Source organism: Podarcis gaigeae (genome assembly GCF_964106915.1).
Source record: "Podarcis gaigeae genome assembly, chromosome: W".
Classification (NCBI taxonomy): domain Eukaryota; kingdom Metazoa; phylum Chordata; class Lepidosauria; order Squamata; family Lacertidae; genus Podarcis; species Podarcis gaigeae.
In genome coordinates this window covers 27,354,354-27,874,811 of record NC_139695.1, presented here as the reverse complement: position 1 = coordinate 27,874,811, position 520,458 = coordinate 27,354,354, and the positions used below count along the sequence as shown (strand labels likewise).

The following is a 520,458-nucleotide window of genomic DNA, read 5'->3' as shown; positions in this document are numbered from 1 at the left end:
AAAGCCTTGATTTTCCTTTTTTTTTTCCTTTTTCCAGTCATTTCCACAGTTAGTCATTATTAGAGTTATTAAAACCTTATTATATTAACAAAAATTTTTAGTCTCCCTTGCTTTCCTGGTGACCTTCAGCTTAAACACAAACTGCTCTGGAGTGAGAAAAACCCTTCACACTCCAAAAGCCCAGCTGGAGGGACCTGGAAGTGTGCGGGGAAGAGCAGTTTTGTAGTGGGTTTGTTGCACAGGAGCACCAAGTTCACTAACTGGCTGATTCAGAGTGAATCCCATTCAAAAAGAGTGCAATGGTGTGTGTTTCAGCCAGCCATCCGGCTGCTGCAACTATTCCCTGGGTGCCACCACACTGTCCTGTCTGTGTGTTTGGAAGGGAATGGGAGCTATGCTCCCCCCAGAGACACTCCACTCCTCCTTCCTTAGCTGTGTTGCTCAACAGTTGAGGCAACCTTCACAGTTCTGGGATGCCGAGGAAGCGAACCAATAGTCATGTTCATCTGTACTGGCTCAGTTACAGATAGGTAGCCGTGTTGGTCTGCCATAGTCAAAACAAAAAAATTCCTTCCAGTAGCACCTTAAAGACCAACTAAGTTAGTAAGCTGTTAGTAGCAAGGTATCTGAAGAAGTGTGCATGCACACGAAAGCTCATACCAAGAACTAACTTAGTTGGTCTTTAAGGTGCTACTGGAAGGAATTTTTTTTGTTTTGTACTGGCTCAGTATGCCCTATTCTGACAGGTGCTGCCTTTCATATTCACGCCCAAGAGCCTTTCCGCTCCAGAGATCTGGGGCTGAACCCGGGATCTGCATGCCAAGGCTGGAGTAAGAAAGAGCCCCAGTTGACGCGCCGGGCACCCCTGGTTCCCCCTCGGCAGTGGCAGCGCAGGCAGCAGTCTCAGCAGCCCGGAGCCAGCCTGGTAGTGCACTTGGCTCTGGCTGGCTTCAGGAGCTGCTCATTGCCGTGGCACCCGCCATTTTGACTCGCCGGAAGTCCCCATATGATGTGTCTTGGGCCGTTGAACCAATCACGCAACATTCCTTCCCTACTAATAAATCTACAACACTTAAAATATAAGTCTGGGGGCCTTATATGAAACCCGGGGACATTCCGGGGATGGATTTTGTTGGGGACAGATTTTTAAATCCGGGGACTGTCCCCGGGAGACGGGGACATCTGGCAATCATTCCGTAATAGGGCTTCTCCTGCCTTTGCCAGTATGTCAGCCTTCTCCGCCTCCTTAAAGAGGGCGTTCAGAAGCGCTTGTACGTCTGGCCATATGGGATTGTGAGTGGAGAAGGTGGCGCAGTCTGGATGAGTCCCTCTGTCTTGCTCTTTGGTCACTGTGGCCGAGCACCATTTTGGGCCGATCAGGATCTATGGGGAAGGGGATCCACCCAGAAGTTGTGGAGGGAACGGGAAGAGAAGCTTGGTCAAGAGACTGGCTCATGTCAGAAGGAGGCCTGACTGCATCCTTGGCGACGCCCAGGGCAGGGCAGGAAGGCAGCATTGCCCAGCGGGAAGGCATTCGGAGGCAAATCATCAGCAAGGAGCAGAAAATCCCCTCCCCTTCCCTCAAGAAGACTGAAGAATCTCTAGTCGGCCTTCAGGTGAGTTCAGCATCCCAGGTCTCTGGGGTGTTCCTGTCCATTAGAAAGCTGACTCGAGGCTCCGTCAAGTGAGCCCCTACACTCCTTGCGTACATGGAAGGGGCACAGAAAGGATGGGAGGCAGCCTTTTCCTGGAGCCGTCTTACCTGCAGCAGTTCACTCGCTGGCTGCTGACCCTTTTCCTCCATCACCTGGATGGTAATAATAATATAATTATAATTTATTATTTATACCCCGCCCATCTGGCTGGGTTTCCCCAGCCACTCTGGGTGGCTTCCAACTGAATATTAACAACAGTACAGCATCAGACATTAAAAACTTCCCTAAAGAGGGCTGCCTTCAGTTGTCTTTTAAAAGTAAAATAGTTGTTTATTGCTTTGACATCTGGTGGGAGGGCGTTCCACAGGGCAGGCGCCACTACCGAGAAGGCCCTCTGCCTGGTTCCCTGTAACCTTACTTCTCGCAATGAGGGAACCGCCAGAAGGCCCTCGGCGCTGGATCTCAGTGTCCGGGCTGAACGATGGGGGTGGAGATGCTCCTTCAGGTATACAGGACTGAGGCCGTTTTGGGCTTTAAAGGTCAGCACCAACACTTTGAATTGTGCTCAGAAACGTACTGGGACCCAATGCAGATCTCTCAGAACCGGTGTTATGTGGTCCCGGCGGCCACTCCCAGTCACCAGTCTAGCTGCCGCATTCTGGATTAATTGCAGTTTCCGGGTCACCTTCAAAGGTAGCCCCACGTAGAGCGCATTGCAGTAGTCCAAGCGGGAGATAACTAGAGCATGCACCACTCTGGCGAGACAGTCCGCGGGCAGGGAGGGTCTTAGCCTGCGTACCAGGTGGAGCTGGTAGACAGCTGCCCTGGGCACAGAATTAACCTGTGCCTCCATGGACAGCTGTGAGTCCAAAATGACTCCCAGGCTGCGCACCTGGTCCTGCGCACCTGATCCTCTCAAGAGAGGAGAGTTTCCTGCAGAGTCTGGCCAGCTGCTCATCCCTTCTCCCTGCAATCTCCTTCTCCACCTCTTCCACATGATTCAGCAGACGCTTTTCTTCTTCTTCTTCCAGGAACTGGCGCAGTTGTCTCTACTTCTCCACAGTCTTCAGCCTCTCCACTCACAATTAGGATTAGGATTTGAATTGAACTGCTTCCACCCTCTCAGCTCACAAGTCCTCAGGCTTCTCCTTGACTGCTTTTCACATAATAAACAACAATGGGAAATAAACTCCATTTAGCTGCATTCAAAGGCAAACTTACCTAATTCGCAATTCTTGGGAAAATATGGAGACCAAAACAGCAATCTTTTGAAATTCACACCTCTGAATTTCTCAAGGTTGACCCAGCCAGGTAATGTTCACAAAAAATGAATTTCTGAGGGTAAAGCACGTATCAACATATTTATACGAGAAGGTAGCCACCCTAGCATTTGTTTTTTTTAAAAAAAATAATATTTATTACTTTTAAAGATTACAAAAAAGGAAAAGAAAAGAAAAAAAGACAAAAGAGAAAAAACAAAGGAGAAAAAAACAATACAATATATAGACAATACAAAACACAACCTAAACCCATTAAACTAAACACATTAAACTAAACTAAACAAAACCGAATCCCTAACCCTAACCCTAAATAAAACAAAACAAAAACAATTTAAAAACATACACCACACCTTTTCCATACTCTATCTTTCATTCCCTTCTTTCCTCGACCTCCTCTCACCTCCCTTTTCGTATTCCACTTCTATTAATTGTTTCAGCAAATCCTTTCCATCTTTCTCTATTTTCTATCATATTATAAATAACATATTTTTTAACCTTATTTTCCATTAAAACTAAAATACTTATATATGCTTAACTCTTTATAACATTTCTGCTAAGGCCATAAAATATCATTCCACCATTTTTCTGTCACTCATTAATTTTACAATATTTCTATATATAAACTTTAAATTTTCCAATCTTCTTCCACCATCTCCTCTCCCTGGTTTCGGATTCTGCCAGTCCTTTCCGTCAATTCCATATAGTCCATCAACCTGGAGATCTTATGTCCGAGGCTCTTAACTCTTTTCCAGGTCCCTTCTGCAGGTCTTCTTCATATTCTTTAATGCTAAAGAGCAAATCTCGGGAAAACTCCAACCTAACAATACTTTTATTCCTTCTGGACAAGTCAGCCAAATTTCCATATTTGAAGCTAAGATCCATAAAGTGTTTCAGAACATGTTTCAGGATTCCTCCAAATCCAAAGGCCCCCAGAACTTCAATCTCCTCCAGACCCAAGTCCATGTCCCAGAAGTCAGTTAATCCCTGCATAGAGGGATCTTTCCAACTTTCCTTCTTCAGTCCAAGCCGGGATCCGATCCTCAAAATCTGACTTCTTCTAGATTCAATCATAAAAGGCCTCAATTTGTAGTCCTCAATTTGCTTCTGTAAGACTAAGGATCCCGCTTGTATTACTTTAGGTTCAACAACAACAGCTTTCTCCTTCTCCTCCACAATTTGTCCTGCCAAAGTAGATTCCTGTACCATGTCCTGAATTACATCTGTGTTGATGCTCACTTTTTGTCTCAAATTAATCACTTTCTGTTCCAAGTTATCAATTTTAAAAGTCATGTCATCCGTCTTCTTATGAAGCTGTTCCAGCGAATAGCTTATCTTACATAATACAGTCACTATGGCTTCTCCTGTCAACATTTTAAAATGGTCCAAGGTCAATCTCTGGTTCTCACAATTCCTTATCTTGCAGCTGGCGATTCCCCAGTTACACTCCTGTAACAGTTTCAAAAGCTCCCTCTAGAGGGAAACAGTCTCCACTTGTATCAATCCTTTCAAACACAACTCAAACCATAAAAATAGTTTCAATTTTCAGTTACTTTTCCTCCTTTTTAAACGCAGAAGAGGGCAATGGAAACAGTATCTTTCTCTTATTTAGCTAGCTGTCAAATATGTTCTGTTCGCAGTTAATGAACTCTTTTCTTTCCAGATTCAGAGCAGTGGTAATTTGATTTTTCACTCTCTCCTGCAGGCTCGCTAGGTCCAAAATTTCCCCCCTCTTCTCCTGCTTCCAAGGGTTTTTTTGTAATTTTAACCGATGGAAATTTAATCCTTTGCCAAAAGCTTTCAAAGACTTTAGCTTGTAACGTCTTTGCTTCAATCTATTTACAAAAGCGGAAGGCGGACTTCCTGTTTAAGACCTTCCCGCTTTGGTGCCAAATTAAGGTATTTAAAGATCCAATTTTCCGTTCTACTCACGGGTAGTTGTTTAAAGTCCAATTGTCCACAGGAAAAAGTCAGCGCTCTCCGGCAACAGCAATGCGGCTTCACTCCGTGAAAGAAGCAGTCAATTCGAAGCACCGCGCCACTCACCCCACGTCACTCTGAATCCCCAAAACAGGGTTTCCCCGCGAGTAGGGGAGGCGCAAAGGGTGCCAGCCGAATCCCAGGTTCACAAGCTTCTCCCGCTTGTGATTTCAGTGGGTCTCCGCCTTCGCCGTGGTGGTCAGACCCTGCTTTCCATGGAGCAAGTTCCTCCTGATCGGAGGAGCTCCGCCATTGCCGGAGGCGGGTAGCCACCCTAGCATTTGATTCATTTTCAGAATAATAAATAAATAGCAAACCGATATGGGAAAAGGAGAAATGGGGAGAAGTTGAAATGGACAGATTTCCCTATCCCTCCTCAGTCCGGACTTGCTTCTTGAAGTGCTTGTTTCCTCACTAGTAACAAGAGGGACACTTCCAAGGAGGTCTTTGCTTTCCTTGTCCAGGTCTGCTTGATAGGCCAGAATTTCCCCTCTCTCTTTCCTCCGAATCTCCAGGCGGCGACAGATCTCTCCCTGACAAGAAAAGGGAAAACTCAGCTTTGATTGAGACACAAAAAGAGGAGATGAATATTATACTGGCTTCTTGGGTCCAGTGGCCTTGCTATATATATATATAAAATAATATTTATTAAAGTTTCAAAAAAGTTACAAAAATGAGAAAAGAAAAGAAAGAAAGAAAAATAAAAAAGAGAGCACAAAGTACAAAATACAGCAAAATAAAAACAATTAAAAACATTTCCTTCTTTCCATGTCTTGTCTTTCATTTACTTGTTTCCCTGACCTCCTCACACCTCCCTTTTTTGTATTCTAGTTCAATTAAATATTTCAGCAAATCCTTTCCAGCTTGGTTTTTATCCTAATAATTTATCTTAGTGTACTATAATTTTACATTCTCACTTCACCATTTAAAAAATCAATTTTTATCTAATCTTTTATATCGTTTCTGCTAAAACCACATTACTTCATTCCAACATCCTTCTAACATTCCTGGATCTTACAATGTTTCTGTAAATAAATTTTAAATTTTCTCCAATCTTCTTCCACCAACTCTTCACCTTGGTCTCGGATTCTGCCAGTCATCTCCACCAGTTACATATAGTCCATCACTTTCATCTGCCATTCTTCCCGGGTGGGTAAATCTTGTGTCTTCCAGTATTTTGCAATGAGTATTCTTGCTGCTGTTGTTGCATACATAAAAAAGTTCTATCCTTCTTTGGCACCAATTGGCCGACCATGCCCAGGAGAAAGGCCTCTGGTTTCTTCTGAAAGGTATATTTAAGTACCTTTTTCATTTCATTATAGATCATCTCCCAGAAGGTCTTAATCCTTGGGCACGTCCACCAAAGGTGAAAGAATGTACCTTCAATCTCTTTACATTTCCAACATTTATTATCGGGCAAATGATAGATTTTTGCAAGCTTGCCTGGTGTTATGTACCACCTGTATATCATTTTCATTATATTCTCTCTTAAGGCATTGCATGCCGTAAACTTAATACCTGTGGTCCATAACTGTTCCCAGTCAGCCATCATAATGTTATGTCCAACATCTTGAGACCATTTAATCATAGCTGATTTCACCGTTTCATCCTGAGTGTTCCATTTCAAGAGCAAGTTATACATTCTTGACAGATTCTTAGTTTTAGGATCTAACAATTCTGTTTCCAATTTTGATTTCTCCACCTGAAACCCAATTTTCTTATCCAAATTATAAACCTCCATTATTTGATAATAATGAAGCCAATCCCTTACTTTGTTTTTTAGTTTTTCAAAACTCTGCAGCTTTAAGCTGTCTCCTTCCTGTTCCAATATCTCCCAATATTTTGGCCAGTTGGCCTCCATATTGAGGCCTTAGCTTCCATTGGTGACAACCACCTTGGGGTTTTATTTTCAAGCAGATCCATGTATCTTATCCAAACGTTAAACAAAGCTTTCTTGACAATATGGTTTTTAAATGCTTTATGTGCTTTGACCTTGTCATACCACAAATATGCATGCCACCCAAATACATTGTTAAAACCTTCTAAATCCAAAATGTCTGTGTTCTCATGAAGCAGCCATTCTTTCATTTTTTTTATATAAATATTTATTAAGATTTTTTGTGGAAAAAAACATAAGTAATAAACAACATTGCTTATATCATAACAAAATTTCATAACTTGTTTAAACTTCCTCACGTCTCCTGCTCCCACTTACATTGTTGAAAAGTTTTTTCAAGCAAATTATCATCTTGTTTACAATCTTATATCCACTCATTTAAATATATTCTAATAGTTCTCCGTAAGGGTTTGTATTTTCCTTAATCTCACTTATCATCAAATTCTAGTCTAATTTAGTGGTGGCCAATTATTTATGATCAAGCATCCTTCTTAACATTCAACCAAATTACAATAATTTTGTAAATAAATCTTAAAATTCTTCCAATCTTCTTCAATCCTTTCTTCTCCCAGGTCTCGGATTCTGCCAGTCATCTCCGCCAGTTGCATATAGTCTATCAGTTGCATCTGCCACTCTTCCAGTGTGGGTAGATCTTGAGTTTTCCAATTCTTGGCAATAAGTATCCTTGCTGCCGTTGTTGCATACATAAAGAATGTTCGGTCCTTCTTTAACACCTTCTGGCCGACAATACCCAGGAGGAAGGCCTCTGGTTTCTTAGTAAAGGTATACTTAAATACCTTTTTCAGCTCGTTATATATCATTTCCCAGAAGGCCTTCACCTTAGGGCAAGTCCACCAGAGGTGAAAGAATGTTCCTTCATTTCCTTTACATTTCCAGCATTTATTATCAGACGAATGGTATATTTTGGCAAGTTTAACTGGGGTCATGTACCATCTGTATATCATTTTCATTACATTTTCCTTCAAAGCATTACATGCAGTGAAGTTCAGCCCAGTGGTCCACAACCTTTCCCAGTCCTCAAACATAATGTTATGCCCAATATCCTGTGCCCACTTTATCATAGCAGATTTAACCATTTCGTCTTGTGTGTTCCATTTTAACAGCAAGTTATACATTCTTGATAGTACCTTAGTCTTTGGTTCTAACAATTCTGTCTCCAACTTCGATTTCTCCACCTGGAACCCTAGTTTTTTGTCATTTTTAAAAACTTCTTTAATCTGGGCGTAATGTAACCAGTCTCGCACTTTACCCTTCATTTTCTCCGGACTCCCGGAGGCGGCGCGAACGGTAATGGCTGCCCTCTTCTAACTAGGAGAGGGAAGCTCCGCTGAAACGGGTCGTCCGCTACGGCGAAGCGGAGACCCACATCGGAAAACCGCAGGCGGCAGAAGCCTGTGGTCTTGGGACCCGGCGGGCGTCAGGAGCTGCCCCCAAAACGTTGAAGGAACCCCGTAAGGGGCTCCGGATCGCGGAGGGGGTAGCGGCGCTGAGGGTCGTTCCGCAATCAACGGAGCGAAGCCGCGAAGCTGTTGCCGGTGAGCGCTGACCTCTCTTCCTGGAATTTGTGTTTCGGAAAGCAACAACCCGTGAGTAACAAGGATTTTTAAAAAATCCTAAAGATTTAAAAGCTACGGAATTTGGCTGAAAGCGGAGTGACAAAAAAAGGAAGTCCGTCTTCCGCTGCTACTGAACTTCAAAGCAAAGAGCAGGAGGAGTGGAGGCAGAGAGTGAACTTTTAACCTAATCGATCTGAGCACCCATTGAATTTCTTTTGAAGCAGAATAGGACTGTAAGCATTGGATTTTGTGTTTCTGATTTGGACTGTGATATCTTCTTCTATTGGAATTACAATTTAAGTAAGAAACCCAGGTGCTGGAACTGCCTGAGTAACTGTAGCAGTCAGTCTGCAGATCTGGATACTTTGAATATAAACTTGGAAACAATCTGAGGGGGTCTGGAATTGCTACTTTGAGGCACCATCTGGAATACCAGCAAGCACTATTTGAGACATTGTGTTCTTTTAATACCAACTCTGCTAAAATTTATTATTTGAAGGTTCTTGGACATTAATTCTGATTTTATGAACTTTATTGGAATTGATCTCTTCCCGAAAGACATTTTAAGCTCCCCCTAGAGGTTTTGGAATTTACAGCAGTGGCATTGTTTTACTTTCTCTTTCCCGGCCTCCTGTTTGACTGTTACCATCTGGGCCGTCTCTTTCCCATGGGAATAACTCAGCTTGACCTTGACTTTTAGATAACTTTGGAATGAGTGGTGCAAGAAAAAAGGAGCCTAAAGAAAAGGAATCTAGAGTAAGAACTAGACAAACAACCTTAGCCACAGCCTTACAGTCACGTAGATCGTCTGTGCCTATCTTGCTCTCTGAGGAAGAAGCTGTATCCCTGCCACGGGCAGGGGAAGGAGAAACTGAGGAATTACAATTGGAAGATATGGCCTCAGGAACAACTGCTTCTATTTTAGAGAAAATCTATGAAAAATTGGAATCTTTGGACAAGAGAGTGGAATCTTTGGATAAAAAAGCTGATGAGCAAACATTTAAAATCGACCAAAACACAGAATGTTTAAATAGACTAACTGGACAAGTGGCACAGAATGCACAAGCAATTGGAGAACTGAAGGAGGCTACAGGTGAAAATCGGAAATTGGCTGAGGATACCAGCCAAAGACTTGGAAAGTTAGAAAAAGAGGCGAGACCACTCAGTAAACAAGTAGGTGAACACCAGACCTACCTTTCTATGATTGAATTGCGGAACAGGGAGACTAACTTAAGGATAAGGTCGATCCCAGAAGTGGAAGAAGACAACTTAGCTGAGTTTCTGACCAAAATATTTTCCAAATTCTGGAACTTAGAGGAAAAAGACTTTAAAATTGTATCAGCTTTCAGGCTTGGAAGACTTATAAAGAAAGACAAATCCAGAGACTGTTTGATAACATTGAGATCAAAGGAGGAAAGGGACAAGATCCTGGGCCTGCACTACGGAAAGTCACTGGACATTTTGGACAAAAGAATTGAAATTTACAAGGACATTCCTAAACAACTCTTGGATCTTAGATCTGAGTACTTGGAACTAGCAAGACTGTTGAGGAGTAATTCAATCATCTTCAGGTGGGACTTTCCTCAAGGATTATCCTTTACTTTTAGAGGGAAGAAGATTAAAATTAGAACATTGGAAGATAGAGATAAATTTCTAAACGCGTACGGAGAGGACCTTCAAAAAGGACTCGGATTACCCTCAGGGCCTGGAGCACCAGAGGCACCGGCACCCTTGGATTCGGAAGACCCAGTGAACAAGGTACGACCCCCAGAAAAATAACCAGATTTATTCAGGATGTCTCTGCAACTGTTGAGTTGGAATATAAATGGCTGTAATATTCCGGAAAAAAAGGAGGAAAATTTTTCATATATTAAAAAAGGAACAATTGGACATTATTTGCTTACAAGAAACACATGTGACCAGGCTCCATAGAAAAGTGTTAATAAACAAAAGACTTGGTCAGGAATTTATATCTTCAGACATAGTAAAGAAGAGAGGCGTGGTGATATATGCAAAAGAGAGCCTGTCACCTAAATTTTTATTCAAAGATGAACATGGAAGAATTTTGGCAATCGAAATACAACATCAAGGAGAGAAGATTCTGTTATTAGGAATTTATGCACCAAATGAAGGAAAATCGGAATTTTATAAGAAGTTGCATGAGACTATGCTGGAGTATCTGGACTATGACAACATCATTATGATGGGAGATATGAATGGAGTCGTATCAACTAACATGGATAAGTCACAAAGCCAAAATGTTACGAAAGATGGCAGACTACCAAAGACCTTTTTTGAAATGACAGACAATATGGACTGGATTGACATTTGGAGAACGAAGAACCCCTTGGGAAAAGAAGGAACATTCTTCTCTGAAGCCCAGCTGACGTGGACAAGAATCGACCAAATATGGATAACTAGAGGTCTGGCACCCAAGGTCAGGAAAGTGGAAATCTGCCCAAAGACCTGCTCCGACCATAATGCACTGAAAATGGACATGACATTATTACCAACCGGTTCCTTTAGATGGAAGATGAATGACAATTTGTTTAGAGATCAGGAGATTATTAAGAAGGCCCAAAAAGTTTTGAAGGACTATTTCGAGATAAACATGAACACTACGGTGGAAAAAAGAATCATTTGGGACGCAAGCAAAGCCGTGATGAGGGGGTTCTTGATACAACAGAATGCTGTAAAGAAAAGAATACAAAATGAGAGGAAAGACAAGATCTTGGAGAAAATAAAAGAGTTAGAGAAGAAGTTAAGATCGAATCCGAAGTCACAGCGGATTCTGAGAGAAATTAAACTCCATCAGGCACAATATTCTAAACTGATGAACCAGGAAATAGAGTGGAAGATCAAATTAATGAAACAAAAAACCTTTGAATCGGCAAACAAATGTGGGAAACTGCTGGCTTGGCAGTTGAAGAAGAGACAAAAGTTAAATGTAGTCACAAACCTGGAAATTGAAGGAAGAAACATTCAGAACCCCGTGGAGATTAGAAAGTGTTTTCAGAAATATTTCAAAAAATTATACACTCAAGGGCCGCAGGATGAGGTTGAGATTGATAGAAGCAGCCATTCTTTCAGCCAGCAAAATGCGGCTGATTCATAGTAAAGTTTGAGGTCTGGCAGGGCAAAAACACCTCTTTCTTTTGCATCAGTTAATATTTTAAATTTTATTCGGGGCTTCTTGCCCTGCCAGACAAATCTAGAAATATCTTTCTGCCACTTCTTGAAACAGTCCATTTTGTCCAAAATTTGCAATGTTTGAAACAAAAACAACATCCTTGGCAATACATTCATTTTTATCGCTGCAATTCGGCCTAGCAATGAAAGCTTCAAATTTGACCATATTTCTAAGTCCTTTTTCACTTCCGTCCAACATTTTTCATAATTATCTTTAAATAGGTTCACATTCTTAGCAGTCATGTTAACCCCAAGGTATTTCACTTTCTTAACCAATGTTAATCCTGTCTCTTTCTGAAACCTCTCTCTCTCAATCGGTGTTAGATTTTTCTCTAAAACCTTAGTTTTCAACTTATTCAACTTGAAACCTGCTACCTGACCAAATTCTTGAATCAATTCCAATACTCTTTTAGTACTAGATTCTGGCTCCTGTAATGTCAATACCAAATCATCCGCAAATGCTTTCAATTTGTACTGTTTAGCTCCGACTTGTATGCCTTTAACTAATTGGTCCTTTCTAATCATATTTAGCAAAACCTCCAGGACCGATATAAAAAGCAATGGAGAGATTGGGCACCCCTGTCGTGTTCCTTTCTCACTCTTAAACTCTTCTGTAACTACGTTATTCACAATCAATTTGGCTTTTTGTTCTGAATAAATTGCACCTATACCGTTTTCAAAACCTTGGCCTACCCCCATTCCCTGTAAATTTTTCTTCATAAAACTCCAAGAAATATTGTCAAAGGCTTTCTCCGCGTCCACAAATATCAAAACTGCTTTTGTGTTGATCTTCACTTGTAATTTTTCTAAAATGTTAATTATATTCCTCGTATTGTCAGACAAGTGTCTCCCCGGGAGAAAGCCCGCTTGATCTTTATGGCTTTCTTCTACCAGTATCTTTCTTAACCTTTTAGCCATAATATCAGCAATAGTATAATAGCAAAGTAATTTACTGGAGGAAAGAAAAGTACAGAACACATACATAAATACCATAAGTAGTTCTCATCACAAAAGAATATGCAGGTAAACCCATGAACAGCCAGGTAAACCCATCAACAGGTTTCCTGCCAGACAGGAGTCTGTTGTAGGCCGCCCCTTCTGTGATGTATGTATGATGTATGGAGGGATGGTCTTGGGCTCCAGGGTGGGCAATTTCAAATGTCTATATAAGGACTTGGTTCGGGGTCTCCTGTGGGGGGGGGGGTGAGCACACTGTTGCAACAGGTAATAAAGATCTGGCTTACTAGCTGCTTTGCTTCTCAATATTCTCTGGTTGGCCTCTGTTATTTTCTCCTACCGATAGAGAAGCTACCAAAGGACTCTATATGGGCTCTGAGGTACCCCAGAAGGGAAAAGGTGCCGTTTTTTCCTTATAACACTGGCCCCCAGTCCCCACCCCCTTGCAGCTGACCCCTTGCTGCTCTCTGCTTGGCAGGGTATTGAGGAGGCATCCTGCTAGCCAAAGGAGACATGTGCAATTCACATTTGTAGTGTTCTAAATATGTACAAAGCAACCTTGCTGAGGGATGTGGATGAGGTTAACCCTTTCTCCCCCTGCCTTGGTCCCAACCCAAATCTTTGAAGCTGCTGTATTTCAAGGGAAGATCCCTTGGCCCCCCTGGCAGAGAGAAAGACTTTGACTCCCTCCTCCCAGCCATCCCAGCAGCCCTCAGGCTTCCCCTTGGCTGCTTCTAAGGTAATAAACAACCACCAAAGAATACCATGCCTACTCTGGATCTGAGAATTAAGAAGATCACCTGCCAAGAAGAATACACAGCTATTTCTCCTCCTCAAGGTACCTTGTATTCCTCGACAGCCTCTTCCAGAGGAATCACCTCGTGGTGTTGGTGCTTCTTGGATCTGCCCCAAACCACACAGAGAAGGACCCTACCAATATCAAATAGATCGCATTCTGCCTTCACACCCTACAAGAAGGTCAACGGTGCCTTGGGGAATGGATCCTTTTTCGCTGTATCTTTCTCATTGACTTTAAGAATGGATCTGAATGTATTTTTCGACTCAAATGTATTTTTCCTCAAAATGCTGTCCTTTTCTAAATGTATCCAAATGTATCCGAATGGGTTTTTGTATTTCCCCCCAATCTCATCGCCTAGAGAATGTTCCTTAAATGTAACAATCACTTGTTCCAAATGTATTTGATTCAAATGTTTTCGAGTGTATACTTTTATGGGAAAACATAGCTAGGACAATGTGGAGATATATATATATTGCTTATAGTGCCTTTGAACGGTCAACGTTCCACCCTCTATCCTTTCAGGAGCTGCCAAAAACACTCTCCACACCACACTGCCATCTACTGGGTCTACAAATGATACCATGAATACACACAAATACAAGCTCTAAAATAAATTAGTTTTATTTTCCCATAAGTATGCAAACATAAGACTATCACACCCGAATTGATAGCTATGCAGAACGTGGCTGTCTTTGAGGGGGGTGGAGGGAGGAACGGGCGGGATCGACATCCGATAGCTGCCTGCCTGCCTGCCTGCCTGAAGATGCCGTGCCCCCGGGGGGCGCTGTGACCGGTGCCCATTGGGAAGGAACAAGACAGGAAAAGGAAGGAAATGGGAGAGGTATTTGTAAGGCCCCACTTTTCCCATGGTGTCCTGTTGTGTGGTCGGAAAGTACTCTTTATTGTTTGATTTGGGTTAATGTCAGAATAAAAGCGAGTTCCTTCAAAATAACACATTCCTTTTTATCTTACCAATTTCTCATATTGTAAGAAGCGGAAGAAGAAACCATAGAGAGCATTCATATTTTCCTTCTGATCAATGAAGTCAAACGTTACAATTATCCATTTTAGAATGAGCACCTATAGGGAGAAGACAGATCTCAGTAAGCCAAAGCAAGGCCAAGACAACAAATCCCTTCTGGAATATGGTCAGCGTGTACAACATCTAGCTGAATCATCACCAGGATAACTAAGTCAGACTGGGGGAAATATCATTCTTCAGAACCAAGACATCATTACCATGCTTTCCAAGTTACCTGAAAGTCACTACAACACTTGCGAGCACAGAGCCAAGATACAGCTGAAAGAAGAGAATCCTACAAACTTCGGGGTTTGTAGATGGTTGTAAAGGTTGCTGAAAGGTGTCTAGTTCACTAGTTGGAAACGGCTTCCAGGCTAGGCAGGACCAAGGTTGCTTTGTAACTGTTCCTGTCTGCCTGCCTGCTTGCCATCGTGCATATTTGTAAACCATTTCTGCCAAAATATCTACATCTGCAATAGTAGTTTCTGAAAGCAGACCCTGCAAGAGTGCACACTCCATGAAGTCCATATGAAGAGTGTTACGGAATGGGGGGGGGGCATATGAACGAAGTCTTACTCCCGAGTAAGAGACATAGAGCCTGAGGTGATGACCTCAAGGGAACCCTGCCACACTAGGGCTCCCCTCGCCCCTTCCCAACGTTGCACCAAGCACCGCACAAAACTCCAAAACCCCGAGAAGAAAGCGCCATTTCTGACCCCGTATCCCGATGCTATACACGATTGATGTATTTGATGAATGAACAATGTATTTGCATGAGGATGCGCTCTAGCCAATCAGATGGCGTTGAATGTAGCCCTTCAGCCAATCGCAGCAACGCCATGGCTCTGCAGAGGCAGCTCAGCTCCAGCTGTTTTGCACACTCCACCGAGCGCTGACAAGGTGATGACAGCTCCGGCTGCGAGAACAACGGACTGAGTCAATCGAAACCTCGTTACCCTGTTAATCCAATCAAAACTAGATGTTGTTTAGTCGTTTAGTTGTGTCCGACTCTGCGTGACCCCCTGGACCAGAGCACGCCAGGCCCTCCTGTCTTCCACTGCCTCCCGCAGTTTGGTCAAACTCATGCTGGTAGCTTAGAGAACACTGTCCAACCATCTCGTCCTCTGTCATCCCCTTCTCCTTGCGCCCTCCATCTTTCCCAACATCAGGGTCTTTTCCAGGGAGTCTTCTCTTCTCATGAGGTGGCCAAAATATTGGAGTCTCAGCTTCAGGGTCTGTCCTTCCAGTGAGCACTCAGGGCTGATTTCCTTAAGAATGGAGAGGTTTGATCTTCTTGCAGTCCATGGTACTCTCAAGAGTCTCCTCCAGCACCAGAATTCAAAAGCATCCATTCTTCGGCGATCAGCCTTCTTTATGGTCCAGCTAGATACAATGTAGCAATGTCAGACCAGGCCAATTCCCAAAAGAACGGTCTGTATTAAAAAAGCCTAAAAACACTTGGAAATTCATAGAAAACCACTGGTTTCACCGATTCTCTTCATTCCACCGCCAGTCTGCTTCTTTGGCCAAGGACTTGGGAACCCCTGGGTCCCCGCCAGAATTCCCCAAGCGGGAGGTCACCTACTCACAGGAAGGTACTTTACCCATAGGTGACAATCGCTGGGCAAAAGCTCTCCTCCGGACTTACCCAGGCGGCAGACTATGCAAACCAAAGTTCTATTGTCCTCTTCCAGTAGGTGCTTAGAATGTACTTGGGTGTCGAAACCCCGCAGCCACCCCCTCGTTGGAAATGACTCACACAAGGACACGGATATTAGGTTTATGTTACTGGGCAAATTTTGGCCACAACTTTATTGAAATTAAAGAATGTGAGCGGTATTGGCCAAGGCATTGATTGGACCTGACTATATCTGACTCCTGCCCATTGTGCAGGAAGTCCCAGTAAGGGTAAGCCACCGGTAGGGGGAGCCCTGTCGATGCGAACCAACTCATGCTCCCCCTGGTGCTCCCGTCGGGGTCGTGTCAATGCCTTAGCCCCCCAGCCGGGCTTCAGACTAGATCAACACCCTTTAACGGAATACCCTTAAGCATGGAGGGGCAGGTGGTGGCCACACCTCCCCTCCCCCACACAAAGTCAAACAATGCCTAACCGCAACCCTAACAAAGTTGTGACGATTGCTACGAGGTAGGCGAAAACTGTGGGATGTAAACACAGGAGCAGTCAATGACAACGTTCCTAGAGTGTACATGTTAGAACATGGGGAGGGATGTCTGTCTAGCAAGCAGGTAAACTTCCTGGGTACGGACTTCCTCCGCATGTGACCAGAGGTGGGTGTGGCCTCACCTGTGCAGGTAAATGATAAAAGCACAGGGCAGGCAGCCATCTCTCTCTCTCTCTGCCATCTTCCCAAAACGTTGAAGGAACCCCGTAAGGGGCTCCGGATCGCGGAGGGGGTAGCGGCGCTGAGGGTCGTTCCGCAATCAACGGAGCGAAGCCGCGTAGCTGTTGCCGGTGAGCGCTGACCTTTCTTCCTGGAATTTGTGTTTCGGAAAGCAACAACCCGTGAGTAACAAGGACTTTTAAAAAATCTAAAGATTTAAAAGTTACGGAATTTGGCTGAAAGCGGAGTGACGAAAAAAAGGAAGTCCGTCTTCCGCTGCTACTGAACTTCAAAGCAAAGAGCAGGAGGAGTGGAGGCAGAGAGTGAACTTTTAACCTAATGGATCTGAGCACCCATTGAACTTCTTTTGAAGCAGAATAGGACTGTAAGCATTGGATTTTGTGTTTCTGATTTGGACTGTGATATCTTCTTCTATTGGAATTACAATTTAAGTAAGAAACCCAGGTGCTGGAACTGCCTGAATAACTGTAGCAGTCAGTCTGCAGATCTGGATACTTTGAATATAAATTTGGAAACAATCTGAGGGGGTTTGGAATTGCTACTTTGAGGCACCATCTGGAATACCAGCAAGCACTATTTGAGACATTGTGTTCTTTTAATACCAACTCTGCTAAAATCTATTATTTGAAGGTTCTTGGACATTAATTCTGATTTTATGAATTTTATTGGAATTGATCTCTTCCCGAAAGACATTTTAAGCTCCCCCTAGAGGTCTTGGAATTTACAGCAGTGGCATTGTTTTACTTTCTCTTTCACGGCCTCCTGTTTGACCCTTACCATCTGGGCCGTCTCTTTCCCATGGGAATAACTCAGCTTGACCTTGACTTTTAGATAACTTTGGAATGAGTGGTGCAAGAAAAAAGGAGCCTAAAGAAAAGGAATCTAGAGTAAGAACTAGACAAACAACCTTAGCCTCAGCCTTACAGTCACGTAGATCGTCTGTGCCTATCTTGCTTTCTGAGGAAGAAGCTGTATCCCTGCAACGGGCAGGGGAAGGAGAAACTGAGGAATTACAATGGGAAGATATGGCCTCAGGAACAACTGCTTCTATTTTAGAGAAAATCTATGAAAAATTGGAATCTTTGGACAAGAGAGTGGAATCTTTGGATAAAAAAGCTGATGAGCAAACATTTAAAATTGACCAAAACACAGAATGTTTAAATAGACTAACTGGACAAGTGGCACAGAATGCACAAGCAATTGGAGAATTGAAGGAGGCTATAGGTGAAAATCGGAAATTGGCTGAGGATACCAGCCAAAGACTTGGAAAGTTAGAAAAAGAGGTGAGACCACTCAGTAAACAAGTATGTGAACACCAGACCTACCTCTCTATGATTGAATTGCGGAACAGGGAGACTAATTTAAGGATAAGGTCGGTACCAGAAGTGGAAGAAGACAACTTAGCTGAGTTTCTGACCAAAATATTTTCCAAGTTCTGGAACTTAGAGGAAAAAGACTTTAAAATTGTATCAGCTTTCAGGCTTGGAAGACTTATAAAGAAAGACAAACCCAGAGACTGTTTGATAACATTGAGATCAAAGGAGGAAAGGGACAAGATCCTGGGCCTGCACTACGGAAAGTCACTGGACATTTTGGACAAAAGAATTGAAATTTACAAGGACATTCCTAAACAACTCTTGGATCTTAGATCTGAGTACTTGGAACTAGCAAGACTGTTGAGGAGCAACTCAATCATCTTCAGGTGGGACTTTCCTCAAGGATTATCCTTTACTTTTAGAGGGAAGATGATTAAAATTAGAACATTGGAAGATAGAGATAAATTTCTGAACGTGTACGGAGAGGACCTTCAAAAAGGACTTGGATTACCCTCGGGGCCTGGAGCACCAGAGGCACCGGCACCCTTGGATTCTGAAGACCCAGTGAACAAGGTACCACCCCCAGAAAAATAACCAGATTTATTCAGGATGTCTCTGCAACTGTTGAGTTGGAATATAAATGGCTGTAATATTCCGGAAAAAAGGAGGAAAATTTTTCATATATTAAAAAAGGAACAATTGGACATTATTTGCTTACAAGAAACACATGTGACTAGGCTCCATAGAAAAGTGTTAATAAACAAAAGACTTGGTCAGGAATTTATATCTTCAGATATAGTAAAGAAGAGAGGCGTGGTGATATATGCAAAAGAGAGCCTGTCACCTAAATTTTTATTCAAAGATGAACATGGAAGAATTTTGGCAATCGAAATACAATATCAAGGAGAGAAGATTCTGTTATTAGGAATTTATGCACCAAATGAAGGAAAATCGGAATTTTATAAGAAGTTGCATGAGACTATGCTGGAGTATCTGGATTATGACAACATCATTATGATGGGAGATATGAATGGAGTCGTATCAACTAACATGGATAAGTCACAAAGCCAAAATGTTACGAAAGATGGCAGACTACCAAAGACCTTTTTTGAAATGACAGACAATATGGACTGGATTGACATTTGGAGAACGAAGAACCCCTTGGGAAAAGAAGGAACATTCTTCTCTGAAGCCCAGCTGACTTGGACAAGAATCGACCAAATATGGATAACTAGAGGTCTGGCACCCAAGGTCAGGAAAGTGGAAATCTGCCCAAAGACCTGCTCCGACCATAATGCACTGAAAATGGACATGACATTATTACCAACCGGTTCCTTTAGATGGGAGATGAATGACAATTTGTTTAGAGACCAGGAGATTATTAAGAAGGCCCAAAAAGTTTTGAAGGACTACTTCGAGATAAACATGAACACTACAGTGGAAAAAAGAATCATTTGGGACGCAAGCAAAGCCGTGATGAGGGGGTTCTTGATACAACAGAATGCTGTAAAGAAAAGAACACAAAATGAGAGGAAAGATAAGATCTTGGAGAAAATTAAAGAGTTAGAGAAGAAGTTAAGATTGAATCCGAAGTCACAGCCGATCCTGAGAGAAATTAAACTCCATCAGGCACAATATTCTAAACTGATGAACCAGGAAATAGAGTGGAAGATCAAATTAATGAAACAAAAAACCTTTGAATCGGCAAACAAATACCTAGGGGTGAATTTAACATCTAAGAATGTGAATTTATTTAAAGACAATTATGAAAAATGTTGGACAGAAGTTAAGAAAGATCTAGAAATATGGTCTAGGCTGAGACTTTCCTTGTTAGGCCGAATTGCTGTTATCAAGATGAACGTATTGCCTAGAATGTTATTTTTATTTCAGACCTTACAGATTCTAGACAAGATGGATTACTTCAAGAGGTGGCAGAAAGATATATCTAAATTTGTCTGGCAGGGCAAAAAGCCCAGAATAAAATTTAAGATCCTAACTGATGTAAAAGATAGAGGGGGTTTTGCCCTGCCAGACTTAAGACTCTATTATGAATCAGCGGCTTTCTGCTGGTTGAAACACTGGCTACTCCTTGAAGACACAGACATTTTGGACCTAGAAGGGTATGATAATAACTTTGGTTGGCATGCATATCTATGGTATGACAAGGTAAAGGTGCATAAAGGCTTTAAAAACCATATTATTAGGAAAGCTTTGTATAATGTCTGGATTCGATATAAAGATTTGTTGGAAAGTAAAACCCCTAGGTGGCTGTCACCAATGGAAGCCAAGGCGGTGAAAAAATTAAATATGGAACCTAACTGGCCAAAATATTGTGAAATCCTAGAACAAGATGGCGAAAAGTTTAAACTCCAGAGTCATGAGAAGCTAAAGTTTAAAGTTCGAGATTGGTTACATTACTATCAGATAAATGAGACATTTAAGCAGGACAGGAAATTAGGATTTCAGAAGGAGAGGTCAAAGTTAGAAACAGAACTGCTAGAACCCAATACTAAGAATCTATCTAGAATGTATAACTTGCTGTTGAAATGGAATACACAGGAGGAAACGGTTAAATCAGCTATGATTAAATGGGCACAGGATATCGGTCATGACATTATGTTTGCTGACTGGGAACAGTTATGGACCACCGGCATTAAGTTTACGGCATGTAGTGCCTTAAAAGAGAACATAATGAAAATGATCTATAGGTGGTACATGACCCCAGTCAAGCTTGCAAAAATCTACCATTTGCCCAATAATAAATGTTGGAAATGTAATGAGTCTGAAGGTACCTTCTATCATCTTTGGTGGACCTGCCCAAAGACTAAAGCCTTTTGGGAAATGATCTATAATGAAATCAAAAAAGCCCTTAAGTGGACATTTATAAAGAAACCGGAGGCTTTTCTCTTGGGCATGGTTGGCCAGTTGGTGCCAAGGAAGGATAGGACTTTTTTTATGTATGCGACCACAGCAGCAAGGATCCTGTTGGCAAAGTATTGGAAGATGCAAGAACTACCTACTCTGGAAGAATGGCAGACAAAGGTGATTGACTTTATGGGACTGGCAGAGATGACCGGCAGAATCCGTGACCAGGGGAAAGAGACAGTGGAAGAGGACTGGAAGAAATTTAAAATATATCTTAAAAATTGTTGTAAAATTGAGGACTGATAAGATGTCTGGGGGTAAGAAATAGAGAACTACAGCTGTAAACATTAACATTAAGGAAATTTAAAGAAAACTACTAGAGAAATTTACTGAAGGGTTGCTAAAGAGTTGTAAAACAAGGATGCAGTGAAAGGGAGGTATGGGGAAGTCATGTTTTAAATGCTTTTTATATGTTTTTGTTTTGTGTTTTGTTTGTCTTTTTGTTAAAAAACCAATAAAAATTATTATAAAAAAAAAAGAATCGGCAAACAAATGTGGGAAACTGCTGGCTTGGCAGTTGAAGAAGAGACAAAAGTTAAATATAGTCACAAACCTGGAAATTGAAGGAAGAAACATTCAGAACCCCGTGGAGATTAGAAAGTGTTTTCAGAAATATTTCAAAAAAATTTACACTCAAGGGCCGCAGGATGAGGTTGAGATTAAACAATTTTTGGGAAAAAATGGACTTAAAAAACTGTCACAAGAAAATAGATCACTCCTGAACAGCAAAATAACACGACAAGAGATCGAACAAGCCATTCAGAACATGAAATCGGGCAAATCTCCAGGGCCAGACGGCCTGACCTCCAAGTATTATAAGACATTAAGAGATTATTTGATACAACCATTGATGGAGGTCAGTAATGAAATTATGGAGGGAAAGAAGGCGCCAGAATCGTGGAAGGAAGCTTTCACCACATTGATACCAAAATCGGAAATTGAGAAGACACAACTCAAGAACTATCGTCCCATCTCCCTTTTAAATGTGGATTACAAAATATTTGCAGATATCTTGGCAAGCAGACTTAAAAGAGTTTTAAATGAAGTAATTCATAAAGACCAGGCAGGCTTTCTCCCAGGTAGACATATGTTTGCTAACACAAGGAACATCATTGACATTTTGGAACTTTTGCAAACAAACATAAATACAAAAGCAGTGTTAATTTTTATAGATGCGGAGAAGGCCTTTGATAATATCTCTTGGAAATTTATGAAGGGAAATTTAAAAGAAATGGGAGTGGGACGGGGTTTTGAGAATGGGATTGATGCAATATATTCAGAACAGAAGGCAAAACTGATAGTTAACAATGTGGTTACAGAAGAGTTTAAAATTGAAAAAGGAACACAACAAGGCTGCCCGATTTCCCCTCTGTTATTTATTTCGGTTCTGGAGGTGCTCTTGAATAGGATTAGAGGGGACCGATTGGTGCAAGGGATTCAGGTCGGAGCGAAACAATATAAACTTAAAGCTTTTGCAGATGACCTAGTTTTGACTCTGCAGGAGCCAGAATCTAGTACAAAAAGAGCATTACAACTGATTCAAGACTTTGGTCGGGTGGCGGGATTTAAACTAAATAAACAGAAAACTAAGGTGTTGGGGAAAAACTTGACAGATACAGAGTCAGAACGGTTTCAGAGAGAAACAGAACTAACTGTGGTTAAAAAAGTAAAGTACCTAGGGGTAAATATAACAGCAAAAAATCTGAGTCTATTTAAGGATAACTATGAAAAATGTTGGTCTGAAATTAAGAGAGACTTGGACAGTTGGACAAAATTGAAGCTTTCTTTGTTAGGCCGAATTGCTGCTATTAAGATGAATGTATTGCCAAAGATGTTGTTTTTGTTTCAAACATTGCAAATTGTGGACAAGACGGAGTGTTTCCGGAAGTGGCAGAGAGATATTTCTAAATTTGTCTGGCAGGGCAAAAAGCCCAGAATTAAGTTTAAGATATTAACTGATGCGAAAGAAAGAGGGGGCTTTGCCCTGCCAGACTTAAAGCTGTACTATGAAGCCGCAGCTTTCTGCTGGCTAAAAGACTGGCTACTTCTTGAAGACACTGATGTGTTGGATTTGGAAGGTTTTAACAACGCTTTTGGTTGGCATGCATATTTATGGTATGACAAAGTTAAGATCAATAAGGCCTTTAAGAACCATATTGTCAGGAAAGCAGTATTCAATGTCTGGACAAAATACAAAGACTTATTGGAAAACAAAACTCCGAGGTGGCTCTCCCCTCTGGAAGCTAAAGCCCGAAAAAGACCCAATATGGAGGCCAAATGGCCAAAATATTGGGAAATATTAGAAAAAGACGGTGACAATTGGAAATTGCAGAGTTTGGAGAAAATGAAGGGTAAAGTGCGAGACTGGTTACATTACGCCCAGATTAAAGAAGTTTTTAAAAATGACAAAAAACTAGGGTTCCAGGTGGAGAAATCGAAGTTGGAGACAGAATTGTTAGAACCAAAGACTAAGGTACTATCAAGAATGTATAACTTGCTGTTAAAATGGAACACACAAGACGAAATGGTTAAATCTGCTATGATAAAGTGGGCACAGGATATTGGGCATAACATTATGTTTGAGGACTGGGAAAGGTTGTGGACCACTGGGCTGAACTTCACTGCATGTAATGCTTTGAAGGAAAATGTAATGAAAATGATATACAGATGGTTAAACTTGCCAAAATATACCATTCGTCTGATAATAAATGCTGGAAATGTAAAGGAAATGAAGGAACATTCTTTCACCTCTGGTGGACTTGCCCTAAAGTGAAGGCCTTCTGGGAAATGATATATAATGAGTTGAAAAAGGTATTTAAGTACACCTTCACTAAGAAACCAGAGGCTTTCCTCCTGGGTATTGTCGACCAGAAGGTGTTAAAGAAGGACCGAACATTTTTTATGTATGCAACAACGGCAGCAAGGATACTCATCGCTAAGAATTGGAAAACACAAGATCTACCCACACTGGAAGAGTGGCAGATGCAGCTGATGGACTATATGCAATTGGCGGAGATGACTGGCAGAATCCGAGACCTGGGAGAAGAAAGGATTGAAGAAGATTGGAAGAAATTTAAGATCTATTTGCAAAAATATTGTAATTTGGTTGAATGTTAAGAAGGATGCTTGATCATAAATAATTGGCCACCACTAAACTAGACTGGAACTTGATGATAAGTGAGATTAAGGAAAACATAAACCTTTTGGAGAATTGCTAGACTATACTTAAATAAGTGGATATAAGATTGTAAACAAGATGATAATTTGCTTGAAAAAAACCTTTTAACGATGTAAGTGGGAGCAGGAGACGTGAGGAAGTCCAAACAAGTTATGAAATTTTGTTATGATATAAGTAATGTTGTTTATTATCTATGTATTTCTTTTATAAAAAAAAAACCTTAATAAATATTTATTAAAAAAAACATATTGTGAACAGAACGTGAGTAAACTCTTTTATACTTTTATAAAGACTGTGTCGTGTCTTGTATTTTAAGAGGGAACAAAGGGGAAATTACCAGAGTAATTATTATAGAGGTTCTAGTGAACCTGTGCAGACGTTACCGTTGCGAACTTAAAGGGGAATGTCTATAAACTCTGCTGATATTTTGGGAACTTGTTAGCACAAGTTGGATAAGGATATAATTAGTCAATATATCCTCTCCTGCACCCCTGAACATTCCCACAAAAACCAAGTGTCCAGTGCTAATTTGCCAAGTGGAAAAATTCCTACCAGGCCCCTCGGACAACCAAGGTGACCAACCAAAGTCCATAGCAAGGCCATTGCCTAACCTGCAAAATCGGGAGGGAGGGCGTGTGATTGAGGAAGCGAGCCAAAGAGGAAGTTCTCTGGGGGTTGGCTGGCCGGACTCTGACGTGGCCGGGATGCCATAGGCAACGGGGGACAGAGTCCCCCGCCCCTGGTGGGGAGTGGGTGGCCACGTGGTCCACCGCAACTCCTCCCCACTGGGAAGTGGAGCGGATTTCCCAAGACATATCCTGTATTTGCATGTTACCCCAACACATTCATCCTATGTTAATCATGTATAACCCTCCCCTTTTCTGATGGAGTGGTGATGTTTAGCGAACTGTCTGCTGGGATAAGATAGGAACTTTTAAAAGTCCTTGTCACCCCGTTCTCGGGGTTCAATTCCTCTCTGAACCTGTTGCGCGATAAACTTTGGTCTCCGCTATTTGCTCCGGTTGGGGGCTGGACACCTTCTTTGTTCCGCAGGGACCCACGGGCTCTGAGCAGCCTCCCACCTGCAATGTTGTAATCTAAATGAGCACATCTTCCTACAAGTGAATAGTAGCCACCTATCTGGGGGGAAATAAAGTGGTATGCTGAGAGACATGGTTACGGTGGAGAGCAAATCTGTGTTCCACAATCCGAACATCCCGAGAGAAACCAGATGGCAGCTATGTTTTACTGTGTCCACAGAACTCAATGAAAGCCAACCAATGGTTTGGGTCAGGTTAAGTAGAAGCATGTTGAAATCTGCAGATGGCACAAAGTTCATTGGCAGTAAATCAGAAAGAGGGGCAGTCCTTAAACAGCTGAAGAGAAGGGGATAAACCTCAACTGAGCATCCAAGTATTAACATCCTGACGGTAAGGACCTTACCCAACCCTAGTCACATGTAAACACCATTTTAAAGTATGGCTTGATGAGCTAAAAGATGAAGAGGAGTACCCATTCAGAAGCACATCATATTGGAAACAATGGAGTTCAGTACTAACACTCAGATATGCACCAGCTTTATTCCCAGTTCGTGACCCAGCAAGACAAACATACTGGAGCTGATTTACATGTCTTGTTCTTCTTTGCTGGATTGGGGCATAAGCACTGAGGCCTATCTTTCTTCTTACCTTTATTCAAACGGGTCAAGGCTTCTTCAATGGAAAGTCGGTCATCTTCTGTCTCTTCTGGTTTGTTTAGTACCAGTAGCCAGCAAAGCTTGTTCTGGCACCTTAGAATTCTCGTGTCTCTTCATTTTTTTCTTATTCCAGGAAAGAAACACAAGACAAGGTCAGCTTTTTTCCCCTTTTCTTTTGCTAGTATTTTCCTGTCCTCCAATAATCAAGTTTGGTGCAGAAAAGGAATGGAGAGCTTTGTTGTTGTTGTTGTTGTTGTTGTTGTTGTTTAGTCGTGCCCGCCTCTGCGTGACCCCCTGGACCAGAGCACGCCAGGCCTCCCGCAGTTTGGTCAAACTCATGCTGGTAACTTCGAGAACACTGTCCAACTATCTCGTCCTCTGTCATCCCCTTCTCCTAGTGCCCTCCATCTTTCCCAGCATCAGGGTCTTTTATAATTCCTCATAGTAATCCCATCTGATCACTACATCTCTGGATATTTGCACTCCTACATAGGCTGAGCCTGTGACCTGGCTCAGGAACTAAGTCTTTGTCATTACAAAAGACTGGCCAGGCTCCCCAGGGTACCCAATCAAGTGAGCACTAACAGGTAACCTGCCAGACAGGAGGTAAACAACGCACTCAGATGTCTGTTGTAGACCGCCCTTTCTGTGATGTAGGTACGATGTATCTGGGGGGTGGTCTTGAGCTACACCCCTTTCTGTGATGTAGGTATGATGTTTCTGGGGGTGGTCTTGGCCTCCAAGGCGGGCAATTTAAAATGTCTCTATAAGGGCAGGCACATTTTGTTGTGGGTCCTCCTCCTTCTCCTGCCTGTGGGGGGGAGCACCCTGTTGCAACAGTTCAATAAAGATCAGGCTTACTAGCTGCTTTGCTTCTCAATCTTCTCTGCTTGGCCTCTGTTATTTTCTCCGACCGATAGAGAACCTACAAAGTGTTGTAATTGCAGAGTCCTTTACACAGCGGAAGGATGAGCAGTACATGCCACATGCTTAACTTTACTTTATTTACACTTCAATGCTGAGATATTACAAGCAGGCATCTTGCCTCTGCGAGAGCAGAGAAGCAACTCCTTCTCCTTGGAAACAAAGAACTCCGAGAGAACAGTGAAAAACAGGAAACCAGTGTACGTCACATCCAGTCTCCTATTCCCGTGGGAAACCCAACAGCACATTGACTGTGGAATGCAAAACATTGTCCCGTGACAAGCACTTCGCTGCACAGTGAAGGAAGCAGAAACCAACATCCTCCCCCTTTCTGTGAACATCACTGGGCAGCGTGTTCGTACAATATTAGTACAAACCCAACTTCTGCACATAGGTACAGTGTTGATCCCTTGATACAATCTTGGACAATACATCAGCAGGAATTTCATTACCTGGCATATAGGACACCGTTACGAGTCCCTTCTGAATACATTCCCTAGCATGTTGCAATTTCAATTGCAAGTGCTTCGTGCTTTGCTTACAACCTTCAGAATTCAGCAAAGCCAAACATGCTTTGTTGTCCTGGTAAACCTGGATTGGACATTTGACAGGAATTTTCATGTCTTTGCACAATTGTAACAACCATTCACAATCCTTAAGTGAATAAGACAGTGCATTCAGTTCAGCTTCACAAGTACTTAAGCTAATTGTTGTTTGCTTCTTGCATGACCAATCAAATAGACCTTGATTTTACATGTAGCAAACTCCAGATGTACTTTTCCTGTCTGTAGTATCACTTCCAAAACTTGCATCTGCAAATATCTCAAGACCACCAGACTTCTGATTGTTAAACCTCAGTCTGTAATGCATAGTGCCTTTTAAATAGCGCGCTATGCGTTTCAGAGCTTTCCAATCCTTAACACTAGGATTGTTGACTTGTCTGCTTAGCAAATTACAGCTAACAGCAATGTCAGGTCTTGAAATTCTGGCAATGAAGTTTAGCTTGCCTAGCACACTTCTGTACAGTGTAGTGTCAGAAAATGCTTCTTCAGTGTCTTCTACCTGATAACCTGTTGTCATCGGTGTGTCTACAGGATTAGCATCCATCAGGTTTAGTTTGCTTAACACATCAGCAATTTTCCTTGACTGGTGTACTAGAATGTTACCATTTTTATCTCTCTCTATTTCCAGAGATAGGTAGTTGTTTACCTCACCAAGATCTTTCATGTCAAAGTGCTCTTTCAGTTGAGCTAGGGCGTTATTATACATTGTGACATCTTCCCAAAAGAATAAAATATCATCAACATAAAACAAGCAATACAGCTTCTTTTGCCCCTCCTCTTTGACAAATACACATGGATCAGCTTTCCCTTGCTGAAAACCTAGAGAAAACAATACTTCAGTGAGTTTTGTGTGCCAACACCGTGCACTTTGTTTGAGACCATAAAGGGACTTCTTTAGAGCACAAACAAATCCCTGTTTTACCTGTACGCCATCAGGTGGAAGCATATAAAGTGATTCACCTAGAGATCCGTACAAAAACGCTGTATTCACATCGTGGTGACTAACGTGTAGATTCTCCTCTGCAGCTAGCTTAAGCATAAGCCTAATGCTCTCATACCTCACTGTGGGTGAGTAGGTCTCATGATAGTCTTCACCTGGTACCTGTGCAAAACCTCTGGCTACCAATCTGGCTTTGTGTCTGACTACCTTGCCATTTTGACTTGTCTTCGCTTTGAAGACCCATTTGCTTCCAAGCAGTTTCATTCCTGGAACTACTGGAACTAGCTCCCATGTTTTGTTCCTTTCCAAGGAATCAAGCTCAGCCTTCATGGCATTTAACCATGGCTCAGCTTCCTTTGAATCCAAATCCTGGATTTCTTGGAAACTTGAAGGTTCAAATACCTTCTTGGAGCTTTTAACAGCTGCTACTGCTGTCTTAGCAAATTCATCAGCAAATCTCTTTGGAGGTCTGCCTTTTGTGGCTCTTTGTGACCTGCGAATTAGCCTTAAGTCCTCAACACTTTCCTCTTCCTTCTTAGGAGAAAAGTGGCCTATTGTGAACAATGGTTCTTCCAATTCTTGATCAGAGCTTTCAGAGGGTCGCATAGAGGCTTTCGCACTCTTGAAATCCTCTGAATCATCATTCTCCACTCTCTGTCCTTCATGACTCAAGGGTGCGAGGGGAGGGGTAGTACCTCTGGTGGGGGGCACGTTGTGCTCCTTCTGGGGTAGTTTGTCCACCTTTGGTCACTACAGCTCTTCTCTTAGAAACTGTCAGCCTGCAGCAGCAGCCACACCCCAGGAATGGCTTCAACTGGCAGGCTAACCAGGTGAGGGGAGTTGATGGGTCTCAAACCCTCAGTGAGTTAGGGGCTTCCCCTGCATGCACAGCTAGTGTCGGGTACTGGCTAGAGGAGGAGGAATGGTGGGAGGCTACAGCCAGGGAACCCCCGAGGGAAGCATCAAAGTGGGAAGGCTCCAAGCCAGGAGACTGCTGGTGGGATGCAGGAGACAGGTCAGAAGAAGAAGAAGGGGGAGCAGATGGCTTGGAGGCTAAACAAGCAACAGGTTTAAGGGAGACTGAGGCAGCTGAGGAGGAGGAGGAGGAGAAGGAGGTGGAGGCTGAGGCTGCAACAGATCCCCAGGCACCTGCCATGTCCGCTGTTCCCTTCTCCCCTCCTCCTCTGTCCCCAGGAACAAGGGAGGCATTACATGGAGCAGAACAAAAGGCACAGAGAGCCCCTCCACGACTGTTGGGAAGTCAGCCGACTGGGGAGGAGCCTTAGGCTAGGGATGCCATATTTCTAAAAGTAGAAACCAAGACACCCCGAAAGCTGTGGAGCTATTTTTAGGAAGACCCCCCACATTGTTGAGCTTCTTAAAGGAAGACCCAGAAGCTGTTGATGTCTGATAGCCCTACCTTAGGAGGAGGCTAAGATCCTCCGTTCTGGCAACTGGGGCTAGTCCTGCCTGTGGAGTTTCTCTGTCGGGTTTTGTCTCTCTGAAGAAAGAGTCCACCTTACTGCTCATCTCTGAGTTTGGATGCTGAACTGCAGCTGAATCAGCCCTGACAGCCAGGCTCCGGCCAATTGAGCAGATGAGACCACTAGGGGGTCCAACAGTCAAGAAGGTGGTTTCTGCCCGTGCTGTAGAGGGAAGTGACGAGCATTGGGGCTCATCCACCTGGGAAGGTAGCTCATTTAAGAGAAGCAAGTCCCTGATCCTAAACCTGATTGATCCATTTAGCCCAGTATTGCCCACTTCCGGCCTGAGTGGCAGAAGCTCTCCAAGGTCTGGGGCAGAGAGAGGCTCCTACCTACATTGAGCTCCTAACTGCAGGTGCTAGGGACGGCACCTGGGACCTTCTGCATGCAATGCAGGTGCTGACACACTGAGGCTCTGGCGCCTCCACAAAACCTTCAGGTATGGGCAGGAGGCACTACTCGGCCTCCTTATATCCCACCCTTCCTCCCAAAGGAGTCCAGGGCAGCAAAGACACAACAGTTAAACAACCAAAACATCCAAAAACAGTTCCTACACAGAAGCAGACTAAGAAAAATCTCTCCTTAGAAGGCTTCTTGAAAGAGGAAGAGGAAGTAGGCATTGAAAAGATAGCAGAGAAGGGACCCCCGATAAGATGGTACCTGCAGGAAGCCGTCATCTGCAGAGCAGAGCCATCCATTAAGGGGTGATATGATTTTTCAGGTGCCTTAGCCTCAACCAATACCTCAAACTATCAATCAACCTCCTCAGTCTCCTATATGCTTCTGATGAAATAGGCTATGCCTGCATAAGTTTTTGTTATGTTGTCCTAAAATGCCACTACTCTTTTGTCTCTTCCTTCTGAAGGATCCCTGTGAACAAGCCAAAAGCCCTTGAAAACACACACACACACACACACACACACACACGGACAAGACAAGACAGGGCTGTGCACCACAAACCATCCCCAAATAAGCCTCCATTCCCCATCAATCAATATTGGGCTAAAAGCTATAGAACACAAAGCTAAATGCACCTAAAAACTGGTTTTGAAATAGCCTTGGTCTTGCCTAGTCCCTCAGCCTTGTGAGCATTCCACTTTCTCTACACTATGCGTGTACCCCTGACCGTGTCCTCCCTTACTCATTTCCCCCCTAAACTAGAAAGCCCCAAATGTTTTAGCTTCTCATCTGGGAGTTGCTCCAGCCCCTTGATAATTTTGGTTGCCCTCTGCTGAACATTCCTGCCCCCCTCCCCCAGCTCTGCCTTCAACTGCAAACGTGGCAGACAATGCCTTCCCTGCAGTTGCACTGCCAATAAAGTTCAGTTTTACTTTTAAGGACAGGAAATTCTCCTGCAGGCCATCTGTGCTAAAGAGAGGGTGCAGCTATAAGTCTCCTTCTTTTGGACCACCCAATTTGCATAAAAATAAGACAAGATTAAAAGTGTTGAGTTTTCCCCACCCCATGGAAAAGGAGCAAATGAAAAATCCTCTCCTGAGCTCTGGCTGTGACTTCCTGAGCATGAGAGATGAAAAGGGCCTGTGTGGATTTGGCAAAGTCAGCATTCACAGTTTGAGAATCACACTTGGCTCATGACCAAGGGTGTCCAAAAATAGCAAAAGCCAAACTTTTGGCTCAGAGTTGAAATGCTGACGTTCCTCTTCTCTATGGCCTGCTGGTCAGCGGATGCCTTGACCAAGACCTGGTTGTCTAACTTGAGACCTTTCGCCTACAGCTGCTGTTCTGGGCTATGAAACAACAGCAGCAATTCAGCCCTTGGCTCACTGCAAATCATGTGTGCAAACACAGAACCTGGCTTGGGGCTGCTTTGCCTCTGACTTACTTTGCAACATCCTCTCCCTCCAGAGGAATCTTGCTTTGAACAAAAGTAACCCACAGTGGAGGATCAACTTCACTTTACTTGACTAGACCCAGTGGCGTAGTGGGCTGCGGGGCACAGGGGCAGTTGCCCCAGGCACAAAATTGTTAGAGGTGCACAATTTCAGACCTGGTGCTGCCTCAATACAGCTGCACGCTTCCATCACTGGGGTCCGATGACAACGGCTTGTCCATGCGATCAGGTAAGTGACCTCTCCAGACAATGGGGTGGCTCTTCTTTTCTCATCTCTGTGGCTGTGATCCCCTGGGTGATGTGGATGCCATTGGGCAGTCGAATGCGCATGCATACTCCGCCTGTTTCCCTCCCTCCTACCCCCTCCTCCACGTGGCCCCGGGAACTGGCAAGGAAGAGCTCTGGCACCCTCCTACCTTGGTGAAGTCTACCTCTTTTTATCTGCAGAAAAACTCATGACAGGAGTCATGACAGGAGATCTTGGACTCTGTATCAGACCCTGATGGCAAAGGTGGTTCTGTTAGACTATGAACCACCTGAAAGAGTCTCCTGGTACTGTTTTCACCAACAGATCACAGCGCCAGGTTTAGACCACAGCGCCACCCGCGTCCCTCCTGTACATCCAGTGGCGTAGCGTGGGGGGTGCCAGGGGTGCCGGCCGCACCGGGCGCAACATCTGGGGGGGCGCAAGTCCAGAGGGAAGGGACAAGTTCCTTCCTCCGCCGGGCTCCCCGCCGCCACCGCCAGCCTTGCGCCCTAGCGCGCGCGCCCGCCGCCACCGCTGAGGCTGCGCTCCACTCACTGCTCGCAGGAGGAGCAGCCGCTGCAGCAGCGCCGACGCCGCCACCAACGCCTGGCCGGGCACGGGCAGCCTCCACACCCCCCCGCCGCCGCCATCCCCTCGGCCCAGCCACAGGCGGCGGCTGCTTCTGCCGACTGGGAGGGAGGAGCCAAACCCTCCGAGAGGAAGCCGGCGGGCGGGCGAGGGTCTCCCGGCGGAAGGGGGCGCCGCTGGCTCCGGCTCTCAGTGCAAGCCTCAGCTGCGGGGGCGGCGGGCGAGGACGGAGCGCGGCTGGAAGCCCCCGGACCAGGCTGGGGGGAGGAGAGGCGCTCGCCAAGCCCGGATCTGGAGCGCCCAAGGAGAGGAGAGGGCGGGGAGGCGCCCGAGGGGAGGGGGCTTCGGCTGCCTCGGCCCGCGGGGGCTCCGCAAATAATAAATTTAATAAATTCCTGCTGAGCCTTAAGGGGGGGGGGGGTCCTTGGTTCCTTCACTCGCCCCCAGCCCCAATGGCGTAGCGTGGGAGGTGCAGGGGGGCCGGCCGCAACATCTGGGGGGGCGCGCTCACATTCGAGTGCTAAAATCCAGGGGTTAGGGGGCGCAAATTACTTGCCTTGCCCCGGGTGCTGACAACCCATGCTACGCCGCTGTGTACATCCATACCCTGGGGCAAGTCTGGGGATGGGCTCTTGGTTTCTTTGGCCAACTAACTGCTCAGTAAGTGTCACCTTTGGGCACTTCCCTGGGTGTACACGTGTCCTCACGCTTGAGGGATTATGGCGGGAGATAGAGGGGGAAAGAGTCCTTTCCTTAAGGGCAAGAATGGCGTTGGAATGGAGGAAATTCATGCAGGGGGTGGATTTTCTGAAGTGAGGGGCTTTTCCTAAGCCGGCAGTCCATAGGGGAAGTGGCTTGACAGATTTCTTGCAACAAAGGATCACTTTGGGCAATAGAAACCAGTTCATGGGCTTTTGATGGACTGAGTCCATTGTTCTCTCAGCCGGCGGCCACTCAGTCAAGCTGGAGAAGCTCCGCTGCTCCACAGAAGGGAAACAGGCAGCGGCCCAAGACAGATTCTGTCCACTAGAGGCCGCTAAGCGCTATTGGCTAGCTGTCCAAATCCGATGCTTTTGATTGGGCTATACGCAGCAGTATGTAAATACAGAGTTCATGCCCAAGTCCCCGCTCATATTGATACGCTTTCATACCAGAAAGAGGGCAGCAGGGTGTTTTCTTCTTAAAAAAAGATGTGGTGCTTGGTGCGATTGGGGAAGGAAAGGGCTTTCTCGAGCTCATTGTCTCGCGCCCTAGCTATGTGGAGGGGTTTCTGGGGAAGGCGAGATCCCTAGCGAATTCCCCCCTCGGAAATTCCGTGTAGCATATTCTTAGAAAAGGAAAAAAAAGGAAAAAGGAGGGGGAGAGAAAAGACTGAAAGGGAAGAAAGGTTTCCTCTGTTCCCCTCCACTCTTCCAAAATAATTCCGAGCTGAGGTGCAGAGCTCTTTCCTCCCTTGTGACCTCCCCACCCGCCTCCTCCTCCCTCCCACCTAACTGGCTGTGTCACCTTGCCTGCCAATCATACCTCCCTTTGAACTGAAGCAGAGTTCCATCCCTGTTTGTGCCAGTTCTGGAGTCTAAAAGCCGAGGACCTAAATCAGCCAAAGGAAAATGACACCCTTCCTACCCACGCAAAAATGCAACTTTCATTGGTCTGTTTGCTACTGGACGTGGGTTTGTTTTTTTCTTTTGGTTTAAGAAGCGAAGCAATAGCTCATTTGCTTGCGAGTGCGGGAGTCTGCAATTCTTGGTGTTCCAGGGCTTTTTGCAAGTTGGAGTTGCCTCCAGTCCACCCTGGATGTAAGAACAGTCCTTCTGGATTAGACCAATGGATGATCTAGTCCAGCACCTTGTTCCCCATAGTTGCCCAGCAGAGGCTCACAACAAGCCCATAAGCAGGACCTGAGTGCAGTGGCCCTCTCCCACTCATATTCCCAAGCAGGGCCGGACCTCTGATGAGCCAGAGTGAGGCAGCTGCCTCAGGCGGCCGATGCTGAGGTGAGGGGATTGAGCTGGGAGTGCCCTGTGGCCTGGCCTGTACCCCTACGTTAGCAGACTGCTCTCAAGTGCCGGGAAAGCTCCTGTCCTTTCCAAAGTACTTGGAAGAAGATTCAACAGTCAATCCAATTGGCTTCGGTACAGGAAAGATTTTGGGGTGTTTTACTCTTTTGGATGTTTCAATTTGCTGGCAGCGCCCAGAATGGCTGGGGCAACCCAGTCCGATGGACAGCATAGAAATCTCAAGGTTGAATTTGTCTGATTTCCTTTCAGAGCCATTCAAGTTGGTACTTTTCAGCACCTAGGGGTGTAGTGGCATCTGGACCATGGACCTCTCAGCTGGTGACTTGTGGGAGTCAGTCTGCAGCTCACCACACCTCGGCCAGTGGGATGTATCACCAGAGATTACAGAACCCCAGCCGAGTCTTCAGAGATGTCCTGCTCTCAGCAGAACAGCTTCTTCCAGAGCAGTGGCGGAGCAGGGTGTCATCCTGCGGGGGGGGGGGGGACATTCACTGGTGGCTTGGGAAGCTGGGAGTCATGGGTGGGCGCTCCCGGCTGGAGGAGGCAGGCAGGGGAGAGGACGGGAAGGAGGCAGGTGAGCAAAGAACGGAGGGGGGCAGGAAGGGGAGAGGAAGGAAGCGGGATCGGTGGGTGCGCCTTTCATTCTGCCTGGAAGACCAGCGCCTACAGCTGGACTACCATGTGGATTGAAAGGGTCACTTTGGGGGCAGCGCTGCAAATGCAGAAGGGATCTTGGCCGGTTTCTAAACAGGGAAAGTGAGTTTCCCTCTGACAAACGCTTTCTGCCTCCCCTCTGCAAAGCTCCACATGTTTTCACCCCACCCTGTCCTCAGCCAACCCCCCACTTAGAAGCCACTCTTGGGTTATTGACTTCTGTGTGCTTGTGTATCTGTGTCTCCCGTGTGGGGTTCCTCTCTGCGTAAAGTCTTCAAGCTGTGCCTGTGTGCGCCTGACAAATCGGCCCCATTGCCTTTCCCTCGTCAAAATTTATCTTTCCCCCCACCTCCAGTCTCCGTTGTTGTGTGTCCTGGCTGAGAGGAAAAACAGAAGACGGGGGGCCATCGGTCAGGGATAGTCTACTTGAGATTCCTGCATTGCCCCAGGGGGTTGGCTTGATGACCCTCAGGGGTCCCTTCCAGCTCCACTCTTCTCTGGTGCAGGCAGGCTTGTGCAGAGCTTTAGGTACAAGTTGGGTGCAAGGGGTGCAGCCCATCTTATGCACCGCCGGCTCGGGAAGAAGTCCCACTGATCATGATGAGACTCGCAGGCGAGTAGATTGCTGCTGTGCAGGCCTGCTGTTGAAATCAATGTTTTCCTTTTCAGAGCATGGTGAAATCCCCATGACTAAAACCTCCCCTTCCGTAGTTTCTGTCAGGAGTTCAGCCTACACTCGAGTAGCAACCTGGCAGAGACACGTGCCCGACTGGCATGTTCCCTCCCTCCTGGTCGATCGTTTGGGAGCTTCATAAGCTTTCTTCAGCCCGAACATCACAGCGACCGCTGCCAAGCGACACCGGCACACTTAGGGATCCGCAGAGTTTGTGCATCATGCGTGACAGACCTCAGCAACTCAGCATTTTGGCTAATTGACTTTATTTACATGTAAACACACACACGGAGCACTGCCACATGGCTCCCTCTCTCTCGAGCATCAGACAGCAAAGAGAAAAAGAACAAAGGACAATAGTCCCACTTCACGGAACACAGGAACACAAACATCCTGTCGCTGTCAGTTCCCACTCTGTGGAGTCAAAACATAGACAACAATCCCATGACTGCAATCATGGAGCTGGAATTCTCACAGTTTCAAGCGCTACCACAGGTTCCGCAGAATATCTGTACTGCATGGTTTAGTGTGGCAGCACCTGCCCTTTGGAACTCCCCGCCTCTTGCAACAAAGCACGTGCCTTTGCTAGACGCTTTTCAGGCACCTGCTAAAAGCATTCTTGTTGAGGCAAGCATACCTAGAAGCTTAGGAAGTTGAAGTAATTTTCATCTCTTTTAATATCTTAGCTTTTGTATGTTTTAAAATAGGATTGTTGATTTTTCTTGATTTTACTGCTGTGGTGGCTTTTTTGTTTTTTGTTTTGGTAAACCACTTTGCAGGCTTTTAAAAATAAATTTTATTAAATAAAGAAGCAATACATAGAACTAAGAATAGAAATATATAGGAAAATATATATCGCCCCCCCATTTTCTTTATTTTTCCTTCACCTGCTGCTGCTCCTCCTCCTCCTCGTGTTCCTCACCTGAAGGAAAAGCCAAAGAACCACCATTAACATTGGTGCCTGGTATGTGCAACCATATGCTCTATTTTTATTCTTTTTGGCAGGAAAATGGGCACACAAGGAGGCAGCAAACCTCTGCTACTGGCCTCTGGTCTCCTGCGCATGGGGTGGGGGTGGGGGGGAGGCCACCCTTTCCACACAGCGAAGGCGACCCTGGCATGGCTACCAGCTGCCCACAAAGGCGCACTGAACTGGGCTCCAGACTGTGGTGGGACTCCCCTAAGCCCCAGCCAACATGGCCAGCGCTCATCAGGGATGATGGGACTTGAAACCCAACATCATTGGGAGGGAGGGCCATGTGAAGACAGGATTCTCAAAAATACCTCTGGCTTGCGGCTCCTGGAGTGTTGCTGGCCACGCCTGGAGTTTCTCTTCAAGCTCCCGGAGCTTCACACGCAATGCTTGAGCTTCCTTAAATACTGTTTCAGCTCCATGCCACACCTCAGCCAAAAGAGCTGTAATCACTGAGAAAAAGAAGGGAGCATCTGTGCATGTCATTCCGGTCAAGTTGCACCAAAGTGGGACTTGTTCATCTGAGCTCCACAGGCTTTTTTTCTAATTGTTTGACTGGGGTTGTTTGTTGGTTTTTCTTTAATTTGGGGCAAGGCCTTTTTATGTGCCCTTTCAATCCTCAAGAGCCAGCACTGTAAGTCAGTTTTAAGGGAGTCTTACAACCACAGCTGCCGCCACCCCCCAACATCATCAGCAGTTACAGAAACAGGCTTTTAAAACCTATTTAATATATTTTTAAAAAAGTTAACCTTGTAATTCCTAAATCATTTTAAACACTTTGAAATACTTTCTAAAATTCTGCTCTTTAACATTTATGTAAATGATGTAATAAAGGAACCCAAATGGCCAGATATTTCCCTGTTTCAGTTTTATCCCATAATGTATCCATTTTGCTACATGCCAACCATACGGTGTTGTTAGCACAAACATTCTGAGTGTCTGCACATCATTCTGAGCCTCTGCACATGCGCGAGCAGCGAAACCTGGAAGTAACCCGTTCCGTTACTTCCGGGTCGCCGCAAGATGCAACCTGAAAAGACGTAACCTGAACCGAGCGGAAGAAGAGGTATGACTGTATTTGAGGATTTGCTTCTCTGATAGGAGTACTGGGTCTCATCAGATGACAGCCTCGGCCTTGAAGGCATCAAGATCTGCACAAGCAATTCTTAGCTTTACCAGAACTGAAAGCGGCAATGGGATTGCCCCTGCTCCGAGAAGATATACAGTGGTACCTCGGAAGTCAAATGGAATCCATGCCAGAAGTCCGTTTGACTTCCAAAACATTCGGAAACCAAGGCGCGGCTTCCGATTGGCTGCAGGAGCTTCCTGCACTCAATCCGATGCCACGGAAGCCCCGTCGGACATTTGGGCTCCAAAGAACATTCACAAACCGGAACACTCACTTCCGGGTTTGTGGCGTCCGGGAGCCAAAACATTCGAGTCGCAAGGCGTTTGGGATCCAAGGTACGACTGTATTGGTAAGGCGCCCCCACAGGTAACATGGGGGGGAGGAGAACGATAGGAGGGGATCGGGAGAGACAGGGAAGCCCGGAGGGAACGCCCCACCTAGCCCAGCTCCGACCCCAAGCCAATATCACCAGCGGCTGGAGCAAAAGAGCAGAGGAACCGCGCACCGGGGACCGGCTGGGGGCTAGAAGAACGCGGCGTGGACCCTCCCCTGGCAGTGCAGGGGGGCACAGCAAAAACCATGCTTTATGTTATTGAGTTGATTTTCAGTCCATTTCTTATCCGTATTTTAAAGCCCTATGAACCCAGGTAGGCGGCCTGAACCATTGGAGCCCATTTCCTGGAACGGCCGCCTCAGCCCTGATCTAGGGACCCAACACCAAGATCTGGGGGTCCCACAGGAGAATTAAAACTGCCCCTTTTTCTTATTCCGTTCTCTCTCTCTCTCCTCCTTCTTCTTTAGTTATACACACAACCCTCCCTTTTTTATTAATACATTATTACTCATTATTCATCCATTTCTATTCACTTCTTACTCATTTACTCATTTTCATTATTATTACTCATTTTTTCTTTTTTTTTAAAAAAGTTTTTTTAAAAAATTTCTCATTAATGAATTCTATATATACCGTATTTTTCGCTCTATAGGACGCACCGGACCATAGGAGGGGGGGAACAGGGGGAAAAAATTCTCCCCCTTTCTGCTAAGCGTCCCTTCAGCGAAGCGGCAGGAGAAACGGAGCCCCTTCCATTTCTCCTCCCGCTTCGCTGAAGGGGTGCTGCACAGAGAGGGAAAACTGTGCAGCGCCTCTCCAGCGAAGCGTAGCCTCGAGAGCAAGAGGGATCGGTGTGCACTGACCCCTCTCACTCTCCAGGCTTCAGGCAGCAATCCGCAAGCCTTCGGAGCACAGAATTCCATTAGCCTTTACATTTTTAACTTTGGACTCTTATCTGCAAACTCCCAACCCCACCTCCCCACCTTAACACTGGGAGGGCCATGTCCCCGGAATTTGTGAAGACAGGATTCTCAAAAATACCTCTTCCTTGCGGCTCCTGGAGTATTGCAGGCAACGGCTGGAGTTTTTCTTCAAGCTCCTGGACCTTCATACGCAATGCTTGATCATCCTTAAGTACTGTTTCCGCCCCCGTCTTAGGGCTATTGGGCGCCTTCTTCAGTATTTCAACATCCTGGAGAGGACAGACACTTCCTGTTAGACATTTACTCCAGATATTTACAGAAGGCACAGAGGCACTGGTTGAAGAAGTTGGGAATGAGCAGACAGTGCTATTGCTGAGAAGGAGCTCCACCCCAGGGTGCTAAAGAGCTCTTTCCCTAGCCTGCAGGTGCCAGAAGGCCAAGCGCTAGTGTTGCAGTGGTGGTACTTCAGAGGAGCATGAGAAAAGGCTGCTCTGGATTCTGGGTATATAAATGGCCTTGCCTGAAGCTGTGGATTGTGCTCCGCATTAGCAGAGAGGCTCTACTTAGTTGCAAATGAAGCACATTTCAGTCATTATAGAAACCGGTGTTTCCATGCAGGCTTGTTCAGGAACTCTGTGAACTAGTCAACCACTGTTTTAAACTGGCCCTTTTTCTGGCAGGTTAAACGATTAAAGTTGACTTGATTCACTTCATCCGCCAACTACCCTTCTAAGCAACCAGAGCAATTACAAATAAAAGGCTCTCCAACCGTGCGCTATCCCTATCTGCAAGCGAGCTCTCCCACAAAGTGGTGGGGGGACAGAGGATCCCCTCTGCTGTGCTTTGCCCCAAAGACAAGCCGTCCAGCTGGAGAAAAGGGGGGAGGGGTGTACGCCACAGGAACGGCCAAGAACGCTGATTTTTGCTCAGCAATGAGGCGTTAAAGCAGACAGACCTTCCTCTGAGACTCCTTAAAGGGAGTGAAAGGCGGGATATCAAATCCAAACTCTTCTTCTTCTTCTCTGGGTCTCTTCTCTCTCGGGTCGGGCTCTCCCTCTCCTCAGCGGCGGCGGCTGCAGCAAGGTCGGGACCCCCCCCCCCCCAGCCAGCGGATTGGCTGGCTGGAATGTCCTCGGATTTAATTAATGTCCCCGGATGTAGTCGGGACCTCCGATGCTGCTTGCTGCCATGGCGTCAGCCATGTTGCAGCGCAGGAAGACCCCAGGCGTAAATCCGGGGACAAATTTCTGCCGGGGACAGATTGCTGAATCCGGGGACTCTCCCTGGCAACCGGGGACGCCTGGTAAGCCTCCTTCTGGCCTTACCTGAGCAGCAAGTGCAGCTTGTCCTGGATCACCGTGGATCCCTTCAGCTGCCATCAAGCTCCCAGGTGTGGATCTGTTGTCCTGACCTGATTTTTAAATAGAATTCCATTAGCCTTTACATTTTTAACTTTGGACTCTTATCTACAAACCCGCAGCCCCACCTCCCCACCTTAACACTGGGAGGGCCATGTCCCCGGAATTTGTGAAGACAGGATTCTCAAAGATACCTCTGGCTTGCGGCTCCTGGAGTGTTGCTGGCAACGCCTGGAGTTTCTCTTCAAGCTCCTGGAGATTCACACGGAATGTTTGGGTTTCCTGAAATACTGTTTCAGCTGCATGCCACACCTCAGCCAAAAGAGCTGCTATCACTCAAAAAAAGTTTAAAAAGTTTTTATTTATTTCTCATTAAAGAATTCTATATATATATCTACTTTTCCATCCCCACTCCCCCCCTTTTTCTATTTACTTATTACAATGGTGTTTTTTCCCCCTTCTCTTTTCTAAACAGACAAACAAACTATTTTCAGTAGGATTTTTTGTGTTTTCTTTTTCTTTCTTTCTTCGTTTTCTCTCTGTCTCTTTTCTCTGTTCCTTATCTTTTCTTTTCCATCTTGTCTTTTGTCTCACACTATAACTTGAACCACCACAGCGACTTTTGATTTTTAAATAGAATTCCATTAGCCTTTACATTTTTAACTTTGGACTCTTATCTACAAACTCCCAACCCCACCTCCCCACCTTAACACTGGGAGGGCCATGTCCCCGGAATTTGAGAAGACAGGATTCTCAAAAATACCTCTGTCAGGACTGCCGCTAGGTCCCAGCTCACAGAGGACCAACGCCCAGTGGATATTATATACAAAAGTCTTTATTGAAGTTTAGTTTCCATTTCCAAGCTCTGGGCGCGCAGACCCACGTCTTAACGCTAGACCGGCTAAGTCCCCTCTGACTCACTGCTCCACCCACACCAGTTTAAGATTCTAGCCCGGCTCCACCTCTTGCGCTGCTCTTTCCTGCGTTGGGTCCTTCTGCCCTCTGGGGTTCCCTCCTTCCTGGACTCCTCTGACGCGGAGCCTCCTGAGTCTTGCCCCTCCCTCCGGCGGGCTTTAGGACCTGGCTCCCTTCCCGGGCTCCCCGCTGTGCCGCGCTCCTGTACATTTGAACTTGGCGCGCGCGCCCAGCCGGTGACTTTCCTTCTGACCGTTTCCCCGCTTCCTGATGTGGGTGTTGCCAAACCTGACTCCTCTCCTCCCTCTGGTGGTGAGGACACTGGTCCCGACTCCTGGGACTCCCCCTCCCCACTGCGCTCTGGTGGAGACGCTGGCCCTGATCTCCAGCTGCTGTTCAGGGACTCCCCGCTGGCCCCTCCCTCTTGAGGTTTCTCCCTTGGAATCTCCCTTGCTCTGGCCACCGGCGCTCCCTTCTGTGAGTCCTCCGATTCGCTAGAGAGGCTTGTGGAATAACTCTGGCCACTGTCACTGCCTGCGCCCCCCTCGTACTCCTCCTCCTCACTCTCCATTTGCTCCCCCTCCTGTGTCTCTCCTTCTGAACCCCTGACAACAGGATTCTCAAAAATACCTCTTCCTTGCGGATCCTGGAGTATTGCTGGCAACAGCTGGAGTTTTTCTTCAAGCTCCTGGACCTTCATAGGCAATGCTTGATCATCCTTAAGTACTGTTTCTGCCCCCTTCTTAGGTCTCTTGGGCGCCTTCTTCAGTATTTCAACATCCTGGAGAGGACAGACACTTCCTGCTAGACATTTACTCCAGACATTTACAGAAGGCACAGAGGCACTGGTTGAACAAGTTGGGAATGAGCAGACAGTGCTATTGCTGAGAAGGAGCTCCACCCCAGGGTGCTAAAGAGCTCTTTCCCTAGCCTGCAGGTGCCAGAAGGCCAAGCGCTGGTGTTGCAGTGGTGGTACTTCAGAGGCGTATGAGAAAAGGCTGCTCTGGATTCTGGGTATATAAGTGGCCTTGCCTGAAGCTGTGGATTGTGCTCTGCATTAGCAGAGAGGCTCTACTTAGTTGCAAATGAAGCACATTTCAGTCATTATAGAAACCGGTGTTTCCATGCAGGCTTGTTCAGGAACTCTGTGAACTAGACAGCCGCTGTTTTAAACTGGCCCTTTTTCTGGCAGGTTAAACGATTAAAGTTGACTTGATTCACTTCATCCGCCAACTACCCTTCTAAGCAACCAGAGCAATTACAAATTGCTGGCTGGGCGGGGGGGTTGTACGCCACAGGAACGGCCAAGAACGCTGTTTTTTGCTCAGCAATGAGGCCTTAAAGCAGACAGACCTTCCTCTGGGTCTCTTCTCTCTCGGGTCGGGCTCTCCCTCTCCTCAGCGGCTGCGGCTGCAGCAAGGTCGGGGCACCCCCCCTCCCCAGCCAGCGGATTGGCTGGCTGGAATGTCCCCGGATTTAATTAATGTCCCCGGATGTAGTCGGGACCTCTGATGCTGTTTGCTGCCATGGCGTCAGCCATGTTGCAGCGCAGGAAGTCCCCAGGCGTACATCCGGGGACATTCCGGGGACACATTTCTGCCGGGGACAGATTGCTGAATCCGGGGACTCTCCCTGGCAACCGGGGACGCCTGGTAAGCCTCCTTCTGGCCTTACCTGAGCAGCAAGTGTAGCTTGCCCTGGATCCCCGTGGATCCCTTCAGCTGCCATCAAGCTCCCAGGTGTGGATCTGTTGTCCTGACCTGAATACAAACGAAGTGAGATTACATCTCCATTCCAACACGAAACGAAAGCCCAGAGCCTGGCTTCATGCTCCCCCTCATCTGGAATATGGTCACTTCCAGCCCCCTCCCAGCCCAAGGATCTCCTAGTAGAGGACTGCTTGTATGACAGAGAGGTTTTCTGTGGAGTGCTGCCTTCCTCTGCTGGTGCAAGCTGTTTCTCCAGCAGAAAAATGCTTCCTGGTAGATTGGAAGTGGCCACCCCTCTTTCCCGAACCCATTCCATATGCATCCCGACCCCAGCTATCAGGATTTGCCATCTGGCCTGACTCTACAGTGCTGCTGATACACAAGATAGTCAATAGCCTGCCACTCACTAACCTAACTGCAGCCTTGCAGGAAAAGAATATAAGAGTAGCCAGAGATTTTGTAGTCCAGCCTATTCACATAAGCAGACCAGTTCCCTGCAGCGCACACCCTCCTACTCAAAACCAAGTCAGCTCACCGCCATAAACTGGGCCTCTTTCTCCTGCTTCACTTCTGAGATATTTCAGGGCAGGCTAGATTAAAGTCGGCTCACATTCCTGGCAAGGCTGTTTTCGTCCACGGAGTTTGTTCTATGAGACACATGAGCCAAATAGCCAAGGAGACAGTTTTTTAGCTGCCTGTCATTCATACACTTTATACTGAAAGGATTTCAGGGGCAGATGCTCTTTTTCTGCATGGAGGGTGGGGGTTTCCAAAGGGGCACTATTCAGACCTGCATTCATGGCTTATGAGTCGTAGCCGTGTGACAACTGCACATCATGCTGATGTGTTGAAGGGCTGATGTTGCACTTCCAGGTAGAAGAGCTCGTTGGAGTTCTTATTTTTAGAGTATTTACCTGCAACCTATTATGTGGGAATCTCAAGGTACTTTACAACTAGGTCCGAAAATAGGCAAACATTGAAATGCAGGCCTACAGTAAAAAAAATATCCTTCAAAGCCCATATGGGCTGGCAGCAGCATCCCCCCAAGTCCATGATGGATAAACACTTTCCCCACATGGAGCAGAATTGCACCCATGTTGGCAAAGGCCTCCTTTCTAGAAGGGGGAGCAGAGGCTGCCCCCACCCACTGCTCTCTTCTCCCAGGCATCTGAAGAGACAAACGGCTCCCCTTCTCTACCTGTGTGCCACAAGCCTGAATTGCAAGACAGTTCCCACTTTGGGGCAACAGGGAACAAACATGCAGAGGACGAGTTCTGAGGCTCCCCCAACAAAGCCATTTCCCTGGGCCCACCTGCCAGCCTGCTGCTGGCTGGCTGCCCACCCACAGGAAAACGGCACGATCCTCCCCACCAACAGGACATAACAAGAAGATGGGGACGATAACATAGGACTTCCTAACTTGTGAGTTCTGATGAGCCGCTGCTGCTTCCCCAGTTTAAAGGATGGCGGCTCAGGTGAGCCATTAAGCTAGAAGGAGGGAAAGGACCGACCCCGGGATGGGCTGTCTGCCTTCCTTTTGCCTTCCACCTCACGACATCCTTCCCCAGCCTGGTGCACTCCAGGTGTTCTGGGGCTCCATCTCTCACCAGGCCCAGGCGGTATGGCCAGGGGTCAGGGATGGGGGCAGTTGTCCAAAGCAGCTGGAGAGACTCAAGGAGGGCATTGCAGCCTCAAAGCCCTTTCCCTACCTCTCAATCTGGACTTACCTGGCCTTGCCCCTGGCCGCCTTTAGCCAGATCAGCTGTGCTCGGAGCTGGGACAGACCCCTCTGGAGACTTAGAGGCAGAGGAAACAGCCTGGGTCCCCTGGAGAGCACTCTCAAAGGAGATGCCCGCAAAGCAGATCACACTTTTCCTACTCCCAGACTGCAGGCTAGAGAACGTCGCTGCACGCTGGTGACCCATTCCCTGGGTGGTGCACTGGGAAGAAGAAACCTCACCCAGAGATGGGAGGGAAGCACTTTGGCCAGTGCCATGGGGCCTTTCTTCGGCTAGCTGCTCGGGGACCTGCAATGGAGCACTGCCCAAGGAGGAGGAAATGTGGGAGGCCTGCTGGGAAGGCTGCTGGGACCCCGACTCTTCCTGGCTAAGGGAAGCAGCTCTTCCAGTGGTATCTCTGGGAACAGAGGGCATCGAAGTGAGCTGGCAATGAGAAGGCTCAGCCAGGTGGGAGCCGGAGGTCTCTGGGGTCGCACCCAGGGATTCGTTGGGCGAACTTTTCTTCTCCATTCTGTGGACACGAAGGAAAGTCTTCTGACCAGTGTACCAGCTGGTTTCAAAGGCTAATTTTTATGAAAGCTTGAAAAACAAAGAAAACACAATATACAGAAATCAGTGTCAGATATTGTTACGGAAGGGGGGGGGCATGTCTTCTTCACCTTCTTCACTACAATATATCCATTTATTCCCAATTGTCAATGTCAAAGGGAACTAAAATCTATAAAATCCATATCCATAATCCCTCAAGTAAGGTGTCAAGACCCTAATCCTGTCAAAATCACTCTGCCAAACCTTTCCTCCGGGCAATGCCAGGTGACAGACTATGCATACTGTCAAGGCTGCCTCTAGGTCCCAGCTCACAGAGGACCAACGCCAGGTTGATGTAATGTACAAAAGTCTTTATTGAAGTTTGGTTTCCATTCCAACACCAGAGCGTGCAGCCCTATGTCTTAACCTTAGATCGGCGAAGTCCCGTCTGACTCATCACCCCTTCCGCACCAGTTTAAGATCCTAGCCCTACTCCACCTCTTCCGTTGTTCTTTCCTCCTCTGGGTCCTCCTGCCCCCTGGGGTTTCCTCCTTTCTGGACTCTTCTGACGCTGACCCCCCTGAGTCTTGCCCCTCCTTCCGGCGGGCTTTAGGACCTGGCTCCCTATCCGGGCTACCTGCTGTGCCGCTCGCCTGTACATTTGAACTTGGCGCGCGCGCCCAGCCGGTAACCTTCCTCCTGACCGTTTCCCCGCTCTCCGATGGAGGCGTGGTCAATCCTGACTCATCTCCTCTCGCTGGTAGTGAGAACACTGGTCCCGATTCCTGGGACTCCTCCCCCCCACTGCGCTCTGGTGGGGAAGCTGGTCCTGATTTCCAACTGCTGCTCTGGGAGTCCCCGCTGGCCCCTTCCTTCTGGGGTTTCCCCCTTGGCACCCCCCTTGCCCTGGCCATCGGCGCTCCCTTCTGTGAATCTTCCGATTCGCTGGAGAGGCTCGTGGAATCCCTCTGACCGCTGTCACTGCCTCCACCCCCCTCGGATTCCTCCTCCTCGCTCTCCATCTCCGCCCACTCCTGTGCCTCTGCTCCTGAACCCCTGACACATACACTCAGGAAGCGCTTATCTGCGCATATCTCCAGCTCTGCATATTCCCCCCTCCCTCCTCCTTATGTTAATCCGGTGTAACCCAACCTCTCCTTAATGTATTCATGATGTAATCTGTGTAACCCAACCTTTCCTTAATGTATTCATGATGTAACTGGGATGTGTTTTGCGCTGTATTCTGGGACATGGAGGGAGTTTCAAAAGTTCATGTCACCCCTTTCTCGCTGTTCAATCTGGTCTTGAACCTGTTGCGCAATAAACCTTGGATCTCCACATTTTGCTCCTGTCCGGCTGAGCTCATTTTCTTCCGCAGGGACCCGCGGACACTTAGTCCGACGAGCTGGGTGGCAGTGTAGCCCCGCACCCAGATTTTAGCCGTAACAGATTTTGAAAACATAAAAATGAAAAGAAACAGAAGACGAAAAGCTTTCTTCTTTGTTGCAAAGTAATTCCCAAGAATAAGCCCAGAGTAGGTAGGCCTTTTTACTCCTGGGGAAATCACCGGCAATTTCATGCCAAATGCAGCAGAGGGAAGGGGCACAGGAGCTGCTATGAAACAGACGATCCTCAAATCACAGCTGTTTGATGCAGGGATGGAATCAATCCTTTTGCTTCAGTAAAAACCTCAAGGGTCGTAGGTTGTGGTTAAACGAACTGGATGGTGTTACAAAGGGTCTCAAAATGAAACACCGTTTTTCAATTTGAAAACTGTTGAATGATCTTTACCTATCCTGGGAACAGTACATGAAAAACTACATGAAGATGATGTACAGATGGTATACAACACCAGTGCAGTTAGGGAAAATGTACAAAACTAGTTCAAATATATGTTGGAAGTGTAAGGAAAAGGAGGGAACATTTTATCATATGTGGTGGGAGTGTAAGGTAATTAAAACATTTTGGGAAATGATATACAATGAATTGAAGAAAATGTCCCATTTATCATTTGTTTAAAAACCCGAGGCATTTTTGTTGGGGATTGTAGGGAAAGGTCTGCCAAAAAAGTTGAAAAACATCTTCATGTATACGACAATGGCCGCGAGAGTTCTGGTTGCGCAAGGATGGAAGACTGAAGAAACCCCAACTAAAGAATCATGGCAAGAAAAGTTGATGGACTATGCAGAAGTGGCAAAATTGACATATAAGCTACAGGACAAGGAGAACTATGACTTTAAGGATGAATGGGAACCTTTCACAAAGTCTCTGAAGACGCAACAAAGTGAATTGGACTCCTTGGCAGGTTTTGAATAAGCATCCACAATTATTATTTTTTTGCTGATAATAATCAGCTAAACAGTTTGAGGATCTATACAACTTTGTAACATGCAGTGAATAGCAATATTAGAGAAACCAAAGACTGGAACTGAGGGAAGTCAGGAGGTGGGGTGGGGTGGAGGTTATGGGGGGGAGGAAAAATGGGGGGGGGGGATAAGGATATGTTTTTGGATAATATGTCTTGTTATAACTTTGAATAAATTTTAAAAAATAAAATAGAAACATATTCTGGGAACAGTACACCGCAGTGGTGGGCAGTTCCACAGACCCTCCTCCTCTGCTCAAAATGCATACAGACCCATCTTTGCGCAGGGAAGATCCAGACAAAAGGAGTCTGTTTTCAAAGTACCCGCAGAGGGGTTTAGATGGCTCCATCCTCTTGCCTCCCCCGCCCCCCCCCCCCCCCGATCACTGTTTCACTCCGGAAGGCGTCTCAGACTTGGGTGGAGCAGCCACAAATGACAGGCAAAGAGACAAGGTCCTGCCCAGATTCAGGTTTCCTCATGATCGTGTGGAATCTGTACACGTTTCTGTTGGCGCTTCCACTAGTGATTTATCTGTACAGGATCGGACTTCATTTCAGCCAACCACATCCTTCCTCTTCCTCCGACAGCATACTAGAGTTCATATGGATTTCAAAGCATGCTTTGAGAACTTGTATGCTTAGCTTTAAACTCCACAAAATTAGCCTATGGCTAGGATGCTATTTATCAAGGTCTGTGTCCATTAAGATATGGTCAGATACAAGTATGCTTTCCCCCTTGTTATACAATTATTATTTTTAAAATTGCATTCAACCATTTACTATTTAAACAGCTTATACACCACTTGACTATAATCATCTCTGAAGTGACACACGAGAAATACATTGCAGAAAAAGTTACCATGGATGACATCAGACTTCCGTTAAAAAGACCTGCTGGAATAAAAAAAGGATTCGGTAGGTGCTGGGTGCTCTGCCTGATGCTCTCAACTGACAAGATGTAGGTGTGGTTGAATCAAATGGGAACAGTGACCACAGTGCTATCAAATTCAACATACACAGTATGGAAGTGGACAATTGCTAAGGAAATCCAGAACAGTCACATTTGACTTCAAAAGAGGAGACTTCCTCAAAATGAGGGATTGGGTAAAAAGGCAGTTGAAGGGGGAAAGTCAAGGATGGTGAGCCCTTCTGTGCTCCAGAGGGCCTGGGTGGCCTCATTCCCCTCTTGTTCTGAGCACTGCAGAGGGAGGCAAACATGTCCTTCCTGGGGGCTGGTCCCTCCCCGCCCTGTTCCTGGAGGGCAGCAGGAGGAGGGGGCTGCTGCAGCTGCCTCCTTTGGGGGCATGGCTCACCTTGCCTGCTCCTGCCCTCCTCCAACACACACAACCTTACCTGCCTCAGCCATCCATGGGGGTTTGAGAGTGTGTGAGCAGACTTTCTCATGGGAGGAGGCAGGCCTTGCAGAGGAGGAATGCTGGGGGCAGGCATTCAAACTCAGCCCTGAAGCTCACTGGGTGACCCTGGGCCAGGCACTCACGCTCAGCCTAACCTACCTCAAAGGGTTGTTGTGAGGATAAAATGCGGGGGGGGGGGGGGGGGGAGAGAGAGAACTCTGCACACCAACTGGACCTCCTTGCAGGAAATGGGGGCTATAAATGTAATTGTGTTATTTGTACCCCACCCACCTCACTGGGTTTCCCCAGCCTCTCTGGGCGGCTTCCAACACATATTAAAACAACAAACATTCAAAGCCTCCCTATAAAGGGCTGCCTTCCAGAGGTTTGATAGTTGCTCATCTCCTTGTCACCTGTAGGGAGGGTGTTCCACAGAGAGGCTGCCACCACCGAGAAGGCCCTCCCTCTGCCTGGTTCCCTGCAACCTCGCTTCTCGCGGGGAGGGAACCACCAGAAGACCCTCGGAGGAGGACCTCCGGGCTGAAGGATGGGGGTGGAGCTGCTCCTTCAGGTATACTGCGCTGAGCTTCCTGACCTAACATTTGCCTCGCTTAACATAATTAATTAGGAAGTGAAGTTTTCCTCTTCCATTCAAGCAGTACAGGAAGTAAGAACATGAAAACAGGAATACTACTTCTAGAATTCCCAACTCCTGACATAAAACAGCACAAAGGTTGCCTTTTCTTGACCATCAATCACCTGTGCAAAGTCCCTACACCACCCCCTATTGTGCTTCAATACAGCCCCATCGGTCAGGCCGGACACTGAGGTCCAGCGCTGAGGGCCTTCTGGTGGTTCCCTCATTGCGAGAAGCGAAGTTACAGGGAACCAGGCAGAGGGCTTCTCGGTAGTGGCGCCCGCCCTGTGGAACGCCCTCCCACCAGATGCCAAAGAAATAAACAAGTATATGACATTTAGAAGACACCTGAAGGCAGCCCTGTTTAGGGAAGCTTTTAATGACTGATGTTTTAATGTATTTTTAATCTTTTGCTGGAAGCCGCCCAGAGTGGCTAGGGAAACCCAGCCAGATGGGCCAGGTAGAAATAATTTAAAAATATAATTATTAAATTATTATACGCGTTAGAAACAGAATTTGAAGGGGCAGTCTTTTCTGGCATTGCCAAATGAAGCTGCTGACCCATTTCTAAGTCCTAAAATCCACAATTTCTCTGAATGCCTGAAAAACCCAGTGGTGCAGGACCTCCTAGCATGCCATCTGCTGGGGAACATTTCCTAGCACTTGGCTGGGAGCTGCTGCAGCGTTATAGTCAGGAAAGGCTTTCTGTATATCGGTAAGTCCCAACAGTTGAATAGGAACCTTCAAAAACAATGTATGTATTTGTATCTCATATGTTTTAAGCTATTTCACATGTCCACCAAGCACGAGAAAATGTCCCTTCATCTTCTTGACATTTCCAACAAATATTTGGTATGTTTTCATGTATTCTAAATAACTTCTTGGGAGTTAGATACCAACAATACTTAAATATATATATATTTAAAAGTCTATTTCAAGACATAACTCAATTATTATTTTAACTCTTTAGTCCACATATGTTACCACTATTCCAACTGTACAATATAACAAAAAAAAGAGAAAATCTTGCCCCTTTAATCATGCACTTTTTAATCTGTTCCTCTTCCATTTAGGATTTCAACAAAAGTTTGTACATTTTTGATATCACATGATGTGCACAATTGTATCTCAAAACCCGTCTTCCACTCTTCCATACCCCAGGTCTTCATTTCCAACTAGACTCTCTCAATCAATCAATCAATCAATCAATCATTTATTTGTATGTTGCCTTTCCAAATTTCAAACCATGTGCAAGGCAGCTTACAAAAAAAATAAAACTTTACATAACTGCAAACATAACAAAACTAGTCGTAAACAATGAACAAAATATCAAAAAGTACACAACGAAATTGAAAAAAATTCCACATAAATAATAAAGATTCCACGTAAATCATATAACCCAAGCTAAAGAGGGGGAAAAAATAACATCACCAACAGCAACCCCCCCCCCCCCCCCGGAAAAAGAACCCATAAACAACACCCCAACCCTATTTTATTAAGTATAAAAGAGAAACCCCTTGTTTTAATTTTACAATCTCCCCGTTTCCACTTTAAGAACTCTCAATAGATTAACCATTTCTCTTTATCCGTCACCCTTTTGTCTATAAAAAGGGTCTTCTGGTGAAACAGAGTCTTTGCGTATAAACTAACTTTATATCTATTTTCAGATTCTTACTACGCCACGCACGTCTAATACAGTGGTTCTCAAGGTGCGCATTTACTCTGACTTGATCTACCACAAATATCCAAGCCATCTAACCCTGAAATCCTAACCTTCTAATTCCAAGTCTCTTCTTTCTCAATATCCCTATTCCGTTAACCGCACCAAGCAACAAGCTGTCAAATGCAAGTTTAAAAAGCAAGCTTTCCTTTGCATCTCACAGAACTTTAAATTAATTCGTGGGTTTTTTCTTTTTTAAAAAAAATAATATTTATTAAAAGTTTCCAATTACAACCAAATAAAAAACAAAACATCCAAATTTAAAATCTTTTTTTCCATAACATCTTTCCAGGACTTCCCCTCCCCTCCCCCTCTTGTATTCCAATTCTTACTTATAAATTCAGCAATTTCTTATCCCAAATTTTGAACTTATTGTCATTGACCCAATTTAAAAATATTTTCCCATCTCCTAAAATCGACCTGTTCCCTTCCACGCGTTCCCCCCTTTAACGTACATTACAGATTAAAATATAATGAAATAAAATGTAGTTTAACACCCTTTGGATTCCAAATTTCCCTCCCCCTTTTCCCGGTTGCGTTCCCAAAATTTATCAACATCTGATGTCTTCCTGGAGCTCCCACAATTTATTTAAGCCATAGTCCTTTACCAGTCATCTTTAATTTCGAATGTCCAATCTTGGAAGGAGTCTGTCTCAAAAAGGCCCATTTTTTCCATCCAGATTTTTATACATTAGGAGTAAAAACTCCAATTTTATTTCTTTAAACCTTTCAGGTCTGGATGTCCCAAATGTTCCCTCTTTCAACTTTATCCAATTCTTGTTATTCTTGTTGTTCTTGTTGATCTCTCTCCTTTTCTTTTCTTTTTTTTTCCCTTTCCTTTCCTGTTTTCCTGCACAAATGTTCTAATTCCAAAAGCTTCAAATTCAGCTGCAGAGGCTCTGTTATTCAGGAACGAAACATAATGCCAAGTCCCTTCCATTTTTCTATAGATAAGTCTATTGTCTTCTTTAGTATGTCAGCCTCTGTAGTCAAAATAGTGTTCCATTTCTGCAGTTTCCCAGGAGATAGAAAGTTCTATTCAAATTCCATGTCAACAACTTGTAATATCCCTCGGCTCCTCTCGGTGGGTTGCAATAACTCAGTTCCCTTCCAGATCACCCCAATGAGTCCAAATAGCTTGTTATTCCTTGTTTTAAACAATTTGTATCCAATTTATAACAAATGTAACCGGCAAAGTCCTTGTAACAAAGTTCTCATTTTGTTCTTCTGCTTTGACAGCTCTTTGACAGCTCTTCCGGGGGGGGGGGGGTTACTTTTAAATCAATTCCACTTTTCTCAGTCCAGCTCAGTCTTATAGTTTTCCGTCGCGAAATTAATATCTTTGTAAAAATAGGGTTGCACTCGATCTTAGATGTCAAATCCTTTGCTTTAACTCCTCTACAACAGGGGGGGGGCTGACTTCCTTTTTGCGCCTCCCCCGCTCGCTCCGAATTTTTTATAAATTTATCCCCCTTTTTAGTCCAGGTTCCAATTACTCACGGGTTATTCTTTTAGGTCCAGAGTTTCAATAGAAGAAGTCAGCGCTCTCCGTCGAATGGCATGCGGCTTCGCTCGGCAGGGGAAGCGGAGGACTCAAAGCACCACCCCCCCGCCGTCACCCGTTCCGCAGCCTTTAAAAAGGCTCCTTCGCGGGCCGGGGGGAGCGCAAAAGGTGCCAGCCGAGTCACCATGTCCATGGGTTTCAGCGCCCATGGTTTTTGAGGGTCCCCGCGTCGCCGGCGCGGTAGGACCCAGCCCCTGACGAGCAGGCTCCCTCCGGGGCTCGGAGGGAGTCCGCCATTCGGCGATGGCGCCAACCCGGAAGTCCTAATTCGTGGGTTTTTTCACCTGTCCACCAAACTTCGGTCTTTTTGCCATCCTTTAAATGGGAAATCAGTAGTCGAGCCATACTTTTTGGTAAAACGTTCGTCTGGATCCCGGAAGTCCTACCTGAGAAGAACAATGGGAGTGTCCGCTAGCGCCAGCCACTTCTCCTTCTGCAAGCAGCGCCACCCAAATTCCCACCTGGGATGAGCCGCTAAACTGAGCCGCAGGAGAAAGACTGGGGCGGGCGGCAAGTGGGAGGGGGAAGTCGGGCGCTTCTGTCCCTTGAGAAAAGTGCTGCTCCTCCCCGGAGGCAGCCTGCTTGCAGAGAAGGGGGCCGGGCTGCCTCAAAGCCCATCAAGGCCACGGGCTGCTAGCATGACTCATCCCGGCTTTATCATCTGAGGGGAAAGGATGCGTGGTCTTAAATGCTGGCCTTGGCAACTTGGCTTAGCAACCTTGGGTCAGCTTAGCCTCCCTCACAGAGGGTTGTTTTGAAGATACACTCAGGCGGAGGAGGACGTCGGGTTGGGTGGGGGTTGCCAGGAGCAGCACGATGTCCCTCCAACCCCCGGCTTCCACTCTCCAGGCAGGCGCCCAACGTGGCCAGCTGGCAAGGGCTCTTTCTTACTCCAGCCTTGGCGTGCAGATCCCGGGTTCAGCCCCAGATCTCTGGAGCGGAAAGGCTCTTGGGCGTGAATATGAAAGGCAGCATCTGTCAGAATAGGGCATACTGAGCCAGTACAGATGAACGTGACTATTGGTTCGCTTCCTCTGCTACCTGCCTTTTCGGGCACAGAGAGAGGCAGGGGAGAGACCCCTTTCCTCCATGTCCCCACCCCAACTCTTAGGACCAGAAGCAAGAGTCAGCTTTGCTGAGCACGTGCCCCTTCCCAGGGAGACGCCACTCTGCACTACTGTTCCCTGAATTGCTCGCGAAGCAGCCATACTCCAGGCTCTTATTGTCACAGCCCTGCAGAATCAGACCAAGGCCCATCTAGTCCAGCTCTCAGCAGCCCAGCAGATGTCCAAGGGAAGCCCCAAGCAGACTCCAAATGCAGCCCCGCTCTCCCCACTGGGGACACCCACAACTGGTATGCAGAGGTAGACTGCTTCTGCGGCTGGAGGTGCAACATGGTCTAACCCTCCATGAATTTGACGAATCCTCTCTTAAAGCCATCCCCGTCAGTGCCTCTGGAAGGAGGAAATTTCAGTGTCACTAGGCACTCTGTGTCTGGCCTGAATCTGCCAACATTCCTCTTTCTTAAAGAGATCCAGGTTCTGATATTATGAGGAGGAAACATCGCTCTGCACCTTTCCCACATCATGCATACTTCTATGATGTCCCCACTTTCCCCCCTCTCACAAAGCCCCAAAGCCTCCTACATTGTAAGCCTTCCTTACAGGGGAATCATCAGAACCACCTGTGCTGCAGAGCTTCTGGCTGAAAGGCGACTCATGGAGATTTGCATTGACTGCTGCAATGCACCCCTAATGATTCAGATTGTATCATTATAGCGTCATTGCCTGTCCATTCCCAACAGCAAGGGCCCCTCGCCAGTTGGCTTGCTTCCTCTGAGGCCGCCTCAGCTCCTGGCAGCCCACACCCCCTGGCCAGCCCCAGAGGCACCATTCTCTGGGGGAGAACAGCTGGGCAAGCCTTGGGGAGGCAGAGATGGCATCCGAGGAGGGAGGGAAGGAAAGAGGGACAGAGGCCAGTGTCTCCCGTGGCACCCCGACCATCATTCAAGGCACCCCAGCTGCCACAGCACACTGCTTGAAAACCACTGCAGAACTGGGATGGGAAAGGTTTCTAGTCCAACTAACTGGTCTGGAGAAGAGGAAAGGCAGCCATGCTTGCTCCTTTGTCTTCTCCGAGGAGACTTCCAGCCTGACTTCTCATCTTGAGGCCCCAGCGAGAAGTGGGAAGAGGAGCAGGAGGAAGCATCCCCAGAAGAAGTGTGCTCCCCACCAGTAGGTGCTTCCACCCCCCCCTCTCCTAAATCTGCTTCCAACAGATACTTGGGGGGGGGGGGTGGCATCCTGCACCATCTGGTCAATTCCTGGTGTTAGGAGAATTAGAAGGTCTAAGATATAAGCAGATACATAAATACCGTAAGTAGTTCCCATCACAAAAGAATATGCAGGTAAACCCATGAACAGCCAGGTAAACCCATCAACAGGTTTCCTGCCAGACAGGAGTCTGTTGTAGGCCGCCCCTTCTGTGATGTATGTATCGTTTTTCGCTGTATCGAATTGTATCCTTTTTGCTGTATCTTTCTCATTGACTTTAAGAATGGATCTGAATGTATTTTTCCTCAAAATGCTGTACTTTTCTAAATGTATCCAAATGTATCCGAATGGGTTTTTGTATTTCCCCCCAATCTCATTGCCTAGAGAATGTTCCTTAAATGTAACTGTCAGGGGTTCAGAAGGAGAGACACAGGAGGGGGAGCAAATGGAGAGTGAGGAGGAGGAGTACGAGGGGGGCGCAGGCAGTGACAGTGGCCAGAGTTATTCCACAAGCCTCTCTAGCGAATCGGAGGACTCACAGAAGGGAGCGCCGGTGGCCAGAGCGAAGGGGGCTCCAGGGGGGAAGCCCCAGGAGGAAGGGGCTAGCAGGGAGTCCCTGAGCAGCAGTTGGAAATCAGGACCAGCTTCTCCACCAGAGCGCAGTGGGGAGGGGGAGTCCCAGGAGTCGGGACCAGTGTCCTCACCACCAGAGGGAGGAGAGGAGTCAGGTTTGGCAACACCCACATCAGGAAGCGGGGAAACGGTCAGAAGGAAAGTCACCGGCTGGGCGCGCGCGCCAAGTTCAAATGTACAGGAGCGCGGCACAGCAGGGAGCCCGGAAAGGGAGCCAGGTCCTAAAGCCCGCCGGAGGGAGGGGCAAGACTCAGGAGGCTCAGCGTCAGAGGAGTCCAGGAAGGAGGGAACCCCAGAGGGCAGAAAGACCCAGCGAAGGAAAGAACAGCGTAAGAGGTGGAGCCGGGCTAGAATCTTAAACTGGTGTGGGTGGAGCAGTGAGTCAGAGGGGACTTAGCCGGTCTAGCGTCGAGACGTGGGTCTGCGCGCCCAGAGCTTGGAAATGGAAACTAAACTTTAATAAAGACTTTTGTATATAACATCCACTGGGCGTTGGTCCTCTGTGAGCTGGGACCTAGCGGCAGTCCTGACAGTAACAATCACTTGTTCCAAATGTATTTGATTCAAATGTATTTAAGGCCCCACTTTTCACATGGTGTCCTGTTGTGTGGTCGGAAAGTACTCTTTATTGTTTGATTTGGGTTAATGTCAGAATAAAAGCGAGTTCCTTCAAAATAACACATTCCTTTTTATCTTACCAATTTCTCATATTGTAAGAAGCGGAAGAAGAAACCATAGAGAGCATTCATATTTTCCTTCTGATCAATGAAGTCAAACGTTGCAATTATCCATTTTAGAATGAGCACCTATAGGGAGAAGACAGATCTCAGTAAGCCAAAGCAAGGCCAAGACAACAAATCCCTTCTGGAATATGGTCAGCGTGTACAACATCTAGCTGAATCATCACCAGGATAACTAAGTCAGACTGGGGGAAATATCATTCTTCAGAACCAAGGCATCATTACCATGCTTTCCAAGTTACCTGAAAGTCACTACAACACTTGCGAGCACAGAGCCAAGACACAGCTGAAAGAAGAGAATCCTCTGTTCTTACGGAAATGGGAATCAGAGTCTTCAGTAGCCTAGTGCTTATCACTGTGCCTGCAAGACCTTGAAAGACACTGCTGAACATGCTGAACAACTTCACTCTTGATAATTTCTCACAAGCTCGAAGCAGCCCCGGTTCTTGTTAAGGGAGAAGGCAGGGCAATGCAGCTCCGTTGACATACTTTGCTGCCAAGGGGAAAGAGAAGAAGCCAAAACATGTTTTCTTTACCAAGCTTGGCACTGAGTGCGATGTTCAGCAAGTTCTGAATTTCTTCTGGTGCCAAGCCTCTCTCTTGCGCAATCTTTTCCACAGTCTCCAAAGGACTCTGCAAAGCTCCCTGCTTCCGTGAGGCACTATCTTGAATTCGGAAAAAGTCCAAGTGTGATTCAAATCCATTCGAAAAACCGTCCTCATGCATGATGGCCTGTCCAATGGCTTGCTTTACCATCAATTGGCAAGGGAGCCCCATTGAGATGCCATGGCATTTGGAAAACTCTGGAATGCTGAACTTGCCTTTTGCTTTCTTGCTCCTTCGTTCAGTGGGTAGGTAGGTGTAGGTCGGGGCAAGTCGAAAGCTTCCTTGAAATTCCTCAGCCCCAGCCAGCATTGCCAATGGGCAGGATGATGAGACTTGTAGTTCAGCAACGTCTGGAGAGCCAGAGGTTACCCTCACCTGTTTTATCAGTTAGTGTGCTAAGATCTGGGCACAAGCCCAATTCAGCTGACGGTACTTAACAAGGAGAGCTAATACACTATTCTGCTCCAATATACAAAACAGCCCCTTCTCTAGAGAAAGCTCAAGAAAATACAAACTTCGGGGTTTGTAGATGGTTGTAAAGGTTTCCATTTCACTAGTTGGAAACAGCTTCCAGGCTAGGCAGGACCAATGTTGCTTTGTAACTGTTCCTGTCTGCCTGCTTGCCATCGTGCATATTTGTAAACCATTTCTGCCAAAATATCTACATCTGCAATAGTAGTTTCTGGAAGCAGACCCTGCAGTAGTGCACACTCCTTGAAGTCCATATAAAGAGTGTTACGGAATGGAGGGGGGGCATATGAACGAAGTCTTACTCCCGAGTAAGAGACGTAGAGCCCGAGGCGATGACCTCAAGGGAACCCTGCCACACTAGGATTCCCCTCGCCCCGTCACAACGTTGCACCAAGCACCGCACAAAAGTCCAAAACCCTGAGAAGAAAGCACCATTTCTCACCCCGTATCCCGATGCTATACACGATCGATGTATTTTATGAATGAACAATGCATTTGTTTTTGTTTTTTTTAAAGATATTTATTAAAGTTTTAAGAGTTATACAGAAAAAAGAAAAAACAATAGCAAAAACAAAACACAAACACAGAAAATAACAGATATATATATAAAAAAGACAAAATACAAAACTAAAAACTATTTAAAAACAAATAAGGTTTCGTTCCCTTATTTTCTTATAACTTACTTCCCCGACCTCCTCATACCTCCCCTTTCTGTATTCCAATTTCTAATTATTAATTCAACAAATCCTCTCCCTTAATTTTCATTTAATTTTTAACCTTTCTTTTCTTTTTACTTAATCATTACAGCTGAAAACCACTTACTTTCTAAACCAACATCATTCTAACATTCATTAATTTTGCAGTATTTCCTGAGATAATCCTTAAATTTCTTCCAATCTTCTTCCACCCTCTCTCTTCCCTGGTCTCGGATTCTGCCAGTCATTTCTGCCAGTCCCATGTAGTCTATCACCTTCATCTGCCATTCTTCCAAGGTGGGTAGATCTTGTGTCTTCCAATACTTTGCGATAAGTATTCTTGCTGCTGTTGTAGCGTACATAAAGAATGTTCTATCCTTCTTTGGCACCAATTGGCCGACCATGCCCAGGAGAAAGGCCTCTGGTTTCTTCAGGAAGGTAAATTTAAATACCTTTTTCATTTCATTATATATCATTTCCCAAAAAGCCTTAATCCTTGGGCACGTCCACCAAAGGTGAAATAACGTACCTTCATTTTCTTTGCATTTCCAACATTTATTATCAGGCAAGTGGTAAATTTTTGCAAGCTTGACTGGGGTCATGTACCACCTATAAATCATTTTCATAATATTTTCTCTTAGGGCATTACATGCCGTAAATTTCATACCGGTGGTCCACAACTGTTCCCAGTCAGCAAACATAATGTTATGACCCATATCTTGTGCCCACTTGATCATGGCTGATTTAACTGTTTCATCCTGCGTATTCCATTTCAACAGCAAGTTATACATTTTTGACAAATTTTTAGTATTGGATTCTAACAATTCTGTTTCCAATTTTGATTTTTCCACCTGGAAGCCAATTTTCTTGTCCAACTTGTAAGCCTCCATTATTTGATAATAATGAAGCCAGTCTCGCACTTTATCTTTTAATTTCTCAAAACTCTGCAATTTCAGTTTATCCCCTTCTTGTTCCAGAATTTCCCAATATTTCGGCCATTTGGACTCCATATTGAGTCTTTTCACATCCTTTGCCTCCATTGGCGACAACCACCTTGGAGTCTTATTTTCCAGCAAGTCTTTATATTTAATCCAAACATTATACAATGCTTTCCTGACAATATGATTTTTAAAAGCTTTATGAGCTTTAACCTTGTCGTACCACAAGTATGCATGCCACCCAAAAATATTGTTAAAACCTTCTAAATCCAAAATGTCTGTATTCTCAAGAAGCAGCCAGTCTTTCAACCAGCAGAAAGCTGCTGATTCATAATAAAGTTTAAAATCCAGCAGGGCAAATCCCCCCCTTTCCTTTGCATCAGTTAAAATCTTAAATTTTATTCTGGGTTTCTTGCCCTGCCAGAAAAATTTAGAAATGTCTTTTTGCCACTTCTTGAAACAGTCCATCTTGTCCACAATTTGCAGTGTTTGAAACAAAAACAACATTCTAGGCAATACATTCATCTTTATAGCTGCAATTCGACCAGACAAGGAAAGCTTCAAATTTGACCAGATTTCTAAATCTTTTTTCACTTCTGTCCAACATTTCTCATAGTTATCTTTAAATAAATTCACATTTTTAGCTGTCATGTTAATCTCCAAATATTTCACTTTCTTAACCACAGTTAGACCTGTCTCATTCTGAAACCTCTCTTTTTCGATAGCTGTTAAATTTTTCTCTAATACCTTAGTTTTTAACTTGTTCAGTTTAAATCCTGCTACTTGACCAAACTCTTGAATTAATTCTAAAACCCTTTTAGTATTAGATTCTGGCTCTTGTAATGTAAGTACAAGATCATCTGCAAATGCTCTCAATTTGTACTGTTTGGCTCTGACCTGTACACCTTTAACCAGCTGGTCTCTTCTGATCATGTTCAGCAAGACCTCCAGGACTGATATAAAAAGTAGTGGGGAGATTGGGCACCCCTGACGTGGAATGAACAATGTATTTGCATGAGGATTTAGATTTCAGCTCGGCATTTAATACCATTCTACCACAACGTCTGGTGTCTAAACTGGAAGATCTGGGGCTCCCGTTATCACTTTGTGGGTGGCTATCGGCCTTTCTGTCGGACCGCACCCAGAGGGTTCGGTTGGGCCCTTATACCTCTAATACACTTAAGACTAACACAGGAACACCACAGGGATGCGTACTTAGTCCGCTCCTTTATATTCTCTACACGTACGATTGTGTCGCTGCTCACCCTAGTAATAGGGTTGTCAAATTTGCAGATGACACAACCGTGATTGGGCTCATCTCTGAAAGGGAGGGTGAAACGGACTATAGAGATGAGGTGGAGCGGCTGACAGAGTGGTGCAGAGCTAACAACTTGCTCATAAATACAAGGAAGACAAAGGAGCTTGTGGTGGACTTCAGGAGACAGAAGAGCAATGTCCAGCCACTTCTGATTGATGGGGTCTGTGTGGAGAGGGTAACAACGTTCAGATTTTTGGGTATTGAATTACAAGAGGATCTGTCCTGGAGTGTCAGCACAAGAGGGCTTGTGAAGAAGGCGCAGCAGAGACTGTACTTTTTAAGAATCCTAAGGAAAAACCATCTTCCGCAGAAACTGCTGCTTGCCTTCTATCACTGTGCCATTGAGAGCGTGCTCACTTATGGCTTATGTGTGTGGTACGGAAGCTGTACTACCCAGGACAGGATGGGGTTGTGCAGAGTTGTTAAGGCAGCAGAGAGCATTGTTGGCTGCCCACTCTCCACCTTAGAGCAGATTTATGCCACAAGGTGCCATAGGAAGGCACTGGACATAGTAAAAGATCCATCGCATCCTGGTCACTGTCTCTTCGAGCTCCTGCTGTCGGGACGGAGATACAGGACGATGATGACAAGAACGAGCCGTCTCAAGAACAGCTTCTGAAAGTCATCTAATCTTCCTTGCTGTATTATATTATATTGTTTTAATTAGTGTTTTTATAGTTGTTCTGATTTTGAGTGGAGTGCCCTATCTGGGTGGATGGAGCAGCCAAGTAATTTCGTTGTCCCTGAGAGGGGGCAATGACAATAAAGATATTATTATTATTATTATTATTATTATTATTATTATTATTATTATTAGGATGCGCTCTAGCCTATCAGATGGTGTTGAATGTAGCCCTTCAGCCAATCGTAGCAATTGCCATGGCTCTGCAGAGGCAGCTCAGCTCCAGCTGTTTTGCACGCTCCACTGAGCGCTGACAAGGTGATGACAGCTCCCGCTGCGAGAACAACGGACTGAGTCAATCGAAACCTCGTTACCCTGTTAATCCAATCAAAACTTGATGTTGTTTAGTCGTTTAGTCGTGTCCGACTCTGCGTGACCCCCTGGACCAGAGCACGCCAGGCCCTCCTGTCTTCCACTGCCTCCCGCAGTTTGGTCAAACTCATGCTGGTAGCTTAGAGAACACTGTCCAACCATCTCGTCCTCTGTCGTCCCCTTCTCTTGGTGCCCTCCATCTTTCCCAACATCAGGGTCTTTTCCAGGGAGTCTTCTCTTCTCCTGAGGTGGCCAAAGTCTTGGAGCCTCAGCTTCAGGATGTGTCCTTCCAGTGAGCACTCAGGGCTGATTTCCTTAAGAATGGAGAGGTTTGATCTTCTTGCAGTCCATGGGACTCTCAAGAGTCTCCTCCAGCAGCAGAATTCAAAAGAATCAATTCTTTGGTGAATGTAAGCGGTATTGGCTTAGGCATTGATTGGACCTGACTATATCTGACTCCTGCCCATTGTGCAGGAAGTCCCAGTAGGGGGAGCCCTGTCGATGCGAACCAACTCAAGCTCCCCCTGGTGCTCCCATCGGGGTCGTGTCAAGGCCTTAGTCCCCCAGCCGGGCTTCAGACTAGATCAACACCCCCGGATTCCTTTAACGGAATACCCTTAAGCATGGAAGGGCAGGTGTTGGCCACACCTCCCCTCCCCCACACAAGGTCAAACAATGCCTAACCACAATAGAATGTCCTGGGAGATTGAAACCAGTAGGAGAACACTTCAATCTCCCAGGACATTCTATACAAGATCTCAAAGTAGCTGTTCTACTACAAAGGAATTTCAGAAATAGACTGGAAAGAGAAGCTGCTGAATTGCAACTTATTACCAAACTTAAAACCATGGAGAGACCTGGTCTGAACAAAGACATTGGATTCTTATCTCATTATACATGACATAGCCATTTTTCACCTTCTCACCCCTTGCTTTTTCCTGTAAGACCTATTGCAGTCGTTAAGAGTCGTCAACAGGCTCATCACAGCTATCACCCATTCCCACCACCCTTCTGAGTAATACACCTCCCCACCTTCTCACTATATAGAAGGGTCTGGTGACTTCTGTTTCAGTGTATCTGAAGAAGTGTGCATGCACACGAAAGCTCATACCAAGAACTAACTTAGTTGGTCTTTAAGGTGCTACTGGAAGGAATTTTTTTCTTGTTTTGACTATGGCAGACCAACACAGCTACCTATCTGTATGTTGCTTTAAGTGTATACTCTATATTTGACATTCTTCAGATTGTTTTATTTATGTTTTAATATGCTGTAAACTGCTTTGATTTTTTCTTGAAAATATAAAGCGCTATAGAAATGAAATAAATAATAATAATAATAATAATAATAATAATAATAATAATAACAACAACAATAATGTTCATTGAAATGTTGTGTCCAAAGACTGCAGCCGATGAAGAGATCACCCCTCCCTCAATTTTCTATCAGATTATTTAGATTTGGTAAATAATTCTTATTGCTATTCTTATTGTATTGATTATTATAATTGATTTATGTAGTTCTGACGGTTTAGCTGCCTTGAGCATGAAAATAGAAAGGCAGGATACAAACCTAATCTAATAAAGAGCCCTCCTCCTCCTCCTCCTCCTCCTCCTCCTCCTGAGCCTGGGGCAGGACCGTAGCCTGAGAGAGAGAGGGATGCACAGTTCCCTGATTCTTTTGGAGGAATTCCACACCACACATTTAAAGCTCTTACACCACTTGAAAGAGTCCAGGCTTTCCCTCAAGAATCCTGGGAACTGTAGTTTGCCAAGGGTGCTGAGAGATGTTAGATCTGTAGCAAACAGAGGTTCCCAGGATGTGTTGGGTGAATCTGTGACTCTTAGTGCAATGCTTCTTGAAATGTGTGGTTGTGACCATTGCCCTCATAACAGCACTGGGGTTCGGATTGCAGTGTGTGTGTGTGTGTGTGTGTGTTGCAGAATGGTTTAATTAGCTCATTCTCCTCCTAGCACATCGTCTTCATTCAACTCTGGCTGTTGAATGAATGCTTTCTTATAATCATTCTTATGTTTAAGTGGGCTTTGGCCTCCTTCCAGACAGCAGCTTGAAAGGGAAGCAGAGGAAAGCTCAAATGATGACAGAAGGCAGGGGCATCCCACAACCAAGAGTTTTGGTTTGGATGTGACACTTTGAGACTTCCCCAAGCCATCCCGAAGCCCCCATTTCACTCTGGTCCATCTGAGTATGTCCTTTCCACCCATGCCTCCCCTCCCCCCCAAATATTCACAATTAAGAAATCAGAAAACAACCCCCACCTCTCTTTCGACAGAACTAGATGGAATGATCAGGCATAGCGACTCCTGCAGAGAGGATAAAACCAAAATGTTTCCAAGGGACACATTTATCAAACAAGATATCTGCCCATAGCTCAGTCAGTAGAGTGTGAGACTCTGCATCTCAGGGTCGTGGGTTGGAGCCCCACGTTGGGCAAAATATTCCTGCATTGCAGGGGGTGGACTAGATGACTCTTGTGGTCCCTTCCAACTCTACAATTCCATGATATCCTGTGAGGAGTAGTCTGAAGTGAAGGCAGAAGACAGGAGTTGATCATCATGTGAGCTGCGCACAGGTGGGCTGAAGCGAGCTGCTGACCAGTCCTGTGGAGCCTCCTTTTATTGAGACAAATATGCAAGCTAGGCAGATACATTTTGGCCTGTGACCTTTACACACCTTTGGTCCCGAGATCGTGGGGTGGTACAAAGTTATTTTGGCACCTGTTTCCACCGCGTCATTTTCCCCTTGCACAGTGTATGACGAAGGAGACAAAAGGTCTCAGGGACAAAGGTTACAGACAGGACACCGCAGACTGCTGAGACCGCAAAAGGTCAGACAGAGGGAACGATGTTCCAGACAGCCATGACTTTGTCTGTGAGGGGGAGTATGCTACGCACCCCAGGGTCACGCGTGCAGGCAGACTGTGGCTGCCTGCTGGTGGGGAGTGTGCTCCCTCCGGACCCCACTGCCCACTCCGCGATTATCCCTACAGTAGTCAACTGAGTTTTACTGAGAAGAGATGCGTCAAAATCAACACAGCCACGTAATTTGTGCCCATCAATTTAAATAGGTCTGCTGTGGAAAGGACTGATGTTGACTACAACCCTGATGTTTTCTGATTATTTTACAGAGCGTTTCCCTCAATACCAAAAAATGGAGGCAGAGACAATTTACTGAATTTCAAAACCACCGAAGCTTTATTGAATGAACGAATCAGTTTATTACAGCCACAAACCAGAATATGGACTTCTACAGAGATAGAGAACATGTGGAAGAAGAAGAAGAAGAAGAAGAGTTTGGATTTGATATCCCGCTTTATCACTACCCTAAGGAGTCTCAAAGCGGCTAACATTCTCCTTTCCCTTCCTCCCCCCCCCCCCAACAAACACTCTGTGAGGTGAGTGGGGCTGAGAGACTTTAGAGAAGTGTGACTGGCCCAAGGTCACCCAGCAGCTGCATGTGGAGGAGCGGAGACGCGAAGCCGGTTCCCCAGATTACGAGACTACCGCTCTTAACCACTACACCACACTGGCTCTCATATATATGTAGGTTAAAATTAAAATCTATAAGCTAGAACACAGTAAAGAATACAGATGTGAAACTATTAAAATGTGTAGTTTAAGACCTTAACCACTAATTTAAAATATGCATGTCAATGCTTTATTATAATTAAGGCAGGTAAAATAATTATTCCTCTTAATAGTAGTCATTGCTATGAGGCTTCTTGAAGCAATTCAGAATACAATCAACATTAGCAGAACACTTTCCTTTACAAGGACAATTTAAAAAGCAACAATTTAAAAGCAATAAAAAAGTAATATTGCATAGGAAAGAATTCTAAAACAACAGCAACAAGACACAATGAAACAGCAAGCAACAATTGCCACTCCATCATCGCTGAGCCTTGAAACTTGTGTCTTCTCCCCATAATCGAAACTGACATCAAGTCTTATGTCATCTGGAAGAGAATGAAGGAGAAGAGAGATGAATTTCTGCCACATTTACTGATTCACCAAATTGACCTGGCCCCCATTCCACCCCATTTACAAGGAGGCTTCCAGGGCTGGGCTTCTATTTATGGATCCTGTCTTTGGTGGCAACAACTCCTTCCAAGCCTGCAGTTTGGCCATCTTTGTGCTGTGGCAGGATTTCACAGCCACATGACCCAGGAGGTCTGCATCAAGCAAGGATGCTGCAGCTACTGAGTGGGCTCTCCTTAGTCTGGAAAGTGCGACTGAGGGAATCTGCTGGCTCAGGGGGCGTGACCAGCCCTATTTATCGCTGGCGGGGCGGGGATCTCCCTCTTTTGTCCGACTTGGTTTTTTGCCTGGGGGGGGAGGGGGTTGCGAGTTGATGTGCATCAGCAGGACTCCCCCTACTGGTGGAAGGGAGGAAGCGCCATCACCTGCCCCGCATATTGAAGGCTAGTCCGAGAAAGGATTCCGGGGGCGTGGCCCTGTCCGAAGCCTATGGAGGTGAGGGCCTAAGGCACGCCCCTGAGTGGTGACCCCGGGGGGGGGGGGGTTGCGAGTTGATGTGCATCAGCAGGACTCCCCCTCCTGGTGGTTAACCCTTCCCGGACCTCAAGCGGACGGGCTGAAGCCGGATAGTCGGTTAGGACCAATGCATAAGCCAATACCACTCATCACCTGTAACCAATAAAGTTGTGGCCATATTTAGCCCATTAACCTGAAATAATTGTGTCATGTGTCTTTATTTCCACTTTGGGGGGGGGGGCAGGAACTCGCCACGCAATAGGGCTCTTTTTGTTTTTTTATGCACCCACAGACCCCAAACGGCTCTCCACAGGAACACAGTGGTGCATCTCATGTATGGGGGGGGGGGGGATTCCAACACTCCCCCCACCCCCATCCCCAGCAAAGCAAAGATAAGGGAAGCATTTCCAGCACAATGCTTTTAGGACAGCAGCCCTGCCTGGAGAGGGAAGGGGGCTGCTAGGAAGGTCGTCAAAGCATCAAGGCATAGATGAGCCAAAGAATGCAATGAAAACTCTCTTAGAGTCAGAGTGACTGACAGGAAGACTGACAGAACGCCTGTCTGTTGCAGTTGATGGCTGAAGAGTTGAGAAACGGAGAAGGGGTAGAGAGAGGGGGGGTGTATAGTGGCTAGAATTCTGGACTAGGAGGACCTGGGAGATCTGAGTGCAAATCCCCACTCAGTCATGAAGTGCACTGTTTGATGTTGGGTCCAGTCACTCTCATCCTAGCCTGCCTAACAGGTTTGTTGTGAGGGGAGAAACAGGGGGAAAGGCAAGCCATCAATGCCACCTTGAACTGCTTGGATGAAAAGTGGGCTACGAATGTAATAAAAAGCATCCCCAAATAATGATCATGGAAGGTACCCTGGGTGAAATATACTCAGAGTCGCAAAGTGATTTCATGCTCTTTATTCAGCTCATAGTGGTGAGGAGGAATGAATGCAAGTCCCCTCAAAGTATCTGCTTTATATACATTATTTACACAATGGTCTGCACATGATTGGCTAATTCCGGGATTCTACTGTAGGCCAATCAGGTTGTGGATTCACTTCTATCTGGAGCATGATTGGGTGGTTCCTGCTAACCAATCATACTGCTGCATTGTTCTAGGACCAATCAGACTGCTGCATTCTGAATCCTATTGTTCTAGGACCAATCAGACTGCTGCCTTTTGGAGCCTATTGTTCCAGGACCAATCAGACTGCTGCAGTTTGGATCCTATTCAACTCAGTACATAACACCCCTCCCCTCTAAGTTCCAGTCCTGCCCGGGAGGTCGCATTCATAGTCCTCAAGGTACGCTGGTGGCCTACGTGTGCGTGGCGGCCTGGGGTGTTCCCTGGTCCGGGGTTCAGGTTCTGGCTCGTGTTCCAAGGATGGGGCTGTTTGGTCTGGCGCAACCGGCTCGCTCCGTCGTGGTTCTGGTTCCGGTGTCCTTTCGGCCTCACGGGTCCTCTCTGTATTTACTGATTCTGCCTCTCCTGCTTGCCCCTGCTGCTCTATGGGCCTCACTGCCCCACTGTTCCCTTAGGACTCCTCTGACCTGTCCTCCTCCTCCTGGTTTTCTCCTGGGAATTGTCGCCGTATCTGGTCGCAGTGGCGGCGCCAGCATTGCCCCCCATCTGTAAGCACCTCGTACGACACGGGGCCCGTGACCCTGGTGACTGTGGTGGGTACCCATGCAGGGCCTGCCCCAAAATTCTTTGCGTACACTGGGTCCTGGGCCTCGAAGGTCCGGGGGTTCCTGCCTTCCCCCAACACTACCTCATCCTGAGCTCTATCGGGGTGAAGGCGGTCCAATCTGATTGCAAGGCGCCGACCCATTAGTAGTTCAGCGGGGCTCCGGCCAGTCGTTGAGCTGGGGGTGCTGTGCTGTGCTAGAAGGAATGTGGCAAGGCGGTACTCCCAATCCCCTTGCGTCATGCGGCGAAGGGTGTCCTTGGTGGTCCGCACCATGCGTTCTGCTTGGCCATTGGTGGCCGGGTGGAATGGCGCCGAACGGATGTGGCGGATGGCGTTCTGCACTGTGAAGGTTTGAAATTCTCCTGATGTAAATGCAGTCCCGTTGTCTGAGATGAGAGTGTCAGGGAGCCCGTGGGTTGCAAACAGCCTGCGTAGTACCCGGATGGCTGCGGACGTAGAAGTGGACGGTACCAGTGCGACTTCCAGCCATTTGGTGTAGGAGTCCACCACTATGAAGAATGTTTTCCCCTGAAAGGGGCCAGCGAGGTCCACATGCAGGCGTGACCATGGTGCTCGGGCGGACTCCCAGGACTGGACTGGGGCCCTTGGGGGATCTGGGCGGGATTCTTGGCAGGCCTGGCAGTGTTTGACCCAGGCCTCTATCTCTCCGTCGATCCCCGGCCACCACACATAACTCCTGGCAAGGGCCTTCATTCTTCCTACCCCTGGGTATGTCTCGTGTAGGGCTGTGAGGACCCTTTTGCGGAGGGGCTGGGGAACAACGACCCTGCTTCCCCAAAACAGGCACCCCTTGTGGGCTGACAGTTCATGTTTGCGGCTTGTGTAGCCGGCGAATTCTGGCCCGGGGCTGCTGCTGGGCCATCCCCTCCACACCCAGTCCAGGACCCGGGAGATGACCCTATCTTTCTTGGAATGGTGTGCAATTTCTTGTGCCTGAATGGGGCGGTCAGGAAGCAGCTCCAGGCTCATAACCTCTTGTGCAGGTGCTGGGTCGGGGCCTGTTTCCAGTAGTGGTAGCCTGCTGAGGGCGTCTGCATGGCCCATCACCTTTCCAGGGCGGTGGATCAGTGCATACTGGTAGCTGGCAAGGAATATTGACCACCTGAGGACGCGAGGAGACAGCACTTGGGGGGTCTGCTTTTCGGGGGCAAACAAGCCAAGCAACGGCTTGTGGTCAGTCACCACGGTGAAGGGCCGCCCGTACAAGAAATCATGGAATTTTTTTACTCCCTTCACGATTGCCAGACCCTCCTTGTCGATTTGCGAGTAGTTCCGCTCGGTTTTGTTGAGTGTCTGGGAAAATATGCCACCGGTACCTCTCTTCCATCCGGGAGTTGGTGTCCCAGGACAGCGCCAATGCCATAGGGCGAGGCGTCGCATGCTAGCACCACCGGCAGCCTCTCGTCGAAGTGTGCCAAGACCGAGTTTGAGACAAGCAAGTCCTTGACTGCCTGGAATGTGGCCTCCTGGCGCTGGCCCCACACCCAAGGGGCCTGCTTGTCCAGGAGTCTGTGTAGGGGCTCCGCTACCGCCGCCTTGTGGGGAAGGAAGGAATGGTAAAAGTTCAATAGTCCCAAGAAGGCCTGAAGTTCAGTCTTGTTCTTGGGCGCTGGGGCATCACAAATGGCCCATACCTTGTCCCCAGTCGGGTGGACCCCTTCTGCATCCACCATAAATCCCAGAAAGTCCACTTGAGGCACTCCTAGTAGACATTTTTCCCGCTTCACCTTGAGACCCGCCATCTGGAAACGGTGCAGAATGGTGCGGAAGCGGTCCTCAAACTCCTCTGGTGTGGGCCCGGCAATCAACACATCATCGAAGAAGGGGGTGACACCAGGAATCCCTTTAAGGAGAGAGTCCATTAGATTCTGGAATATGCCTGGTGCCACGCTGACCCCGAATTGCAGCCGCTTTACCCTGAACGCTCCTCTGTGCGTCACAATCGTCTGTGCCTCTGCTGTGGCCTCATCTACTAGCAGCTGTTGATATGCTTGGGCAAAGTCCAGCTTGCCAAAAATTTTCGACCCAGCCAGGGTGGCAAGGACATGGCTGACCACTGGCACTGGGTATGCATGGGCCGTGAGGGCCTTTTTTAAAAAAAAAAAAAAAAAAAATTTATTAAGATTTTCAAATTCAAATGCATTAATAATAAACAACATTATTTATATCATAGCATAATTTCATCACTTCTTTGGACTCCCTCACGTCTCCCGCTCTCACTTGCATCGTTAAAAAAGGTTTTTCTAAGCAAATTACCATCTTGTTTACAATCTTATATCCGCTCATTTAAATAGAATCTAGCAGTTCTCCAGAAGATTTATATTTTCCTTAATCACACTTATCGTCAAATTCGAATCTAATTCAATGGTAGGCAATTATTTGTGATCTAGCATCCTTCTTAACATTCAACCAAATTACAATATTTTTGTAAATAGATCTTAAATTTCTTCCAGTCTTCTTCAACCCTCTCTTCTCCCAGGTCTCGGATTCTACCAGTCATCTCGGCCAGTTGCATATAGTCCATCAGCTGCATCTGCCACTCTTCCAGCGTGGGTAGATCTTGAGTTTTCCAGCTCTTAGCGATGAGTATCCTTGCTGCCGTTGTTGCATACATAAAGAATGTTCGGTCCTTCTTTAACACCTTCTGGCCGACAATGCCCAGAAGAAAGGCCTCTGGTTTCTTAGTAAAGGTATACTTGAACACCTTTTTCAACTCATTATATATCATTTCCCAGAAGGCCTTCACTTTAGGGCAAGTCCACCAGAGGTGAAAGAATGTTCCTTCATTTTCTTTACATTTCCAACATTTATTATCAGACAAATGGTATATTTTGGCAAGTTTAACTGGGGTCATGTACCATCTATATATCATTTTCATTACATTTTCCTTCAGAGCATTACATGCAGTGAAGTTCAGCCCAGTGGTCCACAACCTTTCCCAGTCCTCAAACATAATGTTATGCCCAATGTCCTGAGCCCACTTTATCATAGCCGATTTAACCATTTCGTCTTGTGTATTCCATTTTAACAGCAGGTTATACATTCTTGATAATACCTTAGTCTTTGGTTCTAACAATTCTGTTTCCAACTTCGATTTCTCCACCTGGAACCCTAACTTTTTATCATTTTTAAAGACTTCTTTAATCTGAGCGTAGTGTAACCAGTCTCGCACTTTATCCTTCATTTTCTCCAAACTCTGCAATTTCCAATTGTCTCCATCTTTTTCTAATATTTCCCAATATTTTGGCCATTTGGCCTCCATATTGGGTCTTTTTCGGGCCTTAGCTTCCAGAGGTGAAAGCCACCTCGGAGTTTTATTTTCCAATAAGTCTTTGTATTTTATCCAGACATTAAATACTGCTTTCCTGACAATATGGTTCTTAAAGGCCTTATTGCTCTTAACCTTATCATACCATAGGTATGCATGCCAACCAAAAGCATTATTAAAACCTTCCAAATCCAATACATCAGTGTCTTCGAGAAGTAGCCAGTCTTTTAGCCAGCAGAAAGCTGTGGCTTCATAGTACAACTTTAGGTCTGGCAGGGCAAAGCCCCCTCTTTCTTTCGCATCAGTTAATATCTTATACTTAATTCTGGGCTTTTTGCCCTGCCAGACAAATTTAGAGATATCTCTCTGCCACTTCCGGAAACACTCCGTCTTGTCCACAATTTGCAATGTTTGAAACAAAAACAACATTTTTGGCAATGCATTCATCTTAATGGCGGCAATTCGGCCTAGCAAAGAAAGCTTCAATTTTGTCCAACTGTCCAAATCTCTCTTAATTTCAGACCAACATTTTTCATAGTTATCCTTAAATAAACTCAGATTTTTTGCTGTAATGTTTACCCCTAGGTACTTTACTTTTTTGACCACAGTTAGTTCTGTTTCTCTCTGAAACCTTTCTGACTCTGTATCTGTCAAATTTTTCCCCAACACCTTGGTTTTCTGTTTATTTAATTTAAATCTCGCTACCCGACCAAAGTCTTGTATCAATTGCAATACTCTTTTTGTACTAGATTCTGGCTCCTGCAAAGTCAAAACTAGGTCATCTGCAAAAGCTTTGAGTTTATATTGTTTCGCTCCGAGCTGAATCCCTTCCACCAACCGGTCCCCTCTAATCATGTTCAAGAGCACCTCCAGAACCGATATAAATAGCAGAGGGGAAATCGGGCAGCCTTGTCGTGTTCCTTTTTCAATTTTAAACTCTTCTGTAACCACATTGTTAACTATCAATTTAGCCTTTTGTTCTGAATATATTGCATCAATCCCATTCTCAAAACCCCGTCCCACTCCCATTTCTTTTAAGTTTCCCTTCATAAATTTCCAAGAGATATTATCAAAGGCCTTCTCCGCATCTATAAAAATTAACACTGCTTTTGTATTTATGTTTGTTTGCAAAAGTTCCAAGATGTCAATGATGTTCCTTGTGTTAGCAAACATGTGTCTGCCTGGGAGAAAGCCTGCCTGTTCTTTATGAATTACTTCATTTAAAACTCTTTTAAGTCTGCTTGCCAATACATCCGCAAATATTTTGTAATCCACATTTAAAAGGGAGATGGGACGATAGTTCTTGAGTTGTGTCTTCTCAATTTCCGATTTTGGTATCAATGTGATGAAAGCTTCCTTCCACGATTCTGGCGCCCTCTTCCCCTCCATGATTTCGTTGCTGACCTCCATCATTGGTTGAATCAAATAGTCTTTTAATGTCTTATAATACTTGGCAGGTCAAGCCGTCTGACCCTGGAGATTTGCCCAATTGCAAGTTCTGAATGGCTTGTTCAATCTCTTGTCGTGTTATTTTGTTATTCAGGATTGATATGTTTTCTTGTGACAATTTTGTAAGTCCATTTTTTTCTAAGAATTGTTTAATCTCAACCTCATCTTGCGGCCCTTGGGTATATAGTTTTTTAAAATATCTCTGGAAGCACTTTCTGATCTCCGCGGGGTTCTGAATATTTCTTCCTTCAATCTCTAAATTTGTAACTGTGTTTAATTTTTGTCTCCTCTTCAACTGCCAAGCTAGCAGTTTCCCACATTTGTTTGCCGATTCGAAAGTTTTTTGTTTCATTAATTTGATCTTCCACTCTATTTCCTGATTTATCAGTTTAGAATATTGTGCTTGGTGAAGTTTGATTTCTCTCAGAATCGGTTGTGACTTCGGATTTGATCTTAATTTCTTCTCTAATTCTTTAATTTTCTCCAAAATCTTATCTTTCCTCTCATTTTGTATTCTTTTCTTTACAGCATTCTGTTGTATCAAGAACCCCCTCATCACTGCTTTGCTTGCGTCCCAGATAATTCTTTTTTCCACCATAGTGTTCATGTTTATCTCAAAATAATCCTTCATAGCTTTTTGGGCCTTCTTAATAATCTCCTGATCTCTAAACAAATTGTCATTCATCTTCCATCTAAAGGAACCGGTTGGTAGTAGTGACATGTCCATCTTCAGTGCGTTATGGTCGGAGCAGGTCTTTGGGCAGATTTCCACCTTTCTAACCTTGGGTGCCAGACTTCTAGATATCCATATTTGGTCGATTCTTGTCCAAGTCAGCTGGGCTTCAGAGAAGAATGTTCCTTCTCTTCCCAGGGGGTTCTTGGTTCTCCAAATGTCAATCCAATCCATATTGTCTGTCATTTCAAAGAAAGTCTTTGGTAGTCTGCCGTCTTTTGTAACATTTTGGCTTTGTGACTTATCCATGTTAGTTGATACGACCCCATTCATGTCTCCCATCATGATGATGTTGTTGTAGTCCAGATAATCCAGCATGATCTCATGCAACTTCTTGTAGAATTCCGATTTCCCGTCGTTTGGTGCATAAATTCCTAATATCAAAATCTTCTCTCCTTGGTGTTGAATCTCAATTGCTAAGATTCTTCCATGTTCATCCTTAAATAAAAATTTAGGTGACAGGCTCTCTTTTGCATATATCACCACCCCTCTCTTCTTTACTCTGTCCGAAGATATAAATTCTTGGCCAAGTCTTTTATTTATTAACACTTTTCTGTGGAGCCTAGTCACGTGTGTTTCTTGTAAGCAAATAATGTCCAAGTGTTCTTTTTTTAATATATGAAAAATTTTCCTCCTTTTTTCCGGGATGTTACAGCCATTTATGTTCCAACTCAAAAGTTGCAGAGACATCCTGAATGAATCTGGTTATTTATCTGGGGGTGGTACCTTATTCGCTGGATCTTCAGGATCCAAGGGTGCAGGTTCCTCTGGTGTTTCAGGCCCTGAAGGTAGTCCAATTCCTTTTTGAAGGTCCTCTCCGTACGCGATCAGAAATTTGTCTCTATCTTCCAGTGATCTGATTTTGATCTTCTTCCCTCTAAAAGTGAAAGATAATCCCTGAGGAAAATCCCACCTGAAAATGATTGAGTTGCTCCTCAACAGTCTTACTAGTTCCAAATAGTCAGATCTAAGGTCCAGCAGTTGTTTAGGAATATCCTTGTAAATTTCAATTCTTTTGTCCGAAATATCCAGTGACCTTCCGTAATGCAGGCCCAAAATCTTGTCCCTTTCCTCCTTTGATCTCAGTGTTATTAAACAGTCTCTGGGCTTCTCTTTCTTTATAAGTCTTCCAAGCCTGAAGGCTGATATGATTTTGAAATCTTTTTCCTCTAAGTTCCAAAACTTGGAAAATTCTTTAGTCAAAAACTCAGCTAGGTTACCTTCTTCCGCTTCTGGTACCGACCTTATCCTTAAGTTGGTCTCCCTGTTCCGCAGTTCTATCATGGAAAGATAGGTCTGATGTTCACCTATTTGTTTACTGAGTGGTCTAACCTCTTTTTCTAAATTTCCCAGTCTTTGGCTGGTATCCTCAGCCAATTTCCGGTTTTCACCTGCAGTCTCCTTCAATTCTCCAATTGCTTGTACATTCTGTGCAACTTGTCCAGTTAATCTATTTAAACATTCTGTGTTTTGATCGATTTTAGCTGTTTGCTGGTCGACTTTTCTATCCAAAGATTCCAATATTTCAAGAATTTTCTCCAGAATAGAGCCAGTTGCTCCTGAGGCCATATCTTCCAGTTGTAATTCCTCAGTTTCTCCCTCCCCTGCCCGTGGCAGAGAAGCCGCTTCTTCCTCAGAAGGCAAAGTAGGCACAGATGATCTGCGTGCCTGAGAGGCTGCGGTTAAAGTTGTTAAAGTTGTTTGTCTAGTTCTTGGTCCCTTTTTTCTAGCGCCACTCATTCCAAAGTTATCTAAAAGTCAAGGTCAAGCTGAGTTGTTCCCATGAGAAAACAACGGCCCAGATGGTGGCAGTCAAACAGGAGGCCGGGAAAAGGAAAGTAAAACAATGTCACTGCTGTAAATCCCAAATCCTCTAGGGGGAGCTTAAAATGTCTTTAGGGAAGAGATCAATTCCAATAAAATTAGTAAAATCTAATTTAATGTCCAGGAACCTTCAATAAAGTAGATTTTAGCAGAGTTAGTATTTAAAAAGCCACAATGTTTCAAACAGTGCTTACTGGTATTCCAAGAGGTGCTTCAAAGTAGCCAGTTCAAACTCCCTCAGATTGTTTCAAAGTTTAAGTTCAAAGTATCCAACCCTGCAGACTGGCTGCTCAGTTACTCAGGCAGTTCCAGCACCTGGGTTTCTTGCTTAAGTTGTAATCCAAATAGAAGAAAGGTAACACAGTCCAAGTGAAAGTCATAAAATCAATTGCTTAAAATCCTTATTCTGCTTAGAAGTAATTTCCATGGGTGCCCAGATCAGTTAAGTAAAAAGTTCACTCTTTGCCTCCACTCCTCCAGCTCTTTACTTTAAAGTTCAGTGTCAGCGGAAGACGGACTTCCTGTTTTTCGTCACTCCGCTTTCAGCCAAATTCAATGTTTTTGAGTCTCCAAATTTTGTAAAGTCCTTATTTACTCACGGGTTGTTGTTTTCCGAATCAGCAGTTTCAGGAAGAGAGGTCAGCGCTCACCGGCAACAGCAGCGCGGCTTCGCTCCGTTGACCGCGAAACGACCCACAGCGCCGCTGCCCCCTCCGCGATCCGGAGCCCTTTACGGGGTTCCTTCAACGTTTTGGGGGTCGCTCCTGGGGCCCGCCGGGTCCCGAGACCACAGGCTTCTGCCGCCTGTGGTTTTTCAGAGTGGGTCTCCGCTTCGCCGCAGCGGACGACCCTTTCTCAGCGGAGCTTCCCTCTCCCGGTTAGAAGAGGGCAGCCATTGCCATTCGCGCCGCCTCCGGAAGTCCCGTGAGGGCCTTGTTTATGGTACATTTGTAGTCTGCGCAGATGCGGACCGAACCATTAGGCTTGACGGGTGTGACGATTGGGGTTTCCCAGGGGGGCATTAGGCACCGGCTCCAGCACTCCTTGCTCCACGAGTCGGTCCAATTCTTCGTCTATACGGGGTTTCAGGGCAAACGGGACCCGGCGGGCCTTGAGCCTGACCGGTCGTACTGCGGGGTCAAGCTGTAGAGCAATGGGGGGGGGGCCGTATACTGTCCCAATTTCCCATCGAAAACCCCCGGAAACTCCTTGCATATGGCGTCCACGTCCACTTGTAAGCTCATGTGGTTCACCCCGGTGATGGCTAGCCCCAGTGGTCCAAACCATGCCAATCCCAGTAAGCTAATGTAGGGGCCCTTGACCACAAGCAAGTCCAGTTGCCGCGTCCGCCCTCGGTATTGCACCCTGAAGGTCCCCACCCCCATTGTGGGGACCTTACGTTTCTGGAAGTCCCGGAGGGTGAATGGGGCCGGCCTGAGTTTGGGACCCCCAGTAGGGCACAGTTTCCTTAAGGTCCTTGCCGAGATTATGGATAGAGTTGAACCCGTGTCAAGCTCCATGCGGCATGGGGCCCCCTCTATCTGTACCTCTACATAAATTTTCTCTACGTTGGGGTGGGGCAACTGGTATACCTGGAGGTCCGTGAGCTCCGTCGAGTTGCCTTGGTGCGTTGGGCCCCGGGACCTGGGGCTCTTGGATTGGTCATCTGATGCCTGGCGTCGGGTGGGCCGAGCCCGACACACCCGGGCAATGTGTCCCATTTTTCTGCACTGCCTGCACTCTGCGTTGCGGAAACGGCAGGTCCTCCTCTCGTGACTTTCTCCACAGCTTGCGCAGTTCCCTCCTTCTCGTCGAGGCAGCTGTGGTATGTGGGCTGCTTGAGTGCGCTGCTGTACTCGGTGCACCTCCTCCCTGTCGGATCCCGAGTCGTTGGTGAGGTCTTCGTGGTGGACCCTCGGTTGGGACGGCTGGCTCGGCCGTGCCTCTTGCGTCGACCTCTCGGCAGCTTCCGTTGCCAGGGCCTCCTCCAGAGCGACCTGGAACATTAGGTTCTTCTTAGCATAGAGGCGTCGTTGCAGCTTCTCATCCTTCAGGCCACCGATGAGGCGGTCACGAAGCATGTTCTCCAGCTCTGAGAAGTTGCAGAACCGGGCAGCTTGGCGGAGAGAGGTCACAAACCCAGTTATGGTTTCCCCAGGGGCTTGCCGCTTTGCGTAGAAGGCATTTCGACGAGCCACCACTGAGGGCTGTGGCGAAAAGTGCCCCTTCAGCTGTTCCATTATTGTTTTGTATGGAACAGTAGCGACGTCTTCAGGCGCAAGGAGAGCCTGGGCGATTTCAAACGTCTCCTCTCCGCAGACGCTGAAGAATATTGCCCTCTTCTTGGCGTCTTCTTCATCGGTGACCCCTTTGGCTTCTAGGAGGAAGGTGAAACGGGAGGCGTACGCTTCCCAGTCTCCAGATGCTGGGTTGAACGGCGAGAAGCTGCTGTCGGTTGCCATTCTGAGTTCCTTGGGTCCCGGAGCTGAAGCCTGGATACACGGTGCGAGGCAGCGGTGCGGCAGGTGGCGGTGCTGCGTGTGGCAGTCAGCTCAGCGGGATCCCACCTTCGCCGCCAGTGAAATATACTCAGAGTCGCAAAGTGATTTCATGCTCTTTATTCAGCTCATAGTGGTGAGGACCACATAGGTGGTACTTGACACCCATGAAATTATCAAAAATGTATAAGGTGGATAATAAGTGCTGGAGATGTAAAGACATAGAGGGCTCCTTCTACCATATGTGGTGGGAGTGCAGAAGGGTGAAACAATTTTGGGAGAAAGTACACACTGAATTGAAGAAGATATTAAAGTACACGTTCATAAAGAAACCAGAAATCTTTCTTCTAGGGATATTAGGACAAGAGATAAAAAAGGAAGATCGCAGATTGGTATACTATGCGGTTACGGCAGCAAGGGTAGTATTAGCCCAGAAGTGGAAACTACGGGAAACCCCAACGGTGGAGGAGTGGAGATCTAAGTTGTCAGATTACGCAGAGTTGGATAGATTAACAGGAAAAGTTAGATACATAAGAGACCAAGTGTTCACCAAAGATTGGGAAAAGTATGTAGATTATCTGGAATGTATTAGTGAAGGGCAAATAACGCTAAAGGGATTTAGAGACGCACTGTGAAAGACTAAGAGTTATTGTGCAAAGCAAACAGGAATTAGGAATCGGTATAATGACAATATAAGTAAAGAAACGTGTAATTTTATTTATTGCTTCGAATGATTTACGGACAGGCTGAAGGAAGCCCCGTAAGAGACAACTATGTTATGGATGATATGGAAATGATAATTGCTGTTTATTATTTTTAATTTTTCTTTTCTGTGTATTTTCTTTGTATTTGTGTGTTACCTTGTGTTCTTTTTGGAAATAACTAATAAAAAAGAATGAGGACATAGTGGTGAGGAGGAATCAATGAATGTCCCCTCAAAGTATCTGCTTTATATACATTATTTACAGAATGGGCTGCACATGATTGGCTAATTCCGGGATTCTACTGTAGGCCAATCAGGTTGTGGATTCACTTCTATCTGGAGCATGATTGGGTGGTTCCTGCTAACCAATCATACTGCTGCATTGTTCTAGGACCAATCAGACTGCTGCATTCTGAATCCTATTGTTCTAGGACCAATCAGACTGCTGCCTTTTGGAGCCTATTGTTCTAGGACCAGTCAGACTGCTGCAGTTTGGATCCTATTCAACTCAGTACATAACACCGGGGATCATCTAGTCCAACCCCCTGCAATGCAGGAATATGCAGCTGTACCTTATGGGAATCGGGCCTGCAACCTTGGTGCTATCTGCAGCTCCCTCAAACCAGCTGAGCTGCAATGAGATTGGAGGGAGAATGGGGAGGCGGGTGGGAAGAGAAGTTAAGCTGTTCAGGAAGGGGTTAAATTCCATGGGGATGCTGGCCGTGTGGGGGACCCCAAGCCCTCGCCCCAGAAGATGAAAAAAAAGAAGCAGAAGAAATCCTACTTACAGATTCACGATGCTGGCCATCTCTTCAGCTGAAATCCCCTCCTGTTTAAACTCAACTGCTTTAAAATGCTCACACAACACTAACTCTGAACCTTGCCTCCAACCCTATTGCTACTCCTCTCTGTCTAAAGTATACAGGAAAATAGGTGCACAAAATATACAGAGGAAAATGAAATGATAAAGTGAAAGCATTTGCTGAAATACAGTAGAGAACTCCCGCCTCCCAAGTTGAGGGAGGCCTTGCTTTGCATGCAGGAGATCCCAGGTTCAGTCCAGGATCTCCACTAGACAGGGCTGGGACTGCCCCCTGTCTGAAAACCCTGCAGCGCTGCTGCCAGTCAGTGTAGGCAGTGCTAGGCTAGACTGACTCTGTCAAGTGCAACTTCCTATGAATGCTCCTCTTATACGATTTCTCGAGACACAAGCAAGCTACCTTATCAACGAGTTGTGAGAGTTCATTCATGACTTTTAACAAACAGCAGAAACCATTGTATTATTTCTATGTGAGTACAGAAATCCTGAATATGAAAGGAAGGAAAGTTCCTGCCTCTGCAATAAAGGCAGCTGCACTGCTAGGTGAGCTGTCCCGATGCCAACTGAAACAGACCCTCCAAAGGTGAAAAGGGAATTTTGAGCATCTGAGCACAACTGGGCCGTCTTCTGCGTTAACGTGAAGTGCAGGAAGTGATTGCCTTGAGCAGGGGTAGGCAAGCGAAGGCCCGGGGGCCGGACAGTCCGGGAATCAATGTGTTTTTCCATGAGCAGAATGTGTCCTTTCATTTAAAATGCATCTCTGGGTTCTTGGTGGGGCATAGGAATTCGTTCATTTTCTCTCTCCAAAATATAGTCCAGCCCCCCACATGCTGAGAGGGACGGTGGACCAGCCCACGGCTGAAAAAGGTTGCTGACCTCTGGCCTTTGCTGATTCTACTGAGTCCATCAGTAGATTGTTGTGAAGTGACCTGGCACTTTTAATGAAGTGCAATATAGGCTTGTCTTACATCTTTAACAACAACAACAACACAGTAAATTGCACAGAAGAATTCCATGCTGCCTGTGGGAGCGGCTGGGTAGACCTCTTTGCAGCTGCATGATCCATGCATTTGATCTATAAGCAACTGGTCAATCTTCATAATTGGCTCTGGCTTCGTGTAGGAGATTGAACGCATTCTTCTATTTCTCAGCCCTGTATTCCACCCCACCCCCCTCCTCCTATACTCGGACGGTGCCGACTACTCATCTCTACAGAGTGAAATGTTTATGAGTCCTGCAGATCTAGTCTCAGACGTCAAAGCTCTACCCCAAAGACGGGGGAGCCTGTGACCTTCTAGAGCATACATTTCTTTGGACTGCTATATGCTGAAGTGAACAAATGTTTTGTCTGAAACCCTTGAGAGCTTCTGTGGGCCGCCCTAGAGAACACTGGGCTAGAGGGATCATGGGGATGACTTGTTCCACAACAGTAGATGGCATGCAGAAATTTAAACTGTAGCAAAGGGAGGTAAACTGTCTAGCTAGCTAGCTAGCTATGTCTTGCTGAAAGTGCATGCACTCCTCTTAGCCAAAGCCCCAAGAATTGCAAGCGTGGAGCCACACAAACACGCCTGATCTCGACACTGTCTTGGGGGAAACTCCTGATGCTGGAAAATTCATGTGCTCAATTTCTGCTCATTGAGACAGGAGCCAAAGAAAGCACACGCAGAGTAGGGGAGCTCATAAAAAAGGTTTCTTTGGGAGGGGGTGGGTTGAGGTTTGCTCCCATGTGAAAGCTAAAGAGCAGGCTTTCACAGAGAAAGGAGCAGAGTAAGGCGGAACCTACTGGGACCCGTGCTTTCCAGGCACGCTGACGGGAGGGATGAGTCCAGCATTGCATTGTTTTGGTCGTATTTCCAGTGACAACTATTTATGACAGAGGTTTACAGAAAATTGATCTAAACCCTCTGCTTGTAAGAGGCTATGGGCATTTGAAGAAGCCCATCATAATCTTTACATGAAATGTATCTTTAGAACACCGGTGGCGTCATGTCCCCATTTGTTGCCTTAGTTTCTCCATCAATGCACCACCCACAATTTGCCATCATATTGAGGCACCTAATCATAAGCCTGCATTTTTTATCAAAGCTTATATATTGCAATCAAGGCTTGTATTTAAAAATGAGCTTAAAAAAAAGGATTTTCAAATGTTTCATGCCAGGCAGAAAGAACCTTGGCAAGAGGTTTTTCTCCTAAGACAAGGGGGCCCCATTGATTTATAGTAGAAAAACAATTCTCAAAGTCATAAAAAGGGAGAATTACATATGCTGCCCCAAGGCTGAAAAAACACAATTAAGAATGGGTAAATAGTAAAATAATACCAATGTGCCTCCCAGTAAAATGAGCCAGATCTTCTTTCTAAGGTTGAAAGGCCAAGAGCAGTGAAAAAGGCAACTGGCTTGGCTAGAAGAAAAGAGAGCATTTTTGGGAAATCTTTTAAAGCTGTTTTTTACTGAGTTCCTTTTTACTTTACAAAGGCTTTATTCTTTTAAAAGGCTACCTATGATAAGTGAATGAAATATATTAGCTTAAATACATTGGCTTAAATGTAATTATGCAAAGGATTTAAGGAATGCTAGATTCTTATTTCATATGGTTGTAAGAGTTGTATTTATCCTGAAATTAAGTCAGCCACCAGTCTAGCCCCCCTGCTAGACAGAAGACGCCATCCAAGCACTCTTGATATATAGTTGTCAGGCATTTGTTTAGAAACCTTAAATGAAGGAAATATTTCAATGTTGATGTGAACTCAAGATCCTTGACATCTGTTGAACATAAAAATGTAAGATTAAACATTTGTTTTAGAAGGCAATAGGGCAAGGAGGGCAAGAGGTGAGCTGGTAATTAAGATTCCATGTAAGATATATTATTACTTATTTGTCACATATATAGCTCTTTGTCTCCCTTATAAGGGCAAGGAAGTGGGTGTATCTTTTGTGGGTGTATCTTTTGTGATTGGTTCTACCAAACAGCCAATAGGAATTTCAACCAGGCTGATTGGACAGAGGCAGCCACAGGAGGAGCAAAGGGGGCTGGATTAAGGGAATATAAGTGCTGGCCAGGATGGCAAGAGGCCAGGCCAGAGCTTGGTAACCATATACCACTGTGCCTCTCATTTATTTGTCTGACAAATAAATTATTATTTTAATTTCTCTATTGCTGCGTTGAATATTTCATTCCAGCTAAGCGTTAACCACAAGCAGGGTGCTACATTTTATGGTGCCACTGTGACTCGGATAAGTGGTCTGCTGGAACGCAGCCCCTTCGCCCTACTGGGCAGGGTACAAGAGAGAGGACCACTGCTTACCCAGCGCGCACTGGTAAATTTTTCCAGGGGGAACGCAGAAGACTCGTCTGTCTGATACCCTGCTCACTGGCGGCGACGGACCGGGGGGAAACAGGGAACCAACCAAGGGTAAGTGCACAAAGGGATTTTTGGCCCTCCAATTAATTGGGAGGAAGAGAAGTCTTGATCAAACTTCTGCGTCTCAGTAAGGGGAAACTGAGTACGCTAGGTGGTTGGGTACATCAGATGGTGATCTGGTGTAGGGAAAGGGAAGGATTGGGAGGTAGAGTGTGGTGAAGTATCCAGCGCATTGTATGTGTGAGAAAGTACAGAGCAATCTGTAGCTGACCTGAGTGTGGAGTGGGTAGTACTTCGGTTCCCAGTGAGGCGACTCCATCTGGGCAAGGAAACTCACGAAGTGTGTGTGCGAGTGACTGAGTGGATACTTCACAGGGCCATACAATGGGAGTTGGGGGTTCAAAGGGGGAAAATACACCTCTTGAGTGTATGTTAAATAATTTTAAGAAAGCCTTCTCAGGGGCATATGGAGTCAAAATGACGCCAGAGCGCTTGAGAACGTTATGTGAACTAGAATGGCCAAAACAAAATACTGAATGGCCATCTCAGGGAACTTTTGATATAAATTTAGTAAGCAAACTTTGGTCTAATATCGCCAAAGAAACTGGAGGGTGCCCAGAACAATTTCCATATATAGATTCCTGGCTGAGCACATTAAATAAAAATCCTCCATGGATAAGGGAATGCAAAGTCAAACGATGCAAATTATTGGCTATAAAAGCTGAAGCTAGGAAAGGAATCTTGCCAAATAAACTCAAACCCATTTTTGAGGGACCAGAGGAAGAGGTGCTTCCACCTCCACCCTATGCTCCACATCGAAGGGAGCTTAATTCAAACACTCCGCCAGTTGTAACCCCAAGGCAAGAAAGTGGAATGAATAATGGGAGTGGAGTCACAGAGCTTGATTCCTTGATAGATTATGATAAATATCTTCAGGAGGCATTGGAGTCCTATAATAAAGCCCAAGCAGAAGTGGTTATTCCACCTGTGACTCCTAATAGACCTGCATCTACAGTCTCCTTTAGTGGAACAACTGATTGCCCACCCCAAACCCCTGTACATCCAAGTCCTAGAGAATTATTACAGAAGTTACAGGGAGACCTTAATCGGTCAGCAAGCAATACAGCCAGGCGTATAAAGCTGCTAAAAGAATGCCTTGGGACAAATACCATCCCCTATGATTTGAGGCCCCTAGAGCAAAGCGAAGAGAAAGATCACGTAGTAGCCCCTCTTAGAAGAGTATTTGATGCACTTGAGGAGCCTGCGCTGGTTAACGGGCAACCCGGACCACGGCCACCTCGAACTTCGACCCTGCAATATATTCCATTCACAACTACAGATCTGATGAATTGGAAAACACACACCCCATCTTTCGCAGAAAAACCTCAGGCTATGATGGACTTGGTGACTTCAATAGTAAATACTCATAGCCCTACTTGGACAGATTGTCGCCAGCTCCTAAATACTCTTTTCACCACTGAGGAAAGGAGAGACATAATTGAAAAGGCACAGATATATTTGCGTGAGCAGGCCAGAGTGGGAAATATTTTTAATATTGACCGTCATCTCCAAGATAACTTTCCCTTGGAAGATCCTAATTGGGATCCAAACAATGGAATTCACCTGGCCAGACTTACCACCTACCGCCAGACACTTGTGCAAGGTATCCGCAGGGCATGCCAGAAGCCCACTAATATGTCTAAAGTCTCAGAAGTAGAACAGAAACCAAATGAGAGTCCAGGAGACTTTTTAGAGAGGCTGCAAGAAGCCTATCGTATATGGACTCCTTTTGACCCTGAAGCCCCTGAAAACAGCAGAATGATTACTGCTACATTTGTGGCCCAGTGCGCTTCTGATATTCGTAAGAAAATTCAGAAATCAGAAGGATGGGAAGGGATGCTGATGAGCCAAATTATGGCCATTGCACGCCGAGTTTATCGGAATAGGGATGAGGCTGAGAAGCAAGAGAAGAAGAAGTGGCAGAAGGAAAAGATGGTAATGCTAGCCACAGCAGTGAAGCAAGACCACCGCCCCTTAAATGGAGGGAGAGGGCGAGGAAAGAATCCACCGCTGGGAAGGAATCAATGTGCGAATTGCAAGAAGGAGGGTCATTGGAAGCGGGAGTGTCCTGAACCCCTGAGGTTGGAAGAAGTACGCCCAGGCCCAGGCCCAGGCCCAGGCTCCGGCCCAAGAAACCAGGGACGGGGACTGGGAATGATCCGAGATGGAAGATATCAGAGACCAGGACAAGGACAGAGTAGAGACAATTTCATTGGACTGGCAGAAGAGGATTTTACTCAAGACTAGGAACGACCGGACTCCATAAAGTTAGGCTTCCAGGAGCCCACGGTCACGATTCAATTAGGGAGCCATTTAATAGACTTTATGATTGATACTGGGGCTGAATACTCAGTACTCCCAGAACTATTGCAGAAAAAGGCATCCAAAAGTGTAGTCATTAAAAGTGCCACTGGTCAGTCAGCTAAGAGGTCTTTCCTCCAACCTTTGGAATGCCAGATTGGGGGACATCGTTTAACCCATCAGTTTTTGTATATACCTGAGTGTCCAATACCTCTCTTAGGCAGAGATATGCTGTCCAAATTGCAGGCCCAAATCACCTTCACTCCTCGAGGTCCAGAAATGAAACTGCCATCAAAAGCAGCAGGAATAATTACCCTCTCAGTACCCAAGGAACAATCATGGCGCCTAATGTCAGCCCTGCAAGTCCAACCCACATTGGATACAGAATTAAACAAGCTCCTCCGAACTCTACAGGTGCCACCAGGAGTATGGGCCGAAAATAGCCCACCAGGAATGGCTAAGAATATAGCTCCAATTGTAGTAACCCTAAAACCTATGGCTACCCCTGTATCTGTAAAGCAATATCCCTTACCCCGGCGAGCAGCAGAGGGCATCCAGAAACATTTGGACCGCCTATTAAAATATGGTCTGCTTAAGCCTTGCCAATCAGAATGGAACACACCCCTTTTGCCTGTTCGAAAACCTGGGACAGATGAATACAGGCCAGTGCAGGACTTGAGGCTCGTAAACCAGGCTATCGAGACCTTGCACCCAAATGTACCAAACCCATATACCTTGCTGAGTTTGATCCCACCAGAAGCAACATTTTTTACTGTATTGGACTTGAAAGATGCATTCTTCTGTTGCCGGCTGGCACCACAGAGCCAACCTATATTTGCCTTCCAGTGGGAAGACCCTTTAACAGGAACAAAAGGCCAGCTAACCTGGACAAGATTGCCCCAGGGCTTTAAAAATTCCCCAACTTTATTTGGCACTGCCTTGGCGAGGGATCTAACAAGTTACCCCTCAATACCGGGAGAAAAGGTGGTTCTGCAATATGTAGATGACCTTATATTAGCGGCAAAGGATTTTGATACCTGTAAAGAAGGGACAGAGGAACTGCTCCACTTGCTCTGGGAAGCTGGCTACCGAGTTTCCCAGAAAAAGGCACAGTTATGTTTAGAAAAGGTCAAATATTTGGGCTTTGACATCTCACACCAACAACGAGCATTGAGACCAGAGAGGAAAGAAGCTATTTGCCTTATCAAGGAACCTACCACAAGGAAACAACTTAGAGGATTCCTGGGAACAGCAGGGTTTTGTAGACTATGGATACCTGATTTCAGCAGTCTGGCCAAGCCCTTACATGAAAGCACTCGAGGTGCAGAAAAGGACCCATTCGTATGGGGACCTGAGCAGAAACAAGCCTTTTTAGTTATCAAACAACGACTTATGGAGGCCCCAGCCCTTGGATTGCCTAATTCGGAAAAACCCTTTCAGCTGTATGTACATGAACAGAATGGGATTGCAGCGGCAGTCCTGACCCAGAGATTAGGAAGTTGGAACCGTCCAGTAGCTTATTTGTCTAAACAATTGGACTCAGTAGCAAAAGGATGGCCTCCATGCCTAAGGGCAGTAGCGGCCACTGCAAGCCTTGTCAAAGAAGCTGATAAATTTACCTTCGGCCAGACGATGTATGTGAATGTACCTCATGCTGTTCTGACACTCATGGAATATAAGGGTAGTTATTGGCTAACGAACCCAAGGATGGCTAGATACCAAGGCCTATTGTGTGAAAATCCCAGGATTCATCTACGAGTAGTGAATATGCTCAATCCAGCGACTTTGCTGCCCCTACCAGAGGTAGATGATGAAGAATCACATGATTGTCTCCAAATAATGGATGAAGTTTATTCCAGTAGACCTGATCTGAAAGATGAACCATTGAAAAATCCAGATGTTGTATATTATACGGATGGTAGCAGTTACCTGCATGAAGGTGCCAGACGAGCAGGATATGCTGTGGTCACCAATGAGGAAGTTGTGGAAGCTGAAGCTTTGCCTGCTGGCACATCAGCACAAAAGGCTGAACTTATAGGCTTAACTAGAGCTCTGCAATTGGCAGCTGGATGTAAGGCAAACATCTATACTGATTCTAAATATGCCTTCTTAACCCTGCATGCACATGGAGCTCTATGGAAAGAAAGAGGTCTAATAGGAGCCCACGGGAAGGCCTTGAAATATGGACCTGAAGTAGAAATCCTGTTAGAAGCAGTATGGGCTCCAGAACAGATTGCTGTAATGCACTGCAAAGGTCATGGACGAGGAAGGGATCCAATAACCAGAGGAAATCATGCTGCTGACAAAGCAGCCCGAGAGGCAGCCCAAAAGCCTGTGGGAGGATTTATAGCAGCCCTCATACCAGAGGTAGTTCCAGAAGATGTTAAACCTCACTATACCCCAGAAGAGAGGAAGTGGGCTGAACAGGAAGGAGCGGTTATGAAGGACGGTTGGATGATCCTGCCGGATAATAGGATTTATGTACCTCATCATCTAGCAGGCACAATTGTAAGAAATTATCATGAATCTACTCACCTTGGCGGTACTGCAACCAGAGAGAGTCTCAGTCGGAAGTTGTATATTATTAATCTATCACAATTAGCAACTTGCATTTCACAGAAATGTGTTCTTTGTGCTAAAAACAATCCCAGGCAGGGACCGGTACAACCTCCTGGAATCCAACATGTGGGATATGTCCCCATGGAAAGTCTAATTGTGGACTTCACAGAGCTGGTCCCTTCTAAGGGATTCAAGTATCTCCTTGTATTTGTAGATACTCTTACCGGATGGGTTGAAGCTTTTCCCACCCGAACTGAAAAGGCACGAGAGGTAACTAAGAGACTCCTCACTGAATTGATCCCAAGGTTTGGATTACCTAGATGCATTGGAAGTGATAATGGGCCAGCGTTCATTGATCAAGTAGTACAAGATGTATGTCGAGTCCTACAAGTAAAATGGAGACTGCATGCAGCATATAGGCCTCAGAGTTCAGGGAAAACTGAAAGAATGAATCGGACTCTGAAAACCCAATTGGCAAAATTAACCCAGGAAACGGGATTGGGATGGGTAGATGTGTTACCCATAACACTGTTTCGTGTTCGGTGTGCACCCACAAAAAGACTTAAGTTGTCACCTTTTGAGCTCCTGTATGGGAGACCGCCCTCCTTTGTTCAGGATATTCCAGCTGACCTTAAACAAATAGGAGATCATGTGACACAGGGACAAGTGCAATCTCTCTCCCGTGTTTTTGTTTCTCTTAACAGGTGGGCCCTCGAACGCACGCCGTGCAGCATTGCCGAGCCGATTCATCAGTTCCAGGCTGGCGATAGCGTATGGGTGAAAGAGTGGAAACGTGATCCACTTGCACCAAAGTGGCGTGGACCTTACACCGTCTTGCTCTCTACTCCAACAGCGGTGAAGGTAGCTGAGGTGACCCCCTGGATTCATCACTCTCGTTTGAAGAAGTCCGAAGGCAGTTGGACGTGCAAAGGTGACCCCTCTAATCCTTTAAAACTAACTCTCTCCAAAAACCCCTGTATCTAGCCCTACCGGGAACGGGCTAGGTCACGGGCAACATTTGACGACCGGCCTGCTGCAGCCACAACCTGGAAGCTGGCTGACCTGCGCACGCCTGAAGCTTGAGGAGCGTCTGAACCAGCGACTGTGAACGGAAAGATTCTCTAATACAATTGATTGACTGCCCCCTTGTGGAACAATTATCAGAGATATTACTCATTGGGGATCCTCGGGATATATGTTTTGGTCTTGGTGGTTCCCCATTTCTGTCACTGGGGGAATTATATTGGGGCTAATAATTATTTGCTATCACAATAAGGTAATCTTTTGTGGAAGGAATGCATATACTAGACATCAACATGATTTTATTATTAATCCTGATCCCTTGGGAAGGGGAAGGGTCCTTGAATTTGACCAAATTGGCTAAATATGGATTCAGCCATGACCACAATATGTGGGTAGGTTTAGCTGAAATGGTAGCCAATGTTGCAAATAGGACCAATTGCCTTGTTTGCTCTCTTGGGCCAGATGATTCAGAGGGAGGTATGCCCTTATTACCGATACCATTAGATGCCATTGGTATGGTAAGCGAAATGCCACACCAAACAGAAATACAGAATTTCCCCGGATGGAACTCAACTAAACCATTACGAGTTATACCTGTACAAGGGGAATTCTGTGTACATAAATCATCAGATGCAGCTGATTCTCCCATGATAGGCTCTTCTCATTGTCACTATACTTGGGATTATATTAAGAATAGTCATACCTGGGCACACGGTACTACCTATCGAACTCGGAATACCTTGCCCTGTGCACCTCCTTTTATTCACGCATGGAAAGTGGTGTGGAACATAACTGTGACAGAAAAAGGCAATCTAACATACTGCACTGTGAACTCTCTACCTCTTTTGGTATTTCGCCTTCTGTACTCCACGTACCAAAAACCTCAGACCCGATGGTTGTGGTGGATATGTGGAGAATGGGCATACAAAAAGCTCCCTTCCAAATGGAGTGGGACTTGTTTCTTGGGTTGGGTATTACCACCAATGTGGATTATGCCCACTAGTTCGGCCAGGCGAACACGAAGGAATGCTGATATTTCTCATATAGCAGGAGGAAGTACCCAAAGTTGGAGCGGTACTGATGATTGGCCGCCAGAGCGCATTATAGCCTATTATGATCCTGCCTCCTGGAATCCTGGTGAGCTCATACAAGGGGCACGGGATCCTATTTATAATCTAAACAGAATAATTCGATTGCAAGCAGTAGTGGAACTTGTAACCAATGCAACGGCCCAGAGTTTGAGACTTATTGCACAACAGTTGGATGAAAGTAGAGCCGCCATTTTGCAGCTGAAAATGGGAATGGATTATGTACTTGCCAGGCAGGGAGGCCTATGTGGAGTCTTGAACTTGACAGGGAATGCCTGTTGCTTTAACATTTCAGATAATGGTGAGGCAATCCGTGTGTTGGCCACAAAGATGGAGAATATAGCACATGTCCCAGTACAAACATGGGAAGGATGGGATATGGGATGGCTCACCAATTGGTTACCTAATGTCACAGGACTCAAAGGGATACTATTGTCTTGCTTGTTTTTCTTGACAGTAGTGGTAATGGTTTTGTGTATGATGCCATGTATCATTTCATGTTTTAGAAGTACAATTAGCAAGATGGTTTCAAATGAAACTCTACCTCATATCATGGCCCTATACAGAGCTTTACCTCAGGAATATGATGAAGGTCAAGCTATCAAGGACATTTGGGATGAAGGTCCTTGAGCTTGAAAGGGGGGAATGAGGCACCTAATCATAAGCCTGCATTTTTTATCAAAGCTTATATATTGCAATCAAGGCTTGTATTTAAAAATGAGCTTAAAAAAAAGGATTTTCAAATGTTTCATGCCAGGCAGAAAGAACCTTGGCAAGAGGTTTTTCTCCTAAGACAAGGGGGCCCCATTGATTTATAGTAGAAAAACAATTCTCAAAGTCATAAAAAGGGAGAATTACATATGCTGCCCCAAGGCTGAAAAAACACAATTAAGAATGGGTAAATAGTAAAATAATACCAATGTGCCTCCCAGTAAAATGAGCCAGATCTTCTTTCTAAGGTTGAAAGGCCAAGAGCAGTGAAAAAGGCAACTGGCTTGGCTAGAAGAAAAGAGAGCATTTTTGGGAAATCTTTTAAAGCTGTTTTTTACTGAGTTCCTTTTTACTTTACAAAGGCTTTATTCTTTTAAAAGGCTACCTATGATAAGTGAATGAAATATATTAGCTTAAATACATTGGCTTAAATGTAATTATGCAAAGGATTTAAGGAATGCTAGATTCTTATTTCATATGGTTGTAAGAGTTGTATTTATCCTGAAATTAAGTCAGCCACCAGTCTAGCCCCCCTGCTAGACAGAAGACGCCATCCAAGCACTCTTGATATATAGTTGTCAGGCATTTGTTTAGAAACCTTAAATGAAGGAAATATTTCAATGTTGATGTGAACTCAAGATCCTTGACATCTGTTGAACATAAAAATGTAAGATTAAACATTTGTTTTAGAAGGCAATAGGGCAAGGAGGGCAAGAGGTGAGCTGGTAATTAAGATTCCATGTAAGATATATTATTACTTATTTGTCACATATATAGCTCTTTGTCTCCCTTATAAGGGCAAGGAAGTGGGTGTATCTTTTGTGGGTGTATCTTTTGTGATTGGTTCTACCAAACAGCCAATAGGAATTTCAACCAGGCTGATTGGACAGAGGCAGCCACAGGAGGAGCAAAGGGGGCTGGATTAAGGGAATATAAGTGCTGGCCAGGATGGCAAGAGGCCAGGCCAGAGCTTGGTAACCATATACCACTGTGCCTCTCATTTATTTGTCTGACAAATAAATTATTATTTTAATTTCTCTATTGCTGCGTTGAATATTTCATTCCAGCTAAGCGTTAACCACAAGCAGGGTGCTACATTTTATGGTGCCACTGTGACTCGGATAAGTGGTCTGCTGGAACGCAGCCCCTTCGCCCTACTGGGCAGGGTACAAGAGAGAGGACCACTGCTTACCCAGCGCGCACTGGTAAATTTTTCCAGGGGGAACGCAGAAGACTCGTCTGTCTGATACCCTGCTCACTGGCGGCGACGGACCGGGGGGAAACAGGGAACCAACCAAGGGTAAGTGCACAAAGGGATTTTTGGCCCTCCAATTAATTGGGAGGAAGAGAAGTCTTGATCAAACTTCTGCGTCTCAGTAAGGGGAAACTGAGTACGCTAGGTGGTTGGGTACATCAGATGGTGATCTGGTGTAGGGAAAGGGAAGGATTGGGAGGTAGAGTGTGGTGAAGTATCCAGCGCATTGTATGTGTGAGAAAGTACAGAGCAATCTGTAGCTGACCTGAGTGTGGAGTGGGTAGTACTTCGGTTCCCAGTGAGGCGACTCCATCTGGGCAAGGAAACTCACGAAGTGTGTGTGCGAGTGACTGAGTGGATACTTCACAGGGCCATACAATGGGAGTTGGGGGTTCAAAGGGGGAAAATACACCTCTTGAGTGTATGTTAAATAATTTTAAGAAAGCCTTCTCAGGGGCATATGGAGTCAAAATGACGCCAGAGCGCTTGAGAACGTTATGTGAACTAGAATGGCCAAAACAAAATACTGAATGGCCATCTCAGGGAACTTTTGATATAAATTTAGTAAGCAAACTTTGGTCTAATATCGCCAAAGAAACTGGAGGGTGCCCAGAACAATTTCCATATATAGATTCCTGGCTGAGCACATTAAATAAAAATCCTCCATGGATAAGGGAATGCAAAGTCAAACGATGCAAATTATTGGCTATAAAAGCTGAAGCTAGGAAAGGAATCTTGCCAAATAAACTCAAACCCATTTTTGAGGGACCAGAGGAAGAGGTGCTTCCACCTCCACCCTATGCTCCACATCGAAGGGAGCTTAATTCAAACACTCCGCCAGTTGTAACCCCAAGGCAAGAAAGTGGAATGAATAATGGGAGTGGAGTCACAGAGCTTGATTCCTTGATAGATTATGATAAATATCTTCAGGAGGCATTGGAGTCCTATAATAAAGCCCAAGCAGAAGTGGTTATTCCACCTGTGACTCCTAATAGACCTGCATCTACAGTCTCCTTTAGTGGAACAACTGATTGCCCACCCCAAACCCCTGTACATCCAAGTCCTAGAGAATTATTACAGAAGTTACAGGGAGACCTTAATCGGTCAGCAAGCAATACAGCCAGGCGTATAAAGCTGCTAAAAGAATGCCTTGGGACAAATACCATCCCCTATGATTTGAGGCCCCTAGAGCAAAGCGAAGAGAAAGATCACGTAGTAGCCCCTCTTAGAAGAGTATTTGATGCACTTGAGGAGCCTGCGCTGGTTAACGGGCAACCCGGACCACGGCCACCTCGAACTTCGACCCTGCAATATATTCCATTCACAACTACAGATCTGATGAATTGGAAAACACACACCCCATCTTTCGCAGAAAAACCTCAGGCTATGATGGACTTGGTGACTTCAATAGTAAATACTCATAGCCCTACTTGGACAGATTGTCGCCAGCTCCTAAATACTCTTTTCACCACTGAGGAAAGGAGAGACATAATTGAAAAGGCACAGATATATTTGCGTGAGCAGGCCAGAGTGGGAAATATTTTTAATATTGACCGTCATCTCCAAGATAACTTTCCCTTGGAAGATCCTAATTGGGATCCAAACAATGGAATTCACCTGGCCAGACTTACCACCTACCGCCAGACACTTGTGCAAGGTATCCGCAGGGCATGCCAGAAGCCCACTAATATGTCTAAAGTCTCAGAAGTAGAACAGAAACCAAATGAGAGTCCAGGAGACTTTTTAGAGAGGCTGCAAGAAGCCTATCGTATATGGACTCCTTTTGACCCTGAAGCCCCTGAAAACAGCAGAATGATTACTGCTACATTTGTGGCCCAGTGCGCTTCTGATATTCGTAAGAAAATTCAGAAATCAGAAGGATGGGAAGGGATGCTGATGAGCCAAATTATGGCCATTGCACGCCGAGTTTATCGGAATAGGGATGAGGCTGAGAAGCAAGAGAAGAAGAAGTGGCAGAAGGAAAAGATGGTAATGCTAGCCACAGCAGTGAAGCAAGACCACCGCCCCTTAAATGGAGGGAGAGGGCGAGGAAAGAATCCACCGCTGGGAAGGAATCAATGTGCGAATTGCAAGAAGGAGGGTCATTGGAAGCGGGAGTGTCCTGAACCCCTGAGGTTGGAAGAAGTACGCCCAGGCCCAGGCCCAGGCCCAGGCTCCGGCCCAAGAAACCAGGGACGGGGACTGGGAATGATCCGAGATGGAAGATATCAGAGACCAGGACAAGGACAGAGTAGAGACAATTTCATTGGACTGGCAGAAGAGGATTTTACTCAAGACTAGGAACGACCGGACTCCATAAAGTTAGGCTTCCAGGAGCCCACGGTCACGATTCAATTAGGGAGCCATTTAATAGACTTTATGATTGATACTGGGGCTGAATACTCAGTACTCCCAGAACTATTGCAGAAAAAGGCATCCAAAAGTGTAGTCATTAAAAGTGCCACTGGTCAGTCAGCTAAGAGGTCTTTCCTCCAACCTTTGGAATGCCAGATTGGGGGACATCGTTTAACCCATCAGTTTTTGTATATACCTGAGTGTCCAATACCTCTCTTAGGCAGAGATATGCTGTCCAAATTGCAGGCCCAAATCACCTTCACTCCTCGAGGTCCAGAAATGAAACTGCCATCAAAAGCAGCAGGAATAATTACCCTCTCAGTACCCAAGGAACAATCATGGCGCCTAATGTCAGCCCTGCAAGTCCAACCCACATTGGATACAGAATTAAACAAGCTCCTCCGAACTCTACAGGTGCCACCAGGAGTATGGGCCGAAAATAGCCCACCAGGAATGGCTAAGAATATAGCTCCAATTGTAGTAACCCTAAAACCTATGGCTACCCCTGTATCTGTAAAGCAATATCCCTTACCCCGGCGAGCAGCAGAGGGCATCCAGAAACATTTGGACCGCCTATTAAAATATGGTCTGCTTAAGCCTTGCCAATCAGAATGGAACACACCCCTTTTGCCTGTTCGAAAACCTGGGACAGATGAATACAGGCCAGTGCAGGACTTGAGGCTCGTAAACCAGGCTATCGAGACCTTGCACCCAAATGTACCAAACCCATATACCTTGCTGAGTTTGATCCCACCAGAAGCAACATTTTTTACTGTATTGGACTTGAAAGATGCATTCTTCTGTTGCCGGCTGGCACCACAGAGCCAACCTATATTTGCCTTCCAGTGGGAAGACCCTTTAACAGGAACAAAAGGCCAGCTAACCTGGACAAGATTGCCCCAGGGCTTTAAAAATTCCCCAACTTTATTTGGCACTGCCTTGGCGAGGGATCTAACAAGTTACCCCTCAATACCGGGAGAAAAGGTGGTTCTGCAATATGTAGATGACCTTATATTAGCGGCAAAGGATTTTGATACCTGTAAAGAAGGGACAGAGGAACTGCTCCACTTGCTCTGGGAAGCTGGCTACCGAGTTTCCCAGAAAAAGGCACAGTTATGTTTAGAAAAGGTCAAATATTTGGGCTTTGACATCTCACACCAACAACGAGCATTGAGACCAGAGAGGAAAGAAGCTATTTGCCTTATCAAGGAACCTACCACAAGGAAACAACTTAGAGGATTCCTGGGAACAGCAGGGTTTTGTAGACTATGGATACCTGATTTCAGCAGTCTGGCCAAGCCCTTACATGAAAGCACTCGAGGTGCAGAAAAGGACCCATTCGTATGGGGACCTGAGCAGAAACAAGCCTTTTTAGTTATCAAACAACGACTTATGGAGGCCCCAGCCCTTGGATTGCCTAATTCGGAAAAACCCTTTCAGCTGTATGTACATGAACAGAATGGGATTGCAGCGGCAGTCCTGACCCAGAGATTAGGAAGTTGGAACCGTCCAGTAGCTTATTTGTCTAAACAATTGGACTCAGTAGCAAAAGGATGGCCTCCATGCCTAAGGGCAGTAGCGGCCACTGCAAGCCTTGTCAAAGAAGCTGATAAATTTACCTTCGGCCAGACGATGTATGTGAATGTACCTCATGCTGTTCTGACACTCATGGAATATAAGGGTAGTTATTGGCTAACGAACCCAAGGATGGCTAGATACCAAGGCCTATTGTGTGAAAATCCCAGGATTCATCTACGAGTAGTGAATATGCTCAATCCAGCGACTTTGCTGCCCCTACCAGAGGTAGATGATGAAGAATCACATGATTGTCTCCAAATAATGGATGAAGTTTATTCCAGTAGACCTGATCTGAAAGATGAACCATTGAAAAATCCAGATGTTGTATATTATACGGATGGTAGCAGTTACCTGCATGAAGGTGCCAGACGAGCAGGATATGCTGTGGTCACCAATGAGGAAGTTGTGGAAGCTGAAGCTTTGCCTGCTGGCACATCAGCACAAAAGGCTGAACTTATAGGCTTAACTAGAGCTCTGCAATTGGCAGCTGGATGTAAGGCAAACATCTATACTGATTCTAAATATGCCTTCTTAACCCTGCATGCACATGGAGCTCTATGGAAAGAAAGAGGTCTAATAGGAGCCCACGGGAAGGCCTTGAAATATGGACCTGAAGTAGAAATCCTGTTAGAAGCAGTATGGGCTCCAGAACAGATTGCTGTAATGCACTGCAAAGGTCATGGACGAGGAAGGGATCCAATAACCAGAGGAAATCATGCTGCTGACAAAGCAGCCCGAGAGGCAGCCCAAAAGCCTGTGGGAGGATTTATAGCAGCCCTCATACCAGAGGTAGTTCCAGAAGATGTTAAACCTCACTATACCCCAGAAGAGAGGAAGTGGGCTGAACAGGAAGGAGCGGTTATGAAGGACGGTTGGATGATCCTGCCGGATAATAGGATTTATGTACCTCATCATCTAGCAGGCACAATTGTAAGAAATTATCATGAATCTACTCACCTTGGCGGTACTGCAACCAGAGAGAGTCTCAGTCGGAAGTTGTATATTATTAATCTATCACAATTAGCAACTTGCATTTCACAGAAATGTGTTCTTTGTGCTAAAAACAATCCCAGGCAGGGACCGGTACAACCTCCTGGAATCCAACATGTGGGATATGTCCCCATGGAAAGTCTAATTGTGGACTTCACAGAGCTGGTCCCTTCTAAGGGATTCAAGTATCTCCTTGTATTTGTAGATACTCTTACCGGATGGGTTGAAGCTTTTCCCACCCGAACTGAAAAGGCACGAGAGGTAACTAAGAGACTCCTCACTGAATTGATCCCAAGGTTTGGATTACCTAGATGCATTGGAAGTGATAATGGGCCAGCGTTCATTGATCAAGTAGTACAAGATGTATGTCGAGTCCTACAAGTAAAATGGAGACTGCATGCAGCATATAGGCCTCAGAGTTCAGGGAAAACTGAAAGAATGAATCGGACTCTGAAAACCCAATTGGCAAAATTAACCCAGGAAACGGGATTGGGATGGGTAGATGTGTTACCCATAACACTGTTTCGTGTTCGGTGTGCACCCACAAAAAGACTTAAGTTGTCACCTTTTGAGCTCCTGTATGGGAGACCGCCCTCCTTTGTTCAGGATATTCCAGCTGACCTTAAACAAATAGGAGATCATGTGACACAGGGACAAGTGCAATCTCTCTCCCGTGTTTTTGTTTCTCTTAACAGGTGGGCCCTCGAACGCACGCCGTGCAGCATTGCCGAGCCGATTCATCAGTTCCAGGCTGGCGATAGCGTATGGGTGAAAGAGTGGAAACGTGATCCACTTGCACCAAAGTGGCGTGGACCTTACACCGTCTTGCTCTCTACTCCAACAGCGGTGAAGGTAGCTGAGGTGACCCCCTGGATTCATCACTCTCGTTTGAAGAAGTCCGAAGGCAGTTGGACGTGCAAAGGTGACCCCTCTAATCCTTTAAAACTAACTCTCTCCAAAAACCCCTGTATCTAGCCCTACCGGGAACGGGCTAGGTCACGGGCAACATTTGACGACCGGCCTGCTGCAGCCACAACCTGGAAGCTGGCTGACCTGCGCACGCCTGAAGCTTGAGGAGCGTCTGAACCAGCGACTGTGAACGGAAAGATTCTCTAATACAATTGATTGACTGCCCCCTTGTGGAACAATTATCAGAGATATTACTCATTGGGGATCCTCGGGATATATGTTTTGGTCTTGGTGGTTCCCCATTTCTGTCACTGGGGGAATTATATTGGGGCTAATAATTATTTGCTATCACAATAAGGTAATCTTTTGTGGAAGGAATGCATATACTAGACATCAACATGATTTTATTATTAATCCTGATCCCTTGGGAAGGGGAAGGGTCCTTGAATTTGACCAAATTGGCTAAATATGGATTCAGCCATGACCACAATATGTGGGTAGGTTTAGCTGAAATGGTAGCCAATGTTGCAAATAGGACCAATTGCCTTGTTTGCTCTCTTGGGCCAGATGATTCAGAGGGAGGTATGCCCTTATTACCGATACCATTAGATGCCATTGGTATGGTAAGCGAAATGCCACACCAAACAGAAATACAGAATTTCCCCGGATGGAACTCAACTAAACCATTACGAGTTATACCTGTACAAGGGGAATTCTGTGTACATAAATCATCAGATGCAGCTGATTCTCCCATGATAGGCTCTTCTCATTGTCACTATACTTGGGATTATATTAAGAATAGTCATACCTGGGCACACGGTACTACCTATCGAACTCGGAATACCTTGCCCTGTGCACCTCCTTTTATTCACGCATGGAAAGTGGTGTGGAACATAACTGTGACAGAAAAAGGCAATCTAACATACTGCACTGTGAACTCTCTACCTCTTTTGGTATTTCGCCTTCTGTACTCCACGTACCAAAAACCTCAGACCCGATGGTTGTGGTGGATATGTGGAGAATGGGCATACAAAAAGCTCCCTTCCAAATGGAGTGGGACTTGTTTCTTGGGTTGGGTATTACCACCAATGTGGATTATGCCCACTAGTTCGGCCAGGCGAACACGAAGGAATGCTGATATTTCTCATATAGCAGGAGGAAGTACCCAAAGTTGGAGCGGTACTGATGATTGGCCGCCAGAGCGCATTATAGCCTATTATGATCCTGCCTCCTGGAATCCTGGTGAGCTCATACAAGGGGCACGGGATCCTATTTATAATCTAAACAGAATAATTCGATTGCAAGCAGTAGTGGAACTTGTAACCAATGCAACGGCCCAGAGTTTGAGACTTATTGCACAACAGTTGGATGAAAGTAGAGCCGCCATTTTGCAGCTGAAAATGGGAATGGATTATGTACTTGCCAGGCAGGGAGGCCTATGTGGAGTCTTGAACTTGACAGGGAATGCCTGTTGCTTTAACATTTCAGATAATGGTGAGGCAATCCGTGTGTTGGCCACAAAGATGGAGAATATAGCACATGTCCCAGTACAAACATGGGAAGGATGGGATATGGGATGGCTCACCAATTGGTTACCTAATGTCACAGGACTCAAAGGGATACTATTGTCTTGCTTGTTTTTCTTGACAGTAGTGGTAATGGTTTTGTGTATGATGCCATGTATCATTTCATGTTTTAGAAGTACAATTAGCAAGATGGTTTCAAATGAAACTCTACCTCATATCATGGCCCTATACAGAGCTTTACCTCAGGAATATGATGAAGGTCAAGCTATCAAGGACATTTGGGATGAAGGTCCTTGAGCTTGAAAGGGGGGAATGAGGCACCTAATCATAAGCCTGCATTTTTTATCAAAGCTTATATATTGCAATCAAGGCTTGTATTTAAAAATGAGCTTAAAAAAAAGGATTTTCAAATGTTTCATGCCAGGCAGAAAGAACCTTGGCAAGAGGTTTTTCTCCTAAGACAAGGGGGCCCCATTGATTTATAGTAGAAAAACAATTCTCAAAGTCATAAAAAGGGAGAATTACATATGCTGCCCCAAGGCTGAAAAAACACAATTAAGAATGGGTAAATAGTAAAATAATACCAATGTGCCTCCCAGTAAAATGAGCCAGATCTTCTTTCTAAGGTTGAAAGGCCAAGAGCAGTGAAAAAGGCAACTGGCTTGGCTAGAAGAAAAGAGAGCATTTTTGGGAAATCTTTTAAAGCTGTTTTTTACTGAGTTCCTTTTTACTTTACAAAGGCTTTATTCTTTTAAAAGGCTACCTATGATAAGTGAATGAAATATATTAGCTTAAATACATTGGCTTAAATGTAATTATTCAAAGGATTTAAGGAATGCTAGATTCTTATTTCATATGGTTGTAAGAGTTGTATTTATCCTGAAATTAAGTCAGCCACCAGTCTAGCCCCCCTGCTAGACAGAAGACGCCATCCAAGCACTCTTGATATATAGTTGTCAGGCATTTGTTTAGAAACCTTAAATGAAGGAAATCTTTCAATGTTGATGTGAACTCAAGATCCTTGACATCTGTTGAACATAAAAATGTAAGATTAAACATTTGTTTTAGAAGGCAATAGGGCAAGGAGGGCAAGAGGTGAGCTGGTAATTAAGATTCCATGTAAGATATATTATTACTTATTTGTCACATATATAGCTCTTTGTCTCCCTTATAAGGGCAAGGAAGTGGGTGTATCTTTTGTGGGTGTATCTTTTGTGATTGGTTCTACCAAACAGCCAATAGGAATTTCAACCAGGCTGATTGGACAGAGGCAGCCACAGGAGGAGCAAAGGGGGCTGGATTAAGGGAATATAAGTGCTGGCCAGGATGGCAAGAGGCCAGGCCAGAGCTTGGTAACCATATACCACTGTGCCTCTCATTTATTTGTCTGACAAATAAATTATTATTTTAATTTCTCTATTGCTGCGTTGAATATTTCATTCCAGCTAAGCGTTAACCACAAGCAGGGTGCTACAATATTGGCATCAGGTGTTCTCCAGGCCAGTGAATGTCAGCAACCCCTTCTTCTAAAGCTGCTTCCCCAGTTCCATCCAAAATAGAAAGAAATGCCATTTGGTGGCCCAGTGAGAAGCTTTGGGAAGTAATGAAATACATTTCTGAAAGTTATTTATGGATGCACAAGGTCACCACATCTTTGCTTAAGGTGAATGGAAAGGAACATTTCCCCAGGCGGCACACCACTGTCCCCGAATCTCGTCCGCTGCTTGGTCATTTCAACAGATTGTGTGTACATTTCAGAAAGCTTCTCCTTGCCTACAAATGAAGTGCATGATTTTTCAAAAACTTATCAACGCCCCGTGCTTTTACTTCTGGTGTGGTAAAAAATGGCAGAATCTGGCTATCATTTAAAGCAGTGTAAGACGCTGGTTTACGTTTCCCCTCACATTTGGTGACTAGGTAGGGATATGCAGTTTTGTGTTTTGTTTTTTGAAGAGTTGCTAAGGAGTCCTGCTGCTTCCGAGTTTTATTTTGGGGGTTGTTGTTGTTGTTTTTGTTTACAAAAAGGTAGTCCAGTTGTAACCCTTTTCTAGGTACAATTCTGTACATTCTGGTACTACCTGTTCACTCATGGTCCCTCCAAATCCCTTTGTTTCTTTTAGCAATGTGTCCTTGTGTATCTGCATAAGCTTTTCAAAGCCTGCTACCTTTGCTTACAGAATTTCTCCTGAGGGGCGCTTTGAACATGTCCCGTAATACATGTGGATAAAAGGAATCGCCTTTGTTAATTTCAAAAGCCATTTTATTTCTTCCATGATTTTCCTCTCTTGTTAATTTATTTTGTAAAAGCAAGTGGGGTTTAGTCACCAGAGAGGTGGAGTCTGTGGTTTTGCTCAATAGGTCATGGTCATTTCAAGAGGCATAGGGCCTGAGATGGTTCCAGCTCTAATTTACGTGTAAGATTAGGAGTCCAAGAATGTGGAATCAGTACTGCAGAAGGTCAGTTCTGACATACTTCCCCCCTAAATAGTGGGTGAAGTCCTTTTGGAAAGGACTCAAAGGTTTCAAAGTGTCAAGTTTTGCTGTACTGAAGGACTGTCCATATCTAATCTATTAGAACACTGAACCCTCCTCCCCACTCCAGGAATTTTGCTATCCAGTTGCTCATCTCATTTCCATGGAGGACATTCCGAGAAAGAAAAGTGGGTTTGAATTTGGATAATAAAAGTTTCCAGTCGAGTAGATTTATATATTTTAGTGAAGGTAAGCAACTTAAAATGACCCCAGACCCAGTAAAACTCATTACAAAGAGAAGAGAAACAACATTTAAAAGCAGATACAAATAATGAGGCATTATTCATTTCTCAAGAAGCCAGCAAAATTTCATCTTTCCTGTTTTATTTTAAGCATGCTTTTTATTCAAGTTTTTAACAAACAACAAGGTGGTAAGCTGCTGACTATAGGCAGACCATCCTTTCTCAAGGGCCATTCCAAATGGGATGAGGTACATCCTGGATAGCATGAAGAACAATCCAGCCCTGGGGTGCATAACGTGAGGTCGAGGAATGCCACAATGGAGAGAGGCCCCTCACCAAGAGAGCTGGCACAAGGGCTGAGAATTGTATCCCGCCTGCTTTCCACAGTAGCATTCCTACTACCCTTCTCCTGATTTGGGGCAATGGGAGAGTGAAATCATTCCCCGCGTCTTCTAGTGGCGAGTCTCAGAGAGCCGCTTTGCTAGGGATAGACAGACAATGGTTGGGAACACTTGGGTTCTTCTGAGCCGCTCTAAGGAAGACCGTATGCTGGATGTCCCACCCGCTGCGCTCCACCAAGGTGCCACTATACTCACAGCAGGAGCTCGCAAGAGCGAGTCGGTAGCTAAGATATAAATCAATTGGGACGTTTGGAACCTGCACACCCCAAAACTGGTACTGGATTCCAGCCCACACCCATCCTTTCAATGGTACCGCCCCCCTCAGCTCACCTGGTGGCAGGCATTCTTGAAGAGGTGGTCCACCAAAAGCCAGATCTCCTTGGCCGCTCAGTGGAGTCATCACCATCCTGGGGTACGATATCCAGAAACTGCTTCTCCTGGAGGTCCAATGACAAGGGGGACTGGCATGAGAGCCTGACAGAATGTGTGCCTGTATGCATTCTTTCCTTGCTCCAGGTGGGTGGACAAGTCTTGCCCTCTGAGGCCACAACTAGGGCTGGGCGATAGCTGGCTTTCAACACGGTGATATATCACTAGCTAAACATTGCAATACACCAATATACAGTATCACGATGTCTGAAATAAGATGGAGCTATGTAGAGGCATTGGCTGGCTTCACGGTTTCCCCCGCATTGTGATTTCGGCTGCCCCCTGCAGGAGGGCAGGGGAAAGCTGAACCGGCAGAGTCCACAGGGGCTGCAGGAATCTAAAGAAGCATTGTCTGGCTTCACAGTTTCCCCCCACATGGTGTTTTTTGCATAGTACACACACACACATCATGATTCGCAATATATTGCCAGGTCAGAAATTATGAAACCAGTCTCACTATCTAGACTTCAAGCTGATTTGAAAATATATCTATATTGACGTATTGCCCGGCCCTAGCCACAGCAAGCATCTCAAGTGGGAAAACAAAAAACTAATTGCTCGCACCCCAAATCCAAGCTCCCCCTCCCCCTATTAATATGCAGCTAGTAATCCTCCCACTCCGGATGTGCAGCTCACCCAAAAGCTTACTGAATATGCAGCTGTGGACATGAGGTTTGGCTAACATTTTATTTAAATTGTTGGAACCTGCCCTGGGACCTTAGGGTGAAGGGCAGGAAATAAGTAACAAAAACAGCAACAGAACATGGATGGGCCTTCATAGGTTGATGGGCTGCAGCCCCAGCCAGCATGATGAGATGATGGGGTCACATGTTCACCACCCCTTGTCTAGAGCACGTTGCAGAGGCAGGGGTAGAAAGTGAGCAACAGCTGGAGCCCCAGCCCACGACTTTGTCTGGGCAATGCAGCACACAGCAGCTGGTGAACCATGCCTCCGGCCTCCTTCCCATCTTCCTCTCCAGGAATGTTCAGGGTGGTTAGTTCTATCTCAAGCTACCACATTCAAGAGAAAGAGAAAGAGAGGAGGGGGGAGCAAGAGAGCTTTAGGAGCACAGCAGTGGCAAGCAGCCCATCACTAAAAGGAGTTGGCAAGGATGGAGAATTTGATCCCCTCATCCCCAGGGCTGCTGTTGATTAGGACCCAGTTCATCCCCCCTCCCCCCCGCCAATACTCCCCGCCCCTGGAGAGAGAGAGAGAGAGAGAGAGAGAGAGAGAGAGAGAGAGAGAGAGAGAGAGAGTATTGGTGTGGGGAATGACACATGCTGTATCAGAGTCTTAGTGCAAGAGTAGCTGGTGCATGCTAAAGAACACAGGAGCCTTGCTGGGTTAGATCAGCATTCTGTTCCCACAATGGCCAACCACATGCCCTTGGGAGTCCATAGGGACACGGGGACAAGAGCACTCTGTCCATCATGTTCCCCAGAAACTGGTAATCAAAAGCATGTGGTTTGTGATAATAGTGGCAAGAAATAGCCCTGACCGGTAGCCACTGATCAACATATCCTCCATGATTCTAAATGTCTACAGCTGTCCAAATTGACAGTCACCACGGTCTCCTTGTGGCTAGGATAATACACCCAAGTCGATCTGATTTCGAGAGGAGTGACATTTCCCTGAGCCACCCCAAAGCAGCCACTACCGCTTCCCAAATGCCAGTGCTCAGGTGGTGAGAGTAAGCCAGAGTGGCACAGCCTGTGCAGCAGTTGCTGAGCACAGAGACAAGGAGAAAACTGGCTCTTGGGGCCAGAGGGGGCTGGCGCCTGCATCATGAGGCTGGGCTTTCTGCCTCCCGTGCTGCCAATCGCAAGCGGACCCAGAGTCAAGCAGCGATGGCAAATTCTGGTTTCGTCTCCGTTCTCCTCTGCCGAGTTCTACAAGGGCCACGTTGAGACTAGGGGAGAGACCAAAGCAGAGAGCTAGAGCTAGAGCTAGAGTGTGTTTTGCTTCCAGCATCTCTTTCACGTCTACAGTTTTACAGGGAGCTCTGTGTGTTTCGGTGCAAGTTCCCTTCCCTCAGGAGCTTGCTGTGCCTGCTGCTGCATGCCCCCTTCAGAGGAATTTATTCAGCTTTGTGGAGCTTTTTCTGGAGATCCGTTGCCTGCCCTCGACTGCTGACTGCCTGTTCTGCCAGGAGCTCAAGGAAGAACGTTTGGCTCCTCTTTAGCTAGGGGTTTGTGCAGGGGAGTGCGGTGCAATTAGGCGGAACAGCAGCTGCGGGAGGAGAGCGGGCTGCGTTTTGTGCTGGTTGTGTTTCATTTTACTGCCAGGGTGAGGGGCTGAATTTCTTGTTAAATAATCATTTCAGCAGCATTCTTGAGGGGGTGAATTCTACAGGCTGTTTTAATTTCACGCGGAAGTTTAGACTTGGAAAGGGTCGGAAGCAGCTGCGCCGTTGCTGGGCAACCAGCGCGCCCCGGCCACCATTTCATCCGCCCACGTGGCCTCCTGGGCAGCCGCCATTTTACTATAGGCATTCCACGTGGGAAGTTATTTTACAAACCCTCCCTTTTAAGTCTAACCGGCGAGAAAACCAGGGGAATAATTAACGTTCATAAGGGGTATGTGGGGAATGCCTGCAGGTTTTGCTCTTGAGGCTGCGGAATTTTTCAGTGTTAAAGGGCTAGCCTTGTGTTTCCGCATGTTCATTGTCGCTAGGCAACGGGAATGCATTATGGCCGCCATTTTGATTGCCCACGTGGCCTTGCGGCGGCAGCCATTTTAGGAGAGGCAAAACCACGTGGGAGCTATCTCCTTTTCGAGTGCCCCTCACTTTCTCGTTGGTTTTATATTCAAAAGCAATATAAACAATACAAACAAAGGAAATAAACATAAACAATATAAACAAAGGATGAAAGCGCAATTATTAAAAGAGCCTAGCTTAAATAAGAGTGCGCAAGGGGCTGCAGGGAGCCCCTCCTCTTGGTGCATAAGCTTGTATAGAGCTGGCTACAGCGTCTCTGGCTAGGCTGATCTTAGAATTAATATCCTCTAATTAATTTACTGCTTTGTTTATACTTACACTCTTAAGAATTTCATTCTGGGAATTTACGAAACACATTTAAATTAAATTGAAGCATTAGTGCACAGTATATTGGAATTCAAATTATTTCATTCAGCTGGCGGTGCTCTGTGGAGCTGTGTCATTTATTCTCTGCCTAGGCATTAAGTTTTATAATTTGGTATAGTCAACTCATAGTTATAAGGAAAGAGAGATCCGGGTTTTATATCATTTGATTTATTGAAGGGCTTCTTCCCCTGCAATCTCTTGCGAGCTTTGCATACAGGTTTATAGGGAATCTAAAGTAAATAGCTCATGCCTCTTCTACGTTCATCTCTTTCTGCTGTTTCATCTGTTAGTTTACAAGTATATATTTAATCTGGCAATTTTATTCATTTGGTTGATTTTGATAATAGTGCTTAAGGGCTCTTGGGAGCTTTGCTTTGCTTATAGGTTTGTTGCATAAGTCAATTTATCATTTTTCACAGCTGTATTGCTGGGTTACAATTTATAATTCTACCTCTAGCTTGCTGCATAGCTGCTTACATTATCAAAGGTTCTCTTCTGTTTATTATAGACTCAGTATTCCTCTAAATACATTGCTTTGAGGTGTGGGCTGGTATTTTGGATTGCTATCCAGTGCACATAATACTGAGCTACGGTGATATTGTTTGCAGCTAAATACAATTTGTTGGAGATTAGTTAGGCATCTTTGAGTCCTTTAAACGTACCAGTGCAGACAATACTGAACTACCGTGATATTGCTCGCAGCTCACGCATATAATCCAAGCTAGTTGGCGTTGATTTTACTGAACCAGGCTAATTAAGGGTATCAAACTATGTGTGCTCAAGAGAACCAGCAAAATGCAGCTATAGCTGGGGTGGCACAAGGGAACCAGGAGGGGTCCCAGGCTTTGTAATGCCTGCTGAATCTGGGGGTGGCATTGAAGGAGTGGAGACTAGAGGTCCACTTTGGAGAGCTAGGCTGGAGCCATTTTATAAGCTGAAAGCCATCTTAGAAAGCAAACTAAAAGCTAAAAAGACATTTCTCTCTCCCCTGCTTGCCCCTGCTTGCAAAGACAATATTTTTGCAACGCAGCAAGTGTGGTCAGAGCAGTTCACTCCTGCAAAGCTAGCTGTGGACCCAATTCCAGTAAGAGGAAGCTCTAGCTCACCACAAGACTAACTGTGAAAAACCACAAACAGCATGCAGGCGTTCAGAGGAATTGTGAGTAGCTATCTTTACATGCATGCGGTCAATGTGGTTTTCCTAGGAACTGTAAATGGGTCAGAGAGTTTATGAGCTTACAGCACCACCTAGTGGATAATGCAGCTTGAAACCAAAAGGTCACCACCAATTTTCTATTGGTAGAGCTTTTAATGAATATGCATAAAGGGGAATGTTTAAGGGGCTGAATTTTTGCTTTGCCTAAGGGTATAAAAGGTTGTCTGCATCTGACTGACGGGGGGCATTCTCTCATTTCGGCTGAATGCACCCCTTTGCTTTGCTTGTCTGACAAATAAAGCAAAGTCAATAAAAACCTTTTCTGTAAAATATTGCTGCCTGGATTTTTCCATTCTGGTCTGGATTCTGAAGTCTCTAACATTTCTGGTGCCGTGACTTGGATCAAGGACCTTAAGTCCTCAAAGGACCAGAAGGCAGCTCCCTTGTCCTTCTCTGGACAGGGAACAGCCGAGGGCCAAGGCCCCCGCTTGCTCCTGGCGCCACCGAGGCTTTTCTTCGGAGGAGGGCGAAGCCAATTTGACCCTTCTGCTGGATCCTGTGAGAGGAGACAACGGATTGAAGGACCGAGGTTGACAGGACAGGACAGAGTCCAGCCGGCTGGGTGAGTACATGGAAACAGGTCCTGTGGGAATAGGAATATCAGTGCCTCCTTGTGAGTAAGGGGAAGGGACATCCTGATCACGTGTCCAGCGTGCTTGGTGGCAGTAAGGGAAGGATTGGCCCCTGATACCCACCCACGCTTAAGGATTTAAAAGAAGGAAGAAGGAAATGGGGCAGAGGGAATTGGTGTTTGTGTTTTGTATGTTGTATGTCAGATACTCTAGTGCATGAATTGTGAATGAGCGGTCAGGGTTTAGCATCCCTTTGGCCAAGCGAGTGCAGGGTTGTGCATTTCTTGACAACGCGAGTTCGTTCAAGTCGCAATCTGAAGTGTGTGGAGAGTGGAAGGAATTTTGAAACCCGGTTAGGAGCGGAGTATCTGAAAAAAATGGGATCTGAACTAAGCCAATGTAGTCCTTTTGAATACTTTTGAAACATAGGGGCCCTAGCTGGGACAGGGCAACAAGGAGTATCTTTTGAGGCTGAGTACCTACTTAGAGAAGAGTTTCAGACTCAGATTCAGATTTGGGAGCGATGGAGGGGATCGCTCCAGAGATCCCTTAGGTTATCCAAGTTAGTATACAGAACTAGAATGCATACAAAGTTTTCAGATCTCTGGACCTCAATGAAGGCAAGAGTTCAGCCAGGCAAAGCTGGAGGGTTCTCTGCTGAGCTGTGGCTTTGGTAGTAAGGCAAGCCTCCTAGTTTTTCCATAGCCCAGCACTGAACTGGGAAGCACATGAGCCTCGCAGACCTCCAATAGTTTTGATCCCTATAGTAACTACAGCTTGACCAGGGAGGCCAACCTAAATTCCAGAACTTAGCTAGGGAAGAGCTGGGTACCTCTGTGACCAGCAGCAGTTTGGAACACATCAGGGAAACCACCAGCAGACCCCTAGCTTCTCTGATGACCAGTGAGAGGTGGTCTATGGCTAGGAAATACGAAATGGTTTCAGACCTATAGCAGTTACAGTTGAGACAGGGAGGACAATTTAATTGGTGCCCTTAACCAGGCACCAGCTGGATGGCTCAGTGCTCAGGTGTGTCTCAGAGAACACTGCAGCAGACCCCTAGTTTGAGGCTCAGGCAGAGGAGCCTCAAGAGAAGACCTGCATCTTTGTGGCCACCACAGTTGACAAGTTAGTTGCCACAGAAAAGGATGAAGGAAGAGATGAAGAAACAAGCCGGACACCTGAAGCTGACACAGGGTGTGAGCAGCTAGTGGCAGGTGTCTGTTGGGAGAAATACTAGAAGTTAAAAAAAAAACAAAAAAAATTGCATAAAACTAAAAGACGAAGAAGAACTTTCTCCATTTAACTTGGATGAGTTTGTGAACATGGACGAAGTTCTAGAGGTTCACGTGATAATAGAGAACCCCCCCCCCCCTTGGCTGAAGAAATGTAAGACTGATCAATGCAAAATTATGGCCCCCTTGGGAGGACAGGGACAGCCCCATATCCCCAAAGCTCCACCGCTGCCCCGATATGCGGCCCCAGGAGCCAAAGCAGGAAAGGGGGGCTGCCAGACACCCCAGAAGTAGATAAGGCAGAGCCCAGCGACCAGACCCTGGAGGAAATATAACCCAAAGTTAAAGAATTGAGGGAAAGGATGAACAAATACAGAAGTTCGACCACTATGTATTGAGAAGCTGAAAAAGCTTATCGCAATGCTTGAGCCAAAGCATTGGGGGAGTACATAAAGCGGTCCAGGTCCACCGCAGAGGCAGGAGAAGCAGAAGTCCTGACCCCCCCCCCCCCTTCGTGTAGTTCGGGACAACCCACCTAAAAGGTGTTTGAACAAAGGGGAGATGTTGAGAAGAGGGAGAAAAAGCAGTGGAGGAAAGAAAAGGCAGCAGTGTTAGGCACGGCAATGGCTCACAGCCCAGGGATCTGAGGGGTCCACTGTAGCCATTCAGAGACCCGCAGCCAAGGAGGAAGATGCCTGCTCAGCAACAGCAAGGCCATGAGAGTTATCCCTGTGAAAGGCTGCATGGAGCCAATTGGGAAGCCTGGTCAAAACGCATGTATTACTGGCTGGCAGAAAAGCAGCTATGGGAAAGTACACAGGCTGAAACAGGCTTTGCCCAGCCCATTGAGAGGTCTACAGGCGCAGTGGAAGCTTGTGAAACAGACGTGGCTGATGCTCTAGAGAAGCCCTGGGTTGCGTGGCAGGGACTGAAGACGGCATGTCAGGCTGCAGTAGAAGCCAGACCAGAGGGACTTGGAAGCCCAGAAAGGGACTGTGGGACGCCCAGAAAGCCCAGAGGGGGCTGAGTACCAAGCCCAGAGGGGGCTGAGGCTGCTTTGGGAAGTTGTTTCTACGGTTCACCGCATCTGTATGATGGACTGTGTGTTGGAGAAAGGCTGAGGCCAGGCAAGCCGTTCCAAGAGTTCTGAGAAGGCCAAAGTCTCCAAGAGTTATTTGTCCTCTGAGGTGAAGTCCAACAGCGAAAGGCATTGCCCTGCAATTGGCAGCTGGATGCAAGGCTAACATCTATACTGATTCTAAATATGCCTTCTTAACCCTGCATGCGCATGGTGCCCTATGGAAAGAGCGGGGCTTGATTGGAGCCCACGGGAAAGCTCTGAAATACGGTCCAGAAGTTGAGACATTACTAGAAGCTGTATGGGCCCCCGAAGAGATTGCTGTGATGCACTGCAAAGGCCATGGTAGAGGTCGGGACATGGTCACTAGAGGCAACCGGAAAGCAGATAATGCAGCTTGTGAGGCAGCTCTGAAACCTCCACCAGTGGTCAACACCGCCCTCAACCCAGCTACCCCGTTGCCGGTAGGAGAAGGTGAGGAGCAGACGCACGATTGCATTGAGGTTATGGACACAAGACTGGACCAGGAGAAGTGGCCAGAGGAAATCCATTGGCAGACAGAGTGGCCAAGGAAGCAGCCCGGGAACCGGCCCCCGCCTCAGTTATTGGAGCAGTGGTCCCAGAAGGGATCTTAAGCACTGCTGACAAACCAGCCTATACAAAGCAGGAAAGGGACACTGCAGATGCACAGGAGTTGACATTGTCCAAAGATAGATCCCAGAGTCCCTTTCCCAGCAGATAAATTCAGAGATACCATGAGTCCACCCACATGGGGCCAGATGCCACAACCAAGCAGCTGGAGAAGTATGTCTATATGGCCAACCTTTATCAACTGGCAGCCCAGATTTCCAGGAAATGCCTGCTATGCCAAAAGAATAATCCCAGAACTCACTCCGGGTGGAACCGCGTTACACCCTCGATGAACATCAGTGGGCACGTCAGGAAGGACCAGACAGCCGTGTTTTTGGTGCCCCAGCATCTGGCCAACGTGATTGTGAAGAATTGCTACGAATCCACCCATTTGGGAGGCCCAACTGCTAAAGCACACCTTGGGAGAATACTCTACATCCCCAACCTATCTCAACTAACTGCTGCTATAACTAACTGCTGCTACATCCCAAAACTGTGTCCTGTGCGCCAACCAAGAGACTGAGACTATCACCCTTTAAACTTTTGTATGGCAGGCCACCCCCTTTCGTCCGAGACACCCCCGCCAGTTTGGGGCGGATGGGAGATCACATCACCCAAGGACAAGTGCAATCCCTGTGTTTGTCGTGTGTGTTTGCTTCCTTTCCAGGTATTCCCTCGAGCGTACACCGTGCAGTCCTGCGGCAGTCTCGCTGAGCCGGTTCACCAGTCCCAACCGGGTGACAGCGTCTGGCGACCCCCTCATCCTCAACTGCAGTGAAAGTAGCCGAGGTGATCCCCTGGGTACATCAAGAAGTCGGAGGGTGTCTGGACTTGCAAAAGAAATCCTGCTGACCCTCTGAAGCTGATCGCTGACGCTACCAGGGAAAAGCGTTAGGCCACGGGCAACGAGATCCTGCGACTAATCATCACAAGGACAGTCACAAAGACTTTCTCCTTTCTCTCTTATTTTCTTTATTGACTTGCTCTATGTCCTATTGCCCTGACCCTACCGAGCCATACCAAACCTACTGGCCTGCTGACCTCTGCTACGATTGGTTTGTCTTGCCGGTGGTAAGAGATGGCGTGCTCATTGGCTATTGGAAACAGGGGTTTGATGAGGTTGCCGTATTGAAACATCCCACTACCCCACTGTGGCTCCTCTTCCACACCACTATCCAGCACGCGTGGGTAGTGCTCCTATGGGAAGTTGCAGAGACGGTCGAATTCTATCGAGTTCTGGACTGCTCTTGCTGTTGGGGGGGGGGGGGAGTAACCAACGGTCATTCGGGGGGTAGAGCACTGTACCAACCTCATCTGATGGACCAGGTTCTAATCTTAATCCAGGCGTTAGATGGGACGGAACCTATCTTAATGCAAGTGTTGTAGGGGAGGGAACCTGAACCAGGTGTGCATTGAAATTGCTGAACAAGTGCCAGTAAATTTTGCAGCCCCACCTGTGGTTGTCGTGGTGGCTCGAGCCTCCCAAAATCCCAGAATATTACCTGAACTACTGGGCCTGGTAACTCCGTAGACAGACAGGGCACCTAGTTCCGGAAGAATTGGATGGGAGGGGCGCCAGCTGGCAGCGTCCCCAACGTAGAAACTTGCTCTCCAGCAAATTTAGAGGCACCACTAGGACTTTTGGTATTGGGCCCAGAACCCCTTGATATAGTCACCCTGTGTGTCAGGCCGTTGCAGGGGTGGATATATTCTTGTGGGTGCAACATCATTTACGTGGAAGAAGGGGCCCCTTTTGGATATAGTACTCTCCCAGGAAACCACAGGGGTCTCCACCCACCGGGAATAGTTGGAAAGTTGATCCAAGTGGTAGGAGCTTCCGAAATAAGGTGGAAAATCACCCCTGAGGCCCAGCGAATAATTGAATACGAATATCAGTGGGCCCTTCAGCGGTAAAAAAATATTAGAAATGGCCCCCGAGTATTGGTGGGAGGAACTATGGAAATATTGGGGTTGGTGGGCAGGAGTGGTATGTACTGCCCTGTATTCTTGCTGGCATGAACAATATCGTATCTGGTTGGAGAACCTACCTGTGTATTGGCCAAAGCGGGAAAGAGTCCCCTGGTCTCCCATGCCACCTTTTCCCGTCTAATGACTGAGTGGGGCGCCCACAACCCCTACAATAGGTGGTTACAAATGGCTGAGATGATAGCCCATTCTGCCAATAAGTCAGAATGTCTGGTATGCACCTTGACCCCAACAGATGCCACGAGTGGACTACCACTTCTCCCACTGCCACTTAACCGTTCCACCATTCACAAACGAGCACTGATCAATGTCCCAGCACGTACCCATATCCTGGCTCTCTATGACCTATTGATCCATCAATCGAAAATGCGGAACCGTAACTGGTCGGCATTTTTGTGATGGAAAGGGGGAATGAAGGAGTGGAGACCAGAGGTCCACTTTGGAGAGCTAGGCTGGAGCCATTTTATAAGCTGAAAGCCATCTTAGAAAGCAAACTAAAAGCTAAAAAGACATTTCTCTCTCCCCTGCTTGCCCCTGCTTGCAAAGACAATATTTTTGCAACGCAGCAAGTGTGGTCAGAGCAGTTCACTCCTGCAAAGCTAGCTGTGGACCCAATTCCAGTAAGAGGAAGCTCTAGCTCACCACAAGACTAACTGTGAAAAACCACAAACAGCATGCAGGCGTTCAGAGGAATTGTGAGTAGCTATCTTTACATGCATGCGGTCAATGTGGTTTTCCTAGGAACTGTAAATGGGTCAGAGAGTTTATGAGCTTACAGCACCACCTAGTGGATAATGCAGCTTGAAACCAAAAGGTCACCACCAATTTTCTATTGGTAGAGCTTTTAATGAATATGCATAAAGGGGAATGTTTAAGGGGCTGAATTTTTGCTTTGCCTAAGGGTATAAAAGGTTGTCTGCATCTGACTGACGGGGGGCATTCTCTCATTTCGGCTGAATGCACCCCTTTGCTTTGCTTGTCTGACAAATAAAGCAAAGTCAATAAAAACCTTTTCTGTAAAATACTGCTGCCTGGATTTTTCCATTCTGGTCTGGATTCTGAAGTCTCTAACATTTCAAGGGAACCAAGAGGGGCCTCAGGCCTTCGTAGTGCCTAGTAACCCACAGACTTTGGCACAGTTCCCCCCCCCCCCAATGCTTTTTAGACATTTTATAGGCAATATAGGCCTGCAGACCAGGTGGCAGCGGCACCTCTTGCGCTCACCCAAGAATGCATCCCGGATACGCCATCTAACGTTGTGGACTGCCCCGGCACCTCCGCGGCCACCGCGGCAGTGCTGAGAGCAGCCAATGATTCAACAGTGGGTCCTGTGTCCAAAATGGGTCAGGGTAGCCTCCTGTGCCCTGCGACCCACAGGCCTAATCAGTGTTTCCTCTGCTTTTGAAACCTTTTACCAGCAATTCAGGCCCATGGTCACTGCGGCCTCTTCCGAAATAGTGAGGAGCTCCCTTGCACTTTGGCCTCCTTATTTAGGGTTCCACATTCGGGTAGCAATCCATTTATGCATCCTCACACATAATTACAGTCTGCGTGTCCCTAGGTTTCCAATAACAGATCCTTGGGAGGTAGGGCTCATACTTACAATTATAACCTTTCTGCCTCTCAGTATACCCCAGACTTTCCCAGTATTCTACAGGATTCACAACCTCAGCCTTTGCCATAGAAGGGGGCTCCGAAACAACATCGGACGATGAGACGCAGGGGCAACAGGGAGTGTCAGCGGCTGCAGAACAGCACCAGTCTCCAATGATGGGCAAGGGAGAAAGAAGTCTAAGTAAGAAGAAGCATTCGGCCAAGAAGGGCAAAAGAAGTAAGCTTTCTGATACCGAGGACGATTCAGAAAAGCTTCCTGCTGCCCACCACCTGCTGCGTTCTGAGCGACCAGAATTACAGGATGGAGCATATGGGTCCCTATGTGGAAAAAGGAAAGTTGGAAAATGTGAAGCTAAGCGAGTCCCTCACCATGAGGTTTGCTGGGAGTATAACACGGGTGTGTGCCAGGGGCCAAATTGTAAGTATGCATATGAATGTGTGAAGTGCATAGCGTCTTCATGTTTTAAAGGTAAACAGCCCTTTCCGGGCAGCAGGGGGCATTTCAACCAGGGGTGTTGAAAAGGTCACAGACCCGCCAAAAAGAGCAGCCACAAACTGGTATGAATTTGGCCCTTGACTGTGATGTTCTCTTCTGTTAAGCTCTCACCTCTTAGAACCCTTCTCGATAAATACCCTAAAATAGAGGCAGCAAAGTACCCTGGGAAAGAGTTTCTCTTATGGCTTCAAGATCCTCGTTTCATTACCCCCTAACTCAGGGACCCCCCCCCCCCAAACCAGTTTGGGAAATGCCAGCTATTGCAAAACAGAAATTAAAAGAAATTTCTGGCCGGGAGGGTGGCCGGTCCCTTCAGGGAGCCACCTATAGCGGGTTTACTCATTTCACCTTTAGGCATTGTCCCCCCATAGACTCCAGGAGATCCACAACCTACCCAACCCTAGAGGTGGCTCAGTCAATGATGCAATACCACAGAAGCCTTGTTCTGTGAAATATGCCTCCTTTGATCAGGCTATAAAGTCTATGCGCAGGTTCAGCAGGGGCGCGCTCTTGGCAAAGTGCGACATTGAGTTGACTTTCCGTCTCCTGCCAATTCACCCTGAGGAATTTCTATGGCAAGGTTTTTAGATTTGAGGGGGCTTATTCCATAGACAAATCTATGCCGATAGGGTGCTCAGTAGCTTGTGCACTTTGAATCATTTAGTGCAATTCTGGACTGGGCTCTTCGCTTTAGAACTGGTTCTGAAGGGGTGACCCATTACCTCGATGACTCTTTCCCCCCATCATTAGTAATAGCCCTGATTGTGCCTCTACTTTAGAGGCTTTCACCTGAGGAGCTTGGGGTACCTTTGGTGGCGGACAAAACGGAGGGTCCAGTTTTGACCATAACCTATTTTGGGTATTGAATTGGACACAATTGCACAGACATCCCACCTACCAAGGGAGAGACTAGCAGCACTTAAAAATTAATCCTGCAACTTCTTCCCCTCAAGAAGGTCACCCTTGGCCAGCGTAAGGTCACGCTTCGGTCACCTCAACGTTGCATGCTGGGTAGTGTCCCCTGGCCGCCCCTTTTGCGGGTGATTGGCTAAGCTGTCAGCGGGACTGCGTGCTCCGCAACACTGAGTGCGCCTCTCTAGAGTGGTCAAGTCGGACCTGATGGTTAGTGCATGGAAAAGTACAGTGGCATTTGCGGGCTGCAGAGTTCAGGAATCACCAGGTATGCTTCTGGACCGACAATCAAACGGTTGGCAGTGTCCTGTCTAAACAATTTTCGCACTCTCCTAGAGTGGCAAATCTGTCCCAGACCTTTGTCCTTTTGTGCTTAGAATTAAACATCTATTTCTCTACCAAATTTACCCTGGGGTTATCAAGGGCATCACGGATGCACAGGCGCAGCACATTGCCACATCCATTCCATTTTTTTTAATAATATTTTTTATTGAGTTTGTGAAATACAGAAAAAAGAATAAAGAACATATTTTAAGAGTAAAGTAGAAAGGTTACAAATTTTCTTGTTCTTTTTTCCAAGTCTACTGGACTTCCCCACATCCTCCCAACCCTGCATTCTCTGTGATACATAACATCAGCAATTTGTTAACTTGTTTCAATACTTGTTGTATCCTTCATTTTATCATGTTACCCAATTTCAAATGTGTTATAACCCAGATCATGTACATTTTCATTTAAACACAATAAAGTTGTTTCATTATTCTATCTCTGACTTCTTGTGCCTTAATTTCCATTTCTTTAGTTTAACATTACTGAAGCTAGAATTTCCTAAAAGGTGCATTTTTTAACATTCATACAGCTTATAATGTTTTTTCAGATAGTCCTTAAATTTTTTCCAGTCCTCCTCAATTGTTTCTTCTCCCAAGTCTCGGATTCTGCCAGTCATTTCGGCCAGTTCCATGTAGTCCATCAACTGCGTGTGCCATTCCTCCAGTGTGGGTAAATCTTGTGTCTTCCAATGCTTTGCAATCAGGATCCTTGCTGCTGTAGTAGCGTACATAAAAAAAGTTCTGTCCTCCTTAAGCACTCTCTGGTCCACCATGCCCAGGAGGAAGGCCTCTGGTTTCTTAGGTAAGGTAAATCTAAGTACCTTTTTTAGCTCATTATGAATCATCTCCCACAAAAGGCCTTCACTTTCGGGCAGGTCCACCAGAGGTGAAAGAATGTCCCTTCCGCCTCTTTGCATTTCCAACATTTATTATCAGACAGGTGATATATCTTAGCAAGCTTGACTGGGGTCATGTACCACCGGTATATCATTTTCATAATGTTTTCCTTCAAGGCACTACATGCCGTAAATTTCATTCCGGTGTTCCATAACCTTTCCCAGTCTTCAAACATAATGTTATGCCCCAAATCCTGCGCCCACTTTATCATGGCGGATTTAACTGTCTCATCCTGAGTATTCCATTTAAGCAGCAGGTTATACATTCTCGAGAGTAGTTTACTTTTTGGTTCTAACAGTTCTGTCTCTAGTTTCGATTTTTCCACCTGGAATCCAACCTTCTTGTCTACTTTAAAAACCTCTTGAATTTGTGCATAATGCAACCAATCTCGCACCTTGTTTTTTAATTTTTCCAAGCTCTGCAACCTCCAATTGTCTCCAATCTTTTCAATTATTTCCCCATATTTAGGCCAATTGGCCTCCATGTTAAGTCTCTTACGTGCCTTGGCCTCCACCGGTGAGAGCCACCTCGGAGTCTTACTCTCCAATAAGTCTTTATATTTTGTCCAGACCATTAAAATTGCTCTCCTAACAATGTGGTTTTTAAACAATTTGTGCACTTTAACCTTGTCATACCACAAATATGCATGCCACCCAAAAGCATTGTCAAACCCTTCCAGATCTAGGACATCAGTGTTTTCCAGTAAGATCCAATCTTTCAACCAGCAGAAGGCTGCGGATTCATAATATAACCTCAAGTCTGGCAGGGCAAATCCTCCTCTTTCTTTCGCATCAGTTAATATTTTGAACTTTATTCGGGGCTTTTTGCCCTGCCAAACAAACTTAGAAATATCCTTCTGCCACTTTCCAAAACATTCCACCTTGTCCACGATCTGTAGGGCCTGAAACAAAAATAACATTTTTGGCAATACATTCATCTTTATAGCTGCTATTCGGCCCAACAAGGAAAGTTTCAATCTTGACCACGTTTCCAAATCTCTTTTGATTTCTGACCAACATTTCTCGTAGTTGTCTTTAAACAAATTCAAATTTTTGGAGGTCAGATACACCCCTAGGTATTTTACTTTTTTAACCACATTTAATTCTGTTTCTTTCAGGAACTCATCTGTTTCTGTAATTGTCAAATTTTTTGCTAAAACCTTAGTTTTTTGCTTGTTCAGCTTAAATCCCGCCACCCGACCAAAGTCAGAAATTAATTCTAACACTCTTTTAGTACTAGAGACTGGCTCCTGTAATGTTAATACCAGGTCATCTGCAAATGCTTTCAATTTATATTGTTTCACTCCGACCTCAATTCCCTGTACCAACCGGTCCTTTCTAATCATGTTCAATAGCACCTCCAGAACTGAAATAAACAATAGGGGGGATAGAGGGCACCCCTGCCGTGTCCCTTTTTCAATTTTAAACTCCTCTGTCACCACATTGTTTACTATCAATTTGGCTTTTTGTTCTGAATATATTGCTTCTATTCCATTTTCAAACCCCCGCCCCACTCCCATCCCTTCCAAATTTTTCTTCATAAACATCCAAGAAATGTTGTCAAAGGCTTTCTCCGCATCAATAAAGATTAACACCGCTCTAGTGTTAAGATTTGTTTGTAAAAGTTCCAAAATGTCGATGATGTTTCTTGTGTTGTCAAACAAATGCCTACCAGGGAGAAAGCCTGCCTGGTCCTTATGGATCACTTCATTAAGCACTTTTTTAAACCTACTTGCCAAAATGTCTGCAAAAATTTTGTAATCCACATTTAGGAGTGAGATGGGGCGGTAGTTCTTAAGCTGGGTCTTTTCAGTTTCTAGTTTGGGTATCAATGTGATGAAGGCTTCTTTCCACGTTTCCGGTGCCTTCCTCCCCTCCATAATCTGGTTACAAACCTCCAACAAAGGTTGTATCAAGTAGTCCTTCAGAACCTTATAATATTTGGAGGTAAGTCCATCAGGGCCTGGAGATTTGCCTAATTGGAGGTTCTGAATGGCACTTTCAATTTCTTGCTGTGTGATATTACTATTCAGGATTGTTCTCATTTCCTGAGGTATTTTCTGTAATCCGTTGGTTTTAAGAAATTGGTCCACCTCCGAATCTTTCTGTGGCCCTTGTGAATAAAGTTCTTTGAAATATCTCTGGAAGCACTTTCTAATTTCCTCGGGTTTCTGAACCATTCTCCCTTCAATCTCTAGATTTGTAACTGTATTAAGTTTTTGTCTCTTTTTCAACTGCCATGCTAGCAGTTTCCCACACTTATTTGCTGATTCAAAAGATCTTTGTTTCATTTGTTTAATTTTCCATTCCACCTCTTGATTTATCAATTTCAAATATTGTGCTTGGAAAAATTTCACTTCTCTCAGCACTTCCTTCGACTTGGGCCTGGATCTTAGTTTTTTCTCTCCATCTCTTATTTTTTCCAATATCTTCTCCTTCTTTTCATTCCAGAGCTTTTTCTTGATCGTATTTTGTTGTATTAGAAACCCTCTCATGACTGCTTTACTTGCGTCCCAGATTGTTCTTTTTTCCACAGTGGTATTTAAATTTATCTCAAAATAGTCCTTTAAAGTTTTTTGGGCCTTCTTAACAATCTTCTCGTCCCTTAGTAAGGTGTCATTCATTTTCCATCTAAAGGATCCGGTTGTATTTAGTCTCAGTTCCATTTTCAAAGCGTTATGGTCGGAGCAGGTTTTCGGGCAGATTTCCACCTTTCTAGTCTTGGGTGCCAGTCCTCTAGTTATCCATATTTGGTCGATTCGTGTCCATGTCAGATGAGCTTCAGAAAAGAAAGTTCCTTCTTTTCCTAGGGGGTTCTTAACCCTCCATATGTCAATTAAGTCCACATTGTCAGTCATTTCAAAAAAAGTTTTAGGTAGTCTACCATCTTTCGTTATGTTAGCGCTTTGCGACTTATCCATATTTACAGACACAACCCCATTCATATCACCCATCATAATAATGTTGTTGTAGTCTAAGTAGTCCAGCATAATCTCATGCAGCTTCCTGAAAAATTCCGATTTTCCTTCATTTGGAGCATATATTCCTAATATCAAAAATTTTTCTCCTTGTGTCTGAATTTCAATCGCCAAAATTCTGCCGTGTTCGTCTTTAAATAAAAGTTTCGGTGACAGGCTCTCCTTTGCATATATCACCACTCCTTTTTTCTTAACTTTATCCGAAGAAATAAATTCTTGGCCTAGTCTTTTGTTAATTAGCACTTTTCTGTGGAGCCTTGTCACATGCGTTTCTTGCAGGCAAATAATGTCCAATTGTTCTTTTTTCAAGATATGAAATACTTTTCTTCTTTTTTCCGGAGAATTTCCGCCATTTATATTCCAACTGAGAAGCTGCAACGACATCCTGGTCTAATTGGTGGGTCCTACAGTGGGGTGTCTAGGTTTCCCTCCGATCCCGGAGGTGGTAATGCTGGTCCAGATCCAGACGGTGTAGGTTTTGGAGATGGTCCCGGTGGTGGTGGTGGCCAAGAAACTGCAGCTCCTTTCTGGAGGTCCTCTTCGTGGTCGTGTAAGAACTTCTGTTGGTCCTCAGGTGTTTTAATTCTTACTTTCCTTCCTTTGTAAGTAAATGATAGTCCTTGCGGAAACTCCCACCTATAAGGGATTGTGTTGTATCTCAGCAGTTTGGTCAAATCTGTGTAAGTGGTCCTAAGATCCAAAAGATGTTTGGGTATGTCTCTGTAAATTTCAGCCTTTTTACCTTCTATCTCCAAAGATTTTTTAAAATGTAGGCCTAGTATCTTGTCTCTTTCCTCTCTTGATCTCAAAATAACCAAACAGTCTCTGGACTTATCCTTCTTTATCGATTTTCCCAGTCTAAAAGCCGTCACAATTTTAAAATCCTTGTCTTCCTCAATCCCCCAGAATTTGGAGAACAAAAGTGTTAAAAATCCCTGTAAATTTCCTTCCTCCAGTTCTGGGATGGCCCTTAACCTGAGATTATTTTCCTTACTTTTCAGTTCAACCAATGACAGGTAGGCTTGTTGTTCCCCTACCTGTCTTTTCAGAGGCCTTACTTCCCCCTTGATCTCATCAACCTTTTTGTTCGCCTGTTCTGCTTTTTGACTGGCTTCCACAGCTAATTTATAGTTTTCAGCCGTAGCTCCTTGCAATTTCTCAATTGCCTGAGTGTGCTGGGAAACCTGCTCAGATAATTTACTAATAGAGGATGTAGCTTGGTCAATTTTTGATGATTGATTGTCCACTTTTTGATTTAAAATTGCCAGTTGTTCCAAAATTTGTTTCAGGACTATTTCAGATCCTCCAGTTGCCATATCTTCTGCAGCAGGCTCTTCAGCTTCCACCTCCTGTGCTGTCAGCACAGTTGGGACAGATGATCTTCGTTGATGAGATAGGGTTGTTTGAACAAGTTGCACTGGTTTCTTTTCTTTTTCTTTAGCTTTAGCTGCTCTTGTTCTCCCTGAGCCACTCATTCCACACCTGCCTCTGTTCAAGGTCAAATTTTCTTTTGTTCCATAAGTCAGACAAGTCCAGAGTGTAAACAATTTAACCACAGAAAATCACAATAAAGTACAGTTCCCAGGCCTCTATGTCTCCACAATCCTCTAGGGGGGGGGGTATTTCAAAGTTTCAAGGAAGGAGAGAACTCTTTTCCGCCATTGAAGTTCTTATGTTCCCTGTATTAAATCTTAGTAGTTCCAGAGCACAAAAGGAAGGTTCCCCGGGCTTTCTATTTCTTGAAAAAAGGCCACAAGGTGTCAAGAGAGGTCCCAGCAACAGTGTTTAAGCGTTAATGTCTCAGTCTATGTATCAGTTTAAACTCCAATATCAGTATCAGCAGTTTGACAGTTCTCTTTTGCACACTGACAGTCCGACAGCTGGGTTGTCCCTTTTAACTCCGCATAGTTCAAAATTAGGAAGAAAGTTCCAAGAATAAAGTCCACCAATTTTACAAAGATTTCCTGCTTGTCTTTTCACTACAAAGTCTATCAAATACACCCTCGTTTTGCTTTTGCAATCCCTTTTAAACGCTTCAGCGCTCTTCTGAACCGTTGCTTTGATCTAGTTAGCAAGATCGGGAGACGGACTTCCTGTTACTCGCCTCCCATTTTCAGCCAAATTCCAAAATTTTAGTCCGATATTTAGTTCCCCTTACTCACGGGTATGTTGCAGCCAATTTCGATGTTTTCAAGAAGAAAGGTCGGCGCTCATCAGCAGCAGCAGCGCGGCTTTGCATCCACGAAAAGAGCGATGAACTCACAGCGCCGCTCCCCCTTTCACGTTCCGGAGCCCCTTACGGGGTTCCTTCTTCGTTTCTGGGGGGGCTTTTGGCGCCCGCCGAGTCCCACGGCCACAGGCTCGCTCTGCCTGTGGTTTTTCTTGATGGGTCTCCGCTTTGCCGCAGCGGACGACCCTTTTTCGCGGAGCCCCTCTTCACAGAGTAAAGAGGACCGCCATTGCCGTTTTGCGCCACCTCCGGAAGTCCGCCACATCCATTCCAGGAGCACCTTTGGAGCCTGGGGAACGTGATGTCCTGAAGGGAGTATTAGCTTCAGGAGCCACGCCCATGCTTAGATCTTATAAAAAGGCTTGGGTGGACTTTATGGAGTTTCAAGGCAAATTTATATAATAATAATAATGATAATAATAATAAAAACAAAAACAAACAACAACAACAACAACAACAAAACCTAGGCTTGACACACCTCAAGGCAAATTAAAAAATCCTAGGCTTGACACACCTCCTACCAAGGCTGAAGCTCTACAATACTTGGTACATTGGAGGGTGTTGGGTCGTGCAGCAAAGACTCTTAAACATCCAGTAGGCGGCAATCTCCTTTTTCTGTAAGGTTGTTTAATCCAGAGACCCTGGTGTGGCCTTCTTAGTGTGAAGGGCACTGTAGGGCTGGCGCAGGCTGCAGCCTCCTAAAAGTGATAGTAGAAGGCCCTTAACTTATGACATTCTATGCCAATTCTTAAATAAATAAATAAATAAATAAATAAATAAATAAAGTAAAATCATAATCATAATCATAATAAAAAACCATAAAAAAAATAAAAAAATCCAGAAGTATCTATTGGTCCGAGGACAAGGCCCAGTTATTTACAGCTGCATACTCCATTGCCTTTGGCGCTATGCGAAGTGGTTTGTAAGGGCCAACCAGATTCCGCTGCCCGAGGTATTTTGAGAGACCTGACCTTGTTCAGATCCAATTTAGTCCTGCATGTCCAATGTTCCAAAACCGATCAGCAGTAAAGGACACTAAACAATTCATGTACATGAGACCAACCGTCTCAGGTCCATTCCTCAAACATTGGGATGGCTCCGGCCTTGCACGGCATCAGTCCATGCGCGTTATGCGAGGGGCGATTGCTGCCTGCGGTTTACCCTCAGCTGAATTCGTGGTTAACTCCTTTAGGATTGGGGCCGCCACCACAGCAGTGCATTTGGGACTCTCATCTGAAAGGATGAAGGACTTGGGGGCAGTGGAAGTCTGATGCATATAAAGGATATATTCGTAAGACCTTGTGATTGTTCACAGTATACCTGACCTGGCTTTGTTACCTTCTTTTGCTTTCAGGTGACGTTGTGATGCATATTTGGAGTATAGGCCCTGCACCGTCCACGGGGATAGAAACCATGCCGTTAACGGGGACCTAGGGTGCAGGAGCTATGAGGGCGCACATCTGGATAATCAGGCACAGCATGGTGCATTGGGCCAGGGTCCGCGCCATCAATTCCAGTCTCGGGCCGCACCTTAGCTACATCAATATATCTTGGATCTCTCGAAGGGGAATGCGCTGGGCCGAAATGTTGCCCCCTATTAGGGCCAGAGCGGCAGCGGAGGGCCCCCCAGATGCTTTAGTTATCCAATTAGGCGAAAAGAGTTAGCTTATAGAAAGGCAGTCGACTTGATGTGGCATATCTTTAGTGACTTTGAGGAACTTAAGGCCTCTTACCCAAACGTCACTACTATTTTATTTGGGCCTCGTGGCGGGTTTGGTGAGATCGCAGGTGCCCGATAGCCATAAATAGGGCGGTGGTGCGTAGAGTGGCAGCCCTGGGGGGGGGGGGGGAGTGTCATTGACCACCCGGGCATATGTGTCAACGGTGAGGCCCTCTACCGGTTTGATGGCGTGCATCTTTCGGATGCGGGAAATGATATTTGGCTGATGGCGTGCATCTCTCGGATGCTGGAAATGATATTTGGCTGATGGATATGGCAAAGGGGATAAGGGATTGGTTTCAGGCATGAGAGTATTGGCGGCAAGCGATTGCTCGTGTGGAGGTAGGCATTGGTAAGAAGGGGTTAAGAGGATGTGGGGGGGGGGGAGGAACGCCATCACCTCCCCCCAGTGAGCGAAGGGTGGTCCGTTAAAGGACTCCGGGGGGCGTGGCCCTGTCCGAAGCCTATGGAGGTGTGGGCCAAAGGCACGCCCCAGAGCGGTGACCCGGGGGAGCTCCTAGGCGACGTGCCTTGGCAGGAGACTCCCCCGATAAAGTGTTAACCCTTCCCAGTGTCTCCAGCAAATGGGCTGGAGCCGGATAGTCGATAGGACCAATGCCTAAGCCAATGCCTCTCATTCCTGAATTCAATAAAGTTGTGGCCGAATTCGCCCAATTAACCTTAATTATGGTGTCTTGTGTCTTTATTTATCCTGGTGGGGAGCGGGAACTCGCCACGCAACAACCCTCTGTGAGGGAGGCTAAGCTGGCCCAAGGACTGGCCCAAGGTAGCTCAGCCAAGTTGCCAAGGCCAGCATTTAAGACCACGCACCCTTTCCCCTCAGATGATAAAGCCAGGATGAGTCATGCTAGCAGCCCGTGGCCTTGATGGGCTTTGAGGCAGCCCGGCCCCCTTCTCTGCAAGCAGGCTGCCTCCGGGGAGGAGCAGCACTTTTCTCAAGGGACAGAAGCGCCCGACTTCCCCCTCCCACTTGCCGCCCGCCCCAGTCTTTCTCCTGCGGCTCAGTTTAGCGGCTCATCCCAGGTGGGAATTTGGGTGGCGCTGCTTGCAGAAGGAGAAGTGGCTGGCGCTAGCGGACACTCCCATTGTTCTTCTCAGGTAGGACTTCCGGGATCCAGACGAACGTTTTACCAAAAAGTATGGCTTGACTACTGATTTCCCATTTAAAGGATGGCAAAAAGACCGAAGTTTGGAGGACAGGTGGAAAAAACCACGAATTACATTTATTTATTTATTTTTTAAATAATATTTATTAAGATTTTCAAAAATACAGAAAGAAGAGATTAAAGTACATTCAAAGCCTTATTTTCATACACCCACTTTCCGGGACTCCCTCTTTCCCCCACCCCTACCATATTCCCCTATCATATTGTTGGCTCCACAAGCTCTCAGTTCTAATTAAAACTTAATTTGTTTAAACCATTAATCGAGTTTAAATTTAATTTTGTACAATCCCCATCAATACCCTTACTAGCAAAACAAAAATTCTTTCCCCAGGACCCACCCCTTTCCATTCCACAATTTCCCCTTTTTTTAATGATAAAGACACCCCACACAATAAAAATATAAGAAAATAAAAAATAGAAAGTGTAGTAAGTAAAAGAAAACCAATTCAGAAAATAGTTGACAAGCCTTTGGATTCTATTTCTCCCCCCCCCCCCCCCGTCCCCGGTTTAGTTTCCCCCTGACCATCAATCCATGTTGTCTGCCTGGAATTTTTAAAGTCCATAAATCACATTTTTCCCCCAACTCCTTGCTGGCTTTTTCTTTTTATAATTATTTTTAGAATTATTTTTAAACCATTTAGCATCAAATCTTTAATAACGCTCCCCCTATTGTTCTTTCCAAGTTGTAGTCCAGTTTCCTCTTGTTCCGCTGCTAAAACGTTCTAGTTCAGAAATTTAGTAAGTCTGCAGGGATTATTGTTATTCAGGAACAAAAACTTGCGTTCAGTCCCTTCCTTTCTTCAATAGAAAATTCTATTGTCTCCTTTAGCTGAACACCCTGTAGACACAATATTGTTTCCGTTTTGCAGCTTTCCCAGAAGATAACCAGTCCTGTAAGATTCCGATGGTATTTTTCCACTTACGACCTTCTTTGTAATGTCCCGAAGCTCCTCTAGGGGGATTATTGTAACTTTGTTTTCTCTAGTCCAAAAGTCCAATTGTTATCCATGTTTTCGCCATTTTGTATCCAAGTTTTAACGAGTTGTAACTAATTGTAACAAAATTTAACCAGCAAAGTCCTCGTATTAAAGTCCTCTTTGAATTTCCGACTTTGACAGCTACTTTGACAGCTGTCAAAATCTCCTTCGCTTTTCACCAGGCTCTCTCCTCAATCACCCCGGTTCCCAGGGGGGGGGGGGGGGGTTGCGTTTTCCCTCTTCCTCAATTCTTCCTCCAGCACAGTTCTTGTAATTTCCCATCGTGGAATTCTTAGTTTTTATCAGCAATACAATTCTTTTTGGACCTTGGTTTCCCAGTCCTTGTTTTGGAAGGTTTACAGTAGGGAGGGGGACTGACTTCCTTTTTGGATCCCCCCCCCCCCCCGCTCGTATCAAATCCGAAAAAAAATTCTTTTTTTTCTTCTCCTTTTAAACCCGGTTTCCAAATTACTCACGGGTTGTTGTTAAAAGTCCGAATTCTCAATGGAAGAAGTCAGCGCTCTCCGCCGGATGGCATGCGGCTTCGCTCGGCAGGGATAGCAGAGGACTCAAAGCACCACGCTTCTCCCCGGCACCCGATCCGTAGCCTTTAAAAAGGCTCCTTCACGAGTCGGGAGGGCGCTAGCGGTGCCAGCCGAGTCTCCATGTCCACGGCCTCTGTGGCCGTGGTTTTTAAGGGTCCCCGCATCGCCGGTGCGGTAGGACCCAGCCCCTGCCGAGCAGGCTCCCTCCGGAGCTCGGAGGGAGTCCGCCATTCGGCGATGGCGCCAACCCTACCAATATCAAATAGATCGTATTCTGCCTTCACGCCCTACAAGAAGGTCAACGGTGCCTTGGGGAATGGATCCTTTTTCACTGTATCTTTCTCATTGACTTTAAGAATGGATCTGAATGTATTTTTCGACTCAAATGTATTTTTCCTCAAAATGCTGTCCTTTTCTAAATGTATCCAAATGTATCCGAATGGGTTTTTGTATTTCCCCCCAATCTCATCGCCTAGAGAATGTTCCCTAAATGTAACAATCACTTGTTCCAAATGTATTTGATTCAAATGTATTCGAGTGTATACTTTTATGGGAAAACGTAGCTAGGACAATGTGGAGATATATATATCTTGCTTATAGTGCCTTTGAACGGTCAACGTTCCACCCTCTATCCTTTCAGGAGCTGCCAAAAACACTCTCCACACCACACTGCCACCTACTGGGTCTACAAATGATACCATGAATACACACAAATACAAGCTCTAAAATAAATTAGTTTTATTTTCCCATAAGTATGCAAACATAAGACTATCACACCCGAATTGATAGCTATGCAGAACAGGATTCGCCCCTCCCTCCATCGGATAGCTGCCTGCGCGGCTGTCTTTGAGGGGGGTGGAGGGAGGAACGGGCAGGATCGACATCCGATAGCTGCCTGCCTGAAGATTCCGTGCCCCCGGGGGGCGCTGCGACCGGCGCCCATTGGGAAGGAACAAGACAGGAAAAGGAAGGAAATGGGAGAGGTATTTGTAAGGCCCCACTTTTCCCATGGTGTCCTGTTGTGTGGTCGGAAAGTACTCTTTATTGTTTGATTTGGGTTAATGTCAGACTAAAAGCGAGTTCCTTCAAAATAACACATTCCTTTTTATCTTACCAATTTCTCATATTGTAAGAAGCGGAAGAAGAAACCATAGAGAGCATTCATATTTTCCTTCTGATCAATGAAGTCAAACGTTGCAATTATCCATTTTAGAATGAGCACCTATAGGGAGAAGACAGATCTCAGTAAGCCAAAGCAAGGCCAAGACAACAAATCCCTTCTGGAATATGGTCAGCGTGTACAACATCTAGCTGAATCATCACCAGGATAACTAAGTCAGACTGGGGGAAATATCATTCTTCAGAACCAAGGCATCATTACCATGCTTTCCAAGTTACCTGAAAGTCACTACAACACTTGCGAGCACAGAGCCAAGACACAGCTGAAAGAAGAGCAAAAGACGGAGTTTGGCCTCATTAGGTCCCCCTACCATGAACTCCTTAGGTGGGCCACCCTGCGTCCATCTCTGCATCGCGCCTCGCTCTTCTGCAACTCGAGATAACACTGAACTGCTCTGCAGGGTTGTAAGGATTGCAAGTCAAGGCTGTTCTAATTGCAGACTCCTATACACAGTGGAAGGATGAGCAGTACATGCCACATGCTTAACTTTACTTTATTTACACTTCAATGCTGAGAGATTACAAGCATGCATCTTGCTTCTGCGAGAGCAGAGAAGCAACTCCTTCTCCTCGGAAACAAAGATCTCTGAGAGAACAGTGAAAAACAGGAAACCAGTGTACGTCACATCCAGTCTCCTATTCCCGTGGGAAACCCAACAGCACATTGACTGTGGAATGCAAAACATTGTCCCGTGACAAGCACTTCGCTGCACAGTGAAGGAAGCAGAAACCAACATCCTCCCCCTTTCTGTGAACATCACTGGGCAGCGTGTTCGTACAATATCAGTACAAACCCAACTTCTGCACATAGGTACAGTGTTGATCCCTTGATACAATCTTGAACAATACATCAGCAGGAATTTCATTACCTGGCATATAGGACACCGTTACGAGTCCCTTCTGAATACATTCCCTAGCATGTTGCAATTTCAATTGCAAGTGCTTCGTGCTTTGCTTACAACCTTCAGAATTCAGCAAAGCCAAACATGCTTTGTTGTCCTGGTAAACCTGGATTGGACATTTGACAGGAATTTTCATGTCTTTGCACAATTGTAACAACCATTCACAATCCTTAAGTGAATAAGACAGTGCATTCAGTTCAGCTTCACAAGTACTTAAGCTAATTGTTGTTTGCTTCTTGCATGACCAATCAAATAGACCTTGATTTTACATGTAGCAAACTCCAGATGTACTTTTCCTGTCTGTAGTATCACTTCCAAAACTTGCATCTGCAAATATCTCAAGACCACCAGACTTCTGATTGTTAAATCTCAGTCTGTAATGCATAGTGCCTTTTAAATAGCGCGCTATGCATTTCAGAGCTTTCCAATCCTTAACACTAGGATTGTTGACTTGTCTGCTTAGCAAATTACAGCTAACAGCAATGTCAGGTCTTGAACATCTGGCAATGAAGTTGAGCTTGCCTAGCACACTTCTGTACAGTGTAGTGTCAGAAAATGCTTCTTCAGTGTCTTCTACCTGATAACCTGTTGTCATCGGTGTGTCTACAGGGTTAGCATCCATCAGGTTTAGTTTGCTTAACACATCAGCAATTTTCTGTGACTGGTGTACTAGAATGTTACCATTTTGATCTCTCTCTATTTCCAGAGATAGGTAGCTGTTTACCTCACCAAGATCTTTCATGTCAAAGTGCTCTTTCAGTTGAGCTAGGGCGTTATTGTACATTGTGACATCTTTCCAAAAGAATAATATATCATCAACATAAAACAAACAATACAGCTTCTTTTGCCCCTCCTCTTTGACAAATACACATGGATCAGCTTTCCCTTGCTGAAAACCTAGAGAAAACAATACTTCAGTGAGTTTTGTGTGCCAACACCGTGCACTTTGTTTGAGACCATAAAGGGACTTTTTCAGAGCACAAACAAATCCCTGTTTTACCTGTACGCCATCAGGTGGAAGCATATAAAGTGATTCACCTAGAGATCCGTACAAAAATGCTGTATTCACATCGTGGTGACTAACGTGTAGATTCTCCTCTGCAGCTAGCTTGAGCATAAGCCTAATGCTCTCATACCTCACTGTGGGTGAGTAGGTCTCGTGATAGTCTTCACCTGGTACCTGTGCAAAACCTCTGGCTACCAATCTGGCTTTGTGTCTGACTATCTTGCCATTTTGATCTGTCTTCGCTTTGAAGACCCATTTGCTTCCAAGCAGTTTCATTCCTGGAACTACTGGTACTAGCTCCCATGTTTTGTTCCTTTCTAAGGAATCAAGCTCAGCCTTCATGGCATTTAACCATGGCTCAGCTTCCTTTGAATCCAAATCCTGGATTTCTTGGAAACTTGAAGGTTCAAATACCTTCTTGGAGCTTTTAACAGCTGCTACTGCTGTCTTAGCAAATTCATCAGCAAACCTCTTTGGAGGTCTGCCTTTTGTGGCTCTTTGTGACCTGCGAATTAGCCTTAAGTCCTCAACACTCTCCTCTTCCTTCTTAGGAGAAAAGTGACCTATTGTGAACAATGGTTCTTCCAATTCTTGATCAGAGCTTTCAGAGGGTCGCATAGAGGCTTTCGCACTCTTGAAATCCTCTGAATCATCCGATTCAGTTTCAGACTCAGAATCAGAACCTTCATCAGTGGGTGTGGGTTGTTGCGGCTGCTTTTGCTTATCATCAGTCTCATCACTGTCATCAGGATAACATTGGAAAATTCCCACATTCTCCCCCCACTTTGCATTGTACTCAACACTTCTTGTGAGCTTAATTGTCTTAGAGTCAGACATCATTATTCTGTAAGAACCTTTCTGATAACCTCGAAAGATACCATGCAATCCACGCTTGCCTAACTTGGAGTTTTGTGGTGTATGAACCCACGTGTCAGAACCAAAAATTCTCATGTGTTTGATATATGGTTTCTTGCCAAACATCTTTTCATATGGGGTACAACCAATCGCTGAAGATAACCTGCGATTATAACTGTAAACAAAGCACGAGAGAGATTCGGCCCAATAACTCTCTGGAAGATTTGCATCATGCAGCAAGGTTTTTAACCCTTGAAGCAATGTTTGATTTGCCCTCTCGCAAAGTCCATTCTGCCATGGCGAGCGAGGACTAGACAAATCGTGTTGAATTCCTTTCTCAGTCAGAAAAGCTTCAGACTGCTGAGAAGTGCATTCCCCCCCGCGATCAGTGAATGAAAAGAGTCTTTATCTTCTTACCATACACATTTTCCAACCAAGCACAGAATTCCTTGAACCTTGGAAAAGCCTCTGATTTCTGCTTGAGATTGTACACATAAATATACCTGGAAAATGCATCAATGAGAACCATGAAGTACCTATTTCCACCCAAAGAGGGTGATAGTGGTCCAACCAAATCAGCATGAACAACCTGGTATGGTTCTGTAGCTTGCCTACTAGACACCTTACCTTTCGCAGCCATTTTCACCTTGTTTGCTGCGCATGCTTTGCACTTCATGTGGTACTTGCAGGGTTTAATAGTCATACCTTCAACCAAGGCAGGCATTTTAGATACTGCCTCAAAATGCAAATGGCCAAATTTCCGGTGAAAATCGTGAATACATCCTGCATGCAAACTTTTGTTAGAACCTGCAATGCAACAAATTTCATCCTGCACAACATCATCATAATACAAAACAAACGAACGATCAACATATTCAGCATGCAATACATAATCGTTTTTCTTTGTGATGGTGCATTTCTTGTTCTTGAAGGAAACTTCAATTTTCCGTTCATTCAGCTGCGCAACACTGAGTAGATTGTGTGTGGCATCCAGTACGTAAAGTACATCTTGTATCGATAAGTCCAAACTGTGAAGAACAACAGTTCCATAGCCTTGACTGGGGATCGTGTGGTCATCCGCCTGGTGAATCGCACCTTCCTGCAGTGTAAAAGACATGAACAGTCGCTTATCGTTGCACATGTGGTGGGTCGCTGCTGAATCAACAACGAAGAAAGATCTAGACGTCTTCTGGACCTTTGCAACCTTTGGAGTGAAGCGTGAGACCATTGCCTTGTGCTGCGTTGTCCTGGACACCGGATCTTTGCCTTTGCTCTGGCCTTTTCCACGCGATGAGCTTTCGCTGCGCTGCTCTGTCTTGGCCCTGGGATATCTGCATTCCCTCTTCATATGGCCTAGACGTCCACACGAGTAGCATTTCACTGCCTTCAGAGCTTTGGCGCCATCTGGTGGTTCCACTGCACTCTGGGATGACGTCTGTGAAGACTCCCCCTTACCCATGCAGCTAGCACCCCGGCGGTCTGCTTCATTCAGAATCACGGCAGTAACATGGGCTACTGTGAGCTGAGCAGTTGGCTGTACAGCAATCTGAGTGCCACAAGCATCAGCCAGCCTTCTGCAGCTAGCCATCTCTGCTGCTTTAAATCAAGCTGCGTCTGTGTTCTGCAGCTGCTTCATTCCAAAAGCACTTTTAAAAGGTACTTTCGGTTTTCCAGCCTCCCAAGCCTTTGAGCTTGTGCTTTAGAGCCTTTGCCTGTTGCCGTGGCAAACGGCCTTAAAAGTTCAAAGTCCAGCCATAAAGCCATCAACTAGAAGCTGGCAGGCTGCCCGGAGCATGAGCACATACCTCTGATCAATCATCTTGACGCAGAGAAGATAACATCCGATCCGTTTCTCTGTTGACCCGACTTCTGGAGTCCATCCGTCAGTTTGACTGCGTTTTTCTGGGCCCGGAACCAATAATGCTGTAATTGCAGACTCCTGTACACAGCGGAAGGATGAGCAATACATGCCACATGCTTAACTTTACTTTATTTACACTTCAATGCTGAGAGTTTACAAGCAGGCATCTTGCCTCTGCGAGAGCAGAGAGGCAACTCCTCCCTCCTCAGAAACTAAAGATCTCTGAGAGAACAGTGAAAAACAGGAAACCAGTGTACGTCACATCCAGTCTCCCATTCCCGTGGGAAACCCAACAGTACTTTGACTGTGGAATGCAAAACATTGTCCCGTGACAAGCACTTCGCTGCACAGCGAAGGAAGCAGAAACCAACATGCAAATCATGTGTGCAAACACAGAACCTGGCTTGGGGCTGCTTTGCCTCTGACTTACTTTGCAACATCCTCTCCCTCCAGAGGAATCTTGCTTTGAACAAAAGTAACCCACAGTGGAGGATCAACTTCACTTTACTTGACTAGACCCAGTGGCGTAGTGGGCTGCGGGGCACAGGGGCAGTTGCCCCAGGCACAAAATTGTTAGAGGTGCACAATTCCAGTACCTGGTGCTGCCTCAATACAGCTGCACGCTTCCATCACTGGGGTCCGATGACAACGGCTTGTCCATGCGATCAGGTAAGTGACCTCTCCAGACAATGGGGTGGCTCTTCTTTTCTCATCTCTGTGGCTGTGATCCCCTGGGTGATGTGGATGCCATTAGGCAGTCGAATGCGCATGCATACTCCGTCTGTTTCCCTCCTACCCCCTCCTCCACGTGGCCCCGTGAACTGGCAAGGAAGAGCTCTGGCACCCTCCTACCTTGGTGGAGTCTACCTCTTTTTATCTGCAGAAAAACTCATGACAGGAGTCATTACAGGAGATCTTGGACTCTGTATCAGACCCTGATATTCCCAAGCAGGGCTGGACCTCTGATGAGCCAGAGTGAGGCAGCTGCCTCAGGCGGCCGATGCTGAGGTGAGGGGATTGAGCTGGGAGTGCCCTGTGGCCTGGCCTGTACCCCTACGTTAGCAGACTGCTCTCAAGTGCCGGGAAAGTTCCTGTCCTTTCAAAAGTACTTGGAAGAAGATTCAACAGTCAATCCAATTGGCTTCAGTACAGGAAAGATTTTGGGGTGTTTTACTCTTTTGGATGTTTCAATTTGCTGGCAGTGCCCAGAATGGCTGGGGCAACCCAGTCCGATGGACAGCATAGAAATCTCAAGGTTGAATTTGTCTGATTTCCTTTCAGAGCCATTCAAGTTGGTACTTTTCAGCACCTAGGGGTATAGTGGCATCTGGACCATGGACCTCTCAGCTGGTGACTTGTGGGAGTCAGTCTGCAGCTCACCACACCTCAGCCAGTGGGATGTATCACCAGAGATTACAGAACCCCAGCCGAGTCTTCAGAGATGTCCTGCTCTCAGCAGAACAGCTTCTTCCAGAGCAGTGGCGGAGCAGGGTGTCATCCTGCGGGGGGCGGGGGACATTCACTGGTGGCTTGGGAAGCTGGGAGTCATGGGTGGGCGCTCCCGGCTGGAGGAGGCAGGCAGGGGAGAGGACGGGAAGGAGGCAGGTGAGCAAAGAACGGAGGGGGGCAGGAAGGGGAGAGGAAGGAAGCGGGATCGGTGGGTGCGCCTTTCATTCTGCCTGGAAGACCAGCGCCTACAGCTGGACTACCATGTGGATTGAAAGGGTCACTTTGGGGGCAGCGCTGCAAATGCAGAAGGGATCTTGGCCGGTTTCTAAACAGGGAAAGTGAGTTTCCCTCTGACAAACGCTTTCTGCCTCCCCTCTGCAAAGCTCCACATGTTTTCACCCCACCCTGTCCTCAGCCAACCCCCCACTTAGAAGCCACTCTTGGGTTATTGACTTCTGTGTGCTTGTGTATCTGTGTCTCCCGTGTGGGGTTCCTCTCTGCGTAAAGTCTTCAAGCTGTGCCTGTGTGCGCCTGACAAATCGGCCCCATTGCCTTTCCCTCGTCAAAATTTATCTTTCCCCCCACCTCCAGTCTCCGTTGTTGTGTGTCCTGGCTGAGAGGAAAAACAGAAGACGGGGGGCCATCGGTCAGGGATAGTCTACTTGAGATTCCTGCATTGCCCCAGGGGGTTGGCTTGATGACCCTCAGGGGTCCCTTCCAGCTCCACTCTTCTCTGGTGCAGGCAGGCTTGTGCAGAGTTTTAGGTACAAGTTGGGTGCAAGGGGTGCAGCCCATCTTATGCACCGCCGGCTCGGGAAGAAGTCCCACTGATCATGATGAGACTCGCAGGCGAGTAGATTGCTGCTGTGCAGGCCTGCTGTTGAAATCAATGTTTTCCTTTTCAGAGCATGGTGAAATCCCCATGACTAAAACCTCCCCTTCCGTAGTTTCTGTCAGGAGTTCAGCCTACACTCGAGTAGCAACCTGGCAGAGACACGTGCCCGACTGGCATGTTCCCTCCCTCCTGGTCGATCGTTTGGGAGCTTCATAAGCTTTCTTCAGCCCGAACATCACAGCGACCGCTGCCAAGCGACACCGGCACACTTAGGGATCCGCAGAGTTTGTGCATCATGCGTGACAGACCTCAGCAACTCAGCATTTTGGCTAATCGACTTTATTTACATGTAAACACACACACGGAGCACTGCAACATGGCTCCCTCTCTCTCGAGCATCAGACAGCAAAGAGAAAAAGAACAAAGGACAATAGTCCCACTTCACGGAACACAGGAACACAAACATCCTGTCGCTGTCAGTTCCCACTCTGTGGAGTCAAAACATAGACAACAATCCCATGACTGCAATCATGGAGCTGGAATTCTCACAGTTTCAAGCGCTACCACAGGTTCCGCAGAATATCTGTACTGCATGGTTTAGTGTGGCAGCACCTGCCCTTTGGAACTCCCCGCCTCTTGCAACAAAGCACGTGCCTTTGCTAGACGCTTTTCAGGCACCTGCTAAAAGCATTCTTGTTGAGGCAAGCATACCTAGAAGCTTAGGAAGTTGAAGTAATTTTCATCTCTTTTAATATCTTAGCTTTTGTATGTTTTAAAATGTTGATTTTTCTTGATTTTACTGCTGTGGTGGCTTTTTTGTTTTTTGTTTTGGTAAACCACTTTGCAGGCTTTTAAAAATAAATTTTATTAAATAAAGAAGCAATACATAGAACTAAGAATAGAAATATATAGGAAAATATATATTGCCCCCCCCCATTTTCTTTATTTTTCCTTCTCCACCTGCTGCTGCTCCTCCTGCTCCTCGTGTTCCTCACCTGAAGGAAAAGCCAAAGAACCACCATTAACATTGGTGCCTGGTATGTGCAACCATATGCTCTATTTTTATTCTTTTTGGCAGGAAAATGGGCACACAAGGAGGCAGCAAACCTCTGCTACTGGCCTCTGGTCTCCTGCGCATGGGGTGGGGGGGAGGCCACCCCTTCCACACAGCGAAGGCGACCCTGGCATGGCTACCAGCTGCCCACAAAGGCGCACTGAACTGGGCTCCAGACTGTGGTGGGACTCCCCTAAGCCCCAGCCAACATGGCCAGCGCTCATCAGGGATGATGGGACTTGAAACCCAACATCATTGGGAGGGAGGGCCATGTGAAGACAGGATTCTCAAAAATACCTCTGGCTTGCGGCTCCTGGAGTGTTGCTGGCAACGCCTGGAGTTTCTCTTCAAGCTCCTGGAGCTTCACACGGAACACTTGAGCTTCCTTAAATACTGTTTCTGCTGCATGCCACACCTCAGCCAAAAGAGCTGTAATCACTGAGAAAAAGAAGGGAGCATCTGTGCATGTCATTCCGGTCAAGTTGCACAAAAGTGGGACTTGTTCATCTGAGCTCCACAGGCTTTTTTTCTAATTGTTTGACTGGGGTTGTTTGTTGGTTTTTCTTTAATTTGGGGCAAGGCCTTTTTATGTGCCCTTTCAATCCTCAAGAGCCAGCACTGTAAATCAGTTTTAAGGGAGTCTTACAACCACAGCTGCCGCCACCCCCCAACATCATCAGCAGTTACACATACAGGCTTTTAAAACCTATTTAATATCTTTTTTAAAAAGTTAACCTTCTAATTCCTAAATCATTTTAAACACTTTGAAATACTTTCTAAAATTCTGCTTTTTAACATTTATGTAAATGATGTAATAAAGGAACCCAAATGGCCAGATATTTCCCTGTTTCAGTTTTATCCCATAATGTATCCATTTTGCTACATGCCAACGATACAGTGTTGTTAGCACAAACATTCTGAGCGTCTGCACATCATTCTGAGCCTCTGCACATGCGCGAGCAGCGAAACCTGGAAGCAACCCGTTCCGTTACTTCCGGGTCACCGCAGGACGCAACCTGAAAAGACGTAACCTGAACCGAGCGGAAGAAGAGGTATGACTGTATTTGAGGATTTGCTTCTCTGATAGGAGTACTGGGTCTCATCAGATGACAGCCTCGGCCTTGAAGGCATCAAGATCTGCACAAGCAATTCTTAGCTTTACCAGAACTGAAGGCGGCAATGGGATTGCCCCTGCTCCGAGAAGATATACAGTGGTACCTCGGAAGTCAAACGGAATCCATGCCAGAAGTCCGTTTGACTTCCAAAACATTCGGAAACCAAGGCGCGGCTTCCGATTGGCTGCAGGAGCTTCCTGCACTCAATCTGATGCCGTGGAAGCCCCGTCGGACATTTGGGCTCCAAAGAACATTCACAAACCGGAACACTCACTTCCGGGTTTGTGGCGTCCGGGAGCCAAAACATTCGAGTCGCAAGGCGTTTGGGATCCAAGGTACGACTGTATTGGTAAGGCGCCCCCACAGGTAACATGGGGGGGGGAGAATGATAGGAGGGGATCGGGAGAGAAAGGGAAGCCCGGAGGGAACGCCCCACTTAGCCCAGCTCCGACCCCAAGCCAATATCACCAGCGGCTGGAGCAAAAGAGCAGAGGAACCGCGCACCGGGGACCGGCTGGGGGCTAGAAGAACGCGGCGTGGACCCTCCCCTGGCACTGTAGGGGGCCACAGCAAAAACCATGCTTTATGTTATTGAGTTTATTTTCAGTCCATTTCTTATCAGTATTTTCAAACCCTATGAACCCAGGTAGGCAGCCTGAACCATTGGAGCCCATTTCCTGGAACAGCCGCCTCAGCCCCGATCTAGGGACCCGACACCAAGCCCTAGGGGTCCCACAGGAGAATTCAAACTGCCCCTTTTTCTTGTTCCCTTCTCTCTCTCTCTCTCTCTCTCTCTCTCTCTCTCTCTCTCTCTCCTCCTCCTCCTCCTCCTCCTTCTTTAGTTATACACACAACCCTCCCTTTTTTATTAATACATTATTACTCATTATTCATCCATTTCTATTCACTTCTTACTCATTTACTCATTTTCATTATTATTACTCATTTTTCTCTTTTTTAAAAAAGGGTTTTTTAAAAAAAATTCTCATTAATGAATTCTATATATATATCTACTTTTCCATCCCCACTCCCCCTTTTTCTATTTACTTATTACAATGGTTTTTTTCTTTTCCTTCTCTTTTCTGAACAAACAAACTATTTTCAGTAGGATTTTTTGTGTTTTCTTTTTCTTTCTTTCTTCTTTTTCTCTCTATCTCTTTTCTCTCTTCCTTATTTTTGCTTTTCCATCTTGTCTTTTGTCTCACACTACAACTTGAACCACCACAGCGACTTTTGATTTTTAAATAGAATTCCATTAGCCTTTACATTTTTAACTTTTGACTCTTATCTGCAAACCCGCAGCCCCACCTCCCCACCTTAACACTGGGAGGGCCATGTCCCCGGAATTTGTGAAGACAGGATTCTCAAAAATACCTCTGGCTTGCGGCTCCTGGAGTGTTGCTGGCAACGCCTGGAGTTTCTCTTCAAGCTCCCAGAGCTTTACAAGGAATGTTTGAGTTTCCTTAAATACTGTTTCAGCTCCATGCCACACCCCAGCCAAAAGAGCTGCTATCACTGAGAAAAAGAAGGGAGCATCTGTGCATGTCATTCCGGTCAAGTTGCACCAAAGTGGGACTTGTTCATCTGAGCTCCACAGGCTTTTTTTCTAATTGTTTGACTGGGGTTGTTTGTTGGTTTTTCTTTAATTTGGGGCAAGGCCTTTTTATGTGCCCTTTCAATCCCCAAGAGCCAGCACTGTAAATCAGTTTTAAGGGAGTCTTACAACCACAGCTGCCGCCACCCCCCAACATCATCAGCAGTTACACATAAAGGCTTTTAAAACCTATTTAATATCTTTTTAAAAAAGTTAACCTTGTAATTCCTAAATCATTTTAAACACTTTGAAATACTTTCTAAAATTCTGCTTTTTAACTTTTATGTAAATGATGTAATAAAAGAACCCAAATGGCCAGATACTTCCCTGTTTCAGTTTTATCCCATAATGTATCCATTTTGCTACATGCCAACGATACGGTGTTGTTAGCACAAACGCAAGTGGATATGAGGCGATTACTAAAGATCTTTGGGAGACTGTGTCGTAACAAAGATTTGAATACAAATTATTCCAAGACAAAAGCCGTAGTATTGGGGGCACAGCCCAGGAAGCAGAAATGGCTCCTAAATGGACAAGCCATTGAACAAGTCAGGCATTTCAACCGTTCCGGAGCCCCGTTTGCATCATGAGCAGAACGGAACCCACGTTTGCGCGTGTGTGGGTCGCGATTTGCCGCTTCTGCACATGCGCGTGACGTCATTCTGAGCGTCTGCACATGCGCGAGCAGCGAAACCTGGAAGTAACCCGTTCTGTTACTTCCGGGTCGCCGCGGGACGCAATTCTCAAAAATACCTCTTGCTTGCGGCTCCTGGAGTATTGCAGGGAATGGCTGGAGGTTTTCTACAAGCTCCTGGACCTTCATATCCAATGCTTCATCATCCTTAAGTACTGTTTCCGCCCCCGTCTTAGGGCTATTGGGCGCCTTCTTCAGTATTTCAACATCCTGGAGAGGACAGACACTTCCTGCTAGACATTTACTCCAGACATTTACAGAAGGCACAGAGGCACTGGCTGAAGAAGTTGGGAATGAGCAGACAGTGCTATTGCTGAGAAGGAGCTCCACCCCAGGGTGCTAAAGAGCTCTTTCCCCAGCCTGCAGGTGCCAGAAGGCCAAGCCCTGGTGTTGCAGTGGTGGTACTTCAGAGGCGTATGAGGAAAGGCTGCTCTGGATTCTGGGTATATAAATGGCCTTGCCTGAAGCTGTGGATAGTGCTCTGCATTAGCAGAGAGGCTCTACTTAGTTGCAAATGAAGCACATTTCAGTTATTCTAGAAACCGGTGTTTCCATGCATGCTTGTTCAGGAACTCTGTGAACTAGTCAGCCGCTGTTTTAAACTGGCCCTTTTTCTGGCAGGTTAAATGATTAAAGTTGACTTGGTTCACTTCATCCACCAATTACCCTTCTAAGCAACCAGAGCAATTACAAATAAAAGGCTCTCCAACCGTGCGCTACCCCTATCTGCAAGCAAGCTCTCCTACAAAGTGGGGGGGGACAGGGGATCCCCTCTGCTGTGTTTTGCCTCAACGCCCCAAAGACAAGCCGTCCAGCTGGAGAAAAGGGGGGAGGGGTGTATGCCACAGGAACGGCCAAGAACGCTGTTTTTTGCTCAGCAATGAGGCCTTAAAGCAGACAGACCTTCCTCTGGGTCTCTTCTCTCTCGGGTCGGGCTCTCCCTCTCCTCAGCGGCGGCCGCTGCAGCAAGGTCGGGGCACCCCCCCCCCCAGCCAGCGGATTGGCTGGCTGGAACTGGCTGGAATGTCCCCGGATTTAATTAATGTCCCCGGAGGTAGTCGGGACCTCCGATGCTGCTTGCTGCCATGGCGTTAGCCATGTTGCAGCGCAGGAAGTCCCCAGGCGTACATCCGGGGACATTCCGGGGACACATTTCTGCCGGGGACAGATTGCTGAATCCGGGGACTCTCCCTGGCAACCGGGGATGCCTGGTAAGCCTCCTTCTGGCCTTACCTGAGCAGCAAGTGCAGCTTGTCCTGGATCACCGTGGATCCCTTCAGCTGCCATCAAGCTCCCAGGGGTGGATCTGTTGTCCTGACCTGATTTTTAAATAGAATTCCATTAGCCTTTACATTTTTAACTTTGGACTCTTATCTGCAAACCCACAGCCCCACCTCCCCACCTTAACACTGGGAGGGCCATGTCCCCAGAATTTGTGAAGACAGGATTCTCAAAGATACCTCTGGCTTGCGGCTCCTGGAGTGTTGCTGGCAACGCCTGGAGTTTCTCTTCAAGCTCCTGGAGATTCACACGGAATGTTTGGGTTTCCTGAAATACTGTTTCAGCTGCATGCCACACCTCAGCCAAAAGAGCTGCTATCACTCAAAAAAAGTTTTAAAAGTTTTTATTTATTTCTCATTAAAGAATTCTATATATATATCTACTTTTCCATCCCCACTCCCCCCCTTTTTCTATTTACTTATTACAATGGTGTTTTTTCCCCCTTCTCTTTTCTAAACAGACAAACAAACTATTTTCAGTAGGATTTTTTGTGTTTTCTTTTTCTTTCTTTCTTCGTTTTCTCTCTATCTCTTTTCTCTGTTCCTTATCTTTTCTTTTCCATCTTGTCTTTTGTCTCACACTATAACTTGAACCACCACAGTGACTTTTGATTTTTAAATAGAATTCCATTAGCCTTTACATTTTTAACTTTGGACTCTTATCTACAAACTCCCAACCCCACCTCCCCACCTTAACACTGGGAGGGCCATGTCCCCGGAATTTGAGAAGACAGGATTCTCAAAAATACCTCTTCCTTGCGGATCCTGGAGTATTGCTGGCAACAGCTGGAGTTTTTCTTCAAGCTCCTGGACCTTCATAGGCAATGCTTGATCATCCTTAAGTACTGTTTCCGCCCCCGTCTTAGGGCTATTGGGCGCCTTCTTCAGTATTTCAACATCCTGGAGAGGACAGACACTTCCTGCTAGACATTTACTCCAGACATTTACAGAAGGCACAGAGGCACTGGCTGAAGAAGTTGGGAATGAGCAGACAGTGCTATTGCTGAGAAGGAGCTCCACCCCAGGGTGCTAAAGAGCTCTTTCCCTAGCCTGCAGGTGCCAGAAGGCCAAGCGCTAGTGTTGCAGTGGTGGTACTTCAGAGGAGCATGAGAAAAGGCTGCTCTGGATTCTGGGTATATAAATGGCCTTGCCTGAAGCTGTGGATTGTGCTCCGCATTAGCAGAGAGGCTCTACTTAGTTGCAAATGAAGCACATTTCAGTCATTATAGAAACCGGTGTTTCCATGCAGGCTTGTTCAGGAACTCTGTGAACTAGACAGACGCTTTTTTAAACTGGCCCTTTTTCTGGCAGGTTAAACCATTAAAGTTGACTTGATTAACTTCATCCGCCAACTACCCTTCTAAGCAACCAGAGCAATTACAAATTGCTGGCTGGGCGGGGGGGTTGTACGCCACAGGAACGGCCAAGAACGCTGTTTTTTGCTCAGCAATGAGGCCTTAAAGCAGACAGACCTTCCTCTGGGTCTCTTCTCTCTCGGGTCGGGCTCTCCCTCTCCTCAGCGGCTGCGGCTGCAGCAAGGTCGGGGCACCCCCCCTCCCCAGCCAGCGGATTGGCTGGCTGGAATGTCCCCGGATTTAATTAATGTCCCCGGATGTAGTCGGGACCTCCGATGCTGTTTGCTGCCATGGCGTCAGCCATGTTGCAGCGCAGGAAGTCCCCAGGCGTACATCCGGGGACATTCCGGGGACACATTTCTGCCGGGGACAGATTGCTGAATCCGGGGACTCTCCCTGGCAACCGGGGACGCCTGGTAAGCCTCCTTCTGGCCTTACCTGAGCAGCAAGTGTAGCTTGCCCTGGATCCCCGTGGATCCCTTCAGCTGCCATCAAGCTCCCAGGTGTGGATCTGTTGTCCTGACCTGAATACAAACGAAGTGAGATTACATCTCCATTCCAACACGAAACGAAAGCCCAGAGCCTGGCTTCATGCTCCCCCTCATCTGGAATATGGTCACTTCCAGCCCCCTCCCAGCCCAAGGATCTCCTAGTAGAGGACTGCTTGTATGACAGAGAGGTTTTCTGTGGAGTGCTGCCTTCCTCTGCTGGTGCAAGCTGTTTCTCCAGCAGAAAAATGCTTCCTGGTAGATTGGAAGTGGTCACCCCTCTTTCCCGAACCCATTCCATATGCATCCCGACCCCAGCTATTAGGATTTGCCATCTGGCCTGACTCTACAGTGCTGCTGATACACAAGATAGTCAATAGCCTGCCACTCACTAACCTAACTGCAGCCTTGCAGGAAAAGAATATAAGAGTAGCCAGAGATTTTGTAGTCCAGCCTATTCACATAAGCAGACCAGTTCCCTGCAGCGCACACCCTCCTACTCAAAACCAAGTCAGCTCACCGCCATAAACTGGGCCTCTTTCTCCTGCTTCACTTCTGAGATATTTCAGGGCAGGCTGGATTAAAGTCGGCTCACATTCCTGGCAAGGCTGTTTTCGTCCACGGAGTTTGTTCTATGAGACACATGAGCCAAATAGCCAAGGAGACAGTTTTTTAGCTGCCTGTCATTCATACACTTTATACTGAAAGGATTTCAGGGGTAGATGCTCTTTTTCTGCATGGAGGGTGGGGGTTTCCAAAGGGGCACTATTCAGACCTGCATTCATGGCTTATGAGTCGTAGCCGTGTGACAACTGCACATCATGCTGATGTGTTGAAGGGCTGATGTTGCACTTCCAGGTAGAAGAGCTCGTTGGAGTTCTTATTTTTAGAGTATTTACCTGCAACCTATTATGTGGGAATCTGAAGGTACTTTACAACTAGGTCCGAAAATAGGCAAACATTGAAATGCAGGCCTACAGTAAAAAAAATATCCTTCAAAGCCCATATGGGCTGGCAGCAGCATCCCCCCAAGTCCATGATGGATAAACACTTTCCCCACATGGAGCAGAATTGCACCCATGTTGGCAAAGGCCTCCTTTCTAGAAGGGGGAGCAGAGGCTGCCCCCACCCACTGCTCTCTTCTCCCAGGCATCTGAAGAGACAAACGGCTCCCCTTCTCTACCTGTGTGCCACAAGCCTGAATTGCAAGACAGTTCCCACTTTGGGGCAACAGGGAACAAACATGCAGAGGACGAGTTCTGAGGCTCCCCCAACAAAGCCATTTCCCTGGGCCCACCTGCCAGCCTGCTGCTGGCTGGCTGCCCACCCACAGGAAAACGGCACGATCCTCCCCACCAACAGGACATAACAAGAAGATGGGGACGATAACATAGGACTTCCTAACTTGTGAGTTCTGATGAGCCGCTGCTGCTTCCCCAGTTTAAAGGATGGCGGCTCAGGTGAGCCATTAAGCTAGAAGGAGGGAAAGGACCGACCCCGGGATGGGCTGTCTGCCTTCCTTTTGCCTCCCACCTCACGACATCCTTCCCCAGCCTGGTGCACTCCAGGTGTTCTGGGGCTCCATCTCTCACCAGGCCCAGGCGGTATGGCCAGGGGTCAGGGATGGGGGCAGTTGTCCAAAGCAGCTGGAGAGACTCAAGGAGGGCATTGCAGCCTCAAAGCCCTTTCCCTACCTCTCAATCTGGACTTACCTGGCCTTGCCCCTGGCCGCCTTTAGCCAGATCAGCTGTGCTCGGAGCTGGGACAGACCCCTCTGGAGACTTAGAGGCAGAGGAAACAGCCTGGGTCCCCTGGAGAGCACTCTCAAAGGAGATGCCCGCAAAGCAGATCACACTTTTCCTACTCCCAGACTGCAGGCTAGAGAACGTCGCTGCACGCTGGTGACCCATTCCCTGGGTGGTGCACTGGGAAGAAGAAACCTCACCCAGAGATGGGAGGAAAGCACTTTGGCCAGTGCCATGGGGCCTTTCTTCGGCTAGCTGCTCGGGGACCTGCAATGGAGCACTGCCCAAGGAGGAGGAAATGTGGGAGGCCTGCTGGGAAGGCTGCTGGGACCCCGACTCTTCCTGGCTAAGGGAAGCAGCTCTTCCAGTGGTATCTCTGGGAACAGAGGGCATCGAAGTGAGCTGGCAATGAGAAGGCTCAGCCAGGTGGGAGCCGGAGGTCTCTGGGGTCGCACCCAGGGATTCGTTGGGCGAACTTTTCCTCTCCATTCTGTGGACACGAAGGCAAGTCTTCTGACCAGTGTACCAGCTGGTTTCAAAGGCTATTTTTTATGAAAGCTTGAAAAACAAAGAAAACACAATATACAGAAATCAGTGTCAGATATCAAGCATTTTGAAAACATAAAAATGAAAAGAAACAGAAGACGAAAAGCTTTCTTCTTTGTTGCAAAGTAATTCCCAAGAATAAGCCCAGAGTAGGTAGGCCTTTTTACTCCTGGGGAAATCACTGGCAATTTCATGCCAAATGCAGCAGAGGGAAGGGGCACAGGAGCTGCTATGAAACAGACGATCCTCAAATCACAGCTGTTTGATGCAGGGATGGAATCAATCCTTTTGCTTCAGTAAAAACCTCAAGGGTCGTAGGTTGTGGTTAAACGAACTGGATGGTGTTACAAAGGGTCTCAAAATGAAACACCGTTTTTCAATTTGAAAACTGTTGAATGATCTTTAACTATCCTGGGAACAGTACATGAAGAACTACATGAAGATGATGTACAGATGGTATACATCACCAGTGCAGTTAGGGAAAATGTACAAAACTAGTTCAAACATATGTTGTAATTGTAAGGAAAAGGAGGGAACATTTTATCATATGTGGTGGGAGTGTAAGGTAATTAAAACATTTTGGGAAATGATATACAATGAATTGAAGAAAATGTCCCATTTAACATTTGTTTAAAAACTTGAGGCATTTTTGTTGGGGATTGACATATAAGCTACAGGACAAGGATAACTGTGACTTTAAGGATGAATGGGAACCTTTCACAAAGTCTCTGAAGACGCAACAAAGCAAATTATTATTATTTTTTTATTATTTTTTACTGATAATAATCAGCTAAACAGTTTGAGGATCTGGTTGGCATGCATACCTGTGGTATGACAAGGTTAAGATCAATAAGGCCTTTAAGAACCATATTGTCAGAAAAGCAGTGTTTAATGTCTGGACAAAATATAAAGACTTATTGGAAAATAAAACTCCAAGGTGGCTTTCACCGCTGGAAGCTAAGGCCCGAAAAAGACCCAATATGGAGGCCAAATGGCCAAAATATTGGGAAATATTAGAAAAAGATGGAGACAATTGGAAATTGCAGAGTTTGGAGAAAATGAAGGATAAAGTGCGAGACTGGTTACATTACGCTCAGATTAATGAAGTTTTTAAAAATGATAAAAAGTTAGGGTTCCAGGTGGAGAAATCGAAATTGGAAACAGAACTGTTAGAACCTAAGACTAAGGTACTTTCAAGAATGTATAACTTGCTGTTGAAATGGAATACACAGGATGAAATGGTTAAATCGGCTATGATAAAGTGGGCACAGGACATTGGGCATAACATCATGTTTGAGGACTGGGAAAGGTTGTGGACCAACGGGCTGAACTTCACTGCATGTAATGCTTTGAAGGAAAATGTAATGAAAATGATATATAGATGGTACATGACCCCAGTTAAACTTGCCAAAATATACCATTTGTCTGATAACAAATGTTGGAAATGTAAAGAAAATGAGGGAACATTCTTTCACCTCTGGTGGACCTGCCCTAGAGTGAAGGCCTTCTGGGAAATGATATATAATGAGCTGAAAAAGGTATTTAAGTGTACCTTCACTAAGAAACCAGAGGCCTTCCTTTTGGGTATTGTCGGCCAGAAGGTGTTAAAGAAGGACCGAACATTTTTTATGTATGCAACAACGGCAGCAAGGATACTCATCGCTAAGCACTGGAAAACTCAAGATCTACCCACACTGGAAGAGTGGCAGATGCAACTGATAGACTATATGGAACTAGCCGAGATGACCGGCAGAATCCAAGACCTGGGAGAAGAGAAGGTTGAAGAAGATTGTAAGAAATTTAAGATTTATTTAAAAAAGCATTGTAATTTGGTTGAATGTTAAGATGGAGGCTAGATCATAAATAATTGGCCACCACTAAATTAGATGCAATTAGGATGATAAATGTGATTGAGGAAAAATCATAAACCTTTGGGAGAATTATTAGATTATATTCTAAATGAATGAGACACAATAATGTAAACAAGATGATAAATTGCGGGCAAGAATTGACAATGAGCGGGAGACGTGAGGGAGTCCAAAGAAGTTAAGAAACTATGTTATGATATATGTTACATTGATCATTATATTTGTATTTATGTTTAAAAATCTTAATAAAAATATATTTTTTAAAAAATAAACAGTTTGAGGATCTATACAACTTTGTAACATGCAGAGAATAGCGATATTAGAGAAACCAAAGACTGGAACTGAGGGAAGTTGGGAGGTGGGGTGGGGGAGTGGGTTCTGGGGGGGAGGGGGAGGGAGGAAAATGGGGGGGAATAAGGATATGTTTTTGGATAATATGTCTTGTTATAACTTTGAATAAATTTACAAGAAGAAAATAAGACAGCAAAAGACAGAAGAAATTATTAGACAGCTAAGGGAGTCTGAGAAGAAACTAACAGAACCCGAAAGATGAACAAAGTATACAATTAATAAAATTATTACAAACACAATATTCGATGTTGACGAATCAGGAAATTGAATGGAAAATCAAGCAAACGAGGCAAAGATATTTTGAATCAGCAAATAAAATTGGAAAACTTCTAGCTTGGCAACTGAGGAAAAGACAAAAGCAAAATGTGATAAATAAAATAAAAGTAGAGGAAGAGTTGATAGAAGACCCAAAAAGGATACAAAATTTTTTTTCTCAAATTCTATGAGGAGTTATACAAAAAAGGAGAAGAAGACCCAACCCAAATAGAAAAGTATCTTGAGAACTGTAAAGGAAAGACTGTAACGGAAGAAGAAAGACTTCAATTAAACAGACCCATAAGAATAGAAGAGATTCAGAATGCGATCAAAAAAATGAAACCAGGGAAAGCACCGGGACCGGATGGTTTATCGGCAAAATATTATAAAGTCTTGGGAAATCAACTGGCACCAGCACTTTGCGAGACCATGAACAATATCTTAAGAGGAGGAAAAATACCTGAGTCCTGGAGGGAGGCCTTTATAACGTTAATTCCAAAACCGGATACAGATAGACTGAACATCAAGAACTATAGGCCAATATCCCTATTAAACAATGATTATAAAATATATGCGGATATTATGGCAAATAGATTGAAAAAGTGCTTAACAAATTTAATCCATAAAGACCAGGCGGGTTTCCTGCCGAACAGGTTTATGAAAGATAATGTGAGACATATCATAAACATAATTGAATATTTGGGGATTAATAATGATGTTCCGGCGGCTCTGATGTTTATAGATGCCGAAAAGGCATTCGATAATGTTTCTTGGTCATTTTTAATAAAATCCATGGAGAGGGCAGGAATAGAGGGCGAATTTTTGAAAGGAATACAGGCAATATACTCAGTCCAAACTGCCAAATTAGTAATAAACAATAATCTTACAAACACATTCAAAATCGAGAAGGGAACAAGGCAAGGATGCCCTCTCTCCCCGCTCTTATTTATCATGGTATTAGAAGTACTGGCGAATAAAATAAGATCGACACCGGAAATACAAGGAATTAAAATAGGACTGAAGGAGTACAAATTAAAAGCCTATGCGGACGACCTGATGTTATCCCTGGAAGGACCGCAAGAAAGTATGGGCAAAGCGCTGGAGATATTAGAAGAATATGGCAAACTATCCGGATTCAAATTGAACAAATTAAAGACAAAAATGTTGACAAAGAACCTGGGAAATGAGCAAAATGAAAAATTAGAGAGAAATCATGGAATAAAGGTGGCAAAAAAAATAAAATATTTAGGAATGTGGCTCACACCAAAAAACATAAATTTAATTGAAGATAATTATTCGATAACATGGAATGAAATTAAAAAAGACTTAGACATTTGGAATAGAATTAACCTCTCGTGGTTGGGCAGGATGGAGGTAATAAAAATGAATGTTCTTCCAAAGATGCTGTTCTTATTCCAGAACATTTCTGTAATCAGGGGACCCAGATTATTCAAGGACTGGCAGAAAACCCTTTCAAGATTCATATAGCAGGGAAAGAGGCCAAGGATTAGATTTAAACTACTCACGGACCGAAAGGAGAGAGGGGGGTTTGCAGTTCCCAATCTAAAATTGTATTATGAAGCCGCTTGTCTCTGCTGGGTTAAAGACTGGATAACCTTGGAAAATAATGACTTATTGGATTTAGAAGGTGCAGACAACAGGTTTGGCTGGCACGCCTACCTGTGGTCAAATAAAGAGAAAGCGCACAAAGGGTTCTCAAGCCACATTATTAGGGGCCCACTGTATGAAGTGTGGGGAAAAAACAAAAAACTGCTGGAATGGAGAGTACCTTGGTGGCTGTCCCCAACAAACATCCTAATAAACAAAAAAATAAACACGGAGGAGCAAAAATTGACTTATGAAGATTTATTGATCAGATCGGAAGACAGCTGGAAACTAAGACCGTATGAAGAACTAAAGGGAAAGATGACAGGCTGGCTACAGTATCACCAAATCAACGCAATATGGTCGGAGGATAAAAAAATTGGAATGAATGAAAAAAAATCAAAATTTCAGATTGAGATAATTGAAAGTAATTCTAAATTATTATCTAAAATGTATAAAATATTATTGGATTGGGATACAAAAGATGAAGAAATTAAAGAAGTTATGGTTAAATGGGCAATAGACTTGGGGCATAACATAGAATATGAAAAATGGACAAAATTGTGGAATGAGGGAATAAAATTTACGGCGAGTGCTGCAATTAGAGAAAACCTAGAGAAGATGATATATAGATGGTATATAACACCAGAAAAACTAAGTAGGATATATAAGACTGGAAATAAGGCTTGCTGGAGATGTAAAACAAAAGAGGGCAATTTCATACATATGTGGTGGGCATGTGAGGAAATAAAGAAATTTTGGGACATGATATATAATGAGTTAAAAAAAATATTTAGATACACATTCCCTAAAAAACCAGAGGCCTTCTTACTAGGTATTATTGGAGAAGAAATTAGGAAAGAAGATAAAATTTTATTTCAATATTCAACAGCAGCGGCCAGAATGTTAATTGCCCAAAACTGGAAAAGCACAAATATACCAACGGTGAGGGAATGGCAAACGAAATTATTTTATTTCGTTGAATTGGCAAAAATGACGCAGAGAATTAGAAACCAAAAAAATACAAAGTTAAATGATGACTGGATTAAATTTATGACATATATTGAAGGTAATCATAGAAACCTACCAACTATAGCAGGACTGTTATAAAACTTCCGATGTAAAAACTAATAACCAATACCAGCTGTAAAAATGAAACTTTTAAAATTAGAAACCCGAAATCAGGAGGGAAGGAAGTCAGACAGTGTGTATTATGTACTAGTTTTTATTTTTCTGTATTTTTCACCTTTTCTTTTTCCCTTTTTGTTTTGGTGCCTTTAATGTACTTGTTTGTTTGTTTTTTCTTGTGTGTATGTGATAAGTGAAACTCAATAAAAAGATTTTTTTTAAAAAAAGAATAAATTTTAAAAAATAAAATAGAAACATATTCTGGGAACAGTACACCGCAGTGGTGGGCAGTTCCACAGACCCTCCTCCTCTGCTCAAAATGCATACAGACCCATCTTTGCGCAGGGAAGATCCAGACAAAAGGAGTCTGTTTTCAAAGTACCCGCAGAGGGGTTTAGACGGCTCCATCCTCTTGCCTCCCCCCCCCCCCCATCACTGTTTCACTCCGGAAGGCGTCTCAGACCTGGGTGGAGCAGCCACAAATGACAGGCAAAGAGACAAGGTCCTGCCCAGATTCAGGTTTCCTCATGATCGTGTGGAATCTGTACACGTTTCTGTTGGCGCTTCCACTAGTGATTTATCTGTACAGGATCGGACTTCATTTCAGCCAACCACATCCTTCCTCTTCCTCCGACAGCATACTAGAGTTCATATGGATTTCAAAGCATGCTTTGAGAACTTGTATGCTTAGCTTTAAACTCCACAAAATTAGCCTATGGCTAGGATGCTATTTATCAAGGTCTGTGTCCATTAAGATATGGTCAGATACAAGTATGCTTTCCCCCTTGTTATGCAATTATTATTTTTTAAATTGCATTCAACCATTTACTATTTAAACAGCTTATACACCACTTGACTATAATCATCTCTGAAGTGACACACGAGAAATACATTGCAGAAAAAGTTAACATGGATGACATCAGACGTCCGTTAAAAAGACCTGCGGGAATAAAAAAAGGATTCGGTAGGTGCTGGGTGCTCTGCCTGATGCTCTCAACTGACAAGATGTAGGTGTGGTTGAATCAAATGGGAACAGTGACCACAGTGCTATCAAATTCAACATACACAGTATGGAAGTGGACAATTGCTAAGGAAATCCAGAACAGTCACATTTGACTTCAAAAGAGGAGACTTCCTCAAAATGAGGGATTGGGTAAAAAGGCAGTTGAAGGGGGAAAGTCAAGGATGGTGAGCCCTTCTGTGCTCCAGAGGGCCTGGGTGGCCTCATTCCCCTCTTGTTCTGAGCACTGCAGAGGGAGGCAAACATGTCCTTCCTGGGGGCTGGTCCCTCCCCGCCCTGTTCCTGGAGGGCAGCAGGAGGAGGGGGCTGCTGCAGCTGCCTCCTTTGGGGGCATGGCTCACCTTGCCTGCTCCTGCCCTCCTCCAACACACACAACCTTACCTGCCTCAGCCATCCATGGGGGCTTGAGAGTGTGTGAGCAGACTTTCTCATGGGAGGAGGCAGGCCTTGCAGAGGAGGAATGCTGGGGGCAGGCATTCAAACTCAGCCCTGAAGCTCACTGGGTGACCCTGGGCCAGGCACTCACGCTCAGCCTAACCTACCTCAAAGGGTTGTTGTGGGGATAAAATGGGGGGGGGGAGAACTCTGCACACCAACTGGACCTCCTTGCAGGAAATGGGGGCTATAAATGTAATTGTGTTATTTGTACCCCACCCACCTCACTGGGTTTCCCCAGCCTCTCTGGGCGGCTTCCAACACATATTAAAACAACAAACATTCAAAGCCTCCCTATAAAGGGCTGCCTTCCAGAGGTTTGATAGTTGCTCATCTCCTTGTCACCTGTAGGGAGGGTGTTCCACAGAGAGGCTGCCACCACCGAGAAGGCCCTCCCTCTGCCTGGTTCCCTGCAACCTCGCTTCTCGCGGGGAGGGAACCACCAGAAGACCCTCGGAGGAGGACCTCCGGGCTGAAGGATGGGGGTGGAGCTGCTCCTTCAGGTATACTGCGCTGAGCTTCCTGACCTAACATTTGCCTCGCTTAACATAATTAATTAGGAAGTGAAGTTTTCCTCTTCCATTCAAGCAGTACAGGAAGTAAGAACATGAAAACAGGAATACTACTTCTAGAATTCCCAACTCCTGACATAAAACAGCACAAAGGTTGCCTTTTCTTGACCATCAATCACCTGTGCAAAGTCCCTACACCACCCCCTATTGTGCTTCAATACAGCCCCATCGGTCAGGCCGGACACTGAGGTCCAGCGCTGAGGGCCTTCTGGTGGTTCCCTCATTGCGAGAAGCGAAGTTACAGGGAACCAGGCAGAGGGCTTCTCGGTAGTGGCGCCCGCCCTGTGGAACGCCCTCCCACCAGATGCCAAAGAAATAAACAAGTATATGACATTTAGAAGACACCTGAAGGCAGCCCTGTTTAGGGAAGCTTTTAATGACTGATGTTTTAATGTATTTTTAATCTTTTGCTGGAAGCCGCCCAGAGTGGCTAGGGAAACCCAGCCAGATGGGCCGGGTAGAAATAATTTTAAAATATAATTATTAAATTATTATACGCGTTAGAAACAGAATTTGAAGGGGCAGTCTTTTCTGGCAGTGCCAAATAAAGCTACTGACCCATTTCTAAGTCCTAAAATCCACAATTTCTCTGAATACCTGAAAAACCCAGTGGTGCAGGACCCCCCCACCCCCTGAAAAAGAACCCATAAACAACACCCCAACCCTCTTTTATTAAGTGTAAAAGAGAAACCCCTTGTTTTAATTTTACAATCTCCCCGTTTCCACTTTAAGAACTCTCAGTAGATTAACCATTTCTCTTTATCCGTCACCCTTTTGTCTATAAAAAGGGTCTTCTGGTGAAACAGAGTCTTTGCGTATAAACTAACTTTATATCTATTTTCAGATTCTTACTACGCCACGCACGTCTAATACAGTGGTTCTCAAGGTGCGCATTTACTCTGACTTGATCTACCACAAATATCCAAGCCATCTAACCCTGAAATCCTAACCTTCTAATTCCAAGTCTCTTCTTTCTCAATATCCCTATTCCGTTAACCGCACCAAGCAACAAGCTGTCAAATGCAAGTTTAAAACGCAGGCTTTCCTTTGCATCTCGCAGAACTTTAAATTAATTCGTGGGTTTTTTCACCTGTCCACCAAACTTCGGTCTTTTTGCCATCCTTTAAATGGGAAATCAGTAGTCGAGCCATACTTTTTGGTAAAACGTTCGTCTGGATCCCGGAAGTCCTACCTGAGAAGAACAATGGGAGTGTCCGCTAGCGCCAGCCGCTTCTCCTTCTGCAAGCAGCGCCACCCGAATTCCCACCTGGGATGAGCCGCTAAACTGAGCCGCAGGAGAAAGACTGGGGCGGGCGGCAAGTGGGAGGGGGAAGTCGGGCGCTTCTGTCCCTTGAGAAAAGTGCTGCTCCTCCCCGGAGGCAGCCTGCTTGCAGAGAAGGGGGCCGGGCTGCCTCAAAGCCCATCAAGGCCACGGGCTGCTAGCATGACTCATCCCGGCTTTATCATCTGAGGGGAAAGGATGCGTGGTCTTAAATGCTGGCCTTGGCAACTTGGCTTAGCAACCCTGGGTCAGCTTAGCCTCCCTCACAGAGGGTTGTTTTGAAGATACACTCAGGCGGAGGAGGACGTCGGGTTGGGTGGGGGTTGCCAGGAGCAGCACGATGTCCCTCCAACCCCCGGCTTCCACTCTCCAGGCAGGCGCCCAACGTGGCCAGCTGGCAAGGGCTCTTTCTTACTCCAGCCTTGGCGTGCAGATCCCGGGTTCAGCCCCAGATCTCTGGAGCGGAAAGGCTCTTGGGCGTGAATATGAAAGGCAGCATCTGTCAGAATAGGGCATACTTAGGCAGTACAGATGAACGTGACTATTGGTTCGCTTCCTCTGCTATCTGCCTTTTCGGGCACCTCAGAGGTGGCAGAGAGAGGCAGGGGGGAGACTCTGGCCTCTACAGAAGGCTGCACCCCTTTCCTCCATGTCCCCACCCCAACTCTTAGGACCAGAAGCAAGAGTCAGCTTTGCTGAGCACGTGCCCCTTCCCAGGGAGATGCCACTCTGCACTACTGTTCCCTGAACTGCTTGCGAAGCAGCCATACTCCAGGCTCTTATTGTCACAGCCCTGCAGGATCAGACCAAGGCCCATCTAGTCCAGCTCTCAGCAGCCCAGCAGATGTCCAAGGGAAGCCCCAAGCAGACTCCAAATGCAGCCCCACTCTCCCCACTGGGGACGCCCGCAACGGGTAGGCAGAGGTAGACTGCCTCTGCGGCTGGAGGTGCAACATGGTCTAACCCTCCATGAATTTGGCGAATCCTATTTTAAAGCCATCCCCGTCAGTGCCTCTGGAAGGAGGAAATTTCAGTGTCACTACGCACTCTGTGTCTGGCCTGAATCTGCCAACATTCCTCTTTCTTAAAGAGATCCAGGTTCTGATATTATGAGGGAGAAAACATCACTCTGCACCTTTCCCACATCATGCATACTTCTATGATGTCCCCACTTTCCCCCCTCTTGCAAAGCCCCAAAGCCTCCTACATTGTAAGCCTTCCTTACAGGGGAATCATCAGAACCACCTGTGCTGCAGAGCTTCTGGCTGAAAGGCGACTCATGGAGATTTGCATTGACTGCTGCAATGCACCCCTAATGATTCAGATTGTATCATTATAGCCTTATTGTGTTTATTTGTTATTGATATATTAAATTTGTATAATCTTAAAAGCAGTGTGGCTGTGAGTACCATGAAGGGAGCCTGCACTTTGTGATTTGCCAGGGCACTACTGCAGGTTAGGAAGGAGGAAGAGGCAAAGATCCTTTCTCCACTAAAACATGTTTACACCCAGGGTGTTTCCAGACTGTCAGTATTTTGTGGGAGGGATTCAGGTCCAGCCCAGAACTTCAGCTTTTCCAATGAGAATGGATTAAAGCACTCTGACCGTGCACTTAGTAGTGTCTAACCACTGTGTTACGTTTTGGGCAAGCAAGATATGAACGTAAAACAAACAAGTGGTCGTCTCCTCCGGAGGAACCCCTGCATTGTAAATATATTGACAGCACACTTACAGGTCTTTGGCATTGGCATCACAGAACTGTGAAGGTTGCCTCAACTGTTGAGCAACACAGCTAAGGAAGAAGGAGTGGCGTGTCTCCGGGGGGAGCATAGCTCCCATTCCCTTCCAAACACACAGACAGGACAGTGTGGTGGCACCCAGGGAATAGTTGCAGCAGCCGGATGGCTGGCTGAAACACACACCATTGCACTCTTTTTGAATGGGATTCACTCTGAATCAGCCAGTTAGTGAACTTGGTGCTCCTGTGCAACAAACCCACTACAAAAATGCTCTTCCCCGCACACTTCCAGGTCCCTCCAGCTGGGCTTTTGGAGTGTGATGGGTTTTTCTCACTCCAGAGCAGTTTGTGTTTAAGCTGAAGGTCACCAAGAAAGCAAAGGAGACTAAAAAATATTGCATTTGTTGATATAATAAGGTTTTAATAACTCTAATGGTGGGGACATAGAGGATCATTTTTTAAAAAAATAAGAAGTAATACCTTCTCTTCTGGGTCTCCTCTGTCGCGTGGCCTTCCTCTGGGCCCCAGCCTGATCTCTTGGAGTGCTATCTGCCCTGGAGTAGGCTCGGGTCGGGCCTGGGCTCGGCCCCATGTCCTTGCCCTCCTGGTGCTCTCCTACCTCTCTTCCTCAGCGGCCGCAAGGTCGGGGCTCCCCTCTTTTTTCTCCTTCCTCTTTCTCTCTCTTCCTTCTCCTTCTCCTTTCCTCCTTCTCCCTGGGTTGGCTCCGGGATTTTTACTGGCCCTGGAGCGCCACTGGCCAATTGGCCACGTGGCCAGGCGCTCTTGCCCCCGCCTCGATTTGGGTCCTGGGGGGGGGTGTCAGCGGTTCCCCCAGTTGACGCGCCGGGCACCCCTGGTTCCCCCTCGGCAGTGGCAGCGCAGGCAGCAGTCTCAGCAGCCCGGAGCCAGCCTGGTAGTGCACTTGGCTCTGGCTGGCTTCAGGAGCTGCTCATTGCCGTGGCACCCGCCATTTTGACTCGCCGGAAGTCCCCATATGATGTGTCTTGGGCCGTTGAACCAATCACGCAACATTCCTTCCCTACTAATAAATCTACAACACTTAAAATATAAATCTGGGGGCCTTATATGAAACCCGGGGACATTCCGGGGGCGGATTTTGTTGGGGACAGATTTTTAAATCCGGGGACTGTCCCCGGGAGACGGGGACATCTGGCAATCATTCCGTAATAGGGCTTCTCCTGCCTTTGCCAGTATGTCAGCCTTCTCCGCCTCCTTAAAGAGGGCGTTCAGAAGCACTTGCACGTCTGGCCATATGGGATTGTGAATGGAGAAGGTGGCGCAGCCTGGATGAGTCCCTCTGTCTTGCTCTTTGGTCACTGTGACCGAGCACCATTTTGGGCCGATCAGGATCTATGGGGAAGGGGATCCACCCAGAAGTTGTGGAGGGAACAGGAAGAGAAGCTTGGTCAAGAACTGAGAGCATTTGCAGATGACTTAGTATTGACATTACAGGAGCCAGAATCTAGTACTAAAAGGGTTTTTAGAACTAATTCAAGAATTTGGTCAAGTGGCAGGATTTAAACTGAACAAGTTAAAAACTAAGGTTTTAGAGAAAAATTTAACACCGATTGAAAGAGAGAGGTTTCAGAATGAGACAGGCCTGACTGTGGTTAAGAAAGTGAAATACCTGGGGATTAATATGACAGCTAAAAATGGGAACTTATTTAAAGATAATTATGAAAAATGTTGGACGGAAGTGAAAAAAAGACTTAGAAATTTGGTCGAACTTGAAGCTTTCACTGTTGGGTCATATTGCTGTGATAAAAATGAATGTATTGCCTAGAATGCTGTTTTTGTTTCAAACACTGCAAATTGTGGACAAGATGGACTGTTTCAAGAAGTGGCAGAAAGATATTTCTAGATTTGTCTGACAGGGCAAGAAGCCCAGAATAAAATTTAAGATATTAACTGATGCAAAGGAAAGGGGTGGATTTGCCCTGCCAGACTTTAAACTTTACTATGAATCAGCAGCATTCTGCTGGTTGAAAGACTGGCTGCTTCTTGAGAACACAGACATTTTGGATTTAGAAGGTTTTAATAATGTTTTTGGGTGGCATGCATATTTGTGGTACGACAAGGTTAAAGCACATAAAGCATTTAAAAACCATATTGTCAGGAAAGCATTGTTCAATGTCTGGATAAGATATAAGGACTTATTGGAAAATAAAACCCCAAAGTGGCTGTCACCAATGGAAGCAGAAGCCCAGAAAAAGCTCAATATGGAGGCCAAATGGCCGAAATATTGGGAAATTTTGGAACAAGAGGGAGATAGACTGAAATTGCAGAGTTTTGAGAAACTAAAAAACAAAGTGCGAGATTGGCTTCATTATTATCAGATAATGGAGGCATATAATTTGGACAAGAAAATTGGCTTCCAGGTAGAAAAATCAAAATTAGAAACAGAACTGTTAGAACCCGAAAGTAAGATTTTGTCAAAGATGTATAACTTGCTGTTGAAATGGAACACTCAGGATGAAACGGTGAAAACTGCTATGATTAAATGGGCACAAGATGTTGGACATAACATTATGTTTGCTGACTGGGAACAGTTATGGACCACAGGTATGAAGTTTACGGCATGCAATGCCTTAAGAGAGAATATTATGAAGATGATATACAGGTGGTACTGAGGAGATTTCACCCCTCCCATATCCAAGAATCTCCTCAGATCTCTGCTGATTCTCCAGAGAGGAGGAGGCGTGTTCTGCTCTCTACTTATTCTACTCCAGCACCAAGTCAGTCAGTGTGTCGGAGAGAGAGAGACTGAGTGTTAGAGATCGTGTGTATAGATACGGTTGCTGCTAAGAGCAGCTGCAGACACTCAGTGCAGTGCAGCATTCTTTATGTTTAGACCTCATTAAGCTCTGTATATAGTTGTATAGTAGTTGTAGATAGAATAAAGAAGATATTCTACAGAGCTGCTCTCCGAGTCGTTTATATACTCTGCTAGACTCTGCTATACTCTACTGTGCGACGACTGTCTTCTTGTGGAAGTGAATCCGGTGCTCACAACTCTAAGCTGTGAGTCCACAGCACTTTGACCTGTTCCTGTCCAGAAGGTGGTCTCTGGAAGTGCTACCCAGCTCGCCTAGCCCAGTCGGGGCTGAAGTGCATGAGTCCAGTTGGTGGTACTGGCTCAAGGGCGATGCTGACAGGTACATGACCCCAGTCAAGCTTGCAAAAATCTATCATTTGCCCAATAATAAATGTTGGAAATGTAAAGAAACTGAAGGTACATTCTTTCACCTTTGGTGGACGTGCCCAAGGATCAAGGCTTTCTGGGAAATGATCTATAATGAAATGAAAAAGGTATTTAAATATACCTTTCTGAAGAAACCAGAGGCCTTCCTTCTGGGCATTGTCGGCCAATTGGTGTCAAAGAAGGACAGAACTTTTTTTATGTACGCTACAAAAGCAGCAAGAATACTGTAATGGTTGTGAGGGGTTACTTGTGCGTAAATTGCCTTCGGTTTAGTTAGTTTGCTTGCCCAACCATGCTTAGGGTCAGAGCTCGCCCTCCGTGACCTGTTAGTCACTTGCAGAATCCGTCAGTGGGCGTTTCTTGAACCTCTTCCAGCATAAAAGCTGTTTGACCCCGAGTCTCCTCCTATGTTCCCTGCGCGGAATGCGTCTGCGCAAGTAAGGGGAAGGCAGGGGCGTGCCAGCGCTCTCTCCACTAGTTTCGGGTGAAGGATCTTGGAGCCATGTCACCAATTCCTCCATCTCCCTCTCTTCTCTATTGGTGTTACGCTGAATTCCTTCCCCCGTGCTGGTCCCCTCTCCAGCATCGCTCTGGAGCTCTGCCTCCGCTTCTCGCTCTGATGTCAGTTCCCTGACATCCACCTCCCTCCCAGGACCCCCTCCACCCCCGGCCTGACCCTGTGACGGGACCCTGTCCCCTTCTTCAGCCGACGATGCAGGGAACCCCCGAAAGGAGCTGCTGTTGTTGTCCGAGGACTCAAACCCCGCTTCCCACCCGCTCTGATTTCTCACGGGAGGGGCTTCCCAATCTGATTCCTCCTCTCCTGACGATTCTCCTCCTTCCTCCTGGGAAGCAGGAAAGCCCACGAAATCCTCCTCCTCCTCATCGGTGGTGGCAAATTGCTCCTCCCAGAATCTCTCAAGGGGTTTGGGCTTCCTCGGATACCTGTTGTGGAACTCTTCCACCAGATATTCATCATCTATTTTCCCCGCGGGAACCCACGTGTTTTCTGACTCGGGTTCCCCCTCCCAAGCCACTAGGTACTCCACCTGCCGCCCTCGCCAGCGCGAATCCAGGATCTCCATTACCTCGTGGTGGCGTTCCCTCTCTTCCAGTAGCGGGTGTGTGAGCCCTTCCCCTCCTACCTCCCGGACCCTCCGCTCCCCTCTGTACGGTGAGAGCAGTGACCTATGAAATACCGGGTGGATTTTCATGCTGTCTGGCAACTTGAGCCGGAACGCCACCGGGTTCACTTGGTGTGTCACCTCAAATGGTCCCAACCGTTTTGGCCTCAGTTTCTTACACCCGCCCTTGAAGGGTAAGCCTTGTGTGGATAACCATACCCGGTCCCCCACCCTAATGGTCTCCCCTTCCCGGCGACGTTTGTCTGCTTGTCTCTTGTACACCTCCTTGGCCCTTTCCAGATTCATCTTAAGTTGCTGGTGCAGGGCTTCCATTTCTTCCACGAACTGCTCTGCGGCGGGCACGCTCCACCCTTCCTCCCCCCTCCTGGGAAAGGCCCTGGGGTGACACCCATAATTAGCCAAGAACGGGCTCATCCCCGTGGACACATGCTCCGCATTGTTATACGCAAACTCTGCCAGTGCTAGCTTCTCTACCCAATCGTTCTGTCTCTCGTTGACGTAACAGCGTAGATATTGCTGTAAAATGCTGCTCGCCCTCTCTGCTTGCCCGTTAGTCTCCGGGTGCCTCGCCGTCGAGAAACCCACCTCCACCTGCAATAAGTTCATAAGCCTCCTCCAGAACCTCGAGGTAAATTGTTTCCCTTGATCCGAGATAACCCTCGAAGGTACCCCATGCAACCTAAAGATGTGATTCACGAACAACTGGGCGGTTTCCTCTGCTGTCACTGCATGAGAGCACGCTATAAAATGGCACATTTTGGTTAGCAGATCTACTACTACCATGACTGCTGTCTTACCTCTGGATTTGGGTAAATCAGTCATGAAATCGATAGACACCACCTCCCAGGGTCTTCCCGGCGTGGGTAAGGGTTCCAGTAGCCCTGCCGGGGCTGCCCGTTCTCCCTTGGCCCTTTGGCAGCGGTCACACCCCCATACATACTCTCGTACATCTTCCCTCACCCTTGGCCACCAAAACTCCCTAGTGACCAGTAACATAGTTTTGTGTTGCCCAAAGTGCCCCGCTGTTGGGTTGTCGTGAAGCTGTTTGAGCACCCTTTCCCGCAAGGCCTCCCCGGGCACATACATTGCTCCCTTGTAATACAGCAGTCCTTCCCTTTCCTCAAAGCCTCCCTGGTCTCCCCCAGTTCCCCTGAGTTCCCTGATTCGGGTTTGGGCGAATTCGTCCTGGCGAATCAGCTCGGTTAGTTCTCGTTTCCCAACCAACGCCCCATCGTTCCTCTGGGAACACATGTCGAGCTTCCGGTGGCCCTTCTCCTTCCGTGTACTCCGGCTTCCGAGAAAGCGCGTCTGCCCTCACATTCTCTTCTCCCGGCACGTACTTGATCTCAAAGAAGAACTTGGAGAACTCCTGTGCCCATCGAATCTGTCTCTGGTTGAGGACACGAGCTGTTCTCCAATATTCCAAGTTCTTGTGATCAGTGCAAACCTGAATCTTGTGCTGAGCCCCTATTAGGAGATGTCTCCACTGCCGAAATGCTGCATAAATAGCTAACAGTTCGCGATCATACACCGTGTAGTTCTGTTCCGATTTGTTCAGTTTCCGTGAGAAGAAGACGCACGGCCTCCAGGTGTGTTGGCTCTGTCCCGGCTGTAGCAACACCGCTCCTATCGCTCTGTCTGATGTGTCGGTCTCCAGCCTCATCGGCTTCTGCAGATCCACGTGCAGGAGCTGTTCCTCCGAGGCGAACGCCTTCTTTAGCCTTTCGAAGGAACGTTGGGCACTTTCCGTCCAGACGAACTTCTTGCTACTGAGACAATCCGTGATGGGTGCGGTCAAGTCGGCGAAGTTCTTGATGAACTTCCGGTAGAAGTTGCTGAACCCGAGGAACCTCTGCACATCCTTGCGGGTTTTGGGGGCCTTCCATTCCAGCACCGCCTGTACCTTGCCGGGGTCCATGGCTAGGCCTCTGTCCGACAACCTGTATCCCAGAAATTCCACTTCTCTGGAATTGGCACTTTTCCAGCTTGACCCACAACTGGTGCTCTTGTAGCCTCTTCAGCACTTCCCTGACGTCCTGGACATGCTGTTTTTCATTGTCTGAATAGATCAGGACGTCGTCCAGAAATGCTACGCAGTTTTTGTACAGCAGGGGACCCAGCACATGGTGCATAAAGCTTTGAAAACAGGCTGACCCCGACTGTAATCCAAATGGCATGGCTAGGTACTCAAAGGCCCCTAGGGGGGTGAACATGGTGGTTTTCCATTCGTCCCCCTCTCTCATTCTAATCAGATTGTATGCTCCCCGGAGGTCCAGCTTGGTAAAGATCTTACCCTTCCTTACTCTAGTTAGAATATCATCAATTCTGGGCATTGGGAAGGTCACGGGTTCCGATACGAGGTTCAATTTTCTAAAGTCTACGACCAGCCTAAGCTGATCCGTGTTTTTCTTTTCCACAAAAAACACAGGGCTGCCCCCCACTGCCTTCGATTCCCTTATAAACCCCCTTTTTAGGTTTTTGTCAATAAAGTCTCGCAACTCCTGCATCTCTCGGTCCGACATGGCATACAGCTTACCCACCGACAGCTGCGCCCCAGGGAGTAGGTTGATTTGGCAGTCGAAGGGCCTATGAGGCGGCAGCCTGTCCGCTTCCCTCTCGCTGAAGACCTCCTGTAAGTCCGCGTACTGTGGCGGCACCTCTGCTCTCGGCTTCAGTGTAGTTGCTGCCACTCTGGCCAACCTCACCCTGGGCTTCTCCCCCCCTAGACAGTGTTCCAAACAGTGTGCTGACCCGAAGGTGACTGTCCGTTGATGCCAAGCCACCACGGGATCATGTAGCACTAGCCAGCTCATGCCCAGTATTATCGGGGGTCCCGCCAGTGTGGCCACATGAAAGGCAATGGTTTCTGTGTGCCTGGACACCCTCATTCTCATTGGTGGGGTTTGATGTGTCACCTCTCCTCCCAGCAGCTCCCTGCCATCTATTGTGGTCACTTGGAGTGGGAAATCAAGTGGCACCAGGTGTAGTTGGTGCTCCAGTGCAAACTCCTTACTAAAAAAATTACAGGAGTTGCCTGAGTCCAGCATTGCCTTCACCTTGACTGGGTGTCCATTTGGGAGTTCTAGCACCACCTCTATCGCTATAGAAGCCTTGGGTGGGTCTGGTTGGGGCACTTCCATTAGTTGTTCGCTTGGCTGCTGCGCCCCCCTGTGGGCAGTCAAGCGCTGGCATTTCCCTGCACCTTTTCCTCTGCCCCCTCCTCCTCGCTTCCAGCGGCTCCCACCACCCCTTGCCAAGCCTTCCTTTGTGGGCAGACCCTGGCAAAGTGTCCTGGCCGTTGGCAGAGGAAACACTTCTTGCTGCTTTTCCCCGCCTTTCCCTCCCTTTTGACTCCTTGGTTGGCGCTCGAGACCTCGCGCGCCCGCGCTCCATCAATTTCCATTGGCACCACGTCATCGGGAGGCTGCTTTGGCATCTCAGGAATGCGGTAGTCCGGGCGGCGCTCTCCTCTCCCTTCCCGCCTTTCCAAAGTGCGCGCTTCCTGCCGAGCGCCTATCGCAAGCGCAGCTTTAGTCAGTTCATCCATAGACTGCGGGCGGGGCATGCGGGAGAGCTCGTCTTTAACGGTTGGGGACAACCCCTCCTCAAACAGCATCCGTATGGGCGGGCTATCCAGATCCCATTCGAGCCGGTGTATTAGCATCGCAAAGCGGGACCAGTAGTCTCTAACGGAAAGATCCCCCTGCTTGCATCTCATCAGCTCCCTCTGGGTTACACTCTCCCCCAATTGGCTTGAATACATTGCGTCCATCGCCTGAAAAAACTTCCGGACGTCCCTCATGGCGGGGTTCTGCGCAGCCATAAGGGGTCTAACCCATTCCCTCGCACCGCCCTCAAGGTGCCCCACGATATACACCACCCTCGCTGCCTCGTCAGCAAAGTCATCATGCTGCAGCTCCAAAGCGTACTCTATTTCTGTTCGGAATCCATTATATTCCTGGGGCTTCCCCCCAAATTTGTGTACCAGTCCGGGCACCTTCTTTCCCACTGGAGTGGGTCTAACTTGCGCGTCCTGGTTGCGCCTCTCATCCAGCCGCGCCGTCAGCAGGGCTACATGTCGTTCCAGCTCCTGGTTCCTCTTCACCAGGTCCTGCACCCCGCAGCTTGCTCCGCTGCCCCGGTGCCTTCAGTATGGCTCATGTTTCTCCTGCTTGCGCACAAGTAACGTCAAGGACTGACGGATTGCTGTAATGGTTGTGAGGGGTTACTTGTGCGTAAATTGCCTTCGGTTTAGTTAGTTTGCTTGCCCAACCATGCTTAGGGTCAGAGCTCGACCTCCGTGACCTGTTAGTCACTTGCAGAATCCGTCAGTGGGCGTTTCTTGAACCTCTTCCAGCATAAAAGCTGTTTGACCCCGAGTCTCCTCCTATGTTCCCTGCGCGGAACACGTCTGCGCAAGTAAGGGGAAGGCAGGGGCGTGCCAGCGCTCTCTCCACTAGTTTCGGGTGAAGGGTCTTGGAGCCCTGTCACCAATTCCTCCATCTCCCTCTCTTCTCTATTGGTGTTACGCTGAATTCCTTCCCCCATGCTGGTCCCCTCTCCGGCATCGCTCTGGAGCCCTGCCTCCGCTTCTCGCTCTGATGTCAGTTCCCTGACAAATACTTATTGCAAAGTATTGGAAGACACAAGATCTACCCACTTTGGAAGAATGGCAGATGAAGGTGATGGACTATATGGGAGAGAGGCGTTTCCAAGATGGCGATGAGGTAAGACGCATTTGCCGGAGCTCATCTTGAATCCTCCTTAAATTTGTGTTGTGGCTCCCAGCCTTTCAAGTTCTTGCTGAAGATTGTACCAGGGTGTTGGAGTTCATGCTAGGAGTTCACATTGCCGATAACTGTGAAGCCTGCATCGTAAATCAGCTTTAATGAGCAGATAATTGTATTCTCCGGCAGCCTTGGAAGCAGCCTTCGACTCACTGGTTTCGCGCCAGCTCACATTCAGCTGTATTGCTATTTCTATTACTTTTTATCACCTTTTAACCACTGCTATTTTAAACGACTCATTTTAAACGACTCATTTTAAACGACTCATAACGATGGGTCAAGGCAAACGCCTAAGAGACTGTGACGAGGCTTTGCCCTCCCCAAGAGCCAAACAATCAAAAACCGACCCCCCCGTGTCTGGCAAATGGAGTGACCCCACTGAACACTGCTATAGGGTGAAAACCCAGAACCGTTTCTACCCTCTAATGTCCCCAGAAACAACGTCAACACCAGAGGAATTATTTTCACCTCAGATTAAAACTGCAAACGGCAAGCTTGGAGGAGGAAGGAGTGTCCCACTGAAGGTGGTACAGGACACCGGAACTGAGGACTGCGCAAGACAAGAACAACATGAACATCTCCATCTTGTGGTCAGAACCCTTAATTGCATATTCAAGAAGATTGATGTGCTATCCTCCCAGCTATGTAACCTCGGGCAGAAAATTGATAACCTCTGGTTAAAGCCTAAGCCATCTGTAGATACGGGGGAATTGAAGTTCCGGAGAACCTTACCCTCAACCAAAAAAGGAAGTGTGATTCCTAAATATAGACCAAATCCTGCACTGAAACATCAAGCATTGTCCCTGCAACCTAAGAAAATCTGCCTAAACATTGGGGCAGGGTCAGCAAGGTGGCTCACTCTGGATGGGGTCAAAAAGCATCTAAGCAATCTCCTAAACATAGAAACCACAGAATGTGATCTCATTGCAGTATTACCTTTGAACCAGCACTTCAGGCCACAGAAAGTGATGCTTGCGTTTTACTCTCCAAGGATCCCTTCAGCTATCATCAGGCAGAAATCACTCTTGGCTAGGTACGATATCACCCCAACAAGAGTTTTTATGGATAGTAAGATCCACCCCCTTCTACTCGCCGGTCACGGCAAGGAGCGGACTCTGTCGGAGAGGTCGGGAGCACCTCGGGACATCGAGCCTCCTCTCCCGGAGGATATCCATCCGCACCGAAACTGGACTTACTCTACGCCCCCACGAGCTCTAAAGAAACCCACTGGCGCAAGTAATCTTCTGACCCCGCCGGAGGAAAGAGAGCTTTTAGCCACCTTTGGCGACCTCCCACCGAGGGAACAACAAGAAATAATTGATAGACTAGAAGTACTTAATCATCAGCTCATACATGTCCAGAAGAACGGAAAAGTCCTGCTCACTTCTCAGGATAATCCTGTCAGCTCTTCGGAGCCGTGTTTTAAGGAAGCAGGAAGTCTTCCTTACCTTAGTTCAGTTCCTAAACCCATGCCTCCCCCACTTGAGGGCAAAGCCCACCGATGCTTGGCAGACCCAGGTTTTGTCTCACAAGTAGGCCCCTCATCTCTACTCTTGATAAATTTTGACTCGCCCTCCAAGAGCTCCCCGCTGAAGAGTGTAGCCCAGAGTTCCTTCCACCAAAACAATTCCTTACCAACTAATCCATCAATGCCGGAACTGGAGTCCTCATATTCCCCTGGGCGGCATAGACCCGACATACAAACGGTACCAGTACGCCAAGCATCCCCAGTATCTTCGCTAGCATCAGGCCAGGGGAGTGTTCCACCTACATCAAAAAATGGCCCGGATTTGATTGAAGACCCGGCCGGACATATAAATCAAATGGTTTCATCGGCGATCTTTAGACCTCGCGGTGGGGCAGTCTCAGCAAATCCTGTGGAGTTTCCCACTGAAGTGTCCGCCCTTGGGTCAGCCAGCAGGAGACCCGTCCTGTTACACCAGTCAGAACACCTCACTACCAACTTCAAGACTAGGTACCCTCAGCAGGTGCCAGCCATGCAAAGTAAAATAACTGACTTTTTTGTGGGGTCTGCCCTGCCCCCTAAGGACACATATCTCTCCCTGAAATGACAGCGAATTGGACACAACAGGAACTCCCCCCTATCAGTCCTCAGCTGGAACATTGCGGGCTGGAGGGAAAAAAAACTTGATCCAGAATTCTTGGAGTATATTAACCTGTTTCATATCATCTTGTTCCAAGAATCGTGGGAAGTAGAGAAAATTGTCCTAAATGGCTTTGAGCTTCTAGAACTCCCTGCCTGCCCCTCCCTGAAAGGAGGCCGCCCTAAAGGGGGCCTAATAATAGGCATCTCCCTCAACCTACATTCTAAACTTACCCTAGTACAGGCCTTGCCTCCTTACGCCCTTACCGGGCTGATTGCGGGGGAAAAGATCTCACTTCTAGTTACAAATGTCTACTTGCCACCTGGGGGTTCTTCCCCCGAACTTGGCTCTAAATGGGGCTCGCTAGAAGAGCATCTGCTCTCATGCTATGTTAAGTTTCCTAATACCCCGGCCATAATAGGTGGCGATTTTAACGCCCGCACAGCAGCAAACTGGGACTCGCTGACCAAAGCCAAATGGTGGGTTACTCCAAACCTTGATAATTATGATCTGGAACATATCATGAGGAGAACTTCTAAAGACCACAGAGCAAATGAGGCTGGAGTACTCCTCTATCAAATGGCCATCCGTTTAAATCTGGTCCCCTTAAATGGCACATGTCTCCCTGACATTCCTGGGGATTTTACCCACCTGAGCGTTAAATCAAACAGCGTCCTCGATTACCTGTTGGTCTCCAGGGAACTACTTAAGTGCATTTCCACCTTTAAGATCGAGAATATACAATCTAGTGATCATCTTCCCCTTGTAGCCAAGCTCTCCCTGAACTGGCAGTCGGAGGCTCATAGACATGCGACCCAGATGGTAACCAACGAATCTCTCCAAGTAAGAGGAATCAAATGGTCAGAGACCCAGGCTCAAAGGTACCAGGAATTCTTTCAAAAAGTAATCCTCGGGCCCCATCCCAACATAGGCTCTGCCTCAGACGAGCATAGCATAGTGCTGAAATGCTTCCACCATCTTACGACTGATCTTACGTCCTTCTTCAGGTTACCACCCAAAATATTAAATCGAAATGAATATACTTACGGTGCCCCCTGGTATAATTCTCAGTGTAAACAAGCAAGACAGCGCCTCCGTGCTATATATAATGTATATAAGACCTCCGATGCAGCTACTCTGCCAGCTAGTTATGCACAAGCCAAGCTAGTTTACAAACGCACGCAGAAAATGGCCAAACGTGAGTGGCAACACAATCGCTGGCAGGCTTTGATTACTGCTTCAAAATCACACAGATCCAGGGAATTCTGGTCTTTGATCAACAGAAGGGTGAGGAAATACCCAAGGGCAGTCATCCCTGCACCGACATGGGAATTGTTCCTGAAGAAATGCTTCTCACAGGCAGATGCTCCCTCCGACCACCTGACGCATCTGTTTACCCACCTACCTATTTGGCCTCCCACCGATCCTGACGAAATAGCCAAGCTAATAGCTCAGCTGAAACCGGGTAAAGCCCCAGGGCCCGATCTGATCCCTGCTGAAGCCATTAAACTACACCCAAAATGGTGGGCTGTCATCTTGGCCAAAACCTTCGATGCAATCAACGCTTCTGGCCTCATCCCCAAAATATGGAAGGAGGCCATTATAGTACCAATTCATAAAAAAGGTTCTCCAATGGAGCCGGAAAACTACCGTAACATCAGCCTCCTTTCGATCATAGGGAAAATTTATGCCAGCTTTTTGCTGACTAAACTATTGCGATGGGTAGATGAGACTAATCAGATTGGCCACGAACAAGCAGGGTTCAGAATTAAACGCTCTACAACCGATCATGCGATAGTTCTTTACCATCTGGCACGAAAGTACTCCTCTCCCCCCCGGGGCTACCTCTGTGCTGCCTTCTTAGACCTAAAGGCAGCCTTTGACAGCGTTCCTAGAAATATTCTATGGGAGAAACTTGCGAAACAGGGCATTGATAGAAGACTCTTATGGCTTATAAGTCAGCTCCACGAAGGTACCCTTGCTAGAGTGAGACTTACTCCTGCGGGAAATTTATACAGGAATTTGTATAAAGATCAAGAGAAAGTTGGTTTAAGGAGGATAGAGAGATTCTTGAAGGATAAAAGGGTGCAAAAAATCTCAATAGAGGAAAAGCAATGTTTGAATACACCAATTGGAAATGAGGAAATAGAGGAGGCAATTAAAGATTTAAAGAGGGGTAAGGCACCAGGCCCTGACGGATTCACAGCCGGCTACTACAAGGAAATGAAATCTATTTTGGTGGGACCTCTAAAAACGATTATGAACAATATCTTAAAGAAAGGAGAAACCCCAGAGACCTGGAAAGAGGCATATATTACGTTTATCCCCAAACAGGATGCAGATCCAACCCAGGTTAAAAATTACAGACCAATTTCACTCCTAAACACAGATTATAAGATATTTGCAGGAATTCTGGCAAGAAGGCTGAAGATTTTGCTATCAGAAATTATTCACAGGGACCAGGCGGGATTCCTGCCAGGTCGGCAGATGAGAGACAACACAAGAAATATAATTAATATGCTAGAATACCTGTCTGTTAGGATTGACAAACAAGCTATAATGGTGTTTGTAGATGCCGAGAAGGCATTCGATAACGTGATATGGAACTTTATGTTGAAGAACTTAGAACACATGGATGTGGGTAACGATTTCTTTAATGGGGTAAAAGCAATATACACAGGACAGAAGGCCAAATTGATCATAAACAATATGGTGACGGAGGAGATAAGGATGCAGAAGGGAACAAGACAAGGATGTCCGCTTTCTCCGTTACTATTTATAACTGTGTTAGAAGTCCTTATGAACTCAATAAGACAAAACGATAATATAAAAGGAGTATCAGTAGGACAGAATGTTTATAAGACCAAAGCCTTCGCCGACGACTTAGTAATAATGACAGAAGAACCAGCAACGGCAATAGGGGAAATATTAAAGGAAATAGAACAATTTGGAGAAGTGGCAGGCTTTAAATTAAACAAGACAAAAATGAAAATGATAGGAAAAAACGTGGACCCAAAGATAATTGAAACAATCCAACAACAATCACAGATAGAGATGGTCAAAAAAGTCAAATATCTCGGCATCTGGTTAACACCTAAAAACATAGACTTATTTAAAAATAATTATGAGCCGATGTGGAAGGAAATAAAGAAAGATTTAGAGAAATGGGGAGGGCTAAAATTGTCACTCTGGGGAAGGATTAATGTAATCAAGATGAATGTCTTATCAAGGTTGATGTTTCTATTCCAGACCATCCCTATAATCAAAGGGAGTCGAATCTTTAAGGAATGGCAAAGGATAGTCTCAAGATTTATATGGCAGGGGGAAAAACCCAGAATTCAGTTTAAATTACTGACAGACATAAAGGAAAGAGGGGGCTTTGCCCTGCCGGATCTGAAACTGTACTATGAGGCATCATGCCTATGTTGGATAAAAGAATGGGTAAAATTGGTGAATACGGAGCTGCTCGACTTAGAGGGCTTCGATAATAGATTCGGCTGGCACGCGTACTTATGGAAGAACAAAAGGAAAGAACACAAGGGGTTTGCGAATCACATTTTTAGAGGGCCGCTAATCGAAGTTTGGGAAAGATATCAAAATCTGTTAGAGCCGAAAACACCACATTGGCTCTCACCTCTCGAAGTAATGAGTACAAAAACCATTAATATGAGGAGCAATTGGGCAACTTATGATCAGCTACTAACTAAGGTTGAAGGGAAATGGAAGCTAAAACCGTATGAGCAAACAAAGGAACATATTTACGATTGGCTACATCACCATCAGGTGAATCAGATGTTTAGTAGAGATATCAAAGAAAGAGGCTATGCAGATAAAGACTCAAAATTCCAGACAGAAATAATAAACAATAAAGTGAAAATTATATCTAAGATATATAGGATGTTGTTGGACTGGAATTTAGGCGATGAGGAAGTCAAATCGGTGATGATCCATTGGTCAAGCGATATAGGTCATAGTATACAGTTTGAGGATTGGGAGAAACTTTGGAGGGAGGGGGTAAACTTTACGGCGTGTACTTCGATAAGGGAAAACGTCATGAAGATGTTTTATAGGTGGTACTTGACACCCATGAAATTATCAAAAATGTATAAGGTGGATAATAAGTGCTGGAGATGTAAAGACATAGAGGGCTCCTTCTACCATATGTGGTGGGAGTGCAGAAGGGTGAAACAATTTTGGGAGAAAGTACACACTGAATTGAAGAAGATATTAAAGTACACGTTCATAAAGAAACCAGAAATCTTTCTTCTAGGGATATTAGGACAAGAGATAAAAAAGGAAGATCGCAGATTGGTATACTATGCGGTTACGGCAGCAAGGGTAGTATTAGCCCAGAAGTGGAAACTACGGGAAACCCCAACGGTGGAGGAGTGGAGATCTAAGTTGTCAGATTACGCAGAGTTGGATAGATTAACAGGAAAAGTTAGATACATAAGAGACCAAGTGTTCACCAAAGATTGGGAAAAGTATGTAGATTATCTGGAATGTATTAGTGAAGGGCAAATAACGCTAAAGGGATTTAGAGACGCACTGTGAAAGACTAAGAGTTATTGTGCAAAGCAAACAGGAATTAGGAATCGGTATAATGACAATATAAGTAATGAAACGTGTAATTTTATTTATTGCTTCGAATGATTTACGGACAGGCTGAAGGAAGCCCCGTAAGAGACGACTATGTTATGGATGATATGGAAATGATAATTGCTGTTTATTATTTTCAATTTTTCTTTTCTGTGTATTTTCTTTGTATTTGTGTGTTACCTTGTGTTCTTTTTGGAAATAACTAATAAAAAAGAATGAGGGGGGGGGGAAAAGAGACTTACTCCTGCGGGCGACCTCACAAATTTGATACCAATAAACAAGGGAGTGCGCCAAGGATGTATATTGGCTCCCTGTCTATTCAACCTATTCATCAGCGACATGCGAGCACCCCTAGTTAACTCATCGCCAAGTACACACGCGCCTAGACTTGCGGACTACCGTTGCCCACTCCTTTTATATGCGGACGACGCGGTAATTCTATCTTATACACGTGTTGGACTAACCAGAGCTTTGAAGATCTTTGCCACGTATTGTCAACTCAACCAATTAACCATCAACCATGTTAAATCCAAGATTCTGATTTTCTCCAGAAGCCGGAGATTATACGAATGGAAGCTTGGTGGAGCAAAAATAGAGCAAGTCCGAAAATTTCAATACCTAGGAGTTATTTTTCAACACAATTTGGGGTGGAAAGCTCAAATTCAACACCTACTTAACAAGGCCAAAACTCTGTCATATGCGCTCCTCCGATTCTTTTTTTCGGATGGAGCTTTGCATGTTCCCTCGGCCCTAAAGGTGTTCAAGGCAAAAGTGGTTGCCGTGCTTGCTTATGCTGCCCCGCTTTGGGCCGTGATGACAGATCTTGCTCCTCTTGAGACACTGCAAAATCAATTCCTGCGTCGGCTCCTAATGCTCCCCCTGTGCGTAAGCAACGCAGCCATGCGACTAGAACTGAAGATCGCATCCTTAGAAACTTGCCTGTGGAAGCAAGTCTTTAATTATTGGCTATCATTGTGGCATAGATTACCAAACCACTACCTTGTCCAATGCTTATGGCGAGATGAATTCTCTAGCCTTTGGACTAGTAGAATTCATGCCAAACTCCTGAGTTATGGAATCTCTCCTTCAGATTCCCTAAAACTAGACCAAATTACTGCTCAAAGACTGATCCGCCAAAGACTGGATGACATCGATCTACAGCGAAATTATATGCTGGGGGGAGGTGTTTGTTCGCCCCAGAACATTGGTATCACTTTAACTTACTGCGTTCCATCATACCTCTCCTCCCTTTCGACTGTTGCCCATAGACTGGCCTTCACCAAAGCGAGGTTCAACGTTTTTCCCTCCAACGTCCTGAGACATAGATTCTCAAAGGGCCAAGCCCCCGCCACGTGCGAATGTGATAAGGAGACGCCGGAGTCGCTCCAGCACATCATGTTCACTTGCCCCCTGTTCAATGTGCCACGGGCAAATTTGTTGGGATCAATCATACAGAAACTAGAGGGTACCCCACCAAAATTCCACCTTGCTCAAATCTTGCAGGATAAGGATACTCATACGACCCTGAATGTGGCTAGGTTCCTGGTCGCTGTCCTTACCCAAAAGCGACGCCAAGGAGCACTACAAGCTAACTAAGGCGTAGTATGCCATTCTATTTTATAGTATTTTATTGTTATTGTGGTGTTTTAGCGGCTGTTTTTTTTTTTCCACGTGCACAAGCTGTTATTTATGTGTTGTTTTTACCTGTATGGGCCTATGGCCGTAATAAATATTGTTGTTGTTGACTATATGGGATTGGCAGAAATGACTGGCAGAATCCGAGACCAGGGAGAAGAGTCGGTGGAAGAAGAATGGAAGAAATTTAAAGACTATCTACAGAAATATTGTAAAATTAATGAATGTTAGATTGATGTTGGATAGAAATTAAGTGGTTTCCAGCTGTAATGCTTTAAGAGAATATGAAAAAAGGGTTATAAACAGGTAAAAATCTAATGTTAAGGATTTGCTGAACCAACAATTTGAAGTGGAATACAAAAAAGGGAGGTATGAGGAGGTCTGGGAAACAAGCTAAAGGAAAACTAGCAATAGAAAATCTGTGTGTTTTTAACTATTTTTATTCTGTATTTTTGTTATTTTTTTTCATTTTTATTGTAATACTTTAAAAAATCTTAATAAATATCCTATAATAAAAAAAAGAGAAGCTTGGTCAAGAGACTGGCTCATGTCAGAAGGAGGCCTGACTGCATCCTTGGCGAAGCCCAGGACAGGGCAGGAAGGCAGCATTGCCCAGCGGGAAGGCATTCGGAGGCAAATCATCAGCAAGGAGCAGAAAATCCCCTTCCCTTCCCTCAAGAAGACTGAAGAATCTCTAGCCGGCCTTCAGGTGAGTTCAGCATCCCAGGTCTCTGGGGTGTTCCTGTCCATTAGAAAGCTGACTCGAGGCTCCGTCAAGTGAGCCCCTACACTCCTTGCGTACATGGAAGGGGCACAGAAAGGATGGGAGGCAGCCTTTTCCTGGAGCCGTCTTACCTGCAGCAGTTCACTCGCTGGCTGCTGACCCTTTTCCTCCATCACCTGGATGATCTCTCAAGAGAGGAGAGTTTCCTGCAGAGTCTGGCCAGCTGCTCATCCCTTCTCCCTGCAATCTCCTTCTCCACCTCTTCCACATGATTCAGCAGACACTTTTCTTCTTCTCCTTCCAGGAACTGGCGCAGTTGTCTCAACTTCTCCACAGTCTTCAGCCTCTCCGCTCACAATTAGGATTAGGATTTGAATTGAACTGCTTCCACCCTCTCAGCTCACAAGTCCTCAGGCTTCTCCTTGACTGCTTTTCACATAATAAACAACAATGGGAAATAAACTCCATTTAGCTGCATTCAAAGGCAAACTTACCTAATTCGCAATTCTTGGGAAAATATGGAGACCAAAGCAGCATTCTTTTGAAATTCACACCTCTGAATTTCTCAAGAACAAGAGGGACACTTCCAAGGAGGTCTTTGCTTTCCTTGTCCAGGTCTGCTTGATAGGCCAGAATTTCCCCTCTCTCTTTCCTCCGAATCTCCAGGCGACGACAAAGAGAGGAGATGAATATTCTACTGGCTTCTTGGGTCCAGTGGCCTTGCTATAATAGGAAAGGAATTGACTGGAGGAAAGAAAAGTACAGAACATATACATAAATACGGTAAGTAGTTCTCATCACAAAAGAATATGCAGGTAAACCCATGAACAGCCAGGTAAACCCATCAACAGGTTTCCTGCCAGACAGGAGTCTGTTGTAGGCCGCCCCTTCTGTGATGTATGTATGATGTATGGAGGGGTGGTCTTGGGCTCCAGGGTGGGCAATTTCAAATGTCTATATAAGGACTTGGTTCGGGGTCTCCTCCTCCCTCCTGCGTGGGGGGGGGTGAGCACCCTGTTGCAACAGGTAATAAAGATCTGGCTTACTAGCTGCTTTGCTTCTCAGTATTCTCTGGTTGGCCTCTGTTATTTTCTCCTACCGATAGAGAAGCTACCAAAGGACTCTATATGGGCTCTGAGGTACCCCAGAATGGAAAAGGTGCCATTTTTTCCTTATAACACTGGCCCCCAGTCCCCACCCCCTTGCAGCTGACCCCTTGCTGCTCTCTGCTTGGCAGGGTATTGAGGAGGAATCCTGCTAGCCAAAGGAGACATGTGCAATTCACATTTGTAGTATTCTAAATATGTACAAAGCAACCTTGCTGGATGAGGTTAACCCATTCTCTCCCTGCCATGGTCCCAACCCGAATCTTTGAAGCTGCTGTATTTCAAGGGAAGATCCCTTGGCCCCCCTGGCAGAGAGAAAGACTTTGACTCCCTCCTCCCAGCCATCCCAGCAGCCCTCAGGCTTCCCCTTGGCTGCTTCTAAGGTAATAAACAACCACCAAAGAATACCATGCCTACTCTGGATCTGAGAATTAAGAAGATCACCTGCCAAGAAGAATACACAGCTATTTCTCCCCCTCAAGGTACCTTGTATTCCTTGACAGCCTCTTCCAGAGGAATCACCTCGTGGTGTTGGTGCTTCTTGGATCTGCCCCAAACCACACAGATGGGGGCTTCATCCTCCTTGCAAAAGAGTTTCAGGGGCTCCTGGTGCTTCTCACAGACTCCTCCTTTCCCTCTGGAAGACTGAGAGTCTTGGCTACTTCGACAAACGTAGCCAATTGCCAATTGCGGACGAGGCTCCTTCTCTGGACTCCAACTCGGCCTTGAGGACAGGAAGCCAGCCTCCTTTTTGCCCCGCTGCACTGGATCAGGCCAGACCGGCAGAAGTTGTGCCCACACTCTGGGATGGTCCCTGTGTCGTAAGAGAGTCAGGGTCAGAGAGGGGAATGAAGGAGACGGACCCTACCAATATCAAATAGATCGTATTCTGCCTTCACCCCTACAAGAAGGTCAACGGTGCCTTGGGGAATGGATCCTTTTTCGCTGTATCGTTCTCATTGACTTTAAGAATGGATCTGAATGTATTTTTCGACTCAAATGTATTTTTCCTCAAAATGCTGTACTTTTCTAAATGTATCCGAATGGGTTTTTGTATTTCCCCCCAATCTCATCGCCTAGAAAATGTTCCCTAAATGTAACAATCACTTGTTCCAAATGTATTTGATTCAAATGTATTCGAGTGTATACTTTTATGGGAAAATGTAGCTAGGACAATGTGGAGATATATATATCTTGCTTATAGTGCCTTTGAACGGTCAATGTTCCACCCTCTATCCTTTCAGGAGCTGCCAAAAACACTCTCCACACCACACTGCCATCTACTGGGTCTACAAATAATACCATGAATACACACAAATACAAGCTCTAAAATAAATTAGTTTTATTTTCCCATAAGTATGCAAACATAAGACTATCACACCTGAATTGATAGCTATGCAGAACAGGATTCCCCCCTCCCTCCATCGGATAGCTGCCTGCGCGGCTGTCTTTGAGGGGGGTGGAGGGAGGAACGGGCGGGATCGACATCCGATAGCTGCCTGCCTGCCTGCCTGCTTGCCTGCCTGCCTGCCTGAAGATGCCGTGCCCCCGGGGGGCACTGTGACCGTCGCCCATTGGGAAGGAACAAGACAGGAAAAGGAAGGAAATGGGAGAGGTATTTGTAAGGCCCCACTTTTCCCATGGTGTCCTGTTGTGTGGTCGGAAAGTACTCTTTATTGTTTGATTTGGGTTAATGTCAGACTAAAAGCGAGTTCCTTCAAAATAACACATTCCTTTTTATCTTACCAATTTCTCATATTGTAAGAAGCGGAAGAAGAAACCATAGAGAGCATTCATATTTTCCTTCTGATCAATGAAGTCAAACGTTGCAATTATCCATTTTAGAATGAGCACCTATAGGGAGAAGACAGATCTCAGTAAGCCAAAGCAAGGCCAAGACAACAAATCCCTTCTGGAATATGGTCAGCGTGTACAACATCTAGCTGAATCATCACCAGGATAACTAAGTCAGACTGGGGGAAATATCATTCTTCAGAACCAAGACATCATTACCATGTTTTCCAAGTTACCTGAAAGTCACTAGAACACTTGCGAGCACAGAGCCAAGACACAGCTGAAAGAAGAGCAAAAGACGGAGTTTGGCCTCATTAGGTCCCCCTACCATGAACTCCTTAGGTGGGCCACCCTGCGTCCATCTCGGCATCGCGCCTCGCTATTCTGCAACTCGAGATAACACTGAACTGCTCTGCAGGGTTGTTGTAAGGATTGCAAGTCAAGGCATCCAAAGTGCCTTTGAACATTGAAAAGCCCCTAGTCAATGCTTTGAACTACTGTTGCTTTAAAAAGGAAACTCTGATTAGTAAGAGTTTGGGGGATTAAAAATTGGTTTGTCCTGGGGGCGCTGAAGCTGTGTTCTGGCTTGAAAAGCCAGTGAGACCACTGGGCCATCTAGTTCTGTATGGTCTGCCACAGCCAGCAGCTGCTCTCCAGGATTTCAGAGCTCTCTTTCCCATGAATGGGTTGGAACTGCCGCTTTTTGCATCATGTGCCTCTCCCAGTGGGCCACCCCGAGCCATTTGCTGTATAGCGTTCTACATCCCATGTAGTCCTGCTTCTTCCAGCTCAGTTCAGTTCATTCTGCAACTGTGCAAGTTAGGCCGCATCTGCTTTATGCATTCAAAGCACCATCATGCCCCTTGACATGCTAACAGTTGCATCTTGGTATTCAATCCCTTCAGCACCTTGGACAGCAGTCTCTCAAGGCTCAGCCACAGGTTCCTGGTGCCCCATGCTTCCTAGGCCCAGGTCCGTGCTTTAAAGGCACTGTGTCCGAGTGTTTTGTTGTCCCAGGGCTTTCTAATTTTCAGCATCCCTTTCCAGGGCAGCTTTATTTATTTCATGTCTGAAAGGAGTCCTCTGTGCGTGGCAAAGGCTTGTTGCTGGGACAATAGGAGGCTGCCTTATACTGAGTCCCACTATGGCTCTATCTAGCTCAGTCTTGTCCACAATGGATGGCAAAAACTCTCCAGGGTTTCAGACAGAGGACATTCTAGCTGGAGATACAACAGATTGAACCGGAGAGCTTCTGCATGTAAGCAGCTGCTTTACCACTAAGCTATGGCCCTTCTCCCATTGCTTCTGCCCTGAATGAACTGCAAGCCTGTCCTACAGTCCTCCCAAAACTCTCTTTGGTGGCTACACTCTGCAGGAGGTCATTGGTTGCAGAAGTTGAGCTGTCTGCACAAGTGACTGAATCAGGGAGAAGGCTGATCTGGAATGAAATGCTGACTTTCAGGCATCTCTTGAAGACCTTTTTTATGCCAACAGCTCTGTGCTATCATTTAAACATTTCCTGAGCACCCAGACATTTGAATTCTTTGGACTGATTTTAATGTCCACCCTCCACCCGCTTTTGTACATTGCTTTTGTATATGGCAGAACCTATGGCTATTTGTGTAGCCTTTAGAAGCACTTAGCCCGTCACACTTCCTTGCGCAGCTCTGGTTACCGTCAGCTACTTGTAGCAGAGTTACCGCAGCGTAGAAACTGATGCAGTGCGTGTGTGATAAATCAGTCTGCAGACGAGCGTTCTAGCTTATCTTTTCTCAGTCTTTAATCGTGTAGAAAAACAACATAAATCAGACCCGGTGAACTAGCGGACATCTTGCTGTTCACCGTCAGGAGAACGGAAGAACACTGAACACACAGAGAAACACTCCCCTCTGTGAGCCACGCCTCAGAATGTGAGACGTCACTCAGAACTTCTTAACCCTGTAAGTTCTGATTCTCTCCACAGTCTTTTATGACATGCTCTAGCTTCTGAGAAGCCTTTCGCTCAAACCAGTTAGACATGACATGAATTAGTCGTTTTATCCACCCGGCATGTATGGAACAGACCCTGACGAATCAAATGACAAGGCATAATTAATCCCCCAGCTGAACTGAACAGGGAGCAGCAGCTGGGGTAGAACATGCAAACAAGAAATTATTAGTTCAAGGTACAGAAGCCCCAGAATACCCCAGCCACATGGAGTTAAGAACAGCAATTCCAGATTAAAGGGCTTGCATCTGAGACATTTGTTCCTTCCTTTTTGCCAAGACAGGTGATGTTCCTACGAATACATGGAAATTTTGAAAGGACCGTGGACATTTCCCCTCCGCAGCTGAAGATCCAGAGCTATCTCAAGAGGGAAAATACCAGGTCTTGCTCAGCTGGAGATGTCTTATTTCCTTTTTAGATATAAGCTAATGAGAATTTTAGGCTGCCGGGGGGGGGGGGGGAATCTGAGGATGGGAAAAATTATATCACTGGCAGTCACATGGGAGGCTGCTGAAAATGCACATGGAGAAACAATGGGTCCTTGTACTGAGGGGACTGTCTGACCTGCAGGAGGAAGCCAGTTGTTGAAAGGGAACATGGATCTGAGAAGGAGTTTCGAGGGAGATTTCATCATCCAGCTGGAGCCATCAATGGCAGTTCGTCACTAGTTCGGAGTTGGGGACTCTTTTTCAGTCTTAAGGGCCATGTTCTCCTCTGGGAAGCCTTCCAGGGGCCGTGTGCCTGTGGTGGAAGGGGCCACAGGTGAAAGTGGGTGGAGTGATGAATGTAAACTTTGGTTTCCTAAGGGAGGCTGGTTTCTACACACATTCAACTCTCCACTCTCTGTCCTTCATTACTCGAGGTTGTGAGGGGAGGGGTAGTACCTCTGGTGGGGGGCACGTTGTGCTCCTTCTGGGGTAGTTTGTCCACCTTTGGTCACTACAGCTCTTCTCTTAGAAACTGTCAGCCTGCAGCAGCAGCCACACCCCAGGAATGGCTTCAACTGGTGGGCTAACCAGGTGAGGGGTGTTGATGGGTCTCAAACCCTCAGTGAGTTAGGGGCTTCCCCTGTAGACAAAGCTAGTGTCGGGTACTGGCTAGAGGAGGAGGAATGGTGGGAGGCTACAGCCAGGGAACCCCCCTCCCCCCGGGAAGCATCAAAGTGGGAAGGCTCCAAGCCAGGAGACTGCTGGTGGGATGCAGGAGACAGGTCAGAAGAAGAAGAAGGGTGAGCAGATGGGTTTGTATGCTAAATAAGCAACAGATTTCATAGAATCATAGAATCATAGAGTTGGAAGAGACCACAAGGGCCATCGAGTCCAACCCCCTGCCAAGCAGGAAACACCATCAGAGCACTCCTGACATATGGTTGTCAAGCCTCTGCTTAAAGACCTCCAAAGAAGGAGACTCCACCACACTCCTTGGCAGCAAATTCCACTGTCGAACAGCTCTCACTGTCAGGAAGTTCTTCCTAATGTTTAGGTGGAATCTTCTTTCTTGTAGTTTGGATCCATTGCTCCGTGTCTGCTTCTCTGGAGCAGCAGAAAACAACCTTTCTCCCTCCTCTATGTGACATCCTTTTATATATTTGAACATGGCTATCATATCACCCCTTAACCTCCTCTTCTCCAGGCTAAGGGAGACTGAGGCAGCTGAGGAGGAGGAGGAGGTGGAGGCTGTTTAAGGGAGACTGAGGCAGCTGAGGAGGAGGAGGAGGAGAAGGAGGTGGAGGCTGAGGCTGCAACAGATCCCCAGGCACCTGCCATGTCCGCTGTTCCCTTCTCCCCTCCTCCTCTCTCCCCAGGAACAAGGGAAGCATTACATGGAGCAGAACAAAAGGCACAGAGAGCCCCTCCACGACTGTTGGGAAGTCAGCCGACTGAGGAGGAGCCTTAGGATAGGGATGCCATATTTCTAAAAGTAGAAACCAAGACACCCCGAAAGCTGTGGAGCTATTTTTAGGAAGACCCCCACATTGTCGAGCTTCTTAAAGGAAGACCCAGAAGCTGTTGATGTCTGATAGCCCTACCTTAGGAGGAGGCTAAGATCCTCCGTTCTGGCAACTGGGGCTAGTCCTGCCTGTGGAGTTTCTCTGTCGGGTTTTGTCTCTCTGAAGAAAGAGTCCACCTTACTGCTCATCTCTGAGTTTGGATGCTGAACTGCAGCTGAATCAGCCCTGACAGCCAGGCTCCAGCCAATTGAGCAGATGAGACCACTAGGGGGTCCAACAGTCAAGAAGGTGGTTTCTGCCCGTGCTGTAGAGGGAAGTGACGAGCAGTGGGGCTCATCCACCTGGGAAGGTAGCTCAGTTAAGAGAAGCAAGTCCCTGATCCTAAACCTGATTGATCCATTTAGCCCAGTATTGCCCACTTCCGGCCTGAGTGGCAGAAGCTCTCCAAGGTCTGGGGCAGAGAGAGGCTCCTACCTACATTGAGCTTCTAACTGCAGGTGCTAGGGACTGCACCTGGGACCTTCTGCATGCAATGCAGGTGCTGACACACTGAGGCTCTGGCGCCTCCACAAAACCTTCAGGTATGGGCAGGAGGCACTACTCGGCCTCCTTATATCCCACCCTTCCTCCCAAAGGAGTCCAGGGCAGCAAAGACACAACAGTTAAACAACCAAAACATCCAAAAACAGTTCCTACACAGAAGCAGACTAAGAAAAATCTCTCCTTAGAAGGCTTCTTGAAAGAGGAAGAGGAAGTAGGCACTGAAAAGATAGCAGAGAAGAGACCCCCGATAAGATGGTGTGGGAACGTTCAGGGGTGCAGGAGAGGAGTGCATTGTTCTCAATGTATTCATTGTTTACATTGCATTTCAGACTCATGGAACCTGCACCTTTTGCTTTAACAATGTTGCCATCTGCAATCTCAATTTCAGATCCTTCTTCATCATTTATCTCATTAAAATAGTCCTTTTTATATGAAAAGTGCGAACTGGCACCTGAATCTAAAATCCATTTATTACGTTTACTTTCACGATTCTGGACAGTTAAATTCCTTTCTTGCAGTAGCCATGTGCATTCACATTTCCCCTTCTTTTTCCCTTTTGGCTGAAAGGGGTGGGGTTTCTTTGCTTTAGGAGCCCTGCAATTCTTTGCAATGTGTCCTTCTTTGTTACAATTGAAACAAATCACCTTCTTAGGCATCTCTTTCGACTTTGTAAATTGCCTAGATGCATAACTGTTGTCCATGCTTCTAGTATTTCTCACTGGAGATTCAGCTCTATCTCTGCATTCTTCTTTTAAATAACCAATCAAGTCTTTAAAAGTCAGACCTTGTCTATGGTCCATCAAACTTACAAATGCGCTAAAGCGTGGTCCAAGTGATGATAACAAAAATGCTATCTTTGTATCTTCATCAAAAGCTTTGGGAGTCAGATCAATGCTTTGAATAATCTCAGTAAACTTGTTGATGTGCTCTGTGAATTCCTCTTTTGAATTCAACCTCAATCTGGTTAATTTACACACCAAGTTTCTGAAGCAGTTTATGCTAGATTCTCCATACACGCGCTCAATATCTCTTAAGATTTGAGACGCATCATCTGTACTGTTTATTAATGATAGCTGCTCATCACGAAGTCCACTCAAAATTATGTGTCTAGCTTCGCTGTTCATGCGTTTCCAACCACTTATCTTGGCTAAAGCTTCCCCAGATGATCCTGTAGGTTGAGGGTTTAAAGCTTCCAAAATGTGCTTATAATCTAAACATGCTATCAAGCGCTGCTTCCAGTGTATGAAATCGTGTTCATTCAGCACAGGCATTCCTAGCTTTGCATCACTATCAAAAGCTGCTCTAGCCATCTCAAAATCCAAAATTTGAAAATTCTTCAAAATTTCAAAATTTTAAAATCAAAATCTCAAAATGCAAAACAATTCTTCACTTCCTTGGGTCACTGTGAACTCTGAGGGAAGGGGGGAGGGGTTGCTTAATCCCCACTGCACAATGGAACAAAGGACCATGTGCTTACCAGGAAGTTAACTCCAAAAAATACTACTCAACTCAAAATTACAATCCAATGCAATCCTTCAAAAATACGCTGAAATATGCAATAGTGGGCCCATAACCCTTTGTGGGAATGTTCAGGGGTGCAGGAGAGGATATATTGATTAATTATATCCTTATCCAACTTGTGCTAACAAGTTCCCAAAATATCAGCAGAGTTTATAACATTCCCCTTTAAGTTCACAACGGTAACGTGTGCACAGGTTCGCTAGAACCTCTATAATAATTACTCTGGTAATTTCCCCTTTTGTTCCCTCTTAAAATACAAGACACAACACAGTCTTTATAAAAGTATAAAAGAGTTTACTCATGTTCTGTTCACAATATGATCCCAGAAGGCAGACAGGCTTAAAAAGGTTACATACATTCAGAATCTATCTTGTAGCAAGATAGTCCTTTCCTCCTCTCTTGGCTGAGAGCCAAGAGGGCATCCTGCTTCTTCGAAAGATGGAGATGAGAGAGAGAGAGAGAGAGAGAGAGAGAGAGAGAGAGAGAGAGAGAGAGAGTGGCTGCCTGCCCTGTGCTTTTATCATTTACCTGCACAGGTGAGGCCACACCCACCCACCTCTGGTCGCATGCGGAGGAAGTCCGTCCCCAGGAAGTTTACCTGCTTGTTGGACAGACATCCCTCCCCATGTTCTAACATGTACACTCTAGGAATGTTGTCATTGACTGCTCCAGTGTTTTACATCCCACAGATGGTACCTGCAGGAAGCATTGGGTATATAAGGGGTAGTAGTAATAATAATAATAATAATAATAATAATAATAATAATAATAATAATAATAATAATAATAATAATTTATTATTTGTACCCTGCCCATCTGGCTGGGTTTCCCCAGCCTCTCTGGGCGGCTTCCAACAAAGATGAAAGATACACTAAAATATTAAAAACTTCCCTGAACAGGGCTGCCTTCAGATGTCTTCTGATGCCAGGTAGATGTTTATCGCTTTGACATCTGATGGGAGGGCGTTCCACAGGGTGGGCGCCACTACCGAGAAGGCCCTCTGCCTGGTTCCCTGTAACTTGGCCTCTCGCAGTGAGGGAACCGCCAGAAGGCCCTCGGAGCTGGACCTCAGTGTCCGGGCAGAACAATGGGGGAGGAGATGCTCCTTCAGATATACTGGACCGAGGCCGTTTAGGGCTTTAAAGGTCAGCACCAACACTTTGAATTGTGCTCGGAAACATACTGGGAGCCAATGTAGGTCTTTCAAGACCGGTGTTATATGGTCTCGGCGGCCGCTCCCAGTTACCAGTCTAGCTGCCGCATTCTGGATTAGTTGTAGTTTCCGGGTCACCTTCAAAGGTAGCCCCACGTAGAGCGCATTGCAGTAGTCCAAGCGGGAGATAACCAGAGCATGTACCACTCTAGCGAGACAGTATGCAGGCAGATAGGGGCTCAGCCTACGTACCAGATGGAGCTGGTAAACAGCTGCCCTGGATACAGATTTGACCTGCGCACCTGGTCCTTCAGGGGCAGTTACCCCATTCAGGACCAGGGAATCCTCCACACCTGCCCGCCTCCTGTCCCCCAAAAACAGTACTTCTGTCTTGTCAGGATTCAACCTCAATCTGTTAGCCGCCATCCATCCTCCAACCGCTTCCAGACACTCACACAGGACCTTCACCGCCTTCACTGGTTCTGATTTAAAAGAGAGGTAGAGCTGGGTATCATCCGCATACTGATGAACACCCAGCCCAAACCCCCTGATGATCTCTCCCAGTGGCTGCATGTAAATGTTGAAAAGCATGGGGGAGAGGACAGAACCCTGAGGCACCCCACAAGTGAGAGCCCAGGGGTCTGAACACTTATCCCCCACCACCACTTTCTGAACACGGCCCAGGAGGAAGGAGCGGAACCACTGTATGACAGTGCCCCCTGCTCCCAGCCCCTCAAGACAGTCCAGAAGGATGTTATGGTCGATGGTATCAAACGCCGCTGAGAGATCCAGCAGAACTAGGAAACAGCTCTCGCCTTTGTCCCTAGCCCGCCAGAGATCATCAACCAGTGCGACCAAGGCAGTTTCAGTCCCATGATGAGGCCTGAATCCTGACTGGAAGGGATCCAAATGGTCCACTTCTTCCAGGCGTGCCTGGAGTTGTTCAGCAACCACTCACTCAATCACCTTGCCCAAGAATGGAAGATTTGAATCATAGAATCATAGAGTTGGAAGAGACCACAAGGGCCATCGAGTCCAACCCCCTGCCAAGCAGGAAACACTTCAGAAGAGCATGATCACTCACGCCTAATGATCCTTCCACTTCTACCCCACTAACCAGGTCATCAACATTGGTTAGGACCAGATCTAAGATGGCTGTTCCTCTTGTTGCTTCTCCCACTTTCTGGACAATGAAGTTGTCTGCAAGGCCAGTGAGGAATCTGTTTGACCTTATGCTCTTGGCTGAGTTTGACATCCAACAAATATCCGGGTAATTGAAGTCCCCCATTACTACTATCTCCCTTCCTTTTGCATGCTTGGCCATCTGTTCCAGGAAGACGTCATCTATGTCCTCCGTTTGGCTTGGGGATCTATAGTAAACTCCCACAATGAGGTCCCTGTTATTCTTCTCTCCCTTAATTTTGACCCAATTGCTCTCACTTTGGCTTTGAGGTTCTAAATCTTGGATCTCTTGACAGGTATACACATCCCTGACATATAACGCCACTCCTCCTCCTTTCTTGTCTGGTCTGTTTCTCTGAAATAGATTGTATCCCTCCATTATTACATTCCAATCGTGGGACTTATCCCACCAGGTTTCAGTGATGCCTATTATGTCATATTTAGTTTGCTGTACAAAGAGCTCAAGCTCATCTTGTTTATTTCCCATGCTTTGCGCATTCGTGTACAGACATTGAAGTCCATTAATCATTCCCCCGTGTCTCTTATTTAAGGATTTTTTCCTCCCACCACTAGGTCTGCATGCTGTTTGCTCCATTCGGTCTATGACATTTGGATGATCATCTTCATCAATTGATAGACTCCTACTTTCAGGAGCACTGTCTCCCTCCCCCACATTAGTCAGTTTAAAGCCCTCCTGATGAGGTTTCTGAGTTTTTTGGCAAAAACATTCCTCCCAACCGTTGTGAGGTGCAGCCCATCACTTGCCAGAAGTCCATCTTCAAGAAACTGTAGTCCGTGATCTAAGAATCCAAACCGTTCCTGTTTACACCATTTGCGAAGCCAGTTGTTCACTTCCACTATTTTTCCTTCTCTCCCTGGGCCACATCGTTCAACTGGGAGGACAGATGAGATGACAATTTGTGCATTTAATTGCTTCAATTTCCTGCCCAGAGCCTCGTAATCTCTTTTGATCTTCTGGAGGCTATTGCTTGCAGTGTCATTGGTTCCCACATGAACCAAGAGGAAGGGGTATTTGTCAGTGGGTTTTATGATTCCTTGCAGTCGTTCAGTTACATCTTGGATCTTAGCCCCGGGAGACAGCACACTTCCCGAGACATCTTGTCATGCCCACAGATCACTGCTTCTGTTCCCCTCAGTAGGGAATCCCCTATCACCACTACATGCCTCCTCTTAGGTCTGGTCGGGGTTCTTCTGTGAGCGATGGGCTGCACCTCACAACGGTTGGGAGGAATGTTTTTGCCAAAAATCTCAGGCACAAAATTGTTAGAGGTACACAATTCCAGCACCTGGTGCTGCCTCAATACAGCTGCACGCTTCCATCACTGGGGTCCGATGACAACGGCTTGTCCATGCGATCAGGTAAGTGACCTCTCCAGACAATGGGATGGCTCTTCTTTTCTCATCTCTGTGGCTGTGATCCCCTGGGTGATGTGGATGCCATTAGGCAGTCGAATGCGCATGCATACTCCGTCTGTTTCCCTCCCTCCTACCCCCTCCTCCACGTGGCCCCGGGAACTGGCAAGGAAGAGCTCTGGCACCCTCCTAACTTGGTGGAGTCTACCTCTTTTTATCTGCAGAAAAACTCATGACAGGAGTCATTACAGGAGATCTTGGACTCTGTATCAGACCCTGATGGCAAAGGTGGTTCTGTTAGACTATGAACCACCTGAAAGAGTCTCCTGGTACTGTTTTCACCAACAGATCCAGCAACAATGGTCCTCCTCACCGTCGCTATCACCACTTGGTAGGCTCGGCGTTGAGCTCTAACCCGTGTTTGGTCTCATTTGAAGTGGGTTTTTCACCACCAGCACTTTAGCTGTCTCAGGAATTGTTTCATCACCCTCAGCCCCAGGGGTAGAACCACAGGGTCATCCAAGTGCCATGCCATTGGAGAGGGTGCTTTTTAAGGTTTGTGGAGCAGCACCCTCTTGTTCCCCACCACCAAATGTGCTTTCCATGTGTTTGGCCGCCGTCTGTCGGGTCTCCCCAGATGAATTTGCTATTAGAAGGAGGCATGTGAAGCCATAATCCTGGAAAGAGATTCTGGAGAGAAGCACTCGACCCAATTTTAGCCTTTGATTCTGTGAGAGGCGCCCAGTGCTTGGTCTTACTAGCTGCAGCTCAACTTTAACTAGGTTTACAGCAGAGGAGCAAGTCCTGGAGGGCTGGCTTCCTATTCTGCCTCTATGGGTGAGTTGGCATTGATGAGGAAAATTCCGGGGTGTGAGGCTATTAAGCGGCTTAGCGGCTTAGCAGATCAGCTGTCAAGTACAACATTCCTAGAGTGCACATGTTTACACATGGGGAGGAATGTTTGTCCAGCCAGCAGGTAAACTTCCTGTTTCCTTCTGGGCTGGGACAAACTTCCTCTACATGTGACTAAAGGTGGGCGTGGCCTCACCTGTGCAGGTAAGGACAAAAGCACAGGGCAGGGCAGCCATCTCTCTCTCTCTTTCACCACATGCATCAAAGAAGCAAGATCTGCTTAGCCAAAGATGCCCTCTTGGCCTCCAGCCAAGAGAGGACAAAGGGACTGTCTTCTTATGGAATAGTTTTCAAGTGTATGTTACTTTTCTAAGCTAAGTCTGCCTTCTGGGATCCGATTGTGAACAGAATGTGAGTAAACTCTTTTTATACTTTTATGGAAGACTGTGTTGTGTCTTATCTTTTATGAGGGAATAAGGGGAAAATACCAGAACAGTTATTATAGAGGCTTTAGCAAGCCTGAGCAAACGCATCCGCTGCCAATTTTAGAAGAGGGGAATGTTACCCTGCTAAATTGTGGAACTTGTTAAGACAAGTTGGATAAGGATATAATCAGACAATGTATCCTCTCCTGCATCCCTGAACATTCCCACAGGTCTGAGGGACGGTGGACAGGCCATAGGCAAACATGTCCAGGCACCTCTTAAGTAAAGCTAAAGGTAAAGGGAGCCCTGACCATTAGGTCCAGTCGTGACCGACTCGGGGTTCTTCCGGGTCATGTGGCCAGCAGGACTAAGCCACTTCTGGCAAACCAGAGCTGCGCACGGAAACACCGTTTACCTTCCCGCCGGAGCGGCACCTATTGATCTACTTGCACTTGGACGTGCTTTCGAACTGCTAGGTTTGCAGGAGCAGAGACCGAGCAACGGGAGCTCAGCCCGTCGCGGGGATTCGAACTGCCGACCTTCTGATCCTCAAGCCCTAGGCTCTATGGTTTAGACCGCAGCACCACCCATGTCCCTCCTGCACATCCATACCCTGGGGCAAGTCTGGGGATGGGCTCTTGGTTTCTTTGGCCAACTAACTGCTCAGTAAGTGTCACCTTTGGGCACTTCCCTGGGTGTACACGTGTCCTCACGCTTGAGGGATTATGGCGGGAGATAGAGGGGGAAAGAGTCCTTTCCTTAAGGGCAAGAATGGCGTTGGAATGGAGGAAATTCATGCAGGGGGTGGATTTTCTGAAGTGAGGGGCTTTTCCTAAGCCGGCAGTCCATAAGGGAAGTGGTTTGACAGATTTCTTGCAACAAAGGATCACTTTTGGCAATAGAAACCAGTTCATGGGCTTTTGATGGACTGAGTCCATTGTTCTCTCAGCCGGCGGCCACTCAGTCAAGCTGGCGAAGCTCCGCTGCTCCGCAGAACGGAAACAGGAAGCGGCCCAAGACAGATTCTGTCCACTAGAGGCCGCTAAGCGCTATTGGCTAGCTGTCCAAATCCGATGCTTTTGATTGGGCTATACGCAGCAGTATGTAAATACAGAGTTCATGCCCAAGTCCCCGCTCATATTGATACGCTTTCATACCAGAAAGAGGGCAGCAGGGTGTTTTCTTCTTAAAAAAAGATGTGGTGCTTGGTGCGATTGGGGAAGGAAAGGGCTTTCTCGAGCTCATTGTCTCGCGCCCTAGCTATGTGGAGGGGTTTCTGGGGAAGGCGAGATCCCTAGCGAATTCCCCCCTCGGAAATTCCGTGTAGCATATTCTTAGAAAAGGAAAAAAAGGAAAAAGGAGGGGGAGAGAAAAGACTGAAAGGGAAGAAAGGTTTCCTCTGTTCCCCTCCACTCTTCCAAAATAATTCCGAGCTGAGGTGCAGAGCTCTTTCCTCCCTTGTGACCTCCCCACCCGCCTCCTCCTCCCTCCCACCTAACTGGCTGTGTCACCTTGCCTGCCAATCATACCTCCCTTTGAACTGAAGCAGAGTTCCATCCCTGTTTGTGCCAGTTCTGGAGTCTAAAAGCCGAGGACCTAAATCAGCCAAAGGAAAATGACACCCTTCCTACCCACGCAAAAATGCAACTTTCATTGGTCTGTTTGCTACTGGACGTGGGTTTGTTTTTTTCTTTTGGTTTAAGAAGCGAAGCAATAGCTCATTTGCTTGCGAGTGCGGGAGTCTGCAATTCTTGGTGTTCCAGGGCTTTTTGCAAGTTGGAGTTGCCTCCAGTCCACCCTGGATGTAAGAACAGTCCTTCTGGATTAGACCAATGGATGATCTAGTCCAGCACCTTGTTCCCCATAGTTGCCCAGCAGAGGCTCACAACAAGCCCATAAGCAGGACCTGAGTGCAGTGGCCCTCTCCCACTCATATTCCCAAGCAGGGCCGGACCTCTGATGAGCCAGAGTGAGGCAGCTGCCTCAGGCGGCCGATGCTGAGGTGAGGGGATTGAGCTGGGAGTGCCCTGTGGCCTGGCCTGTACCCCTACGTTAGCAGACTGCTCTCAAGTGCCGGGAAAGCTCCTGTCCTTTCCAAAGTACTTGGAAGAAGATTCAACAGTCAATCCAATTGGCTTCGGTACAGGAAAGATTTTGGGGTGTTTTACTCTTTTGGATGTTTCAATTTGCTGGCAGCGCCCAGAATGGCTGGGGCAACCCAGTCCGATGGACAGCATAGAAATCTCAAGGTTGAATTTGTCTGATTTCCTTTCAGAGCCATTCAAGTTGGTACTTTTCAGCACCTAGGGGTGTAGTGGCATCTGGACCATGGATCTCTCAGCTGGTGACTTGTGGGAGTCAGTCTGCAGCTCACCACACCTCAGCCAGTGGGATGTATCACCAGAGATTACAGAACCCCAGCCGAGTCTTCAGAGATGTCCTGCTCTCAGCAGAACAGCTCTTCCAGAGCAGTGGCGGAGCAGGGTGTCATCCTGCGGGGGGGGGGGGGACATTCACTGGTGGCTTGGGAAGCTGGGAGTCATGGGTGGGCGCTCCCGGCTGGAGGAGGCAGGCAGGGGAGAGGACGGGAAGGAGGCAGGTGAGCAAAGAACAGTTTCAAGCGCTACCACAGGTTCCGCAGAATATCTGTACTGCATTTTTTAGTGTGGCTGCCCTTTGGAACTCCCCGCCTCTTGCAACAAAGCACGTGCCTTTGCTAGACGCTTTTCAGGCACCTGCTAAAAGCATTCTTGTTTAGGAAAGCATACCTAGAAGCTTAGGAAGTTGAAGTAATTTTCACCTCTTTTAATATTTTAGCTTTTGTATGTTTTAAAGTAGGATTGTTAATTTTTCTTGATTTGACTGCTGTGGTGGTTTTTTTTGTTTTTTGTTTTGGTAAACCACTTTGCAGGCTTTTAAAAATAAATTTTATTAAATAAAGAAGCAATAGTAAAGGTAAAGGGACCCCTGACCATTTGGTCCAGTCGTGACCGACTCTGGGGTTGCGGCGCTCATCTCGCTTTACTGGCCGAGGGAGTCGGTGTACAGCTTCCAGGTTATGTTGCTAGCTTGTCTAAGCCACTTCTGGAAACGCCGTTTACCTTCCCACCGGAGCGGTACCTGTTTACCTACTTGCACTTTGACGTGCTTTCGAACAAAGAAGCAATACATAGAACTAATAATAGAAATATATAGGAAAATATATATCGCCCCCCATTTTCTTTATTTTTCCTTCTCCACCTGCTGCTGCTCCTCCTCCTCCTCGTCGTCTTCCTCACCTGAAGGAAAAGCCAAAGAACCACCATTAACATTGGTGCCTGGTATGTGCAACCATATGCTCTATTTTCATTCTTTTTGGCAGGAAAATGGGCACACAAGGAGGCAGCAAACCTCTGCTACTGGCCTCTGGCCTCCTGCGCATGGGGTGGGGGTGGGGGGGAGGCCACCCCTTCCACATAGCGAAGGCGACCCTGTCATGGCTACCAGCTGCCCACAAAGGCGCACTGAACTGGGCTCCAGACTGTGGTGGGACTCCCCTAAGCCCCAGCCAACATGGCCAGCGCTCATCAGGGATGATGGGACTTGAAACCCAACATCATTGGGAGGGAGGGCCACGTGAAGACAGGATTCTCAAAAATACCTCTGGCTTGCGGCTCCTGGAGTGTTGCTGGCCACGCCTGGAGTTTCTCTTCAAGCTCCTGGAGCTTCACACGGAAGACCTGAGTTTTCTTAAGCACTGTTTCAGCTCCATGCCACACCTCAGCCAAAAGAGCTGCTTTAACTCAGAAAAAGAAGGGAGCATCTGTGCATATAATTCCAGTCAACCACAGCTGCCGCCACCCCCCACCCCCCAACATCATCAGTAGTTACACATACAGGCTTTTAAAATTTATTTAATATCTTTTTTAAAAAGTTAACCTTCTAATTCCTAAATCATTTTAAACACTTTGAAATACTTTCTAAAATTCTGCTTTTTAACTTTTATGTAAATGATGTAATAAAGGAACCCAAATGGCCAGATATTTCCCTGTTTCAGTTTTATCCCATAATGTATCCATTTTGCTACATGCCAACAAATGCAAGTGGGTATGAGGCGATTACTAAAGAACTTTGGGAGACTGTGTCGTAACAAAGATTTGAATACAAATTATTCCAAGACAAAAGCCGTAGTATTGGGGGCACAGCCCAGGAAGCAGAAATGGCTCCTAAATGGACAAGCCATTGAACAAGTCAGGCATTTCAACTACAGTGGTACCTCTGGTTGCGAACGGGATCCGTTCCGGAGCCCCGTTTGCATCATGAGCAGAACGCAACCCACGTTTGCGTGTGTGTGGGTCTCGATTTGCCGCTTCTGCGCATGCGCGTGACGTCATTCTGAGTGTCTGCACATGCGCGAGCAGCGAAACCTGGAAGTAACCCGTTCCGTTACTTCCGGGTCGCCGCAGGACGCAACCTGAAAAGACGTAATCTGAGCCGAGCGGAACAAGAGGTATGACTGTATTTGAGGATTTGCTTCTCTGATAGGAGTACTGGGTCTCATCAGATGACAGCCTCGGCCTTGAAGGAATCAAGATCTGCACAAGCAATTCTTAGCTTTACCAGAACTGAAGGCGGCAATGGGATTGCCCCTGCTCCGAGAAGATATACAGTGGTACCTCGGAAGTCAAACGGAATCCATGCCAGAAGTCCGTTTGACTCCCAAAACATTCGGAAGCCGCGGAAGCCCCGTCGGACATTTGGGCTCCAAAGAACATTCACAAACCGGAACACTCACTTCCGGGTTTGTGGCGTCCGGGAGCCAAAACATTCGAGTCGCAAGGCGTTTGGGATCCAAGGTACGACTGTATTGGTAAGGCGCCCCCACAGGTAACATGGGGGGGGGAGGAGAACGATAGGAGGGGATCGGGAGAGACAGGGAAGCCCGGAGGGAACGCCCCACCTAGCCCAGGTCTGACCCCAAGCCAATATCACCAGCGGCTGGAGCAAAAGAGCAGAGGTACCGCGCACCGGGGACCGGCTGGGGGTTAGAAGAACGCGGCGTGGACCCTCCCCTGGCAGTGCAGGGGGGCACAGCAAAAACCATGCTTTATGTTATTGAGTTTATTTTCAGTCCATTTCTTATCAGTATTTTCAAACCCTATGAACCCAGGTAGACGGCCTGAACCATTGGAGCCCATTTCCTGGAACCGCCACCTCAACCCCGATCTAGGGACCTGACACCAAGCCCTGGGAGTCCCACAGGAGAATTCAAACTGCCCCTTTTTCTTGTTCCCTTCTCTCTCTCTCTCTCTCTCTCTCTCTCTCTCTCTCTCTCTCTCCCTCTTCTTCTTTAGTTATACACACAACCCTCCCTTTTTTTATTAATACATTATTACTCATTATTCATCCATTTCTATTCACTTCTTTTTTTAAAAAAAGTTTTTTAAATTTCTCATTAAAGAATTTTATATATATATCTACTTTTCCATCCCCACTTCCCCTTTTTCTATTTACTTATTACAATGGTTTTTTTTCTTTTCCTTCTCTTTTCTTTCTCAAAAATACCTCTTGCTTGCGGCTCCTGGAGTATTGCTGGCAACGGCTGGAGTTTTTCTTCAAGCTCCTGGACCTTCATATCCAATGCTTCATCATCCTTAAGTACTGTTTCCGCCCCCGTCTTAGGGCTATTGGGCGCCTTCTTCAACAACAAAATGTTTATTCGGCTTTACGCCCATCATGAAACACAACACAACAAAACAAATCAAATAAAACAGCGGACTCGTACAAACCACAAGTAGTATAACACAGTTCACAACTCACAAGGACGGATATTAGCCATTCATAAAAAAGTTTAAGATTAAGATTTAAAAAATTTGGCACTACACTAAAAACAATATCTGATGTCATTATAGAAAATTCTTATGACTATCAATAATCAGCTAACATTCCGTTCCGTCTTTTGTACGAGAGGACGGCTGTTAGGAATTTAGCAACCTGTAGGGTAATATAAGGATCCACATCTTGAAGAACCCAGGCAAGCTGTAGGTCTACTGGTTTGTCAGCCATAGGCTGGATTATGGGGTTTAGTATACTAGCACGGGCTGAACTGTACAAAGGGCAGATAAACATAACATGATGTAGAGATTCAGATGTTTTCATTTCACAAGCACACATTGAAGGGACTTGGCCCTTAGTGAATCTATGTCTCAGCACGTTTGTTGGAAAGACATTGAACCTAGCTCTAATGAAGGCATATCGGTGAGACGCGGCCATAAGCGATGCTAAGTAGGACGGAGCGCAGTAGATAGGGGTTATGCCGAAATTTAACGGCGAACAGGCTCCACCGCCAGCTATGAAATTTTGGTATAGCTCCGCATCATCCAGCCTTTGATTTATACACCTTTTTGCCACATTTAGATCCAGTTTCAGCAATTCAGTGGGCGAGATCTCGTAGGACAGCAATTTGGCATGGATTTTTCCTGACCACAAATTTGTGAAGTCATCCCGCCACATGCATTGAATTAGATAGTGGTTCGGGAGTTTATGCCATAGGGATATCCAATAGATCAAAACTCTCCTCCATATAACTAACTCCACTGAGGGGATCTTCATTTCTAAGCGAATGGCCGCATTACTTACGCATGTTGGTAATTTTAAAAGTCGGCGTAAGAATTGGCTTTGAAGTGTCTCTAAAGGTGAGAGGTTTGCAAAGGCAGCCCATAAAGGTGCAGCATAGGCCATTGTGGCCATCACTTTGATGCTATACACTTTCACGGCCGCAGGGATGAATAAGGCCCCCTCAGAGTAGAAAAAACGGAGGAGGGAGTGTGATAGGGCTTTTGTCTTGTTTTGAAGATATTCAACGTGCACTTTCCACCCTAAATTATATTGAAAATAAATTCCTAAGTATTTAAATTTATGTACTTGTTCTATTTTCGTGCCCTCCAGCTTCCATGAATAAAGTTTTCGACTCCTTGAAAATATCAGTACTTTAGACTTGGTGTGGTTGATAGACAGATGATTAGAATGGCAATATGTCGCAAAAATCTTTAGTGCCCTCCTTAAACCCACTCTAGAGTAAGAGAGTAGTACCGCATCATCTGCGTAGAGAAGTAGAGGACAACGGTAATCAGCTATGCGAGGGGTGTGGATAAATTTATGTGCGACGGCTAATGGGTTCCTCATATCACTGATAAATAAGTTTAAAAGAAGCGGCGCTAAAATACAACCCTGGCGTACACCCTTACTTACTGGCACTGGGTTAGTCAGGTCTCCAGCAGGGGATAATCTCACCCTGGCCACGGACCGGGCATGAAGTTGGGAGATAAGCCACAGGAGCCTTCTATCTATTCCCCAACAGGCAAGTTTATCCCATAGCAATTTCCTCGGAATACTATCAAACGCAGCTTTCAGATCTATGAAAGCTGTGCAAAGTTGGCCCCGTCGGGGTGTCGAGTATTTCCGGGCTAAGTGATAAAGAATAATTGCCTGGTCTGTTGTGGATCGGTTTGATGTAAATCCAGCTTGCTCAGGTCCAATCAGGTCAGCCGCAACTGACCACTTCATCAACCTTGTCAGCAAAAAATGGGCATATATTTTCCCAATGGACGATAGCAGACTGATATTCCGATAATTCCCTGGGTCACCAGGAGGGCCTTTTTTGTAGATAGGAATTATAATGGCCTCCTTCCACGTTCCTGGTATTAAGCCCGTGGCATTTATTGCGTTGAACGTTTTAGCTAAGATCCCTGCCCACCATGCAGAATGAAGCTTTATGGCCTCAACTGGGACCAAATCTGGCCCAGGGGCCTTACCAGTTTTCAGCTCAGCTATCAATTCTAGGATTTCAGCAGGGTCGGTATTGGGCCAGACGGGAAGGGGATTAGAAGGTCTTCAATGAGTGGCCGGAGCTTCTGCCACTGAGAAATATTTTCTCAGGAACTGCTCCCATGTAGGGGCTAGGATCACCGTTAAGGGATATTTTGTGTTTCTTCCCTTTATTAAGGACCAAAATTTCCGGGAGTTATGAGATTTTGAGGCAGAAATTATAGTCTGCCAACGATTTGAATGCCATTCCCGTTTGGCCGATTTCTGGGCCTGTTTGTATGCTTTTTTAGCCAGGGAATAAGATGGAGGTAAAGCCGGAGCGCCGGAAAGTTTATAGTCATTGTATATTGTATGAAGATGGAGTCTGGCTTGTTTGCAAGCAGAGTTGAACCAAGGGGCGCCAAATTTAAAATAGTCGTTTTTAACTCCGTAGGTAGGAGAAGTAAAAAAGCGAGTTAAAACTTCTATCAGGCAAGAAAAAAAGTTCACACAGATAATAGGATCACGTGGGACTATTCCTACGTCCGGTTGATCACCAGAAAACTTTTCTTTGATAAAATCCATATATCTATGAGCGAGGGCAGGGGACCATCTAGTCCCCTTTACTTTAGTGGACGACTCCACAGTCACCGGGATTGGGTGGGAGCGGTCGAGCAACTGCCAGTCAACACATAATTTGGTTGTCAGGGGAAGATGGTCACTAAATTGGACATTATCAATTTTAAAGGAGGTGACATTCAAAAATAGATCCCGGGAAATCAAAACATAGTCGAGAACACTGTTGGATTTTAACCCCAGGAGGGTGAACTCTCCTGGTATGTCTGGAGGACACCTGCCATTTAATATTATTAAATTAAGGCGTAGAGTCATCTGATAAAGCATCACTCCTGCCTTGTTGACTTTTACATCCTTTGATATTCTAGTGGGGGTGTATGCTAGATCGTAAGTTTGAGCGCCAGGGTCAATCCACCACTTAGACTTTTTAAGAGCCTCCCAATTTGAGGCTATCCGAGCGTTAAAATCGCCTCCAGTAATGGAGGGGACATTGGGATATTTAAGATAGCAAGAAAGTAAAAAATCCTCTAGGGATTCCCATCTAGAAGTAAGATCTGCTGCTAACCCTCCCGGAGGGAAATACTGTAGACAGTGCTATTGCTGAGAAGGAGCTCCACCCCAGGGTGCTAAAGAGCTCTTTCCCTAGCCTGCAGGTGCCAGAAGGCCAAGCGCTGGTGTTGCAGTGGTGGTACTTCAGAGGCGTATGAGAAGAGGCTGCTCTGGATTCTGGGTATATAAATGGCCTTGCCTGAAGCTGTGGATTGTGCTCCACATTAGCAGAGAGGCTCTACTTAGTTGCAAATGAAGCACATTTCAGTCATTATAGAAACCGGTGTTTCCATGAATGCTTGTTCAGGAACTCTGTGAACTAGTCAGCCGCTGTTTTAAACTGGCCCTTTTTCTGGCAGGTTAAACGATTAAAGTTGACTTGATTCACTTCATCCGCCAACTACCCTTCTAAGCAACCAGAGCAATTACAAATAAAAGGCTCTCCAACCGTGCGCTATCCCTATCTGCAAGCAAGCTCTCCCACAAAGTGTTCTATGAGACACATGAGCCAAATAGCCGAGGAGACAGTTTTTTAGCTGCCTGTCATTCATACACTTTATACTGGAAGGATTTCAGGGGCAGATGCTCTTTTTCTGCATGGAGGGTGGGGCACTATTCAGGGGCACTATTCAGACCTGCATTCATGGCTTATGAGTCGTAGCCGTGTGACAACTGCACATCATGCTGATGTGTTGAAGGGCTGATGTTGCACTTCCAGGTAGAAGAGCTCGTTGGCATTATTTTAGGCTCTGTGTCAATTGACTTTGTGACATGATGGGGGTGGGGTTCTTATTATTAGAGTATTTACCTGCAACCTATTATGTGGGAATCTGAAGGTACTTTACAACTAGGTCCGAAAATAGGCAAACATTGAAATGCAGCAGAATAAACAGGCCTACAGTAAAAAAATATCCTTCAAAGCCCATATGGGCTGGCAGCAGCATCCCCCCAAGTCCATGATGGATAAACACTTTCCCCACATGGAGCAGAATTGCACCCATGTTGGCAAAGGCCTCCTTTCTAGAAGGGGGAGCAGAGGCTGCCCCCACCCACTGCTCTCTTCTCCCAGGCATCTGAAGAGACAAACGGCTCCCCTTCTCTACCTGTGTGCCACAAGCCTGAATTGCAAGACAGTTCCCACTTTGGGGCAACAGGGAACAAACATGCAGAGGACGAGTTCTGAGGCTCCCCCAACAAAGCCATTTCCCTGGGCCCACCTGCCAGCCTGCTGCTGGCTGGCTGCCCACCCACAGGAAAGCGGCACGATCCTCCCCACCAACAGGACATAACAAGAAGATGGGGACGATAACATAGGACTTCCTAACTTGTGAGTTCTGATGAGCCGCTGCTGCTTCCCCAGTTTAAAGGATGGCGGCTCAGGTGAGCCGTTAAGCTAGAAGCTGCCTTTCGGAAATGTGGCACGCAGGAGGAAAAGGACCGACCCCGGGATGGGCTGTCTGCCTTCCTTTTGCCTTCCACCTCACGACATCCTTCCCCAGCCTGGTGCACTCCAGGTGTTCTGGGGCTCCATCTCTCACCAGGCCCAGGCGGTATGGCCAGGGGTCAGGGATGGGGGCAGTTGTCCAAAGCAGCTGGAGAGACTCAAGGAGGGCATTGCAGCCTCAAAGCCCTTTCCCTACCTCTCAATCTGGACTTACCTGGCCTTGCCCCTGGCCGCCTTTAGCCAGATCAGCTGTGCTCGGAGCTGGGGCAGACCCCTCTGGAGACTTAGAGGCAGAGGAAACAGCCTGGGTCCCCTGGAGAGCACTCTCTTTTTTTTTTTTATTAAATTTTTTATTAGGGGTTTTTACAAAATAAAGTACAAAGATAAACAACCTTTCTTTTATCTCAACAGAGTTTCATAACTTCTTTGGACTTCCTCACATCTCCCGCTGCCATTTTCATCATCATAGATTTTTTCCATGCAATTTATCATCTAATTTGCAAATTTTATAACCACTTATTTAAATATAATCCTCTGTAAATTAATTTCTCTTAATCTCACTTTACATCCCATTCCGATCCGATTTTGTGGTGGCCAATTATTTATGATCAAACATCCTACTTAACTTTCCACCAAATCACAATATTTTTGTAAATAAGTCTTAAATTTCCTCCAATCTTCTTCAACCCTCTCTTCTCCCAGGTCTCGAATTCTGCCAGTCATCTCAGCCAGTTGCATATAGTCCATCAGCTGCATCTGCCATTCTTCCAGAGTGGGTAGATCTTGAGTTTTCCACTTCTTGGCGATAAGTATCCTTGCTGCTGCTGTTGCGTACAAAAAGAATGTTCGGTCCTTCTTTGGCACCATCTGGCCGACAATGCCCAGGAGGAAGGCCTCTGGTTTCTTAAGGAAGGTATACTTAAATACCTTTTTCAGCTCATTATATATCATTTCCCAGAAGACCTTCACCCTGGGACAAGTCCACCAGAGGTGAAAGAATGTTCCTTCATTTTCCTTACATTTCCAACATTTATTGTCTGGCACATGGCATATTTTGGCTAGTTTAACTGGGGTCATGTACCACCTATATATCATTTTCATTACATTTTCCTTCAGAGCATTACATGCCGTGAAGTTCATCCCCGTGGTCCACAACCTTTCCCAATCCTCAAACATAATATTATGCCCAATATCCTGTGCCCACTTTATCATGGCCGACTTAACCATTTCATCTTGTGTATTCCATTTCAACAGCAAGTTATACATTCTTGAGAGTACTTTAGTCTTAGGTTCTAACAATTCTGTTTCCAACTTCGATTTCTCCACCTGGAATCCTAACTTTTTATCCTTTTTAAAAATTTCTTGAATCTGAGCGTAATGTAACCAGTCTCGCACTTTGTCTTTCATTTTTTCCAAACTCTGCAATTTCCAATTATTGCCCTCTTTCTCTATTATTTCCCAATATTTCGGCCATTTGGCCTCCATATTGGGTCTTTTTCGGGCCTTAGCCTCCAGAGGTGATAGCCATCTTGGAGTTTTATTTTCCAATAGGTCTTTGTATTTTGTCCAGACATTAAACACTGCTTTCCTGACAATATGGTTCTTAAAGGCCTTATTGATCTTAACTTTGTCATACCATAAGTATGCATGCCAACCAAATGCATTGTTAAAACCTTCTAAATCTAACACATCAGTGTCCTCTAGAAGTAGCCAGTCTTTTAGCCAGCAGAAAGCTGCGGCTTCGTAGTACAACCTTAAGTCTGGCAGGGCAAAGCCCCCTCTTTCTTTCGCATCAGTTAATATCTTAAACTTAATTCTGGGCTTTTTGCCCTGCCAGACAAATTTAGAAATATCTCTCTGCCACTTCCTGAAGCACTCCGTCTTATCCACAATTTGCAATGTTTGAAACAAAAACAACATCTTAGGCAATACATTCATCTTAATAGCAGCAATTCGGCCTAACAAAGAAAGCTTCAATTTTGACCAACTGTCCAAGTCTCTCTTAATTTCAGACCAACATTTTTCATAATTGTCCTTAAATAGACTCAGATTTTTTGCTGTTATGTTTACCCCTAGGTACTTTACTTTTTTAACCACAGTTAGTTCTGTTTCTCTCTGAAACCGTTCTGACTCTGCATCTGTCAAGTTTTTTCCCAACACCTTAGTTTTCTGTTTGTTTAGTTTAAAGCCCGCTACCCGACCAAAGTCCTGAATCAATTGTAACACTCTTTTTGTGCTAGATTCTGGCTCTTGCAATGTCAAAACAAGGTCATCTGCAAAAGCTTTAAGTTTATATTGTTTCGCTCCGATCTGAATCCCTTGCACCAACCGGTCCCCTCTAATCAAGTTCAAGAGCACCTCCAGGACAGAAATAAACAGCAAGGGGGAAATCGGGCAGCCTTGTCGTGTCCCTTTTTCAATCTTAAACTCTTCTGTAACCACATTGTTGACTATCAGTTTTGCCTTTTGTTCTGAGTAAATCGCGTCAATCCCATTTTCAAAACCCCGCCCCACTCCCATTTCTTTTAAATTCCCCTTCATAAATTTCCAAGAAATGTTATCGAAGGCCTTCTCCGCGTCTATAAAAATTAGAACTGCTTTAGTGTTAATATTTGTTTGCAAAAGTTCCAAAATGTCAATAATGTTCCTTGTATTAGCAAACAAATGTCTTCCTGGGAGAAAGCCTGCCTGGTCTTTATGAATTGTCTCATTTAAAACTCTTTTGAGTCTTCCTGCCAAAACGTCAGCAAATATTTTGTAATCCACATTTAAAAGGGAAATGGGACGGTAGTTCTTAAGTTGTGTCTTTTCAGTTTCTGATTTTGGTATCAATGTGATGAAAGCTTCCTTCCACGATTCAGGCGCCTTCTTTCCCTCCATAATTTCATTGCTGACCTCCATCAGTGGTTGAATCAAATAGTCACTTAATATCTTATAGTACTTGGAGGTCAAGCCATCTGGCCCTGGAGACTTGCCCAACTTCATATTCTGAATGGCCTGTTCTATCTCTAATCGTGTTATTTTACTATTCAGGAGTGATCTATTTTCTTGTGATAGTTTTTTAAGTCCATTTTTCTCCAAAAATTTTGCAATCTCTTCCTCCTTTTGTGGCCCTTGAGTGTATAATTTCTTAAAATATTTCTGGAAACATTTTCTAATTTCCACCGGGTTCTGAATATTCCTTCCTTCTATTTCCAAATTTGTTACTATGTTCAGCTTTTGTCTCTTCTTCAACTGCCAAGCCAGCAGTTTCCCACATTTATTAGCCGATTCAAATGTTTTTTGTTTCATTGATTTAATCTTCCATTCTATTTCCTGATTTATCAGTTTGGAATATTGTGCCTGATGAAGTTTAATTTCTCTCAAGATCGGCTGTGACTTCGGGTTTACTCTTAGTTTCTTCTCTAACTCTTTAATTTTCCCCAAAATCTTATCCTTTTTCTCATTTTGTAGTCTTTTCTTTATGGCGTTCTGTTGTATCAAGAACCCTCTCATCACAGCTTTGCTTGCGTCCCAGATTGTTCTTTTTTCCACAGCAGTGTTCAAATTTATCTCAAAATAGTCCTTTATTGTTTTTTTGGCCTTCTTGATAATCTCCTGATCTCTAAACAAGTTGTCATTCATCTTCCATCTAAAGGAGCCGGTTGGTAATAATGTCATGTCCATTTTCAACGCGTTATGATCGGAGCAGGTCTTTGGGCAGATTTCCACTTTCTTCACCTTAGGAGCCAGACCTCTAGAAATCCATATTTGGTCAATTCTTGTCCAAGTCAGTTGGGCTTCAGAGAAAAATGTTCCTTCTTTCCCCAAGGGGTTCTTTGTCCTCCATATATCAATCCAGTCCATGTTGTCTGTCATTTCAAAAAAGGTCTTTGGTAGTCTGCCATCTTTAGTAACCTTTTGGCTTTGTGACCTATCCATGTTCGTTGAAACGATCCCATTCATATCTCCCATCATGATGATGTTATCATAGTCCAGATAATCCAGCATAATCTCATGCAACTTCTTGTAGAATTCTGATTTCCCTTCATTTGGAGCGTAAATTCCTAATATCAAAATTTTCTCTCCTTGGTGCTGTATTTCAATTGCCAAAATTCTTCCATGTTCATCTTTAAATAGAAATTTTGGTGAGAGGCTCTCCTTTGCATATATCACCACTCCTCTCTTCTTAACTGAGTCCGAAGATATAAATTCTTGGCCTAACCTTTTATTTACCAATATTTTTCTGTGGAGCCTAGTCACATGTGTTTCTTGTAAACAAGTAATGTCTAGTTGCTCCTTTTTTAATATGTGAAAGATTTTCTTCCTTTTTTCCGGGCTGTTGCAGCCATTTATATTCCAACTTAAAAGTTGCAGAGACATCCTGGATGGATCTGTTTAGTTTCCTTGGGATGGTATTTTGTTCTGTGAGTCTTCAGGGTTCTGAGGTACAGGCACCTGTGGTGGTTCAGGCCCTGAGGGTAGTTCAAGTCCTTTATGAAGGTCCTCTCCGTAGGCAGTCAAAAACTTATCCCTATCTTCCAAAGTTCTAATTTTAATCTTCTTCCCTCTAAAGGTAAAAGATAATCCTTGGGGAAAGTCCCACCTAAAGATGATTGAGTTGCTTCTCAGCAGTTTTACTAAGTCCAAATATTCAGATCTAAGATCCAACAGCTGTTTAGGAATGTCCTTAAAAATCTCAATTCTTTTGTCCGAAATGTTCAGGGAGCTTCCGTAGTGCAGGCCCAAAATCTTGTCCCTTTCCTCCTTTGATCTCAACGTAATCAAACAGTCTCTGGGCTTTTCTCTCTTTGTGAGTCTTCCAAGTCTGAAGGCTGACACAATTTTAAAATCTTCCTCCTCTAGACCCCAGAACTTGGAGAATTCTTTGGTCAGAAACTCAGCTAGATTACCTTCTTCCACTTCTGGTATCGATCTTATCCTTAAATTAATCTCCCTGTTCCGAAGTTCCAACATGGAGAGGTAGGTCTGGTGTTCCCCAACCTGCTTACTGAGCGGCCTTACTTCTTTTTCCAACTCTCCCACTCTTTGGCTGGTCTCTTCGGCCAGTTTCTGATTTTCACCTGCAGCCTCCTTCAGTTGTCCGATTGCTTGTGCATTCTGTGCAACTTGCCCAGATAATTTGTTTAAAGTTTCTGTATTAAGGTCAATTTTCGCAGTTTGTTGGTCAACTTTCCTGTCCAAAGACTCCAATTTCTCAAGAATTCTCTCTAATACAGAACCAGATCCTCCTGAGGCCATCTCTTCTAGTTGTAAATCCTCAGTTTCTTCCTCCCCTGCCTGTGACAGGGAGGCAGCTTTTTCCTCCGAGGGCAAAGTGGGCACAGATGATCTGCGTGCTTGTGAGGCTGCAGTTACGGTTGTCAGAGTTGTTTGTCTGGTTCTTAATCCCTTTCTTTTTGCGCCACTCATTCCAAAGTTATCTAGCAGTCAAGGTCAAGCTGAGTTGTTCCCATGGGAAAGCTACGGCCCAGGTGGTAGCAATCAAACAGAGGGCCGGGAAATAGAAAGTAAAACAATGTTTTTGTTATAAATCCTCAATCCTCTAGGGGGAGCATAAAATGTCCTAGGAAGAAGAGTCCATTCCACATACGAAATCTGAACCAATACTTAGGGATCTTCACAAAAGTAGTTTTAGCAGAGTTGGTTTTAGGTTTGCCACAATATTTCAAGTTGTGCTTACTGGAGTTCCATAATGCAAGAACGTAACCATTCTGAACTCCCTCAGACTGTCTCAAAGTTTAAATAGAATGTATCCAAATTTGCAGTCTGACAGTTCTACTGCTCAGGCAGTTCTGACACCTGGGCTTCTTAAATAGAATTGTAATCCACAAAGAAGAGAGTATATAAGTCCTAATAAAAGTCCAAAAATCAATTGCTTACAGTCTTTAAAGGGATTAAAAGTAATTTCTGCGGGTGCTCAATCTGAGCTGTCAAAAGTTCTCTCTATGCCTCCACTCCTCCTGCTCTTTGCTTTAAAAGTCAATGGCTGCGGAAGACGGACTTCCTTTTCCTCGTCTCTCCGCTTTCAGCTTATTTTCAATATTTTTAGTCCCGAAATTTAGTAAAGTCCTCAATTACTCACGGGTTGTTGCGTTTTAGAATCTTGTGTTGAAGGAAGAAAGGTCGGCGCTCACCGGCAACGGCAGCGCGGCTTCGCTCCGCTGAATGCGCATAGACCCACAGCGCCGCTACCCCCTCTGCGATCCGGAGCCCCTTACGGGGTTCCCTCAGCGTTTCGGGGGTAGCTCCTGGCGCCCGCCGGGTCCCGAGACCGCAGGCTTCCGCTGCCTGCGGTTTTCCAGAATGGGTCTCCGCTTCGCCGTAGCGGACGACCCTTTTCCAGCGTAGCTTCCCTCTCCCGGTTAGGAAAGGGCAGCCATTACCGTTCGCGCCGCCTCCGGAAGTCCCCCTGGAGAGCACTCTCAAAGGAGATGCCCGCAAAGCAGATCACACTTTTCCTACTCCCAGATTGCAGGCTAGAGAACGTCGCTGCACGCTGGTGACCCATTCCCTGGGTGGTGCACTGGGAAGAAGAAACTGTTGGAATTCTGCCTGGGTCAGAGGAGGAATGTGCCACAACGTAGGCACCGGCAGATATTCCTTGTCAACCTCCCCGCTGCGATTCCCAGCAGATAAGCAGGCGAGGTCTCGGCGATCCTTAACTCAATCTGTGTTCACACTTCTAAGCCCAAAATTCTCATACCTTGGGGCTCCGTGGCTTGGCTGTCTTTCCGTCTGGTCAGCATCTGGCTGTAGGCAGACTTTATCTTCCTTCCGTAGGTCAGAGGATCAACCTCTCATTGCAGAGTTCAATGGAGGGACGAAAACCAGCAGCTCTGCTACCATTGTTGGAATTCTGCCTGGGTCAGAGGAATGTGCCACAACGTAGGCACCGGCAGATATTCCTTGTCAACCTCCCCGCTGCGATTCCCGGCAGATAAGCAGGCGAGGTCTCGGCGATCCTTCCCAGATGTGAGAAGAACACACCGTTCCTTCTCTCTCCCCTTTGGTATCCCCAGGGAGGGGGAAGAAGCAGACAGAAATCTATTTACATTCTTTTATTTCTGTCTCTAACAGCAGTACAGAGAAACATGTCTGCACTCAACAGCAGTGAGAATCAAACTTCACCCATGTACTTCCAGTACGGGTCACATGACACACACTGAGCTAACATCCGGTGCTCAGTGCAGAATGGACTGCCCCTTTGTTCCCATGGCAACAGTCACAAACATCCTGTCTGGCTTTCCAGCCACCTGCAGCTGACGAAGCTGCTAAAGCCTTTGCTTGCTGCCGTATTGGTGCTTTTTGGTAACATACTCCCCCAAAAGTATCAATGCGTGCTGCGAGCAAAGCGTCATCCAGAGAAGAAAACAAACAGTTGTTATACATATAACATTCCCCTGTTGTTTCAGTTCCACCCTTGGAACTACCCGCCACTGGTTTCACCAATGTACCTCTCTGGTTGTGTGACTTCCAAGGAATGAGTGATTCTGCATTACCTTGGTTATCAACTCTCTGTTGTGCCTTTGTCTCTGACTTAGACACAGCTTCAATTTCTCCTCGGTCGTTTACAACAGCAACACATGCAACAGCTAAGTTAGCAAACTCTTGTGAATACCTCTTTGGTGGTACACCCTTCGTTGCTCTCTCAGACCTTCGTAAAAGGTGCTGATCTTCACTGCTTTCTGGTTCATCGTCTGAACTCTCTGGAGAACTAAAGGTAATCAGTGGTTTATCCTCCTCTACCTCTGAGGGTCTAGCCATTATGTGAGATTTCCTCTCAATGACTGTTTCAACTGAGCTCTTTGAGCTACTACTGTCATCATCAGTACCACTGTAATCAATAAAATCATCATCATCATCATCATCATCATCTCCTGTGGGAAATGTGTGAACAATTACTCTCTCCTGTTCAGGAGCACTCTCTAGAAATTTTGTGAGAATCACCTGACCAGATTCAGACAAAATTACTCTGTAGAGACCCTTTTCATATCCCACAAAAATGCCTCTGGCATTCTTTACTCCACCTGGAGTTTCTGTCCTCACATGAGACCCAAAAACCTTGAAATGGGCAACTGAAGGTTTTCTCTGGAACAGTTTCTCAAAAGGAGAACATGCCAACTCTTGCAGAGGAGGAATGCTGGGGGCAGGCATTCATTTTTTTTTTAAAATATTTTTATTACTTTTGAGAAATACAGAAAAAAGAATAAAGAATAGTTATAAGAAAATAGAATAGAAGAATAACAAATTTCCATGTTCTTTTTCCATCCAATCTAAAGGACTTCCCCACATCCTCCAAACCCTACGTTCCCTGTCTTATAAAGCATCAGCAATTTGTTAACTTATTTCAAAACTTATTGTATCTTCCATTTTATCATGTTCCCTAATTTCAATTTTACTGTAACCCAATTCTTATATGCTTTGTATTAAACACAATAAAGTTGTTTCATTATTTTACCTCTAAATTCTTGTGTCTTAATTTTCATTTCATTAACTTACATTTGCTGAAGCTAGAGTTTCCTGAAAGGTGCATTTTTTTAACATTCATACAGCTTATAGTGTTTTTTCAAATAGTCCTTAAACTTTTCCCAGTCCTCCTCAATTGTTTCTTCTCCCACGTCTCGGATTCTGCCAGTCATTTCAGCCAATTCCATGTAGTCCATCAACTGTGATTGCCATTCCTCCAGCGTGGGTAAATCTTGTGTCTTCCAGTGTTTTGCAATCAGGATCCTTGCTGCTGTGGTAGCATACATGAAAAAGGTTCTGTCCTTCTTAAACACTCTCTGGTCTACCATACCCAGGAGGAAGGCCTCTGGTTTCTTAGGTAAGGTAAATCTCAGTACCTTTTTTAGTTCATTATGGATCATTTCCCAGAAGGCCTTCACTTTCGGGCAGGTCCACCAGAGATGAAAGAATGTCCCTTCCGCCTCTCCACATTTCCAACATTTATTGTCAGACAGATGGTATATCTTAGCTAGCTTGACTGGGGTCATGTACCACCGGTATACCATTTTCATAATATTTTCCTTCAAGGCAGTGCATGCCGTAAATTTCAAACCGGTGTTCCATAACCTTTCCCAGTCTACAAACATAATGTTATGCCCCACATCCTGAGCCCATTTTATCATAGCGGATTTGACTGTCTCGTCCTGTGTATTCCACTTAAGCAGCAAGTTATACATTCTCGAAAGTAGTTTACTTTTTGGCTCTAACAATTCAGTCTCTAGTTTCGATTTTTCCACCTGGAATCCAACCTTTTTATCTATTTTAAATACCTCTTGAATTTGCGCATAGTGCAGCCAGTCTCGTACCTTAGTTTTCAATTTCTCCAAGCTTAGCAACCTCCAATTGTCTCCAATTTTTTCAATTATTTCCCAATATTTAGGCCAATGGGCCTCCATGTTAAGTCTCTTACGTGCCTTGGCCTCCACCGGTGAGAGCCACCTCGGAGTCTTACTCTCCAATAAGTCTTTATATTTTGTCCAGACCCTCAAAATTGCTCTTCTGACAATATGGTTTTTAAACAATTTGTGCACTTTGACCTTGTCATACCACAAATATGCATGCCACCCAAACGCATTGTCAAACCCTTCCAGATCTAGGACGTCCGTGTTCTCCAATAAAATCCAATCTTTCAACCAGCAGAAGGCTGCAGATTCATAATATAACCTCAAGTCTGGCAGGGCAAATCCCCCTCTTTCTTTTGCATCAGTTAATATTTTAAACTTTATTCGGGGCTTTTTGCTGGGGGCAGGCATTCAAACTCAGCCCTGAAGCTCACTGGGTGACCCTGGGCCAGGCACTCACGCTCAGCCTAACCTACCTCAAAGGGTTGTTGCGAGGATAAAATGCGGGGGGGGGGGGGGGAGAGAGAACTCTGCACACCAACTGGACCTCCTTGCAGGAAATGGGGGCTATAAATGTAATTGTGTTATTTGTACCCCACCCACCTCACTGGGTTTCCCCAGCCTCTCTGGGCGGCTTCCAACACATATTAAAACAACAAACATTCAAAGCCTCCCTATAAAGGGCTGCCTTCCAGAGGTTTGATAGTTGCTCATCTCCTTGTCACCTGTAGGGAGGGCGTTCCACAGAGAGGCTGCCACCACCGAGAAGGCCCTCCCTCTGCCTGGTTCCCTGCAACCTCGCTTCTCGCGGGGAGGGAACCACCAGAAGACCCTCGGAGGAGGACCTCCGGGCTGAAGGATGGGGGTGGAGCTGCTCCTTCAGGTATACTGCGCTGAGCTTCCTGACCTAACATTTGCCTCGCTTAACATAATTAATTAGGAAGTGAAGTTTTCCTCTTCCATTCAAGCAGTACAGGAAGTAAGAACATGAAAACAGGAATACTACTTCTAGAATTCCCAACTCCTGACATAAAACAGCACAAAGGTTGCCTTTTCTTGACCATCAATCACCTGCGCAAAGTCCCTACACCACCCCCTATTGTGCTTCAATACAGCCCCATCGGTCAGGCCGGACACTGAGGTCCAGCGCTGAGGGCCTTCTGGTGGTTCCCTCATTGCGAGAAGCGAAGTTACAGGGAACCAGGCAGAGGGCTTCTCGGTAGTGGCGCCCGCCCTGTGGAACGCCCTCCCACCAGATGCCAAAGAAATAAACAAGTATATGACATTTAGAAGACACCTGAAGGCAGCCCTGTTTAGGGAAGCTTTTAATGACTGATGTTTTAATGTATTTTTAATCTTTTGCTGGAAGCCGCCCAGAGTGCCTAGGGAAACCCAGCCAGATGGGCCGGGTAGAAATAATTTTAAAATATAATTATTAAATTATTATATGCGTTAGAAACAGAATTTGAAGGGGCAGTCTTTTCTGGCAGTGCCAAATGAAGCTGCTGACCCATTTCTAAGTCCTAAAATCCACAATTTATCTTTTTTTAAAAAAAATAAATATTTATTAAAAAATTTTGATACAAATGCACAAATAATAAACAACATTACTTATATCAAAACGTGATTTCATCACTTCTTTGGACTCCCTCACGTCTCCCGCTCCCACTTACATCGTTAAAAAGTTTTTCCAAGCAAATTATCAACTTGTTTACAATCTTATATCCACTCATTTAAATACAATCTAGCAATTCTCCAAAAGGTTTGTGTTTTCTTTAATCTCACTTATCATCAAATTCAAATCTAATTTAGTGGTGGCCGGTTATTTATAATCTAGCATCCTTCTTAACATTCAACCAAATTACAATGTTTTTGTAAATACGTCTTAAATTTCTTCCAGTCTTCCTCGATCCTCTCTTCTCCCAGGTCTCGGATTCTGCCAGTCATCTCGGCCAGTTGCATATAGTCCATCAGCTGCATCTGCCACTCTTCCAGTGTGGGTAGATCTTGCGTTTTCCAGTTCTTAGCGATGAGTATCCTTGCTGCCATTGTTGCATACAGAAAAAATGTTCGGTCCTTCTTTAACACCTTCTGGCCGACAATACCCAGAAGGAAGGCCTCTGGTTTCTTAGTGAAGGTATACTTAAATACCTTTTTCAACTCATTATATATCATTTCCCAGAAGGCCTTCACTTTAGGGCAAGTCCACCAGAGATGAAAGAATGTTCCTTCATTTTCCTTACATTTCCAACATTTATTATCAGATGAGTGGTATATTTTGGCAAGTTTAACTGGGGTCATGTACCACCTATATATCATTTTCATTACATTTTCCTTCAGAGCATTACATGCGGTGAAGTTCAGCCCAGTGGTCCACAACCTTTCCCAGTCCTCAAACATAATGTTATGCCCAATGTCCTGTGCCCACTTTATCATAGCCGATTTAACCATTTCGTCTTGTGTATTCCATTTTAACAGCAAGTTATACATTCTAGATAGTACCTTAGTCTTTGGTTCTAACAATTCTGTTTCCAACTTCGATTTCTCCACCTGGAACCCTAACTTTCTGTCATTTTTAAAAACTTCTTTAATCTGAGCGTAATGTAACCAGTCTCGCACTTTATCCTTCATTTTCTCCAAACTCTGCAATTTCCAATTGTCTCCATCTTTTTCTAATATTTCCCAATATTTTGGCCATTTGGCCTCCATATTGGGTCTTTTTCGGGCCTTAGCTTCCAGAGGCGAAAGCCACCTCGGAGTCTTATTTTCCAATAAGTCTTTGTATTTTGTCCAGACATTAAATACTGCTTTCCTGACAATATGGTTCTTAAAGGCCTTATTGATCTTAACCTTGTCATACCATAAGTATGCATGCCAACCAAAAGCATTGTTAAAACCTTCCAGATCCAGTACATCAGTGTCCTCGAGAAGTAGCCAGTCTTTTAGCCAGCAGAAAGTTGCGGCTTCATAGTACAACTTTAAGTCTGGCAGGGCAAAGCCCCCTCTTTCTTTCGCATCAGTTAATATCTTAAACTTAATTCTGGGCTTTTTGCCCTGCCAGACAAATTTAGAGATATCTCTCTGCCACTTCCGGAAGCACTCCGTCTTGTCCACAATCTGTAGTGTTTGAAACAAAAACAACATCTTTCGCAATAAATTCATCTTAATAGCAGCAATTCGGCCTAACAAAGAAAGCTTCAATTTTGTCCAACTGTCCAAGTCTCTCTTAATTTCAGACCAACATTTTTCATAATTGTCCTTAAATAGACTCAGATTTTTTACTGTTATATTTACCCCTAGGTACTTTACTTTTTTTACCACCGTTAGTTCTGTTTCTCTCTGAAACCGTTCTGACTCTGTATCTGTCAAGTTTTTCCCAACACCTTAGTTTTCTGTTTATTTAGTTTAAATCCCGCCACCCGACCAAAATCTTGAATCAATTGTAATACTCTTTTCGTACTAGATTCTGGCTCCTGCAGGGTCAAAACTAGGTCATCTGCAAAAGCTTTAAGTTTATATTGTTTCGCTCCGACCTGAATCCCTTGCACCAACCGGTCCCCTCTGATCATATTCAAGAGCACCTCCAGAACCGAAATGAATAACAAAGGGGAAATCGGGCAGCCTTGTTGTGTTCCTTTTTCAATTTTAAACTCTTCTGTAACCACATTGTTAACTATCAATTTAGCCTTTTGTTCTGAATATATTGCTTCAATCCCATTTTCAAAACCCCGTCCCACTCCCATTTCTTTTAAATTTCCCTTCATAAATTTCCAAGAGATATTATCAAAGGCCTTCTCCGCGTCTATGAAAATTAGCACTGCTTTTATGTTTATGTCTGTTTGCAAAAGTTCCAAGATGTCAATAATGTTTCTTGTATTAGCAAACATGTGTCTACCTGGGAGAAAGCCTGCCTGGTCTTTATGGATTACTTCATTTAGAACTTTTTTAAATCTTCTTGCCAAAACGTCTGCAAATATTTTGTAATCCACATTTAAAAGGGAGACGGGACGATAGTTCTTGAGTTGTGTCTTTTCAGATTCCGATATGGGTATCAATGTGATGAAAGCTTCCTTCCACGATTCCGGCGCCCTCTTCCCCTCTATAATCTCATTGCTGACCTCCATCAGTGGTTGTATCAAATAATCTTTTAATGTCTTGTAATTCTTGGAGGTCAACCCGTCTGGTCCTGGAGATTTGCCCAATTGCATGTTCTGAATGGCTTGTTCAATCTCTTGTCGTGTTATTTTACTATTCAGGAGTGATCTATTTTCTTGTGAGAGTTTTTTAAGTCCATTTTTTCCCAAAAATTGTTTAATCTCTACCTCATCCTGCGGCCCTTGAGTATATAATTTTTTGAAATATTTCTGAAAACATTTTCTAATCTCCACGGGGTTCTGAATGTTTCTTCCTTCAATTTCCAAATTTGTAACTGTATTTAATTTTTGTCTCTTCTTCAACTGCCACGCTAGCAGTTTCCCACATTTGTTTGCCGATTCAAAGGTTTTTTGTTTCATTAGTTTAATCTTCCACTCTATTTCCTGATTTATCAGTTTAGAATATTGTGCTTGATAAAGTTTGATTTCTCTCAGAATCGGCTGTGACTTCGGGTTTAATCTTAACTTCTTCTCTAATTCTTTGATTTTCTCCAAAATCTTGTCTTTCCTCTCGTTTTGTGTCCTTTTCTTTACAGCATTCTGTTGTATCAAGAACCCCCTCATCACGGCAAATCCACAATTTCTCTGAATGCCTGAAAAACCCAGTGGTGCAGGACCTCCTAGCATGCCATCTGCTGGGGAACATTTCCTAGCACTTGGCTGGGAGCTGCTGCAGCGTTATAGTCAGGAAAGGCTTTCTGTATATCGGTAAGTCCCAACAGTTGAATAGGAACCTTCAAAAACAATGTATGTATTTGTATCTCATATGTTTTAAGCTATTTCACATGTCCACCAAGCACGAGAAAATGTCCCTTCATCTTCTTGACATTTCCAACAAATATTTGGTATGTTTTCATGTATTCTAAATAACTTCTTGGGAGTTAGATACCAACAATACTTAAATATATATATATTTAAAAGTCTATTTCAAGACATAACTCAATTATTATTTTAACTCTGTAGTCCACATATGTTACCACTATTCCAACTGTACAATATACCCCAAAAAAGAGAAAATCTTGCCCCTTTAATCATGCACTTTTTAATCTGTTCCTCTTCCATTTAGGATTTCAACAAAAGTTTGTACATTTTTGATATCACATGATGTGCACAATTGTATCTCAAAACCCGTCTTCCACGAAATTGAAAAAAAATCCACATAAATAATAAGATTCCATGTAAATCATATAATCCAAACTAAAGAGAAAAAAAAAATTAACATCACCAACAGCAACCCCCCCCCCCCCGGAAAAAGAACCCATAAACAACACCCCAACCCTCTTTTATTAAGTGTAAAAGAGAAACCCCTTGTTTTAATTTTACAATCTCCCCGTTTCCACTTTAAGAACTCTCAGTAGATTAACCATTTCTCTTTATCCGTCACCCTTTTGTCTATAAAAAGGGTCTTCTGGTGAAACAGAGTCTTTGCGTATAAACTAACTTTATATCTATTTTCAGATTCTTACTACGCCACGCACGTCTAATACAGTGGTTCTCAAGGTGCGCATTTACTCTGACTTGATCTACCACAAATATCCAAGCCATCTAACCCTGAAATCCTAACCTTCTAATTCCAAGTCTCTTCTTTCTCAATATCCCTATTCCGTTAACCGCACCAAGCAACAAGCTGTCAAATGCAAGTTTAAAACGCAAGCTTTCCTTTGCATCTCGCAGAACTTTAAATTAATTCGTGGGTTTTTTCACCTGTCCACCAAACTTCGGTCTTTTTGCCATCCTTTAAATGGGAAATCAGTAGTCGAGCCATACTTTTTGGTAAAACGTTCGTCTGGATCCCGGAAGTCCTACCTGAGAAGAACAATGGGAGTGTCCGCTAGCGCCAGCCGCTTCTCCTTCTGCAAGCAGCGCCACCCGAATTCCCACCTGGGATGAGCCGCTAAACTGAGCCGCAGGAGAAAGACTGGGGCGGGCGGCAAGTGGGAGGGGGAAGTCGGGCGCTTCTGTCCCTTGAGAAAAGTGCTGCTCCTCCCCGGAGGCAGCCTGCTTGCAGAGAAGGGGGCCGGGCTGCCTCAAAGCCCATCAAGGCCACGGGCTGCTAGCATGACTCATCCCGGCTTTCTCATCTGAGGGGAAAGGATGCGTGGTCTTAAATGCTGGCCTTGGCAACTTGGCTTAGCAACCCTGGGTCAGCTTAGCCTCCCTCACAGAGGGTTGTTTTGAAGATACACTCAGGCGGAGGAGGACGTCGGGTTGGGTGGGGGTTGCCAGGAGCAGCACGATGTCCCTCCAACCCCCGGCTTCCACTCTCCAGGCAGGCGCCCAACGTGGCCAGCTGGCAAGGGCTCTTTCTTACTCCAGCCTTGGCGTGCAGATCCCGGGTTCAGCTCCAGATCTCTGGAGCGGAAAGGCTCTTGGGCGTGAATATGAAAGGCAGCATCTGTCAGAATAGGGCATACTGAGCCAGTACAGATGAACGTGACTATTGGTTCTCTTCCTCTGCTATCTGCCTTTTCGGGCACAGAGAGAGGCAGGGGAGAGACCCCTTTCCTCCATGTCCCCACCCCAACTCTTAGGACCAGAAGCAAGAGTCAGCTTTGCTGAGCACGTGCCCCTTCCCAGGGAGATGCCACTCTGCACTACTGTTCCCTGAACTGCTCGCGAAGCAGCCATACTCCAGGCTCTTATTGTCACAGCCCTGCAGAATCAGACCAAGGCCCATCTAGTCCAGCTCTCAGCAGCCCAGCAGATGTCCAAGGGAAGCCCCAAGCAGACTCCAAATGCAGCCCCGCTCTCCCCACTGGGGACACCCACAACTGGTATGCAGAGGTAGACTGCTTCTGCGGCTGGAGGTGCAACATGGTCTAACCCTCCATGAATTTGACGAATCCTCTCTTAAAGCCATCCCCGTCAGTGCCTCTGGAAGGAGGAAATTTCAGTGTCACTAGGCACTCTGTGTCTGGCCTGAATCTGCCAACATTCCTCTTTCTTAAAGAGATCCAGGTTCTGATATTATGAGGAGGAAACATCGCTCTGCACCTTTCCCACATCATGCATACTTCTATGATGTCCCCACTTTCCCCCCTCTCACAAAGCCCCAAAGCCTCCTACATTGTAAGCCTTCCTTACAGGGGAATCATCAGAACCACCTGTGATGCAGAGCTTCTGGCTGAAAGGCGACTCATGGAGATTTGCATTGACTGCTGCAATGCACCCCTAATGATTCAGATTGTATCATTATAGCGTCATTGCCTGTCCATTCCCAACAGCAAGGGCCCCTCGCCAGTTGGCTTGCTTCCTCTGAGGCCGCCTCAGCTCCTGGCAGCCCACACCCCCTGGCCAGCCCCAGAGGCACCATTCTCTGGGGGAGAACAGCTGGGCAAGCCTTGGGGAGGCAGAGATGGCATCCGAGGAGGGAGGGAAGGAAAGAGGGACAGAGGCCAGTGTCTCCCGTGGCACCCCGACCATCATTCAAGGCACCCCAGCTGCCACAGCACACTGCTTGAAAACCACTGCAGAACTGGGATGGGAAAGGTTTCTAGTCCAACTAACTGGTCTGGAGAAGAGGAAAGGCAGCCATGCTTGCTCCTTTGTCTTCTCCGAGGAGACTTCCAGCCTGACTTCTCATCTTGAGGCCCCAGCGAGAAGTGGGAAGAGGAGCAGGAGGAAGCATCCCCAGAAGAAGTGTGCTCCCCACCAGTAGGTGCTTCCACCCCCCCTCTCCTAAATCTGCTTCCAACAGATACTTGGGGGGGGTGGCATCCTGCACCATCTGGTCAATTCCTGGTGTTAGGAGAATTAGAAGGTCTAAGATATAAGCAGATACATAAATACCGTAAGTAGTTCTCATCACAAAAGAATATGCAGGTAAACCCATGAACAGCCAGGTAAACCCATCAACAGGTTTCCTGCCAGACAGGAGTCTGTTGTAGGCCGCCCCTTCTGTGATGTATGTATGATGTATGGAGGGGTGGTCTTGGGCTCCAGGGTGGGCAATTTCAAATGTCTATATAAGGACTTGGTTCGGGGTCTCCTCCTCCCTCCTGCGTGGGGGGGGGGGGTGAGCACCCTGTTGCAACAGGTAATAAAGATCTGGCTTACTAGCTGCTTTGCTTCTCAGTATTCTCTGGTTGGCCTCTGTTATTTTCTCCTACCGATAGAGAAGCTACCAAAGGACTCTATATGGGCTCTGAGGTACCCCAGAATGGAAAAGGTGCCGTTTTTTCCTTATAACACTGGCCCCCAGTCCCCACCCCCTTGCAGCTGACCCCTTGCTGCTCTCTGCTTGGCAGGGTATTGAGGAGGCATCCTGCTAGCCAAAGGAGACATGTGCAATTCACATTTGTAGTGTTCTAAATATGTACAAAGCAACCTTGCTGGGGGATGTGGATGAGGTTAACCCTTTCTCCCCCTGCCTTGGTCCCAACCCAAATCTCTGAAGCTGCTGTATTTCAAGGGAAGATCCCTTGGCCCCCCTGGCAGAGAGAAAGACTTTGACTCCCTCCTCCCAGCCATCCCAGCAGCCCTCAGGCTTCCCCTTGGCTGCTTCTAAGGTAATAAACAACCACCAAGGAATACCATGCCTACTCTGGATCTGAGAATTAAGAAGATCACCTGCCAAGAAGAATACACAGCTATTTCTCCTCCTCAAGGTACCTTGTATTCCTTGACAGCCTCTTCCAGAGGAATCACCTCGTGGTGTTGGTGCTTCTTGGATCTGCCCCAAACCACACAGATGGGGGCTTCATCCTCCTTGCAAAAGAGTTTCAGGGGCTCCTGGTGCTTCTCACAGACTCCTCCTTTCCCTCTGGAAGACTGAGAGTCTTGGCTACTTCGACAAAGGTAGCCAATTGCCGATTGCGGACGAGGCTCCTTCTCTGGACTCCAACTCGGCCTTGAGGACAGGAAGCCAGCCTCCTTTTTGCCCCGCTGCACTGGATCAGGGGGACCGGCAGAAGTTGTGCCCACACTCTGGGATGGTCCCTGTGTCGTAAGAGAGTCAGGGTCAGAGAGGGGAATGAAGGAGACGGACCCTACCAATATCAAATAGATCGTATTCTGCCTTCACGCCCTACAAGAAGGTCAACGGTGCCTTGGGGAATGAATCCTTTTTCACTGTATCGAATTGTATCCTTTTTGCTGTATCCTTCTCATTGACTTTAAGAACGGATCTGAATGTATTTTTCGACTCAAATGTATTTTCCCTCAAAATGCTGTCCTTTTCTAAATGTATCCAAATGTATCCGAATGGGTTTCTGTATTTCCCCCCAATCTCATTGCCTACAGAATGTTCCTTAAATGTAACAATCACTTGTTCCAAATGTATTTGATTCAAATGTATTCGAGTGTATACTTTTATGGGAAAACGTAGCTAGGACAATGTGGAGATATATATATCTTGCTTATAGTGCCTTTGAATGGTCAACGTTCCACCCTCTATCCTTTCAGGAGCTGCCAAAACACTCTCCACACCACACTGCCATCTACTGGGTCTACAAATCATACCATGAATACACACAAATACAAGCTCTAAAATAAATTAGTTTTATTTTCCCATAAGTATGCAAACATAAGACTATCACACCTGAATTGATAGCTATGCAGAACAGGATTCCCCCTCTCCCTCCATTGGATAGCTGCCTGCGCGGCTGTCTTTGAGGGGGGTGGAGGGAGGAACGGGCAGGATCGACATCCGATAGCTGCATGCCTGCCTGCCTGAAGATGCCGTGCCCCCGGGGGGCGCTGTGACCGGCGCCCATTGGGAAGGAACAAGACAGGAAAAGGAAGGAAATGGGAGAGGTATTTGTAAGGCCCCACTTTTCCCATGGTGTCCTGTTGTGTGGTCGGAAAGTACTCTTTATTGTTTGATTTGGGTTAATGTCAGAATAAAAGTGAGTTCCTTCAAAATAACACATTCCTTTTTATCTTACCAATTTCTCATATTGTAAGAAGCGGAAGAAGAAACCATAGAGAGCATTCATATTTTCCTTCTGATCAATGAAGTCAAACGTTACAATTATCCATTTTAGAATGAGCACCTATAGGGAGAAGACAGATCTCAGTAAGCCAAAGCAAGGCCAAGACAACAAATCCCTTCTGGAATATGGTCAGCGTGTACAACATCTAGCTGAATCATCACCAGGATAACTAAGTCAGACTGGGGGAAATATCATTCTTCAGAACCAAGACATCATTACCATGCTTTCCAAGTTACCTGAAAGTCACTACAACACTTGCGAGCACAGAGCCAAGACACAGCTGAAAGAAGAGAATCCTCTGTTCTTACGGAAATGGGAATCAGAGTCTTCAGTAGCCTAGTGCTTATCACTGTGCCTGCAAGACCTTGAAAGACACTGCTGAACATGCTGAACAACTTCACTCTTGATAATTTCTCACAAGCTCGAAGCAGCCCCGGTTCTTGTTAAGGGAGAAGGCAGGGCAATGCAGCTCCGTTGACATACTTTGCTGCCAAGGGGAAAGAGAAGAAGCCAAAACATGTTTTCTTTACCAAGCTTGGCACTGAGTGCGATGTTCAGCAAGTTCTGAATTTCTTCTGGTGCCAAGCCTCTCTCTTGCGCAATCTTTTCCACAGTCTCCAAAGGACTCTGCAAAGCTCCCTGCTTCCGTGAGGCACTATCTTGAATTCGGAAAAAGTCCAAGTGTGATTCAAATCCATTCGAAAAACCATCCTCATGCATGATGGCCTGTCCAATGGCTTGCTTTACCATCAATTGGCAAGGGAGCCCCATTGAGATGCCATGGCATTTGGAAAACTCTGGAATGCTGAACTTGCCTTTTGCTTTCTTGCTCCTTCGTTCAGTGGGTAGGTAGGTGTAGGTCGGGGCAAGTCGAAAGCTTCCTTGAAATTCCTCAGCCCCAGCCAGCATTGCCAATGGGCAGGATGATGAGACTTGTAGTTCAGCAACGTCTGGAGAGCCAGAGGTTACCCTCACCTGTTTTATCAGTTAGTGTGCTAAGATCTGGGCACAAGCCCAATTCAGCTGACGGTACTTAACAAGGAGAGCTAATACACTATTCTGCTCCAATATACAAAACAGCCCCTTCTCTAGAGAAAGCTCAAGAAAATACAAACTTCGGGGTTTGTAGATGGTTGTAAAGGTTGCTGAAAGGTTTCTAGTTCACTAGTTGGAAACAGCTTCCAGGCTACGCAGGACCAATGTTGCTTTGTAACTGTTCCTGTCTGCCTGCTTGCCATCGTGCATATTTGTAAACCATTTCTGCCAAAATATCTACATCCGCAATAGTAGTTTCTGGAAGCAGACCCTGCAGTAGTGCACACTCCATGAAGACCATATAAAGAGTGTTACGGAATGGAGGGGGGGCATATGAACGAAGTCTTACTCCCGAGTAAGAGACGTAGAGCCCGAGGCGATGACCTCAAGGGAACCCTGCCACACTAGGATTCCCCTCGCCCCGTCACAACGTTGCACCAAGCACCGCACAAAAGTCCAAAACCCCTAGAAGAAAGCGCCATTTCTGACCCCGTATCCCGATGCTATACACGATCGATGTATTTTATGAATGAACAATGCATTTGCATGAGGATGCGCTCTAGCCAATCAGATGGCGTTGAATGTAGCCCTTCAGCCAATCGCAGCAATGCCATGGCTCTGCAGAGGCAGCTCAGCTCCAGCTGTTTTGCACGCTCCACTGAGCGCTGACAAGGTGATGACAGCTCCGGCTGCGAGAACAACGGACTGAGTCAATCGAAACCTCGTTACCCTGTTAATCCAATCAAAACTAGATGTTGTTTAGTCGTTTAGTTGTGTCCTACTCTGCGTGACCCCCTGAACCAGAGTACGCCAGGCCCTCCTGTCTTGCACTGCCTCCCGCACTTTGCTCAAACTCATCCTGGTAGCTTCTAGAACACTGTCCCACCATCTCGTCCTCTGCCATCCCCTTCTCCTAGTGCCCCCCCCATCTTTCCCAACATCAGGGTCTTTTCCAGGGAGTCTTCTCTTCTCATGAGGTGGCCAAAGTCTTGGAGCCTCAGCTTCAGGATCTGTCCTTCCAGTGAGCACTCAGGGCTGATTTCCTTCAGAATGGATAGGTTTGATCTTCTTGCAGTCCATGGGACTCTCAAGAGTCTCCTCCAGCAGCAGAATTGAAAAGCATCAATTCTTCGGCGAATGTGAGTATGTCCTTTCCACCCATGCCTCCCCTCCCCCCCAAATATTCACAATTAAGAAATCAGAAAACAACCCCCACCTCTCTTTCGACAGAACTAGATGGAATGATCAGGCATAGCAACTCCTGCAGAGAGGATAAAACCAAAATGTTTCCAAGGGACACATTTATCAAACAAGATATCTGCCCATAGCTCAGTCAGTAGAGTGTGAGACTCTGCATCTCAGGGTCGTGGGTTGGAGCCCCACGTTGGGCAAAATATTCCTGCATTGCAGGGGGTGGACTAGATGACTCTTGTGGTCCCTTCCAACTCTACAATTCCATGATATCCTGTGAGGAGTAGTCTGAAGTGAAGGCAGAAGACAGGAGTTGATCATCATGTGAGCTGCGCACAGGTGGGCTGAAGCGAGCTGCTGACCAGTCCTGTGGAGCCTCCTTTTATTGAGACAAATATGCAAGCTAGGCAGATACATTTTGGGCTGTGACCTTTACACACCTTTGGTCCCGAGTTCGTGGGGTGGTACAAAGTTATTTTGGCACCTGTTTCCACCGCGTCATTTTCCCCTTGCACAGTGTATGACGAAGGAGACAAAAGGTCTCAGGGACAAAGGTTACTGAAATATACTCAGAGTCGCAAAGTGATTTCATGCTCTTTATTCAGCTCATAGTGGTGAGGAGGAATGAATGCAAGTCCCCTCAAAGTATCTGCTTTATATACATTATTTACACAATGGGCTGCACATGATTGGCTAATTTCGGAATTCTACTGTAAGCCAATCAGGTTGTGGATTCACTTCTATCTGGAGCATGATTGGGTGGTTCCTGCCAACCAATCATACTGCTGCATTGTTCTAAGACCAATCAGACTGCTGCATTCTGAATCCTATTGTTCTAGGACCAATCAGACTGCTGCCTTTTGGATCCTATTGTTCCAGGACCAATCAGACTGCTGCAGTTTGGATCCTATTCAATTCAGTACATAACACCCCTCCCCTCTAAGTTCCAGTCCTGCCCGGGAGGTCGCATTCATAGTCCTCAAGGTACGCCGGCGGCCTACGTGTGCGTTGTGGCTTGGGGTGTTCCCTGGTCCGGGGTTCAGGTTCTGGCTCGTGTTCCAAGGAGGCTGGCTGTGATGGGGCTGTTTGGTCTGGCGCAACCGGCTCGCTCAGTCGTGGTTCTGGTTCCGGTGTCCTTTCGGCCTCACGGGTCCTCTCTGTATTTACTGATTCTGCCTCTCCTGCTTGCCCCTGCTGCTCTATGGGCCTCACTGCCCCACTGTTCCCTTGGGACTCCTTTGACCTGTCCTCCTCCTCCTGGTTTTCTCCCGGGAATCGTCGCCGTATCTGGTCGCAGTGGCGGCACCAGCATTGCCCCCCATCTGTTAGCACCTCGTATGGCACGGGGCCAGTGACCTTGGTGACTGTGGCGGGTACCCATGCAGGGCCTGCCCCAAAATTCTTTGCGTACACTGGGTCCTGGGCCTTGAAGGTCCGGGGGTTCCTGCCTTCCCCCACCCCTACCTCATCCTGAGCTCTATCGGGGTGAAGGCGGTCCAGTCTGATTGCAAGGCGCCAACCCATTAGTAGTTCAGCGGGGCTCCGGCCAGTCGTTGAGCTGGGGGTGCTGTGTTATGCTAGAAGGAATGTGGCAAGGCGGTACTCCCAATCCCCTTGCGTCATGCGGCGAAGGGTGTCCTTGGTGGTCCGCACCATGCATTCTGCTTGGCCATTGGTGGCCGGGTGGAATGGCGCCGAACGGATGTGGCGGATGTCGTTCTGCACTGTGAAGGTTTGGAATTCTCCTGACGTAAATGCAGTCCCGTTGTCTGAGACGAGAGTGTCAGGGAGCCCGTGGGTTGCAAACAGTCTGCGTAGTACCCGGATGGCTGCGGACGTAGAAGTGGACGGTACCAGTGCGACTTCCAGCCATTTGGTGTAGGAGTCCACCACTATGAAGAATGTTTTCCCCTGAAAGGGGCCAGCGAAGTCCACATGCAGGCGTGACCATGGTGCTCGGGCGGACTCCCAGGACTGGACTGGGGCCCTTGGGGGATCTGGGCGGGATTCTTGGCAGGCCTGGCAGTGTTTGACCCAGGCCTCTATCTCTCCGTCGATCCTCGGCCAACACACATAACTCCTGGCAAGGGCTTTCATTCTTACTACCCCTGGGTGTGTCTCGTGTAGGGCTGTGAGGACCCTTTTGCGGAGGGGCTGGGGAACAACGACCCTGCTTCCCCATAACAGGCACCCCTTGTGGGCTGACAGTTCATGTTTGCGGGTTGTGTAGCCGGCAAATTCTGGCCCGGGGCTGCTGCTGGGCCATCCCCTCCACACCCAGTCCAGGACCCGGGAGATGACCCTATCTTTCTTGGAATGGTGTGCAACTTCTTGTGCCTGAATGGGGCGGTCAGGAAGCAGCTCCAGGCTCATAACCTCTTGTGCAGGTGCTGGGTCGGGGCCTGTTCCTGGTAGTGGTAGCCTGCTGAGGGCGTCCGCATGGCCCATTGCCTTCCCAGGGCGGTGAATCAGTGCATACTGGTAGCTGGCAAGGAAAATTGACCACCTGAGGACGCGAGGAGACAGCACTTGGGGGGGTCTGCTTTTCGGGGGCAAACAAGCCAAGCAACGGCTTGTGGTCAGTCACCACGGTGAAGGGCCGCCCGTACAAGAAATCGTGGAATTTTTTTACTCCCTTCACGATTGCCAGACCCTCCTTGTCGATTTGCGAGTAGTTCCGCTCGGTTTCATTGAATGTCTGGGAAAAGTATGCCACCGGTACCTCTCTTCCATCCGGGAGTTGGTGTCCCAGGACAGCGCCAATGCCATAGGGTGAGGCGTCGCATGCTAGCACCACCGGCAGCCTCTCGTCGAAGTGTGCCAAGACCGAGTTTGAGACAATCAAGTCCTTGACTGCCTGGAATGCGGCCTCATGGCGCTGGCCCCACACCCAAGGGGCCCGCTTGTCCAGGAGTCTGTGTAGGGGCTCCGCTACCGCCGCCTTGTGGGGAAGGAAGGAATGGTAAAAGTTCAATAGTCCCAAGAAGGCCTGAAGTTCAGTCTTGTTCTTCGGCGCTGGGGCATCACAAATGGCCCGTACCTTGTCCCCAGTCGGGTGGACCCCTTCTGCATCCACCATAAATCCCAGAAAGTCCACCTGAGGCACTCCTAGTAGACATTTTTCCCGCTTCACCTTGAGACCCGCCGTCTAGAAACGGTGCAGAACGGTGCGGTGGCGGTCCTCAAACTCCTCTGGTGTGGGCCCGGCAATCAACACATCATCGAAGAAGGGGGTGACACCAGGAATCCCTTTAAGGAGAGAGTCCATTAGATTCTGGAATATGCCTGGTGCCACGCTAACCCCGAATTGCAACCGCTTTACCCTGAACGCTCCTCTGTGCGTCACAATCATCTGTGCCTCTGCTGTAGCCTCATCTACTGGCAGCTGTTGATATGCTTGGGCCAAGTCCAGCTTGCCAAAAATTTTCGACCCAGCCAGGGTGGCAAGGACATGGCTGACCACTGGCACTGGGTATGCATGGGCCGTGAGGGCCTTGTTTATGGTACATTTGTAGTCTGCGCAGATGCGGACCGAACCATTAGGCTTCACGGGTGTGACAATTGGGGTTTCCCAGGGGGCATTAGGCACCGGCTCCAGCACTCCTTGCTCCACGAGTCGGTCCAATTCCTCATCTATACGGGGTTTCAGGGTGAACGGGACCCGGCGGGCCTTGAGCCTGACTGGTCGTACTGCGGGGTCAAGCTGTAGAGCAATGGGGGGGCCCGTATACTGTCCCAATTTCCCATCGAAAACCCCCGGAAATTCCTTGCATATGGCGTCCACGTCCACTTGTAAGCTCATGTGGTTCACCCCGGTGATGGCTAGCCCCAGTGGTCCAAACCATGCCAATCCCAGTAAGCTAATGTAGGGGCCCTTGACCACAAGCAAGTCCAGTTGCCGCGCCCACCCTCTGTATTGCACCCTGAAGGTCCCCACCCCCATTGTGGGGACCTTACGTTTCTGGAAGTCCCGGAGGGTGAATGGGGCCGGCCTGAGTTTGGGACCCCCAGTAGGGCACAGTTTCCTTAAGGTCCTTGCCGAGATTATGGATAGAGTTGAACCCGTGTCAAGCTCCATGCGGCATGGGGCCCCCTCTATCTGTACCTCTACATAAATTTTCTCTACGTTGGGGTGGGGCAACTGGTATACCTGGAAGTCCGTGAGCTCCGTTGAGTTGCCTTGGTGCGTTGGGCCCCGGGACCTGGGGCTCTTGGATTGGTCATCTGATGCCTGGCGTCGGGTGGGCCGAGCCCGACACACCCGGGCGATGTGTCCTGATTTTCTGCACTGCCTGCACTCTGCGTTGCGGAAACGGCAGGTCCTCCTCTCGTGACTTTCTCCACAGCTTGCGCAGTTCCCTCCTTCTCGTCGAGGCAGCTGTGGTATGTGGGCTGCTTGAGTGCGCTGCTGTACTCGGTGCACCTCCTCCCTGTCAGATCCTGAGTCGTCGGTGAGGACTTCGTGGTGGACCCTCAGTTGGGACGGCTGGCTCGGCCGTGCCTCTTGTGTCGACCTCTCGGCAGCTTCCGTTGCCAGGGCCTCCTCCAGAGCGACCTGGAACGTTAGGTCCTTCTTAGCGTAGAGGCGTCGTTGCAGCTTCTCATCCTTCAGGCCACCGACAAGGCGGTCACGAAGCATGTTCTCCAGCTCTGAGAAGTTGCAGAACCGGGCAGCTTGGCGGAGAGAGGTCACAAACCCAGTTATGGTTTCCCCAGGGGCTTGCCGCTTTGCATAGAAGGCATTTTGACGAGTTACCACTGAGGGCTGTGGCGAAAAGTGCCCCTTCAGCTGTTCCATTATTGTTTTGTATGGAACAGTAGCAACGTCTTCAGGTGCAAGGAGAGCCCTGGCGATTTCAAACGTCTCCTCTCCGCAGACGCTGAAGAATATTGCCCTCCTCTTGGCGTCTTCTGCATCGGTGACCCCTTTGGCTTCTAGGAGGAAGGTGAAACGGGAGGCGTACGCTTCCCAGTCTCCAGATGCTGGGTTGAACGGCGAGAAGCTGCTGTCGGTTGCCATTCTGAGTTCCTTGGGTCCCGGAGCTGAAGCCTGGATACACGGTGCGAGGCAGCGGTGCGGCAGGTGGCGGTGCTGCGGTGCTGTGTGTGGCAGTCAGCTCAGTGGGATCCCATCCTCGTCGCCAGTGAAATATACTCAGAGTCGCAAAGTGATTTCATGCTCTTTATTCAACTCATAGTGGTGAGGAGGAATGAATGAGAGTCCCCTCAAAGTATCTGCTTTATATACATTATTTACACAATGGGCTGCTCATGATTGGCTAATTCTGGAATTCTACTGTAAGCCAATCAGGTTGTGGATTCACTTCTATCTGGAGCATGATTGGGTGGTTCCTGCCAACCAATCATACTGCTGCATTGTTCTAAGACCAATCAGACTGCTGCATTCTGAATCCTATTGCTCTAGGACCAATCAGACTGCTGCCTTTTGGATCCTATTGTTCCAGGACCAATCAGACTGCTGCAGTTTGGATCCTATTCAATTCAGTACATAACAGTTACAGACAGGACACCGCAGACTGCTGAGACCGCAAAAGGTCAGACAGAGGGAACGATGTTCCAGACAGCCATGACTTTGTCTGTGAGGGGGAGTATGCTACGCACCCCAGGGTCATGCGTGCAGGCAGACTGTGGCTGCCTGCTGGTGGGGAGTGTGCTCCCTCCGGACCCCACTGCCCACTCCGCGATTATCCCTACAGTAGTCAACTGAGTTTTACTGAGAAGAGATGCGTCAAAATCAACACAGCCACGTAATTTGTGCCCATCAATTTAAATAGGTCTGCTGTGGAAAGGACTGATGTTGACTACAACCCTGATGTTTTCTGATTATTTTACAGAGTGTTTCCCTCAATACCAAAAAATGGAGGCAGAGACAATTTACTGAATTTCAAAACCACCGAAGCTTTATTGAATGAACGAATCAGTTTATTACAGCCACAAACCAGAATATGGACTTCTACAGAGATAGAGAACATGTGGAAGAAGAAGAAGAAGAAGAAGAAGAAGAAGAAGAAGAAGAAGAAGAAGAAGAAGAAGAAGAGGAGGAGGAGTTTGGATTTGATATCCCGCTTTATCACTACCCTAAGGAGTCTCAAAGCGGCTAACATTCTCCTTTCCCTTCCTCCCCCCCCCCCAACAAACACTCTGTGAGGTGAGTGGGGCTGAGAGACTTTAGAGAAGTGTGACTGGCCCAAGGTCACCCAGCAGCTGCATGTGGAGGAGCGGAGACGCGAAGCCGGTTCCCCAGATTACGAGACTACCGCTCTTAACCACTACACCACACTGGCTCTCATATATATGTAGGTTAAAATTAAAATCTATAAGCTAGAACACAGTAAAGAATACAGATGTGAAACTATTAAAATGTGTAGCTTAAGACCTTAACCGCTAATTTAAAATATGCATGTCAATGCTTTATTATAATTAAGGCAGGTAAAATAATTATTCCTCTTAATAGTAGTCATTGCTATGAGGCTTCTTGAAGCAATTCAGAATACAATCAACATTAGCAGAACACTTTCCTTTACAAGGACAATTTAAAAAGCAACAATTTAAAAGCAATAAAAAAGTAATATTGCATAGGAAAGAATTCTAAAACAACAGCAACAAGACACAATGAAACAGCAAGCAACAATTGCCACTCCATCATCGCTGAGCCTTGAAACTTGTGTCTTCTCCCCATAATCGAAACTGACATCAAGTCTTATGTCATCTGGAAGAGAATGAAGGAGAAGAGAGATGAATTTCTGCCACATTTACTGATTCACCAAATTGACCTGGCCCCCATTCCACCCCATTTACAAGGAGGCTTCCAGGGCTGGGCTTCTATTTATGGATCCTGTCTTTGGTGGCAACAACTCCTTCCAAGCCTGCAGTTTGGCCATCTTTGTGCTGTGGCAGGATTTCACAGCCACATGACCCAGGAGGTCTGCATCAAGCAAGGATGCTGCAGCTACTGAGTGGGCTCTCCTTAGTCTGGAAAGTGCGACTGAGGGAATCTGCTGGCTCAGGGGGCGTGACCAGCCCTATTTATCGCTGGCGGGGCGGGGATCTCCCTCTTTTGTCCGACTTGGTTTTTTGCCTGGGGGGGGAGGGGGTTGCGAGTTGATGTGCATCAGCAGGACTCCCCCTACTGGTGGAAGGGAGGAAGCGCCATCACCTGCCCCGCATATTGAAGGCTAGTCCGAGAAAGGATTCCGGGGGCGTGGCCCTGTCCGAAGCCTATGGAGGTGAGGGCCTAAGGCACGCCCCTGAGTGGTGACCCCGGGGGGGGGGGGGTTGCGAGTTGATGTGCATCAGCAGGACTCCCCCTCCTGGTGGTTAACCCTTCCCGGACCTCAAGCGGACGGGCTGAAGCCGGATAGTCGGTTAGGACCAATGCCTAAGCCAATACCACTCATCACCTGTAACCAATAAAGTTGTGGCCATATTTAGCCCATTAACCTGAAATAATTGTGTCATGTGTCTTTATTTCCACTTTGGGGGGGGGGCAGGAACTCGCCACGCAATAGGGCTCTTTTTGTTTTTTTATGCACCCACAGACCCCAAACGGCTCTCCACAGGAACACAGTGGTGCATCTCATGTATGGGGGGGGGGGATTCCAACACTCCCCCCACCCCCATCCCCAGCAAAGCAAAGATAAGGGAAGCATTTCCAGCACAATGCTTTTAGGACAGCAGCCCTGCCTGGAGAGGGAAGGGGGCTGCTAGGAAGGTCGTCAAAGCATCAAGGCATAGATGAGCCAAAGAATGCAATGAAAACTCTCTTAGAGTCAGAGTGACTGACAGGAAGACTGACAGAACGCCTGTCTGTTGCAGTTGATGGCTGAAGAGTTGAGAAACGGAGAAGGGGTAGAGAGAGGGGGGGTGTATAGTGGCTAGAATTCTGGACTAGGAGGACCTGGGAGATCTGAGTGCAAATCCCCACTCAGTCATGAAGTGCACTGTTTGATGTTGGGTCCAGTCACTCTCATCCTAGCCTGCCTAACAGGTTTGTTGTGAGGGGAGAAACAGGGGGAAAGGCAAGCCATCAATGCCACCTTGAACTGCTTGGATGAAAAGTGGGCTACGAATGTAATAAAAAGCATCCCCAAATAATGATCATGGAAGGTACCCTGGGGATCATCTAGTCCAACCCCCCGCAATGCAGGAATATGCAGCTGTACCTTATGGGAATCGGGCCTGCAACCTTGGTGCTATCTGCAGCTCCCTCAAACCAGCTGAGCTGCAATGAGATTGGAGGGAGAATGGGGAGGCGGGTGGGAAGAGAAGTTAAGCTGTTCAGGAAGGGGTTAAATTCCATGGGGATGCTGGCCGTGTGGGGGACCCCAAGCCCTCGCCCCAGAAGATGAAAAAAAAGAAGCAGAAGAAATCCTACTTACAGATTCACGATGATGGCCATCTCTTCAGCTGAAATCCCCTCCTGTTTATTTATTTATTTTTTGAAATAATATTTATTAAAGTTTCAAAAAATTACAAAAAGAAAAAAGAAAAAGAAAACAGAAAACACAAAATACAGAAAAATAAAAACAATCTAAAACAAGTCAATTTTTCCATGTCTTGTCTTTCATTTGCTTGTGTCCCTGACCTCCTCACACCTCCCTTTTTTGTATTCTAGTTCAATTAGTTATTTCAGCAAATCCTTTCCATCTTTGCTTTTATCTTAATAATTTATCTTAATATATTGTAACTTTACATTCTCACCTATTCATAATCCAATTTTACTTAGTTCTATAACATTACTGCTAAAACCACATAACTTCATTCCAGCATCCTTCTAACATTCCTTAGTTTTACAATGTTTCTGTAAATAGTCTTTAAATTTCTTCCAATCTTCTTCTACCGACTCTTCTCCCTGGTCTCGGATTCTGCCAGTCATTTCCGCCAGTTCCATGTACTCCATCACCTTCATCTGCCACTCTTCCCGGGTGGGTAGATCTTGTGTCTTCCAATACTTTGCGATAAGTATTCTTGCTGCTGTTGTAGCATACATAAAAAAAGTTCTATCCTTCTTTAACACCAATTGGCCGACCATGCCCAGGAGAAAGGCCTCTGGTTTCTTCAGAAAGGTATATTTAAATACCTTTTTCATTTCATTATAGATCATCTCCCAGAAAGCCTTAATCCTTGGGCACGTCCACCAAAGGTGAAAGAATGTACCTTCAGTCTCTTTACATTTCCAACATTTATTATCAGGCAAATGATATATTTTTGCGAGCTTGACTGGTGTCATGTACCACCTGTATATCATTTTCATAATATTCTCTCTTAAGGCATTACATGCCGTGAACTTCATACCTGTGGTCCATAACTGTTCCCAGTCAGCCAGCATAATGTTGTGTCCCACATCTTGTGCCCATTTAATCATAGCAGATTTCAACAGCAAGTTATACATTCTTGACAGAGTCTTGGTTTTGGGATCTAACAGTTCTGTTTCCAATTTTGATTTTTCCACCTGGAAGCCAATTTTCTTGTCCAAATTGTATGCCTCCATTATTTGATAATAATGGAGCCAATCTCGCACTTTGTTTCTTAATTTTTCAATGCTCTGCAATTTTAATTTATCTCCCTCTTGTTCTAAAATTTCCCAATATTTCGGCCATTTGGCCTCCATATTGAGCTTTTTCTGCCACTTCTTGAAACAGTCCATTTTATCCAAAATTTGCAGTGTTTGAAACAAAAACAACATTCTTGGCAATACATTCTTTTTTATCATAGCAATACGGCCTAGCAATGAAAGCTTCAGATTTGACCATTGTCAGGGAACTGACATCGGAGCCAGAGGTGGAGGCAAGGCTCCCAAGCGATGCCGGAGAAGGGCCCAGCAGGGAGAGAGGGAGCTCATCGGCTGGGGAAGGAAATCAGCGATACACCAGGGATTGTAGGAATGAAAATCACGGGAGACGAGTAGTAGGTGTCACAAGAGGCATCTGCCAGGGCAAGCCCTGGGAACTCTCTTTTATTGATTATTACAAACATTGCCACAGGTGTGCTTGTGGCTGATTGGTTGCTACAAACACAAAGCAACTTGTTGCTGATTGGTTAACATAAGTACAAGACGGGAATTACATATGAACATTAATCACCAGTAGATTAAAGGCTGGGAAACGGGCCTGGAACTTAGACAGGCATGAAACCTCCTAATTAAATTATAACTAAAGATTGATATAGCATGACTAAAACAATTACTAATGATTGATCATAACATGAAAGAATATAACAATCGAGTTCCGTAGATGTGGTCAGCAATATAACAATTGAGTTCCGTAGATGTGGTCAGCTATGCATTGAGAACAGGTCATCATGAACTTAAGATGAACTGAGCAAGGAGGGAATGTCTTGGTGTTTGGAACAGGTTCGTACAGTGTGTGCAGAAGCAGAGAAAAGCTTATGAGTGAGACTTCCCAGAATGCCAGAGAAAAGAAGCAAGAAGCAAGACTTCCCATAATGCCGCAGTTATGTGCAGGAACAGAATTTCCCTTCATCTCCCCCTTTTTTCTTATATGCGAGGCATTCTGGGTGAATAAGACGAAAATATTTCGGGATACGTGGTTTGCCAGCGCATGCCCAAGATAAGTTCGCCAGGGAGGATGGGACAAAAAATACTATGAGATACGTGGTGTGCCAACGCATGCTCGAAATAAATCTGCCCATATCTCCCCTTTAGTTTACTGCTGGTGTTGCCATTTCGCATAGTAGGCAGCAAGGATTTTATTGGGTGGCTGAGGGGGAGAGAGAAACCGAGAGAAAAGACTTATGAGGCCAGGAATGCATTGGAGGAAGCAGCATAGTAAAATCAATATACAAATTATGACAATAGCATATTGAAAGAGATTACGAAGCCAAGTAAGGTTTGGCAGCCAAGCGGTAAGCCACTGGGTGAAGGAATCCCAGAAGGCAGGAAATCCAACATCCTGTTTGATGTGATGTGTGAGATTTTGTAAATGAGAAATCTGTTTTTTAATAGCCTTAGAATTGTCAGTGATATTAAAGCAGCACATGTCATCCACTTGTTCGCATCCATAGTGATGAAGCATCAATAGATAATCGATAGCAGCGCGGTTCTGCAGGAGACCATGCTGGAGTTCACTCTGCTCTTTGTTCAAAAGGTGAAGGGCTTGTGAGGTAAAGTTCAGAGCTTTTGCTGCAGAGCAAGCTAAAGAATTAATATTCCTGCTATTCCGTACAGCCAATCCAGGGACCCCTAAGAGAGAGACAGCTAAAAATATATATTCAGATCTGCTAGGGAGAGAGACAGAATCGTCACAATCATTACTCAATTCTACAGAGCGTCGATATCGAGAGCGGGATAAATGATGCTTCTTGGGTAAAATGATGGACAAACGGCTTAAACAGCAAGGTGTGCCATGGCTGATATTTGCTGGAATATAATTAAACGTATAGCCTGGGCACGACCAGAACCAGCCGTCAGGCAGCTCTGTGTATTTATATATATATATGTCAGGGGCTCAGGAGCAGAGGCACAGGGGAGAGAGGAAACGGAGAGCAAAGGGGAAGAATCTGAGGGCAGCGTAGGGGAGTATGACAGTGGCCCGAGAGATTCCATGAGCTTCTCCAGCGATTCAGAAGATTCCCAGAGGGGGGCGCCGATGGCCAGGGCAAGGGGGGTCCCAGGGGGGACGCACCAGAAGCAAGGGGCCAGCGGGGACTCCCAAAGCAGCAGTGGGAGATCAGGACCAGTTCCCCCACCAGAGCGTAGTGGGGGGGAAGAGTCCCATGTATCAGGGCCAGCGTCTCCTCCAGTAGGGAGAGAAGATGAGTCCGGGCTGACCACGCCTCTATCAGAGAGTGAGGGAACGGAGGGGAAGTCAGGTCCAGCTAGCCCCCCCCCCCCCCGAAGGGGGAAGCAGTGACAGGAGCAGTGTAACGGTCAGGAGAAAGGTTGCCGGCTGGGCGCGCGCGCCAAGTTCAAATGTACAGGCGCGCGGGACAGCAGAAAACCCGGATTGGGAACCAGGTCCTAAAGCCCGCCGGAGGCAGGGGGAAGACTCAGGGGACTCAGCGTCAGAAGAGTCTAGAAAGGGCAAGACACCAGTGGACAGGCGGACCCAGAGGAGGAAAGACCAAAGGAAGAGGTGGAGCAAGGCTAGAGTCTTAAACTGGTGTCTGGGGGGAGGAGATTCAGACGGAGCTTCAGCGGTCTAGAGTTCAAGACGTAGAGCTGCGTGCCGCGGCTTTGAAATCGAAACTGAACTTCAATAAAGACTTTTGTATATAACAAGAACTGGCGTTGGTCCTTTGTGAGCTGGGACCTCGGGCAGCTCTGACAATATATGAAATATTTACATAATCAGAGCAATTGAAATTAGCCTTGCCCATTTGCACACAGTTGGCTTTTGTACAATTCGCCATACGGGCACAAGTAATATTATAAGATGCCACGTACGGGGTTGATAAATCAATGGCCAAAGATGGGCGTTGGCGCACTTGGTTACCCCAGAGTTGGTAACCGGCATAACCAAGGGTGCGGAGAGAATCATTTTGGGGTAGGGATGAGAACCACCAAGTGTCATTTTGTATATCAAAGGGATCATGACAAACAGGGATAAGGCAAGAACCAAGGATTTCACCGATGGATACCTGCTGGGTGAGGCAGAAAGAAGAAACATTAAGGGTTTTTGCAAAAGATTCCCACACATTTATTGGTGTGGAATCACCGCTGTTAGGAGTGGAAGCAGAGAGGGGCAAAAACAAAACACTGAAAATGAGCACTATCATGGAATTTATATTAAGGCATGAAATGAGACACAGAAGCAAATTATCAGGGCTTGCTTCCAACTGCTGTTCCCTTTGGAACTGTTCAGCTTGAAGTGAGAGTGATTTTATTTGGCCCCACGTCACTGGTCCATTACGATTTCACCGCTTGCGAGTCCTGGGGGGACCGGGCGTCGCATCCTGGGTGATCTGCAGTTGACCGTCGAACTGTGGTATCGGATTCTACAGAGCCTGTTGCCAAGCCATGATGGAGGCGGACGCAGCGTGCGGGAACCCAGCGAGCACCCTATGGAGTAGAAACTGCAGCATAACCCTTTCCCCACGTAATCAATTTCACTGGTTCACTCCATTCGTTGGAGGGTAATATTTTATAGCGGACCAGTGGGGCTGGGAGTATCTCTGTCTGCTGAAAATGCTTCTGGAGGCGAGTATAAGATTGATGAACCTGTATGGAAATATTCAAATGGTTGAGAGTAAAGAGAACGCTGGCCAACCAGCCTTCCTTTTCGGAAAGCGAGGCTGGGACTCCGGCCTTCTTTTCCTGCCGGATTAAAGCAGTTTTTATTATATAATAATTTTTATTGGTTTTTTAACAAAAAGACAAACAAAACACAGAACAAAAACATATAAAAAACATTTAAAACATGACTTCCCCATACCTCCCTTTCACTGCATCCTTGTTTTACAACTCTTTAGCAACCCTTCAGTCAATTTCTCTAGTAGTTTTCTTTAAATTTCCTTAATGTTAATGTTTACAGCTGTAGTTCTCTATTTCTTACCCCCAGACATCTTATCAGTCCTCAATTTTACAACAATTTTTAAGATATATTTTAAATTTCTTCCAGTCCTCTTCCACTGTCTCTTTCCCCTGGTCACGGATTCTGCCGGTCATCTCTGCCAGTCCCATAAAGTCAATCACCTTTGTCTGCCATTCTTCCAGAGTAGGTAGTTCTTGCATCTTCCAATACTTTGCCAACAGGATCCTTGCTGCTGTGGTCGCATACATAAAAAAAGTCCTATCCTTCCTTGGCACCAACTGGCCAACCATGCCCAAGAGAAAAGCCTCCGGTTTCTTTATAAATGTCCACTTAAGGGCTTTTTTGATTTCATTATAGATCATTTCCCAAAAGGCTTTAGTCTTTGGGCAGGTCCACCAAAGATGATAGAAGGTACCTTCAGACTCATTACATTTCCAACATTTATTATTGGGCAAATGGTAGATTTTTGCAAGCTTGACTGGGGTCATGTACCACCTATAGATCATTTTCATTATGTTCTGTTTTAAGGCACTACATGCCGTAAACTTAATGCCGGTGGTCCATAACTGTTCCCAGTCAGCAAACATAATGTCATGACCGATATCCTGTGCCCATTTAATCATAGCTGATTTAACCGTTTCCTCCTGTGTATTCCATTTCAACAGCAAGTTATACATTCTAGATAGATTCTTAGTATTGGGTTCTAGCAGTTCTGTTTCTAACTTTGACCTCTCCTTCTGAAATCCTAATTTCCTGTCCTGCTTAAATGTCTCATTTATCTGATAGTAATGTAACCAATCTCGAACTTTAAACTTTAGCTTCTCATGACTCTGGAGTTTAAACTTTTCGCCATCTTGTTCTAGGATTTCACAATATTTTGGCCAGTTAGGTTCCATATTTAATTTTTTCACCGCCTTGGCTTCCATTGGTGACAGCCACCTAGGGGTTTTACTTTCCAACAAATCTTTATATCGAATCCAGACATTATACAAAGCTTTCCTAATAATATGGTTTTTAAAGCCTTTATGCACCTTTACCTTGTCATACCATAGATATGCATGCCAACCAAAGTTATTATCATACCCTTCTAGGTCCAAAATGTCTGTGTCTTCAAGGAGTAGCCAGTGTTTCAACCAGCAGAAAGCCGCTGATTCATAATAGAGTCTTAAGTCCGGCAGGGCAAAACCCCCTCTATCTTTTGCATCAGTTAAGATCTTAAATTTTATTCTGGGCTTTTTGCCCTGCCAGACAAATTTAGATATATCTTTCTGCCACCTCTTGAAGCAATCCATCTTGTCTAAAATCTGTAAGGTCTGAAATAAAAATAACATTCTAGGCAATACGTTCATCTTGATAACAGCAATTCGGCCTAACAAGGAAAGTCTCAGCCTAGACCATATTTCTAGATCTTTCTTAACTTCTATCCAACATTTTTCATAATTGTCTTTAAATAAGTTCACATTCTTAGATGTTAAATTCACCCCTAGGTATTTCACTTTTTTCATTATTTCCAAACCAGTTTCACTCTGAAATCTCTGTTTTTCTTCCATTGTTAAATTTTTTTCCAACACTTTCGTTTTCTGTTTATTCAGTTTAAATCCTGCTACTTGACCAAATATCTCAATTAATTCTAATGCTCTTTTGGTACTAGTATCTGGCTGTTGCAACGTTAACACTAAGTCATCTGCAAATGCCCTTAATTTATAATGTTTAGCTCCGACCTGTATTCCTTTAACCAACTGATCCTTTCTAATCATGTTTAACAAAACCTCCAGGACAGATATAAAAAGCAAAGGGGATATTGGGCACCCCTGTCGTGTACCTTTTTCTATAGGTATTTCTTCCGTTACCACATTGTTCACTATTAGCTTTGCTTTTTGTTTAGAATATATTGCACCTATACCGTTTTCAAAACCTTGGCCTACCCCCATCCCTTGGAGATTCTTCATCATAAAACTCCAACAAATGTTGTCAAAGGCTTTCTCCGCATCCACAAAAATCAAAACCGCCTTTCGGTTAATGTCAACTTCTAATAACTCCAAAATGTCTATAATGTTCCTCACATTGTCTGTACTTTTTTTAGTCTTTTTGCCAAAATGTCTGCAAAAATTTTATAATCCACATTAAGTACGGATATAGGGCGGTAGGTTTTTAACCTGGTTCTTTTCAGTCTCTGTTTTCGGTATAAGTGAGATGAAAGCCTCTTTCCACGATGCCTTTTTCCCCTCCATAATTTCATTACAAACTTCCTTCAATGGTTGTATTAACCATTCCTTCAACGCTTTGTAATATCTAGCAGTCAAACCGTCTGGTCCTGGAGATTTTCCCAATTGCATGTTCTGAATGGCACCCTCTATTTCCTGATCTGTTATCTTTTCATTCAGAATCATTTTGCTTTGTTCTGAAATTTTTGGTAAACCATATTTTCTAATAAATTCTTCTATTTCTTGTTCATTTACTGGCCCTTGTGCATACAGTTTCCTAAAAAAACTTTGAAAACAATTACTTATCTCGTTGGGTTTGTGGATAATCTTTCCATCCATTTCTAAACTTGTCACAGTGTTCAGTTTCTGCCTTTTTTTCAGTTGCCATGACAGAAGTTTCCCACATTTGTCTGCTGATTCAAATGTCTTTTGTCTCATCTGCTTTATTTTCCATTCTATTTCTTGGTTCATCAGTTCCATGTATTGCGTCTGATAATACTTTATTTCTCTCAAAATCTCCTGAGACTTTGGTCTGGACCTCAATTTCTTTTCTGCTTCTTTTATTTTTCCTAAGATTTTTTCTTTCCTCTCGTTTTGTTTTTTCCTCTTTATAGAATTCTGTTGAATTAGAAAACCTCGCATCACGGCTTTGCTAGCGTCCCAAATTATTCTTTTCTCCACATCTGTTCTCAAGTTTACCTCAAAATAATCTTTCACTGCTTTTTGGGCCTTCTTGTAAATCTCTTCATCTTTGAATAGGGTGTCATTCATTCTCCATCTAAAGGATCCAGTTGTTGTTAGTTTCATTTCCATCTTTACAGCATTATGGTCGGAGCAGGTTTTTGGGCAGATTCCTACTTTTTTTATTCTTGGCGCCAGGCTACTAGTAACCCATATTTGGTCAATTCTTGTCCATGTCATCTTTGCTTCAGAGAAGAAGGTTCCCTCCCTCTCCAGAGGGTTCCTTGTTCTCCAGATATCAATCAAATCCATAGTCTCAGTCATTTCAAAAAAAGTCTTTGGTAGTCTCCCTTCCTTAGAAATCACTTGTCTCTGTGCTTTATCCATGTTTGTGGAGACAACTCCGTTCATATCTCCCATCATTAAGATTTTATAGTCCAAGAAGTCCATTAATGTCTCATGCAGCTTCTTAAAGAATTCGGCCTTCCCTTCGTTTGGTGCATATACTCCTACTATCAAAACTTTTTCTCCTTGAATTTGAATTTCAACTGCCAGGTATCTTCCTTGTTCATCTTTAAATATCATTTTTGGAACCAATTTTTCTTTTACATAGATCACCACACCTCTTTTCTTGACTTTGTCTGATGATATAAATTCTTGTCCCAATCTCTTATTTGTCAGAAGTTTCCTGTGTATCCTGGCAATATGGGTTTCTTGTAGGCATATTATATCTAACTGTTCTTTCTTTAAAATGTGAAAAACTTGATTTCTTTTTTGGGGAAGGTTTAGACCGTTACAATTCCAACTCAGCAGTTGCAGAGACATCTTGTTACTGGGTACCTTTTCCACCGACTGCTCCAAGCTTTTGTTCCTCCTCGTTTGGTATTGGGTTAAGTCCAAATGATAAGTTTGCAATGTCAGTTGTTTCTCTCTCTCCTACCGTTCCTTTCCGCAGGTCTTCTAAATATCTCTCCAAAAACTGTTCTTTGTCTTGAATTGTTTTTATTTTTATCTTCTTACCTTTAAAGTTGAAGGACAGTCCTTGTGGGAACTCCCACCTAAATGGGATAGTATTTTCCTTTAGCAGGTCGACTAGGTCTTTATAGAAGGTTCTCACCTCCAAAATGTATTTAGGGATGCCCTTGAAGATCTGTATTTGACAATTCTGGATCACCAGTGCCTTTTGATAATGTAGATTCAATATTTTATCTCTTTCTTCCTTGGATCTCAACGTGATTAGGCAATCCCTTGGTTTTTTGCCCTGTCTCCTGCCCAACCGGAAGGCTGTAGTTATCACAAACTCCTCCTCTTTCTCCAGTTCGTCTTGCCAAAATTCCACAAGGTTCTCTGTAAGGAATTCCACAAGGTTGTCCCCCTCACTTTCAGGAACCAGTCTTAGTTTCAGATTTTTCCCTTTCCTCTCCAGTTCCATTAAGGCCAAAGTTGCATCATGCTCATTCACTTTTTTTGCAATTGGCACAAACCTTTCCCTTGTCTCCTCTGCAGTACTTTTAGCACTTTCAGCGATTTTTCTTGTTTCTGAACTTTCTTGTATTAATCGATTTATGGAATCTGTGTTACTTGTCACAGTTGCCGTGTTCAAGTCCAATCTCGCTGTCAGTTCTGTCAATTTTTTAGAATTTTCAGTAGACTGCTTTGTCAATGCTTCCAACGATTGATTTATCTTAAGCAGTGCCTGTGTCATAGAATCCATTGATGCAGTTGTTACTTTTTCCTGTGCAGCTGGTACTGCTCCTGACATAGAGCCCCTTTTCTTTTGTGCTTGTGCTTGCTTTGTTTTTGATCTAGTTGATATCTCCTCCACTGGGGTGCTCATATCCAAGGTCATTCTCACAGGAAATATTTACAAGTGGAAAATCCCACTGCTTCTTCCTCAATGGAACTGTTTCCCTTGAAACCCTCTAGAGGGAGCACATTGTATCCAAATAGGAATAAGCCACAAAGAAACAAGAAAGCATAGAGCGACGAAAAAGTTCAAAAGTCCAATTGTAAATCCTTACTTTGTTTCAGTTCAAAATTCAACAGTGTGAATCCACTAAAGTCCCATAATTTTGTTACAGATAAAGTCCCACTTTGTATCCAAGATCCGTCTGACAGATCGCTTTCCCGGTGCCTTATTCAGGCAGCCCGAGTCAGAGGATTTGACAGTGAAAGATTTCCCATCCAAATTATTTAATGCAGGTTAAACAATGTCCCAATTATCTTCCCCCCTTCTCCTGCCAGATGGGGGGAGGTCTACGTTCGATGTCAGGTTTGCTGGATTAGAGAGAAGTTTCCCTTTTAAATACAGCTTGCTTTTTCGTTGCTTTGTTAGTCATGCAGATCGGGAAGGCAGACTTCCTTGATTTATACCTTTCCCGTTTTCAGCCGAATGTCAAAATTTTTAGTGTCCCGTTAATCTTATTCTCTTGTTCTTACTCACGGGTGAAGTTGTCAATCTTTAGTTTCAGGAAGGAATCGGCGCTCTCCGTTGATGGCGACGCGGCTTCACTCCACGGGCTGGGTAGCGATTCTCAGCACCGCGCTCACACCCGGTGCCGCTCCGGAGCCTTTAAAAAGGCTCTTTCACAGTACCGGGGGGCGCAAAGGTGCCCACCGAATCTCCTTGCTCACAGGCTTCTGCGCCTGTGATTTTAGGGGTCCCCCGCTCGCCGTAGCGGGTCAGACCCGAACTCGTGGAGCAGTCCTGCTTCGGAGCTCGAAGCAAGGACCGCCATTAACGCTGGCGCCGACCGGAAGTCCCGGATTAAAGCAGTTTTTAAAGTGCGGTTAGCACGTTCAACAATGGCTTGGCCTTGAGAATTATAAGGGATGCCAAATAAATGGTGAATATTCCAAGTTTCACAAAATTGAGCAAAGCTTTTTGCACAATATGCTGGGGCATTGTCAGTTTTTAAAGAATGGGGCTTGCCCATGACTGACATAGTACGAACAAGATGATTGCAAACATGCTTAACCTGCTCGCCCCTTTGAGGGGTGGCCCAAATAAAACCTGAGAATGTATAAACTTCCAAGGTGAAAAGGAGGCAAAGTGAGTTACATCCATTTGCCACAACTGGTTGGCCTCCAGCCCACGGGGATTAACACCAGGGCTGGGGTGGCCAATCTGATTAGAATATTGAGGGCATTGCTGGATAATTGCACGAGCCGCTTCCAATGGAATTTGGAATTGGCGGCTTAGAGCTTTCGCATTTTGATGATGGAAAGCATGACTTTCAATGGGGGAGACAGGCAAAACCCTGAGTAAAGAGTCTGCTTTTGCATTACCATCAGTGAGAAAGCCTGGGAAAGGTTGGTGAGAGCGAATGTGCACCACAAAAAGTGGATGGGAGCGATTGGAAAGAAGCAATTGTAAAGACAAAAAAAGGCTCAATAAGTTGTCATCCAATAAAGGACTTACATAACTGCCTTGTAGGCGAGTTATGACATTTGCAACATAAAGACTGTCCACAATCAAATTAAAGGGCTGTTTGGAGAAGTGGTGCAAAGCTTTGACAGCAGCTGCTAACTCAGAACGCTGGGCAGACTTTTGTGGAAGAGTGTAGAGGCTGTGCCATTCCCCATTCTGTTGCCATGCAACTACCCCCCTGGAGGGGGCTCCGTCAGTGAAGACAGTAGGGGCATCCAAAGGGACAGGAGATAATATGGAAGAAAAGGACAGGGAAATTTGTTTGCTCATTTGCAGGCGAGGGTCGGCTGGGATATGGCAACCCACTTGGCCGACAAAATCGGCTAATGCACACTGCAAATCCATACTATTGGAGAGAGCAGTTTCCCATTGTTCTAGGGGCATGGGCACAATAATTTGGTTGCAATCAACGCCAAAGAGGCTTTTGCAGCGACGGCATCCCTTGCTGATGAGCTGAGCAAGGAGATCCACTAAAGGAGTTACAGTGTTCTTTGGCGTATGATGTAAATACTGTGGGATGTAAACACAGGAGCAGTCAATGACAACATTCCTAGAGTGTACATGTTAGAACATGGGGAGGGATGTCTGTCTAGCAAGCAGGTAAACTTCCTGGGGACGGACTTCCTCCACATGTGACCAGAGGTGGGTGTGGCCTCACCTGTGCAGGTAAATGATAAAAGCACAGGGCAGGCAGCCATTCTCTCTCTTGCCTCTTGCCTCTCTGCCATCTTCATCTTCTGAAGGAGCAACATGCCCTCTTGGCTCTCAGCCAAGAGAGGACAGTACTATCTTCCTATAAGATAGTTTCTAAGTGTATGTAACCTTTTTAAGCCTGCCTACCTTCTGGGATCACATTGTGAACAGAACGTGAGTAAACTCTTTTATACTTTTATAACGACTGTGTCGTGTCTTGTATTTTAAGAGGGAACAAAGGGGAAATTACCAGAGTAATTATTATAGAGGTTCTAGCGAACCTGTGCAAGCGTTACCGTTGCGAACTTAAAGGGGAATGTCTATAAACTCTGCTGATATTTTGGGAACTTGTTAGCACAAGTTGGATAAGGATATAATTAGTCAATATATCCTCTCCTGCACCCCAGAACATTCCCACAAATACAGCCATTCAATTATATGAACTATCGATGGGCCTAACTGAATAATGGCCGCAAAGGGTTGGACAGAATCTGTCATTATGACTACATCGGGCAAAACATTAAGGATTGCTCGATCAACCCAGTGGAGACGCATAAGTTCCTTTAACTGGGCAACAGTCTGCTGTTGAGAAGAGGTCAAGGTGATTTTTGTACCAGGAGAGTGATGGCCTTTTAAGGCTGAGAAAAGCGGCCGTAAAACTTCAAGAGGGATTTTAAAATAGGGTCTTATCCAATTGATATTGCCCAGCAATTGCTGCAGCTGGACATATTTCATTGTTTTTTGGACATGGAGTTTGGGGACTATAGGAATGGAATAGCTAGCTATCATTTTGTGCCCAAAATAATGAAAGGGAGAAGATTCCTGGACTTTCTCTGGAGCAATTTTCAAACCATAAAGTGACAAACAAGTTATCAAATCCTGTTTCCATTGAGGGGGGAGGCTTGGCCCACTAATAAGCACGTCATCCGTATAATGACAAATCAGAAGGTGTGGATACTGAAGGCGAAAGGGCTGAAGGGCTTGATTCACATAATATTGACACATGGTAGGGGAATTTAACATTCCTTGAGGCAGAACCTTCCATTGAAATCTTTCTGTTGGTTGACTATTATTTAATACAGGAACAGTAAAAGCAAAAAATTTACGATCCTTCTCCTGTAGGGGAATGGAGAAGAAACAATCTTGCAAATCTATTATAGCCAATTGATAAGAATGTGGAATCACATTTGGATTAGGCAGACCACACTGCAAAGGCCCCATGGGTTCAAGGATTTGGTTTATTTTCCGCAAGTCTTGGAGAAAGCTCCATCTCCCACTTTTCTTTTTTATGACGAAGACAGGGGTATTATAGGGGCTTACTGAAGGCTCTATATGGTCAGCCAATAATTGCTCATTCACCAATTGTTTTAGAGCAATTAGTTTCTCGCCCGTAATGGGCCATTGTTCTACCCATACCGGACTGGTAGATTTCCAGCTAAGGGGAAGCGCAAGCTTACTCATTAAATTGAATGGTAGCTTGTAATTGTTGCAGCAGGTCTCTGCCCCACAGATTGAGGTGGATTTTCAACACACAGGGCTGGATATATGCAATGGTTTCAGAGCTATCAGGCAGAGAAACAGGCAGCCACTGTACGCTTTTAGAAGAGGTTTGGGGCCCACTCACACCCCAAACTGCAGAGGCAGACTCAAGGGGCCATGTGGGGTCCCAGCAACTACTGGAAATTACAGAAACGTCTGCGCCTGTGTCAATCAAGCCTTCCAGAACTTTGCCATTGATTTTATACTTACGAAGAAGTTTCTGTTCGCCGATCCTCTGGATTACAGCTAATACCTGTGGAGAGAGAGGAGAGAGCTGGTGCAAATTACTATCCATAATAGAAGCAGTAGGAGGAGTAGGAAGCACTACCAAATGTGCCCAAGACTCACCCTTTTTTAACTGCATGGGCATATGGCTCCAAAGTTGAACCATGATTGTGCCCACATAGTCAGGATCTAGGACTCCTGGAATAACCATGATTCCTTTCTTGGCCGCAGAGAATTTGGGCAAAATCAAACCTGCGACCTTAGGAGGTAGTGGGCCTGCCAATTGGGTGGGCATGAGCACGATTTCACCAGGTAAAACAGCGTCTTTGGTTTCCTGATTAATTAAATCAATGGTGAAATCTGAAGGTGTTTCCTTAGGAAGAGCGTCAATGGTGGGAGCTGACGGCAATGGGCTCTCTATTTCTCCTGGCCCGAGAGCGGGGCCAACATGGAGTTTCCCGAACTCCTGCACTGATTTGCCCAATGATAGCCTTTACCGCATTTTGGGCATTTTTTGGAAGGTTTAGCCTTCTTGGCATCACCATTCCTGTGCGCCCCACCGCCAGGTGCTCTGCATTCTTTTGCAAAATGACCAGGGCGCCTACAATTAAAACAGTTACCAGTTGGCTTATTGCCAGCATGGATGGCACCGGCAAGCAAGGACATCGCATGGCTCTGGCTTCCAATTTCCGCACAGGCTTGAATCATATCCGCCAGATCGAATTTAGGACGATTAATGATTGGCTGCAAAGCCTTCTTACAGTCGGTGTTTGCATTTTCAAAAGCCAATTTTTTCATCAATTCATTCTGGGCTGTAGTATTATCAACCTGCCGAGTGACTGCTTCTTTCAATCTATCTATCTATAAATTGATGGTAGGGCTCTGAATGTTGTTGCTTAATACTAACAAAAGAGCTCAGGGGTTGCCCTGAGACAGGGACTTTCCGAAAGGCACGCTGTACACAGGTCGCAGTGCGACTAAAATGGACAGGTGTCAGCGTTGCCTGGGCTATTATATTATCAAACAGGCCAGCACCATAAAGTTCATTGGCTGTATGCTGCGGATCAGACAGGGCTACAGCACCATGCTTAAATTCACTGTCAAAAACTACATACTGCGCTGGAGACAAAAGCATGCGCATCAAATCTTTCCAATCTTGGGGTAGCATTGTGTAACCAGTTGCTATCCCCTCCAGCATCCCTGTCACATAAGAGGATTTTAAGCCAGAATCAGCAATGGCTCTCCTTAGTTCTCTCATAACAGAATAAGGAAGTGTCTCATACAACACCTGTTGTTGAGCAGTTCCAGGGTTTGTGTAAGAGATAGGGAAAGCAGATGGTAATTCCCCAGCCCACTCAGATTCATCCTCTAAGGACAGGAGTCCTTTCTGCCTTGCCTGAGAACGTGCGGCACGCACAGCTCCAGTAGGAGCAGGCAAAGGAGGGGGGGAAGTGGGGATGGGGGGGTGGAAGCAGGCTGAGACGGTTGAGAGGCAGGGAGGGGTTGGCCGGGCTGCGAAGGAGAAGGAGGCAAAAGCTTTGGATAAGGGGGGGGATTGTCTGCTACAGCTAGAAGAGCGGGGGCCGAAGGAGACGCCTGGGGGACCTGGGGTCCAAATTTAGCAACGGCCTCTGCACATTTCTGCCAGGTGAGCAGACAATGAATCGGAGCCCTCGGTTCTGCGAAGAGGGTCTTTCCGATCTTTTGTCAATTCTCCACCTCCAAAGAACCAGTCTCGGGATAGGAAGGGCATTGGCAAGCAATCTCACAAAGCAATTGTTCAATTTCTTTTAAGGAAACATGAACACCCACAACCCGCTGTCTAACTAGAGAAAGCAATTCCCTGGCATGTTCTTTCTGCAATTTAGTTAATTCCCCTCCCATACTCACGAATTAGCGCGCTGAGACTTTTCCAGTCGAGTGAAGTACAGGGGTTCGGCTGCGTAAGGGATCTGGCACGTCGGGGGTCACCAGATGTAGGAATGAAAATCACGGGAGACGAGTAGTAGGTGTCACAAGAGGCGTCTGCCGGGGCAAGCCCCGGGAACTCTCTTTTATTGATTATTACAAACATTGCCACAGGTGTGCTTGTGGCTGATTGGTTGCTACAAACACAAAGCAACTTGTTGCTGATTGGTTAACATAAGTACAAGACGGGAATTACAATATGAACATTAATCACCAGTAGATTAAAGGCTGGGAAACGGGCCTGGAACTTAGACAGGCATGAAACCTCCTAATTAAATTATAACTAAAGATTGATATAGCATGACTAAAACAATTACTAATGATTGATCATAACATGAAAGAATATAACAATCGAGTTCCGTAGATGTGGTCAGCTATGCATTGAGAACAGGTCATCATGAACTTAAGATGAACTGAGCAAGGAGGGAATGTCTTGGTGTTTGGAACAGGTTCGTACAGTGTGTGCAGAAGCAGAGAAAAGCTTATGAGTGAGACTTCCCAGAATGCCAGAGAAAAGAAGCAAGGAGCAAGACTTCCCATAATGCCGCAGTTATGTGCAGGAACAGAATTTCCCTTCAAGGGATAAAGGGGGGCAGTTGGGGGAATCGGCAAAGGGGCTCCAGGACTCTTTGCCGGAGACCAGCGGGGAGAGCACGGGTCCTCCGCTACCCACACCCACCCTGCGCAGAAGACTTCCGCGCAGGGAAAGTAGGCGTAGACTTGGCGTCAAAGAACTTCTTTGCTGGAAGAAGTTCAAGAAACGCCCACTGACGGATTCTGCTAGCGACTGAACAGCCACGAAGTGAAGGGCTGTCCAGCCAGAAAAGGTTTAACCAGGCTACCTAGCCAGGAGTGGCGACAACGTACGCACGAGCAACCCCATATAACCATTACAACCATATTTCTAAATCCTTTTTCACTTCCATCCAACATTTTTCATAATTATCTTTGAATAAGTTCACATTCTTGGCTGTCATACTAACCCCCAAGTATTTCACTTTCTTAACCAATGTTAATCCTGTCTCCTTCTGAAACCTCTCTCTCTCAATCACTGTTAGATTTTTCTCCATAACCTTAATTTTTAACTTCTTCAACTTAAATCCCGCAACCTGACCAAATTCTTGAATCAGGTCCAATACTATTTTAGTACTAGATTCTGGCTCCTGTAATGTCAATACTAGATCATCAGCCTTCAATTTGTACTGTTTGGCTCCGACTTGTATACCTTTAACCAATTGGTCCCTTCTAATCATATTTAAGAGAACCTCCAGGACCGATATAAAAAGCAATGGGGAAATTGGGCAACCTTGTCGTGTTCCTTTCTCTATCTTAAATTCCTCCGTCACCACATTATTGACAATTAGTTTAGCCTTTTGTTCTGAATATATTGCACCTATACCATTTCCAAAACCTTGACCAGCCCCCATCCCCTGTAGGTTCTTCTTCATAAAACTCCAGGAAATATTGTCAAAAGCTTTCTCCGCGTCCACAAATATCAAGACAGCTTTGGTATTAATATTCACTTGTAGTTTTTCTAAAATGTTAATTATATTTCTCGTATTATCAGACAAGTGTCTGCCCGGGAGAAAGCCTGCTTGATCTTTATGTATCTCTTCCGCTAGTACCTTTTTTAGTCTTTTAGCCAAAATGTCTGCAAAATTTTTATAATCCACATTAAGCAGATATATGGGGCGGTAATTCTTAAGCAGTGTCTTCTCAGACTCTGTTTTCGGTATAAGTGTAATATAAGCTTCCTTCCACGACTCTGGTGCCTTTTTCCCTTCCAAAATTTCATTACAGACTTCCTTTAATGGTTGTATTATTCAATATTTCAAGGATCTATAATATCTTGAAGTTAAACCATCCGGCCCTGGAGATTTACCCAATTGCATGTTCTGAATGGCACCTTCTACCTCCTGTTCGGTTATTTTATAATTCAACATTAGCTTATTTTCTTGAGAGATTTTTTTGTAATCCATTTGTTTTCAAGAATCAATCTATATCAATTTCTTTCTGTGACCCTTGTGTATATAGTTGTTTAAAGTACCTCTGAAAACATTTTCTAATCTCGCGACTTCCGGAGGCGGCGCGAAACGGCAATGGCGGTCCTCTTCTGCCTTTGAAGAGGGGCTCCGCGGAAAAGGGTCGCTCGCTGCGGCATAGCGGCGACCCATTAAGAAAAACCACGGGCAAGGTGAGCCCGTGGCCGTGGGACTCGGCGGGCACCAGAAGCCCCCCCAGAAACGGAGAAGGAACCCCGTAAGGGGCTCCGGAACGTAGAAGGGGGAGCGGTGCTGTGAGTTCATCGCTCTTTCTGCGGAAGCGAAGCCGCGCGGCTGCTGCCGATGAGCGCCGACCTTTCTTCTTGAAACATCAGATTACAAGCAACATACCCGTGAGTAAGGGGCATTAAAATTTCGGGACTAAATTATTAAATTCGGCTGAAAACGGGAGACGAGAAACAGGAAGTCCGTCTTCCGATTTTGCTTACAAGATCAAAGCAAAGACTCTGAGAAGCGGGAAGCGCTTTAAAAGAGACTGTAAAAACTTGGGACCACCGTGCATCTGTTGATTAAGCTTTTAAGGGGAAAAGAGGAAATTCTTTTGAACTTGTTGGACTTTTAACTGGAACTCTCCTCTTGTTTGTGGATTATAAGGACTAAAGAAGGACTAAAGAAACCAAGCCATCGGGCTGCCAGACGTAAGAGAACTGCCAAACTGCGGAAACTGTTACTTGAACTTAAACTGTTACTTTGGAGCACTATTGATTAGACACTGTTGCTGGCACCCCTTTTGAAACTTTGTGATTTTAAAAAGAGAGCTCTGGAGAACCTTCCTTTTGTACTGGAACTATAGAGATTAAGCATTGGGATTGCAGGAACTTTAATGGCGGAAAAAGTTCTTTCTTTTTTCTGAACTTTTGTGGTACTCCCCCTAGAGGATTGCAGAGTTATAGAGGCCAGGGAACTATACTTTATTTTGACTTTCTGTTGTTTGAGTGTTTATACTCTGGACTTGTCTTTCCCATGGAACAATAGACAACTTGACCTTGAACAGAGGCAGGTGTGGAATGAGTGGCTCAGGGAGAACAAGAGCAGCTAAAGCGAAAGCAAAACAAACTGTACAACTTGTTCAAACAACTTTGACTCATCAACGTAGATCATCGGTCCCAGCTGTGCTGGAAGCACAGAGGGGGGAAGCTGAACAGCCTGCAGCAGAAGATATGGCAACAGGAGGATCTGAAGCAGTTTTGAAACAAATTTTGGAGCAACTGGCAATTTTAAATCAAAAGGTGGATAATCAATCAACCAAAATTGACCAAGCTACATCTTCGATTAGCAAATTGACTGATCAGGTTTCACAGCATACACGGGCAATTGAAAATTTGCAAGGAGCAATGGCTGAAAATCATAAACTAGCTGAAGAAGCCAATCAAAAAGCAGAGCAAGCCAATAAGAAGGTTGATGAGATCAAGGGAGAAGTGAAGCCTTTGCAAAAACAGATTGGGGAACAACAAGCCTACCTGTCAATGGTTGAATTGAAAAATAGGGAGAACAATCTCAGGCTGAGAGCTATTCCAGAACTTGAACAAGAAGACCTGAGTGGCTATTTGACATCTGAATTTTCTAAGTTCTGGGGTATAGAAGAAGATAAGGATTTTAAGATTGTAACTGCATTCAGACTGGGAAGATTGGTAAGGAAAGACAAATCCAGAGATTGTTTGATTATTCTGAGATCAAGGGAAGAAAGAGACAAGATACTAGGCCTGCACTTTAGAAAATCACTTCAAATACAAGACAAAAGGGCTGAAATTTACAGAGATATACCGAAACAGTTACTGGACCTTAGAGCCACCTATTTAGAACTGACAAAACTGTTGAGATACAACGCAATTCCTTACAGGTGGGAGTTCCCACAAGGATTATCTTTTACCTACAAAGGAAAGAAGGTTAAAATTAAAACAACAGAAGACCAGCAAAAGTTCTTGCATGACCATGGGGAAGACCTCCAAAAAGGAGCAACAGCATCTTGGCCACCACCACCACCTGGACCAACATTGCCTGGAGCTGGACCAACGCTCCCATCCTCGGGATCAGAGGAAAAGGAAGAGACCCCACTGTAGGATCAACGAATTAACCCAGGATGTCTCTGCAGCTACTTAGTTGGAATATAAATGGTGGAAATTCCCCGGAAAAAAGAAGAAGAGTATTTCACATTTTGAAAAAGGAACAATTGGACATTATTTGCCTGCAAGAAACCCACGTGACTAGGCTCCATAGAAAAGTGCTAATTAATAAAAGATTAGGCCAGGAATTTATTTCATCGGACAGAGTTAAGAAAAGAGGAGTGGTGATTTATGCAAAGGAGAGCCTGTCACCGAAATTTTTATTTAAAGATGAACAAGGAAGAATTTTGGCGATTGAAATTCAGACACAAGGAGAAAAATTTCTGATATTAGGAATATATGCACCAAACGAGGGGAAATCAGAATTTTTTTAAGAAGCTGCATGAGACTATGCTGGATTACCTGGACTATACCAACATCATTATGATGGGAGATATGAACGGGGTGGTATCTACAAACATGGATAAGTCACAAAATCAAAACATAACAAAAGATGGCAGGCTACCTAAAACCTTTTTTGAACTAACCGACAATATGGATTTGATCGACATATGGAGGACAAAGAACCCCCTAGGTAAAGAAGGAACCTTCTTTTCGGAGGCTCACCTGTCGTGGACACGAATCGACCAAATATGGACAACTAGAGGGCTGGCACCTAAGACTAGAAAAGTGGAAATCTGCCCAAAAACCTGCTCCGACCATAACGCCTTGAAAGTGGAATTGAGACTTAATCCAATCGGTTCCTTTAGATGGAAAATGAATGACACCCTATTAAGAGATCAGGAGATCATGAAGAAGGCCCAAAAAACTCTAAAAGACTATTTTGAAATAAATTTGAACACTACGGTGGAAAAAAGAACAATCTGGGACGCAAGTAAAGCAGTTATGAGAGGATTTCTGATACAACCAAACACGATTAAGAAAAGACTCTGGAATGAAAAGAAGGATAAGATATTGGAGAAAATAAGAGAAGGGGAGAAAAAACTAAGATCTAAGCCAAAGTCGAAGGAGGTGCTGAGAGAAGTTAAATTCCATCAAGCACAATATTCAAAATTGATAAACCAAGAGGTTGAATGGAAAATTAAACAAATGAAGCAAAGATCATTTGAATCAGCGAATAAATGTGGAAAACTGCTAGCATGGCAGTTAAAAAAGAGACAAAAATTAAATACAGTTACAAATCTAGAGATTGAAGGGAGAATTGTCCAGAAACCAGAAGAAATTAGAAAGTGTTTCCAGAGATATTTTAAAGAACTTTATGTACAGGGGCCACAGAAAGAGTTTGAGGTGGATCAATTTCTAAAAATTAATGGATTATCAAAATTATCTCAGGAAAAGAGAACAATCCTGAACTGTAAAATAACACAACATGAAATTGAGGGTGCCATTCAGAATTTGCAACTAGGCAAATCTCCAGGCCCGGATGGACTTACCTCCAAATATTATAAGACTTTGAAAGACTATCTGATACAACCCTTGATGGAGGTTTGTAACCAGATCATGGAGGGGAAGAAGGCACCGGAAACGTGGAAAGAAGCTTTCATCACATTGATACCTAAATCAGAAACTGAAAAGACTCAACTTAAGAACTACCGTCCCATCTCACTCCTAAATGTGGATTATAAAATCTTTGCGGACATTCTGGCAAGTAGGCTTAAAAAAGTACTCAATGGAGTGATTCATAAGGACCAGGCGGGCTTTCTCCCTGGTAGACATTTGTTTGATAACACTAGGAACATTATTGATATTTTGGAACTTTTACAAACAAATATCAATACGAGAGCGGTGTTAATTTTTATTGATGCGGAGAAAGCCTTTGACAACATTTCCTGGATGTTTATGAAGAAAAACTTGGAAGGGATGGGAGTGGGACGGGGGTTTGAAAATGGAATAGAAGCAATTTATTCAGAGCAAAAAGCTAAACTGATAGTGAACAATGTGGTGACAGAGGAGTTTAAAATTGAAAAAGGGACACGACAGGGGTGCCCCCTATCCCCTCTTTTATTTATTTCAGTCCTGGAGGTGCTTTTGAATATGATTAGGGAGGACCGGTTGGTACAAGGAATACAGGTCGGAGTGAAACAATACAAACTGAAAGCATTTGCAGATGATTTGGTTTTAACATTACAGGAGCCAGAATCTAGTATAAAAAGAGTTTTAGAATTGATTCATGAATTTGGTCGTGTGGCGGGATTTAAGTTGAACAAGTAAAAAACCAAGGTGTTAGCTAAAAATTTGACACCTACAGAAACAGAGGAGTTTCAGAAAGAGACAGAATTAAGCGTGGTTAAAAAAGTGAAATACCTAGGGGTTCATTTGACCTCCAAAAATATGAATTTGTTTAAAGATAATTGTGAAAAATGTTGGTCGGAAATCAAAAAAGACTTGGAAATTTGGTCAAGATTGAAACTTTCCTTGTTGGGTAGAATTGCAGCTATAAAAATGAATGTATTGCCGAAAATGTTATTTCTGTTCCAGGCCCTACAGATCGTGGACAGAGTGGAATGTTTTGGAAAGTGGTAGAAGGATATTTCTAAGTTTGTCTGGCAGGGCAAAAAGCCCCGAATAAAGTTTAAAATATTAACTGACTCGAAAGAAAGAGGGGGGTTTGCCCTGCCGGACTTGAGGTTGTATTATGAATCTGCAGCTTTCTGCTGGTTGAAGGATTGGTTTCTGTTGGAGAACACTGATGTCCTAGATCTGGAAGGGTTTGACAATGCTTTTGGTTGGCATGCATATTTGTGGTACGACAAGGTTAAAGTTCACAAACTGTTTAAAAACCATATTGTCAGAAGAGCAATATTTATGGTCTGGATAAAATACAAAGACTTATTAGAGGGTAAGACCCCAAGGTGGCTATCACCGGTGGAGGCTAAGGCCTGAAAAAGACTCAATATGGAGGCCTATTGGCCGAAATATTGGGAAATAATTGAAAAAACTGGAGAAAATTGGAGGTTGCAGAGCTTGGAAAAATTAAAAAACAAGGTGCGAGATTGGCTACATTATGCTCAAATTCAAGAGGTTTTTAAAATAGACAAAAAGGTTGGGTTCCAGGTGGAAAAATCGAAACTAGAGACGGAATTGTTAGAACCAAAAACTAAGACACTTTCGAGAATGTATAACTTGCTGCTTAAATGGAAACACAGGACGAGATAGTTAAATCTGCCATGATAAAATGGGCACAGGACATTGGGCACAACATCATGTTTGAGGACTGGGAAAGGTTATGGAACACCGGAATGAAATTTACGGCATGTAATGCCTTGAAGGAAAACATTATGAAAATGATATACCGGTGGTACATGACCCCAGTCAAGCTTGCTAAGATATATCACCTGTCCGACAACAAATGTTGGAAATGTAAGGAGGCTGAAGGGACATTCTTTCACCTCTGGTGGACTTGTCCAAAAGTGAAGGCCTTCTGGGAAGTGATTTACAATGAGTTAAAAAAGGTATTTAGATATACCTTTCCCAAGAAACCAGAGGCCTTTCTTCTGGGCATTGTGGACCAGAAGGTGTTAAAGAAGGATAGAATTTTCTTTATGTATGCTACTACAGCAGCAAGAATTCTCATTGCAAAGTATTGGAAGATACAAGATTTACCCACGCTGGAGGAATGGCAGACGCAGTTGATGGATTATATGGAACTGGCTGAAATGACTGGCAGAATCCGAGACTTGGGAGAGGAAACAATGGAAGAGGACTGGAAAAAATTTAAGGACTATTTGCAAAAACATTACAGTTGTATGAATGTTAAGAAAATGCACGATTAGGAAATTTAAGCTTCAGCAACTTGATTAGGCGAATTAAAAATTAAGGTACAAGAAATAAGAGGTGGAACTATGAAATAACTTTATTATGTCTATTTTAAATATATAAGAATTGGGATATAACACTGTGAATCTAGAAACATGATAAACTGAAAGATACAGTAAGTTATGAAACAAGGTAACAAATTGCTGACGTTTTTATCACAAAGAACGCAGGGTTTGGAGGATGTGGGGAAGTCCAGTTGGATTGTTAAAAAACATTATGGAAAGTTGGATTTTTTGTATATTCTTTTTTCTTTTTTTCTGTTCTTTTTCTTTTCTCTTTATTCTATATATCTTTGACTGTAAGAAAAGAAACTTAATAAAAATATTATTTTAAAAAAAAATGAAAACATTTTCTAATCTCCACTGGATTCTGTATATTCTTTCCTTCCACTTCCAAGTTTGTAATAGTCTTGAGTTTTTGTCTTTTTTTCATTTGCCAGGCCAGCAATTTCCCATATTTATTAGCCGATTCAAATGTCTTTTGTCTCATCTGTTTAATTTTCCATTTTATTTCCTGGTTCATCATTTTCATATACTGTACTTGATGTAACTTTATTTCTCTCAAAATCTCCTGCAACTTTGGTTTCGCTCTCAATTTCTTCTCACCTTCCTTTATTTTCTCCAAAATTTTGTCTTTTTTCTCATTTTGAGTTCTCTTCTTTATTGCATTCTGTTGTATCAGAAACCCTCTCATAACCGCTTTGGTTGCGTCCCAGATTACTCTTTTTTCAACAACAGTATTCATATTTATCTCAAAATAATCTCTCAAGGTTTTTTGGGCCTTCTTGGTCACTTCTTCGTTCCTAAACAAAGTGTCATTCATCCTCCATCTAAAGGAGCCAATTGGTGTTAGTTTCATCTCCATCTTCACAACATTATGGTCGGAGCAAGTTTTAGGACAAATTTCCTAAATCCCCTCCTGTTTAAACTCAACTGCTTTAAAATGCTCACACAACACTAACTCTGAACCTTGCCTCCAACCCTATTGCTACTCCTCTCTGTCTAAAATATACAGGAAAATAGGTGTACAAAATATACAGAGGAAAATGAAATGATAAAGTGAAAGCATTTGCTGAAATACAGTAGAGAACTCCCGCCTCCCGAGTTGAGGGAGGCCTTGCTTTGCATGCAGGAGATCCCAGGTTCAGTCCAGGATCTCCACTAGACAGGGCTGGGACTGCCCCCTGTCTGAAAACCCTGCAGCGCTGCTGCCAGTCAGTGTAGGCAGTGCTAGGCTAGACTGACTCTGTCAAGTGCAACTTCCTATGAATGCTCCTCTTATACGATTTCTCGAGACACAAGCAAGCTACCTTATCAACGAGTTGTGAGAGTTCATTCATGACTTTTAACAAACAGCAGAAACCATTTTATTATTTCTATGTGAGTACAGAAATCCTGAATAGGTGAGCTGTCCTGATGCCAACTGAAACAGACCCTCCAAAGATTCAAAGGTGAAAAGGGAATTTTGAGCATCTGAGCACAACTAGGCCGTCTTCTGCGTTAACGTGAAGTGCAGGAAGTGATTGCCTTGAGCAGGGGTAGGCAAGCGAAGGCCCAGGGGCCGGACAGTCCGGGAATCAATGTGTTTTTCCATGAGCAGAATGTGTCCTTTCATTTAAAATGCATCTCTGGGTTCTTGGTGGGGCATAGGAATTCGTTCATTTTCTCTCTCCAAAATATAGTCCAGCCCCCCATATGCTGTGAGGGACGGTGGACCAGCCCATGGCTGAAAAAGGTTGCTGACCTCTGGCCCTTGCTGATTCTACTGAGTCCATCAGTAGATTGTTGTGAAGTGACCTGGCACTTTTAATGAAGTGCAATATAGGCTTGTCTTACATCTTTAACAACAACAACAACACAGTAAATTGCACAGAAGAATTCCATGCTGCCTGTGGGAGCGGCTGGGTAGACCTCTTTGCAGCTGCATGATCCATGCATTTGATCTATAAGCAACTGGTCAATCTTCATAATTGGCTCTGGCTTCGTGTAGGAGATTGAACGCATTCTTCTATTTCTCAGCCCTGTATTCCACCCCACCCCCCTCCTCCTATACTCGGACGGTGCCGACTACTCATCTCTACAGAGTGAAATGTTTATGAGTCCTGCAGATCTAGTCTCAGACGTCAAAGCTCTACCCCAAAGACGGGGGAGCCTGTGACCTTCTAGAGCATACATTTCTTTGGACTGCTATATGCTGAAGTGAACAAATGTTTTGTCTGAAACCCTTGAGAGCTTCTGTGGGCCGCCCTAGAGAACACTGGGCTAGAGGGATCATGGGGATGACTTGTTCCACAACAGTAGATGGCATGCAGAAATTTAAACTGTAGCAAAGGGAGGTAAACTGTCTAGCTAGCTAGCTAGCTATGTCTTGCTGAAAGTGCATGCACTCCTCTTAGCCAAAGCCCCAAGAATTGCAAGCGTGGAGCCACACAAACACGCCTGATCTCGACACTGTCTTGGGGGAAACTCCTGATGCTGGAAAATTCATGTGCTCAATTTCTGCTCATTGAGACAGGAGCCAAAGAAAGCACACGCAGAGTAGGGGAGCTCATAAAAAAGGTTTCTTTGGGAGGGGGTGGGTTGAGGTTTGCTCCCATGTGAAAGCTAAAGAGCAGGCTTTCACAGAGAAAGGAGCAGAGTAAGGCGGAACCTACTGGGACCCGTGCTTTCCAGGCACGCTGACGGGAGGGATGAGTCCAGCATTGCATTGTTTTGGTCGTATTTCCAGTGACAACTATTTATGACAGAGGTTTACAGAAAATTGATCTAAACCCTCTGCTTGTAAGAGGCTATGGGCATTTGAAGAAGCCCATCATAATCTTTACATGAAATGTATCTTTAGAACACCGGTGGCGTCATGTCCCCATTTGTTGCCTTAGTTTCTCCATCAATGCACCACCCACAATTTGCCATCATATTGGCATCAGGTGTTCTCCAGGCCAGTGAATGTCAGCAACCCCTTCTTCTAAAGCTGCTTCCCCAGTTCCATCCAAAATAGAAAGAAATGCCATTTGGTGGCCCAGTGAGAAGCTTTGGGAAGTAATGAAATACATTTCTGAAAGTTATTTATGGATGCACAAGGTCACCACATCTTTGCTTAAGGTGAATGGAAAGGAACATTTCCCCAGGCGGCACACCACTGTCCCCGAATCTCGTCCGCTGCTTGGTCATTTCAACAGATTGTGTGTACATTTCAGAAAGCTTCTCCTTGCCTACAAATGAAGTGCATGATTTTTCAAAAACTTATCAACGCCCCGTGCTTTTACTTCTGGTGTGGTAAAAAATGGCAGAATCTGGCTATCATTTAAAGCAGTGTAAGACGCTGGTTTACGTTTCCCCTCACATTTGGTGACTAGGTAGGGATATGCAGTTTTGTGTTTTGTTTTTTGAAGAGTTGCTAAGGAGTCCTGCTGCTTCCGAGTTTTATTTTGGGGGTTGTTGTTGTTGTTTTTGTTTACAAAAAGGTAGTCCAGTTGTAACCTTTTTCTAGGTACAATTCTGTACATTCTGGTACTACCTGTTCACTCATGGTCCCTCCAAATCCCTTTGTTTCTTTTAGCAATGTGTCCTTGTGTATCTGCTACCTTTGCTTACAGAATTTCTCCTGAGGGGCGCTTTGAACATGTCCCGTAATACATGTGGATAAAAGGAATCGCCTTTGTTAATTTCAAAAGCCATTTTATTTCTTCCATGATTTTCCTCTGTTGTTAATTTATTTTGTAAAAGCAAGTGGGGTTTAGTCACCAAAGAGGTGGAGTCTGTGGTTTTGCTCAATAGGTCATGGTCATTTCAAGAGGCATAGGGCCTGAGATGGTTCCAGCTCTAATTTACGTGTAAGATTAGGAGTCCAAGAATGTGGAATCAGTACTGCAGAAGGTCAGTTCTGACATACTTCCCCCCTAAATAGTGGGTGAAGTCCTTTTGGAAAGGTTTCAAAGTGTCAAGTACTGAAGGACTGTCCATATCTAATCTATTAGAACATTGAACCCTCCTCCCCACTCCAGGAATTTTGCTATCCAAAGTGGGTTTGAATTTGGATAATAAAAGTTTCCAGTCGAGTAGATTTATATATTTTAGTGAAGGTAAGCAACTTAAAATGACCCCAGACCCAGTAAAACTCATTACAAAGAGAAGAGAAACAACATTTAAAAGCAGATACAAATAATGAGGCATTATTCTTTTCTCAAGAAGCCAGCAAAATTTCATCTTTCCTGATTTATTTTAAGCATGCTTTTTATTCAAGTTTTTAACAAACAACAAGGTGGTAAGCTGCTGACTATAGGCAGACCATCCTTTCTCAAGGGCCATTCCAAATGTGTACAATGGATGGCTCCAAAGTAAGCTGCACCCTGTGAGTCCAGAGGGCAACTGGTGCCATTGTCCCTGTTAGCATTTTGTAAGAAAGGGCACCAAGATTTCATCAAGCTGTCTGCCTTGATGAGACTTGCAGTGAGGATCCCTTTGATAAGCCATCGGCAATGCATAAAGGAGGGCAGGTGGCTTGGTGAGCAGGAAAGTCTTTCAAAGATTTGGACCAGCGATGTGCCTTTGCTTCGGGCAAAGGGTGATGGTGGATGGATCATAGCTACCTAACTCAGCACTGTCTGTACTGATTGGCAGTGGCTCTACAAGGTTCCAGGCAGGTGATGTTTTCAGTTTCACCTGGAGAGGCTGGAGACTGTTCTGGGACCTGCATCACCAGCGAGCTCTGGTCCTCCCTTAAGGAGTTAGGCGGCTCAATGGTCTGACTCTGTGGAAGGCACCATGCTATTCCCCTTTAAATTAGCCATGTATACAGAAAACACGAGAACTGGAATTTTGCTCTTGAATGGATTTTTGGATCGCCTGCATGCCAAGCACATACTTCTCCCACTGGGCCAGCACCCTTCCTCAGTGACTGAGCTCTCATTGCACACAGCCATCCAGCAAGCAAAAAAATGTTCTTGTTAGAAGGGCAGAGTGGGGAGCAAGAGATTCAGGGGCCGGTTTTAGACCCACAGTGCTCGGGTTTATTCTGCTGCCTGCTTGACATTGTGCCTCCTTTCCTCCTACCTTTTATTCCTATGAAAGTTTCACAGTGTCGCTGCTTGGGATTCTGGATAATCTATGGTGTTTTTCTTTTCAGTTCCAATGACAAGGGGGACTGGCATGAGAGCCTGACAGAATGTGTGCCTGTATGCATTCTTTCCTTGCTCCAGGTGGGTGGACAAGTCTTGCCCTCTGAGGCCACAACTAGGGCTGGGCGATAGCTGGCTTTCAACACGGTGATATATCACTAGCTAAACATTGCAATACACCAATATATCACGATGTCTGAAATAAGATGGAGCTATGTAGAGGCATTGGCTGGCTTCACGGTTTCCCCCGCATTGTGATTTCGGCTGCCCCCTGCAGGAGGGCAGGGGAAAGCTGAACTGGCAGAGTCCACAGGGGCTGCAGGAATCTAAAGAAGCATTGTCTGGCTTCACAGTTTCCCCCCACATGGTGTTTTTTGCATAGTACACACACACACATCATGATTCGCAATATATTGCCAGGTCAGAAATTATGAAACCAGTCTCACTATCTAGACTTCAAGCTGATTTGAAAATATATCTATATTGATGTATTGCCCGGCCCTAGCCACAGCAAGCATCTCAAGTGGGAAAACAAAAAACTAATTGCTCGCACCCCAAATCCAAGCTCCCCCTCCCCCTATTAATATGCAGCTAGTAATCCTCCCACTCCGGATGTGCAGCTCACCCAAAAGCTTACTGAATATGCAGCTGTGGACATGAGGTTTGGCTAACATTTTATTTAAATTGTTGGAACCTGCCCTGGGACCTTAGGGTGAAGGGCAGGAAATAAGTAACAAAAACAGCAACAGAACATGGATGGGCCTTCATAGGTTGATGGGCTGCAGCCCCAGCCAGCATGATGAGATGATGGGGTCACATGTTCACCACCCCTTGTCTAGAGCACGTTGCAGAGGCAGGGGTAGAAAGTGAGCAACAGCTGGAGCCCCAGCCCACGACTTTGTCTGGGCAATGCAGCACACAGCAGCTGGTGAACCATGCCTCCGGCCTCCTTCCCATCTTCCTCTCCAGGAATGTTCAGGGTGGTTAGTTCTATCTCAAGCTACCACATTCAAGAGAAAGAGAAAGAGAAAGAGAAAGAGAGGAGGGGGGAGCAAGAGAGCTTTAGGAGCACAGCAGTGGCAAGCAGCCCATCACTAAAAGGAGTTGGCAAGGATGGAGAATTTGATCCCCTCATCCCCAGGGCAGCTGTTGATTAGGACCCAGTTCATCCCCCCTCCCCCCCGCCAATACTTCCCGCCCCTGTCTTGAGAGAGAGATAGAGAGAGAGAGAGAGAGAGAGAGAGAGAGAGAGAGAGAGAGTATTGGTGTGGGGAATGACACATGCTGTATCAGAGTCTTAGTGCAAGAGTAGCTGGTGCATGCTAAAGAACACAGGAGCCTTGCTGGGTTAGATCAGCATTCTGTTCCCACAATGGCCAACCACATGCCCTTGGGAGTCCATAGGGACACGGGGACAAGAGCACTCTGTCCATCATGTTCCCCAGAAACTGGTAATCAAAAGCATGTGGTTTGTGATAATAGTGGCAAGAAATAGCCCTGACCGGTAGCCACTGATCAACATATCCTCCATGATTCTAAATGTCTACAGCTGTCCAAATTGACAGTCACCACGGTCTCCTTGTGGCTAGGATAATACACCCAAGTCGATCTGATTTCGAGAGGAGTGACATTTCCCTGAGCCACCCCAAAGCAGCCACTACCGCTTCCCAAATGCCAGTGCTCAGGTGGTGAGAGTAAGCCAGAGTGGCACAGCCTGTGCAGCAGTTGCTGAGCACAGAGACAAGGAGAAAACTGGCTCTTGGGGCCAGAGGGGGCTGGCGCCTGCATCATGAGACTGGGCTTTCTGCCTCCCGTGCTGCCAATCGCAAGCGGACCCAGAGTCAAGCAGCGATGGCAAATTCTGGTTTCGTCTCCGTTCTCCTCTGCCGAGTTCTACAAGGGCCACGTTGAGACTAGGGGAGAGACCAAAGCAGAGAGCTAGAGCCACCACCTGGACTGGATTTGAGTCAGAAGGCAGGCAGGTGCGGGTTGCCTGAGAGGAAAGTCCGGTTGGTGGGGTAGTGCCTGGTTTGCCCTAAGGGACCAGCTGCCACTGCATGGAGCAGCTGCTGATCGTTGACAAGGGCAACTCCATTTACGTGCCTTCGAGGCACATGCACACTGCCACAGAGCTGGAAGGGGCACTGGAAGGGGCAAAAATGTCCCCCCCCCCCAAGAGCACAAAAGCGGCAAAGTGGCATGGAAACAGCAGCTCGACTCCCTCCCAGGAGCTTTGGCACCGACCTTTCAGACCTGTGGAGAGTTGGAGCAAGGAGTTTTGCAGGGAGGCTGCTGGTTTTCAAAAGGCCTTTCAAAAGGGCTTCCGGAAGTTTAGAGGGTGTTTGCAGGCTTTTCCAATGCTGTCCCCAATATACGCAATTTCATTTAAACGCACGGTACCTCGGAACGCAACCCCCGTGTAAACCTGCTTTGAGCCCGCTACAAGAACATCTAGAGGATAGCAAACCAACTGTTACCTTTTCTAGGAAGCCGTCTTCTCCCTGAGATCAGAGGAGGAAGGCAAGAGCAAAAGACAACCAAGGGTGTTAATGGCACAGGCCCTGAGAAGAGAAAGAAACAGCCCGTTGGCTGAACAGTATCAGTGGCCCTGCGAAAGGGCAGGTGGGAGGACCAGAACCTGGGATGACTCAGTCAAGGCAAACAAAGGGCATGAACAGCACACAGGAAGCGGATGCACAGCTACAGAAGCTGAAGCTGAATGCAGCGGAGGACCCCCAGCCCCACATTGCTGAGTGGAAGAGCAGCTGTTTTCCAAGCAGGCAAGCAGAGTGGGAAGGGTAGACATCCAGCACAAGGCTTCCAAGGAGGTCCCGAAGCAGCTTGGTAGGTAGCTCCCACCGATGGTGAGGAAATAGTCCTTGCCAGGGTCAAGGTGAAGGACAAAGATAGCCTCAATCTTCTCTTCCTTGCTGACGTACACATCCAGGGAAATGTCCACCGTCTCACCTAAAACGGGAGGAGGTCAGGTAGATACACTCTTTGGCACAGCCAAGTTGGCTTGTCTGTAAATTAAAAGTGAAGACGGTGAAGAATAGGAGGCTGCTGGATCAGGCCAATGGCCCATCTAGTACAGCATCCTGTTCTCACAGGTGTATGGGGCAAACCTTAACTTCAAGAATTAGGAGAAGAAGCGACTCAGTTCCCACCCCCACCCCACTTTCCTCTCTAGTCCTCCAAAGCAGCAGCTGCACAGAAGATGGTGACAGGATACTGGGGGGTGAGAGAAAGTGATCCTAACAAAAGAATATCAAAAGGGAAAGGATTTTTGCGCCCCCAATGTAACTTTCTTTTTTAGTTTACATTTCATTGAGTTTTTAAAGGTTTGGCTAGTTCTATATGTTCCCCAAGATATTTTTGTGCCTCCACAACATAAAAATACGATTATTATTTTTTAAAAGTAATTTTTGGACAGACTGCTCTCACTGGTTCCCTGCGATGCCAAAAGGTGTTTGGGGACCCTCCAGCATTGCTTGGCTTCAATTCATTTGTGTGTGTGTCTTTGTTTAAAGCTGGTCACACACACTTTTACACTTTGGGCTCAGCTGCTTTGACGTGTGGCCCTTGGAGGCTTGAGCATGGGGCAATGCAGCCCACAAATGTTAAGCCTCCCCTGCTCTACCAAACTCCCAAGGTTTGAGGGAGGAGGGTTGGGAAGAGGAGGGGAAAAGGAAGGCCTTCCCTAGATGAGCCTTGGGGTCCCTTTCCAACTCTACAGTTCTCTGATTCCAGAGAGAGACGCGCTGGGCTCCAAGTATCCCTCGCAGGGCTCAGCGCGAAGCCATGGCTTCCAATACTGGCTGTCACTGAGCTTGGGGATAAAGGAGAAGTGGAGGGTGACCTGCCCGTTGTTTGTGATCTGGAACCTCTCCTTCTGCAGCTGCCGGAACTTCACATTCTCAAACGGAAACTGCAGAGCAAAACGGGGGGGGGGGGGGGGGGGAGGAAAGAGAGTGTTTGCCTTCAGCAGAGGCAAGGAAACGTGCTCCAGGGGGAAGTTTGTCCTTGGCCCTGGCCTCTCATTTAGGGGACTGCACATGCAACAGGTCCACGTGGGGCTCTCCAGATATTGCTGCACTTGCCACTGGCCATGTTGGCTGGGGATGATGGGAGTTGTAGTCCAGCATCTGGAGGGCACCACGCTGGCTACCCCTGGAGTCTTTGCCTGCGAGGAAGAGGAAGAGGCTGCCGCTCAGTGGAAGGGCATCTGCCTTGCATGCAAAGGTCCCAGGTTCTATCCCCAGCATCTCCAGGTAGGGCTGGGAGAGATCCCCCGGAAATCCTGGGGAACCGCTCAAGACTGAGCTAGATGGGCCAAGGGCTTCTTTCCCCCCCTGGTCTTTTTGCAACAAACCCTCTTTAAGGGATTGGAGAGGATCCTATTCGTCCTTACCTCCCTCCAGGGAGGGAAGGAATTCGTTCTCCATCCTGTCCATCAACTGAACAATATCCTCAAACACTTTCCGGTACCGTCCGTCATCCACAACCTTCACCTATCGGGGGGGGGGGGGCAGAGCACGTTTGTTGGGGCTATAGGATGGCAGCGGCTGTGACTTCCAGAGCCAATGGGCTGAAGCCAAATGCTCCAAGCCAAGTACCACAGAAGCTCCATTGCATGAATGGAGCCAACGGTTAAGGTATACAGTTCAGCCCATGTGGTCTGCCATGCCTGCAGGAGCAGTGTGTACTCAGAACAGTGGAGAATGGAAGCCTAGGGATTTAACAGAGCCAAAACCTGCCCACTCCTTGCACCGGAAGTCATTGGCCAAGGAGGAGCTCTGTGGAAAGGGGCCTGGTTGTTGGTCAGGGCCTGCCCAGATTCGAGGAGGTGCCACATAGCAGGCAACTAAAAAGCCTGAATAGACGATAGCCCTGGCCAGGGCAGGTGTTACCCCTGTGAGGAAGAGGGAGCTGGCGGGCTTGTGGTCGCTCCTTTTCAATTCCATGTGGCTTCGGTAGCTGAGCTGATTCACGCTGCCTCCTCTCCAGAGGATTGGCTCACACCATGCTGGCACACGGCACTTCCCACTGCAAGGAGACAGTTGGACTGGCTGAGGCAACACACAAGGCTCACACAGTCAAACTTTGGCTCCACACACGGCCTGTGATCTTGACCACGGTCAAGAGCTGGAGATGATGGGGCTTGGGAGTCCAACTTCTGAAGGGGCGGACCTTGCAGGTGTGCAGGCATTTTGCCTCATGGAGAGAGTTATCAGGAAATCAAAAGCTGCCTTCTACCAGGTCAGAATGAATTTCTGACCTCCCCCAGTTTGGATTCCTACATTGCAGGGGGTTGGACTAGATGACCCTCGTGATCCCTTCCAATCCCACAATTCATTAATTAAGTCTCCTCTGGCTGGCAGCAGCTCTCTGTGGCCCAATCCTTTTTCAGGTGGAGGTACCTTTCAACTTGAGACTCTGCATACAAAGCATATGGCACACCACCAAATGATGATCCTTCCCCAAAGCAAGGGGCCCCGTTATTCTTGTTCAGACACTATTTTTTCAGTGATCCAAAAGACCCTTTCTGGCACCTGAAATGCTGCCCAAAGGAGCCTGCCGTTTTCCGGCTTCGTCACTACATGTTCCGCCTGTCCTTTTGATTTCCCCATTACCACAGCAAGAGCAATGAAACTAGCAGGCCTAGGTGGCTTCTGACAGTTGTCAAGAACCACAAGAATATGCCACATCCTGGATGGTGAGGCTCAATGGCTACTAGCCATAATGGCCAGAGAACATACTCCACCAAGAGAAGCAGTATGGCTTGGAGGAGGGGAGCGTGCTGTTGCACTCAGGTCCTGTTTGTGGGCTCCCCGAGAGGCATCTCATTGGCCAATGTGAGAACAGGATGCTGGGCCAGATGGACCAATGGCCTGATCCAGCAGGGCTGCTCTCATGCTCTTATGCCCTGGCAGACTCATCTTGAGAGAGCACCAAGTCTCATTCCCAGACTTCCTTGACACAAACAGGATTCTCTGCTTAAACACGCCATGAAACAGAGGATGCTGGTTATCAGGACAAATGTGGGGGAAAGGCTGCTTGTGGAAAAGGAGCCAAAACATTTCCAGAGACTTTGAGCAGGGATGGCTTGAGGAAGACAACATATCACAGCCTTGCATTTCACAACTCGCCTAGCAGCCTTTGGCAACCGGGAATTCCATGCAAGCAAAGTGAGCAGGTGAAGGAGAGCTGGATCTCTCTCTTCCTCCCTGGCTTGGTGTCCATTCTGGCTGCAGAGGAAAGGAAGTCCGTCCAGCCCTCAACTCTAGCCCTCCTCCAACAGCTTGCTTAGCAGAAAGCCATGTTTAAAATATATGTTTTACTAGCCTGCTCAGGAGGATGGAAAGGCAGGACACTACTAGCATCTCAGCAGACTAGGAAAAACAAACAAGCCTTGCAGAAGAATGATTGAGAGGACTTACTTACAAAGGCTCAACTATCAAGCAGGATCTGTTTTAGAGTCGAATTTGTACGTCGGGATGAACTTGATCTCTCCCTCTGTGAAATCAGCAAAAGCTGTCTTTTGGGTACGCTGAATGTTTAGCTAAAGCCAAAAAGAAATCGCTTATCAGCAGAGAAGCAGAAGACCCCCTGTTGCCTGACAATGGAGTCTATTAACAGCCACTGTTGTGCTGAAAGACCAAGGTGAAGTACTAGTAGGTTAAAGGTAAAGGTAAAGGGACCCCTGACCATTAGGTCCAGTCGTGACCGACTGGGGTTGCGGCGCTCATCTCGCGTTATTGGCCAAGGGAGCCGGCGTGCAGCTTCCGGGTCATGTGGCCAGCATGACTAAGCCGCTTCTGGTGAACCAGAACAGCACACAGAAACAGCGTTTACCTTCCCGCCAGAGCGGTACCTATTGATCTACTTGCACTTGGACGTGCTTTCGAACTGCTAGGTGGGCAGGAGCAGGGACAGAGCAAGGGGAGCTCACCCCGTCGCGGGGATTCGAACCGCCGACCTTCTGATCGGCAAGCCCTAGGCTCTGTGGTTTAACCCACAGCGCCACCCGCGTCCCTACTAGTAGGTTAGCCAAGTGCACAAAAGGGGTATACCTGCTGAGATCCTATCTTATACCCAATTCTTAAAGGTACAGGATGCTTGTGCATTTTTGCCCCATGTCATCTTAAATTACTTTGCTGCATCACACGACAGGAAAATCCTCTAACTCAGGAGTAGCAGACACGTGGCCCTCACAATGCTGCAGAACTACAATTCCCATCATCCCTGATTACTGGCCATGATGGCTGGAGCCAACAGGAACTGCAGCTCAGTAACATCTGGCAGACCACAGGTTAGCCATACCTCCAACAGACAATGTTATATGTACCAATAATCCATACAAACTGTTAACAACCACCAGAATACACCCCCGACACTATGAGCAACTGCAAAACCACCCTTTTGCATCCTACGTTGGCTCCCAGGACGTTTCTGAGCACAATTCTCAGTGTTGGCGCCAACCTTTAAAGCCCTAAATGGCCTCAGCCCTGAAAGAGTGTCTCCATCCCCATTGTTCAGCCCAGGCATCAGGGTCCAGCACCGAGGGCCTTCTGGCCTTTTCCTCACTGTGAGAAGCGAAGTTACAGGGAACCAGGCAGAGGGCCTTCTGAGTAGTGGCACCTGCCCTGTGGGACACCCTCCCGTCAGATGTCAAGGAGATAAGTAACTATACAGCCTTTAGGGAAGTTTTTAATGTTGTATGATGGTTTTGCATATGTTGGAAGTCTGAGGCTGCCCCCCCTTGCCTTCCTTGCAGCATCCTTCTCAAAGGGCTAAGGCATGACTACGCTCACAGAGTTTAAATCCACCGTAAGGTGCAGCAATCAGGCCTCTGTTTCAACACAAAATACCAATGATCCTTATGCCAAGTGGGAGGAAGGTCGTCAACATGATGAACACACAAACCTTGGAGAGAAAAATGTAAAACAAAAAGCACCAGCAATTTAATTGGACTTAATGGAAGTCTCTGCTGATAAGAACATGTGAGCAACGCAGATTTTCCAGACAGATGCAAAACCTAGAGCAGGAAACCTTAGACCTTTAGATATTGCTGGACAGCAGCTATGCTGGGGCTGATGGGAGTCCAACAACATCTGGAGCGTGTGCTGAGCTAGGAAAGCCCTCTAACTGGGAAACTGCAGAGCAGTCCTACTTATTCCAAGGCAACCCTCCAACTTAATTGGGACTTGCTTCTAATTCAGGTTGCACAAACCTGCAACCTTAAAAAGCATTTGTAGAAGTCGCAGTCATCCTATGTTATAGCTACACTTTGCTCCTAACTCCTCTAGCCGAGGCTGGGGTATCCCAGACAAAGGAAATAAACAGGGCAATATCCTAAACCACCACATATAACACAAAGATGCCTCTCACCTGGTCGTAGGTCAGAAGTCTCTGAAGCTCATTTTTAGTGATCAGATGACAATGCTGGAAAAAAGCAAAGCAACCACAGCTACAGGCTAGCTCACGGGGTCGGGGGGCGGGGGGCAGCCTGCTGCCACTTCCTGCAATATGTAGTAAGACTGATAACTAGGATTGGGCAGTATGATCATATTAGGCTAGTGCTCTGTGAACTAGACTGGCTCTTGAACTGCTTCCAGGCCCAATTCAGAGCATCCCATTTGGCCTTTCAAGTGTTTCAAGGTTTGGGGAAAGGGTACCAGAAGAAGGCCCACTCATGTTTGCACTGCCTCTCCACTGACTAGAATCCCTTTCCCAGGGAACTCCTGCTCTTTCAAGCATGGCAGGGCCTTTTCAGTCATGGCACCCGACCTTTCAGAATAATCTCCCAAAGAGGTTCACCTGGCCCCTGCTTTGATGTCCTTTCAGCAAAGACTTTTAGAATTTCCCCTGGTTCTTGAATTCATGGGCAGGGCGCTTGTGGCCCTCCAAACCCTGCTGTAGTACACAGGAACATAGGAAGCGACCTTATATTGAGGCAGACCATTGACCCATCAAGCTCAGGACGGACTACATGGACTGGCAGCAGCTTTCAGGCAGAGATCATGCCCAGCCCTAGCTGCACACACTGGTGACTGAGCCGGGAACCTTCTCCATGCAAAATGGCCGCTCTGCTTTCGCGTTACTGCCCTTAACAAACTGCAACTCCCACCCCGATCACTGGAGAAGTTGCCCCCATTTGCTATGATCTCATCTAATACATCTCTGCCACTCGGTTTATGTTGCTCTCTCCTGGCTGCTCTAGTAGAAACCTTAGTGGTGCAGCTGCAGCAGCAGGGATCGCCGACACTGCACCCTCCTGGTGTTGCTGAAGTGGAACTCTCATGAGCCTGTCAGCAAGGCCAATTCTTAGCAATTATGGGAATTTTGGTCAATCAACATTTGGAGAGCACAATGCTGCCTGCCATAAAGAAGGCTGATCACCAAAGAATTGATGCTTTTGAATTCTGGTGCCGGAGGAGACTCTTGAGAGTCCCAAGGACTGCAAGAAGATCAAACCTCTCCATTCTGAAGGAAATCAGCCCTGAGTGCTCACTGGAAGGACAGATCCTGAAGCTGAGGCTCCAAGGCTTTGGCCACCTCATGAGTGGCCAATGGATCCAAACTACAAGAAAGAAGATTCCACCTAAACATTAGGAAGAACTTCCTGACAGTAAGAGCTGTTCGACAGTGGAATTTGCTGCCAAGGAGTGTGGTGGAGTCTCCTTCTTTGGAGGTCTTTAAGCAGAGGCTTGACAACCATATGTCAGGAGTGCTCTCATGGTGTTTCCTGCTTGGCAGGGGGGTTGGACTCGATGGCCCTTGTGGTCTCTTCCAACTCTATGATTCTATGAGAAGAGAAGACTCCCTGGAAAAGACTCTGATGGATGAATGTATTGCCAAAAATGTTATTTTTGTTTCAGTCATTGCAAATTATGGACAAGATGGACTGTTTCAAGAAGTGGCAGAAAGACATTTCTAGATTTGTCTGGCAGGGCAGGGCAAGAAGCCCAGAATAAAATTTAAAATACTAACTGACGCAAAGGAAAGAGGTGGATTTGCCCTGCCAGACCTTCAACTTTACTATGAATCAGCAGCATTCTGCTGGTTGAGAGATTGGCTGCTTCTTGAGAACACAGACATTTTGGACTTAGAAGGTTTCAACAATGTTTTTGGGCGGCATGCATATTTGTGGTACGACAAGGTTAAAGCACATAAAGCATTTAAAAACCATATTGTCAGGAAAGCATTGTTTAATGTCTGGATAAGATACAAAGACTTACTGGAAAATAAAACCCCAAGGTGGTTGTCACCAATGGAAGCAAAGGCTCAGAAAAAAACTCAATATGGAGGCCAAATGGCTGCAATATTGGGAAATATTGGAACAAGAAGGAGACAAATTGAAATTGCAGAGTTTTGAGAAATTAAAAGATAAAGTGCGAGACGGGCTTCATTATTACCAAATAAGAGAGGCCTATAATTTGGACAAAAAAATTGGCTTCCAGGTGGAAAAATCAAAATTGGAAACAGAACTGTTAGATCCCAAAACTAAGATACTTTCAAGAATGTATAACTTGCTGTTAAAATGGAATACGCAGGATGAAACGGTTAAATCTGCTATGATTAAATGGGCACAAGACATTGGTCATAACATTATGTTTGCTGACTGGGAACAATTGTGGACCACCGGTATGAAATTTATGGCATGGCATGTAATGCATTGAGAGAGAATATTATGAAAATGATATACAGGTGGTACATGACACCAGTCAAGCTTGCAAAAATATATCATTTGCCCGACAATAAATGTTGGAAATGTAAAGAAAATGAAGGTACATTCTCTCACCTTTGGTGGACGTGCCCAAGGATTAAGGCTTTCTGGGAGATGATCTATAATGAAATGAAAAAGGTATTTAAATATACCTTCCTGAAGAAACCAGAGGCCTTCCTCCTGGGCATAGTCGGCCAATTGGTGCCAAAGAAGAATAGAGCTTTTTTCATGTATGCAACAACAGCAGCAAGAATACTTATTGCAAAGTATTGGAAGACACAAGATTTACCCACCCTGGAAGAGTGGCAGATGAAGGTGATGGACTATATGGAATTGGCGGAAATGACTGGCAGAATCCGAGACCTGGGAGAAGAGTTGGTGGAAGAAGACTGGAAGAAATTTAAAGACTATTTGCAGAAACACTGTAAAATTAACGAATGTTAAAATGATGTTGGATTGAAAATAAGTGGCATTAGCAACAAAATTATTAAGAATATGCAAAAATGAATTGATAATGGTTGGAAATAAAGAGTTATGATATGTTAAGATATAGAGATAAGACAATGAATGAGGGTAAGGATTTGCTGATTTGATTATGTAAAGGGGATACAAAAAGGGGAGGTGAGAGGAGGTCAAGGAAACAAGCAAATGAGTTTAAAGTTATAAAAAACAGATTTGTTTTTAATTTTTTCTTATTTTCTTTTTGTCTTTTGTCTTTTGTATGTTGTATTTTTATTTTTTATTTTTTCATGTATTTTTGTACTTATGTTTTTGTAAAACTTTAATAAATATTTCTTTAAAAAAGAGAAAAGACTCTGATGTTGGGAAAGATGGAGGGCACAAGGAGAAGGGGATGACAGAGGACGAGATGGTGGGACAGTGTTCTCGAAGCTACCAGCATGAGTTTGACCAAACTGCGGGAGGCAGTGGAAGACAGGAGGGCCTGGCGTGCTCTGGTTCAGGGGGTCACGAAGAGGCGGACACGACTAAACGACTAAACAACAACAAATGCTGCCTACCCTGAGCTACACACAGGCAGGAAAGTTACAGAAACATGACTCAATTTGCTTCTCCAGATAGCGGAGACCAGCAAGTGACATCAGCCAAGGCTCTCTCCCTCCAAGCCCTCGAAACGCACTCGTGTTTCATGATTGTCAGCTGCGGCAGACCCTGGTCAGGGGGCAGGAAGCTCATCTGGGCACAGATATCCTTGTAATCCTGGTTTCGGCGCTCAAAGTCTTCCACGTGGGCAGCAAGGTGGGAATTGACCATGCAGAAGCTGGTATTGTTGCAGACAAGCCTCACGGCCACACACCCCTTGTTACCCTGCAGGGGCGGAGCAAAGATGGCTGTTAGTGAGCAAGCAGGAAAGAGGGGGAACTGGTTGGCAGAGATTAGAAAAACAGATAGACAGACAGACAGAAAGATCGACGTAGGGAATTCCGCTGTCAGGGTCTACTCCCCATCTTCCCCATGATGCCTGTGGCCACTGTCTCCCTCATCACTTCCTTGATGCGGCTGAGCTGGTCCTTCCTGACAAAGATGAGCACCAGCTGCACCTAGAAGATGCAAGGTACTGGGATGTCTACCAGCTCTGTTCATTGCTTGCTGTCCTGGGCCGGCTGGATGCAGATAGGAGTGGCAGGTGGCACCAACTGGGGATCCCCCAAGGGAAGAAGGCTCAGAGCCAGGGAACTGGTGGGGGGTCGTCCGAGGGAGAAGAGGGAGCAGACTGTGAGCAAGAGGAGGTGTTGGAAACTGAAGAGGCAGGAGGGCAGGAAGATTCTGTGGCAAACAGCAGCCCAGAATCCGAGGCAGAAGTGGAGGCTGGAGGCGGGGGTCAAGAGGCAGAGATCAGGCAGGCTGCTGAAGAAGCCAGGGGGTCTCCCCATCCTGCTGGTCTCCCAGAACACAGAGAAATTAAGAGGAGGGAGCAAAGACAGGCAAGGTGTCAGAGTCTCAGGATGCTTGGGAAGGACCAGGGGGAGGAGGAGACTTCAGAGAGTGGTGGGAGGGTAGCAACCTTCAGCCTTCACAACTACCTCACTGGGGCAAGACCTGTTGGGAAAGGTTTCTGTGATCATGAGGCCTGCACGGTTTGGGTTTCTTTGAATAAAGAATGTTGGCTTCTTTTGAATAAAACTCCACTGACACCAGGTGTTTTTTCTTGCTGACCTCCTCCTCCTCCTCCTCCTCACTCCAGCTCCTGACAGCTGTCTGGCTGCTGAAGAAATGGGTGGGGTTGGACTTACTTTCTTGTACTTGGATTTGGAACGCAAAGCCTTTTCCACAGCTGTCAGCCACTCTTGCTCCTTTGTCGAGTCCAAGTAGAAGAAAGCCTCTGTGCTCAGGTCCAGCTCCTGGAAGTGAATGCCCAAGTGCCAAAGAGAAGGATGTGGAAGTGCAGGAATAGGACTCCAATCGGAACAGACGTGCTGGTTAAATATGCAAAGACAACAGGAGTGTGCAAGGGCAGGCAAGATCAGGACCAAGAACAAACAAGTAATACCAGCCACTTCTTCCTCAGCTTAGCTATTTGGGGCCCCAAAGGAGCTTTGCTAATGAAAGAAAAAAAGCTTTTTCCTTGTATTTTTTAAGCTGTGTCAGCCAGCCTGATATCTAAGCACTATCCCAGTAGCCACAGGCAACCAGAAATTCTTTGAAGGCAAGTGAGTTGGTTGATCTCTCCATTCTTCCTTCACCTGGCAACCTGGTTTCCAGGCTGGCTTTCCGGGAGCAGAAAACCACCTCTCAGATCTGCTGTGCCAAGCTTGTTTGCTAGAAGATTACCCCGTAACACCCTTGTCCTCTTTGCAAACCTCCTAAATGGCTAGCCTTCTGTGTTTCCATGCTGGCCATGAAGGAATGGGCATTCCCGACTCTGAAAACAGCACAGAAATACAGCCTGTCTAGTAAAGGGGTAAAAAGAGCAAGCTAAACAGCCTCTGTAAAACAGATTGTTTCTATTCATGACAGTAGGAGGACAATTATATGCAAGACTGTATTCAGTACTGTTCATGCCTGCAAAGCTTTCGGGACAGACATACTCCGACCCTTCCAATCGGTGCCCCCTAACTTCCAGCGGAAACCAGGTACCTTTTTCATACCACAAATGTTCTTCAGTGGTGAACCATGGCATCTCAAATTCCAGGGGAGCCCTGTACGATGCCAAAATTCAGTGCCCCACGCCTCTCAACGTCTATTCAACATCATAGTTGCGGTGTCCCCTGTGGGGCCTGTAAGGCTTCACGCCAGTGTGACCAAATCAGTTGCACTCCCCTAAATCCATCTAAATGTTAGGGGGGGGGGGATTTGTCCCACTTAAGTTGCACTTTGTAGCTCAAGAGGGCCCCTCTGGCTGATAATAATATAGTAGCACAGGGGACGCATCACAGAACAACTTGCAAAGCAAAATGACATGTAGTTGGTCCACCACAATTGCAAGATTATTGCATCCTTCAGGAATGGTGTGTCCAGCTCCATCTGAGTCATCATCCAGGCACGCTGTGGAGCTGCATGGATGAGAGATGGGCATCTTCGGCCAGTCAGGGCGGAAGAGCTGGCAAGATCCGCTGCACTGAGCAGGAAAGCAAACTCTTTGGCCTCCAAGATCTCTCCCAACTCTCAGCAGCCCTCGCTGTGAGCCATACTAGAGGAATTTTGTCCTGCTTTTGCTGAGCTACAACACAGGAGCACACCCCCAGGGGGCCATGATGTGGTAACCCTGGCGAAGCATTGAAGAGCAACTGAGAAAGCAGAATGATGTTTGCGTGGACAGTCCATTAGAAAGCTGCACTATTATTGCATCGATAGCACATTGCAGAATACGGCCCCCCTCCAGGCAAAAACATCCGTCTGGCGGGACAGTAGCTTTCATTTCGGAGGTTGTGGTTTTACATCTTCCTATTTATTTATTTATTTATTCAGAATTATTTATTTATTTCATAAAATTAAACGCTGAAGAAGTGAATACCAGAATAGATCAGAACTCACTCCCAAGGTAAGGGGAAGAGACATGGCTAAGATGGCAGGACAGCTTACTCTATGGTGTTAACCCCTTCATGCACTAATTAGACTGAAGCATGTTGGTTATATGAGACTGGTTATCCCGCACAACATGCTCTCACACAACCCATGCCCTCCAACTGAAAACCCATTTCCTGGACAATATCAACATTGTGTTTTGTGCCTGTGAACTGCACAGTGCATATTTTTATTAAAAAAGAAAACAGCCCGGTGTTTCAGCTTCTCAGAGTTGTTTTATTCAGTGCGCTGCTACAGCTTGTCACACCCAAATCCTCCAAAGGAATCTGCCAAAATGCTTTTCCAGGCAAAAGGGGGCAGAGGGAGAGAAACCAAGAACCTCAAATTCACTAGACCAGGGGTGGGGAATTGTGTGGCCCTCTAGATGTTGTTGGATTCCATCACCCCTGACCGTCGGCCATGCTGCCTGAGGCAGAAGGCCATTGGATCTGGCAATATCTGGGAGCCCACAAGATTCCCTGCCCCCACCCTACACAAACAACCAGGCACTCAGCTGTGAGGCACACCTCTTACCAGAGGGAGGGTCACTCCAGAGGCAGCTGTGGCATGGGGGTGCTGGTTCATGCCTTTGTGGGCACATTTGAGGATTAAAGAGGACCCCCTAGGAAGCATGCTTGGAGATCTTCCTTACCACGTGGCTCTCTGGCAAAAACACAACAGTACTAACGGCCATATGGAACCACACCTCAAAGCTGGATCAGACTTCCCAGATCCTGTAGCCTACATCGGGAGGAAGACTGGGGCAGAGGGGCCTAGAGTAGGAGTCAGAGCTGCTCTTAGGGCTGCATGTCTGAAGCATGGGCAGAAATCTTTGGGTGTGAGGTTGCATGGGGCTGTCTCTTTGTGTTTTGGTGATGCCAAGCCGCCAGTAAGCCAGAGGCAGGCAACCAACTGGCTTCAGGGGCAAGCTCCTTTGCAAAGCCAGTCTGATTTCACCAAATGCAATGACAGAGTGACCATTCGGCCCATGTTCTGCTTCGCTGTGAAATGGCGTGTGTTCCTCAACCCAGAGAACCTCTTGTTCAACGTCAAGCTGGTCTAAGGAAGAAAAGCATAAGAGTCAGTCTTGAATCCCCAAACACATGTGCTTGGAGATGCCTGCACACCGCACACGTAAAGCACATCTCCTCCCACCCACACCCAAAAAGTCCTGGGAACAATGGTTTGTTAAGGGTGCTGGGAATCGTAGCACTGTGAAAGGAAAAGTAAGGTTCTTAGGATGCTTTGGAGGGGGTGGAATGTTGAATACACAGCGGCCACATGGACGGATGGACACACCCACACCCACATACCCCAGCATAGCTTCAACGTTTAGCACAAAAAGTCTTCAGCCAGATGTCATGCAACCCTTTGGCAGGGGCAACTTATCATTTTATTGATTTTCCATAACAACAACTAAAAAGGCGGCCAATCTTGCACAGGAGTGTTGCCATTTAAACTGCTGGTGTGACGTAGGAACCCGAACAAAGAGAAGGAACCAGCTACCCAGAGTCTGCTTCCGATAGCCCTTGTTCTCCACCTCCCTCTATCCTAATCAGCCGCAAACAAGAGTTCAGATTTGAAAGCCTTGTTATCACCTCATTCCCTTCAATTAGCCAGCTGCTCTGGCAGATGACATCAGTTCCTTCCCGCTCCCAATATTCCTGCTCCTAACCTGGTTAGCCATAGAATCATAGAATCATAGAGTTGGAAGAGACCACAAGGGCCATCGAGTCCAACCCCCTGCCAAGCAGGAAACACCATCAGAGCACTTCTGACATATGGTTGTCAAGCCTCTGCTTAAAGACCTCCAAAGAAGGAGACTCCACCACACTCCTTGGCAGCAAATTCCACTGTCGAACAGCTCTTACTGTCAGGAAGTTCCTCCTAATGTTTAGGCGGAATCTTTTTTCTTGTAGTTTGGAACCATTGCTCCGTGTCCGCTTCTCTGGAGCAGCAGAAAACAACCTTTCTCCCTCCTCTATGTGACATCCTTTTATATATTGGAACATGGCTATCATATCACCCCTTCACCTCCTCTTCTCCAGGCTAAACATGCCCAGATCCCTTAGCCGTTCCTCATAAGGCATCGTTTCCAGGCCTTTGACCATTTGGGTTGCCCTCCTCTGGACACCTTCCAGTTTGTCAGTGTCCTTCTTGAACTGTGGTGCCCAGAACTGGACACAGTACTCCAGGTGAGGTCTGACCAGAGCAGAATACAGTGGCACTATTACTTCCCTTGATCTAGATGCTATACTCCTATTGATGCAGCCCAGAATTGCATTGGCTTTTTTAGCTGCCGCGTCACACTGTTGGCTCATGTCAAGTTTGTGGTCAACCAAGACTCCTAGATCCTTTTCACATGTACTGCTCTCAAGCCAGGTGTCACCCATCTTGTATTTGTGCCTCTCAATTTTTTTGCCCAAGTGCAATACTTTACATTTCTCCCTGTTAAAATTCATCTTGTTTGTTTTGGCCCAGTTCTCTAATCTGTCAAGGTCGTTTTGAAGTGTGATCCTGTCCTCTTGGGTGTTAGCCACCCCTCCCAGTTTGGTGTCATCTGCAAATTTGATCAGGATGCCCTTGAGTCCATCATCCAAGTCGTTGATAATGATGTTGATAGCCCGGAAGGTGAATCTCAGGGGAACGCCTTTGGGCTGGGAAGGGCTCCTGGCCTGTGAAATGCGCTCAAAATGTAAAGATGCCTTCTTTCCAGGGAGCCAAGGGAGAAGGGGGGAATTTGAAATACCTCCCAAACTTCCCACGTCAGAGATGCAGGAGTTGCGTCACCTCCAACTTCCTCAGGGATGAAGCAGCTACGAAAAACGAAGCATCCCACCTGGGCACGGTTTCTGAGAGAGCAACAGCAGAAGACCCAGACTCTGGCAAGATGAGCATTTGCCCAGTGGATTCTGGCCGCTCCATGAGGGCAGACAGGGGATGGCTGCGGTGGCCGCCAGCCCCTTCCCACGCCATCTCAGATACAGAACACATTTGCTCTGCCACTCCTTGGCTCTGGCGCCACCTACTGTTGGCCTCCTTGCCTTCCACCCTCCCAGTCCCAATGAGCACCATCCACCCCTGGTCCAGAGGCGCAGAGCAGTAGTTAGGTGATCTTGCGCCCCAGCAGAACCGTCCAGATTGCGCCCCCAGCCACGGACAAGTTAGCTCTTCTTTCCTCCGCTCGTCCAACCCCCCCTCCACCCATTCAATTCACCCTGGAACTACAAGTATCAAAAAGTACAATGTTAGAGGCTTCCCCCCCACCCCATAGCAATATAATTGGATTCAGCTAGCTGGTCAGTCTACTTTCGGTTTCCCTCCTGGCTCCTTGTTAAATTAATACTGCATCAGAAACTTCCCAAGCAGATATCCAAAGTTCTTTGGCATTTCTCCAGTTGTTAATGAGATGTCTCTTCTAGTCCAGGGGAGTCTTTTCATCTTCTTCCAGGAAACCAAGAGTCAAAAACCTTGATTTTCCCTTTTTTTCTTTTTAACAGTCATTTCCACACAGTTAGTCATTAATAGAGTTATTAAAACCTTATTATATGGTGTGTGTTTCAGCCAGCCATCCGGCTGCTGCAACTATTCCCTGGGTGCGACCACACTGTCCTGTCTGTGTGTTTGGAAGGGAATGGGAGCTATGCTCCCCCAGAGACACGACACTCCTTCTTCCTTAGCTGTGCTGCTCAACATTTGAGGAAACCTTCACAGTTCTGGGATGCCGAGGAAGCAAACCAATAGTCACGTTCATCTGTACTGGCTCAGTATGCCCTATTCTGACAGATGCTGCCTTTCATATTCACACTCAACGCCAAGAGCCTTTCCGCTCCAGAGATCTGGGCCTGAACCCGGGATCTGCACGCCAAGGCTGGAGTAAGAAAGAGCCCTTGCCAGCTGGCCACGTTGGGCGCCTGCCTGGAGAGTGGAAGCCGGGGGTTGGAGGGACATCGTGCTGCTCCTGGCAACCCCCACCCAACCCGACGTCCTCCTCCGCCTGAATCCTGCTTCCCCCGGACGCACTTCCCATCCTGGAGCGGCTGGGGTGGGAGGCTAAGCTGGCCCAAGGACTGGCCCAAGGTAGCTCAGCCAAGTTGCCAAGGCCAGCATTTAAGACCGCGCATCCTTTCCCCTCAGATGAGAAAGCCGGGATGAGTCATGCTAGCAGCCTGTGGCCTTGATGGGCTTTGTGGCAACCCAGCCCAGCTGCTATAGTCCACCTCTGAACCGAGGAAGCGCAACTGGAGAGACAGAGCCCAGCACTTTTCTGACGGGACAGAAGCGCCCGACTTCCCCCTCCCACTTGCCACCCGCCCCAGTCTTTCTCCGGCGGCTCAGTTTAGCGGCTCATCCCAGGTGGGAATTCGGGTGGCGCTGCTTGCAGAAGGAGAAGTGGCTGGCGCTAGCGGACACTCCCATTGTTCTTCTCAGGTAGGACTTCCGGGAGCCAGAGGAACGTTTTACCAAAAAGTATGGCTTGACTACTGATTTCCCATTTAAAGGAAGGCAAAACGACCCAAGTTTGGCGGACAGGTGAAAAAAACCACGAATTACATTTAAAGTTCTGTGAGATGCAAAGGAAAGCTTGCTTTTTAAACTTGTATTTGACAGCTTGTTGCCTGGTGCGGTTAACGGAATGGGGATATTGAGAAAGAAGAGACTTGGAATCAGAAGGTTAGGATTTAAGGTAAGGTTACCAGATTTTTTTAAAAATAAGAAGTAATACCTTCTCTTCTGGGTCTCCTCTGTCGCGTGGCCTTCCTCTGGGCCCCAGCCTGATCTCTTGGAGTGCTATCTGCCCTGGAGTAGGCTCGGGTCGGGCCTGGGCTCGGCCCCGTGTCCTTGCCCTCCTGGTGCTCTCCTACCTCTCTTCCTCAGCGGCCGCAAGGTCGGGGCTCCCCTCTTTTTTCTCCTTCCTCTTTCTCTCTCTTCCTTCTCCTTCTCCTTTCCTCCTTCTCCCTGGGTTGGCTCCGGGGTTTTTACTGGCCCTGGAGCGCCGCTGGGCAGTCGGCCACGTGGCCGGGCGCTCTCGCTCCTGCCTCGATTTGGGTCCTGGGAGGGGGTGTGTCAGTGGTTCCCCCAGTTGACGCACCGGGCACCCCTGGTTCCCCCTCGGCAGTGGCAGCGCAGGCAGCAGTCTCAGCAGCCCGGAGCCAGCCTGGTAGTGCACTTGGCTCTGGCTGGCTTCAGGAGCTGCTCATTGCCGTGGCACCCGCCATTTTGACTCGCCGGAAGTCCCCATATGATGTGTCTTGGGCCGTTGAACCAATCACGCAACATTCCTTCCCTACTAATAAATCTACAACACTTAAAATATAAATCTGGGGGCCTTATATGAAACCGGGGACATTCCGGGGGCGGATTTTGTTGGGGACAGATTTTTAAATCCGGGGACTGTCCCCAGGAGACGGAGACATCTGGCAATCATTCCGTAATAGGGCTTCTCCTGCCTTTGCCAGTATGTCAGCCTTCTCCGCCTCCTTAAAGAGGGCGTTTAGAAGCACTTGTACGTCTGGCCATACGGGATTGTGAGTGGAGAAGGTGGCGCAGTCTGGATGAGTCCCTCTGTCTTGCTCTTTGGTCACTGTGACCGAGCACCATTTTGGGCCGATCAGGATCTATGGGGAAGGGGATCCACCCAGAAGTTGTGGAGGGAACGGGAAGAGAAGCTTGGTCAAGAGACTGGCTCATGTCAGAAGGAGGCCTGACTGCATCCTTGGCGAAGCCCAGGGCAGGGCAGGAAGGCAGCATTGCCCAGCGGGAAGGCATTCGGAGGCAAATCATCAGCAAGGAGCAGAAAATCCCCTCCCCTTCCCTCAAGAAGACTGAAGAATCTCTAGTCGGCCTTCAGGTGAGTTCAGCATCCCAGGTCTCTGGGGTGTTCCTGTCCATTAGAAAGCTGACTCGAGGCTCCGTCAAGTGAGCCCCTACACTCCTTGCGTACATGGAAGGGGCACAGAAAGGATGGGAGGCAGCCTTTTCCTGGAGCCGTCTTACCTGCAGCAGTTCACTCGCTGGCTGCTGACCCTTTTCCTCCATCACCTGGATGATCTCTCAAGAGAGGAGAGTTTCCTGCAGAGTCTGGCCAGCTGCTCATCCCTTCTCCCTGCAATCTCCTTCTCCACCTCTTCCACATGATTCAGCAGACGCTTTTCTTCTTCTTCTTCTTCCAGGAACTGGCACAGTTGTCTCAACTTCTCCACAGTCTTCAGCCTCTCCGCTCACAATTAGGATTAGGATTTGAAGTGAACTGCTTCCACCCTCTCAGCTCACAAGTCCTCAGGCTTCTCCTTGACTGCTTTTCACATAATAAACAACAATGGGAAATAAACTCCATTTAGCTGCATTCAAAGGTGAACTTACCTAATTCGCAATTCTTGGGAAAATATGGAGACCAAAACAGCAATCTTTTGAAATTCACACCTCTGAATTTCTCAAGGTTGACCCACCCAGGTAATGTTCACAAAAAATGAATTTATGAGGGTAAAGCACGTATTAACATCTTTATACGAGAAGGTAGCCACCCTAGCATTTGATTCATTTTCAGAATAATAAATAAATAACAACGAGAAATGAGAGAAGTTGAAATGGGCAGATTTCCCCCTCCCTCCTCAGTCCGGACTTGCTTCTTGAAGTGCTTGTTCCCTCACTAGTAACAAAAGGGACACTTCCAAGGAGGTCTTTGCTTTCCTTGTCCAGGTCTGCTTGATAGGCCAGAATTTCCCCTCTCTCTTTCCTCCGAATCTCCAGGCGGCGACAAAGAGAGGAGATGTATATTATACTGGCTTCTTAGGTCCAGTGGCCTTGCTATAATAGGAAAGGAATTGACTGGAGGAAAGAAAAGTACAGAGGTTTTCAACCTTTTGGGGTCCACGGCTCCCTGGACCAACTCCCTTCTTTCTGCGGCACCCCTGTGGGCTCAGGAGACCAGTTAGGTCCCCCCTTGCTTGCCACCCCTCCCCCTTTCTTGAACAGCCTCCCTTGCAGAGTGCTCTCTCAGCCTCCTCTCCTCTCCCCTCTCCTTAGGAGTCCTCCTCTTGGCCTCTGAGCTGCCCCTGCTGCCCCCCAGGGGCCTGGGACTTGCCTGTCCATTCGCAACAGCAAGGGCCCCTCGCCAGTTGGCTTGCTTCCTCTGAGGCCGCCTCAGCTCCTGGCAGCCCACACCCCCTGGCCAGCCCCAGAGGCACCATTCTCTGGGGGAGAACAGCTGGGCAAGCCTTGGGGAGGCAGAGATGGCATCCGAGGAGGGAGGGAAGGAAAGAGGGACAGAGGCCAGTGTCTCCCGTGGCACCCCGACCATCATTCAAGGCACCCCAGCTGCCACAGCACACTGCTTGAAAACCACTGCAGAACTGGGATGGGAAAGGTTTCTAGTCCAACTAACTGGTCTGGAGAAGAGGAAAGGCAGCCATGCTTGCTCCTTTGTCTTCTCCGAGGAGACTTCCAGCCTGACTTCTCATCTTGAGGCCCCAGCGAGAAGTGGGAAGAGGAGCAGGAGGAAGCATCCCCAGAAGAAGTGTGCTCCCCACCAGTAGGTGCTTCCACCCCCCCTCTCCTAAATCTGCTTCCAACAGATACTTGGGGGGGGTGGCATCCTGCACCATCTGGTCAATTCCTGGTGTTAGGAGAATTAGAAGGTCTAAGATATAAGCAGATACATAAATACCGTAAGTAGTTCTCATCACAAAAGAATATGCAGGTAAACCCATGAACAGCCAGGTAAACCCATCAACAGGTTTCCTGCCAGACAGGAGTCTGTTGTAGGCCGCCCCTTCTGTGATGTATGTATGATGTATGGAGGGTGGTCTTGGGCTGCAGGGTGGGTGAAATATACTCAGAGTCGCAAAGTGATTTCATGCTCTTTATTCAGCTCATAGTGGTGAGGAGGAATGAATGCAAGTCCCCTCAAAGTATCTGCTTTATATACATTATTTACACAATGGTCTGCACATGATTGGCTAATTCTGGAATTCTACTGTAAACCAATCAGGTTGTGGATTCACTTCTATCTGGAGCATGATTGGGTGGTTCCTGCTAACCAATCATACTGCTGCATTGTTCTAGGACCAATCAGACTGCTGCATTCTGAATCCTATTGATCTAGGACCAGTCAGACTGCTGCCTTTTGGAGCCTATTGTTCTAGGACCAATCAGACTGCTGCAGTTTGGATCCTATTCAACTCAGTACATAACACCCCTCCCCTCTAAGTTCCAGTCCTGCCCGGGAGGTCGCATTCATAGTCCTGAAGGTACGCCGGCGGCCTACGTGTGCGTGGCGGCCTGGGGTGTTCCCTGGTCCGGGGTTCAGGTTCTGGCTCGTGTTCCAAGGATGGGGCTGTTTGGTCTGGCGCAACCGGCTCGCTCCGTCGTGGTTCTGGTTCCGGTGTCCTTTCGGCCTCACGGGTCCTCTCTGTATTTACTGATTCTGCCTCTCCTGCTTGCCCCTGCTGCTCTATGGGCCTCACTGCCCCACTGTTCCCTTGGGACTCCTCTGACCTGTCCTCCTCCTCCTGGTTTTCTCCCGGGAATCGTTGCCGTATCTGGTCGTAGTGACGGCGCCAGCATTGCCCCCCATCTGTTAGCACCTCGTACGACACGGGGCCAGTGACCCTGGTGACTGTGGCGGGTACCCATGCAGGGCCTGCGCCAAAATTCTTTGCTTACACTGGGTCCTGGGCCTCGAAGGTCCAGGGGTTCCTGCCTTCCTCCACCACTACCTCATCCTGAGCTCTATCGGGGTGAAGGCGGTCCAATCTGATTGCAAGGCGCCGACCCATTAGTAGTTCAGCCGGGCTCCGGCCAGTCGTTGAGCTGGGGGTGCTGTGCTGTGCTAGAAGGAATGTGGCAAGGCGGTACTCCCAATCCCCTTGCGTCATGCGGCGAAGGGTGTCCTTGCTGGTCCGCACCATGCGTTCTGCTTGGCCATTGGTGGCCGGGTGGAATGGCGCCGAACAGATGTGGCGGATGGCGTTCGGCACTGTGAAGGTTTGAAATTCTCCTGACGTAAATGCAGTCCCGTTGTCTGAGACGAGAGTGTCAGGGAGCCCGTGGGTTGCAAACAGCCTGCGTAGTACCCGGATGGCTGCGGACGTAGAACTGGACGGTATCAGTGCGACTTCCAGCCATTTGGTGTGGGAGTCCACCACTATGAAGAATGTTTTCCCCTGAAAGGGGCCAGCGAAGTCCACATGCAGGCGTGACCATGGTGCTCGGGCGGACTCCCAGGACTGGACTGGGGCCCTTGGGGGATCTGGGCGGGATTCTTGGCAGGCCTGGCAGTGTTTGACCCAGGCCTCTATCTCTCCGTCAATCCTCGGCCACCACACATAACTCCTGGCAAGGGCTTTCATTCTTACTACCCCTGGGTGTGTCTCGTGTAGGGCTGTGAGGACCCTTTTGCGGAGGGGCTGGGGAACAACGACCCTGCTTCCCCATAACAGGCACCCCTTGTGGGCTGACAGTTCATGTTTGCGGGTTGTGTAGCCGGCAAATTCTGGCCCGGGGCTGCTGCTGGGCCATCCCCTCCACACCCAGTCCAGGACCCGGGAGATGACCCTATCTTTCTTGGAATGGTGTGCAACTTCTTGTGCCTGAATGGGGCGGTCGGGAAGCAGCTCCAGGCTCATAACCTCTTGTGCAGGTGCTGGGTCGGGGCCTGTTTCCGGTAGTGGTAGCCTGCTGAGGGCGTCCGCATGGCCCATCGCCTTCCCAGGGCAGTGAATCAGTGCATACTGGTAGCTGGCAAGGAAAATTGACCACCTGAGGACGCGAGGAGACAGCACTTGGGGGGTCTGCTTTTCGGGGGCAGTAATGAGGACTTCCCTTCTGCGATCAGTCCAGATAGAGCAAAAGGCGGGGAAGCCCGTACCAGAGTGAATTTGGCGTGAAGTTGGAGTGAGATCCCAATCAAAAGACCCCCTTTGGGGCAGGCAAACAAGCCAAGCAGCGGCTTATGGTCAGTCACCACGGTGAAGGGCCGCCCGTACAAGAAATCACGGATTTTTTTTACTCCCTTCACGATTGCCAGACTCTCCTTGTCGATTTGCAAGTAGTTCCGCTAGGTTTCGTTGAGTGTCTGGGAAAGGTACCGTATTTTTCGCACTATAGGACACACTTTTTCCCTTCCAAAAATGAAGGGGAAATGTGTGTGCGTCCTATGGTGCGAATGCAGGCTTTCGCTGAAGCTGGAGAGCCCCACCGCCAGCCCCACAAGCTCGGGGGACAGCGGGGAGGCGGAACGCCGCCATCCCGCTGTCCCCCGACTTGGTTAGAAGGCCTGCTCCTCCCCGTCGCCAGCCCCGCAAACTCGGGGGACAGCGGGAGAGGCGCAATGCACCCTTCCCGCTGCCCCCCGACTTGGCTAGAAGGCTGGCGGGGGGGAGAAGCCTGCTCCTCTCCGTCGCCAGCCCCGCAAACTCGGGAGACAGCGGGAGAGGCACAGCGCGCCCTTCCCACTGTCTCCCGACTTGGCTAGAAGGCTGGCGGGGGGGAGAAGCCTGCTCCTCTCTGTCGCCAGCCCCGCAAACTCGGGAGACAGCGGGAGAGGCGCAGCGCGCCCTCCCGCTGTCTCCCGACGTGGTTTGGAGGCTGGCGGAGGGCTTCCTCCTCCCCCAGCCCCGCAAGCTCCCAGAGCGATGCCAAAGCTGCGCGCAGCTTCCGCATGGCTCTGGGTCCCGTTCTGGGGGAGGGGGAAGCTCGGGCTTCCCCCGCCCCAGCCCTGCGTCTCCAGCCGGGAGACGGTCGCGGGGGGCTGCTTTAGCCCCGCGCGCGCTCTCCCGGCTGGAGAGGTGACGCGTGCCTATGGCAGGAGCCTCCATAGCCGAGCGTCACCTCTCCAGCTGGGAGAGCGCGCGCGGGGCTAAAGCAGCCCCCTGCGACCCTCTCCCGGCTGGAGAGGTGACGCGCGCCTATGGCCGCTGCTCCCTGACCTGCTCTTTGGGGCTGGTGGTGGGCTTCCCCTGCCAGCCCCAAAGAGCAGGTCGAAAGGAACCTGAATCCTGGAGAGCGAGAGGGGTCGGTGCGCACCGACCCCTCTCGCTCTCCAGGCTTCCAAGGTAGCCGCCTGAACACACCTTAAATGGCACCTTGTTTTAGAGCGGGAAAACAAGAGGGGGGGAATTCTCCCACTCTCTGCGCAGCGCCTCCTGCCGCTTCGCTGAAGGGGCGCTGGGCAGAGAGCGGAAGAATTTTTTTCCCTTGTTCTCCTCCCTCTAAAACAAGGTGTGTCCTATTGTTCGGTGCGTCCTATGGTGCGAAAAATACGGTATGCCACTGGTACCTCTCTTCCATCCAGGAGTTGGTGTCCCAGGACAGCGCCGATGCCATAGGGCAAGGCGCCACATGCTAGCACCACCGGCAGCCTCTCGTCGAAGTGTGCCAAGACCGAGTTTGAGACAAGCAAGTCCTTGACTGCCTGGAATGCGGCCTCCTGGCGCTGGCCCCACACCCAAGGGGCCCGCTTGTCCAGGAGTCTGTGTAGGGGCTCCGCTACCGCCGCCTTGTGGGGAAGGAAGGAATGGTAAAAGTTCAATAGTCCCAAGAAGGCCTGAAGTTCAGTCTTGTTCTTGGGCGCTGGGGCATCACAAATGGCCCGTACCTTGTCCCCAGTCGGGTGGACCCCTTCTGTGTCCACCATAAATCCCAGCAAGTCCACTTGAGGCACTTCTAGTAGACATTTTTACCGCTTCACCTTGAGACCCGCCATCTGGAAACGGTGCAGAATGGTGCGGAGGCGGTCCTCAAACTCCTCTGGTGTGGAAGCTTGAGCTTCCCCCGCCCCAGCCCCGCGCCTGGGGGAAAAATAATTTCCCCCCCTTTATTTCCCCCCCAAAAAACTGGGTGCGCCCTATGGTCCGGTGTGCCCTATGGTGCGAAAAATACGGTAATAATATTATGGAAATAAATAAACAAATAAGAGAGAAAGAAAAAGACCTAGTGAAAAACCCAAAGAATGAAGATATCCTCCAACAAATAAAGAATTTACAAGCCCACCTATCAAATTTAATAAATAGGGAAGTAGAGAAAAAAATTATATGGACGAAACAAAGATATTTTGAACTGGCAAATAAACCGGGTTGGATGCTGGCATGGTTTATCAAAGAAAGACAGGTAGAAAGAGTAATAAATAGAATTATTGACGAAGAAAAGGAAATCGTTGACCCAAAACAAATTAAAGAAAGTTTTATAAAATATTACAAAAAATTATATAAAGTAGAATTAAAAGAGGAAAAGAAAATTCAAAAATACCTATCAGAAAATAGACTACCAGATATAGAAGAAGAATATGCAATATTAAATTCAAATATTGAACTTGAAGAGATTAAAAAAGTGATTAAAAATATGAAGGAGGGGAAATGCCTGGACCAGACGGAATCTCAGTAACATATTATAAAAAATTAGAGGAAATAATAACACCCAAATTGTAATTAATTATGAATGATTTTTTAGATAAAGGAGAAATACTGTGCTCGTCCAGGGGGGAGGTTACCGTGGGGCGAGGTCCAGGACCTAAGTTGAGGGTCGGCAGACAGTCCTCCTCGGGCGAAGCGGGGTCCACAGCGAGACGCCGGGCAAGGACAGGAACTCTGGGGGAACAGGACTGGATGCTGGCCAAAACAGCTCTTCAACGACGTTGCTCCCGCAACCTGGGACCGGGCTGACTGGCCTTTATCTTCTCTGAGGCCAGGGGCAGTCCCGGCCCCCAGGAGACCCACCTCTCCTGGCCTTAAGGCGAGCACTCCTCCTGGGAGAAACCAGTTCCCTTCGCCTCTCTGCCCTGAGCCTCTGCAGTTCAGGAGAGGCTGAAGGGTTACTGGGCCCAGGGGGAGACTCACCTGTAGGCACTGAGTCCTCAACCACCTCTGGAGCCAGAGTGGATTCACCTGGTGTCTGCTCCTGAGGATCCGGCACAGGTGCAGGCGCTTCAGAATCAAGGCCCTGCCCCAGTTCAGCCGGCCCTGGAGGTGGGGACTCCTGTGCAGGCTGGGATTCCTCCGGTTCAGCCTCTGAATTGGATTCCCAGCCCCCCCCCCTCAATCAAGGGTCTGGACCCGGCTTGCTGGGGTACGCTGCATGGAAGTCTCGGAGGCAGGCAGGCGCGTGGACGTTGGCTGCTGGTTCCCAGGAACGGTCCTCCGGTCCATACCCCTTCCAGTCTATGAGATACTGCAGCTTTCCCCTGCGGTATCGGGAGTCCAGAATGTGTTTCACCTCGTAATCAGGCTCCCCCGAACCAAAACTGGCTGCAGTCGGGGATGGTTCGGGTGGAACTCGTCGGGTGAGGCCACTGGACTCAGAAGGGACCTGTGGAATACCGGGTGAACCTTCAGGGTTGCGGGCAACCGGAGACGGAATGCCACAGGCGAGACCTGGTCCACGATAGGAAACGGGCCGGTGAAACGGGTGTCCAGCTTCCGCGAAGGTTGAGAGGTGTGGAGGTGGCGAGTGGAGATTCATACCAGGTCACCGACGTGGAGTTCCGGCCCCACCTGGCGGTGGCTGTCGGCCTGGGCCTTGTACGCCTCCTTGGCCTGGTGCAGTTGCTCCATCAATAGCTGTTGCTGGGACTGGAGCTCCTGAAGCCACTCCGTCACCGCAGGGACCACGGATGCTGGCAGCACATCCGGAAACAGCCATGGATGATAACCGTAACTGGCCTGGAACGGGGTCTGCTGGGTGGACGCATTCACCGCATTGTTGTAGGCGAACTCCGCCAATGCTAGGTGGTCGACCCAGTCATCCTGCTGGTAGCTGCAGTAACACCGGAGGTACTGCTCCAGCACCGCGTTCGCCCATTCCGTCTGGCCATCGGTCTGTGGGTGGTAGGCTGACGAGAGACAGACCTCTGTCCCGGTGGTCGGGTGCAATGCTCACCAGAAACGGGATGTGAACTAGACGCCCTGGGCGGACACCACACACTCAGGTAGGCCATGCAGGCAGAAGACATGCTGAAGGTACAGCTGAGCGGTTTCCTTAGCTGTGGGTACGGATGGGCAGGGGGTGTTGGAATTCTGCCTGGGTCACAGGAATGTGCCACAACGTAGGCACCGGCAGATATTCCTTGTCGACCTCCCCGCTGCTACTCCCGGCAGATAAGCAGGCGAGGTCTCGGCGATTCTTCCCAGATGTGAGAAGAACACACCGTTTCTTCTCCCTCCCCTTTGGTATCCCCAGGGAGGGGAAAGAAGCAGACAGAAATCTATTTACATTCTTTATTTCTGTCTCTTACATCAGTACAGAGAAACATGTCTGCACTCAACAGCAGTAAGAATAAACTCCACCCATGTACTTCCAGTACGGGTCATATGACACACACACTGAGCTAACATCCGGTGCTCAGTACAGAATGGACTGCCCCTTTCTTCCCATGGCAACAGTCACAAACATCCTGTTTGGCTTTGCAGCCACCTGCAGCTGACTGAGCTGCTAGAGCCTTTGCTTGCTGCTGCATTGGTGCTTTATGGTAACATACTCCCCCTAAAGTATCAATGCGTGCTGCGAGCAAAGCGTCATCCAGAGAAGAAAACAAACAGTTGTTATACTTATAACACTCCCCTGTTGTTTCAGTTCCACCCTTGGAACTACCCGCCACTGGTTTAACCAATGTACCTCTCTGGTTGTGTGACTTCCAAGGAATGAGTGTATTTGCATTACCTTGGTTAGCAACTCTCTGTTGTGCCTTTGTCTCTGACTCAGACACAGCTTCAATTTGCCCTTGGTCGTTTACAACAGCAACACATGCAATAGCTAGGTTTGCAAACTCCTTTGAATACCTCTTGGGTGGTACACCCTTCGTTGCTCTCTCAGACCTACGTAAGAGGTGCTGCTCTTCTTTGCTTTCTGGTTCAGCCTCTGAACTCTCTGGAGAACCAGTACTAAGCTTAATCAGTGGTTCATCCTCCTCTTCTGAGGGTCTAGTCATTATGTGAGATTTCCTCTCAATGACTGTGACAACTGAGCTCCCTGAGCTATCGCTGTCATCATCAGTACTACTGAACTCAATAAGATCATCATCATCATCATCATCATCATCATCAGAATCATCAGAATCATCTCCAGTGGGAAATGTGTGAACAATCACTCTCTCCTGTTCAGGAGCACTCTCTAGAAATTTTGTGAGAATCACCTGACCAGATTCAGACAAAATTACTCTGTAGAGACCCTTTTCATATCCCACAAAAATGCCTCTGGCATTCTTTACCCCACTTGGAGTTTCTGTTCTCACATGAGACCCAAAAACCTTGAAATGGGCAACTGAAGGTTTTCTCTGGAACAGTTTCTCAAAAGGAGAACATCCCAACTCTTTTGAAACCTTCCTCAACCACGTATAAGTGTATGACATCAGCGACTCCGCCCAGAATTCATTTGACAGATGTGAACTAAGCAATTGCGCATGCATTCCCTTTTGCAATTCTTTGTTCACCCTAACACAGACACCCCTGTTCCACGATTCTTCGGAACTAGCAATCTTGTGTCTTATCCCTTTCTCCTGCAGGAACCTCTGGAAATCCTGTGAAAGAAAAATTGGCTTCTTGTCTGTACAAAGACAAGCAATGTTAGCATCATGCATATTTTTAGCCTTGTCACAAAACTCTTTAAACCTTTCTAAGGCTTCTTTTGGTTTCTCCAAAACATAAATCCAGACATAATTTGTGAAAGAATCCACACACACAAGGTAATCTTTTGCATTGCCTCTAGATGGTGCTAGAGGACCAATCACATCAGCATACACCCGCTGAAATGCTCTGCCGACCCTCGAGGTCACCTGCTTGGTGTTCTTCTTGGTCAGACCTGCAAAAGAAATCACGTTAGAATCACAAGAATTACATTTCATGTAATCACTTTGATCAAAGGTCAACAAATACAGTCCATCTTTCTCTTTGGCAGAAAGATATAACTCTCCATCTTTGTAGATCTCGCAGCTTTCAGCATCATAGGACAGTTTTAGTCCCTTCTTAGCAATCTGCGAAACGCTCAGCAGATTGAACTTCAACTCTGGAACCAGGTAAACATTGCTTATAGTCAAGTTCAGACTTTCAAGATACACAGTTCCAATCCCGGTTGCTTCCAGTTCCTGACCGTTGGCTTGTTGCACAGCGAAGCTTTGCTTCTTAAAGGTCGGAAATAGCTGTCTGTGTCGACACATATGCTGTGTACACCCCGTGTCTAGGAGGAAGAAGTTCCCCGCTTCTGGTGTGCCTTTTAGCGACATCAAAGCCTTTGCAGTCTTCGCCTTTGAGATGGTATGACTTTTGCCTGATGCCTCAGACTTTGTGGAGCTCACCTTGGCTCCTTTCTGCTGACGTGGCTTCTTACAGTTCCGCTGAAGATGCCCAGTTTGTCCACAATTGTAACATCGGACAACGTTTAACGCTACAGCATTTTCTCCAGTAGCATCAGCAGTGGGGGTGTTAGAACTCCGTTCTTCCCTCCCCTTATCTTTCACTTCCAGTGCGGCTAGTCTGTCATGTTCATTCAGAATCACGGCATAGACCCTCTCCGCGGTCAAATCGTTCGCTGGAAGGGAACCAAGCTGACTGGCAACCATTTTGTAAGTCCGATTCAGGCTGTTTATCACCATGAAGCAAAATACTTCCTCCTGCAGACGGAAATTACGTTCCACCATCTGTTGACGCAGATATTTCATTTCCGTCAGGTGCGCTTGAACATCTCCATCAGGCGCAAGCCTCAGATTGGTCAGCTTTTCAAAATACAGCAACGCTGAAGAACCTGCATCTCTCTGATGTGTCCTTCGCAAAGTGTCCCAAACCTCTCGTGCGTATTGTAAATCCTGAATATGCACAAGCTGGGAATCTGAAACACACAGAATTATAGCCGTCCTGGCTTTCACTTTCAGTGACTCCCAAGCACGTGCTGGTGCTGCAGGAATGGGGTTCTCAATCACCTCAAACAGTCTCTGATTCTGCAGCAGGGTCTTCATCTTAATAGACCAAGATGAATAATTGTCATTAGTTAAAAGGGGTGGGCTAGGCAGGGCTCCCCCTTTCTTGGCATCCAGTTTGAGTCCTTGCTTTAAAACTCACTCTCAAGCCTGCTAAGATCCAAAAGCTGGCTTGTTTACGCTCTTGCCACCTGGCAGCTCTTAACGCTGGCTGCGTTGGAAAGTTCCAAGAGCTCTTTAGACACTGTAGCCAAAACAAAAGTTGTTTTTCGCCTCTCTCAGGCACAGCCTTACTGTCCAGCACTTACTGGAAATTTCCACTTCACTGACGAGCGTTGCTTAGCAACAGTGCATTCCTTTCTTGTACAGGAAACCACAAGAATCTCTGGAATGCAAGCCGTCACTCTCGGAGCTGTTTTTCCCAAACGCTGCTCCCGTGAACCAGAGAATAACTCAATCTGCGTTCACACTTCTAAGCCCGAAATTCTCATACCTTGGGCTCCGTGGCTTGGCTGTCACTTCGTCTGGTCAGCTTCTGGCTGTAGGCAGACGTTATCTTCTTTCCGGAGGTGCAGAGGATCAACCTCTCATTGTAGACTTCCATGGAGCGATGAAAACAGCAGCTCTGCTACTATTGTTGCAGACTTCCATGGATCGAAGAAACCAGCAACCCTGCTACCACTGTTGTTCAGAACCATCCTCTGCTACCACTGTTGGAATTCTGCCTGGGTCAGAGGAATGTGCCACAACGTAGGCACCGGCAGATATTCCTTGTCGACCTCCCCGCTGCTACTCCCAGCAGATAAGCAGGCGAGGTCTCGGCGATTCTTCCCAGATGTGAGAAGAACACACCGTTTCTTCTCCCTCCCCTTTGGTATCCCCAGGGAGGGGAAAGAAGCAGACAGAAATCTATTTACATTCTTTATTTCTGTCTCTTACATCAGTACAGAGAAACATGTCTGCACTCAACAGCAGTAAGAATAAACTCCACCCATGTACTTCCAGTACGGGTCATATGACACACACACTGAGCTAACATCCGGTGCTCAGTACAGAATGGACTGCCCCTTTCTTCCCATGGCAACAGTCACAAACATCCTGTTTGGCTTTGCAGCCACCTGCAGCTGACTGAGCTGCTAGAGCCTTTGCTTGCTGCTGCATTGGTGCTTTATGGTAACAGGGGGCACAGTGCACCATCTTAGTGAAATGGTCGGAGAAAACTAGAAGGCAGGTACAGCCACGAAACGGGGGTAAGTCCATTGCAAAGTCCAGCGAAACCGTGTGCCAAGGATGTGCTGGGACTGGCAATGGCTGAAGTAGGCCGGGGGGGTCGCCCGGTAGGGCCCTTGGCCCACCAGCAGACATCACAACCAGCGACGTAGCGAGCCACGTCAGTCTTCAGGCGGGGCCACCAAAACTCACGGCTTACCAATTAGTGGTCCGATACCGCCCAAAGTGTCCCGTTGCTGGGGCATCATGGGTCATCCGGAGAACCTCAGCCTGCAGTGGCCCTGGCGGGATGTACAGGCGACCGTGGTGCAGCAGAAGGCCCTGTTGCAAGACCAGCCCCGGATACTGAGGGCATGACCCTTCGGCCAGTTCCCAGAGTCATTCCTGGGCCCAAGCGTCGACCCGCTGCTGTTCCCGCACCCGAGACTGCAGTGTCTCAGCCTCCTGGGTGGCCAGGAACACAGCCGGTGGTAGGATCGTGGTGGGTACCGGGACAGGGCATACGCCTTCTGGTTTTGGGAGCTAGGGATGTAGCGGATCCGAAACTGGAACCGGGAAAAGAACAACGCCCACCGGATCTCCCTTTGGTTCTGCTTGCGGGTGGTCTGGAGGTACTCCAGGTTCCGGTGGTCGGTTCTCACCTCCACCGGATGTCGTGCCCCCTCAAGATGGTGGCGCCAGACCTCAAAGGCCACCTTGATGGCCAGTAGTTCCTGCTCCCATACGGTATAGTTACGCTCCGCTGGAAGGAGCTGGCGGGAATAGAAGGCGCAGGGTAAGAGTGGTGCATCAGGTCCGTACTGCTGAGACAAGACGGCACCGAGAGCCGTACTGGAGGCGTCGGTCTCTACCACAAAGGGTTGAGAGGGATCAGGATGTTGCAAGATCGGCGCTCTCTGGAAACAGGCCTTCAACCCCTGAAACGCCTCCTCTGCCTCCTTGTCCCAGGAAAATGGCATCTTGGGACGTAGTAGCCGGGTCAACGGGGTGGTGCGATGAGCATAATCTGCAATGAAGGTCCGGTAATAGTTGGCGAACCCCAGGAATCGCTGTAGGTCCTTGCGGTTCCGAGGTGCCGCCCATTCCCGAACCGCTGCCACCTTCCCAGGATCCATCTGCACCCCATCTGGAGAGAGTCGGTGACCAAGGAAGTCCACTGACCGCTGATGGAACTCGCACTTGCTGAGCTTCGCATACAGGCGGTGCTCTCGCAAGCGCTGCAGCACGGTCCGGACATGACCCTCGTGGCGAGCCGGGTCACGGGAGAAAACCAGAATGTCATCCAAGTACACCACCACGTACTTGTCTAGCAAGTCCTGGAACATGTGGTTGATGTACCGTTGGAACACAGCGGGCGCGTTGCACAATCCGAAGGGCATAACCAGGTATTCGAACTGCCCGTACCGGGTCCCGAATGCTGTCTTCCACTCATCCCCAGCTCGGATCCGAATTAAATTGTAGGGCCCCCGGAGGTCTAGCTTGGTGAACACCTGCGCCCCTTGCACCCGCCCCAGCAACTCCAAAATAAGGGGCAAGGGGTACCGGTCTAGGATGGTAATTTTGTTCAGGGCCCGGTAATCATGGCAAAGGCGAAACTCCCCACATTTCTTCTTAACGAAGAGCACTGGCGCAGCGGTGGGCAAGGTAGAAGGCCTAATGAAACCACACTCCAGGTTCTTGCGCAGGAAGTCCTGCAAAGCTTCGCGCTCTGGCTCTGTTAGAGAGTATAAGCTACTCACCGGCAAGGGCGCTCCGGGTTGGAGGTCTATGCCGCAGTCAAAAGACCGATGCGGCGGCAGCTGGTCTGCCTCCCGTTCCTCGAACACGTCTTGGTAGTCCTGGTACTCGGTGGGGAGCGTGGATGCAGCCTCCTCAGTGGGTGCGGCTGCTAGCATCTCGGACCGAGCATGGGGACATGGGTCTGGGAAGTGCACAGTCCAATTGACCCAGTCAATCTGAACATTGTAAGCCTCCAGCCAGTCCATCCCGAGCACCAGGGGGAACCGGGGCATGGAGGCAATGTCCAAAGTTCGCACCTCCCGGTGCTGCTGGAGACACAGGACCAACGGCACCTGATGAAGTGGCACCTGATGAGCGGCAAAGGCAGCGTCCATATAGGAGCGGGTTGCCCCCAAATCTACCAGAGCGTGGGTAAGAATCCAGGGCCCACCTGGAGGGTAGAGACGCACTGGAACCATGAGATGTCGCAATTCCACTGGTGAGGGCCCCTCTTGCATGGTTTGGGACCCCAGGTTGCTAGGGCCTTCAGCTACCGAGGTTGGTGGTTTTCCTGTGACTGGCATCTTCTTGGGACAGGATCGGGCGTAATGTCCACTCCCACCGCAGTAAAGACACAGGTTCCCCTCCCGACGCCGCATCTTCTCCGAGGGGGAGAGGCGAGGTCGTGCAGCCCCGAGCTGCGTTGGCTCGTCCGGCAACTCGGCTGCGGGCGTGGACCTGCTGGGAAGGACTGGAGCCAGGAGCTGGGGGTGCTGGCGGTCCCGGGCCTGGCGACGGTCCTCCAACCGATCCTCTATCTGCAGGCTCCGCTGAATAAGGGCGTCCAGCATGGTGGGACGATCCATCATGGCCAACTGGTCCAGTATCTCATCCGACAGTCCCTCAAGATACTGGTCCCGAAGTGCAGAGTCATTCCAAGACAAGTCTTGCGCCAACAGCCGAAATTCCATGGTGTAGGAGGCCGCAGTGGACTTGCCCTGTTTCAAACGCCTAATTGCCCAGTTGGCTTGACTCTCCTTCTGGGGGTTGCTGAATGCGGCCTCCAAATGGTTGCAAAACCCCATATAGTCTGTCAGCAAGGGGGAGTCTTGCCTGAGCAGCGGCAATGCCCACTTGGCTGCCTGGTCCTTTAACAAATTTATGATCAAAACATGTAAAAGCTTAAATTTAGGTAAAAGATTTATGAATGGAATTCAAGCAATCTACAAAAAACAAACAGCTAAATTAATCCTAAACAACGAAATTACAGAAGAATTCGACATCGAGAGAGGGACGCGACAGGGATGTCCTTTATCCCCACTCCTATTTATAACAATATTAGAAACTCTATTAATAGCTCTGAGAAAGGATGAAGAAATAAAGGGCATATGTCTTGGGACACAGTGTTATAAAGTAAGAGGATTTGCAGACGATGTGATCATTACAACCGAAACACCAAAAGAAAGTATAAATAAAGCATCAGAAAGAATGAAAGAATTTGGTGAAGTAGCAGGATTCAAATTGAACAAAGATAAATCAAAATTGATAACTAAACATATAGGCGAGAAAGGAAAAAAGGAATTAGAAGAAATAACAGGACTAAAAATAGAAAATAAAGTGAACTACTTAGGGATATGGATTACAAATAAAAATACAAATTTATTTAAGGATAATTATATTAAAAAATGGAAAGAAATTAAAGGAAGTATGGACAAATGGGGAAAATTAAAACTATGATTAGGAGGAAGAATATCTATGATTAAAATGATGATACTCCCCAAAATTCTACTTTTATTCCAAACAATTCCAATTGTAATAGGAACTAAATATTTTATAAGCTGGCAAAGAGATCTTGCAAATTTTATATGGCAGGGGGGGAAAGCAAGGATAAAATCAGAAGTAATGATGGGCCCAAAAGAAAGTGAAGGATTCGCAGTGCCAGATTTAAGGAAGTATTCTGAGGCAGTGTGTTGGTGCTAGATAAAAAAAATGGATATTATTAAAAGATAATGAAGTCCTAACATTAGAGGGCTGGGACAAAATATATGGATGGCACGGCTACTTATTCTATGATAAAAAAGAACAACACAAAAAAATTACAAACCACATAGTAAGAAAGGCTCTATTGGATGTCTGGGAAAGAACAAAAGGAAAAATTATTGAGAAAACTCCCCAATGGGTTTCGCCAGTGGAAGCAAATACAACATTAAAGAGTAATGTAAAAGAGACTTGGCCAACATATAAGGAAATATTAGAGGAAGCAGATGGAAATATTAAATTAAAAACTTACGAACAATTACAAACATTTAGAATAAATTGGTTACAATATTATCAATTAAAAGCAACTTATGAAAAAGACATAAAAGGGGGGGGATTTGAAAATAAAACCTCAAAATTAGAAAAGGAAATACTACAGAGCGATCAAAAAATACTTGCAAAAATGTATAGACTATTAATGAAAACCACCCTAGAACAAGAGACGAAAGGGGAAAACATGTTAAAATGGGAGCACGATTTGGGATATGAGATAGAGCTGGAAAGATGGAAAACTTTTTGGGAGGAAAATATAAATTTTACTGCTTGTGATTTATTAAGGGAGAATTTCAGAAAAATGCACCACAGATGGTATCTAACCCCTGACAGATTGTCAAAAATAAATAAAAGGAACAACAACAAATGTTGGAAATGTAACAGAACAAAAGGTACATTATATCACATGTGGTGGACTTTTCCAAAGCTTAAAATCTTTTGGGACATGATCCATGACGAAATAAAAAAATTGATAAGGACATCACATTAAAAAAAAGGCAGAGGCATATTTATTAGGAATCTTAGATAAAGATATCCCCAAAGAGAAAATTAACTTATGACAACAGCGGCAACCAATTTTGATTGCTAGCTATTGGAAAGAGGAAAGCATCCCAACAAAAAGAGAATGGTTGGGGAAACTTTGCGAGTACCTGGAATTAGCAAAATTGACAGATATAATAAGGAGAAAATCCAGAACTATGGTTATGAAGCAATGGGAGTGTTTAAATGATTATTTAGAAAACCAGGGCTCAACTACAAAAATCTGGTTGTGTTTAGAATAATCTTGTGCGTAATATAAAAAAGTGAGACATTAAGGAAACCCAAAGGGAAAATATGAAGAACAGAGGCTCTGAAGAATGGATTATTAAAAACGCGTGAGGTAAATGGTGGAAGTCGTTTTTTATTTTCTTTTTTCCCCCTTTTTCTTTTCCCCCTTTTTTTCTTTTTTCTTTCAAAAGAAACAATTTGTTTAAGGTAGATAAGGACAAGACGAAATTATACAATTGAATGTAAATATGGATGAGAAATGGCTATGTATTGTGAGTACTTATCTACTTTTAAAAAATTTTCATATATGACCTTTTTTTTACTTTTTTATTCTCTTTTTGTTCCCTTTTTCTTTATTCTGATATCTTACATTTCATTTCACTGTGTTATCATGAATAGCATTTTATAGAGGTATAAATAACTGTAAATATGGGGGACTTCCGGGTTGGCGCCTGCAGCAATGGCTGAATTCCTCTGATCGGGAGGAATTTGCTTCGTGGAAATCAGGGTCTGGCCGCCACAGCGAAGGCGGGGACCCACTAAAAATCACAGGCGGGAGAAGCCTGTGAACGTGGGATTCGGCTGGCACCTTTTGTGCCTCCCCTACTCGTGGGGAAACCCGGTTTCGGGGATCCGGAGCGACGTGGGGTGAGTGGCGCGGTGCTTCGAATTGACTGCTTCTTTTACGGAGTGAAGCCGCATTGCTGTTGCCGGAGAGCGCTGACTTTTTCCTGTGGACAATTTGATCTTAAAACAACTACCCGTGAGTAGAACAGAAAATTGGATTTTTAAACGTCTTAATTTGGCACCAAAACGGGGAGGTTTCAAACAGGAAGTCCGCCTTCCCCTTTTGTAAATAGACTGAAGCAAAGAGGCTGCAAGCTAAAGTCTTGGAAAGCCTTCCGTAAAGGATTAAACTTCCATCGGCTAAAATCATTAAACCCCCCCTTGGAGGCAGGAGAAGAGGAGGGAAATTTTGGATCGTGTAAGCCTGCAGGAGAGAGTGAAGAAAGTCAAATTACCACCGCTCTGAACCTGGAAACGGGCTGCTAGTAAGACTGACGGTTTGGAAATGCTCATTGACTGTGAATAGATCGTTCGTTTGACAGCTAGTTAAATAAGAGAAATACATTGTTTCCATTGTCTCCTTCTGCGTTTAAAAAGGAGTAAAAGTAACTGAAAATTGAAACTAATTTTATTGCTTGAACTGTGCTTAAAAGGATTGATACAAATAGAAACTGTTTCCCTCTAGAGGAAGCCTTTGAAATTGTTACAAGAGCTGAGCTGGGGGAATCTCCAGCTGCAAGATAAAAAATTGTGAGAATCTGGGACTGACCTTGGATCGTTAAGAATGTTGACAGAAGAAGCCTTAGTGGTTGCATTATGTAAGATAAGTGATTCATTGGAACAGCTCCACAAGAAGACGGATGTGATGACTATCAAAATTGATAACTTGGGACAAAAAGTGACCAATTTGGGACGAAAAGTGAACATTAATACAGAAACTATTCAGGAATTGATACAGGGATCTACTTTGAGATGGCAAATTGTGGAGAAGGCGAGGAAGAAAGTAGTTGTTGTTAAACCTAAAGTAGCACATGTGGAGAGGGAGAGAGCCCCAGCCTTACAGATGCAATTTGATGACTATAAGTTGATGCCTTTTATGATTGAATTTAGAGAAAGTCAGATTTTGAGGATTGGAGCCTAGCTTGGACTCGAGAAGGAAAGTTGGACAGATCCCCTCATGCAGGGATTTACTGACCTTTGGGACCTGGACTTGTGTCAGGAGGAGACTGGAGTTGTGGGGACCTCCAGATTTGGAGGAATTTTGAAACACGTCCTGAAATATCTTTTGGATCTTAGTTTTAACTATGGAGATTTGGCTGACCTGTCGAGAAGGAATAAAAACATTGCTAGGTGGGAGTTTCCCCGAGATCTACTCTTCAGCATCAAAGGAAGGAAAATAAGAACAAGATCAGTAGAAGACAAAGTAAAGGGCATGTATAAATATGAAGACGACTTGCAGAAGGGACTTGGAAAAGAGTTAAGAGCCTCGGACAGAAGATCACCAGGTTGATGGACTATATGCCACCCCTGTCGTGTCCCTTTTTCTATCTTAAATTCTTCCATAACCACGTTATTTACAATTAATTTAGCCTTTTGTTCAGAGTATATTGCAGCTATACCATTTTCAAAACCTTGACCTACCCCCATACCCTGTAGGTTCTTTTTCATGAAGCTCCAAGAGATGTTGTCAAAAGCTTTCTCCGCGTCCACAAATATCAGAACTGCTTTAGTGTTTATATTCACTTCTAACTTTTCCAGAATGTCAATTATGTTCCTCAAATTGTCAGGCAAATGTCTTCCCAGGAGAAAGCCCGCTTGGTCCTTGTGGATCTCTTCCATCAATACTTTTTTCAATCTCTTGGTCAAAATTTTGTAATCCACATTTAATAACGATATGGGACGGTAGTTCTTAAGTTGAGTCTTTTCAGTCTCTGTTTTCGGTATAAGTGTAATATAGGCCTCTTTCCATGACTCTGGCGCCCTTTTCCCTTCCAAAATTTCATTGCAGACTTCCTTCAAAGGTTGGAATAGCCACTCCTTCAAAGATCTATAATATCTGGAAGTCAGCCCATCCGGTCCTGGAGATTTGCCTAGTTGCATATTTTGGATGGCACCTTCTACCTCATGATCAGATATTTTTTCTCATTTTGGCTTCTCTTTATTGCATTTTGTTGTATCAAGAACCCTCTCATCACAGCTTTACTTGCGTCCCAAATTACTCTTTTTTCAACATTCGTAGTCAAATTTATTTCAAAATAATCTCTCAAAGTTTTTTGGGCCTTTTTATATACTTCTTCATCTCTAAATAAGGTATCATTCATCCTCCATCTGAAGGAACCGTTGTTATTTGCTTCATCTCCATCTTTACAGCGTTATGGTCGGAGCAAGTTTTCGGGCAGATTTCCACTTTCTTTATTTTTGGTGCCATTCCTCTAGTAATCCATATTTGGTCAATTCTAGTCCATGTCATCTTCGCTTCAGAGAAAAAGGTTCCCTCTCTTGCCAGGGGGTTCTTAGTTCTCCAGATATCAATCAGGTCCATATTGTCAGTCAATTCAAAAAAGGTTTTTGGTAGTCTACCATCTTTGGTGCTACCTGTTTTTGTGCTTTGTCCATATTTGTAGATACTACTCCATTCATATCACCCATCAGAATTATATTACAGTCCAAGTAATCCAACAAAATCACATGCAACTTCTTATAAAAGTCAGATTTTCCCTCGTTTGGTGCATAAATTCCTACAATCAAAAATTTCTCTCCTTGTATTTGTATTTCAATTGCTAGAAATCTTCCTTGTTCATCTTTAAAAATTAATTTCGGTGATAATCTCTCCTTTGCATATATCACAACTCCTCTCTTTTTAACTTTGTCAGATGAGATGAATTCTTGTCCCAGTCTCTTATTAATAAGTATTTTCCTGTGTAGCCTCATTACATGTGTTTCTTGTAGACAAATCAAATCCAATTGTTCTTTTTTCAATATGTGAAAAACATTTTTTCTCTTTTGAGGTGAATTCAAACCGTTACAATTCCAACTTAGAAGTTGCAGAGCCATGGTGTTGGGGTTATTTCACTTTACCTCCTACTGCTCCAAGTAGCTGTTCTTGTTCTGTCGGTGGTGTCTGTCCCATTAAACTTTAATTAGTTTAATGTAAATGCCCAGTGCGCTTCCATCGTCACAAGTCCCACTACAGCAGAGTATTTCGCACAGCAGTTGAAGAAGGGCAGGAGAGGCAGTATCTTTTCAAAGAGGAGTCTTGGAGCATGCGGTTTGTAACTCAAAGATAAGGTTTATTTACAAAACAAAAAACAACCCTGGCGAAGAACCACACATCTCAGCAAACACGCCCAAAAAGGGGAGAAAAGGGAAGAACAAACACACAGGAGACTATTTATACAAACTCATGTTCCTGGAAGCCTAATGACCTCCAGCTGCTCAGTGATTAGAGCGTTTCTGCTACCCTTTAACCCTTTGATAGCAACACCCCCTCTCGCTCGTAACACTGAGCTGTACCAACCTTAATTCAAATTTAAACCTGAACAGAAACATTTATGAGATTGCGGACTCAAAGCTTTCGTAAAACCGTCTGCAAGGTTTTCTTGGCTTGGACAATACTTTAGTTCAATTAAACCTTGTTTTACACTTTGGCATACATTTTGATAACGGATATCCAAGTGTTTTGTGTGTGCCTTGAACTGACCTGATTTAGCTAGTTTAATACAAGGTTGATTGTCTTCCCACACTCTGATAGGTAGGGAACATTCTCCAAACAATTCTTGTACCAGTTGCTTATAAAATTCCAGTTCTCTACATACATCTGATAATGCATTGAACTCAGATTCAGTTGAACTTAAAGCTATAAGTGATTGCTTTCTTGATCTCCAACCAATTAGTGCATTTCCAAATTTTATCGCCATTCCTGACACTGATTTTCTATCTGGTCCAGCATCTGCCCAACTACTGTCGGCCCAACATTCAAGTTGTGTGCTGCCCTCTGCTGATAGTTTTAAGCGAAACCTTTTGGTAGTTTGGAGATACCTTAAAACTCTTTTTACTCCTTGCCAAGCATGCATTGATGGTTTTTCAGCTTGTCTACACAGCATGTTGACAGCATATGTTATATCGGGCCGAGTCCACTGTGCAATGTGGAGTAGACTGCCTATCGCTGACTGGTAAACCCCGGGATTACTGAACTCTGCCTGTTGCTCAGTTTGAGCATCCTTTGTGTAACTTAACTCCATTGGGGTTTTAACGCCAGCACAGTTGTCCATTTTAAACCTTTCCAGCAACTGCTGGATCTTAGCTTCTTGGCTGAGCCAATAGTTCCCATTTTCATCTTGCTGAATTTTAACTCCTAGATAAACAGATACATTGCCTAGTGATTTTATCTGAAACCTTTCTCCAAGCTTTGTGGCAAATTGTTGTGCAAGTTTATCATCCTTTCCAATGTATAATAAATCGTCAACAAATATCAAAACTGCTTCTTGTTCACATCCCGAGCCTTTTAGATAAAGACACGCATCTGCTGCGCTCTTTCTGAACCCCATGCTCTCTAGAGCATCGTTTAAGCAGGAATTCCAATTACGGGCGGACTGTTTCAACCCATAAATGGATTTGTGTAGGCGCCAGACCTGGTTTGGCTTGTCTCCTTCAAAACCCGGTGGTGGTGTCATATAGACTTCCTCCTGTAAGTCTGTGTTTAAATAAGCCACATTGACATCAAAATGAAACAGCTTATTTCCCTTCTTAGCTGAAGAGGCTAAAAGCATTCTTAATGACTCCGATCTTGAAGTAGGTGCATAGATTTGAGAATAGTGAACACCTTTGCGCTGCGAAAACCCTTTTGCAACTAGTCGGGCTTTATATTGCAACTCCTCAGTAGTTGTGGGCTTTAAACGATATACCCATCGACAACCTACAGCTTGTTGCCCTTTCGGAAGCTCTGTACTTGTAAACACACTGAGAGACTTCATTGAAGCCATCTCTTTTTCCATTGCTTCCTGCCACTTAACGGCTTCTGAGCTTGGAAGCTGTTGTACCTCCATATAGCTATCTGGCTCACACTGTGCCATATTTACGTATACACTTGTCACCTTAAACCGCTCTGGTGGCTTGCCCTTTGTGGCACGATTTGACCTGCGCAATTGTTCCTCTTGTGCCCCCTCTGACCGTTGGCTGTCAGAATCTGTCTCAGACTTTATACCTGGATGTGCCTCTAGGGATAAAGACCTCCGTTTAGATACCTCCCTTGGGCTTGGTGTCGCAGGCGACCTGCTTCACTTTTGCTGTCTGCTAGGCCTACTGACTGGCGATGTTGGAACACTCCTAGATTCTGGCTTTTCTACCTTAGGAGAAGAACCTTGTGCCTGGTCAGAATCTGCATCTGAACCATGTGCACCATCCTCTTCTGGCTCACTACTCGCTGGACTTTCATTCTCAGCATAAATGCCTAAATCATCTCTCAAAATGTCAGGGTTAGCATGTAAGTGAGTCCATCCAGATTGCTCACAAAATTCAGCGCTCCTACTGAGGACCACTCTTGTAGTATCCCCATTTGGGTTCACGAACCTCCAATATTTGGCGTGTGGTTCGTACCCACAAAAGATGAGTTTCCTAGCCCTTGGACCTCCCTTTTTCCTTAACGCTTTTGGGATAAGTACATAGGCTGGACATCCAAACACCCGAAAGTAATTAATTTTGGGCTTCTTCCCATATAAAGCAAAATATGGGGTAGTGCCAATTACAGAATTATATACTCGATTCAGAATATGAGTAGCCGCCTGCCAAGCTTCCGCCCAGTAACTTTGAGGGAGTTTAGCATCAAACAACATAGAGTTTGCCAACTCTTGCAGAACCCTGTTTTTACGTTCGGCCACGCCTCCTTCTTGGGGGGAATAAGGTGTAGACAGACGATGCTTAATTCCCTTTTTCTTAAAGAAATTCTGCAACACAGACCCGGTAAATTCTGACCCTCTGTCTGTCTGAAAAGCAAGTACTCTAGTACCGAATTCAAGTTCCACTGCATGAACCCAATTTATAACTGTTTCTGCAGTATCTGCTTTTGTTTTGAGAGGAAAAAACCATGTAACCTTTGTTTTGTCATCCGAGAGACACAGTGCATACCTCGAACCTCCCATGCTAGCAACAGGCATTGGGCCACATAGGTCCATATGCACAAGTTGGAATACTTTGTCAGATTTCCTATCTGAACTGGGATAGCTGCATCTATGAACCTTCGCCCTTTTGCATGCAGTACAATCCAAATACTTAGTACATTTGTTCATTTTGCACCCTTCTGATAATTCAGGTTGCCTTTTAACATACTGAAAATTAATATGTCCCAGACGGCGGTGCCATAAATGGACACAAGAATTATGGGTAGGTGAGTTCACACAACCAGCATGAACCTGTTCAACTTCATCTGGACTTGTCTCAAAATAATATAACCCATTTCTGCATTCCACCTGCAAAAGAGATACGTTATTCTTTGAAATAGTGCAAACCCCATTTTCAAACACAGTTTTAAACCCATTTCTATCAAGTTCTGACACAGACAAAATACACCCCTTCAATCACGTAGGCATCAATTTCTGTTTGCAAACATTTCAAGAACACTGTGCCTACGGTCTCTAAGGAACGTTTAGTTGAATCTGCCATTGTCACAACTTTAAGGGTTTGCAAATGTCTGCAATTCTGCAAACGGACACTAGATGGCGCCACCAGGTGGTGAGATGCACCACTGTCGATCAACCAGCGTAGATTGCTGCCTTGGCCACGCCCTTGCATCAACGCCATTACTGAAGCCATGTGCTGTGTGCTGTGGGAGTAGCCACGACCTCCTCCTCTTCTTCGACGTCCCCTGGAACTCCTTGTCTGGTAACTAGGGGTAACGGCCTTGGTGCGGTCTTGACCAGGTTCACGTGTGCAATTCCTAATTAAATGGGAAGGGGAACCACAGCGAAAACAGTGTCTAGCTGCAAAAGCATTTACTGTGTACTCAAACTCAGCATCAGCACTCTTAGGCACAGCATAACTCCCCTTTAAAGACAAACCTCTTTCTCTTTGCCTTTTATCCTGTTCATCTGCAAGCCGAGATGAAATGTATTCAAGGGTTAATTCAGTTGAAGGCATAGCTTCCAAAGTTAGAGCTAGAGTCTCATAGCTTTTATCAAGAGAAGACAACAATATGTATGACTGCTGCTCCATAGAGAAAGGAATGCCCAGCTGTCTTAGTTGATTAAAGGCAGACACCATTTTGGCAATATGTTCTTTCACACACGCTCCCGGTTGGAGACGTAAATCAAACAAACATCTTGTAGCATGGATCTTGGCCCCCGCAGTGTTTCTGGAATTTAGCCGCTGCAGAACCGTCCAGACCTCATGCGTGTTCTTTAACTCAGAAACGTAAGGCATTTGCTCTGGTCCCACTGCCAAAACTAGTAGACCTTGGGCTTTCCTGTCACGTTTCTGTGAAGCTGCTGCTGTTGCTTTGTCTTCTGCAGACGCGTCTGCAGCTGCCTGTAAAGGCGGTGCTTCAGTACAACTCCACAACTCTTTTGCTTGCAACCAAACCCTCACTCTAGCCTTCCAATCTTGCCAATTTTTCCCATTGAGTCGCGTAAACGGGACAGAAAAACTTTCCTGGGACTCTGCCATCCTCCCTGGGGCTTAGGAACGATACTCACACACCTGTAGACCGTCTCCCAGCTGCTGAGGTGGCTCCTTGAGGAATAAGACGTCTTCCAGCGAGTACAAACTGCTCAGTGCCTGTTTAAAACTTTTCTAGGCACGTTGCAGGACTCAAGCTGCTTTGAAGGCTTTCGTTGTCGGGAACCGCTTCTGTCTTCGCTCCAGTCCTTTCATAAATCACTCTGAACTGCACTCCTTAGCTCCTTCTTGGCGTACAAACACCCATAACCTGTCCCATTAAACTTTAATTAGTTTAATGTAAATGCCCAGTGCGCTTCCATCGTCACAAGTCCCACTACAGCAGAGTATTTCGCACAGCAGTTGAAGAAGGGCAGGAGAGGCAGTATCTTTTCAAAGAGGAGTCTTGGAGCATGCGGTTTGTAACTCAAAGATAAGGTTTATTTACAAAACAAAAAACAACCCTGGCGAAGAACCACACATCTCAGCAAACACGCCCAAAAAGGGGAGAAAAGGGAAGAACAAACACACAGGAGACTATTTATACAAACTCATGTTCCTGGAAGCCTAATGACCTCCAGCTGCTCAGTGATTAGAGCGTTTCTGCTACCCTTTAACCCTTTGATAGCAACAGTGTCTCTTTCCCTGGACTGTGCAATCCAAAAGATAAGTTTGCTATGTCAATTGTTTCGTTTTCCAGTGCTCCTGGCTCCTCTCCGGATTCTGCTTCTTTTTGTAAATCTTCTCCGTAGTCTTTCAAAAATCGGTCTTTACCCCCGACTGTTCTTATTCTTGTTTTTCTTCCTTTATATTTAAACGATAGGCCTTGAGGAAATTCCCACCTAAAGGGTATTCCGTTTCTTCTCAGCAGGGCAACTAGGTCTCCGTATCTTATTCTTAAGTCCAAAAGTTGCTTTGGTATATCCTTAAAAATCTCCACTCTTGAATCTTCAATTTCCAAAGCTCTTTGATAGTGCAAATTCAAAATTTTATCTCTCTCCTCTTTTGTTCGAAAGATGATCAAACAATCTCTTACTCTATTCTTCCTTTGTCTTTTGCCAAGTCTAAATGCAGTCACTATCTTAAATTCTTCTTTCTCTAGTTCCTGTTGCCAAAAATCTGTAAATTCTTGTGTTAAAAAATCAGCCAAATTATCTTTCTCACTTTCTGGTACCGCCCTGATTCTTAAATTCCTTTCTTTATCTCGTAATTCAATCATAGAAAATGTCAGGTCATGGTCCTCCAATTTTTTATATACTGGTGGTATCTTCTCTTGAGTAGCCGTTGCAATTTCCCTTGCTTCCTCCGCTACTTTTCGGGTCGAGGCAGATTCTTCTAATAATTTTTCGATAGACTGTGTATTAGAGTTCACCTTCTGCCCCAAATTATTTATACTTGTAGTATTCACATCAATTTTAGCAGATGCTTCAGTCACTTGTTTATTTGTCTCAGCTACTTGCTTAGCCAAATTCTCCAAAGATGCATTAATTTTTCCAAGTGCCTGTGCCAATACGTCTTCAGACATAACTTTAACTTTAGCCTGTGAAGGTGGAACCCCTAGAGTACGAGATGTTGAAGCCCTACGCCGATGTGTAGTGTCAACTCGGTATGGTCTGCCAGACCTTGTCTTTTCCTGTGTCAACTCTATTTTTCCTTTATCATTTGCCATAACACTCTCATGAGAGTCCAAGGTCGCTCCCACGACTGATAGAGATTGTTTTGGATGGAAAATTTCCTACCCAGTTGTTGTTGCAACAAGAGAAGTATTCCTCTAGGGGGACACAGTAACAAACCAAAAAGTTGCAACTTTCTTGAAACAAATTTAGCTCTTTAAAGTCCCCAACTCCCTTAAAAGACAAACAGTTTCAGTTCCATGTTACTTTACACTCGGGAAGAATCCAGGTACACTGTATCTTTTCACAGAGTCACTTTTCAAGTTCTCAAATTGCCAAGAGGCTCTCTACTAGCCGGCTTTTCCTGTCTGGGGGCAAGGCTTGACATATCTCACTTTGCATGTCATGAGTCGATCTCATATATTAGTTATCAACCTTTTAAGTTGAATTACTTGAATAAATGAACTTTTCCACGATATTCTAATTTCCAGGTTTCCCCTGTACACTAAGTAGAAGAGAAGCATTGCCACCCGACCCCACCCTCCCCCTCTTTCCCCCTCTGTTCTTCCTAACCCAACACTGCATGCAACACTAATGTCTCACAACAAATGAAACTGATCTGTAGAAAACACAACTACTGATACGGAAGGGGGGGCATGCCTTTCTTCACCCTTCTGCCGGTCACCAGAGGGTCCGAGGCGATGACCTCAAGGGTACCCAGCCCCACGTGGACCCCTCAGCCCCCACACCGTTGCACAAGCACCACACTCTACCCCAAGCCCCATAAATAAAGTGCCTTTCCCCCTTTCCTACACTGATCCGCTATTACGGGCGAAATAAGCCCAGAATCTTATGCCGTCCCTCCCGCTCTATCTTTACTATGAGTCGACCGTATGAAGCTGTATTCCCTATCCTTTCAATGGGTGCGTTCTACCCAATCAGAACCATGCATTCGCCTTGCAGAGCTAGCTCAGCGAGCTCCTGCACGCCTCATTTAACCTCTTGACAAGCTGCTGACGGCTCCCCGCTGGGAGAACAATGGAACTGAAACTTGCGAACTCATAAAAGTGTCAAATCTCGCTACAATGTATCCATTTTGTTTCCGACCTCAATTATCAATATAAAATGGACTAAAATCTTTAAAAATTCGTATAAAATCAACCACAACTCCGATTTTCTTGCTTTTGGTGCCAATCGGCTCAGTCTCTCCAGGACACCATGACACCTCCCCTGCCCTCCATGATCCCTCAAGCGAGGTGTCACGTACTCAGGAAGACCCTAATCCTGTCAAATCACTCTGCCAAGCCTTTCCTCCGGGCAATGCCAGGTGGCAGACTATGCATACATGGACCATTGTCTTCTCATCACCGGTACTCAGGATGTGCTTATCTGCGCATATCTCCAGCTCTGCATGTTCCCCCCTCCCTCCTCCATATGTTAATCCGGTGTAACCCAACCTCTTCTTAATGTATTCATGATGTAACTGTGATGTATTTTGCACTGTATTCTGGGACATGGAGGGAAGTTTTAAAAGTTCATGTCACCCCTTTCCCGCTGTTCAATCTCGCCTTGAACCTGTTGCGCAATAAACTTGGATCTTCTGCAGCTTGCTCCTGTCTCCGGCTGAGCTCATTTTCCTCCGCAGGACCCGCGGACTTAGTCCGACGAGCTGGGTGGCAGAGCAGCCTCGCACCCAGATTTTACAGTAACATTTGGCGCCCGAACAGGGACGTGCGGTTCTCCTGCGTTGCTGACCGGGGGCCCTGAAATCTTCAGCCGGCTCTGGGCCATTTTGCCTGGGAAGATCCTTTTGGACCTCCGGCCATCTTCCGGGCGGTAATTGAACGCCCCAGGAGTTCAGCCGGGGAGCAAAGAGGGATCCAGCCGGCTTATTCATCGATCCCGGGATCACAGTTGAAGACACGTGAGTATAAGGAAAAAGGGAAATCCAGTGCACTGGTTGGAAGGGGGTGGTAATCTCCTGGCAACTGAATTCTCTGCCCTCCTCTCTATTGCTCCTTCTTACCTTTCTCTTGGTCTGCTTAGTGAGAGAGACCATGGACCGCTGCTCAACCCGAAAGGGGGGGTTCTGAGCTCTATCTCTTTCTCTTAAAATCTCCAGCCAGCCGCACCAACTGGGAGCCCGAAAGTAAGACGGAGAGAACCGGCTTGAAAGACAGCCGACTCACCGCAACGGGCATCCCATTTGAAAGCAAGGGGTTGGAGCTCTCTTTCCGAACTTCCCTAGCACCCGGCAAGGGGGCAGGAAGGGGTCTGGCTTTCTATCATTAATCCCAGCCGCACCGGTCGGTGCCACGTAAGTGAGCCCGCTTCTGAAAGCAAGGGGGATTTTCGGTTCAAAACTCTATCCAGGGATCACCCGATCTGGCACCGCACGGCGCGGGCGTTCAGTAGGGCCCCTTTTCCTGAGATTGTGACGATAGGTAGGAGGTTGCCAGGAGGGATAGCCCAGGAGGAATTGGGCAGGATTTGGCAGAGTGGAAAGGAACCCCAGGTTGTGGAATAGGAAGTAAGGAAAGGAACAAAAGGAAACCGGATAGTTAGAGCTCACTAAAATCTTTTTTTAAAAAAAATAATAATATTTATTGGGGTTTCAAAAAGGTTTACAGAAATAAAAAAGAGAAAGAAAAAACAGAAAAAATACATAATACAAAAAAAGAAAAATATAAAAACAGTTAAAAACACATCCAACTTTCCATGTCTTATTTTCATTTGCTTGTTTCCTTGACCTCCTCACACCTCCCTTTTTTGTATTCTAGTTCCATTAGTTATTTCAGCAAATCCTTTCCACCTTGTTTTTATCTTAATAATTTATCTTAATATATTATAGCTTTACATTCTGACCTGTTAACAATCCACTTTTACTTAATCCTTTATAGCATTACTACTAAAACCACATAGCTGCATTCCAGCATCCTTCTAACATTCTTTGATTTTACAATGTTTCTGTAAATAATCTTTAAATTTCTTCCAATCTTCTTCTACTGACTCTTCTCCTTGGTCTCGGATTCTGCCAGTCATTTCCGCCATAGAGCTCACTAAAATCACTAGGAAGTTGCCAAGGAACAAGAGATAGGAAAACCCTAAATAAACCCCTGTACAAGTTACCCAAATCCTCATTGACCCCTCTCTTTCTCCCCTCTCTACCCAGACACGCGTGAATCATAACATGGGTACCCAGGCTTCCAAGCATGAGCGGGCTCCCTCTGGGAGGAAGGCTTCTAGAAAGCCATCCCAGTCCCAGAGAGACCCCGACTCCCCTCTTGAATTTGTTATCACCTATTGGAAGTTGATTCCTGGCCATAAGTTGCTGTCAAAACAAAAACTAGAGGACCTCTGCAGAGAGACCTGGCCCGCCAGTACCGCCTCTGCAAAACCAGAACTACGTTGGCCAACAGGAGGCTCTTTTAATGAAGACCACCTGAAACACCTAAGAAAATACCTGATGGAGAAGCCCTGTCACTTAGAATATTTAGCCACCTTCGAGGCGGTCAAAGGACTGCTCCAAGCTCCGAGAGGAGCCCCATCCTTCCAGCTGCCCATATTAAATCCCGGAAGGCAGCCTCTGCCCCCTCCCTACGAGGGACACCCCACAGACGACTCTATGGAACAAGCCCTGATCCCTTTCTACTATAGAGAGCCCACGCCACCCGCCCCTAACGACAATTTGGATAGCGACGAGGAAACGGGGGGAGAAGGAGCACGGGGGGGCACGAACCAAAGACTCACACGATTGCAAGCCAAAGCAAAGAAGAGCGCCACCCCAGAGGACCCTAGTCCTGCAGAAAAACCCATAGAAACCCCGGGGACTTCTAGCCAAATAAGTCCTATAGCAGTCCAGATGCCCCTAAGGGCATTGCCAATTCCACCCCTTCAACCCGACGGACCCCCCCCCCCGGATGGTATACACGCACCAACCCTTTTATACGGCTGACCTAGTAACCTGGTCAAATTAAATGCCTTCCCTGAGGGAGAATCCGGATAAGTGCCACCGTCAAGTCAGCGCTATTTTCTCCACTCACAAGCCCACTTGGCCAGACATCCATGTCCTTTTGAACGCCCTCTTTAACGAAGCCGAGAAGGCGGACATTCTGGCCAAGGCTGGAGAGGCGATAGAACTCCCGGACTACCAGGCTGGACGACCCCAAGGGGTAGCGGCTTTCACAGCTCAATGCCTACGTATTGAACCAACCTGGGACTACAATACCACCAACGGGATCTGGTGCTTAGATTTATTTAAGAAGGCAATATTAGACGGCATAAAGGCTGTTGGACAGCATACCGTCAACTGGACGAAGGTCCAAACAGTATTGCAAGGACCAAATGAGCACCCATCGGATTATTACACCAGGCTGGTATCAGCTATTAAGACATGGGGGGGGGGGGGAATAGACCCGGAAAACTCCCAGCATGAAGTTATCGTAAAGGGCTACTTTAAGGACCAAGCCAGCCCAGACATCAGAAAAGCCCTAAACCTCCAAATTGGATATGACGGGAAAAGTATTAGCGAGATCTTGTCTTTAGCCAAATCGGTTTACAATTCCCGGGATGAGAGGAAGCGAAAGGAAACCAAGCCTGAAATTGAACAGATCTTAGCCCTGAGCATGGAACTTAACCCCAGCCAGGGATATGGGAACCAGCCACCTACAACCTATGCTCCACAAGTACCCTCTGCGCCCTACAGCTCGCAAGTGCCCCCGAATTCACTACCCCAGAACCAACGACCTCAACCAGGTCCAAGGACTCAAATGCCCGCCATAAATCCACCCACTCACCCTTGGACTAACGCCACCACTCCTCCCCTACACCCACCAAATCATCCACCCCCCGACGATCAGGAGACATATTGACAACTAAAAGGGGATCCCGACCCAACCCAGGCCATTTGTCCCGTCCTGTCATTATCACCAGAAGACCTTGTTTGCACTATCGAGATCGATGGCCATCCCTACCAATGCTTATTAGACACAGGAGCCACATACTCCACCTTAACCGACAGCCACCTGGAACCAGGGTCGGAAACCAGAAAGGTCATGGGACTGGATGGGATACCCCGCACTTGCCCGCTCTCACAACCGGCTAAAGTCACTCTCGGACCCCTACTGGCGGAACATACTTTCCTCCTGACCAGCAGTCCTGTAAACCTCCTCGGCAGAGATCTACTCTGTAAATTAAATGCTACAATAAAATGTTCCGGGGATGGCATCTACTTATATATGCCTGAAGACTCTGTCCCCGCATTCCAGGGCATGATACAAGAAGCAAAATCAGACCGCCAATTTCCCGAACTCCCCCCTGAACTAGAGAGTGAACTACCTCCTTCATTATGGGGCCCAGAATCAACCTCCGTAGGACTCTTAATATCAGCCATTCCAGTAAAGATCACTTACAGAACCGACCTGCCCTTCCCTTGCACCAAACAGTACCCTCTACCCAAGGAAGCCATTGAGGGACTAACGCCTATGATAGAGAACTTCCTCGAAAAGGGGATCCTGGTCCCCTGTGCGTCACCCTGTAACACCCCAGTGCTCCCCGTAAAGAAACCTTCAGCAGAGGGAGCCCCAGTCCGGTATCGTTTCATCCAAGATCTGAGACTGGTAAACCAATTCGTAATGCCCTGCCACCCAGTGGTGGGCAACCCAAACTCTCTTCTGAACGCCATCCCGGCGGGGACAATGTGGTACACCGCTGCAGACTTATGCTCCGCCTTTTTCAGTATACCTTTAGACCCCGCCAGTCAGTTCCTTTTTGCGTTCACCTGGGGACCAAGCCAATTAACTTGGACCAGGCTGCCCCAGGGTTACGTGGAATCACCCGCAATCTTTTCTGCGATATTACATCAAGATTTACAGGATATACACCTACCTGCTGGCTCCGCCCTCTTGCTCTACGTAGATGATTTGCTTTTATGTTCTACCAGTGAGGAGGCATGCAAATTAGACACCAAACACCTCCTTTCAGAACTAGCACGCAAGGGACACAAGGTGTCCCCCCAAAAGTTGCAATACTGTAAACAGGAAGTAAAGTACCTCGGGCACATCCTAGGAGTGGGTACCTGAAGCCTAGCAACCGATAGAATCGAAGCTGTCACCAAAATTCCCCTCTCCAAGACAAAGTGGCAATTGCGCGGCTTCCTCGGAATGGCCGGCTTCTGCTGGGCTTGGATTGCTGGTTATAGTGAAATAACGAAACCTTTATCTGCTATGACCCGCCAAGACCACCCAGATACACTGGTTTGGGAGGAGGAAGCCTATAAATCTTTTGAACGCTTAAAACGAGAATTAAGATCTGCCCCCGCCTTGGGCCTGCCAGACTACCGGATTCCCTGCAATCTGTTCATTCACGAACAAATGGGGGTAGCCTCAGGGGTCCTAACTCAACCCTTCCGAGATCAAGAAAGGCCAGTAGCCTATTACAGCTTACAGCTAGACAACACCGCAAAGGGAGCAGTGAGTTGCCTGAGAGCTATTGCCGCTGCTGTGATCCTCCTTGAAAAGGCTCAGGAAACAGTGTTGGGACATGAAATCACCATCCATGTTCCCCATTCCGTCTCCACCCTTCTAACCCTGAGAGGCTGTCACCACTTCTCAAACTCCCACCTAAACCGATACAAAGCCCTCCTGCTAACTCCATCTAACGTCACCATTAAACGAGTCAACTCCCTCAACCCGGCTACCTTGTTACCCCTCCCTGATGATGGCACCCTGCCGAAAAGCCACCGCATCAGTGCCCCAACTGGACCTTTGAAACTGTCCTCGTTTGAACTCCTATTCGGGAGACCCCTCCCGTTTATAACACCTTATTCCCCCTCTCAGAACTCGAGGTGGGGGAAGCAGAACTTACTAACTATATTATTCAGCTTCAAAAACAGCTGCAGCGCCTCCACCAGTACGCGGCTATCGGGGGACAGAACCTGCCCATTGACGTCCAAGCCCACTCCTTCCATCCAGGTGACTGGGTCCTGGTCAAGGTCTATCAGAAGCTAACCCTCCAGCCTGCCTGGGAAGGTCCCTACCAAGTACTTCTGACCTCACCAACTGCTGTGAAAGTGGGGGAGAAAACCGCGTGGCTACATCACACGAGGTGCAAGGCGGCACCGCCACCCCAGGAGACGCAGGAGAGCCTCAGAGAGGATTACACCTTCGAAACCCCACCTCTTTCAGCGACCTCCTACATTGACGATGACGAGGAACAGACCGGACCAGATCGGAGCCAGAATCGGGCTCAACAGACTGGACCAGATCGGGGCCAGAATCGGGCTCAACAGACCGGACCAGATCGGGGCCAGAATCGGGCTCAACAGACTGGACCAGATCGGGGCCAGAATCGGGCTCAACAGACCAGACCAGAAACCACATCACCCAACTGGACCTCCGAAATCATCCCAGACACCAACGCCATCAAATTACGCTTTAAACGGGTTTGACAGCTCGTTTGACAGCTCCGTAGACCGCTCTAATCCTCGCTTCCTGACAGCTCGTTTGACAGCTCGTTTGACAGCTCCGTAGACCGCTCTAATCCTCGCTTCCTAACAGCTCGTTTGACAGTTTGTTTGACAGTTTGTTTGACAGCTCGTTTGACAGCTCCATAGACTGCCTTCCTCCCCGCTTCCCTGACAGCGTGTTTGACAGCTAGTTTGACAGTTCCTTTGACAGCTCCATTGACTTCTATGCTCACCACTCCGTTTCCACATTTGACAGCTCGCCTCTTCTTCCCTTCCTTCAGCCTCTCACGACCGCGGACCATGAACCTGATCCCCACCTTTCTTATCCTCACCACCCTGACTGAGATCTCCGCTTTTCCGCCGGACCATTGTACAGGACTACAAACAGACTACCACTTCTTGGATTACCACAGGGTCGAGACCGGCGGAAAGTCCAACCCCGACCAAATGGGGGACTTTGACTTCTGCCTTCCAGAGTCCCGAACCCTGCTGCGCCACTCGCTAGTACCCCGACTGACCGATATCGAATACTGGGAACTTTTTATTCGAGACAAGAACCTGCAACGCATTGGGTCAGCTGCCCTCACCCTTGATCACCCCTACTACTGGCTGAAGTGCTATAATGGGACCTACCTTCTTTATGGCAACGGCAAAGTCTCAAGGAGCCCGAATTGGACCGAGATCGAGGTAGGAGGGGCCACAAATGTGTACACGGACTCAAACCACCCCTCCGAGAACTTGATCTTCGGGTTCCAGTGCCTCCTTATGACCCCGGAACCCCGAAAGCCTCAACTCCAAGGACTCTGCCTGAGGCGGTACTGCTGCCTGTGGAGCCTTGGGGTCACCCACGATTCCGTTGGAGGAGAACAACAGCATCTCTTACTATCACTCAACATAGCAATATAGAGCTTCCAGGAACAGAGGCACTCTACCTCTGAAGCCAACAGCTAGAGGAGAAGCAGCAGGAGTGGGCTACTGCTTGTGAGTTTGGGCTAGATGGGCTTTTCCTCTGATCCAGCAAAGCCACTTCCGCCTACAAAGGAGGTGGAGTTGCGGGCGACTGAGGGAATCCCCGGCCGCGTCAGCCCCTGGACAGCCAATCGGCTGGCTCAGGGGGCGTGACCAGCCCTATTTATCGCTGCCTACCTCGTAGCAAATCGTCACAACTTTCTGGGTATTGGCGGTTAGGCATTGGTATTGGTATTGTTCTGTAGATGGAAGAGGGGAGGAAGCGCCATCACCTGCCCCGCATATTGAAGGCTAGTCCGAGAAAGGATTCCGGGGGCGTGGCCCTGTCCGAAGCCTATGGAGGTGAGGGCCTAAGGCACGCCCCTGAGTGGTGACCCCGGGGGGGGGGTTGCGAGTTGACGTGCATCAGCAGGACTCCCCCTACTGGTGGTTAACCATTCCCGGACCTCAAGCGGACGGGCTGAAGCCGGATAGTCGGTTAGGACCAATGCCTAAGCCAATACCACTCATCACCTGTAACCAATAAAGTTGTGGCCATATTTAGCCCATTAACCTGAAATAATTGTGTCATGTGTCTTTATTTCCACTTTGGGGGGGGCGGGAACTCGCCACGCAATAGGGCCCCACCCCCCTCCTCCTATACTCGGACGGTGCCGACTACTCATCTCTACAGAGTGAAATGTTTATGAGTCCTGCAGATCTAGTCTCAGACGTCAAAGCTCTACCCCAAAGACGGGGGAGCCTGTGACCTTCTAGAGCATACATTTCTTTGGACTGCTATATGCTGAAGTGAACAAATGTTTTGTCTGAAACCCTTGAGAGCTTCTGTGGGCCGCCCTAGAGAACACTGGGCTAGAGGGATCATGGGGATGACTTGTTCCACAACAGTAGATGGCATGCAGAAATTTAAACTGTAGCAAAGGGAGGTAAACTGTCTAGCTAGCTAGCTAGCTATGTCTTGCTGAAAGTGCATGCACTCCTCTTAGCCAAAGCCCCAAGAATTGCAAGCGTGGAGCCACACAAACACGCCTGATCTCGACACTGTCTTGGGGGAAACTCCTGATGCTGGAAAATTCATGTGCTCAATTTCTGCTCATTGAGACAGGAGCCAAAGAAAGCACACGCAGAGTAGGGGAGCTCATAAAAAAGGTTTCTTTGGGAGGGGGTGGGTTGAGGTTTGCTCCCATGTGAAAGCTAAAGAGCAGGCTTTCACAGAGAAAGGAGCAGAGTAAGGCGGAACCTACTGGGACCCGTGCTTTCCAGGCACGCTGACGGGAGGGATGAGTCCAGCATTGCATTGTTTTGGTCGTATTTCCAGTGACAACTATTTATGACAGAGGTTTACAGAAAATTGATCTAAACCCTCTGCTTGTAAGAGGCTATGGGCATTTGAAGAAGCCCATCATAATCTTTACATGAAATGTATCTTTAGAACACCGGTGGCGTCATGTCCCCATTTGTTGCCTTAGTTTCACTGTCAGAGCTGCCCGAGGTCCCAGCTCACAAAGGACCAACGCCAGTTCGTTGTTATATACAAAAGTCTTTATTGAAGTTCAGTTTCGATTTCAAAGCCGCGGCGCGCAGCTCTACGTCTCAAACTCTAGACCGCTGAAGCTCCGTCTGAATCTCCTCCCCCCAGACACCAGTTTAAGACTCTAGCCTTGCTCCACCTCTTCCTTTGCTCTTTCCTCCTCTGGGTCCGCCTGTCCGCTGGGGTCTTGCCCTTTCTAGACTCTTCTGACGCTGAGTCCCCTGAGTCTTCCCCCTGCCTCCGGCGGGCTTTAGGACCTGGTTCCCAATCCCGGTTTTCTGCTGTCCCGCGCGCCTGTACATTCGAACTTGGCGCGCGCGCCCAGCCGGCAACCTTTCTCCTGACCGTTACACTGCTCCTGTCACTGCTTCCCCCTTCGGGGAGGCTAGCTGGACCTGACTTCCCCTCCGTTCCCTCACTCTCCGATAGAGGCGTGGTCAGCCCTGACTCATCTTCTCTCCCTGCTGGAGGAGATGCTGGCCCTGATACATGGGACTCTTCCCCCCCACTACGCTCTGGTGGGGGAGCTGGTCCTGATCTCCCGCTGCTGCTTTGGGAGTCCCCGCTGGCCCCTTGCTTCTGGTGCGCCCCCCCTGGGACCCCCCTTGCCCTGGCCCTCGGCGCCCCCTCTGGGAATCTTCTGATTCACTGGAGAAGCTCATGGAATCTCTCGTGCCACTGTCATACTCCCCTACGCTGCCCTCAGATTCTTCCCCTTCGCTCTCCATTTCCTCTCTCCCCTGTGCCTCTGCTCCTGAGCCCCTGACATCCATCCCCCCCTCGAAGCCCCCCCTTCCCCCCTCCCCCTCTTCGGGCGCAGGTTCCGGGTGCTCCAGTGCTGTGGGGGTGAGTGCGGGATACAGTTCTTCCCCCCTGGTGTGCAGCCGGCCAGCTGGATCCGGCCAGTCCGTAATGGGCTCGTCGACGTCGATCTCCTCTGCTTCCATCTCTCTGCAGCTGTGCTCGAACCCAGGATCCTCCCCCAACACGTCCATGTCCCTCTCTCCCCCTGTCGCCTCAGGTGATGCTGCGTGTAAGGGCCGCCTCAGCAGTTCCCTGCTCCACCCCACCTCCGGTTGATTGTCCCACCAATAAGAGCGGTCTGTGACAAAACCCGAGAGTGATCCCTCTGGGGAGCTTGTTTCTGGCGCCGTTTCCTCAGCTGATGAGAACCCCTGGAACGTGCTGGCTGAAAGTGTGGGTGTGAAAAGATAGTCGTCTAAATAATCTGCCGGCATAGGTCTGTGTGGGAAGAGTGCATGGAACTCGTCTTTGAGGTAGTGCTCCTCCACGGCATAGTACGGTACCCACCTTTTGGCGCTGGCCGTGGTACCTTCCCTGGCGAGGAGATATTCAACCCCCTCTTCCCCCCATCCCGAGTCTAAAATCTCCGTGACCTCGTTGAGTGGCGCCGCCCTCGGTGACCCCCCCCCTTGTTGGCGATTTGCTGAGTGGGTCTGGTGTGTTCCCTGGCGCCTGAAACCTGTGGGGTTCCTTGTAGGGTGTGAGCACTGATCTATGAAAGACCGGGTGCATTCTGGAGTCCTCCGGGAGTGTCAACCGGAAGGCCACTGGATTGATTTGTGCCTCGACTTGGTAAGGCCCTAGCTGCTTGTGTCTGAGCTTCTTCTTAGCTAACGTTCTGGCCGGCACTGCCTGGGCTGCTAACCAGACCCAGTCCCCCACCTGGATGTCTTCCCCGACTCTCCTGTGCCTGTCTGCCTGCATTTTGTACGCGTGTTTTGCTAGCTCCAAGTGCCTTCGGAGTTGCTCGTGGACCTCCTGCAACTCCGCTGCCTAGGCCTCTGCTCCCCGTGGCTCCCCCTCCCCCTTCGTCTCTAACCCCGGGAAGGTTCTGGGATGCCGCCCATTGTTGGCGAAGAACGGTGTCACCCCCGTAGACACGTGCTTCGTGTTGTTGTAGGCAAACTCGGCCAGCGGTAGGTAGTCCACCCAGGCCAAGGGCTGTTGATTCGCGTAGCATCGCAGGTACTGCTGCATGATGGCGTTGACCCTCTCCGCTTGTCCGTTGGTCTGCGGGTGTCTTGCCGATGCTAAGTTGATCTTGACGTTCAGGATGCCCAGCAGCTTCTGATAGAAGCTGGAGATGAATTGGCGACCCCGGTCGGACAGGATGGACCGCGGTAAGCCGTGAACTTTGAACACGTGGTCTATGAACAGCTTGGCGGTCTGTTCCGCTGTGGCCACCTTCGCGCAAGGAATGAAGTGCGCCATCTTGGTGAACAGGTCTACGACCACGAGTACCGCTGTTTTGCCTCGCGAGCTGGGCAGATCTGTGATAAAGTCCAGGGCCACTTTCTCCCACGGTTCGAGCGGCGTCTGTAGCGGTTCCAGCAGTCCCGCTGGTGGCCTGTGTACTGGTTTGGCCCTTTGGCATGTGTCACACCTAGTGACGTAATCCGCGACTTCTCCCCTCATCTTGGGCCACCAAAAGTCTCTGGCTACTAATTCCGCCGTCTAGTCCTTGCCGAAGTGCCCGGCGCTGGGCGCGTCGTGTAACTGCTGCAGTACTTTTGCGCGGAGGTCGTCTCCCAGCACGTATAGGGCCCCTTTGCAGATGAGCAGTCCGTCGCGTATCTGGAACTCATCGTCCTTCGCTGTGCCTCTTCGCACCTCCTCCATCTTGGATTGTGCGAATGAATCCGTCTGCAGCGCGCGACATACCTCGTCCAGGTCCACGGTGGCTGCAGCGCACGTCCACGCTTTCGGTGCGAAAATGTGTTTGGCTGCCACCGGTGCTGCTTCCTCGAGATACTGCGGCTTCCTGGACAGTGCATCCGCCATGACGTTGTTGTCTCCCGGGATGTATTCTATCCGGAAGTCGAAATCCGCAAAGAACTCCGCCCAGCGGATGTGTCTCTGGTTCAGGAACCGCGCCATGCGCCAGTACTCCAGGTTCTTATGGTCCGTGCGGACCCGCACTGTGTGTTTGGCTCCGATGAGGAAGTGCCGCCACGCCTTGAAGGCTGCATGAATGGCCAGCAACTCCCTGTCCCAGATGGTGTAGTTCTGTTCCGACTTGTTGAGTTTCCTGGAGTAGAATGCGCATGGCCTCCAGTCCCCTTGCGGATCTTGCTGCAACAGGACCGCCCCCACCGCTCTGTCCGAGGCGTCCGTTTCAACCCTCATTGGTTTGCTGGGGTTTACGTGTAGCAGCTGGTCTTCGGACGCGAAGAGACGCTTGAGTCTCCGAAAGGACTGCTCCGCCTGGTCCGTCCAGGTGAACTTCTTCTTCTTGGAGCTGAGGGTGTCCGTGATGGCCGCCGCCTCCATCGCGAACCCCTTGATGAACTTGCGATAAAAGTTGGCGAAGCCGACGAACTTCTGGACCTCCTTCCGATTGCGCGGGCTCTTCCAGTCCAACACCAAGCGGACCTTGGTGCTGTCCATGGCGAGTCCCTTGTCGGACAGCTTGTAGCCCAGGAAATCCACCTCCGTCATGTCGAACTGGCACTTCTCCAGTTTGGCGTAAAGTCTGTGCTGCCGTAGTCTCTGCAGGACCTCCTTGACGTCTCTGTCGTGAGCCTCCTGCGATTCCGAGAAGATCAGGATGTCGTCTAGGAAGCAGACGCACTTCTTGTAGAGGAGTCCCGCTAACACATGGTGCATGAAGGCTTGGAAACAATGGGAGCCATTTTGCAAACCAAACGGCATAACTCGATATTCATAGGTGCCTAAAGGCGTAAACATGGCCGTCTTCCACTCATCGCCCTCCCGCATGCGTATAAGGTTGTACGCCCCTCGTAGATCCAACTTGGTGAAGATGCGTCCCTTCCTCACCGTCGCGAGCAGGTCGTCGATCTTGGGCATGGGGAATGCTGTGGGCTTTGTCCTTGAATTGAGGATTCTGTAATCAACTACCAGCCTCCGTTGGGGCGTGTCTTTCTTCTTCACGAAAAACACGGGACTGCCCCCCACTGCTTTGGATTCTTGGATGAATCCTCGCTTCAGGTTGTGATCTATGAACTCCCTGAGTTCTTGCAGTTCGTCTTCAGACATGGAATACAGTTTCCAAGTCGGCAGCGTCGCCCCCGGCAAGAGGTCAATCTTGCAGTCGTAGGGCCTGTGGGGAGGCAGCTTGTCCGCTTCCTTCTCGCAGAAGACCTCCAAATACGCCTTGTACTTGTTGGGTACCGCTTGCAGCATGCCTAAGTGTAGCTGTAGTTCATCCTCTTGCCCCTCATCTTCCTGGCTGGTCAGGATGCAGTGTTCTGCGCAGTAGGAGGAGCAGAAGGTCAATTGACGCTGGTACCATGCTAATGCCGGGCTGTGCCTATCCAGCCAACTCATGCCCAACACTATGGGCGTGTCCGACAGGTGGGTGACGTTGAAGCTGATGACTTCGCGGTGATTTCCAATTTGCATTATCATTGGCTGTGTTTGCTGTACCACCTGTCCTCCCAGTAGCTCTCTGCCATCGACCGTGACGACGTTTAGGGGCATCGTGGCTGGTAGGAGCGCTATGCGATGTTGCTTGATGAAATCCACTCCTACAAAGTCTGCATTACTACCACAGTCAATGGTAATAGGGACTTCCAAGGTGAGTCCATTGGGCAGCTGGAGCGATGTGGTGAGTTGCACCACTGGTTTGGGCGGGAGGGGGTCTGTGGGCTGTAAAATCTCTGGGGGCTGCTTCACTGACTCGCCTGGCTGGGCCCCAGTGCCTCTGCCTCCAACCAGGCTTCGTCGTTTCCCTGCAGCTGTTCCCCCTGCTGAACTGCTCCCCTTACTGTTGCTGAGGCTGCAGTGTGCCTCTGGAGCCTCTGGGGACACTCTTTGGCCATGTGCTGTGCACTGTCGCAGGTATAACACTTCCTGCTCCCTCTAGGAGCCTTCGTCTTGACTGCTCCTGGCGTTTGGGCTCTGGTTGCTGTCTGAGCCCTCGCACCACCTATCTCCATCGGCTCTTCTCCCCCTCCTAGTGGAAGCGTGGACTGCGTGCGCGCTGTCTCTCTGGGTAGGAAGGGAGTTGTTCTGGCTGGTGTGCGTGCCATACGTCCCTCATCTCTGCTCCAAGGGCGTTCTTCCAGGCGCACCCCTATCGCCAGCGCTCTTTGGATGACTTCTGTGGTGCTGTTGGGTCTCTCCCCCCTCGCCAGCTCATCTTTCACGGCCCCATTCAGCCCCTCCCAGAACAGATCCCTGACGGCAGCGGAGTCCTTCTCCCAGCCCAGCACATTTACTAACGCAAAAAAGTGGGAGTGATATTGTCTCACAGTGGCTTTGCCCTGCTTCAGCCCATGCATTTCCCTCCTGGCCACATCCACATCTACCGTCGATTTAAAACAATCGTCCATAGCCTTGATAAAGGCTTTTTAATCTTGGAGGGCGGGGTCATTTTCGCGCCATAAATTGCGCAGCCACGATTTAGCTTCCCCATGCAGATGAGTTATTATGAAGCCTACTTTCTCCTCCTCATCTCTAAAGTCTTTCCGAAGCAAATTGAGCGTGAAAACTACGATGCTGCCCCCCCTCTTCCCGAGGCCAACTCCCTCCGGCTTGGGTCCTGGCAGTCCCTCTTTGCCCAAACGTTCCCACCTGGTTTGCAGATCCCGGCAGAGCGCTACTGCTTCTTCCTCTCTCTTTCTGGATGCTGCTATTTCTGCGTAAAGCCTCGTGACTGCTTCTTGCAGGTCTTTCACCTTCTCCTCCGTAGTCATCTTTGCCGATCTTCGTGAGCTCGCAAAACACCAAGTTTTGCCCCTCGCTGCGCCAACTCACGCTGTGAGGGTTCAATTTTTATGGAGACGGAGCTTACTGTCAGAGCTGCCCGAGGTCCCAGCTCACAAAGGACCAACGCCAGTTCGTTGTTATATACAAAAGTCTTTATTGAAGTTCAGTTTCGATTTCAAAGCCGCGGCGCGCAGCTCTACGTCTCAAACTCTAGACCGCTGAAGCTCCGTCTGAATCTCCTCCCCCCAGACACCAGTTTAAGACTCTAGCCTTGCTCCACCTCTTCCTTTGCTCTTTCCTCCTCTGGGTCCGCCTGTCCGCTGGGGTCTTGCCCTTTCTAGACTCTTCTGACGCTGAGTCCCCTGAGTCTTCCCCCTGCCTCTGGCGGGCTTTAGGACCTGGTTCCCAATCCGGGTTTTCTGCTGTCCCGCGCGCCTGTACATTCGAACTTGGCGCGCGCGCCCAGCCGGCAACCTTTCTCCTGACCGTTACACTGCTCCTGTCACTGCTTCCCCCTTCGGGGAGGCTAGCTGGACCTGACTTCCCCTCCGTTCCCTCACTCTCCGATAGAGGCGTGGTCAGCCCTGACTCATCTTCTCTCCCTGCTGGAGGAGACACTGGCCCTGATACATGGGACTCTTCCCCCCCACTACGCTCTGGTGGGGGAGCTGGTCCTGATCTCCCGCTGCTGCTTTGGGAGTCCCCGCTGGCCCCTTGCTTCTAGTGCGTCCCCCCTGGGACCCCCCTTGCCCTGGCCCTCGGCGCCCCCCTCTGGGAATCTTCTGATTCGCTGGAGAAGCTCATGGAATCTCTCGTGCCACTGTCATACTCCCCTACGCTGCCCTCAGATTCTTCCCCTTCGCTCTCCATTTCCTCTCTCCCCTGTGCCTCTGCTCCTGAGCCCCTGACATTCTCCATCAATGCACCACCCACAATTTGCCATCATATTGGCATCAGGTGTTCTCCAGGCCAGTGAATGTCAGCAACCCCTTCTTCTAAAGCTGCTTCCCCAGTTTCATCCAAAATAGAAAGAAATGCCATTTGGTGGCCCAGTGAGAAGCTTTGGGAAGTAATGAAATACATTTCTGAAAGTTATTTATGGATGCACAAGGTCACCACATCTTTGCTTAAGGTGAATGGAAAGGAACATTTCCCCAGGCGGCACACCACTGTCCCCGAATCTCGTCCGCTGCTTGGTCATTTCAACAGATTGTGTGTACATTTCAGAAAGCTTCTCCTTGCCTACAAATGAAGTGCATGATTTTTCAAAAACTTATCAACGCCCCGTGCTTTTACTTCTGGTGTGGTAAAAAATGGCAGAATCTGGCTATCATTTAAAGCAGTGTAAGACGCTGGTTTACGTTTCCCCTCACATTTGGTGACTAGGTAGGGATATGCAGTTTTGTGTTTTGTTTTTTGAAGAGTTGCTAAGGAGTCCTGCTGCTTCCGAGTTTTATTTTGGGGGTTGTTGTTGTTGTTTTTGTTTACAAAAAGGTAGTCCAGTTGTAACCTTTTTCTAGGTACAATTCTGTACATTCTGGTACTACCTGTTCACTCATGGTCCCTCCAAATCCCTTTGTTTCTTTTAGCAATGTGTCCTTGTGTATCTGCTACCTTTGCTTACAGAATTTCTCCTGAGGGGCGCTTTGAACATGTCCCGTAATACATGTGGATAAAAGGAATCGCCTTTGTTAATTTCAAAAGCCATTTTATTTCTTCCATGATTTTCCTCTGTTGTTAATTTATTTTGTAAAAGCAAGTGGGGTTTAGTCACCAAAGAGGTGGAGTCTGTGGTTTTGCTCAATAGGTCATGGTCATTTCAAGAGCCATAGGGCCTGAGATGGTTCCAGCTCTAATTTACGTGTAAGATTAGGAGTCCAAGAATGTGGAATCAGTACTGCAGAAGGTCAGTTCTGACATACTTCCCCCCTAAATAGTGGGTGAAGTCCTTTTGGAAAGGACTCAAAGGTTTCAAAGTGTCAAGTTTTGCTGTACTGAAGGACTGTCCATATCTAATCTATTAGAACATTGAACCCTCCTCCCCACTCCAGGAATTTTGCTATCCAGTTGCTCATCTCATTTCCATGGAGGACATTCCGAGAAAGAAAAGTGGGTTTGAATTTGGATAATAAAAGTTTCCAGTCGAGTAGATTTATATATTTTAGTGAAGGTAAGCAACTTAAAATGACCCCAGACCCAGTAAAACTCATTACAAAGAGAAGAGAAACAACATTTAAAAGCAGATACAAATAATGAGGCATTATTCTTTTCTCAAGAAGCCAGCAAAATTTCATCTTTCCTGTTTTATTTTAAGCATGCTTTTTATTCAAGTTTTTAACAAACAACAAGGTGGTAAGCTGCTGACTATAGGCAGACCATCCTTTCTCAAGGGCCATTCCAAATGGGATGAGGTACATCCTGGATAGCATGAAGAACAATCCAGCCCTGGGGTGCATAACGTGAGGTCGAGGAATGCCACAATGGAGAGAGGCCCCTCACCAAGAGAGCTGGCACAAGGGCTGAGAATTGTATCCCGCCTGCTTTCCACAGTAGCATTCCTACTACCCTTCTCCTGATTTGGGGCAATGGGAGAGTGAAATCATTCCCCGCGTCTTCTAGTGGCGAGTCTCAGAGAGCCGCTTTGCTAGGGATAGACAGACAATGGTTGGGAACACTTGGGTTCTTCTGAGCCGCTCTAAGGAAGACCGTATGCTGGATGTCCCACCCGCTGCGCTCCACCAAGGTGCCACTATACTCACAGCAGGAGCTCGCAAGAGCGAGTCGGTAGCTAAGATATAAATCAATTGGGACGTTTGGAACCTGCACACCCCAAAACTGGTGCTGGATTCCAGCCCACACCCATCCTTTCAATGGTACCGCCCCCCTCAGCTCACCTGGTGGCAGGCATTCTTGAAGAGGTGGTCCACCAAAAGCCAGATCTCCTTGGCCGCTCAGTGGAGTCATCACCATCCTGGGGTACGATATCCAGAAACTGCTTCTCCTGGAGGTCCAATGACAAGGGGGACTGGCATGAGAGCCTGACAGAATGTGTGCCTGTATGCATTCTTTCCTTGCTCCAGGTGGGTGGACAACTCTTGCCCTCTGAGGCCACAACTAGGGCTGGGCGATAGCTGGCTTTCAATGCGGTGATATATCACTAGCTAAACATTGCAATACACCAATATATCACGATGTCTGAAATAAGATGGAGCTATGTAGAGGCATTGGCTGGCTTCACGGTTTCCCCCGCATTGTGATTTCGGCTGCCCCCTGCAGGAGGGCAGGGGAGAGCTGAACCGGCAGAGTCCACAGGGGCTGCAGGAATCTAAAGAAGCATTGTCTGGCTTCACAGTTTCCCCCCACATGGTGTTTTTTGCATAGTACACACACACACACACATCATGATTCGCAATATATTGCCAGGTCAGAAATTATGAAACCAGTCTCACTATCTAGACTTCAAGCTGATTTGAAAATATATCGCCCGGCCCTAGCCACAGCAAGCATCTCAAGTGGGGAAACAAAAAACTAATTGCTTGCACCCCAAATCCAAGCTCCCCCTCCCCCTATTAATATGCAGCTAGTAATCCTCCCACTCCGGATGTGCAGTTCACCCAAAAGCTTACTGAATATGCAGCTGTGGACATGGGGTTTGGCTAGAGAGCCAGTGTGGTGTAGTGGTTAAGAGCGGTAGTCTCGTAATCTGGGGAACCGGGTTCGCGTCTCCGCTCCTCCACATGCAGCTGCTGGGTGACCTTGGGCCAGTCACACTTCTCTGAAGTCTCTCAGCCCCACTCGCCTCACAGAGTGTTTGTTGGGGAGGAAGGTAAAGGAGAATGTTAGCCGCTTTGAGACTCCTTCGGGTAGTGATAAAGCGGGATATCAAATCCAAACTTCTCTTCTTCTAACATTTTATTTAAATTGTTGGAACCTGCCCTGGGACCTTAGGGTGAAGGGCAGGAAATAAGTAACAAAAACAGCAACAGAACATGGATGGGCCTTCATAGGTTGATGGGCTGCAGCCCCAGCCAGCATGATGAGATGATGGGGTCACATGTTCACCACCCCTTGTCTAGAGCACGTTGCAGAGGCAGGGGTAGAAACTGAGCAACAGCTGGAGCCCCAGCCCACGACTTTGTCTGGGCAATGCAGCACACAGCAGCTGGTGAACCATGCCTCCGGCCTCCTTCCCATCTTCCTCTCCAGGAATGTTCAGGGTGGTTAGTTCTATCTCAAGCTACCACATTCAAGAGAAAGAGAAAGAGAAAGAGAAAGAGAGGAGGGGGGAGCAAGAGAGCTTTAGGAGCACAGCAGTGGCAAGCAGCCCATCACTAAAAGGAGTTGGCAAGGATGGAGAATTTGATCCCCTCATCCCCAGGGCAGCTGTTGATTAGGACCCAGTTCATCCCCCCTCCCCCCCGCCAATACTTCCCGCCCCTGTCTTGAGAGAGAGATAGAGATAGAGAGAGAGAGAGAGAGAGAGAGAGAGAGAGAGAGAGAGAGTATTGGTGTGGGGAATGACACATGCTGTATCAGAGTCTTAGTGCAAGAGTAGCTGGTGCATGCTAAAGAACACAGGAGCCTTGCTGGGTTAGATCAGCATTCTGTTCCCACAATGGCCAACCACATGCCCTTGGGAGTCCATAGGGACACGGGGACAAGAGCACTCTGTCCATCATGTTCCCCAGAAACTGGTAATCAAAAGCATGTGGTTTGTGATAATAGTGGCAAGAAATAGCCCTGACCGGTAGCCACTGATCAACATATCCTCCATGATTCTAAATGTCTACAGCTGTCCAAATTGACAGTCACCACGGTCTCCTTGTGGCTAGGATAATACACCCAAGTCGATCTGATTTCGAGAGGAGTGACATTTCCCTGAGCCACCCCAAAGCAGCCACTACCGCTTCCCAAATGCCAGTGCTCAGGTGGTGAGAGTAAGCCAGAGTGGCACAGCCTGTGCAGCAGTTGCTGAGCACAGAGACAAGGAGAAAACTGGCTCTTGGGGCCAGAGGGGGCTGGCGCCTGCATCATGAGACTGGGCTTTCTGCCTCCCGTGCTGCCAATCGCAAGCGGACCCAGAGTCAAGCAGCGATGGCAAATTCTGGTTTCGTCTCCGTTCTCCTCTGCCGAGTTCTACAAGGGCCACGTTGAGACTAGGGGAGAGACCAAAGCAGAGAGCTAGAGCCACCACCTGGACTGGATTTGAGTCAGAAGGCAGGCAGGTGCGGGTTGCCTGAGAGGAAAGTCCGGTTGGTGGGGTAGTGCCTGGTTTGCCCTAAGGGACCAGCTGCCACTGCATGGAGCAGCTGCTGATCGTTGACAAGGGCAACTCCATTTACGTGCCTTCGAGGCACATGCACACTGCCACAGAGCTGGAAGGGGCACTGGAAGGGGCAAAAATGTCCCCCCCCCAAGAGCACAAAAGCGGCAAAGTGGCATGGAAACAGCAGCTCGACTCCCTCCCAGGAGCTTTGGCACCGACCTTTCAGACCTGTGGAGAGTTGGAGCAAGGAGTTTTGCAGGGAGGCTGCTGGTTTTCAAAAGGCCTTTCAAAAGGGCTTCCGGAAGTTTAGAGGGTGTTTGCAGGCTTTTCCAATGCTGTCCCCAATATACGCAATTTCATTTAAACGCACGGTACCTCGGAACGCAACCCCCGTGTAAACCTGCTTTGAGCCCGCTACAAGAACATCTAGAGGATAGCAAACCAACTGTTACCTTTTCTAGGAAGCCGTCTTCTCCCTGAGATCAGAGGAGGAAGGCAAGAGCAAAAGACAACCAAGGGTGTTAATGGCACAGGCCCTGAGAAGAGAAAGAAACAGCCCGTTGGCTGAACAGTATCAGTGGCCCTGCGAAAGGGCAGGTGGGAGGACCAGAACCTGGGATGACTCAGTCAAGGAAAACAAAGGGCATGAACAGCACACAGGAAGCGGATGCACAGCTACAGAAGCTGAAGCTGAATGCAGCGGAGGACCCCCAGCCCCACATTGCTGAGTGGAAGAGCAGCTGTTTTCCAAGCAGGCAAGCAGAGTGGGAAGGGTAGACATCCAGCACAAGGCTTCCAAGGAGGTCCCGAAGCAGCTTGGTAGGTAGCTCCCACCGATGGTGAGGAAATAGTCCTTGCCAGGGTCAAGGTGAAGGACAAAGATAGCCTCAATCTTCTCTTCCTTGCTGACGTACACATCCAGGGAAATGTCCACCGTCTCACCTAAAACGGGAGGAGGTCAGGTAGATACACTCTTTGGCACAGCCAAGTTGGCTTGTCTGTAAATTAAAAGTGAAGACGGTGAAGAATAGGAGGCTGCTGGATCAGGCCAATGGCCCATCTAGTACAGCATCCTGTTCTCACAGGTGTATGGGGCAAACCTTAACTTCAAGAATTAGGAGAAGAAGCGACTCAGTTCCCACCCCCACCCCACTTTCCTCTCTAGTCCTCCAAAGCAGCAGCTGCACAGAAGATGGTGACAGGATACTGGGGGGTGAGAGAAAGTGATCCTAACAAAAGAATATCAAAAGGGAAAGGATTTTTGCGCCCCCAATGTAACTTTCTTTTTTAGTTTACATTTCATTGAGTTTTTAAAAGTAGGCATTTGTTTGACAACACAAGAAACATCATCGACATTTTGGAACTTTTACAAACAAAGCTTAACACTAGAGCGGTGTTAATCTTTATCGATGCGGAGAAAGCCTTTGACAACATTTCTTGGATGTTTATGAAGAAAAATTTGGAAGGGATGGGAGTGGGGCGGGGGTTTGAAAATGGAATAGAAGCAATATATTCAGAACAAAAAGCTAAATTGATAGTAAACAATGTGGTGACAGAGGAGTTTAAAATTGAAAAAGGGACACGACAGGGGTGCCCTCTATCCCCTCTATTGTTTATTTCAGTTCTGGAGGTGCTATTGAATATGATTAGAAAGGACCGGTTGGTACAGGGAATTGAGGTCGGAGTGAAACAATACAAATTGAAAGCATTTGCAGATGACCTGGTATTAACATTACAGGAGCCAGTCTCTAGTACTAAAAGAGTGCTAGAATTAATTTCTGATTTTGGTCGGGTGGCGGGATTCAAGTTGAACAAGCAAAAAACTAAGGTTTTAGCAAAAAAATTTGACAACTGCAGAAACAGATGAGTTCCTGAAAGAAACAGAATTAAATGTGGTTAAAAAAGTAAAATACCGGACTTCCGGAGGCGGCGCGAAACAGCAATGGCGGTCCTCTTTGCGTTGTGAAGAGGGGCTCCGCGAAAAAGGGTCGTCCGCTGCGGCAAAGCGGAGACCCATTAAGAAAAACCGCAGGCAGAGCGAGCCTGCGGCCGTGGGACTCGGCGGGCGCCTGGAGCCCCCCCAGAAGCGGGGAAGGAGCCTCGTAAGAGGCTCCGGAACGTGAAAGGGGGAGCGGCGCTGTGAGTTCATCGCTCTTTTCGTGGAAGCAAAGCCGCGCTGCTGCTGCTGATGAGCGCTGACCTTTCTTCTTGAAATTATCGGAATTGGAGCAACATACCCGTGAGTAAGGGACCTAAATTTTCTAACTTAAATTGAAGAAATTCGGCTGAAAGCGGGAGGCGAGTAACAGGAAGTCCGCCTCCCGACTCTGCTAATTAGATCAAAGCAAGGGCTCGGAAACGAGCTGAAGTATTTAAAAAGGGATTTTAAAAGTGGAAGAAAGGGTGCATTGAGAGACTCTGCATTTTGAAGATAAAAAGGAAAGAACTGTGTGTTGTATAGACTTTTATTCTTTAGAACTATCCTCCAATTTCTGGGCTAAACGGGGCTGAAAGAGATAACCCCGTCACCGGGCTGCCAGTGCATAGAAAAAGAACTGTCAAACTGCTGTCAAACTGACGACATTGTTGCAGAGATCGAAATTGTTGCATAGACTGAGATACTAACATTAAACATTGTTGCATGGACCTGTATCGATACTTTATGGCTGGATTTTAAGAGATTAGAAGTTCTGGAAACCTTCCTTTTGTGTTTGGGAATTACAAAACTCAATATGGGGAATTGAGGAACTTCAATGGCGGAAAATAGTTCCTTTCTTTTTTGAAACTTTGAAATACTCCCCCTATAGGACTGTGGAAATATAGTGGCATGGGAACTGAGCTTTATTGAAACTTTTTGTGGTTCTTTTTGTTTATATTTGGGACTTGTTTTTCCCATGGGACAAAAGACCATTTGACCTTGAACAGAGGCAGGTGTGGAATGAGCGGCACAGGGAGAACAAGAGCAGCTAAAGCTAAAGATAAAGAAAAAGAGAAAAAATCTGGGCAACTTTTGCAAACAACTTTAACTCATCACCGCAGATCATCTGTCCCAACTGTGCTGACAGCACAGGAGGTGGAACTAGTGCAGCCTGCTGCAGAAGACATGGCAACTGGAGGATCTGAAACAGTTTTAAAACAAATTTTGGAACAATTGGCAGTTTTAAACCAAAAAGTGGACAATCAAACATCAAAGATTGACCAAGCTACATCCTCTATTGGCAAATTAACTGAACAGGTTTCGCAGCACACTCAGGCAATTGAGAAATTGCAAGGAGCTACGGCAGAAAACTACAAATTAGCTGTGGAAGCCAACCAAAAAGCAGAACAGGCGAACTTAAAGGTGGGTGAAATTAAAGGAGAGGTAAGACCTCTGAGAAGGCAGGTAGGGGAACAACAAGCCTACCTGGCATTGGTTGAATTGAAAAGTAAAGATAGTAATCTCAGGATAAGGGCTATCCCGGAATTGGAACAAAATAATTTAGAGGGATTTTTGACACTTTTGTTCTCCAAATTCTGGGGAATTGAGGAAGAAAAGGACTTTAAAATTGTGACAGCCTTTAGACTGGGAAAATCAGTAAAGAAAGACAAGCCCAGAGACTGCTTGGTTGCTCTGAGATCAAGAGAAGAAAGGGATAAGATATTAGGCCTACATTTTAAGAAATCTTTGGAGATAGAAGGCAAAAGGGCCGAAATTTACAGAGATATACCCAAATATCTCTTGGAACTTAGGACTACCTATATAGATTTGACCAAATTGTTGAGACACAACGGAATTCCTTACAGGTGGGAGTTTCCACAAGGACTTTCATTTATTTACAAAGGAAGGAAAATAAAGATTAAATCACCTGAAGACCAGCAGAAGTTCCTACACGACCACGAGGAGGACCTGCAAAAAGGAGCTGCAGCTTCTTGGCCTCCACCACCACCGGGACCATCTCCAAGAGTTATACCACCAGGATCAGGACCAGCATTACCTCCCCCGGGATCGGGAGGAAGCTTAGATACCCCATTGTAGAACCCGTCAATTGATTCAGGATGTCTCTACAGCTTCTTAGTTGGAACATAAATGGCGGAAACTCCCCGGAAAAAAGAAGGAAAGTCTTTCACATTTTGAAAAAGGAACAACTGGACGTTATCTGCCTACAGGAAACACATGTGACAAGGCTCCATAGAAAAGTGTTAATTAACAAAAGACTAGGCCAAGAATTTATTTCTTCGGACAAAGTTAAGAAGAGAGGAGTGGTGATTTACGCAAAGGAGAGCCTGTCACCGAAATTTTTATTCAAAGATGAATATGGCCGAATTTTGGCGATTGAAATACAGACACAAGGAGAAAAAATTTTGATATTAGGAATATATGCTCCAAATGAGGGAAAGTCGGAATTCTTCAGGAAGCTGCATGAGACTATGCTGGATTATTTGGACTATAGTAACATCATTATGCTGGGTGATATGAATGGGGTTGTGTCTGTAAATATGGATAAGTCACAAAGTGCCAACATATCGAAAGACGGCAGACTACCCAAAACTTTTTTTGAAATGACAGACAATATGGACTTAGTCGACATTTGGAGGGTTAAGAACCCTCTAGGGAAAGAAGGGACTTTCTTTTCTGAAGCTCATCTGACATGGACACGAATCGACCAAATCTGGACAACTAGAGGACTGGCACCTAAGACTAGAAAAGTGGAAATCTGCCCAAAAACCTGCTCCGACCATAGTGCTTTGAAAGTGGAATTGAGACTTAACACAACCGGTTCTTTTAGATGGAAAATGAATGACACTTTATTAAGAGATCAGGAGATTGTGAAGAAGGCCCAAAAAACTTTAAAGGACTATTTTGAGATAAATTTGAATACTACTGTGGAAAAAAGAACAATCTGGGACGCAAGTAAGGCAGTCATGAGAGGGTTTCTAATACAACAAAACACGATTAAGAAAAGGCTCTGGAATGAAAAGAAGGAGAAGATATTGGAGAAAATAAGAGAAGGAGAGAAAAAATTAAGATCTAGGCCTAAGTCGAAGGACGTGTTAAGAGAAGTGAAATTCTTCCAGGCGCAATATTCAAAACTGATAAACCAAGAGGTGGAATGGAAAATTAAACAAATGAAACAAAGATCCTTCGAATCGGCGAATAAGTGTGGGAAACTGCTAGCTTGGCAGTTGAAAAAGAGACAAAAGCTTAATACGGTTACAAATCTAGAGATCGAAGGGAGAATGGTTCAGAAACCCGAGGAAATCAGAAAGTGCTTCCAGAGGTACTTCAAAGAACTTTACACACAAGGGCCGCAAAAAGCCTCAGAGGTGGATCAATTTCTTAAAACTAATGGATTACAAAAAATACCCCTGGAAATGAGAACAAACCTGAACTGTAATATTACACAGCAAGAAATTGAAAGTGCCATTCAAAATCTTCAACTTGGCAAGTCCCCAGGCCCGGACGGCCTAACCTCCAAATATTATAAAGTTTTAAAGGACTATTTGATACAACCTTTGATGGAGGTTTGCAACCAGATAATGGAGGGAAGGAAGGCACCGGAAACGTGGAAAGAAGCTTTCATCACATTGATACCTAAATCAGAGACTGAAAAGACCCAACTTAAGAACTACCGCCCCATTTCACTCCTAAATGTGGATTATAAAATTTTTGCAGATATTTTGGCAAATAGACTTAAAAAAGTACTAAATGAAGTGATTCACAAGGACCAGGCTGGCTTTCTCCCTGGTAGGCATTTGTTTGATAACACAAGAAACATTATTGACATTTTGGAACTTCTACAAACAAATCTGAACACCAGAGCGGTTTTGATTTTTGTTGATGCAGAGAAGGCCTTTGATAATGTTTCTTGGATGTTTATGAAGAAAAATTTGGAAGGGATGGGAGTGGGGCGGGGGTTCGAAAATGGTATAGAAGCAATCTATACAGAACAAAAAGCTAAATTGATAGTAAACAATGTGGTGACAGAGGAGTTTAAAATTGAAAAAGGGACACGCCAGGGGTGCCCTCTATCCCCCCTATTGTTCATTTCAGTGCTGGAGGTGTTGCTAAATATGATTAGAAAGGACCGGTTGGTACAGGGAATTGAGGTCGGAGTGAAACAATATAAATTGAAAGCATTTGCAGATGACTTGGTATTAACACTTCAGGAACCAGTCTCCAGCACTAAAAGAGTGTTAGAATTAATTTCTGATTTTGGTCGGGTGGCGGGGTTTAAGTTAAATAAGCAAAAAACCAAGGTTTTAGCAAAAAATTTGACAGTTACAGAAACAGATGAGTTCTCCAAAGAAACGGAGCTGAATGTGGTTAAAAAAGTAAAATACCTAGGGGTGTACTTGACCTCCAAAAATCTGAATTTGTTTAAAGATAATTATGAGAAATGCTGGTCAGAAATCAAAAGAGACTTGGAAATATGGTTAAGATTGAAACTTTCCTTGTTAGGCCGAATAGCTGCTGTAAAGATGAATGTATTGCCGAAAATGTTATTTTTGTTTCAGGCCCTACAGATCGTGGACAAGGTGGAATGTTTTGGAAAGTGGCAGAAGGATATTTCTAAGTTTGTTTGGCAGGGCAAAAAGCCCCGAATAAAGTTCAAAATATTAACTGATGCGAAAGAAAGAGGGGGATTTGCCCTGCCAGACTTGAGGCTATATTATGAATCTGCAGCCTTCTGCTGGTTGAAAGATTGGATTTTATTGGAGAACACTGACGTCCTGGATCTGGAAGGGTTTGACAATGCGTTTGGGTGGCATGCATATTTGTGGTATGACAAGGCTAAAGTGCACAAATTGTTTAAAAACCATATTGTCAGAAGAGCAATTTGGAGGGTCTGGATAAAATACAAAGACTTATTGGAGAGTAAAACTCTGAGGTGGCTCTCACCGGTGGAGGCCAAGGCACGTAAGAGACCCAACATGGAGGCCCATTGGCCTAAATATTGGGAAATAATTGAAAAAACTGGAGACAATTGGAGGTTGCTAAGCTTGGAGAAATTGAAAACTAAGGTACGAGATTGGCTGCACTATGCGCAAATTCAAGAGGTATTTAAAATAGATAAAAAAGTTGGATTCCAGGTGGAAAAATCGAAACTAGAGACTGAATTGTTAGAGCCAAAAAGTAAACTACTTTCGAGAATGTATAACTTGCTGCTCAAGTGGAATACCCAGGATGAGACAGTCAAATCCGCTATGATAAAATGGGCTCAGGATGTGGGGCATAACATTATGTTTGCAGACTGGGAAAGGTTATGGAACACCGGTTTGAAATTCACGGCATGCACTGCCTTGAAGGAAAATATTATGAAAATGGTATACCGGTGGTACATGACCCCAGTCAAGTTAGCCAAGATATATCATCTGTCTGACAACAAATGTTGGAAATGTGGAGAGGCGGAAGGGACATTCTTTCATCTCTGGTGGACCTGCCCGAAAGTGAAGGCCTTCTGGGAAATGATCCATAATGAACTAAAAAAGGTATTGAGATTTACCTTACCTAAAAAACCAGAGGCCTTCCTTCTGGGCATGGTGGACCAACCAGAGAGTGCTTAAGAAGGACAGAACCTTTTTCATGTATGCTACCACAGCAGCAAGGATCCTGATTGCAAAATACTGGAAGACACAAGATTTACCCACGCTGGAGGAATGGCAATCGCAGTTGATGGACCATATGGAACTGGCTGAAATGACTGGCAGAATCCGAGACGTGGGAGAAGAAACAACTGAGGAGGACTGGGAAAAGTTTAAGGACTATTTGAAAAAACACTATAAGCTGTATGAATGTTAAAAAAATGCACCTTTCAGGAAATTCTAGCTTCAGCAAATGTAAGTTAATGAAATGAAAATTAAGACACAAGAATTCAGAGGTAAAATAATGAAATAACTTTATTGTGTTTAATATAAAATATATAAGAATTGAGCGATAGTAAAATTGAAAATAGGGAACATGATAAAATGGAAGTTACAATAAGTTTTGAAATAAGTTAACAAATTGCTGATGCTTTATAAGACAGAGAACGCAGGGTTCGGAGGATGTGGGGAAGTCCTATAGGTTAGATGGAAAAAGAATATGGAAATTTGTTATTTATATCTTTTTTTCTTATAACCACTCTTTATTCTTTTTTCTGTATTTCTGTATTTTTAAAAAGCAATAAAAAAATGTTTTTTTTTAAAAAAAAGTAAAATACCTAGGGGTGTATCTGACCTCCAAAAATTTGAATTTGTTTAAAGACAACTACGAGAAATGTTGGTCAGAAATCAAAAGAGATTTGGAAACGTGGTCAAGATTGAAACTTTCCTTGTTGGGCCGAATAGCAGCTATAAAGATGAATGTATTGCCAAAAATGTTATTTTTGTTTCAGACCCTACAGATCGTGGACAAGGTGGAATGTTTTGGAAAGTGGCAGAAGGATATTTCTAAGTTTGTTTGGCAGGGCAAAAAGCCCCGAATAAAGTTTAAAATATTAACTGATGCGAAAGAAAGAGGGGGATTTGCCCTGCCAGACTTGAGGTTATATTATGAATCTGCAGCCTTCTGCTGGTTGAAAGATTGGATTTTACTGGAAAACACTGATGTCCTAGATCTGGAAGGGTTTGACAGTGCTTTTGGGTGGCATGCATATTTGTGGTATGACAAGGTTAAAGTGCACAAATTGTTTAAAAACCACATTCTTAGGAGAGCAATTTTAACTGTCTGGACAAAATATAAAGACTTATTGGAGAGTAAGACTCCGAGGTGGCTCTCACCGGTGGAGGCCAAGGCACGTAAGAGACCTAACATGGAGGCCAATTGGCCTAAATATGGGGAAATAATTGAAAAGATTGGAGACAATTGGAGGTTGCAGAGCTTGGAAAAATTAAAAAACAAGGTGCGAGATTGGTTGCATTATGCACAAATTCAAGAAGTTTTTAAAGTAGATAAGAAGGTTGGATTCCAGGTGGAAAAATCGAAACTAGAGACAGAACTGTTAGAACCAAAAAGTAAACTACTTTCGAGAATGTATAACCTGCTGCTTAAATGGAATACCCAGGATGAGACAGTTAAATCCGCCATGATAAAGTGGGCGCAGGATTTGGGGCATAACATTATGTTTGAAGACTGGGAAAGGTTATGGAACACCAGAATGAAATTTACGGCATGCAGTGCCTTGAAGGAAAACATTATGAAAATGATATACCGGTGGTACATGACCCCAGTCAAGCTTGCTAAGATATATCACCTGTCTGATAATAAATGTTGGAAATGTAAAGAGGCGGAAGGGACATTCTTTCACCTCTGGTGGACCTGCCCGAAAGTGAAGGCCTTTTGGGAGATGATTCATAATGAACTTAAAAAGGTACTTTGATTTACCTTACCTAAGAAACCAGAGGCCTTCCTCCTGGGCATGGTGAACCAGAGAGTGCTTAAGAAGGACAGAACTTTTTTTATGTACGCTACTACAGCAGCAAGGATCCTGATTGCAAAGCATTGGAAGACACAAGATTTACCCACACTGGAGGAATGGCACACGCAGTTGATGGACTACATGGAACTGGCCGAAATGACTGGCAGAATCCGAGACCTGGGAGAAGAAACAATCGAGGAGGACTGGAAAAAATTTAAGGACTATCTGGAAAAACACTATAAGCTGTATGAATGTTAAAAAATGCATCTTTTAGGAAACTCTAGCTTCAGTAAGGTTAAACTAAAGAAATGAAAATTAAGGCACAAGAAGTCTGAGATAGAATAATGAAATAACTTTATTGTGTTTAAATGAAAATGTACATGATTTGGGTTATAACACATTTGAAATTGGGTAACATGATAAAACGAAGGATACAGCAAGTAATGAAATAAGGTAACAAATTGCTGATGTTATGTATTACAGAGAATGCAGGGTTGGGAGGATGTGGGGAAGTCCAGTAGATTTGGAAAAAAGAACAAGAAAACTTGTAACCTTTCTACTTTACTCTTATAATATGTTCTTTATTCTTTTTTCTGTATTTTACAAACTCAATAAAAAATATTATAAAAAAAAATAAAAGTTTGGCTAGTTCTGTATGTTCCCCAAGATATTTTTGTGCCTCCACAACATAAAAATACGATTATTATTTTTGAAAAGTAATTTTTGGACGGACTGCTCTCACTGGTTCCCTGCAATGCCAAAAGGTGTTTGGGGACCCTCCAGCATTGCTTGGCTTCAATTCATTTGTGTGTGTGTCTTTGTTTAAAGCTGGTCACACACACTTTTACACTTTGGGCACAGCTGCTTTGACGTGTGGCCCTTGGAGGCTTGAGCATGGGGCAATGCAGCCCACAAATGTTAAGCCTCCCCTGCTCTACCAAACTCCCAAGGTTTGAGGGAGGAGGGTTGGGAAGAGGAGGGGAAAAGGAAGGCCTTCCCTAGATGAGCCTTGGGGTCCCTTTCCAACTCTACAGTTCTCTGATTCCAGAGAGAGACGCGCTGGGCTCCAAGTATCCCTCGCAGGGCTCAGCGCGAAGCCATGGCTTCCAATACTGGCTGTCACTGAGCTTGGGGATAAAGGAGAAGTGGAGGGTGACCTGCCCGTTGTTTGTGATCTGGAACCTCTCCTTCTGCAGCTGCCGGAACTTCACATTCTCAAACGGAAACTGCAGAGCAAAACGGGGGGGGGGGGGAGGAAAGAGAGTGTTTGCCTTCAGCAGAGGCAAGGAAACGTGCTCCAGGGGGAAGTTTGTCCTTGGCCCCGGCCTCTCATTTAGGGGACTGCACATGCAACAGGTCCACATGGGGCTCTCCAGATATTGCTGCACTTGCCACTGGCCATGTTGGCTGGGGATGATGGGAGTTGTAGTCCAGCATCTGGAGGGCACCACGCTGGCTACCCCTGGAGTCTTTGCCTGCGAGGAAGAGGAAGAGGCTGCCGCTCAGTGGAAGGGCATCTGCCTTGCATGCAAAGGTCCCAGGTTCTATCCCCAGCATCTCCAGGTAGGGCTGGGAGAGATCCCCCGGAAATCCTGGGGAACCGCTCAAGACTGAGCTAGATGGGCCAAGGGCTTCTTTCCCCCCTGGTCTTTTTGCAACAAACCCTCTTTAAGGGATTGGAGAGGATCCTATTCGTCCTTACCTCCCTCCAGGGAGGGAAGGAATTCGTTCTCCATCCTGTCCATCAACTGAACAATATCCTCAAAACACTTTCCGGTACCGTCCGTCATCCACAACCTTCACCTATCGGGGGGGGGGGCAGAGCACGTTTGTTGGGGCTATAGGATGGCAGCGGCTGTGACTTCCAGAGCCAATGGGCTGAAGCCAAATGCTCCAAGCCAAGTACCACAGAAGCTCCATTGCATGAATGGAGCCAACGGTTAAGGTATACAGTTCAGCCCATGTGGTCTGCCATGCCTGCAGGAGCAGTGTGTACTCAGAACAGTGGAGAATGGAAGCCTAGGGATTTAACAGAGCCAAAACCTGCCCACTCCTTGCACCGGAAGTCATTGGCCAAGGAGGAGCTCTGTGGAAAGGGGCCTGGTTGTTGGTCAGGGCCTGCCCAGATTCGAGGAGGTGCCACATAGCAGGCAACTAAAAAGCCTGAATAGACGATAGCCCTGGCCAGGGCAGGTGTTACCCCTGTGAGGAAGAGGGAGCTGGCGGGCTTGTGGTCGCTCCTTTTCAATTCCATGTGGCTTCGGTAGCTGAGCTGATTCACGCTGCCTCCTCTCCAGAGGATTGGCTCACACCATGCTGGCACACGGCACTTCCCACTGCAAGGAGACAGTTGGACTGGCTGAGGCAACACACAAGGCTCACACAGTCAAACTTTGGCTCCACACACGGCCTGTGATCTTGACCACGGTCAAGAGCTGGAGATGATGGGGCTTGGGAGTCCAACTTCTGAAGGGGCGGACCTTGCAGGTGTGCAGGCATTTTGCCTCATGGAGAGAGTTATCAGGAAATCAAAAGCTGCCTTCTACCAGGTCAGAATGAATTTCTGACCTCCCCCAGTTTGGATTCCTACATTGCAGGGGGTTGGACTAGATGACCCTCATGATCCCTTCCAATCCCACAATTCATTAATTAAGTCTCCTCTGGCTGGCAGCAGCTCTCTGTGGCCCAATCCTTTTTCAGGTGGAGGTGCCTTTCAACTTGAGACTCTGCATACAAAGCATATGGCACACCACCAAATGATGATCCTTCCCCAAAGCAAGGGGCCCCGTTATTCTTGTTCAGACACTATTTTTTCAGTGATCCAAAAGACCCTTTCTGGCACCTGAAATGCTGCCCAAAGGAGCCTGCCGTTTTCCGGCTTCGTCACTACATGTTCCGCCTGTCCTTTTGATTTCCCCATTACCACAGCAAGAGCAATGAAACTAGCAGGCCTAGGTGGCTTCTGACAGTTGTCAAGAACCACAAGAATATGCCACATCCTGGATGGTGAGGCTCAATGGCTACTAGCCATAATGGCCAGAGAACATACTCCACCAAGAGAAGCAGTATGGCTTGGAGGAGGGGAGCGTGCTGTTGCACTCAGGTCCTGTTTGTGGGCTCCCCGAAAGGCATCTCATTGGCCAATGTGAGAACAGGATGCTGGGCCAGATGGACCAATGGCCTGATCCAGCAGGGCTGCTCTCATGCTCTTATGCCCTGGCAGACTCATCTTGAGAGAGCACCAAGTCTCATTCCCAGACTTCCTTGACACAAACAGGATTCTCTGCTTAAACACGCCATGAAACAGAGGATGCTGGTTATCAGGACAAATGTGGGGGAAAGGCTGCTTGTGGAAAAGGAGCCAAAACATTTCCAGAGACTTTGAGCAGGGATGGCTTGAGGAAGACAACATATCACAGCCTTGCATTTCACAACTCGCCTAGCAGCCTTTGGCAACCGGGAATTCCATGCAAGCAAAGTGAGCAGGTGAAGGAGAGCTGGATCTCTCTCTTCCTCCCTGGCTTGGTGTCCATTCTGGCTGCAGAGGAAAGGAAGTCCGTCCAGCCCTCAACTCTAGCCCTCCTCCAACAGCTTGCTTAGCAGAAAGCCATGTTTAAAATATATGTTTTACTAGCCTGCTCAGGAGGATGGAAAGGCAGGACACTACTAGCATCTCAGCAGACTAGGAAAAACAAACAAGCCTTGCAGAAGAATGATTGAGAGGACTTACTTACAAAGGCTCAACTATCAAGCAGGATCTGTTTTAGAGTCGAATTTGTACGTCGGGATGAACTTGATCTCTCCCTCTGTGAAATCAGCAAAAGCTGTCTTTTGGGTACGCTGAATGTTTAGCTAAAGCCAAAAAGAAATCGCTTATCAGCAGAGAAGCAGAAGACCCCCTGTTGCCTGACAATGGAGTCTATTAACAGCCACTGTTGTGCTGAAAGACCAAGGTGAAGTACTAGTAGGTTAAAGGTAAAGGTAAAGGGACCCCTGACCATTAGGTCCAGTCGTGACCGACTGGGGTTGCGGCGCTCATCTCGCGTTATTGGCCAAGGGAGCCGGCGTGCAGCTTCCGGGTCATGTGGCCAGCATGACTAAGCCGCTTCTGGTGAACCAGAACAGCACACAGAAACAGCGTTTACCTTCCCGCCAGAGCGGTACCTATTGATCTACTTGCACTTGGACGTGCTTTCGAACTGCTAGGTGGGCAGGAGCAGGGACAGAGCAAGGGGAGCTCACCCCGTCGCGGGGATTCGAACCGCCGACCTTCTGATCGGCAAGCCCTAGGCTCTGTGGTTTAACCCACAGCGCCACCCGCGTCCCTACTAGTAGGTTAGCCAAGTGCACAAAAGGGGTATACCTGCTGAGATCCTATCTTATACCCAATTCTTAAAGGTACAGGATGCTTGTGCATTTTTGCCCCATGTCATCTTAAATTACTTTGCTGCATCACACGACAGGAAAATCCTCTAACTCAGGAGTAGCAGACACGTGGCCCTCACAATGCTGCAGAACTACAATTCCCATCATCCCTGATTACTGGCCATGATGGCTGGAGCCAACAGGAACTGCAGCTCAGTAACATCTGGCAGACCACAGGTTAGCCATACCTCCAACAGACAATGTTATATGTACCAATAATCCATACAAACTGTTAACAACCACCAGAATACACCCCCGACACTATGAGCAACTGCAAAACCACCCTTTTGCATCCTACGTTGGCTCCCAGGACGTTTCTGAGCACAATTCTCAGTGTTGGCGCCAACCTTTAAAGCCCTAAATGGCCTCAGCCCTGAAAGAGTGTCTCCATCCCCATTGTTCAGCCCAGGCATCAGGGTCCAGCACCGAGGGCCTTCTGGCCTTTTCCTCACTGTGAGAAGCGAAGTTACAGGGAACCAGGCAGAGGGCCTTCTGAGTAGTGGCACCTGCCCTGTGGGACACCCTCCCGTCAGATGTCAAGGAGATAAGTAACTATACAGCCTTTAGGGAAGTTTTTAATGTTGTATGATGGTTTTGCATATGTTGGAAGTCTGAGGCTGCCCCCCCTTGCCTTCCTTGCAGCATCCTTCTCAAAGGGCTAAGGCATGACTACGCTCACAGAGTTTAAATCCACCGTAAGGTGCAGCAATCAGGCCTCTGTTTCAACACAAAATACCAATGATCCTTATGCCAAGTGGGAGGAAGGTCGTCAACATGATGAACACACAAACCTTGGAGAGAAAAATGTAAAACAAAAAGCACCAGCAATTTAATTGGACTTAATGGAAGTCTCTGCTGATAAGAACATGTGAGCAACGCAGATTTTCCAGACAGATGCAAAACCTAGAGCAGGAAACCTTAGACCTTTAGATATTGCTGGACAGCAGCTATGCTGGGGCTGATGGGAGTCCAACAACATCTGGAGCGTGTGCTGAGCTAGGAAAGCCCTCTAACTGGGAAACTGCAGAGCAGTCCTACTTATTCCAAGGCAACCCTCCAACTTAATTGGGACTTGCTTCTAATTCAGGTTGCACAAACCTGCAACCTTAAAAAGCATTTGTAGAAGTCGCAGTCATCCTATGTTATAGCTACACTTTGCTCCTAACTCCTCTAGCCGAGGCTGGGGTATCCCAGACAAAGGAAATAAACAGGGCAATATCCTAAACCACCACATATAACACAAAGATGCCTCTCACCTGGTCGTAGGTCAGAAGTCTCTGAAGCTCATTTTTAGTGATCAGATGACAATGCTGGAAAAAAGCAAAGCAACCACAGCTACAGGCTAGCTCACGGGGTCGGGGGGCGGGGGGCAGCCTGCTGCCACTTCCTGCAATATGTAGTAAGACTGATAACTAGGATTGGGCAGTATGATCATATTAGGCTAGTGCTCTGTGAACTAGACTGGCTCTTGAACTGCTTCCAGGCCCAATTCAGAGCATCCCATTTGGCCTTTCAAGTGTTTCAAGGTTTGGGGAAAGGGTACCAGAAGAAGGCCCACTCATGTTTGCACTGCCTCTCCACTGACTAGAATCCCTTTCCCAGGGAACTCCTGCTCTTTCAAGCATGGCAGGGCCTTTTCAGTCATGGCACCCGACCTTTCAGAATAATCTCCCAAAGAGGTTCACCTGGCCCCTGCTTTGATGTCCTTTCAGCAAAGACTTTTAGAATTTCCCCTGGTTCTTGAATTCATGGGCAGGGCGCTTGTGGCCCTCCAAACCCTGCTGTATCATAGAATAGAATCATAGAATCATAGAGTTGGAAGAGACCACTAGGGCCATCGAGTCCAACCCCCTGCCAAGCAGGAAACACCATCAGAGCACTCCTGACATATGGTTGTCTTTTTTTAAAATATATATATATATTTTCCAACACAAATATACAATTATGTCAAATTTTCACAAATTTTCACAAATTTGATTCTTTTTAGACTTCCTTTGGCTTCTCTGACAATCATCCATATTTACTTCTCAGTTTACGCATTCCTCTGTTTATATTGCCATTAAACTTCCCTCCCACTCCTATTTGTTTTTAACAATATATCTCTGCTTTCACAGTGCTTCTTGAAATCCCACCAGTGTTGTTTGCACATCACATATTCTTTTCAGATATTCAACAAATTTCCCCCAGTCCTCGATGAACTTTTGGTCTTGAAGATATCTAATTTTCCCGGTTAATCTGTCCAATTCTGCGTAGTCAGTCAGCTTCAGTCTCCATTCTTCTATTGTCGGTATTTCCTCTTGTTTCCATTTCTGGGCCAGTAGAATTCTTGCTGCTGTGGCTGCATATTGAAAAAGTTTACAAACTTTTCTTCTAATTTCGTTCCCTGTAATTCCTAAAAGAAAGGTCTCTGGTTTCTTTACAAATGTATATTTTAACATCTTTTTCATTTCGTTATAGATCACCTCCCAGAAACCCTTCACTTTCTTACATTCCCACCACATATGATAAAACGTACCTTCTTTTTCTTTACATTTCCAACATTTGTTGCACATCTTATACATTTTTGATAATTTTACCGGTGTAATGTACCATCTGTAAAACATTTTCATGACGTTTTCTTTAAGTACTGTACATGCAGTAAATCTTAAATTCTCTTTCCACAGTTTTTCCCAATCCTCAAACTGAATATTATAACCAAAATCTCTGGCCCATTGTATCATTAGCGATTTGACTTCCTCATCTTTGGTGTTCCATTCCAACAATATTTTATACATTTTTGACAAAATTTTACAATTATTATTTATCACATCTGTCTGAAACTTTGAGTCTTTTTCAACGTAAACCCTTTCTTTAATATCTTTTTTAAACATTTCGTTAACCTGGAAATAGTGCAACCAGTCATATACGTATTCTTTAACTTGTTCATATGGTTTTAGTTTCCATTTTCCTCCTCCTTTGATTATCATTTCACCATATGTAATCCATTTACCTCTCATATTTACTTTCTTTACACTCATGACCTCTAATGGTGATAACCAGTGTGGAACTTTCGGTTCTAATAGGTTTTTATACCTATCCCATATTTCAATCAATGAACTCCGGAATATGTGGTTCCCAAAGCCTTTATGGACTTTCTTCTTTTCGGCCCATAGATATGCGTGCCATCCAAATCTATGGTTGTCAAGCCTCTGCTTAAAGACCTCCAAAGAAGGAGACTCCACCACACTCCTTGGCAGCAAATTCCACTGTCAAACAGCTCTTACTGTCAGGAAGTTCTTCCTAATGCTTAGGTGGAATCTTCTTTCTTGTAGTTTGGATGCATTGCTCCGTGTCCGCTTCTCTAGTGTAGGGAAGCTCCGCTTCTGCACATGACTGTGGCCTGATGGGAAAGTCTTGCTTCTAAGTTTTGTCTCTGCACATGCTGCACGAATCGTTTTGCACAAATCGTTCTAATACTAAGACGTTCCCTCATCACCTTAGAATGTTCAGTTCACATTGAGTTCAGGAAAACATACTCTGACCTGTTCTTAATGCATAGTTGACCACATCTACGGATGAATGCTATATCAATCACTAGTAAAAGTTTAATAAGGAGGTTTTCACGCCTGTCCAATTCTGTGTTCCCTTTCCCACCCTTTAATCTATTGGTGATTAATGCTTATATGCAACCCTTGTATTGTATTTGTGTTAACCAATCAGCAATAACCACATATGTGGCAATGCTGTAATATTCAGTAAAAGAGACTCCTCGAGACTTGCTCGAGAGATGCCTCCCATATGACACTCACCACTCGTCTGTCGTTATTTCAACCCAACATCTGGTGACCCCAACGTGATTGCCAGATCCCTTACGCAGCCAAGCCCCTGTACCTCACTTGACTGGAAAAGTCTTAGCACGCTACTTCGTGAGTATGGGGGGGGGGGGGGGAGACTGACTAGGTTCCAGCAGGAACATGCCAAGGAGCTGCTCCATCTCGTTAGACAGAGGGTGGCGGGTGCTCATATTTCTTTGAAAGAAATTGAACAATTGTTATGTGAGATTGCTTGCCAGTGCCCCTGGTATCCGGAATCGGGGTCTTTAGGGTCAGAGGCTTGGCAAAAGATCGGAAAAACCCTTTTTGCAGAACCGAGGGCACTGATTCATTGTCTGCTCACTTGGCAGAAGTGTGCAGATGCCGTCGCTAGATTAGGACCTCAGGCATCTCAGGCATCCCCGACGGCACCTGCTCCTTCAGCCGTTGCAGACAATCCTCCACCTTACCCTAAGATTTCACCCCCATCGCAACCTTGCCAACCCCTCCCTACGCCTCAGCCCACATCTCCCCTGGCGCCCAACGTGGGCGCCCACATCCATCAGCCCACATCCACATCAGCCCACATCCACCCCCCATCCCTCCTTTGCCTGCCCCAGCCCCTGCGTGCTCTTCCACAGGAGCTGTACGCACCGTGCTTTCTCAAGCTAGGCAGCAAGGGCTCCTCTCCTTAGAGGAAGAGGCTGGATGGGCGGGGGAGATGCCATCTGCTTTCCCTATCTCTTATACCAACCCCGGCACTGCGCAGCAACAGATACTGTACGAGGCGCTTCCTTATTCTGTCCTGAGAGAATTAAGGAAAGCCATTACTGATTCTGGCCTCAAATCTTCCTATGTGCTGGGGATGCTGGAGGGGATCGCAAATGGTTACACAATGCTACCTCAAGATTGGAAGGATTTGATGCGCATGCTTTTATCTCCTGCTCAGTATGTGGTTTTTGAAAGTGAATTTAAGCATAGTGCAGTAGCCCTGGCTGATCCACAGCATTCAGCCAACCAACTTTTTGGTGCTGGCCTGTATGATAATATACCAGCTCAGGCGCAATTAACACCTTTGCATTTCAGTCGCACTGCGACCTGTGTGCAACGCGCCTTTCGGAAAGTCCCTGTCTCAGGGCAACCACTGAGCTCCTTCGTTAATATTAAGCAACAACATTCAGAGCCTTACCATCAATTTATAGATAGATAGATTGAAAGAATCAATCACCAGGCAGATTGATGACCCTACAGCTCAAAATGAATTGATGAAAAATTGGCTTTTGAAAATGCAAACACCGATTGCAAGAAAGCTTTGCAGTCAATCATACATCGCCCCAAATATGACCTGGCTGATATGATTCAATCGATTTTATTGCATTAGCCATGTGGCCATAGCATAATATACATAGAAATAACGACCCCCAAACCTGTGCAGAGCTTCTAGATATTAAAAGGACATACAGAAACATGATTCATTGCAAGAAACAGCAACACATCCTTGAGGCTTGGTCCACTCTTCGTTCGGCTGTAGAGAGGCATGACTCCCACTTCTTCTGGCGCTTAGTTAGGCCTTCGGCACCATTCAATTCAGCTACCCTGATTTCCGCTGACGAATGAATCGCCTATTATTCAGCCAGTTTCGCTTCTCCAAATCATCTTACAGATCACCTTCAATCCCCGTTGGACCTCTGTTCCTGTTCTCTTAGTACCACCTCCTCAGTAAATTTTACCTCAACCCGCATCTTCAACATCATAATGTCCATGCGAAGGAATAAGGCCCCCGGCCCAGACATGGTCCCGTTGGACCTTTTCCTGACTGATCCTCTTTGGTGGAGTGAACAGCTGACTCCTGTATTCACCGCTATCTCCTCCGCCCTAGACATCCCCGACTCCTGGAGAGAAGCTACAATAGTTCCGATTTTCAAAGGCGGCCAGCCAAACATCCCTAGGAACTATCGCCCCATCAGTTTACTATCTATTCCGGGGAAAATATTTGCCGCTGTTTTACTGGAAGAACTTCTTTCATGGGTCCATGACAGAAACATTCTACCGCCAGAACAGATTGGCTTCCAGAAGTCAGCATCAACCATGGACCACTGTCTAACTCTTTATCACCTTGCCAGTAAATACACTGCACCAAGGCAAGGCCACCTGTTTGCCACTTTCATGGACCTGGAAGCCACCTTTGATTCCATTCCTAGGCAGAGATTATGGTCCAAACTTGCCCATCTGGGAATTGATCCGCACCTCCTCTCCCTAATTATTTCCCTTTATTCAAACACCACAGCTCGCGTTCGAATTGGTCCCAACGGCTCCCTTACCACTCCATTCCCAACGGCCAGGGGCGTCCGACAAGGTTGTCGCTTGGCCCCTTTACTGTTTAATCTTTATCTTCATGATGCTCTTTCCCCTTTGAAGCTAGCAACTAAGTATCCTCCTCACTTAGCAGGCCACCCCGTTGCTTCCCTTTTCTATGCAGATGATGCCGTCATGTTATCCAGAACAGCTGCGGACCTAGCAAATGCAGTTAATGCATTTATCGCCTATTGTAAGGCGGAAGCTCTTAATATTAATTATAAAAAATCGAAAGTCCTCCACTTCACTCGTTCCCGCAAACTCAAGCTGGAGCCGCTTAAGATCACAGGTGGCTACTTAGAAAAGGTAAAAGCCTTTAAATATCTAGGCTTAATATTTACTTATAATCTCTCCTGGACCACCCATCTACAATCTGCCTCTCTTGCTGCAACCACGACCTCTAATGCCATTGTCCGATTTTATCACCAGAAGGGCGGCAAACACCTTCCAGCACCAATTCAAATATTTAATGCCAAAGTTGTCCCTAAATTATTATATGGCTGCGAAGTATGGACTATAGCAATATCAGGTAACTTGGATCGCCCACTTCACATGTTTCTGAGATCTCTTTCCGGCGTCCCGAGATGTGTCTCAGGTGCAGCCTTACGACTTGAGTTCGCCCAGCCCTCAATTGTAAAACGAGCATGGAGTCGAGCCATTTCCTATAGCTCCCACCTACTAGCATCGGATGCTCGATTTAGAGGTGGTTTCTCCAATCTGATCCTAAGAGATATTCATAATTCTCCTTGGAAAACAACAATTAACCTCAAATTCCGCTCTCTTCTCAATTTGAACCGCAAAACTGTTTTTAACTTAGAGTGTATTAGCCCGGCGGCCCTACCTCCAATCAAAAAGAAGCTACAGCAACTTGACTTCTCTAACACAGTTTCCCATGCAAGAGGGCCGTGTTCAGGCCTAGCCCTAGCTATTCCACCCCCTGAAGGGATCTGTGATGGCCTGGGATTCCGATTCAGAGGATGAACCAGAGGAATCCCAGCCTGCACAGGAGTCCCCGCCTCCAGGGCCGGCTGAACTGGGGCAAGGCCTAGATGCTGAAGAGCCTGCACCTGTGGCAGAGCACCAGGAGCTGGCCCCAGGTGAAACCCTTCTGGCCCCAGAGGTGCTTGAGGACTCAGTGGCGTCAGGTGAGCCTCCTCCAGGGCCCAGTAACCCTTCGGCCTCTCCTGATCTGCAGAGGCTTAGGGCAGAGAGGCGAAGGGAACTGGTTGCTCCCAGGAGGAGTGCTCGTCTTAAGGCCAGAGGAGGCGGGGCTCCTGGGGGCCGGGACCGCCCCCGGCCTTAGAAGAGGATAAAAGCCTAGTCAGCCCGGTCCCAGGTTGCGGGAGCAACGTCGTTGTTGGCTTCGGACCTTCCTGTGTTCCTGACCCCTGCTCGGCCTCCTGTTCCTGACCATCCGGTACTCCTGTTCCCTGCCCAGCCTCCTGTTCCTGACCATCCGGTGTTCCTGTTCCCTGCTCGGTCTCCGGTTCCAGCATTCCTGTTCCCCGCCCGGCTTTCCGCCTCGGACCTCGCCCCTCTTTGTGTGGACTCTGCTTACGCCCACCGTACCTTACCCCCGGGACCAGCACAGGATCCCTCTATACTGCCTCACAATTCCTTCGGAGGCTAAGCGAAGGGCCTTTACCTGTGCCCGTCTCAACTGTTTTCCTCCAGCAGTTCTGTCGGGTCGTTACTCCAGAGTTTCCATCGCAAATAGAACATGCACCTGCAATGACACGGCTCTGGAGACTATGGAACATGTAATGCTCTTCTGTCCCAACTGGACAGATGAAAGATCTCGGTTTCTAACTCCTCTTGTGAACAAGCTTCATCTCCCAATCCAGCCTTGGATAGTGTCCCTTCTTCTGCAGGATTCTGACTGTTGGATTACCGAGATGACAGCTAACTTCCTGCTTAGTGTGATGAAGGGGAAAGCGGCACCAACTTCTTCTTTAATACCCCAGATGTAGTCGATACGCCGCACAATCGAACCTGTTTTTGTATTCTCTGTCACTCGATATGATTCAAACCTGTGCAGATTTCGGCAGTCAGAGCCATGCGATGTCTTTGCTTGCCGGTGCCATCCAGGCTGGTAATAAGCCGACAGGCAACTGCTTCAACTGCAAACGCCCAGGTCATTTTGCTAAACAATGCAGAGCCCCTGGCGGGGGGGCCAACAGGAATGGTGATGCCAATAAGGCTAAACCTTCCAAAAAATGCCCAAAATGCGGTAAAGGCTATCATTGGGCAAATCAGTGCAGGAGTTTGGGAAACTCCATGGCAGCCCAACTCTCGGGCCAGGACAAATAGAGAGCCCTCCGCCGTCAGTTTCCACTATTGAAAATTTTCCAAAGGAAACACCTTCTGATTTCACCATTGATTTAATCAATCAGGAAACCAAAGACGCTGTTTTACCTGGTGAAATCGTGCTCATGCCCACCCAATTGGCAGGCCTACTACCTCCTAAGGTCGCAGGTTTAATTTTACCCAAATTCTCTGCGGCCAAGGAAGGAATCATGGTTATTCCAGGAGTCCTAGATCCTGACTATGTGGGCACAATCATGGTTCAACTTTGGAGCCATATGCCCATGCAGTTAAAAAAGGGTGAGTCTTGGGCGCATTTGGTAGTGTTCCCTTCTCATCCTACTGCTTCTATTATGGATAGTAATTTGCACCAGCTTTCTCCCCTCTCTCTGCAGCTATTAGCTGTAATCCAGAGGATCGGTGAACAGAAACTTCTTCGTAAGTATAAAATCAATGGCAAAGTTCTGGAAGGCTTGATTGACACGGGCGCAGACATTTCTGTCATTTCCAGTAATTGCTGGGACCCCACGTGGCCCCTTGAGTCTGCCTCTGCAGTTTGGGGTGTGGGTGGACCTCAAACCTCTTTTAAAAGCATACAGTGGCTGCCTGTTTCTCTGCCTGATAGCACTGAAACCATTGCATACATTCAGCCCTGTGTGCTGAAAATCCACCTCAATCTGTGGGGCAGAGATCTGCTACAACAATTGCAAGCTACCATTCAATTTAATGAGTAAGCTTGCACTCCCCCTTACCTGGAAATCTACTACCCCTGTATGGGTGGAACAATGGCCCATAGTGGGGGGAAAGCTACTTGCTTTAAAACAATTGGTTAATGAGCAATTATTGGCAGGTCATATTGAGCCCTCTGTTAGCCCCTATAATACTCCCATCTTTGTCATAAAAAAGAAAAGTGGGAAATGGAGATTTCTCCAGGATTTAAGGAAAATTAATGAAATCCTTGAACCCATGGGGCCCTTGCAGTGTGGTCTGCCTAATCCAAATATGATCCCCCACTTCTACCAATTGGCTATTATAGATTTGCAAGATTGTTTTTTCCCCATTCTTTTACAGGAAAAGGATCGTAAATTCTTTGCTTTCACTGTTCCTGTGTTAAATAATAGCCAGCCCACGGAACGGTATCAATGGAAAGTCCTACCGCAGGGAATGTTAAATTCCCCTACCATGTGTCAACATTATTTGAATCAAGCCCTCCAGCCTTTCCATCTTCAGTATCCCCACCTTCTGATCTATCATTACATGGATGATATATTATTGGTGGGGCCCCACCTCCCCCCTCAATGGAAACAGGATATGGTAGCCTCTCTGTCAAGTTATGGTTTGCAAATCGTTCCCGAAAAGGTGCAGGAATCCTCTCCTTTTCATTACCTAGGACACAAAATGATAGCTAGCTATTCCATTAGGAAGGAAAGGCAGCTAGAAGCAACCCCTGATAATTTGCTTCTGTGTCTCATTTCCTGCCTTAATATAAATTCCATGATAGTGCTTATTTTCAGTGTTTTGTTTTTGCCCCTCTCTGCTTCCGCTCCTAATAGCGGTGATTCCACACCAATAAATGTGTGGGAATCTTTTGCAAAAACCCTCAATGTTTCTTCCTTTTGCCTAACCCAACAGATATCAATAGGTGAAATCCTTGGCTCTTGCCTTATCCCTGTTTGCCATGACCCTTTCGATATTGTCAGGGGCTCAGGAGCAGAGGCACAGGGAAGAGAGCGAGGGGGAGGAATCCGAGGGGAGCGTAGGAGGGGACAGTGGTCCGAGGGATTCCATGAGCCTCTCCAGCGAATCGGAAGATTCACAAAAGGGGGCGCCAGTGGCCAGAGGCAGGGGGTTCCCAAGGGGAACGCCCCAGGAGCAAGGGGGCAGCAGGGACTCCCAGAGCAGTAGTTGGAAATCAGGACCGGCTTCCCCACCAGAGCAGAGTGGGGGGGGAAGAGTCCCAGGTATCGGGGCCAGTGCTTTCCCCACCAGGGAGAGGAGACGAGGCAGAGCTGACCACGCCTCCATCGGAGAGTCAGGCAAAGGAGGGGAGGTCAGATCCGGCCAGTGTCACGGAAGAGGGAAGCAGTGATAGAAGCAGTGTAACGGTTAGGAGAAAGGTCACTGGGTTGGCGCGAGAAACAAGTTCAAATGTACAGGAGCGCGGGACAGCAGAGAATGAGGATTGGGAACCGGGTCCTAAAGCCCGCCGGAGGCAGGGGGAGGAGTTAAGCGACTCAGCGTCGGAGGAGTCCAGAAAGGGCAATGTCCCGGTGGGCAGGAGGACCCAGAGGAGGAGAGAACAGCACAGAAGGTGGAGCAGGGCTAGGATCTTAAACTGGTGCGGAAGGGGAGGTGATTCAGACGGGACTTCGCCGATCTAAGGTCTAAGACGTAGGGCTGCACGCTCTAGCGTTGAAATGGAAACTAAACTTCAATAAAGACTTTTGTACATTACATCAACCTGGCGTTGGTCCTCTGTGAGCTGGGACCTAGAGGCAGCTCTGACAGATATGCAAAATGATACCTGGTTTTATTCATCCCTACCCCAAAATGATTCTCTTCGCACCCTTGGTTATTCCGGTTACCATCACTGGGGTAACCAAGTGCGCCGACGCCCACCTCTGGCTATTGATTTGTTGACCCCATACGTGGCTTCTTTTAATGTCACTTGCGCCCGTATGGTCAATTGCACAAAAAACAACTGTGTGGAAATTGTTGAAATTCTACCTGGGTCAGAGGAATGTGCCACAACGTTGGCACCGGCAGATATTCCTTGTCGACCTCCCCGCTGCTACTCCCGGCAGATAAGCAGGCGAGGTCTCGGCGATTCTTCCCAGATGTGTGAGAAGAACACACCGTTCCTTCTCTCTCCCCTTTGGTATCCCCAGGGAGGGGAAAGAAGCAGACAGAAATCTATTTACATTCTTTATTTCTGTCTCTTACATCAGTACAGAGAAACATGTCTGCACTCCACGGCAGTAAGAATAAACTCCACCCATGTACTTCCAGTACGGGTCATATGACACACACACTGAGCTAACACCCGGTGCTCAGTACAGAATGGACTGCCCCTTTCTTCCCATGGCAACAGTCACAAACATCCTGTTTGGCTTTGCAGCCACCTGCAGCTGACTTAGCTGCTAGAGCCTTTGCTTGCTGCTGCATTGGTGCTTTATGGTAACAGAAATGGGCAAGGATAATAATTTTAACTGCTCTAATTATGTAAATATTTCATATATATATATAAATATACAGAGCTGCCTGAAGGCTGGTTCTGGTCGTGTCCAGGCTACACATTCAATTATATTCCAGCAAATATCAGCCATGGCACACCTTGCTGTTTAAGCCGTTTGTCCATCATTTTACCCAAAAAGCATCATTTGTCCCGCTCTCGATATTGCCGCTCTGTGGAATTGACTAATGATTGTGATGATTCTGTTTCTCTCCCTAGCAGATCTGAATATATTTCTCTAGCTGTCTCTCTTTTAGGAGTCCCTGGATTGGCTGTACGGAATAGTATGAACATTAACTCTTTAGCTTGCTCCGCAGCGAAAGCTCTGAACTTTACCTCACAAGCCCTTCACCTTTTGAATAAAGAGCAGAGTGAACTTCAACATGGACTCTTGCAGAATCGTGCAGCAATAGATTACTTGCTGATGCTTCATCATTATGGTTGACATGCGTTGTTTCAATATTACTGACAATTCCAAAGCTATTCAAAAGCAAATCTCTCATTTGCGAAATCTCACACATCACATCAAACAGGACGTTGGACTTTCTGGCCTCTGGGATTCGTTCACCCAGTGGCTCACCGGCTGTTTGCCAAATCTGAATTGGCTTCGCAATCTTTTTCAATATGTTATTATCATAGTATGTCTATTAATTTTGCTATGTTGCTTCATCCAATGCATCCCTGGTCTCATACGCCTTTGGTCTCAGTGTTTTTATCCTCCTCAGCCACCCAATAAAATCATCGCTGCCTACTTTGCGAAATGGCAGCACCAACAGTAAACATTAGGGGAGATGTGGGCAGACTTATTTCGGGCATGCGCTGGCAAACCACGTATCCTGAAGTATTTTTGTCCCACTCACCTTTAAATAAAAAAGAAAGGAGGAGATGTAGGGAAGCTCCGCTTCTGCACATGACTGTGGCCTGATGGGAAAGTCTTGCTTCTAAGTTTTGTCTCTGCACATGCTGCACGAATCGTTTTGCACAAATCGTTCTAATACTAAGACGTTCCCTCATCACCTTAGAATGTTCAGTTCACATTGAGTTCAGGAAAACATACTCTGACCTGTTCTTAATGCATAGTTGACCACATCTACGGATGAATGCTATATCAATCACTAGTAAAAGTTTAATAAGGAGGTTTTCACGCCTGTCCAATTCTGTGTTCCCTTTCCCACCCTTTAATCTATTGGTGATTAATGCTTATATGCAACCCTTGTATTGTATTTGTGTTAACCAATCAGCAATAACCACATATGTGGCAATGCTGTAATATTCAGTAAAAGAGACTCCTCGAGACTTGCTCGAGAGATGCCTCCCATATGACACTCACCACTCGTCTGTCGTTATTTCAACCCAACATCTGGTGACCCCAACGTGATTGCCAGATCCCTTACGCAGCCAAGCAGATCCCTTACGCAGCCAACCCAACACTCTGGAGCAGCAGAAAACAACCTTTCTCCCTCCTCTAAGTGACATCCTTTTATATATTTGAACATGGCTATCATATCACCCCTTAACCTCCTCTTCTCCAGGCTAAACATGCCCAGCTCCCTTAGCCGTTCCTCATAAGGCATCGTTTCCAGGCCTTTGACCATTTTGGTTGCCCTCCTCTGGACACGTTCCAGTTTGTCAGTGTCCTTCTTGAACTGTGGTGCCCAGAACTGGACACAGTACTCCAGGTGAGGTCTGACCAGAGCAGAATACAGTGGCACTATTTTTTTAAAAAAGATATTTATTAAAGTTTAACAATTAGAAAGAAAGAAGAAAGAAAAGATTACAATACTTCAAAAATACAGGAAAATACAATGCTAAAAAAAGAAAAAAAGAAAAAGAGAAAACCCAAAAACAATACAACTAAGCAATAACATTTAAAAACAATAACATTCAATATTTTCATATCTTTACCTTTCATTTACTTATTTCCATGACTTCCTCATGCCTCCCTTTTTGTATTCTTAATTCATAATTGTTTCAGCAAGTCCTTTCCCTCTTTCTCAGATTTTATTCCATAATTTATCTTAACGCAATTTAACCTTAAATTTTTCACTTTAACCCATTAACAATCCATTTTAACTTAATTCTTTATAACCTTTCTGCTAAGACCATGTAGGTTCATTCCAGCATCTTTCTAACATTCATTAATTTTACAATACTTTTTAAAATATACTTTAAATTTTTTCCAATCTTCTTCCGTCGACTCTACTCCCTGGTCTCGGATTCTGCCAGTCATTTCCGCCATTTCTATGTAGTCCATCAGTTTCATCTGCCATTCTTCCCTGGTGGGTAGATCTTGCGTCTTCCAATACTTTGCAATAAGTATTCTTGCTGCTGTTGTGGCATACATAAAAAACGTTCTATCTTTCTTTGGCACCAATTGGCCAACCATGCCCAAAAGCAAGGCCTCTGGTTTCTTCAGAAAGGTATATTTAAATACCTTTTTCATTTCATTATAGATCATCTCCCAGAATGCCTTAATCTTTGGGCATGTCCACCAAAGGTGAAAGAAAGTACCTTCTGTCTCCTTACATTTCCAGCATTTATTATCAGGCAAATGGTAAATTTTTGCAAGCTTGACTGGTGTTATGTACCACCTATAGATCATTTTCATTAAATTCTCTTTTAAGGCATTACATGCCATAAATTTCATACCAGTGGTCCATAACTGTTCCCAGTCAGTCATCATAATATTATGTCCAACATCTTGTGCACATTTAATCATAGCAGATTTCACCATTTCATCTTGAGTATTCCATTTCAACAGCAAGTTATACATTCTTGACAAGTTCTTAACTTTAGAGTCTAACAGTTCTGTTTCCAATTTGGATTTTTCCACCTGGAAACCAATTTTTTTGTCCAAATTATATGCCTCCATTATTTGATAATAATGGAGCCAGTCTCGCACTCTGTTTTTTAATTTTTCAAAACGCTGCAATTTTAGTCTGTCTCCCTCTTGTTCCAAAATTTCCCAATACTTCGGCCATTTAGCCTCCATATTAAGTTTTTTTCTGAGCCTTTGCTTCCATTGGTGACAGCCATCTTGGGGTTTTATTTTCTAGCAAATCCTTATATCTTATCCAAACATTAAACAATGCTTTTCTAACAATGTGGCTTTTGAACATTTTATGTGCTTTAACCTTATCATACCACAGATATGCATGCCAACAAAATACATTATTGAAACCTTCCAAATCCAACACATCAGTGTTTTCAAGAAGCATCCATTCTCTCAGCCAGCAAAATGCGGCTGATTCATAATAAAGTTTAAGGTCTGGCAGGGCAAATCCACCTCTTTCTTTAGCATCTGTTAATATCTTAAATTTTATACGAGGCTTCTTGCCCTGCCAGACAAATCTAGAGATATCTCTCTGCCACTTCTTGAAACAGTCCATTTTATCCAAAATTTGCAGTGTTGGAAACAAAAACAACATTCTTGGCAATACATTCATTTTTATAACAGCAATTCGGCCTAACAGTGATAACTTCAAATTTGACCATATTTCTAAGTCCTTTTTCACTTCAGACCAACATTTTTCATAATTATCTTTAAATAAATTCACATTCTTAGCAGTCATGTTTACCCCTAAATATTTCACTTTCTTAACCAGTATCAATCCTGTCTCCTTCTGAAACTTATCTCTCTCAATCTCAGTTAAATTTTTCTCTAAGACTTTAGCTTTCATCTTATTCAACTTAAAACCTGCTACCTGACCAAATTCTTGAATCAGTTCTAATATTCTTTTAGTGCTTGATTCTGGCTCCTGTAAAGTCAATACCAAATCATCAGCAAATGCTTTCAATTTGTACTGTTTGGCTCCCACTTGTATACCTTTTACCAATTGGTCCCTTCTAATCATATTTAACAAAACTTCCAGGAGTGATATAAAAAGCAATGGAGAGATTGGGCAACCTTGTCGTGTTCCTTTCTCAATCTTAAATCCTTCCGTCACTACATTGTACAGTGGCACTATTACTTCCCTTGATCTAAATGCTATACTCCTATTGATGCAGTCCACAATTGCATTGGCTTTTTTAGCTGCCGCGTCACACTGTTGGCTCATGTCAAGTTTCTGGTCAACCAAGACTCCTAGATCCTTTTCACATGTACTGCTCTCAAGCCAGGTGTCACCCATCTTGTATTTGTGCCTCTCATTTTTTTTGCCCAAGTGCAATACTTTACATTTCTCCCTATTAAAATTCATCTTGTTTGTTTTGGCCCAGTTCTCTAATCTGTCAAGGTCGTTTTGAAGTGTGATCCTGTCCTCTGGAGTGTTAGCCACCCCTCCCAGTTTGGTGTCATCTGCAAATTTGATCAGGATGCCCTTGAGTCCATCATCCAAGTCGTTGATAAAGATGTTGAATAAGACCGGGCCCAAGACAGAACCCTGTGGCACCCCACTAGTCACTCTTCTCCAGGATGAAGAGGAACCATTGATGAGCACCCTTTGGGTTTGGTCAGTCAGCCAGTTACAAATCCACTGAGTGGTAGCATAGTCAAGACCACATTTTACCAGTTTCTTTACAAGAATATCATGGGGCAACTTGTCAAATGCCTTGCTGAAATCAAGGTAGGCTACATCCACTGCGTTCCCTTCATCTACCAGGGTGGTAATTCTGTCAAAAAACGAGATCCCTGGTATTGATGTCAGACTGACTGGGCGGTAATTATTTGAGTCCTCTCTTTTCCCCTTTTTGAAAATAGGGACAACATTTGCCCTCCTCCAGTCTGCCGGGACTTCGCCTGTTCTCCAGGAATTCTCAAAGATGACTGCCAGTGGTTCTGAGATCACATCTGCCAGTTCTTTTAATACTCTTGGATGCAGTTCATCTCGCCCTGGAGACTTGAATACATCTAGACTAGCCAAGTATTCTTGTACTATCTCCTTAGTTATTCTGGGCTGTGTTTCCTCTGCTGAATCATTTGCTCCAAATTCTTCAGGTCGGGCATTGTTTTCTTTATCGGAGAAGACTGAGGCAAAGGCGGCATTGAGGAGTTCAGCCCTTTCTGTGTCCCCTGTTTGCATTTCACCATCTTCTCCTCTGAGTGACCCCACTGATTCTTTGTTCTTCCTTTTGCTACGAACATACCCATAAAAGCCTTTTTTGTTGCTTTTAACCTCTCTAGCAAGCCTGAGTTCATTCTGTGCTTTAGCTTTCCTGACTTTGTGTCTACACGTGCTGGCTATTTGTTTGAATTCCTCTTTGGTGGTTTCCCCCCTTTTCCATTTTTTGTACGCATCCTTTTTAAATCTTAACTCAGTTAAAAGTTCTTTAGATAGCCACCCTGGCTTCTTTAGGCACCTTCCATGTTTCCGTCTCATTGGTATTGCCTGAAGTTGTGCTTTTACTATCTCCCTCTTAACAAACTCCCAGCCATCATGAACTCCCTTTCCTTTTAGTATTACTGTCCATGGGATCTCACCCAGCACTTCCCTAATTTTTATGAAGTCGGCTTTCTTAAAGTCAAGAAATTGAGTCCTAGTATGCTTGGCTGCTCCTTTCCGCTGTATAGTAAACTTCAGAAGAGCATGATCACTCGCGCCTAAGGATCCTTCCACTTCTACCCCACTAACCAGGTCCTCAACATTGGTTAGGACCAGATCTAAAATGGCTGTTCCTCTTGTTGCTTCTCCCACTTTCTGGACAATGAAGTTGTCTGCAAGGCCAGTGAGGAATCTGTTTGACCTTATGCTCTTGGCTGAGTTTGACATCCAACAAATATCCGGGTAATTGAAGTCCCCCATTACTACTATCTCCCTCCTTTTGCATGCTTGGCCATCTGTTCCAGGAAGGCATCATCTATGTCCTCCGTTTGGCTTGGGGATCTATAGTAAACTCCCACAATGAGGTCACTGTTATTCTTCTCTCCCTTAATTTTGACCCAAATGCTCTCACTTTGGCTTTGAGGTTCTAAATCTTGGATCTCTTCACAGGTATACACATCCCTGACATATAACACTACTCCTCCTCCTTTCTTGTTTGGTCTGTTTCTCTGAAATAGATTGTATCCCTCCATTATTACATTCCAATCGTGGGACTTCTCCCACCAGGTTTCAGTGATGCCTATTATGTCATATTTAGTTTGCTGTACCAAGAGCTCAAGCTCATCTTGTTTATTTCCCGTGCTTTGCGCATTAGTGTACAGACATTAAAGTCCATTAATCATTCCCCCGTGTCTCTTATTTAAGGATTTTTTCCTCCCACCACTAGGTCTGCGTGCTGTTTGCTCCATTTGGTCTATGACATTTGGATGATCATCTTCATCAATTGATAGACTCCTACCTTCAGGAGCACTGTCTTCCTCCCCCACATTAGTCAGTTTAAAGCCCTCCTGATGAGGTTTCTGAGATTTTTGGAAAAAAACATTCCTCCCAACCGTTGTGAGGTGCAGCCCATCGCTTGCCAGAACTCCATCTTCAAGAAACTGCAGTCCGTGATCTAAGAATCCAAACCGTTCCTGTTTACACCATTTGTGAAGCCAGCTGTTCACTTCCACTATTTTTCCTTCCCTCCCTGGGCCACGTCGTTCAACTGGGAGGACAGATGAGATGACAATTTGTGCATTTAATTGCTTCAATTTCCTGCCCAGAGCCTCGTAGTCTCTTTTGATCTTCTGGAGGCTATTGCTTGCAGTGTCATTGGTTCCCACATGAACCAAGAAGAAGGGGTATTTGTCAGTGGGTTTTATGATTCCTTGCAGTCGTTCAGTTACATCTTGGATCTTAGCCCCGGGAGACAGCACACTTCCCGAGACATCTTGTCAGGCCCACAGATCACTGCTTCTGTTCTCCTCAGTAGGGAATCCCCTATCACCACTATACGCCTCCTCTTAGGTCTGGTCGGGGTTCTTCCGTGAGCTGTCCGTTCCAAGGTCACCTGCACATTCCCTGAGGACTGACTTTGCTGCTCGTCTTCATATACCTGATCAACTGTAATGAGCGAGAGATCCTCAAATGGAGTCTGCTCTTCGTCTTCCATGCTAGGGGAGAGGACCTCAAAGCAATTGTGTATTTCTAAACAATCAGAGCGAACCCTGGACCTCCTACTTCTTTGAGTCACGTTTCTCCATATATCTGGCTCCTGTGTTGGTGAACTAGCCTCCTTCTCAGGGGAGTCCCCTGTCTCCTCCTTGGTGGAGACGGTGTGCTCTGTTGCTTCCAAGAAGAGCTCCAGCTCTCTAATTCTTTGGAGCGTAGCTACACGCTCCTCCAGTTGCTGGACTTTGTCTTTTAAGAGGGCAATCAACATGCAATTGCTGCAGGTAAAGCTGCCTGCAACCTTTGGCAAGATGGCAAACATTGCGCAGGAACCGCAGGTGACTGCAGCTGTTCCCTCACCCTCCATCTTGAGAACGTGTCATTGGGGGTGGCTACAGCGGTCCTCCATCATAAAAAGCATGAAGACAGGACAAATAACTCCCCCCCCCAAAAAAAAACCTAGGTCTCCCCCAACAAACGTTTGAGACTAGCTCCCCTAAATCTAAAAGATGGATCAAACTGCCCTGCAAGCTCTGATAAGCTCCTCCCACAGCTAATCACCTGCCTCAACAGAAACCCTGCCCCCTCTGACCCTTGCACAGGGAGAGCAGCTAATCAGCCACAAAGAAACAGACACACAAGAAAACCCTTTTTGCTCCTTCTTCAGCTGCTGCCCTGCAGCAACATAGGAAGCGACCTTATATTGAGGCAGACCATTGACCCATCAAGCTCAGGAAGGACTACATGGACTGGCAGCAGCTTTCAGGCAGAGATCATGCCCAGCCCTAGCTGCACACACTGGTGACTGAGCCGAGAACCTTCTCCATGCAAAATGGCCGCTTTGCTTTCGCGTTACTGCCCTTAACAAACTGCAACTCCCACCCCGATCACTGGAGAAGTTGCCCACATTTGCTATAATCTAATCTAATACATCTCTGCCACTCGGTTTATGTTGCTCTCTACTGGCTGCTCTAGTAGATGTCCATTAAACTTTAATTAGTTTAATGTTAAGTAAATGTCCAGTGCGCTTCCAACGCCATAAATCTTATCTCAGCTGAGAATCTCGTGCAGCGGTTGAAGAAGGCAGGAGAGTCAGTACCTTTCAATGAAGAATCCTGGAGCAAGCACTTTGGAACTCAGGAAAAAACTTTATTTACAAAAGAAAAACCCTGGCGATAAAGCACATATGCTTTTATCTCCGGCATAAAGAAAACTTTACTCTAAACTTAACTCATATCAGCAAACACGCCCATGGCCACAAACTGAGTCTGCGAGTCAGGTCAAGGGGGGGAGGAGAAAACACACGAGTGAACTGACTATTTATACAAACTAACTCACATTCCTGGATGCTTAATGACTTCCAGCTGCTCAGTGATTATAGCGACTTGTTACCTCTTAACCCTTTAATACCAACACCCCCTCTCGCTCGTAACACTGAGCTGTACCAACCTTAATTCAAATTTAAACCTGAACAGAAATATTTATGAGATTGCGGACTCAAAGCTTTTGTAAAACCGTCTGCGAGATTTTCTTTGCTTGGGCAATACTTTAGTTCAATTAAACCTTGTTTTACACTTTGGCATACATTTTGATAATGGATATCCAAGTGTTTTGTGAGTGCCTTGAATTGACCTGATTTAGCTAGTTTAATACAAGGTTGATTGTCTTCCCACACTCTGATAGGTAGGGAACATTCTCCAAACAATTCTTGTACCAGTTGCTTATAAAATTCCAGTTCTCTACATACATCTGATAATGCATTGAACTCAGATTCAGTTGAACTTAAAGCTATAAGTGATTGCTTTCTTGATCTCCAACCAATTAGTGCATTTCCAAATTTTATCGCCATTCCTGACACTGATTTTCTATCTGGTCCAGCATCTGCCCAACTGCTGTCAGCCCAACATTCAAGTTGTGTTCTGCCCTCTGCTGATAGTTTTAAGCGAAACCTTTTGGTAGTTTGGAGATACCTTAAAACTCTTTTTACTCCTTGCCAAGCATGCATTGATGGTTTTTCAGCTTGTCTACACAGCATGTTGACAGCATATGTTATATCGGGCCGAGTCCACTGTGCAATGTGGAGTAGACTGCCTATCGCTGACTGGTAAACCCCGGGATTACTGAACTCTGCCTGTTGCTCGGCTTGAGCATCCTTTGTGTAACTTAGCTCCATTGGGGTTTTAACACCAGCACAGTTGTCCATTTTAAACCTTTCCAGCAACTGCTGGATCTTAGCTTCTTGCCTGAGCCAATAGTTCCCATTTTCATCTTGCTGAATTTTAACTCCTAGATAAACTGATACAGTGCCTAGTGATTTTATCTGAAACTTTTCTCCAAGCTTTGTGGCAAATTGTTGTGCAAGTTTATCGTCCTTTCCACTGTATAATAAATCGTCAACAAATATCAAAACTGCTTCTTGTTCATATCCTGAGCCTTTTAGATAAAGACACGCATATGCTGTGCTCTTTCTGAACACCATGCTCTCTAGAGCATCGTTTAAGCAGGAATTCCAATTACGGGCGGACTGTTTCAACCCATAAATGGATTTGTGTAGGCGCCAGACCTGGTTTGGCTTGTCTCCTTCAAAACCTGGCGGTGGTGTCAAATAGACTTCCTCCTGTAAGTCTGCATTTAAATAAGCCACATTGACATCAAAATGAAACAGCTTATTTCCCTTCTTAGCTGAAGAGGCTAAAAGCATTCTTAATGACTCCGATCTTGAAGTGGGGGCATAGATTTGAGAATGACTAGTTGCAAAAGGATTTTCGCAGTGCAAAATCGCCCGCCAGCATTTTATTTCAATGCATGATTTTTATTAGTTTGCATAATTCAAAATACAAAAATAAGATATACAGATTCGATTGTTACTTTCACAGATTTTTAAATGTGACTTCCTTCAACCTTTCCACAAATCATCCATACTAATCTTTTTTGGAATTTCGCAGTTCTTAGTTTGTAATGCCATTATTCATCCTAATTCTCCCGTTTCTCTTTAGACAGTACCCTTTACTTTTTACAGAGCTCCTTTGAAACCCACTAGTGTTATCTGTCCATCACTTAGATTTTCCAGATAGTTCGTGAAATTTTCCCAATCTTTGGTAAACCTCTGATCCTTTAAATATCTGATTTTCCCTGTCATCCTATCCATCTCCGCATATTCTAATAGTTTTGATCTCCATTCCTCGATTGTCGGTAGACCCTCTGATTTCCAGTTTTTAGCTAATAGGACTCTTGCTGCCGTTGTTGCGTACTGAAACAGCTTGTAATCTTCCCTCTTTATCTCCCTTCCTACCAATCCCAACAAGAAGGCCTCTGGTTTTTTAACAAAGGTATATTTTAGAATTTTCTTCATTTCGTTATATATACTCTCCCAAAACCCTTTAACCTTCTGGCATTCCCACCACATATGGTAGAAGGTCCCCTCCCTTTTCTTACACTTCCAGCACTTGTTACAGGATCCATACATCCTAGCTAATTTTGCAGGAGTCATATACCAACGGTAGAACATTTTCATTAAGTTTTCCTTCAATGTCACGCAAGCCGTGAACTTGAGATGATGTTTCCAAAGTTTTTCCCATTCTTCAAAGTAGATGTTACGGCCTAAATCTCTTGCCCAGTATGTCATTACTGACTTAACTTCCTCGTCAATTAAATTCCAATCCAGTAACTGTTTGTACATTTTGGACAAAGTTTTTATATTGTTATTCAGTATCTCGTTTTGGAATCTGGAATTTTTATCGGCATATCCTTTATCTTTAGTATCTTTCCTGAACATATCATTAATCTGGAAGTAATGCAGCCAGTCGTAGACTTGGTCCTTGACCAGTTCGTACGGCTTCATTTTCCACTTTCCTTCTTCTTTAATTAACAGTTGTTCATAGGTAGCCCAGTTAGTCCTCATATTAATCTTTTTGGCACTCATGACTTCTAGTGGCGACAGCCAATGGGGAGTTTTGGGTTCTAGCATGTCTTTATACCTCTCCCATACCTCAATCAATGGACCCCTAAAGATGTGATTTCCAAAGTCTTTATGCACTTTCCTTCGCCCGTGCCATAAATAGGCATGCCACCCAAATCGGTTGTTATGTCCCTCTGAGTCTAGCACTTCCTTGTCTTGCAATTTTATCCAAGTTTTTACCCAGCATAGGCATGACGCCTCATAATATAACTTCAAGTCTGGCAGGGCAAAACCTCCCCTTTCCTTCACATCAGTCAGCAGTTTAAATTTTATTCTTGGTTTCTTGCCCTGCCAGATAAATTTGGAAATCTTCCTATGCCAGTCTTTGAATATCCTTGTACCTTTAACCACAGGGATATTCTGGAACAGAAACAATAATCTAGGAAGTACAGACATTTTGATTGTAGCTATTCTGCCCCAAAATGACAGTTTTAGTCTGCCCCATGTTTCAATATCTTTCTTGACTCCTTTCCATACTGTTTCGTAGTTATTTTTAAATAGGTCTATGTTTTTTGACGTTACCCATACTCCTAGATATTTCACCTTCCTGGTCACCTCTATTTCCGTTTCTCTTTGTAATTCTTCAACTGTATCGGTTTGCATATTCTTAACTAGTATTTTAGTTTTCCTTTTATTTAGTTTGAAGCCAGCCACTTTTCCAAATTGGTCAAATTCTTCAAGTACCTCTTTTATTGAGTCTATTGGATCTTCCATCGTTACGACCAAGTCGTCCGCGAATGCCCTGATTTTATATTCGTTCTGCCCAACCGTTACTCCTTTTATACCTTTATTTTTTCTTATTGAATTTAGGAGGACTTCTAACACCATTATAAACAACAGTGGGGACAACGGGCATCCCTGTCTTGTTCCCTTTGTTATTATCATTTCTGCAGTCTCCACATTGTTTATTATCAACCTTGCCTTTTGTTCGGTGTAGATTGCCTTTATCCCATTATAGAATTCAGTGCCCACTTCCATATATTCCAGTTGTTTCAGCAGAAAGTCCCAAATCACATTATCAAACGCTTTCTCAGCGTCCACAAACAGCAGCAGGCCTTGTTTGTCACACCTGTCTGATAAGTATTCTATGATGTTAACTATATTCCTTATGTTGTCTTTCATATGCCTACCCGGCAGGAAGCCCGTTTGGTCTTTATGTATACTTTCTACCAGAATATCCTTTAGTCTTCTTGCCAGGATTCCCGCAAATATCTTATAATCTATATTTAATAGGGAGATCGGTCTGAAATTTTTAATCTGTTGTAAATCTGAATCCTGTTTGGGAATTAGTGTAATTAATGCCTCCTTCCATTTCTCAGGTATTTCTCTTTCTTTGAGGATATTGTTCATTACTTCTTGCAATGGGGTCAGCAGAACTGGTTCCATCTCTTTATAATATCTGCCGGTAAACCCGTCTGGGCCAGGGGCTTTGCCTTTTTTTAAATCTTTTATAATTGCTTTGATTTCTTCTACCTCAATTAAGGCACTCAGTTTCCCTTTCTCCGCTGTAGAGATCTTATTTATATTCTTACATTTTAAGTATCTTTCTATTTTTCTCAAGTTATTCTTTTCAGTGTTTCTAAAAAGTCCTCTATAGAAATCCAAAAAGGCTTTCCTTATTTCTTTAGGTTTATTTATCTCTTCTCCCTCCACCACAATTTTATTTATTGTATTTTGTTCCTTCCTTTTTTTGAGTTGCCAAGCTAATAACTTCCCTGATTTGTTGGCATATTCGAAGCTCCTCTGTCTTAGTTTTTTAACCTTCCATTCTATCTCCCTATTTATCAGCATTGCATATTGAGATTGTAGAACTTTAATGTTCTCTTTTATTCTCTTATTTTTGGGGTTTTTAATTAATTTTTGTTCATTATCCCATATTTGTTGTAGAATCTCTTTTCTCCCTTTTTCTCTTTTTTTGTTCTTAATTACACTCTGTTGGATGAAAAAGCCCCGCATTACCGCCTTGCCTGCATCCCACACTACCTTTGGTTTTATATCGTTGCCTAAGTTGTCTTCAAAGTATTCCTTTAACCTTTTTTGGGCTTTCTCTACTATCTCTTGATCGTCTAACAAATAATCTTTCATTTTCCATCTGTATGATCTTCCTTCCAGCCCTTTCAGTTCCATTTTTATTGGGTTGTGATCCGAGATAGTTTTGGCCTGGATCCCCACCCGTACAGATCTTGGAACTAATTCTGTCGAAATCCATATCTGATCTAATCTTGAAGATGAATCTTTAGATTCTGAATGGAAAGTGTATTGTTTTTCCAGGGGGTATTTAAATCTCCAAATGTCTACCAAATTGCAGTTTTGGACCAATGAAAAAAAGGTTCTCGGTAGCTTTCCTTCTTTACCCTTTCCGTCCCTTAGCCTGTCCATCTCTAGCGACACCACACCATTCATATCTCCCAATAATATAATTTTTTGGTCGGCGTAATCAAACAACTTTCCTTCCAACATCCTATAAAACTCCGATTTGTTGTCATTAGGCGCGTATATCCCCACTATTACTACCTTTTCTCCTTGCCAATTAATTTGAACTACTACTATCCTCCCTTCCTTGTCTTTATAAATTTGTTGCGCTGCGATTTGTTTATTGATGTAAATGACCACCCCCCTTTTTTTGCTTCGATCAGATGATACAAACTCGTTCCCTAGTCTTTTATTAATCAGAACTCTTTTGTGCTTCCTTGCTATATGGGTTTCCTGCGGGCAAATGATATCTAAACATTCTTTCTTTAAGATATGCTCAATTTTATTCCTCTTTCCCTTATCGTTCATCCCGTTGACGTTCCAGCTCCAAACTCTTAGCACCATGGTGAATTACCTTAATAAAAAAAAAAGAAAGAAAAAAAAAAGAAAAAAAGAAAAAAAAGAGAAAACTACTTTCTCCCTCTAAACTCCTCCCGCTGCCTCCTCCTCCCCTTCCTCTTCCTCTCCCCCTGTCCTCTCCGCTTCTTCTTCTGAGTTTTCCCCCCTTCTGCCTCCTCACTTCTTGCTTCTTCTTTTTGTATTTTTAATTCTTTATATTTCCTTAAAAATTTGCCAGTTTCTTCCGGGTTTGTCAGTTTTTGTCTCTTACTCCTATAGGTGAAGGAAATTCCTTCAGGGAACTCCCATTTAAACTCAATATTATTTCTTTTCAGTATCTGTACCAATTCTTTATATGAGTCTCTGCGTTTTAATAGCCTGACTGGAATGTCTTTGAAAATTATTATGTAATTTCCGCCAATATTCAACCTTTTCTCTCTGTTTTTGTGCAGGATTTTATTCCTCATTTCCCTTTCCTTAAATGTAACTAAACAGTCTCCTACAAGTTTTTTGTTTCTGGCTGGTTTGGCTTTTAGTCTGAATGCAGATTGTACTGCGCTCTCTATCTCTTCTGTTGGAATCTCTAACCAGCAGGCTAATTCTGTTATCAGTATCTCTTTTATATTTTCGCCTTGTACTTCGGGCACGGCTCTCAGCCTCAGATTAGATTCCCTCTGTCTTAGTTCGTTCATCGCAATTAAATCTTTCATATCCTCTTGGCTTTTATTCAGCTCCAGTATCTCTGCTTTTATCTTATCCTCCTCACGCCTCACATCCTTCATTTCTGATCTTGTCTTCTTTAAACCTTCCTCCACTGCCTGTGTCCTCCTAAATACCTCTTTTAGTTGGCCTTTCAGTTCGTTAACTGTTTCATCTATCTTTTTATCCATTTTCTCAATTCTGTGTTCTACTTGCTCTAACTTAAGCTCTACATTTTTCTCACTTTGTTTTATCTCCGCGAACATTCTTAAAATCTCTGCTCTAAAATCCCCTTCTTGTTTAGATCCCTTTCTATCCGTTGGTGTTCCCCCTTCAGGTCTTTTTCCAGTGTTTGACATTCTTACTATATTATGAACACCCACTATTCAATATAGTACAAGATCTTGGTTTCTAGCAGTTATTAACCGATACCCGTTTGTCCTTGTTTTTTCCCGACCCGGAAGATTTGACAGTCCTTAGATAATTCACTTAAGTCAGCTTAGTTCCTTTCGCAATGAACCTACTTTGGAAGTTCCATAAAGTTCCCAAAATTTTAGAGCTCTTGCAGAAACAGTGGGGAATATTACAGTCAGAGGTCGAAGGGTGGGGGTTCGCGCTTCAAAACCCCACAGTTCGGACTAGGTGAAGACCAGGAACATATGGGAGGCAGAGATGGTACACCGAAGAGAGAAAGAGAGAAAGAGGGAGAGGGAGACAAGAGAAAAATAAAAGAAGAAAGGAAAAAAAAAAAAAAGGAGAGATCCAAAACGTAATAGTATACTCTGTCCGCTAGGTGGCACTCTCTAGTACTGCTCCGTTCCAAAAGCAATTTCTCCACGGAGGCAGTCTGAAGATTCCGACATCAGAGGGTGGGGAACTGTTTACCAGTCATTAAATAGTCATCGGAGATCATAAACCTTCCCAGTTCAGCGTTGAGATATCCTCAAATAAGTGGATATACAGCCGAAAATCATGGACCAGGTTAATCCGTAATGCTAGAGTAAGTAGTCTTTGTTGGCAAGCCCCGACCGCGTTTTGCTTTTTTTCCCCCTCGTAATGGCGTCTGCGCTTTCTCTTCCGCTCTTTCGTTCTCACTTTACTGTAAGCAGCGCGGGAGGGGGCTTCTCACCATCCCCTGAGTCCATTAGACGGTTCCAGTTTAATGACTTCGCCCTCTGTTCCCTGTTTTTAAAACACCCTTAAATTTTTAATATGTTGCAAGATGCTGTAATAGAAAGTCTTTCAGGGAAACAAAGTATTCACTAGGGGAAACTCACTTCGCTTTCTCCGCTCTGAGACTTTCCTGCGTATTCGCTGATTCCTTATAAAGGCTGAACTCTATAATACTTCTGTCACTTGCCGGGTTTCTCTATTCCGAATCGTTGCACCCTCAGATTCAGCTTACTCCCCGGTTCCTGCGTTTGAAAGCGGAGCGCTAATCTTCTGCGAGACATGGGCTGTCCGCTACTAGGGAGGGGAGAAATGGCTGCCCCGGACCTGCTGCTCAGCGCCGCCGTGCTCTTCACCTTTTTAAGGGTTACCTGACGGCGAAGCAAGCCGCGTCCAGTCTCTGCTGGGCCCCTGTACCTCCGGACACCCTCCGGACGTGTTTTCTGGGGTGCTTGCACCCTTCTGCACCCCCTTTTGCCTCCCTTGTAGGAAAGGGTTCGCACTCTCGCCGAATCCCTTCTCGCTCCGAAGACGCGCTCCACCGGAAGTCTCCGCCCGCCAGCATTTTAAAATCGCCCCGGGACAGCGGATGAATTCTCCGCTGTCCCAGGGCGATTTAAAAGCCCCCGGGAAGGCAGGCAGGGGGGACAAAGACTTTTGCCCCTCACCCGCCTTCAGAAGAGGTCCAGAGGGCTCCCCAAGCGGCGAATGTCTGCCCCGCGCGAGGGGCGCTCTGCTTAAGAGCGCCCCTCGCGCGGGGCAGCAGGCTGCTATCCGCAGCCTAGGCGGGAACTCTTCTGAAGGCTGGCGGGGGAGAAGGGCTTTTCTTCCCACCGTCAGCCTTCAGAACAGCCTTCTGAATGTTGGCGCTGGGGAGGAAAACCTTCCTCCCACCGCAAGTCTTCAAGACAGGTCCGGGAACAGAGGAGAAGTGCTGCGCACCTTCCCCTCTGTTCCCGGACCTGTCCTGAAGGCTTGCGGTGGGAGGAGGGCTTTCCTCCCCACCGCCAACATTCAGAAAGCTGTTCTGAATGTTGGCGGTGGGGAGGAAAAACCCTCTCCCACCGCAAGCCCCGGGAACAGAGGAGAAGTGCTGCGCACCTTCCCCTCTGTTCCCGGACCTGTCCTGAAGGCTTGCGGTGGGAGGAGGGCTTTCCTCCCCACTGCCAACATTCAGAAAGCTGTTCTGAATGTTGGCGGTGGGGAGGAAAAACCCTCTCCCACCGCAAGCCCCGGGAACAGAGGAGAAGTGCTGCGCACCTTCCCCTCTGTTCCCGGACCTGTCCTGAAGGCTTGCGGTGGGAGGAGGGCTTTCCTCCCCACCGCCAACATTCAGAAAGCTGTTCTGAATGTTGGCGGTGGGGAGGAAAAACCCTCTCCCACCGCAAGCCCCGGGAACAGAGGAGAAGCGCTGCGCACCTTCCCCTCTGTTCCCGGACCTGTCCTGAAGGCTTGCGGTGGGAGGAGGGCTTTCCTCCCCACCGCCAACATTCAGAATGCTGTTCTGAATGTTGGCGGTGGGGAGGAAAAACCCTCCTCCCACCGCAAGCCCTGGGAACAGAGGAGAAGCGCTGCGCACCTTCCCCTCTGTTCCCGGACCTGTCCTGAAGGCTTGCGGTGGGAGGAGGGCTTTCCTCCCCACCGCCAACATTCAGAATGCTGTTCTGAATGTTGGCGGTGGGGAGGAAAAACCCTCCTCCCACCGCAAGCCCCGGGAACAGAGGAGAAGCGCTGCGCACCTTCCCCTCTGTTCCCGGACCTGTCCTGAAGGCTTGCGGTGGGAGGAGGGCTTTCCTCCCCACCGCCAACATTCAGAATGCTGTTCTGAATGTTGGCGGTGGGGAGGAAAAACCCTCCTCCCACCGCAAGCCCCGGGAACAGAGGAGAAGCGCTGTGCGCCTTGTCCTCTGTTCCCGGACCTCCCACCGCAAGCCTTAGGACAGGTCCGGGAACAGAGGAGAAGGCGCGCTGCGCTTCCCCGCTGTCTCCGGAGATTTCCCTATGGGCTTTCGTCTTGCGAAGCAAGCCCATAGGGAAATTCGTTTTGCGAAGCCGCTAAAAAATCGGAAAACCCTTTCGTCTTGCGGGTTTTTCGTTTAGCGAGGCATTCATCTTGCGGGGCACCACTGTAGTGCAAACCCCATTTTCAAACACAGTTTTAAACCCATCTCTATCAAGTTCTGACACAGACAAAATACACCCCTTCATTCCCTTTAGCACATAGGCATCAATTTCTGTATGCAAACAATTCAAGAACACTGTGCCTACGGTCTCTAAGGAACGTTTAGTTGAATCTGCCATTGTCACAACTTTAAGGGTTTGCAAATGCCTGCAATTCTGCAAATGGACACTAGATGGCACCACCAGGCGGTGAAATGCACCACTGTCGATCAACCAGTGTAGATGGCTGCCTTGGCCACGCCCTTGCATCAACGCCATTGCTGAAGCCATGTGCTGTGTGCTGTGGGAGTAGCCACGACCTCCTCCTCTTCTTCGACGGCCCCTGGAACTCCTTGTCTGGTAACTAGGGGTAACGGCCTTGGTACTGTCTTGACCAGGTTCACGTGTGCAGTTCCTGATTAAATGGGAAGAGGAATCACAGCGAAAACAGTGTCTAGCTGCAAAAGCATTTACTGTGTTCTCAAACTCAGCATCCCCACTCTTAGGTACAGCACAACTCCCCTTTGAAGACAAACCTCTTTCTCTTTGCCTTTTATCCTGTTCATCTGCAAGCCGAGAAGAAATGTATTCAAGCGTTAATTCAGCTGAAGGCATAGCTTCCAAAGTTAAAGCTAGAGTCTCATAGCTTTTATCAAGAGAAGACAACAATATGTATGACTGCTGCTCCATAGAGAAAGGAATGCCCAGCTGTCTTAGTTGATTAAAGGCAGACACCATTTTGGCACACACGCTCCCGGTTGGAGACGTAAATCAAACAAACATCTTGTACCATGGATCTTGGCCCCCGCAGTGTTTCTGGAATTTAGCCGCTGCAGAACCGTCCAGACCTCATGCGTGTTCTTTAACTCAGAAACGTAAGGCATTTGCTCTGGTCCCACTGCCAAAACTAATAGACCTTGGGCTTTCCTGTCGCGTTTCTGTGAAGCTGCTGCTGCTGCTTTGTCTTCTGCAGACGCGTCTGCAGCTGCCTGTAAAGGCGGTGCTTCAGTACAACTCCACAACTCTTTTGCTTGCAACCAAACCCTTACTCTAGCCTTCCAATCTTGCCAATTTTTCCCATTGAGTCGCGTAAACGGGACAGCAAAACTTTCCTGGGATTCTGCCTTCCTCCCTGGGGCTTAGGAACGATACTCACACACCTGTAGACCGTCTCCCAGCTGCTGAGGTGACTCCTTGAGGAATAAGACGTCTTCCAGCGAGTACAAACTGTGCAGTGCCTGTTTAAAACTTTTTCTAGGCACGTTGCAGGACTCAAGCTGCTTTGAAGGCTTTCGTTGTCGGCAACCGCTTCTGTCTTCGCTCCAGTCCTTTCATAAATCACTCTGAACTGCACTCCTTATCTCCTTCTTGATGTACAAACAGCCATAACCTGTCCATTAAACTTTAATTAGTTTAATGTTAAGTAAATGTCCACTGCACTTCCAACGCCATAAATCTTATCTCAGCAGAGAATCTCGTGCAGCGGTTGAAGAAGGCAAGAGAGTCAGTACCTTTCAATGAAGAATCCTGGAGCAAGCACTTTGGAACTCAGGAAAAAACTTTATTTACAAAAGAAAAACCCTGGCGATAAAGCACACATGCTTTTATCTCCGGCATAAATAAAACTTTACTCTAAACTTAACGCCCATGGCCACAAACTGAGTCTGCGAGTCAGGTCAAGGGGGGGGGGGAGGAGAAAACACACGGGTGAACTGACTATTTATACAAACTAAATCACATTCCTGGATGCTTAATGACTTCCAGCTGCTCAGTGATTAGAGCGACTTGTTACCTCTTAACCCTTTAGTACCAACAGTAGAAACCTTAGTGGTGCAGCTGCTGCAGCAGGGATCGCCGACACTGCACCCTCCTGGTGTTGCTGAAGTGGAACTCTCATGAGCCCCAGTCAGCAAGGCCTATTCTTAGCAATTATGGGAATTTTGGTCTATCAACATTTGGAGAGCACTACGCTGCCTGCCATAAAGAAGGCTGATCACCGAAGAATTGATGTTTTTGAATTCTGGTGCCGGAGGAAACTCTTGAGAGTCCCATAGACTGCAAGAAGATCAAACCTATCCATTCTGAAGGAAATCAGCCCTGAGTGCTCACTGGAAGGACAGATCCTGAAGCTGAGGCTCCAAGACTTTGGTCACCTCATGAGAAGAGAAGACTCCCTGGAAAAGACTCTGATGTTGGGAAAGATGGAGGCCACAAGGAGAAGGGGACGACAGAGGACGAGATGGTGGGACAGTGTTCTCGAAGCTACCAGCATGAGTTTGACCAAACTGCGGGAGGCAGTGGAAGACAGGAGGGCCTGGCGTGCTCTGGTTCAGGGGGTCACGAAGAGGCGGACACGACTAAACGACTAAACAACAACAAATGCTGCCTACCCTGAGCTACACACAGGCAGGAAAGTTACAGAAACATGACTCAATTTGCTTCTCCAGATAGCGGAGACCAGCAAGTTACATCAGCCAAGGCTCTCTCCCTCCAAGCCCTCGAAACGCACTCGTGTTTCATGATTGTCAGCTGCGGCAGACCCTGGTCAGGGGGCAGGAAGATCATCTGGGCACCGATATCCTTGTAATCCTGGTTTCGGCGCCCGAAGCCTTCCACATGGGCAGCAAGGTGGGAATTGACCATGCAGAAGCTGGTAATGTTGCAGACAAGCCTCACGGCCACACACCCCTTGTTACCCTGCAGGGGCGGAGCAAAGATGGCTGTTAGTGAGCAAGCAGGAAAGAGGGGGGAACTGGTTGGCAGAGATTAGAAAAACAGATAGATAGACAGACAGACAGAAAGATCGACGTAGGGAATTCCGCTGTCAGGGTCTACTCCCCAAGTAAGTAAGTAAGTAATTTTATTTACGGCCAGAGGCCCATACAGGTAAAAACGACACATAAATAACAACTTGTGCACGTGGGGAAAACAGCCGCTAAAACACCACTATAACAATAAAATACTGTAAGATAGAATGGCATACTACGCCTTAATTAGCTTGTAGTGCTCCTTGGCGTCGCTTTTGGGTAAGGACAGCGACCAGGAACCTTGCCACTTTCAGGGTCGTATGAGTATCCTTATCCTGCAAGATTTGGGCAAGGTGGAATTTTGGTGGGGTACCCTCTAGTTTCTGTATGATTGATCCCAACAAATTTGCCCGTGGCACATTGAACAGGGGGCAAGTGAACATAATGTGCTGGAGCGACTCCGGTGTCTCCTTATCACATTCGCACATGGCGGGGGCTTGGCCCTTTGAGAATCTATGTCTCAGGACGTTGGAGGGAAAAACGTTGAACCTCGCTTTGGTGAAGGCCAGTCTATGGGCAACAGTCGAAAGGGAGGAGAGGTATGATGGGACGCAGTAGGTTAAAGTGATACCAATGTTCTGAGGCGAACAGATACCTCCCCCCAGCATATAATTTCGCTGTAGATCGATGTCATCCAGTCTTTGGCGGATCAATCTTTGAGCAGTAATTTGGTCTAGTTTTAGGGAATCTGAAGGAGAGATTCCATAACTCAGGAGTTTGGCATGAATTCTACTAGTCCAAAGGCTAGAGAATTCATCTCGCCATAAGCATTGGACAAGGTAGTGGTTTGGTAATCTATGCCACAATGATAGCCAATAATTGAAGACTTGCTTCCACAGGCAAGTTTCTAAGGATGCAATCTTCAATTCTAGTCACCTGGCTGGGTTGCTTACACACAGGAGGAGCATTAGGAGCCGACGTAGGAATTGATTTTGCAGTGTCTCGAGAGGGGCAAGATCTGTCATCACAGCCCAAAGCGGGGCAGCATAAGCAAGCACGGCAACCACTTTTGCCTTGAACACCTTTAGGGCCGAGGGAACATGCAAAGCTCCATCCGAAAAAAAGAATCGGAGGAGCGCATATGACAGAGTTTTGGCCTTGTTAAGTAGGTGTTGAATTTGAGCTTTCCACCCCAAATTGTATTGAAAAATAACTCCTAGGTATTGAAATTTTAGAACTTGCTCTATTTTTGCTCCACCAAGCTTCCATTCATATGATCTCCGGCTTCTGGAGAAAATCAGAATCTTGGATTTAACATGGTTGATGGTTAATTGGTTGAGTTGACAATACGTGGCAAAGATCTTCAAAGCTCTGGTTAGTCCAACACGTGTATAAGATAGAATTACCACGTCGTCAGCATATAAAAGGAGTGGGCAGCGGTAGTCCGCTAGTCTAGGCGCGTGTGTACTTAGAGAAGAGTTAACTAGGGGTGCTCGCATGTCGCTGATGAATAGGTTGAAAAGACAGGGAGCCAATATACATCCTTGGCGCACTCCCTTGTTTATTGGTATCGAATTTGTGAGGTCGCCCGCAGGAGTAAGTCTCACTCTGGCAAGGGTATCTTCGTGGAGCTGACTAATAAGCCATAAGAGTCTTCTATCAATGCCCTGTTTCGCAAGTTTCTCCCATAGGATATTTCTAGGAACACTGTCAAAGGCTGCCTTTAGGTCTAAGAAGGCAGCACAGAGGTAGCCCCGGGGAGGAGAGGAGTACTTCCGTGCAAGATGATAAAGAACTATCGCATGATCGGTTGTAGAGCGTTTAGTTCTGAACCCTGCTTGTTCGTGGCCAATCTGATTAGTCTCATCTACCCATCGCAATAGTTTAGTCAGCAAAAAGCTGGCATAAATTTTCCCTATGATCGAAAGGAGGCTGATGTTACGGTAGTTTTCCGGCTCCGTTGGAGAACCTTTTTTATGAATTGGTACTATAATGGCCTCCTTCCATATTTTGGGGATGAGGCCAGAAGCGTTGATTGCATCGAAGGTTTTGGCCAAGATGCCAGCCCACCATTTTAGGTGTAGTTTAATGGCTTCGGCAGGGATCAGATCGGGCCCTGGGGCTTTACCCGGTTTCAGCTGAGCTATTAGCTTGGCTATTTCGTCAGGATCGGTGGGAGGCCAAATAGGTAAGTGGGTAAACAGATGCGTCAGGTGGTCAGAGGGAGCATCCGCCTGTGAGAAGCATTTCTTCAGGAACAATTCCCATGTCGGTGCAGGGATGACTGCCCTTGGGTATTTCCTCACCCTTCTATTGATCAAAGACCAGAATTCCCTGGATCTGTGTGATTTTGAAGCAGTAATCAAAGCCTGCCAGCGATTGTGTTGCCACTCACGTTTGGCCATTTTCTGCGTGCGTTTGTAAACTAGCTTGGCTTGTGCATAACTAGCTGGCAGAGTAGATGCATTGGAGGTCTTATATACATTATATATAGCACGAAGGCGCTGTCTTGCTTGTTTGCACTGAGAGTTATACCAGGGGGCACCGTAAGTATATTCATTTCGATTTAATATTTTGGGTGGTAACCTGAAGAAGGACGTAAGATCAGTCGTAAGATGGTGGAAGCATTTCAACACTATGCTATGCTCGTCTGAGGCAGAGCCTATGTTGGGATGGGGCCCAAGGATTTCTTTTTGAAAGAATTCCTGATACCTTTGAGCCTGGGTCTCCGACCATTTGATTCCTCTTACTTGGAGAGATTCGTTGGTTACCATCTGGGTCGCATGTCTATGAGCCTCCGACTGCCAGTTCAGGGAAAGCTTGGCTACAAGGGGAAGATGATCACTAGATTGTACATTCTCGATCTTAAAGGTGGAAATACACTTAAGTAGATCCCTGGAAACCAACAGGTAATCGAGGACGCTGTTTGATTTAGCGCTCAGGTGGGTAAAATCCCCAGGAATATCAGGGAGGCATGTGCCATTTAAGGGGACCAGATTTAAACGGATGGCCATTTGATAGAGGAGTACTCCAGCCTCATTTACTCTGTGGTCTTTAGAAGTTCTCCTCGTGATATGTTCCAAATCATAATTATCAAGGTTTGGAGTAACCCACCATTTAGCTTTGGTCAGCGAGTCCCAGTTTGCTGCTGTGTGGGCGTTAAAATCGCCACCTATTATGGCCGGGGTATTAGGAAACTTAACATAGCATGAGAGCAGATGCTCTTCTAGCGAGCCCCATTTAGAGCCAAGTTCGGGGGAAGAACCCCCAGGTGGCAAGTAGACATTTGTAACTAAAAGTGAGATCTTTTCCCCCGCAATCAGCCCGGTATTGGCGTAAGGAGGCAAGGCCTGTACTAGGGTAAGTTTAGAATGTAGGTTGAGGGAGATGCCTATTATTAGGCCCCCTTTAGGGCGGCCTCCTTTCAGGGAGGGGCAGGCAGGGAGTTCTAGAAGCTCAAAGCCATTTAGGACAATTTTCTCTACTTCCCACGATTCTTGGAACAAGATGATATGAAACAGGTTAATATACTCCAAGAATTCTGGATCAAGTTTTTTTCCCCTCCAGCCCGCAATATTCCAGCTGAGGACTGATAGGGGCGAGTTCCTGTTGTGTCCAATTCGCTGTCATTTCAGGGAGAGATGTGTGTCCTTAGGGGGCAGGGCAGACCCCCCAAAAAAGTCAGTTATTTTACTTTGCAGGGCTGGCACCTGCTGGGGGTACCTAGTCTTGAAGTTGGTAGTGAGGTGTTCTGACTGGTGTAACAGGACGGGTCTCCTGCTGGCTGACCCAAGGGCGGACACTTCAGTGGGAAACTCCACAGGATTTGCTGAGACTGCCCCACCGCGAGGTCTAAAGATCGCCGATGAAACCATTTGATTTATATGTCCGGCCGGGTCTTCAATCAAATCCGGGCCATTTTTTGATGTAGGTGGAACACTCCCCTGGCCTGATGCTAGCGAAGATACTGGGGATGCTTGGCGTACTGGTACCGTTTGTATGTCGGGTCTATGCCGCTCAGGGGAATATGAGGACTCCAGTTCCGGCATTGATGGATTAGTTGGTAAGGAATTGTTTTGGTGGAAGGAACTCTGGGCTACACTCTTCAGCGGGGAGCTCTTGGAGGGCGAGTCAAAATTTATCAAGAGTAGAGATGAGGGGCCTACTTGTGAGACAAAACCTGGGTCTGCCAAGCATCAGTGGGCTTTGCCCTCAAGTGGGGGAGGCATGGGTTTAGGAACTGAACTAAGGTAAGGAAGACTTCCTGCTTCCTTAAAACACGGCTCCGAAGAGCTGACAGGATTATCCTGAGAAGTGAGCAGGACTTTTCCGTTCTTCTGGACATGTATGAGCTGATGATTAAGTACTTCTAGTCTATCAATTATTTCTTGTTGTTCCCTCGGTGGGAGGTCGCCAAAGGTGGCTAAAAGCTCTCTTTCCTCCGGCGGGGTCAGAAGATTACTTGCGCCAGTGGGTTTCTTTAGAGCTCGTGGGGGCGTAGAGTAAGTCCAGTTTCGGTGCGGATGGATATCCTCCGGGAGAGGAGGCTCGATGTCCCGAGGTGCTCCCGACCTCTCCGACAGAGTCCGCTCCTTGCCGTGACCGGCGAGTAGAAGGGGGTGGATCTTACTATCCATAAAAACTCTTGTTGGGGTGATATCGTACCTAGCCAAGAGTGATTTCTGCCTGATGATAGCTGAAGGGATCCTTGGAGAGTAAAACGCAAGCATCACTTTCTGTGGCCTGAAGTGCTGGTTCAAAGGTAATACTGCAATGAGATCACATTGTGTGGTTTCTATGTTTAGGAGATTGCTTAGATGCTTTTTGACCCCACCCAGAGTGAGCCACCTTGCTGACCCTGCCCGGATGTTTAGGCAGATTTTCTTGGGTTACAGGGACAATGCTTGATGTTTCAGTGCAGGATTTGGTCTATATTTAGGAATCACATTTCCTTTTTTGGTTGAGGGTAAGGTTCTCTGGAACTTCAATTCCCCCGTATCTACAGTTGGCTTAGACTTTAACCAGAAGTTATCAATTTTCTGCCCGAGGTTACATAGCTGGGAGGATAGCACATCAATCTTCTTGAATATGCAATTAAGGGTTCTGACCACAAGATGGAGATGTTCATGTTGTTCTTGTCTTGCGCAGTCCTCAGTTCCGGTGTCTTGTACCACCTTCAGTGGGACACTCTCTCCTCCTCCAAGCTTGCCGTTTGCAGTTTTAATCTGCGGTGAAAACAATTCCTCTGGTGTTGACGTTGTTTCTGGGGACATTAGTGGGTAGAAACGGTTCTGAGTTTTCACCCTATAGCAGTGTTCAGTGGGGCCACTCCATTTGCCAGACACGGGGTGTCGGTTTTTGGTTGTTTGGCTCTTGGGGAGGGCAAAGCCTCGTCACAATCCCTTAGGCGTTTGCCTTGACCCATCGTTATGAGTCGTTTAAAATAGCAGTGATTAAAAGGTAATAAAAGGTAATAAAAATACAGCTGAGTGTGAGCTGGCAGAAAACCAGTGAGTCGAAGGCTGCTTCCAAGGCTGCCGGAGAATACAATTATCTGCTCATTAAAGCTGATTTACGATGCAGACTTTACAGTTATCGGCAATGTGAACTCCTAGCGTGGACTCCAACACCCTGGTACAATCTTCAGCAAGAACTTGAAAGGCTGGGAGCCACAACACAAATTTAGGGAGGATTCAAAATGAGCTCCGGCAAATGCGTCTTACCTCATCGCCATCTTCCCACAGTCTCCCCTACTCCCCAAGCCTTTTCCTTGTATTTTTTAAGCTGTGTCAGCCAGCCTGATATCTAAGCACTATCCCAGTAGCCACAGGCAACCAGAAATTATTTGAAGGCAAGTGAGTTGGTTGATCTCTCCATTCTTCCTTCACCTGGCAACCTGGTTTCCAGGCTGGCTTTCCGGGAGCAGAAAACCACCTCTCAGATCTGCTGTGCCAAGCTTGTTTGCTAGAAGATTACCCCGTAACACCCTTGTCCTCTTTGCAAACCTCCTAAATGGCTAGCCTTCTGTGTTTCCATGCTGGCCATGAAGGAATGGGCATTCCCGACTCTGAAAACAGCACAGAAATACAGCCTGTCTAGTAAAGGGGTAAAAGAGCAAGCTAAACAGCCTCTGTAAAACAGATTGGTTCTATTCATGACAGTAGGAGGACAATTATATGCAAGACTGTATTCAGTACTTTTCATGCCTGCAAAGCTTTCGGGACAGACATACTCCGACCCTTCCAATCGGTGCCCCCTAACTTCCAGCGGAAACCAGGTACCTTTTTCATACCACAAATGTTCTTCAGTGGTGAACCATGGCATCTCAAATTCCAGGGGAGCCCTGCACGATGCCAAAATTCAGTGCCCCACGCCTCTCAACGCCTATTCAACATCATAGTTGCGGTGTCCCCTGTGGGGCCTGTAAGGCTTCACGCCAGTGTGACCAAACCAGTTGCACTCCCCTAAATCCATCTAAATGTTAGGGGGGGGGGGATTTGTCCCACTTAAGTTGCACTTTGTAGCTCAAAGCAGATTATTATTAATATAATAATATAGTAGCACAGGGGACGCATCACAGAACAACTTGCAAAGCAAAATGACATGTAGTTGGTCCACCACAATTGCAAGATTATTGCATCCTTCAGGAATGGTGTGTCCAGCTCCATCTGAGTCATCATCCAGGCACGCTGTGGAGCTGCATGGATGAGAGATGGGCATCTTCGGCCAGTCAGGGCTGAAGAGCTGGCAAGATCCGCTGCACTGAGCAGGAAAGCAAACTCTTTGGCCTCCAAGATCTCTCCCAACTCTCAGCAGCCCTCACTGTGAGCCATACTAGAGGAATTTTTGCTGAGCTACAACACAGGAGCGCACCCCCAGGGGGCCATGATGTGGTAACCCTGGCGAAGCATTGCAGAGCAACTGAGAAAGCAGAATGATGTTTGCGTGGACAGTCCATTAGAAAGCTGCACTATTATTGCATCGATAGCACATTGCAGAATACGGCCCCCCTCCAGGCAAAAACATCCGTCTGGCGGGACAGTAGCTTTCATTTCGGAGGTTGTGGTTTTACATCTTCCTATTTATTTATTTATTTATTCAAAATTATTTATTTATTTCATAAAATTAAACGCTGAAGAAGTGAATACCAGAATAGATCAGAACTCACTCCCAAGGTAAGGGGAAGAGACATGGCTAAGATGGCAGGACAGCTTACTCTATGGTGTTAACCCCTTCATGCACTAATTAGACTGAAGCATGTTGGTTATATGAGACTGGTTATCCCGCACAACATGCTCTCACACAACCCATGCCCTCCAACTGAAAACCCATTTCCTGGACAATATCAACATTGTGTTTTGTGCCTGTGAACTGCACAGTGCATATTTTTATTAAAAAAGAAAACAGCCCGGTGTTTCAGCTTCTCAGAGTTGTTTTATTCAGTGCGCTGCTACAGCTTGTCACACCCAAATCCTCCAAAGGAATCTGCCAAAATGCTTTTCCAGGCAAAAGGGGGCAGAGGGAGAGAAACCAAGAACCTCAAATTCACTAGACCAGGGATGGGGAATTGTGTGGCCCTCTAGATGTTGTTGGATTCCATCACCCCTGACCATCGGCCATGCTGCCTGAGGCAGAAGGCCATTGGATCTGGCAATATCTGGGAGCCCACAAGATTCCCAGCCTCTGCCCTACACAAACAACCAGGCACTCAGCTGTGAGGCACACCTCTTCCCGGAGGGAGGGTCACTCCAGAGGCAGCTGTGGCATGAGGGTGCTGGTTCATGCCTTTGTGGGCACATTTGAGGATTAAAGAGGACCCCCTAGGAAGCATGCTTGGAGATCTTCCTTACCACGTGGCTCTCTGGCAAAAACACAACAGTACTGTGATGGGATAATGAGCTGCTTGTGCGTAAAGCTTGATCCCTCCGGGTTTTGGCTGGTCAGCCAACCTAAGTCTCTAACGGAGCCCCCAAAGCATGACTCCGTCAGTCGCTGGTAGAATCCGACAGTGGGCGTCTACGGAACTTACTCCAACATAAAAGCTGTTTGACGGACATGCGCCTCCTGGACTCTCTGCGTGACAGCTTCCGGCGAGGGGTGGGGGTTGCTAAAGGGGGTCTTGTTACCTCCTCACTGTTCTCACTGGAAGTATCCCAGAGCCTCCCCTCCGACTCCCTTTCCCTTTGAGCTCCTGCTCTCCCCCTACTGGTTCCCTCTTCTGCTGCAGAGTCTCTCCTATTCTCCTGGAGCCTTTCTACCACCTGTTCTTCCGATGGCAGTTCCCTGACATCCACCTCCCTCCCAGGGCCCCCTTCACCCCCTCCCGCCTCCTCTCCCACTGGCGGTGAGGGTGGAAAGCCCCTGAAGGAACTCTCCTCGTCGTCCGTGGATTCAAACACTTCTTGCCACGGCTTACCGTCTCTTGCCCCGTCTTCCTCTTCTTCGTCGGAGTCTGCTTCCTCATCCACCCCTGACTCTGGGAACCCTTCAAACTCCCCTTCCTCACCGGTGGTCCCGAAATGTTCCCTTCTAAATCGTGCCACGGGCTGCGGCTTCCTTGGGAAACGCCTATGAAACGTTTCTATTAAAATCTCGTCATTGACTGCCTCTGCTGGTACCCATGTGTTTTCTGACTCTACTTCCCCCTCCCATTCTACCAAATATTCCACCTGATTCCCCTTCCACCTGGAATCAATGATTCCTGCCACGTTCATGTCGTGTTCTCTCTCTTCTATCACGGGCGTTTGGGTGACCTCCCTCTCACGTTCCCCCCACTCACGTCCCTCTCGGTACGGCGACAGTAATGACCTGTGAAATACTGGGTGCAATTTCATGTGACTGGGCAATCTGAGTTTGAATGCTACTGGGTTGACCTGCTGTATGACCTCAAAGGGTCCCAATCTTTTGGGTCTCAATTTCTTACTCCCTCCCTTGAACGGTAGTCCTTGGGTGGATAGCCACACCCGGTTTCCCACCCTTATAGTTTCACCTTCCCTCCTATTTCTGTCTGCTTGCTTCTTATATTCTTCCTTGGCTTTCTCTAAGTTGAGTTGGAGCTGACGGTGGATCGCTTCCATCTCTTCAACAAAATGTTCCGCCGCCGGCACGCTCCACCTCTCCCCTCCCTCTCCTGGAAAAGCCCGGGGATGACACCCATAATTTGCCAGAAAGGGACTCATCCCTGTGGACACATTCTCTGCGTTGTTGTAGGCAAATTCTGCCAGAGGTAACTTATCTACCCAATCATTTTCTCTGTCCTGAACATAACACCTCAGGTATTGTTGTAAAATCCCGTTTGCCCTCTCCGCTTGCCCATTTGTTTCTGGGTGCCGGGCAGTTGAAAAATTGATTTCCACGTGCAGTAAGCTCATGAGTTTCCTCCAGAACCTGGAAGTAAACTGTTTCCCTCTGTCGCTGCCCACCCTCAAGGGGGCGCCATGCAACCTGAAAATATGCTCTACAAACAACTTGGCGGTTTCCTCCGCTGTGACCGCATGTGAACAGGCTATAAAATGACACATCTTAGTTAATAGATCTACCACCACCATGACCGCTGTCTTGCCTTTGGATTTTGGCAGGTCCGTCATAAAATCTATGGATACTGCCTCCCATGGCCGTTCTGGTGTGGGTAAGGGTTCTAATAGCCCCGCCGGTGCCAGCCTCTCCCCTTTCGCTCGCTGGCACCTGTCGCACCCCCTGACATATTCCCGTACGTCCTCCCTCACCTTGGGCCACCAAAACTCCCTGGTAACCAACCACATGGTCTTGTGCTGCCCGAAGTGCCCCGCTGTGGGGCTGTCGTGCAACTGCTTTAGTACTCTGCCCCTCAGTTCCCCATCGGGTATGTACAGTGCCCCTTTGTAATACAACGCCCCGTTCTTTTCTTCAAACCCCCCTGTGTTCTCCTCTGTCCTCCTGAGTTCTCTTAGTTTCTCTTGGGCGTATTCATCGTTCTCAGTACTCGCTATCAATTCCCTCTGCCCCACCAAAGCCGCCCCACACACCCAGCGGTCCTCAGGGATTACATGCCTTTTCTCAGGCGCTCCCTCCCCCTCTAAGTACTCAGGTTTCCTGGAAAGAGCGTCCGCCCTTACGTTCTCGGAGCCTGGCACGTAACGAATTTCAAAGTGGAATTTGGAGAACTCCTGGGCCCATCTCACTTGTCTCTGGTTCAGCACTCGTGCTGTTCTCCAGTATTCCAGATTTTTGTGATCAGTTCTGACTTGAACCTTGTGCTGCGCCCCAATCAGCAAGTGCCGCCATTTCCGGAATGCTTCATGAATGGCGAGCAGTTCTCGGTCGTATACTGTGTAGTTCCTCTTGGATTTGTTCAACTTCCGCGAGAAGAATGCACACGGTCTCCATTCAGACGTATCTTTTCCCGGCTGGAGAAGCACGGCCCCCACCGCTCGGTCTGACGCGTCAGTCTCCACTCTCATTGGTTGTTGTAGATCCACGTGCAAAAGTTGCTCTTCCGACGCAAACGCCTGCTTTAAGCGTTCAAACGCCCGCTGCGCTTCTTCCGTCCAAACAAATTTCTTCTTGCTGCTAAGACAATCCGTGATGGGCGCTGTTAAATGGGCAAAGTTTTTGATGAACTTCCTATAGAAGTTTCCGAAGCCCAGGAACCTTTGCACGTCCTTCTTGGTCTTTGGTGTTTTCCATTCCAGTACCGCTTGAACCTTGCTGGGATCCATGGCCAATCCCTTGTCAGACAACTGGTACCCCAGGAATTCCACCTCCCTGGTATGAAACTGACACTTCTCCAGTTTCACCCACAGCCGGTTTTCTCGCAGTTTGCTCAGTACCTCTCTTACATCTCGCACATGCTGCTCCTCATTTTCAGAGTACACCAGGACGTCATCTAAGAACGCTGCGCAGTTCTTGTAGAGCAATGGCCCCAGGACGTGATTCATGAATGATTGAAAACAGGCTGAGCCCCCTTGTAATCCGAAAGGCATAACCAGGTACTCAAAAGCCCCCAAGGGGGTGAACATAGTGGTCTTCCACTCATCCCCCTTTCTCACACGTATCAAGTTATATGCCCCCCTAAGGTCCAGCTTGGTAAATTTTTTCCCTTTTCTCACCCGTGTCAGAATGTCATCAATTCTAGGCATAGGGAAAGTCACTGGTTCTGACACTGCATTTAGGGCCCTGAAATCACACACAAGCCTGGGTTTACCCGTGTGTTTTTTTGTCCACAAAGAACACTGGGCTGCCCCCCACCGCTCGTGACTCTCTGATGAAACCTCGCTTGAGATTCTTGTCAATGAACTCCCTTAACTCCTACATCTCACTGGCTGACATCGCATACAGCTTGCCCACTGGCAATTGTGCTCCTGGGAGTAAGGTAATTTGACAGTCAAAGGGTCTGTGCGGGGGCAGTTTATCTGCTTCCTTTTCGCTGAATACGTCAATCAAGTCAGCGTATTGTCGTGGCACCCTCCCCTTGTCCATCACTTCCATCCCTGCTAGAGTGGCCCTGGCCCCTGCCTGAGCCTCTCCCTCCTTGCAGTGTTCTAGGCAATGTGCTGATCCAAAGGAAACCACCCTCTGATGCCAGCCTACTAGCGGATCATGTAGTGCCAGCCAGCTCATCCCCAAAATAATAGGAGCTCCTCCCAAGGTGGCTACGTTAAACGCTATCAGTTCTGTGTGTCTTGCCACCCTCATTATCATTGGCACAGTCTGTTGGCTCACTTCTCCTCCCAACAGTTCCCTCCCATCAATCGTGGTAACCTGCAAAGGCTTACTTAATGGGATAGTCTGTATCTGGTGTTCAGCTGCAAACTCCTTACTCATGAAATTACAGGAGCTGCCTGAATCCAATAGCGCTTTTATCTTTAGTGGGTGTCCGTTTGACAGTTCCAGCAACACCTCTATCACAAGCGCTGGTCTTGGAGGTTCCGGCGTGGGCACATTCACTACTCCTTGGCCTGGCTGCTGTGCCCTGATGTTGGCAACCAGGTGTTGGCTTTTACTTGCTCCTTGATTTCTTCTTCCTCCTTCCCCCCAACAGTTCCCGCCATCCCTTGCCATTCCTTCCTTTGCGGACAGACTCTGGCAAAGTGACCTGGCTGTTGGCAGAGATAACATTTCTTGGCACTCTTTCCCACCTTCCTCCGCCCTTCACTGGTGTTTGAAACTGCGCGCGCGCGCTGTTCCAAGTTCCATCGGCTCTGCTGGCGGGAAAGGCTGCTCCGGAATCTCTGGAATGCGGAAGTCCTTCCAACGTTCCCCCTTTCCTTCCCGCTTTTCCAAAGCTCTTGCCTCCTGGCGCGCTCCTATGGACAGCACAGATTTAGTCAGATGATCCATAGACTCCGCCCTAGGCGCCCGGGAAAGTTCATCTTTCACTGCCGGAGAGAGCCCTTCTTCAAACAGCATTTGAATAGGTTCACTCGCTAGGTCCCACCCCAGTCTATGTATCAACATGGTGAACTCAGTCCAGTACTCACGTACAGATCGGCTCCCCTGTTTACACTCCATTAACTGCCTGCGCACCACTCCCTGCTCAATCTCGCTGGAAAACATCAGGTCCATGGCGCGGAAAAACTTCCTCGTGTCCTTTAAGATTTCATTGTTGGCTGCCATCAGGGGTCTAATCCAGTCCTTCGCCCCTCCCTCTAGATGGCCAATAACGTACGCCACTCTAGAGTTCTCATCGGGGAAGTCATCAAACAGTAGATTGAGAGCATATTGCATCTCTGTCCTAAAGGCTTGATAGTTCCTGGGATCCCCCCCAAATTTCTGCACCAATCCAGGCACCTTTCTGGCAAGTGGGGTGGTTTTCCCCTTATCCGCATCTTGAGCCCTCCTCTCCTCGAGCCTCGCCGTTTGCAGCGCGAGCTGGACCTCCAACGCCCTGTACCTTTCTTCCAGGCTTGGACCCGCTCCAGCTCCAGCTCCTGCTCCTCCGGTTCCGGCTGGTTTGCTCATGATGCCCTCTGCTTGCACAAGCTGCTTTCAAAGACTGTCGGATTGCTGTGATGGGATAATGAGCTGCTTGTGCGTAAAGCTTGATCCCTCCGGGTTTTGGCTGGTCAGCCAACCTAAGTCTCTAACGGAGCCCCCAAAGCATGACTCCGTCAGTCGCTGGTAGAATCCGACAGTGGGCGTCTACGGAACTTACTCCAACATAAAAGCTGTTTGACGGACATGCGCCTCCTGGACTCTCTGCGTGACAGCTTCCGGCGAGGGGTGGGGGTTGCTAAAGGGGGTCTTGTTACCTCCTCACTGTTCTCACTGGAAGTATCCCAGAGCCTCCCCTCCGACTCCCTTTCCCTTTGAGCTCCTGCTCTCCCCCTACTGGTTCCCTCTTCTGCTGCAGAGTCTCTCCTATTCTCCTGGAGCCTTTCTACCACCTGTTCTTCCGATGGCAGTTCCCTGACATCCACCTCCCTCCCAGGGCCCCCTTCACCCCCTCCCGCCTCCTCTCCCACTGGCGGTGAGGGTGGAAAGCCCCTGAAGGAACTCTCCTCGTCGTCCGTGGATTCAAACACTTCTTGCCACGGCTTACCGTCTCTTGCCCCGTCTTCCTCTTCTTCGTCGGAGTCTGCTTCCTCATCCACCCCTGACTCTGGGAACCCTTCAAACTCCCCTTCCTCACCGGTGGTCCCGAAATGTTCCCTTCTAAATCGTGCCACGGGCTGCGGCTTCCTTGGGAAACGCCTATGAAACGTTTCTATTAAAATCTCGTCATTGACTGCCTCTGCTGGTACCCATGTGTTTTCTGACTCTACTTCCCCCTCCCATTCTACCAAATATTCCACCTGATTCCCCTTCCACCTGGAATCAATGATTCCTGCCACGTTCATGTCGTGTTCTCTCTCTTCTATCACGGGCGTTTGGGTGACCTCCCTCTCACGTTCCCCCCACTCACGTCCCTCTCGGTACGGCGACAGTAATGACCTGTGAAATACTGGGTGCAATTTCATGTGACTGGGCAATCTGAGTTTGAATGCTACTGGGTTGACCTGCTGTATGACCTCAAAGGGTCCCAATCTTTTGGGTCTCAATTTCTTACTCCCTCCCTTGAACGGTAGTCCTTGGGTGGATAGCCACACCCGGTTTCCCACCCTTATAGTTTCACCTTCCCTCCTATTTCTGTCTGCTTGCTTCTTATATTCTTCCTTGGCTTTCTCTAAGTTGAGTTGGAGCTGACGGTGGATCGCTTCCATCTCTTCAACAAAATGTTCCGCCGCCGGCACGCTCCACCTCTCCCCTCCCTCTCCTGGAAAAGCCCGGGGATGACACCCATAATTTGCCAGAAAGGGACTCATCCCTGTGGACACATTCTCTGCGTTGTTGTAGGCAAATTCTGCCAGAGGTAACTTATCTACCCAATCATTTTCTCTGTCCTGAACATAACACCTCAGGTATTGTTGTAAAATCCCGTTTGCCCTCTCCGCTTGCCCATTTGTTTCTGGGTGCCGGGCAGTTGAAAAATTGATTTCCACGTGCAGTAAGCTCATGAGTTTCCTCCAGAACCTGGAAGTAAACTGTTTCCCTCTGTCGCTGCCCACCCTCAAGGGGGCGCCATGCAACCTGAAAATATGCTCTACAAACAACTTGGCGGTTTCCTCCGCTGTGACCGCATGTGAACAGGCTATAAAATGACACATCTTAGTTAATAGATCTACCACCACCATGACCGCTGTCTTGCCTTTGGATTTTGGCAGGTCCGTCATAAAATCTATGGATACTGCCTCCCATGGCCGTTCTGGTGTGGGTAAGGGTTCTAATAGCCCCGCCGGTGCCAGCCTCTCCCCTTTCGCTCGCTGGCACCTGTCGCACCCCCTGACATATTCCCGTACGTCCTCCCTCACCTTGGGCCACCAAAACTCCCTGGTAACCAACCACATGGTCTTGTGCTGCCCGAAGTGCCCCGCTGTGGGGCTGTCGTGCAACTGCTTTAGTACTCTGCCCCTCAGTTCCCCATCGGGTATGTACAGTGCCCCTTTGTAATACAACGCCCCGTTCTTTTCTTCAAACCCCCCTGTGTTCTCCTCTGTCCTCCTGAGTTCTCTTAGTTTCTCTTGGGCGTATTCATCGTTCTCAGTACTCGCTATCAATTCCCTCTGCCCCACCAAAGCCGCCCCACACACCCAGCGGTCCTCAGGGATTACATGCCTTTTCTCAGGCGCTCCCTCCCCCTCTAAGTACTCAGGTTTCCTGGAAAGAGCGTCCGCCCTTACGTTCTCGGAGCCTGGCACGTAACGAATTTCAAAGTGGAATTTGGAGAACTCCTGGGCCCATCTCACTTGTCTCTGGTTCAGCACTCGTGCTGTTCTCCAGTATTCCAGATTTTTGTGATCAGTTCTGACTTGAACCTTGTGCTGCGCCCCAATCAGCAAGTGCCGCCATTTCCGGAATGCTTCATGAATGGCGAGCAGTTCTCGGTCGTATACTGTGTAGTTCCTCTTGGATTTGTTCAACTTCCGCGAGAAGAATGCACACGGTCTCCATTCAGACGTATCTTTTCCCGGCTGGAGAAGCACGGCCCCCACCGCTCGGTCTGACGCGTCAGTCTCCACTCTCATTGGTTGTTGTAGATCCACGTGCAAAAGTTGCTCTTCCGACGCAAACGCCTGCTTTAAGCGTTCAAACGCCCGCTGCGCTTCTTCCGTCCAAACAAATTTCTTCTTGCTGCTAAGACAATCCGTGATGGGCGCTGTTAAATGGGCAAAGTTTTTGATGAACTTCCTATAGAAGTTTCCGAAGCCCAGGAACCTTTGCACGTCCTTCTTGGTCTTTGGTGTTTTCCATTCCAGTACCGCTTGAACCTTGCTGGGATCCATGGCCAATCCCTTGTCAGACAACTGGTACCCCAGGAATTCCACCTCCCTGGTATGAAACTGACACTTCTCCAGTTTCACCCACAGCCGGTTTTCTCGCAGTTTGCTCAGTACCTCTCTTACATCTCGCACATGCTGCTCCTCATTTTCAGAGTACACCAGGACGTCATCTAAGAACGCTGCGCAGTTCTTGTAGAGCAATGGCCCCAGGACGTGATTCATGAATGATTGAAAACAGGCTGAGCCCCCTTGTAATCCGAAAGGCATAACCAGGTACTCAAAAGCCCCCAAGGGGGTGAACATAGTGGTCTTCCACTCATCCCCCTTTCTCACACGTATCAAGTTATATGCCCCCCTAAGGTCCAGCTTGGTAAATTTTTTCCCTTTTCTCACCCGTGTCAGAATGTCATCAATTCTAGGCATAGGGAAAGTCACTGGTTCTGACACTGCATTTAGGGCCCTGAAATCACACACAAGCCTGGGTTTACCCGTGTGTTTTTTTGTCCACAAAGAACACTGGGCTGCCCCCCACCGCTCGTGACTCTCTGATGAAACCTCGCTTGAGATTCTTGTCAATGAACTCCCTTAACTCCTACATCTCACTGGCTGACATCGCATACAGCTTGCCCACTGGCAATTGTGCTCCTGGGAGTAAGGTAATTTGACAGTCAAAGGGTCTGTGCGGGGGCAGTTTATCTGCTTCCTTTTCGCTGAATACGTCAATCAAGTCAGCGTATTGTCGTGGCACCCTCCCCTTGTCCATCACTTCCATCCCTGCTAGAGTGGCCCTGGCCCCTGCCTGAGCCTCTCCCTCCTTGCAGTGTTCTAGGCAATGTGCTGATCCAAAGGAAACCACCCTCTGATGCCAGCCTACTAGCGGATCATGTAGTGCCAGCCAGCTCATCCCCAAAATAATAGGAGCTCCTCCCAAGGTGGCTACGTTAAACGCTATCAGTTCTGTGTGTCTTGCCACCCTCATTATCATTGGCACAGTCTGTTGGCTCACTTCTCCTCCCAACAGTTCCCTCCCATCAATCGTGGTAACCTGCAAAGGCTTACTTAATGGGATAGTCTGTATCTGGTGTTCAGCTGCAAACTCCTTACTCATGAAATTACAGGAGCTGCCTGAATCCAATAGCGCTTTTATCTTTAGTGGGTGTCCGTTTGACAGTTCCAGCAACACCTCTATCACAAGCGCTGGTCTTGGAGGTTCCGGCGTGGGCACATTCACTACTCCTTGGCCTGGCTGCTGTGCCCTGATGTTGGCAACCAGGTGTTGGCTTTTACTTGCTCCTTGATTTCTTCTTCCTCCTTCCCCCCAACAGTTCCCGCCATCCCTTGCCATTCCTTCCTTTGCGGACAGACTCTGGCAAAGTGACCTGGCTGTTGGCAGAGATAACATTTCTTGGCACTCTTTCCCACCTTCCTCCGCCCTTCACTGGTGTTTGAAACTGCGCGCGCGCGCTGTTCCAAGTTCCATCGGCTCTGCTGGCGGGAAAGGCTGCTCCGGAATCTCTGGAATGCGGAAGTCCTTCCAACGTTCCCCCTTTCCTTCCCGCTTTTCCAAAGCTCTTGCCTCCTGGCGCGCTCCTATGGACAGCACAGATTTAGTCAGATGATCCATAGACTCCGCCCTAGGCGCCCGGGAAAGTTCATCTTTCACTGCCGGAGAGAGCCCTTCTTCAAACAGCATTTGAATAGGTTCACTCGCTAGGTCCCACCCCAGTCTATGTATCAACATGGTGAACTCAGTCCAGTACTCACGTACAGATCGGCTCCCCTGTTTACACTCCATTAACTGCCTGCGCACCACTCCCTGCTCAATCTCGCTGGAAAACATCAGGTCCATGGCGCGGAAAAACTTCCTCGTGTCCTTTAAGATTTCATTGTTGGCTGCCATCAGGGGTCTAATCCAGTCCTTCGCCCCTCCCTCTAGATGGCCAATAACGTACGCCACTCTAGAGTTCTCATCGGGGAAGTCATCAAACAGTAGATTGAGAGCATATTGCATCTCTGTCCTAAAGGCTTGATAGTTCCTGGGATCCCCCCCAAATTTCTGCACCAATCCAGGCACCTTTCTGGCAAGTGGGGTGGTTTTCCCCTTATCCGCATCTTGAGCCCTCCTCTCCTCGAGCCTCGCCGTTTGCAGCGCGAGCTGGACCTCCAACGCCCTGTACCTTTCTTCCAGGCTTGGACCCGCTCCAGCTCCAGCTCCTGCTCCTCCGGTTCCGGCTGGTTTGCTCATGATGCCCTCTGCTTGCACAAGCTGCTTTCAAAGACTGTCGGATTGCTGTGATGGGATAATGAGCTGCTTGTGCGTAAAGCTTGATCCCTCCGGGTTTTGGCTGGTCAGCCAACCTAAGTCTCTAACGGAGCCCCCAAAGCATGACTCCGTCAGTCGCTGGTAGAATCCGACAGTGGGCGTCTACGGAACTTACTCCAACATAAAAGCTGTTTGACGGACATGCGCCTCCTGGACTCTCTGCGTGACAGCTTCCGGCGAGGGGTGGGGGTTGCTAAAGGGGGTCTTGTTACCTCCTCACTGTTCTCACTGGAAGTATCCCAGAGCCTCCCCTCCGACTCCCTTTCCCTTTGAGCTCCTGCTCTCCCCCTACTGGTTCCCTCTTCTGCTGCAGAGTCTCTCCTATTCTCCTGGAGCCTTTCTACCACCTGTTCTTCCGATGGCAGTTCCCTGACAAGTACTAACGGCCATATGGAACCACACCTCAAAGCTGGATCAGACTTCCCAGATTCTGTAGCCTACATCAGGAGGAAGACTGGGGCAGAGGGGCCTAGAGTGGGAGTCAGAGCTGCTCTTAGGGCTGCATGTCTGAAGCATGGGCAGAAATCTTTGGGTGTGAGGTTGCTGTTACCATAAAGCACCAATGCAGCAGCAAGCAAAGGCTCTAGCAGCTTCGTCAGCTGCTTGTGGCTGGAAAGCCAAACAGGATGTTTGTGACTGTTGCCATGGGATGTATGTCATCCAAGTACACCACCACGTACTTGTCTAACAAGTCCTGGAACACGTGGTTGATGTAGCGTTGGAACACAGCAGGTGCGTTGCACAAACCGAAAGGCATAACCAAGTATTCGAACTGCCCGTACCGGGTCCCAAACGCTGTCTTCCACTCATCCCTGGCTCGGATCCGAATCAAGTTGTAGGCCCCCCGGAGGTCCAGCTTGGTGAACACCTGTGCCCCTTGCACCCGCTCCAACAACTCCGAGATAAGGGGCAAGGGGTACCGGTCTGGGATGGTAATTTTGTTCAGGGCTCGGTAATCATGGCAAGGGCGGAGTTCCCCACATTTCTTCTTAACAAAGAGCACTGGTGCCACGGTAGGCGAGGTGGAAGGCCTAATGAACCCACGCTCCAGGTTCTTGCGCAAGAAGTCCTGCAAAGCCTCGCGCTCTGGCTCAGTTAGAGAATATAAGCGACTCACTGGTAAGGGCGCTCCGGGCTGGAGGTCTATGCCGCAGTCAAAAGGCCGATGCGGCGGCAGCTGGTCTGCCCCCCGTTCCTCGAACATGTCCTGGTAGTCCTGGTACACGGTTGGGAGCGTGGGTGCTGCCTCCTCCGTGGGCGCGGCCGCCAGCGTCTCGGATTGAGCATGGGAACATGGGTCTGGGAAGTGCACAGTCCGTTTGACCCAGTCAATCTGAACGTTGTGAGCTTCCAGCCAGTCCATCCCGAGCACTAGGGGGAACCGGGGCATAGAGGCAATGTCCAAAGTTCGCAACTCCCGGTGCTGCTGGAGACACAGGACCAGGGGCTGGGTTTCCTGAGTAACGGCACCTGAACGCAGAAGCCGTCCGTCAATTGCTTCCACCTGGACAGGTTCTGGCTTGTTCCAAAGTGGCACCTGATGATGGGCAGCCAAAGCAGCGTCCATATAGGAGCGGGTTGCTCCTGAATCTACCAAAGCATGAGTAAGAATCCAGGGCCCACCTGGAGGGTATAAACGTACCGAAACCATAAGACGTTGCCAGTCCATTGGTGCGGGCCCATTCTGCGCTGTTTGGGACCCCCGGTAGCTAGGGCCATCAGCTACTGGGGTTGGCGGTTTTCCCTGCGGCTGGCGTTTCTCAGGGCAGGACCGAGCGTAGTGTCCACTTCCGCCACAGTAGAGACATAGATTTCCCTCCCGACGCCGCACCTTCTCTGCGGGGGTAAGGCGTGGCCGCACTGCCCCGAGCTGCATAGGCTCCACCGTTAACTCAGTTGTGACTGCCGGAAGAAACTGGTGCCGAGAACTGGAAGTGTCGGCGACCCCGGGCCTGACGACGATCCTCCAGCCGGTCGTCTATCTGCAGACTCCGTTGAATGAGAGTGTCTAGCGTGGTGGGGCGTTCCATTGTGGCCAGCTGGTCCAGTATCTCGTCCGAAAGCCCTTCGAGATACTGGTCCCGCAGTGCCGAGTCATTCCAGGTCAAGTCCTGCGCCAACAGCCGAAACTCCGTGGTATATGCGGCCACCGTGGACTTGTCCTGTTTCAACCGCCGAATTGCCCGGTTGGCTTGACTCCCTTTCTGGGGGTTGCCGAACGCAGCCTCCAAAAGATTGCAAAACCCCGTATAGTCTGCCAGCAAGGGGGAGTCTTGCCTGAGTAGCGGCAACGCCCACTTGGCCGCCTGGTCCTTTAACAAACTAATCAAAAAGTGCACCTTGGTGCGGTCGTCAGGGAAGTTCCGGGCTCACCCCTGAATATACAGCTTGGCCTGGGCAAGGAACATGGGAAAGCTGGCCGGGGCCCCATCAAATTTCTCAGGCAAAGCCACTGGGTACTTGCCAGGAGCCGGGGCGTCAGCCCCAGGAGCCGGTAGGGCTTCCAAGCGCTGCTGAAGCGCCGTAACCGCGTCGCTGAGCTGCTGCACGGTGTGAGTCAAGGCCTGGTTCTCCTGGGCCAAAGCCACCAGCGCAGCCGCCTGGTCAGCCATGGCCTCTGGCTCTTCCCGAACGCACCCCAACGAAGGGGGAGTGCGGGTGTGGCGGGAGCAAACTGTGCTGGCCCCGGGGGTAAGGTACCGTGGGCGTAAGCAGAGTCCACACGAAGAGGGGCGAGGTCCGAGGCGGAGAGCTGGGCGGGGAACAGGAACACTGGAACAGGAGGCCGAGCAGGGAACAGGAACACCGGATGGTCAGGAACAGGAGGCCGAGCAGGGAACAGGAGCACCGGATGGTCAGGAACAAGAGGCCGAGCAGGGATCAGGAACACAGGAAGGTCCGAAGCCAACAACGACGTTGTTCCCGCAACCTGAGGCCGGGCTGACTGGGCTTTTATCCTCTTCTAAGGCCAGGGGCGGTCCCGGCCCCCAGGAGCCCCGCCTCCTCTGACCTTAAGGCGAGCACTCCTCCTGGGAGCAACCAGTTCCCTTCGCCTCTCTGCCCTAAGCCTCTGCAGATCAGGAGAAGCCGAAGGGTTACTGGGCCCTGGAGGAGGCTCACCTGACGCCACTGAGTCCTCAAGCACCTCTGGGGCCAGAAGGGTTTCACCTGGGGCCAGCTCCTGGTGCTCTGCCACAGGTGCAGGCTCTTCAGCATCTAGGCCTTGCCCCAGTTCAGCCGGCCCTGGAGGCGGGGACTCCTGTGCAGGCTGGGATTCCTCTGGTTCGTCCTCTGAATCGGAATCCCAGGCCATCACACTTTGATGTCGCTAAAAGCCACACTAGAAGCGGGAAACTTCTTCGTCATCGATACTGGAGCGACGGTTCATATGTGTCCACACAGAGGTTTATTTTCGATGTTTAAGAAGCAAAGCTTCGCTGTGCAACAAGCCAACGATCAGGAGTTGGAAGCAACCAGGATTGGAACTGTGTATCTTGAAAGTCTGAACTTGACTATCAACGATGTTTACTTGGTTCCAGAGTTGAAGTTCAATCTGCTAAGCGTTTCACAGATTGCTAAGAAGGGACTAAAACTGTCCTATGATGCTGATAGCTGCGAGATCTACAAAGATGGAGAGTTGTATCTTTCTGCCAAAGAGAAAGATGGACTGTATTTGTTGACTTTTGATCAAAGTGATTACATGAAATGTAATTCTTCAGATTCTAACGTAATCTCTTTTGCAGGTCTGACCAAGAAGGACGCAAAGCAGGTGACCTCGAGGGTCGACAGAGCATTTCAGCGGGTGTATGCTGATGTGATTGGTCCTCTAGCACCATCTAGAGGCAATGCAAAATATTACCTTGTGTGTGTGGATTCTTTCACAAATTATGTCTGGATTTATGTTTTGCAGAAACCAAAAGAAGCCTTAGAAAGGTTTAAAGAGTTTTGTGACAAGGTTAAAAATATGCATGATGCTAATATTGCTTGTTTTTGTACAGATGAGAAGCCAATTTTTCTTTTACAGGATTTCCAGAGGTTCCTGCAGAAGAAAGGGATAAGACACAAGATGGCTAGTTCCGAAGAAGCATGGAAGAGATGTGTCTGTGTTAGGGTGAACAAAGAATTGCAAAAGGGAATGCATGCGCAATTGCTTAGTTCGCATCTGCCAAATGAATTCTGGGCGGAGTCACTATTGTCATACACTTATACGTGGTTGAGAAAGGTTTCAAAAGAGTTGGCATGTTCTCCTTTTGAGAAACTGTTCCAGAGAAAACCTTCAGTTGCCCATTTCAAGGTTTTTGGGTCTCATGTGAGAACAGAAACTCCAGGTGGGGTAAAGAATGCCAGAGGCATTTTTGTGGGTTATGAAAAGGGTCTCTACAGAGTAATTTTGTCTGAATCTGGTCAGGTGATTCTCACAAAATTTCTAGAGAGTGCTCCTGAACAGGAGAGAGTGATTGTTCACACATTTCCCACTGGAGATGATTCTGATAATGATGATGATGTTGATCTTATTGAGTTCAGTAGTACTGATGATGACAGCGATAGCTCAGGGAGCTCAGTTGTCACAGTCATTGAGAGGAAATCTCACATAATGACTAGACCCTCAGAAGAGGAGGATGAACCACTGATTAAGCTTAGTACTGGTTCTCCAGAGAGTTCAGAGGCTGAACCAGAAAGCAAAGAAGAGCAGCACCTCTTACGTAGGTCTGAGAGAGCAACGAAGGGTGTACCACCAAAGAGGTATTCAAAGGAGTTTGCAAACCTAGCTATTGCATGTGTTGCTGTTGTAAACGACCAAGGAGAAATTGAAGCTGTGTCTGAGTCAGAGACAAAGGCACAACAGAGAGTTGCTAACCAAGGTAATGCAAATGCACTCATTCATTGGAAGTCACACAACCAGAGAGGTACATTGGTTAAACCAGTGGCGGGTAGTTCCAAGGGTGGAACTGAAACAACAGGGGAATGTTATATGTATAACAACTGTTTGTTTTCTTCTCTGGATGACGCTTTGCTCGCAGCACGCATTGATACTTTAGGGGGAGTATGTTACCATAAAGCACCAATGCAGCAGCAAGCAAAGGCTCTAGCAGCTTCGTCAGCTGCTTGTGGCTGGAAAGCCAAACAGGATGTTTGTGACTGTTGCCATGGGAACAAAGGGGCAGTCCATTCTGTACTGAGCACCGGATGTTAGCTCAGTGTGTGTGTCATATGACCCGTACTGGAAGTACATGGGTGGAGTTTGATTCTTACTGCTGTTGAGTGCAGACATGTTTCTCTGTACTGATGTAAGAGACAGAAATAAAGAATGTAAATAGATTTCTGTCTGCTTCTTTCCCCTCCCTGGGGATACCAAAGGGGAGAGAGAAGGAACGGTGTGTTCTTCTCACATCTGGGAAGAATCGCCTAGACCTCGCCTGCTTATCTGCCGGGAGTAGCAGCGGGGAGGTCGACAAGGAATATCTGCTGGCGCCTACGTCGTGGCACATTCCTCTGACCCAGGCAGAATTCCAACAGTTGCATGGGGCTGTCTCTTTGTGTTTTGGTGATGCCAAGCCGCCAGCCAGCCAGAGGCAGGCAATCAACTGGCTTCAGGGGCAAGCTCCTTTGCAAATCCAGTCTGATTTCACCAAATGCAACGGCAGAGTGACCATTCGGCCCGTGTTCTGCTTCGCTGTGAAATGGCGTGTGTTCCTCAACCCAGAGAACCTCTCGTTCAACGTCAAGCTGGTCTAAGGAAGTATTGAATCCCCACACAGATGTGCTGGGAGATGCCTGCACACCGCACACCTAAAGCACATCTCCTCCCACCCACACCCAAAAAGTCCTGGGAACAATGGTTTGTTAAGAGTGCTGGGAATCGTAGCACTGTGAAAGGAAAAGTAAGGTTCTTAGGATGCTTTGGAGGGGGTGGAATGTTGAATACACAGCGGCCACATGGACGGATGGACACACCCACACCCACATACCCCAGCATAGCTTCAACGTTTAGCACAAAAAGTCTTCAGCCAGATGTCATGCAACCCTTTGGCAGGGGCAACTTATCATTTTATTGATTTTCCATAACAACAACTAAAAAGGCGGCCAATCTTGCACAGGAGTGTTGCCATTTAAACTGCTGGTGTGACGTAGGAACCCGAACAAAGAGAAGGAACCAGCTACCCAGAGTCTGCTTCCGATAGCCCTTGTTCTCCACCTCCCTCTATCCTAATCAGCCGCAAACAAGAGTTCAGATTTGAAAGCCTTGTTATCACCTCATTCCCTTCAATTAGCCAGCTGCTCTGGCAGATGACATCAGTTCCTTCCCGCTCCCAATATTCCTGCTCCTAACCTGGTTAGCCATAGCCCGGAAGGTGAATCTCAGGGGAACGCCTTTGGGCTGGGAAGGGCTCCTGGCCTGTGAAATGCGCTCAAAATGTAAAGATGCCTTCTTTCCAGGGAGCCAAGGGAGAAGGGGGGAATTTGAAATACCTCCCAAACTTCCCATGTCAGAGATGCAGGAGTTGCGTCACCTCCAACTTCCTCAGGGATGAAGCAGCTACGAAAAACGAAGCATCCCACCTGGGCACGGTTTCTGAGAGAGCAACAGCAGAAGACCCAGACTCTGGCAAGATGAGCATTTGCCCAGTGGATTCTGGCCGCTCTATGAGGGCAGACAGGGGATGGCTGCGATGGCCGCCAGCCCCTTCCCACTCCATCTCAGATACAGAACACATTTGCTCTGCCACTCCTTGGCTCTGGCGCCACCTACTGTTGGCCTCCTTGCCTTCCACCCTCCCCAGAGCAATTTTGTAGTGGGTTTGTTGCACAGGAGCACCAAGTTCACTAACTGGCTGATTCAGATTGAATCCCATTCAAAAATAGTGCAATGGTGTGTGTTTCAGCCAGCCATCCGGTTGCTGCAACTATTCCCTGGGTGCCACCACACTGTCCTGTCTGTGTGTTTGGAAGGGAATGGGAGCTATGCTCCCCCCGGAGACACGCCACTTCTTCTTCCTTAGCTGTGTTGCTCAACAGTTGAGGCAACCTTCACAGTTCTGGGATGCCGAGGAAGCGAACCAATAGTCACGTTCATCTGTACTGGCTCAGTATGCCCTATTCTGACAGGTGCTGCCTTTCATATTCACGCCCAAGAGCCTTTCCGCTCCAGAGATCTGGGGCTGAACCCGGGATCTGCATGCCAAGGCTGGAGTAAGAAAGAGCCCCAGTTGACGCGCCGGGCACCCCTGGTTCCCCCTCGGCAGTGGCAGCGCAGGCAGCAGTCTCAGCAGCCCGGAGCCAGCCTGGTAGTGCACTTGGCTCTGGCTGGCTTCAGGAGCTGCTCATTGCCGTGGCACCCGCCATTTTGACTCGCCGGAAGTCCCCATATGATGTGTCTTGGGCCGTTGAACCAATCACGCAACATTCCTTCCCTACTAATAAATCTACAACACTTAAAATATAAGTCTGGGGGCCTTATATGAAATCCGGGGACATTCCGGGGACGGATTTTGTTGGGGACAGATTTTTAAATCCGGGGACTGTCCCCGGGAGACGGGGACATCTGGCAATCATTCCGTAATAGGGCTTCTCCTGCCTTTGCCAGTATGTCAGCCTTCTCCGCCTCCTTAAAGAGGGCGTTCAGAAGCGCTTGTACGTCTGGCCATATGGGATTGTGAGTGGAGAAGGTGGCGCAGTCTGGATGAGTCCCTCTGTCTTGCTCTTTGGTCACTGTGGCCGAGCACCATTTTGGGCCGATTAGGATCTATGGGGAAGGGGATCCACCCAGAAGTTGTGGAGGGAACGGGAAGAGAAGCTTGGTCAAGAGACTGGCTCATGTCAGAAGGAGGCCTGACTGCATCCTTGGCGAAGCCCAGGGCAGGGCAGGAAGGCAGCATTGCCCAGCGGGAAGGCATTCGGAGGCAAATCATCAGCAAGGAGCAGAAAATCCCCTCCCCTTCCCTCAAGAAGACTGAAGAATCTCTAGTCAGCCTTCAGGTGAGTTCAGCATCCCAGGTCTCTGGGGTGTTCCTGTCCATTACAAAGCTGACTCGAGGCTCCGTCAACTGAGCCCCTACACTCCTTGCGTACATGGAAGGGGCACAGAAAGGATGGGAGGCAGCCTTTTCCTGGAGCCGTCTTACCTGCAGCAGTTCACTCGCTGGCTGCTGACCCTTTTCCTCCATCACCTGGATGGTAATAATAATATAATAATAATTTATTATTTATACCCCGCCCATCTGGCTGGGTTTCCCCAGCCACTCTGGGTGGCTTCCAACTGAATATTAACAACAGTACAGCATCAGACATTAAAAACTTCCCTAAAGAGGGCTGCCTTCAGTTGTCTTTTAAAAGTAAAATAGTTGTTTATTGGTTTGACATCTGGTGGGAGGGCGTTCCACAGGGCAGGCGCCACTACCGAGAAGGCCCTCTGCCTGGTTCCCTGTAACCTTACTTCTCGCAATGAGGGAACCGCCAGAAGGCCCTCGGCGCTGGATCTCAGTGTCCGGGCTGAACGATGGGGGTGGAGACGCTCCTTCAGGTATACAGGACTGAGGCCGTTTAGGGCTTTAAAGGTCAGCACCAACACTTTGAATTGTGCTCAGAAACATACTGGGAGCCAATGCAGATCTCTCAGAACCGGTGTTATGTGGTCCCGGCGGCCACTCCCAGTCACCAGTCTAGCTGCCGCATTCTGGATTAATTGCAGTTTCCGGGTCACCTTCAAAGGTAGCCCCATGTAGAGCGCGTTGCAGTAGTCCAAGCGGGAGGTAACTAGAGCATGCACCACTCTGGCGAGACAGTCCGCGGGGAGGTAGGGTCTTAGCCTGCGTACCAGGTGGAGCTGGTAGACAGCTGCCCTGGGCACAGAATTAACCTGTGCCTCCATGGACAGCTGTGAGTCCAAAATGACTCCCAGCCTGCGCACCTGGTCCTGCGCACCTGATCCTCTCAAGAGAGGAGAGTTTCCTGCAGAGTCTGGCCAGCTGCTCATCCCTTCTCCCTGCAATCTCCTTCTCCACCTCTTCCACATGATTCAGCAGACACTTTTCTTCTTCTTCTTCCAGGAACTGGCACATTTGTCTCAACCTCTCCACAATCTTCAGCCTCTCTGTTTCTGAGGTGGTCTGAGTGAGGAAGAGGATCAGCCTTCAAAACATCAGCAAGAGAATTAGGATTTGAATTGAACTGCTTCCACCCTCTCAGCTCACAAGTCCTCAGGCTTCTCCTTGACTGCTTTTCACATAATAAACAACAATGGGAAATAAACTCCATTTAGCTGAATTCAAAGGCGAACTTACCTAATTCGCAATTCTTGGGAAAATATGGAGACCAAAACAGCAATCTTTTGAAATTCACACCTCTGAATTTCTCAAGGTTGACCCAGCCAGGTAATGTTCACAAAAAAATGTATTTCTGAGGGTAAAGCACGTATCAACATATTTATACGAGAAGGTAGCCACCCTAGCATTTGTTTTTTTTTTAAAAAAATAATATTTATTACTTTTAAAGATTACAAAAAAGGAAAAGAAAAGAAAAAAAGACAAAAGAGAAAAAACAAAGGAGAAAAAAACAATACAATACAATATATAGACAATACAAAACACAACCTAAACCCATTAAACTAAACACATTAACTTGGATCCTGTGGGGTTGGAGCCCCTCCGAGCCTTGGGGCTTAACATCAAGGACTGTCAAAGAGGCCGACAGAGAGGAACTGAGGGTGACTTGAGAGCCTCGGACGTGAGATCTCCAGGCTAAACAGTATATGATGAACAATTGTTGGGGACCAAAACCGGGAAAGGGGGGGTGGAGTTTGGTAATCCAAAGGGTATATAATTATAAATTACTTTGTTTTAATGTGTTGATTATTTGCATGGAAGTTGGGAAAGCCGTGGAAGGGAAATATTGGCCAACTTTAAGAAATATGCTTAAGAATAAGAAATGATGTATAAGTATTGATGTTTAAGTTTAGATAAGTTAAAATTGGTTTTTAGAACGGTCAAATTAAAATGAAAATAAGAATTGCAAAAATAATTTAAGGAAATGGAAGAAAGAGGAAAGGTAAAATTACAATATGTAAAAATTATTAAGCGAAGGTTGAGAAATAAGTAATAAGAATTTGCTGGAATAACAATTGAATTGGAATACAAGAAGGGGAGGTGTGAGGAGGTCTGAGAAAGAAGTTATATGAAAATAAGCAATTGAAATTGCATATGTTTTTAATTGTTCTTTTTAAGTTTTTTTTGGTATTTTTGTTACTTTTTTCTGTCTATTTTTGTTATGTTTGTTATTGAAAATGCTAATAAATATTCATTAAAAAAAATAAAAATAAACACATTAAACTAAACTAAACTGAACCGAATCCCTAACCCTAACCCTAAATAAAACAAAACAAAAACAATTCAAAAACATACATCACACCTTTTCCATACTCTATCTTTCATTCCCTTCTTTCCTCGACCTCCTCTCACCTCCCTTTTTGTATTCCACTTCTATTAATTGTTTCAGCAAATCCTTTCCATCTTTCTCTATTTTCTATCATATTTTAAATAACATATTTTTTAACCTTATTTTCCATTAAAACTAAAATACTTATATATGCTTAACTCTTTATAACATTTCTGCTAAGGCCATAAAATATCATTCCACCATTTTTCTATCACTCATTAATTTTACAATATTTCTATATATAAACTTTAAATTTTCCAATCTTCTTCCACCATCTCCTCTCCCTGGTTTCGGATTCTGCCAGTCCTTTCCGTCAACTCCATATAGTCCATCAACCTGGAGATCTTATGTCCGAGGCTCTTAACTCTTTTCCAGGTCCCTTCTGCAGGTCTTCTTCATATTCTTTAATGCTAAAGAGCAAATCTCGGGAAAACTCCAACCTAACAATACTTTTATTCCTTCTGGACAGGTCAGCCAAATTTCCATAGTTGAAGCTAAGATCCATAAAGTGTTTCAGAACATGTTTCAGGATTCCTCCAAATCCAAAGGCCCCCAGAACTTCAATCTCCTCCAGACCCAAGTCCATGTCCCAGAAGTCAGTTAATCCCTGCATAGAGGGATCTTTCCAACTTTACTTCTTCTGTCCAAGCCGGGATCCGATCCTCAAAATCTGACTTTTTCTAGATTCAATCATAAAAGGCCTCACCTTGTAGTCCTCAATTTGCTTCTGTAAGACTAAGGATCCCGCTTGTATTACTTTAGGTTCAACAACAACAGCTTTCTCCTTCTCCTCCACAATTTGTCCTGCCAAAGTAGATTCCTGTACCAAGTCCTGAATTACTTCTGTGTTGGTGCTCACCTTTTGTCTCAAATTAATCACTTTCTGTTCCAAGTTATCAATTTTAAAAGTCATGTCATCCGTCTTCTTATGAAGCTGTTCCAGCGAATAGCTTATCTTACATAATACAGTCACTATGGCTTCTCCTGTCAACATTTTAAAATGTTCCAAGGTCAATCTCTAGTTCTCACAATTCCTTATCTTGCAGCTGGCGATTCCCCAGTTACACTCCTGTAACAGTTTCAAAAGCTCCCTCTAGAGGGAAACAGTCTCCACTTGTATCAATCCTTTCAAACACAACTCAAACCATAAAAATAGTTTCAATTTTCAGTTACTTTTCCTCCTTTTTAAACGCAGAAGAGGGCAATGGAAACAGTATCTTTCTCTTATTCAGCTAGCTGTCAAATATGTTCTGTTCGCAGTTAATGAACTCTTTCTGGCAGCCCGTTTCCAGGTTCAGAGCAGTGGTAATTTGATTTTTCACTGCAGGCTCGCTAGGTCCAAAATTTTCCCCCTCTTCTCCTGCTTCCAAGGGGTTTTTTGTAATTTTAACTGATGGAAATTTAATCCTTTGCCAAAAGCTTTCAAAGACTTTAGCTTGTAACGTCTTTGCTTCAATCTATTTACAAAAAGCGGAAGGCGGACTTCCTGTTTAAGACATTCCCGCTTCGGTGCCAAATTAAGGTATTTAAAGATCCAATTTTTCGTTCTACTCACGGGTAGTTGTTTAAAGTCCAATTCTCCACAGGAAAAAGTCAGCGCTCTCTGGCAACAGCAATGCGGCTTCACTCCGTGAAAGAAGCAGTCAATTCGAAGCACCGCGCCACTCACCCCACATCGCTCCGGATCCCCAAAACAGGGTTTCCCCGCGAGTAGGGGAGGCGCAAAAGGTGCCAGCCGAAACCCAGGTTCACAAGCTTCTCCCGCTTGTGATTTCAGTGGGTCTCCGCCTTCGCCGTGGCGGTCAGACCCTGATTTCCACGGAGCAAGTTCCTCCTGATCGGAGGAGCTCCGCCATTGCCGGAGGCGGGTAGCCACCCTAGCATTTGATTCATTTTCAGAATAATAAATAAATAACAAACCGATATGGGAAAAGGAGAAATGGGGAGAAGTTGAAATGGACAGATTTCCCTATCCCTCCTCAGTCCGGACTTGCTTCTTGAAGTGCTTGTTCGCTCACTAGTAACAAGAGGGACACTTCCAAGGAGGTCTTTGCTTTCCTTGTCCAGGTCTGCTTGATAGGCCAGAATTTCCCCTCTCTCTTTCCTCCGAATCTCCAGGCGGCGACAGATCTCTCCCTGACAAGAAAAGGGAAAACTCAGCTTTGATTGAGACACAAAAAGAGGAGATGAATATTATACTGGCTTCTTGGGTCCAGTGGCCTTGCTATATATATATATATTAAATAATATTTATTAAAGTTTCAAAAAAGTTACAAAAATGAGAAAAGAAAAGAAAGAGGAAAAAAAGAGAGCACAAAATACAAAATACAGAAAAATAAAAACAATTAAAAACATTTCCTTCTTTCCATGTCTTGTCTTTCATTTACTTGTTTCCCTGACCTCCTCACACCTCCCTTTTTTGTATTCTAGTTCAATTAAATATTTCAGCAAATCCTTTCCAGCTTGGTTTTTATCCTAATAATTTATCTTAGTGTACTATAATTTTACATTCTCATTTCACCAATTAAAAAATCAATTTTTACCTAATCTTTTATATCGTTTCTGCTAAAACCACATTACTTCATTCCAACATCCTTCTAACATTCCTGGATCTTACAATGTTTCTGTAAATAAATTTTAAATTTTTTCCAATCTTCTTCCACCAACTCTTCACCTTGGTCTCGGATTCTGCCAGTCATCTCCGCCAGTTCCATATAGTCCATCACTTTCATCTGCCATTCTTCCCGGGTGGGTAAATCTTGTGTCTTCCAGTATTTTGCGATGAGTATTCTTACTGCTGTTGTTGTATACATAAAAAAAGTTCTATCCTTCTTTGGCACCAATTGGCCGACCATGCCCAGGAGAAAGGCCTCTGGTTTCTTCTGAAAGGTATATTTAAGTACCTTTTTCATTTCATTATAGATCATCTCCCAGAAGGTCTTAATCCTTGGGCACGTCCACCAAAGGTGAAAGAATGTACCTTCAATCTCTTTACATTTCCAACATTTATTATCGGGCAAATGATAGATTTTTGCAAGCTTGACTGGTGTTATGTACCACCTGTATATCATTTTCATTATATTCTCTCTTAAGGCATTGCATGCCGTAAACTTCATACCTGTGGTCCATAACTGTTCCCAGTCAGCCATCATAATGTTATGTCCAACATCTTGAGCCCATTTAATCATAGCTGATTTCACCCTTTCATCCTGAGTATTCCATTTCAACAGCAAGTTATACATTCTTGACAGATTCTTAGTTTTAGGATCTAACAATTCTGTTTCCAATTTTGATTTCTCCACCTGAAGCCCAATTTTCTTATCCAAATTATAAACCTCCATTATTTGATAGTAATGAAGCCAATCCCTTACTTTGTTTTTTTAGTTTTTCAAAACTCTGCAGCTTTAAGCTGTCTCCTTCTTGTTCCAATATCTCCCAATATTTTGGCCAGTTGGCCTCCATATTGAGCTTTTTCAGAGCCTTAGCTTCCATTAGTGACAACCACCTAGGAGTTTTATTTTCAAGCAGATCCTTGTATCTTATCCAAACGTTAAACAAAGCTGAGCATTTGCAGATGATCTGGTACTTACATTACAAGAGCCAGAATCTAGTACTAAAAGGGTATTAGAATTAATTCAAGAGTTTGGTCAAGTAGCAGGATTTAAATTGAACAAGTCAAAAACTAAGGTATTAGAGAAAAACTTAACAGCTATTGAAAAAGAGAGGTTTCAGAATGAGACAGGCTTAACTGTGGTTAAGAAAGTGAAATATTTGGGGATTAATATGACAGCTAAAAATGTGAATTTTTAAAAAGATTACTATGAGAAATGTTGGACAGAAGTGAAAAAACATTTAGAAATCTGGTCAAATTTGAAGCTTTCCTTGTCTGGTCGAATTGCGGTTATAAAGATGAATGTATTGCCTAGAATGTTGTTTTTGTTCCAAACATTGCAAATTGTGGACAAGATGGACTGTTTCAAGAAGTGGCAGAAAGACATTTCTAAATTTGTCTGGCAGGGCAAGAAACCCAGAATAAAATTTAAGATTTTAACTGATGCAAAGGAAAGGGGGGGATTTGCCCTGCCAGACTTTAAACTATACTATGAATCAGCAGCTTTCTGCTGGTTGAAAGACTGGCTGCTTCTTGAGAACACAGACATTTTGGATTTAGAAGGTTTTAACAATATTTTTGGGTGGCATGCATATTTGTGGTATGACAAGGTTAAAGCTCATAAAGCTTTTAAAAATCATATTGTCAGGAAAGCATTATATAATGTCTGGATTAGATATAAAGACTTGCTGGAAAACAAAACTCCAAGGTGGTTGTCGCCAATGGAGGCAAAGGCTGTGAAAAAGCTCAATATGGAGTCCAAATGGCCGAAATATTGGGAAATTTTGGAACAAGAAGGGGACAAACTGAAATTGCAGAGATTTGAGAAATTAAAAGATAAAGTGCGAGACTGGCTTCAGTATTATCAAATAATGGAGGTGTACAAGTTGGACAGGAAAATTGGCTTCCAGGTGGAAAAATCAAAATTGGAAGCAGAATTGTTAGAACCCAATACTAAGAATTTGTCAAAAATGTATAACTTGCTGTTGAAATGGAATACGCAGGATGAAACGGTGAAATCAGCCATGATTAATTGGGCACAAGATATTGGTCATAACATTATGTTTGCTGACTGGGAAAAGTTGTGGACCACCGGTATGAAATTTACGGCATGTAATGCCTTAAGAGAGAATATTATGAAAATGATTTATAGGTGGTACATGACTCCAGTCAAGCTTGCAAAAATTTACCACTTGCCTGATAATAAATGTTGGAAATGTAAAGAAAATGAAGGTACATTCTTTCACCTTTGGTGGATGTGCCCAAGGATTAAGGCTTTCTGGGAAATGATATATAATGAAATGAAAAAGGTATTTAAATATACCTTCTTGAAGAAACCAGAGGCCTTTCTCCTGGGTATGGTCGGCCAATTGGTGCCAAAGAAGGATAGAACATTCTTTATGTATGCCACAACAGCAGCAAGAATACTCATCACAAAGTATTGGAAGACACAAGATCTACCCACCTTGGAAGAATGGCAGATGAAGGTGATAGATTACATGGGACTGGCAGAAATGACTGGCAGAATCCGAGACCAGGGAAGAGAGACAGCGGAAGAAGATTGGAAGAAATTTAAGGACTATCTTAGGAAACATTGCAAAATTAATGAATGTTAGAATGACGTTGGTTTAGAAATTATGTGGTTAACAGCTGTAATGGTTAAGTAAAAAGAAAAGAAAGGCTAAAACTTAAATGGAAAATAAGGGAGAGGATTTGCTGAATTAATAATTAGAAATTGGAATACAGAAAGGGGAGGTATGAGGAAGTAAGTTGCAAGAAAATAAGGGATTGAAACTATACTTGTTTTTATTTTTGTTTGTTTGTATTGTTGTTTTGTTTTGTTTTTATATAATCTTTGAAACTTTAATAAATATCTTTTTTAAAAAAATGTTAAACAAAGCTTTCTTGACAATATGGTTTTTAAATGCTTTATGTGCTTTGACCTCATCATACCACAAATATGCATGCCACCCAGGGGCGCCGACTTATAAAAAATATTGGGGGGGGGGCCCATACCGGGGTCCTGCCCCGGGAAGGTTTCTAAATTTTAGATGAAAATTAGTGAGTTTTAACGTTTTTTAAAAGTATTTTAGAGTCATATGATCAACATTAGAACCCCGAAAACTCGACTCTCTATAACTCCACACTCCGGGAAACTCGACAAGCCTGAAACACTTTTTGGCTTTGAAAAAAGAAACAAAACATAAACACGCACGGTATTTTCGTAAAAAGCTAATTTAATTTACAGTAACAATTATGCTTATAGACTATTACAGAGCAGTGAATATATAGCTCTGAAAAGACTGAAATGATATTTAAATAAATCCTAAACTATCATTAAAAGAATAAAACATAAAATATTGCTGTCGCACAGTAATAGCACTTTGATTAATAAGTGAAATAGCTAATTTAAGCTTACTTTGAATAAGGCTGAGGGTTCATTAAATAAAAATAATATCTCAAAGTTAATGCTTTAATACAGTTAATAAAGTTAATACAGTATGCCTAATACTGTATGTAAATACTGTAATACTGTATGTAAATAACGGGCTTTAATTGGGTCTTACACCCTAAAAATATTTAAGTATTTGAAAATAACTAATACAGTACTATAGTAATATAGAAATACGGTACTAAACTAGTACTAATATTTCGAAACTGAAAATTTGACATTCTGTATGTATTTAATTCTCTATTTTATAAAGATTTTTAATATCTGACAGTGAGTTTGGAGTAGCCCAATGCAAAAATCCTGAGGATCCATGTGGATCCGTGCTTTGTAACCACGTTTTTGCACCACTGTGACCCTAGGCAACAGTGGGTGCGTGATTTTTTTGGTGCAAGATGTAGCCATGGACATGCTATGTGATCTGATGGTGAATTTGGGGTGACCCAATGCAAAAATCCTGAGGATCCATGTGGGTCCGCACTTTGTAACCACGTTTTTGCACCACTGTGACCCTAGGCAACAGTGGGTGCGTGATTTTTTTGGTGCAAGATGTAGCCATGAACATGCTATGTTATCTGATGGTGAATTTGGGGTGACCAAGTGCAAAGATCCTGTGGATCCATGCTTTCTAACCACGTTTTTGCACCATTGCAGCCCCAGGCAACAGTGGGTGCGTGATTTTTTTGGTACAGACTGTAGCCATGGACATGTAATGTGATCTGATGGTGAATTTGGGGTGACCCAATGCAAAAATTCTGAGGATCCATGTGGATCCGTGCTTTGTCACCACGTTTTAAATGGGGAGGGAAGGAAAAACACAGAAGGGACAAGAAGCACAAGAGGGGTGTGCGGAGAAGCAGCTGGCTAAGTATGCAGGGGAGTTTAACGGGGTGGGGGGAGGAAAGGAAGGCAAAAGTCCCCCCTCCCCAAGCCAGCCCTCTCTCTCTCTCTCCCACCTGCGAGTCCCTAGAGCACGGAGAGGAGGAGGTGGTGGGCTGGAGCCTGCACGCAGTGTGACTAGGAAAGAATTAGAAGGAAGGACTCGATCCTTTCTTTAACCCTCTGCTTGCCAAGAGGGCAGGGGATTCCCTGCTCTTTGTTGAGTTTGAGCAAACGCAGCAACAGAAGCGGGTGGGCAGTAAGACCCTGAGGCAGAATGCAGGAAAGCAGCAGCTTCCGCCTTCCCTCCGCCCGCCCGATCTTATTTTTGCCTGATTTTTGCCCCTGCGCTCCGGCGAGTCAGCTCCAGGGACCACACATTCGCTCAATAACACGCACAGACATTTCCCCTTACTTTTTAGGAGAAAAAATCTGCGTGTTATAGAGCGAAATTTACGGTAATAATTTTCTTAAATTATTGGGGGGGCAGAGCCCCCCCAAACGAATTTTTGAGGGGGCTCGGGCCCCCTCAGGCCCCATGGAGTCGGCGCCTATGATGCCACCCAAATACATTGTTAAAACCTTCTAAATCCAAAATGTCTGTGTTTTCAAGAAGCAGCCATTCTTTCAGCCAGCAAAATGCGGCTGATTCATAGTAAAGTTTGAGGTCTGACAGGGCAAATCCACCTCTTTCTTTTGCATCAGTTAATATTTTAAATTTTATTCGGGGCTTCTTGCCCTGCCAGACAAATCTAGAAATATCTTTCTGCCACTTCTTGAAACAGTCCATTTTGTCCAAAATTTGCAATGTTTGAAACAAAAACAACATCCTTGGCAATACATTCATTTTTATCGCTGCAATTGGGCCTAGCAATGAAAGCTTCAAATTTGACCATATTTCTAAGTCCTTTTTCACTTCCGTCCAACATTTTTCATAATTATCTTTAAATAGGTTCACATTCTTAGCAGTCATGTTAACCCCAAGGTATTTCACTTTCTTAACCAATGTTAATCCTGTCTCTTTCTGAAACCTCTCTCTCTCAATCGGTGTTAGATTTTTCTCTAAAACCTTAGTTTTCAACTTATTCAACTTGAAACCTGCTACCTGACCAAATTCTTGAATCAATTCCAATACTCTTTTAGTACTAGATTCTGGCTCCTGTAATGTCAATACCAAATCATCCGCAAATGCTTTCAATTTGCACTGTTTAGCTCCGACTTGTATGCCTTTAACCAATTGGTCCTTTCTAATCATATTTAGCAAAACCTCCAGGACCAATATAAAAAGCAATGGAGAGATTGGGCACCCCTGTCATGTTCCTTTCTCAATCTTAAACTCTTCTGTAACTACGTTATTCACAATCAATTTGGCTTTTTGTTCTGAATAAATTGCACCTATACCGTTTTCAAAACCTTGGCCTACCCCCATTCCCTGTAAATTTTTCTTCATAAAACTCCAAGAAATATTGTCAAAGGCTTTCTCCGCGTCCACAAATATCAAAACTCCTCGTATTGTCAGACAAGTGTCTGCCCGGGAGAAAGCCTGCTTGATCTTTATGGATTTCTTCTACCAGTATCTTTCTTAACCTTTTAGCCATAATATCAGCAATAATATAATAGCAAAGTAATTTACTGGAGGAAAGAAAAGTACAGAACACATACATAAATACCGTAAGTAGTTCTCATCACCAAAGAATATGCAGGTAAACCCATGAACAGCCAGGTAAACCCATCAACAGGTTAACTGCCAGACAGGATTCTGTTGTAGGCCACCCCTTCTGTGATGTATGTATGATGTATGGAGGGGTGGTCTTGGGCTCCAGGGTGGGCAATTTCAAATGTCTATATAAGGACTTGGTTCGGGGTCTCCTCCTCCCTCCTGCGTGGGGGGGGGGGGTGAGCACCCTGTTGCAACAGGTAATAAAGATCTGGCTTACTAGCTGCTTTGCTTCTCAATATTCTCTGGTTGGCCTCTGTTATTTTCTCCTACCGATAGAGAAGCTACCAAAGGACTCTATATGGGCTCTGAGGTACCCCAGAAGGGAAAAGGAGCCCCCAGTCCCCACCCCCTTGCAGCTGACCTCTTGCTGCTCTCTGCTTGGCAGGGTATTGAGGAGGCATCCTGCTAGCCAAAGGAGACATGTGCAATTCACATTTGTAGTGTTCTAAATGTATACAAAGCAACCTTGCTGGGGGATGTGGATGAGGTTAACCCTTTCTCCCCCTGCCATGGTCCCAACCCAAATCTTTGAAGCTGCTGTATTTCAAGGGAAGATCCCTTGCCCCCCCTGGCAGAGAGAAAGACTTTGACTCCCTCCTCCCAGCCATCCCAGCAGCCCTCAGGCTTCCCCTTGGCTGCTTCTAAGGTAATAAACAACCACCAAAGAATACCATGCCTACTCTGGATCTGAGAATTAAGAAGATCACCTGCCAAGAAGAATACACAGCTATTTCTCCCCCTCAAGGTACCTTGTATTCCTCGACAGGCTCTTCCAGAGGAATCACCTCGTGGTGTTGGTGCTTCTTGGATCTGCCCCAAACCACACAGAGAAGGACCCTACCAATATCAAATAGATCGCATTCTGCCTTCACGCCCTACAAGAAGGTCAACGGTGCCTTGGGGAATGGATCCTTTTTCGCTGTATCGTTCTCATTGACTTTAAGAATGGATCTGAATGTATTTTTCGACTCAAATGTATTTTCCCTCAAAATGCTGTCCTTTTCTAAATGTATCCAAATGTATCCGAATGGGTTTTTGTATTTCCCCCCAATCTCATCGCCTAGAGAATGTTCCTTAAATGTAACAATCACTTGTTCCAAATGTATTTGATTCAAATGTTTTCGAGTGTATACTTTTATGGGAAAACGTAGCTAGGACAATGTGGAGATATATATATATTGCTTATAGTGCCTTTGAACGGTCAACGTTCCACCCTCTATCCTTTCAGGAGCTGCCAAAAACACTCTCCACACCACACTGCCATCTACTGGGTCTACAAATGATACCATGAATACACACAAATACAAGCTCTAAAATAAATTAGTTTTATTTTCCCATAAGTATGCAAACATAAGACTATCACACCCGAATTGATAGCTATGCAGAACAAGATTCCCCCCCCTCCCTCCATCGGATAGCTGCCTGCGTGGCTGTCTTTGAGGGGGGTGGAGGGAGGAACGGGTGGGATCGACATCCGATAGCTGCCTGCCTGCCTGCCTGCCTGCCTGAAGATGCCGTGCCCCCGGGGGGCGCTGCGACCGGCGCCCATTGGGAAGGAACAAGACAGGAAAAGGAAGGAAATGGGAGAGGTATTTGTAGGCCCCACTTTTCCCATGGTGTCCTGTTGTGTGGTCGGAAAGTACTCTTTATTGTTTGATTTGGGTTAATGTCAGAATAAAAGCGAGTTCCTTCAAAATAATAAAATAATAATAATAAATTTTATTTATATCCCGCCCTCCCCAGCCGAAGCCAGGCTCAGGGCGGCTAACAACAATCAACAATCAAACAACCAGATATTCACACATTCTAAAAATATTTCATTATAAAAATCAATTAAAATCAAATTAATGGCAACTAATTAAGCAAGATTCTAAGCAGGTTGCCAGAGGAGGGAGTCAGGCTGCGCCCTGACCAAAGGCCTGGTGGAACAGCTCTGTCTTGCAGGCCCTGCGGAAAGATGTCAGGTCCCGCAGGGCCCTAGTCTCTTGTGACAGAGCGTTCCACCAGATTGGAGCCGCAGCCGAGAAGGCCCTGGCTCTAGTTGAGGCCAGCCTAACCTCTCTGAGGCCTGGGACCTTGAGGATGTTATTATTTGCAGACCGTAGGTTTCTCTGTGGGGCATACCAGGAGAGGCGGTCCCGTAGGTACGAGGGTCCTAGGCCGTATAGGGCTTTAAAGGTTAAAACCAGCACCTTAAACCTGATCCTGTACTCCACCGGGAGCCAGTGCAGCTGGTATAGTACCGGATGAATGTGATCTCGCAGCGAAGACCCCATAAGGAGTCTCGCTGCAGCATTCTGCACCTGCTGGAGTTTCTGGGTCAGTCTTAAGGGCAGCCCCACGTAGAGTGAGTTACAATAATCCAGTCTGGAGGTGACCGTCGCATGGATCACAGTGGCTAGGTCAGGGCGAGAGAGATAAGGGGCCAACTGCTTAGCTTGGCGGAGATGAAAAATAACACATTCCTTTTTATCTTACCAATTTCTCATATTGTAAGAAGCGGAAGAAGAAACCATAGAGAGCATTCATATTTTCCTTCTGATCAATGAAGTCAAACGTTACAATTATCCATTTTAGAATGAGCACCTATAGGGAGAAGACAGATCTCAGTAAGCCAAAGCAAGGCCAAGACAACAAATCCCTTCTGGAATATGGTCAGCGTGTACAACATCTAGCTGAATCATCACCAGGATAACGAAGTCAGACGGGGGGAAATATCATTCTTCAGAACCAAGACATCATTACCATGCTTTCCAAGTTACCTGAAAGTCACTACAACACTTGCGAGCACAGAGCCAAGACACAGCTGAAAGAAGAGAATCCTACAAACTTCGGGGTTTGTAGATGGTTGTAAAGGTTGCTGAAAGGTTTCTAGTTCACTAGATGGAAACGGCTTCCAGGCTAGGCAGGACCAAGGTTGTTTTGTAACTGTTCCTGTCTGCCTGCTTGCCATCGTGCATATTTGTAAACCATTTCTGCCAAAATATCTACATCTGCAATAGTAGTTTCTGGAAGCAGACCCTGCAGTAGTGCACACTCCTTGAAGTCCATATAAAGAGTGTTACGGAATGGGGGGGGGGGGCATATGAACGAAGTCTTACTCCCGAGTAAGAGACGTAGAGCCTGAGGTGATGACCTCAAGGGAACCCTGCCACACTAGGGCTCCCCTCGTCCCGTCACAACGTTGCACCAAGCACCGCACAAAAGTCCAAAACCCCGAGAAGAAAGCGCCATTTCTGACTCCGTATCCCGATGCTATACAGATCGATGTATTTTATGAATGAACAATGTATTTGCATGAGGATGCGCTCTAGCCATCAGATGGCGTTGAATGTAGCCCTTCAGCCAATCGCAGCAATGCCATGGCTCTGCAGAGGCAGCTCAGCTCCAGCTGTTTTGCACGCTCCACTGAGCTCTGACAAGGTGATGACAGCTCCGGCTGCGAGAACAACGGACTGAGTCAATCGAAACCTCGTTACCCTGTTAATCCAATCAAAACTAGATGTTGTTTAGTCGTTTAGTCGTGTCCGACTCTGCGTGACCCCCTGGACCAGAGCACGCCAGGCCCTCCTGTCTTCCACTGCCTCCCGCAGTTTGGTCAAACTCATGCTGGTAGCTTCAAGAACACTGTCCAACCATCTCGTCCTCTGTCGTCCCCTACTCCTTGCGCCCTCCATCTTTCCCAACATCAGGGTCTTTTCCAGGGAGTCTTCTCTTCTCATGAGGTGGCCAAAATATTGGAGCCTCAGCTTCAGGATCTGTCCTTCCAGTGAGCACTCAGGGCTGATTTCCTTAAGAATGGAGAGGTTTGATCTTCTTGCAGTCCATGGGACTCTCAAGAGTCTCCTCCAGCACCAGAATTCAAAAGCATCCATTCTTCGGCGATCAGCCTTCTTTATGGTCCAGCTAGATACAATGTAGCAATGTCAGGCCAGGCCACTTCCGAAAAGAACCGTCTGTATTAAAAAAGCCTAAAAACACTTGGAAATTCATAGAAAACCACTGGTTTCACCGATTCTCTTCATTCCACCGCCAGTCTGCTTCATTGGCCAAGGACTTGGGAACTCCTGGGTCCCCGCCAGGAAGGTACTTTACCCGTAGGTGACAATCGCTGGGCAAAAGCTCTCCTCCGGACTTACCCAGGCGGCATACTATGCAAACCAAAGTTCTATTGTCCTCTTCCAGTAGGTGCTTAGAATGTACTTGGGTGTCGAGACCCCGCAGCCACCCCCTCGTTGGAAATGACTCACACAAGGACACGGATATTAGGTTTATGTTACTGGGCAAATTTTGGCCACAACTTTATTGAAATTAAAGAATGTGAGCGGCATTGGCCAAGGCATTGATTGGACCTGACTATATCTGACTCCTGCCCATTGTGCAGGAAGTCCCAGTAAGGGTAAGCCACCGGTAGGGGGAGCCCTGTCGATGCAAACCAACTCAAGCTCCCCCTGGTGCTCCCGTCGGGGTCGTGTCAAGGCCTTAGCCCCCCAGCCGGGCTTCAGACTAGATCAACACCATTTAACGGAATACCCTTAAGCATGGAGGGGCAGGTGGTGGCCACACCTCCCCTCCCCCACACAAGGTCAAACAATGCCTAACCACAACCCTAACAAAGTTGTGACGATTGCCAAGTGGAAAAATTCCTACCAGGCCCCTCGGACAACCAAGGCGACCAACCAAAGTCCATAGCAAGGCCATTGCCTAACCTGCAAAATCGGGAGGGAGGGCGTGTGATTGAGGAAGCGAGCCAAAGAGGAGGTTCTCTGGGGGTTGGCTGGCCGGACTCTGACGTGGCCGGGATGCCATAGGCAACGGGGGACAGAGTCCCCCGCCCCTGGTGGGGAGTGGGTGGCCACGTGGTCCACCGCAACTCCTCCCCACTGGGAAGTGGAGCGGATTTCCCAAGACATATCCTGTATTTGCATGTTACCCCAACACATTCATCCTATGTTAATCATGTATAACCCTCCCCTTTTCTGATGGAGTGGTGATGTTTAGCGAACTGTCTGCTGGGATAAGATAGGAACTTTTAAAAGTCCTTGTCACCCCGTTCTCGGGGTTCAATTCCTCTCTGAACCTGTTGCGCGATAAACTTTGGTCTCCGCTATTTGCTCCGGTTGGGGGCTGGACACCTTCTTTGTTCCGCAGGGACCCACGGGCTCTGAGCAGCCTCCCACCTGCAATGTTGTAATCTAAATGAGCACATCTTCCTACAAGTGAATAGTAGCCACCTATCTGGGGGGAAATAAAGTGGTATGCTGAGAGACATGGTTACGGTGGAGAGCAAATCTGTGTTCCACAATCCGAACATCCCGAGAGAAACCAGATGGCAGCTATGTTTTACTGTGTCCACAGAACTCAATGAAAGCCAACCAATGGTTTGGGTCAGGTTAAGTAGAAGCATGTTGAAATCTGCAGATGGCACAAAGTTCATTGGCAGTAAATCAGAAAGAGGGGCAGTCCTTAAACAGCTGAAGAGAAGGGGATAAACCTCAACTGAGCATCCAAGTATTAACATCCTGACGGTAAGGACCTTACCCAACCCTAGTCACATGTAAACACCATTTTAAAGTATGGCTTGATGAGCTAAAAGATGAAGAGGAGTACCCATTCAGAAGCACATCATATTGGAAACAATGGAGTTCAGTACTAACACTCAGATATGCACCAGCTTTATTCCCAGTTCGTGACCCAGCAAGAGACAAACATACTGGAGCTGATTTACATGTCTTGTTCTTCTTTGCTGGATTGGGGCATAAGCACTGAGCCCTATCTTTCTTCTTACCTTTATTCAAACGGGTCAAGGCTTCTTCAATGGAAAGTCGGTCATCTTCTGTCTCTTCTGGTTTGTTTAGTACCAGTAGCCAGCAAAGCTTGTTCTGGCACCTTAGAATTCTCGTGTCTCTTAATTTTTTCTTATTCCAGGAAAGAAACACAAGACAAGGTCAGCTTTTCCCCCCTTTTCTTTTGCTAGTATTTTCCTGTCCTCCGATAATCAAGTTTGGTGCAGAAAAGGAATGGAGAGCTTTGTTGTTGTTGTTGTTTAGTCGTGCCCGCCTCTGCGTGACCCCCTGGACCAGAGCACGCCAGGCCTCCCGCAGTTTGGTCAAACTCATGCTGGTAGCTTTGAGAACACTGTCCAACTATCTCGTCCTCTGTCATCCCCTTCTCCTAGTGCCCTCCATCTTTCCCAGCATCAGGATCTTTTATAATTCCTCATAGTAATCCCATCTGATCACTACATCTCTGGATATTTGCACTCATACATAGGCTGAGCCTGTGACCTGGCTCAGGAACTAAGTATTTGTCATTACAAAAGACTGGCCAGGCTCCCCAGGGTACCCAATCAAGTGAGCACTAACAGGTAACCTGCCAGACAGGAGGTAAACAACGCACTCAGATGTCTGTTGTAGACCGCCCTTTCTGTGATGAAGGTACGATGTATCTGGGGGGTGGTCTTGAGCTACACCCCTTCTGTGATGTAGGTATGATGTTTCTGGGGGTGGTCTTGGCCTCCAAGGCGGGCAATTTAAAATGTCTCTATAAGGGCAGGCACATCTTTGTTGTGGGTCCTCCTCCTTCTCCTGCCTGTGGGGGGAGCACCCTGTTGCAACAGTTCAATAAAGATCAGGCTTACTAGCTGCTTTGCTTCTCAATCTTCTCTGCTTGGCCTCTGTTATTTTCTCCGACCGATGGAGAACCTACAAAGGACTCTAGAAGGGCTCTTTGTTGGAAAACTGCCTGGGTCAGAGGAATGTGCCACAACGTAGGCACCGGCAGATATTCCTTGTCGACCTCCCCGCTGCTACTCCCGGCAGATAAGCAGGCGAGGTCTCGGCGATTCTTCCCAGATGTGTGAGAAGAACACACTGTTCCTTCTCTCTCCCCTTTGGTATCCCCAGGGAGGGGAAAGAAGCAGACAGAAATCTATTTACATTCTTTATTTCTGTCTTTCACATCAGTACAGAGAAACATGTCTGCACTCAACAGCAGTAAGAATAAACTCCGCCCATGTACTTCCAGTACGGGTCATATGACACACACACTGAGCTAACATCCGGTGCTCAGTACAGAATGGACTGCCCCTTTGTTCCCATGGCAACAGTCACAAACAACCTGTTTGGCTTTGCAGCCACCTGCAGCTGACTTAGCTGCTAGAGCCTTTGCTTGCTGCTGCATTGGTGCTTTATGGTAACATACTCCCCCTAAAGTATCAATGCGTGCTGCGAGCAAAGCGTCATCCAGAGAAGAAAACAAACAGTTGTTATACATATAACATTCCCCTGTTGTTTCAATTTCACCCTTGGAACTACCCGCCACTGGTTTAACCAATGTACCTCTATGGTTGTGTGACTTCCAAGGAATGAGTGCATTTGCATTACCTTGGTTAGCAACTCTCTGTTGTGCCTTTGTCTCTGACTCAGACACAGCTTCAATTTGCCCTTGGTCGTTTACAACAGCAACACATGCAATAGCTAGGTTTGCAAACTCCTTTGAATACCTCTTGGGTGGTACACCCTTCGTTGCTCTCTCAGACCTACGTAAGAGGTGCTGCTCTTCTTTGCTTTCTGGTTCAGCCTCTGAACTCTCTGGAGAACCAGTACTAAGCTTAATCAGTGGTTCATCCTCCTCTTCTGAGGGTCTAGTCATTATGTGAGATTTCCTCTCAATGACTGTGACAACTGAGCTCCCTGAGCTATCGCTGTCATCATCAGTACTACTGAACTCAATAAGATCAACATCATCATCATTATCAGAATCATCTCCAGTGGGAAATGTGTGAACAATCACTCTCTCCTGTTCAGGAGCACTCTCTAGAAATTTTGTGAGAATCACCTGACCAGATTCAGACAAAATTACCCTGTAGAGACCCTTTTCATAACCCACAAAAATGCCTCTGGCATTCTTTACCCCACCTGGAGTTTCTGTTCTCACATGAGACCCAAAAACCTTGAAATGGGCAACTGAAGGTTTTCTCTGGAACAGTTTCTCAAAAGGAGAACATGCCAACTCTTTTGAAACCTTTCTCCACCACGTATAAGTGTATGACAATAGCGACTCCGCCCAGAATTCATTTGGCAGATGCGAACTAAGCAATTGTGCATGCATTCCCTTTTGCAATTCTTTGTTCACCCTAACACAGACACATCTCTTCCATGCTTCTTCGGAACTAGACATCTTGTGTCTTATCTCTTTCTTCTGCAGGAACCCCTGGAAATCCTGTAAAAGAAATAGTGGCTTCTCATCTGTACAAAGACAAGCAATGTTAGCATCATGCATATTTTTAACCTTGTCACAAAACTCTTTAAACCTTTCTAAGGCTTCTTTTGGTTTCTGCAAAACATAAATCCAGACATAATTTGTGAAAGAATCCACACACACAAGGTAATATTTTGCATTGCCTCTAGATGGTGCTAGAGGACCAATCACATCAGCATACACCCGCTGAAATGCTCTGCCGACCCTCGAGGTCACCTACTTGGTGTTCTTCTTGGTCAGACCTGCAAAAGAAATCATGTTAGAATCACAAGAATTGCATTTCATGTAATCACTTTGATCAAAGGTCAACAAATACAGTCCATCTTTCTCTTTGGCAGAAAGATATAACTCTCCATCTTTGTAGATCTCGCAGCTTTCAGCATCATAGGACAGTTTTAGTCCCTTCTTAGCAATCTGTGAAACGCTTAGCAGATTGAACTTCAACTCTGGAACCAAGTAAACATCGTTGATAGTCAAGTTCAGACTTTCAAGATACACGGTTCCAATCCTGGTTGCTTCCAACTCCTGACCGTTGGCTTGTTGCACAGCGAAGCTTTGCTTCTTAAACGTCGAAAATAGCTGTCTGTGCCGACACATATGCTGAGTACACCCAGTGTCTAGGACAAAGAAGTTCCCCGCTTCTGGTGTGGCTTTTAGCGACATCAAAGCCTTTGCAGTCTTTGCCTTTGAGATGGTATGACTTTTCCCTGACGCCTCAGACTTTGTGGAGCTCACCTTGGCTCCTTTCTGCTGACGTGGCTTCTTGCAGTTCCGCTGAAGATGCCCAGTCTGGCCACAATTATAACATCGGACAACGTTGAAAGCTACAGCATTTTCTCCAGTAGCAATAGCATTGGGGGTGTTAGAACTCCGTTCTTCCCTCCCCCTATCTTTCACTTCCAGTGCTGCAAGTCTGTCATGTTCATTAAGAATCACGGCATAGACCCTCTCAGAGGTCAAATCGTTCGCTGGAAGGGAACCAAGCTGACTGGCAACGGTTTTGTAAGTCCGATTCAGGCTGTTTATCACCATGAAGCAAAACACTTCCTCCTGCAAGCGGAAATTGCGTTCCACCATCTGTTGACGCAGATATTTCATTTCCGTCAGGTGCGCTTGAACATCTCCATCAGGCGCAAGCCTCAGATTGGTCAGCTTCTCAAAATACAGCAACGATGAAGAACCTGCATCTCTCTGATGTGTCCTTTGCAGCATGTCCCAAACCTCTCGTGCGTATTGTAAATCCTGAATATGCACAAGCTGGGAATCTGAAACACACAGAATTATAGCCGTCCTGGCTCTCACATTCTGTGACTCCCAAGCACGTGTTGGTGCTGCAGGAATGGGGTTCTCAATCACCTCAAACAGTCTCTGATTCTGCAACAGGGCCTTCATCTTTATAGACCAAGATGAATAATTGTCATTAGTTAAAAGGGGTGGGCTAGGCAGGGCTCCCCCTTTCTTGGCATCCATTTTGAGTCCTTGCATTAAATCTCACTCTCAAACCTGCTAAATCCAATAGCTGGTTGTTTATGCTCTTGCCACCTGGCAGCTCTTAACGCTGGCTGCGTTGGAAAGTTCCAAGAGCTCTTGAGACTCTGTAGCCAAAACATTCCATTGTTTTCGCCTCTCTCATGCACAGCCTGGCTGTCCAGCACTTACTGTAACTTTCACTTCACTGACGAGCATTGCTTAGCAACAGTACATTCCTTTCTTGTACAGGAAACCACAAGAATCTCTGGAATGCAAGCCTCTTCCCACTCGGAGCTGTTTTTCCCAAACGCTGCTCCTGTGAACCAGAGAATAACTCAATCTGCGTTCACTCTTTTAAGCCCGAAATTCTCATACCTTGGGCTCCGTGGCTTGGCTGTCACTTCGTCTGGTCAGCTTCTGGCCCATGTACTTCCAGTACGGGTCATATGACACACACACTGAGCTAACATCCGGTGCTCAGTACAGAATGGACTGCCCCTTTGTTCCCATGGCAACAGTCACAAACAACCTGTTTGGCTTTGCAGCCACCTGCAGCTGACTTAGCTGCTAGAGCCTTTGCTTGCTGCTGCATTGGTGCTTTACGGTAACACTCTTGTGTTCCCCATAAGGGAATAAGGACAGATTTTTGCGTATTACAATATGCAGGAGTGGGCTGCAAAAGGCGGAGTTTGGCCTCATTAGGTCCCCCTACCATGAACTCCTTAGGTGGGCCAGCAGCTGCTCTCCAGGATTTCAGAGCTCTCTTTCCCATGAATGGGTTGGAACTGCCGCTTTTTGCATCATGTGCCTCTCCCAGTGGGCCACCCCGAGCCATTTGCTGTATAGCGTTCTACATCCCATGTAGTCCTGCTTCTTCCAGCTCAGTTCAGTTCATTCTGCAACTGTGCAAGTTAGGCCGCATCTGCTTTATGCATTCAAAGCACCATCATGCCCCTTGACATGCTAACAGTTGCATCTTGGTATTCAATCCCTTCAGCACCTTGGACAGCAGTCTCTCAAGGCTCAGCCACAGGTTCCTGGTGCCCCATGCTTCCTAGGCCCAGGTCCGTGCTTTAAAGGCACTGTGTCCGAGTGTTTTGTTGTCCCAGGGCTTTCTAATTTTCAGCATCCCTTTCCAGGGCAGCTTTATTTATTTCATGTCTGAAAGGAGTCCTCTGTGCGTGGCAAAGGCTTGTTGCTGGGACAATAGGAGGCTGCCTTATACTGAGTCCCACTATGGCTCTATCTAGCTCAGTCTTGTCCACAATGGATGGCAAAAACTCTCCAGGGTTTCAGACAGAGGACATTCTAGCTGGAGATACAACAGATTGAACCGGAGAGCTTCTGCATGTAAGCAGCTGCTTTACCACTAAGCTATGGCCCTTCTCCCATTGCTTCTGCCCTGAATGAACTGCAAGCCTGTCCTACAGTCCTCCCAAAACTCTCTTTGGTGGCTACACTCTGCAGGAGGTCATTGGTTGCAGAAGTTGAGCTGTCTGCACAAGTGACTGAATCAGGGAGAAGGCTGACTTTCAGGCATCTCTTGAAGACCTTTTTTATGCCAACAGGTCTGTGCTACCATTTAAACATTTCTTGAGCACCCAGACATTTGAATTCTTTGGACTGATTTTAATGTCCACCCTCCACCCGCTTTTGTACATTGCCGTATTTTATGACATGCCCTAGCTTCTGAGAAGCCTTTCGCTCAAACCAGTTAGACATGACATGAATTAGTCGTTTTATCCACCCGGCATGTATGGAACAGACCCTGACAAATCAAATGACAAGGCATAATTAATCCCCCAGCTGAACTGAACAGGGAGCAGCAGCTGGGGTAGAACATGCAAACAAGAAATTATTAGTTCAAGGTACAGAAGCCCCAGAATACCCCAGCCACATGGAGGTCTTGCTCAGCTGGAGATGTCTTATTTCCTTTGAAGATATAAGCTGATTAGAATTTTAGGCTGCCGGGGGTGGGGCAAAATCTGAGGATGGGAAAAATGATATCACTGGCAGTCACATGGGAGGCTGCTGAAAATGCACATGGAGAAACAATGGGTCCTTGAACTGAGGGGACTGTCTGACCTGCAGGAGGAAGCCAGTTGTTGAAAGGGAACATGAATCTGAGAAGGAGCTTCGAGGGAGATTTCAACATCCAGCTGGAGCCATCAATGGCAGTTCATCACTAGTTCGGAGTTGGGGACTCTTTTTCAGTCTTAAGGGCCATGTTCTCCTCTGGGAAGCCTTCCAGGGGCCGTGTGCCTGTGGTGGAAGGGGCCACAGGTGAAAGTGGGTGGAGTGATGAATGTAAACTTTGGTTTCCTAAGGAAGGCTGGTTTCTACACACATTCAACTCTCCACTCTCTGTCCTTCATGACTCAAGGGTGCGAGGGGAGGGGTAGTACCTCTGGTGGGGGGCACGTTGTGCTCCTTCTGGGGTAGTTTGTCCACCTTTGGTCACTACAGCTCTTCTCTTAGAAACTGTCAGCCTGCAGCAGCAGCCACACCCCAGGAATGGCTTCAACTGGCAGGCTAACCAGGTGAGGGGAGTTGATGGGTCTCAAACCCTCAGTGAGTTAGGCTGGTGTGGAAGGGGAGGAGATTCAGACGGAGCTTCGCAGGTCTAGGGTTTAAGACGTAGAGCTGCACGCTGCGGCTTTGAAATGGAAACTGAACGTCAATAAAGACTTTTGTACATAACTACAGCCGGGCGTTGGTCCTCTGTGAGCTGGGACCTAGGGGCGGCTCTGACAACGTCCTTTCAGTTCAGTTCTTCTAGCAAGTCTGACAAACCTCCTGAGCATGCACAAACGGAAGGTTTCAGATTACACTCTTCACAGAGACTTATCCAGCCTGTGAACGTCCTGGGAAAGTCTTCTTTCCCACAGATAGGCGCATCATGTGATGTCAACAATCTGGCTGTCTGCAGCGGTGGTGTTTCCATATACTGACATGAATCAGTGCCAGAACCAAGCCCTCATTCAGAACCAGAGCCTGAGAAAGAGCCAGAGCCAGAACCAGAGCAACAGCCACAGCCACAGCCTGAGTCTGAAACAGCCCTTGATAGAGAGCCAGAGCCCAGACCCCAGAGCCCAGATCGTGTTGCAGTAGTCCAAGTGGGAGAAAACTAGTGCATGCACCACTCTGGCAAGACAGAGCAACAGCCACAGCCACAGCCACAGCCTAGAGCCACAGCCTGAGTCTGCAACAGTACTTGATACAGTGCCGGAGCCAGAGCCAGAGCCAGAGCGAGACCCTGAATCAGAGTCAGAGTGAGACCATGAATCAGAGCCAGAGCCAGAGCCCAGAGCCCAGAGCCCAGAGCCCAGAGCCCAGAGCCCAGAGCCCAGAGCCCAGTGCCCAGAGCCCAGAGCCCAAATCGTGTTGCAGTAGTCCAAGTGGGAGAAAAGTAGTGCATGCACCACTCTGGCAAGACAGTCTGCAGGCAGGTAGGGTCTCAGCCTGCATACCAGATGGAGCTGGTAGACAGCTGCCCTGGACACAGAATTCACCTGCACCTCCATGGGCCACAGTTGCTCCATTCAGGACGAGGGAGTCCCCCCACACCTGCCCACCCCCTTTTCCCCAAAAAGAGTACTTCTGTCTTGTCAGGATTCAACCGTAATCTGTTAGCCACCATCCATCCTCCAACTGCCTCCAGGCACTCGCACTGGACCTTCACCGCCTTCACTGCTTCTGATTTGAAAGAGAGGTAGAGCTGGGTATCAGCCGCATACTGATGAAACCCAGCCCAAACCCCTTGATGATCTCTCCCAGTGTCTTCATATAGATATTAAAAAGCACGAGGGACAGGACGAAACCCTGGGGCACCCCACAAGTGAGTGCCGAGGGGTCTGAACACTCACCCCCCCCACAACCGCGTTCTAGAAACGGCCCAGGAAGAAGGAGTGGAACCATTGTATAAGAGTGCCCCCAGCTCCCAGCTCCTCTAGATGGTGCAGAAGGATGTTACGGTCGATGGTCTCAAAGGCTGCTGAGAGATCCAGCAGAACTAGGAAACAGCTTTCACTTTTGTCCCTAGCCCACCGGAGATCATCAACCAACATGACCAAGGCAGTTTCAGTCCCATGATGAGGCTTGAATCCTGATTGGAAGGGATCCAAATGCTCCGCATCCTCCAGGCGTGCTTGGAGTTGTTCAGCAATCACCCGCTCAATCACCTTGCCCAAGAATGGAAGATTTGAGACTGGGCGATAGTTGGCCATATTGGCCAGGTCTAAAGATGTTTTTTTTTAAGAAGCGGTTTAATGACCGCCTCTTTCAGTGGGTCTGGGAAGCCTCCCTCACAGAGGGAAGCATTCACCACCCCGCAGAGCCCATCGCCCAGTCCTTCCCGGCTCGCTTTTATTAGCCAGGATGGGCAAGGATCAAGGAGACGGGTGGTTGGTTTCATTCGTACAAGTAGTCTGTTCACATCCTCAGAGGGAACAGACTGGAATTGCTTCCATGCAATGTGACCAGACAGGACTCTATGTGCTGGTCCTGGGGGCTAACCGAGGGGCGAGGTCCGGGTCCAGTCTGAGGTCGATGGTGCAATATGAAGGCAGTCCGTAGAAGTTGAAGCTGGGTGCAGGGCAGGGCGTCAGGTGAGGTCAGGAGCTCCGGCAGAGAAGCAGGTCAGGGATCAGGCTGGAACTGACAACCAACGATGTTGCTCCCACCACTTGGGACTGGGGCAGGCTGGCTTTTATCTCCCCCGAGGCAAAGGGCGCCCCCGTTCCTCAGGTGACTCGCCTCTCCTGGCCTGGAGGCGAGCACTCCTCCTGCGGGAACTTAGTTCCCTCCGCCTCTCTGCCCTGAGCCTCTGCAGCTCAGGAGAGGCTGGAGGGTTACCGCACCCAGAGGCAACATCAGCTTCCTCTGACGGGGCTGAGGGTGGAGCACCTGCAGGCAATGGATCCTCCATCACCTCAGGAGCCAGAGCAGACTCAGCTGGTGCCTGCACCTGATGATCCAGCACAGGTGAGGACCCTTCAGGCTCATGCCCCAGCCCCGGCTCAGCTGGTTCTGGAGGCGGGGAATCCTGTGCAGGCTGGGATCCCTCAGGTTCAGCATCCGAATCAGATTCCCAGGCCATCACACTCTAGCACTCTCCCGCCCCGGCCCTGCTCCCCCGGTGATGTCTACCTCTTTCCAAATCTGAGCGACTTTATCTGCAAAAAAACTTTGCTAAAGCATTGCAGGAGATCTTGTGGTCCCTACCAGGCCCCGGTGACGAAGGTGGTTCCGATAGATTGCGAGCCACCTGAAAGAGTCTCCTGCTACTGTTTTCTGCAGATGCAATAGAGGCGGTAAAGAAGCTCCTCTTCGCCGTCGCCATCGCCACTTGGTAGGCCCGACGTTGAGCTCTAGCCCGTGTCCGGTCTGACTGAGAATGGGTTTTCGCCACCGGAGCTCTAGCCGTCTCAACGATTGTTTCATCGCCCCCAGCTCCGGGGAAAACCACAGGGCTGTCCAGGCTCCATGCAATCGGAGACTGCGCTTCAGAGCCAGACAGTCGAAAGCCCTGGTTAACTCCGCATTCCAGTGGGTCACCGGGGAATCAGCTGAAAGGCCATCAACATGGGATAAAGCATCCCCTACCACTCTCTGGAAGCCATTTGGATCCATTAAGTGATGGGGGCAGACCATCCAAATTGGTCCCACCTGCCTGCAGAGGGGAAGGGTCGCAGAGAAGTCCAGTTGCACTTAGTGTCAGATCACCAACGTCCATAGAGGTGAACACCAGGTCTAAGGCATGTCCACGGCTATGAGTTGGGCCAAACCTATTTAGGGACAGCCTCATGGAGGCCATGCTTTTCACAAAGTCCCCAACGGCCCCTGGTAAGTTCGTGTTGGCAGGGATGTTAAAATCCCCTCGGACAAGCAAACTAGGCGTCCAGAGGAGCACACCTGCCACGACCTGAAGCAGCTCGGGCAGCGAATCCTTGGTGCAGCGGGGAGGTCGGTACACCAAAAGGAATCCTGTACTGCCCCTATTGCCCAACTTCCAGAACATGCACTCAGAAAACAGGACGCCTGGTGCAAACTAATGACTTCCTAAAAAAAACTGCAACCACCAGCCCTCATGACCTGGGTTGCTGTGCATAAGAGAAACCTGGTGGACGAGCAGCGGCAAGGACAGGCCCATCTGCTTCATCCAACCAAGTCTCTGTCAAACATGCCAGGTCAAGTCCTTCATCCACAATCAGGTGGGGGGGTGGCAATGGTCTTATTCATCATTGACGTGGCATTGCACAGCAACACTTTCAGGTCATGTGGGTTTCCCTTGCTCATTCCAGTATCCTTCAGTTTAGGACCAGACCCGGAGGCAGGGATGGTCCTCAAAAAATGACTAAGCCTGCCTCCTCAGTAAAGATGTGGTCTGGTCTTAGCGCAACTGCTCCTCCCACCCGCGATAACAGAGATTGGGTGTTCCAATACTGTTATTCTAAAGCAGCAATGCTGCAGCAAGCAAAGGCTATAGCAGCTCAGTCAGCTGCTTGTGGCTGCAAAGCCAGACAGGAAGTTTGTGACTGTTGCCATGGAAACAAAGAGGCAGTCCATTCTCCTTATTGAGCACAGGATGTGAGCTCAGTGTGTGTCATATGACCTGTACAGGATGTACATGGGTAGAGTTTGGAGTTTCTCTCTGTTTGTTGAAGAGAGCAGACATCTTTTACTGTATTGCTACGAGAGACAGAAATAAAGACATGTAAATAAATTTCTGACTGTGTCTGATTCCCCTCCCTGGGGATATGCAGGGAGGAGGAGGAGGAGAAGCAGTTGGTGTGTTTTTCTCACAGCCTGAGGAAAATCGCCGGAATGGACCTCGTGTGTTTTTCCTGCCGGGAGTCGCCGGAGGGAGGTCAAAGGAATTCAGCCGGTGCCTGGACAGATAGGCACACACCTCTGACCGAGGCAGAATTCCAACAGTGGTAGCAGATGCCGGTTGCTGTTTTCTACGATCCATGGAAGTCTGCAGAAATAGCAGCAGAGCTGCTATTTTCATCCCTCTCCATGGAAGCCTGAGATGGAGGCTGATTTCTCTGCAGCCAGAAGCTGACCAGAGGAAGCTGAAAGCCAAGCTACGGAGCCCAGGTATGAGATTTTCGGGCTTAGAAGTGTGCATGCAGATTGATTCATTCTCTGCTTCAATGGAGCAGCGTTTTGGAAAAACAGCTCCGAGAGAGAAGAAGCCTGCATTCCAGACATTCTTGTGGTTTTTCCTGTCCAAGGAAAGGAATGCTGTTGCTTAGCAACGCCGGCCAGTTTCACGATAAGGGCTGTACAGTCAGGCTGAGCCTCAGAGAGGCAAAAACAAGTTTGTTATGACTTAGGCCCTAACGAACTGTTGGAAGGGACTTTCCAAGCAGCCAGTGTTATAGCTGCCAGGTGCACAAGAGTGTAAACAAGCCAGCTATTGGATTTTAGAGGCTTGTGTTTGAGAGTTAAGGCAAAGGACTCAAAATGGATGCCAAGAAGGGGGGAGGCCTGCCTTCTCCAAACCTCCTGACCTGTGACAATTATGCATCTTGGTCTATTAAGATGAAGGCCTTGCTGCAGAATCAGAGACTGTTTGGGGTGATTGAGAACCCCATCCCTGCAGCACCAACGCGTGCTTGGGAGTCACAGAATGTGAAGGCAAGAACTGCTATAGTTCTGTGCGTGTCAGACTCGCAACTTATTCATATACAAGATTTACAGCACGCGAAAGATGTTTGGGACACGCTGAGAAGGACACATCAGAGAGATGCAGAGATCTAACGTCGGACAGGGTCTTTGCCATGGTTCTGAACGAACAGGACAGACTTGCTGCCCTGGAGGTCAAGGACAGGGGGAGACAAGAACGGAGTTCTAACACCCCCACTGCTGTTGCTACTGGAGGAGATGCTGTAGCTTTGAACGTTGTCCGATGCTACAATTGTGGACAGACTGGGCATCTTCAGCGGAACTGCAAGAAGCCACGTCAGAACAAAGGAGCCAAGGCGAGCTCCACGAAGTCTGAGGCGTCAGGCAGAAGTCATGCCAAGTCACAGGCGAAGCCTGCAAAGGCTTTAATGTCAAAAGGAACCAAGCCAGAAGTGGAGAACGCTTTTGTCATTGACACGGGGTGTACATTTCACATGACACCACGTAGGAATTTGTTTTCGTCGTTTAAGAAGCAAAGCTTCGTTGTACAACAAGCCAACGGTCAAGAGCTAGAAGCGACCGGAATTGGAACTGTGTATCTTGAAAGTCTGAACTTGACTATAAACAATGTTTATTTGGTTCCAGAGTTGAAGTACAATCTGCTCAGCGTTTCGCAGATTGCCAAGAAGGGACTAAAACTGTCCTATGATGATCAACACTGCGAGATCTACAAAGATGGAGAGTTGTATCTTTCTGCCAAAGAGAAAGATGGACTGTATTTGTTGACTTTTGATCAAAGTGATTACATGAAATGTAATTCTAACATGATCTCTTTTGCAGGTGTAGCCAAGAAGAACACCAAGCAGGTCACCTCGAGGGTCGACAAGGCATTTCAGCGGGTGTATGCTGATGTGATTGGTCCTTTAGCACCATCTAGAGGCAATGCAAAGTATTACCTAATATGTGTTGATTCTTTCACAGGTTTTGTCTGGATTTATCTGTTGGAGAGACCGAAAGAAGCCTTAGAAAGGTTTAAAGAGTTTTGTGACAAAGTTAAAAATATGCATGATGCTGACATAGATTGTCTTTGCACAGATGAGAAGCCAATTTTTCTCTTACAGGATTTCCAGAGGTTCCTGAAGAAGAAAGGGATAAGACACAAAATTGCAGCTTCCGAAGAAGCTTGGAAGAGATGTGTCTGTGTTAGGGTGAGCAAAGAATTGCAAAAGGGAATGGAAGCGCAATTGCTTAGTTCACATTTGCCACATGAGTACTGGGCTGAGTCGCTAATGCCATTTTGTTATACGTGGTTGAGAAAGTTTTCAAAAGAGTTGGGAAGTTCTCCTTTTGAGAAACTGTTCCATAGAAAACCTTCTGTTGCCCATTTCAAGGTTTTTGGGTCTCATGTGAGAACAGAAGCTCCAGGTGGGGTAAAGAATGCCAGAGGCATTTTTGTGAGTTATGAAAAGGGTCTCTACAGAGTAATTTTGTCTGAATCTGGTCAGGTGATTCTCACAAAATCTCTAGAGAGTGCTCCTGAACAGGAGAGAGTGATTGTTCACACATTTCCCACTGGTGATGATTCTGATGATGATGATGATGAGTTTGATTTTATTGAGTTCAGTAGTACTGATGATGACAGCGATAGCTCAGACAGCTCAGTTGTCAAAGTCATTGAGAGGAAATCTCACACAATGACTAGACCCTCAGAAGAGGAGGATGAACCACTGTTTACAATTGGTACTGGTTCTCCAAAGAGTCCTAAGGCTGAACCAGAAAGCAGAGAAGAGCAGCACCTCTTACGTAGGTCTGAGAGAGCAACGAAGGGTGTGCCACCCAAGAGGTATTCAAAGGAGTTTGCAAACCTAGCTATTGCATGTGTTGCTGTTGTAAACGACCAAGGACAAATTGAAGCTGTGTCTCAGTCAGAGACAAAGACACAACAGAGAGTTGTTAACCAAGGTAATGCAGATGCACTCATTCCTTGGAAGTCACACAACTAGAGAGGTACATTGGTAAAACCAGTGGTGGGTAGTTCCAAGGGTGGAACTGAAACAACAGGGGAGTGTTATAAGTATAACAACTGTTTGTTTTCTTCTCTGGATGACGCTTTGCTCGCAGCACGCATTGATACTTTAGGGGGAGTATGTTATTCTAAAGCAGCAATGCTGCAGCAAGCAAAGGCTATAGCAGCTCAGTCAGCTGCTTGTGGCTGCAAAGCCAGACAGGAAGTTTGTGACTGTTGCCATGGAAACAAAGAGGCAGTCCATTCTCCTTATTGAGCACAGGATGTGAGCTCAGTGTGTGTCATATGACCTGTACAGGATGTACATGGGTGGAGTTTGGAGTTTCTCTCTGTTTGTTGAAGAGAGCAGACATCTTTTACTGTATGGCTACGAGAGAGAGAAATAAAGACATGTAGATACATTTCTGTCTGTGTCTGATTCCCCTCCCTGGGGATATGCAGGGAGGAGGAGGAGGAGAAGCAGTTGGTGTGTTTTTCTCACAGCCTGAGGAAAATCGCCGGAATGGACCTCGTGTGTTTTTCCTGCCAGTAGTCGCCGGAGGGAGGTCAAAGGAATTCAGCCGGTGCCTGGACAGATAGGCACACACCTCTGACCGAGGCAGAATCCCCCCATAGGGAACCTGCCCCAGCCATTCTGTTGGCTGAGTCCCCCTCCCAGGCAGCCCTGACCCTTTCCCCTTAAAAAGCAAAATACAAACTATACAATAACCTAAAAAAATAGTAAAAGAAAAACAAAGCAAGAAACAATTATGCTAAACTTAAAATAATCCCCGCCCCAACTAAACATTTGTCCCACCCCAGAAAGAAAATAACAAGAAGAGCAACAACAACAAACCACCGTTTGAGGTGCAACAAATTAATAACGCTTTCAAAACATTTAAAAACATTTTCGCCACTTGATGCAGATAGCTGTTCAAAGTATGTGTGGTCCCCGCCCACTAGGCCCGATGGAATTGGCTTGCAGGAGGGAGCGGTCTTGCAAAAAAAACAATCACAGCAGCAGCAGTGTTCCCAGGCCTTCCTGGAGCTTCTCAAGCTGTGGAAGTTAGTGTGGGACCTGCCCCCTAGGCCCGATGGAATTGGATTGCAGCTAGATACATTGAAGGAGCCTGAAACAGAGACAAAGCCAGAGTGCAGAGGCAGAGGCAGAGCCTGAAACAGAAAAACAGTCTGAAATTAAGCCAGAAACTAAGCCACAGAGCAACAGCCACAGCCTAGAGCCACAGCCTGAGTCGGCAACAGTACTTGATACAGTGCCGGAGCTGGAGCTGGAGCTGGAGCCAGAGACATAGCCAGAGCCAGAACAAAACCCTAATTCAGAACCAGAGCCTGAAAGAGAGCCAGAGCCAGAAACAGTGCTTGATAGAGTGCCAGAGCCTGAAACAGAGGCAGAGGCAGATACAGGGCTTGAAACAGCGTCGGAGACTGAGACAAAGCCTAATAAAGAGCAGAAGCCTGAGCCTGAAACAGTGCTTGATACAGTGAAACAGAACCAGAGCCACAGCTACAGCCATAGCGCCACAGCCTGAGTCTGCAACAGTGGTTGATACATCGCCGCAGCCTGAAGCAGAGACACAGCCTGAAACAGAACCTGAGCCTGGTTATTAGCATGGCAATTAAAGAAGAGAGAGGCAGAAAGGCTTATAAATAGAGTTAAGTGCGAAGGCAAAATAATAAACAATCCTAAAGAAATAGAGAAATGATTTCTCAAATTCTTTAGAGCAGGTGTGTCAAACTCAAATTCATCGGGGGCCGCATCAGCAGTTTGGTCACCCTCAAAGGGCCGGTTGCGCTCAATATAAAAACAAGTGGAGGTTTCCTGAATGCATGTAAAGTGGAGGTTTCCTGCGTAGAACGGCCAGCGCTGCTAGAGGGCAGACATTCTCTGGCTTGTAGGCTGCCGCACATGCGCTGAAGAGGCGGCTTTCTTGTGTAAAAAAAAAAAGCGAGAATAAAAGGTGAAGGCTGGCAGCCGGCGGCGGCTACACGGGCCACATGATGAGGTCTGGCGGGCCGGATTCGGCCCGCGGGCCTTGTGTTTGACACCTGTGCTTTAGAGAAATCTATAAGGAAGGAAATGAAACAACAGAAGAAGTTAAAGAACATTTAGAACAGAACTGTCTTCTGAAACTTACTAAAGAACAAAAAGACAGCCTTATTGCATTAATTCCAAAACAGGGAACGGACAATCTACTTATTAACAACTATAGGCCTATCGCACTTCTAAATAACGATTATAAATTATATGCAAATATTTTAGCCGAAAGATCAAAAAAAGTCTTCCAGATGATAATACACAATGACCAAGCTGGCTTTTTGCCCGGGAGGCACATTTATAGCTGTGAGGGCCTGGGAATCCGATTTAGAGGCTGAACCGGAGGAATCCCAGCCTGCACCGGAGTCCCCGCCTCCAGGGCCGGCTGAACTGGGGCAGGGCCTTGGATCTGAAGAGCCTGCACCTGTGCCGGATCATCAGGAGCAGGCACCAGGTGATTCCACTCTAGCTCCAGAGGTGATTAAGGACACAGTGCCTACAGGTGCGCCTCTCCCGGCCCTGCCAGAGGAAGGAGAGTCTCCCCCTGGGTCCAGTAACTCCCCAGCCTCTCCTGAACTGCAGAGGCTTAGGGCAGAGAGGCGGAGGGAACTGGTTTCTCCCAGGAGGAGTGCTCGCCTTAAGGCCAAGAGAGGCGGGTTTCCTGGGGGCCGGGGCCGCCCCTGGCCTCAGAGAAGATAAAGGACAGTCAGCCCGGTCCCAGGTTGTGGGAGCAACATCGTTGAGTACCTGCTCCTGCCCGGACCCAGACCTGCTGCTTCATAATATAATTTAAGGTCTGGCAGGGCAAATCCACCCCTTTCCTTTGCATCAGTTAATATCTTAAATTTTATTCTGGGCTTCTTGCCCTGCCAGACAAATCTGGAAATATCTTACTGCCACTTCTTGAAACAGTCCATCTTGTCCACAATTTGCAGTGTTTGAAACAAAAACAACATTCTAGGCAATACATTCATCTTAATAGCTGCAATTCGACCCAACAAGGAAAGCTTCAAATTTGACCAAATTTCTAAATCTTTTTTCACTTCCGTCCAACATTTTTCATAATTATCTTTAAATAGATTCCCATTTTTAGCTGTCATATTAATCCCCAGGTATTTCACTTTCTTAACCACGGTCAAACCTGTTTCATTCTGAAACCTCTCTCTTTCAATCAATGTTAAATTTTTCTCTAAAACCTTAGTTTTTAACTTGTTCAATTTAAATCCTGCCACTTGACCAAACTCTTGAATTAGTTCCAACACCCTTTTAGTACTAGATTCAGGCTCCTGTAACGTCAATACTAAATCATCTGCAAATGCTCTCAGTTTGTACTGTTTGGCTCCGACCTGTATACCTTTAACCAACCGGTCCCTTCTAATCATATTCAGCAGGACCTCCAGGACTGATATAAAAAGTAATGGGGAAATTGGGCACCCCTGTCGTTTCCCTTTTTCTATCCTAAATTATTCCGTAACCACATTATTTACAATTAATTTAACCTTTGGTTCAGAGTATATTGCACCTATACTATTTTCAAACCCTTGGCCTACCCCCATACCCTGTAGGTTCTTTTTCATAAAACTCCAAGAAATGTTGTCAAAGGCTTTCTCCGCATCCACAAATATCAGGACTGCTTTAGTGTTTATATTCACATCTAACTTTTCCAGAATGTCTATTATATTCCTCAAATTGTCAGACAAATGTCTTCCCGGGAGAAAGCCCGCTTGGTCCTTATGAATCTCATCCATCAGTACTTTTTTCAATCTCTAGGCCAAAATATCAGCGAAAATTTTGTAATCCACATTTGATAACGATATGGGACGGTAGTTCTTAATTTGGGTCTTTTCAGTCTCAGTTTTTGGTATAAGTGTGATATACGTCTCTTTCCATGAATCTGGGGCCCTTTTCCCTTCCAAAATTTCGTTGCAGACTTCCTTCAAAGGTTGTAATAGCCACTCCTTTAAAGATTTATATTATCTGGAAGTCAGCCCATCCGGTCCTGGAGACTTGCCTAGTTGCATATTTTGAATGGTGCCTTCTACTTCCTGGTCAGATATTTTGTAATTCAACATCAATTTACTCTCTTGAGAGATTTTTTGTAATCCGTTTATCTCCAAAAATCGAACAATGTCCATTTCTTTCTGTGGCCCTTGTGAATATAGCTGTTTGAAGTACCTCTGGAAGCAGCTTCTAATCTCCACTGGATTATGTATGTTCTTTCTTTTTTTTATATAATATTTATTAACAATTTTTGTTTGAATCACAATACCAATAAAACAATACAATATCACATCTCTTAACATAGATCTTTTCACTTCTTTGGACTCCCTCACATCTCCCGCTCCTGCGTTCCTGGTTATAACTTTATTCAGCAAATTTATCCCCTTATTTCTAGTCTTCATATCTAGTTTTCCAATGTTATATCTCTAATTTTGACTATCATTATATTCAACTCTTAAAAAGTTTAGATATAACCAACATATTCCAAAATTTTTATCATTTCTTAAATTTGTCTTATCTTCATAATTCACTTCCTTAAACTCAATGGTGCCAAGTTGCTTATACTCTATCATCCTTCTTAACATTCATACATTTTACAATATTTTTGTAAATAAATCTTAAATTTCTTCCAATCTTCTTCCACCGTCTCCTCTCCCAGGTCTCGGATTCTGCCGGTCATCTCAGCCAGTTCCATATAGTCTATCAGTTGCATCTGCCACTCTTCCAGTGTGGGTAGATCTTGTGTTTTCCAATGCCTAGCGACAAGTATCCGTGCTGCTGTTGTTGCGTACATAAAAAATGTTCGATCCTTCTTTAACACGTTCTGGCCGACAATACCCAAAAGAAAGGCCTCTGGTTTCTTAGGGAAGGTATACTTAAATACCTTTTTCAACTCATTATATATCATTTCCCAGAAAGCCTTCACTCTAGGGCAAGTCCACCAGAGGTGAAAGAATGTTCCTTCGTTTTCCTTACACTTCCAACATTTGTTATCAGACAAGTGGTATATCTTTGCAAGTTTGACTGGGGTCAAATACCATCTATATATCATTTTCATAACATTTTCTTTCAAAGCATTACATGCAGTAAACTTCAACCCAGTAGTCCACAACCTCTCCCAGTCTTCAAACATAATGTTATATCCAATGTCCTGTGCCCACTTTATCATAGCCGATTTGACCGTTTCATCTTGTGTATTCCACTTCAGCAGCAAGTTATACATTTTTGAAAGTACTTTAGTCTTAGGTTCTAACAATTCCGTTTCTAGCTTCGATTTTTCCACCTGGAATCCTAGCTTTTTATCAAGTTTAAAAACTTCTTTAATCTGAGCATAATGTAGCCAGTCTCGCACTTTGTCTTTCATTTTCTCCTGACTCTGCAATTTCCAATTATCTCCATCTTTTTCTAATATTTCCCAATACTTCGGCCATTTGGCCTCCATATTGAGTCTTTTCCGGGCCTTAGCTTCCAATGGTGAAAGCCACCTTGGAGTTTTATTTTCCAATAAGTCTTTGTATTTTATCCAGACATTAAACACTGCTTTTCTGACAATATGGTTCTTGAAAGTCTTGTTGATCTTAACCTTGTCATACCATAAATATGCATGCCATCCAAAAGCATTGTTAAAACCTTCCAAATCTAGTACGTCAGTGTCCTCGAGAAGTAGCCAATCTTTTAGCCAGCAGAAAGCTGCGGCCTCATAATACAACTTTAAGTCTGGCAGGGCAAAGCCCCCTCTTTCTTTCGCATCAGTTAATATCTTAAACTTAATTCTGGGCTTTTTGCCCTGCCAGACGAATTTAGAAATATCTCTCTGCCACTTCCGAAAGCACTCTGTTTTGTCCACAACCTGCAAAGTTTGAAACAAAAACAACATTTTTGGCAATACATTCATCTTAATAGCAGCAATTCGGCCTAACAAGGAAAGTTTCAATCTTGTCCAACTTTCTAGATCTCTCTTAATTTCTGACCAACATTTCTCATAGTTGTCCTTAAATAAACTCAGATTTTTTGCTGTTATATTTACCCCTAGGTATTTTACTTTTTTAACTACATTTAGCTCTGTCTCTTTCTGAAACCTTTCTGACTCTGTAGGATTATGTAAGTTCTTTCCTTCCACTTCTAAATTAGTAATAGTATTTAGTTTTTGTCTTTTTTTCATTTGCCAAGCCAAAAGTTTCCCACATTTATTTGCTGATTCAAAAGTCTTTTGTCTCATTTGTTTAATTTTCCATTCTATTTCCTGATTCATCAGTTCCATGTATTGTACTTGATATAGTTTTATTTCTCTCAGGATCTCCTGCGACTTTGCTCTCAATTGTTTCTCTCCATCTTTAATTTTCTCCAGTATTTTATTTTTTTCTCATTTTGACTTCTCTTCTTTATTGCATTCTGTTGAATCAAAAACTCTCTCATAACAGCTTTACTTGCGTCCCAGATTACTCTTTTTTCAACATTGGTCTTCATATTTATTTCAAAGTAGTCTCTCAAAGTTTTTTGGGCCTTTTTATATATTTCTTCATCTCTAAATAAGGTGTCATTCATCCTCCATCTAAAGGAACCAGTTGTTGTTTGTTTCATCTCCATCCTTACAGCATTATGGTCGGAGCATGTTTTTGGGCAGATTTCCACATCTTTGGTGCCATTCCTCTAGTAATCCATATTTGGTCGATTCTAGTCCAGGTCATCTTGGCTTCAGAGAAGAAGGTTCCTTCTCTTCCAAGGGGATTCTTTGTTCTCCAAATGTCAATCAGGTCCATATTCTCAGTCAATTCAAAGATATACCATTTGTCTGACAATAAATGTTGGAAGTGTAAAGAAGCTGAAGGAACATTCTTTCACCTCTGGTGGACTTGCCCTAGAGTGAAGGCTTTCTGGGAAATGATATATAATGAGCTGAAAAAGGTATTTAAGTATACCTTCCCTAAGAAACCCGAGGCCTTTCTTTTAGGCATTGTCGGCCAGAGTGTGCAAAAGAAGGATCAAACTTTTTTTATGTATGCTACAATAGCAGCAAGGATACTCATTGCTAAATGCTGGAAAACTCAAGATTTGCCCACACTGGAAGATTGGCAGATGCAACTGATGGATTATATGGAACTGGCTGAGATGACTGGCAGAATCCGAAACCTGGGAGAAGAACTGGTGGAGGACTGGAAGAAATTTAAGGATTATCTACAAAAACATTGTAAATTGTATGAATGTTAAGAAAGATGTAAGATTTGTAATAACATGGCTCCAACAAATTAGTAATAAGGAATATAAATTTGAACGTAATTGAAAGAAAAGACAAATTTTGGATAAACAATATTTTAAAACTAAGATTTCAAAAGTGTGATTTAAACTCTAAAATTTGGGATTTAATATTGGATAATTATATGATATGAATTGAAATAAGTAAATAATTTGCTAGCAAAATTTATGAGTTCAGAATGCAGGAACAAGAGATGTGAGGAAGTCCAAAGATGAGAATGAAATGTGGAGATTTGAAAAGACTATGTTATTATGTATGTTTTTCTTTATTCTTTAAAATTTTTAATAAATATTAAAAAAAATGATATGAAAGAAGGAATTTGCTTCAGCGGTAAGAGTAAACGGCGTGTGACGGAAGACTGGGAGAGGAGAGGGAGTAAGACTGTAACTGCTGAGTGGGCGTTGTGGAGAGACCTCAGATACAAAGTGTAAAAATCTGAGGCAATGGACTGATTGAAAACAGTTGAATATTTGAAAAGCGGATAGAAACATTTCTGCTCTGTCCTGGTCGGAGCGCGCTGTGCCAGCGACCGAAAGGGACTGTAATTTTTTACCCAGTCTAGGATATATAAGTGAGACTTTGTTCCGAGTTACTGTATTTTCTATATACCTCCCCCGCCTAATGTGTTCAAGCTGAAACTGTTTCTCTTTATTATTTGGGGTGCTTAATTGACTGAAAGCTGAGTTTGTTATTGAGAGGAGCGGATACGACGAGAGGTCTGGGAGGAGAAAGTGAACTGTAAGAGGAGAACTTTGGAAAACAGCGGAACCTCTCGCCGCCATTGTGTGCTCCATTTCCTGTTTTTCTCTTAAAGCGGCACACAGCTGTAATCATTTAGGAGAAGATAATCTTGGCGCCTTAAACATTTAATCTATTGCTCGAGAAAACGGGGAGTAAACGGCTAAGTCGAAAGAAAAGAAAAGAAGACTTAAACACAGTACCTTGGCAAGACTTTACGTTCTCTCTAGACCCTGCTGCCTTCCCGTGGCAATCTGTTGGTGTAATTTTGACTCCCCCCCCCCCAACCTTTTCTGTTCCGGCTTCGAAACCTGCCCCGTATTTCATCCCTACTTCCTGGAAAGTATTGAGCTGGATGTTCCCCACCTCCTTTTCTCCCCCCCTGTGTCTTGATGTTCCCTACTTTATTTACTCTCTAGGACTTAAATCTCGAGAACTTTCTTCCTCCTTCATTTGCTTTTTGTGACTGTAAACGATCCATCTAACTGGTCCCCTAGCTGTGCGTGGAGAGAGACTTCATACTGAAGAACTAAAAGGGTGAATGCAAGTAAAGCGCCACCGTGTGGGGCCAGAAAGGAACTACATTGGGAAAACAAAGAAATTTTTTAAACTACAGTTGAGCGACCCCTAGGGGTGGGGAAAAACTTTTTTCTCTCTTTTGTTTCATTTTCATTTTTTTTTTTTAGTTAATTAAGACAAATAGAAATACAAAATGAAAAAGGGGGCGGGAACGCCTGCTGAAAGGAGACCATCCAGACAAGAAAATGGGAAAGAGGGGAAGGAAATTAAGGACTATGATAATTTGATGGCTGAAATAAGGAAAGAATTTAAACATAATGAACAGTATATTGAGAACAAATTATTGGAAGTACAGGACTCATTGAATAAGAGATTAGAGGGGGGGTGGGAGAACTAACAGGAAAAGTAAAAGATTTATCTCTAAGATCCAAAGTACTTGAAGACTCAATGAAAAGGGTTCAAAAAGATATCAAAGAAAATAGGAAAGATATGGACAGGATTAAGACAGAGGTGAAGGAGATAAATAAAATACAGGAAAAGTTACTGGATAGTGTGGCGATGACTCAAATGAGACAGAAGCAATCAAACCTGAAATTTAGGGGAATCCCTGAGGAACCAAATGAAAATATACGATCTAAATTGGTTAGAGAATTGGCAGTTTGGTTAGATATGAAGGAAGAAGACATAGGATATTCAGTTGCAAATATTTTTCGGATAAAAACAAAATCAGCCAAAGCCAGAGGGAAGAAACTGCCAGGAGATGTCCTGGTCATGTTTAACTCTCTGGATATGAGAAATGAAATACTAAAGCTAAACTATAATCAAAAACTATGTATTGAAGGAAAGCCAATTATTATATTTAAAGAGATTCCTTCGAGATTTCTTTGTAAGAGAGATGTTTATAAAAAACTAACTAACTAACTGAAGAAGAACGGGATCCAATATAGATGGGAATTCCCGGAAGGGATTTCATTCTATTTCAAGGGGAAAAGATTCAAACTATCCAGCTCTCTGGAATTGGATAAATTTGCAAGAAGATATGAGAAGGAACTGGGAAGGTTGGGAGGGTGGGAACCAGAAGGGGAGCAGATGGGGGAAGAGAGGGGTGGAGGTGAAGGAAGTGGAGAGGGAGAAGGGGAGGAAAATTTAGACGAAAAAGAAGAGGAAGAGACAGATAACAAGGAACAGTAGATTTAACTTAGATTCGACCACTTACTGATTGTACATTAAAAATGACTTTAAAAATTACCTTGTGGAATGTGAATGGGCTAAACAATAAAAATAAAAGTATCCAAATTGCTCATGCATTGCTTAAAAAGAACCTTGACATAATCTGTCTACAAGAAACTCATGTAACAAGAAAACATAAAAGAATTTTAAGTAATAAGAGATTAGGGTTAGACTTTGTAGCATCGGATAATGTCAAGAAAAGAGGAGTGGTATTATATATAAAAGAAAAACTTGATCCAAAACTAATACATAAAGACGAAGAGGGGAGAACGATAGTAGTACAGATCACCCAATCAAGGAGAAAAGATAAATGTGGTTGGGATATATGCACCCAATGACAAAAAGTCAGCATTCTATTCTGAACTAGGTAACAATTTTTAGAATGGATGGACCAACAATTGATATTGATGGGGGACTTTAATGGAGTGGTTCTCCCAAACCTGGATAGATCAATAAGAAAACAGGAAGTGAGGGAGGGCAAATTACCAAAAGCCTTCTTCGAATTAGTGGAAAATTTGGGACTAATTGATGCTTGGAGATTTAAAAACCCCACGATAAAACAATTTACCTTCTTTTCAAACCCAAATCAAAGCTGGGGGAGAATAGACCATATTTGGATTTCGAAGGAATTGACGCAAAGAGTAATTAAGACGGAAATCCTCCCACAAACCCTATCTGATCACAAGCCAGTATATATGGAGGTAAAAGGAAAAGACTTTAGAACATTAAGATGGAAAATGAATGAAAATCTATTCAATGATCAAAAGATAGTAAATAAAGCAAAAGAGACAATTGAGGAATACTTTAAGTGGAATTTGAATAAAGAAACATCTCTAGAAATGGTGTGGGGCGCTGGGAAGGCCGTCATGAGGGGTTTCCTAATCCAGAAAAATAGCATCTTAAAAAAGAAAAAAGAGAAAAGGAAAGAAGAAATCTTATTGCATCTCATGGAGAATGAAAGACAATTAACCATTAAACCAGGAGATGAAATAATAAAACAAAACAAGGATGTTACAATCTCAATTTTCTATGATAGTGAACCAGGAGATTGAATGGAGGATCAAAATGATGAAACAAAAGAACTTTGAATCAGCAAATAAGATAGGGAAATACCTGGCGTGGCAATTAAGAGAGAGGAAAAAACAAAACACGATATGTAAGATAAGGGATGGAGAAAGGATAGTGGAGGACCCAAAAGAGATAAAGAAGATATTTCAGAAATACTATAAGGAATTATACAAAAGAGAAAAAGAGATAGATAATGAGATAGAAGATTACTTAAAACAATACCAATTGCAACAGATCACGACTGAAGAAAGAGAATATCTAAATCAGACAATTACAGAGGAAGAAATTAGGAAAGCAATAAAAAAAATGAAAAGAGGAAAAGTGCCGGGGCCAGATGGTATCTCGGCTAAATATTATAAAATATTAAGTGATCAACTTTCCCCAGTGCTATGTGAAGTCATGAACAATGTACTAAAAGAAGGGAGAATTCCAAACACCTGGAAAGAAGCGTATATTACCTTAATCCCTAAAAAAGATACAGATGGCTTAGAGGTAAAAAACTATAGACCTATCTCATTATTAAATAATGACTATAAACTATTCGCAGACGTATTGGCGGAAAGGTTAAAAAAAGTCTTAAATAAGAGAATCCATAAAGACCAAACGGGTTTCCTCCCGGGGAGACAATTGAAAGACAATGTAAGAAATGTGATAGACATTATTGAATATCTGCATAGTAGAATAGACAAGCAGGCGGCGCTGATCTTCATTGATGCCGAGAAGGCATTTGACAACGTCTCCTGGCGTTTCATGAAGGAAAATTTAAAAATGATGGGAATTGGTGAAGGATTTAGAAAAGGTATTGAGGCTATTTATCAAGAGCAAAAAGCCAAACTTATAATAAACAACAATATATCGGAGGCCTTTGATATTACCAAAGGGACTAGGCAAGGCTGTCCCTTATCCCCTTTGTTATTTATAACAGTGTTGGAAGTGTTTAATAAAAGGTTAAGGGAAACACCGGAGGTTAAAGGAATTAAGGTAGGAAGCAAGGAATTCAAAATAAAAGCATTTGCAGACAACCTGATATTAACATTGGAAGATCCTAAGAACAGTTTACAAGAAGCCCTACAGAAACTAGAAGAATTTGGAAAAGTGGCAGGTCTCAAGCTCAACAGGAATAAGACTAAAATGATAACAAAAAATATAACCAAGGAAGATATAGTAGAGCTAGAACAAAGGACGGGAATTATGGTTGCTAAGAAGGTAAAATATCTAGGAGTGTGGATCACAGCAAAAAATATAAACTTATACAAAGATAATTAATAGACTACTTGGAAGGGTGTCAAAAAAGATTTAGAAATCTGGGAGAGATTGAAACTTTCCTTCTTAGGGAGGATATCGGATATTAAAATGAATGTCCTGCCCAGAATGTTATTTTTGTTTCAAACTATACCAGTAATGAAAGGACTAAAACAGTGTAAAGATTGGCAAAGGATCTTAGCGAGATTCATTTGGCAGGGGAAAAGATCACATATAAAAATGAAAATTGTGCTGGTCCCGGGGGGAAGGTTACCGTTGGCGTAGTCAAAGTCCGGTCCTGGGTCACTAGCCTGGAAACAGTTCACAAGGAGCGGGGCGAGGTCCGAAGCCGGGCGGGGACAGGAACACTGGAGGGTCAGGTCTGGGTCCGGGCAGGAACAGGTATTCAACAACGACGTTGCTCCCACAACCTGGGACTGGGCTGACTGGCCTTTATCTTCTCTGAGGCCAGGGGCGGTCCCGGCCCCCAGGAGACCCGCCTCTCCTGGCCTTAAGGCGAGCACTCCTCCTGGGAGAAATCAGTTCCCTTCACCTCTCTGCCCTGAGCCTCTGCAGTTCAGGAGAGGCTGAAGGGTTACTGGGCCCAGGGGGAGACTCACCTGTAGGCACTGAGTCCTCAACCACCTCTGGAGCCAGAGTGGATTCACCTGGTGCCTGCTCCTGAGGATCCGGCACAGGTGCAGGCGCTTCAGAATCAAGGCCCTGCCCCAGTTCAGCCGGCCCTGGATGCGGGGACTCCGGTGCAGGCTGGGATCCCTCCGGTTCAGCCTCTGAATCGGATTCCCAGGCCATCACAAAATTACTGGTAGATAAAAAAGAAAGAGGGGGTTTTTCTTTACCAGATTTGAGTTTATATTACGAAGCGGCTTGCTTAACGTGGGTGAAAGACTGGATAAAGCTAGAGAATACTGATATCTTGGATTTAGAGGGCTTTGATAACAGGTACGGGTGGCACTCGTACCTGTGGTACGAAAAGGTGAAAGTTCATAGAGGCTTTCTAAATCATATAATTAGAGGACCATTATTTCAAGTATGGGAAAGAAATAAGAACCTGCTGGAAAAGAAAACCCTGTGGTGGATCTCACCAATAAATGCCTTAACTGTCAAAAAAAACTAACATGGAGGGGGGAAAAGCTACCTATGAAGATCTTATCAATAAAACTGATCAGGGCATAAAACTCAAGCCCTATGAGGAGGTAAAGAATGTACTCACAGGGTGGCTGCAATACCATCAAGTGAATGATCTGTTAAAAGATGTTAAAAAGAAACTGGGATTTGAAGATACAAAATCTAAATTTAATGTGGAAGTCATAGAAGGTAAAAACAAAACATTATCTAGGATGTATGACCTCTTACTGGATTGGTATACAAAAGACGAAGAGGTGAAGGAGGCCATGATAAAATGGGCCATAGATATTGGTTACAACATTGACTTTGTAAAGTGGCAAGAATTGTGGAATGTAAATATGAAATTCACGGCGTGTACGGCACTAAGGGAGAACCTCTGGAAGATGATTTATAGGTGGCATCTCACACCAGTGAAATTGGCTAAGATTTATAAACCGAAGATTAAGAAATGCTGGAAATGTGGAGAGGGGGATGGTGAGTTCTATCATATGTGGTGGACATGCAGTAAAGTAAAAGGCTTTTGGGAACTGATTTACAACGAAAAATTTAAGTATACTTTTCCCAAAAAGCCTGAAGCTTTCCTGCTAGGAATAGTTGTCAAGGAAATAAAAAAAGAGGACAAAAATATATTTCTATATGCCACAACGGCTGCTAGAACTATGTTAGCCCAAAGCTGGAAAGTGGAATTAATACCTACTATAAATGACTGGCAGATCAAGATGATAAATTATGCTGAACTAGCTAGAATAACAGGAAGAATAAGAGACCAGGATGACCAGAAGTTTCATGAAAATTGGAACAAATATCTGACATATATAAGAGATAGGTATAGAACTTCGATGACTCTGGCAGGGCTGGAACAACTCTAACAGTGTTTGGCAACTATGTAAAGGAGATAAAACACGTAACTTTAGAAATTATCTGATACTTACCAATGAAGTGAAGGGAAGTCCGAGGCTCGGCGGAGCCCAAAATAACGGTGTACTATATAAATGATTCTTGTAACAGCTATTTATATAGAAAGGATTATTGTTTTGTGTACATTCCATTGTAAGAATGGAAACAGAGCCAGAGCCACAGCCTGAGTCTGAAACAGTCCTTGATAGAGTGCCAGAGCCAGAGCGAGACCCTGAATCAGTGCCAGAACCAAGCCCTTATTCAGAACCAGAGCCTGAGAAAGAGCCAGAGCCAGAACCAGAGCAACAGCCACAGCCTGAGTCTGAAACAGCCCTTGATAGAGAGCCAGAATCAGAATCAGAGTCAGAACCAGATCTTTGGTAAAGACGTGGTCTGGTCTTAGCGCAACTGCTCCTCCCATCCGCGATAACAGAGATTGGGTGTTCCAATACATCCCCCCGTAGGGAACCTGCCCCAGCCATTCTGTTGGCTGAGGCCCCCTCCCAGGCAGCCCTGACCCTTTCCCCTTAAAAAGCAAAATACAAACTATACAGTACAATAACCTAAAAAAATAGTAAAAGAAAAACAAAGCAAGAAACAGTTATGCTAAACTTAAAATAATCCCCGCCCCAACTAAACATTTGTCCCACCCCAGAAAGAAAATAACAACAACAACAACAACAACAACAACAACAACAACAACAACAACACCGTTTGAGGTGCAACAGAGACACAGCCAGAGACAAAGCAAGACCCTGAATCAGTGCCATAACCAAGCCCTCATTCAGAACCAGAGCCTGAAAAAGAGCCACAGCCCGAACCAGAGCAACAGCCACAGCCACAGCCTAGAGCCACAGCCTGAGTCTACAACTTAATACTTAGTACTTAATACAGTACCGGAGCCTGAAACAGAGACACAGCCTCAAACAGAGCCTGAGCCTGAAACAGAGGCAGAGGCAGAGCCAGAGCCACAGCCTGAGTCTGAAACAGTCCTTGATAGAGTGCCAGAGCCAGAGCCAGAGCCAGAGCCAGAAATAGGGCTTGATACAGGGCCGGAGCACAAAACATAGCTGCAGCCACAGCCTAGAGCCACAGCCTGAGTCTGCAACAGTACTTGATACAGTGCCGGAGCTGGAGCCAGAGTCAGAGACACAGCCAGAGCCAAAGCCAGAACAAAATGCTAATTCAGAACCAGAGCCTGAAAGAGAGCCAGACCCTGAAACATAGCTGGGTCAGAGGAAGAGCCATCATGAGACCCTGAATCAGAGTCAGAACCAGATCTTCATTCAGAACCAGACCCTGAAAGAGAGCCAGAGCCACAGACAGAACCACAGACGGAGCCTAGAGCCACAGCCGAGATCCACAGCCACAGCCGAGATCCACAGCCTGAGTCTGAAATAGTGCTTGATAGAGTGCTGGATCCTGAAACAGAGACACTGTCTGAAACTGAGCCTGACGCTTAAACGTAGCCAGGGGCAGAGGGAGAGGCAGAGCCTGATACAGTGCTTGATACAGCGTAGGAGCCTGAAGCAGAGACACAGCCAGATCCAGAGACACAGCCAGAGCCAGAACAAAACCCTAATTCAGAACCAGAGCCTGAAAGAGAGCCAGAGCCAGAAACAGTGCTTGATAGAGTGCCAGAGCCTGAAACAGAGGCAGAGGCAGATACAGGGCTTGAAACAGCGTCGGAGCCTGAAACATAGAAACAGCGTGAAACAGAGACAAAGGCTGAGACACAGGCCGAGCCTGAAATAGAGCTAGAATAGACTAAGAGGTTAAATCGGTAATGATACAGTGGGCAAAAGATTTTGGGTATAATATCCAATTTGATGAATGGGGAAAATTGTGGAAAGAGAATATAAAATTTACTGCATGCACGATATTGAAAGAAAATGTTAAGAAAATGTTTTACAGATGTTACATCACACCTGTAAAGTTAGCAAAGATGTATAAGACATGTAACAAATGTTGGAAATGTAAAGAAAAAGAAGGGACGTTTTTTCATGTGTGGTGGGAATGTAAGAAAGTGAAAAGCTTTTGGGAAATGATATATAATGAAATGAAAAAAAAGTTAAGATATACTTTTGTAAAAAAACCGGAGGCCTTTCTTTTAGGGATTGTAGGAAAGGATATAAGAAGAAAAGACTGTAAACTCTTCCAATATGCAGTAATGGCAGCCAGAATCTTGATGGCCCAGAAATGGAAACAAGACTAAATAGAAGAATGGAGACTGAAAATGACAGACTATGCGGAATTGGACAAATTAACTGGGAAAATCAGATACACCAAAGACCAAAAGTTCATCGAAGACTGGGGAAAGTTTGTAGATTATCTGAAAAACATATGTGGCTTGAACACAACGCTAGTTGATTATTGTTAGCCGCCCTGAGCCCGGCTTCGGCTGGGGAGGGCGGGATATAAATAAAATTTATTATTATTATTATTATTAGTGGGATTTCAAGAGGCACTGTAAAAATGGAGAAGTATTGTTAATATGAAATAGTGGGAGAAGGGAAGTATAATGGCAATACGAAATAAGGGAATGTGTAACCAAAGTTATAAATACGGATGATTGTCAGAGACGCTGAAGGAAGTTCAAAAAAGAAACAATTTGTTGTATTTTGGGTAAAATTGTATAACTGTTTGGAAAATCAATAAATTTATATATATATATATATATATATATATATATATATATATATATATATATAAAGAAATAGAGCTAGAATAAGACTTCCGGGTTTAGTGCCATCGGTAATGGCGGAATCCTTCTGACTAGGGGGGATTTGCCTCGGGGGAATCGGGTCTTACAGCTACGGCGAAAGCGGAGACCCTTCAAAAACCACAGGCAGGCGAAGCCTGTGAGCGTGGGATTCAGCGGGCACCCTTTGCGCCCCCCAAATTCGCGGGGAACCTCGACTACGGGTTCTGGAGCGAAGCGGGTGAGCGGCGCGGTGCTGTGAATTGATTGCTTCTTCCCCGGAGTGAAGCCGCACAGCTGTTACCGGAGAGCGCTGACTTCTTGTGAAAATTATAAAAGCAACTACCTGTGAGTAGGGGAAATTTGGAAGTATAAGAGAGACTTAATTTGACACCGAAGCGGGGAAGGTTTAAACAGGAAGTCCGCCTTCCTCTTTTGTAAATAGATCAAAGCAAAGAGAAAACAAGCTAAAGCCTGGGAAAACTGACTGGAAAGGACTAAATTTCTAACACTAAAATATCGTAAACCCCCCCCCCCCCAAGGAAGCAGGGGCAGGAGGGGGGAAGTTTTGGACCGTATATACCTGCAAGAGAGAGGGGAAAAACCTAAAATTCACCGCTCTAAACTTGGGAACGGCTGCCAATAGACAAAGACTGCTGTGCTTTGAACTGAGCTTTGACTGTGAACAGGAGACTTGCTGACAGTTAGTTCAGCAAGAGAGATACATTGTGGCCAGTTTCCTCTGCTGCTACTAAGAAAGAGGGAAAGTAACTGAAAAGTAACAAAAATTTGAACTGTTTATTTCTTTTATTGCTTGAGTTTAAAAAGAGTTTTTCCTGGACTATTGCAACTGTTTCCCCCAGAGGAAGATTCTGAAACTGTTAAACTGTTACCAGGGGAATTTTCCACTTGTAAAGACAAACTGCGTAGCTGGGATTGACCTTGGCCTCTCTATTGTTTAAGTGTTATGGCAGATGGGAGAGAAAAAGTAGATTCACAATTCCCAGACAAAACAACAAGGTCTGGGAAGAATTGGGCACGAAGACAATCAGTTGCTGGCCTTCCCACTTCATCAGTGACTGTACCATCACAACCTAAACCTAGTGGAATGTCATCAGAAGATACTCTGGTAGCTGCATTGGCTAAGATTAATGAATCTTTGGAGAGACTTAATAAAAGGGCTGAAGAGACAAATAAGAGGGTCGAAGAGACAAAGGTGATAGTGGATGAGACAAAATCGAAGGTAGATGCAGCAACTACTAAAATTGATTTAAATACAGAAAGCTTAAATAGTTTGGGACAAAAGGTGAACACCAACACATAATCTATTCAGAAATTGCTGCAGGAATTTGCTGCAGAAATTGCTGCAAGGAACAAAATTATCTTCAGGTGGGAATTCCCCCAAGGCCTATTCTTTAGCTTTAAAGGAAGGAAGATAAAAATAAGATCAGTTGAGGAAAAAGACAAGTTTTTGAGAGACCACGGAGAAGATCTGCAGAAAGAACTTGGAAAAGAGCCAGGAGTTTTGGACAGAAGCCCACCAAAAGGAGGGAAACCAACATCATTGTTAGAACTAAAACAACTACTAGGTGCTGAAGGAGGAGAAGCAAAGTAACTACATCATGGCACTGCAAGTATTAAGCTGGCATGTGAATGGACTTAACTCCCCGGAAAAGAGACGGAGAGTCTTTCATTTTTTAAAAAATGAACAATTGGACCTGATTTGTTTACAAGAAACACATGTGATAAGGCTACACAGGAAGATTCTAAGTAATAAAAGATTAGGACATGAATTTATTTCATCATATAAAGTAAAGAAAAGAGGAGTAGTACTTTATGCAAAGGAGAGCCTATCACCGAAATTTTTATTTAAAGATGATCAAGGAAGATTTGTTGGAATTGAAATTCAATCACAGGGAGAGAAATTTTTGATATTAGGTATTTATGCACCAAATGAGAGGAAATCGGAGTTTTTCAAGAAGCTACACGAGATTCTGATGGACTATTTGGACTATAATATGATTTTGATGGGAGATATGAATGGAGTAGTGTCCACTAATATGGATAAGGCACAGAGACAGGTAGTAACAAAAGATGGTAGACTACCAAAGATGTTTTTTGATATGACTGACAATATGGACATAGTTGGCATTTGGAGAACTAAGAACCCCATGGGAATAGAAGGAACTTTCTATTCTGAGGCCAAAATGACATGGACAAGAATCGACCAAATTTGGCTAACTAGGGGGCTGGCCCCGAAGATTAGAAAAGTGGAAATTTGCCCTAAAACTTGCTCCGACCACAATGCGGTGAAGATGGAAATGAAACTAACACCAATTGGTTCCTTTAGATGGAGGATGAATGACACTTTGTTTAGGAATGAAGAAGTGACTAAAAAGGCTCAAAAGAACTTGAGAGACTATTTTGAGATAAATTTGAACACCACAGTTGAAAAAAGAGTAATCTGGGACGCAAGTAAAGCAGTCATGAGAGGGTTTTTGATACAGCAGAACGCAATTAAGAAGAAAACCCAAAATGAAAAAAAGGATAAAATTCTGGAGAAAATAAAGGAAGGAGAAAAGAGACTGAGAGCAAAACCAAAATCACAGGAAATCCTGAAAGAGATAAAGTTATATCAAGTACAATACACGAAACTGATCAATCAGGAAATCAAATGGAAGATCAAACAGATGAGACAAAAGACATTTGAATCGGCAAATAAATGTGGGAAATTGTTGGCCTGGCAAATGAAAAAAAGACAAAAGCTTAATACTATTACCAATTTGGAAGTGGAGGGAAAGAATATACAGAATCCAGTGGAGATTCGGAAGTGCTTTCAGAAGTATTTTAAACATTTATATACACAAGAGACTCAGAAAGAAATTGACATTGACCGATTTTTGAAAACAAATGGATTACAAAAAATCTCTCAAGAAAATAAGCTAATGCTGAACTATAAAATAACAGACCAGGAGGTTGAAGGAGCCATTCAGAACATGCAATTGGGCAAATCCCCAGGGCCGGACGGCTTGACCTCAAGATATTACAGATCCTTGAAAGAATGGTTAGTACGGCCTTTAAATGATGTGTGCAATGAAATACTGGAAGGGAAAAAGGCACCAGAGTCGTGGAAGGAAGCATATATTACACTTATACCGAAAACGGAGTCTGAGAAGACACAGCTTAAGAACTACCGCCCTATATCATAGCTCAATGTGGATTACAAAACTTTCGCTGATATCATGGCTAAAAGGTTAAGAAAGATATTGGTAGAAGAAATCCATAAAGACCAAGCGGGCTTTCTCCCGGGGAGACACTTGTCTGACAATACGAGGAATATAATTAACATCTTAGAAAAATTACAAGTGAATATCAATACAAAAGCAGTTTTGATATTTGTGGACGCGGAGAAAGTCTTCGGCAATATTTCTTGGAGTTTTATGAAGAAAAATTTACAGGGAATGGGGGTAGGCCAAGGTTTTGAAAACGGTATAGGTGCAATTTATTCAGAACAAAAAGCTAAACTGATTGTGAATAACGTAGTTACAGAAGAGTTTAAGATTGAGAAAGGAACACGACAGGGGTGCCCAATCTCTCCATTGCTTTTTATATCGGTCCTGGAGGTTTTGCTAAATATGATTAGAAAGGACCAATTGGTTAAAGGTATACAAGTCGGAGCTAAACAGTACAAATTGAAAGCATTTGCGGATGATTTGGTATTGACATTACAGGAGCCAGAATCTAGTACTAAAAGAGTATTGGAATTGATTCAAGAATTTGGTCAGGTAGCAGGTTTTAAGTTGAATAACTTGAAAACTAAGGTCTTAGAGAAAAATCTAACACCGGTTGAGAGAGAGGTTTCAGAAAGAGACAGGATTAACATTGGTTAAGAAAGTGAAATACCTTGGCGTTAACATGACTGCTAAGAATGTGAACCTATTTAAAGATAATTATGAAAAATGTTGGACGGAAGTGAAAAAGGACTTAGAAATATGGTCAAATTTGAAGCTTTTATTGCTAGGCCGAATTGCAGCGATAAAAATGAATGTATTGCCAAGGATGTTGTTTTTGTTTCAAACATTGCAAATTTTGGACAAAATGGAATGTTTCAAGAAGTGGCAGAAAGATATTTCTAGATTTGTCTGGCAGGGCAAGAAGCCCCGAATAAAATTTAAAATACTAACTGATGCTGAAGAAAGGGGTGGTTTTGCCCTGCCAGACCTTAAACTATATTATGAGTCAGCCGCATTTTGTTGGCTGAAGGAATGGCTATTTCTTGAAAACACTGATGTATTGGATTTGGAAGGGTTTAATAATGTATTTGATTGGCATGCATACTTGTGGTATGATAAAGTCAAAGCACATAAAGCGTTTAAAAACCATATTGTCAGGAAAGCTTTGTTTATTGTTTGGATAAGATACAAGGATCTGCTTGAAAACAAAACTCCAAGATGGTTGTCACCAATGGAAGCAAAGGCTCTGAAAAAGCTCAGTATGGAGGCCAATTGGCCGAAATATTGGGAGATATTGGAACAAGAAGGAGACAGGTTAAAGCTGCAGAGTTTTGAAAAATTAAAAAACAAAGTATGGGATTGGCTTCATTATTATCAAATAACTGCTTTTATTTTTCTGTATTTTGTATCCTTTTTTTCTTTTTTCTTTTTTCTTTTTTTCTTTCTCATTTTTGTAACTTTTTTGAAACTTTAATAAAAAAATTTTAAAAAATGAAATAGAGCTAGAATAAGTGCTAGAGCCAAAGACTGAGACAAAGCCTAATAAAGAGCAGAAGCCTGAGCCTGAGCCTGAAACAGTGCTTGATACAGTGCCAGAGCCTGAAACAGAACCAGAGCCACAGCTACAGCCATAGCGCCACAGCCTGAGTCTGCAACAGTGGTTGATACAGCGCCGGAGCCTGAAACAGTGACACAGCCTGAAACAGAACCTGAGCCTGGTTATTAGCATGGCAATTAAAGAAGAGAGAGGCAGAAAGGCTTATAAATAAACAACCCTAAAGAAATAGAGAAACGATAAGGATAAATCTATAAGGAAGGAAATGAAACAAGAAGAAGTTAAAGAACATTTAGAACACAACTGTCTTTCGAAACTTACTAAAGAACAAAAAGAACTGTTGAATGCCCCTATCACATCGTACGAAATTCAAAGAGCAATTAAGGAAGCAAAGATAGGAAAGCCACCAGGGCCAGACGGCCTACCGGCAATATATTATTAAAAAATTGAGGACTTACTGTCTGACCCATTAAGAAGTATCTTAAAAGACGGAACCATGCCGGATTCTTGGAAAGACAGCCTTATTGCATTAATTCCAAAACAGGGAATGGACAATCTACTTATTAACAACTATAGGCCTATCGCACTTCTAAATAACGATTATAAATTATAGGCAAATATTTTAGCCGAAAGATCAAAAAAAGTCTTCCAGATGATGATACACAATGACCAAGCTGGCTTTTTGCCCGGGAGGCACATTTATAGCAACACTAGAAACATTAAAAACTTATTAGCGTATTTAGACTTAAGAATAGAAAAGAAGAAACTAACAACAACTGGATCCTTTAGATGGAGAATGAATGACACCCTATTCAAAGATGAAGAGATTTACAAGAAGGCCCAAAAAGCAGTGAAAGATTACTTTGAGGTAAACTTGAGAACAGATGTGGAGAAAAGAATAATTTGGGACGCTAGTAAAGCCGTGATGCGAGGTTTTCTAATTCAACAGAATTCTATAAAGAGGAAAAAACAAAATGAGAGGAAAGAAAAAATCTTAGAAAAAATAAAAGAAGCAGAAAAGAAATTGAGGTCCAGACCAAAGTCTCAGGAGATTTTGAGAGAAATAAAGTATTATCAGACGCAATACATGGAACAGATGAACCAAGAAATAGAATGGAAAATAAAGCAGATGAGACAAAAGACATTTGAATCAGCAGACAAATGTGGGAAACTTCTGTCATGGCAATTGAAAAAAAGGCAGAAACTGAACACTGTGACAAGTTTAGAAATGGATGGAAAGATTATCCACAAACCCAACGAGATAAGTAATTGTTTTCAAAGCTTTTTTAGGAAACTGTATGCACAAGGGCCAGTAAATGAACAAGAAATAGAAGAATTTATTAGAAAATATGGTTTACCAAAAATTTCAGAACAAAGCAAAATGATTCTGAATGAAAAGATAACAGACCAGGAAATAGAGGGTGCCATTCAGAACATGCAATTGGGAAAATCTCCAGGACCAGACGGTTTGACTGCTAGATATTATAAAGCGTTGAAGGAATGGTTAATACAACCATTGAAGGAAGTATGTAATGAAATTATGGAGGGGAAAAAGGCACCTGAATCGTGGAAAGAGGCTTTCATCTCACTTATACCGAAAACAGAGACTGAAAAGAACCAGGTTAAAAACTACCGCCCTATATCCTTACTTAATGTGGATTATAAAATTTTTGCAGACATTTTGGCAAAAAAACTTTAAAAAGTGCTGATTGGGGAGATTCATAAAGATCAAGCTGGCTTTCTCCCAGGGAGACATATGTCAGACAATGTGAGGAACATTATAGACATTTTGGAGTTATTAGAAGTGGACATTAACCGAAAGGCGGTTTTGATTTTTGTGGATGCGGAGAAAGCCTTTGACAACATTTGTTGGAGCTTTATGATGAAGAATCTCCAAGGGATGGGGGTAGGCCAAGGTTTCGAAAATGGTATAGGTGCAATATATTCTAAACAAAAAGCAAAGCTAATAGTGAACAATGTGGTAACGGAAGAAATACCTATAGAAAAAGGTACACGACAGGGGTGCCCAATATCCCCTTTGCTTTTTATATCTGTCCTGGAGGTTTTGTTAAACATGATTAGAAAGGATCAGTTGGTTAAAGGAATACAGGTCGGAGCTAAACATTATAAATTAAGGGCATTTGCAGATGACTTAGTGTTAACGTTGCAACAGCCAGATACTAGTACCAAAAGAGCATTAGAATTAATTGAGATATTTGGTCAAGTAGCAGGATTTAAACTGAATAAACAGAAAACGAAAGTGTTGGAAAAAAATTTAACAATGGAAGAAAAAGAGAGATTTCAGAGTGAAACTGGTTTGGAAATAATGAAAAAAGTGAAATACCTAGGGGTGAATTTAACATCTAAGAATGTGAACTTATTTAAAGACAATTATGAAAAATGTTGGACAGAAGTTAAGAAAGATCTAGAAATATGGTCTAGGCTGAGACTTTCCTTGTTAGGCCGAATTGCTGTTATCAAGATGAACGTATTGCCTAGAATGTTATTCTTATTTCAGACCTTACAGATTCTAGACAAGATGGATTGCTTCAAGAGGTGGCAGAAAGATATATCTAAATTTGTCTGGCAGGGCAAAAAGCCCAGAATAAAATTTAAGATCTTAACTGACGCAAAAGATAGAGGGGGTTTTGCCCTGCCGGACTTAAGACTCTATTATGAATCAGCGGCTTTTTGCTGGTTGAAACACTGGCTACTCCTTGAAGACACAGACATCTTGGACTTAGAAGGGTATGATAATAACTTTGGTTGGCATGCATATCTATGGTATGACAAGGTAAAGGTGCATAAAGGCTTTAAAAACCATATTATTAGGAAAGCTTTGTATAATGTTTGGATTCGATATAAAGATTTGTTGGAAAGTAAAACCCCCAGGTGGCTGTCACCAATGGAAGCCAAGGCGGTGAAAAAATTAAACATGGAATCTAACTGGCCAAAATATTGTGAAATCCTAGAACAAGATGGTGAAAAGTTTAAACTTCAGAGTCATGAGAAGCTAAAGTTTAAAGTTCGAGATTGGTTACATTACTACCAGATAAATGAGACATTTAAGCAGGACAGGAAATTAGGATTTCAGAAGGAGAGGTCAAAGTTAGAAACAGAACTGCTAGAACCCAATACTAAGAATCTATCTAGAATGTATAACTTGCTGTTGAAATGGAATACACAGGAGGAAACGGTTAAATCAGCCATGATTAAATGGGCGCAGGATATCGGTCATGACATTATGTTTGCTGACTGGGAACAGTTATGGACCACCCGCATTAAGTTTACGGCGTGTAGTGCCTTAAAAGAGAACATAATGAAAATGATCTATAGGTGGTACATGACCCCAGTCAAGCTTGCAAAAATCTACCATTTGCCCAATAATAAATGTTGGAAATGTAATGAGTCTGAAGGTACCTTCTATCATCTTTGGTGGACCTGCCCAAAGATCAAAGCCTTTTGGGAAATGATCTATAATGAAATTAAAAAAGTCCTTAAGTGGACATTTATAAAGAAACCGGAGGCTTTTCTCTTGGGCATGGTCGGCCAGTTGGTGCCAAGGAAGGATAGGACTTTTTAATGTATGCGACCACAGCAGCAAGGATCCTGTTGGCAAAGTATTAGAAGATGCAAGAACTACCTACTCTGGAAGAATGGCAGACAAAGGTGATTGACTTTATGGGACTGGCAGAGATGACCGGCAGAATCCGTGACCAGGGGAAAGAGACAGTGGAAGAGGACTGGAAGAAATTTAAAATATATCTTAAAAATTGTTGTAAAATTGAGGACTGACAAGATGTCTAGGGGTAAGAAATAGAGAATTACAGCTGTAAACATGAACATTAAGGAAATTTAAAGAAAACTACTAGAGAAATTGACTGAAGGGTTGCTAAAGAGTTGTAAAACAAGGATGCAGTGAAAGGGAGGTATGGGGAAGTCATGTTTTAAATGTTTTTATATGTTTTTGTTTTGTGTTTTGTTTGTCTTTTTGTTAAAAAACCAATAAAAATTATTATAAAAAAAAGAATAGAAAAGAAGGCAGTCTTAATGGCTAGAGATGCAGAAAAGGCTTTCGACAGGGTATTCTGGAAATTTATGAAAGGTCTATTACACCATATGGATTTTGGTATACAGTACAGTATATAAAAGGGATTGAAGCAATATAATCAAAACAAAAAGCTAAAATCACAATCAATGGAAATTTATCACAGGAGTGTGAAATCAGTAAAGGGGTCAGACAAGGTTGCCCACTAGCCCCCTTAATTTTCATATTAACATTGGAAGTGGATCATGTTAGAGAGATCATGTTAGAATCAGAAGAATTACATTTCATGTAATCACTTTGATCAAAAGTCAACAAATACAGTCCATCTTTCTCTCTGGCAGAAAGATACAACTCTCCATCTTTGTAGATCTTGCAGCTCTCAGCATCATAGGACAGTTTTAGTCCGTTCTTAGCGATCTGCGAAACACTCAGCAGATTGAACTTCAACTCTGGAACCAAGTACACATTGTTTATAGTCAAGTTCAGACTCTCAAGATACACAGTCCCAATCCCGGTCGCTTCCAGCTCCTGACCGTTGGCCTGTTGCACAGCGAAGCTTTGCTTCTTAAACGTTGAAAACAGTTCTCTGTGTGGACACATATGGACGGTGGCTCCAGTGTCCAGAACAAAAGAGTTCCCCACTTCTGGTATGGCTTTGAGCGACATCAAAGCCTTTGCAGGCTTCGCCTGAGACTTGGTATGACTTTTGCCTGTCACCTCAGACTTCGCAGAGCCCCCCTTGGCTCCTCTGTGCTGACGTGGCTTCTTACAGTTCCGCTGAAGATGCCCAGTCTGTCCACAATTGTAACATCGGACAACGTTCAAAGCTACAGCATGCTCTCCAGTAGCTACATCAGTGGGGGAATTAGAACTCCGTTCTTCCCTCCCCCTGTCAGCAACATCCATTGCAGCTTGTACAAGAACAGCAACAGCAACATTTCCTTCACTCCCCCCCCCCCATCTGGGGTCAAAGCTCTCCTCAGCTTTCGATGAGCTCTTAGGAACTTGACCAGCATCATCTTGGCTCACCCCTTCTGGGGTAGTCATCCATCCAGACCATGATGAATAACTGTCTCTAGGCAGGGGAGATTGATAAGGCAAGCCTCCCCCCTTCTTGGCATCCATTTTGAATCCAAGCCTCATCTCTCACTCTCAAGCAGCTCTTAAGCCTGCTAATATCCAATAGCTGGCTGTTTACACTCTTGGCACCTGGCAGCTCTAACGCTGGCTGCTTTGGAAAGTCCCTTCCAAGAGCTCGTGAGATTCTAGCCAAAACATTCCATTGTTTTTCCGCCTCTCTCAGGCCCAGCCTCACAGTCCAGCCCCTTTTCAGTAGTTTTCCGCTACTAACGGTCGTTGCTTAGCAAAAGTGCATTCCTTTCTTTGAACAGGAAACCTTATCAACCACAAGAATTCCTGGAATGCAAGCCTTCTCTCTCGGAGCTGTTTTTTTCCTAACGCAGCTCCCGTGAACCAGAGAATAAATCAATCTGCGTTCACACTTTTAGCCCGAAATTCTCATACCTTGGGGCTCCGTCACCTGTCTGTTCAGCTTCTGGCTGCACGCAGACGTTATCTTCTTGCCTTAGGTGCAGAGGATGACAAACGATCCATCAACCTCCTTTTGCAGACTTCCATGGAGCGAAACCATCGGCCCTGCTACCATTTGTTGGGCTCAAGCCTTGTCAGAGGAATGTGCCACTCTTCAGGCACCCGGCTGATTTCCTTGTTGACCTTCCCATCTGCGACTCCCGGCAGGAAACAGGCGAGGTCTCTAATCGGCGATCCTTCTCAAACGTGAGAAGAACACACCACTCCTTCACTCTCCTCCCTGCTATCCCCAGGGAGGGGAAAGAGACAGACAGAAATGTATTTACATGCCTTTATTTCTGTCTTTTGCAGCAGTACAGAGAAACATGTCTGCACTCTCTTAACATCAACAGCAGAGAGAGATTAGACTCCACCCATGTACTTCCAGTACAGGTCAGATGACACACTGAGCTAACATCCGGTGCTCAGTACAGTGAATGGACTGCCCCTTTCTTCCCATGGTAACAGTCACAAACATCAACATCCTGTTTGGCTTTCCAGCCAGCTGCTGAAGCTGCTGCTCGCTGCTGCATTGCTCCTTTTTGGTAACAGGAACAACAGATATGGTTGGCATGCCTATCTAATTTATAACAAAGTGGCAGTCCATAAAGAATTTCTAAGCCACGTAATTAGAAATGCATTATACAAGGTCTGAGTGAGACATAGAAGGTTGTTAGAACCAAAAACCCCATGGTGGGTCTCACTGCTAGAAGTAATATCGGTTAAAAAGAAAAATACTATAGGAAGAATGGCAACTTACCAGCAGCTCCTAAAGGAAGAACAGGGCCAATTAAAACTAAGACCATACGATGAGGTGACCCAATACTGTACCACATGGTTACAATATCACCAAATTGCACAAATATTCAACCAGGATAAAGTAATAGGATTTGAAAAAGAAGAATCAAAATTACAAAAAAGTATTATTACAATACTCAAAAATATATATATCCAAAATGTATAATTTATTATTAGAATGGGAATTAAAGGATGAAGAAATAAAAGAAGTTATGATCAAATGGGCATGTGATATAGGATATGTAATTCGGCTGGACCAATGGGAGAAATTATGGAAATGTGACATTAAATTCACGGCATGTTATACAATAAGAGAAAATTTTATGAAAATGGTGTACCAATGGTACTTAACTCCAGTAAAATTGGCTAAAATTCACAAATTAAAATCAAATACCTGTTGGAGATGTAAAAAAGAAATAGGAACAAAGTTTCACATGTGGTGGGCATGCCGACCTATTAAACAATTCTGGAATGAAATCTATGAAGAACTCAAAAAGATGTTTAAAATATCTTTTAGTAAAAAACCGGAGGCATTCCTTTTAGGTTTAATTACAAATGATATCCCCGAAAATCAAAGGAAAGTATTCCGTTATGCAACAACAGCTGCCAGGATGCTTATAGCTAAAAACTGGAAAGGCAGAAAAATTCCATCAGTGAAAGATTGGCAAATTAAATTTTGTTAATACATAAATCTGGCAAGACTCACAGCTTACATAAGGGGACAATCGGACCAGAAATTATTAAAAGAATGGGGTTGTGCTAAAGAGTATATGAAAAAACATTGTTCAGGAGTTAGTATATTGGTATGTAATGAATGATGCTTTACAGGGTTAAAGAATAAGAAAACCTTCCCCCCGGGACCAGCACAATAGCAACACTAGAAACATTATAAACCTATTAGCGTATTTAGACTTAAGAATAGAAAAGAAGGCAGTCTTAATGGCTATAGATGCAGAAAAGCTTTCGACAGGGTATCCTCGAAATTTATGAAAGGTCTATTACACCATATGGATTTTGGTGTACAGTATATAAAAGGGACTGAAGCAATATAATCAAAACAAAAAGCTAAAATCATAATGGAAATTTATCACAAGAGTGTGAAATCAGTAAAGGGGTCAGACAAGGTTGCCCACTAGCCCCCTTAATTTTCATATTAACATTGGAAGTTTTATGTAAACAAATTAGGGAAGAAAAAGAAATAAAAGGGATTATGCTGGGAAATAGAAGTTACAAAATGAGGGCATTTGCTGACGATTTAATTATAACTACGGAGCAACCAAAACAGAGTTTAAGAAAGGCGTTGGAAATAATATATGGCTACGGTAAAGTTGCGGGGTTCAAAATGAATTTAAACAAGACAAAACTATTAGTTAAAAATATGTCACCAGATGAAAAAGCAGAATTAGAACAAATAATACGCATTAAAATCTACCCCCAAATCAAGTATTTAGGATTATGGATAACACCAAAGAATATTAACTTATATGAAGATAATTATACCAATAGTTGGAAAGATATCAAAAGACAGTTGGAGACATGGACAAGGTTAAATTTATCATTCCTGGGCCGTATTTCGGTAATTAAAATGATAGTTTTACCGAAGCTACTCTTTCTATTCCAAACGATTCCAATTACAGGAAAGACCAGCAGTATCAGCAAGTGGCAAAAAGAAATTTCTAAATTTTTGTGGAAGGGTAAAAGACCAAGAGTAAAGCATAAGATATTAATAGATACTGTAGAAAGAGGTGGCTACGGGATACCGGATTTGAAGCTATATTACGAAGCCTCATGTCTTCTCTGGTTGAAAGATTGGTATTTATTAAAAAATTGGGATATTTCAGATCTAGAAGGTTATGACACCCGTTTTGGGTGGCATGGCTATCTTAATTATGGGAAAATAAAGACGCATAGGAGTTTTTCAAATCATATAATAAGAAATGCTATATATAAGGTATGGGGAAAATACAAAAGATATTTGGAACAGAAAACCCCAAGATGGAACTCTCCACTAGAAGCAATCGCTGTTTAAAAAAAGGAACAACATCAAAGAGAACTGGATAACGTATAACACAATATTAAGGGGGGACGAGGAGGGTCAACTAATATTGATAAGTTATGAGAAAATAAAAGATCACTTTTCTAGTTGGCTAGATTACTTCCAGGTGAATGAAATGTTCAGACAGGATAAGCAGGTTTTGAAAAGGAGCCTTCAAGATTTGATAGAGTAAAACCAAATTAATTGCAAAAATCTATAGACTTTTTTTAGACTACGAAGTAATGGATGAGGAGGTTAAGGCTTCAATGATAAAGTGGGCCCAAGATGTGGGCCGTCCAATTATGCTAAAAGATGGGGAAAACTGATGGAATGGAAATTTGAAATTTACAGCCAGCTATAATATAAGAGAGAACATGATGAAAATGGCTCGTAGGTGGTACCTCACTCCTTCCAGATGATCAAGAATGTATAAAAATTTGGCGAATGCTTGTTGGAGATGTGGAGGAAGTAACGGTGACATGAGTATTTTAGATAAAGAGATCCCAAAAAATCTAAGAGATGATTATTGTTTTGTGTACATTCCATTGTAAGAATGGAAACAGAGCCAGAGCAACAGCCTAAGTCTGAAACAGTCCTTGATAGAGTGCCAGAGCCAGAGCCAGAGCCAGAGCGAGACCCTGAATCAGGGCCAGAACCAAGCCCTCATTCAGAACCAGAGCCTGAGAAAGAGCCAGAGCCAGAACCAGAACCAGGGCAACAGCCACAGCCTGAGTCTGAAACAGCCCTTGATAGAGAGCCAGAATCAGATAATCAGAATCAGAGTCAGAACCAGATCTTCGGTAAAGACGTGGTCTGGTCTTAGCGCACCTGCTCCTCCCACCAGCGATAACAGAGATTGGGTGTTCCAGTACATACCCCCGTAGGGAACCTGCCCCAGCCATTCTGTTGGCTGAGGCCCCCTCCCAGGCAGCCCTGACCCTTTCCCCTTGAAAAGCAAAATACAAACTATACAATAACCTAAAAAATTAGTAACAGAAAAACAAAGCAAGAAACAATTATGCTAAACCGCCCCAACTAAACATTTGTCCCACCCCAGAAAGAAAATAATAACAACAACAACAAACCACCGTTTTTGGCGCAACAGAGACACAGCCAGAGACAGAGTGAGACCCTGAATCAGTGCCATAACCAAGCCCTCATTCAGAACCAGAGCCTGAAAAAGAGCCACAGCCTGAACCAGAGCAACAGCCACAGCGTAGAGCCACAGCCTGAGTCTGCAACAGTACTTGATACAGTGCCGGAGCCTGAAACAGAGACACAGCCTCAAACAGAGCCTGAGTCTGAAACAGAGGCAAAGCCACAGCCACAGCCTGAGTCTGAAACAGTCCTTGATAGAGTGCCAGAGCCAGAGCCAGAGCGAGACCCTGAATCAGAGCCAGAGCCAGAGCCAGAGCCAGAGCCGGGTCAACCTTGTGTCGGAACCAGTGACCTTCCCAATGCCCAGAATTGATGACATTTTGACCAGGGTAAGGAAGGGGAAGGTTTTTACCAAGCTGGACCTTCGGGAGGAGTACAATTTGATAAGGATGAGGGAGGGGGATGAATGGAAAACCACCATGTTCACCCCTCTGGGGGCCTTTGAGTACTTAGTTATGCCCTTCGGATTACAATCAGGCTCGGCCTGCTTTCAAGCTTTCATGCACCACGTGTTGGGGTCCCTGCTGTACAAGAATTGCGTGGCTTTCCTAGATGACGTGTTAATCTACTCGGAGAACGAGGAGCAGCATGTTAAGGACGTCAGGGAAGTGCTGAAAAGGCTGCAGGAGCACCAGCTGTGGGTCAAACTGGAGAAATGCCACTTCCACGCCCGAGAGGTTGAGTTCCTGGGCTACAGGTTGTTGGACAAAGGCTTAGCCATGGACCCAGGCAAGGTGCAGGCGGTGCTAGAATGGAAGACTCCCAAGAACCGGAAGGACGTGCAGAGGTTCCTGGGGTTTGGGAACTTCTATAGGAAGTTTATCAAGAACTTTGCCCACTTAACTGCACCCATCACCGATTGTCTCAGCAGCAAAAAGAAGTTTGAATGGACAGAAGAGGCACAGCAGTCCTTTGAAAGGCTAAAGAGGGCGTTCGCTTCAGAAGAGCAGCTCTTACACGTGGATCTGCAGAAGCCTATGAGGCTGGAGACCGACGCGTCAGACAGAGCGGTGGGGGCCGTACTGCTCCAGACGGGAAATCAGTCCGAGTGGAGGCCGTGCGCTTTTTTTTCAAGGAAGCTGAACAAGTCAGAACAGAACTACACGGTGTATGACCGGGAACTGCTTGCAATTCATGAAGCTTTTTGACGCTGGAGACATTTTCTAATAGGCGCGCAACACAAGATCCAGGTGTGCACGGACCATAAGAACCTGGAATATTTGAGGACTGCACGAGTCCTCAACCAGAGACAGGTGCGATGGGCACAGGAGTTTTCCAAGTTCTTTTTTGAAATTCGCTACGTGCCGGGGAAGGAAAACGTCAGAGCAGACGCCCTCTCCCGGAAACCGGAGTACTTGGAAGGAGAGGGAGCGCCGGAACTACCACATGTGATACCGGAGGACCGATGGGTGTGTGGGGGAGTAGTGGTAGAGAGACGAGAACTAGCCGGGTTGACGAGGAATGACGAGTACGCCCAAACAAAAATCAGGGAGATCAGAGACGCAGAAGAAAATCAGGGGGGTTTTGAGGAAAAGGAAGGGGCACTGTACTATAGGGGAGCATTGTACATACCAGAAGGGGACTTGAGGAGAAGAGTACTCAAACAAATACATGACAACCCCACGGCGGGGCATTTTGGTCAACACAAAACCATGTTGCTTGTCACCAGGCAGTTCTGGTGGCCAAGGGTGAGGGAAGATGTGCGGGAATACGTATGGTGGTGCGAACGCTGCCAGCGGGCTAAAGGGGAGAAGGCAGCACCTGCAGGGTTACTGGAACCCTTACCCACCCCGGAAAGACCATGGGAGGTGGTATCCATAGATTTTATGACCGATTTACCCAAGTCCAGGGGGAAAACAGCAGTCATGGTGGTAGTTGACTTGTTGACCAAAATGTGCCATTTCATTGCTTGCTCGCATGCAGTGACGGCAGAGGAAACAGCTAGGCTGTTTGTAGATCACGTCTTCAGGTTGCATGGCACCCCCTTGAGGGTTTTGTCCGACAGAGGAAGGCAATTTACTTCCAGATTCTGGAGGAAGCTCGTGAGCCTGCTGGACGTCGAGGTGAGCTGCTCGACGGCCAGACACCCGGAGACCAACGGACAAGCAGAAAGAGCTAATAGCATACTCCAACAGTACCTACGCTGCTACGTCAACGAAAGGGAGAACGATTGGGTGGAAAAACTAGCGCTGGCCGAATTTGCACACAATAACGCTGAACATGTGTCCACGGGGACGAGTCCGTTCATGGCCAATTACGCGTGTCACCCCAGGGCCTTCCCAGGGGAGGGGGAGGGGAGGTGGAGTGTGCCGGCGGCCGAGCGGTTTGTGGAAGAAATGGAGGCTTTACACCAACAACTTAAGGTTAACCTGGAGAGGGCGAAGGAAGCGTACAAGAGGCAGGCAGACAAGCACCACAGAGAAGGGGAGAGAATAAGGGTTGGGGACCGGGTGTGGTTGTCAACCCAAGGGCTACCGTTCAAAGGGGGTTGTAAGAAATTACGGCCAAGGCAACTGGAACCTTTCGAGGTAACGCAACAAGTGAATCCTGTGGCCTTTAGACTCAACTTGTCCACCAACATGAAACTGCACCCGGTGTTCCACAGGTCATTACTCTCACCGTACCGGGAAGGGAGGGAATTTCGGGGGCAAGAAAGAGAAATCCCCATGCACCCACAGGTGGAGGAAAGGGAACTCAGTGGTCAAGCCGCGGAAATTCTCGATTCAAGGTGGAGAGGGAGACGGGTGGAATATTTGGTGTCTTGGGAGGGGGAGCCCGAGTTGGAAAACACTTGGGTTCCTGCAGAAGAGATCAAGGATGAGTATCTGCAGGAGGAGTTTCATCGCAGGTTCCCAAGAAAGCCGAAACCACTAGGGAGGTTCTGGGAGGAGCAATTTGGCACCACGGATGATGAAGAAGAGTTTATGGGATTTCCAGCCTCCGAAGAGGAGGAAGGGGGGGTATCCGAGGGAGAGGAATCCGACTGGGGAGATTGGGCAGCGGAAAGAGACAGCAGCAGGTGGAGAGCGGAGTTTGAATCATCTGAGGAAGGGGATAGTTCCTTCCAGGAATTCCCCGCATCACCGTCCAAGGAACGGACGGGGGGGAGAGGAGGGCCCTGGGGGGGAGGTGGATGTCAGGGAACTGCCATTGGAGCCAAGAGGAGAGGTAAGGCTCCCCAATGATGCCGGAGAGGGAACTAGCAAGGAGAGAGGGAGAGCTTCCGCTGGGGAAGGAAATTAAGGTGACACCAGGAAGAAAGGGGAGGCTGAGAGTACTTTGGAGGGAAGGCTCCGAGACTCTTCCAGTGAGATCAGCGGGGAGAGCACAGGACCTCCGCTTGGCACGCCTACGCTGCGCAGAAAGCTTCCTCGCAGAGACTAGGCGGACTTGGAGTCAAGGAATTTTTATGTTGGAAGAAATTCAGGAAACACCCACTGACGGATTCTGCCAGTGACTGAGACAGTCGCGTTGTAAGGGCTGTCAAGCCAGGGAAAGGTTTAGCCATACAGCCAGCTTGGAGCAGTATGTGGCTTACGCACAAGCAACCCCAATTCCCATTACAATAAGGTATGGGGAAAATACAAAAGATATTTGGAACAGAAAACCCCAAGATGGAACTCTCCACTAGAAGCAATCGCTGTTAAAAAAAGGAACAACATCAAAGAGAACTGGATAACGTATAACACAATATTAAGGGGGGAGGAGGAGGGTCAACTAATATTGATAAGTTATGAGAAAATAAAAGATCACTTTTCTAGTTGGCTACATTACTTCCAGGTGAATGAAGTGTTCAGACAGGATAAGCAGATAGGTTTTGAAAAGGAGCCTTCAAGATTTGAAAGAGAACTACTGAATAGTAAAACCAAAATAATCGCAAAAATCTATAGACTTCTTTTAGACTACGAAGTAATGGATGAGGAGGTTAAGGCTTCAATGATAAAGTGGGCCCAAGATGTGGGCCGTCCAATTATGCTAAAAGATGGGGAAAACTGATGGAATGGAAATTTGAAATTTACAGCCGGCTATAATATAAGAGAGAACATGATGAAAATGGCTCCTTCCAGATAGAGAGCCAGAATCAGAGAATCAGAATCAGAGTCAGAACCAGGTCTTCGGTAAAGACATGGTCTGGTCTTAGCGCAACTGCTCCTCCCACCCGCGATAACAGAGATTGGGTGTTCCAATACATCCCCCCGTAGGGAACCTGCCCCAGCCATTCTGTTGGCTGAGGCCCCCTCCCAGGCAGCCCTGACCCTTTCCCCTTAAAAAGCAAAATACAAACTATACAATAACCTAAAAAAATAGTAAAAGAAAAACAAAACAAGAAACAATTATGCTAAACTTAAAATAATCCCCGCCCCAACTAAACATTTGTCCCACCCCAGAAAGAAAATAATAACAACAACAACAACAACAACAACACCATTTGAGGTGCAACAGAAACACAGCCAGAGACAGAGCAAGACCCTGAATCAGTGCCATAACCAAGCCCTCATTCAGAACCAGAGCCTGAAACAGAGCCACAGCCCGAATCAGAGCAACAGCCACAGCCACAGCCTAGAGCCACAGCCTGAGTCTGCAACAGTACTTGATACAGTTCCGGAGCTGGAGCCGGAGCCAGAGCCAGAGACACAGCCAGAGCCAGAGCAAAACCCTAATTCAGAACCAGAGCCTGAAAGAGAGCCAGACCCTGAAATATAGCTGGGTCAGAGGCAGAGGAAGAGCCATCTTGAGACCCTGAATCAGAGTCAGAACCAGATCTTCATTCAGAACCAGACCCTGAAAGAGAGCCAGAGCCACAGCCAGAGCCACAGCCGGAGCCTAGAGCCACAGCCGAGATCCACAGCCTGAGTCTGAAATAGTGCTTGATAGAGTGCTGGATCCTGAAACAGAGACACTGTCTGAAACTGAGCCTGACGCTTAAACGTAGCCAGGGGCAGAGGTTCAGCAACTTCTACCGGAAGTTCATCAGGAACTTCGCCCACTTGACAGCGCCTATCACAGATTGTCTCAGTAGCAAAAAGATGTTCGTCTGGACAGAAAGTGCCCAGCAATCCTTCGAAAGGCTGAAGAAGGCGTTCGCTTTGGAAGAGCAGCTCCTGCACGTGGATCTGCAGAAGCCCATGAGGCTGGAGACCGACGCGTCAGACCGGGCCATCGGAGCGGTACTGTTGCAGCCGGGGCCCCAGCAGAGCTGGAGGCCGTGCGCCTTTTTCTCGAGGAAGCTGAGCAAGTCGGAGCAAAACTACACGGTGTATGACCGCGAACTGCTTGCAATTTATGCAGCATTTCGACGATGGAGACATCTGCTAATAGGGGCGCAGCACAAGATCCAGGTGTGTACGGATCACAAGAACTTGGAATACTGGAGGACTGAGCGAGTACTCAACCAGAGACAGATTCGATGGGCACAGGAGTTCTCCAAGTTTTTCTTCGAGATCCGGTACGTGCCAGGGGAGGAGAACGTAAGAGCAGATGCTCTCTCTCGGAAGCCGGAGTACATGGAAGGAGAGGGACCACCGGAAGTCAGACACGTGTTCCCCGAGAACCGATGGGTGTGTGGGGGAGTGTTGGTTGGGAAACGAGAACTAGCCGGGCTTACTAGAAACGACGAATTCGCTCAAACAAAAATCAGGGAACTCCGGAAAGGAAGGGAAAACCAGGGAGGGTTTGAGGAAAAGGAAGGGGTACTGTACTACAAGGGAGCGCTGTACGTACCGGGGGAGACCTTGAGGGGAAGGGTACTCAAACAACTCCACGACAACCCAACAGCGGGACATTTTGGTCAACACAAAACCATGTTGCTTGTCACCAGGCAGTTCTGGTGGCCAAGGGTAAGGGAAGATGTACGGGAATATGTACGGGGGTGCGACAGCTGCCAGAGGGCAAAGGGGGAGAGGGCTGCACCCGCAGGGTTACTGGAACCCTTACCCACGCCGGGAACACCCTGGGAGGTGGTATCCATAGATTTTATGACAGATTTGCCCAAATCAAGGGGAAAGACAGCAGTCATGGTAGTAGTCGATCTGCTAACAAAAATGTGCCATTTCATAGCTTGCTCGCATGCGGTAATGGCAGAGGAAACAGCCAGGTTGTTTGTAGATCACATCTTCAGGCTGCATGGGGCTCCCTCGAGGGTCACCTCCGATCGCGGGAAACAATTTACTTCCCGGTTCTGGAGGAATCTCATGGGCTTGCTACAGGTCGAGGCGGGCTTCCACGGGAATGAGCCCGTTCATGGCCAATTATGGGTGTCACCCCAGGGCCTTCCCGGGGAGGGGGGAGGAAGGGGGGAGCATACCTGCGGCAGAGCAGTTTGTGGAATAAATGGAGGCCTTGCACCAGCAACTTAAGATGAACTTGGGAACACCACAACCAAGCCACGGAAATACTCGATTCAAGATGGTGAGGGCACCAGGTGGAGTACTTGGTAGCTTGGGAGGGAGAACCCGAGTCAGAAAACACGTGGGTTCCAGCGGAGTCTATCAATGATGGGTATCTTGCGGAGGAGTTCCACAGCCTGTTCCCAGATAAACCTAAACCACTAGCGAGATTCTGGGAGGAGCAATTTGGAACCACAGATGAATAATAATAATAATAATAATAATAATAATAATAATAATAATAATAATAAAAAATAATAATAATAATAATAATAATAATAATAATAATAATAATAATAATAATAATAATAATAAATTTTATTTATATCCCGCCCTCCCCAGCCGAAGCCGGGCTCAGGGCGGCTAACAACAATAAAACAGTACAAAAGTACAGCACAAACAACACTCTAAAATCATTCATTATAAAATTGGTTCAAATCAAGCCACTGGCAACCATTGTGCCAGAGCTCCATGAAGATTGCCGAGGGAGGGAGTCAGGCTGTGCCCTGGCCAAAGGCCTGGTGGAACAGCTCTGTCTTGCAGGCCCTGCGGAAAGATGTCAAGTCCCGCAGGGCCCTAGTCTCTTAGTGACAGAGCGTTCCACCAGATCGGAGCCACAGCCGAAAAAGCCCTGGCTCTAGTTGAGGCCAGCCTAACTTCTCTGTGGGGCATACCAGGAGAGGCGGTCCCGTAGGTATGAGGGTCCTAGGCCGTATAGGGCTTTAAAGGTTAAAACCAGCACCTTAAACCTGATCCTGTACTCCACCGGGAGCCAGTGCAGCTGGTATAGCACCGGGTGAATGTGGTCTCATAGCGAAGACCCCGTAAGGAGTCTCGCTGCAGCATTCTGCACCCGCTGGAGTTTCTGGGTCAGTCTCAAGGGCAGCCCCACGTAGAGCGAGTTACAATAATCCAGGCTGGAGGTGACCGTCGCATGGATCACAGTGGCTAGGTCAGGGCGAGAGAGGTAAGGAGCCAACTGCTTAGCTTGGCGGAGATGAAAAAATGCTGCCTTTGTTATAGCTGCAGTCTGCGCCTCCATGGAAAGGGAGGTGTCGAAGATTACACCCAAACTCTTAACGGATGGTGCTGGCACTAATTGCACCCCCGCAAGAGATGGGAGTTGCCCCCCCCCAATCCCATATCTGTGGAGTTTGGAACAGACAGGGTTAAAACTCTGTGGTGCCCTGCATCTGGGAGGCGCCGGAAGCAGGGCCGTACGTCACAGGCTTTGTCTGTGAGAGTTACTTTCAGTTCTACCGAGAGACGCTGAGAGACACAGCTAAACAGACAGGCTGTGTCTGTGTGCTTTTGGAAGCACGGAGAATGCAGGAAAACTCCGATGGAGAGACTGATTTATGGCTTGTAAATAAACGCTTCTAGAGATAAGAACCGATCTGTCTTTTGGACTTGATTTATCCCTTTCTCACATGGACTCAGGACCGCTGCATTACTCTGCTATCCTACCAGGTCAGAGCTTCCTAGCAGAGAAGGCTCAGAGGAAGCATGACTGGACGGTGAATTTATTTTCATACTCAAAGGTTATGGATCGTTACGTGTTTCCTGACAAGTGTGAGAAGGGAGGAGAACGCCAGCTTTGAGTTGCTGTGATCTCCTGCCAGGAAGGGCAGTGGGAGATGCTGGGGAGCGGAGCCAAGAGCCAAGAGAGACGGCTGCTTCGGACGTCCAGCTTGCTGGCAGAGTGAGTACGCTGAAAGCCCCGGGGGGAGGAGAATGGCTGCTGCTCAGGCACAGCAGGGCCAAGACAGCTACCCCAGTGAAAGGCTCAATGGCACCAACTTGGGAGGCCTGGAGTACGCACATGTACCACTGGCTGAAGGGAAAGGAGCTATGGGAATGCACGCAAGCCGATCCAGGCCAGGCCAAGCCCAAAGCAGACGTGGCTGATGCTCTAGAGAGAGAGAGCAGAGGGTGCTAGCCATTTTAAAGGGCAGAGTTCATGCATGGCTGTTGCCAGAGCTCCAAGGGACGAAGCCCTGGGTCGCGTGGCAGGCACTAAAGACTGCATGTCAGAAAGCAGCAAGCCCAGGATGGGCTGAGCAACGCCCAGAAAGCCCAGAGGGGGCTAAGAGAAGCCCAGATGAAGCTGGGGCTGTTGTGGGGAGCTGTTTTTATGCTTCAACACATCTGTGTCCTGGGGAAAGGCTGGGAGCTGGAGAGAGGAAAGCAGTGGCAAGCTGTTCCTTAGGCGACGTGGCACCCAGGAGTGGGGGTGCAGGCCGTTCCAAGAGCTCTGAGAAAGCCAAAGTCTCCGAAAGTTATTTGTGCTTTGCTGCGACGTCCAACAGCTCTGAAATACTGTCCCTCAACCAAGAACCTCGCTGATGGTTTCACAAAACCATTAACCTTCCAGAAGCACGAGGAGTTCTGTGAGGGTTTGTGTATGGGGAAAGCATTGTTGGCTATTGTCCCCAGATGCAGGACAACAGGGGGTGTGGAGTTTGGAACAGACAGGGTTAAAACTCCGTGGTGCCCTGCATCTGGGAGGCGCCGGAAGCAGGGCCGTACGTCACAGGCTTTGTCTGTGAGAGTTACTTTCAGTTCTACCAAGAGACGCTGAGAGACACAGCTAAACAGACAGGCTGTGTCTGTGTGCTTTTGGAAGCACGGAGAATGCAGGAAAACTCCGATGGAGAGACTGATTTATGGCTTGTAAATAAACGCTTCTAGAGATAAGAACCGATCTGTCTTTTGGACTTGATTTATCCCTTTCTCACATGGACTCAGGACCGCTGCATTACTCTGCTATCCTACCAGGTCAGAGCTTCCTAGCAGAGAAGGCTCAGAGGAAGCGTGCCTGGACGGTGAATTTATTTTCATACGCAAAATATCGTCCCGTCCCAGCCACAGGACCTCTGTCTTCGAAGGATTTAGCTTCAACCGGCTCCCTCGTAACCATCAAGCCACAGCTTCCAAACATCTGGTCAGTGTGTCTGGGGCCAAGTCAGGATGGCCATCCATCAACAGATAGAGTTGGGTGTCATCAGCATACTGATGGCAACCCAGCCCCAAACTCCGGACAAGCTGGGCGAGGGGGCGCATAAAGATGTTGAAAAGCATCAGGGAGAGTATCGCACCCTGAGGTACTCCACACACCAAGGAGTGGCGCGATGACAATTCCCCCCCAAGCACCACCCTCTGTCCCCGACCAGAGAGAAACGAGCGCAGCCATTGAAGGACTGTGCCCTGAATCCCCACGTCGGCAAGGCGGTGGTCCAGGAGTTCGTGATCGACCATGTCGAAAGCTGCTGACAGATCTAGAAGAATCAGCAGCCCCGACCCGCCTCGATCCAGCTGTCTACGAAGATCATCTGTTAGGGCAACCAGAGCCGTCTCGGTCCCATGACCCGCGCGGAAGCCGGACTGGAATGGATCCAGAGCCGATGTTTCATCCAGAAACCTACCAAGCTGTTCGGCAACCGCTCTCTCAATCACCTTACCCAGGAACGGAAGATTCGAAACCGGGCGGTAATTGGATAGATCTAAAGGATCTAATGATGTTTTCTTTAAGAGCGGGCGCACCACTGCCTCCTTCAGTTCCACAGGGAATGTCCTCGTGCCAAGGGACAAATTGATGATATCCCCCAGGAGGGCCCGCACCTCGTCTGGACACGCTCTAATCAGCCAAGACGGGCACGGGTCGAGAGGACAGGTGGTGGGCTTTCCAGCTCGGAGGAGTCTGTCCACATCGGCTGGGGATATCCGGTCGAAGTGGTCCAATACTGGACCCGAGGACAGTCAAGGGGCCTCCAGTTCCTTTATTGTATCCAAATTGGCAGGGAGGTCATGGCGGAGCAACAAGACCTTCTCCGCAAAAAAGCTCGCAAATGCCTCACAGCTATGTGCCAAATTATTATTTAAATTTGGCTGTCCCTCAAGGGACGTTAAAGACCTGATTATACTAAATAATTGTGCCGGGCGAGAGCTAGCGGATGCAATGGAGGCCGAGAAGTAAGACTTCTTAGCAGCCTTCACCGCCATCTCATAGGTTTTCATAAAAGCCCTATAAGATGTTCTTGAGGCTCCGTCACGGGCACCCCGCCATACTCGCTCTAGCCGTCTGAGGTCCCGCTTCATTTTCCGGAGCTCTTCGGTAAACCAGGGAGCCCGGTTTCTGCGGGGTCGCAGAGGGCGCTTAGGTGCGATCTCATCGATGGCTGCCAGGAGCTGGATATTCCAGCCCTCAACAAGCTCAGTCAATGAGACGCCAGGGGGAGCAAGGTCCCGCAAGGCTTGACGGAATCTATCAGGGTCCATCAGCCTCTGCGGGCGAGCCCAAATTGGCTCGCCACCTAAGCAGGGTGGGGGTGGAAAGTCAATCCTGGCTTTCAGAGCGTAGTGTTCAGACCATGGCACTTTCATCGAAGGAGACATGATCACATCTATACCTACGCCAAAGATCAAATCCAGCGTGTGGCCTGCTTGATGTGTGGGGCCCGAAAAAACTGGGAGAACCCTAGTGTCGCCATGGAAGACACCAGGTCCAGAGCCTATGAGGAGGGAGTGGCATCAGCATGGATGTTGAAGTCCCCCAATACCAATAGGTTAGGGAACTCCAAGGACCAGCCAGCCACCGCCTCCAATAGGCCTGACAGGGTGGCTGCTGCTGCGCTAGGTGGCCGGTACACCAGCCAAACAGCCAAGCTCTCCTCGGAGCTCCACACTAGGCCAACACATTCAATGCCGGGGATCGATGGCAATGGTAGAGCCCTGAAAGGACAATCTTGAAGAGGATTTTGTGGGTTTTCCTGCCTCCGAAGAGGAGGGAGGAGAGGCGTCAGAGGAAGAGGAATCGGACTGGGAGGGCCACCCCGCAGAAAGAGATCGGAGCGGGTGGGAAGTGGAGTTTGAAACCTCAGGGCGACAGCTCCTTCCGGGGATTCCCCGCATCGTCGGCTGAGGAAAAGGACGAAGTTGGGTCAAAAGGTCGGGCCGGGGGTGGAGGGGGTCCTGGGGGGGGGTGGATGTCAGTGAACTGACATCGGAGCCAGAAGTGGAGGCAGGGCTCCCAAGCAATGCCGGAGAAGGGCCAAGCAGGGAGAGAGGGGACTCAGCAGCTGGGGAAGGAAATCAGCGTAACACCAGGGATAAAGGGGGGCGGATGGGGGAATCGGAGAGAGGGCTCCAGGACTCTTCGCTGGAGACCAGCGGGGAGAGCACAGGTCCTCCGCTACGCACACCCACCCTGCGCAGAAGACTTCCGCGCAGGGAAAGTAGGCGGAGACTTGGCGTCAAAGAACTTCTTTGCTGGAAGAAGTTCAAGAAACGCCCACTGACGGATTCTGCTAGCGACTGAACAGCCACGAAGTGAAGGGCTGTCCAGCCAGGAAAGGTTTAACCAGGCTACCTAGCCAGAAGTGGCGGCAACCTACGCACGAGCAACCCCATATAACCATTAAACACAATATTAAGGGGGGAGGAGGAGGGTCAACTAATATTGATAAGTTATGAGAAAATAAAAGATCACTTTTCTTGTTGACTAGATTACTTCCAGGTGAATGAAGTGTTCAGACAGGATAAGCAGATAGGTTTTGAAAAGGAGCCTTCAAGATTTGAAAGAGAACTACTGAATAGTAAAACCAAAATAATCACAAAAATCTATAGACTTCTTTTAGACTACGAAGTAATCTAAGAGCAGAGCAGAGCAGAGCAGAGCAGAGCAGAAGAGCAGAAGAGCAGAAGAGCAGAGGCAGAGGCAGAGGCAGAGGCAGAGGCAGAGGCAGAGGCAGAGGCAGAGGCAGAGCCAGAGCCAGAGCCAGAGCCAGAGCCAGAGCCAGAGCCAGAGCCAGAGCCAGAGCCAGAGCCAGAGCCAGAGCCAGAGCCAGAGCCAGAGCCAGAAATAGGGCTTGATACAGGGCCGGAGCGCAAAACATAGCTGCAACCACAGCCTAGAGCCACAGCCTGAGTCTGCAACAGTACTTGATACAGTGCCGGAGCTGGAGCTGAAGCCAGAGCCAGAGACACAGCCAGAGCCAGAACAAAACCCTAATTCAGAACCAGAGCCTGAAAGAGAGCCAGAGCCAGAAACAGTGCTTGATAGAGTGCCAGAGCCTGAAACAGAGGCAGATACAGGGCTTGAAACAGCGTCGGAGACTGAGACAAAGCCCAATAAAGAGCAGAAGCCTGAGCCTGAGCCTGAAACAGTGCTTGATACAGTTCCAGAGCCTGAAACAGAACCAGAGCCACAGCTACAGCCATAGCGCCACAGCCTGAGCCTGAAACAGTGCTTGATACAGTGCCAGAGCCTGAAACAGAACCAGAGCCACAGCTACAGCCATAGCGCCACAGCCTGAGTCTGCAACAGTGGTTGATACAGCGCCGGAGCCTGAAGCAGAGATACAGCCTGAAACAGAACCTGAGCCTGGTTATTAACATGGCAATTAAAGAAGAGAGAGGCAGAAAGGCTTATAAATAGAGTTAAGTGCGAAGGCAAAATAATAAACAACCCTAAAGAAATAGAGAAATGATTTCTCGAATTCTTTAGAGAAATCTATAAGGAAGGAAATGAAACAACAGAAGAAGTTAAAGAACATTTAGAACAGAACTGTCTTCCGAAACTTGTTAAAGAACAAAAAGAACTGTTGAATCACATTGTACGAAATTCAAAGAGCAATTAAGGAAGCAAAGATAGGAAAGCCACCAGGGCCAGATGGCCTACGGGCAATATATTATAAAAAAATTGAGTACTTACTGTCTGACCCATTAAGAAGTATCTTAAAAGACAGAACCATGCCGGATTCTTGGAAAGACAGCCTTATTGCATTAATTCCAAAACAGGGAACGGACAATCTACTTATTAACAACTATAGGCCTATAGCACTTCTAAATAACGATTATAAATTATGCAAATATTTTAGCCAAAAGATCAAAAAAGTCTTCCAAATGATTTCTCGAATTCTTTAGAGAAATCTATAAGGAAGGAAATGAAACAACAGAAGAAGTTAAAGAACATTTATTTATTTATTTATTTATTTAAATGATATTTTATTAAATTTCACAGAAATTAACAACAGTAAAAACAACCCAAATCACAAAAAACCAACAAACGCATACAACAAAAAATACCAACAAAAGACAAAAAAAGAAAACGACAATAAAAAACATAACAAAGACAATTCAAGATTAAAAACAAACTCTGTTTCGAATTAATAACCTTCCAGATCTTATTTTCCTTGCTTCCACCCGCTTTCCTTTCATGTATTCCAATTTAAAATTAGTTCAGCAATTATCATATTATTCAAATTCATTTTTTATCTTTACCTTTATACTCTTATTTATCTTAATCACTGGAACCCCTTCATTTCATTTACAATGCCCTTAACATTCATAAGTTTTACAATGTTTTTGTAGATAAACTTTAAACTTCTTCCAGTCCTCTTCCACCTGCTCTTCTCCTTGATCTCGGATTCTGCCGGTCATTTCTGCCAGTTCCATATAGTCTATGACTTGCATCTGCCATTCTTCCAGGGTGGGTAAGTCTTGTGTCTTCCAGTGCTTTGCGATAAGTATTCTTGCTGCTGCTGTGGCATACATAAAAAAGGTTCTATCCTTCTTTGGCACCAATTGGCCGACCATGCCCAGGAGAAAGGCCTCTGGTTTCTTCAGGAAAGTATACCTAAATACTTTTTTCAGTTCATTATAAATCATTTCCCAGAAAGCCTTAATCTTTGGGCAGGCCCACCAAAGGTGAAATAATGTTCCTTCCGTTCCTTTACATTTCCAACATTTATTATCGGGCAAGTGGTAAATTTTTGCTAGCTTGACTGGGGTCATGTACCACCTGTAAATCATTTTCATAATATTTTCTCTTAAGGCATTACATGCCGTAAATTTCATACCGGTGGTCCACAACCGTTCCCAGTCAGCAAACATGATGTTATGACCAATATCTTGTGCCCATTTTATCATAGCAGATTTAACCGTTTCATCCTCAGTTTTCCATTTCAACAGCAGGTTATACATTCTCGACAGTATCTTAGCACTAGGTTCTAACCTATCGGTAATGGCGGATTCCCTCTGACAGGAGGGAGAAGCTCCGTGGAAATCGGGTCCACCGCTGCAGCGAAGCGGAGGACCCTTAAAAAACCCGCAGGCGGGAGAAGCCTGGGGCCGTGGGACTCAGTGGGCACATCGCGCGCCCCCCGAACTGTCAAAGAAGCCCTGAAAAGAGCTCCGGAGCGGAGCGGGGGTTTGGCGCTGTGCTGGGAGTCGATCGCTACTTCTACGGAGCGAAGCTGCACAGCAATTGCCTGGAGAGCGCTGACCTTTTTCCTGTGAAACATCGATCTGAAACATCTACCCGTGAGTAAGATCTGGGGAAATCTGGAAGGATCAAAGAATAAGACCCAATAGAAGTGAACCTGAACTTGACTTTGATACTTTGATCCGGGATTTTGATCTTGAATTTGAACCTGAAATCGGCAGAGTCTAAACAGGAAGCCCGCTTTGCCGATCTGTAGACAGTTTGAAAGCAAGGGATAAAGAAGCTTGGAACCAAAGAAATGGACTTTGTTATAAAGAGCTAAATTGCATTGCCTGACAGGAGACCCCCCCCCCCTTAAAAGAGAAAGGGGGGGATAGAACCCACCACTCAATCTTTGATCCCGGACTGCCTTAAGTAATTGAACGGCCACCCTGATTGCACCGCTTAAGAGACATTGTAAGCATTACATTGTAAGCATTACTGCAGACTTCTGCAAAAGAATAGCTACTCTTTTAAGAGAAATTTTGAGCCTGTAACTGTTGCTTTTTGAGTAACATTGACATGCCAGTAAAGATACTGTTTTAAAACTATTCATCCAGGATACATTTTGCTACTCTGCTCTCCTAGAGGAACTCTTTGTTATAGCTGGGGATTTTCCGCTGCAGCTGTTATTTTTGTTCACTGCTGAGAAATAAACCTGGGAGCTGTGAGAACTGTGTAAGTGACCTTGACTTTTCTGAGACACAGGAATGGATCAAGACATTCCACAAGATAAGCCGCAGGAGAAGGCACAAGAGAAAGAGAAAGTAATAAAATATAAAACCAGACAACAGTCGCAACTGCAGACACAGCAACAACAACACTCTAGAAGAGCATCTGTAACAGGTCTTTCTGCTTCACAAGCTACAGAAAGAGAAGAATTTAAGGGAGCAAGACCAGCAGGACCAGAATCTACAACACTGGACAAGATCCTTTCAGCTTTACAGAATCTGACAGCTAAGATAGATTTAAACACCTCAACTATCCAAGACCTTGGACAAAAAGTGAATGACGTAGGACAGAAAGTGAATTCCAATACCCAGGCAATTGACAGGTTACTGCAGGAATCCAAGGAGACCAGACAGACAGCAGAGGAAGCCAGGGAGAGGGTTTTGGCGGTAGAGGAAAAAATACCGCCAATAAACAGAAAACTGGATGATTACAAGGCACAATTCTCTCTGATTGAACTTAAGGAAAAACAGGCCAATTTGAGATTAAGATCAGTTCCAGAAACAGAGGAAGGAGAACTAGTAGAGTTTCTCACATTGGAATTTGAGACCTTTTGGGGTCTAGATTCAGAAGAATTTGAGATAGTGAGTGCCTTTCGGCTGGGAAGAGTCAAAAGGAAGAACAGAGCGAGGGACTGCCTGATTTCACTAAGATCAAAAGAAGAAAGAGACAAAATACTGGGCCTGCATTACAAGAAAGCACTGGAGATTGGAAGTGAGAGAATCGAGATTTTCAAAGATATCCCAAAATACCTACTAGACCTCAGAACTAACTACAGTGACTTGGTTGACCTACTAAGGAAGAACAATATCTTGTTCAGGTGGGAATTTCCGCAAGGCCTCTCGTTTACATTTAAAGGAAAGAAAATAAAGATAAGATCAAAGGAAGATAAAGTGAGTTTCCTGGAGGACTTTGGGAAGAACTAAGAAGGGAGGCAAGGACAAGAGATTTGGAGATACTAGGATTGGGACCACCTGATCTAGACAGACACCCCTTGGGGTCGAACCGACTAGAGAAAGAGACACAACCATCAGAAGAAGAACAACTTTTGGGAGCAGTTGGAGGAACTTTACAATAACTACAACATGTCTCTGCAGATGTTAACTTGGAACATCCGGGGTCTTAATTCCCCTAGCAAGAGGAAGAGAATTTTTCATATGTTAAAAAAGGAACAATTGGATTTGATTTGCTTACAAAAAACACATATAACAAGACTCCACAGGAAATTATTGGTAAACAAGAGACTAGGTCAAGAATTTATCTCATCGGACAAAGTTAAAAAAAGAGGAGTTGTGATATATGCAAAAGAGAAGTTGTCACCAAAATTTCTTTTCAAGGATGAACATGGACGATTTGTAGCAATTGAAATACAAATACAAGGAGAGAAAGTATTAATAATTGGAGTCTACGCACCTAATGAGGGGAAATCAGAGTTTTACAAGAAACTGCATGAGACGTTGTTGGATCATATGGACCAGAACATTATTTTGATGGGAGATATGAATGGAGTTGTGTCAACACATATGGACAAATCTGAAAGACAGGTAGTTACAAAAGATGGAAGACTACCAAAGACTTTTTTTGAAATGACAGACAATATGGACTTGATTGACATTTGGAGAACTAAAAACCCCCTAGGAAGGGAGGGAACTTTCTTCTCTGAAGCTAACATGACTTGGACAAGAATTGACCAAATTTGGATTACAAGAGGGATGGCACCCAAGACTCAGAAGGTGGAAATCTGCCCAAAAATCTGCTCCGACCATAACCCTGTGAGAATGGACATGAAATTAACACCGATTGGTTCCTTTAGGTGGAGAATGAATGACACCTTGTTTAGAGATCCTGAAATTATTAAGAAGGCCCAAAAAATTATGAAAGACTATTTTGAAATAAATTTAAAGACAACTGTGGAAAAAAGAGTAATCTGGGACGCAAGTAAAGCCGTTATTAGAGGTTTTCTGATTCAACAAAATGCTATAAAGAGGAGACTTCAAGAGGAAAGAAAAGGAAAGATTTTGGAGAAAATCAGAGAAGGAGAAAAGAGATTAAGGTCTAAACCAAAATCACAGGAGATCCTGCGAGAAATTAAGTCATATCAGGCACAGTATTTGAAATTGGTTAATCAGGACATAGAATGGAAGATTAAACAAATGAGACAAAAAACTTTTGAATCAGATAATAAGTGTGGAAAGCTGCTAGCTTGGCAGCTGAAGAAAAGACAAAAATTAAATACAGTGACCAATCTTGAAGTAAATGGAAGGATTATACAAAACCCACAGGAGATCAAAGACTGTTTCCAGAGATACTTCAAACAATTGTATGCACAAGGACCACAGAATGAGACCAAAATTGAGAAATTCTTAAAAACAAATGGATTACAAAATATATCTCAGGAGAGCAAATTAATATTGAATGACAGAATTTCTGAACAGGAGGTTGAAGGTGCCATTAAGAATTTACAGCTTGGCAAGTCTCCAGGCCCAGATGGGCTTTCCTCCAAATATTACAAAGTAATGAAGGACTATTTAATTCAGCCATTAATGGAGGTCTGCAATGAAATTATGGAGGGGAAAAGAGCGCCAGAGTCGTGGAAAGATGCCTATATCACGCTTATACCGAAAAATGAGTCAGAAAAGACACAACTTAAGAACTACCGCCCCATATCCCTACTTAATGTGGATTATAAAATTTTTGCTGACATTTTAGCTAAAAGATTAAAAAAAGTCCTAGCGGGAATCATACATAAAGACCAAGCAGGCTTTCTCCCAGGCAGACATATGACAAACAACACAAGGAACTTAATTGACATCTTGGAAAAATTACAAGTTGATATTAATACAAAAGCAGTATTGATATTCATCGACGCAGAGAAAGCCTTTGACAACATTTCTTGGAGTTTTATGAAGAAAAACCTGCAAGGGATGGGGGTGGGAGAAAGGTTTGGAAACGGTATAGGGGCGATTTATTCAGAACAAAAGGCAAAATTGATAGTGAATAACGCAGTTACAGAAGAATTTAAGGTAGAGAAAGGGACACGACAAGGCTGCCCAATTTCCCCTCTGCTTTTTATTTCAGTCCTGGAGGTCTTGCTGAACATGATTAGAAGGGACCAACAGATTCAAGGTATACAGGTCGGAGCCAAACATTATAAATTGAAAGCCTATGCAGATGACCTAGTTTTGACATTACAGGAGCCAATCCCTAGTACTAGAAGAGCTTTGGAAATAATACAAGAATTTGGTCAGGTGGCAGGGTTTAAACTTAATAAATTAAAAACTACGGTTTTGGAAAAAAACTTGACACCAATAGAGAAGGAAAGGTTTCAGGGAGAAACAGGTTTAATAGTAACGAAAAAAGTAAAATACCTAGGGGTGAACATGACTTCGAAGAATGCTAACTTATTTAAAGACAATTATGAAAAGTGTTGGTCTGAAGTGAAAAAAGATCTTGAAATATGGACAAACCTAAAGCTTTCCTTACTAGGTAGAATTGCAGTTATTAAAATGAATGTATTGCCAAAACTGTTGTTTCTGTTTCAAACCTTACAAATAATTGACAAGATGGACTGTTTCAAGAAGTGGCAAAAAGAAATTTCTAGATTTGTCTGGCAGGGCAAAAAGCCCAGAATTAAATATAAAATTCTTACTGATGCAAAGGATAGAGGGGGGTTTGCCCTGCCGGACTTTAAACTATACTACGAGGCGGCAGCCTTTTGCTGGTTAAAGGAATGGCTACTTCTTGAGAATACAGAAATTCTTGATTTGGAAGGACATGATAATGTTTTTGGATGGCATGCATACTTATGGTATGGTAAGAACAAAGCTCATATGGCGTTTAAAAACCATATTGTCAGAAAAGCATTGTTCAATGTCTGGGTCAGATATTAAGATTTTTTGGAGAATAAAACCCCAAGGTGGCTTTCACCAATGGAAGCTAAGGCCTTGAAAAAACTTAACATGAGATCGAACTGGCCAAAATATTGGGAAATTTTGGAACAGGATGGGGACAAACTGAAATTGCAGAGTTATTAGAAACTTAAAGATAAGGTGCAGGATTGGTTACACTATTTCCAAGTAAGAGAGGCCTATAATTCGGACAGGAAAATTGGCTTCCAGGTGGAAAAATCGAAGTTGGAAACAGAAGTTAAAGAACATTTAGAACAGAACTGTCTTCCGAAACTTACTAAAGAACAAAAAGAACTGTTGAATGACCCTATCACATCGTACGAAATTCAAAGAGCAATTAAGGAAACAAAGATAGGAATGCCACCAGGGCCAGACGGCCTACCGGCAATATATTATAAAAAATTGAGGACTTACTGTCTGACCCATTAAGAAGTATCTTAAAAGACGGAACCATGCCGGATTCTTGGAAAGACAGCCTTATTGCATTAATTCCAAAACAGGGAATGGACAATCTACTTATTAACAACTATAGGCCTATCGCACTTCTAAATAACGATTATAAATTATATGCAAATATTTTAGCCGAAAGATCAAAAAAAGTCTTCCAGATGATAATACACAATGACCAAGCTGGCTTTTTGCCGGGAGGCACATTTATAGCTGTGATGGCCTGGGAATCCGATTTAGAGGCTGAACCGGAGGAATCCCAGCCTGCACCGGAGTCCCCGCCTCCAGGGCCAGCTGAACTGGGGCAGGGCCTTGGATCTGAAGAGCCTGCACCTGTGCCGGATCATCAGGAGCAGGCACCAGGTGATTCCACTCTAGCTCCAGAGGTGATTAAGGACACAGTGCCTACAGGTGCGCCTCTCCCGGCCATGCCAGAGGAAGGAGAGTCTCCCCCTGGGTCCAGTAACTCCCCAGCCTCTCCTGAACTGCAGAGGCTTAGGGCAGAGAGGCGGAGGGAACTGGTTTCTCCCAGGAGGAGTGCTCGCCTTAAGAACCGGTACAGGTGGAGGCAATTGACGGACAGCTCCTGCGTTCAGGTGCCATTACTCAGGAGACCCAGCCCTTGGTCCTGTGTCTCCAGCAGCACCGGGAGATGCGAACTTTGGACATTGCCTCCATGCCCCGGTTTCCCCTGGTGCTCGGGATGGACTGGCTGGAGGCTCACAATGTTCGATTGACTGGGTCAAACGGACTGTGCACTTCCCAGACCCATGTTCCCATGCTCAGTCCGAGATGCTAGCAGCTGCGCCCACTGAGGGGGCTGCATCAACGCTCCCCGCCGAGTACCGGGACTATCACGACGTGTTCGAGGAACGGGGGGCAGACCAGCTGCCGCCGCATCGGTCTTTTGACTGCAGCATAGACCTCCAGCCCGGAGCGCCCCTGCCGGTGAGTCGCTTATACTCTCTAACAGAGCCAGAGCGCGAAGCTTTGCAGGACTTCCTGCGCAAGAACCTGGAGCGTGGTTTCATTAGGCCTTCTACCTCGCCCACCGCTGCACCAGTGCTCTTCGTTAAGAAGAAATGTGGGGAGCTTCGCCTTTGCCATGATTACCGGGCCCTGAACAATATTACCATCCCAGACCGGTACCCCTTGCCCCTTATTTCGGAGTTGCTGGAGCGGGTGCAAGGGGCGCAGGTGTTCACCAAGCTAAACCCCCGGGGGGCCTACAATTTAATTCGGATCCGAGCCGGGGATGAGTGGAAGACAGCATTCGGGACCCGGTACGGGCAGTTCGAATACCTGGTTATGCCCTTCGGATTGTGCAACGCGCCCGCTGTGTTCCAACCCACAGACCGATGGCCAGACGGAACGGGTGAACGCGGTGCTGGAGCAGTACCTCCGGTGTTACTGCAGCTACCAGCAGGATGACTGGGTCGACCACCTAGCATTGGCGGAGTTCGCCTACAACAACGCGGTGAATGCGTCCACCCAGCAGACCCCGTTCCAGGCCAGTTACGGTTATCATCCACAGCCGTTTCCGGATGTGCTGCCGGCATCCGCGGTCCCTGCTGTGACGGAGTGACTTCAGGAGCTCCAGTCCCAGCAACAGCTATTGATGGAGCAACTGCGCCAGGCCAAGGAGGCGTACAAGGCCCAGGCCGACCGCCACCGCCAGGTGGGGCCGGAACTCCATGTCAGTGACCTGGTATGGCTCTCCACTCGCCACCTCCACCCCTCTCGACCTTCGCGGAAGCTGGACGCCCGTTTCACCGGCCCGTTTCCTATCGTGGACCAGGTCTCCAATGTGGCATTCCGTCTCCGTTTGCCCACTATCCCCCTTAATTTTCATATTAACATTGGAAGTTTTATGTAAACAAATTAGGGAAGAAAAAGAAATAAAAGGGATTATGCTAGGAAATAGAAGTTACAAAATGAGGGCATTTGCTGACGATTTAATTATAACTACGGAGCAACCAAAACAGAGTTTAAGAAAGGCGTTGGAAATAATATATGGCTACGGTAAAGTTGTGGGGTTCAAAATGAATTTAAACAAGACAAAACTATTAGTTAAAAATATGTCGCTGTCAGGGGCTCAGGAGCAGAGGCACAGGAGAGGGAGGAAATGGAGAGCGAGGGGGAGGAATCCGAGGGGAGCGTAGGCGGTGACAGTGGTCAGAGGGATTCCATGAGCCTCTCCAGCGAATCGGAAGATTCACAGAAGGGAGCGTCGATGGCCAGGGCAAGGGGGGTGCCAAGGGGGAAACCCCAGAAGGAAGGGGCCAGCGGGGACTCCCAGAGCAGCAGTTGGAAATCAGGACCAGCTTCCCCACCAGAGCGCAGTGGGGGGGAGGAGTCCCAGGAATCGGGACCAGTGTTCTCACTACCAGCGAGAGGAGATGAGTCAGGATTGACCACGCCTCCATCGGAGAGCGGGGAAACGGTCAAGAGGAAAGTTACCGGCTGGGCGCGTGCGCCAAGTTCAAATGTACAGGCGAGCGGCACAGCAGGTAGCCCGGATAGGGAGCCAGGTCCTAAAGCCCGCCGGAAGGAGGGGCAAGACTCAGGGGGGTCAGCGTCAGAAGAGTCCAGAAAGGAGGAAACCCCAGGGGGCAGAAGGACCCAGAGGAGGAAAGAACAACGGAAGAGGTGGAGTAAGGCTAGAGTCTTAAACTGGTGTCTAGGAGGCGGAGACTCAGATGGAGCTTCGCCGGTCTAGGTTCTAAGACGTAGAGTTGCACGCTGCGGTTTGGAAATGGAAACTAATCTTCAATAAAGACTTTTATACGTTATTACTGACTAGCGTTGGTCCTCTGTGAGCTGGGACCTAGAGGCAACTCTGACAGTAAGCTCCATCTGCCAAAAAAAATAAAACCTCGCAACGTGAGTGGACGCAGCGAGGGGCGAAGATTGGTGCTTCGCGAGCTCACGAAGGCAGGACAAGATGAATACCGAACAACAAATAACAGCCCTGCAAAACGCGGTGGCACAACTTAACTCGGAAGTACTGGCATTCAGGAAAAGGGAAGAAGAATCCGCTGCTGTCTGCAAGGATCTGCAAATCAGGTTGGAAATATTGGCTAAACAGGGGGCGCCGGGAACCAGACCAGAGGGGATTGGGCTGGGAAAGAGAGGAGGCAGCCTTGTGTCGCATTTCGATGGGAATCTGCAGCAGTATCCTAACTTCAGAGCAGACGTGGTTTTCGCCCTAGAGTTGCTGGAGAAGGACTTTAGAGATGAGCAGGAGAAAGTAGGCTTCATACTAACGCATCTCCACGGAGACGCTAAAGCGTGGCTGCGGAATCTGTACCGAGATAAAGACCCAGCCCTCCAAAATGCGAAAGCCTTCCTTAAGGCGATGGATGTGTGCTTTTTATCGGAGATTGATGTAGATATCGCCAGGAAAGAGATACATGGATTGAAGCAAGGCAGAGCCACTGTAAGGCAATATCACTCCCGCTTTTTTGCTTTGGTCAACGCGCTGGGATGGGAAAAAGAGTCAGCTGCCGTCAGGGACCTGTTCTGGGAGGGGTTGAACGGGGCTGTGAAAGACGAAATTGCGAGGGGGGAGCGACCCCAGACCACTAAAGACGTGATCCAGAGAGCGCTGACGATTGGGGTGAGGCTGGAGGAACGTTTCTGGAGCAAGGACGAAGGGCGTTGGGGACGCACACCAGCAAGAGCACCTCCTTTCTTTCCCAGGGAGACAGCGCACGCTCAATCCACGCCACCATTGGGAGGGGGAGAGGAGCCGATGGAGTTAGGTGGTGCCAAGGCTCAGTCAGCAGCCAGAGCCCTAACGCCGGGAGCAGTCAAACCGAAGCCTCCTAGAGGGAACAGGAAGTGTTACATCTGCGACAGTGCTCAGCACATGGTGAAAGAGTGTCCCCAGAGGATTCACAAGCACACTGCAGCCTCAGCGACAGTAACAGAAGTAGTTCAGCAGAGTGCACCACAGCAGGGAAACGACGGAGTCTGGCTGGAATCAGAGGAACTGGGGCCCAGCCAAACGAGTCAGTGAAGCAGTCCCCAGGGATCTTACAGCCCACAGACCCCCTCCCACCCAAACCAGTGGTGCAACTCACGGCATCGCTTCAGCTGCCCACTGGACTCACCATGGAAGTCCCTATTACCATTGACTCTGGCAGCAATGCAGACTTTATAGGAGTGGATTTCGTCACTCAACATGGCATAGCGCTCCTGCCTGCCACGATGCCTCTGAAAGTGGTAACAGTCGACGGCAGGGAGCTGCTAGGGGGACAAGTGGTACAGCAAACGCCGCCAATGGTGATGCAAATTGGGAATCACCGCGAAATCATCAGCTTCAACGTCACCCAACTGTCAGACACTCCCATAGTGTTGGGCATGAGCTGGCTGGACCGGCACAGTCCGGCATTAGCATGGTACCAGCGCCAATTGACTTTCGGCTCCTCCTACTGCGCAGAACGCTGCATCCTGACTAACCAGGAGGATGAGGGGCAAGAGGATGCTCCACAACTGCGACTAGGCATGCTGCAAGCAGTACCCGACAAGTACAAGGCGTTTTTGGAGGTCTTCTGCGAGAAGGAAGCGGACAAGCTGCCTCCCCACAGGCCCTACGACTGCAAGATTGACCTCCTGCCGGGGGCGACGCTGCCGACGGGGAAACTGTATTCCATGTCTGAGGATGAAATGCAGGAACTCAGGGAGTTCATAGATCACAACTTGAAGCGGGGATTCATCCGAGAATCCAAGGCAGTGGGGGGCAGTCCCGTGTTTTTTGTGAGGAAGCGGGACACGCCCCAAAAGAGGCTTGTAGTTGATTACAGAATTTTGAATTCGAAAACCAAGCCCACAGCCTTCCCCATGCCCAAAATCGATGACCTGCTGGCGACGGTGAGGAAGGGTCGCATCTTTACCAAGTTGGATCTACGCGGAGCGTACAATCTCATACGCGTGCGGGAGGGCGACGAGTGGAAGACAGCCATGTTTACGCCGCTAGGCACCTATGAATATAGAGTTATGCCTTTTGGATTACAAAATGGTTCCCACTGTTTTCAAGCCTTCATGCACCACGTCTTAGCGGGTCTCCTCTACAAGAAGTGCGTCTGCTTCCTGGACGACATCCTGATCTTCTCGGAGTCGCTGGAGGCCCACGAGAGAGATGTCAAGGAAGTCCTGCAAAGGCTGAGGGAGCACAGGCTTTATGCCAAGCTGGAGAAGTGCCAGTTCGACATGACGGAGGTGGATTTCCTGGGCTACAAGCTGTCCGACAAGGGGCTCGCCATGGACAGCGCCAAGGTCCGCTCGGTGCTGGACTGGAAAAGCCCGCGCAATCGGAAGGAGGTCCAGAAGTTTGTCGGCTTTGCCAACTTTTATCGCAAGTTTATCAAGGGTTTTGCTATGCAGACGGCGGCCATCACCGACACCCTCAGCTCCAAGAAGAAGAGGTTCATCTGGACGGAGCAGGCGGAGCAGTCCTTTCAGAAGCTCAAGCGTCTCTTCGCATCCGAAGAACAGCTGCTACATGTGAACCCCAGCAAACCCATGAGGGTTGAGACGGATGCCTCAGACAGAGCCGTGGGGGCAGTCCTGTTGCAGCGAGATCCGCAGGGGGACTGGAGGCCGTGCGCTTTCTACTCCAGGAAACTCAGCAGGTTGGAGCAGAACTACACCATCTGGGACAGAGAGTTGCTGGCCATTCATGCAGCATTCAAGGCGTGGCAGCACTTCCTCATCGGAGCCAAGCACACAGTGCAGGTCCGCACGGACCATAAGAACTTGGAGTACTGGCGCACGGCGAGGTTCCTGAACCAGAGACACATCCGCTGGGCGGAGTTCTTTGCAGATTTCGACTTCAGGATAGAATACATCCCGGGAGACAACAACATCATGGCGGATGCGCTATCCAGGAAACCGCAGTATCTCGAGGAAGAGGCACCGGCGGCGGCCAAGCACATTTTCGCACCGAAAGCGTGGGCATGCGCCTCAGCCACGGTGGACCTGGACGCAGTACGTCGCGCGCTGCGAACAGATTCCTTCGCACGAGCCAAGATGGAGGAGGTGCACAGCGGCACAGCGAAGGACGATGAGTTCCAGATATGCGACGCACTGCTCATCCGCAAAGGGGCCCTCTACGTGCCGGGAGACGACCTCCGCGCGAGAGTACTGCAACAGTTACACGACGCGCCCAGCGCTGGGCACTTCGGCAAAGAGAAGACTGTGGAATTAGTAGCCAGAGACTTTTGGTGGCCCAAGATGCGGGGAGAAGTCGCGGATTACGTCAATAGGTGTGACACCTGCCAAAGGGCCAAGCCAGTACACAGGCCGCAGGCGGGACTGTTGGAACCGCTACAGACCCCGCTCGAACCGTGGGAGAGGGTGGCCCTGGACTTTGTCACTGATCTGCCCAGCTCGAGGGGCAAAACAGCAGTACTCGTGGTAGTAGACTTGCTCACCAAGATGGCCCACTTCATTCCTTGCGCGAAGGTGGCCACAGCGGAGCAGACCGCCAAGCTGTTCATAGACCACGTGTTCAAGGTGCACGGCCTACCACGGTCTATCCTGTCCGACCGGGGGCGCCAGTTCATCTCGAACTTCTGGCAGAAGCTGATGGGCATCCTGAACGTCAAGGTCAGCCTAGCGTCAGCAAGACACCCGCAGACCAACGGACAAGCGGAGAGGGTCAACGCCATCATGCAGCAGTACCTGAGATGCTACGCGAACCAGCAGCCCTCGACCTGGGTGGACTACCTACCGCTGGCCGAGTTTGCCTACAACAACACGAAACACGTGTCTACGGGGGGTGACACCGTTTTTCGCCAACAATGGGCGGCATCCCAGAACCTTCCCGGGTTTAGAGAAAGTGAGGGAGGGGGAGCCGCAGGGAGCAGAGGCCTTGGCAGCAGAGTTACAGGAGGTCCACGAGCAACTCCGAAGGCAGTTAGAGCTAGCTAAACACACGTACAAAATGCAAGCGGACAGACACAGGAGAGTTGGGGAGGACATCCGGGTGGGGGACTGGGTCTGGTTGGCAGCCCAGGCAGTGCCGGCCAGATCGTTAGCTAAGAAGAAGCTCGGACACAAGCAGATAGGCCCTTACCAAGTCGAGGCACAGATCAACCTAGTGGCCTTCCGGTTGACACTCCCGGAGGGATCCAGAATGCACCCAGTCTTTCATAGATCGGTGCTCACGCCCTACAAGGCACCTCACAGGTTTCAGGCGCCAGGGACAGCACCAGACCCGCTCAGGGGAGCGCCCACGAAGGGGGGGGGGTCACCGAGAGGGGAGCCACTCAACGAGGCCACAGAGATTTTAGACTCGAGATGGGGGGAGGAAGGGATTGAATATCTCCTTGCGAGGGAAGACACCCCGGTCAGCGCCAACAGGTGGGTACCGGACTATGCCGTGGAGGAGCAATGGCTCAAAGACGAATTCCATGCAATTTTCCCACACAGGCCCATGCCGGCAGATTATTTCGACGAATATCTTTTCACACCCACACTCTCAGCCAGCACGTTTCAGGGGTTCTCTTCAGCTGAGGACACGACGCTAGAGACTAGCTCTCCAGAGGGATCGCTCTCGGGGTTTGGCACAGGGGGCTCCTATTGGTGGGAGGATCAACCTGAGGTGGGGTGGCGCAGAGAACTGCCGAGAGGGCCATTGCACGCAGCATCACCCCAGGCGACGGGAAGAGGGGGTCATGGGCGAGTTGGGGGAAGATCCCGGGTTCGAACACACCGCCCAGGAGATGGAAGCAGAGGAGATCGCCGTCGACGACACCATGGAGGACTTCCCGGACTTATCCGGCTGGCTGCACGCCACGGGGGACGAACTGTATCCTGCACTCACCCCCACAACACTGGAGCACCCAGAACCCGCACCTGAAGAGGGGGAGGGGGGGAGGGGGGCCTTCGAGGGGGGGATGGATGTCAGGGGCTCAGGAGCAGAGGCACAGGAGAGGGAGGAAATGGAGAGCGAGAGGGAGGAATCCGAGGGGAGCGTAGGCGGTGACAGTGGTCAGAGGGATTCCATGAGCCTCTCCAGCGAATCAGAAGATTCACAGAAGGGAGCGCCGATGGCCAGGGCAAGGGGGGTGCCAAGGGGGAAACCCCAGAAGGAAGGGGCCAGCGGGGACTCCCAGAGCAGCAGTTGGAAATCAGGACCAGCTTCCCCACCAGAGCGCAGTGGGGGGGAGGAGTCCCAGGCATCGGGACCAGTGTTCTCACCACCAGCGAGAGGAGATGAGTCAGGATTGACCACGCCTCCATCGGAGAGCGGGGAAACGGTCAAGAGGAAAGTTACCGGCTGGGCACGCGCGCCAAGTTCAAATGTACAGGCGAGCGGCACAGCAGGTAGCCCGGATAGGGAGCCAGGTCCTAAAGCCCGCTGGAAGGAGGGGCAAGACTCAGGGGGGTCAGCGTCAGAAGAGTCCAGAAAGGAGGAAACCCCAGGGGGCAGAAGGACCCAGAGGAGGAAAGGACAACAGAAGAGGTGGAGTAAGGCTAGAGTCTTAAACTGGTGTCTAGGAGGCGGAGACTCAGATGGAGCTTCGCCGGTCTAGGTTCTAAGACGTAGAGTTGCACGCTGCGGTTTGAAAATGGAAACTAATCTTCAATAAAGACTTTTATACGTTATTACTGACTAGCGTTGGTCCTCTGTGAGCTGGGACCTAGAGGCAACTCTGACAGTCGCCAAATGAAAAAAGCAGAATTAGAACAAATAATACGCATTAAAATCTACCCCCAAATCAAGTATTTAGGATTATGGATAACACCAAAGAATATTAACTTATATGAAGATAATTATACCAATTGTTGGAAAGATATCAAAAGACAGTTGGAGACATGGGCAAGGTTAAATTTATCATTCCTGGGCCGTATTTCGGTAATTAAAATGATAGTTTTACTGAAGCTACTCTTTCTATTCCAAACGATTCCAATTACAGGAAAGACCAGCAGTATCAACAAGTGGCAAAAAGAAATTTCTAAATTTTTGTGGAAGGGTAAAAGACCAAGAGTAAAGCATAAGATATTAATAGATACTGTAGAAAGAAGTGGCTACGGGTTACCGGATTTGAAGGTATATTACGAAGCCTCATGTCTTCTCCGGTTGAAAGATTGGTATTTATTAAAAAATTGGGATATTTTAGATCTAGAAGGTCATGACACCCGTTTTGGGTGGCATGGCTATCTTAATTATGGGAAAATAAAGACGCATAGGAGTTTTTCAAATCATATAATAAGAAATGCTATATATAAGTGTCAGGGAACTGCCATCGGAGCCAAGAGGAGAGGTAATGCTCTGAATCATCTGAGGAAGGGGATAGTTCCTTCCAGGGATTCCCCGCATCACCGTCCAAGGAACGGACGGGGGGAGAGGAGGGCCCTGGGGGGAAGGTGGATGTCAGGGAACTGCCATCGGAGCCAAGAGGAGAGGTAAGGCTCCCCAATGATGCCGGAGAGGGAACTAGCAAGGAGAGAGGGAGAGCTTCCGCTGGGGAAGGAAATCAAGGTGACACCAGGAAGAAAGGGGAGGCTGAGAGTACTTCGGAGGGAAGGCTCCGAGACTCTTCCAGTGAGATCAGCGGGGAGAGCACAGGACCTCCGCTTGGCACGCCTACGCTGCGCAGAAAGCTTCCGCGCAGAGACTAGGCGGACTTGGAGTCAAGGAATTTTTATGTTGGAAGAAATTCAGGAAACGCCCACTGACGGATTCTGCCAGTGACTGAGACAGCCGCGTTGTAAGGGCTGTCAAGCCAGGGAAAGGTTTAGCCATACAACCAGCTTGGAGCAGTTTGTGGCTTACGCACAAGCAACCCCAATTCCCATTACAATAAGGTATGGGGAAAATACAAGAGATATTTGGAACAGAAAACCCCAAGATGGAACTCTCCACTAGAAGCAATTGCTGTTAAAAAAAGGAACAACATCAAAGAGAACTGGATAACGTATAACACAATATTAAGGTGGGAGAAGGAGGGTCAACTAATATTGATAAGTTATGAGAAAATAAAAGATCACTTTTCTAGTTGGCTACATTACTTCCAGGTGAATGAAGTGTTCAGACAGGATAAGCAGATAGGTTTTGAAAAGGAGCCTTCAAGATTTGAAAGAGAACTACTGAATAGTAAAACCAAAATAATCGCAAAAATCTATAGACTTCTTTTAGACTACGAAGTAATGGATGAGGAGGTTAAGGCTTCAATGATAAAGTGGGCCCAAGATGTGGGCCATCCAATTATGCTAAAAGATGGGGAAAACTGATGGAATGTAAATTTGAAATTTACAGCCAGCTATAATATAAGAGAGAACATGATGAAAATGGCTCCTTCCAGATAGAGAGCCAGAATCAGAGAATCAGAATCAGAGTCAGAACCAGATCATCGGTAAAGACGTGGTCTGGTCTTAGCGCAACTGCTCCTCCCACCCGCGATAACAGAGATTGGGTGTTCCAATACATCCCCCCGTAGGGAACCTGCCCCAGCCATTCTGTTGGCTGAGGCCCCCTCCCAGGCAGCCCTGACCCTTTCCCCTTAAAAAGCAAAATACAAACTATACAATAACCTAAAAAAATAGTAAAAGAAAAACAAAGCAAGAAACAATTATGCTAAACTTAAAATAATCCCCGCCCCAACTAAACATTTGTCCCACCCCAGAAAGAAAATAACAACAACAACAACAAACCACCGTTTGTGGTGCAACAGAGACACAGCCAGAGACAGAGCGAGACCCTGAATCAGTGCCATAACCAAGCCCTCATTCAGAACCAGAGCCTGGGTCAGAGGCAGAGGAGGAGCCATCATGAGACCCTGAATCAGAGTCAGAACCAGATCTTCATTCAGAACCAGACCCTGAAAGAGAGCCAGAGCCACAGCCAGAGCCACAGACGGAGCCTAGAGCCACAGCCGAGATCCACAGCCTGAGTCTGAAATAGTGCTTGATAGAGTGCTGGATCCTGAAACAGAGACACTATCCGAAACTGAGCCTGACGCTTAAACGTAGCCAGCGGCAGAGGGAGAGGCAGAGCCTGATACAGTGCTTGATACAGCGTAGGAGCCTGAAGCAGAGACACAGCCAGATCCAGAGACACAGCCAGAGCCAGAACAAAACCCTAATTCAGAACCAGAGCCTGAAAGAGAGCCAGAGCCAGAAACAGAGGCAGAGGCAGATACAGGGCTTGAAACAACCCCCAAGAAGTGCTTCCTCTGCCAACAGCCAGGACATTTTGCCAGGGTCTGCCCTCAAAGAAAGGCATGGCAAGGGATGGTGGGAGCCGCTGGCTGTGAGGAGGAGGGGGGAAAGGGGCAGGCGCAGGGAAACACCAACGCTTGGCTGCCACTCAGCGGGCACAGCAGCCAGGCCAGCAACCAATAGAAGTGCCCCAGCCAGACCCCCCCCCAAGGCAGCTATAGCCATAGAAGTGGTGCTAGAACTCCCAAATGGGCACCCAGTCAAGGTGAAGGCGCTGCTGGATTCAGGCAGCTCCTGCAATTCCTTCAACAAGGACTTCACTCTGGAGCACCAACTCCACCTGCTGCCCCTAGATTTCCCCTTGCAAGTGACCACCATCAATGGCAGAGAACTTCTGGGAGGGGAAGTGACCATTGCCTTTCACGTAGCGACACTGGCAGGACCCCCAATAATATTAGGGATGAGCTGGCTGGCACTACATGATCCAGTAGTGGCATGGCATCAGCGGACGGTCACCTTTGGGTCAGCTCACTGCTTGGAACACTGTCTGGGGGGGACGACCCAAGGATGACCGTGGCCAGGGTGGCTGGGATGGCTGTGGAGCCAAAAGGGGAGGTGCCACCACAATATGCTGACCTACAGGAGGTCTTCAGCGAGAAGGAGGCGGATAGACTACCCCCCCATAGGCCCTTTGACTGCCACATCAACTTACTCCCAGGGGCTCAGCTGCCAGTGGGTAAACTGTATGCCATGTCTGACCGGGAAATGCAGGAGTCGCGGGAATTTATTGACAAGAACCTGAAAAGAGGTTTCATAAGAGAATCAAAGGCGGTGGGGGGCAGTCCGGTGTTCTTTGTGGACAAAAAGGATACTAATCAGCCTAGATTAGTCGTAGATTTCAGGGCCTTGAACCTTGTATCAGAACCCGTGACCTTCCCAATGCCCAGGATTGACGACATTTTAACACGGGTGAGGCAGGGGAAAATTTTTACCAAGCTGGACCTCAGGGGAGCGTACAACCTGATTAGAATGAGGGAGGGGGACGAATGGAAAACCACCATGTTCACCCCCCTGGGGGCCTTTGAGTACTTATACCATTTGGATTACAGTCGGGCTCCGCCTCTTTTCAAGCTTTCATGCACCACGTGTTGGGGTCCCTACTGTACAAGAACTGCGTAGCCTTTTTGGACAATGTCTTAATCTATTCGGACAATGAGAAGCAACATGTCAGAGACCTCAGAGAAGTGCTAAAGAGACTGCAGAAGCACCAGTTGTGGGTCAAGCTGGAAAAATGCCAATTTCATGCCAGAGAAGTCGAGTTTCTGGGGTACAAGTTGTCAGACAGGGGCCTAGCTATGGACCCCAGCAAGGTGCAGGCGGTGCTGGAGTGGAAGACCCCCAAAACCCGGAAGGACGTGCAGAGGTGCCTAGGGTTCAGCAACTTCTACCGGAGGTTCATCAGGAACTTCGCCCACTTGACAGCACCTATCACAGATTGTCTCAGTAGCAAAAGAAGTTCGTCTGGACAGAAAGTGCCCAGCAATCCTTCGAAAGGCTGAAGAAGGCGTTCGCTTCGGAAGAGCAGCTCCTGCACGTGGATTTGCAGAAGCCAATGAGGCTGGAGACCGACGCGTCAGACCGGGCCATCGGAGCGGTACTGTTGCAGCCGGGGCCCCAGCAGAGCTGGAGGCCGTGCGCCTTTTTCTCGAGGAAGCTGAGCAAGTCGGAGCAAAACTACACGGTGTATGACCGCGAACTGCTTGCAATTTATGCAGCATTTCGACAATGGAGACATCTGCTAATAGGGGCGCAGCACAAGATCCAGGTGTGTACGGATCACAAGAACTTGGAATACTGGAGGACTGCGCGAGTACTCAACCAGAGACAGATTCGATGGGCACAGGAGTTCTCCAAGTTTTTCTTCGAGATCCGGTACGTGCCGGGGGAGGAGAACGTAAGAGCAGATGCTCTCTCCCGGAAGCCGGAGTACATGGAAGGAGAGAGACCACCGGAAGTCAGACACGTGTTCCCCGAGAACCGATGGGTGTGTGGGGGAGTGTTGGTTGGGAAACGAGAACTAGCCGGGCTTACTAGAAACGACGAATTCGCTCAAACAAAAATCAGGGAACTCCGGAACGGAAGGGAAAACCAGGGAGGGTTTGAGGAAAAGGAAGGGGTACTGTACTACAAGGGAGCGCTGTACGTACCGGGGGAGACCTTGAGGGGAAGGGTACTCAAACAACTCCACGACAACCCAACAGCGGGACATTTTGGTCAACACAAAACCATGTTGCTTGTCACCAGGCAGTTCTGGTGGCCAAGGGTAAGGGAAGATGTACGGGAATATGTACGGGGGTGCGACCGCTGCCAGAGGGCAAAGGGGGAGAGGGCTGCACCCGCAGGGTTACTGGAACCCTTACCCACGCCGGGAACACCCTGGGAGGTGGTATCCATAGATTTTATGACAGATTTGCCCAAATCAAGGGGGAAGACAGCAGTCATGGTAGTAGTCGATCTGCTAACAAAAATGTGCCATTTCATAGCTTGCTCGCATGCGGTAACGGCAGAGGAAACAGCCAGGTTGTTTGTAGATCACATCTTCAGGCTGCATGGGGCTCCCTCGGGGGTCACCTCCGATCGCGGGAAACAATTTACTTCCCGGTTCTGGAGGAAGCTCATGGGCTTGCTACAGGTCGAGGTGGGCTTCCACAGGAATGAGCCCGTTCATGGCCAATTATGGGTCTCACCCCAGGGCCTTCCCGGGGAGGGGGGAGGAAGGGGGGAGCGTACCTGCGGCAGAGCAGTTTGTGGAAGAAATGGAGGCCTTGCACCAGCAACTTAAGATGAACTTGGGAACACCACAACCAAGCCACGGAAATACTCGATTCAAGATGGTGAGGGCACCAGGTGGAGTACTTGGTAGCTTGGGAGGGAGAACCCGAGTCAGAAAACACGTGGGTTCCAGCGGAGGCTATCAATGATGGGTATCTTGCGGAGGAGTTCCACAGCCTGTTCCCAGATAAACCTAAACCACTAGCGAGATTCTGGGAGGAGCAATTTGGTACCACAGATGAATAATAATAATAATAATAATAATAATAATAATAATAATAATAATAATAAATTATTTATATCCCGCCTTCCCCAGCCGAAGCCGGGCTCAGGGTGGCTAACAACAATAAAACAGTACAAAAGTACAGCACAAACAACACTCTAAAATCATTCATTATAAAATTGGTTCAAATCAAGCCACTGGTAACCATTGTGCCAGAGCTCCACGAAGATTGCCGAGGGAGGGAGTCAGGCTGTGCCCTGGTCAAAGGCCTGGTGGAACAGCTCTGTCTTGCAGGCCCTGCGGAAAGATGTCAAGTCCCGCAGGGCCCTAGTCTCTAGTGACAGAGCGTTCCACCAGATCGGAGCCACAGCCAAAAAAGCCCTGGATCTAGTTGAGGCCAGCCTAACTTCTCTGTGGGGCATACCAGGAGAGGCGGTCCCGTAGGTATGAGGGTCCTAGGCCGTATAGGGCTTTAAAGGTTAAAACCAGCACCTTAAACCTGATCCTGTACTCCACCGGGAGCCAGTGCAGCTGGTATAGCACCGGGTGAATGTGGTCTCGTAGCGAAGACCCCGTAAGGAGTCTCGCTGCAGCATTCTGCACCCGCTGGAGTTTCTGGGTCAGTCTCAAGGGCAGCCCCACGTAGAGCGAGTTACAATAATCCAGGGCTGGAGGTGACCGTCGCATGGATCACAGTGGCTAGGTCAGGGCGAGAGAGGTAAGGAGCCAACTGCTTAGCTTGGCAGAGATGAAAAAATGCTGCCTTTGTTATAGCTGCAGTCTGTGCCTCCATGGAAAGGGAGGTGTCGAAGATTACACCCAAACTCTTAACGGATGGTGCTGGCACTAATTGCACCCCCGCAAGAGATGGGAGTTGCCCCCCCAATCCCATATCGTCCTGTCCCAGCCACAGGACCTCTGTCTTCGAAGGATTTAGCTTCAACCGGCTCCCTTGTAACCATACAGACACAGCTTCCAAACATCTGGTCAGTGTGTCTGGGGCCGAGTCAGGATGGCCATCCATCAACAGATAGAGTTGGGTGTCATCAGCATACTGATGGCAACCCAGCCCAAAACTCCGGACAAGCTGGGCGAGGGGGCGCATAAAGATGTTGAAAAGCATCAGGGAGAGTATCGCACCCTGAGGTACTCCACACACCAAGGAGTGGCGCGATGACAATTCCCCCCCAAGCGCCACCCTCTGTCCCCGACCAGAGAGAAACGAGCGCAGCCATTGAAGGACTGTGCCCTGAATCCCCACATCGGCAAGGCGGTGGTCCAGTAGTTCGTGATCGACCATGTCGAAAGCTGCTGACAGATCTAGAAGAATCAGCAGCCCCGACCCGCCTCGATCCAGCTGTCTACGAAGATCATCTGTTAGGGCAACCAGAGCCATCTCGGTCCCATGACCCGTGCGGAAGCCGGACTGGAATGGATCCAGAGCCGATGTTTCATCCAGAAACCTACCAAGCTGTTCGGCAACCGCTCTCTCAATCACCTTACCCAGGAACGGAAGATTCGAAACCGGGCGGTAATTGAATAGATCTAAAGGATCTAATGATGTTTTCTTTAAGAGCGGGCGCACCACTGCCTCCTTCAGTTCTGCAGGGAATGTCCCCGTGCCAAGGGACAAATTGATGATATCCCCCAGGAGGGCCCGCACCTCGTCTGGACACGCTCTAATCAGCCAAGACGGGCACGGGTCGAGAGGACAGGTGGTGGGCTTTCCAGCTCGGAGGAGTCTGTCCACATCGGCTGGGGATATCCGGTCGAAGTGGTCCAATACTGGACCCGAGGACAGTCGAGGGGCCTCCAGTTCCTTTATTGTATCCAAATTGGCAGGGAGGTCATGGCGGAGCAACAAGACCTTCTCCGCAAAAAAGCTTGCAAATGCCTCACAGCTATGTGCCAAATTATTATTTAAATTTGGCTGTCCCTCAAGGGACGTTAAAGACCTGATTATACTAAATAATTGTGCCGGGCGAGAGCTAGCGGATGCAATGGAGGCCGAGAAGTAAGACTTCTTAGCAGCCTTCACCGCCATCTCGTAGGTTTCCATAAAAGCCCTATAAGATGTTCTTGAGGCTCCGTCACGGGCACCCCGCCATACTCGCTCTAGCCGTCTGAGGTCCCGCTTCATTTTCCGGAGCTCTTCGGTAAACCAGGGAGCCCTGTTTCTGCGGGGTTGCAGAGGGCGCTTAGGTGCGATCTCATCGATGGCTGCCAAGAGCTGGATATTCCAGCCCTCAACAAGCTCAGTCAATGAGTCGCCAGGGGGAGCAAGGTCCCGCAAGGCTTGACGGAATCTATCAGGGTCCATCAGCCTCTGTGGGCGAGCCCAAATTGGCTCGCCACCTAAGCAGGGTGGGGGTGGAATGTCAATCCTGGCTTTCAGAGCGTAGTGATCAGACCATGGCACTTTCATCGAAGGAGACATGATCACATCTATACCTACGCCAAAGATCAAATCCAGCGTGTGGCCTGCTTGATGTGTGGGGCCCGAAACAAACTGGGAGAACCCTAGTGTCGCCATGGAAGACACCAGGTCCAGAGCCTATGAGGAGGGAGTGGCATCAGCATGGATGTTGAAGTCCCCCAATACCAATAGGTTAGGGAACTCCAAGGCCCAGCCAGCCACCGCCTCCAATGGGCCTGACAGGGTGGCTGCTGGTGCGCTAGGTGGTCGGTACACCAGCCAAACAGCCAAGCTCTCCTCGGAGCCCCACACTAGGCCAACACATTCAATGCCAGGGATCGATGGCGATGGTAGAGCCCTGAAAGGACAATCTTGAAGAGGATTTTGTGGGTTTTCCTGCCTCCGAAGAGGAGGGAGGAGAGGCGTCAGAGGAAGAGGAATCGGACTGGGAGGGCCACCCCGCGGAAAGAGATCGGAGCGGGTGGGAAGCGGAGTTTGAATACTCAGGGCGACAGCTCCTTCCGGGGATTCCCCGCATCGTCGGCTGAGGAAAAGGACGAAGTTGGGTCAAAAGGTCGGGCCGGGGGTGGAGGGGGTCCTGGGGGGGGGGGTGGATGTCAGTGAACTGACATCGGAGCCAGAAGTGGAGGCAGGGCTCCCAAGCGATGCCGGAGAAGGGCCAAGCAGGGAGAGAGGGGACTCAGCAGCTGGGGAAGGAAATCAGCGTAACACCAGGGATAAAGGGGGGCGGATGGGGGAATCGGAGAGAGGGCTCCAGGACTCTTCGCTGGAGACCAGCGGGGAGAGCACAGGTCCTCTGCTACCCACACCCACCCTGCGCAGAAGACTTCCGCGCAGGGAAAGTAGGCGGAGACTTGGCGTCAAAGAACTTCTTTGCTGGAAGAAGTTCAAGAAACGCCCACTGACGGATTCTGCTAGCGACTGAACAGCCACGAAGTGAAGGGCTGTCCAGCCAGGAAAGGTTTAACCAGGCTACCTAGCCAGGAGTGGCGGCAACCTACGCACGAGCAACCCCATATAACCATTAAACACAATATTAAGGGGGGAGGAGGAGGGTCAACTAATATTGATAAGTTATGAGAAAATAAAAGATCACTTTTCTTGTTGACTAGATTACTTCCAGGTGAATGAAGTGTTCAGACAGGATAAGCAGATAGGTTTTGAAAAGGAGCCTTCAAGATTTGAAAGAGAACTACTGAACAGTAAAACCAAAATAATCGCAAAAATGTATAGACTTCTTTTAGACTACGAAGTAATCTAAGAGCAGAGCAGAGCAGAGCAGAGCAGAGCAGAGCAGAAGAGCAGAGCAGAAGAGCAGAAGAGCAGAGGCAGAGGCAGAGGCAGAGGCAGAGGCAGAGGCAGAGGCAGAGCCAGAGCCAGAGCCAGAGCCAGAGCCAGAGCCAGAGCCAGAGCCAGAGCCAGAGCCAGAGCCAGAAATAGGGCTTGATACAAAGCCGGAGCGCAAAACATAGCTGCAGCCACAGCCTAGAGCCACAGCCTGAGTCTGCAACAGTACTTGATACAGTGCCGGAGCTGGAGCTGGAGCCAGAGCCAGAGACACAGCCAGAGCCAGAACAAAACCCTAATTCAGAACCAGAGCCTGAAAGAGAGCCAGAGCCAGAAACAGTGCTTGATAGAGTGCCAGAGCCTGAAACAGAGGCAGAGGCAGAGGCAGATACAGGGCTTGAAACAGCGTCGGAGACTGAGACAAAGCCTAATAAAGAGCAGAAACCTGAGCCTGAGCCTGAAACAGTGCTTGATACAGTGCCAGAGCCTGAAACAGAACCAGAGCCACAGCTACAGCCATAGCGCCACAGCCTGAGTCTGCAACAGTGGTTGATACAGCGCCGGAGCCTGAAACAGAGACACAGCCTGAAACAGAACCTGAGCCTGGTTATTAGCATGGCAATTAAAGAAGAGAGAGGCAGAAAGGCTTATAAATAGAGTTAAGTGCGAAGGCAAAATAATAAACAACCCTAAAGAAATAGAGAAATGATTTCTCGAATTCTTTAGAGAAATCTATAAGGAAGGAATATAGGGACGCAGGTGGCGCTGTGGGTTAAAAGCCTCAGCGCCTAGGACTTGCCGATCGAAAGGTCGGCGGTTCGAATCCCTGCGGCGGGGTGCGCTCCCGGCTGCTCGGTCCCAGCGCCTGCCAACCTAGCAGTTCGAAAGCACCTCCGGGTGCAAGTAGATAAATAGGGACCGCTTACCAGCGGGAAGGTAAACGGCGTTTCCGTGTGCGGCTCTGGCTCGCCAGATGCAGCTTTGTCACGCTGGCCATGTGACGCGGAAGTGTCTCCGGACAGCGCTGGGCCCTGGCCTCTTAAGTGAGATGGGCGCACAACCCCAGAGTCTGTCAAGACTGGCCCGTACGGGCAGGGGTACCTTTACCTTTACCTTTATAAGGAAGGGAATGAAACAACAGAAGAAGTTAAAGAACATTTAGAACAGAACTGTCTTCCGAAACTTACTAAAGAACAAAAAGAACTGTTGAATGACCCTATCACATCGTACAAAATTCAAAGAGCAATTAAGGAAGCAAAGATAGGAATGCCACCAGGGCCAGACGGCCTACCGCCAATATATTATAAAAAATTGAGGACTTACTGTCTGACCCATTAAGAAGTATCTTAAAAGACGGAACCATGCCGGATTCTTGGAAAGACAGCCTTATTGCATTAATTCCAAAACAGGGAACGGACAATCTACTTATTAACAACAATAGGCCTATCGCACTTCTAAATAACGATTATAAATTATATGCAAATATTTTAGCCGAAAGATCAAAAAAAAATCTTCCAGATATATAATCTATATAATCTATATAATAATATATAATATATATAATATATATAATATATAAAATAACCGCAAAAATCTATAGACTAAAATTCTTTTAGACTACGAAGTAATGGATGAGGAGGTTAAGGCTTCAATGATAAAGTGGGCCCAAGATGTGGGCCGTCCAATTATGCTAAAAGATGGGGGAAACTGATGAAATGTACATTTGAAATTTACAGCCAGCTATAATATAAGAGAGAACATGATGAAAATGGCTCATAGGTGGTACCTCACTCCTTCCAGATGATCAAGAAGAGATTAAGATTTTTTTTGGGGGGGGATATACGATGAATTAAAAAAGATGATGGGGATAACTTCGGACCTCGCCCCGCTTCTTGTGAACTGTTTCCAGGCTAGTGACCCAGGACCGGACTTTGACTACGCCAACGGTAACCTTCCCCCCGGGACCAGCAGTTTGCTCGCACCACACCCGCACTCCCCCTTCATTGGGGTGCGTTCGGGAAGAGCCAGAAGCCATGGCGACCAAACAGCTGCGCTGGTGGCATTGGCCCAGGAGAACCAAGCCTTGACTCACACAGTGCAGCAGCTCAGCAATGCGGTTACGGCACTTCAGCAGCGGTTGGACGCCCTACCGGCTCCTGGGGCCGACGCCCCAGCTCCTGGCAAGTACCCAGTGGCTTTGCCAGAGAAATTTGATGGGGCCCCGGCCAGCTTTCCCATGTTCCTTGCCCAGGCCAAGTTGTATATTCAGGGGCGAGCCCGGAACTTCCCTGACGACCACACCAAGGTGCACTTTTTGATTAGTTTGTTAAAGGACCAGGCGGCCAAGTGGGCGTTGCCGCTGCTCAGACAAGACTCCCCCTTGCTGACAGACTATATGGGGTTTTGCAATCATTTGGAGGCCGCATTCGGCAACCCCCAGAAGGGGAGTCAAGCCAACCGGGCAATCAGGCGGTTGAAACAGGGCAAGTCCACTGTGGCTGCATACACCACGGAATTCCGGCTGCTGGCACAGGACTTGACCTGGAATGACTCTGCTCTTCGGGACCAGTATCTCGAGGGGCTTTCAGACGAGATACTGGACCAGCTGGCCACAATGGAACGCCCCACCACGCTATACACCCTCATTCAACGTAGTCTACAGATAGACGATCGGCTGGAGGACCGTCGTCAGGCCCGGGGCCACCGGCACTTCCAGTTCTCGGCGCCAGTTTCTACCAGCAGCTCCACGGCCACAGCCGAGTCATCGGAGGAGCCTATGCAGCTTGGGGCAGTGCGGCCACGCCTCTCCCCCGCGGAGAAGACGCGGCGTCGGGAGGGGAATCTATGTCTCTACTGTGGCGGAAGCGGACACTATGCCCGGTCCTGTCCTGAGAAACGCCAGCCACAGGGAAACCGCCAACCCCAGTAGCTGATGGCCCTGGCTACCTGGGGTCCCAAAGAGCGCAGAATGGGCCCGCACCAATGGAATTGCAACACCTTATGGTCCCGGTACGTCTATACCCTCCAGGTGGGCCCTGGATTCTTACCCATGCTCTGGTGGATTCAGGGGCAACCCGCTCCTATATGGACGCTGCTTTTGCTGCCCATCACCAGGTGTCGGGAAATTCAAGCCCTTCTCAGGAGAAGCTGGCAGCAGTCCCAGGCACCTGGCTTGATTCCCTGTTGACCTCCCTGGCTGCATTCCCCAGCAAGCGCAGGCAAGGTCTCGATCGGCGATTCTTCTCAAACGTGAGAAGAACACACCCCCTCTTCCCCTGGCAGGGGAAAGAGATAGACAGAAACGTATTTACATGCTTTTATTTCTGTCTTTGCAGCGTTACAAAAAACATGACTGCTCTCTCCATACTCCAGCAGTGTTGAGACAAAACACTTCCTGTACTTCCTGTACAGCTCATATTACACTCTGAGGTAATTCCAGTTCTTCGCACTGTGAAATGACTGCCCCTCTGTTCCCACAGACAGTCCCAACATTCCCATCAAGTTTACTCTTCAAGCTAGGACTTTGCAGCAGCATTGCTTCATTATCGTAACATACTCCCCCATAAGAATCAAGGTGCGCTGCGAACATAGCTTGATCCAGAGAAGAAAACAAACAGTTGTTATACATATAACACTCCCCTGTTGTTTCAGTTCCACCCTTGGAACTGCCCTCCACTGGTTTCCCCAGCGTACCTCTCTGGTTGTCTGACTTCCAAGGAATGAGTGCATCTGCATTACCTTGGCTAGGGAATGTAGTGTTACGCTTAGCAACTCCCTGTTGTGTCTTTGTCTCTGACTTAGACACAGCTTCAACCTGTCTTGAGTTGTCAACAATAGTAACACATGCAACAGCTGAGTTAGCAAACTCTTTTGAATACCTCTTGGGTGGTACACCCTTTGTAACTCTCTCGGACCTGCGTATGAAGTGCTGATCCTCTCTGCTCACTGGTTCAGTCTCAGGACTCTTTGGAGAACCAGTTCCAATAGTAAACAGTGGTTCGTCCTCTACCTGTGAAGGTCTAGCCATTGTGTGAGATTTCTTCTCAATGACTGTGTCAACTGAGCTCCTTGAGCTATCACTGTCACTCTCAGTACCACTATAGTCAGTAAAATCATCATCATCATCTGAATTATCCTCAGTGGGAAATGTGTGAACAATTACTCTCTCCTGTTCAGGAGCACTCTCTATAAATTTTGTGAGAATCACCTGACCAGATTCAGACAAAATTACTCTGTAGAGACCCTTTTCATAACCCATAAAAATGCCTCTGGCATTCTTTACTCCACCTGGAGCTTCAGTCCTGACTTGAGACCCAAAAACCTTAAAATGGGCTACAGAAGGTTTTCTGTGAAATAGCTTTTCAAAAGGAGAACATCCCAAACCTTTTGAAACCTTTCTCAACCACAAGTAACAAAAACACAATAGCGATTCCGCCCAAAACTCATGTGGCAAATGTGAACTCAGCAATTGCGCCTTCATCCCATTTTGCAATTCTTTGTTCACTTGCACACAGACACTTTTTTTCCATGCTCCTGCAGAAACAGCAGTCTTGTGCCTTATCCCTTTCTTATCCAGGAAATCCTGAAAATCCTGTAAAAGAAAAACTGGCTTTTCATCTGTGAAAAGACAATCAATGTTAGCATCATGAACAGTTTTAACCTTGTCACAAAACTCTTTAAACCTTTCTAAGGCTTCTTGTGGTTTCTGCAATATGTATATCCATACATAATGAGTGAAATAATCCACACACACAAGATAATATCTTGCATTGCCTCTAGATGGGGCTAGAGGACCAATCACATCAGCATACACTCGCTGAAATGCACTGCTAACTTTGGTCGCCTTCCGGACGTCGTTCGCCATACCTGCAAGATAAATTATGTTAGATTCAGATGCATTACACTTTATGCAATCACTTTGATCAAAAGTCAACAAATACAGTCCATCTTTCTCTCTGGCGGAAAGATACAGCTCTCCATCTTTGAAGATTTTGCAGCTTTCTCTATCATAGGACAAAGTCAGTCCTTTCTTTGTGATCTGCGAAACACTCAGCAGATTGAACTTTAAATCAGGAACCAAATACACATTGTTAATAGTCAAGTTCAGACTTTCAAGATACACAGTTCCAAACCTGGTCGCTTCCAGCTCCTGGCCATTGGCCTGTTTCACAGCGAAGCTTTGCTTCTTAAACGTAGAAAACAGTCCTCGGTGCGACGTCATGTGTTGTGTCGCTCCAGTGTCCAAAACAAAAGTGTTTTCCACTTCTGGTGTGGCTTTTAGTGCCATCAAAGCCTTTGCAGGTTTCACCTGGGACTTGGTACGACTTTTGCCTGACGCCTCAGGCTTTGCAGAGCTCCCTTTAGCTCCTTTCTGTTGACGCGGCCTCTTACAGTTCCGCTGAAGATGCCCAGTCTGTCCACAATTGAAACAACGGACAACGTTCAAAGCAACAGCCTGTTCTTCACTTGCACTAGCAGTGGGGGTGTCAGAACTCCGAGCTTCTCTCCCCCTGTCTTTGACAACTATTGCAGCAAGTCTGTCTCTTTCATTGAGAATCACGGCACAAATTCTCTCCGCCGTTAGATCTCTGGCTGGTAGAGAACCCAGCTGACTTGCAACCGTTTTATAAGTCCGATTAAGGCTGTTAATAATCATGAAAGAGAATATCTCTTCCTGTAGAGGAAAATTGCGTTGCGCCATCTGCTGGCGTAAGAATTTCATCTCTGTCAGATGCTCTTGTACATCCCCATCAGGCGTTAGCCTAAGATTGGTCAGCTTTTCAAAATGCAGCAACGCTGAAGAACCAGCATCTCTTTGATGTATTCTACGCAGCGTTTGCCAAATCTCACGCGCGTATTCCAAATCCTGAATATGCACAAGTTGATCATCCGAGACACACAGAATTATGGCCGCCCTGGCTTTCACATTCTGTGAATTCCAACCTGGTGTTGGTGCAGGAGGGATGGGGTTATCAATCACCCCAAAAATCCTCTGATTCTGAAGCAGGGCTTTCATCTTTACAGACCATGAGGCATAATTGTCATTAGTCAGTGGAGGTGGGTAAGGTAAGCCTCCCCCCTTCTTGGTATCCACTTTGAATCCAAGTCTGAGCTCTCACTCTCGAGCCTTCTAAAATCCAATAGCTGGCTGTTTACTCTTTGCACCTGGCAGGTAAACGCAGGCTGCTTTGGAAAGTCCCTCCAAGAGCAGTGAGATTGGCAGACAAAACAAACGTTGTTTTTCTTGCCTCTTACAGTCCCAGCCTCACTTCCGTGTTGGCTAGTAACTTTCCACTTTTCAAGCTGAAAAGACTGACGTCTCGTTGCTTAGCAACTGGACATTCCAGGCTTTGAGCAGCAAACCGTTATCAGCCCCAAGAATGCCAGGAATGTGGCACTCTCCCAGTGCTGTTTCCTTATCCAAAAAACAGCTTTTGTGAACCAGAGAAGAATCAATCTGCGTTCACTCTTTTTCCCCATAAATCGGCATACCTTGGGGGTTCCGTTGCTCCTTGCTTATCAGCAAAAACGTCTGCTCAGGTGTTCAGCCGTTCGTTGTAGCCTCCATCCGCACGCTACCACAAACTCCTTTATCTCCCTGCAGAGGATGAAGTACGATCCATCAAGCTCTTTAGCTGCTTTCATGGATCGATGCCATCGGCTCGGTGCTACCATATGTCGGGAAATTCAAGCCCTTCTCAGGAGAAGCTGGCAGCAGTCCCAGGCACCTGGCTTGATTCCCTGTTGACCTCCCTGGCTGCATTCCCCAGCAAGCGCAGGCAAGGTCTCGATCGGCGATTCTTCTCAAACGTGAGAAGAACACACCCCCTCTTCCCCTGGCAAGGGAAAGAGATAGACAGAAACGTATTTACATGCTTTTATTTCTGTCTTTGCAGCGTTACAAAAAACATGACTGCTCTCTCCATACTCCAGCAGTGTTGAGACAAAACACTTCCTGTACTTCCTGTACAGCTCATATTACACTCTGAGGTAATTCCGGTGCTTCGCACTGTGAAATGACTGCCCCTCTGTTCCCACAGACAGTCCCATCATGTTTACTCTTCAAGCTAGGACTTTGCAGCAGCATTGCTTCATTATCGTAACATCAGGTGCCACTTCAGAACAAGCCAGAACCGGTACAGGTGGAGGCAATTGACGGACGTTTCCTGCGTTTAGGTGCCATTACTCAGGAGACCCAGCCCTTGGTCCTGTGTCTCCAGCAGCACCGGGAGATGCGAACTTTGGACATTGCCTCCATGCCCCGGTTCCCCCTGGTGCTCGGGATGGACTGGCTGGAGGCTCACAATGTTCAGATTGACTGGGTCAAACGGACTGTGCACTTCCCAGACCCATGTTCCCATGCTCAGTCCGAGATGCTAGCAGCTGCGCCCACTGAGGAGGCTGCATCAACGCTCCCCGCCGGGTACCGGGACTATCACGACGTGTTCGAGGAACGGGGGGCAGACCAGCTGCCGCCGCATCGGTCTTTTGACTGCGGCATAGACCTCCAGCCCGGAGCGCCCCTGCCGGTGAGTCGCTTATACTCTCTAACAGAGCCAGAGCGCAAAGCTTTGCAGGACTTCCTGCGCAAGAACCTGGAGCGTGGTTTCATTAGGCCTTCTACCTCGCCCACCGCTGCACCAGTGCTCTTCGTTAAGAAGAAATGTGGGGAGCTTCGCCTTTGCCATGATTACCGGGCCCTGAACAAAATTACCATCCCAGACCGGTACCCCTTGTCCCTTATTTCGGAGTTGCTGGAGCGGGTGCAAGGGGCGCAGGTGTTCACCAAGCTAGACCTCCGGGGGGCCTACAATTTAATTCGGATCCGAGCCGGGGATGAGTGGAAGACAGCATTCGGGACCCGGTACGGGCAGTTCGAATACCTGGTTATGCCCTTCGGATTGTGCAACGCGCCCGCTGTGTTCCAACGGTACATCAACCACGTGTTCCAGGACTTGCTAGACAAGTACGTGGTGGTGTCCTTGGATGACATTCTGGTTTTCTCCCTTCTGGTTTTCTCCCGTGACCCGGCTCGCCATGAGGGTCATGTCCGGACCGTGCTGCAGCGCTTGCGGGAGCACCGCCTGTATGCGAAGCTCAGCAAGTGTGAGTTCCATCAGCGGTCAGTGGACTTCCTTGGTCACCGACTCTCTCCAGATGGGGTGCAGATGGATCCTGGGAAGGTGGCAGCGGTTCGGGATTGGGCAGCACCTCGGAACCGCAAGGACCTACAGCGATTCCTGGGGTTCGCCAACTAGTACCGAACCTTCATTGCAGATTATGCTCATCGCACCACCCCGTTGACCTGGCTACTGCGCCCCAAGATGCCGTTTCCCTGGGACAAGGAGGCAGAGGAGGCCTTTCAGGGGTTGAAGGCCTGTTTCCAGAGAGCGCCGATCTTGCAATATCCTGATCCCTCTCGACCCTTTGTGGTAGAGACCGATGCCTCCAGTACGGCTCTCGGTGCCGTCTTATCTCAGCAGTACGGACCTGATGTGCCACTCTTACCCTGCGCCTTCTATTCCCGCCAGCTCCTTCCAGCGGAGCGTAACTATACCGTGTGGGAGCGGGAACTACTGGCCATCAAGGTGGCCTTTGAGGTCTGGTTCCACCATCTTGAAGGGGCACGACACCCGGTGGAGGTGAGAACCGACCACCGGAACCTGGAGTACCTCCAGACCACCCGCAAGCTGAACCAAAGGCAGATCTGGTGGGCGTTGTTCTTTTCCCGTTTCCAGTTCCGGATCCGCTACATCCCTAGCTCCCAAAACCAGAAGGCGGATGCCCTGTCCCGGAAACCTGAAGACAACGCAGACACGGTACAGCAAGCAGTACCCACCACAATCCTACCACCGGCTGCATTCCTGGCCACCCAGGAGGCTGAGCCTCTGCAGGCTCGGGTGCTGGAACAGCAGCGGGTCGACGCTTGGGCCCAGGAACGACTCCGGGAACTGGCCAAAGGGTCATGCCCTCAGTATCCAGGGCTGGCCTTGCATCAGGGCCTTCTGCTGCACCACGGTCGCCTGTACATCCCGCCAGGGCCACTGCGGGCTGAGGTTCTCCGGATGACCCATGATGCCCCAGCAACGGGACACTTTGGGCGGTATCGGACCATCCATCTGGTAAGCCGTGAGTTTTGGTGGCCCTGCCTGAAGGCTGACATGGCTCGCTACGTCGCTGGTTGTGATGTCTGCCGGCGGGCCAAGGGCCCTACCGGGCGACCCCCCGGCCTTCTTCAGCCGTTGCCAGTTCCACCACGTCCTTGGCACACGGTTTCTCTGGACTTTGTAGTGGACTTACCCCCGTCTCGTGGCTGTACCTGCCTTCTAGTTTTCTCCGACCATTTCACTAAGATGGTGCACTGTGCCCCCTGCCCATCCGTACCCTCAGCTAAGGAAACCGCTCAGCTGTACCTTCAGCATGTCTTCCCCCTGCATGGCCTACCTGAGCGTGTGGTGTCCGACCGGGGCGTTTAGTTCACATCCCGGTTCTGGCGAGCTTTGCACCAGACCCTTGGGACAGAGGTCTGTCTCTCATCAGCCTACCACCCACAGACCGATGGCCAGACGGAACGGGCAAACGCGGTGCTGGAGCAGTACCTCCGGTGTTACTGCAGCTACCAGCAGGATGACTGGGTCGACCACCTAGCATTGGCGGAGTTCGCCTACAACAACGCGGTGAATGCGTCCACCCAGCAGACCCCGTTCCAGGCCAGTTACGGTTATCATCCACGGCTGTTTCCGGATGTGCTGCCGGCATCCGCGGTCCCTGTGGTGACGGAGTGGCTACAGGAGCTCCAGTCCCAGCAACAGCTATTGATGGAGCAACTGCGCCAGGCCAAGGAGGCGTACAAGGCCCAGGCCGACCACCACCGCCAGGTGGGGCCGGAACTCCACGTCAGTGACCTGGTATGGCTCTCCACTCACCACCTCCACCCCTCTCGACCTTCGCGGAAGCTGGACGCCCATTTCACCGGCCCGTTTCCTATCGTGGACCAGGTCTCGCCTGTGGCATTCCGTCTCCGTTTGCCCACTATTTCCCTTAATTTTCATATTAACATTGGAAGTTTTATGTAAACAAATTAGGGAAGAAAAAGAAATAAAAGGGATTATGCTGGGAAATAGAAGTTACAAAATGAGGGCATTTGCTGACGATTTAATTATAACTACGGAGCAACCAAAACAGAGTTTAAGAAAGGCGTTGGAAATAATATATGGCTACGGTAAAGTTGCGGGGTTCAAAATGAATTTAAACAAGACAAAACTATTAGTTAAAAATATGTCGCCAAATGAAAAAAGCAGAATTAGAACAAATAATACGCATTAAAATCTACCCCCAAATCAAGTATTTAGGATTATGGATAACACCAAAGAATATTAACTTATATGAAGATAATTATACCAGTTGTTGGAAAGATATCAAAAGACAGTTGGAGACATGGACAAGGTTAAATTTATCATTCCTGGGCCGTATTTCGGTAATTAAAAAGATAGTTTTACCGAAGCTACTCTTTCTATTCCAAACGATTCCAATTACAGGAAAGACCAGCAGTATCAACAAGTGGCAAAAAGAAATTTCTAAATTTTTGTGGAAGGGTAAAAGACCAAGAGTAAAGCATAAGATATTAATAGATACTGTAGAAAGAGGTGGCTACGGGTTACCGGATTTGAAGCTATATTACGAAGCCTCATGTCTTCTCTGGTTGAAAGATTGGTATTTATTTAAAAAATTGGGATATTTTAGATCTAGAAGGTCATGACACCCGTTTTGGGTGGCATGGCTATCTTAATTATGGGAAAATAAAGACGCATAGGAGTTTTTCAAATCATATAATAAGAAATGCTATATATAAGTGTCAGGGAACTGCCATCGGAGCCAAGAGGAGAGGTAATGCTCTGAATCATCTGAGGAAGGGGATAGTTCCTTCCAGGGATTCCCCACATCACCGTCCAAGGAACGGACGGGGGGAGAGGAGGGCCCTGGGGGGAAGGTGGATGTCAGGGAACTGCCATCGGAGCCAAGAGGAGAGGTAAGGCTCCCCAATGATGCCGGAGAGGGAACTAGCAAGGAGAGAGGGAGAGCTTCCGCTGGGGAAGGAAATCAAGGTGACACCAGGAAGAAAGGGGAGGCTGAGAGTACTTCGGAGGGAAGGCTCCGAGACTCTTCCAGTGAGATCAGCGGGGAGAGCACAGGACCTCCGCTTGGCACGCCTACGCTGCGCAGAAAGCTTCCGCGCAGAGAAGCTAGGCGGACTTGGAGTCAAGGAATTTTTATGTTGGAAGAAATTCAGGAAACGCCCACTGACGGATTCTGCCAGTGACTGAGACAGCCGCGTTTTAAGGGCTGTCAAGCCAGGGAAAGGTTTAGCCATACAACCAGCTTGGAGCAGTTTGTGGCTTACGCACAAGCAACCCCAATTCCCATTACAATAAGGTATGGGGAAAATACAAAAGATATTTGGAACAGAAAACCCCAAGATGGAACTCTCCACTAGAAGCAATCGCTGTTAAAAAAAGGAACAACATCAAAGAGAACTGGATAACGTATAACACAATATTAAGGGGGGGGAGGAGGGTCAAATAATATTGATAAGTTATGAGAAAATAAAAGATCACTTTTCTAGTTGGCTAGATTACGTCCAGGTGAATGAAGTGTTCAGACAGGATAAGCAGATAGGTTTTGAAAAGAAGCCTTCAAGATTTGATAGAGAACTACTGAATAGTAAAACCAAAATAATCGCAAAAATCTATAGACTTCTTTTAGACTACGAAGTAATGGATGAGGAGGTTAAGGCTTCAATGATAAAGTGGGCCCAAGATGTGGGCCGTCCAATTATGCTAAAAGATGGGGGAAACTGATGGAATGTAAATTTGAAATTTACAGCCAGCTATAATATAAGAGAGAACATAATGGAAATGGCTCATAGGTGGTACCTCACTCTGAAACAGTCTGAAACAGTCCTTGATTGATTGCCAGAGCCAGACGGAGACTCTGAATCAGTGCCAGAACCAAGCCCTCATTCAGAACCAGAGCCTGAGAAAGAGACAGAGCCAGAACCAGAGCAACAGCCAGAGTCTGAAACAGCCCTTGATAGAGAGTCAGAATCAGAGAATCAGAATCAGAGTCAGAACCAGATCTTCGGTAAAGACGTGGTCTGGTCTTAGCGCAACTGCTCCTCCCACCCGCAATAACAGAGATTGGGTGTTCCAATACATCCCCCCGTAGGGAACCTGCTCCAGCCATTCTGTTGGCTGAGGCCCCCTCCCAGGCAGCCCTGACCCTTTCCCCTTAAAAAGCAAAATACAAACTATACAATAACCTAAAAAAATAGTAAAAGAAAAACAAATTAAAAACAATTATGATAAACTTTAAATAATCCCCGCCCCAACTAAACATTTGTCCCACCCCAGAAAGAAAATAACAACAACAACAACAACAAACCACCGTTTGTTTGTTTTTTTATAATAATATTTTATTAAGTTTAAGGAATAGTAACAAGCAGAAAAAGGAAAAAACACATACGCAAAAATATAAAGTTACAAAATACAAAAAATACAGACATTTAACTTATAGAAAAAGAAAAGCAGAAAAAAACACTAAAAAGAAAAAACAAAAATCCCTCTTTTTAATTTCTCATCTTTGATTCACTTATTTTCCTGACTTCCTCACGTCTCCCTTTTTTGTATCCCTTTTGAAAATTAATTCAGCAAATTCATATCCAATTAATTTATCTATTATCAATCCAATCTTATTTTTAACCTTGTTGCTAGAACCCCTTCAGTTCATTTCAATGTCATCAACATTCAAAATTTTTGCAATATTTCTGTAAATAAATTTTAAATTTCCTCCAATCTTCTTCCACCAACTCTTCTCCCTGGTCTCGGATTCTGCCAGTCATTTCCACCATTTCCATGTAGTCCATTACTTGCATCTGCCATTCTTCCAGAGTGGGTAGGTCTTGTGTCTTCCAATGCTTTGCAATAAATATTCTTGCTGCTGCTGTAGCGTACATAAAGAAAGTTCTATCCTTCTTTGGCACCAATTGGCCGGCTATGCCCAGGAGAAAGGCCTCTGGTTTCTTAGGGAAAGTGTATTTAAATACCTTTTTCAATTCATTATAGATCATCTCCCAGAAAACCTTAATCCTTGGGCACGTCCACCAAAGGTGAAAGAATGTACCTTCATTTTCTTTACATTTCCAGCATTTATTATCGGGCAAATGATAAATTTTTGCAAGCTTGACTGGGGTCATGTACCACCTGTACATCATTTTCATAATATTCTCTCTTAGGGCATTACATGCCGTAAATTTAATCCCGGTGGTCCACAACTTCTCCCAGTCAGCAAACATGATATTGTATCCTATATCTTGTGCCCATTTTATCATTGCCGATTTTACTGTTTCTTCCTCAGTGTTCCATTTCAGCAGCAAATTATACATCCTTGATACAATCTTAGCATTGGGTTCTAGCAATTCTGTCTCTAACTTTGATCTTTCCACCTGGAAACCCACTTTTTTGTCCTGGTTGTACACCTCTCTTATTTGAAAATAGTGTAACCAGTCTCGCACCTTCTCTTTAAGCTTCTCATAACTCTGCAATTTCAATTTGCGACAAACCACCGTTTGTGGTGCAACAGAGACACAGCCAGAGACAGAGCGAGACCCTGAATCAGTGCCATAACCAAGCCCTCATTCAGAACCAGAGCCTGAAAAAGAGCCACAGCCCAAACCAAAGCAACAGCCACAGCCTAGAGCCACAGCACTTGATACAGTGCCGGAGCTGGAGCTGGAGCCAGAGCCAGAGACACAGCCAGAGCCAGAGCCAGAACAAAACCCTAATTCAGAACCAGAGCCTGAAAGAGAGCAAGACCCTGAAATATAGCTGGGTCAGAGGCAGCGGAAGAGCCATCATGAGACCCTGAATCAGAGTCAGAACCAGATCTTCATTCAGAACCAGACCCTGAAACAGAGCCAGAGCCACAGCCAGAACCACAGACGGAGCCTAGAGCCACAGCCGAGATCCACAGCCTGAGTCTGAAATAGTGCTTGATAGAGTGCTGGATCCTGAAACAGAGACACTGTCTGAAACTGAGCCTGACGCTTAAACGTAGCCAGGGGCAGAGGGAGAGGCAGAGCCAGAACAAAACCCTAATTCAGAACCAGAGCCTGAAAGAGAGCCAGAGCCAGAAACAGTGCTTGATAGAGTGCCAGAGCCTGAAACAGAGGCAGAGGCAGATACAGGGCTTGAAACAACGTCGGAGCCTGAAACAGAGAGCCACATGTGGTGGACCTGTGAAAAGATTAAGATTTGGGGGGGGGGGGGATATACGGTGAAATAAAAAAGATGATGGGGATAACTTTTACGAAAAAAACGGAGGCATTTCTATGAAGTATTTTAGATAAAGAGATCCCAACAAATCTAAGAGAGGTATTATTGTATGCAACCGCAGCAGCTCGTATACTTGTGGCCAAGGGATGGAAAGATCACGAGGCTCCAAAAATAACAGATTGGCAAATCAAATTACAGGAATTGGTGGAGACGGCTCAATTGACTAGCAAACTCAGAGGAATCTCAAAGCAAAAATTTGCAGAAAAATGGGATGGTTATACAAGATATGTTCAAAAATACAATAATAGTTTTGACTCCGTGCTAGCATTTGAGTGATAAAGGACCTAAAAGGAGGTGGACAACAATTAAGGATTTATTATGTTTTCAGAATGTATTGGAAAATTTATATAGAAAGGATTATTGTTTTGTGTACATTCCATTGTAAGAATGGAAACAGAGCCAGAGCCACAGCCACAGCCTAAGTCTGAAACAGTCCTTGATAGAGTGCCAGAGCCAGAGCCAGAGCCAGAGGCAGAGCCAGAGCCAGAGCCAGAAATAGGGCTTGATACAAAGCCGGAGCGCAAAACATAGCTGCAGCCACAGCCTAGAGCCACAGCCTGAGTCTGCAACAGTACTTGATACAGTGCCGGAGCTGGAGCTGGAGCCAGAGTCAGAGACACAGCCAGAGCCAGAACAAAACCCTAATTCAGAACCAGAGCCTGAAAGAGAGCCAGACCCTGAAACATAGCTGGGTCAGAGGCAGAGGAAGAGCCATCATGATACAGGGCTGGAGCACAAAACATAGCTGCAGCCACAGCCTAGAGCCACAGCCTGAGTCTGCAACAGTACTTGATACAGTGCCGGAGCTGGAGCCAGAGTCAGAGACACAGCCAGAGCCAGAGCCAGAACAAAACCCTAATTCAGAACCAGAGCCTGAAAGAGAGCCAGACCCTGAAACATAGCTGGGTCAGAGGAAGAGCCATCATGAGACCCTGAATCAGAGTCAGAACCAGATCTTCATTCAGAACCAGACCCTGAAAGAGAGCCAGAGCCACAGACAGAACCACAGACGGAGCCTAGAGCCACAGCCGAGATCCACAGCCACAGCCGAGATCCACAGCCTGAGTCTGAAATAGTGCTTGATAGAGTGCTGGATCCTGAAACAGAGACACTGTCTGAAACTGAGCCTGACGCTTAAACGTAGCCAGGGGCAGAGGGAGAGGCAGAGCCTGATACAGTGCTTGATACAGCGTAGGAGCCTGAAGAAGAGACACAGCCAGATCCAGAGACACAGCCAGAGCCAGAACAAAACCCTAATTCAGAACCAGAGCCTGAAAGAGAGCCAGAGCCAGAAACAGTGCTTGATAGAGTGCCAGAGCCTGAAACAGAGGCAGAGGCAGATACAGGGCTTGAAACAGCGTCAGAGCCTGAAACATAGAAACAGCGTGAAACAGAGACAAAGGCTGAGACACCAAAGACCAAAAGTTCATCGAAGACTGGGGAAAGTTTGTAGATTATCTGAAAAACATATGTGGCGTGAACACAACGCTAGTGGGATTTCAAGAGGCACTGTAAAAATGGAGAAGTATTGTTAATATGAAATAGTGGGAGAAGGGAAGTATAATGGCAATACGAAAGAAGGGAATGTGTAACCAAAGTTATAAATACGGATGATTGTCAGAGACGCTGAAGGAAGTTCAAAAAAGAAACAATTTGTTGTATTTTGGGTAAAATTGTATAACTGTTTGGAAAATCAATAAATTTATATATATGAAATAGAGCTAGAATAAGACTTCCGGGTTTAGCGCCATCGGTAATGGCGGAATCCTTCTGACTAGGAGGGATTTGCCTCGGGGGAATCGGGTCTTACAGCTACGGCGAAAGCGGAGACCCTTCCAAAACCACAGGCAGGCGAAGCCTGTGAGCGTGGGATTCAGCGGGCACCCTTTGCGCCCCCCAAATTCGTGGGGAACCTCGACTACGGGTTCCGGAGCGAAGCGGGTGAGCGGCGCGGTGCTGTGAATTGATTGCTTCTTCCCCGGAGTGAAGCCGCACAGCCGTTACCGGAGAGCGCTGACTTCTTCTTGTGAAAATTATAAAAGCAACTACCTGTGAGTAGGGGAAATTTGGAAGTATAAGAGAGACTTAATTTGACACCAAAGCGGGGAAGGTTTAAGCAGGAAGTCCGCCTTCCTCTTTTGTAAATAGATCAAAGCAAAGAGAAAACAAGCTAAAGCCTGGGAAAACTGACTGGAAAGGACTAAATTTCTAACACTAAAATATCGTAACACCCCCCCCCCCCCAAGGAAGCAGGGGCAGGAGGGGGGAAGTTTTGGACCGTATATACCTGCAAGAGAGAGGGAAAAATCCTAAAATTCACCGCTCTAAACTTGGGAACGGCTGCCAATAGACAAAGACTGCCGTGCTTTGAACTGAGCTTTGACTGTGAACAGGGGACTTGCTGACAGTTAGTTCAGCAAGAGAGATACATTATGGCCAGTTTCCTCTGCTGCTGCTAAGAAAGAGGGAAAGTAACTGAAAAGTAACAAAAATTTGAACTGTTTATTTCTTTTCTTGCTTGAGTTTAAAAAGAGTTTTTCCTGGACTATTGCAACTTTTTCCCCCTAGAGGAAGATTCTGAAACTGTTAAACTGTTACCAGGGGAATTTTCCACTTGTAAAGACAAACTGCGTAGCTGGGATTGACCTTGGCCTCTCTATTGTTTAAGTGTTATGGCAGATGGGAGAGAAAAAGTAGATTCACAATTCCCAGACAAAACAACAAGGTCTGGGAAGAATTGGGCGCGAAGACAATCAGTTGCTGGCCTTCCCACTTCATCAGTGACTGTACCATCACAACCTAAACCTAGTGGAATGTCATCAGAAGATACTCTGGCGGCTGCATTGGCTAAGATTAATGAATCTTTGGAGAGACTTAATAAAAGGGCTGAAGAGACAAATAAGAGGGTCGAAGAGACAAAGGTGATAGTGGATGAGACAAAATCGAAGGTAGATGCAGCAACTACTAAAATTGATTTAAATACAGAAAGCTTAAATAGTTTGGGACAAAAGGTGAACACCAACACATAATCTATTCAGAAATTGCTGCAGGAATCAACTCTGACCCGACAGACCGCAGAGGAAGCCAAGAAGAAAGCTGATGCCGTGGAATTCAAGACAACTAGTTCAATTGGAAACAGAGAAAGTCCCAGATTTGGAGAGGCAAATTAAGGATCAGAAATTGACGCTTTCTATGATTGAACTCAAGGAAAAACAGACGAATTTAAGGATTAGAGCAGTACCTGAATTGGAGAAGGGCAGTTTGATAGACTTTTTGACACAGGAATTTGCAGAGTTTTGGAAGTCGGATTTGAAACAAGAAGACTTTAAAATCGTGAGGGCCTTCAGACTGGGAAGAGGAGGAAAGAAGATTAAAATAAGAGATTGTCTGATTACTCTCCGATCTAAGGAAGAGAGAGATAAAATCTTGGGTCTGCACTTTCAGACTCCTTTGACAATTCTGCAGTAAAGAGTGGAAATCTTTAAAGATATACCGAAACATCTTTTGGATCTTAGGTCCAACTTTGGAGATTTGGTTGCCCTTCTGAGAAGGAACAAAATTATCTTCAGGTGGGAATTCCCCCAAGGCCTATTCTTTAGCTTTAAAGGAAGGAAGATAAAAATAAGATCAGTTGAGGAAAAAGACAAGTTTTTGAGAGACCACGGAGAAGATCTGCAGAAAGAATTTGGAAAAGAGCCAGGAGTTTTGGACAGAAGCCCACCAAAAGGAGGGAAACCAACATCATTGTTAGAACTAAAACAACTACTAGGTGCTGAAGGAGGAGAAGCAAAGTAACTACATCATGGCACTGCAAGTATTAAGCTGGCATGTGAATGGACTTAACTCCCCGGAAAAGAGACGGAGAGTCTTTCATTTTTTAAAAAATGAACAATTGGACCTGATTTGTTTACAAGAAACACATGTGATAAGGCTACACAGGAAGATTCTAAGTAATAAAAGATTAGGACATGAATTTATTTCATCATATAAAGTAAAGAAAAGAGGAGTAGTACTTTATGCAAAGGAGAGCCTATTACGGAATTTTTTATTTAAAGATGATCAAGGAAGATTTGTTGCAATTGAAATTCAATCACAGGGAGAGAATTTTTTGATATTAGGTATTTGTCAGGGGTTCAGGAGCAGAGACACAGGAGGGGGAGCAAATGGAGAGCGAGGAGGAGGAATCCGAGTGGGGTGGAGGCAGTGACAGTGGCCAGAGTCATTCCACGAGCCTCTCCAGCGAATCGGAAGATTCACAGAAGGGAGCGCCGATGGCCAGGGCAAGGGGGGCTCCAGGGGGCAAACCCCAGGAGGAAGGGGCCAGCGGGGACTCCCTGAGCAGCAGTTGGAAATCAGGACCAGCTTCCCCACCAGAGCGCAGTAGGGAGGGGGAGTCCCAGGAATCGGGACCAGTGTTCTCACCACCAGCGAGAGGAGATGAGTCAGGTTTTACCACGCCCACATCGGAGAGCGGGGAAACGGTCAGGAGGAAGGTTACCGGCTGGGCGCGCGCGCCAAGTTCAAATGTACAGGTGAGCGGCACAGCAGGGAGCCCGGATAGGGAGCCAGGTCCTAAAGCCCGGCGGAAGGAAGGGCAAGACTCAGGGGGGTCAGCATCAGAAGAGTCCAGGAAGGAGGAAACCCCAGGGGGCAGAAGGACCCAGAGGAGGAAGGAACAGCGCAGGAGGTGGAGCCGGGCTAGGATCTTGAACTGGTGCGGAAGGGATAGTGACTCAGAGGGGACTTCGCCGATCTAGAGTCAAGACGTAGGGCTGCGCGCTCTGGGGTTTGAAATGGAAACTAAACTTCAATAAAGACTTTTGTACATTACATCGACCGTGCCTTGGTCCTCTGTGAGCTGGGACCTAGAGGCAGTCCTGACAGTATTTATGCACCAAATGAGGGGAAATCGGAGTTTTTCAAGAAGCTACACGAGATTCTGATGGACTATTTGGACTATAATATGATTTTGATGGGAGATATGAATGGAGTAGTGTCCACTAATATGGATAAGGCACAGAGACAGGTAGTAACAAAAGATGGTAGACTACCAAAGATGTTTTTTGATATGACTGACAATATGGACATAGTTGACATTTGGAGAACTAAGAACCCCATGGGAATAGAAGGAACTTTCTATTCTGAGGCCAAAATGACATGGACAAGAATCGACCAAATTTGGCTAACTAGGGGGCTGGCCCCGAAGATTAGAAAAGTGGAAATTTGCCCTAAAACTTGCTCCGACCACGATGCGGTGAAGATGGAAATGAAACTAACACCAATTGGTTCCTTTAGATGGAGGATGAATGACACTTTGTTTAGGAATGAAGAAGTGACTAAAAAGGCTCAAAAGAACTTGAGAGACTATTTTGAGATAAATTTGAACACCACAGTTGAAAAAAGAGTAATCTGGGACGCAAGTAAAGCAGTCATGAGAGGGTTTTTGATACAGCAGAACGCAATTAAGAAGAAAACCCAAAATGAAAAAAAGGATAAAATTCTGGATAAAATAAAGGAAGGGGAAAAGAGACTGAGAGCAAAACCAAAATCACAGGAAATCCTGAAAGAGATAAAGTTATATCAAGTACAATACACGAAACTGATCAATCAGGAAATCAAATGGAAGATCAAACAGATGAGACAAAAGACATTTGAATCGGCAAATAAATGTGGGAAATTGTTGGCCTGGCAAATGAAAAAAAGACAAAAGCTTAATACTATTACCAATTTGGAAGTGGAGGGAAAGAATATACAGAATCCAGTGGAGATTCGGAAGTGCTTTCAGAAGTATTTTAAACATTTATATACACAAGAGACTCAGAAAGAAATTGACATTGACCGATTTTTGAAAACAAATGGATTACAAAAAATCTCTCAAGAAAATAAGCTAATGCTGAACTATAAAATAACAGACCAGGAGGTTGAAGGAACCATTCAGAACATGCAATTGGGCAAATCCCCAGGGCCGGACGGCTTGACCTCAAGATATTACAGATCCTTGAAAGAATGGTTAGTACGGCCTTTAAATGATGTGTGCAATGAAATACTGGAAGGGAAAAAGGCACCAGAGTCGTGGAAGGAAGCATATATTACACTTATACCGAAAACGGAGTCTGAGAAGACACAGCTTAAGAACTACCGCCCTATATCATAGCTCAATGTGGATTACAAAACTTTTGCTGATATCATGGCTAAAAGGTTAAGAAAGATATTGGTAGAAGAAATCCATAAAGACCAAGCGGGCTTTCTCCCGGGGAGACACTTGTCTGACAATACGAGGAATATAATTAACATCTTAGAAAAATTACAAGTGAATATCAATACAAAAGCAGTTTTGATATTTGTGGACGCGGAGAAAGCCTTCGGCAATATTTCTTGGAGTTTTATGAAGAAAAATTTACAGGGAATGGGGGTAGGCCAAGGTTTTGAAAACGGTATAGGTGCAATTTATTCAGAACAAAAAGCTAAATTGATTGTGAATAACGTAGTTACAGAAGAGTTTAAGATTGAGAAAGGAACACGACGGGGGTGCCCAATCTCTCCATTGCTTTTTATATCGGTCCTGGAGGTTTTGCTAAATATGATTAGAAAGGACCAATTGGTTAAAGGTATACAAGTCGGAGCTAAACAGTACAAATTGAAAGCATTTGCGGATGATTTGGTATTGACATTACAGGAGCCAGAATCTAGTACTAAAAGAGTATTGGAATTGATTGAAGAATTTGGTCAGGTAGCAGGTTTTAAGTTGAATAACTTGAAAACTAAGGTCTTAGAGAAAAATCTAACACCGGTTGAGAGAGAGAGGTTTCAGAAAGAGACAGGATTAACATTGGTTAAGAAAGTGAAATACCTTGGGGTTAACATGACTGCTAAGAATGTGAACCTATTTAAAGATAATTATGAAAAATGTTGGACGGAAGTGAAAAAGGACTTAGAAATATGGTCAAATTTGAAGCTTTTATTGCTAGGCCGAATTGCAGCGATAAAAATGAATGTATTGCCAAGGATGTTGTTTCTGTTTCAAACATTGCAAATTTTGGACAAAATGGAATGTTTCAAGAAGTGGCAGAAAGATATTTCTAGATTTGTCTGGCAGGGCAAGAAGCCCCGAATAAAATTTAAAATACTAACTGATGCTGAAGAAAGGGGTGGTTTTGCCCTGCCAGACCTTAAACTATATTATGAGTCAGCCGCATTTTGTTGGCTGAAGGAATGGCTATTTCTTGAAAACACTGATGTATTGGATTTGGAAGGGTTTAATAATGTATTTGGTTGGCATGCATACTTGTGGTATGATAAAGTCAAAGCACATAAAGCGTTTAAAAACCATATTGTCAGGAAAGCTTTGTTTATTGTTTGGATAAGATACAAGGATCTGCTTGAAAACAAAACTCCAAGGTGGTTGTCACCAATGGAAGCAAAGGCTCTGAAAAAGCTCAATATGGAGGCCAATTGGCCGAAATATTGGGAGATATTGGAACAAGAAGGAGACAGGTTAAAGCTGCAGAGTTTTGAAAAATTAAAAAACAAAGTATGGGATTGGCTTCATTATTATCAAATAACGGAGGTTTATAATTTGGATAAGAAAATTGGGTTTCAGGTGGAGAAATCAAAATTGGAAACAGAATTGTTAGATCCTAAAACTAAGAATTTGTCAAGAATGTATAACTTGCTGTTGAAATGGAATACTCAGGATGAAACGGTGAAATCAGCTATGATTAAATGGGCTCAAGATGTTGGACATAACATTATGATGGCTGACTGGGAACAGTTATGGACCACAGGTATTAAGTTTACGGCATGTATTGCCTTAAGAGAGAATATAATGAAAATGGTGCCAAAGAAGGATAGAACCTTTTTTATGTATGCAACAACAGCAGCAAGAATACTCATCGCAAAGTATTGGAAGACACAAGATTTACCCAACCGGGAAGAATGGCAGATGAAAGTGATGGACTATAGGGAACTGGCGGAGATGACTGGCAGAATCCGAGACCAAGGTGAAGAGTTGGTGGAAGAAGATTGGAAAAAAATTAAAGTTTATCTACAGAAACATTGTAAAATTCAGGAATGTTAGAAGGATGTTGGAATGAAGTAATGTGGTATTAGCAGAAATGATACAAAAGATTAGGTAAAAATTGATTTTTTAACTGTTGAAAGATCAGAATGTAATATTATACTACATTAGGATAAACTATTAGGATAAAAACCAAGTTGGAAAGGATTTGCTGGAATACTTAAGTGAACTAGAGTACAAAAAAGGGAGGTGTGAGAAGGTCAGGGAAATAAGTTAATGAAAGACAAGACATGGAAATGTTTTTAACTGCTTTTATTTTTCTGTATTTTGTATCTTTTTTTCTTTTTTTCTTTTTTTCTTTCTCATTTTTGTAACTTTTTTGAAACTTTAATAAATATTTTTTAAAAAAATGAAATAGAGCTAGAATAAGTGCTAGAGCCAAAGACTGAGACAAAGCCTAATAAAGAGCAGAAGCCTGAGCCTGAGTGCCTGAAACAGTGCTTGATACAGTGCCAGAGCCTGAAACAGAACCAGAGCCACAGCTACAGCCATAGCGCCACAGCCTGAGTCTGCAACAGTGGTTGATACAGCGCCGGAGCCTGAAACAGAGACACAGCCTGAAACAGAACCTGAGCCTGGTTATTAGCATGGCAATTAAAGAAGAGAGAGGCAGAAAGGCTTATAAATAGAGTTAAGTGCGAAGGCAAAATAATAAACAACCCTAAAGAAATAGAGAAACGATAAGGATAAATCTATAAGGAAGGAAATGAAACAAGAAGAAGTTAAAGAACATTTAGAACACAACTGTCTTCCGAAACTTACTAAAGAACAAAAAGAACTGTTGAATGCCCATATTACATCGTACGAAATTCAAAGAGCAATTAAGGAAGCAAAGATAGGAAAGCCACCAGGGCCAGACGGCCTACCGGCAATATATTATAAAAAAATTGAGGACTTACTGTCTGACCCATTAAGAAGTATCTTAAAAGACGGAACCATGCCGGATTCTTGGAAAGACAGCCTTATTGCATTAATTCCAAAACAGGGAATGGACAATCTTATTAACAACTATAGGCCTATCGCACTTCTAAATAACGATTATAAATTATATGCAAATATTTTAGCCGAAAGATCAAAAAAAGTCTTCCAGATGATGATACACAATGACCAAGCTGGCTTTTTGCCCGGGAGGCACATTTATAGCAACACTAGAAACATTATACACTTATTAGCGTATTTAGACTTAAGAATAGAAAAGAAGGCAGTCTTAATGGCTATAGATGCAGAAAAGGCTTTCGACAGGGTATTCTGGAAATTTCTGAAAGGTCTATTACACCATATGGATTTTGGTATACAGTACAGTATATAAAAGGGATTGAAGCAATAAAATCAAAACAAAAAGCTAAAATCATAATCAATGGAAATTTATCACAGGAGTGTGAAATCAGTAAAGGGGTCAGACAAGGTTGCCCACTATCCCCCTTAATTTTCATATTAACATTGGAAGTTTTATGTAAACAAATTAGGGAAGAAAAAGAAATAAAAGGGATTATGCTAGGAAATAGAAGTTACAAAATGAGGGCATTTGCTGATGATTTAATTATAACTACGCAGCAACCAAAACAGAGTTTAAGAAAGGCGTTGGAAATAATATATGGCTACGGTAAAGTTGCGGGGTTCAAAATGAATTTAAACAAGACAAAGCTATTAGTTAAAAATATGTCGCCAGATGAAAAAGCAGAATTAGAACAAATAATACGCATTAAAATCTACCCCCAAATCAAGTATTTAGGATTATGGATAACACCAAAGAATATTAACTTATATGAAGATAATTATACCAATTGTTGGAAAGATATCAAAAGACAGTTGGAGACATGGACAAGGTTAAATTTATCATTCCTGGGCCGTATTTCGGTAATTAAAATGATAGTTTTACCGAAGCTACTCTTTCTATTCCAAACGATTCCAATTACAGGAAAGACCAGCAGTATCAACAAGTGGCAAAAAGAAATTTCTAAATTTTTGTGGAAGGGTAAAAGACCAAGAGTAAAGCATAAGATATTAATAGATACTGTAGAAAGAGGTGGCTACGGGTTACCGGATTTGAAGCTATATTGCGAAGCCTCATGTCTTCTCCGGTTGAAAGATTGGTATTTATTTAAAAATTGGAATATTTTAGATCTAGAAGGTCATGACACCCGTTTTGGGTGGCATGGCTATCTTAATTATGGGAAAATAAAGACGCATAGGAGTTTTTCAAATCATATAATAAGAAATGCTA

The 520,458-nt window shown here is 46.4% G+C and overlaps 1 protein-coding gene and 2 long non-coding RNA genes across 3 annotated transcripts; 1 reads left to right on the top strand and 2 right to left on the bottom strand.

Moving 5' to 3' along the window:
- The first annotated feature begins 45,539 nt into the window (after window positions 1-45,539).
- LOC310836096 lies at window positions 45,540-304,916 on the top strand. Its single transcript, XR_014559858.1, has 2 exons — window positions 45,540-45,669; window positions 304,634-304,916. It is a non-coding gene; the product is annotated as an uncharacterized lncRNA (long non-coding RNA).
- On the bottom strand, window positions 141,779-143,744 carry LOC310836098. Its single transcript, XR_014559860.1, has 3 exons — window positions 143,535-143,744; window positions 142,343-142,454; window positions 141,779-141,858 (listed from the first exon to the last, which is right to left on the bottom strand). It is a non-coding gene; the product is annotated as an uncharacterized lncRNA (long non-coding RNA).
- On the bottom strand, window positions 257,482-273,528 carry LOC310836059 (inositol polyphosphate 5-phosphatase OCRL-like; the record flags this gene model as incomplete). Its single annotated transcript, XM_083720988.1, has 11 exons — window positions 257,482-257,713; window positions 258,614-258,767; window positions 259,563-259,728; window positions 260,201-260,311; window positions 260,711-260,846; window positions 262,259-262,362; window positions 264,192-264,245; window positions 267,628-267,878; window positions 267,989-268,088; window positions 268,782-268,889; window positions 273,343-273,528. The coding sequence occupies 11 exons, from the start codon at window positions 273,526-273,528 to the stop codon at window positions 257,482-257,484; spliced, it is 1,602 nt and encodes a 533-aa protein (XP_083577114.1).
- Window positions 304,917-520,458: the final 215,542 nt, after the last annotated feature.